This window comes from Rhipicephalus microplus, chromosome 8 (assembly GCF_043290135.1).
Source record: "Rhipicephalus microplus isolate Deutch F79 chromosome 8, USDA_Rmic, whole genome shotgun sequence".
NCBI classification, from domain to species: domain Eukaryota; kingdom Metazoa; phylum Arthropoda; class Arachnida; order Ixodida; family Ixodidae; genus Rhipicephalus; species Rhipicephalus microplus.
The window spans coordinates 94,913,837-95,490,552 of record NC_134707.1 but is presented as its reverse complement, the minus strand read 5'-3'; the positions used below and the strand labels follow the sequence as shown (position 1 = coordinate 95,490,552).

At 44.9% G+C, this 576,716-nt stretch overlaps 8 protein-coding genes and 3 long non-coding RNA genes across 21 annotated transcripts in view; 4 read left to right on the top strand and 7 right to left on the bottom strand.

The window, feature by feature from the left end:
- Nucleotides 1-26,490: 26,490 nt before the first annotated feature.
- Nucleotides 26,491-33,170, bottom strand: LOC142768669 (uncharacterized). Its single transcript, XM_075870687.1, has 2 exons — nucleotides 32,906-33,170; nucleotides 26,491-26,700 (listed from the first exon to the last, which is right to left on the bottom strand). The coding sequence occupies exons 1-2, from the start codon at nucleotides 33,064-33,066 to the stop codon at nucleotides 26,511-26,513; spliced, it is 351 nt and encodes a 116-aa protein (XP_075726802.1). The 5' UTR covers nucleotides 33,067-33,170; the 3' UTR covers nucleotides 26,491-26,510.
- Nucleotides 33,171-113,379: 80,209 nt separating this feature from the next.
- Nucleotides 113,380-114,992, top strand: LOC142769272 (uncharacterized). The gene is made up of 6 exons (XM_075872368.1): nucleotides 113,380-113,636; nucleotides 113,766-113,941; nucleotides 114,398-114,457; nucleotides 114,529-114,588; nucleotides 114,647-114,751; nucleotides 114,807-114,992. Exons 1-6 carry the CDS (start codon nucleotides 113,521-113,523, stop codon nucleotides 114,968-114,970), a joined length of 681 nt encoding a protein of 226 aa, XP_075728483.1. The 5' UTR covers nucleotides 113,380-113,520; the 3' UTR covers nucleotides 114,971-114,992.
- A 6,782-nt stretch (nucleotides 114,993-121,774) lies between these two features.
- Nucleotides 121,775-183,105, bottom strand: LOC142769271 (uncharacterized). Of its 3 annotated transcripts, none has more exons than XM_075872365.1 (8): nucleotides 182,126-183,105; nucleotides 178,493-178,640; nucleotides 177,128-177,243; nucleotides 174,916-175,036; nucleotides 166,648-166,818; nucleotides 164,000-164,131; nucleotides 141,842-141,901; nucleotides 121,775-122,200 (listed from the first exon to the last, which is right to left on the bottom strand). In XM_075872365.1, the coding sequence occupies exons 1-8, from the start codon at nucleotides 182,284-182,286 to the stop codon at nucleotides 122,090-122,092; spliced, it is 1,020 nt and encodes a 339-aa protein (XP_075728480.1). In that variant the 5' UTR covers nucleotides 182,287-183,105; the 3' UTR covers nucleotides 121,775-122,089. The 3 variants fall into 3 exon arrangements, with proteins under 3 accessions (XP_075728480.1, XP_075728482.1, XP_075728481.1); XM_075872366.1 differs by lacking the exon at nucleotides 121,775-122,200 and adding an exon at nucleotides 132,148-132,420; XM_075872367.1 differs by lacking the exon at nucleotides 166,648-166,818.
- Nucleotides 183,106-191,147: 8,042 nt separating this feature from the next.
- Nucleotides 191,148-209,090, bottom strand: LOC142769269 (uncharacterized). The gene is made up of 5 exons (XR_012885741.1): nucleotides 208,688-209,090; nucleotides 204,492-205,504; nucleotides 202,338-202,447; nucleotides 200,738-200,797; nucleotides 191,148-192,318 (listed from the first exon to the last, which is right to left on the bottom strand). It is a non-coding gene; the product is annotated as an uncharacterized LOC142769269 (long non-coding RNA).
- An 828-nt stretch (nucleotides 209,091-209,918) lies between these two features.
- On the bottom strand, nucleotides 209,919-279,098 carry LOC142769266 (uncharacterized). Of its 3 annotated transcripts, XM_075872355.1 has the most exons (17): nucleotides 278,631-279,098; nucleotides 271,393-271,452; nucleotides 270,997-271,015; nucleotides 267,615-267,718; nucleotides 266,243-266,413; nucleotides 265,412-265,570; nucleotides 264,158-264,502; nucleotides 263,849-264,082; nucleotides 260,158-260,358; nucleotides 258,350-258,520; nucleotides 256,953-257,160; nucleotides 251,369-251,516; nucleotides 249,460-249,578; nucleotides 245,458-245,578; nucleotides 240,948-241,118; nucleotides 212,978-213,109; nucleotides 209,919-210,905 (listed from the first exon to the last, which is right to left on the bottom strand). In XM_075872355.1, exons 1-17 carry the CDS (start codon nucleotides 278,632-278,634, stop codon nucleotides 210,717-210,719), a joined length of 2,556 nt encoding a protein of 851 aa, XP_075728470.1. In that variant the 5' UTR covers nucleotides 278,635-279,098; the 3' UTR covers nucleotides 209,919-210,716. The 3 variants fall into 3 exon arrangements, with proteins under 3 accessions (XP_075728470.1, XP_075728472.1, XP_075728471.1); XM_075872356.1 differs by lacking the exon at nucleotides 270,997-271,015 and having other exon boundaries at nucleotides 209,920-210,905; XM_075872357.1 differs by lacking the exons at nucleotides 267,615-267,718; nucleotides 270,997-271,015.
- LOC119165676 (uncharacterized) lies at nucleotides 223,948-458,344 on the top strand. 2 transcript variants are annotated; one of them, XM_075872363.1, is made up of 8 exons: nucleotides 223,948-224,235; nucleotides 395,957-396,040; nucleotides 402,669-402,728; nucleotides 405,981-406,084; nucleotides 411,357-411,467; nucleotides 412,936-413,085; nucleotides 419,541-419,748; nucleotides 422,367-422,676. In XM_075872363.1, the coding sequence occupies exons 4-8, from the start codon at nucleotides 406,003-406,005 to the stop codon at nucleotides 422,524-422,526; spliced, it is 711 nt and encodes a 236-aa protein (XP_075728478.1). In that variant the 5' UTR covers nucleotides 223,948-224,235; nucleotides 395,957-396,040; nucleotides 402,669-402,728; nucleotides 405,981-406,002; the 3' UTR covers nucleotides 422,527-422,676. The 2 variants fall into 2 exon arrangements, with proteins under 2 accessions (XP_075728478.1, XP_075728479.1); XM_075872364.1 differs by lacking the exon at nucleotides 422,367-422,676 and adding an exon at nucleotides 458,229-458,344 and having other exon boundaries at nucleotides 223,950-224,235.
- Nucleotides 299,699-336,196, bottom strand: LOC142769265 (uncharacterized). 2 transcript variants are annotated; one of them, XR_012885739.1, is made up of 3 exons: nucleotides 336,093-336,196; nucleotides 310,858-310,978; nucleotides 299,699-299,962 (listed from the first exon to the last, which is right to left on the bottom strand). It is a non-coding gene; the product is annotated as an uncharacterized LOC142769265 (long non-coding RNA). The 2 variants fall into 2 exon arrangements; XR_012885738.1 differs by lacking the exon at nucleotides 336,093-336,196 and adding an exon at nucleotides 332,848-333,965.
- Nucleotides 345,432-364,066, bottom strand: LOC142769264 (uncharacterized). Its single transcript, XM_075872354.1, has 8 exons — nucleotides 363,766-364,066; nucleotides 362,271-362,478; nucleotides 358,597-358,744; nucleotides 356,536-356,654; nucleotides 352,486-352,606; nucleotides 350,252-350,422; nucleotides 349,236-349,367; nucleotides 345,432-346,178 (listed from the first exon to the last, which is right to left on the bottom strand). Exons 2-8 carry the CDS (start codon nucleotides 362,429-362,431, stop codon nucleotides 345,990-345,992), a joined length of 1,041 nt encoding a protein of 346 aa, XP_075728469.1. The 5' UTR covers nucleotides 362,432-362,478; nucleotides 363,766-364,066; the 3' UTR covers nucleotides 345,432-345,989.
- Nucleotides 458,345-463,827: 5,483 nt separating the features above from the next.
- On the top strand, nucleotides 463,828-532,275 carry LOC142769268 (uncharacterized). 5 transcript variants are annotated; one of them, XM_075872360.1, is made up of 15 exons: nucleotides 463,828-463,977; nucleotides 470,301-470,432; nucleotides 475,172-475,280; nucleotides 484,675-484,734; nucleotides 486,752-486,770; nucleotides 490,079-490,182; nucleotides 491,191-491,358; nucleotides 494,039-494,440; nucleotides 501,942-502,149; nucleotides 502,499-502,646; nucleotides 504,806-504,921; nucleotides 519,256-519,376; nucleotides 522,304-522,474; nucleotides 524,900-525,031; nucleotides 532,070-532,275. In XM_075872360.1, the coding sequence occupies exons 3-15, from the start codon at nucleotides 475,277-475,279 to the stop codon at nucleotides 532,238-532,240; spliced, it is 1,824 nt and encodes a 607-aa protein (XP_075728475.1). In that variant the 5' UTR covers nucleotides 463,828-463,977; nucleotides 470,301-470,432; nucleotides 475,172-475,276; the 3' UTR covers nucleotides 532,241-532,275. The 5 variants fall into 5 exon arrangements, with proteins under 5 accessions (XP_075728475.1, XP_075728476.1, XP_075728474.1 ...); XM_075872361.1 differs by lacking the exon at nucleotides 486,752-486,770; XM_075872359.1 differs by lacking the exons at nucleotides 463,828-463,977; nucleotides 470,301-470,432; nucleotides 475,172-475,280; nucleotides 486,752-486,770 and having other exon boundaries at nucleotides 484,479-484,734; nucleotides 494,042-494,440.
- Nucleotides 532,276-551,751: 19,476 nt separating this feature from the next.
- Nucleotides 551,752-560,521, top strand: LOC142768668 (uncharacterized). The gene is made up of 4 exons (XR_012885382.1): nucleotides 551,752-551,861; nucleotides 551,972-552,049; nucleotides 558,778-558,909; nucleotides 559,751-560,521. It is a non-coding gene; the product is annotated as an uncharacterized LOC142768668 (long non-coding RNA).
- Nucleotides 560,522-572,181: 11,660 nt separating this feature from the next.
- Nucleotides 572,182-576,716, bottom strand: part of LOC142768322 (uncharacterized) — a 9,636-nt gene continuing 5,101 nt past the window's right edge. The window contains exons 2-3 of the mRNA XM_075870291.1: nucleotides 573,922-574,189; nucleotides 572,182-572,336 (exon numbers count right to left, since the gene is read on the bottom strand). Of these exons, the coding sequence (XP_075726406.1) occupies nucleotides 572,182-572,336; nucleotides 573,922-574,189 (423 nt within the window). The remainder of the gene's footprint in view (nucleotides 572,337-573,921; nucleotides 574,190-576,716) is intronic.

Here is a 576,716-nt window from a genome sequence, read left to right as displayed (position 1 = left end):
CGGGCAACGGAGAAGCTGGCGTGACCGGCGACCGAGCGAACGGCGGAGCGGCGCTTCTTTAATCCTCAGTCAACAAGTATCCGACCGGCCGACTGCCTATGCCCGCCAGGCATTGTCCCTGCTGGCCGGAGGAGGAGACGTCGTGTCGACGCGACGCCACGTCAACAGAGGGCAACAGGGACGGCGTCTTCCTGAAAGAGACCGCGACGGACACCGCAGATCGCCCCGCTAATTGGGCGAGCTGTGCGGTGGACCCTTTGAAGTGTGCGGCCAGGATCGTGGGAACTCTCGACTAAAGGCACACACACGACGAGGAAGAGCCCTGCTGGCGCCACCACAGTGCAGTGTTCACGTGGACCTTGCATGCTCGCCCCTCCCCTCACCTGTGTGTGCGTGATTGGTGTTCGACTCGGAGAGGAGGAGCCCGACAGGGCATAAAACGACGCGGCAGAGTGCTGGACGTCGCTCTGAACTATGTATCGTTCAACCACCACGCTCGTGGTTTGTGAAACCACTAACCTTTGCCTTTCTGTAAATATGTGTAAATAATGTCATAAACCCTGTTCTGTTTCCGTATCCTCTTTTCAGCGTTCGTTTCCTCCACCTGGTTACACCACGCTACTACAAGAGACCGGGTAGTTCCCCGACCCTAACAACTGGTTGGCAGCGGTGAGATGGACTTCACGACATGGTGCGTGCTGTGGTGAGTGCTTGGTCTTTGCTATAACTTTCCAGGCTTCATTTCTTGAATGTCAGTTGATTAGAAGCTGGATTGTGTGTGAATTAGGGAGATTACCTTTTGTGAGTTTTGAGTTGTAGGGATCCTCTAAATTTGGGTGAGATGCAGGACCAAAGTACAACGGCAATCATGGAGGTGAATGCACTGCTAAAAGATGGTCTTTTGTACATTTGTGAAGACCTGGGTATTAAGATTAAGGAAGGAATGGGCAGGTCCGAAATTTTAGAGCTAATTTTGGAAAGCGCCAGTGAGGTGGATATTGGATACGTGTTAAAAGCTTTAAAAAGGTTGGAGGAACGAAAACAAAAAAAAAGAAAGGGAAAAACAGGAAATGGAGGAACGGGAGCGAGAGGAACGTGAACGAGAGGAACGGAAACGAGAGGAACGGGAAAGAAAAGAAAAGGAAAGCAGGGATAGGGAGGAAAGAGAAGAAAAAGAAAGATTGGAACGACAGAAAGAGAAAGAGCAGTGGGACGAAAGCCTGAAATTAAAACAGGAAGAGAGAAAAAGATCAATACAGTACCTTAGATCCGCTCAAGTAAATTCGAGGATCCATGCATTCGAAGAGGGCGAGGATTTAGAGAGTTATCTAACCTCTTACGAGAAAGTTTGCAGAGAATTAGAGCTCGACGAGGACTATTGGTCTTTCGCCTTATCGAATGTCTTTCCGTGCAACTTAATGGGTAGGGTACTTTACCTTTCCGAGGAACAGTTCAATAGGTACAATGTAGCTAAGGCAGCTTTACTGGGGTGCTTCGGCATCAGAGTTGACAGAAAGCGAATTGAGTACAAGCTCACGAACGCTCCCATGAAGAACGCGCGACGTTGTGCTGGTAGTAAAACCAAGCCTGAGAGAGGTCCACGTGTCTCTTATAGCACCAAAGTAGATATTGAGCGAAAATGGGAGATAGAAAAACGGGAGTGAGGTGACGAGCATGAGCGGGCACTCAGCCTAGTGATTGAACTGTCGGAAGAAAAAGTCGAGGCAAGGCGGCGGAAGATTCGGTCATCCGCAAGTGTAGCACACGAGAAGTGCGAGGTGCAGCCCAGAGCTTTAGAGAAGGCTAGCACGTGTGAAGAGAGCAGCAGGTTCGAAGACGAACCAAATTCGAGTGCTGCGAAAGGTGTTGCGCTGATTAGAGAGCCGAAAAGGCCAGAGCAAGTGCGACGAGGTGCTGTGCCAGTTAACTGTTAGCGAAACAGCTAGGATAGCTGTAGAAAGGCTGGTACAAACCTCAACTGTGTTTGTCGCAACGGTGGATCTTGCAAATGAGGTAGAAGTCAAGAACACCGGAAAAAGCTCAGGAGAAGCAGCGAAAGCAGAGAGTGAGAAGAACAGTGCGGTTGTAGGCAGCTCCCAGCAAGACGAGCGAGATTTTTTGCGGGAAAGCAGCTGCACTGTTCCTAAGAGCGTCAAGCTGTCCGCCGATCTAGAGTGTGAAGTAGGTGGTTTTTTCGAAAATCATCTAGACGGAGCGGCGTCGACAGCTGACGAGTGCAGTGAGAGTGTGAGCGAGTGTGAGATGCGATCGGGAGGCTCGGAAACGAGACGCAAAAAGCGGCGCAGATGAAAAAGACGTCGAAAAGCCGCGAGAAAAACGAACACTACTACGCTTATAAAAGAAGGGACAAAATCTTTTAGCGTATAGGCAAAACGAGGCGTTTCGCATCGGCGTCAAAGCCAGTTCGCATGCGTGCGAGGAGCCGGACCAAAGGTAGCAATCAGCCGGGTGAATGACGGAAGAGTGGGTTATCGGCCAGTTCGACGAAGAGGCCTTTGTGGCAGGAAGTAAGGCGCCAGCAGCGAAAGGGTAGCCCACAGCGCGCATCCTCGCGAAGGAATGTAAGCAGGAGATTAAGAGCTTTGCGGGCACGGGAGTGTCGAAGGGGCCCTAGAAGAAAGACCACAATAGCTAAACACCGCTCGGCTAGACCAAATAGGACACCGTCACTCTCTCCCTTGCATTGCTCGGGTTCCCTCCGCCGGATTGACAGAGGACGGCCGAAATCGCAAATGAGGCGTAACGCTGCCGTTCAGCTGGTAGCACGTGCATGTTGTTGCCTCGGGCGTCCTCGCAATTCGGCAAGACCGCGACCGCCGCGTGTGAAATTGAAGTGCGGGACAGCTGTAGTAAGCTGGAGTGTCAGACACAGGAATTTTCTTGAAAGCAAGTTTGCTCAATTTTGGTTTTAAAGTGGCATTCTTGTGTCCCCTCCCCGGATAGTTTTAGATACAGTTTTTTTCCCTTCCAGATCTTTGTTAAAAAGCATTGCAAGTGTTTCTGGTTGACTTACAGGAAAATGGCCTATGGTTAGGTGTGGGATTGGTGTGCTGACGCTCTTTGGATGAGAGTATGACGTCGTGCTAGGGCGCACAGCAATGGGCGTTCTTTAAAAACATGGGCTGACATGAAACTACATCCAGCAAACGAGCGTGTTAGTACACGAGTTGCATTTCCCTTTGTTATTTTAGTATGTGCTCAGGGATCAGGTGAATTCTTTCGCTGAGCATTATGTTATATCGAACGTTGAGATTAGAGATGCGTTTTAAGGATTTTCACAGTTCGATATCTTGAGAAAATTTACGTTCAGATGAGAGTTTCAGGATACCTAGGTGAGAGAGATATCACCTATGGTTAGGTGCGTGTTGGTATGCTAGCGCTCTTTGGATGAAAGTAAGAGGTCGTGCTGGAGCGCACAGCAAAGTCATGTGCGTTCTTTAAAAACATGGGCTGACATGAAACTACATCCAGCAAATGAGCGTGTTAGTACACCAGGTTTACTTCATTTTGTTGTTTTAGTGATTGCTTATAAGGATCATATGATCGCTTTAGCTGAGGGAACTGCGTTCACCAAATTTTGCGACTAGATATATTTCAGGAATTTGTAAAAACGCAGTTTGATCTATTGTGAGTGAGTTTTCGTTGGTGCCAGGGTGTCATCCAAGTAGGCACTCACGACTACCTTTTAAGTCTGTATTGAGAGAATAGAAAATGCGCCCAGTTACCTTTTATAGGTGTAGGCTGCCTTTGTGCAGAATTTAGATAGTTGTCTTTCATGAAATTAGTCGAAGTTAAATGTGAGTTACAACTTATTAGTGCGGACAGTGGGAGAAAACTAGTTTTGTAAAAATGAGATTACGGTTATATGGGGCCAAATTATGTTTGCCTTTGTGTGCTTTTCTCACACAGCAATTGATTCCATCTTTGGTAAGCACCTCCACGTCCATGATTGTTGTAACTTTGGCGGCACCAAATTGTCTCAAAATTTTAGCGTACAGGTTTCTCTTTTGTTTGTGTTTCTTGAGAAGCCTAGAGGGTTTTAAGCGGGTCCAATGTGCTTGACTTCAGCATAGTATTGTGTTGTGTGGTTCACCTTGCTGTTGTCTATCATTGTGAGTTGGTTTGGGAGTTGGTTTCGAGTTCGCAGCTGGAGGGAGAAAAGCCAGGCCATCGTCCTCGTCACCAACCATTCTCTTCGTGCCCAGCGGTTGGGAGCGCTGGCCAGCCGAGATTTTCCGGGTGGCGGAGGAGCTGTTAAGTTTGGCCTGGAAAGTCGTCTGGGCAGGCACCTTTGTGTGTAAGCCGATCCACTGGAGAGGTTCTAAATCCCTTCGGCGCCCAGTCTGACCGTCGCTGCCGAAGATTTGAGCAATTATCCAGACCAAGCAGCAAGCAAGGGCGAGAGCCCGTCCTTCAAATGCGGACCCTTTTGTCGTCCCTTCAAGCAGAAGCGGTGACTATGGACTCGGCGACTCATCGGGCAACGGAGAAGCTGGCGTGACCGGCGACAGAGCTGACGGCGGAGCGGCGCTTCTTTAATCCTCAGTCAAGTAGCCGACCGGCCGACTGCCTATGCCCACTAGGCATTGTCCCTGCTGGCCGGAGGAGGAGACTTCGTGTCGCCGCGACGCCACGTCAACAGAGGGCAACAGGGACGGCGTCTTCCTGAAAGAGACCGCGATGAACACCGCAGATCGCCCCGCTAATTGGGCGAGCTGTGCGGTGGACCCTTTGAAGTGTGCGGCCAGGATCGTGGGAACTCTCGACTAAAGGCACACACACGACGAGGAAGAGCCCTGCTGGCGCCACCACAGTGCAGTGTTCACGTGGACCTTGCATGCTCGCCCCCCCCCCTCACCTGTGTGTGCGTGATTGGTGTTCGACTCGGAGAGGAGGAGCCCGACAGGGCATAAAACGACGCGGCAGAGTGCTGGACGTCGCTCTGAGCTATGTATCGTTCAACCACCATGCTCGTGGTTTGTGAAACCACTAACCTTTGCCTTTCTGTAAATACGTGTAAATAATGTCATAAACCCCATGCTTTGTTTTCCGTATCCTCCAGCGTCCTTCCTTCAGACTCTAACAACTGGTGGCAGCGGTGGGATGCTATCACCTGCAACCTCTTCCTTCAACATCTAACAACTGGTGGCAGCGGTGGGATGCCATCACCTGCAACCTCTTCCTTCAACATCTAACAGTACACAAATTTGTCTAATGTTCATACTTCTGGCTCCGTTCGTTGCCTTGAAGCTATTGTGTCATGAAACAAAAATCAGGAAATTTTCAGCGATTATTCTGCGTGCCCTTCAACTTTAGACTTACTGGTTCCAATCGGGTCACGGAGTGCAAAAGGGTTCATTCTTTTCTTTAAAACAAAACCGTAACCAGCAATAAACGAAGCCTAAAGTGTGATTCGCCGCGCGCAAGTACAAAAACTAGGTAAATTCAGTAACTACCCATTATTCCCGTGATTGCTCAATGATCGCAGCTCCAGAGTCCCTTCTAGTTAACTTTAGAAAACTCCATGCGCGCAGGCTTCACTACGACGCACCAAAGTCTAGAGCTGAAGCCACCGCCATTTTGTTTCATCACGACGCAAAAAAAGTGAATACAGATGACTGCAAAAGACATTACCGCTTCTCGCCCAGTCTCCTTTACGGACGAGCACTGCTGGAAGATGCTATCTTGGAGTGACATCGGCTCCTCGTCCATGACGTACTCCAGAGCGGACAGCTCGAAGGACAGACCAGTGATTACCAGCGGCTTTGAGAAATTCGTTCTCGCTGACACAGCGAACCAGTGATTATTCTGAAATTAACCATAAAATTTTTCTCAAAAAAAGGGTACTGTCAAACTTGCGTAGTACGCAAAGGGACCCCTAGTATTGATCCTCACAGGTACACTCAAGGTTTCAGTATTTATCCGGGCCCTTGAAGAAGCGATGTAAAATTCGTAGGACCAGCTACATGAAACGAGCTTCAGTGAAATCAGGCTGCGATGAGCTAAAGCCAACCTTGAGCTTGGACTAGTTGGTAATTCATGTTCAACAATAGGCGCATAAACACAAGAAAGACCACACGGACAAAACTGGACATGAGGAGAAATAGCGCTTGTCTTGGTTCCTTTTCTCTTCTCTTGTCCGTTACTGCGATAACTGTTCTACCGGGAAAATTTTGACACGTGTCAGGTTTTTTACAGCGAGGCTGCATAGGTTCAGGAAGATAGCACTCGCGTACAATGGACGCCTTGCACATCAATCTTCGGCGTCCCACGCCAGTTTCACATCGCGTTTTCACCAAAGGTAATCTGCCTCATTGTCACCTTGTTACCACGAATGCCTGTTTCCTAGATGCCGAGATACTACGCGGTGGCCACTTGCACCAATCCTTCTGCACCTCTCGCGACGTAGATGTCACGCTGTTACCCCTGCTAGCGCTTTTGACTCGCTGTATGATGAATGCGTGCCAATCACTTGAAGTAGAGCGGCTATTGGAATTTCAGCGCCACCAAAACATAACTTCGTTGCAGCTGATGCATTTGCTGAAGTGTACATTTCTAAAGTCTATTACGCTGTCAGCCTGCCTTCATCTACAAAAACTAGTCGGTGTAGCTCTTCACTTCGAAGGAGTTAGTGCGTGTGGTCCTTCATAACACAAAAAACCTGAGGCGGATTGTCCCGAATTGTCAAACTGCTTGAACGTGAAAAGGCGTACCATAGAACCTTCCGGCTTTGGGAGTTTGTGCATTCCAGTCTCATCAACGGTAAAATGCTCATTCGTAGCTTATCATTAGTTTCCATTCATGTTATAATCACTGTACTTGATCAAAACACTACCGAGTGCGGCTACTGTGATTGTTATAACTTTACTGTGTGTCGTCATTTTTATACGTAGTGTAAAAAAAGCTCACTAGTGTGGCATGGCTCATGTTAACAGTCTTGAATGAGTTGGGTGGAATGGCGTCACAGGATCCAGTGGGACTGTGCCATCCAGCCGAAATGATGGCGATGAAAATGTCCGCCACGAATGTGCTGCGAATAGAGAAGGTCGCGATCAAAAACGTACATTAAACGCTAACTCCCCACTCTCTTTAAACAAGTCAAAATTGTAAAAGAAGCACGGGTATGCAGCCAGCCTCGCTTGAATTCATTTGAATTCAAAGTTCTACAAAAAAAAAACTCCCAAGCATTTCACCGAGGGTGAACATGGTTAAGTGCGAATACACTGGGTGATGCTATGAGGGATATTTATTAATTCGCACAATTATATTTATTAATCACACTATGGTGCCTTTATGGTGTAATGGTTCCTGGGAATCGCAATTTGATCACACGGGGGAGTTTACGTTAACTCACTGGCGAATGCCAACGGATTTTAACTTTACTCCCCCTCACGACCCGCTCTCGACGGGAGACTGAGAGAGAAGGCGGGCGCGCGAGAGAGAGGGGTGCGCGCGCAGCTGCAGCGAGCGAGAAGAGCGGAGGAGCGAGTGAAGGGGGAGGGGGTATAAGGCGCGTTACTGACACCGATATCAGCGTCGCGTCCGTGGCTTATTCGGTAGAGCGTCGCGCTGCGGCCCGCCAAGTCCTCTTTCTTTTAAAGATAGAGAGAAGACTGCGGACGCCGCTGACGGCGGTGGATGGTTTGGGGTCGCTTATGAAGTGTATTCACACTTTGAAAAAAATTGGCAAGAAAGTGTAGTAGCAACACAAGAAACATAGCATCGAAATGGTTGGTTGCAAACTTTACCTTAGCGTTTTTCTATGTAAGAAAATATGCACATACTGTAGATTAGCCACCATGTAGTAGATGAGAAAAGCATCGACGGTAACAGAAGATGGTTTCGTTATTTGGACAAGTACGTGGCGATAGGTGCAGACGAACACACATGTTGCATCTAAAGCGCAACTGTGACTTGTCAGGACGCTCAACTGTGATTTTAATGCGATAGCGTTAGAGCGCATGTGTTGCGGAAATTCCGCCATCGGCGTCGGCACTGTTGATTGTGAGTGAAAAGTCGTGCGTGAGCGAAAAATTGAGAAGGCAACAAATTAAATAAAGAATGAAATTTTCGGCCCCATTGAGGATCAAACCCGGGCCGTTCACGTGGCAAGTAGGTGTCCAACCACTAAGCCACGATGTTAATTGCAGCTGCTTCGGGAAAAACGCTACAGAAATGCCATGTAGTGAAAGGAGGCTCCTCAAAGCATGTTGTTCTACAGGTTTTCCGATGAAAACGAGCCCAATCGGCGATTTTCAGGCACATATGGGAGGCCACCAAAATGCGTCGAAGGCCGGGATAGTGCAGCCATCTCCTCCAAAAACACACAGGAACTTTTAAACAGGACTAAAAATGAACAATTATGTCCATCTAGCAGAAAACTTATCATGTCTCTCCAGAGGCGTTGATCAAGCAAACAGCGAACGCTAGATAAAGTGCTGCCATCTGTGAAGCATGGTGGGACTATTTATGGCCTCTCACATGGCAAGCGCTTGGCGTGTATGATAGAGGCTTTGCGACTTTTGCTTTAGATCAAAAACATGTGTGTACCATTTGCACACGCGCGCTGTGCCTGTGTGTCATCTGTGAGACAATGTAAAAAACGTGTCTCGACAACAACACAGCACTGTTCTAGCGATGGAATTGACCACACTGCACGGACTTGCTCATCAATGAGTACATGCGGGACATTCATGTCAAGTATTGTACCACAACTAACGAGCCATAAAGGTTCTTCGAGTTGTCGTTAAAGTGCTGTTAAATAGATTGAAAACATGTACCATTACTGTTGATACGTCGGGATTGCGTGCGCGTTTTTGTGTGTGTAACAAAACATATCAATTAGTATGCACTAAGCGTTTGAAGGACGCACTACGGGCTGGATTTCGCTATCGCGTTCAACACTTAAAGGCGAAGCTAAAGGGTCCCCCAATTTTTCTTTGTTCACGCTAACCTACAGGTTCTAAAAGACAAGACGAGTGACGAGAGCAGTCAGGCTATGGATGTTTCAGTAAACTGCTTTCTGCAGAAAGATGGCTTTGACATACTTTTTCTATCCTTTTGGCACGACGAACTTGAGTCATGAGCTGGTAGTAGGAAGTCCTTTGAGGAGAAAGGAGTAGTTGGAGCCATTGCGGAGATGGAATAATAAACCGCGCTTTCTTTTCCAAACCGCGTATCAAAGTCCTACATTTGCTGCTGGCTCCGCACTACAAACGCCACCTCCTATGAAGCCGTGAGAGAATCTCGACAGCCTCAGCCTTAGAACTGCGGCCAGTGCACCCGGTGTTATGCCCTCTTCGGATGTTGTTGCAGGTACTACTACCATAAGGCTACCACAGCTGTAACTTGCTGAACACTCCCTATGGTTCAATTGAGTTAAGAACAAGTTCAAGATTTTTCACATCACGTCAAAATCACGCAAGCATTGGCTAATTATTGAAGCGTTGCCACCAAAGGCAATGGCCGAAACATGAGACATCCTTGTGCGCCCGTCATTCAAAAGTGCATATACAATAGTCAGCCATGCTCTTCTTCACCGACTTGTTCCGCCTAAGCGTCGGCGCATTCAGTAACTTCCCTGTTACGAAGAGTTTGGGGACCTCTGTGCCAAACAATTTCCCCGTCAACTGCAACACCTGCACGAGGACAAAACCACACTGCTCGGAAACGTTCATACTACGTGAGTAGTTTATACCGCGCGTTCCACCAACTGTGGGAACAGCTTTTGTCCCAGCTCAATATAAGACTTTCGCAGCTGGCGGAAATGGCATATGACATAATGGGCGTGGCTTCGGCAGTTATAAACGCGGCCCGCACCTCCCATATTTCTGAATCAGATTTCCTTCGAGACACGGTAAAATATCTCGCAGCTGAAGTCGCCAACTTGCGACTCAATGACTGATAATTAACGATTTAAGCGACCAACCTTGTCTACGCCGACCATCTCTCGCATCGCCTGCCCACCGATGGCGCCTTCATCAGCCGAATCGACGCTGGTAATTGCTGAACACATGCTACTATCATCGGTGTTTATGTGCCATGGCTGGCAGATCTGTACCACCCTACTCATGGCACATGCATGGGAAACGGTTAGGCCGATTGTCAATTACAGCACCGAGCGATCAAGGCCAATCAATGGTCTGCCTCTTCCACATCACTCACATAAACGCCGTTCTTCAATTGCTGGTCGACACTGGAACAGAAGTCAGCATAAATGTAGGTTCCAAAAATGACCAGCGTCTCCACGAGAAGTCAACCCCTTTAAAAGATTTCTGCCATAGCAACTTACGAACAGCAATCTGTGACCCTTGATCTCGGTCTCCAGAAGAAACTACAGTGCTTGTTTGGGATAGCAGATGTCCGCTCCACAATATTCGGGTGCTAATTTCTTGAGGCGTTTTTATCTCTTCGTAGATATTGCCACACACATTCCTTTTTCCACGCCAATTCACCCACAAATTCTGTGAGTAATGTTGAGAGGAAACTGCGTCTCAGTATCCTAGGAGGTTCCCGAGTGTGAAAGACCGCTCTGTCAAGACTGCACGCAAGACACGAACACTCAAGACTAATCCAGAGCTTGCGCGACGACCAGTGATAAGGCTGGAGTATTCAATTATACATATAGAAGTGCCGCCGCGCTTCGCAGCTTGTCGGTTGATCGAGGACCGGCGCTCTGTTCACAGCTATTGGTGCCAGTAGGTATTGCTGTAATTTCACTTTTCTTTGACCAGCCACAAGTTCTGCCAGATAAACAGCTTCATCTTCAATCTACAGTCTGTTCCTTTTGTACACATAACGCCCCGATGACATCTGGTGGAGGTGCTTTGCGCCTCATGTACGCCTGTGGACGATGCCCATAACGTCAAAGAGACGTCGACGCCGATGCTCAGCGGCGAGCCAGCCACCGGTAGCAAGGGCTCCTGCTACAGTACGGGCCTCCACATAGAACGGCCCGGAAGATAAACACCCTGAACTCGACCAAGGTGAAATTGACTGCCCTGTACCATCTGCAACCATCCAGCCTCCGCAACCGAAGGAGCCACCGACCTTCCATGGTTAACCACTTGAAGATCTAGAAAGTTGGCTGGAAGCATACAACAGAATCACTGGTTTTGTTGACTGGGCCAGCGAAGACGAGCTTCGCCATGCGTACTTCGCCTTGCAAAATGCCGCTCGTATTTGGTTCGCACAACAAAGAGCGAACCTTCACAACGAGGAGCATATTCTGCACCAGGTTCCTGGCTACATTTACGATTGTCATCTACAAGCAGAGGGCCAAAGCGCTGCTTGAAACCCGTTCACAGCTTCAAAGCATACAAAAACGTGGTCCTCTTCATGAAAGAGATGACCAGACTCCTCCGCCACGCGCAGCCTGGAATGCCAAAAAGCATGAAAGTCCGCTGCCTCTTACGACGAGGGAAGCAGGAGCTTCACGGGTCTGAGGCGGAACCCACCGGGCATTGTCCAGGAATTCACCTCCGATGCTGGCGATGCGCACCAGCAGTTCATAAGCCGCTCAATGTCACGGTACGCAAAGGGTCAACCTCTCTTTTTCGACGACGTGCTCGAAACCATTCGTGAGATCCTGTGGGAGGAAGTAGAGAACCGTTTGTCTTTGCCGCAGCCCCAAGTGGATTCGATCGCCAACATAGTGCGCAAGGAAGTTTGGCAATCGCTTGAAATTTCCGAAAAACCGCAGTGTCAGCATGAAACTATAGGCTACGCCGCCACAGTCCACCTCCTGTACCTCTTGCGCGACAAGGTCAAAGTGCTGCACAGTCGCACTACCATTGCCACAGGACACTGCGTCCCTACCACCTTTCGCTTGCTGGACAGCGCAGCGCCCAGAGGAAAACTGACGTTTGGCGTGCCCCTAAAGACCACGAGCTGCGCTACCGATGCGGGGAAGCAGGTCACGCTTACGGTCGCTGCCAGTACCACCAGATGGGCCTACGTGGATTCGCCCAAGCGCACCGCTTCCGCGGCTAAAGATATATGTTGTTAAAGATTATCACCAGATTACCCGTGAGTCTTGTGACATTCTAAAAACTGCAACAATTACCCCACCATATTAGGGCTTTATGGCTGTCTACGAATTCAGTTACGTTGGAAAAACACAGCTCAGACTTTTAAGCGTTCTATAGACGAAGTCACGAAGGCTTTCCATTTCGTTTTGCCTATATAGACGGTCTTCTCTTTGGCAACAAATATAGAGAAGTGTGAGTATAAAGCCTCGGAAACAGCACTCCCTGGATATCAGATCACTAAAGATATTACTCCTGTACCTGACAATGTTCAAGTACCACGTTTTAGAGCGCTTCTGCTTTAATCAGCACCACTCTTGCCTCTGTTTAGATCCAAAGCTAACAAGGGTGTCGACAGATCCACTTGGTTGATGTGCCATTGCTATGAAATTCATAATCTCATCGGTTCCTTTTTCAAATGCTCATTACATATGGTAATTTCTTAAGCTTTTTCATGAACGAATCCGCTGATATCTGTAAAGGCTCCAATCGGCACTTGAATTTGAACACGAGTTAGCCCGGCTAAGTCGAATACTGGTGTTTTATTCAATACGAGCCAGCCCTGTTGGTAAGACCTTGGGTGAGCCGAAGCCTGTGAAAGCAAAGCCGAGATAACTATCGGTGTTTCGGCGTGCAAAAGACAGGACAGACGGGAGCGTGCACCTACGTACAGCAGAGTAGAATTCTGGTGAGTCATAGTATGAGTGATCGTAAAGTAAAAGAAATTTGAATGAATCTGATCGAGTTTCATTCACTATTACGAGCCTTTCGGGCAGAAGACCTCTCATTTCGCTATGATAGTCGCTTGGACAAACTAGGTTGTGTATAATATCATTCACGGCAAAAGTGAATAAGATGGTCGACGGCCAATGCCGGAAGGCCGAAAAGTGTGGGCACCCTTCAGCTTCACTTTTAAGAATAGAGTGCGATGCTGATCCCGTGTCACTAGTGCGTAAATCAATCATCATCATCATCGTCATCATCATCGTCATCATCATCATCATACGCCTGACTACGTACACTGCAGCACATAGAATTTTCTCATGTTCCGCCAGTCAACTCGGTACTGTGCTTGCTGCTGCCATTTCATACCCGCAAACTTTGAATCTCATCAGCCCACCCAACTATCTGTCCCCACCTAACCCGCTTGCTTTCTCTGAGAATCCAGTCAATTACACTTAATGCTCAGCACCTATCCTGCCTACGCGCTGAATGCCCGGCCCATGTCTATTTCTTCTTCCCGATTTCAACTATGATATCCTTAATCCCGGTGTTTCCCTGATCCACTGTGCTCTCTTCTTGTGTGTTAAGGTTAGACCTATCACTTTCCTTTTCACCGCTCGCTGCGTCGTCCTCTATTTCAGCTGAACCCGCTTTGTAAGCCTACAGGTTTTTGCTCCATAGCAAATTACCGGCATGATGCAGCTGCTATGTACCTTCATCTTGAAGGGTAGTGCCTATATACCAGCCATGATTTTAGAGTGCTTACCAAATGTGCTCCACATCATTCTAATTCTTCTAGATACTTCAATCTCGTGGTGTGGCTCCGCGGTTATTACCTGTCCTAAGTAGACGTATTAAATTACAAGTTCGATTGCAATATTACCTATCTAAAAGCGTTTTTCTTTTCAGAGGTCGTTGTACATTACCTTCGTTCTCTTCAGGTTAATCTTAAGACCTATCTTTCCGTTCTCTTGTGTCTGAATTCGTTAAAATTCGTTCCTTGAGTTACTCACCAATGCAATGTCATCCGTGGAGGGTAGGTTACTGAGGTACTCTCCTTTAACTCTTATCTATAAATCTTCTCATTCGAGGCCTCTGAAATCCTCCTGTAAGGGCGTGGTAAATAGCATTGGTGAGATTGTATACGCCTGTCTTACACTCTTCTTGATTGGTATTTAGTCGCTTTCTTTATGGAGTACTTTGGTGGCAGTTGATTTCCTGTAGATTTTTTCTAGGATGTTTATGTATGCTTTCTCAACAACCTGATTCCGCAGTGTCCGCATGACTGCTGATATTTATACTGAATCAGACGCCTTCTTGTAATCTATGAAGGTTACGTATTGTGGTTGGCTGTATTCTGTGCGTTTCTCTATCACCTGATTGATAAGTCGAACGTGGTCGATTGTTCAGTAGCCTGTGCGAAATTCTGCTTCTTAGTTTGGTTGATTGAATCCTAATGTTCTCTTAATTCTGTTAGCAATCACCTTCATAAATAGCTTGTTCTGGTACTCTTTCTGTCAGGAGACACTTCGTGAACAGGGTGGCTCGTTTTTTTAACACAATCTGTCATCCGTCTTTCAGCAGATCTGATGTTATCTGATCCTCCCCAGAGGCTTTGCCTCTTTGCGTTCCTTCCAAGGCTTTCTTACTTCTCCTATTATTATTGGTGAAATAGTTCTTATATTACTGTCGTGGTTGTCCCAGCTACTGTACAGATCTCTCTACAGGACACGTAGGCTTTTCTGCATTATTGTTGTATGTGTGTGATGATTGGATTATTGTATGCTGTGTGATGCTTGGCTTAATTGCCTTACTGCCTATACCATTCCTGCTTGGGCTCCATGCCTGCAGTATCTTGTAAATAAATAAATAAATAAATAAATAAATAAATAAATAAATAAATAACTCTTCCGCTATTTTACCTATCCTATCCATATTGGTAGTTATTTTGCCTTCCTTGTCACTTAATGCATACATCCGGTTTTTGCCTATCCCAAGTTTCCTCTTCACTGCTTTGATGCTTCCCCCGTACTCCAGAGCGTGTTCCATTTTCTCCATGTCATACTTTCCTACATAGGATACTTTACGCTTAATAAACAGTCTCGAAAGCTCTGCCAAATCTTTTTTGTCTGTTGTTTTTGAGAGTTTTGTACTTTGACATTCATAACGAAGTTCTTCCTCTCCTGGCACAGCTTGCCAGTGTTCTGTCTACGTACCGTACCTCCAAATTCCACTGCACACTCCGTAAAGATTCTCACCTGATTATCAGTCATTGCGTCAATGCTAAGGCTGGTTTCCTCGATAAGAGCCGAGTACCTGTTTTGAAGCAAGACTGAATTCTCGTACTTTCTCTCTCAGAGCTAGCTCACTGATTGGCTTCTTGCGTATCCGTTTCTCTCGTTTCTTCTTGAAGTCTAGGCAAATTTGAGACCATACCACTCTATGGTCACTTCATCGTACCTTGTCAAGCGCCTCCACATCATATGGTTCCCTCGTTCGCGGTAGAATGAATTGAAGATCCGTAAAATAAAGCGTTCTCCGAATTCTACAATTAGCTTTCATCTGGCTTTTCCAGTACCGATGCCATAATCTCATACTGCCTGATCTCAAGCCTCCTTGTTTTCTACCTTGGCAATGAAGTCGCCCATCAGTATAGTACACTGTGTTTTACTTCATTCATTGCCGATTCCACGTCTTCATAGAAGCTTTCAAATGACACGCCATCATGGCTGGATGTAGGCGTGTACGCCTGTAGCACCTTCACATTGTATCTCTTATTGAGTTTGATTATGATACCTACCACCCTTTCATTTATACTATAGTATTCTTTTATGTAGCCAGTTATATTTCTGTGAATAAGGAACCCTACGCTCAGTTCTTTTTTCTCAGCCAAGCTACGATAGCAAAATACGTGCCCATTCTGTAGCACTGTATAGGCCTGTTTTGTCCTCCTAACCTCACTGAGCCCTATCACATTCCATTTAAAAGCCTCTAGCTCCTAGAGTAGTACAGCTAGACTTGCCTCGCTAACTAAGGGTCTAGCGGTAAACGTTGCAAGGTTCAGGTTCCAATGGCGGCCTGTCCGGACGCAGAGATTCTCAGCACCGTCTGCTGCTGTCAGAGTTGGCCGCCGCACTGGTAAGTTGCTTCACTGCCGCTGGGTAGTGAGGGCCGTGAGTTGATTGACGTGTGCATGTTGGAAAGTAGTGGCCAGATACTTAACCAAGTTGGCTGATCCTTCTCTGGTGAGGGAGTGCGTTTCCGGTGGTGGTCACTGGTGAGGCCACATCCCAGACCTCTTCATGCAGATCCATCACCAAGCGAATTTTTCGTTATCCGGATGGGAAGTGTGTGGCAACGGGATTCGAGCCATGGACCTCTTGCACGCGAGGCTAATGCTCTAACCACTAGGCCATCACTGCCTGATGCACTTGGTGCTTAATATTATATGCGAAGCATTTCTGAGCGAACTTCGACGACTATGAACATATCTATCTATCTATCTATCTATCTATCTATCTATCTATCTATCTATCTATCTATCTATCTATCTATCTATCTATCTGTCTATCTATCTATCTATCTATCTATCTGTAGTGCATGATCATCATCATCATTATTATTATTTTCTTGGCCACCGCACCGCGCCTCTCCGCGCAGCTCATGCATAGCTGCGTGAAGAGCTGCGCGACAACAGAATTAGCCCACGCGCCTAGCTTATGGGACGCAGCCACCCGCTACGGCTCCACTTCAGCTTTGAAATGAAGTGGCGAGATCGACACGGCCCCGTCGGCTGCCGCTATAGAAGCTTCTCACGTCTGCCTCTCTCCTTCCAACTCGTCGCTACGCGTGCGTCCGTCCGTCCGTCCGTCCATCCCTCCGTCCATCTGTCCGTCCGTCCATCCGTCCGTCCGTCCATTTGTCCATCCATCCATCCATCCATCCATCCATACATACATACATCCATCCGTCCGCCATCCGTCCGTCCGTGCGTCCGTCCATCCATCCATCCATCCATCCATCCATCCGCTTGTCCGTCCACACCGTTCATCCGTCCGGCCGTCCGTACATCGACCCGCCTACAACTTTTAGCTCTGCTGGCCGTTTCGATAATGGTATTGATACCAAAATTGGTAGGGCATAACTTTACTGTATAATAAGCATAAATGACAAGTCATAAAATGAAAACCATGATATGTATACCATAAATGCTATGATTTCGATTTCATGGTCTTTTTGATCGTGCGGTGGTTTACTTCAAATCACATGTTGCAAAGCTGGTATGGTATGATATCACTGCAGGGTGAACACGAGTAACAGACTCTAACGTGGAAAAAATTACATGCATGTCATCAAAAACTTGACTGCGCACCACCCTGATAGCGCGCTCACGGTCAATATGGTAGCTTTGCATACACCAAATTTTGTATTACGGGAAGGTAATGAATGACGAATGTATCTGTATGGTGAAAACATGAAAATCTTGAGATGCGTGTCATATACCAATATGACAACATACCACTCTCTTGTTTTCCAATTACGCGACGCAAGTTTCCAATTACACGACGCGAATGAATGACGAAGGCATGTGGTTGCTGCATATGATTTTTTTCAACTGTAATTAGGTTATTGCGCAGCAAGGTTGTGAGGAGATCAGGCGAAAAAGTTGCGTTGAGCAGCTTAAGGCAAACCTGGACACCTGATACACTGAGCTGTTGCAGCAGCTCAAGGTATGCCCTATATAAAATGCATGAACAAAACACCAGGAACAGTAAGAAAACATGACAAAAAATAATGAGCAAAGGTATTGTGTAAAGATTTCAAAAGCAAAGGAAAAATACCGATAGTGATAAAGACAGCAAAAAACAAAAAGAAAACAACAGGTGAACCTAAGGCAATACAGGCAATCATACGAGTATGTCACGTAGGCTTTTCAGCGACAGAGTGGATACATCGAGACCGTTTGAGGCCATCATGAGATGCGTGTCACGTAACAACATGGCTACAAGACATGCTCATGATGCCCTCACGGCCGTTTCGCTACCTTCACATACAGCAAACTTCGCATTACGTTACACGAAGGGACGACGAAGGGAAACGACACGTCCAAACAAAATAATCGTGACACGTGTGCCACATCATGACTATACGATCCATTTATAGTGCTCCTTGGGTGTTTCGCTAGCTTCACATATACAAAATGTCGTAATACGAGACATGAATGGATGAAGAAGGTATGGGATTGGTGCAAGCATGATATACATGAGATTGCTTTCTTTTAACAACATTACTGCGTGCCATGCTCTTGATGCCCTCGCGGTCGTTTCGCTAGCTTCACATAAAACAAATTTGGTATTAGGTGATGCGAATGGACGACATTGGTGAATGTCACGTGCAAACATGAAAATTGTGACATGCATGTCGTGTAAAACATGACTACATGCTACGCTCATAGTGCACTGGCAGTCATTTTCCAGCTTCACATATAGCAATTTTAGTGTCACGTCACGTTAATGGTTGGCGGCGATACATGACTGGTACAAACGTGATAATCATGCATTGCATGTCATGTAAGAACATGACAACATGCCACACTCATGATGCGCTCGTGGTTGTTTCGCTAACTTCATCTGAACCAAACTTGGTATTACGGGACGTGAATGTATGACAAAGGTATGTGACTGGTGGAAACATGACAGCCAAGATATGCGTGTCATATAACAACATGACTACATGGCACGCTCTTAATGCGTTCGTGGCCGTTTCACCCGCTTAACATTTAACAAATTTGACGTAACTTGACGTGAATGTACGCCGAAGGTAAATGACACGTCGAAGCATGATAAGCATGATTTGAGTGTCATGTAAAACAGGGATGCATGCTACGTTCAAAGGTTGCTCGCAGCTGTTTCTCTAAATCTACATATACCGAATTTGTCTTACGTGACTTGTATGGACGACGAAGGTAAATGACAAGTCGAAACACGATAATCATGCAGTGAAAGTCATGTACGACATTTTTTACGTCCGCCGTGTAACGTTGTGCTCATTTTATAGTGACAGATTAACACTCCTGATTCGTGCTTTGCATATAATTGATTCCACTTTACGTGGGATCTGTTAACTTTTTATTTATGAGGTTACTCGAACAAATAAACGGTGGATTACTGTAACGTAATCGATGAAGTTAAATCTGTCTTGTGCCATGAAACTTTAGCATATGGCTCTTGTCAGTGTATGGAGTAGCATGCTTTACATCAGGGTGGATGTGTGCTTGAAATCTTTTCGAGCTTGTCATGCACCCACTACGTGACCTTGGGAGAACAGGCGCAGCAACGTCTGATTCTTCTGTACCAGGTGGCTGGCGTTAATCTATGGAGTCCTTATTATAATAACACGTATTGACAACTCGATAATAATGTACGCTGGTATCACGTGAAGCCCCTCAACTTCGTAAAAGTACCACTATCTGCTTTTCCCCTCGCCGCCTCCTCTCCGGCACGTTGCTTTTCTTCTTTCGCTTGCGACAGTTGCGCCCCCTGTAACGCGCCACGAGCCTTGCTCCGGCGGGGAAAGAAGGAAGCGGTGCACATCAAAACAACGCTGTACTTTTCCTTGGTAAAAGTACCACCCTCTGCTCTCCTTCTGGCCGCTCATCTCTGGTGCCTTCTTTTTTTTCTTTCGCTTGTGACAAGGGCACCTCCTGTAACGCGCCATGAGCTTGCTCCGGTGGGAAGAGGAGGAAGCGGAGCACATTGAAACAACGCTGTACTTTTCTTCCGTAAAAGTAGCGCCATCTCCTCCCCTTCTCGCTGCCTCCTCTCTGGCGCTTTCTTTTTTTTTTTTTCGCTTGCGACAAGGGCGCCTCCTGTAACGCGCCATGAGCTTGCTCCAGCGGGAAGAGGAGGAAGCCGCGCAGATGAAAAGAACGCTATACTTTTCCGAAGGTATAGGAGCTTTAGTACCACGCATTATTACCGCAATATTCAATGTATTGCGAAGCATGTATACAGGACGCGTGTGTTTAGGAACCCGCGAAAGGTTCTTTTATAGCATCTGCAAGCAAGAAAGTTTCTTCCACCATATTTCTACGCAGGCGCACGGCTTGAGCATATAACAGCTGTTTGCTGCGCAAAGAACTTCGGCTAAATTCTGACTCCGACTCGTTTTCTTTTATGGTTTTCATTTGATTGTACTGGTCTCAATTTTTCAGTCACGCACAAAACGACAACTTTTTGCTCACAGCACAAGCCACCCTCCCCGTTGCCAGATTTACTGTGAAACAATCTCCTTCACGCCATCTAGCTAAGTTATAAGTGTGAAGAAGGCGTGTGTGAACTTCGTCACACATTTTTGTGGAGGGGTTAGTTATTAAGCATATAAGTATACGCTAACATGACTACTCCAGAATTGCAGTTTCTTGCGATTGGACCTACGGTAGACGCCGCATAGGAAGTGAGAGTACGAACAGTTACCCTACAATCACACCTAACTATATTTTGTGTAGCTCCACAGAACTAGCTTAAATTATAAAACCAGCAACATCAATGCGTTCATTTCATCTGAGATCAATTACTAATGTTATCTAAAGAGGGATATTTCGATTATTACAGTTTAAAAACGTATGACGCCACACAACAGACAAGAGCTCGAAGAAAGCAGACATTAGCAAACTCACAGCAGTTTACTTTTTAAAATGAAGAGCACATGTAACCCACAAATGGACTGAAGCTGATAACAGTTTTTTTGTGCAGATACGCTAGCCATCCAAATTATTGAATCACAACAAATTCCCCCTTTTAGGAGAAAGTTAACTTTTTTACTGATATTTCTTTACTGATGCATGTTTTAGGTATGTTTACTATAGAAACATTTATTTTTATGCTCACGGTGTGTTTTTTTTTTCATTGCCGCAGCGGTAGGTTCTTGAGCTAGGCTGAGTTTACGTGTTTCTTTCAATGCCTCTTTTTTTCAATAAACTGAGATTTCAGTTGAACCATGATTGTCATGAATGCTAGATTATTTGTGTACGTTGTGAAATTTCTCCAAAATGTTAGGTGTAATTTCTTATCAGTTTTATAGCGTTCGCACAACTTCTACGTATGTATTCATTTCTTTAGAAAAATACCTAGTCGAGAGTCTACAAGCCATTTCAAATTATGGCCAACTAGTTGAGTAAAACCTTGAGAAAGAGCATAACAATGAAGCATGCCTGCTTCATTGTTATGCTCTTTCTCAAGGTTTCATGGGATTTTCTCCGTGAGAGGTGCTACGGCTACAATCCGTTTTCTGCCATCACATCTGTGAATTGCACGATTCGCCCCATTTCGCCTTCACACTGTCTCGCCGAGCTGCTAGATCACAATAATAAAAACCACCTTTGCATAAGACATAATGGAAAATTCGAGTTCATCTTACTTACTTCACCGCCCCGCCGCGGTGGTCTAGTGGCTAAGGTACTCGGCTGCTGACCCGCAGGTCGCGGGTTCAAATCCCGGCTGCGGCGGCTGCATTTCCGATGGAGGCGGAAATGTCGAGGCCCGTGTGCTCAGATTTGGGTGCACGTTAAAGAACCCCAGGTGGTCAAAATTTCCGAAGCCCTCTACTACGGCGTCTCTCATAATCATATGGTGGTTTTGGGACGTTAAACCCCACAAATCAATCAATCAATTACTTACTTCACCGAGTGTCTGAATTCCGTTTCGAACGTCGGCATAAACTCCGCGCTGTAATCGTAAACACCAGAGGCAAGAACAGTCTTCGCTTCCGGGTCCGAGCCTTGCATGTACTTCAAAAACTGCAACACCACATAAATTGACATTCAACAAACGCCACTAAATGATGAGACATAGGAGATCGTCAACCTGGCCGCTTACTTAAAGAGCTTCTAAAAAGGCATAGTAATCGTCTTCACAAAGCATTCCCATAAATATACAGTTTTAACAGATACCTGCTTATGTATAGGCCTCATTTCATAACGAAGCAACTCTGATGATTCCTGTTGCCCTTTGATGGAGCGAGCACGCTTTCATATCAGCGCACAAAGAGATAAAAACACATAATACTAGGACAGCAGATGTACAGTCCCGCTCAATATAAGTGGTGACACACTGACTGGATACTTACTGAAGCTTTAGCGCACACACACGAGAAGAAACACAATAGAGACACAAGGACCAGGGCAGACAAACAACAGATTTTTATTCCAAAAGGAAACATAATAAATACTTTTTACAGCATCTCATTATCACTTGTTTAATCAAACCTCTGTTTAATCAAACTGTGCTTTTGTATGTTAAACACAATCAGACTTCAAGAAAAATTGTAGAGGCCTGGCATATCTCTAGCTTTAAAGACACGCGTGTTAGTTATCCTACCGTGTCACTGAATGAAAAGAAATTGAACTGATGAATAACACCTTATATTACAATGCATCTGTTAAATAATGTATAGGTCCTATATATTTTTTGTTCGTACAATGCAGTTTTCACTCATGCGCAGTGATCATGAGGGGCTGTAAAAAGTATATGTTTTGTTTCCTTATTGAATAAAAATCAGTTGATAGTCTACGCTGGTACCAGGGGCTCCATCGCGTTTGTTCTTATGTGTGAGCGCTAAAGCTTCAGTATGCAACAAACCAACTAGCCCCTCTTTTCGTGTTACTACACTGGCTGAGGTTATAGTGACGCCGAGCCTGAACAATAAAAGCGAGAAACTCTAAATTGGTTCAGAAAATACAAATAACTAAGGGAGTTCAGCCACAAACTCATAATGCGAGGAAATTCTTAGCGAAATTCGGTGACTTAAAGCGTTTCTATCTATCTATCTATCTATCTATCTATCTATCTATCTATCTATCTATCTATCTATCTATCTATCTATCTATCTATCCATCTATCCATTCATGTATCCATCTATCTATCCATCTATTCATCTATCTATTTATCTATCTGTCCATCTATCTATCTATCCATCTACCCACTCATCTATCTATCTATCTATCTATCTATCTATTTATCTATCTATCTATCTATCTATCTATCTATCTATCTATCTATCTATCTATCTATCTATCTATCTAACTATCTATCTTTCTATCTATCTATCCATCTGTCTATCTATCTATTCATCTATCCATCTATCCATCTATCCATCCATCTATCCATTTAAACATCTATCCATCCATCTGTCCATCTATCCATCCATCTATCCATCTTTCTATCCATCTATCCATCTATCCATCTATCTATCCGTCTATCCATCTATCCATCCATCTTTCATCTGTCATCTGTCTATCCATCTATCCATTCATCTATCCATCTATCCATCTATAGTCTGTGTGTCTCTCTATCCGTCTATCTATCTGTCTGTCTGTCTCTCTATCCGTCTATCTATCTGTCTGTCTGTCTCTCTATCCGTCTATCTATCTGTCTGTCTGTCTCTTTATCCGTCTATCTGTCTGTCTGTCTGTCTGTCTGTCTGTCTGTCTGTCTGTCTGTCTGTCTGTCTGTCTGTCTGTCTGTCTCAATATTTGGATCTTTAACAGGCCTAGCATGGCATAACATCAGCACATGGCGAGCCTAAGTAATTAGTCATAACAAGAAACACATGACATGTGTAATGAATGTCATGATTTATTAATCACGGGTGCGGCCCTCGCGGTGGTTTCGTTCACAGGAAATATCAAAACTAGTATGGCATGACATGACTGCATGGCGAACATAAGTGACAGTTCCTAAAGTGGGAATGATGACAGGCATGTCACGTAAGTCACAGCTACACTCATGGTGCACTCGTGGTCACTTTGCATCCTTCCAATATACCACATTGTGCCTTACGTGACGTGAGTGAATGAATGAATGATTAAGCTATATCAATGGTGAAAACATGATAATGATGCTATTCGTGTCATGTAAGGACTTGCATTATTGCCATGCTCATGATGCGCTCGTGGCCAATTCGCTAGATTCCCGTAGTACCAAATTTATATTACGTGACGCGAACTAATCACGAAGGTAAGTGGCACGTCCAAACTTGTTAATCAAGACTGTCGTGTCATGTAAAACATCGCTTTGGGCGGAACTCATAATGCTTCGCTGCTATTTTGCTAGCTTCACGTATACAAAATTTGGTGTTGCGTCACGTGAATGGATGACGAAGGTATATTACTGGTGCAAACATGATAATCATACTGCGTGTCACGTGAGAGCAGGATTACATACAACGGTCATGATGTGCTCGTGGCCGTTTCACTACATCCACTTATACAGAACGTTATATTACGTGACGTGATTGAAAGGCGAACGTAAACGACATGTTTGAGCAAGATAATTACGACATACTTGTCACGTAAAACATGACTACTTGCCACACTCATAGCGCGCTCTCGGACGTTTTACTAGGTTCAGATATACCGAATATGTTATTACTTTACGCAAATAGACAACAAACACAAATTCCACATAAAAACTTAATATCCATGACATGGAAGTCAAGGACCGAATAATAAACTTTCGCCTCGTAACGTTGGGTTTATTTTAAAGGGCCATATCATCGTTCGTCATTCGTGCTTTGCATATAATGATTACACAGCACGTGGGATAAGTTCGTTTTTTTTTTCTATGTGGATTCCGTTTTGCAGGGTTGCTGCCATCTTTAACAAAAGCAAAAAAATGCAACTCATATTGAGTGCCATTGTGCATATTCATTCCTCAACACAACTGAAGTTTTCGAGTCACACTCGGGGGCGTCATAATGTAGCAGCTCTGAACGAATACTCGCATTCTCGGGTGCTCTGTCGATATTCAGTGTTGGATTTCATCATAGCTGCCATTGGGTAGATATAAAGAAGGGTTAAAATCGAAACTAAAAACAGCCAAAGTAGTGTGCCTAATTATAGCGCCAAATTTGCAGCCAAATGGGCAAATATTCAGGTTATGCATAGAGTTGCTATAAATTATCGGTTTAAAATACGATTTCAATTACGCAAAAACAGACTAAAATGAGCGAAATATTTGTCACTGTTGTTTTGCCTCCAAGCAGTGTGTAGATCACAGCTTTTAATTAATCAATTTTCCGCGCCCCTGCATAGAGTTATCTACAATAGGTAGAGCTCTCAATAAACTATTTTATCTGAACCAGCTTTTTGTTGACTATGAAGACAGAGATTGATATGAAAACAAAAATACGACGTAAGCTTCAAGTCCCGAAATTCGATAGAATATTCACACATTCGTGCTGTTTGTGTTGTGGGTATTTCTTTGATGAGCTGTGTTCATTCGTTCGATTCTGCCATCTGCGGTAGTGAAATAAAGACATGCGTTTTCTTCTAAGCCAAACCCGTCTTTCTCTTCTGAATAAGGCACTCTAGCTGGGCGCCTCCATGTTCATAAATCTGCTGGTGATATAAGGACGTGGGTGCTTGGAGGCCAACAGTGCAGAAAACCTTGCGAACTCTGGTGGTTATTTTAAAATTTTCTCATGGCTGTAACCTCGAGTAATACAGCGAAATAGGCCAGTAAATGCGCCGAACTTGAAATTCCATGCAGCCGGAGAGTAGCCGTGGTACCGGCTTGAAATTCTAGCCACAAATTAGCCAAACTGTCATGAACTAGCATTGAATGGGAAACCTTCTTTCCACTAATTGGTGTTTACGCCTGTGTGGCTCGCTGATAATGACCATGACGAATCTTTTCACGGCTAAGTTGAGGCTATAGACTAATTGTGATCCCGCAAAATATGACTTACAGTCTATACTTGTGATCCTGCACAGTATGCCTCACAGTATCATAGGCAATGCCTTAGATTCAAGACAAGAACCATTCATGGAACGCGTCGGTGCATAACTTGAGCATGTCACCTGCTCATACGCAACAAAACGTCTAAACGACCTGTTTTTGAGAATATCACATAAATGTTTTAAACACGTATTTTTCGTTGTTGCGCCTGTAAGTGGTCTTGATAATTTCAAAAATACACTGCCTTGCAAAAAAAAGTTACCTTCAGAGCACTCCTTACAGATGATCAAAGAGCGAGGCTAAAGCTTTCAGCTACTGTGTTTATCAGGAGCTAAAAATATCACTTTTGAGCTGTAGTTTTTACTTTCTCTCTAATACCATTTATTTTATGTCCGCATAAAACCTAACGTTTGGTGCGTTCGCGTATGGGTTCTTCAGAACGCTTAAAATAATGTCAAGGGGTCCCCCCGTTGTAGTCCAGGGCCTAAGGTACTCGACTGCTGACCCACAGGTCGCGGGATCGAATCCCGGCTGCGGCAGCTGCGTTTTCAATGGAAGCAGAAGTGTTGTAGGCCTGTGTGCTCAAATTTGAGTGCACGTTTAAGAACCCTAGGTGGTCGAGATTTCTGTAGCCCCCCCACTACGGCGCATCTCATATTGGTATGGTGGTTTTGGGACGTTAAACCTCACAAATCAAACAATCAATTAAAATATTTTTGAGGGAAGAATTCAGTGCTGCAAATGGCATGATACTTAGCGGCGTATGCTGAAAAAAAAAACAAGAAAAGAAACCATCGCCAGCATGTATATCACTGTGAGTAGAACATACTAGCTTATGTTCTTCATTACTTTTGCTGCACTTTCACGAGAACTATAATTATCGCCTTCTTGAGCATGTGCAGCTTCACTCGTAGTGTCTCCTGCAATTCATTGTGCAACGTATGAATTTGATCCTTCGTTTCTCCTTCGTTCAAACGTTTCATGCCTTTTGTGAATCGTGTACCTAAACCATCATTCCAAACGTCGTCGTGCCTCCATTACATACCCCCATGAGCACCCGAATGAATTGAAGGGTCACACGGTATTCGCCTGCAAACGTAAGTGCAGTGAGGAATCCGTAGTGCTTGATACGCAGTCTCCGCAGCCCACCCAGAATGTCAGCCACGTGCTCCAAACTTCCTGGTGTAACATACCTGCATTTAACAGTGAAGAAACATTTCTACAAGCTCCATCAAGTTAGAGTATGCATAAACAATGTAAAGGCTAAAATAATTCGCAGTTCTGTGTCACGTGATCACTGCCACCCAGACTAAGACAAAGTTTCTTATGTTAGAATTTTATGCGAAACAGAACGTCCGCCAATAGCGTCATTTGGTACCTGTTGGTGGCTTAGAATACCTATTTGCGTGTACGCGAAGTATCTGAAGTCCAAGTTCGTGTGTACAGGACGCACTCGGTTGCTGTGCTTCTGGAAGCATATGTTAAGGCATGACAAATCACCCATGTGGGCACGCTCGCTAGACCCACCAATTTTACCATTACTTATTCCCCTGATTAAAATAGGCATCGGAGAATGTTTTGCAGCTCATTAGATACGAACAATTAAAGGACACAGCGACGAACTCGGAACTGAATGTTATCTCCATTGACGTGAAATACCTGAAGCATTTTTCATTATACTGAATAACAAGTGCATAAGTCATCGATCAATTACTCTTTTAGAAGAAGAATATAACTACTCGTTAGGCAAGACTTGAATCACGTTGTGTTGTAATACTGGTGCACTTGCGCACAGTTTTGATGAGTCAATGTTTTCTCTGTATGTTTCTTTCGTTTCCGAATAAACTTCAGTCGGAAGTTTATCACTGTGTCCCGTCACTGTGCGTATGTAATCCGATGCGCTGTAAAATATTCTACGACGAACATCCGTCAACTTGCCCAACTCGCAGTTCTGCTTAGAAGAGGCCTCGCCTAAAAGTTTAGGGAGAAGTGAATTAGATCACGTGAACGCTCATTAGTTCGTCAACAATAAATGTAAATATGCAGTCGATGGCACCAGGAAAACGGGAAGCTGCACAATGTTAGAGTACAGCCTTGTTATTTCATACAGATTGGCAGCCGAATCTCAAGGCTAGTCCTGAAGCTATCAGGAGGTGATGTCGTACAGCGCTACCAAAGTTTACCATGGTCACCTGAACTAAAGATGCCTAGCACGCAAAATACCTTTCGCACTCAGTATACAAAAAAAGTCTGCAAACAAGCAAGCTATATTGAATTTTTTTTCTTACATGCACAGAACCATTTATGGCACAAAACGATGTTTTATTTAAAAATTGCAAAATATTCAAGTAAGAAAGATTTCCTCGCAAGAAACGAAAATTGGATATTCTTGTTGAAAAAATATAAGGTGGTCTCCATGCAGTAAGGGTCTACAGTCACTTTCGGTGAAAGCGCAGCTGTTATTTCTAAATTCCTTAGCGTTAGGTACTCATACAACATGCTGTACTGCGCATAATAAAAAAAACAAATTTCTCCAAAAATATTTCGGGTCCACCGTCTAGCACACCGTGAAGACGGCAGCAGCCGGAAGAAAGCAAACGTAACATGTCAAAAGCACAAGTGAAGTGGCGCCATCTTTGTCTGCTTGCCGAAAGCTTGAAAAAATACACCAATTTCAATTCAATACGCGAGGCTGAATTGTTTTAAAAGGAAAGAAATGAAAAAAATGTGGTTAAGTTTCCGTATCCTCATGGAGGCCGGTCATGAAAATTAAGGCTTACGGGTTAGTTAATCCAGATGTTACACCATAGTAAAAGTAACTTACTAGGACTATTCAGTACAGTGCTTTGCTGTACACTTCATATTTATCGGACTGGCTACTACTGGCCGGTTATTCGTATACCACCTTTTTGTAATTTTAAAGCTTTTACTTACCCATTGCCATGTTACTATCCATATTACACTCGATTCATGTGCTGTGTTCAATATTTATCACTTTTTATTGTTTGTTGCCTTTTCTTTATTGTTTTCGCTGATCAATTTCGGTGTACGTCAGCTCCCATTTCTTTGTTTTTTATTAAATTTTCAATAAACTGTGCGAGCATGAGACGATAAATATCTCGTTTTATTCAGCTACCGGATCATACATCATTCAGTGTAGCCAGTTGTATGATTCACTTTTCGTGAATTTTCGCCGATGGCCGTCGAGCCAAAAAAGCAACCCATACTAGTAATGTGTGTTGTACACATGTGAACATAGTTCACTAGAAATGTGCAGTATCGAACGATTGAGTCAGTCCCTATGTTGACAAATCATTTGCGATGACATGTGCCCAACGGAAAACACCTTAGAGAATCAAGGCAATTTGAATATTGTTGATTGATTTGTGGGGTTTAACGTCCCAAAACCACCATATGATTATGAGAGACGCACTTTTATTATTGTCATAGTTATTAAAAGGTAGACTTGTGCTTGTTAAAGTTGGACCTGTAAACGGGCAAATCCGGGGATGTCAAACGCGCACATAATAGCATGAACATAGAATCACGAACTCAAAAAAAGTAGGAGCAAGCTCATAGGTTTTGCGTGAAACAATGGTTCTGCTTTCACTTCCTTTTCGAGTGCTCGCTTCTTTGTTAGAGCTAATGTGGGTTCTTTTTTTTCAAAAGCCACAGCTCTATAAAATCAAGACCCAAGTTTTCCTCATCGTATAGTCTGATATGCCGTCCTAAACGTTGCGGCCATGAAGGACCACTTAGCGCGAAATATACGTGCTTTGTTCAAGTTTCTGTAGCTAGAGCACAACTGCATCGCTTTATATTGCAGACACCAAATACCTTTCCACTCTCTACATGGAGTGTTGGTCGCTTGCCCGATATGAGCCATAAGTCGGCAAGTTGCGGCACGTGGTAGTTTTACAAGAGTGCATTGAACAGGTTGTCGAAATGCCCTTATTTCTACCTGAAAGCAGATATGAGATTTACTACCTGAAACGAGATTTTAGCTTGTCATCTGTTTCATTGCAATCTTGTGGAACGGGTGCTATAAATGAACGTGATCCATGTTCCAGTTTTGCGCATTACTCTCTAATAACCCAATTTTTCTCTTTCCCAGCAGAACCACCCTCCCGTTATTTCACATATGGTGTTTCCTTGTGTCAGAGTTATGTTACAAGGAAGCCTTTTTTACGTTTGGCTTTAAACGGCAGACACACATAGGATCCAGGAATGCTCCGGTAAAGGCATACAATAATGCAGCGTATTCTTTCAAGTATGAATACTTTTCTTATTCGGGCAATGTCAGGCATTCGGCGTTGTCCGCGTCGTCAGCGGCGCCGCTTTCATTCTCCGCTCTCACTCCTTCTCTCATAGCAACAGGCGCGGACACAAGCGCTTATCCTTGCCCCTAGCTACCGGAGCATGGCGTGCGATGATTGTAGGAGAGGGTAGGTGCAGTGTTTCGCCGCTTCTCTCACTATGCTCTCTCTCTCTTCTCCCTGCGCCCCACTTGCCGTTCGCTGACGCCTCACTCTCGACCGTTCCCTGCCTGAGCGCCTCTCAAGAACATCTGGGAATGTGGGCACGAGACAGCGCTGTGAAACGATCACGCCAGCCCAAGGACGCGTTTTTTTGAAATAATAGTATTTTTGAACCGTGCACGCTAGCTCTTTGAGCTGGAAACGCATCCCGCATTTCTCGCAACAGAAGAACGACACGTGCGGCGAAAGGTGCTATTGGCTGCACGGTGTAAAAAAATTATTATTCTAACCCTGGGTTCTCACGTGCGAAACGCTGCCATTTAAGTCAAGCAATGCATTCGTATTTCCTCACAACATTCTTCGGGGAGGTGGGGCTATTTTTTCGCCTGCCTGCTGAAGAGAAGCTCGGGTGATTAGATCACAGCCGCAGTAAATGCATTCTGAGACAGGCGAAATTATCGAGGCCCGTTTAGGTTAACGTCGAAGAACACGAGGTGGGCAGAATCTCTCGAGCCCTTCACTACGGCCTCCCTCAGATTAATTGCCTAGTGATGGGACGTAAAATCCCAATCAAACACTATACTACAATTATATGTTCTCAAATTTAGTAAAACACTGTTTAGGATAAAATATTCTTGCCGAGATAAGGTTGTTTTTAGAGCAACCTTATATCGCTTACTGAATAAAACAATACCAGGGTATGCATGCACAGCATCACACAAGTTCGTATTGGCAACTTTTCCTCTGAATCAATGATAGCTTGCCACTGTGAATACCTGACAAACAAAAATTGGTTTCTGAATATATATTTTGGTATTATTTTAGTTGTAGTCTTAATATTAGGTTATATATCTTAAAGGACCACTCACCAGGTATGACAATTTTGAGCTGACAAGCGAAATGCGTAGACGAGGCATTCATGATCACGTCTGCCGAAATTCTCAACGCTACGCGCTGCGGAAATGGGTCGAATTTGAAGATGAACGCTGCTCCCCCTCCCCTCTGCCTACGCACGCCTAAAGAATTAGGGCATGACGTGGGCGTATGAATGGCCCTACGTACACGGCAATGCAGTGACGTTGCTCCTCAAGGTAGACGACTCTGCTCTGATGTTGTGAACGGTATACCACACAACATGCGTAGTTTATGTATTTGCTGCTTTAAAAGAATAATGAAACTTGAAATAAATAATGAGATGCAATAAAACGTTGTGCGTGTTTATCTTTCATTTATTTCCTGTGAAATACTACGAGATGCGCGGCTATTGTGCCAGCGTATCACATGTGTTCGTGTCCCCGCGGTCAGCGCATCGAGCAAACGACAGCCGTGAAAGTGATTGGAACGCTCCTACGCGTCGCGCACTCAATGTGCTTATCTATTCTACCGCGTCTAAGCCAGCGTTTTCAAACTATCCCGCAGGAACAGGCAGAAGACGAAAAAATAACGCTCGTCAACAAAGCAACGCCACTCGCATGCTCGGGGGTTCGGCTTGTTTGGGCACGTCACGCGCACGTGACGTCTTGGTCGGGTGCCTGAGAGAGTGGGGAAGAAATTTGGCTTGCGAAGGCTACGTGGAGGAGCGGCAAGGGTTTCGAGCTCGCCTCCTCTCGTCCTCATTTCCAACCGCTTCAAACAACCTGCTTTCTCCGCTCGTGATAAACCAATTCGAAAAATTTTGTGTCGAAATGTTCCTCAACGGACACCGTACAACTTCCACTGTCTAACTAAAATTCAGTATGGGGCCTGGCGAGTGGCCCTTTAAACAGACGTATTATAAGAATGCGATTTAAGAATGTTAAGTAGGAAGCTTTTTCTGAGAAAGTAAATTCATAAAGGAATTACAATGAGCTGTAGCGCATTAAGTAAACTTTCGAAATCATATAAAACAATTGACCGCAATCTTGAAAAGTCAAAATTTAGAATCGCTGCATGATAGCAATGCTAATGAGACATGAGACCAGTATGAGAAGTTAACTCACAAAAAATAGCAAAACGCCTGGCAGCGTCCGAGGGAATGGAGCATGATAAGAGTATCATGGCGAGCTACGAAGACAGCAGAATGTGTTGTAGAGCAATGCGATATTTTGCTGATGTGACGGAAAAAAATTGACCGCGACCGACCATGATTTTGCAAATACGATACTAGGTGGTTAGTTAGAGGAACGCAGAGGCCATCAACGAATTCAACGCACCTAGACAAGCATGAATTTAAAAGGGATGGATGAAGTTATAAATTACCATCATAATTCTAATATTACGGTTAACTGGAATGAGCATTCATTTGCTTCAACGATTAGCGACTGAAATATGTCTGATCAGATAAGACGCTACCATTAATTAGCAGCAACGCCAAATATACCATAATTTATTTTTTTCAATATATACTTCGCTGTATTGTAACTTAGGTGATATTTTGTTTTAGAGTATCAATTTTATTTGTTAGCGTCTCAAATAAAACTTTTGCATATCTCACAATACAGTGACTTTTTGCGTTCGTGCATGTCGAAATATTGAGAAACTTGCACACAGTGTGGTGATCCTTCAAAAGAAACATTGCGGTATTTTTCAACACACAAAAATAATTGTTACGCAGGCCTAAAGCAGACCAATAGACTGGCATTCTTTTCAGTAAACATAGAATAGGCCTCGCATGTTCATAGTGATATCCTGGTACTGTGTTTTCGCAATACACCAGAGACCAGAAGATACTCTGGCATTTCTTTCCTGATATTGAGTTCATTACAGCATAATTATTTCCAATGCACTTTGAAACAATTCACTACTTGAATAAAGCTGTTAAGTATAGCTTTGTTTTTATTTATTCACAGGGTTAACATGAGCTCCAGAATCTTTTTTTTTTTGAAAATGTGCATTCTTATACACTTTTCCGGGTAGTAAAAAGCCAATATCTGTTACTTACTCAAAGGCAAACGAGAGCCCAAACTCTATATTGGGGCGTCTAGCAGCCATCCGCTGAAAAAGGAGCCAGCTGGGGTAACTGCCGTCTTTTTCGTAAATTCGGCCACCTTCTGGGTACACGTCGGTGTAGAAGAGGTAGTCGCAGTAGTCATTCGGGTACATGTGTGCAGAGGTGGCTGTCTTGCCAACTGTGCAGATGATTAACTTGACTGCGTGTGAATTATAGAAAGCAAGAAATGAGTAGTCAAGAAATTCATTTTGAGTAAATTTACCTATACCGAATAAAGCCGCGTTGAATTGCGATTGAGATGATGAACAAAGTAAGGCAAGTACCCACTTGGTGCAATAATAACTGGTCGCGTATCGAGGATATGTCAGAAGTATGCGCAAAGATAAAAAAATGGACAGATCACACGTACAGTGGGGATCAACGATATGCGAAGCACGAATGAGAAATATTTTTATGTCACATTTAAAATCAGCACAAGGTTACGAGGTGGAGGTAAATTGTGTCCTACATGCCTTCCGTGTAACGATTATCATGTTTTGATGCGTCGTTTACCTTCGTCATCTATTCACGTCACGTGATACCAAATTTAGTAAATGTGGAGTTAGCGGAACGGCCGCGAGCACACTATGAGCGTGGTATGTTGTCATGTTCTTATATGACACGCGTGTCAGGATTATCATGTTTGCACCAGTCATATAATTGGACATCAATTAACGTTACGTAACACCCAATTTGGTATATGTTCAGCTAGCAGAACGGCCGCGAGCGCATTATGAAAGGCCCATTATACTCCAATGTAGCGTTGAGGGGCTCGCACGGTGCGCACTGCCACGCTACGTTAGCAAAACGCAAGCAATCCACAGTCTGACGCCAGGTGCGACCAGCGTGTGTCGGCGCGGCCTGACGGCAACCGGCGCGAAGTGCGACATGCTGCATTTCACGCCGATGCGTTTCTCTCTTCCGGTGATGGAGGGATGCTAGACGCGCTGAAACGCGGATGCGTCACAGCAACGCAGCGCGGCGTGCGCCTGCGAGTATATGGCAGGACTGGCGCCTGGCGTGGCAACGCCGGCGTGATGCGACGAAATGAACTCTGGCGATCACGCACACCGGGTCACCTCTAAATGTATTGGCACCTTCACTGTGGCATGTTGTCATGTTCTCACATGACACGCATCTCATGATTATCATTTTTGCACCAATCACATGCTTTCTTCAACCATTGGCGTCACGTAATACCAAATTAGACGTATGTAAGCTAGCGAAACGGCCGTGAGCGCATCATGAATGTGGCTTGTAGTCATGTTGTTACATGACACGCCTGTCGTGATTATCATGTTTGGATGTAAAACGTACCAATGTCGCTCGTTCACATCGCATAATACCGAGTTTGGTGCATGTGAAGCGAGCGCAACGGCCACGAACACATCAATAGCGTAGCATGTAGTCATGCTGTTACATGACACGCATCTCATGATTATCTTGTTTGCACAAGTCACATACCTTCGTCTTCCAATCACGTACCGTAATACCAAGTTTGGTATACGTGACGCCAACGAAACGGCCACGAGCGCATCATGAGCGTGGCATGTAGTCATGTTGTTACATGACAAGCATGTCATGATTTTAATGTTAAAGTCACTCGCTTGTGTTCGCCATGCAATCATGTCTTACCATACCAGTTTCGCAACATGTGTTGAGAACAAAACCACCGAAAGAGCTGCAGGACCATAAAATGTAAATCATGACATTCGTCACATACCTATAATGATTTTCTTGTTACGACTATTCAAATATATTCTTCATACAGTCATGTTCTGCCATACGAAATTTGGTACCGATACCATTATTTAAACGGTCAGGAGAGCTAAAAGTCGTAGGCGCATAGATAGATAGATAGATAGATAGATAGATAGATAGATAGATAGATAGATAGATAGATAGATAGATAGATAGATAGATAGATAGATAGATAGATAGATAGATAGATAGTGTCACGATGAGTCACAAGTACTGGGGGATTTATTAAACCACCAGGTAGCTAGCACTAGGACGATGCGTCAGTCGTGGCTGGCTCTCGAGCAGAGAAGAAACCACGCGATCTTTTTTTTTTCCTCCAAATTGAGAGCCGCTCTTGCTGTCAACCCACTACGTGCTGGTGGCATTATCCCCCCTTCCAAAAAGAAAACAACAAGTACCAAAAAGAGGAAAGGAAAGTACATAGCAACACCGCGATGCTACTACATAGGCACGTGAAAAAAAAATTGGAAATTCGGATAAAGTGAAAGTAAAAATTGAAGAGCGTGCCAATATAGGAAACGTCAATGAACGAGAAAGCAAGTTCACAAAATAAAAAAAAACACAAAGAACGCTGTACGGTAAAGGAAAAGTTACGAACAACGCGCAATAAATGGTTTCATGCGCAACACATGAACGGCGTCCGGCCTCAGCCGTGTCCTGCTCCGTGCATGGGGTGTTCAGTCCGCAAGCACTTCGTAGTGCACGTCACTGACGCGGCGTAACACTTTATATGGGCCAAAGTACCGGATCAGCAACTTTTCACTAAGGCGACGGCGGCGGACGAGCGTCCACACCCAAACTTGATCTCCGGGGCTGTAAAACACTTCTCTGTGGCGGGTATGATAGCGTCGTGCGTCTGCCTGCTGTTGCTGGCCGATGTGCAGTCGCGCGAGTTGCCGAGCTTCCTCAGCACGCTCTGCGAATTCTTCGGCGTCTGTTACCAATTCGTCTGTGTCCTGACACGGTAGCAGTGAGTCTAGCATGGTCTGCACTTCACGGCCGTAGAGAAGCCAAAATGGCGTGAATTGCGTGGTCTCTTGCACGGCGGTATTAAACGCGAAGGTCACGTAAGGTAAGATCCGGTCCCATGTTTTGTGCTGTACGTCGATGTACATTGAGATCATGTCGGTGAGGGTCTTATTCAGTCGTTCGGTAAGTCCGTTAGTTTGCGGGTGGTACGCCGTTGTCCTTCGGTGTCTGGTGTTGCTCAGTTTCAAAAACTTCGTCCGTAAGCTGTGCCGTGAATGCCGTCCTTCTGTCCGTTATTATACTGGAAGGAGCACCGTGTCGTAACACGATGTGGCGCATGAAAAATTGTGCTACCTCAGAAGCCGTGGCTCGTGGGATCGCCTTGGTTTCAGCGTAGCGTGTCAAATAGTCGGTCGCGACGATCACCCGTTTGTTGCGGTCCGCAGACATAGGAAATGGCCCGAGAATGTCCATGCCGACTTGGTTGAACGGCGTGCAGAGTGCTTCAATGGGCTGAAGCAAACCAGCTGGCTTAACAGATGGTTGCTTTCGGCGCTGACATTCCCGACAGCTCTTGACGTACTTCTTTACGCTTGCTGGAAGTCCTAGCCAATAGTACCTCTCGCTCACTCTGGCAAGTGTCCTTGAGTAGCCCAGATGACCGGATGTGGGTTCGTCATGGCAAGCGAAGAGGACGTCGTCTCGCATGTCTCGAGGAACCACCAGGAGGTAAGCACGATTGTTCGAACGAGCGTTCTTCTTGTACAGCACACCGTCTCGCAGGCAGAACGACGTCAACGAGCGGGATAAATGACGTGGTATGATTGCACCCTGTCCCTCTAAATGATCAATGATTGGACGAATCTCTGCATCATCTCGCTGTCGTTTGCTCAAGTCTGATGCACTAACGGCGCCCAGAAAGCCTTCGTCTTCTTCTGCTTCCTGACTGACGACATGAAGGGGTGCGCGTGACAGTGTGTCAGCGTCTTCATGCTTACGGCTGGACATATGGACGATGGTGACATCAAATTCCTGCAGCCGCAAGCTCCACCGTGCTAGCCGACCTGAAGGGTTGCGCAGGCTTGCCAACCAACAGAGCGCGTGATGGTTCGTCACTATCTTGAAGGGACGACCATAAAGGTACGGGCGGAACTTGGTGATTGCCCACACGACTGCGAGGCACTCTTTCTCCGTAGTGGAATGATTCGCCCCGGCACGGGATAGAGAGCGGATGGCGTAGGCTATCACTCTTTCGATGTCTTCTTGACGCTGAACGAGCACTGCACCAAGCCCAATGTTACAAGCGTCGGTATGGACCTCCGTGTCAGCATCATCGTCGAAATGAGCGCGAACGGGCGCTGATTGCATGCGCTGTCGCAGCTCATCAAAAGCTACTTGTTGCTCGTTTTCCCAGACAAACGGCGTGTCGTCTCTTGTGAGACGAGTTAGGGGTTCTGCTAGCTGTGAAAAGCCATGAATGAATCGGCGATAGTAGGCGCACAAACCAAGGAAGCGCCGGACGGCTTTCTTATTGACAGAAGCTGGTAATTCGGCAACAGCGGCAAGCTTGTCCGGATCGGGACGGATTCCTTCGGCGCTAACTACATGTCCAAGAAATTTTAGTTCTTTATAGCCGAAGTGGCACTTCTGTGGCTTTAGTGTGAGGTCCGCCGATCGAATAGCCTCCAGCACACTGCGCAGGCGGTGAAGGTGCTGCTCGAACGTGGTAGAGAAGACCACCAAATCATCAAGGTAGACAAGACAAGTCTGCCACTTGAGCCCTGTGAGGACAGTGTCCATCATTCGCTGGAAAGTTGCCGGTGCTGAACACAAGCCAAAAGGGAGCACTCAAAATTGGTATAGGCCGTCTGGAGTCACAAAGGCTGTTTTCTCACGGTCTCGCTGATCTACCTCGATTTGCCAATACCCGCTTTTGAGATCGAGAGAAGAAAAATAATGGGCACGACGAAGTCTATCCAGCGAATCGTCGATACGTGGCAGTGGATACACATCCTTTTTTGTCACGTTGTTAAGCTTTCGGTAGTCGACGCAGAAGCGTAGCGACCCGTCCTTCTTTTTGACAAGTACGACTGGAGATGACCACGGGCTGTTAGGTGGTTCAATAACGCCATCGTCAAGCATCTCGGTGACTTGCGTACGTATCGCTTCACGTTCTTTGGCCGACACGCGGTAGGGGTTCTGGTGTATCGGACGTGCGTCCTCGTACGTGATGATCCTGTGTTGAGTGATAGACGTCTGGCGGATCTTTGAGCAAGTTGCTAAGCAAGACATGAACTCGAACAAGAGCGCTCGTAGCGCAGTCTGGTTAACGGTGGACAGATCAGGATTGATGTCAATATTACTCATTGACGTGTCGGCGGTATCCACTATTTCCGACGTGAGACAGTTGATGACGTTTGCTACTTTGTGGGCAAGTGCTATCGAAGTGCCACGGAAAAGATGTCGATGCTCGTTGCTAAAGTTGGTTACGAGCAGTTCAGATCGGCCATCACGAAGGTGTATTACACTTCTAGCTACACAAATGCCTTGCTGCAGGAGGTGTTCTAAATTTGTCTCAGCCACCACATCGCCATCGCCCAAACCACAGCATGTTACGTCTACTAGAACACTTGTTCTTGGAGGAAGCGTCACACTCTGTTCAGAAATACGGAGTACGTCGACACGCCTTCCACCATCCTGCACGTTGATTGCTCGCTGGGCTGAGAACGTGACGCGGCGCTCTTGCAGATCAAAGATAGCTCCTTTTTCTTGTAGAAAGTCAACTTCCAGAATGACGTTACGGGAACATTCGCGTAGAACAAGGCAGCTTGCTACGAATGTGTACCCTTGAATCTGTACTCTAGATGTGCAGGCACCCAGTGGAGTAACGACGTGGCCACCAGCTGTCCGAATCTGCGAGTTATGCCACGGCGTGATGACTTTCTTCAGCGGCGTTGTCAGTTTCCCGCTCAGTATGGAAGAGTCTGCGCCGGTGTCCACTAACGCATTAACTGCACAACCATCAATTGTCACTGCTATGTCGAGTGAAAGTCGGCCATCCTTTGCAGCAGTATGTGATGTCGGACCGGTTTCTGTACAGTTCTGCGTCAATAGGAGGTCTTCAGCGCTTCGACGTTCAGCGACCCCGCCCCCAGAGGTCGCTTGGGCTAGTTTTCCCGGCGGGGCTGGGAGACCGTGTGGTAGAATACCGCTGGGGCGTTGATGAAAATCGCCTCGGTGATGGCGAGCGCGACTGGCGCCCGGCAGATGGTGGTGCATTCTGCTGGGAGAAGTAGTTTTCGATGTCGCGCGGTCTCTGGCCGTAACGGGGTGGCGGTGAGTACGCAGAGAAGCCGCGAAGCCCAAGACGGCGATATGGGCACTGGCGGTACAAGTGATCAGCTTCTCCACAGTGAAAGCACAGAGGCTGGCGATCAGGTGTGCGCCAAACATCAGACTTTCGAGGAGACAAGCGCTGATCGTCGATGTACTGAACTGGTTGCACTGAACGATTGGCGACAGAAGCACCAGGGACAAAGGCCAACGGTGGTGGCGAGTACGTGCCTTCGTAGTACGGTATGTGCTGCGCTGACTGTAGTGGAACAGCAGGAACAGGATGGACGAATAATGGCGGCGATGCAGCAGGGCGTTTCAGGGCTTCCGCGTAGGTTGTCTCACGGCGGTATTCAGCAGGAGCTGGCACAGCTGTATCATGAGGCAACGTGTCCCGGAGGGCCTGGTGCAGCTCATCCTTGATTACAGTTGCAATAGAGTTAACTGTAGGATGAGGTGTTACACCAACCTTTAGTAACTCTTCACGTACTATATCACGGATGAGTTCACGTAGACAGTCGTTGTTGGTTCTAGTGGCGGTGAAAATGTCGGCAGTAGACATGCCACTCACTTGCCTGTCGTATTGGTTGGATCGCTGCTGCAGACAAGAACTCCGCGACCGTCTTCGGAGGACTTCGCACAAGGCCGGCAAAAAGCTGGTCCGCGCATCAAGTGACGCAACTTCTTGTCCTCCGTCATTCTTGAATCTGCCCGTCGGAAGAGGCGCGTCATGTCTTCGACGAACGTGGTCACAGTTTCGTTTGGCAGCTACACGCGGGCCAGAATAGCTCGTTCAGCTCGTTCTTCGCGATCAGCTTTGGCATAGGTCTGCAGAAGTCTACGAGAGAATTCGGGCCACGTCGTCAGCTGTTCCTCTCGGTTTTGAAACCACGTACGTGCCTCGTCTTCGAGATATAAGTAGACACGACCCAGTTTCGCCGCGTCGTCCCACTGATTCAAGGTGGCTACGCGCTCGAAATCCGCCAACCAGTCCTCAACGTCCTCGTGCTCCGAGCCATGGAACGTCGCCGGTTCACGTGGGCTTTCCAACGTAAAGCGGTTCGACGTCGTGCTTCCCGTGCCGGTTGCCGAGGTTTGGACCAAAGTGCTGGTCATACTTTTCGACGTGGTGGGAGCAGTATCGTCGGCTTCCGGAGGCAATCCCCTGATTCGGCGGCTGATCCGATGTACGGGAGTATTGACTAGCACTTGACTCGTATCGCGGCTTGCTGGGGAAGTCTGCAGCATCCGTGAGACTACCCAGCCCCTCCACCAGTTTGTCACGATGAGTCACAAGTACTGGGGTATTTATTAAACCACCAGGTAGCTAGCACTAGGATGATGCGTCAGTCGTGGCTGGCTCTCGAGCAGAGAAGAAACCACGCGATCTTCTTTTTTCCTCCAAATTGAGAGCCGCTCTTGCTGTCAACCCACTACGTGCTGGTGGCAATAGATAGATAGATAGATAGATAGATAGATAGATAGATAGATAGATGGATAGATAGATAGATAGATAGATAGATAGATAGATAGATGGATAGATAGATAGATAGATAGATAGATTGATTGATTGATTGATTGATTGATTGATTGATTGATTGATTGATTGATTGATAGATAGATAACCACATAATTAACAGGAGAGGTCTGTGCAACCACGCGACAGGCTCCGTGATACTTCGGAAGAAGCATAAGACAAAAGGCCGGGAGCTGGAACTGGTGGGACCCAAAGCCGCACGAGAGAGTCGACGGTGAAATGGTTAGGAGGGATGTCGGAGTATTGACGCTGTTTTTGGCGACACTGTTGGTCGTAGGTGAAAGAACGGGCCAGTTGTCGACATTTTTTGGCGTGGTGAGCTATCGCAGACACAGGCTGATGGTCGTCAACGTCTGGATGTTATGGCAGAATTGTATCAATGGTGCTGGTGGGTTTACGGCTGTATAGCAAGAAGAATGGTGAAAATCCGGTGGTGGCTTGGGAGGCGGAGTTGTAGGCGAATGTGACAAACGGAAAAACAAGATCCCAATTGCAGTGGTCTGACGCAACGTACATGGACAACATGTCACACAGAGTTCGGTTAAATCGTTCCAATTATCTGTTTGTCTGCGGGTGATATGCGGTAATGGTGCGGTGAATATTTCTGCATTCGGATATGTGTGATTGCAACATGTCTGAGGGAAATACACGGCCGCGATCACTGAGCAGTTCAGGATGGCCGCCATGGCGGAAAACAAAGCTGCGTAGAATAAACGAGGGAACGTCCTTGGCTGTTGCGGAAGGTAATGCACCGGTTTCAGCGTATCTTGTCAAATGATCCACGGCGACGACAATCCAGCGGTTTCCAGCACCAGTGCATGGGAGAGGCCCGTACAAGTCAATGCTGACGCGATAAAATGGGTGGGCTAGCCCGCAAAGCGGCTGGAGAGGTGCTGTGGAGAGGTGTGAGACTGGTTTGCGTCGTTGGCAGGCGAGGCATGAGCGGACGTATTTGTATACGAAGCATCACATTGCGCGCCAATAATTGCGTAGACGAAGGCGCGTGTACATCTTGAAGACGCCACCGTGGCCACGCTGAGGGTCATTGTGGAAAGCGGAGCAGAGATCGCGACGAAGATGGCGGGGCACGACCAATAACCATGTGCGGCCATCGATGTGGTAGTTACGGTGATATAAAAGACCATCGCGGATAGCATAATGCTGCACTTCACGGCGTAGCGCTCGTGGAGCGCTCGTGGAGCGCTCGCGTAGCGCTCGTGGTCAGGGGACTTGACAAAAAGTTTAGAATTATGGCGATCCAAGGGTCTTTTTGTTGCTCTGATGCCATGCCCAAGATGTCGAGTGGCAAGATATTGTGATTGTGACTAGATGCGCTGGCGCCTGGAATGAGGTGGGAAGCCTGACAGAGCGTCAGCATCAGAGTGTTGTTGGACAGAACGATATGCGACCCGGATGTCGTATTCCTGGAGTCGGAGGGCCCACCAAGCAAGGCGACCTGACGGGTTCTTGAGGTTTGAACACCAACACAAAGCGTGGTGGTCTGTTACGATGTCAAGAGGACGACCGTAAATATACGGGCGAAAATTCTGTAGAGCCCCTAAGATGGCCAGTCACTCTTTTTCTGTTACCGTGTAATTGGTCTTAGGTTTTGTGAGTGCACGACTGGCATATGCAACCACGTATTCGGCGTTGGCATCGTCGCAGTGCGAGCACAGCACCAAGGCCGACACCACTAGCATCAGTATGAATTTCTGTGCGTGCGCTCGGAGCGAAGTGACGCAAAATTGGTGGAGACGTAAGCAGGCGTCGAAGTGTCGTAAACGCATCGTCACAAGCTTCTGACCAGGTAGATAGTTCGTTGTCGCCTTGGAGGAGTGCTTTGAGAGGTGCGATGACAGTAGCAAAATTACAAACGAAGTACCGAAAATATGAGCATAGGCCAATGAAGGTGCGCAGTGCTTTCAGGTTAGTAGGCATCGAAAACTCGGATACGGCTCGAAGTTTAGCAGGATCGGGAAGAACGCCTTCTTTAAAGACGGCGTGGCCTAGTATAGTTAGTTTTCTAGCGGTGAATAAGCACTTTTCCAAGTTAAGCTGGAGACCGGCATTTTGGACAAAGGTCAAAACTTGATGCAACCGTTGTAGAAGGGTTGGAAAATCTGGTGCAAAGACGACAGCAGCATCCAAATAGCAGAAGCAAGTGTGTCACTTCAAGCCGGGTAAGATGCCGTTCATCATGCGTTAAAAGGTGGCGGGCGCGTTACAAAGACCGAAGGGCATTACAGTGAATTCGTATAATTCATCTGGTGTTACAAACGCAGTTTTCGAGCGGTCAGTCTCAGCCATGGACACTTGCGAGTAGCCAGAGCGGAAATGCAAGGAAGAAATGAACTCTGCTCGTTGCAAGCAGTCGAGTGCGTCATCAATTCGTGGCAACGGGTACACATCCTTGCAGGTAATTTTGTTAAGCGGCGATAATCGACGCAAAATCATATTGTGCAATCTTTCTTTCGAACAAGGACGACAGGTAATGCCCAAGGACTGTTGGAAGGTTGAATGGCACCGCGTTTAAGCATGGCATTCACCTGATCATCGATAATGCGCCTCTCACTCACCGATACTCGGTAAGGACGCTGACAAATGGGCGCGAGGCTTCCGGTGTCGATAGTATGCGAAACAGTTGTTCTGAGGCCGAGTGCTCTTGCTTGGCAATCAAAAGATGAAGAGAAATCGTCGAGCAAGCGAAGAAGTTGGACTTGATGTGTCGTCGTAAGGTCGCTGGCTATAGCTGGTGTGAATGATCGCGGTAGTGGCCGATGAGTTGATGTCTCGAGGGTGGCCATATAAGTGGGGTCGTTCATGGTCTTGAATATCGAAGATGGCGCCAGCGGCTCGGCTTTGCTGAGGGTTTGCCGGCGTCGCAAAGTGATAGGGTCGGGCGATGGATTGTTGATGTACATCACAGAGGCGCCTGAATGGAACTCGAGAACGGCAAATGGTAATGGCAGTGATCGGCGGCGAAGTAGAAGTGCAGACGGGGCGAAAAGCACTGAGCCGCCGTCTTCAGTGTCGCAAGAGATGGAGACAAGAACAGTAGACTGGGCAGGCACAATGGTGTCGTCACAAACTGTAATTTTGCGACATGTGTCCTTGTCATCGATGACATCTGTCGAAAATGGAAACCACTCGAGTTCAGCGAGGGCGCAATTGATGATGTCACAATGTGTAGAGAGGAACTCCCACCCCAGTATGATGTCGTGAGAACTAGATGGCAGCACAATGAATTCGACCACATCAAGAACATCCTGGATGATGACAAGGGCTGTGCAGGCACTGGATGGCTCGACGTGCTGCGCGTTGGCTGTACGAAGGGATAGGCAAGAAACAGGCGTCGTGACTTTTCCGATATGGCGGAGCATACGGGCATCAATTGCTGAAAGGGCAGCGCTGGTGCCGACAAGGGCTAGCGTCCGTTTCCTTCTATAGCGACTTCAATAACGTTTTGGGAGCAATTCGAGCTCATGTGCATTTCGCCGGAACCGCAATTCTCGCCTCCTGAACTGCACCACTTAGTTTTCCTGGCGCACATGGCACCGCCGTCGGTGCATGAGGGAAAGGGAGCAGCGGCAAGGAGAAGGCGAGCGGGGAGAGGAGGGTAGGGTCCGCGTGGTAGGATCAAATTCGTAGTCGTCTAAATAACTGCGACGGGGTTGACGTGGCGCATACGTGGCCCATAGTGGACGCACACTGTTAGAGTTAGGTAGTGCGCGCAAGCGACAGTAACGGGCCACATGTCCAACTAAGCCACAATAAAACAAATGGGACGGTTGTCTGGCGTGTGCTAGGGTCGTCGGCTCGTGCGTACTGTACGACTGGGTGGGCGGGCGGCGATACTGGTGGGCGAATAGGAAGACTACGAGGGCTGTAAGCTTGCATCACAGGCCTGGAAGCGACTGCGGCGTACGTCAGGGGAGCAGCAGTCGGAGCCTGATGGAGCGAAGGCGAGACGTCTTCGGCGACTTGGTCCCTGATGATGTTTTGGAGAGGGGGCGTCAACAGGGAATTCGACTGGTCGTGAACAAGCAGGCATCAGCGAAAGCTAGCGGGGGACCTCTTCACGAACGAAATCCTTAATCTGTAGCCGCAGCGATGAGTTGTCAAGAGCAACAGCCAATCCCGACATTGAAGTCGCCTGTGGATGACAGCGGCGTGTGGCTGTGCGTTGTTTGCGCAGCTCATCAGAACTTTGGCAAAGACTGACAAGTTCAGACACTGTGGACGGGTCCTTTGCCAGCAGCATCTGAAAGACGTCATCTTCAATCCTTTTCAAAAAATACATCATTTTATTGGTATCGGCCATTACGACATCAACGCGGTTACGCATGTCGACAACGTCTTCGATTTAGCTGGTGAATGTTTCACCATGCTGCTGCGCACGGCCACGCAACCGTTGCTCGGCTTGAAGCTTGCGAACAGCAGTGTGCCCGAACACTTCCGTCACGTGCGTTTTGAAAGCAGCCCACGCCGGGAAGTCGCGTTGGTGGTTTCGATGTCACATGCTGGCGTCGCCACTCGAATAAAACGACACGTAGCTGAGCTTCGCAGCGTCATCCCAGCGGTTGATCACGCTTACCCGTTCGTAATCGGCGAGCCAGTCTTCAACATCCTCCTCTTCTGTACCGCTGAAGATTGGTGGGTCGCGTAGACACGATGGGCCAGGGCAGACCGATGTGGGCCCCACGAGAGCAGGTTGTTGCTGCGGTTGATTCGGTGCTTCATCCGGCATTGCAGAGGCTGGCTTGAGTTTCCGGCTGCGAAGTTCCAGGTTGGCACGACCCAGCAGCTCCATCACTTGTTACGGGGGTTTATTGAGGTTCACGGTCACCCGGAAGCTAGCAGCAACAGCAGGCAAAACGTAGCCAGGTAACGAACAGCTGAGCGAGCCCGGCGATGGCAATGTGCTTTCGCATGTTTCCATCTTCTTCGTCACAAGATAGATAGATAGATAGATAGATAGATAGATAGATAGATAGATAGATAGATAGATAGATAGATAGATAGATAGATAGATGGATGGATAGATAGATAGATAGATAGATAGATAGATAGATAGATAGATAGATAGATAGATAGATAGATAGATAGATAGATAGATAGATAGATAGATAGATACGGTCAAAGTCGCCGAAGTTCGCTAAGAAATGCTTCGAATTTAAAATCAACTTTTGGAATCACTGTCAGAAATACGAGAAGGCTATTTAGAGAATAACGGGTGTACTTCAGGGATTTCATGCATCACCACAAATTGTGCAGCCAAACAGCAAAAAAACTCCCAAGCATTTCCCCGAGAGTGAACGTGGTTAATTGCGAATGCACGGGGTGATGCTATGAGAGGGCGTAAAGTTAAAATCCGCTGGCATTCGCCAGTGATTTAACGTAAACTTCCCCGTGTGATCACATTGCGATTCCCAGAAACCATTAGACTCTCTCGGAAAATCTTGGTGAGTTTACGCGTATATGTGAGAGTGAATTCGCACTATATTGATGTTTATGTACGCGGCCCGCTTCGCCCGCTTGCGCTCGGTATCATGGGCCCTTCGCCGCGCTGCCTTGTCTTCAACCGGCGCGACGTCTTCAACGACGCGTGCAACGCTCGCATTCGATTGCGTTGTATTCGTTGTTAGTGGTATCGCAGTCGAGGTTGATGCCTGCGTTGGCTTCATACCTAAGAATACTTGCCGATCTCGAGCAAGTCGTGGCGACGTGGGCACGCGCAATCACGTGGTGTGTGCCGTCACTGCGCCGTTGCTACAGACGCTCCTCTTCGCTCCTAGTGCCATTGCTAGAGGAGAGGGGAAGAGCACCATGGACGGTGGATTCTGGGTCGCTTACAAAGTGCATTCGAACTTAAAAAACTGTGGACCATCTCCCCCAAAGGAACCCTGATATAATGCGAAGCAGAAGCGGTGCGCACGGCATTGAATCTGTTGAAACAGGTGCCGATGCGGGTGCTGAAACAACTCGTTGAAGCAAAACTCGGTGTAGCGTTTACTCGTGTAAACGTTTGTTTGAAACGCGAAAACACGAGAGGCGAGACGCGTTGAGAACACCTCCACTCGGCTTCCTTTGCTCGTGTAACGTCCGCGTTACTCGCGCGCCGTCTGTATTGTCCAGCGCGGTCGACGTTCTTGTCTCAAACCTCGTTGGTTTCACTGGTCTTCCACGGCCGACGCTTGCGTCCGGCTTCCCTGGCTCGCACCTCGTCAACGTTGACATCGCCATTTGTGAATGCGATGGGCTTCGCTAACCATCGCAATGCCGCCGACGTGCCACTATCGGTAAGCCTGCCGCGACGGCGTCCCGCCCATAGACGTCAGACTCTGCCCACGCGACGGTGCGAAACACAATGCCACCAGCGCCCCCATAGAAACTCCGGCCTTAACCCTTTGATGGCCACTGTTGCTCTGGGGCAACAACCCCAAAAATAATTTTTTCCGCAAAAGCATGCTGTTGTGTGATACTGCTAGCGCCATCTGTGGAAAAAGACAAAGTCTACCAAGCGTCCTAAGCTTGAAAGAAATACACACAGATGGCAGCATCGCCTTTTTCTAGTACTTTGTTCGAGCGTTTGCTACGCAAGCTCCGCACACGTGAGTAAATTTATCCTACTACAGCGGAATGGGACGCTACCGCGAGCTATGTTGTACTCAAAATTGCGCATAAGGCGTTGTAGAACACTTATAAACAGGCTGAATGGTGTGGCCGAATTTTACGCGTTAGAAATCTTCCCTCGAAAAACGCTGTTGCTCACGAGCAACGTCGGGCATTTGCGGAGGTGCAAGCTGATATAGGGTTGGACGCTTGTTGCATTTCTTTGCTTGAGTGAACGCAAAACCATACAATAACATAATCTTATTTCTACGAAATACGATAAGTGATAGTTATTGGACAATATTCTTTTGTCTTTCATGTATAGATGGCGATGTCAAAAGAAAAGCAATGGCTGACAGATGAAGAAATACAGGAGCTAATCTTTCTTCCGGATGGTGAATTATCCGATGTTGATTTTGACGGCGACCCAGATGATCCCGAATATGAAACTAGAGAATATAAAAAATTGATTGATTCCTGTCCGCTTGAAGTTGTGATAAATCTTCGCGATCAACATCCGCGAGAAGACGACGACGGAGGAGTGCCAAGCAACCCTGTTGAAGCTGTTCTGGGAACATCCCGCCACACGGCCGCGCACATCTGAAGTCAAATCCTTTGAAAAGAAGGCCAGGTATGGCTGCTGAAGCTGGAATCGTGCCCGCCAAACACTTGATCCATTCTCCGGTGACACCGAGGCCCACAGTGGACGTGAGGTACGATGGCATGAACCACTGGCCACAGTACGGCGAAAAAAAGAACCGATGCAAGTTCTGCAAGTTAGGCTACACGTTTCTGTACTGCGCTAAGTGCAACATGCACTTGTGCCTCCTTCCAAGACGCAACTGCTTCAAGGCATTCCACGTGAAGTAGTGCCTCAAGTGCCCAATGTTGCTCAGGAGCAACACCTCATTACTCACCTATAAATAAACATAATTTTTTTCTGACAACGTAATTGGCATATTGTGACCTTTCTTTATGCATGCCAGAGTTTTCTTCATGTTGTGCATTTAAACAAAATCTTGGGCATCAAAGGGTGAAATGGGTATTGCAAAGAGAGCTGTCCTCAAGCGAACGTACATAAACCCTCCTGTTTCGTCGGTCTTGGGGCGCGGTTTCTTGAAAATCAAGCACCTGGCAGGCTTCTTCTGTCAATTCAACCTCGCTCCAGAAAAGTTGGAAGCTCATCAAGACGAACTGTAGGTACAATGCGAAAGATGTTTCACTTGTTTCATCATCATCATCAACAGCTTGACTACGTCCACTGCAGGACAAAGGCCTCTCCCATGTTCCACCAGTTAACTCGCTCTTGTGCTTGCTTCTCTCAATTTATACCCGCTAACTTCTTAATCTCATTCGCTTACCTAAACTTCCGTTTCCAGCTAACCCGCTTGCCTTGTCTGGGAATCCAAGTGGTTAACCTTACGGATCAGCGGATAGCCTGTCTACACGCTACAAGCGCGGCCCATATCCATTTCCTCTTCTTGATTCAAACTATGGTATCCTTAACCCCCGTTTGTTTTCTAATCCACTTTGCTCTCTTCTTGTATGTTAAGGTTACACCTACCATTTTCTTTCCATTGCTTGCTGTGTCGCCCTCAATCTAAGTCATCGGCCCCTCTCTGCAAGTCTCCTGGTTTCTGCTCCGTGGCGAAATACGAGCAAGATACAGCGGTTATATAATTTCCCATTGAGGAATAGTAGCAATCTACCTGTCGAAATTTCACAGTGGTTGCCAAATGTGCTTCATCCTATTCTTATTCTTCTAGTTACTTCAATCTCGTGGTTCAGCTTCATGGTTATTACCTGCCCTAAGAAGACATAGTCTTTTACAACTTGAAGTGCACTATTACCTATTTCGAAGCGCTGTTCTCTTCCGAGGTTGTTGTACATTACTTTCGTTTTCTGTAGATTAATTTTGAGACCCACCCTTCTGCTCTCCTTGCCTAACTCCTAAATCATGAGTTGCGATTCGTGCCCTGAGTTTCTTAGGAATGCAATGTTATCGGCGAAGCACCAGTTACTAAGGTACTCTTCATTAACTCTTATCTTTAACTCTTCCCATTCTAAACCTCTGAGAACGTCCTGTAAGCAAGCGGTAAGTAGCTTTGGGGAGGTTGTATCCCCCTGCCTTGCACCCTTATTGATTGGCATTCCGTGGGATTTTATGCAGTGCTATGGTAGCAGCTGATCCCTGCAGAACTCTTCCAGGATGTTTATGTATGCTTCTTTATTATAAGTGATTGATAGTGTAAATGTGGTCGATATTTGAGTAGCCTGTTCGAAATCCTGCTTGTTCCTTTGGTTAATTGAATTCAAACTTTTTCTTAACTCTACTGGCAATTACCTTTGTAAGCTTGTATACTACGGAGCGCAAGCTGATTGGCCTGTGATTCTTCAAGTCTCCTTTTTTATGTATTAAGATGGTGTTAGCATTCTTCCAAGACTCTGGTACTCTTCCTGTCAGGAGACATGTCAAAAACATGGTGGCTAGTTTTTTTAGCACAATCTGTCCTTCATTTTTAAGCAGATGTGATTATGGCTGATCATCACCAGCAGCTTTGTCTCTTTGCATACTCTCCAAAGATTTTCTGACTTCTTTCATTACTGGTGGGGTTTCACCTGTGTTACTGCTAGTTCTTATAGAATTAAGGTCATGGTTTTCACGGCTAATGTACAGATCTCTGTAAAACTCCTCCCCTATTTTAACTATTTTATCCATATTGTTAGTTATTTTTCATTCTTTGTCCCTTAGTGCATAAATCTAATTTTCGCCTATCCCAAGTTTCCTCGTCACTGCTTTGACGCTTCCTCCGTTTTTCAGGGCGTGTTCGATTTTCACCCTGTTATACCTTCTTACATGGGTTAACTTATGCTTATTAATCAACATCGAAAGCTGTGTAATTTCTATTTTGTCTGTTGTATGTGAGACCTTCATGCCTTGACGCTTCTTATTGAGATTCTTCGTTTCCTGGGAAAGCTTGCCAGTGTCCTCTCTGTTCATTGTATCTACGCTAAGGTTATTTTCTCAATAAGAGCCAAGTTTCTGTTTTGAAGCGACAATCTCAATTCCTGTAATTTCCCTCCCAGTGCTAGCTCATTGATTGGCTTCTTGCGTATCAGTTTCTGTCATTCCATTTTCATCTATCCTTCTAACCTCACTGAGCCCTATTATATCCCTTTTAACACCAAGTTGGTCCCCGTATAGTACACCGAGACTTGCCTCACTGGATAAGGTTCTAGCTTTAAACGTTGCCAAGCTCAGGTTACAATGGTGGCCTCTCCGGGTAGAAAGATTCTTTGCAGCCCCTGCTGCGTTGCAGATCTGACCACCACCGTAGTCAGTTGCTCCGCAGGTGCTGGGGACTGAGGGCCGTGAGTTACTGGACGTATGCATGCGAGAGGTAGTGGCCAGATGCTGCACCAGGGTGGCCAATTCTTCTCTGCTGAGGGAGTGTGTTACCGACGGGGGTCACCGGTGAGGCCGCACCCCAGGTCTCTTAATGCAGTTCTATCATCACGTGTTTTTTTTTTGTCGCACACGGTTGGGAACTGCGCGGCAGTGGGATTTGAGCCATGGACCTTTTGCGTGCGAGGTGGTTGCTCTAACCTATACGCCATCGCCGCTAATCGTACGCGTTGTACCACGACAATATTATGCGTCATGTAACCTCCTGTAACCTCCTGTTCACTGCAGTGGAAGAGTTCTAATCTGAGACACACCTATTAAAAAGAACTGTACACTGCCACGAAGCGCCTTCTTCAGGTTCAATAAACATGCTACCCTCCCACATATTTATAATTTTTAAATGTTCAAAAGCTTACATTGGTGGTTTATTTTTTCGAAGTAAATACTGTAATTTATCTAATTTCCGGGGTAATAACCCAGGAAATCACCCAGTTGTTTCAGCGTACTGCAACTGGCAGTTTAAGTGTAATCGAGCATCGCATGACATTGATTGCAAGTCAAGCACTGCGAGGTGCTTTGTGTGACGCCTAAATGCGTTCAACTTGGGCATACACATGACGCAAAAGTGACGAAGTGCATGTACACGAGCAATCTATTTTACGAAGCTCGCTTTCTCCAGCAGATTGATAACTGGCAGTTCATGTCTAAGACTAATGTTTCCGTATAGTTAGATATGGTAGGCCGGGTTAAGACCCCTATTCTTGAAACAGGTGATCAGTGTAGCCTTGTTTTGAAGAGTTCAGCAAAATTATTTCTTCGGTACACTAATTCTGGTCATGTTACTGAGAAACATACCTGAATTTATTCTGTCCACTGTCGACAACGATCCGCATGAATAATCACGCTTCTTATGCGAGAATAATTGTAAAGTTTACATATGAGCAGATTTACTATGGAATACTGAATCAACGTGCCTAGGACGCGCCTGCGGTAGACGTCGTTTTCCCAGCTCCACTATACTCAATGGTTTGTGGTGAGACATCGGGAGACAATGTCCTAAAAACCCCAAAAAGGTGTCAGTTCTACCTGGAGTTAAACGTAATTCTTTACACTTCACATGGGCACACAACCTGTGAATATATAGCATCAACAATGAGATATGTTTGCGGCGTAGGAAGTGAGTTGAATTTTTTGTAACAAAGCGTCAACTGTAGAGCATATCTTTAGTGACTGTTGGAATGCTGTATTTTATTTGAATGTTTTGCAGAGAACTCTGAAGAAGGAGCTACGAATTGACGAATACAACATTTGTTTTCTGACTGTTCAAGAAAATAGTGTCCCGTATGACCTATTCATTTTTCTAGGTTTTTTTAGCATAGGGAGATGACATATGCATATGCGAAATTTTGAGCCCCAAGAGCGATCGGTTAACGCATATTTAATTTTTAAACATTTATTAAAGCTCAGAAAAGTGCTATAGCACCAAGGGGCAAGAAGTATTATGCTTTTAAAAGAACACATCGAAACAGTGAATGTTGCATTAGTAAATGCAGCCACCCTTATGCATGCTCGTGGGTGATGTGTGTGTAGCATATGTATAAAAATATAAATGTGTTATCATTGCGACAAAGAACGAAAACTTCACCTTAGTGTAGCGGTAGCGTGTCTAGTTCAGAATGTAATGTTCGTGAAGAGATCCTAGGTTTGAGTCTCAATCAACATTTTTTTGTCTTCGTTAATTCGTTTTTTTGTCTTAGTGCTCGTATCTAGTCATCATCAGGGTCTGGGCACGAGGATACCTGCCAGAGCAATTATAAAACCTGATCTCGGCTCGAGCTTCTTCGTTTTCGTTAGGTGTAATAGTAGAGTAGCACGACTCCCTTTGGCGGAGTTATGCTACTATATTTCGGGCAGCGTTCCGTTAGTCTATTGATGGGGAGTATTTTGACCCTTTCTGAGAGAATCACTTTACTCTGCCTCTGAAAGAGGTGATTCACTCTGGAAAAAAAAGGGTGAAATATGGGACAAGAAAATACTCTCCCAAAGCAGTTCATAGAGTGAAGATGTACCTATCCGCTAAACGAAAATATATAATAAAGAACTGCATCTTGTGGAACACTTTGTCATCATAAGTAACAGTTATACTTGGAATACAAGAAACAAACTAATTAACAATTCAAACAAAACACTATGTAATTGATGGCGGTTGCAACAACAGACATATTGTGATTGCTTTAAAGCGCCATATCTTCTACGGCACATATATTACGTCATGTACATCTTGATTATTTTGCAGTATACAAGGACACTATATTCAAGTTTAATGATACTCTTGCGAGATAAGTGTGCTTTGATGGATCAGTTATTTTTCCAAAGATATTTTAACGAAAAACTCAAGCCGAAAGTCATAGTTGTGTGGAGAATTTTAAAAACAATGTTACTTTAAGGTCAAGCACACTCATGTCAAAGTATATTTCGTATTTTAGCGACACTAGCTCTACGAATTGCATTTGATACTCGTGCTTTACGGAAGTTCCTGCCTCAAAAACCCCATACATCAATATTGTCGATTGTAATCTTTGATTTTCCCAATAGTACGTCGGTAAAATTAATGTCGTAACACCGAGTTCGTGCTTGAAATGAAAGTTCGCGTCGCTACCTGCATTTTCTTAATACGCACTTTCAGAGTGCTGAAGCCTTTTATCGAGGTGGTAGTTATTATATTGCCATTATATGCGAAGTATTTCTTATCCAACTTCAATGACCCTTGGCATATCTATCTATCTATCCATCCATCCATCCATCCATCCATCCATTCATCCATCCATCCATCCATCCATCCATCCATCCATCCGTCCGTCCGTCCGTCCGTCCGTCCTTCCGTCCGTCCGTCCGTCCGTCCGTCTATCTATCTATCTATCTATCTATCTATCTATCTATCTATCTATCTATCTATCTATCTATCTATCTATCTATCTATCTATCTATCTATCTATCTATCTATATATATATATATATATATATATATATATACTATTTATCTATCTATTATCAAATTTTCTATCTCTATCTATCTATCTATAATTAGATTACCGATACTGGTGTGGGATGACATGACTGCACGAAGAACATGAATTACTGAAGATATCATGAACATCGTGAGTTGTCATGAACGCTATACCAGGAACGCCATAACTTCGGCACTCCTTGGTTCATTTTCGTAATTTGATAGACTGAAACAAGGCGTCATGACAAAATTTAACATGACCAACATAAATGACAGGTGGTAATACGGAAATCATTATGAGCACGTCTTGTACAACATGATTTACAAGTCACGCTTGTGGTGCGCATTTTCGATAGCCTGATATGCACCACATTCAGCATATGCCTGGCTTGACCGGTATGCCGAACATCTCGGTATGTAATACAAATATCATAACGTGTCGCATTCAAAATGACTTGAATGGCACGCTCATGGCACGTTCCCTGTCGTATGAACATGTTTCACCCTGACATTCCCACTTGCGCATCGTGTTACAGCGCTCCCATACGTTGCTTGCAAAAAAAAAAAGGCCACAGTATCTGTCGGACCATGTTTCCTAGTCAGTGCGGCGACGATAGTGATGGCTGTCCGGTGGCACACATTTTCCCAGCTGTGGCCAGATGTGCGAGCAAAATGAACCCAGGGGTGTATGTCAAGAGACAATTTTTGCCGGGGCTCTGCGGGCACGCGCAAGAAGCAGAAAAAGGCCAATAATTGGTTGATCTGAAGTTGAAAACTTTCTAATCAGAAGTTTTGTGAACCGATGTTCATTCCTATTCATACAGGTAACCATGGCTAAATTAAATAATTAGAAGGATAAGAAAAATAGCTTGAGTTGTTCCAGGCGATAGTACGCAACATGTAATTGGTCTCGTTGTGATAGAATGTATAGCCATATTTTAAAGCGGTGCACTCTGCACATGATGACCTATGCATCAAATGAGATATTCTAAGAAGAATTTAATTATTCTACTGACTGAGGAGGTGCCCCGTTTTACGTATACACTCGTTTGCTTACTCGGATAATTTTGGCTAGTTTAGTAAAACACTGTAATGCTGGACTATGTGAGCTGCACTGCAGCTCAGGATCCCTCCATTAATTCTTCGGCCTCTGCGCACAGCTTTCTGTGGCCATTATTTCTGTAATGAAAAGTTTGGTGCCAGGAGGGCTTAAACTCGTGCTTACTTGGGCCTGGGGCCTGCGTAGTCGTAGTCGTTCTCACAATGGTTGTTGTAGTGGTAGTCGCCGCGGTTGTTGTCGTCATCGTCGCCACGGTTGTTGTCGTCATCGTCGTCGAGGTTGTCGTGGTCATCACCGAGGTTGTTGCCGTCGTCATATCTGAGGTTGTTGTCGTTGTACTTGTCGGAGTTGTGGTAAGTGTCGTTGAAGGGCGTTTCGTAGATGGTGGGGCTGCTACAAAAAATAAAAAATAACAACTATAATTTTGTGATAGACAACACTCTAGTCTAGAGAAATTGTAGCAATTATTAGGTTGATCAATGTGCCATACACTTGAATATTCTTGAGAAAGACATGAACAGGTTCGTTGTTCAAAATATTTCAAATCTTAGGTTCTATAATGTAGTAACTTTTTCTCGCCGTTCGGCACACGGAAAAACAGAACGAAGGGTATCAATTTCTCTATGAGCGTGTTAGCCTGTGCTATAAATAAATACTACAAAGCATTTGAACCAACGAGGTCGTAGTATATTGTTACTTGAGTTTTTATATTCCCTCTGCAATGAAACACACAGTGATCTAAGGAACCAATGTCAAGTCAATATTCATCTACCTTGGTGTAGTCATCGAGAAATGCCATCCCGTGGGTCTTGCGTCATCTTACGACGGCGTAGCTATTATTTTCAACCTGAACCGATAAATCTACACCTTGATGGAGAAGACTGAGGACTAAGTATCACGTTGTTTTTGCTGCTGCTTCGCGTCGTATCATACGAAAGCGAGTCACAGTCTCACTGAATTCATGCGATAAGCATACGGGTGAGACGAGCGGCCGCATCTTTCTTAGCGCAGCTCACGCTCGAAAAATGAAAAAAAGTAGTTCTTCCGTGATTGCTTTGTTGTGGACCATGGAAGAATGGAGTGGCAGTGCATGACGTACTTATTTCTTTTCTCGCTTCTTTTCTGTCTTTCGTTCTTTCTTTTTTTTTGCTTCCTAAATTGCGGCCATCCTCGGAGGAGTGTGTGTTGGTGTTATCGGCGTGGCGCCACTCATGTTCTTTCTCGCACTCGTCACTCAGTAGAAGATCCCAACGAAAGCACCATCACGCGGTTTTGAGAACTCGGTGGAGCATTATTGTTTTCTTGAAGCATGGGCATTGCTGGAATTCGCAATTCCTGCTATCAGTCTTTCCTCTCGTCAAGCAGACTGCTTTCAATCGGACCTTGTAAGCGTGTAACTGACGGGCACACATCTGCCTTGGCTGTGCCATATTATCTCTCCTCTCTTACTTTTTCTTAACCCCTTCACTCCTTCCTTCCTTCACGCGTCCCATTCCCCACTGCACATGCACGTCCCCTTTCTCTCTCTCTCGCCTCCTAAGCTGTCCTCTCTCCCCCGAGTCGGTGGCGAAGGTGACAGTTTACGTGAGACCAAGCGCATCTTCTTTGTTCATAGCCGTTGATAGTCGGTCTTGTGGCGTTCAACGTTTCTTTGAGACAGAGTGCGTCTGTTTTGGTTAGCAGGGAATAACGTTTAATGTCTCACGCGTGTGCTTTGGCGAACCAGCTGTTTAGCAGTGTTATAGTGAAGGCCGACGGCTGCGTTCATGGCAGTGCTCACCAGCATAAGTGATCGTTGCCAGCAGCGTTAGTCAGGTAGAGAATGGATATTGGTTCGCTTGCTTATGGCGACGTAGACAAGGTTCTGTGTGCCATTTACTATTTCTAAGCTGCTTTGCATCAACACATGGATTCCTTCAGCGGTAGATGTAACATTTTCTTTAATTGACAGTAGAAGGCCTCCGTAGGCTCAAGTTTAGTTTACAGCGTAGCAACAAGGCGACTTTCCTTAGTATTCAAGACAGCGGCTTTCGGAGGACGGGGACTTGGGTTAATAACAAATTCTCTGAAACAAAAGGTTATCTAACGGGTGCCTTGAACGACCAGTTGGTAGATAGTACTGTATGAAAAGAGCGCTCAAATGAAACGAGTAGAAGTAAGACGAGCGCCGATGAACAACTATACCGTACAGGTAATTGCGTCAGAAATTGTATACCATGATGATGAAATAAAAAAAATCATGAACTCGAACTTTATCGGTGGTGAATAAATGACAGGTAATGTTCGCCACGGGTAGCCAACTTAATCAGTCATTTTAGAGAAAGAGTTTGCTTTATCTTGCTGATTAAGATATTGCAACAGAGATACGCGATAAATGTGAGGCTGTAATACAACAGCTCAAAAAGTGGGCTGATTCAGGGCAAACTCTGAAGCCCTTCAATCCTCAAGCTTTCACTGAGATGCATACTCATGCTAGCCAATGAGGTGTTGGCGCTACGCTGGTCCAAATCTCCAACAGGTGCCAGCAAGTCATAACATACACCAATCGGACACTGACGAGAGAAGCGAAGAACTACGCCATCGCTGAGCTGGAGTGTTTAGCAGTCGTATTCGCCATACAGAATCTTAACCGTGTCTGCATGGCGGCACCTTCACAATAGTATTACTCACAATGCTGGCTTGTTAGACTCCGTGACCCGTGTGACCGACTAGCTCATCGGGCGTTGCGTCTCCAAGAGTACAGCTTTTTTGTGACCAATAAGAGCAGATGATGCCACCCAGATGCCAATTGCCTATGCCACATTGCTTCAGAGCATACCATTGCTGACGAATACCTTGATCACTACTTAGTTTCCGTCTCGTCCGAGTTACCTGATATAAGCAGCTTCGAACAAAAACCACTATGCGACCCAACACTGAAACCTCTGCTGTTGCTGCGCGTAACTCCCCGACAAACGTTTTACAGTTTTGAATGGCTTGCTGTACAAGATAAACTACGCAGTCGACGGCCTCCTGTTCCTTCTAGTGACGCTATAGGGCTCGCTCCCTGTTGTCCTTCGTTCTATGCACGGTGGCATAACATCAAATCGTTTCGGCGTCACAAGTATACAGCAGCTACGTACAGGTTCTACTGGTAGAAATCTAGAAAACCACGATAGAGTACGTCGCCAGATAAGGTATATATCAGCGCTAAAAGCAGGTCATGACTACAACAGCAGATTATTTGCAGTCCGTTTCACCATAGACATTCCCAATTCAAAAAATACCCTTGACTTGCTCAGATCACCCCCTTGATGCCATCCGGTCGCTGATATGTTAACGTGCGCGAGTATAATTTAACTCGACCTTCGCAACCCAGATGCACTGAGAGCCTCAGTGGCCGATGCACTTCTTTTCCGTTACCACGGATCTATTGCGTCACTGCCCTTCAAGGGTCGTGATTACTGTCCATGGACGGCAATAATATTTTTCCCGATGTTGTTGAAAATATTTTGCGTCTTTTTGGATTTCGTCATCGCCATTGCACCTCTTACACTCCGCAAACTAAAGATCTGACCAAAAGGGCGAATAGCACTATTGTGAATATGTGATCGATGTACGGTGATTTTAATAACAGCAACTGCGACGCCCCCATATCATTCGTCACTTATCTGTATAGTACCGTAAATATTAGGGTACCAGACATTCACCTTTTTTGATAGATAGATATATCGAGTTTAGTGTCCCAAAACTACCATATGATTATGAGCGACGCTGTAGTAGAGGGCTCCGGATATTTCGACCACCTCGGGTTCTTTAACGCGTACCCAAAGCTGAGCACACGGGCCTACAACATTTTTGCCTCCACCGCCGCTGCCGCTGCGGGATTCCATCCCACGACCTGCGGGTCAGCCGAGTACCTTAGCCACTTGACCACCACGGCGGGGCCACTTTTTTTTTCTGCTTCACGCACGGTACCTTAGTGGAGTTGTCTGCGCGATGTACGGTCCAACATATTCATACTGGAGTTTTGATACGTTGTGCCTGCACTCTCCGAATTTTTGTCGATGCGGTCTCATGAAGTTGATCGATTGATATGTGGGGTTTAACGTCCCAAAACCACTATATGATTATGAGAGACGCCGTAGTGGAGGGCTGCGGAAATTTAGACCACCTGGGGTTCTTTAACGTGCACCCAAATCTGAGCACACGGGCCTACAACATTTACGCCTCCATCGGAAATGCAGCCGCCGCAGCCGGGATACGAACCCGCGCCCTGCGGGTCAGCAGCCGAGTACCTTAGCCACTAGACCACCGCGGTGGGGCCGGCCTCATGAAGTGTGAGGCCTATGGGACGGCTTACAGCTCTCCAATATTAGGGTACCACATACTCTAAATCGTTACTTACTTTTTGGTAAACACACTACTTTCTCGCATCAGAAAGACCTTTGCATCGCTCAGACGTTGTGTCATTCCGAAGAAGCACGTCAACTAGCATGCCTTCGAACATTGTCTTAGCAGGAACAAAGCAAGAGTCGCTACTAGCAAGCCCTACTATCATAAAGCAAGCCCTAATATCATAAGCATATTTAAATAGCTCGGCAAGGTTCGTCTATCCCCGAAAAATTACAATGAAAACGTGCAGTTGTACGTAATGCAGAAATTGAACAAGACTACAGGGGAGCCGCCACTTGGACTTTGTGGTTGGGCGAACCAGGCTGGGCTTGTCCCGCAAGTATGCCGCTTTTTTTTTCACGCCATTGGATCTCATCTGTGAGTAAACCCATTTCCTCGAAACAATAGCATGACGCGCTCAAAATAGACACCCCAGATGTTGCACATTGCATTAGTTGAGATGACACAATAAATATATATCTCACCTTATTGACGATAACGAAAAATGGTAAAGTGTCCAAACCTGTAGATGCTGGAGTGGGCATCGACTGTACCGTGACCCTTGAAATACCTCCCATTGGCGGCGTCGTTGAAACAGGTCCTTCGGCTTCTCTAGTAGGAGTTTGACCTGTGCCTGGCTTCTTCTCACTGAGATCATTAGTGGCGGCGACGTCCGGGTCACTTCCAACTGCACACAACATGTAGAAATAGGTCGCCGGCTGCAAAGACTTTGACATTCTGAATTTCATTATTGATACCCCAAAATAAAAAAAAACACCCTATGAACTAGCCGATAAAATTGATGAACGTATAGCTTGCTCGCGTTGTAGCTAAAGGAAGCGCTTCAAAGGTAAGGACGAAAAAACTTGAATCCAAAAAGACAAAGCTCATCTAACAACGGAAATTTTCAGTAATGCCTTTTCAAACACTATGTTCCAACTAGCCCCCACCCCCCCACCCCACAAGCTTTTCTGATCATCTCCGTTCGTAACCAAACCCACCGACTCCAACTGATATGGGTAGGTATTTGTTGTTCTGGTTTTAGCACGACACATGGTGCCAGCGCACAACTCGAAGAGGAAGTCTTCACGCACCGGAGCGCTAAATTACAAAAGTATTTTGTTTCTATCCAAGCAACCTCAATGTGGCTCAAAACCCGTGACACATCACATGTGGGCTGTCGCCACAACATTATCACAACGACGCTAGAAACATAGCTATTTCCTAATAATTGTAACTAACGGTTTAGAGTCGGAGGCATTACCTAATCCATCAATTAACTCCGCCGCAATTCTATCGCAGGATCACACGCGTGTACTTCTGCATACAAGGGAATACTAAGTGTAATACCGATCCCACGGGCACATAACAGTGCAGAATCTGCAGTGGGCATCTAAAAAGGCAAACCCCCTAATTCACGTGACAGCGTTAAAAAGCTCGTTTCGCGGGAATCGTCGTTCGTTATGAGCAAACATTCATCTTACGAGTGACCCGAAAATCAAAATTGTTGCAAATAAAATAAATGATAAAAAATCCTGGGTTAGACTGAGGGTCAAACGTGGGACGTTTGCGTCCGCGTGGAGAATGAACCCGAGTGATTTGCGTGGCAAGTGGATGTTCTATCACACGGCCAGGCGTGTGTTTCTGAATACAGAGCAAAGCACTTCCTTTACTTGGAAATGCAGTGAAACTAATTTTTATACATTACAAACGAATGCGCCCTGTACACGTGCTACAGAAAACAACATGAAATATTGCAGCAATAATGCGCGGTACAACCGTACGTTGCCATCGAGCGTCCGAACACGGGATTACCGTGTTCGGGGTTTAAAGACGATCATCCACTACAAAGGCACATACACTTGTGCGCCTTTGCCTTAGCACCATGCAGTGAGTACATAGCGAGTTCGAAGTGATTTCATGCAGTAAATGTTAGAAGTGACCACAAGAAACAGGACATCGCTTTCGCGTTCAACTCTTGAAAGCGATGCTTTAGGGCCCATATATTTTTTGAGGCATTGCAAATGTTATCCGAAATTCTGTAATTTGGGCTTTGAGCGCATTGGTCAGCATGTATGCTACCCCGAAGTAAAAGGTGGGCTGTAACCTGTATCTTTTTCCCACTCAAAGAAAGTGGCTCACTCACACAATCGCCGACTTTACACAGAATTTCATTTCTATCCAAATCACCACATATACGGCTAAAGACACTGGATTGTCATGTACCCCCTTTTTTTAGCAATGATAGAGTGGCCTAAATAGAGAAGCTTTTTTTTCTGACAGATAGCCCACCGCTAAATATTCCAGAACTGGTCAAGTACAATGGGAAATGCAGGAATGCCTTGTACGTGTGTGCTACAAGGGTATTCGCTCTTCTTTCGTACCAGCCACCACGCTGAATACTAGGGAGGGAGTGACGTTACAATGAACTAGTAGTAGCATCTCTTCGTCAGCGCGCGTCATGGCTTAGAGCACCTTGCTTTAAAGCCAGTAGTCTTTCGGGCGGGGTGTTTTTATTTTTTCGGGGAATTTTCGCCTGTCATTTTCACCAAAAGGGAAAAAAACGAATGTTTGTGATATTACAGGAAAATTCATAAATGATTTATTTCTTCTATGACGGCTGCTCAGCGGTCACAATGTGCCTTCACCTGGCGCACTCTAACTGTAATCGGTTCTGGAGCAAGCACCCTTTGTTTCCGATGTTTACGCAGAGCGATTTCTACTTCACTACGGGTGTTAGACATCAAGCCTACAATATGCAGTGTACAAACAGTATATAAATAATAATGTCATGCAGTGGAGGGGCTACGCATGATTTCAAATGTCGCCAAAACGGCAGACACATGTAATTATGGTATGTGTGTGCATGGATGGCGGCGAAAATTAATACTGTTGTGCAGAGAAATAGGCTGGGAATTTCGCCAACGTTTGTAGAGTAAAATACCCGAAATAGGGACTTTTTATGTCTCTGAATGGTAATTCGTCGGCGTAACACAAAACATCACTGCTTAGAGCACAATTTACCTTCATTGCGTTGTCTGCGGGCACGTGGCACCGTTCCGTGATGGCCACGCTCACTATGCTCTTTCCAATGCTCAAAAAATCCAGTGAGCTTAAGTTTTAGGTTTATGGCATAGTCATTTGCGCTTGTAGCATCGCGTTTAAAGAAAATAGACAGTAATTACTAGCTTTTAGATGACTTCAAAAACCGCGAATTACCCGCTATGTGCGGCACTCAACTTTCTGGCTCTACGTGTTCTCAGGAGCGTCGACTACCAATCTGCAGACTTCTCTGACCACGCTGAAAAGTTGGTGCAAGTGTGCTTTCAGTCAAGTGAAAGAGATGTGCTCACCAAGATTGCTGGCGCTGAGGATGACGCCAACTACTACGCTTATCAAGGCCACCAGGCAGACACCCATGATGACGGTCAGGATCATTTCCCTGGGTTCGGGCTTACTGCAAAAAGTTTGCTATTATATTTGAATATGTGCTACTGAACATGAACACCTGTTTAAACAAATGATGTACAACAAATTGTTTTGTACGAAGGTAGCATTCAGTGATTCAGGCATATTCTGCTGTGGCAGGCATACCAAGAAGTGATTGATCGTTAGTGTTCACTTCATAAGCATAATTTCAAACTTACTCGTGTGCGTTGTAGCATCCAGAACAGAAGTCTACATGCAGCATTGTTACGTTTAACATTGTCGTTGGAGAAAACAGGTGGTGCTCAGCAAAGAACGCCACACCCAAGTCATTGGTGGTGAAAACATGAAAGCAGATTCACCTCACCGTAGCTTTTGCAGTGAAATCATAACTTCTAGACAGCAGAAAGAAGGCTGATCTTGTCTAAAAGGGCTAACTGAAAAACCACAGCAAAGATATCTAAGGCCGCAGCGACTGAACCAAGTGTACATTATTTCAACTCGTAAACTTGCAGAGCAAAGTTTCATTCTTAGAAAAAATGACCCTACACCGTGTCTTTTGTGATTTCAGTAAATAGGCGCAAGTTCATCGCATTAATCACATGACGTTAGGTGCCCGTAAAGAAAAGTCCAATTCTGAAACTTATCATAGAAATCACTTTTTATTATATATCATGACTGACGCACACAGAACGGAGCGCATATAGTAGCACTTCTATATTGATAACTGCTATTTTGTAGCGGTTGTTTTTGTTGTTAACGCCGAGATAGCATTGCAATTCTCGAGACATTTATTTTCAGTTCCATGAAAATAAGCTTAGGGCTGCATAGTGTTTCTCACAAACCTGATTACTTAGGAGATTGTTTCGGTGTGTAACGTTTCGCATAAACTCAGCGTATCAAAGAAGGAGAAAAGTACAGCTGCTCATAAATTCGGTCACGTGGAGCTCTGCAACATTCAGTGAAATCGCATTAAAGATGGGTCTTTACCATTTAGCTTAAAACCGAAAGGCTATCTCCGGTAATCGATTGGACTCGCGCCTTCAGAGCCATGGACTGCGAGCACCTTAACCACTCGGGCAGCATTCGGGCTGTAAACATGTCTCTTGACTAAAACACTTGAGCATCATATGACGTCTTTTCTAGGATTTCTATGTTCTACCTGGTGTAGCATACAAAGAAAAGTTGTATCGCGAGTTGTGAAGGCACATTTCTTTCCCCTTGGCTTCTATTTTTCTGCTTTTCAGTGAACTAGGCGTATTACAAGGGCAGATAATTACGAGTTTACAATGATTACACCAATTCAAGTCGGTTCAAAGTGCTGAAAAACCTGTTGATTTGTTTTAAAAAACAATATATTTAGGGTTTTCACCACTTATGATTCGCAAATGTTCTTTGTTCAGCTATGTTGTATGGCTGTATTATTCGGTAAAATATTTTAAAAAGAGAGAGTAGCACAAAAACATTTTTAAAAGAGATCATAGGACGGAACTTTCTAAATGTGTACGCAATTAAAGTGAATAGTGCGCTTGGAGTTCTAGGTCTTCTTCCGAGTGAGCTTATAGCCATTTGGCACATCTGGACATGACAGACACCAAAGTGGCGCTATCGGGAAAAGAATTGCTTACGACTCAGAGGCTTCTGATGCTGAAAAAAAATAAACAAGGCTTATATGAAGAGGCCAAAATATGGCGCAATATGAAAAAAAAATTGTGATCTATAACGATATTTTGAAGACCTTGATGCGCATACTGGATGTTGAATGCAGTGCTACTTAGTTGAAAACATTGAAAACACCTCTTTGTCATATATTTTTGTGTTTAGAGCATTCGCCCAATTTATTTATCATCTGATGTGACACGCACTATGAGTTATTGCTTCAGAACTGTTCACTACGTAGAAGTCGAAGAATCAGCGGTTGACTAAGAATACATACTTCCTAAGGCTAATGATTACGTTTGGATGCAAAATATTTTTTCTTTGAAACCACATACAAGGATTAATAAATATATATTTAATAATTTGTATTTTGTGTTGCAGACGTCTCGTTTGAGCATCGTATGCGATGCAAATGAATACACTAACATAAAAAAAAACAAATTGCATGTAACAGACATCGAACTTCGAGATGACAGAGAGTCTGCTATATCCACTCTATGTCCGATACAGTTGGTTGACAAATCTAATAGTAAAAGGCTTCTCTGTCACTTCTTTCCACGTTGATTTATGGTTGCTGAATCATCCAGAACAATGCGATTTTTTAATGAATACGAGAAAATCACGGGAAAAGCCTGACACTCACTCAAAAATGATTTTACTTGTCGACAAGTGGGGACGCAAATTTATGGCTAGTGCGTATGCGCTTTGCAGGAAGCTTTTTCTCGGAGTGCTCGCATAGGTTTGAAAAAAGAAATAACATAGATAGCGCAGCCTTTGCGTTATTTATCATTTTTTTAGTGTACTGTTGACAAAGTGTCCACATTTCGGCAAGAAATGATGATTCATAAAATAGATCATAGCCGTTACCTTTCTTACATGTGTTGTACTAAATCTTTTCGGCGCGTTTTATGCTGTTGTCGTTATGCACATATAGCTCAAGCCTGAATCCCAGCAATATCTCGGGTTGTATCTCGAAATTTGTTTTTCACCAAAGAGCACCTTAATTTGACGTTTCAGCTGATATTTATGGGTTATGCTGAAGCTAAGAGGGCATCTCAGTGGGCTCTTTAAATACGAGGTTTCTTTAATTCAGGAATACTGAGTAGTCAACTGTGTATATACAGGGTATTAAAAGTTATGTTTATTTGTTTTCGAAAAAGTCATCTCTGCGAAGAATCAGAGAACAACAATGGCAGATACGTTTTGTATACAGGGGGACATCAAGAAATAGAATACTAATTTTCATTTGTTCATTGACTTAATATTTATTAACCAACCTTTTAGCAACTGCAGCAAGTGGCTGTGTTTGTATTAAATTGAAGGACCTCGTGTATCTACGTATATAGCAGCTCTACGCTTCTGAATATCCCACTGCAAAATTTAATGGTAGTTCGCTTGATTACGCTTGCTAGCCGTTCGACTGGGGCAAATCTCTTCTGCCGCCGTACTTCTATGATCGTTTATTATGACAACAGATCGAAGACCAAAATAAAGTTGATACTCGCTGCGTTCTCTTTACCTGCTGGAGATATCAAGCATTGACTGTTCGTAACATCGGGGAGGTTTTTGAACAGATGTGCACCAATTTGAATGCGTAATTATGCGAACTTCAATTACACTCTGCTGCAGTGACCCGCAAGTCGCGGGTTCAATCCAGGCTGTGGCGGCTGCATTTCCGATGGAGGCGGAAATGTTGTAGGCCCGTGTGCTCACATTTGGGTGCACGTAAAAGAACCCCAGGTGGTCGAAATTTCCGCAGCCCTCCACTACGGCGTCTCTCATAATCATATGGTGGTTTTGGGACGTCAAACCCCGCATATATATCAATCAATCAACTCTGCAGCAGGATATCTCGAAGAACACGCACAATAGAATAATTCTAGCAAGTACAACCTTGCAGAACCATCATGGCCGACAATTTTGCACTATAAGCATGGCCGCTTTCTGCACTCACTATGAAGTTTCTGCACTCACTATAGGACCTTTGTTATTAAGACACTGGCAGAGATAACTATTGCTTTTTTTTGCGGCACCTAGTTACTTAAGTTACCTTCAAAATGAGTTTGCTTGTGTTTCACAGCGCTGGCCTTGAAGAAGATATGCTTATTCCTTTGAGTATGCTTATATATGGGGATTAGCAATTTTACCGTTATTTGAAATCGGCGTACGACGCCATGGTTAGGAAGTATTTATCAATGCGTGGTGCCCTATATATGGTCTCATTTCTATTGAAATTTAGGATTTGGTAGCATTAGCTTCACAATTGTTAAAGCGAATGCTCACCACCCTTCTTTGCTCGGGCACCTGGCCTTTTACAGTAATTAGAATGGTAAAGGTCACTTTTAGCTCCCTATTGAAAATCTCATGCATAGGAGGAGAACACTCACACAAAAGTAGAGAGCTCGGCTCGGAGGGCTTTGTGATGCCAGAAACTAATGTACTCTCCTCTGCAAAAAAAGAAGTAAAAGCAAGTGGATGCCTGTAGCGAATCTATACAACAAAGCATATGGAAAGAGCACAGCTTTAAGAGGATATCCAACTAGGCACAATAGTAAAACTTTCAAAAGAACGCGCTAATGTATAATGTTGATCTAGTGACAAATGCTAAATAAATGCCTGCGCATTAACAAGGCTGATTCCTTCAGGGGATGGAGCAGCTAGCGTGACAGGTTAACTATACACATGACTTCACAGTGATCAACATCCCTGTCAAGAGTCGCGCAGCCCGCGTACTTGAATAGTGCACGAGAAAAAAACCGATCGCTATTTCTCACCGCTATTTAGCGTTTTGATGTCTTTGACGGCCAGCGTTTTTATGCGCTTGTTTTTTAGAGAAAAACTTCTATGGCACTGCACAAACACTTGAAGCATCTCCATGCGCTGCCTTGCATGCCAAAAATATTGAAACGCGGTGCATCACAGCATAAATATTGGTAATTATCTGAGCAAAACCACATTACTCAAATAACGATCAGCCTTCAACCTGTGACAAAAAATACACCTACAGACAATCTTAATAGGGCATTAAATTCAAGTTTACACCGGCTGTTATGATGAACCTGACAGCATCCACAGACTTTACCTTAATATGACTCGAAATCACAGTTGTACCTTATGATGAATGTCCCACCGCAATCGTCTAGTGACTAAGGTACTCGGCTGCTGAACCGAAGGTAGCGGGATCAAATTCCGGCTGTGGTGACAGCATTTCCAAAGAAGGCGGAAATGCTGTGGGCCCGTGTGCTCAGATTTGGGTGTACGTTAAAGAACCCCAGGTGGTAGAAATTTCTGGAGCCCTTCACTACGGCGTCTCTCATAATCATATGGTTGTTTTCGGTCGTTAAACCCCAATTATCAATCAAATCAATCAACCTGATGATTAATGTTGGTTTGATTGATCGATCGATTGATTGATTGATTGATTGAATGATTGATATGTGAGGTTAACGTCCCAAAACCACCATATGATTACTAGAGACGCCGTAGTGGAGGACTTCGGAAATTTTGACCTCCTGGGGTTCTTTAACGTACACCCGAATATCAGCACACGGGCCTTCAGCATTTTCGCCTCCATCGAAAATGCAGCCGCCGGCATTCCATTCCGCGACCTGCGAGTCAGCATCTGAATACTTTACCCACTAAACCCCCGCAGCGGAGCTTATGATGAATTCGGAACACCATTCAATTATCACTACAGTATACACGGCTGTTGCTTGGTGGGTCACAGATGCGATAAGAACAAAATGAAGGCAAAGGCAAAAACAAAAAGCGTTGGTGTGTAATTTACAGACGAGTGCTGCAAAGCAGCGGATCAGGAAATGGACGGTGCGGGGACGCCCTTTGTCGCATTAAAATTTTTAAAAAACTGCTATGGGAGGATGAACAAAATGCAGAGAACAGGTATCAGATCATAATAACCACGTAGTGAACACCTATAGTGATGCGAACCGCAATCTTGGGTGGTGTTGGCAAAGGTGAGATGAATAGGTAAAAAAATCGATGGCGCCAAAAGAAGTTTGTTCGTGCAAGGAATTGTACATTAGAGATTATTGGGAGAGGTATTGATCCTGCAGGAAATATGGGACAGAACTTTGACTTGGGCGAGTTCGTACATAATTAGATGGCTTCAGCGCAATTTAGATCAAGAAAAATGACAACACAAGGAACACAGACGAGCGCTTGTCTGTGTTCTGTGTGTCTCCATTTGTCTTCGTAAAAATTGCGCTGAAGCCTATCCAATTATATGGGACAGGTAAATGATACTGGCGAGTCAAGATCTTAAGGCATATCTTCAGGTGTTAGGCCATCGCGATCTGGCAGAACAGTTCTAGCTTTGAAATGTTGCCTTCTGGACATCTTTACTTTTAAACTTTTTTATGCTTACACGACCGAAAAACTGTATGTCTCTGTCCTCTTTACTCAATTTGGGCGGGAAGATTCATCAGAAAATAACAGAGTCAAATGAGTTTTATGGCATCGCTGGCTCTGAACTTGAACCTTCTCGTTAGGCACTGTACTTTACAGCGGCTCATGTCAAGCGTGAATACCTGCGAACATCATTACTGTGTTGTGGTCGCCCTTCGAATAAAGATCGTCATAATCGATTAAAAATCCTCCAGGATACCATGTAAAGCAGACAAGTACGACTCTTGAAGCAAGAAAATGGCAACATCGCGAAAATGTGAGGCCTAAGAGACGTTTTTGCGGTAGCAAGGTGTGCGCGTCATATCGTCTTTCGAGATGCTGAGGAGCGTTCTAAAAAAGCATGAAACGTACACTAGCACTGTACGTTTAGATACCAAATAGCTTGCTCTGAAGGTTACCTCGCTTAATTTTTTTTTTATGTTACCTCCTCTTTTAGCGTACAAAATATAAGACATCACAACCACTGTCGTTGCCCTCTGTTCCTCAAGCCTAAAGTTGGGGTTGTACTCTGGCCACCAGGCTATCGTCGACTCCATAACACGACTTTGCCACGTGGACTGTCTCACTATTAGTTAGATACTTGAATGAAATACGATCTTAGCTCTGACATAGCTTACCCATTGTCTGCGTGCGCACTCTGCGCTTTATCGTACGTGAATAGACGGTTCGTCGCTGCAGTGTTGTCGCAACAGTTGCTGCCGGGCAGCGGTTGGACTTTCCTTCGCTCTCGACAGAGACAGGACCTGAACATGAACCACCACACGTACTCCTAACTGAAAGCACGCGTTTTGTTGTTTAAAATACCTTGTTCAAAGGAGCGAAAAATAAACAGCACAAAGTGAAGGTCATGTGATTGTCATTTTATGTCTATTGTAGGCTGACAAATTTTTCTATAGTCCACCGTATATAGTGGACCATTGATTATGGTTTTCAGATGCTGGACCTAAGGTCGCTGCAGCGATGGTCACATTTTGATGGAGGACAAATGCCACAGTCTTGTATTCTGTGCGATGTCAGTGCCCTTTAATGAACCCTTGATGAGCAAAACTTCAGTAACTGAACGTGCGTTACCGCAGTCTTCGGAATGAACTGATAACTATTTTATTGTTATAATAATAATATTGGTGCAAAGTTACCCTACTCTAAATATACATAGTCTGTAACTTAACTAGGTTCACCACTTGAAATCACACACGGAGGACCCATTATATTGCCACCCAAAGCACCAGCAGCTGGATATCGAGTCTTTCTTCTTTTACTTTATTAAAGACATTAATTATACAAATGACACATGAGTGTTTCGGCAGTGTGGTGAATTCTCTGTTTTTTTCCCAGAATGAAAATATATGTGACATTCCTATTATTTAGTAGTTTTGCAGCCGATTCAGTGTTTGTGTTTTCCGTGTGCCTACTACGCCTACGCATACTGCTACCTTGTTCAGAATAAACTTAGTTCCGTAAAGCTGCCAGTATCGAAGATGTCTACCAATAAGGACAGTGGCCCGATTGTATTCTGGAAGGAGCTTTCCTTTCGTTCACTTTTTCTCTCATTCGCAGGCATCCCTTATATCTTTTACTCAAATATATGAACTCTTCCAAAAATGCCAAATTCCCGGTGTCTCTGACACCTTCTAAATTTTAATTGATAAGAGCATCAAGGTCACACCGCTGCGGTGGTCTATAAGCCATGGTACTCGGCTGCTGACCCGCATGTCGCGGGATCGAATCCCGGCAGCGGCGGCTGTATTTCCGATGGAGGCGGAAATGTTGTAGGCCATGTGCTCAGATTTGGGTGCACGTTAAAGAACCCCAGGTGGTCGAAATTTTCGGAGCCCTCCATTGTGGCGTTTCTTACAATCATAAGGTGGTTTTAGAACGTTAAACCCCGCATATCAATCTGCAAATATCAAGGGCATTTGTCTATTATTCCTCGGACACATGGTGAAGGTGCTCCCCATGCCATGAAAACTGGAAGTGTAAGCAAAGAGCGTACCACATCCGCGCTTCTGTAACGCTGCACTAACAGATCTATTTGACGGAATTTGTCCGTGAACTGGGGAGGGTGATGGGCACGGCACTTGTACTCTTCTTCGAGAAATATTAGCCTTTGGTTTTCGAGAGTTATCCGAATGAACAAAGCGCCAGCAAGAATATACCTGGCGAAAGAAACCACCTCAACAGAATACGTTATGCAGCAATAACCATTAAAATTTAAATATTAGTATTCTAAAACCTTTATGCCTTGACAGGTGGTCAAACCATCTTGTGTCCTGCTCCACCCTTCCAATAAAAGGGGAAAACGTGCAAGAACAGAGTAACGACAAACAGTACTGACTCGCAAGTAAAAATTTATATCTAAACGCAGAATAGCACATATAAACAGGAGAAAAACAACCCTCACGAATGAACAATATCACGAGAAAGTGTGAGACATCACTAAGTGTCCGATTTAGACATGAACATCACACAACCTATTCTTCTGGTACTGTATCCTTATGATAATCGCAATAATCGCAGTGAAGGCTGGCTGGGAAAACTTCTACCCTTCCAGAGACATGTGAAACGGCTCTTTAATTTCCCCCGTGGCTGAATATTGGGGCAATGCGAAATTTCCGTTCTAATAAAACTTTAGCCACACGCACTTTTCTGCAAGAGATTACCAAAACAAATCTTGGTTATTTTTAAAATTTTCCGCTTGCTCTTTATTATTCACACTTACGTACACATTACTACACATCAAGCACTCTGGCTCTCATAATCATATGGTGGCTTTGTGCTCGTTCATGTTTTCTTACGCACTGTCTCTTGATTCATGATCAAACACACCAACGCGTAAACACACCAACGCGTGTCAAGTCGATGTTTCGGCAAGTGGTACAGTCTTCCTCAAGGCTAGTATAGAACTAGCCTTGAAGAAGACAAATTTTTTGACGTGTAGGCTCGGCCCAACCCACGTTTACAAATCTCTCGTCGCCAGCTTCGACCTTCCCCTTCCCATTGTTTTTTAATCGCCAACTTGCCCAGTTAGTTGTTCTGATGCTAAAGCGGTCACGATCTGTGCCACGGAGCCTGGCACACACATTCGAGCTCAGTGACAAGCTACGCAAGAAACAATTCACATTTCTTTTTTGTAGATGGCTTATTCAATTCAATACAAATCGTGCTTTGTCTTGTAATTCTCGGCTAGCACAATACGCATGTCTTCAACCTTTGCCTGCATATGCCCGGCAATTTTGCGGTGCTCAAAACGCGCAACAGAGGGTATCTCTGAAGAAGATGCGACCCCTCGTCTCTATCTTTCTGTTACGAGTCATGACGACAATGGTGCGCATTGGCCATATCTACTAGCTGATTCAAAGCTCTAAATAAAGTCTAAATTGGCCTGTTGTTACCTTCTAGGTGCGTTGCACAGCTGGTTTCACGCTAACCACAAGCGTTGGCGACAGCAGGTAAGGCGGCGCAAGAGGCTTACTGGAACGTTGTCGTCTTTTCTGACGTGATAATCACAACCATGCTTCTGGGATCAGTGACACCAACCCAAACTGAGAGATCAACGAAGAGTCACGGAAATCTTATATTCTCAAATGTTCCATTGCTAATGTATGTTACCGAGTTAGTTAAAATAAAGGGTAATGATACTGAGCCCAGCTGCGGTGATCAAAACAGTTTTGAAGACTGTTTTGAATATGATGACTAATGAAATGATAAAAATAAGACACATACCCACTGTTCCTGTCGTTGGTTAAAAAACTGATTTGTACCCATGATGGGTATGTGATTCTCACATATAAGCCAAGAATTCGGTACGCGAAAGTTTTATGGGAAGATAAGTTCCCATTGCAATTGGGCAACACACTCACATATTGGCGCCCACGTAAACTGTAAGCAGAAAGTATGTATTTATGGAGCTATCTCGCGTTATACTTCACAATATAAACTTCATTGTTTTCACATAGCACTAGCTATGTACAAGAAAGATAGAAAGCAATGTACAAATAAGATAGAAAAGCAATTCACAAGAAAAATAGAAATGTATTTGTGGTTTGAATATGGAGACGTCGGTAGGTACCAACCGAATTTGTGTCCTGCTGTTCAACATTGTTTAAGTGCAGGCAGAGAGAGAAACCAAGAACGCGCACGATATCAGTATAGATATTGGGTTAAAAAGCTTCAGTAATGAGTACTTAAATTGTCGTCTCATCTAGCACAAGAGTTTGATGGAAGCCTCATGATACGACGCCGTAGAATATAGTAGACGCTCTTTTCAAGCTACATCAGGCGCTAAAGATACTGCATGCTATGATTTTCCGTGGTTAAGGGAAAAAAATTCCAGCCCTGTGCAGAAGGCGCAGCACTGTCGCAGTGAAAGCTAGAGTAGCAGCTTTACAGAGCATTTTCAAAACACTGATTTACTGTAAGCACGCTTGCTTGACACCCACTAGAGCTAATAAACTTTTGGGTAGTAGGCCAGCATTCGCCTTGCTATTTTTCGTCGGTCTTTTGGGAAGCATGGTATCCGCTAAACACTTACAAGGAATGCTGTGCCAATTGTTCATGCAGTGGCTGACGATGATGCGAAATTATGGCTGAAATGGTATCATTAACATCATCAGCAGCAACCGGAGTACGCCCACTGCAGAGCGAAAACCTCTCCCCTGATTCGCCAATCAACCCAGTCTTGTGCTTCCCGTAGCCACGTTGTACCACACACCTTTTATTCTCATTGGCCCACCTAACCTTCTGTCTCCCCTTCGTGCGTTTGCACGTTTGCAAGTGAATATTCGCCGCAGTTCATAGGGGAACAAGAACAAGCTCTTGCAATGGCACGGAGCGTTAGACGGCCCACTCGTTACGCTTTTCCCAATGTACGACGACTGGTAGTTTTTTCGCTGTTTTAAAATGCTTTTTAAGTCGTATTAACGCAATTGCTTTCAAAACATAAAGCCTGCCTAAAGCAAGTTTGCTAACAAGTCACAAGCACCAGCGTAGCTCAGTGAAAGAATGCTGGACTGGCACCCAGCGGACCCGGGTTTCGAGTCCCACTGTGTGTTTAGTGCTAGTTTTTTTTTCTAGTTTTGCTTGATGTGGTTACGGACACCGGCAGCGGCAGCGGCGTACAATTGGGCGTGACCTGTGTTGTAGTCTCGTAACAGCTTTCGCTGTAAAAGTTGTCCACGTGTGCCAAATTTCTTGTTTTCGATGAAACATACTTATGCATACAGCTTACTATTCTATGCAGAGATCTTTTCATTGCCTTTGTAGAAACATACAAGTTAGGTCAAACGTTTCTAGTTCACTATCCCGTGTATAATTATGGAAGTGTGGTTTGGGATCTTTTGGCCAGGGTTGTACAAAATTATAAGTAAGAAATTATTGCATTCTCGCATTCACACTTTCCACTTAGGTTCGTTAGTGACGCTGCAGAGCAGTACTTCAGTGCGCAACTGCAAGATGGCAACACTCTTCATGTCAAAAGCAGCAAGCATATCCAACGGTAGTATCAATGGGGCTGGCTCCTTTTCTGTTGAATTCAAGGCAGTGTATGTTGAGCTAATCTATATGTAATGTGAGAGAACAATATTCGCCGATAAAATAGGGTAAACAGGATATTGTCATCAAGATTGCAGAAGAAATTTTCAATTCGATATAGGCAAAGTTGGTTTCTACCACAAAATGGGAAGATGCTAGTGAATTCAAGAGCTAAAGAAAAACATTACGGTAGATACGGAGCAAAAAACTGACCGAACTAAAGATTTATTCTCCAAGTCATTTTAAGCCCTAATTGCTTTCTAATACTTGGAGCAGAGGTCGCAAGATTAATATTGGAAATATATCTATAAAAAGAGTACAGGTTGATGGGACATTGAAAATCTGTCTACAAAACTGCACAAACGGGAGGACCATTTCGTTCTCATCAAATAGGTAAATGTACCCCGCAAACATTGGCGCTTACTCATGTGTTCTTAGAGTCCGCTTTCTTGTGTTTCGGAAGCTGTGAAAGAAAGCCCACTGCAACACAAAAGCTTCCGTCAAGAAAAGCAGACTCGTGCCATGCTCTTCCCCTGAAAAGAACCCCTGCTAGACAATCAACGTAACGCATTGGCGAAAAGCCCTCTACAACGAGCATTAGAGCAACATCAAGGACATCTTGCTCATCGGACACTTTATTTGTCTTAGTCGTAAAGCGATAGGAAACACGGTATTATTATTCGACAAAGAAAGCACGTCAGCTTTGGCACATCGATTCCTTCGAGCCTTTCAAAGCCGTGCAGAATAGTCTTACGACGTTGAACGGACGATCGCCGCACTGGTTGCCGCTGCCCAAATTGTGCACATTGTAGAGCAGCCACGTCGTGCGTTCACGGTAGCCAACGAAGTTCTTTACGGCCGTTGTGAACTGCGAAGAATGCCATTTTGTTGTTGATATAATTTACTATCTTTAGCATAATGGTCTGGAAGCGCAACTGAGGAAACACACAAAAATGTGGCACACAGAAAACGATACATTTAAAACGTGGAAATGTTGTGAGGAGAGGTTGTGCTGGAGCTGATGTTTCGATGAGTCGACTTGTTTTCTCCAAGGCTTTTCAATTCAAGAAAAGTCTGATTGTCAGAACGTCAGCTCCAGAACTCCGCCTGTTTGCGAATTTTTCACCCCCGGCTTCTGTCTTCCCCAGAATTCAGTCTCTTTGTTTTTTTTCTTAAGTATTTTTTTATTTTTGTGCAAAACGATGAAAGTCTACTGAACGAGCTCTAAAACAAACGCTGCGAAAACGGACTTTCCTTCGTTCATACGAAAAAGCGTAGACGTGTCTTAGGTAAAAAAAAAAGTAAACATTGCAGCCGTGATGTGGATAAAACAAAAAAATTCACCTATTTCTCTGATTTCTCAGTCAGGCGTTCACATAGTGAATTATTTTAACAAAAGAACCTGAAAATTCTAAACGATTTTCCCGGCAATGCTGCTGCAATCGATATACAAAATATTACTTTCTGAAATTTCACCATTCAAATTAGTCTCGGCAAGCAATGACGAACTGATTGAACGTCACTTCATTGCCGCTACAGTTACGTTTTTTTTTGTTCTGTGATTTCCGCAGATCTGCCAATTCAAACAGCGTGTGCTTTCCTGCGGGATAACAGCATATCACCGCGTTTTTTAAACAGGTTAACAATGTGCGGCAAGCACAAATTCGAACATGCGTTTGCCCGCCGAGTGCCTAACACGATCTATGTATTTCATCAAGATTCAGTACAGTTATTCGCACTGAAATGCATCACTAGTACATCAACGGCAGTATTGCGTCGTTCGGAACTGGTAACCGTGATCTCCTTTCACAATTAGTTTCGTTTTCAAAAAATCCATTATAACATTCGCACCACTTTAAAAAGAACGTAACGACTGCAAACCAGGTTCTTGCCATGGCGAAAAAAATATCTCAGAGGACATTTTCGCTTGGCCTTTGAGAGATGAAGGTGATAGTGCAATTAGGCATCGTATACGCATTGCCTGCAACTCTGCCGCAAAGAAAAAAAAACGTTTGTGCGTGTACTTTTGACCGTTTTACACTGTTTATACCTACAATATCTTTTGAACAAATATTTTCTAATTGCGCATTGAGGCATTGTAATTGACGGAGTACCCATTGGTTGTCCGTAAGGCACCACAAGCACTTGCGATCCTGAAAAATTTCTAACGGCTGGGCTGAATATAACCCTCTCACTCGTTTATTTGTCACTTATTTTCACGTGGCGTGCCTTTATGTAAATCTGCCGTGAAATATTTCCTGCGTTAAGAAGACTCATTTCCCTACATTATATTCCTATAGTGTCTTTTACACTATTTGATTGTCGATCATATAGTTTGCATGGAATTCCTTTAGTGTCTACATGGCATGCCTTTAGTGTCATTCCTATAGTTTCCCAAAAGATAATCTGGTTTTTCGTAGGCCTTCTCAAACAGACGGCCTTGGTTTGATTCTGACTTTGGACTGAAATTTATTGTTAAATCGCTTGCATCTTGGTAGATTTTTGGTCGCCTGCACGATCATTATTGTTCAGTCACAACTAAGAACACCAACGCCGACATCGACGCCTGAACTCCCGAGAAAAAAGTTTTCAATGCTGTCCCGTTAAAATGATTCTAATAGCTTATTCAGAGTGTATTATTATCTGAGTGAAAAGCGTCTTTTACAGGAATAAAAAATTGTGAGTGTATCAAAAAACCGTGTAGGAAGTTTTGAGGGAACGGCTGGTCCATGGCACGATCAGTCAACCGTAAATATATATTGCAACGCAAATCTTGCGACAAAAAGATAGATGGCAATATGTTGTATTAGTTCTAGAAATATTGAGACCTCATGCTTTCACTCACGCTCACAGCCAACGAATTATTGAACTCGCTAAGGGCGAGTACTTTTGAATCATTTGAAGTAACACCGTACGCGAGTATTGGATAGCCGAGGTAGTTCTCGGGGTCACCTGTGAAATATGTTTGCTTGCACCGCTGAAACAAATGGGCGATAAAATTTTTCATTAAAATTACTTTATGTAATTAAGTAAGTGAACTATTAACCCTGGATGATAGAAAGTCATAGCCGAATTTTCAGGGGCACTATGAACATAAATAGCGGAAGCAGGTCAAGCACACGCTGTAGCCACAAAATGTTCTCTTGTCACGTGATTCCAATCAGTGGACCAATAAATGGCAACAACAAGCTAGTTTCTACTTCACTATAGTGTTGGAAATTTTCAGGAGCCGCACAGTGAAAGCATGGAAGCATGCCTACTCGACCATAGGCAACCAATACATCGGGAAACACATGGATTTTACGATCATCTGCGATATATGAAAGTGGGCTACGGCTTCACCTATTGTATATTTTACTGTAGAGGACGTGAGCGTGGCTAGAAATTGGCACAGGGAAGTGAGCAGTACGTCCTTGCAGGACAAACAACAACAAACTTTATTTAGTGTTTGTGCAGCCAGTACGGCTCGGTCACGCAACCTCGCACCACTTTCGTGTCCCGCACTCAATGCGACAAGTTTTTACTGAAATGGTGAGAAATGATGTCTGGCTGCTGATGTGTGACCGTGAGGCTACCCCAATTTCAACATTGCGATTGACCTCAATTTGTTTCAGATTTGTGGTTGACGTCCTCTTCCTGCGAACAGGTCTGCACCAGCACATCATAAAGCCACGATCACAACAAAGATAATAATTGCTTCAACTATTGATGTGAAGTTCCGATCCGCCGTAATAAAAAAGAAGCATTTTATTCGCAGTTCTTGAGTGAGAAGAAGGAATTTGAATAAGTTAAAGCGTCAAGCCTAATGTTAATTGTATTTATGTTACGAGAACTAAATCGCAATTTTATCGGCCCGTTCTGTTAGTTTTTCCTGTTAATTCTCAGGGGCAAATTCATTTTGTATTTCAGCGCAGCCTTTTTATGTGCCTATAGAGTATTTTGTGGATGATTTTGAGTGCCACCTTGAAACGCTGTAACATTTGTGTTTTTAATCATTAACAACTAAACGAAGAGTGTTTCCTTAGACGCATTGATATTAAAAACGTTCTGTTCGTGCGTATGAAGTTTCAATGCGTGTTCAATTTTTGCTGCGAGATACCTGAACAAAAAATATCAGTTTCACAGCCAAAGACAGCTCCTCCCAGATGTGTTACGAAATATACACTAGCAAATTCATTTGGCATTACGGTGCCCACAATCCATTGTTACACCGGGTGAAAATAGAATCTAAATACTGATAAATCCCAGACATCCACCGCTCATCGTTGTGCCTTGTGTACGGACACGCCTGGCTCTTACACGGTGTCATTGACCTTGAGGTGCCGTTCATAACGTGCTGCAGGACGGACAGCTTGAACTATAGGCCCGTTATTGTCGACGGATTCGTGAATGCTGTTCGCGGTGACACCGCAAACCAACCATCCAGCTGTAAAGAAGAGAAGCAAAGCTTACCGTGAAACTTCCGTAGAAAGCATTTGAATAAACATCGTACAGTTGTCTTGTACATTTCCGGTTAAACATTTTGCTATTTCTTGAGAAAACGGCTATAAACTTCGAAGTATTACTAGGCGAAAGAGTAATCAGTTCAGATAGCTTCTCGCAAGACTTGAATAGATGTATTGCGTTGTTATAAAATGCACTATATTGGAGAAAAATAGGGATGCCAATACAGTGTGGTGGTCGTGCTACAGATGAAGATGCATACAAGTACTGTGTGCTCCTCTCTATGCGCTCTGATTGTTTGGCATCTACCCGGAAAAGCAAGCGTCGTATTTGTGAAACCGAACCGTATCGCATACAGGTACATTGCAATCTAGCCTTCACATCAACAGGGTTACCAATTAATTTGGAAAGAACGAGGAATTAGGCAATTAGAAAATTTAGAACTGATGAATAAAATTCTCAAGTGAGCCAAATCGTAAGTTTTTTGGTTGTGTCAATTTTATATCTCGAAATCGCCAAATAAAAAACAAATTTGGCCAAATTTATCTACGACGATATGCCCTAACTTGAAAACGTTCGAGTGCAAATTTATGAAATGTTGTAGGAAGCCAACATTACAATTAGTTGAGCTATTGAATAAAATTACAAGAAAACACTGCTTCTGAAGTGAGAATGTCAATTTCATCAATTTCAGAATGCGCGTACATAGGCTTGAGGTTTTCATACACCCACTGCAAACCATCCCAAATGTACGATGCCGACACAACAGTCGAGAAGTGCATTCTTTTGAATGATGAAGAGTCTCACAAGTCTACAGCTAGCGTGTGTGAGCCAGAACGTCCTCTGCGGACCTTTGACTTACGACCGAATGAATATACCAAAGTCATGAAGAAACTGGGGGAACCTTAAGCTTCAGCTTTAGGAGTTCAACGCAATAGCGATATCCTGTGCCTAGTTCATCGCCAATATTCGCCAGTATTGCCCAATATTTGTATGGCTGGCATTTCGCAATCGTGACTGACCACTATGCTTTGTGTTGTTTACCGTAGCACTCGTAGCATTCGACGCACGCAATCGCCAAGGCGTCCCGATAATTTCTCTCTGGAGTCTGTCGGGACGCCTTGGCCATTAGATGTTACGATAGTAAAAGCATGACTAGAGCATCACATATAGGTAGGTTCAGCAACACCAAGATATCGATGCGTTGTCGAGTTTCCTGCTCTCGCCAAGTGCCCAGGTTTCACCCTCCATCCTTTCTTCACCGACCAGCGAAGTGACCAAGCAGATGACTGTTGGCTCGAGAGTGTTTGTTGCCTCAGCAGACCTTTATTGATCTACAGGTCTCGCCTCACTCCAACATGCCCATACCTACTGTCGTAAAATGATTGACTGGCTCACTTCCTCATCACGTGCTACAAACAGCCACTTGAGACGACAGCTTGCACGTTTCAAGCTTGAAAATGCAACATTAGGTCGGCAAATTTCCCATCCTCTCGGTAACCAATAGGTCCCGGCCGTTCCTTATTCACTTGGTCTGCAAGCCTTACAAGCGTTTTATGACGACGCCACAGCTGGCCACTTAGGGTTTTCACGACACGGATGACCGAGTCATGACTCGTTCCTTTTGGGCTGGCCTCCACACTTTTGTCGCCAAGTACGTCGGTGCCTGCGCGTCATACCAGCAGAGAAAATGTACCACGACTCTTCCCGCGGGGTCGTTACAACTGCTGTCATGCTGGTCCAATCCCTTTGAATTTGTGGGTATATACTTATACGAACCCCTTCCGCTTACGTCCGCTGCTCACCGCTCGATTGTTTCTGCCTTGGACCACCTCGCTCTCTGCACAGAGACGGCAGCTCTTCCGTCTTGTGCTACCTCTGAAGTCACCAATTTTGTCCTGCACGTGATTATTTTACGCCACATTTGCTTCTTAGTGACCGTGGCATGACATTTATTTCGCATGCCTTTGCTGAAGTCCTCCGGTCTTCTAATACCAGCCACAAGACCATATCAGCGTATCATCCGCAAGCTTAGTCCAACTAAGCGTTTTCACCGGATTTGTCTTACTTGCTCTCGATGTACGTTGAACCGGATCCCAAAAGTGTGGGTCGCTATTCTTCCTTTCGTCACGGTCGCATGTAATACCACCGTGCGACGCTCGACAAATTACAGCCCGTTTTTCCTAGTGTAAGGCCATCGCCCACTTTTGTTTGCTTGCTTGCTTGTTCCTTTCTTTTGTGGCTCTCACCCACTAAGGGGGGATTGGCCAAGAAGCCGGTAGGTAATGCAAGCCAATACCTTTAGATTTTCTAGATTAGGGGAATATGATTACTGTGTTTTGACTGTAAAATTAATTTGGTGCAATGTAAAAAAAAGACAAAAACGGGGGGGAGAGAAATAATAGAATTTGTTGAATATCTGAGGTGGAATCGTTATATGATATTCTCCTGAAAGTTGTCAATGCAGTGTATCAGCTAAAAAATAAGTAGTAGTGGGGCTAGTAAAATTCGAGAGCTGATCGCTGACTCAGCAAGGTAATCTTTTTGTCTTATATACGAATTCGCTGAGAGCCCCGCAGATGTTCCTGTCGCTGTGTCCCAATGAAGTGACCCCAAAAGACAAAATATTGGGAGTATTAGGTGATATTCCTATTTTTTTAATAAAATTTCGAAGCAGTTTTTTCTTTGGTTTTTGAAACGGTGACATGTGATAAGAAAATGGTCGATATGTTCAGGTTCTTTACAGCTTGAGCACAGAGGCGATGGCACCAGACCAGACCTGTTTAAGTAGAAATTAAGAGGTGGTACACGGCAACGTAATTTTGTTATCAAGACTTCTAATTTACGCGTGGGACACCATTTATTATTCCATGTGAAGTGCAGGTGCGACAAATCTGGATTCGGTATCATGATTTTTGATGAGTCTTCAAGAAGGGAAAGTTTTCTAAACCTCGCTGTTGTTACATAAGCTGTAGGAGGCATGATTAGCACAATCGGAAGATCAAGAGATGTTCGCGCAAGTGTGTCAGCCATTTCGTTTATAAATATACTACGATGGCCTGGCACCCATATCATTCGCACTAGACGAATGTTTGCTGGGATTAATGATTTAAAGTTTCTAGTACTGCTCATGTCGACGACGATGATAAAAATGAACACACGGAATACGAGTCAGACACTATCACAGCTGTAGAATGAGTTGCAGAAAGTTTACGAATAGCTAGTATAACGGCCATCAATTCCGCTTCAAATATTGGTGTATAATCTGGGAGGCGTAATTAAAATGACCAGAATAATGAGAGAGAAAAAATACCCACACCTGCCTTCTCGCCACTCATAGATGCATCCGTTGCAATTACTATATTAGTACCTAATTGAGACAGGTGTTCTTCTAATAAACCAATCAAATATTTAGAGAGCAAGTGTTTTGGACACCATTTTTTCCACATCTTCTATTTCATCTTCCTCCTTCGCAGAAGAGTTCGCTGTCGTGAAATCACCTGCGCCAGTATTGCTAATATTGAGGACAAGAGGAAAGTCAATATTGATGCGAGACCTCGAATATTTCTGTTCCGCCAAGGTGGCAAAGTCCTTCTGCGGCACCTGTTCGTTCTCCTGGGCTCTGCGAAAAATTACTTTATAGATATTGTTACGTACAATCCAAATGGTGTACGAATAACTGTTTATTGGGGCGAACTTGTGCCCGAAAAGTAGCTGCGTCTGTAACAGGCGATCAGCAAAAAAGGATCAATCTCCGAGAGAGAAAAACCCTCGAGTGGTGGTCCACTTCTTCTTCATCTAAATCCCGTGCTGAGGAAGCGCGCGCCGTCACGGCCTTTTCTTGTTTGATCATAAAGCCGCTGATCTCTTGGGGGGGCGCATGAACCAGCGCGCGTAGTTTGAATACTGCGTTCACCTTGCGTCATTATCCCTCCTCCGAAAACGCATCGTCCCGATGCGTAAAAGCAGTGTTGCTGAGATGGTCTGAATGCGAAATTTCCAATGGAGAAATCCTGTCATAGTATGGCTTCATTCTGACTACATGCACGATTTCTGTGCTCCTTCGGCATCTTGATGAGCTCACTTGTCCTTCCGGTGACACCTCGTAGTTCAAGGAGCTGACGCGACGAAGGACTCGGTAAGGGCCGAAATAGCGGCGCATGAGCTTTTCGGAAAGGCCAGGCGTCCGCACAGGAGTCCAAATCCAAACTAGGTCGCCTGGTGCGTAGTCGACTCCTCTCCGACGAACGTTGTAACGGTTTGCATCCACGCGTTGTTGTTGTTTTATGCGATGTCGCGCCAACTGCCGTGCTTCTTCGGCTCGCTCAATGAATTCGCTGGTGTCAGGCTTGTGCTCTGTATTGTCGCCTACAGGCAGCATTGCATCTAATGGTGTGGTAACTACTCGACCATAGACTAGCTGGAATGGCGTCACTTTAGTAGTCTCCTGCACAGCAGTATTGTAAGCGAAAGTGGCGTACGGCAGTATCTTGTTCCACGCACGGTGCTCCAAGTCAACGTAAATGGACAACATATCGGTTAGAGTTCTGTTGAGTCGCTCGGTTAGCCCATTAGTTTGGGGGTGGTAAGCCGTTGTTTTCCTATGACTTGTGTGGGTAAGTTTCATAATGGACTGCGTCAGATTGGCTGTGAATGCAGTTCCTCGATCCGTGATAACCACCTTTGGGGCACCATGCCGTAGTACAATGTTAGTGACGAAAAATTCAGCTACTTCTATAGCCGTGCCCCTGGTGAGAGAGGCTGTCTCGGCATACCGGGTTAAGTAGTCTGTCGCCACTACTATCCATCGGTTGCCCATTGATGACGTGGGAAATGGACCAAGTAGATCCATTCCTACTTGTTCGAACGGAGACTGAGGTGGTTCAATTGGTTGGAGAAATCCTGCAGGTTTCAATGGAGGCGTTTTGCGTCTCTGGCAATCTCTACATGTCCTTACATAATGCTGTACAGCATCCAGTAACTTTGGCCAGTAGTATTTTGTGCGGATGCGAGCCAATGTTCTACTCACTCCGAGGTGTCCTGCTGCTGGGTCATCGTGGCAGGCTTCCAGGATTTCGGGTCGCAAGGCCGAAGGAACGACGAGTAGGAATTTCTCCTTGCTGTGCTCGAAGTTTCTTTTGTATAAAACGTTGTTTCTCATGAGGTACGAGGACAATCCCCGGACGAAAACTCGAGGAACACGCACGTGTTGCCCTTCCAGATGCTTGATCAGTTTAAGCAACTCCGCGTCAGATCGCTGATATTCAGTCATGTCTGCGGTGCTCACGGCCCCAAGAAACGGAAAGTCGTCTCCATCTTCCCCAGGTGCAGATTCCATTGGTGCGCGTGATAGGCAATCAGCATCGCTGTGCTTGCGACCCGACTTGTATACGACTGTTATGTCGTATTCTTGCAACCTGAGGCTCCATCTAGCAAGTCGCCCAGAAGGGTCCTTCAGGCCTGCGAGCCAGCACAACGAGTGATGGTCGCTCACTGCTCGAAATGGTCTACCATATAAGTATGGTCGGAATTTCTGTATGGCCCATATTACCGCCAGACATTCTTTTTCCGTCGCCGAATAATTTATTTCAGCTCTCGAAAGAGTGCGACTAGCATATGCGACCACTCTTTCCTCTCCGTTTTGCAGCTGCACAAGGACGGCGCCTAGTCCCAAATTGCTTGCGTCCGTGTGAATCTCTGTTTCGGCTTCTTCGTGGAAATGTGCCAGGACAGGGTGGTGTAGGAGTCGCTGTCGTAGCTCATTGAACGCCTCTTCTTGCTCGCTTGTCCAGGTGAAAGGCATGTCTTCTTTCGTCAGTCGGGTTAGTGGCTCCGCAATCTTCGAAAAATCTTTACCGAATCTTCTGTAATAGGCACAAAGTCCTAAGAATCGTCTCACAGCCCTTTTATCTGTCGGTCTAGGAAACTTTTCTACAGCTGCTGTCTTTTCGGGGTCAGGTCGAATGCCTTCAGAGCTAACCACATGACCGAGGAAAAGCAGTTCATGAAAACCAAAATGGCACTTTTGGGATTTTATCGTCAGCCCTGCTGAACTAATCGCTTCGAGCACAGTTCGTAGTCGTTCCACATGCTGATCGAAGGTGGCCGAAAAGATCACGACGTCATCGAGATAAACAAGGCAGGACTGCCATTTTAACCCGGACAGCACAGTATCCATCATCCGCTGAAATGTGGCGGGTGCGGAACACAGGCCAAATGGGAGTACCTTGAACTCGTATAACCCATCTGGGGTCACGAAAGCAGTTTTCTCGCGATCTCGTTCGTCCACCTCTATCTGCCAGTATCCGCTCTTGAGGTCTAGAGAGGAAAAGAATTTTGCGTCTCGTAGTCTGTCAAGCGTGTCATCGATCCTTGGAAGGGGATAGACATCCCGCTTTGTGACGACGTTCAATTTTCGGTAGTCAACGCAGAAGCGCAAGGTCTGGTCCTTTTTCTTCACCAGTACTACAGGTGAGGCCCATGGGCTGGCCGACGGTTGAATTACGTCGTCCCTGAGCATTTCTTCAACTTGGCCTCTGATGACTTCTCTCTCTTTTGGTGACACTCGGTACGGGTGCTGGCAAATAGGTCTAACAGATTGATCGACTATGATGCGGTGTTTGATGATAGATGTTCTTTGCACTTTCGATGACGTGGAAAAACATGAGGCGTACTCCCGTATAGGGCTCTCGATTTTTTGTTTCTGGTTCGGTGATAGGGCTGCTTCGATGTGGATAGATGCGAGTATGGAATCTATACCGTCAGGGTGCAGTGGTGCAGTCTCGGAAGAATTCAAATCCGTATTCGGAACGTAATCATGCAAGTGACTAACCACAGTTCCCTTCGCAAGGTGCTGCACCTCATTTCGGAAATTTGTCAGGAAGACACTCGTACACCCATCACGCAGTCGTACAATACCTCTTGCTGCACAGATCCCTTTCTCGAGTAATAGCCCAGTATTGCTTTCTGCCATTCCTTCATAGTCGTTGTACACATTGCTTTTTACGGTGACAACGATGATGGATCTTGCAGGTACTGTTACATCATCACCTGCAATCTGGAGCGCATCGAATCGTTTTTCACTCTCGAAAGTCGCGATGGCGTGTTTCGTCGAGAACGAGACGCACGTTTCCTGCAAGTTTATTACTGCGCCATTGGCCTGCAAAAAGTCCATTCCGATAATTACATCTCTTGAACACTCCGACAGGACAATGAAGCTGGCGACGTAGGTGAAGCCGCGTATCCCAACTCTAGAGGTACACATGCCTGCCGGATCGATAAGGTGTCCCCCGGCGGTTCGCACTTGTGGTCCTATCCAAGGGGTCAGCACTTTTTTCAGCGTTCTGGCAAGTCCCCTGCTCATGACGGAATAGTCTGCGCCTGTGTCTACTAAAGCATTCGTTTCGTAGCCGTCTATAATTACCGACAAATCAGAAGCGACGTTACCATTTCCGCACGTAGTCTCGTGTCCGTCATCACATTTTGAAATCGGCACTGGAGGTTGTTTTCTTGCGTCGGCAGCGGCCTTACCTCCCCAGGTCGCCGATTCTAGTTTTCCCGAAGCGGGCTTTGGGGAAGTCGCCTCGGAGAGTTTGAAGATGGGCGCGGACTTGGTGACCGATACCTCAGTGGCGCTGTCGACCGAGACTGATGCTGCTGCGAGGAGTGGGCACCTTGACGCGTTGACAAGTACTCCTCGATTTCAAAAGGTCGCTCCCCATTCCGTGGACAGGCAGCGTTTACGGGAAAACCCCGAAGTCCAGCTCGGCGATATGCACACATCCGGTAAAGATGGCCAGCTTCGCCGCAGTGATAACAAAGCGGAATTCGATCAGGAGTGCGCCATATATCAGCTTTTCGAATCCTAGTCTCGGCTGGGGACGGCGTAAATCGAGGTTTCGGCAGATGCGTGCTTGCTGCGGCGAAATAAGGTCCAGGGGCGGCGAAAGGAGGTCCAGGGGCGACGAAATGAGGTACAGGGGTGTTTCTTAGTACCTCGGCGTACGAGACTGCGGGCTGCATCGGAACTGACGCTTGAACAGGCTGGGCTTGTGGCTGCTGCTCACGGACTGCCTGTCTCACCTCCTCCCGAACAACTTCCCCTAAAGACGAGACCATTGAGGGGTTGCCGTTTAGCTTCTGGAGCTCTTCTCGAACCACCGATCGAATGAGCTCTCGTAATACGTCGATGCCATTCCCGAAGACTGCTGACACCGCGTCTACGGATGCGACGTTAACATCTCGATTGTAGTGCCTCGCTCGCTGTTGCAGAGTCTTTTCAACCGCTGTCGCCTCGGTGCGAAATTCAGCGACGTTCCGTGGGGGACATCGGAGCAAACCGGCAAAAATCTCCTGCTTCACCCCACGCATCAGGTGCCGAAGTTTCTTGTCCTCGCTCATATTTTGATCAGACCGGCGGAATAACCGGCACATGTCTTCCACATACATTGCGACGCTTTCATTGTTGCGCTGGTTTCTTGCCTGCAAGGCAGCTTCAGCTCTTTCCTTGCGGTCTGTACTCGGGTATGTGGCTAGTAGCTCCCGTCGGAAATCATCCCACGATCGAATAGTACCTTCATGGTTCTCAAACCACGTTCGTGCGCTGTCCTGCAATGCGAAATAAACTCGGCGGAGCTTCCGTTCTTCGGGCCATCCGTTGCAGTTGGCGACGCGCTCAAAACCCTCCAGCCAATCCTCGGCGTCTTCATGAGGATCGCCATGAAAAGGGTCCGGCGTCCGTGGCTCATCGACAACGACGTGCGTGGCAGCGACTGGAGACGAAACGGCGTGTGCGGCAGCGGTTGGAGACGACATTTCGGTACTCTCACCGGAGGCAGCTGGAGACACTCTGGGCTCTAGTGGCAGGGGAAATTCCGGCGGCTCACCACGTAGACGACGGCTGGAGCGCTGATGAACTGGCGTTAGCTCAGTTGGCTGGACTGCTCGTGGTTCCGGGCTGCTTCCTCGAAGTACAACTGGGTTTGGGATCATTACCCAGCACCTCCACCAGAATTGTTACGTACAATCCAAATGGTGTACGAATAACTGTTTATTGGGGCGAACTTGTGCCCGAAAAGTAGCGGCGTCTGTAACAGGCGATCAGCAAAAAAAGGACCAATCTCCGAGAGAGAAAAACCCTCGAATGGTGGTCCACTTCTTCTTCATCTAAATCCCGTGCTGAGGAAGCGCGCGCCGTCACGGCCTTTTCTTGTTTGATCATAAAGCCGCTGATCTCTTGGGGGGGCGCACGAACTAGCGCGCGTAGTTTGAATACTGCGTTCACCTTGCGTCAATATCTTGGTCCATACACCATAAGGGAACGAACATATGACAGCAGCTATCACGTCGCTCCTCTCAGCGCGGCTCCTGATCGTCGTCACCGCAGCACCGATATTTATCAGGTCTCTCGTCTAAAACCATATATGTATTTGGCGCTCCCACCCTTTATAACTTCCTTACCCCTTTCGCATATGGGGAAAGTAGCCTGCGTGACGACTGTGTACTTCATCAACTTTATCGGTGTCACCAAACTGTTGTAATGATCACCATCGTTTGTCACGTGGTTTGGATAGCTGTTGGTCTCACACGTCGGGTTCGAAATATAACATGGCTATTGCCATGGCGGATGCCATGTCATAAAAGTTACAATGCGACAGTGCAAAAGGAAACTCTGAAAAGAAAAAAAAACAAATTGTCTCTTGTTTGTGAATTGTTCTCGCTGATTCTAAAACTACCACGCTTCGTGGGAGAACACGATTTAGACAAAACAGAACGAGCAAAAAGAAAATTCGTGGGGTGGCACCACTTTGAAGTTCCTGCTCTAATTGTAATTACAGCACAAAATTTGATGGCGTCTATTATGGCCTGCATCGCATCTCATCAGTAAACATGAAGTACATTGTTTTCTGAGAAAGCCAGGCACCTGGCATACGTAGACTCGAGAACTTTTGTGGAGGCTATGTGACCAAAATGCGATGACACTTTAAAATGCGAGACGTTGCGATCGGCAATGTCTTCTAGATATTTTAGACTGAATGTTGCTGTTGAATAACAATCGAAATCAGAACAACCTGGAGTGGTCGAGACTTCATCGAAGTTTTCGAATCATCTTGGGCCCTAGGAGGATGCTGCAGAATATTCTCTTGGAGCGGGCCAGACTATCGAAGAGGACGAAGTGAAGATAGGCACGCACTAGGAATGGACAGCTTGAACTCCATGCTGAATAAATGGGTCGTCTGCGTCTAACGTATGCGAAACGGTTATTTTGTTACATTGGTGCCGAAACCTGGGAGGAAGGACCTTCGGAGGTGAGACGGAGCGGACTTCACGAATTTCGACCGCAGTCGCAGCCTCGAGGAGTTTTGTGAAGCCTCCGTTGGTTGAAGCTGATGTGCGAAGCCAAACCGTTCCCGAGAACCAGATCCTGATATCTACCAGATTACCGGTCACATGGATTTCCTGAAGGATAAAGAGGCAGCACTGTCGAAGCTCGATGACATCATCCTTGCGACCACAAATGAAGAAATGCTGAATAAACGGGTAGTCTCCGTCTGACGTCTGCGGACCAGTTATTTTGTTACATTTTGGTGCACGAAACTCGGAGACTCCTTGAAGGTCACGACAATGGCGACCGCTGACCATCTTCCGAAAAAGTGCGGCTTGATCAGAGCTGGTGTCACCCGAGCCCTAGCAATGTTATCAGACCTGCTGCAGCAACCGGATCTAGACACCTCCCAGATTACCAGTCACATGGATTTCCTGAAGGATAACAAAGCAGAACTTTCGAGGCTTGACGAGGTCATTCTGGCGACAACAGATGGAGAAATCCTCGACCACGAAGTAGGAACGGCACAAGAATACAAGAAAATTCTCTACGTGGTGTCACGCGCCAAGTTCTGGCTTCAAGAACGTGAGAAGATGGTCAGTACGCAGGCTCAAGCAACTGAGCCCGGGCCTAGTTACCTCGCATCTTCGAACTCCGCCGACGCAGCAGGCCAGGTGAGAGAGCACCGCCAGCGTTCAGTTCAACTACCGAAGCTACAGATACCGACTTTCAATGGTAGACTCTGTGGATGGCAGTCTTTTTGGGACCATTTAGACGATATCATCCTCAACAATACCGAGCTGCCACGCATCAAAAAATTTAAGTACCTCCTCACCTACTTCACCGGGGGTGCGAAGCGAACTGTCGAAGGCATTCGTGTAGCGGGTCAAAATTACCACCTTGCAATTAAGGCCCTCACAGATCGCTTTGCACGCCAGAATCTCCTTGTGAACGAGCATGTTGACAATCTTCTTGCGCTAAGCCCTGTGAAAAGATCGTCAGACGTTCGAAGGCTTTGTCTCCTACACGATAGTGTGAAGTAACACGTTAGAGCCTTGAAAGGCCTAGAAGTTGCGCCCAACCATTACACTGTGATCTTAAATCGTGTCCTAATGCGGTGTCTGCCGGAAGATCTCGCCATTATGTAAAGACAGAAGTCCAAATTCCTCTGAGCTTCCAGCATCGCCGAAACGCCCAAAGACCGAACGTGGCTAGCCAAGGATTTATTTATGTTTATCCGCATTCAAGTGAAAATCCAGGAGGAGGGACGCTTACAGTCTCGTCGTGTGGCGCAAGACGAAGCCAGAACTTACATATCCGAAGAAACGTACGGCACAGAAATCATACCGTCAGCGTTCGCCCTAACGGGGTCTACCTTGCCTGTTAGACTGACGTGCCACCCACTCTGCCACAGCAAGGATCACATGATCGCTGCTTGCAATGCCAACCTATCGGCTGAAGAGAAGCGGGCAAGGCTACAGAACACCAATTGTTGCTTCCGCTGTTGAACACGAAACCACATCGCTAGAATGTGCAGGAAGTCATTCAATCTTAGATGTGGTACCTGCAAGCGGCGCCACCTGACAATTTTCTGCGAGTTATCCCGCCCATCCGAAGATCCACACCCCAACGCATGATCCTGAGCCTTCTCTCAAACACCACCATCAACCACGCGAACGGTCACTACCGCGCAGAGTCATGTTGAGTTCACGCGCGTATTGTTAGACAGGTCGAATTTGGGATAGAGTCTGGAGACCACCGACTTCTCTTGCGGGTACTGCTGGACAGCGGCAGTCAGCGCACTTACATTCGTGCAGACCTGGCAAGGATTCTTCAGTGCTCCATCGTGAGAAAAGCAGAGCTCTCTCTTGTCATTTTTGGAGAATTCAAGTCACGAAGGCGACTCTGCACCAAGCGTGTCAACGTGCGGCTTCGAAGCCAGTTCGACGATTCAACGGTTAGTACCTTACAAGCGTTGTCGATTCCTGAAATTTGCCTTGTCACAAAGCTAACCACTCACCTCCAACATTTTGCACCTACTTCTCGAACGGGAGTACAACGTAGCTGACCACTTTCAACCGAGTACGTGGCAACTGGACGAGATCAGTGTCATCATAGGATCCGACGCCTATTGGAAGGTCACTACCGGCAAAATCGACCGCGTAACTGAAACACTAACAGCAATAGAGACAATGCTTGGCAGGATGGTACAAGAACCCTTGTCGTCTGACAGAATCTAGCGCCCGTCTAGCACACTGTTAGTCTTGAGCCGCAATCTTCCTGCAACGCACACAGACATATCTACGATGTGGCGTTCTGTTGCCATCAGGAGCGATAAAGTGTCTTCACGAACCTCAAACAAGCACCACGATCTATCTGTACGGGAGCATGGTGTCTGGATCTCAGGAAAGAAGTGCCACCAGCCTGACTACGCGGTTGCTAGCGGCAAGACCTTGGAAGACGCGGAGCCGCCGAACAAACACGCCGATGCTCGTCAATGCCGTGTGCGTCGACGTCGTCAGCGACAGCGTGTCCATGGTGACGCCATACTTGAACAACTCGTCTCAGACCAGCCACCTTTTAGGCAACCACGACGACAGGCATTGTATCTTCATAATTCTGCATGCCCAGCACGTCAGCCTAATGCACCTCAAGAACATGCACCCTCCGTCCCATCAGCATCGGTTCCGGAGACAGCAAGGGGTGCGACAGCCACGAATTGACGGCCGTAGTGCACAGGCACTCCCGGTAGCAAAGCAAGTGCATTTCAACACGATCGGCGTTCTCGGTGAGTACAATTCTCCTTGGCCACCCTGGGATGATGCTGAATAATAATTCGGTTCAGAACAACCTGGAGTGGTCGAGACTTCATCAAAGTGTGCGAGTCATCTTGGGGCCCCTGAGAGGATGTTGCAGAATATTCTCTTGGAGCGGGCCACACTATCAAAGAGGACGAAGTGGAGATAGGCACGCGCTAGAAATGGACCGCTTGGGCTCCATGCTGAATAAACGGGTCGTCTGCGTCTAACGTCTTCGAACCAGGTATTATGTTACAGTTGCTTCGTTAGGTTCCTAATAAAATATATTGTCGTAATATCAACAGCGCTATAGTTTATATGGTACCGTGGTCGTGACATTCACGAAGACAGCAAACTATAACGAAGATGACACTGTTTGGCCGAACTTGTAGTCGATGTACAGAAAGTCACTGGCACTGATTGAGGGGAGCAGAGCGTCAGCCGTCGATCAACCGACAAGCGGCGAAGCGCGTCGGCACTTAAACATTTGCCATTGAATACACCCGTCTTATCACTGGCCGTCACGCAAGCACTGAAACAACGTCGACTGTTCGCGTCTTGCGCGCGATATTAACAGAATCTTCTACAATAATCCGGAACCTTCTCTAACAGGGAAGTGTATTTAGTACTGAGCATTTCCGAGAGATTGATATGTGAGGTTTAACGTCCCAAAGCTACCATACGATTATGCGAGACGCCATAGGGAAGGGCTCCGGAAATTTCGACGACGTGGGTACTTTAACGTGCCCCCAAATCTTAGCACACGGGTCTACAACACTTTTGCCTCCATCGGAAATGCAGCCGCCGCAGCTGGGATTCAATCCCGCGACCTGCGGGTCAGCAGCCGAGTACCTTAGCCACTAGACCACTGTAGCGGGGGTTCCCGAGAGACGTTGTGGGCGACAACCCAATGCAACAAAAGATAATATAAGAAATGAGTGTGGTGATAACATAGCTACTAAGTCTAAAGTAATTTATCAGTTTACTTAGTATTCTGTTGATCCTACAAAGAATATTGCGATGCTTAGTGGCAAATTTAACACCTCGAGCAGCTCTTTCATGCAGCAGCATCACAAAGTAAACTGGGAAGGTGGCTTATACATGAAACAAGAAAACTTACCAGACCAATAAACTGCGTGTTAAATGTCGTTATCGCACTCGGAGGGCGGCAACACAGGGTACCTTGGAAGCACTCCATCCCGTCGAAATTATGTAAACATATATATCTGCTAAGAATGTGTTGGAACGAAAAAAAATGGAGATTATAATTAAGTGCATGAATGGCATATACTTTTGATCTAGCTTTACTGGCATCACCAAGCAAGCGTAGCGGATGTACGCTCAGACACATGCCCGAATACGTCAACAGTTCGTGTAATTGAGAAGTAGTATTAATACACAATAAGTATCGATTACGTAGGCAATGAGTAGAGAGAGAAGTTATCTCACATGCGCTTTCAGAATAGTGGTTCACCGGAACTAAATGAGAAAAAACAACATATGATTAGCCGTCATGTGTGCCTCATTAGGATATGTCTTGTATTGCACTTACCTCGTTAAGTCATTCAAACTAAGAGCCACGCGTGTTTCGTCGCGCTGTAGAAGGCATTCTGAATTAACAGATTCAATTCTTTGGGGCAATGTACATGCTGCATGGGTATTTTTTCCACATATTGAAAAAGCCCGTGAAATATAGGTGGAAGCCACACGGTTTGCTCTTGCAGCGCTGTACTGCAGTGCCATAAATCATGCTTCGAGGGAAATAGCCTTCTTCACGGACCACGACGAAATACGCGGCCACATCTCCGGCCATTTCCTTGGGAGCTCGTCTGCACTTCTTAAGGGTATTCCCATATACATGTAATGAAATCGGGCAAATCTACTCATCCTCACATGGAAAACTCAGAACCGTGGAAGCGACCCTGCTACGAAGTTTACAAATGAACACTCGCACTAATCGATTGATTGATATGTAGAGTTCAACGTCAAAAAACTACCACATGCATATGAGAGACGCCGTAGTGGAGGACTCTGGAAATTTCTACCATGGGGTTATTTAACGTGAACTAAAATCTGAGCACATGAGCCTACAGCATTTTCGCCTGCACCGAAAATGCAGCTGCCGCAGCCCGGATTCTATACCGCGACCTGAGGGTCAGCAGCCGAGTACCTTAGCCACTAGACCACCACGGCGGGGCCACTCACGCAAGTTTGCTCAGTCTGCACGTATTTTATCGGCCGGAGCGTAGAGACATAAGTTTGTGGTTTGGAGCAATCACCAATACAAGTTTTGCACCACATGAGAGCATGTTGTGCATAGAGAAGAGGACGACACAAATGATAAAAGCAACGAATGAGATGTCTTGCTTTCTGTTGCGGTGCAGCAAACAAAGCTTCGACTGGGAGTGGGCTAGTATTCTAAAATCTTGAATAACAAAACGAAAAGAGTTCTATTTATTTCGGCACTTGAATTGAATAGCACATATTAGAAATACCAAATATTTTTCGAATATGTTTGAACACTGCCAGAAGAAAAATAGCAGAAAAAATCAAACTAAAGAACAGCGATCATACTTGTCTTGTTTTTATCATACAATTGCCCAGAGGCATGCAGTCCATACACTTACGGCGCAACAAGTGTCATATTGTTCACACGATGGACGCGTCTTGTTTAACACTGCCATGTCACTGAAGCAACTGTGTCAGTGGCGAACTATCTTCACTATTGAACTTATAGGGATGTTAACTCATGAAAATCATTTGATATTCAATTATCAATTTTTATCTAAAGCTATTGACAAAGTACAACCTTGAATACTGTAGATAGGGAGTTCACCAAGACGACCGAAAAATCACATTCACCAAGCCATTCAATTTATGGAGCAGTTATTTCGGTTTCTCATTTTTTTTGATGTTTTTAAAGTAAATCATTGGAGGTAGTATGTTCGAAGCGACTGCTTTAGCAGAGTTTTTCACCAGTGGGTATGCAACTCCTCGCCAGGCTTAACTTCTCCACGTTGAGATGCACTCTATAAAAAGGAAGAGGACAAAAAGCAGGGCACTTGAGATTACTTACATGGCCACGTCGGTGAAGTATCTTTTGACTTCGTTTATAAAATTGTGACAGTAGTCGTACGATCCGATGGCGAGAGCCGTCTTGGCGTTGCGGTCCACCCCTTGCATTTCCTTCATCAATTTCTGGAAGCACAAGAAGATGGGAAGTGAAGCAGGGTGTTCTATTTGAGACGAGGCCTCAAATAAAACAAAAAAAGTGAGGCTATAGAAGGTCTACGGGTCATTGTTTGTAGCATTTTAACGTGATTGCGTTGGAGAACTAGTTACAGAATAAAATCTGCCATCGGTGTCATTGGTTGTGAGAAAAAAAAACATCATGTTGTGCGTGACCGACAAATTGAGAAAGATATAAATAAAAAATGAATAAACCTTCTGGGTCAGAGTGGGGAAAGAACCCGGGTCGTTTGTTTGGCAAGCCGCTAATCTTCCAGACAGCCCCCATTCTGCTAGTGAATGCAGCGAAAATAACTTTTGCTCGGAAAAGCAATTAAAGTGACTTGCATGCTTACAAACACACGCATCTTGTCTACATGATTTGCAATACAACGTGAAATACTGTAGTAATATTGCGTAATACAACGATATATTGCAAATGGGTTTCAGAAAATATGATTATCGTATAAAATTCATAGTTCAAAGCCGGGATGCCATTACATAAGGCACATACGTTACTGCACCTACTCCCTTAAGACCACGTAGTGGGTGTATGGCAAGTTCGAAAAGAATTACGCGCAATAATTTTTTCTAGCACTGACTATAGGGACATGATATTGCTTAAGCGTTGAACTCCTAAAGCTGAAGCCTAAGAGTCTTCCAAATTTTAACTGTATTGTAGCAACTACGATATAGACCGAACAAAATAGTTAGATGGACACAACGACAGCTTTGCGGTGGTATTGACCCAAGTTGCGACAAGGGAATAACGCGTTGGATGCTCTACTGACTGAGCTACAGACCCGGTATGAACGTATGTGCAAACATGGAAGCCTTGGTCAGCGTAATGGAGGAAGAAAAAGAAAAGAGGTAGCATTACGTAACACGAGTGAAGCGAAGTGAAGCCCACCAAGTCAGCCTAACATGTGATCAAAACGTGAGAGCATCGACTACGCTCTCGTAAAATAGAACGATTTTTAAATGAATAGTAGTGGTTGTCTCTTTTGTATGCTCCTGAATTTCCACCAGCAATTAAACTTTTATGTTGTTAACACACAGTGAGCACTCATTTGTCCCAAAAATTTGCGCTATGTTTGAAGTTATGCAACGAAGTAACTACCTTCAAAATATTAGCCAAATATTACGCAAAAAAGTTCCTTCATTTTCTATACCACTGTAATATGGGATGATGGTTTTGCTTGGCTTAAATTAAAACGCAACTGCGATGGCACCTAACCTTCCGAACGTCATGCTACTTTGCGCAGCCAAAACAGTAATAAAGATTATCCGAGGTAAATCTATTGAAGAAAGGCTTCAGTTAGGAAAACCACGTCAAGCCAGTTTTTCTCTGGTAGGCCATCAAGGCACATCTATGATAGATCTGCAAGACTTAGGCTACAGTGCTTCGAACACCAAAGGCCTGTTCTGCACGATCGATGCGGTGATTTACTGCACGGAAAATTGTTGGCAGCTCGTTTAGGGTAGAAAAATTAAGGCAATATGTTGCGGAGCTACTGCCGGCCCCTAAGCAAAGGCCCCATTCACATCAACGCCTATCACACGCACCTTAATGACAGGTTTTGAGGACATAATTGTAGAGCTGAATTCACTTTGAAGCTCAAGCACGGTGAGGAGGCCACAGTGTCTTATGCCTTGCCTACGCAGTTCGTCCAGTTCACCTGTGTCGTCGTCCGAATCGGCTGCCGTAACGTTCCTGCATGGGAAGTTTGCACTGCAATCACTAATAACACCATTATAGATGCCTACTCAACACAATGAGTTTTTTTAAGTAGATGTTTTAAAAAGAATGTCCTAGTGTGTCATATGTCCGTGATAAACTATCACTCAAGAGCGTTCTTTGACACAGTGCTAGCAATGACGGCAGGCTTACTCATGTACTATACTTGATGTGGACAGTGCAAATTTTAATTTCAGTGGCCCTGCCAGAATTCTCACAACGATCTGAGGTCGCGATTCTTCCTATGAAGTTTAATACAATGCTAAGACTGTCATAATATTACCGCAGGAGGCTGGTCAGTAGCCCCGCCGCGGTGGTCAAGTGGCTAAGGTACTCGGCTGCTGACCCGCAGGTTGTGGGTTCGAATCCCGGCTGAGGGCGAATGCATTTCTGATGGAGGCGGAAATGTTGTAGGCCCGTGTGCTTATATTTGGGTGCACGTTAAAGAACCCCAGGTGGTCGAAATTTCCGGAGACCTCCACTACGGCGTCTCTCATAATCATGTGGTGGTTTTGGGACGTTAAACCCCACATATCAATCGAGGCTGGTTAGTGGAAACAGTGCGTGAACTCAACACATTTTTTTATAATAGGGAAGGTTCTCACTGCAGAGGCCACAAATTAGAACTGTATGTAGCAGAAGCCTTCCAATCTACTCCAAAGCAATATATCGTTCGCCTCTCCTTTAGCCAGTAATGAGGAGAAAAAGAAATCACAGCACTTTCTGAATACAAGTACAGGGCTTACATTCAGAATGAATTCTTATGCGAGAAGTTTTTTCAAGAGAAAGATTCAATGAATTATACGAATAGACATACTAAGTTATGCAATTGCTGCATATTGGTAGAATAAACACCAAAGTCGCGCACTTTACGGTAAAATTCTGCATTCTTTTGCAGGGCCTGGAATAACAACAGTGTTCTAAAAATGTACTGGTTCAATAAGGGCAATTTCCTATAAGTTTGATGCGGTATGCAAGCCAACTAGTCAATAGAAGAAATGCGTGGTGATTCGAACGCTTTAAAAAATTGTATCTTGAAAAGATTTCTTAATTAGCATACATATATTCCAGGTATTCATTTAGATTTTCCGCAAAGTGCAATAATGCCTGAAAAAGCCTAAATTATTGTCTTACATACTTCAATATAAAGCGATCGCAATTGAAGCTGAAGTACTGAGGAATAAAAAAATTTAAATTCGAAATAGGGGGGTGTTCACACTAGGTTATGCATGAGATTTTTACACTTGTCCACAAGATTTCAGATGCGTGTGTGAACTTTAGTATATAAGAAAACTATCATCCTGTTAATTATATGATACCATTGCAATGAACAAATGAATAAATGTTTAGGCCAGATTAAGGAACGACAGCTTCACAGGTCAGAAGAAATGTCATCTGGTCATGATAACCAAAAAAAGTCAATCAGAGACGCCGAGTAAATTCATCACGGGAGTCTTGTTCACCATGAACGAGAAATCACGGCAAAGTTGACAAATATTTCTACTTTCCTCTAATTAGTGTATTCTTTTCGACAAAATAAAAAAAACGTCTTGAATCTGAAAGGAGCATCATTGATAATAAAGAAACCGAAGTAAACAAGTTTGTGCTTACACGACATTACTGCAATATCAATATCATCACATTATCACCAGTGTGTAATTGTTGCTGTCCTTAAATTCGTAATAAAAACTAATAAAACTAATAAAGCCAGCGACAGCTTATACAAAGCAGTATATTTCTAGCTCAAAAACTTGAAAGTTACAAATGTAACTAACACACAATGGTGAGTAATCGAAATGGCGAACTGAGCCCTTTGGTAAATGGCAGCAGATAAAACACCAGTGTTAACCGCGGAGATAAGTGCGGCAGAACGGTGATGACAAGGATTGGGTTCCTTTATATTCAAATATTTTTCGTCGGTTACTATTACTGCGTAAGTGCACCTCTGCGGCAACTACAAGTTCGACATTCTGACGTTAACATTATACTGTATCAATAGTGAAGTGGCTATATGTGCAGCATAGAGTAGTTTTACTAGCTTTATAAATCATAACCAAATATTATCTTTTTAGGCGTTATACTACTGCTTGATGTTTTCTAAAACCGTATATGGATGAAACGAGTGCATTGCGTATTTTGCTTCTCCGACAGTATATAAACTTCAATAAGGCGCTCTGAAAAGTCGTCAGGCTGCGAAAAGGACTTCAAGAACGACTGTCTGGGCGTGTGTGAAGTTGTCTTTCCGCACGCAATCGACAGCTCTCTGCTCTCACAGAAGGCGCGCGAAGCCTTGCATCGTTACGAAAGGAGTTATTGTTTATGCATTTATTCACCACTACTACGTCGTTATAGAATCCTGCATTACGCCCAGCAAATAATACGGAGCTCCAAGCCTGATTCACTAAATAAATAAATAAATAAGTAGGCAAATAATAAATAAATAAATTTGGCATTCATACAGCAAGATATAAGCACGAGGACAACAACAAAACGCTCCTACTCAGTTGCTTGAAAAAGTTCCTTGCCAGAATTCTTGACAGCCACAAAACTACCTAGCCTGCATCTAAACATCTCTAATTCTGCATTTTTACTTTTCCAGTCCTCATATTTGATTGAGAAGTTAACATATATAAACATATACATTCAAATAAATTCGTGAAAAGTATGAAGTACGTGGTTTCTTTGCGAAAACAAAAGGAAAAAAATCATAATACAGTGCATAAGAGAAGCGATGAAAAGGTAGATTAATGGAAATGCACAAAAATATTTGCACCAATGAGAGGTACAGAATATATATACGCAATGAAGATCATTATGTGTCATATATGAACATCCTAACTATGCTGATATGAATCTGAATAGTCTGTATATTTAAACTACAAAAAAAAAAGATCTGAAACGCTTGTATACCAGGAACGGGGAAATTGGTATAAACAACGTAACGCTCACTACTGCTTTGATCGTAAGTACTCAACCACATGCCATTTTACTGCAAATACTTTTCATATTCATTGAGCAAGCGTTTCACACGGTATGATAGGCTGCTCATTCCATATTTCGTGCTTGAAAAAGATATGAGGGATTTGGCTGTCGTTTTTTTTTTGTTGTATGAGATGAGTTTAGGCAAAGTCAGGTTGCATAACGACAAAAACCATGGTTGTTGCATCAAAAGAACAGTTGCCATTTTATAGCGATGTTAAGATTATCGAATTTTTAAAATTGCAGATCGTTAGGGTGGAAAATAATTCTCCAGTGTGGGTTTCATACTGAGCATTTGCAACATGGTGAATTGTTTTTTTTTTCTGAAGCACCTGAAGCTGTGTAAATTGACTTTTGTAGGATCACTTCATACTGAGTGACTATACGCTATGTTTGGAAAAATATTGTGTTATAAATAACACATTTAACGCTACGCGGTGAAGTATTCGCAATGCACACAGACGGTCGCGCCGCGTAGCGGCCGGCGAGAGCAAAATCTCAAAGATAATCAGCTGAGGAGTGCAGCCAGGCGGGGTTCTCGTTTCTTACCAACTTTCATGCACGCGATGGCAAAAAAATCTAAAAGCAACAGGATTTGTTGCGTGCCTCAGTGCACGAACAGAGCGGTGAAGGATGAGATAAGCCTTCATTCGTTTCTGATAAACGTGCGACTCAAGAAGGAGTGGGTGGTGAAGCTCCGTATAGGCAAGGCTGGGGCGTCGAAAATGAAGGTTTGCAGCGCACATTTTGTCACAGAAGACTTCTTCTGTAGCAGCATTGGTAAGACAAATGCTAATTGTTGACATTTTTTACAAAAGCATAAAGATTACGCTCTTACGATATTGTTTTATGCACGCAATGGCAAAAAATCTGAAAGCAACAGGATTTGTTGCGTGCCTCAGTGCACAAACAGAGCGGTGAAGGATGAGATGTGTGAAGGATGAGTGTCACGGACGGCTATTTTCGGCGACACCGCGACACGGCAATTAATGGGCGCCGTACTCCCCGACTGACCGTGAGAAACGGCGGCACATGAAAGGGAACCGATAAGTGCAAAATGGGGTGCTCTTCTTAGAACGTCGCCGCCGACGGTAAATCCTTTTGTAACTGTGGCGGCGTCTGCAAGGTCGTAGAAGGCCGCGGTATACCCCGAACAAGGATTAGACTACAAAACGCCCCGGCTGAGAGCCAAACGTTTGACCGTTCCCACGGAGAAAAGCTTGGGAAACACTCTGGTGGCCAAGCCGTATGACAACAACCCGACAGGTTGTCACTCTCGCTAGTTGACGGCCCTCTCCCAATTAAAAAGGGGGTGGGGTCCAAAATATTTTGGGGCGGATTTTTCCCTCAATTAAACGCGCATGATTGGACCCATGTAGATGTCTCTTGTCCCCAAGGAAGAGAGCGAGGAGACACGAGGGGGATTTAAGCGCAGGATTTTGCCCTGCTAGCCAGACTAGTCGCTGACCAACATGGTGTAGAAACAGATCAACAAGCATCTCTTCTAGAAGTTTTTAGTGTGGCTCTGTATCGGCTGGCCACCTAAACTTAGCCGTTCGTCTAGTTGTGACGCGATATTAACGTCTGCAACGTAGACATCGGGACTTCGCCTCGAGTTAGCTCAACCTGCTCGAAGTCACCTGCAAGCACTAGCCTCCCGGAACCACCAGCGTTGCAACACCGCCGACATCGCAGTCGTGCCAGAACTCTCTTCGACTTCTCGCATCTGATCGTCGGGGACACAACGCTGCCGGTCATCACACGTATGCCTTCACCTGTTTATATCTTCGAACTTTCTCCTCCGTCGTTCTATTCTTGTTAGTGTGTGTAGTTTGTAATAGTTATCTCTCGTAAGCTGATTTATTGTTTCTGTTATATATTTCTTTAGTTGTATCAAGTGTCGATGTATTTTGTTAGTTGTATTGAAGTGTTGTATTAGATCCCGTGTGCTGAAATATCACTAGAGTAAAGTTGTTTTGTTTTCTCACGTCTCTGATCTCTTCACTGTCTCTGCTTGCGTACGGAACGAACCAACCTGCTGTCATTCCCGTCGCCGACTTCGCGCTGGCGACGCTAGAGTGGCAGCTTGTAACAAAACTGGCGTCCGCGAGACAGGACGTTTCGTACAAGAGTAAGACAGTGAGGGGTGAACGAGAACCGTGCAGACAGCGTGGTGATAGAGCCGCACAGTTGAAGCGGTTGCAACCTGTATATGATTGCGCTGGTTTTTTAGTGGCGTTATAGTGACAGTTGCAGTATGCAGTGTATGGATTTTGATAAGTGGATCACGCAAGGTAAACTGTTAGGCCTCGAGGGCGCCGAACTGAGACAATGGGTTAAGGAGCAGCAGGAACAGGCGCAGGCGTTAACCAGAGAAGAGCGAGCATGGGCCCGGGAAGAAAGGGCGAAAGATCGAGAAGCGGCAAGGGAAGCCGGAGAACGGAAAGTGCAGTTATTGCAATTAAAGATTCGCCTCAGCGAGGGTAGCAGGGTTAGCCGATCCAGCAGTTAGCACGGCGATGCCGGTGAGAAACTGTCATTTGAGCGAGACACATGGAGTCAAGGGCTACTTACGGTTCTGCCTTGCGAGGCAAATGAAGCTGTTGTGCGACTTGGTCAGCAGAACGCGAACAACTACGAGGTAGTTAAGGCAGAGATGCTCCGGATATTCGGAACGTCTGTTTGGACAAAAGAAGAGCAGGTCAGACAAGAGTCTGAAAGAAAGCGCGAAACAGAAAGACAAGACTGAAAGTGAGGGGCGTCGGAAACCGCTGGACGTTAAAGTGTGGCAGGAAGTGCTAGAACCAGAGATCGCGCCAGAAAAGGCCCCGCGTACTCTAGAATGCATCAAGGTAGAGTATGCTGAGAACGAGGCCTTGGCTGGGCTGGAGGTAGAGACGATGTCGAAAGACGCTCCTTGCGTGAATGAGGAGAGTGCCAGCAGCCCTAATGGGCCCAGTAAGATGCTGGAAACCTCCTTCGTGCCTCAAGAGTACGTTTCGATATCGTCAAATGTAGGCATGATTTCCACAGTGGCGAATCAGAGCGAGTGTAGCGAAACGTCGGGGTTGTTCAAAGTTAGGCGCATTGGACGACCAGGGAGACGAATAAGTGTGGGTGTAACTCCGCGGAGGCAATCGATGAGAAGTCAACACGATGAATTCGGGGAGCACTCATTGGGGGTTTATTTAGCTAACACAACTTCAAGTTACAAAATGCACTGTGTCACAAACACAAAACATAGAAAATGGTGGCATACCCCTCGGCCTGCATAGCTGGTCTCCCGGTGGTGAGATCCGCCGTTGACCCCGACTCCGCTCACTTTTCAAGTTCAAACATCCTCTTTTTAACCCTTGGTCGAACAAAGAGTCTTCACAAAAACCAATCACATGTTCGGACTCGCAGCATCTCAACCAATCTCAGAAACACTTTCATAAAAGGCACTACAGTTGTAAAAACCTCCTTACCAAAATGAAACACGCAAAGGGAAAGGTCCTCCGCACGTGACACTCTCTCCCATACCAGGCCGTGCTGCTTCCTTCAGCCGACTACCGTCGGCGGCCGTTCCCACGCTCGGGCCCCGTAAGTTCTTTCATTAACTGTTGCTTTCTAGAAGCGTCCTTAAGAGCGATGGGTACACCATTGCTTACCAGGTGTACATGCGACAGCGAGGCGCCCCGACATCCTAACAACAGCGCGAGAGAATATGGTCGTTTACCTGCCGCCACTATGTCTCGGTCAGGCTAAGTGGTCGCGTCCCCATGTCATTCTCAATGATACGCGTGCCTGTTAACAATGGCTTAGACTCAGACGGTGGCGCCGGACCTGCCTCTTGCTAGACGCTTTTCCTAGTAAGCTTTCCCTTTCTAATCCCGAACGGGGGCGACCTTGACTGCTGGGTTTGTGAGCCGTAAAGGCAGCGTGTAGGCGCCTGTCCCAGACTGGAAAACACGATTTATCCCGCATTCCATTAAAGTCAAAAGCCGAAGCTCTGTAATGGCCAGAGAAACAAACCCAAAGGTAGAAGAGTACAAAGAAAGACTTTAAAAAGAAGCAGAGGAGTTGGTTTTGCACAAATTTCCTGAGAAGATACTGGAGCTGGAAACCTTGCTCTCGCGACACGAGGACGCGACGCTTCAGGAATGCAGCGATGCCATCGGAGAGGGCCCAGTTAATGGTTTCATCAGCATTAACAAAGATAATTTGGCCCAACAGTCCGTCGTGACGAAGAGTTCGAAAAGTGTTAGCGGGAGGGAAGACCTAGCACTAGCTCCAACGAGCTTCCCGACTTCTGAGGTCACGACACGACATGATGATGGCATCGAGAGAAAAGAGGCAAGCAAACATCGCCGAAAAACAAAGAAGCGAAAGCGTTCGGCACTGCCTAAGCCTAGGACTAGTCCCACCCCGTCGCCAGAGAGACTAAGGGGTAGGCATTCAATCAGTTTTAGGAAACGTCAATGGTGGCGTTCAGCCTGGCACAAGCGGCGAGCCAGCTTTGGAGGAGGAAAAGGAGGTGCATCACCCAAACGAAAGGCGCGTTTTAGTTCGACAACTTAACGAAGGCGACCTTGTCCGAAGGGTCAACGTCGAAAGATCACAAAAGCTACAAACCGCGTCGGGGTGAACACAAAGGGACAGTGGCCCCAGTTTTCCCCCTGTTTCTGGCGTCCCTTTCAAATTCCTGAGGGCAACAGGCCAAAGTGTAAAATGAGGTGTGACGGCAGTACACTGCTTAGAGTTTGTGCATTTTGTATCCTCTGGCGTGTTCGAAAAAACCGCCGGGACCGCGACCCCATCGTGTGCGATTCAAGCGAACCTAATTGAGAAAAGGGGGCGGTCAGTTTGAAGAATTGTTGCACGTGGTTACTTAGTGTTGCTTTACAGATGCAGACTTCAGTCATAATTTTTGCAAGTTACGTGATGCAGTGTAAATTGTTCAGAAGAAAAACCGCCGAGCCAAAGGCTGAAAGTTAGCATCGAATTAGTTTAATCATGAGTGCGAAAATTTGCATAAGGGAAAACCCGAGAAAATGTGCCATTTTCTAGTTGTTTCAAAGGTTTAGTGTGGCATCGTATGCCTCCACTGCCATGGGGATGTGGCATGAATGAGCATTTGAGGAAGATGTTAGCATAAACCGAATGATTTCGTAAATTGATTAAGATTGGCGTGACCCGGTACAGTTGTCGTTGCGCGCATTGAGACTTGAGGTCTATGAGCATGTTTTTTTTTCCTTTCGTCGGCTGTTTTCTCTTTGTATGTGCGTATTTCATTGTATAAGAAGTGTATTTCAAGCTATTTTCTTTTTGCTTGGTGCATTGGTTGTTTTTACTTGCTGTAACGCACATTGAAGGATTGCACTACAGTTGAGGAGCGCACCTGTTCCGTTTTATTTTGTAGTATACATTCGTGCAGTGTATTCTGTATTGATGGCTGCCGTACACGGCTATTTCCTCTTCTGGTTTGTACGGCGCATTGATATTGTTGCGTGTAAATGAAGCTGGTACTCTAACAATTGTTTGTTTTTCCTTTTGTTGTTACTTTGATGCACTCTGCCTATTTATGTTGTGTATGAGAGGGACAGTCCTCATGCCTCCCTTGTTGGTGGTGTTTTGTTTCTTGTTGTCGAAAAAATTCCCCTCCGTGTGAACAAATGTTATGAATAACATTCTGAAAGTGGGGGGCAATGTCACGGACAGCTATTTTCGGCGACACCGCGTCACGGCAATTAACGGGCGCCGTACTCCCCGACTGACCATGAGAAACGGCGGCACATGAAAGGGAACCGATAAGTGCCAAATGGGGTGCTCTCCTTAGAACGTCGCCGCCAACAGTTAATCCTTTTGTAACTGTGGCGACGTCTGCAAGGTCGTAGAAGGCCGCGGTATACCCCGAACAAGGATTAGACTACAAGACGCACGTGCTGAGAGCCAAACGTTTGACCGTTCCCACGGAGAAAAGCGTGGGAAACGCTCTAGTGGCCAAGCCGTATGACAACAACCCGACAGGTTGTCACTCTCGCTAGTTGACGGCCCTCTCCCAATTAAAAAGGGGGTGGGGTCCAAAATATTTTGGGGCGGAGTTTGCCCTCAATTAAACGCGCATGATTGGACCCATGTAGATGTCTCTTGTCCCCAAGGAAGAGAGCGAGGAGACACGAGGGGGATTTAAGCGCAGGATTTTGCCCTGCTAGCCAGACTAGTCGCTGACCAACATGTTGTAGAAACAGATCAACAAGCATCTCTTCTAGAAGTTTTTAGTGTGGCTCTGTATCGGCTGGCCACCTAAACTTAGCCGTTCGTCTAGTTGTGACGCGATATTAACGTCTGCAACGTAGACATCGGGACTTCGCCTCGAGTTAGCTCAACGTGCTCGAAGTCACCTGCAAGCACTAGCCTCTCGGAACCACCAGCGTTGCAACACCGCCGACATCGCAGTCGTGCCAGAACTCTCTTCGACTTCTCGCATCCGATCGTCGGGGACACAACGCTGCCAGTCATCACACGTATGCCTTCACCTGTTTATATCTTCGAACTTTCTCCTCCGTCGTTCTATTCTTGTTATTGTGTGTAGTTTGTAATAGTTATCTCTCGTAAGCTGATTTATTGTTTCTGTTATATGTTTCTTTAGTTGTATCAAGTGTCGATGTATTTTGTTAGTTGTATTGAAGTGTTGTATTAGATCCCGTGTGCTGAAATATCACTAGAGTAAAGTTGTTTTGTTTTCTCACGTCTCTGATCTCTTCACTGCCTCTGCTTGCGTACGGAACGAACCAACCTGCTGTCATTCCCGTCGCCGACTTCGCGCTGGCGACGCTAGAGTGGCAGCTTGTAACAATGAGAAACACTTGATTGTTGCTTTTGGAGAGTTAGGAAGCTAGTGCATGGGCGTCTGTCGCCCGCATAAAATGAAGGGATCGTTAATTTCCGCATTCTGTCGGTCTTTTTAACAGACCATAATGCGCGACTGCACTTTGAGATGTCTTTCCTCGCGGGCTCTTTCATTCCGATCAGGGCCAATCCGGATCAGATTTCGTAATCAACACTGACCGCTGTTACACGGCAAAAAACTGTCCGGATCATGTTTGGTGCAGACGTCAACGAAACCGTGATCATATCAATCCCAATCACACTTATTCGCAAGTGGCATTGTAGAGACGATTGATCTGTACCGAGCCCGATGCAAATCGGCCCTGATCGCGAGAAAATTTTTCTTGTGACACAGGCTTTGCTTTTTAGCGCGTTAGCTTTGCGACTGGTTTTTTAAGTCTCAGTAGTGTGCATTAACAATCTGGTTTAATCAACAAAACATTTTAGTTTTTGATTCCACCAATGGCCGATGCATTAATATGAATGCAGAATTACGTAAAATACTTGGCTACGATGCATGCATTGAATGCTTGTTTAACGGTAAGGTATTCGAGATGTGCTTTTCTGTAATGCACTAAATTAGATTGTTCTTGTGGCAAATGACATTGCAGGATTTCATTTCAATCCTCATTTTATGTAGATCTCAAATCGTGGGCGCCTAATCGAAGACGACTGAAGAAGACTGCTGTGTCTTCGCGGAGCTTGCCCATAAGAACACATAAAAAAGAAGACCTGGCAAGGATTCAGAAAGCAGCAGCGCGAGATGCCCATGCCTCTGCTAGACATGAGCATGGTATGTTTGTTAATATTAACATTTTTATTGACACGCCACACAGGGCGTACAACAAAGAAACCTTGGAAGGCTGTGGAATCAACCATTGATTGATTGATTGATATGTGGGGTTTAACGTCTCAAAACCACCATATGATTATGAGAGACGCCGTATTGGAGGGCTCCGGGAATTTTGACCACCTGGGGGTCTTTAACGTGCACCCAAATCTGAGCACATGGGCCTACAACTATTCCGCCTCCATCGGAAGTGCAGCCACTGCAGCCGGGATATGATCCCGTGACCTGCGATCAGTAGCCGAGTACCTTAGCCACTAGACCACCGCGGCGGGGCGGAATCGACCATAAGTGGGTGGCACTGTGGTATATTATTTATTAGTCGGCATTTGTTCTGCTAGATTAGAAAAGATAGTAAGCCCGTAGATAGTCACATTTGAAAGTTTTTTTCAGCGCGCGAACACAGCTAAAAAAATTGCCCGCAGCTTCCCTCGGGGGAACACTGAGGAGGATGCGGAGCATATAAGTGGTTAACGGGGTGTTAAAGTGCGACTTACTTGGGTCGATGGCTAAATTGGTTAAAGTGGTTGTGAAATGGGGTGTTAAATTGCGACTTACTTGGGTCGATGGCTAAATTGGTTAACGTGGTTGTAGGAGGGGGTGCTAAATGAGTGAACACGTACACACATATGCGAAAGGGCAGCGCTGGTCGAAGGGACGTCGATCATTGTGTTTGTGGATTCGTTGGAATTCATTTCACCGCGACCTTGGACGTCGACGCGCCGTACAAACCAACCGTCGAGCGGCAACTGAGCGAGCGAGCGCCGACCTTTAGTATATATACAGCGCGACGGCGCGTGCACTGTCAGCTGTCGAATGTTCGAGAAGGGGGAGAAGCGCAACGGCACATGCGCGCGCGTCAGCTGCCGATGTTCTCGAAGCGCGACGGCGCATGCGCGCGCGTCAGCTGCCGATGTTCTCGAAGCGTGACGGCGCATGCGCGCTACATTATACAGCTAGCGAATGTTCGTGAAGAGGAGAAGCGCACGCGGTGTGTAGAGGAGGAAGGGTGCACAGATGGTGGAGGAGTGAAGCGCGCGCGGTGTGTAGAGGAGGAAGGGATGCACAGATGGCTGAAGAAGGAGGAGGAAGCTTGCGGACGGCGCCGCACTACAAGCCTCGAGTATTAGATGCTCCGCATCTAAAAGGGACAGGACAGGGTCCACGAGGCTGAAGAGTTTACGACACTTCTTTTGTTTAGCTGCTGTGCGATCGTTCCCGAGAAGTTGTACTTGCAGGGCTTGACGGTACAGGCGAGCCTGCCAAAGCCGTTCCGAGCGGAGAATCTTGGATACTCTTAAACCATTGCCAACAGAGGAAGTGAGGCCACCAAACAATGCGTTGATTCGGAAAGTATCTTTAGCCGGATGCAATACGCCAGAGAGCATGTGCAGCAAACCACCACACTGATTAAACTGACAAGAACAGCTTGTAGAGGAGAAGATATAGATGCCCGATGTACTAGAAATGTAACTAAAATGTAAGATAGTCAGTTTTAAGAAAATAGTCAGTTGTGTAATGTCGAACCAATTCAATTCTGTTCTGGAAGTGCTGCAAGCTATTTAAGCACTTCTGGCTGTCAACGATCTCTACACTATTCATAGGCAAAGGTTTCATCTCTCCAGATTTCTTAGGATTCTAATTTCTTCTGCAACTACCATGATGTTGCAGACACTGCAAAACAACGCTAAACGACATTAAGGCTACCACTGAATTGTGCGACATGGATCTGCTAAGAATGCACACAACAAAACTCGTAAAAAGTTTCATAAGTGCATGACACTAATATTAGCCATTTGTTGAAACGTGCACTCACCACTTCGAGAAACAAAGGCACAAAGAAGACACACACAGAGCGCGTTTTTGTGTCTTGGTTTGTCCTTATGTAGAGTTAACACTGCCTTAGTGTCTCTGTCTTGTGTGATGAGTATGTATGTTGCAATCATATTTGAAAGAAATTTGAAAGTGCCCAAGTCTTTCAAAAAATGCAACAGCTGGCTGCAGAAATGCATGGTTGACGAACCGAAAACGAGCCAGACTGATTGGCAGCCAAAACTTATCGCTCTGACTATTTGACGTGAAAGAGCTGCTGTGCAGTTTCGAGTGCATGTTGTAAAAAGTCTGCAGCAAAAAAAACAACTAAAGAGGCATAGAATGTGGCTTGTGACATTGTCCAAACGGCATTTTCTCGTGCTCCAGCTCAAGCAGTGAATAAATGACACGACAGAAAGGGAGAGCTTTCAGTTACACTCCTTTACTCTCCAACAATTAGCTTCTTTGCAGTGATTTTAGGTGGTCACAAGATATATTAATGCCAGACGTATGTCAGCAAAACATAAGGAGCTCACTCACGCTCAGCAAATACATTTTGCTCTTAAGGCTCATTCGGCCTCAGGCTTACAAAACAATTTCTCAATCGGACTCAAATTGGCTAAATTACTTACCCCGACTCACTCATACACAGACTCGCCACTTCGAGTTTGAGCGAGTTCACTTGTGAGTTCGCCAACCTTTGATGCCAGATAATATCTTGAAATTCAGGACGCAACAGGGCTGGCTAATTTAAAGCATTACTCACATGGCTAGACAACATCACTGAAAGCAAGAATAAAAACGTGCTGCTCAGTAGAGCTGCTTGCACTCATCTGGGGCTAGACATTGTAAACCAATCTACAACTATTCAAAGTATACCCATGTCGTGCTATGGCCAAGATAAAGCAGTTCTCATTCACTCTGTAATATAAACTGCCTCAGGCTTGCATGTTCAACATATCGTAAGTACACTCTGAGCTGTCGCTGTGCCTGTATACTCTTTTGTAACGCAGAATGTTTACGAACTCTTTCATTTTACTTTTGTGCAGGATCAGCTTCTCAAGGAACATGTTGGGAGCCTGCTCAACCTGTGTGTGTGTCACCTTGTGAAGAGAACCCCGATGAAGCCCTTTGTGATATAAAGGCTCAATCATATGCTGTAGTATGTAGTGCTATGGTAGTTGTATGCATCCAGGGTGAACTTTTGGAAACTAAAATAAGGATTTATACTAACCAGAGAGAACAACGTTATGTCAATAGCTTGAAGCACGTATCACTCAAAGCATTGTTACGCCCTCTGGCAAATTTTTACCACCATCAGCCGTACACTGATCTAACCTTCAATATTTGCACGATTAATAGATTGCAGGACGACAGCGGAGCATTAAGTGAGCAGCACGAGCTAGTATGCAAGGTATGCACAGGGTAAAATTACAAAACGGCTCAAGGAATGCAAATCAACTTGTGCACTATCATCGAATATAAAGTGAGAACTTCTACTGATTTTTGAGACGCTTCAAGAAAAAAAATACGCCACATTTCACCTATTGCAATTATTCATACTCTTGTTTCAAAATAGGGTTGTTGCAGCATGTACCTTAAATTTTCTCATATTTTCCTCCGTAGTCGAAAATCTCAACATGCCACTTTTTCACAGATACAATGAGTCCGGCAGCCGACAAGATAAACAGGGAGTGAAAGGCCAGAACACTGACACAGTCGAAGCCATTTATAAGAGACACTAATGTAAGAAACAATAGGATATAAGAGACACTTGTGTGCGTACATTTAAATAGGGGTTCATAGGAAAATGCTTACGTGGTGCCCTGCTCATAAGAGACATCTCATGTACATGACAAGAATTGCCTCCCGGTGTATGCCTCTTGTAAAATGGTTCAACCGTATGCACAAATTGATATAAACAGTATAAGATCATGGCATCACACTATGGCACGCATCATAAGTCGTTAGGCACCAGGTATACATGTGATGCTATGAAGCATTTAAAAACAATTACAAAGCCGAACGAGCTATGTAATTGCTTTTTATAGCAATTAATCCAAAACAAGCTAAATAAATTTGACGTCATTTCTTCCAAGAATGAGAAGATTCTCAGCACTTTTACATTGGCTTGAATCTGTCTTTATGGGAAATCTTTCTTGCGTACAAGAGCAGGACCAGGAAACTGCATCACATCCATATGCTAGTGGTGCAACTGCTACAGCTGTATCAACAGTGGAGGTTGCATAAGCCCTTCTTCAGCTTTTGCAGTGCATGAAGAATGTACCAGACATCATGTGCACACGAGACAAAGGCATCCAGGTCGATGTAGACTGCGTTATAGGGAAGCAGTTCAGGCTTGTAGATATGCTGACATCAGATAATACTGTGCTTGCTTTTACTGGTGTGTCGTCAATGACTTTGCTTGTAGCCATTAGTAATGAAGTGAGCAGGATTGAAGACGTAGTAGCTGAAATGTCTACTCTTGAACGAGTCATTCTCGTTCTTGTGCGATTGAAAACTTGCTTACCATTTGTGTGTATGGCACCACTATTTTCTGTAAACCGCACAATCATCTCTCGCCACTTCTACAGCACACTGTGTAACCTTGAAGCGGTTATGAAAAGTGCAATTCCATGGCCAAACAAACAAGAAATTGCAAGCAATCTGCCTCAATGCTTTGAAGAATATAGAGGTACGTGTTTTGCTAGACTGCACAGAGGTTGCAGTAGAAAAATCGCACTGTGCTTCTTGTAGAATATTAACATACTCTCATTATAAAGGTACACACACAGCAAATCTTCTTGTTGGCGTCTAACCTGCTGGCTTAATTACATTTGTGAGCTGTGGTTTCGGAGGCCGAGCATTGGACAAGACTTGCGCAGAGAAAGCGGGAGTTCTAGAAAAACTCGACAGTTTTGAAGATGATGTCATGGTTGACAAAGGTTTCAACTTGGGCTCGCTAAGCAAAAACCTTGGGCGGGGGGTTGTGCAGCCTCCGTTTCTTCGTGGAAAGCTCCAGTTCACGGACGAAAGACTCAGAAAAGACTCTAAAAATAGCCAGGGCGCGTGTTCACGTCGAGCGTGCAATCGAGAGGGTGGAAGTTTATAAAGTTCTGAAGGAACCTGTACCATAGAGAAAGAAGAAGACAAGAGCGGACACTCCGCAAAACCTGGCCTCAGGAAGTGCGTCACGACTACGTAACGAACTAGTGCTCCCACCATACGTCAGAGGGCGCAAGCGCAAAAAAAACACAGTTATAATCAATGCAACAGAATTGTTTTTACAAATTAATAATTATACGCCCAAATTTGGTATGTTTTTTATACATAAAAACGATTTATTCAACACACCTTACGCGATTATTTTTCTTGAGCTGTACTGTCATAAACACCATCTACCCAGCGACAAGCTTATGCATGACTGACAGCGAGACGCTTTCGTCGCTTTCGTCAATGTCGGCTGCGTCGGCATTTTCAAGCGTGAGATAACAGGTGAGGCACGTTTTAAAGCGAAGCTTGTTGAATGATATGTTGTTGGTCTTGTTGGGTCATTTTTTCAGAAAACGATTACGCCTGCGCGAATAAGACACGATGCAACAAACATAGAAAGATGCACACACACACGTTGCGCTTCGTGTGTGCGAGTTTGTTTCTTACGTGGCGTCTCATTCACGCAGTTGTAACCTTTTTCTGAAGCTTGTAAGGACTGGGAGGTTCGCTAAAAAGCAAGTTTGTGGCTCTATGCGGCGACTAGACGGGAACATTGTGCAACGTATGCAGTATAGCAAAGGCGGCACGGCGTCAAGCCGAGGCGACGCGTGCTGCGTCTGCCACGGACGCGAACGTCTGTGCGCTGAGCATAGCTGGGCAGCTAGGTCATAGGCTCGGTGGCTCGGTGCAAAATATTGAGAATCGTTCGCTGGGCCTCGCATGCTTCACGACGCGTTTCCCGAAGGCTCGGAACACGAATGATTCTTGGTGTGCCGGAGGCAAATCTGGACTAGCCAAGTGGCCATCATCTTCGTTTCTTCGCTAGCCTTGTGCCACTAGTGCTAGCTGCCCACAAATTTTTTTGACGTTTCCAATATAATTTTACCGCACAAATTTCAACTACGATTTTTCTTCCCAATGTACTGTGCTGATACGGCGTACGCACGAAGGTACTCTAAAGTTTCCAGGTCACGATACCATTGCATTACAAGGGCTAGCGGCTTGGAAACTTCTGAAGATCTTTGTACGTGGTCTTGACGTATATCTTTGTGCGTCAGAGTTCTATGGGTCAGAGATGTATCACTGGTTTTGTATTGTGCATCGATTAGCTAATCATTCAAAGGGGTTTGCTGGTACACTTCTGACGTGCACATATCTTTTTCGTAATTTGACAGCGAAGCATCCACTTACTAACATTTTCAGACCGCGCTGACGCCATGCCGTCCGGCGGTCCAAGCTACGGCAGCTACTGCTGTGTATCGTGGTGCTTCAACAATGGCAGAACCCACAAGAAGCCTGGGACGAGTTTCTTCCGCGTACCACGGGACGGCAGGTGTGTTGAAGCTTTTGTATGGTTTGCACGTCTGTAGGCTTACTGTTCGTACTTGCTAAGTGAGGGTAACAATAAAAAATCACTATTCAAGCACTTCCCCTTTCAGCTGATAGTTCATTGCCAATGCAGGATGAAAGCATGGATGCAGTATGCTGGACGCGATGATCTCCTGAGTAAGCCGGCCAGCCTATTGTACGCAACGTACAGGGTTTGTAGCGACCATTTTACTGCTCAAAGTTTCATGGACCCTGGGCACACAAGGCTTACAAGAATGGCTGTTCCCAGTGTGCAACCAGCTGCACCATGTAAGTGATTGACTGAAACTCAAATATGTGCATAGCAGCCACTTGTATTGAATCAGTGGCGATAGTTAACCGTGAAGATCTTTGTAGCCGATGGAGAAACCTCACTACAGAAGTAACACTTGGAAAGTCTTAAATTCTGTGAATTGTGGGCTATTACCTTCCTAACAGCAGCTTTACATTTCTGTCATTTTTTGATGCTCTGGACCTGCGCAACTTGTTTTGAAAGACTTTAAAGGGCTATTTTACGTTATCTTCAAGCCTGAGTGCACATGTACGTATACCTTTCATCAGTGAAAGCTGCCACTGTTGATAATTCCAAAAATCACAAATTACTTGTTTCCTAGTTGGTTTCTTCTCTTTTCTTCCACGTTCGACCAATTTATGCGTTTGAAAGAGCTGTTTAAGTTTCCCCATGCTACAAGCTTTGTAACTTGTACCAACTGCACATATATGCAGGTTCTCTGAGCGTCGCTTCAAGTAGTGACTGTGACATGGCTGCAGAAGCTGCACTGCAAGGTGCGGATGAGCTTCAGTTTGTGTTATTTTAAGCCTCTTACTGACACGTTGTCGTAATTTCATTTCTTCAGGACCTGCGGTAGAGGCTTCAAAAAGCGGCTCCCACACATTGAGGTGCCCCGATGAACAGGGTGCGTTCAGTGTCGCGATTTCTTTTACCCAAATTGACTGTTGACCAAACCTCTGCAGGTGGCAGCTCCGTTGTAGCTGGTGAAAGAATTTCTGCTGATTTCGTCTTGCCGGAGAAAACCTTAACCAGTCATTCAGCTGTCACAAAAGGAACTTGTGTGACCGGTAAGTTGTATGTTCACTTCAACACCAGAGTGGATTGATATAGAGACTTCCGCAGGCCGCTTGCAAGATTGTTCCGACAGCACTGTCCGAGGCACTGAACAAGCTTCACAAGACCCTCCAGAAGACGTCTCCGCCAACAGCTCCACGCCTGAGTGCCCTAGAGAAAATGTTGACTATGCTTTTATTGCAGCAGTTTTTAATGTGCTATTTTATGTTTAGGACATTCTGAGGAAACTATCCTCAAAAGGACACTACGTGTGCACTTACAAAATGTAAGGGTGAGCTTTCAGTGATTTTCATTTTTTTTTGGTGCATTGTCAACATTGTGAATGGTTTGTTTTTAGGTAGTGGAATCGAAAGCTTTGTACCACAGAAAGTTGTGCACCTTGAGTCTGAAAGAGCGAGGAAAGTGCTCGTATGGGGTTAGTTGTTCTTCGCTTTTACATCAATTTTTTTGTTTATTGCAGTGCGTTCCTGTGTGCCAGCGACAATGTCTCCATCAATGAAGTACAAGCAAACCATTAAACATCTGCAAGCCAAAGTAGCAGCACAGCGGAAAACTATCAAAAGACTGCAGAGACAGCCTCACCAAGCACCGTCATCGACTTCGAAGGCCCTTGAAGTTATCCGACCGCACGTCACCGAGGAGGTTTTTAAACTTCTTTCTGCACATGTTCGCTTGAGGCCCAAATGCAAGGGCAAGCGGTTTCCCGTGTGGTTCAAGAAATTCGCTCTTCACTTAAACTTCCGAGGTCCGCGAGCATACCGATTTCTGGCTCCATATTTTTCTTTGCCCTCCCGGCGTTCATTAAGGAGGTGGCTAGCTAATGTAAAGATGACTCCAGGCATAATTCCAGGAATCCTTTCTTCCATTGCAACAAATACTCAAGCTTGGAATGAACGGGACCGAGTGTGCGCTTTAGTTTTCGACGAAATAGCACTCAAAAAGAATTTGTACTATGATGCTGCAAGAGACGTTGTCCAGGGTTTTACAGATGATGGCACTCATCGCACTTCAACCATCGCTGATCGAGCACTGGTTTTTCTTCTTGTTGGCGTTTCAAGAAAGTGGGTTCAACCGGTTGCTTTTACTATAGGGCACACATCAACACCATCATCTGTTATGCATAACTTGCTGGTGTCACTCATTTTGGAGCTTAGGAGCATTAATATTGCAGTGAAAGCAGTCATTTGTGACCAGGGCAGTTCAAATGTGAGTCTCGCTAACCAACTAAGAGTGACTGTAGCAAAGCCTTTTTTTGAAGTTAATGGTGAGCGGGTATATTACATTTTTGATGTTCCGCATTTAATTAAAACAACGCGCAATAATGTCCAAGCACACAAGTTATACATTGGGGATGACATCGTTAATTGGTCGCACATTGTGAGTCTTTACCAATCCTCACATGAGTTGCGGTTGCGATTGGCTCCAAAGTTGACTGAACGGCACGTTCATCAGAAACCTTTTTCTAATATGAAGGTCAGCAGAGCAACTCAGGTCCTCAGTGCATCAGTTTCGATTGCTATCACGGCAAGGGTGTATGCGAATGTGCTGCCTGCCTCGGCCATCACTACAGCTCAATTTTGTGATTGTATGGACAGGATTTTCGATGCCTTGAACAGCTCGAGTAAAAAAAGAACTTCGCAAAAGCTGCGGCATGCATGCATAAAAAATGATTCAGAGCTGATTGACTTCCTCCGAGGCCAGCTTCCCTGGATTGCATCATGGCAGTTTGCTGGCAGACGTCAGCCACAAACCATCGTAGGTTGGCAAATTACAATTCAGGCAATTTGTCAACTTTGGGACGACCTCTCCAAAAATTACAATTTTGAATACCTGTTAACACGCAGGCTTCAACAGGATCCTCTGGAGAACATATTTGGCCACATTAGGCAAAAACAGGGTTGCAACACCAACCCCAATGTAGCACAATTTATTTGTGGCCTGAAGCACATCTGCATAAGAAAACTCTTCAAGCTGTCAGAATACGGAAATGTCGAGGATGATGAATGTGACCTCCTCCAGGAGCAGCTCTTGCCATTCTCCCTCACCAGTGCGTCTCTTGTGGATAATGAGGAGTGTGCACAGCCACAGCCTGACGACTTTCCCGCTCTAGACGATCTCTCTGAACTTGCGACAAACATTCACTCCCATATTATCGATGACTCCGCTGCATATTATGTAGCTGGTTTTCTCATCAAACACTTCCTTCGGAATGCATGTGACGGTTGCAGTTGCCCACAGTTACTGAAAGACGACAGTGAGACGCTTAAGGGTACCCACCAGTATTTCACAATGCTCAAAGCATACCACGTCCCCAGCAAACTTTTTGGGAATCTCACTGTGCCATCAGAAGCAGCTTTTGCATACGTAGAACAACTTGAATCTCACTTTCTTGCCATAATTGAGGCCACTGCACATCACCTGAAAGTGTGCGATGTTTTGTATCACCATCTGTCAAGTGTTGGCGATTTTCATTTCTGCTCTGCTGGGTGTCGCACGAAGTTTCTGAAAATGTTTTGCCGGGTTCGTTTATGTTGGCATGTGCGTTTTGTGAACCGAAACTTAGATAGGGTTAGGTTCCAGTCTTCAATCTCGGGCATACAGCTTGACAAGTTCAAAGGTTAGCAATTAGCGGCGGGTTTACACTAAAGTATTCGAGTTGAGCCGAATCCTGCAACAGCTTTGTTATGTTATTACTTCGTTACAGCAGATTTCATTATGGTCTTATATGCTTATATTCAGCTCAACTGGACTAGCCACTCCTTCGTTGCATACATTGTTTAGGTTACCCGCTATGAGGAGTAGGGACACTGTGTATTCGCTCGAAGTGATTTGCATAACCTTAAAATGAATGTTGGGTATCCTGTCTGTATTTTTGTAGCAAATGTGGGCAAACTGTACACTTTACTGTGGCTCACTCTGTCACTGTGTATGCTTTATCTCTCCAGCTCAAGTAATATATCGATAACAAAACCGCTTGTTGAAATGTCTTCGAGCGGGTAAGGAACACAGTATGAAGTGGGCACGGTTCACGTTATCACGCTTTTCGTATTTTAGCTTCTCATCAACCTCCTCATCTCGCCCATCAAAATTTTCAAAAGAATACCCAAACTTGTAGCGTTTGATGGGGCTGCGGACGCTGCCATTTTATTTTTATATAGCTTGTGAGTGATAACGTACGATGTAGAGCCTTTGTGAAAATTAATGAGCCAAAGTGGTTTCCTTCTGCTATTTATTAGCCCTGTAATATTGCTCTCGTAGCACCAATTAAAGTCCACAATTCTGGATAAAGTGATGACTACAATCTATTTTAGCTCGCAAGCATCACAGCAACACCCAGACGCAAATCACTTGGGATCTTAAGTTTTTGATGAAGGCGACGTATAACAAAAGCCACAAGACCTGCCAGTGTTGTAGCATAAAGTTTGTCTTTCACGTAGTGAGCAAGCTGCAAAGCCCTACCTTTCTGAGGACAAGCAGGCATCAAGTCTGCTTTTTTTCATTTTGAACTAGCTGTTCTTAAAAGAGCACAGCCAGCACGCTGCACCTTTGCCTTTCTGCTATATTGTGTTGTGTGGTTTCTGTGCGCTTTTTTTTCTATGCATTATTTTGGTTAAGTCCAGGCGTGATTCGCGACTTCATTGCTGTGTATATGTCACTTCTTCATCAGCATTGTGCGCTGTGTTTTTGCCATAGATCCTTACCCACTGGCCCGGTGTGTCATACTTCACCAGCTTCTCGGCTTCTGCCAACTCTAGCGATGTGTGCGTTGTCTGTGTTCTCTATGTATTTGTTACAATATTTGTTACAATTTATTTGTAAGGCGAGATGCATTTGTTGTCTACCTTTGTCATATTGTGCTTTTTATATTCTCATACTCTACCTTGCCTTTGAATAAAACATTGCGGATGCTCTGTTTCTTTGACTGATATATACATTGATCACTTGTTCCAAAAGAAAAACACAAGCGCGATGAATAAAACCGTAGTGAATTATCATTACCTGCATCTGTTTTTATTATAACTTAATCGAAATAAACATTACGTCACGACCGATTCGCACGAACCACTGAACAAAACAAAACAGGGAATCGCTAAATCCAAACGACCTACAAAAACTATCCATTTGGGCGATGAATAGTGGTCTGAAATCATAAACTTTCGTCATAGCCAAACGTCGGTTATGCAAAGTAATTCAAAATTTGTGTGAAACCGAAACCGGAAGCGCACGCCACTTGCTCTCACCAACCACTAGGTGTGCTAGGGTCGATTGGGCCGCTGGGGTCTACGGGAGTGTCCACTCTTAACCTTTATTTCTCTATGCCTGTACCTTGGGAAGTCGTCGGCGCCCTTGATGAAATATTTCTTGTGATTGGTGGAATTGTTAATCTATTCTCCCCTATTCTCTCTGAGAAAAGGTTCGAGTGATATTATGGAACTTGTGTTCGCAATGAAATGTAGTAGAACCTATTATACAGGTAGTCAGAAACTGAGGTCAATGAGGAAGCTAAAGAAGCTGAGCACCACAACATGAGGGATAACACACCATTGTGATATGTAAAGACTATTGAGTTAATGAACCGACACAAAGGGTCTCTTGGGCAATCACCTAAGAAGAATTGAAAACGTAAGCCATCTTCTTTTTCTTCTATGTCGATGCACAGTTGTACCCCCCTCCCCCCCACTCAGGACACGTGTGTTTGTGAAGAGAGTTATTTCAACTGCATTTCCGAGCTGAGGAAGTTATTTTCGGTGTGTTCCTAAGCATATGCATAGCTGTGGGGTAGAACACCTGCTAGCCACGCAAATGGCCTGAGCTCAATCCTCACTCGGACCCGGAAATTCATTACTTATTTTATTCACATATGTCTCGATTTTTCAATCATGGACAAGAGGATTAATCACTTACAACCAACGATCCCGACGCCGGAATTTCCGTTCAACGAGCTCTTCAATACTACCGCATTATTATTCGCAAGCCCGTTGACGCTTCCGACAGCTCACACCATGGCCGTGTATAGAGCACATGACGAGTGACATTACACATATCTTAAGGGCAGAGGGTAGGCCCATATCTCCCATGTATTCTAAGGCTTCAGTAGCATGCATTTTTTTCTTTACTGCATGTAAAGCGTTTAGGTTTGTTTCATTTTGTGCATTAGCATATTCTTGCAGTGGAACTAAATGATGATAATCTATCAATTGTTGATATTTTTCACATTTGTTTAGCGAAGCATGTACGTTTTGTCATTACCTCATTATAGTTCGGTAGCTTCGTATTGATGTTTGGTTTATTTGAAGAAGAATTGATCTTCTGTCTTAAATTGGAAGTATTTCTTAGCGAACTGCAGGCTATCTGTCTCGCCGCCTACGCCTGGATGCTATGCCTCCTGATCGCCTTCTTGACTTGGGGTAGACCAAAATTAGCATGTCTTATCCTTCCATTAAAAGCATGGAAGGATAAGACAGTTTTGAGAATATATGTGGCTGATCATGATATGAATAACGGGACAATCATGTCACGTACATCGTCTAAACCTTTCTTCAAGACACATGTGGCCCATACCTGTTATCATGGGTCGCGGTAGACAGGCAATGCGAGAAAGGTGATTGACAGTTTTTATCTACCTAGGAATGGCGAGAACAAACATTGCTGATTCTTTGGGGCATTCAAACATTCTACCATAGTACCACACCAGGTCTCGCAAACAGTTTTAGAAAAAAGCCCTGTGTAGCCATAATGCCAGTGCAGTGTCAATTGGGATGCTTGCTACCTAATTATATAAACCTAAATATTACCCATGTATTCTAATGATGCAGGTGTCATGTCGAGTTAACATCATTTGGAGTTAGGCGCCATCCTCTAAAATTGGTTTAGGTGGCACTAGCCAGGACTACTGTCCTCGCATGCATAAGGGATACATATCAGTTAACCCCTTCTGATGTTGGTAATATCCACATTGCTGTTGGAATTGTTACGGAACTCTTAACTGGTTATATAAAACACATGTGACTGTGTGTGCGTACAACACTTGTGCATATCTTTAGCATCATTTTGACTTGATTGCTTTCAATATGGTGCACTCTGCCAAGCTGATGCAGCGCCAATGCACTCTCGTGTGCTGTCGCAATCTGTCGCTGACGTATTTCCTCTTGTTGTTCGGTGCCCAGAATTGGCAGCGGTTTGGACTGTACGTGGCACAGTTCCTTGAGTTTACAGGCCTCATATAGTGTATTTATCTTTAACTTGCCCCAGGCGTGTGCAACGTCAGTAGGCGTCAGCAGGTCCAAGTTCTGGATGCCAGTCCTATTAATAAAATGAAAGGAACCACAAACAACACTCAAGATAGCTTCTGCTACATTGCAGTGCTGCGAAATAGGTTACTTGGGAAGCACGTGTCGAGCATATTTTGCATAGTCACACGTAAAGGTTTACTGGTTAGTAACCTTTGATGTTGGCTCATTTTCTGAGACATGCCTTTTACACAAATATCTTGAGCATTTTGTTGTGCACGTCAATGTTCCCGGTTTTGAGAATTTATTTTGCTCTGTATCAATGAGTCTTTAGCAGTGAATCTGGCATAAACCAAACAGCATAAAGAGACCATAGTGAACCATAAAATTACTTTTTCACTCATTTGTAACTTCAGCTACTAATACAAATTATTGGTGTGCAGTCAGTTTTGAGCTACTTGATTGAGGAGAGGCAAATTGAAAGAAAAATGCTGCGAAAGGTTTTCACACAAATATCTTTGGTGGTGCAGCTTGTGGTACTACCATCAGAGATTACGAACAATTTCTGTTGAGACAGTAGCCCCATTGGTTCATACTAGAGGCACCAGAAGCATCAGTGCATTTGAATTCTGACTGCTGCGGCATTAAAAGCCATAAGCCGAAAGCGTCGAAGGGAAAATTAGAACCACCTCTAATATTTGTTTGTTTCTGAGTTTTGGACACCATGGATTCGAATAGTGTGAGAAGGCGAGTTGCTGTAAGAGGCAATATTTGTGATAGCGACAGATCAGTATCATCATTTGATAGTGAGTGCAAATTTTTGCATGCCTTTTTGTAACCTGTTTGATTATGACCTTGTGAGTACGTGCACTTGCAAATGTCTGTATCATTAATATATATTGTAGGGTGATGATAAATAAAAGCTGAAGTTGGCGCCTGTTCGTGTTCATTCTTTCCAAGTCTCTGCCGAATTTATAAGCACATACCAGTTTTACCTTCAAGTGTGAACCTAAGCGGCCAGCTACAAGTTTCATCACTGTTGAAAACATTGATGGAAGTTTAGATCACGTTGTTTTGCTATCTGTATGCTTGGCTGGTGTTTTATAATATTGAATAAAATGAGAAAACTGCTCCTTGCAAGTTCACATGTAGCAACATTGCAATCATATGTTCGCAACGCTCAGAGTTTCCCGCCTTGCAGGAGCAGTGGCCCTGCAGAAGAAAGTAGGTTATGCACATAAGCCACCTTTGAGAACATGGTAACACTTCTTCCAAATAAAGATTGCACTACTGCGTTAGTCACCTAGGCTCAGAAAGGAAAGCTGCTTCCAGATGGCGGATGGAAACTGTCAAACTTGGTCCACGATATCCTCACAGGCACCATAACCACCCAAATTTTACCTAAAAATGCTTTAATTGGGTCAGTTATAAAAGCATAAAATCCGCAAACTGTATTTAGGTATTCCTACTGCTGCCGTTTTGTTTACAACAAAAAATTTGGTTGCTTTGTGTAACGTTTCACTATTTAAGAGCGCCATAATTATAGTGGGCTAAAATTCAGTTAAGAACACTGCTTGATCACTTGCATCATACACACATTTTATCGCCGCTGTGCATAGATTTTGAGTGTTTGATAGTTTGGCAAAAATACAATAAAATTTTGAAGTACAGAAGTACAGCTCGCAATGCAGGAAAAAATGGCAAGGTACAGCCTGTTTCGTTCTCAACGGAATACCAGGAGCGCAATACAATAAGTTTTCATCGTGACGTACACCCATTAATGCTTGGGTTTTGGCTATTCGCGGCGCTTTTTTTCTAACCCACGTAGGTCGTACGATAGTGCTTTTAACCCCACCCCAAGCATCTTGCTTTGTTGTCGTTGCTGAGGCAGGCGAAACAGAATAAGCAAATTTCATGGGTGGCACGCTGAAGCACACGTCCTTCACCTCGCAGGCTCATTGCATACGAACGTAACAGGGTCCGCAGCTCTGCGCCATCGCTAGCTACCTAATTTTTATCCTATATTGTGCACTGACTACCTTCGACCATAATCCAATTTGCAAACAAGAACAGCGTACTTTTTCTGGCCTACTCCAAAAATGCACATAGCCATATCGTCGTTTTTATAAATACTGTGCGGTAAGATAAGCGCGTATGCACTTAATGTTCGTGACGGCACGATGTCGAGCACGTACGCATTACTTATTGAACATTCTAGTCATCGATATTTACATAGGGTATGTGACGGTTCGGTGTAGACATATGCGCAGCCACTGTGACCACATAAAGCTCACGTAGTACGTACCTTGACGCGACTGTCCACGTCGAAAACAAGCTCCAGCTCATGAGGCTTCCCTCGAACATGGGACGTTTGCAGGCAGAGTCCTTGAATGGCAACGGCGTCAATGTTTCGTGCTTTGACGCCACAACAAATAAGGTGGCCGGCGTTCAAAACCTCTTCTCCCTCGATGGGACACCGAATCCTTTTTTCAGAAGCTTCAACGTGTGCCATAATATTCGCTAGTGATAGCTGCTTTCTAAAAGGCAGCGGCATTTTACAGTCGTTCAGAATCAACTCTGACAGAGACTACAAAAGGCCGGCCTGCTACGACACGCTACGTGCTGTGAGGAACAAGTTGATCATCTCTCGGTTCTCCATCTTGAATCGCCATGCGCGCCACCTATAGTTCGTGTGCATTGCGAATAGCGCAGTTTAAATAACACCCCGCTCGTTTTCGCTAAACGTGTGCCAACACGATCGAGGTGGCCGTAACAAGTAAGAAGATTGTTACAAACAACTCTTAAAGTTGTGTCGTTTGATGCAAGTTCTATGCAGTCAGATGCAAACTTCAATCTGAAGTTTTTAAAACTATGTCGTTGCGGCTGAATAGAAACAACCACCTTAGTTTTGCCGTGTTCAGTTTTGGAGAATTAACAAAGCTCCGTTCGCCCAGGCATTTCAGTACAGTATTAGAGATGACCGAGAGAGTGTTTATAGCTTTATCTCAAGGAAATGCTAGTTTCAGCTGCAAAAGTTATAAAGTTAGCGTCGTTATCAACATTTGTTTTATCAAAGATATGCATGTTGAGTATACTCTATGTATATGTTGAGCTAGCATATTGGGGCCCCCATACTATAGTATGGGGGCCCCAATATGCTAGCTCGCGGTACTCCTGGAAGTATTTCTTTCACTGTATATTGTTTTGACATGATGACAGGGCATCGGTTTCTGTACTTTGGATACCAAACTATTACCGTTAAAAATGTTAAGAAATTCATATACCGCATTTTTTAATAACCAACTGTGCAACCAGCTGTCATGCAAGCTGTTTTCATGGAACCGGGCTTCATGCAACCAGCTGTCGCTCTACGGTACCAAAATCGTTACATATGCCATGCTTCTCAGCGAATACACATATTGACATTCTTTCTTCGACTTGAAAAATACAATGGCTGTTGTATATTGTAAATATTAACATAAATTTTAACTACAATGGTAACCCTCATAATGAAAAATTTGCCTGACGTTGCACGTGACGTGCCACCAAATCAAGCCCACTTGCTCACGTAATCGAAATATTTTTATTTTGGCTGTTTTAGTTTTGTGACAATAAAAAGGAAGATGACTTGTATTTTATTATTAACCTACTCTGCCTAAATTACGACAACTCTTAGACTTGAGGCCACAAGACACACTGAAGAGATGTTGGCACCACCTTAAAATATATTTATCTTTAACAATATTTCTTTAGGTCTGACTGGGCCTACACAGTTCTCTGTCGGTGTAATTGAACTGCGCAATTTATGATAGTGTCCCTTGCTCTGTACTGCTACTTCGCGTAAGATTTTGAGCCATTGAGACGAAATATAGCAATAAAAGCCACGTAGGCACGTGAAGTCCTTTTAACGTAAGGAGTTGGGCTTCAGCGCAAAATTGATGAATGCAAATTTGAGATATCTTTTCAAGCCCTTAATTTAGTACCACATAACTACTTGCAGTGCTGTTATTTAGGAATATTGTTCTTTGTTAATACCTCGTGTGCTGTTTTATTCTAGCTCCCTTTCATCGCTTTAATACATGCATTATACGCAAATGTATGTGTGAAAATGCATTATTAAGGGCGAAGCAACTTAAGACTGCACAATATGTCTTCGTTCCTAAGCAGCCGCACGGCGTCTACAGCACACGTCTAAACCGATACATCTGTGAACATACAGAAATTTTCGGAAGGCTGGTAAATAGAATAAACAAAATACAAGACCTCAACAGCGAAAGAACAGCGACATTCAACCATTAACCAATCGAAGCATATGACAGAACGAAAAGATAAGTAGAGCAAAATAAAATGCTGTTAACGAGAACCAAATGGAAGGTCGTGATTCATGATCGGTTGCACACTACCTTGCCCCATCGTCAACATTCACTTCGTGAGTATGCGTGGATTTCTATTTGTCGTCCTTTGAGTATCGAGGCCCACTGGAAGGCCTAATGCTCTCCCATTGTAGAGTACCAAGTACTCGAAATCATTCACCAGTTTTTTTTTCTGAACACATTTTTGTGGACATGTTGTTATTTAGGGACGGCTTACGGCTCTCCCATAATTGAGTACCAAGTACTCAAAGTCACTAAACGTTTTTTTTCTAAACACATTTTCGTGTACAGTTATATGTCCTCAACAATCGACGACGTTGATCACGTACTTTAAGCTGAATTATATTTCTGGTTCCATGAGCTTGTACTTTCTGACCGTCTGTTGGAAGATATACCAGCTGCTGGAGTCCTTTTCGGAGTGAATTTGGCCATGGGCAGTGAGCACGTTGATGTAGAAGATGTAATCGCAGTACTTGTCCGGTGAGTACATATCTGCAAAACTCGCTTCTTGCCGACGGTTTAGATAATGGCCTTCAATGCGGGCAGGTAATAGAAAAGAGAAGATGGCTGCCCTGGGTATGCATTTATACTTGCCTAGTTACACATATAGCAGTATCGTGCGATGTCGCACGTGTGGTCAATTGCAAGCTGATGCACACATGCACGACTGCTTTCCATTGTGAAACACAATAAAAAAGGACAGATGAGAAGGTCAAAAGAACATTTTTAGTGTGACATGTATTAGGTGTCTTTTATACATGTGCAAAACTGTAGAACTGTTTTCGGGAATTCTCCCAATAACCTTTACCGAATAGTACCAGTTCATTTGAACTACGGAGCGCAATCCTTCGAAGCAGTCATTATGCGAACTACAAAATAAATATTGATTGACAATACGATTGTTTCATAATTTTTCAACATTTCAGTTGTTCCCCAGCAAATGTAAATAGAGAAAGATAACTTCATATGTAATCTGAAATTTTACAGCAGTCAGTGTACTGTGACTGAATTATCTTGTCTTTCACGCCGCCTTCGCTGCTTGTTAGAGTGCTCGCTTAGGCACCTAGAGGCACACAACCCCAGTACACTCGTTCAGTCAACAACCACCAGATTGCACAAACCCGTGAAGACCGTAAAGGCGGGAGTACATTCCCCGAGTCACGTGCACTACCATACAATCCCCTTAACGTGTGCTAGGGCATGGCTTGTGACCACAATAGGAGTACATAGCTAAAAACCTTGCACACAATTTCCTGATCATACTTATGAGATGAGTACATAAGAGCGTCTCTTTTGGTCAGGTTGTTCTTGCGGAGGCCTGTCGTTGAGATGTTACAAAGCACTAGCGATAAGGTGGACGGGATGTTGGTTCACGTACAATTCTGTGTTGTGTGCAGATTGGAAGAATCAAAAGGTAAAAAGGAGTCATATAGAGAGATTTTAACGAAACAACACGCTTCATTTTCTTAACCTCAGTCCATATCGATTCATTTTCTGTTAGTTTTGTCATCAATACATGACTAAACTGTAGAGCTTGCTTTGTAGATGTTGCGCCAATTGTAACGTGGAGCAGAAAACGGTCCACTTATGCATATGGTTAATTGTTTCTATATGCGCTATGCTTCTCTCAGTCAAATCAACGCTGCTCTCTCTGCGGCTGGTTTTTCTGAGCGATCCTTATATACAGGACAGATGGTGTTTGGTGTGTACCGTGAGTGTTTCTCAACAAGGCCACCTGACCGAAAAACGTACGATGTGTCTGAGTAGAAAAACTGCGCAGGAAAAACAAGTTGAGTGGTACTGGCGACATGGGCGCAGCAGCTACAGCACTCATAAGTCACTGTAATGAACAATATTATAGTACAATTTACTGGCTATTTTTCTGCGGTACATGCGCATCGGGTACGGGATGCAGGTCGCATCCAGCAGGTAGAAAGTAAGCATTCTGCATACGTTGACATGTTTTTTTTAGAGAGAACGACTTTAAAGCTCAGAGCGCTGAGAGTTCTGGTGACAAAGTCACGAGCTTTCTTGGCACGGCTTTTGAAGGCGGCTATTTCTTCCCCGCTTTTTTCAACGCAATAAGGTAACGCTTTCTCGTTGAAGTGCGTAAGAGTAACTGAAGCCAGCTGTCACGAGTAATTTCAGTACTGGCTAGCTTTTTCTGCCTTCTGATTGTGTTGGCGGATCCAGACTGTGCACAATTGCATTGAGAAAATGAAATTATGTAGTACTGCTATGTATCTCACTCATTGCTTCAAATGATTATATCTGTGCGACATTTTACGTGCAGACGAACATGAAGAATTGTCCCTTACCTGGGGTGGGTTTGGTGGTTGTTGTCATGGTAGTGGTAGTTTTAGTAGTAATTGTGCTTGTAGTGGTCGTGGTTGATGTGGTTTTAGTCATATTTATTCAACTCGTGGTGGTATTTGTTGTTGCTTTCAAGGTTGTTTTGGTGGTTTTTAAGGTTCTAATCGTTCTGGTACTTGTTATTGTGGGTGTAGTAGTCGTAGTAGCGGTCTTTGAGATAGGCGCAATCGTGGTTGCTTTAGCTGTGCTTACTGTAGTCGGGATTCTAGTGGTCATAGTGGTTGTAGTCATTGTGATCATGGTTGTTTTTTTGGGGGTTGTTGCAGCTGTAGTCGTCATGGTTGTTATAGTCGTGGATGTGGTAGTAGTTGTTGCAGTCGTTGTAATAAGCGCAATTGTGGATGATGTAGTCATGCTTGCTATAGTCAGGGTTGGTGTGGTCGTAGTCGTAGTCGACATCGTGTTTGTTGCAGTACTGGTAGTTGTTTTGGTGGTTGTTGTGGGCTTAGTTGTCATGGTTATTATCATTCTGGATGTCGTAGTAGTAGTTGCTGCACTCGTTGGGGTAAGCGCAATTGTGGTTGCTGCAGTCGTGCTTACTATAGTCGGGGTCGCTGTTGTCGTAGTAGTGGTCGACATCGTTGTAGTTGCAGTGTGGTGGTTGTTTCGATGGTTGTTGTGGGCGTAGTCAAGGTGGTTTTTATTGTTAAGGTTGTAGTAGTAGTGGTTGCAGTCGTTGAGGTAGGCGCGCTGCAGTCGTCCTCGCTATCGTCGGGGTTGCTGCAGAGGTAGTCGTTGTTGATGTGGTGGTACTGGTGGTGGTGATGGGGGTTGTTGTTTTAGTAGTTGTTGTGGTGGTTGGTATGGTGGTAGTAGTCATGCTTCTTATCGGTAGTGATGCAGTAGTGGTTGTAGTCGCTGTGGTAGGTGCCATCGTGCGTAATGTACTCTGGCTGGTTGTAGTAGGTGTTGCTGTAGTCATAGTTATGATTCTTGCAGTGGCAGCTGTTGTCGTAGTTGCCATCATTGTAGTCGCTAATGTGGGAGGACTTGTCAGTGGAAACGGGTGCGCTGCTCAAAATAATGAGAACACGTGGTTAATTCCTCTTTTTAAAAAATCGGTATCACGGGAAATCGAAACGTGTCATCTCAGAGGTGCATTCTCACTTTGCAATATACCACCACGAAGAGGAAGAATTGAACTCTACAGCAGCAAATAGCTATACCACGCGAATAGCAGCAAACAGCTCGAAACAAGTAGCGAACACCTGAAGCATAAACCACGCAAGAAAGGAGCAGAAACAAACCAGCATGGACAACCCAACTTCACAGCTCAGTACCTAAAGCACGCTGATGTAACAGAAAGAAATATGCACAAAATGAACGCACATGTACACACAAGACGAGTGCGAACATTCACTATTCGTGCTTCACCCTGCGTGAGCAGCGCGCTTCTTTCGTAAACGTGGCCGCAGCAGCGAATTAAATGCCATTCCTTCTGTGTTTAACCACCACAACTTCAAATCAAACTTGCGGTGGAAGCACAAGATGTACAAAACACCCGAATGCCCGAGAGAAACGCGAGCGCGAGTGAACCGCCACGCTAAAGAGAGAATACTGTGCGAACGTTGACCGCGTCATGTGGAGGCGCACGCGCATATGACTTTTTGAGAGCGCGCGTCCAACGCACACCCGTCGTGCCATCTCGCCATTGGTGCCGAAAACGAGCCGAAGTTGCTGGGCTCCGACAACTACCAGTTGTAAACGGTGTCTATAAATGGCTCGCCGTTAACAGGCACAGGTAGGAGAAGGCTCACCCAGTTGTGTGGTGGCTGTCGTCGCGCGCAGAGCAGTGCGGGGTACCTGGTATGACGCGCTGCTGTGGAACTTTGTCTTTTCGTTTTTTTTCTTTGCAATATGTTAGCGTATAATTGAAAACGTCATATGCGTGAGGCTAATACGTAAGTGAAGCCGTGGTTGGCGCGTCATGAAACACTTTTTTGTTAACAAGAGCAGCGTTTGTTGATTTCGCGGTTGAGAACCTAAGCATTAAGGGGCCATACCAAAAAAGTGCACCTTGAATCTCCAATGAAAGTTTACACGACCCTGCATTCTAAAGAAGCAGAGGCAGCTCTAATATTCATAGTGAAAATTTATGAATTTATTAGCAATGACACTCAAAGAATTTCAGGGGAACTCAGTGCCACACAGAAAAGATAATGATTAGTTGATTTTATGTGATACATAAACGTCATTGAAGTTTCAATTTGTACAGATCTTGTCTTCATGATAAGCCGACGTAGTGGAGTGTACTGCAGGCACTCTAGTGAACACTATTGGAGTTGAGTTTTATAGCCTAGAGGTAACATGTTTGTGTCGTTCTCACGTGGGTTCAACAGATGTTCATCCGATTGCCTGTGCGTGAACGCCAGGGTAGCTGCATGTGCGTAGTCACGGCGATTAAGAGTGGCCTGTGCAGGTCTTCACACAAGTTAAAACGTACATCTTGTGCGCAGCGTGTACAATAGGCGATGTGTGTGTATTTTGAGGTGATTCCTCAGGTGGAGGCTCTACAGGCGTCGTCCAAATATCTAAAAATGAATTGCATGCCGAAACTTCAAGGTTCAGATCACTTTGATTGCGTTTAGCATTATTTTTATGCCAATACGAGGCATCCTATAGTAGTGACAACTGCGTTCGGCCTTAGGCTGCAGAAGAGCGTAGCCATCATCGGCTTCTTAAGCTAAGCAACGACAATATGCCACCCGCCGCTGTAACCTTTTTGGCCGCGCTTAAATGAAGCAACGTTCCCACTGAAACTCGAAGCCAGCGGCAATAACAGGAAAACCTCACCATAGGTATGCCGTTTAATTTAGGTATGCCATAGGTATGCCGTTTAACCTCACCGTAGGTATGCCCTTTGCCGTTTAAGTAAGCTGGAAATCCGGCGGCGAGCTTCATAATTGGAGCACCGATTGTTTTCGTCCTGGCGGTAGTGTGCTGTATAACGTATGGATTTTCGCTTGTCTGCTAGGGTACTGACACACTACCGGATCTCATACACCGTGGCAAAGGGCCACTACTACCACACTACCATGTACATACTGACACACTACCAGATCTTATACTCCGTGGCAAAGGGCCACTACTACCACACTACCATGTACACTCTCGATTATATTGGCCTGATCATCGCTTTACACACCGTCATGTTATGGTGTGGGATTTGTTCTATCACCGATAAAAACACCGCCTACAGCATTAAGTCCCCCCTTGCGCTTTCTTCCAACTTAGTATCTATCTTTTGAGTTCTTCATTAACGTCTTCATCGCGAAACAAGAAACGCAATCAAGAGGGCTCTAGGAGTTTACGCACTACAGACATTGCGAAAACTTTCTAAACGGCGTGATACTTCACTCATCACAGATTGTATCCGTCGTTTTTAGATGCGGAGTAGCACTTTGATTGACGTGCGTAATGCCGTACGTACGTACGTCCGTACGAACGCACCGCAACGCGTTCCCCTCACCGCAGGTGTCAAGCGGTACCATGTAGGTCACGCCGCAGCTGCGCATTGACGTCCCGCTCTCCTCACAGTGTGCGCTAACGTCACACTCTCGATTGCCTGCTGCAGACCCGCTGCAGTTCCCGCAGCTGCCGCCTCGTCCGTTTGCCCACAGAACCTTCTGCTACCGCCACTCGCTACGCTACCACGATCACCGCTCGGTACACTGCCGACTCGTTGATTGAAGCGCAATAAATCTGTCGTACGCCTAACGTACGCGTTGAAACATGCCTGTACGTGCCACAAGACCTACGCCAGCCATCGCTTCAAACGAAACTTCTATCGCTCACGGCTGCACCCACGTCAGCACCGTTAAACCTTAGACACCACTCGTGCGCTGCGCTGCTGCTTCGCATCCCATCAGAGTTGCCTTTAGGAACATGGTTTCAATATTTCTCCACATATAATGATGACTTGCTTATTTCCATCGTGAAAACGCTCAAGCTTCTGGCTAAACGTAACAAGTAAGGCTTTCCCATAATTGCTGCGATGTTTATCATTTTGTATTCCGCCCCGCCACGGTGTTCTGGTGGCTGAGGTACTCGGCTGCTGACCCGTAGGTCGCGGATTCGTATCCCGGCTGTGGCGGCTGAATTTCCGATGGAGGCGGAATCGTTGCAGGCCCGTGTGCTCAGATTTGGGTACACGTTAAAAAACCCCAGGTGGTCGAAATTTCCGGAGCCCTCCACTGCGGCGCCTCTCATAATCATATTGTGGTTTTGGGACGTTAAAGCCCACATATCGATCAATCATTTTATTCCGTTGCATGTTGAATTGATTCTAAATTCAAGTGAAAAAACACAATATGCTAACATCAGCTACTATCTTGCTTAGACGGTTAGTGGCGCTTGATAGAAGAGACACTATTGAATAGTTTTCACAGTAGCTGCCTGTGTACAGGTGAATACTATGATTATTGCTCATACGTATAGTCAAATGAAACCATAGCACTTCGCTGTTTAAGCCAATTATCACGTCTGAGGAAAATTCAGGAAATGTACACCTACCTGTGAGTGCTGAAGTAGACATCCTCTGTGCCGTGACCCTTGTACGGCCTCTCGTGTACAGCTTCATTGGAACGGTTATTACGACTAATATGGTCGGTGGTGGATACTCGTATGAGGAGGCTCCACCTTGGCCACCGAGCTCCTCTGTCATGGAGACACTGGAATCATCCAAATCTTCAGGCAAACAGAAAGTTTGTGAATAATAGTGGTTGCGCAACCGACAGCGAGCACAAGAAAAGCATGAGACAAACGCTTAAAGTCAAGCGTCGGTCTGCTTAGTGTTATTTTTCGTCTTTCTCATGGTGGGCTACACCTTTAATTATATGATACTTTACGAACGACCTTGACACACCACACCGCAAACAGCATGATTGACTCGTACTCAAGACTCATGATGGCGAGTCTTCGTCCCACATTTTGATTTCTCAAATGCCACACAAAACTTTCTTGGCGTGCTTTTATGACTTATGCCTCGCTATTCACAGGGATCGCCAGACAGTTTTTTAGATGTCGCGTCGTGTCGCCACATGTCACCACACTGCCATCGTTCACAAAAAAAATAACGTCGGATACGTGGTCATCGCTTAATTCTCTCGCAAGACACTCGTTGTAACGTGAGTATACACTGCTACAACGATCGTTACCACATCAAAAACATCGTAATTGAAGGGCTAGCGGTGTACTGTATCCATGGTTAACGGTCACACTTGTGGTAAACACGTAAAAAGAATACAAGCAAACGTTAACACGAAACAACTAAACGAGGTCGACGTGGCCATGGAACACCTACTACGACGGAGACTAAGTCTGGTCTGCATACTGCGCCCTCTGCGAGTAACAAGTGGAAGAATTAAAAAAGACGTGACCTCCGAAATGACTATAGCGCGCGGCAACCGTTTGCGTTCTCGGAGGCTTCAAGAAAAAAAAAATAACTGTGTCAGTGTTCGAGAGATGGCGCAGCGTTCGGAATGCCGTGGGCATTCCATTCATGTCTTCGGGTAATTGTGTTTGCAAAAACCAGATAAGCTATAGTAACTATTCTGTTCATTAATGTGCAACCGTTGATGCACTTCCGTTTGTCTTAGCATCAGATACATTATATTTACGTGTGCGCATATCGTGGTATTGCCACAAAACGTAAAAAAAAAGTGTGAGGAAACCCACTTGTAACTTGTGCCACTAGGTAAGTCGAAATACATCGCTATATAAGCTTGTGCGCTTTCGAAGTAGGGTCTGAGTAAACCCGTCGAAGTGTGTGCCGCTGCTGTGAATGGTTGATTGTGCCCTTGTTGCACACTTGTTAGCGTGTATGTTAGCATACTTGTTGCGTACTATATGTGTACTATGCGTAGTATGTGTCCTTGTGTGCATGTGTAGCTACATGCATGCATGAGCACATATTAGGCGTCCGGTGTCAGTGAGTAATCCTGAATGGGCTGAGGCGTAAACATTCCGCATGGGAGCCGTGATGTGATAGTGGGTAATGGCAACGTACGTCCCCGTAGTCGACCTTTCTTTTTGTAGTATCGTTCAATTTCTCCAGATGGCGCCAGCTATCACCTACTTCACGGCTATGACGCTCTCACACCTCCAGCTACTTATATAACGTTGAATATATATCTACCAAAGCTGCACTACTGAGTCGGTATGGTTTCGCTGCGATCGAGTCTACGGTTTGGAGGCACATCTCGTGACCTGCAGCCCCGTAAACGCTTGGATAACGTCGATGCACTATGTGAATCTGCGAGAAATAAATACAGCAAGCCTAGCATGCACTCTTCAGGTGAGGACTCTCCAGTATCCGTGTCTTTCGGAGTGAACGTCACTTCGCTGACCGAACGAAACCTTCTTGCTCCGCCGCTCTCTTTGGCGATGTTTTCATCGCCACAAGTTCGTGTGCTTGTTTTTATAATCATTTCACTCAATATCAAGCTCAGCGAACAGTTTTTTGTAGTTTTCAGTGCCGTGTACTCCTTATCAGTCGAGAATAGTTGCATTTACTAAGCCTACTCACTTCGCCTGGGGGCAGCCATGTTGATTTTCAAAGGGAGGAATATGTTTCTCCTTGACAAATGGAGCGACGTTTCTCTATTTAAAGACGAACATTGGGGACATCGCCGTTCCTCCCTAAATGGAGAGAACGTCACTCCATTTTTTTAAGAGTGATAAGATTTTCTTCAGTGAGTGCTGCAGAGCAGAGGCTACGCAGGTTTGGTGTGTCTGCTAAGGTGAGTCGATGACTCGTCTTCTGCTGCGAGTTGCGTGCGAGTTCCGCTTGCTTTCATGCCGTATATGTTTTGTACTGTACGTACCGTTTACTGATGGGCTTGTACGGTACGGGATTTTGCTCGCCCTGCATACATTGGTGCTATTTTGTGCCAGCCGGAAAGGCTTCACGAGGTTATTTGGAGTCGCAAATTAAGAGCGCTTCTTGTTCACACCATTGCTAGTTTGTGTCATGCAAAATGTAATTCACCAACCACCCTGAGCAGTGGTGGCCGGTGGTCTTCTTGGTGACAAGTGGTGATACAATTATATAATTACTACCTTTAAAAATTTACCCCACAGCCGTAGTATAGTGGTTATTGCACTCGTTTACTATCCTGCAGGTCACGGGAAAGAATCCCAGCAGCAGAGACTGCATTTCTTATAAAGACGAAATTGTTGCAGGCTCGTTAGCTCACATTCGGATGCACGTTAAACAACGCCAGGTGGTTGAAATTTCCGGATCTCAAAACTACGGTGACGCTTTCGGGACGTTAAATGCCATTTAAATTTTTTAATTATTATTTAAACTTTTTATCTCAATTGGGTCCACCCTACCTTACATCTTTGTTACTGTTTTGTTAACAGCTCACCTGACTCTGGCGTAAAATGCAGCGTTGACTGAGCGGACTAAAAGGCTTCGCTTTATTCTAGATTACGCAAAGCGGAAGCGTGCAGACGATATTAAGTGCGTATGGTTTTATTTCAGTGTGGCTTAAAGCCACAAATAAAGCAGGCAGTACTATGTGATCCTAAATTTTTCAATGATGTTGATACACAATTACACCACCGAGTGTCGGGCATGTGATGATGCGTTCTTACCGATGGAAAACAAATTCATGATTGGCCAGGGCAAAATTTACGGTGCCATATAGATACAGCATCTGAAATGTCAACTGTACCAGCATAGTATCTAAATTAAGCAACAAATTAGGAATCTCTGCTTACATCGGTGAAGCATTATTCTAGAAGCAAGATCTTTCAGTATTTCTGTCTGTCACCTGCATTTTGGACAAGTAAAAAGCTTAGCGAGCACTCACCTGTATCATAAGTCATAAATGCCAGTAGAGTGAAAAGGATTGTCAAGGCTCACAGGAACGCGCACGAGAGGATTGCCAACATGGTTGGACTTTTGTTGGGACCCACTGCAAAGAAGTTTAGCTAGCATTTTTATATATTGCTAACTCCCGCATTCTAGACCGTCCCTTCACTGAGCAGTTGACCTTCACTCGAGAATGCCGATGGCAGAGCCACCTTTTGGCAAGAATGTTCGCCCCATGTGAGCGATAACCGGCATCTATATGTGAGAACCACTGCATCTTTTCCAGTCGAGTGATAGCACTGTGCTCGGTTTGGTGAAGTGAAGAGCAACATTCTATTCAAAGCTTCTCTCAGAAAACTGGGGTAATAAAGCCAACATTCTAGAAAAGAAGTGTGATGATTGCGGAGGATATAAAGCTGAAATTTTGGCCCCGTATCTGCATGTTCGATTGCAAAAGTCGTCGAAAGACAATAGTCTTCCGTCTGAAGAAAGTGAATACAATAAAACATTTCACGTGTTGCGCGGGAAAATCAGTCGATTACATTCGGAAGGTGCTGCGTGAGGCATGAGCGCCATCTTGCAGTAGTTTCAGAAAACGAAAGAATGGCCTCCGGTACAGCGAGCGCGCAGCATGCGCGCACAATCTTGGATGCCATATTTTGTAAATTTTAAGGTATGTGGCAGCGCCGTATTGTCTTAGCAAAACGTGAAAATCTCGCATTTTTGTACATAGATTCGCATTGTCAGTTCAGTGTAATAAATGCTACAGTTCTTAGAACTTTTTACATATGCCTTTTTAATATAAAAAACGCACCACAGAATATGGACGTGTTGAAAATGCGCCTATGCACAATATTTGCCTTTCAACTGACAATCGCACAAGTATAAACGCAGAAACCTAAGCATTAATGGTGGGCTCCGTGGATGTGGCCTTACATAAGCCATTTCAGTTGACAGATATATAAACAGACCAAAATTTTTGCATTGACATATCCGAAGAGAGACTATCAACTTTAAAATATTCTTCTCTATATATCATCTCACATGAGAAGATCATTGTCATTCGTTATAAAGAGTTTGATTGCCTTAACGAACACTGTGTAAACGTAATTTGGTAGTGTTTCACACATCTGTAAATGACACAGCGTCGACGCTTCCGAGTCTCTACTTTTTCTGTGGCCTCTTCAAAGCAAAAAAGACGCTACGCTCAAAGTATTGAGGAGAAAGTTGCAGGTTTGGTTCTTGCCTGCGGCAAATTACATTTTCGTCCACTTAATTGAGGTTTGTGTCACATTTAGTACACTCTGCAAAAACGAGTGGAATTGACGTAACTTATAATTTCCGTACCCATCTGCCCGTTTTATTTAGGGTATAATTTAGTGACGAACGTCCCTTCGTAGTTCACTTCTTGTGATTTTTATCTCCAAACTTGTGATAAGACTCATTGGTTCTTGTTCCGGCTAACGAACGTGACTTGCAAGTCGGGAGATGCGGATGGATAGACCAGAAATAGAGCAATGTCAGATGCTAAATCATACCAGCGTACTGTTGCAGGAAAAAAAAAACATAGACCATCTTTCCAAAGGGAACCCTGATAGAATGCGAAGCAGCAGTGGTGCGCAAGGCGTTGACTTGGTTGAATCGGGCGTCAACGCGGGTGCTACAAGAGTGGTTTGAAGTGAAACTTGTTGTAGCGTTTACTCTAGTTAACGCTTGTTTGAAACGCAAAGACACGGGAGGTGGGACGCATTGAAGACACTTTCACTCGGCTTCCTTGGCTGGCATCTCATCGATGTTACCCGAGCGCCATCTGTATTCTCGAGCGCAATCGCTGTATTTGACTCGCACCTCTTCGATATCGCCGGTCTTCCACTGTCACCGCTTGCGGTCGGCTTCCCTGGCTTACGGTTCGTCGGTGTTGACGACGCCATTCGCGAACGCAATCGGCTGCGCAACACTAGCAATGTCGACGACAGCCAGGAAAGGTACGCGAACACTATCGGGAAGTGTCGCGTGGCAAGAAGCGGCGAACTGTTCACATTGTAGGCGCCGCAAAACTCTCGAGGCGCGCGCAGCACGCGCGCCCACCGGCTCGTGGCTTCTCGCCAACAAAGGGCGAGAGATGGCGCGGGAGAGGTGATGCCCACGTGCGTAGTGGGCTTAAGGTAAAAAAGCAGTTTTCTTTATGGTTAATTACCTCAAGGTAAAAAAGCGTTTGTTTTTATGGTTTATTTCGTTAGTGTCTCCCTTTTTCGCAATGTTATCGGCTTCCAAACCAGACAGAAGTAGGTCGAATATTCACCTTTCATGTCATCTTTTCCCGAACGCGACTTCCCTTTGTAATTGTAAATGACCGTAAGAAGTGAAAGCGTGTCATTTGCACCGCGCCCTCAACTCCTTTACATTGGGTTCATTTTACGTCAAGCATCTCAATTATTTCGGCGACCCTCGCACTAAAAAAAATTGTGCTAATATACTGTATTCATAACAGTGCCTTGTTAGAATACATTAAAAAAATGGTCACGTGGTGCCTTCAAAACTAAGAAGTATATTTTCTTGGTGTTGTTCGTAAGAAACTCTATCGTAAAAGTGCCGCTTTTTCTTTTCATATCACATTTGATTTCCATGTAAATAAACGTGCTTGTGTAAGATACTTAAAGCTGAGTAATATTAGTGCAACTTTTTTTCTTGCTGTGCCTCTGAGAGTTTAGCCAAATTTTTGTTTGCAGTTTTTATTGCAATATAGCCGTCTGTATGAATATCTGAGCAGTAAATACTCCACGGATGGTATATTTGGCAATAAAGTTAATTTGACCCCTCCAATTGGTAAACTTTACGAAAGAAATAAGAATTTCACAAAATTGTGATTTTAGTCCACATTGAAACACAATTTGCACCAAAATAAAAAAAACATATTATTACTCATTTAAAAAGCAGATAAATAGGTCTTTCAAATAGGAAGTTTCATCATTAGAATTTTTGTTTTAAGAAAAAAAACTAGCTTTCGAAGTTTACCTTTGAAGGCAACAAGGAACTTCAAAGCGATAGCTTTCGCTATGACCAAAGGGAAAGGTACCCGCGATCAGCGGGAACATTCACGAATAATTTTCTTCTTCGAAACATAAATTGTAACCATGAAACTTGCCGTGTAAAATGAAATGTAGATTTGCTTGCGATTGAGATATACAAGTGATTTTTCATTGGACCGCCACATGGTGCAAATTTTTTCTCAATTTAGACAAAATTACGATTTTGTGCAAATTCGTGTATGATTTGTTAAGCTTTGTTATTTAAGAGGTCTATTATTATTTTTTTCACAAATCAAATCTTCTGTGGGGTAACTTTCTAACGCTCAGATATTTATGCGATGTGCGGTATTGCAGTGTAAAAATGCAGTTGTTACTCATTTTGGATAAATTATTTGGGGCGTGTGTGACAGAAAAAATGCGCTAATATTACTGACATTCAAAAAACTTATTTAGCAACTTTTATTTTAAATTTATACTAGGTTTGGCATAGAGTGAGCGAGTGGTACTTCCAAGGTATTTTTTTTTTCAAGCCACCTCTAGAGAGAACATCATGAACATCATGAAAAGTTCTGAGGGCACCCAAGTGAAAAAAAATTATCCAAGATATTTTTGTAATTCACTGCTTTCAACGCTGCAACTCAGTCACTTTTTCTTCAAAAATCTTTGAGATAATAGCGAAATGGCCGAGACGTTTGGCGTGGACCCCGCCACGGTGGTCTAGTGGCTAAGGTACTCGAATGCTGATCCGCTGGTCGCGGGATCAAATCTCGGCAGCTGCGGCTGCATTTTTGATGTAGGCGGAAGTGCGTTAGGCCCGTGTGCTGAGATTTGGGAGCACGTTAAAGAACCCTGTGTGGTCGAAATTTCCGGAGCTCTCTACTACGGTCTCTCTCATAATCAAATGGTGGGTTTGGGACGTTAAACTATACATATCAACCTTTAGTGTGGAATGGCCTAATAGCGAATCGATATGCGACAAAGTATGTGCGTGTTTTTATTAAGCAATAATAACGGTGGAGACATCGTCATTTTGCAAAAATGATTGCGAAAGTGACGATAATTTATGCGTCAATTGCAGCAATGTAATTGTGCACACACTAACGGGGCACTCATTTTTTCGCTTGCTGCAAGGCAGCAGTAAAAAAGTTTTTTTAAACGAAGTGACTGAAAAAGTGCGTGGAGACTCGAGAGCCTCACTTTTGCAACAAATTGAACCATCCTGCGGGAAGTGATTGCTGAAGCCAACAATTGCAATTTAATTCTCAGCAGTTCTTACGTCAATGTTGTCATGAAGCCCTAATTTTAGTTTTCAACAAAACCTACTTGCAATTGGTCATTAGAATAAAAAACAGTGCTATTTTTTACACAATTTGCCTACTTTTGGCTACTTTCGCAAACCTGGGCCCAATTTCGCTAGTTTTTGCCAAGTTTGCTCAGTCTTCCAGATTTATTTTGTGTTTCTACCTGGTAACTCTGGTCAACTAGCCACCACGCCTTCCTCGCACTACGAGCTTTGAAAACTAGCCAAATAAGTAGAAAGCAGCCAAATCTGCCTGCTGATTGCAAAGTTATTCCTTGCAAATAACCATTCACTCACTCCTCATGCTATCTCTACAGTTTCTACAGGCGAATTAGTTTGAAATGCAGGGGAAATCATGCGTGTTAATTCACCAGGCTAATCAATTTTTAACAGCGCTGTTGTTCTAAGGCGGGGCCTGATGACGGAATAGTGCCCATCGTATCCCACTCCGACCCCCAGATACATCCATATGTATCTGCCTCAGTCGATGATAGCATGTTATTTCTTGGTGGCGTTCGCTGGAGGTGCGCTCCTGATATGCGGCAATCAAGACGATGGTTGGGTGGTGCAATTAGAAGACGGACAGTGAATAGACTGGCTGTAAGCCTAAAAATAAGGGTCAATGTACGCCACGCCTGTTCTCTAACATTAATAGGACTCTTTAGAACCCGACGAGTAAGTAACCCGTCGTGACTGGCAGTGAGAGTCGACGAGAGAAGGCTTCATTTTCTCGGCAGCTTTCGTTGCATAGAAATGGGTTCACTTTAATTGTTCTTGCAACCTGAATCTTACAAACTGAAAACAAAAATGGTGCAGGTGAACCTTCGTGGTGTATTTCTACGCCTACTAGCATATACAGTTTTGAACACTACTGAACCGAATACACTGTATATTCTTATAGCTTTCGATAAAAGCATGGAAACAGGTAGTTCACAACTGCGACAATCTTTGTGACTGTAATTCATAGAAATGGAAGTGCAAGGATAACTACTACTGCGCTGCTTGCGATGTTGCTCTGAAGAATACTGCATGCATCATATACTCTAGAAACAAAAGAAAAATAAAGCTCTTGGCAAAAAAACTTACGCCTCATGGGCTTCCGAGGCTAGGAGAAATAACAAGCACGACATAAGGTTAAATAATATGGAACTATATTTGTAGAATTGTGCGGACTATTCTGTTACTGGCTATATGACTTTGCTTGGAAGAGTTGCAGCGCCTACAGGTTTAAACCTCAGTGCCTATGCAGCATATAATACGAAGATTTCCAAAGATTTGGGTTATGCTAGGTATTCCTCATTTACAAGTACTCAGTGTAAATACGAGGGAACAGTTACTTAAAACATTGTTCAGCAACTTCTTTCCCGGTGTTTCTCAAACCTATTCATATATAAATATATCAAAAACGAAGCAGAAGTCTGTATGAAATAACTGAATTGAGGTTCAGACAAAGCTAAAAACAGCTTCTAAATACTTCATAAAAAACAACAGTATTTTTGGTAATAATGGGCTACGTTAGTACAACACGCCCTCAGCCTGAAATTAAGGAAATCCCCCTTGTCGCGGCAGCCATGAAATATACGCATACTACGAGTGGGTAAGAAAACTTGCGCTATCAATTTGCCGTGCGAGTTCAAGATGTCTGCGCAAATGTTGCTACCACTATGGCAAGTGTATTATGATGTAGGGTCCTGACGGGCTATGCTTCATGACTCGTGCATACTTGGCAAGCCTTCATGGTTGGTTTTCTTAGTCGGAATAGAGTTACTTCAAACTCTGGCGCTCTTACTGGGTTCCTTCGTGTTCTTTATTTTCTGCACATTTTGCTACCTTTCTTGGTTAGGAAGCAAGACGGTCCAAATGGCCTAATTTTAATCAAGCACTTTACATTATGCAACAGCTGCGATGAACCTCACTATATAAGACGATTCGCTTGCAGATATTCTCTCAAGCACTTACTTGCGTACAAAGCGTCTGGCTGGGAACTCGGTGGGAAGCCATACATGAGTGGCGTCTCCTCTGAAAGAGTAGCAAAAAATTCGGCTAATCTCAGTCATTCTGCGAGTCAAGTCATTCAAAAAAATAGGCAAGATTATACAGCACTTTAATTGCTTTCAGCCACTCATTGCGAGTCAGACAGACTTCTTGATGCGTCTTAAGAGGTTATGGGTGTATAGTTGACTGGCCCGCAGCGAGTAATTTTTCTCTGTCAGTGGATGGAACCACTGAACGAAGGTCTCAACTTCAAGCAATAGCATATTGTGAAGAATGTGCCCATATGAGGAAGCACATACTTGAGGGAGTAGCGACATACGATGCTCCATCTCATCCCTATCATTCTGCACAGCCAGACCTACGGAGTGTGCGCAAGCAATGAAACCCTTAACGACATCGTTAATCACATGGTGGCTTCCATCAATCGTAGAAAACATTTGATTCACGGGTACTGCTACCAGTATTGTACAGGAATCACTTCAGAAATGGTGTTCTTACAGATCGAAAGACAACGCAAACCTTCGCCATTCTGCAAATGCACCAAGCCTTTAACGCGCCACATGAACGAGTGAGAAAAATGATTGGCACTGTGAAAAAAAAAATAAATGTATTGTTACGGGAAAGACGGGCGTGGAATGGACAATATAGAGATTATGTACAACTAAGCATGTACCCAGAATTTCCAGCAGCCTTTTGCCATTTTTGCGAAGGTTTTCATTGACTTGATTACGCTTGAGACGTGTCCGATCAATAGGGCTATAGCTGTTATGATTGCGCAGTGGTATTGTCTAAGAGCAATGCAATACTCCTGGCCAATTTTATATCGTTTCATATGCCTCCTTACAAGACGTGCACCCGTAGCCTGGTTGTCAAAGCACCGGACTTCACCGCTACAGAACAAGAGTTTGCTATAGAATAAGGGTGTGTACACTCGATCGCGCACCCTTATATTCCAGTGGGAAAAATCTTACGTTTTGGCTAGCCTTTCAGTTTCGTCGTAACGATTCTATTGCAGTTACCGTTCGCACAAAGGTCACTGCAATCATTGCACAGCCTCCATTTGCGACAAAGGCGCGCTTCTCAGACACAGCGAAGTAACAACTAAGACGCTTATTCGCGTTATTCTGTACCTGTGAGTACGTTTTGTGCGTTCTTTGTGTGTGATAAACGCGGGGAACGTTTCAATATGCTTGCTATTCTGCGCGTGACCTTCCAATTTGTTGCTATCGCGTTCATTCTTTCGCCTTTGCTGCAAAGCTGTGACTTTTTTCTAGACCTTTCCACACGGCACACACCTATTTACCCTGAGGTAGAGCCGAGATGAAGATGATGATGATGATTGAACGATTGGCACCTACCCACTCGGATGATCAGTAGCTGTGGACAACACATTTCTTATTCTTATTCTTGACGTCCGCGCTTGGCATACAAGTAATGGAGGGCTCTAGCCGAGTAGAAGGTAAATACGTGCGAAATTTTCTGCATCATGTGAGCCCTAGAAGAGTTTGCCAAGTGTATAAGCGACAGCTTCCTTGCTTTCTTGCTTGACGCTTGAATGTATGCTCTTAGCACTACAATAACTAGCCATAAAGCCGGCGGTTGATGAAAGGAACAAAATTTTTGCAACTGAAAGAAAAGAAGAGGTGCTATTCAGTGAATGGTATATAGAAGACTTCACGCATGACGAGCTTCTGTACCAAATAAACAAGAATAAAAAATGAACAAGAAACAAAGTCAACCATTGATAGAAAATATGAAGTGTGAAACTATATCTTGAATTGAATAGGTAGGAAGTTCTCTTTTTTTCTCTAAAAAATTGTATACAGATAAGCCGACGTTCCTCTTCCTAGGCTTAGAGTAACCATGCGGAAGGTAAAGAATGTTTTTAGATATGAAAATTGAGGTCACCATAATGGCAAAGACTTTCAAAGCAAAAGCCGTACCATGAAATTGCTGAAATTTGGTCAGTGAGAGTGGTTCAGTAAACTGTGTTCAATCTACATCTAAATATGGTTGAGAAAGTGAAAACAAAGAAAGTTCGTAACAGCACGTACAAATTTTTATTTGTTTAGAGCGGGCTTGACTCTCCCCGCTCTGTTTTTTCTGTGTGTGTGGAGAAGGGCAGACTGTGGAACACTTTTTTATCTCTAATAGAAAATTTTCAAATTAAGAAACATATCACTAAAATTTTGTTTCTAATTCTTGAATTAACTTTGACAACGTCTAATTTACTTCCCTAGGGACACATACATTAGGGCATAGCAACGGGAAAGTGTGTGAGGCCGTGCAAGATTCCACAATACAGTCGAAGATATTTACTGAATAACCTCAATTTCATAAGGTTCTCAGTTAACCAATGTACACTATGAAAAAAAAATTCTTTTTTTTCGCCGCGGTGGTCTAGTGGCTAAGGTACTCGGCTGCTGACCCGCAGGTCGCGGGATCCAATCCCGGCAGTGGCGACTGCATTTGCGATGGAGGCGGAAATGTTGTAGGCCTGTGTGCTCAGATTTGGGTGCACGGTGAAAACCCCAAGTGGTCGAAAATTCCGGAGCTTTCGACTACGGCATCTCTCATAAGCATATGGTGGTTTCGGGACGTTAAATTCCATATATCAATCAATTAAAAAACTTTTATATCAATAATTTATTGCTCCTTCAGTACGAACTAATTTATTTGAATATTTGGTCAGGAATAATTTATAACAAACCAATATTTCTGTTACTATTCGTTTTACTAGTGTTTAAATAGATATGTATTCCTTTTTGATAGGCTACCCGCTTCTTGGCCAATCTTTCATAGTGGGTATGAGCCACAAGTTTAGGATCTGCATCTACGTACCTTTGATTATAGTGTCTAGAAATATACTGCCTAGTGTGCTGAGCGTGGGCTAGGAGATGGCCTCGCAGTTGATGACTGCCGGCGGTGCCCGCATGGTGCGCTGCTGTGCGAGTGGGTGCATTTGCGTTCAATCCTTGGGCTCCGCAAGCACTGCGAAGCTTTCATGAAGCCGAGCCGCGTGAGGCCAACTATTATTTTCCTGTATTTTTGAAGTGTTATTCAAATAATGCTTTATAAGAACTACTCGATTGCTTTCACAGTACTGGTGCTTCGTAATGCCAAATGAGGATTGTTTCGTGACATACGTATCGCCAACCGCTACTACCCACAAAAAAAAACAGGCTGATCCCACGTAACTTAGGAATGAATGCTATGCAAGGTGACTTTGTTGTCACTTTTTTTTTAAGTTAAACGTTATGAAGTGGCGCTAAATACACGCGATAAATTGGATAGTCAACACTGGAGCCAGCATTGGCGTTTCACGAACATTTGGCTATTCTTGCAAATTTTTTTCGAAGATCTGGCGTGGCTCTGTAGTAGAATACTTGGTTTCCACGCAAATTGCTTGGCTTCGATTTCTCTGCTAGGATACAAATGTTTATTATTTGCATTTGTAGGGTCAACGTTGCCAATGCCAGCAAGTCAAAGTCATGAAACCATCTTACGAGCCCACACTAATTTTGGATTACCCTAAGTTAAGGGGGTGATCGTGAGGGCACCCAGACAGACAGAGAGACAGACAGACAGGAAGGCAGATGGACGGACGGATAGACGGACATACACACAGACAGAAAAACAGACAGACAAACGGACAGAAAGACGGACGGATAGACGGACGGACAGAAGGATGTACAGACAGACAAACAGATGCACAGATAGACGGATAGAGAGACGGACGGATAGACAGACGGGCGGACAGATGGATGGACAGATAGATGGATGGACAGACGGATAGACAGATAGACAGACGGACAGACAGACCGACAGACAGACGGACAGACGGACGTATAGACAGACAGACAGATGGACAGATAGACAGACGGACAGGTAGATCGACAGACGGACAGATAGACAGATGGACGGACGAATGGACGAACAGATAGACGGACGGACGGAGAGATGAATCAACAGACGGATGGACAGACGGACAAATAGATGGACGGACAGACAGACGGACAGAAAGGCAGATAGACGGACAGACAGGTAGACAGACGAACAGACAGACAGACGGACGGAAAGACATACGGACGGACAGATGAACGGACAGACGGATGGACAGACGGACAGATAGATAGATAGATATAGATAGATAAATAGATAGATAGATAGATAGATAGATAGATAGATAGATAGATAGATAGATAGATAGATAGATAGATAGATAGATAGATAGATAGATGCTCAAAGTGGTTGCAAAGAAATTAATTTTAAAAACCATAAGCAGTATAACCACCAGAATTATGTTTTAAAATGTGCTTTGCACTTGAGAGCAAGAAATATCACAGAAGGCTCAAAAACCTTTACCTCTTGGCCTGGAATCTATTAGGATTCGAGTGGAAACAAAGAATGATAACATGCCAATGAGCAATGTGACACTCGCCGCATATGACACCCAAAACGTTGTTGGAAAGGGAGTCCGACGTTTAAATGGGAGAAAAACTGCGTGAATGAAATTTCAAAGGATATTTTCAATTTTTTCAGATAAATCTTGATACTTGAAATTATGCCTAAACGGCGATTTCGTTCCCGACACTGTTCACCCTAATCCGAAAAGATAGTTTGATTGAATCACTGTCAGAATGCTTTTCTCACATGACAGCCTTCAGATTCAGCCTTGTGTTTGCCCTTTTAATCATATTTGTTTCATTCAGGGAACCGTGCTGGATCCGTTAGCGCGGGGAACAAGACACCTTTTCCTTGTTCGACCGATAATTTCTTTCACACAGTGGCACAATACACGTCCTTTCCTTGCATTGCCGCTCAGCTTTTAACTTCTCAGGTTGCTGCAGTGTACATATGACGCCGTCGAACTTCACGTAAATCAGATGGTAGCTGTAACACACTGATTTTAAACGCAGCGAGGCTCCGGCAACAACAGGACGAGATGAATTTCGCGCGTTCGTGCACCTCTCGACACGCAGCGCCGCTTATGGCATCTGAGTGCAGTCATCACATGCGGGGCCACTCTCTCTCGTACGGAATGTGCCTGCTCAGCACACTAGGTAGTATATTTCTAGACACTGTACTTTGGTCGTAGTGCTAACGTTTTAATATTGCACTACTAACGCAAAACACTCCTTTAATGTTTCTTGGACAATCGTGCTTGTATAATGATTGAATGACAATAATAGCTTAGTAAATCGCCTTAAGTATTGGTTGCCAGAAAAAGGTCTTTAATCCTTCAAGAAGGAAGCGGCTTAATGGGATTCGACACATTTTTGAAGCTCTCTCTTTTCCCTTTTCAAAGACTGCGCAGCAATTTACTGAAGTAGTGATGGCACAGAGCAAAGATGCTACGTAGAGGAAAAGGGCTACGTTTGCGCGCATCAGTACTTTGAGTTCGTGTAATAAAACACTAGCCGATTTCGTGAATACTTAGATAGGATGTAGTGCGCAAGAGCATTTAATTGACATGTGGCAATATTGAAAGATTGAAACTAATGTCATTATTTTTATTTTGCCATCTATGATCTGTGTGAGTCGTAAGAAACGTATTGTCATACATATTATGGTATATGAAGTTAACGAATGCAATATAAAGATAACGAAACGCCACTGCAGCACCACTACCAAGCCATTTAGAACACACTACTTGTGACGAAAACTTTATCGCTTTCACCATATGAGGTGTCACTTATGTTCATCGTACAGTCATGTCATGACATATTATTTTCGGTGCGAATTCAATTACCTACACGTTTCGGAGAAAGTGCAAACGTAAGTGACCTGATAAACAGACAGACAGACAGACAGACAGACAGACAGACGGACGGACGGACGGACGGACGGACGGACGGACGGATAGATGGACAGATATCCTCGAACTAACCGAAGTTGACCAAGAAATGCTTTTCATTTGAAACGTGATCTCATTTGCAGTGATTCCTAATGGTTTAGTGCGCCTATTGTGTAATTCTAGAAGAATTCGAAGCACTACACCAGCACGTGACGCCGCCCAGCTATGAGAGTTTCACCGGTGTCAAACGCCACTCTTCATTTACGCCTACGGTTGGCCCATACGGTCATGTAAACTGCTGTTAGACGGTAAACATAAGACACTGGCACCTGGATAATAGTGAGTACGGGCTACTGTACGAAAAGAGAACGCTCGAAGAATTGAAACCTTAACACTTAAATATTTTATTGGCACAAATGCAAGATTTGTTCTCGGTGTTAATCAAATAGCCTGCTTTCGGGAATTTTTTTTATTTACCAAGGCACAGGGTTTTATTACGAAGTCCTGAAAAGTGGCCAGAAGTAGAAGCATATTTTCGTTATAAAAGTTCTGAGTGGGTGGAAGGAGGCCAGATCGTCAGCAGCTGCTGATTTGTCAAGAAGAACATTGATGTAACGAGAAAAAGATAATTGAAGAGGCACTGAAAAATACCCACCCGACCATTTTATACAGATTTTTAACTAGAAAACCTGAAAAGTGTGGCTCGTGTTGATCACTGGGCTTATACAGATGTGCAATAAGATAATTTTATTGATGGCAATGTTTCGTTATAAATAATTTATGTTTCATTAACAATAGACAAAGCTAAAGAGAGTGTAGATTAACCAATAAGATTGTTTTATTTTTAATGTGCTTTGCCTACCTTGCATAGACTTTGTGTCCACAGTATCTATTAAATCAAATATAAATAAAAAAGGTGGCTCAGCCACGGCACATTTCATCTGAAGCGCCTTTCAGAGAGTAACAAAACTGTCTGATCACTTCGAACGGACGATCGCCGCATTGATTTCCGATGCCCAGATTGTGCACGTTGTAAAGAAGCCATGCCGTATTTGCACGCAATTCTCCGAAGGTCTGCGTCGCGTAGGTGAGCTGCGAGGGACGAAATATGATAGTTCATGTTAGACCACTACTTTAACAGATTCCGTAAGTGCGGCAGATGGTGACAGTGAAAGAAGCAGATAAAGTACATAGCTTTTACCTATTTGCTTTTTATTTCGTATGAACCAATAAGTGGGCGCCAATACGGCGGATCAAGAAGTGCAAAAGAGGACACGCAGTGCAGGAAATTCAATTCAGACAAAAACACGTCTTGCAAAGCTTCACAAACAGGAACTAAGTGTTGTGCGAAACATGTAGCTGGGTTAGTCATCGGTTCACTTGAAATGGATCCATATTAGGGCAAGATAGGAAACAATGTTATTGCAAAGAACCAATATTTTATTTTTCGTCATATTATTTTTCAATTCATGGTTTCCGAGTTTGCCGCAGTGTGTATGCCTTAGCGCCAGTTGCTGCAATAAATAATACAGCTGCAGGTATTTATCCTATAGTGGTGCATGAGACCTGATTGTTGTCATTTTTTATTTTGTATTTACTACAGCCTCTATCAGCTGTTCGTATACCTAGGTTGGGCAATATACGAGAGCGAGAAAAAATTGGCAGATTACACAAACAGTGGGAGTCGATCCTATACGAAGCACGAAGGAGAAATGTTGATATGTCACTTTAAAATCAGGACAACGTTACGAGGTGGAGGTAAATGATGCTGTACTTGACTTCCGTGTCATGATTATCATGTTTTGATGAGTTGTTTGCCTTTGTCGTCTCTTCACGCCACGTGATACCAAATTTAGTATAAGTAGAGCTAGCGAAACGACCGCGAGCACGCTATGAGCGCGGTAGGTTGTATTGCTCTTACAGGACACGCGTGCCAGAATTATCATGAATTGCACCAGTCAAATACTTTGTCATCCACTGACGTCACGTAACACCGAATTTGGTATATATGGAGCTAGCAAAACGGCCGCGAGCACATCATGAAGGGCCCAATATACTCCAATGTAGCATTGACGCGCGCGCACGCTGGGCACTGCGACGCTATGATAGCAAAACGAGAGCACTAAATTGTTTGACGCCAGGTGTGATCCGCGTTCATTGGCGCCGCCCGACGGCAACCGGCGCGAAATGCCACATGCTGCATTTTTCGACGATGCGTTACCTAGACAACACGGCGCCTTCCACACTCGTTCCCCGGGTCACAGCCTGGCCCACCGATGACCGCTATGTTCCAGAAGAGAACATTTCTCTCCTAACTTATAGAGAGATAATTACCTATCACCGCGACCCCTACCGATGTTTTCCTCCAATCTGCAAAGGACTCAGGAAGATGGACGACAGAATTTGCCGGCTATTTGCCACTTCTTTACTGTGCTCGGAAGTGCTTAAACGCTCTCCCTCTTCCTTTTCCGGCCTCTGCCATTACTGTGCTGAGGTGGCTGACACCTACCACAAGGTATGGGCATGCCAGCTCAATCCTTCTTAACCCCCGAACCGAAATTCAACAAGAGAGGACTGTGAGGTGGCCCTGCTCGGTTGCCAGGACCCTGTGGCCCAACAAGCCATGGTACAGTGGGCCCGGACAGCAGCCACGACCAATGGGGCCCCTGACTAAGGACTCCACCTAGTACTGCAGGGAGGCGGACCCACTAGAGGCTTGTCTCCCTGGCAACCTGTTTTTTAATAATAAATGTTTGCTACTACTACTACTTTTTGCGACGGAGGGACACTGAACGCGCTAAAACGTGGATGCGTCAAAGCAACGTAGCGCGGCGCGCGCCTGCGAGTATATGGCAGAACCAGAGCCTGCCGTGGCATTATCAGCGAGCATGCGCACCGCGTCACGTAGAATTGTATTGGCGCCTTCGATGTGGAATGTAGTCAGGTTCTCACAGGACACGCACCTAATGATTATCATGTTTCCATCTGTCACATACCTTCGTCATCCATTGGCGTCACGTAATACCAAATTTGGCATATGTGAAGCTAGCGAAATGGCCGCGAGCGCATCATCAGTGTGGCATGTAGTAATGTTGTTACATAACACGCTTCTCATGTTTATCATGTCTGTACCAGTATCATACCTTTACCATCCATTCACGTGCCGTAATACCAAATTTAGTATAAGTAAAGCTAGCGAAGGGGCCTTCAGCGCACCATGAGCGTGGCATGTAGTCATGCTGTTACATGACAGGCATCTCATAATTATTATGTTTGCACCAGTCACATACCTTCGTCATCCATTCACGTACTCTAATATCAAATTCAGTATATGTGACGCTAGCGAAAAGGCCGCGAGCGCATCATTAGCGTGGCATGTCGTCATGTTCTTACATGACACGCATGTCGTGATTTTCATGTTAGGGTCTGTCACTTATGTTCTCCATGCATTCATGCCATACCATACAAGTTTTGAAACATGCCTTGTAAACAAAACCGCCGCAACAGCTGCAGGACCATAAAATATTGTTACGGAAAAGAAGACACGCCGTATCGACGAGGCTGTAGAATAGGTAATGGCGTGACCAGTTTACCAGCGAGAGAGCGGCGACCATACTTCGTTTTCCTCGTCAGGCACACACGCGCGTCGCCCCTAGAATCTCAGTATGCATTTAGCATAATCCCCGGTGGCAGAAGCGCCGTCGCGGCGCATCTAAATATCAACGTCACTAGGAGAGTGGTAGGGCTTGAAGCACGCAACATGTACAATATGGGTAGCCTGTTTGGCACATGAAGGCGACGGGGCGACAGGACCTATTTCATATGTCACAGGAGTAACGATACAAAGGACTCAGTATGAACCTGTGTAGGGAGTGAGCAGTTTTTCTGACAAGCCAACTTAATGGGTCGGAGACCAGAGCAGGACCAAAGAACCGGGCGGAAAGTGTACGTCGTGGTGTCGTTGGTCAAACAAACGCCGTTGCTTCTCTTGAGAGGTAAGAAGGCGAGTGCGGGTGATTTCGCGTGCGTGAGCGGCCCAAGTGATGGCGTATATGGCATATTCACTGATCGGTACTGCAGGGGACGGTATGACGGTGTCTAGAGGCAATGTTTGTTCTCGGCCAAACAGCAGAAAAAAAATGGAGAATAACTGGCAGTGTTATGGCACGAAGAATTATTGGCAAATATGACGAACGGCAACGTAAGATCCCAGTCGGTGTGGTTGGTGAAACATTCTTCAGAATCATGTCTGTAAGAGTTCGATGTAGACGCTCCGTGAGTCCGTTGGTTTACGGATGGTATGACGTGGTCAGCTTGTGTCTCGTTTGACATGACTGCAAGATGTCGGCTATGACCTTTGACAAAAAAGTGCGGCCATGGTCTGTAAGCAGCTGCCGTGGGGCTCCGTGTTGCAAAATCACGTCCTTCAGGAGGAAGTCGGCGACGTCTGTGGCGAAGCTTGTTGGAAAAGCTCGTGTGATCGCATAACACGTGGCGTAGTCGGTGGCCACAGCTATCCCCTTGATACCCGAGGAAGACAAGGAGAAAGGGCCAAGTTGGTCCAAGCCAACGCGGAAGAACGGTTCTGACGGAATATCAAGAGGTTGAAGGCGTCTGGCGGGAAGTGTCAATGGCGTTTTGTGGCGCTTACATTTCTCACAAGCCGCAACGTATCTTCTGACTGAGCGTGCAAGCCCTGGCCAGAAGAAACGTTGCGTATTCGGTCGTAAGTGCGTGACACACCAAGGTGACCGGCAGTCGGAAGGTCATGAAGTTCATTTAGAACTTCCGAGCGAAGGTGCTTCGGAATGACAAGCAGCAGGTCCGGTCGATCCAGCTCAATTCTTTGGCGGTATAATACATCATCGTGGAGCATGAATGAGCGATGGAACTGTTTCGAAGATGGGGATTCGAGGCGCTCAATGATAGCACGCAAGGACGCATCATGGCGCTGCTCGTCACTGATGGATGTCATTCGCGAAAGGGAAAAGACGCTAGGCTCGGTGTCGGTGTCAGGCATAGTGCTTGACTCAGCAACCGGGTACCGGAACAGGCAGTCTGCGTCCTGATGTAGGCGTCCAGACTTGTGCGTCACCATGTAGGTATACTCTTGCACTCGCAAAGCCCAGCGCCTGAGCCGGCCAGTAGGATCCTTCAGTGACGTAATCCAAGATAGCGCATAATGGTCAGTTAATACAGAAAAATTTGTGCCTAATGATTATGGGCGGAACTTTAAGACTGCCCAAACAAGAGCAAGACAGTCACGCTCTGTAATGGAATAGGTGCGCTCAGCAGCTGTGAGGAGGCGGTTAGCGTAGGCGACAACTCGGTCGTTTCCCCGTTGGCGTTGGGCTAGGACGGCTCCGATCCCGTGACCACTAGCATCGGTTCGGACTTCAGTCGGAGCGGATGGGTCAAACGGAACCAATATATGTGGAGTCGTCAGAAGCGTAATTAGATGAGAAAAAGCAGCAGCTTGGTCGATATCCCACGTAAACGTGACGTCTTTCTTCAGAAGCTCAGTGAGGGGTCGAGCGGTGGTTGCAAAACCTTTCACAAACCTTCTAAAGTAGGAACAAAGTCCTACCAAACTCCGGACGTCTGCAACTGACCGGGGTACAGGAAAACTGGTGACTGCACCAATTTTCTCCTGGTCCGGCTGCACACCAGATGCGTTGACAAGGTGGCCCAACACCGTAATTTGCCGCCATCCAAAGTGGCACTTCTACGAGTTTAATTGAATGCCTGCAGTGCGGAATATGTCGAGAACAGCTGAGAAACGCTGAAGCTTGGTCTTAAATGTTGGGGAATATACAACGACATCGTCAAGATAACAAAGACATGTTCATCATTTGAACCCTGTATCAGAGAGTCCATCATGCACTCGAACATGGCCGGGGCGCTGCATAGCCGAAACGGCATAAACTTGAACTGGTATAGGCCATCTGGAGTTACAAACGCAGTCTTCTCTTGGTCTTTTTCGTCGACAGCAATATGCCAGTAGCCCTAACGTAGGTCTAATGAAGAAAAGTATCGGGCGCCGCGGAGGCAATCGAGAGCGTCATCAATGCGGGGTAAAGAGTAAACGTCCTTTTTTGCGATTCTATTCAGATGGCGGCAACCCACGCAGAAGCACCACGCGCCATTTTTATTTTTAACGAACCCAACGGGGGACGCCCAAGGGCTCGAAGAGGGTTCAATAATTCCTTTGTCTAGCATCTTGCTGACTTCTTGTGGAATTACTTTACGCTCGGTCGCAGACACCCGGTATGGTCGCCGATGAATGGGTTGAGAATCACCTGTGTTAATGCGGTGCTTGACGAGCGAAGTCTGGCCGAGTGGACGGCTGTCTATGTCGAATATGTTGCGGTATCAAGCCAGAAGGCGGAAGAGCACGGCTGACTTCCCAGGTTCGAGGTCCGGGGTGATCATGGAGCGTAAGGTTGCATAGAGGCACATCGCATCCTGCGAGTGACGTTGGTGATCGGGACATGCATCGGCCACAAAACTGGTGACGTGGTCTTCAATTAAGGGTCTTAGCGTGACGACCGATATTCCTTGAGGGTGCACTTGTTTTATGAAACCAAAATTGATAACACGTAAATATGTTCGGTTAGAGGCCATGGTTACGATGGAGTGTGGGACAGTAATGTCGCGCGCCTGGAGACCATCAGGAATCGGCGTCACGATATAATAACCGTCGAGCACGGGAGAGAGTGTAGCCAATTCAACGAATGTGAGAGATTTAGGCGGTATCTGGAAGAACTCAGTGGTGCACAAGCTGTTCGGGAGTTCAGGGTGAGAATCCGGGAGAAGAGGAAGTTCTAGGCAGAGTGTACCGGCGGCACAATCGATGAGGGCAGAATGCGTTTATAGGATGTCCGTGCCGAAGATTAGGTCGTGAGTGCAATTTTCAAGCACCGTAAATAAAACGAGTATATGACGGCCGGCAATACTAACGTGATCGGTACACATTGCAGTGATGGCCACAGTTCCACCATCAGCGACACCGAGGGCTTTAGTTGCTGCAGGCGTGAGGACATTTTTTTGAAGGCGACACAGATGAGCACTCATTATAGACACTTGAGCGCTGGTATCGACTAACGCCGTCAAAGAAATACCGTCCACATACACCTCAATCAAGTTCGTATCAGTGGGGAGCGTCGATGGAGGATTTGGATCAGTCACAATTGATGCAGCACTATCTCCCGGAACTGCATGATCAAGTTTTCTGTCCGAGAGGATCCATAGTTGACCGGCGACGGATAGCGGCGTGGTTGGGGCGATGGAGAACGGCGGCCTTGAGGTGACGGCGAACGAGCGGTGGAGCGGCTGTTAGAGACGTCAAAAGAAGGGTACACACGACTGGGCGAAAACCGACGGGAGTCCTCATATGGTCGAGTGAAGGAAAATGGGCTCCAGTTTGAGGGCGTCCAAGTGCTGCGGCAGTAGCGGAAGATATGGCTAACGCGGTGGCAGCGGAAGCAGATTGGTCTGTCGTCTGCAGTTCTCCATTCCGTCGGATCGCGGGATCGCGGAATAAAATGTAAATAATGGTGTGCTGCATTTATTGTAATTGGTCTGGAGGTGGGTCGCGAGGCAGAGCAGGCAACAGGAATACCGAGCTTTGCGATTTTCTTGGATAACGGAGACCGCTGGAGGTGTTTGTGTGGCGCCATGGTCGAGCGAATGTGGAGGAAATGGTGTCGGACTTTGCGCCTCAAGCTCCCGTCGAACTATACGTGTCACACTGTCCTGAATGGGTGGTGTGAAAGCGAAATCGGTGCAGGTTGACGTAACAGCCGTGTTTGGTAGCCGCGTAAACTGAGGCAGAACACGGCGGCTTTTGGCCATTTCGATGCGGCGGCATTCCTTAGTGATCATATCTACTGTCGTGACGTTGGTATACACGAGCAAGTTGAAGGCGTCGTCCGCGATGCCCTTGAGAATGTGGCCTACCTTGCCACCCTCTGTCACTTGCTCGTCCACTTTCCGGGAAATGCGAGCACGTGCTGTATGTACGAGACATGCAACTCAGTTGAGGACTGCGCACGAGTGGCAAGTTTATTTCGCGCTTCCATTTGGCGACAGGACGGGTCCCCAAAGAGGTCGCGTAGTCGCTCCTTGAATATATCTTAGCTGGTGAGCTCGGTCTCATGGGCGTCGAACCAAACACGTGGAGTGCCACCCAAGTAAAATATTACGTTGGCGAGCATCATTGTAGGGTCCCATCGGTGTGTCTGGCTAACACGCTCGTACATACGTAGCCAGTAGTCAACGTCAAGCTCAGGTTGTGCGGAGAATGTACCGGGATCACGGGGACTGGGCATCGTCAGGTATGTGGTGGCTGGAGCTACAGTTGGAGACGCTGATGGGTTGTTTTTATTGGTAGCCATGGCCAGAGACTGAACGGTGCGGCCACTGCGAAGCTTCGTGGTGAGGACGGGGAACGTTCCACCTCCACCAGATATCTTACGGAAAATAAGAGACGCCGTATCGACGAGGCTGTAGAATAGATGTATTTGAAACCAGCGGTAATGGCGTGACCAGTTTACCAGCGAGCGAGCGGCGACCACACTTGGTCTTCCTCATCAGGCACACACGCGCGTCGCCCCCTAGACTCTCAGTATGCATGTAGCAGTATAAATCACGTTATGACTTATCAAATATGTTCTTTATACGTCATGTTATGCCATACCAAGTTTGGTATTGATACCAAAGTAGAAGGGGGATAGATAGATAGATAGATAGATAGATAGATAGATAGATAGATAGATAGATAGATAGATAGATAGATAGATAGATAGATAGATGGATGGATGGATGGATGGATGTATGGATGGATGGATGGATGAATAGGTAGATAGATGGATAGGTAGATAGATGGATAGATAGATGGATGGACAGATAGATGGATGTACAGATAGATGGATGGACAGATAGATGGATGGACAGATAGATAGATGGATAGATAGATGGATGGATAGATAGATGGATGGATAGATAGATGGATGGATAGATAGATGGATAGGTAGATAGATGGATAGGTAGATAGATGGATAGGTAGATAAATGGATAGGTGGATAGATGGATAGGTAGATAGATAGATAGGTAGATGGATAGATACGCTCTGTGGGGATCTGAAGCGCGCCCGCGACCATTTCGCGGGCATTCCGCCACACGGCCACACCCTTTTGCTTTCCCGCTCTGTTAACACCACGTGGCGATAGATGGCGCCACGTGCGGGCACGGCACGCGGTACGCGCGCGCCGAGAGAGCGGTCTCTCTCTCCGTAGACGGCGCCGGGTAAGCACGTGTTTTCCTTCGTTCGCGTCCCCTTTGGGAATCACAGGGCTGTAAAGTGCCAACCACTGGCACGCGTATGCACGCGCCTACGCGTCAAAAGCGTCTAGTCGCGCCTGTGGAGGAAAAGGCGCGCAACTACTGGCACGCGTCGACCGCGTCAACGCCCACGCGTCCAAGGCCGATGCACAATGTTGCTCGATCTTTTGGCTTAGAACTGGCCAAGTTCAGCACAGAACGGCACGTTCTCAACTGGAGCAGGAATGTAGGTTTTAGAGGATATGAGAACACGTTATCAAGTTGATAGTGCTTCAACCACCACAGTTTAGACTATTTTAAAAGTAATTGACATTTCAGTGCCCAAAGTAACTACAGCGGTAAGCACAAGAAATCAACATCGGTGCGTGCGCCGCTCCCGCGAATGAACATTCGCGTCTAGCATACTGTACGTCTATCATAGGCGTGCGCAGGGTTCTCCTTAAGGACGGGGGGGGGGCAAAAGTTTGTCCCAGTGCCCTTCCCTAGGGCTGACTTGGCACCCCCTCCCTATTATGTTAATATATGGAGTTGACATTGAGCTCTCCCCCCTCCCCTCCTCTCTGTGGTGATCGAGGCGTGACTGCCTTCCTGATCAGGTTTACAAACCACCGGGTTTCTATACCTGCGCTACCAAAGTTACTAACAATATCTTGCATATGCTGGTACCTTCAGTACATTTACACAACATATTTTATATCAGTCAACTTAATAATCACTCCTGCAACTTCATGATCTGACAGATTTAGGTCAGTCATAAGACTACAATTGAGTCCAGAGTAGCAGGCTTTCAGCTGATGTGTGTGTGTGTGCCCGCCGTGGTGGTCTATTGGCTAAGGTACTCGGCTGCTGACCCGCAGGTCGCGGGTTCGAATCTCGGCTGCGGCGGCTGCATTTCCGATGGAGGCGGAAATGTTGTAGGCCCGTGTGCTCAGATTTGGGTGCACGTTAAAGAACCCCAGGTGGTCTAAATTTCCGGAGCCCTCCACTACGGCGTCTCTCATAATCATATGGTGGTTTTGGGACGTTAAACCCCACGAATCAATCAATCAATCAGCTGATGTGTGTGTTCGAAATATCCTCTAATGCAACAAAGCACACCTGGTTCTTATTGATACAACTGTAATTGGCCATAAGATAGGAACTAAATACTGCATAGAATGCCTTCGGGCATTTTCCATAGTCGAAGTGTGCTCTAATGCAACTAAGTGTGCCTGACACTTCATGATGTTACAGATATCGGTCGTAATATTGCAAAAATTCTGGGCGTTGTCTTTAGTCAAAGTATTCTCTAAAACGACACCCAACTGTTTATGAAGTCGCAGATATCGGCCATAATAATATTACTGAAACCTTATTGCAAGATTTGTGGACGTTGTCTTCAGTCAAAGTATTCTCTAAAACAACAGACGACACCCAACTGTTCATGAAGTCACAGATATCGGTCGTAATATTAGAACTGAAACCTTAATGCAAGACTTCTGAATGTTGTATTCATTCAAAGTATTTTCTAAAATGACAAACGACACCCAACTGTTCATGAAGTCACAGATAGCGGTCATAAATGTTGGAACTGAACCCTGTATGGAAGACTTCTGGAAGTTGTTTTTAGTCAAAGTAGTCTCTAAAACGACAGCGACACCCAACTGTTTATGAAGTCGCAGATATCGGCCATAATATTAGTACTGAAACCTTAATGCAAGATTTCTGGACGTTGTCTTCAGTAAAACTATTCTCTAAAACGACAAGCGACAACCAACTGTTTATGAAGTCACATATATCGGTCGTAATATTACAACTGAAACCTTAATGCAAGACTTCTGGACGTTGTATTTAGTCAAAGTATTCTCTAAAATGTCAAACGACACCCAACTGTTCATGAAGTCACAGATAGCGGTCATAAATATTGGAACTGAACCCTGTATGGAAGACTTCTGGATGTTGTTTTTAGTAAAAGTATTCTGTAAAACGACAAGCGACACCCAACTGTTCATGAAGTCGCAGATATCGGCCATAATATTAGTACTGAAACCTTAATGCAAGATTTCTGGACGTTGTCTTTAGTCAAAGTATTCTCTAAAACGACAAGCGACAACCAACTGTTTATGAAGTCACAGATATCGGTCGTAATATTAGAACTGAAACTTTAATGCAAGACTTCTGGACGTTGTATTTAGTCAAAGTATTCTCTAAAATGTCAAACGACACCCAACTGTTCATGAAGTCACAGATAGCGGTCATAAATATTGGAACTGAACCCTGTATGGAAGACTTCTGGACGTTGTCTTTAGTCAAAGTATTCTCTAAAACGACAAATGACGCCCAACTCTTCATGAAGTCACAGATATCGGTCATAATACTGGAACTGAACCCTTCATGGAAAGCAGTCAAAATGTTCTCCAATGCAATAAAACACACCCGACACATCATGATGCAACAAATATTAGTGACCAGATTGGAACCGAGCACAGCGTGGAACACTTTCGGATGGTACATTAATTTATTTTCAAATACGGCTGCTCACTGTGAGGCTACTGCAAAAGTGGCCTACATATATAGAAAATGAAAGGATTTAAACAGTAATATCACATTAAGTGTGCCAAGGTAAACAAATATCAATACCCTTCAGTGCACCCCTGTAATAAATGAGAGAAATAGGACATTATTATAATATAAGTGCCTCCAAAAAGTCAGACACACTGGTATTAGGAATCAAACCAAGTAGATCAATCCAGTGTTTGATAACTTTATTTGAACGTGTTAGAGAGCTCTACAAATGACTTCTAAGCTGGGTGGTAATTGCGGATCAGTGCTGTGTTGAAGACTTCAGCACTTTGCTGGTAGTTTAAATATCCATTAACATCTACAAAATGCATCTGACACTTCTTGATGAGACAGGCATTGGTTTTGAGAGAACAGCCAAGCACTACGGCTTTCACATGTCATCAATTGTCAAAATACCCTATAATGCAATAAAGCATGCCAAAAATTTTTGATGGGACAAATACCGATCAAACGATTGCACCAGAGCACCGTACAGAAGTTTTGGCAAGTTTTCCAACAGAACTAAACTGAATATGCTTAAGTGCATGCGTATATAAAATCCAAGTTAATGCATATACTAAATAACTGAACAGAAATGAAGGACTCCTTGGAAACACATACAAATATTCAATGTTCAGAACCATCGAATATCTTCAGCTCATTACAGCCTGGAGGAACAGATAAATACATGCACAGCTCTGAAAGGTCTCATAAGTCACATGAGGTACTTTTTGCATTTCTCTTATACAAAGTGCAGTACCATACTAGTGCACCTTCATTCATTCTGTGAATATATGTGGTGATCTTCTCTTCCAACAATCGTGTCATCGTGCAGCTGATTTTAAATCAGGTGCTTCTCACAAGGTTTTCAGTTATCTGTCCAGCTGTAAACAGAGCGCGCGTTATGTTATAGTAAACTGTAAAACGACGGAGAAGCGCCATTGTATGCCTATAGCTATGAGTATCAGAATGAACTATAAATTAAGAATGTGTGTGTTAGAATGCCTCCAAGCAACGTATGTGCTACTGAGTGTGGCAGAGAAGCAGAAGAAGTGAGAAGTGAAATAGCAGGCAATACGAGCAGCACTTAATCATGCAACTTTCTTTTTCGATCACCACAGCAACGCACGCTCGAGTTTCTGTCTTGTACGTGAATGGAAATGAGACCGCTGACAGCTCAGTGTGTCAGCGTCGCTGGTACCCGGCACGAAGTCCATCTCACTGCTACCAACCAGCGCACGCTTGTTTCAGCTTGGCAACACACGAAAACAAATAGAACTGAAGCCAACGAATGTTTCCGCGTCATACAATTCGCGAATACACTTATATAAGTACGTACGTTTTCATATCATGCAAATGTGTTGGCTAGTGCGAGGTTCGCTTTCAGCGATGATGAATACCGATGTTGAAGACAAACACAGTGCAGGTAAAAACTCCTCCGTATGAACTACGCGATATTTCGGGCGTCGTATACGGCGTCTATGTTGCGACGGAAACTACCGTAGAATTTTTTCAGCCGATGTGCCTCGCATGTGCTGGTTCATACGAACTAGATGGTAGAGGCCTGCGCTGGATGCAGATGACACCGATCTGAATTGCCTCCGCGGTAGGCGAGGGCTCACGCTCAAACCTTCGAACCTCCAAAGTCTGTTTACACTCGTTTTTAGCACAGAAAGTCACAGATCAAAGCACAAGAACACCGACATGCTCCTTTCGCTCGGCCGACGATCGCACACGGGATTGGCGCTAGCATGGCCGGCCGGCATTCGCTGGATTTGTCGGTGTCGCTCGAACTCGGCACGAAACCACGTCACGCTGGTAGCACTCGCATTCGTTCGTCGTTTCGTTGTCGTTCTAAATTATGAAGCGGTCATTCAGGAACGTTTGGAGTAGTTTTCATGCTTGCTTTCAGCACTCGGCTGTGCCTTCGAAGCGGCGGCCATTAGGCACAGCATTCGGAGTCATCGCGGCCTCGGGATGGTTGGCGCCGCGGTACGCGTGGTGACGTAGCGTACGCGAGGCGAAATATCAAGCCTAGCTTGATCCCTCGCGCCTGCTCGCGTATGCCCCTCCGAAGCCGACGCCGAGAGGCGCATTTGACGCTTTTGACGCGTAGACGCGAGCATACGCGTGCCAGTGGTTGGCACTTAACCTGCCCGGGGTGGCCTGGGGCACCTCGGCAGGCGTGTTTACTTGAGTGCTAGCTTCGGTAGCGTACGCTAAGCCCAGAGCGGTGCCTAGTGCTTGAAGTGGTCGTACCACAACGAGCCGCACTTGCCGTAGGCCTACGCGTACGAGGTTTGCCCTAACACTCGCGACCAGGCCCATTGACCATCGTGAGAGTGCGCAGCATAGCCGCGAGGGACCTTTTTCCGACCGGCGTGTCAAAGCTCGCCATTGCCAGCTGCGACGTGCTGGCGGTTTTCCCCTTATTGTGAACGTCGGCGTGCGGGTGCCTTTGCTACCCGCGTCCCGGGAGCGGACGTTGTACTGCTGTTCGGGGTGCCGCCAGAGGCAATAAAGTGTTGTTTACTTTTGCATTAGAACACTGTCTATTTGCCGCGCCGCGCTAAACGCTTTATTAGTTGAGCGCACGCGGAGCGGTGCGCTACACGCGAGTAAACGGAGTAGTGGCCCTGTGGCTCGCTAAGCGTGAACCCGCGGTGATCGTCCGCTGCAGTTAGTAGCGGTGAGATCACCATAGCTCAAAGTCGCCAAAGTTCGCTAAAAAATGCTACGCATTTATAGTTTGAAAAACATAGTTGCCAAGCTGGCAATGCGCGGTTGTGGCAGTTAATTGCCAGGCAATGCGAGGTGGCGTCAACGCTAGGCAGTTTCTTGTGAAGGCGACACACATGTTTACTGGTCCGAAAAAGCGTCTTTTGAAACAGGAACGTGGATGAATGAGAAAAATGTACATAACAGTTTCCTCTTTTCTTGTGATTTTTGGTGTTACCATATGAGGGTCGATTGGAGTGGCGTTTTTTGCCCATTGCGCTCACTCACTTGTAGGTGTCAATCGCTTTATAGCGCTTGTTTTTATGCACTGCCTTGGCAGACTCGACAAAAGGAGACGTTTGCAGGAGCACTAGTCACTTAATACGACAGGAAAGCTCTTGCTTTTGGCTTTTCGACGCGCGTAAACCATAGCCGCATTGATTTCTGCCAGATAGCCTATATATCTTTTACATGATGATGACAGGGAATTCTCAACGGGCAACCTGTGGATTGTCACTCATATACTTAGAGTCGGTTTCACTCGGTCGCTATTTGGTATATATTTTACGAGTCGCACAAAGCGCTATGTGCGGGAGCCGATGCAGAGCCCTGCAAGTCTTAGGCATTTCGCCGAGCAAAGGAAGAGGAGAGCTTCGTGGCACGGCTTACGTGAGTGACGAGGCAGAAAGTATTCTCTGGATTTTGCCCTTGCTCGTCACGAATGGTGCAAACCGATTCGGTGTTGCTTGCCCACGTATCAATAAAGAAGCGCAGACAGCATGGTTCTGTTCTCTACAAAGACGTCATAACTATTAACACTTATTTTACTACTGGTGAAGCTTGACTCACCGAACATAAACTAAAGAAAAAGGATGTTCACAATATCGAATCAGTTACACACTGGTAAATTTTAGGTGTTTCTGAAGGATATTTTGTGATGTTCCCACCTATATAACGTTAAACATTGTCTAATGGGTTGAATGCATAAAAAGAGCAAACCTCTTACCTTTGAAGATTAGTCAACTATCTTGCCGCTAACAATTGTCCTCCGAGATAAGTCATCGCAAATTACGGTAACAAATCGCGAAAGCCATGCAGACATAAGACATGAAGACAATTACAAAGATTTCTTCCTTTTGTGATGTAGGGTTACTGAAAACTAACAGATTTTTTGTAATGTTTTACCACGCAAAAGAGCATATAGAGGATGACTGTTCCTAATATATTCTACACAGATCCTTATGGCAGCGTATGGCATTGACTAACACTCCCCGGTTTGCATGCACAAAAACCCGCGATAAATTGGTGAGCAGACGGCCGCCGTCGTAGATCAAATTACCGAACACTGGGCGCCTGGGCGCATTATCACAATGTTGGAGGTTCGGTTTCGGCCAGTGGCAAGAAGTCTCTTCGCCCACTTTACTTTCTGCCCGTTTATCCCGTAATTACAAATTTACATTTAGAACAGAACATTTACCGTCCACTGTATCATCTTTGGCTTCATTATCTATTGGTCACTGTTAAGGTTGTGTAAAAAGCGCCTGGTATTCTTTTATTTCACTCATTTTACTCGAGATCAGTCACATAGAATTTAATACGCAGAACAGCCTGCGACCGTCTAGGAGACGCCTTTTGTTGTATTTTGTTTCCACATACACGGCCCGACAAAGTTCATTTATGAGGTCTTTGAAAAAAGGCAGGAGAGATTCCGTGTTACCACTTACCTTTAGAGCCAGTGTGTTGTTAAGCTCGCCGAGTGTAAGGACTTTCGACGAATTAGATATAATCCCGTACGTAAACGTCGGACTGCCGAGGTATTCCTCGGTGCGGTCAGCGACATTGGTTGGCTCACAAAGCTGAAAGTGACATAAGAAACTGAAATAAGTTACCCTACTATGAATACAGAGAAAGTGCGTAGCATGATGTGATATGAATTCAACTGATCTTTATGTTCACTTCACACAAACGGCAAGGCTGTATCTAAAGGCTGGAGTGCCTGACCAAGGCATTGGCTGCTTTGTACAGGCTGACATGAATGAACACAAACACTGTTACATAGTTAGCTGCATTTGCCAGTTAAACATAATGTTACTGTTAAGCATGAAGCATATACAAAATGAAAGCATCCTAAAAAACATATACAAGCTTACACATAGCAACGTTATGGCAACGTGATCACGCAATTATCCCCATTCTTGCAGATCGCACTGGTTATTTCATAACACGACTATGACGTTCTTGTTTGAGGCAAGAGTGCAGTGTTTGCCGAGTGTGGGTGGAATCTTGCTTTGTCACCTTGCTGGTTACGGTAGTTCTATGCAGTGTCAATTTTTATGAACGAGAACATAGCAGCGCATTGTCTGCGCGCTCCTGCAGCTGCTGGAAGCGCGTTCAAATGGGAGCGAAAGCAAGCACAGCCTATTTTTGTGTCCTATCGCGGTGAGCAAAACAAGCAGTCATTGGTGATATGGAACGAGCGGAGAGAATACAACCTCCTCCTCTCTCCAAAGTGATTACCGGTGTCTTGTGTAATATCCTTGAAGGGGGTTCTCTATCACCAAAGAATGCTTGTTTTGCTTGCCATGAGATGACGCAAAAATAGGTTGTGCTTGTTTTTGCTCCCACTGAAGGCCACGAGCTCCTGTGTACCCTTTCCTAAAAATTGACACTGTATATGTCGTCTGTAGCCAGTTGCATCATGATAGTTTCACGCATCAGATGTAGAGACCAAGCACTGGCAAAGTGTGTGTACGAGAAGCTATCGTTGTGTTTCGTTCGGTGGTGATGCCATCTTTTTGGGCGCCACGGGAGAGAGGTGAATGTTCCCGAAATGTTTATAGCACTTTAAAGGAGATGACTGGAAATACTTCTCAGTTATTTCTTTTAAATGTAGTGTCTTAGACGTGGTTTGTTAATTTGCACATGTGATGTTTTTTTATTACCAGCTTTATTATAGACTCTAATGAGCGCTCTATTGTTAGCAGGGTCACGCTACAAGAAACGCATGGATTATCGACAAACCAAGTTTCTAGAGTGCTCAACGCCCGGAAAATGTTGAAAATGCCACATTCATCAGCTCTAGTAAAAGAAATGAAATAGAAAAGCAATGGTAAAATTTTCAGTGTTACAGCAGCGGTGAATATAGACGCACGTGAAGGAAGTCTTGAATGATGGCCGAATATCTTTTCGTAACGTGACAATAAAACTGGACCGGTATATTCAAGAGAAAAACAGTCGCTGTAACCCACAATAGCGTTACATACTATGAGCCAAGGTCTCCCAGGGAAAGATATAGTTAGACTGTTCCGTGGGGGTCACACGCTCTTCTAAAACTCATATGGCACCCACAACGTCCGCAACGCCTGCTAACGCTATTGTAAATCTCCCTAATGGAAGCAATGTTATTGAGACACCAAGCACTGTTACTGTGCCAATTAGGATTATGCTATATAAATGCATAAATATTAAAACGTAGGTCACTTAAACTGAAATCACTATTCTCACGTCAATTAACACATTTCTAGTCAAGACATAAAAAATACTTGTCAAGTTAAGCCGTAGCTAAGTATGCCATCAAAGCTGAGAATGATTGACTTGCTCTTTGCTCCGAATCACATAGAGTGACGTTCAGTTGCAAAACTGATGGTGAGACAACCACTCAGGCGTTGCTGCACTGTTCAAGTGCTCGCTGAGTGGAGGCGCTGACGCGTTCGTGCACCTTGTTCCTAGAAAACAGTTTGAAATGCCACACATGCATTTGTGATGCCAGACATGTTTTTGTTGGCGATTTACGCCACCTTTCTCTCTCTCAGCATTTTCTTCCTGTCACGACGACGTGGGGCAAGCTCGCAGCCAACCCGAGAAGCGAGCGTGACCCTGCATAGCACTCTCGTTTCGCTAGACTGAATGCCTTCATGTAGCACGCCAGGAATTATTCGTTAGCCCAGAGCACGTTGAATAATCACGTGCTTCGTGACTCCAGCTGGCAGCAGTATTCGACACTTGCCTTCGCCTTCATGCCTGCTAGTGGCACTGACTAGCGCTCTAGGGTTTCGATGTACGTATGTTGCCCGTGAAGTCGACAAGGAGATGAGCACCGTTGTAGCTCAGCTGGTACAGCAACGGATGCATTACGTGAAAGGCGCTGCTGCCATTCCTGCCTACGCACTTTTAGTTCACTTTACTTTGTTTAAACTTACATCATGATGCTAAAAATCACAATATTACTTCCATTGAGTTTCTTGTCTATTATTATAGTTGTGTTGTGCCAAGCAGAGAAGAAAGAGCTCGTCGAAGTTCTGTTTATTTCGGCTCACTTTAGAGCGCTACTAGTTGCAAAGAGTGAGCACAGATTGGTCTGAACGACACATACCGCTCGCCGTTGTCTCATCACGGACACGCATGGCTTGTAAAGGCTTACATTAAGTGATCTTATTGTGTTATTCATGACGTATTGAAGGGCGGACATTTCGAAGGAGATGCCCGTGATTGTTGAGGGTTTCCTATATGTGCTTCCCTGTGACACTGCATACCAAGCATGTTCCTGAAAAGAACAGTGAAAATGCATTCGAGCAAAGCTTACCATAAGTGCTTTATGAAATCTGCCACATAATTTTTTTTTCAACTTTAGTCGACATTTTTACCTAAACATCGTGCTATGATTACGAACTTTCCACATACTAGATTTAATTGTACAGTGGCGTACTGGCGGCGCTATTTTCTGATGTGACCTACTGGGCACGACCGAAAAAAGAAAGATTCCAGCAAGAACAGAATATGAGCACTTGGACTGTCAGGCAAATATCCCAGCGCAGACACACACCTTTGTATTGAACTTCTTTGCAAACAGACCTTATGCAGGTGCCATGTCAGGTAAGAAACAATATAGGAGACCTTGTCTTCACAATCTTTCCAGGCATCTTAAAATGAGAATTCGGCAACAAAGGGGCTAGCTTGAACTTTCTTCAACTTACAAACGGCTAGGCAAAAAAAATGGTCGTCATCAATCACTGCACGAAGAGGCAAAAATAAATACGTGCATTGCATTACTAAACAGTCGGAAGGTCCTATAAATATTCAGAAAAATGCCCTGTGTGTGAAGGGGGCGTCACAGAAAGACAATATGGCTTACTTTGGCTTCTTTAGATGCTGCAGTGTCCAACAGGGATGTTCACTAACTCAGGAAGGGGTGTAAAGGGCCTAGGTCTTGATTCAGCGCGAAAAGGCCCAGGTCTCGACACGGCCTCACACAGTAAAAATTTTTACACCCAGAAGGGTGTAAATGAGCTTGTCCTGTGGACGACACTCAAAGGGTGTTAATTCAGCACCTTCCAAAAAGGGTGCTTTTTCATGCACCCTTAGAATAGGGTGTACATGTAAAAAAACTGTAGGGTGTTACAAAGACACCCTTAAGGAAGGGTGCCTTCAATGTCCATCACTTTTTTAGCACCCTCTGAGGAGGGTGCGAGAAGGGTGCACAAGGGTGTTGAGTGCCCATGGCAGCGGTGCCAGTATTCTTTTAAACTGCACTAATAGATATCGGCATTCACTGATTACACACTACTTGAAGAAAGTGGTCCTGATTATCAATGGTGCGCCACCTGTCGAGCTCCATTCATTGCGTCTGGGCAAAAATATAAACGCGTACTATCGTGTATGAACTTGTGCTGGATCTATATATCCTTCACAGTATATGCATAATGCGCGTTACAGAAAATGAAGCCTTGCTGCCCTTGCATATTGCATTTATTTAATAGGCAAATAAAACATAAACTTTTCTTCTGCCACACAACTTTTTCACCAAATATACGTTCACGTATACGTACACTACACATGCAACACCTCAAATGTTTATTATATTTATTCAGTTTCACTGAATACCAAAAGAAAAAGAGAATGACCAATCACCTTTGCATGTAACACGGTACTACGTACATAAGGTGTCTCACAATTTTAGGAAAAGAGCCAGCAGATATGACATTGTTGTTTTCCACCTCTTGCAAGCTTTCAAAAGTGCAAGTACTTACAGCAACAGGAATAGTCAATCTTGCACCATTCGTCACTAGAATAGGTTTACTGAATGCCAATCTAATGTGTATAAGATGCCGCTAACATGTGGAAAAGTAAACATAGGACAAACTGGGCAATGCTTCAATGATCAAGCAAGACAGCATGTTTTAAATGTTAAGAAGGGCTATAGCAGTCTCATGGCCGGGCACCGTAAAGAATGTAAGTGTAGTCCTAGGTTTCATAAAACACGGTTTTTGAAAAAAAGCAAGCAGAAAAAGGGGAGATTTTAGAACTCTTTATCAGGAAGGCCAAGAATCGATGCATCAGTACACCTTCACTTATCTTTTCCGAAAAAGAGTATTCTTTTCTCGGTTAAAATTATTTTGTCATGGTCACACATGTGTTGTTGCAGATGAGCCCTGGTCTTGTGCTCAGTATAAAAACGCTCGTAGCACCTTCAATAAAATTCAGTTGACAGCTCTCTTTACTGTCCTTTTTGCGATAAGATTTTTATTACATAAAAAATTTCATTTTCTTACAATTTAGGTATAATGATGAGTTTTCATTGTATCACAACATGGAGCAAATTGCATCTCAATACGGACAAAAATCACAATTTTGGGAAATTCGTGATATTTTCTCGTATATTTCAGCAGCTTGAGAGGTCTAAAGATATTTTTTCCTCAAAATATACCTTGTGTGGAGTAAGTATTCACTGCTCAGATATTCATACAAAGTGCAATATTGCAATTAAAAATGTAAACATAACACATTTTGGCTTTATGCTTGGAAGCGAATGTGGCAAAAAAATTGCACTATTATTATTGAGCTTCAAATACCTTACAGAAGCACATTTACTTAACAGGTAGATCGAATTTGCTTTAGAAAAAATAAGCGGTAGTTCTAAAACGAAATTTTCCCCAAACAGCACATAGACGGCATATGTTCGGAAGTTATAAGCCAGCCACATGAACAAAACTTTTTTTCTCGCTGAAATATTCTAGCAGTTCACTGTTTTCAACGCAGTAAGTCAGCACTTTTTTTTTTCAAATACAATTCAGATGGTCACCAAAGTGGCTGGGACGTTTGGCATGGAATGGTCCAGCTATATTTAAGCAAAATAACTTACACAAATAACAATGTTTGTTCATCTACCATGACCACACTAGAAAAAGTTGTTCAGGCATTGTGACAATAAAATTTTCAGCTTCGTACTGCCTGAACAACTTCTTTGATAAACTCCAAACTCACGCCGAGAAAAAGCCGCTCAATCACGGTGGATGTTAAAGGCCTTGCGGCCGTAGACAATGTTGAAAATAAAAAAAATCAACTCATCAGTGATGTCACTCCTTCTTCATCATTACTGACACGGAAGATTTTTCGGTTATCCATGTGGAGGTTCAGGAAGTAGGCTTGCTCTAGGCTGGGGCCGGGGGGTAGACTACGCAGGACGTCAGCGGCACCCTCTCATCCTGTAATAAGAGCAAATATGACTTCTCATAAAAGGATGTTCGTGCTGTTTTGGCAGCACCATATATAAAGAATGTGTAGTGTGTATCCTTCGAAATGGCGTGTAATTGACATTACACTGAACTCGAAGCATACAACCCATACATTCCAATAATTTCGTATGATAAAGATAAGAGTTTTCCAGCATACAGCAAATTCCCGAAATGAGGTGAAGTGTAAGACTACAGCTCAAAAATGGCACTTACGAAAGCCTGAACTCACCTAAGAATCAAATTCTTTTAGGGTAGTGAGCCAGTGTGAAAAACAATTCCTAAAGTATAACGTTCAGAACATGTAACAATAATCAAAATGCACAAGAAACTTACCTCTTCATGTACAAACAGTGAAGACATCTCTGCTTTCTCTTTTACATGAGAACAAATGATCTTGGGCGTGGCACTAGCGAAGAGGTCTGCAAAAAAAGTAAAAGATTTACTGACTTTAATCACGCCTCTAACAATCTGAGGAATTGTTACGAGTCACCAATCAGTGCAATTCTGACTTCCTCTATAAGGGCATCAAAAATGAACAATTTTCTCGTTCTTTCTACTCTCACAAGACGCTCCGTCAATGAAATCTAATCCAAATTTGACGCTGTGCTTCCTATTTGCCTGCTTTCTAGACGTAGGGCTGCGAACATGTGTTTTGTGCACCTAATCTAGCACAGAAATTCGTCATCTATAATTCAATCATCTTAATTCATTGTAATTTGATAAAAGATGTGATAGCTCGTCCAGTTTTTAAAGAGTTGCGGGCCTGCAATAGGCACTGTCTTGCACGTATGAAAGTACTTCTTTTTTTAAAAAAAATTCAAAGCTTGCTTTCAGAAAAAGCGTCTGGCATATTTCGACAACCAAGCCCATCCTGTGATGGCAATCAGGGGCACGCTATTAGCGATTATTGACTACGGGATTTACAAACGTAACCCGTGCCTAAATACTCCGTTAAACACAATCACGCAAGTAAGAGCGCTCGAACGACACCAACGCGCGCGGACGCCGACTACGTTGCAGCAGCCATGGCTTATGCTAGAGCTACCGCACATAGCTCCAACAGTCACGTATACTCTGTCGATTCTGTTATAACGCCGAACATTATCGCAGATGAAAGCGAGGCACGAAAAGAGCAAACAGAAACGAGGGAAAACAACGCACGGCGATGGCCACAACAACGCGCCTTCGGAAGTCTGCTAGATCTTTCCTTGTTGCTGGTGGCACTTGTCCTAAATAGCTTAAAAGACCGAGGCGCACGTGCTGGGAGCGTCGCGGCATATCAGCACCTCCAACTATACCGTCTTTAAGGAAAAAAAAAGCCATTTCGTACAGTGCGCCTCTGTACATAATTTTTGCTTTTTCTTTCTTTTTTTGCGCTTACACCTACAGAAGCACGTTGCACATTTGAGTATTAATAGAAATGTTATTACGATGTAGCCCAAAGCACATCTTAAAACAATATCAATCACTTTGTGCAGTGTAGAGACAATGTGCGATCAGCAACTAATCCCGCCCTTGTTAAGTGATCACATCACTCACTGTATGAGTGATGCAGGTACTTACACAACATCGCGCATAGCAGTGTGAACTCGTTAAGTCACACGTTTAATCGGGCATCTGCAACAGGCCCGCGAACGCATGCTGTTGTAAATGGCTGGCAGCCTACTTCGGCAGAGCTGCTGCAGGCGCCCAGCTAGCGCTGTATGATTACTATTTACGAAAACAGTACACTCACCGTTAACAGGCCCACGTTGTCCGTGTCCGCCACTCCATGAATATTCCTTAATCCGAGCGTCACTTCGAACACGGTGTCATGCGTGACCACCGTTGAATATGCGCCTGTTCGCTAGAACACACACAGCGACCAAGACCCCAGACCAACGCAACGCATTTGAAAGACGATGAGACGGAGAGAGCGACGTTGAGAGTGAGAAGGAGGAGGCACTGGCGGCGGCAAAAGCCCCGCGGCGGCGCCGCAGCTGTCGACGCAGGTGTTCGGTGACGCAACTATTCGCTTATCTACGCCGCCGTTGTGGGAGCAACGCTGGCCGGGGTGAGCGGGGGGGGTGGGGGGGGAGGAGCGGGAAACCCGCCAGGACGGCGCCGAAGAGCAAACGCTATGGCGCATACGGCGGGCGGACGGCCGTTCCTCGCGGAATGACTCCTTGTAAATGGCAACTCTCCTTCCAGCCAGCCGCACAGCGACGCAGGTTATTTACCAGCCTCGGGTTCTTGGAGTATTTTGACGGAATGCGATTTCAGTGGGCGAAAAATAGTGAAGCAAAACTTGCGGAAAACAAAGTGCACCATGGAATGGCCAGAAACAATAATTATTTCGTCCTCGGTGGCATTAGCGGGAGAGCATCGCTACACCTTTTTCCAGAGGAATTTCTTTTTGCATTGTCTGTGCTTGGCACTTCCTCGTATGGTGCCGCAAACACTAAATGCGTAGTCGAAGCTGGAACAAATTAATCCACAGTCGCGGATGTTTAGAAGGCTTGTCACGCACCACGAAACGTGCCGAGGCTGTTATAACAAACTTTTTGCTGACCACATGATCAGCACATAATTTCATATGGTTACCCAATGAGCTAGCTAAGCACCTGTAACAAAGGCAGGGCACGTTCTTGTTAAACGTTGTTAATATAAACGATGGTTGTGCATAAGTGCAGTGACAGCTTTCCGTGGGAATTAATCATAACGCACGTTTCCGAGCGTAGAAGCACCTCAGCGGACCTAATCAGCTACCACAGCAAGTTCGTAAGCAACGATCAGGTACGAAAATGTGCAGCTGTTTTCCATGTACTGAATAGTCCATGTACAGTGCGTTGACAACCGCCATTCCTTAAGCCACCTCCCTTATAGACTCCCAGTCTGAACAGGTGCGGGACCTCAAACAATAACAAGCAGTGCCTCCCCCCCCCGCACACACACACACACACGAAATTCGAGGGCGCATGGGCTGATACACACGCATACTTATTCACAGGCGCACACACATACACGTATACACACATACGGCCACACACACACGCGACCGTAAACGCACGCATGCATGGGCGTACACATGTGCACAGGCACGCTTAACACAAGCACGGACTCGCACATACACGCGCACGCACACATGCACGGGTGTACACACAATCGCGCTTACACGCACACACACCCATACTCGGGCGAACATTATTTGTGTGTATATAATCTATAGCAAACATGCAGCTTATAACCAACGCTAAAGAAAGCTTTCGTAACATGGATTGCAGTTGATTGCCATTACAGATGAAACGCGATTTGCTTCTGCTGACATTCTGCTGTATTCGGAGAGCACCTTCACACATTCTAAGTCAATTAGGCCGTCATTTAACGCAAGGTCCACATATTCGTGCAGTAGCTGCGCTGCTCGGCCGCCAATCCGAAGGTCGCGGGTTCGATGCCGGCCGTGGCAGTCGAATTAAGGTGGAGGCGAAAAGGTAGAAGCCTTTGCACTGTGCGATATGAGCGCTCATTAAAGAACACCAAATGGTGAAAATCTCCGCAGCTTTCCACTACGACGACCCTCATATTCATATCGAGGTTTTTGAAACGTAAAATCCCGAATATTATAATTATGTGTTCTTATGCTGCATTTTCCATCTGATGAATCGGCACCTACACCCTTCTCATGCACAAAAGCACCCTTAGAGCCCATTTTAGGGTGCTATTGAGGCAAGCACCGAAACAAAGGGGTGCTTTTTTTTCAATCGACCATTTATGGGTGTTAAAGAGTGTTGCAAAGGCTGTTTTCTCGTACAAGCACCCTTTTTACACCCTTTTGGGTGCAAAAATTTTTACTGTGCACGGACCCCGCCTTGAAAACAATCTGCGCAGTGGCACGTTCCCATACAGGCCGCAGTAGCGTTACTATTGCGCCTCAGTGACGAGTGACACTCGTGATGGCTCTGCTGTCCATTTCCGAGCACCCACAGGAAGCATTCCTTAGATTCCTTAGAATTATGGTACACTGACGTCATCTCATACTCGACATCTCCAATAACCGTTACAGCCGACGATGCTTCTGTTGTGTCATGTATGAGCCAGGTTATGCTTCAGGGACTAAGAGAGAAAAAATAAAAGAAAGACGGGGAGGTTCACCAGAATAAGGTTCCGGTTTGCTATCCTGTGCTTTGGAAGGGTAGAAGGGGTGTAAAAGAGTGAAAGGGAAGAACAAGAGTTGGTGACAGTAGAGCCAACGATGTCACTGGAGCACTATTTGAGCACTATTGGAAGCAAAGCTGTCAGCCAACAGTCACAGTTTGTCTGTGAGTCCCGTTACTTGCGAAACGCTCCACAACGACTTCAGAGCAGCTCATGACGTAGATCGAGTAGACCAAGGGCCCCAGTATTTTATTCTCTGTCAGGCGGTGGTTGTCCAGCTGTCCTAGGGCGCTTGAGAGGCTCGCTCTTTCACAGTTGAAGCGGGTGAAGTCGCTAAGAAAGTGCTCGACTGTTTCGCTGCGTTCGCATATTTCACATAACGGGCTGTCAGTCACTTTATTAGGAAGTGAATAGGGAATGCCGTTTCATGCCAAAAATAGTGCCTTTGAGAATACCACTTCATGCCAATAATGGGCAAGGAAAGTAGTGTAACGTCGTGATAGGCCGAGTGGGAGATTAGCGGGGGGTCAGGATCCAAAACATCTAGCCGTGCATTTGTGAAAGAAGATGAACACCATAAGTCTACCGTTAGACGACGTGCTAGCACATATCTGGTCACACAGCTATTGTTTTGTTTATTATGCGAGCTCGTTACCCATATACTTCACAACAACCTCAGGTCCTCGATTGGGCACATAAAGGCTGATGTAGATATTGCACGAAATGAGTGGCATGTGCAAGTGGCACGTGGTGCCAACAGTAGCACCAGCTCACAACTTTGAATATTTTTTTGGCATAGGAGCTAAGACACGTTCATTGTCCTATCCTAGAGCTCATACATTGAGAAAGCCAAAAAGGATTTCTTGGTCGCATGACATGCATAGCATACGTCATTGCATAATGTACCGCTACGTCACGTGCCGACAGTCTTCGATGCAACGGTACAAACGAATTCGTCAAAAGTCACCACTCTTGCGTGCAATGAGACAACTCACCAGGTCGAAGTATTGTTGGTTAAAACTTTTGACTGGATTGGGCGGTGCGGCGACGCAGGCACCCTGGGGACTGATCCATCCCGCCGAAGCAATCAATATGACGATATTTGCCTCCAAATTTCTGCAGTGAGGAAACACTGACCATGAATCGTTGAAGCATTGTTCGTGATAGTTCGTTTAGAAATAGATTGAATTGGTTACATTTGCACAGCTGAGGTCATATCTAACAAACAATATGCCACTAATCTATATTCTTAATCGGAAAGTTCATCTCGCATCAAGTCAGTAGATCACCTGAAGATTGCCAAAGGTCGGAATGCGCACGCTTTCTGCATGTTTTCCTGCCTAAGGTAACACTCTGCGCCTGTTGTAAACTATCATCCTTTATGAAAGGTAACATGCGAGCTCGTGGTCTGCGCTCGGTGGCAGTTGCCTACAGTGTCATCAAACGACAGCTACGAAAATCACTTCCGCTCCAGTCGTCAGGGATTGGCAAAAAACAACAACAGCGAGTCATGGCCAATGTACAAGCAATGCTAGTTTAAGTTCCCGCTGTCGTCTCGCAACCAGTGGTGCCGGTCTTAAGTGTACATGCTTTCTTCAGCTCTCGTTGGTGGTGTTTTACTGAGCCGCGATGGAGGGGAGACCATGCGCTCGCACGTTTCCTTTTACAAAAAAGAGGGCATGCATTGTTCTTCCTGTACGCACTATCGTGACAGGGAGTTTAATGTCATAGTTTCGAATGCTGTTTCATTCGAAAGAATGCTGTTTCCGCATAACTTTCGTAAAGAGCTTAACCACTACTGCGAAAAATGACTGGTGTGAGTTACGCGGAGGCACGCCAACCATAAATATTTCCTGAAATGAGGCAAGTAGCGATTTATTTATTTTTTCGAAAGCACACCTGCCGAAGGTTCTGGCTTGTTGGAAAATCACCAATTTCCATTCATTATTTTTGGTAAAACACTCCTCACCTAGCAAAATTTGAAATGAAGTGGCAGGAAAGGACGGTTGTACAGGTATGGGCCTGATAAAGGTTGTGGACGGAATTTCCTCCAGAAGTATGCTAGTCTTACAAACGTATTCGTAGAGGTGTGATGAAGCGAAAACTGCTGCATCTGCATTCAAAACAAAGTAATTACATTTCTACCGCTACAAAGTCGTGATGTGACTCTTAATCAAGAAGAGTGCAATAAGGTGCATTTGCAGAGTTTTTTGTCAACGAGTGATGCAAGACTCAACGCTGGTTACGCAAGTGCGATTGTGCATTCAAGCTTTCTGTAAAACAAATAACAAAAATCTGTTCAATATGAGTGTTCCGAAGCACAATACTGAAGTTATCTCTCGGGTGGTACTTCGGTACTACAGCGCGAGCGGAGACTGCCCTGCTATGTGTCCTCGTTGGCTGGCTATCAGCATTGTCTACCGTGAATTTACACTGCCGAGGCAACGTTCGAAATTCTTAGCTTTGGAACTATCACGCTGTAGTTCTGCGAGCACAAAGTTATTTGCGAGTGAAACTAGCCAACCTATTGTTTTACCTAAGTTCTTTTCATGAGTGACATCAAGCCTATCAGGCCAGCATTTTTCGGCGGGCTGGTCAAGTTGCCGGCTCTGAACGCTGACAGTAAGCGTTCATTTACAAAAAACTCCCTTAGGCAAATAGCCAGTAATAACCGAACATTGTAGGGAATATTGGCACGTTTTTGGAATGTCGCGGAAAAAGAGTTTCGGCTGTGGTAAGGACTCACTAATATATATTAGTGTGCGAAAGAGCGAGTTTATAGGATAACAGTGAGGTGATTACTTATCCAAAGCATTCACCAATCATCTCAAGATCAGTTTAATAATGATGCTTTTCACATATTTTTTCGCGTTGCTTGGAGAAATATATTTATTTGTAGCTGCTTCAGTTAGACCCACCGATGTGTCTCATTTTCGCAGGTGTATTCAACAGAAGATGGCTCTCGAAAGAAAGGAGCAATTACAAGACCGGGAAACCTAAGGCAGTAAGTAACATTATTGTTGAAGCCAGGCTGTTTGCTGCATAGTTGAAATGTGGCTTCATGTTGGCTGTTTCGTGTAATAGCTCAATGGAGAAAAAGGTACAAGTTAGCAATTAGTCTTTTCCGGTTGACCTGCATGCCTTCTCAATCTGACTCAATCTTCAGGGTAAGATAAAAGTGAGATAGTGGACGCTTTAACTACTTACTTAACTGCGTCACGGAATCCTTGTTTCATCTTCAATCTATATATATTAGCGAAGTCGTAGGTGCCAATAGCCAGGACGAGCTTCGCTGTCTCTTCATGCTGTATCTCTTTCATTTTCTGGAACATCACAAAATAGTGAGTTTTATAATTATAGTTATACGTCAAAAACAATATCATTGTGACTAACGCAGTAGTGTGAAGATAGGAAAATTTTGAACACATTGGTTGAATTAACGTGCATCAAAAATCGAAACACACGGCTGCTAGCATTTTCAATGCATAGACTTGCGGTGCCGTGATGGTGATGGTATTTGCACCAGTTCACCTCTGAAACTCGATCACCATGCGAACCACACTTCAAGCGCACAGCAATGATAAGCAGCACGGCGACTTGATAAATGGTGCCTATTTGAGCACATTAACATTGTCTTAACAAGACCACTCATAAAATGTTTCTAGTTATTGTCGCAGTGATAGCGTGTGCGCTGTTACTAGAACAAGATAATGAATTATTTGACAAAAAAAAACACAAGACGAGGTAGACGTTTGCCTTTATCAAGCTTACTAATGTATTTTTTTGCGCTAAGAATCCTTTCTGCTGCTATAGAACGTGAATTCGGAATACAACAAAATCACATGGCGTCATTCCACTCTCCCTCACTTGGAGATTTTTGTATTTGGTTACTAAAACTCTCTTTTTGTCAGCGTCCATTCAGAGTTTAAGCAAAAAGTAGGTGTCACAAGTGCCCCTGACGTACTTTTTAATGACAGCAGTTTACTGTAAATTTGCCTCTCCAGTAATCATTCATTAAAATTTCAAGAACATCAACCGTTACTCAAACTAAAATATTCTGGATTGGTAGTTTGCAAAACAATGCCTCATTTTTGATGTTCAAATCATTATGGAAAACTCCTTATGAGACCGCATCACTGTGGCGACCCTAGAGAATCTCAGACGGCGGCCTCTACGTTCTTACTGAGCGCGCAGTGCTTTGGAGGCCCAGCTTGTCCTCTTGCGTTTTTCGTATGGCATCGTCAGGCGCCCAGCAAAGCCCGGAAAAAAGAATGATGACAAAAAGATAAGAAAGAGACAGAAAAAATGTGTGTGCGGCCTCTCTTGCAGGGTGCTGCAGTCAGGTGCGTGTTTCCAAAATGTTTTATATTGTTAGTACTTGTTGGTTGCCTCTAGCAGTTAGAATATCCTTCCTTCCTTCCTTCCTTCCTTCCTTCCTTCCTTTCTTCCTTCCTTCCTTCCTTCCTTCCTTTCTTCCTACCTACCTACCTACCTACCTACCTACCTACCTACCTACCTACCTACCTACCTACCTACCTACCTACCTACCTACCTACCTACCTACCTACCTACCTGAAGCACACCCTTGGTGCTCCTAACTGTGTGCCGGAAGTCCTTTTGAAACGAAAGAACGGTGAGAAGCCCGTAGTGCCTGATGCCTTTCTTCCGTAGTGCGTCAAGGTCACTGAAGGCACTGTCCAAACCATTCGGCGTTACATTCCTGCATTGTAAGTTGAAATTGTAATACGGCGATTACAGAAACCACCTCAGCATACTGGGGTGTTTACACGAAGTAAAAGATTTTCAGGCGAATGTTCACATGAAGTAAAGGTAATTTGGAATAAATTGCTCCTTAGGGTACTTATTCAAAAAAATAGTTGTTTCGTGAAGGCTTCTCCTAGAAACCTAATTCAAGTATTGTCGTCATTCGATATGTTTTTGGCAACGGTATCACGCCAACCAAAAAACAAAAACAAAATAGAGCAGTACCTTTTTTTAAATTCAGTACAATGACACATATGCAGAAAAAAGCTCTTGCTGTGAAGTCTTTCGTAAAAAAAATTGCACGTATTCCTGATGAATATTATATTACTCATTGAAATGGCGGGATAATAAAGGGCACTTGCAATCAGTGTCACTCGAAAAAACTCGTATGTGTTTAGAAAAAACTTTTGAAGGCGCTTGAACTGCACCTTCAGCAAGAGAACGCAAAAGCGTAAGTGGGCCCTACTAGCAGTGCTTTCTGACCTTTAGCGTTGCTGCGCTTTTCACTCCAGAGCTCAGCAATGCCACAAGGAAATAAAAATTAGTGCGCCAAACATTCGCCGTTTTAAACTCTAAAGTGCCTGCACGTAATAAGCAAAAGCTCGTTTATTCAAAACCCCTTATAATACAAAAAACAGCATAACACGGACATATTCGTGGGTAGCGCTAAGGAATTGTATTTTTAATGGTATAAACTTTCTTTAATTAGGTCTAATTGAACAAGCCGGTTAAAAGAGACGATCCACGCAGCACGGCATGCACGAAGCGTGATTTTGTGTGAAGTAACGAAGCGCGAATGCATTCGCTAATAGCCGAAACTGCCGTTGGTTTGAACCTGATATTTTCCGTGGGGCACGTCGGGTTCAATTAAACAATACATTTATATACTGCGAACTTCTGAACATCAAGATATTAGCGTCGTAATCTGCGCTAGTTGGTAAAGAATGGAACGCAAGTAGATGAGTAGCGGTCCGCATGATGAATTGCCCAATAGCTATGTAACGTACAGGCCATGGAGCAAGCATAAATTATAAGTCACTCACCTTTTTTTTTCAGCTTAAATCTTTTGTTGCGTATCCGCGGTGTTTTTGTGGTAACAGTACACGATGAAGTGTTCTTCAGACCTGGTTTATGCTTCAGACATGGGGGCTTCATGCCACGTCCACAAAGTCGTGAATGATGAGATTCGTGCCTTATACTGAGCTCATATGCAAAATTAGTGCACGATTTACAGGTTCACCAAGAAAACCTACGTGCATTGAAGGAATGCACACCTGTTTATTGTTTTTTGTTGCTTTCAGTAATTTGGCATTCGGCTCATTTCAGTATCTTTTTCCTGATCCCTTGAAAACCAGACTATTTGGCTTTTACTGTAGTCGCGAAGAGCTCAAGAATCCGTATTTGTTTCTTGTGTGAGTGCATCCTATTCAGAATTATGAAGTTAGCTTTTCTATCAAGCAGTTTGAACTACTAATGCCTCCTGGTCACTTACCGCAAAGAGCCTGTTCGAGTGAGGTTCAGTACGCTACGACGTTCAAAATGCCAAGGTGGCTTTCTTGATATAAATACTCATAATGGACAATTCCCAGCACCTTGAACTAGGACCACGGCTGCGCTTGAGGTGTGACAGATGCCGTCATTACTTAGGCAAGTACGAAGTGCAGAGAAGAGCAATCGCGAATCATGAAAAACAGTCCAATGCAAAGTACTAATTACTACTCTGGGTGGCATCGCCTGCAGCTGTGCCACTGCACAATATGTTGATTCTGTTGGTGATGATGGCGGCCCAATATGCGAGAGCATTCTGAAATGCGTCCTCCTTAAAACACGTACTCCGCCCCGCCGCGGTGGTCTAGTGGCTAAGGTACTCGGCTACTGACCCGCAGGTCGCGGGTTCGTATCCCGGCTGTGGCGGCTGCATTTCCGATGGAGGCGGAAATGTTGTAGGCCCGTGTGCTCAGATTTGGGTGCACGTTAAAAAACCCCAGGTGGTCGAAATTTCCGGAGCCCTACACTACGGCGTCTTTCATAATCATATGGTGGTTTTGGGACGTTAAATCCCACATATCAATCAAATCAAATAAAGACGTACTCACTTAACAATTCACGTTTTGACGCCAGGTAGAGTTCGGATTTTTCCCACACAGCATATTATTGCACTATGCCAAGCTGTGAAACAATATGACAATTTCATTGAATTTTTGTGGAGGGGGGGGGCACAATTTTTAGTACTGGTAAAATATTTTCTCGCTGATGCAAATTGTTGTTATTTATATACTTATGGTTCTATCACTCTATTTGCTTTTGCCTCAACTTTTGTTCTCGGAAAACACCGAAGTTTTCCTCACGATGAACGACGCCATCACAGACACTGAAATTTCTGCATGCGGAAGAGGCTCGTTCGCGCGTTTTCATTTAAAGGTCTTCCGGAAGATCTGTTCAACACAGAGCAGCTCTGTTAACTCATTACCCTATCGGCTGACAACTGTTGCACCCTACTAAAACAACGCTTAGTTGATTCGGCCTGGTTTTGTTGGCATGTTTCGTATTGTGAACAAGCGCAAATATGTCATATTGATCTGATTACCAATGCTTGAATATTGCGCGAAAATACATGAAATTTCCTCCATCACACTCCACATCTTGTCTGCGCGCATTTTACTTGTTTTTTTTTACGATGAAAACAATATCCAGAAAGTGACAATGTCTCACCTTAGCAGAGTGGTACGTTACATGATAGCAAAGCAAGTGGGAGTTGTACCGTTTGGTCGTATTTTTTTTTTTGTTCCTTCGTTCTTCAAGCGCATGCCCCGCCACGGTGGTCTAGTGACTAAGGTACTCGGCTGCTGACCCGCAGGGCGCGGGTTCGAATCCCGGCTGCGGCAGCTGCATTTCCGATGGAGGCGGAAATGCTGTAGGCCCGTGTGCTCAGATTTGGGTGCACGTTAAAGAACCCCAGGTGGTCTAAATTTCCGGAGCCCTCCACTACGGCGTCTCTCATAATCATATAGTGGTTTTGGGACGTTAAACCCCACATATCAATCAATCTTCAAGCGCACAAATGACTACCAGAATCACGGGTAACGATATGAGAAATCGTAGCCCAATTGTAGTGTCATATTGCTCGAGAAAATCACCAGATACGATATGCTTAGGAGAGAAAAAAAGTTTCATTTACAAAAGAAGCGGAATTTAGTAATAAACAAAATGAAGTAGGAGTATTACTTCTAAGGAGCATCACTGAAATAAAGTTACATTTAGGAACAACGTTATCGTGCATCGACTGCTACCAGCGTCTGTCTTTTATGACAACAATGAACGTACGTCCCAAAGCAAGTTTCCCACCGTTTTCCTCTGTGTTAACTGAAAGGTGCATCTAGTAACAGCATAATATATTCTCAGTCTGTATGACTTCAAGTATATACGATGTTTGTGACTTACTGAAAGTCGAAAGAAATTCCCAGCTGCACAAGCTTATACTTTGGGCCCCTCCTCTGGAAGACATCCCAGCTGACGGGGTCCTTTGCTGCTTCAATGTGGCCACTTGATGCAAACACGCTAGTGTAAAAGAGGTAGTCACAATACTCGGCGTCCGGGTACATGTCTGCTGAGATCGCTGTCTCGCTTACGGTGCAGATTATCAGCTTCACTGGGAGTGGGTAAAAATGAATTAGAGGATAACTGTTTCGTTTATCTATTACCTGTTCTCGTTATCAGGGTGAAAGGCTAAGGTATGTCATGAGACACAAAGTGAGCATCGATGTTGTTGTAGTCAACACTAGCGATGCGAATGATACTCATTGCGCAATCAATTCACCTTAAGACGCCATGATGACGCCAGACCACCGAGACTTGCGACGTCATATGGACAACACACAGTGACAATTGCGGTGTTCTGATGCCATACGGGCATTAAACACACGGCATTTCTGCTTGTTTAAAGGTAGCATGTTCCGGAAGTGGCGTGAGGCGTCGAAAACCTGCAATGTCTGCTATCCAAGAGACTGAAAATTGACAATAAATAGATGGAGCCTTTGGAGTGAAAAGGTAAATGGAACCGCATAAGTACAAAAAGTTAGATGGTGGCTTACCTGTAGCTTCGAGTCAACTAAATAGAATGCGTTATGAAACATTTTAACCTCTAGCTACACGTACTTCCAAGCTGTACAGCAGAGGACAAAGAATTCAGTCATTTATCGTAACAGTCGCTTGAAAGCGCACAACTATATGACTAAAAAGTCAAAACTAAGATACCATCTTTTATCGATAACGACATGTAACGCATTTCAGAAGTCGCTTAACAATGCCGTCCATATTGCCGCCGAAACAACAGTGAACAATTCAATAAAGCTCGCATGCGTACTGCTGCACATACCAATAGCTGTTTGAAATGATTGCGTTTGTGCGACACCTTTCTTGGGAAAAAATAGTTAAAAAGATAGGTGTAAACATATATAAAAAATGGTCCCTTACCTGTAGTCATCGTGGTAGTAGTAGTTGCAGTGGAACTTGTAGTTGTTGTCGTCGTGGTAGTAGTAGTTGTTGTAGAACTTGTCGTTGTAGTGGTCGTGGTAGTAGTAGTTGTAGTAGAAGTTGTCGTTGTAGTGGTCGTGGTAGTAGTAGTTGTAGTAGAAGTTGTCGTTGTAGTAGTCATGGTAGTGGTAGTTGTAGTGGAACTTGTCGTTGTAGTGATCGTGGTGGACGTGGTTGTGCTTGTTGTTGCTGTAGAAGTAGTTGTCGAGGTTGGTTTCATGGTTGCAGTCGATGTTGTTCTTTTCGTTGTTAATGTAGCAGTCGTGATTGCATATCTTGTGGTAGGTGCAATCTTGGTTGCTGCTGGCGCGCTCGATATAGTCGCGCTTTCTGTAGTCGTAGTCGCGGTATTCGCAGTTGCAGCTGTCGTTGTCATAGCCACTGCTGTAGTCGCTATACTGCCGGGGCTTGTACTTAGAGACATGTGGCCTGCGAAATGTTTTAGACAGCACTAAATGTGACGCTCGAAGCACATATCGCATACAGTACACTATATATCCCTACAATTGTGGAGAAACAGGTGCAGCAGCAGTGTTGATGATAATAAAAATGTTTCGAGTTTGTCGCACTCCCCTTGAAAATATGCATCAAACTTGTGACACATAGTAAGGATAATGGTAGTTCATTTTTCGTGACGTATGAGCGCCGTGATGTTTTCATTTGTAATGAAAACATCACGCGAGAGTGTTGCAGTTACTTTTGTATCAGTAACTGAGAGTTTCTTGATATCCTGGACCTTCAGAGTTTCTGTCGTTTTCATGTGCATTGGGAACAGGCCTTCGTTCAGTTGTCTGTAAGTGAGCACCAGGGTAGCTGCATGTGTGCAACCATGACCAGGAAGAGTCGCATGTCCTGAGCTCCACAGAGTTGGCAACGTACGTACGTGTCGTGTGGTGTGCGGTTTTTAATTTGCTCTGTATTTATTAAGAGACATTACTACTCCTGAAGGCTCTACAGATGTCCTGTGATTTTCTAAAAATAATTTCATATCAAAACTTTGAAGTTCACTCACTTTGACAGTCTACAGTTATACTTTTATATTAATACTAACTACACTACTGTAGGATTGCACAGAGAGTTCAACTTAGGCTGAGAATGACACAACAGGCAATGGCAAGGAAAGTGATAGGTGTAACATTAAAGAAAAAGAAGAGAGCAGAGTGGTTTAGGGAACATGATTGATTGATATGTGGGGTTCAATGACCCAAAATTGCCATTCGAGTTTGAGAAAGAACGTAGTGGAGGGCTCCGGAAATTTCGACCACCTGGAACCATTTAACGCGCACTCAAATATGAGCACAAAGAACTGCAGCGTTTTCACCTCCTTCTGCCGAAGACGGGATTCGATCTCGCGATTTGCGGGTCAGCAGCCGAGTAGCCTTAGCCACTAGGTGTGTTCGGTTAGAGAACAAACGGGTTTTAAGGACATCATATTCGAAATACCGAACAATAAATGGTGAAGGGCTGGGCACATAGCGCGAAGTCACGATACCCGATGGTTATTAAGGATCAGAGACTGGATTACAAGAGTTGCAAGCGGGTGGGGGGGGAGGACAAAAAGTTAGGCGGGCAGATGCGATTAGGAAGTATGCGGGAATAAAGTGGCAGGAGCAAGCACCGAACCGAGCTCACTGGCGGAACAAGGGAGATGCCTGTGTCTTGAACACGATGGTCCTGCAGGCGTAGCTAGGCTGATCATGATGAATATAATGATTACACTGCTGTAGTGACAATCAAGTTTTATCGTGCGCAAGAAAAGAGCTCAGATAGCACCGGGATTCCGTGACAGAGGCTCTGCCACAGACTCAACGCCAGCTTCTATGACTGAGCGCTGCTCCTTTAGATCAGCAACAGACACAATGCCGCCTCCAGCTGCTCTAAAGGTCTCGGCCGTATCATACTGAATCATCTTCACTATATAAATCGAAGTCACCAGCAATAGTAGCAAAGCTCATCACATGATCTCTAGCTTTGCCCGTTAAGTGGCTTGAAAGCTTCCTGGTGAGTTGACAGGTGTTGGACCGATTGTTTCTGCCATGAAAATAGTGTACTGCAGCACCGAAATAGTTTCTTTGTGTCTGCTAGCATACTCGTATTTTACTCGATTTAATATTATGGGCAAATAACCACTACTGCCATTCGATCATGGACAATGTTATTTATATTTGTCTGGTCAGTATCGCTCCATCCACCGCCATATCAACATCTAAAATTAGTCTCATAACAAAAACAAATAAATGCCTTCTATCACACTATGTCCACTCTTACCTCGTGTTCCGAGCCAGTCTCTGCTTCTTGATATTTCGCTCAATGTCTAACGCCGAAACAAGTACTGCCGTTGCATGAACACGAAATCAATAGGGCTCAAGCAATTTCCTGGATTAAGGACATAGCGGAATTTCCTGTCCCGTTGCCAAACCTGGTAATGCCCTTTATGCACTCATCACGAATCACTGCTGCTTATTCCTATCAACATTTATTGATAACCGCGTTCTCTCTTTCACGACAAAGCACAACCTTTTGCATCAACTTAACAAGGGTGAAATTCTCATAATCAGTAGAATGTTTGCGACTATCGTTTAGGTTGTAAGGTAATTTATTGAAAGCTATTGAGCAGGAAAAAGCACCAAATCATAATATAGGCATTCATGAAGCAATAGACGTGTGGTTGGGCATGATAAAAGTGACAATTTTTATCACATTCGCAGTGGATGGCCACATCCCGGTCTATGTAGACATTACTACACACCCGTATATTCGAATGCAGTTACAACACTTCGCGCTATAAGACACTTCAACTCTTTCGAGCACGGAGGTTACCCCAGGTAACCACTTTGTCTTATTTTATTTTCCCTCTTGAAACAAGTGAGTCCTGCATGTTGGATTATAAATGGCCATAGTCTAAACTTTTTAAAAATCTGTCAGAGACGACGCCACTTCGTTTAGAGTTGAATGCGACACATTATGTTTGCTTTCTTTAGACTGCTATCATCCTCAAGGCGTGCTAGGTGGCAGACCCATGATATGTTTATAGATATCCTGTACTTATTGCTTTGATGATGCAGGAGAGCAAGTTATATGCGTAGCTAACGCTAAGGGCTATAGAGGTGAACAGCTGTATATTCACCAGAAGTAACTACCTCATAGTTTATGAATTATTATTGCAAGTTTTTGTTTATTGCAAGAAAAGTATACTTTGAAAAACATTTCATCAATATTTCCTAATAAAACTGTTTCCCACCAGAAATTCAGCTCTGTGCATGAAAACGTGAAGACCCATGACAAAAAATCACAAAATGTACAGCTACCTGTGGATGCTGAGGTAGAAATCGCCTGTGCCGTTACTCCTCGACTGCCTCCTGTGTGCGGCATCTCTGAAGCCGTTCTTATGACTATTGTGGCATCTGGTGTAGATGATGAAGGTCCACTACTGTCATAGAGGTCCTCCGCGGTGGTGGCGCTAGAATCATCTGACTCTGCAGGGCAAAAAGTAGTTTGTTGGATAGAGGTACTATGCAGCGGACCGAAAAAAATTACACCATCTCCACGAAGGGGAACTTGGGGTGGTGCGGAGCACCACGGGGAGTTTTTAAGAGGTGTTTACCGGTTTGCAATATAACCTTTGCGGTGAACATTGCGTGTTATTGCTATAACTTAGCTTGTTATCACGCATCGCGTGACTGTTGCGTTGGAGACATCCGCGATGTCCCGCGTCGCCCCATGGTTTCCTTCAGGGAGTTGCTGGAACTTTCATTTAACACGCACGCTGCGAGTTTTTATTGTTGAATAGCCCACAGGAAACATCTTCCGAAAGCACTACTTTGAAGGTAGAGATCCAGTGCTTATATTTCAGGGGAAGCCAGTGAAGGATTGCCATAATAATGGATGGCCAGTGAAGGATTGTGGAGCACCAGCAATCGTTTTTTTTTTTCGAACAAGAAAGTCGCTAGCTGACGCAGCCTGCGTAGGTTCTGCGAGGCGCCGCAGGGAGGAAGGCCTAGGGAAGAGGGGAAGTGAGCGTACGTCAGGAGACACTCCCTGCGTCTGCTGACCTATGCTCGGTCACCCTCCCCCCTGGGCATCACTCCTCTCCATGGCGTCTTAAGAGAAGAGTGGAGGGAGTAATGCGCAGCTGTTGAAGAGAGGGATGGGAGGGATTCGTGCATCCGTAGTGTGAGTGTGGATGCCGGACGCGTGACATACCCGTGAGCAAAAAAATACTCCTCACGTAAGCAAAAAACCATCACACTCGCACATAGCACTCAGTGTGCGTCTGTTTCGCATTTCCCTTGCATTTCCTATAGTGGGCCACGCCTTCATCTGCAAGATCTCATAAATAAATGGGCATGAGACACGTGCAAAAGGCCTGGGATTGGCGATCGCGCATGGATCCACGGAAAAGTACTCGTTGGTATGCGCTCCTCATATTCGCGCGCGCGAGTAGTCACAGAAAGGCTCCTGGTGCTCAGACTCCTGCAAACTAACTCATACCCTAATCCGGTGAACCAGAATAGCATATATCCAGACATTTACCCCAATAGCTCTTGGTCAGCCTGTGGCGAGGCTGCTACTTTATGTCGTATGCTTTGGGAGTGCGGGTCGTTGGGCCCTAGGTTCACCAAGGAAGAGTGGGATGCGCTGGTGAAGTCACGGCCATGAAGACTGAATGCTGGCTGTCGAGTGGGCCCGTGATCGCGCATGCAAGCTAGACCTGTCCGTGCCGTCGTGGGATTAGCCCGTGCTCATTTTATCACGTTTTGCTGGACCGAATGAAACCTTCTTCGCTCGCTCCTGGCGCATGGCGGCCCGAGCCGTGTTGGAAAACACCAGAGGATAAAGTGACATTAAACAGTTTGAGAATTAGGGGCTCAAGACACTGGGTCCCCGAGCTTCGTTGCTTAGGTTGCTTTTGCGTTCACATGATCAGAAGAGTTTGAGAAGTGGGTCCAACACAGGCTGCACTGGGTAAAACGTATGGGATGCAGCCCGTGGCCAAATTCTAAATTATGCGAGGCATGGGGTAAATGGCGCCGTGGCTTGCGCTGCGTCTGCTTCGTTTCGCTGGTGATCCAAGGCGCCTTGGTGCCTCACCTTTCAGTACTGTGGAGAATACAGAGCTCCTAAGCGAATAGAAAAGGCGATCAGCCTCTCCCCGTCTATTCATTCGCGCCATGTCCTCTGCTCACCGTCTTTACGGCATCTGCTCACCTAATCGTCTATACACACTAACTTCAGATAAGGCTGGTTTGTTAACTCAAAAAAATATAGTAAAACTGTAAAACAAGCAGTCACGCCAGGAACTTGAAGCATGGATTTGCTGCTCTGCATGCTGAAGATCGGTAGGTGCTCATGCCTGCAGATAACTTCACTTTGTGCCCGTTTCATTCCGTCGCTTATCGTGGCTCTCGCATAACTGCTTCTCCGTCGACGCGTTCCTTCTCCCACTGCAATGTTTTTTTTTCTCTTTATTTGTTGAATCGAAGGAGGACCCGACGCGCCCGAAACGTGGGCGGTTGCTTCTGCATGGACGCTGCCATGCTGATTTGCAAACGCAGTTACCGGGAGTGAGAGACAAAAATTATTTCCGGCGTACGAACTACATGCGAACAATAAATGTATCACATAACAATGTCGCGTGACATACACCAAACAAACTCCAATTTTAGTCAACCCGGTCAACTTTGAGGCACATAATATATATGAGATGATGTTTTTATGCGCAACTGTGTGGCTTTCTTACACCCCATAGCTTTGGTAGTGCTGAACCAAAATGTTTTAAGTGTGAATACACTTTATAAGGGACCCCAAACCATCCACCGCCGTCGGCATCGTCCGCAGTCTTCTCTCTATCTTTAAAAGAAAGAGGACTTGGCGGGCCGCAGCGCGGCGCTCTACCGAATAAGCCACGGACGCGACGCTGATATCGGTGTCAGTAACGCGCCTTATACCCCGTCCCTCTTCGCTCGCTCCTCCGCTCTCCTCGCTCGCTGCAGCTGCGCGTGCACCCCTCTCTCACGTGCGCCCACCTTCTCCTTCAGTCTCCCGTAGAGAGCGGGTCATGAGGGGGAGTAAAGTTAAAATCCGTTGGCATTCGCCAGTGAGTTAACGTAAACTCCCCCGTGTGATCGAATTGCGATTCCCAGGAACCATTACACCATAAAGGCACCATAGTGTGATTAATAAATATAATAGTGCGAATTAATAAATACCCCTCATAGCATCACCCCGTGTATTCGCACTTAACCATGTTCACCCTCGGGTAAATGCTTGGGAGTTTTTGGGTCTTGGGTCAGTATTAGCGCAAGAGCCCAAGATTGGCTTGAGTTTTGCGCATGCGCCTTGGCGCGTCGCAAGCTTCTCAAACTCTCTATTGTCCTGCCGGGCACCGAGCGGAGAAGCGTCGCAGCTATGGCGAAAAATCTAATAAACCAGATCTGGAGGTTGCGGCGTGAGGGTGCCAGAGAGCAGCCGTCGATCTCGGTACGCACCGAGAGACGTTCTCCAGATCTGCCGCACATGGCAACAGGAGTTCTCGGGGCACCTTCCACTCATCATCTTCTGAAAACGTGAAGAGTGGCCTTCAAATCACGGGAAGCCATATGGGGTGAATATAAACATATGTTAGACGCAGGTCATGCTCCATCGTTGCCCACGCTTCTTCCTGCGTCGTACTGGCGGTAACCAATGCTAGTTTTCCATTTTTAATCGTAGTGCAGTACCACTGGTGTGCCAGTCGGCCAAGAAAAAAGAGCGACTTGAGGCTCGCCGAGGTGCGAGCTAGTGGGAACGAGTTGGTTCATCAAGGCTTCCGCTACAAAAAAAAATAAAAGAAACAAGTGGCCTGAATCAGAATCACGGTAAATAACTAACACCTCGACCAGGGTCCTGAGCCTGAAAGAACAGCGCAAATGCACATAACACCAAAGAAGAAAAGAAACGTGCAACACAAGCGTTGCCTAACAGGGCGCGATCCACTGACCAGACGGAGCAGTGTTGCAAGAAGTGGTCCGACCCGATTTTGCAGACATTGGCCGATAAGAGTACGCATAAAATAGACGCGTAGACGTGTCCTATCTCAGCTTAGCCATAAACCGCCCACAAATGCAGGGCGCAGACGAGCCCACCGCGTTTTGAAATGTCCGGGGCCATTTCTATATTGCTTTTTTACCAGCTAGCTTCTAGGAGCGTAGCTGACAAACTGAATGTTCCTCTACAAGCTGAATCGCTTCTCTACAAGCCCCAAGAAAACTTACCATAAATGTGCAATAAACAATAGCTCTAAACCAAAATGTTTAACAATCATGACAGTGTGTCTGGTAGACGAATGAGTGCATTTGCGCTGTACTTTTGGCCTCGGGAATATGTATCGACTAGACCCAAAGGAAGTTTTATTTTAGTGATCAGAATCAACGACAACAGTGAACGCTAGCAGTGCGCTCACCCCTAGGCTTGCGTGAAAGCTACCAACCGAGCGAATGTCATTTTGTTTGCTGCAGCAATAGTGTTCGCGAGAGGAATGATTTCCTAGCTAGAACAGCCAAAATAAGAGTAAGTCTAAGTAACAAATGGGACTACTCACGCACCTCCTCCCCATGCCTGGGCGTTTTTTTCTTTGCCTTTGTTTGTGTTTGAGCAGCGACCATAAACCTTCTAGCTATTTTATTTTCTTCCTGTGACATTTGAATTTTCTGCTATCGCATTTATTAATTTGCTCTTGGTGGAATGGGCATTTTTTCATGTAGAATGTTTTTATGATTTCTCTGGATAAGGTATCCAGAGTCTGCACAAAGCCGTGGCTTCGGCGAAGATGGGAATAAATGATCTGCCATTGCAATTTCTGCAGTGCAATGCATTAATATATGTACGTCCTGAAAAACAGTCAATGCATACTCTCCTTTTGCAACACACTGCAGATATTTTGAGGTCGGAACAAGTGGTTGCCCCCTTCGACTAGGTCACTGGTTTTCGCAGATCCTAGCTTCTGTACAAAAGCCGAAACGTGGAATTCTTCGAAGATATTGTGAATATAGTATTAGTGTGGAAGAAGAAACGATGTTTCATTTTAGGAGACCTTCCACGAGCTTTTTGTATGGTAGCCGAAACGTCGTTTTCTTTTAATAAATTGTGAAGAAGGCTTCCTTAGGCAAGCGCAAATGCCGTTTTCTTTCAAGATATTTTGAGGAAGACTACCATATGGAAGCTGAAACGTTGTTTTATTTCAATACAAATTGCACAAGGTTTGCGTACGGAAGCAGAAACAGCATTTTAATTGAAAGGTTTGTGAACGTTTTCATAAGGAAGCCGACACGCCAATTTTGTTAGGCTTTTACTTGGTCCGTGTGCTTTGTTTGCATCATCGCGTTCTGTGTCCAGTAGTAAGTGTACCTCAAAGTTTTCTCTGTTTTATTCACGCTGAAACATAAGGAGCAAATAAATTTCGCGCTTTCCTGGTAATGTAGTCACATTCATAGGAAACATCCACAGGAGAGTTATGCCACGAAGAAATGAATTCTCGTAGGTATGGATAATGCCACATATTTGTTCCTGCTTAAAGTCGTCCAGGCGCTGCTTGAAAATGTAGCGCTTCGCGAGGTAACCCGAAGGGTTCACTCTCTTCGGAGTATACGCTGTCCCAAACCGCCTGGAAAACATTCCAGGCGTTTGATAATCTTTTTGCGTAACTTTAAGCCACAAACAATCCCAGTAAGACTTTCTTTTGCATTCAAAAGGCATTCAGACATGTCCAAACACAACTAAACTGTTGAGAGCCGAGCAGAGAAAAAAATAACGATTGCTTGAGCAGAGAAAAGATTACTTAGTCTTACAGACACAGCATCGTAAGCGCTAAGGGTAACGGCATACTACGCAAATCAAGCTACTGAAGAAAAATCTTTGAATATAGTCATGAATAATAGCTGTTGTAAAGAGGTTTTTACGTGTTCTTGGTAACGTGATCAGCATTGTGCATTTCATTTAAGTAGTGAGAAAATAGCTCACCGGTATCGGTTGTAGCAAAGGCGAGTACAATCAGAAGGCACATCAGGACTCCTAGGCACACGCAGGCGACAGTTACCAACAAGATTGCTCTTCTTTGAGACACTCTGCAAAAACGTTTATTTCACGTTCTTTTTTTTTTCAGCAAGTGTACGAACTCGCGTGTTCTAGAACATTCCTTCACTTCGAAATCCACCTTTATTTGAGAATGTTGATGGCATATTCACCTTTCGACAATAATTTCAGCTGCATTTGAGCAATAACCGGCATCAGTTCGTGAGAACAGCCGAGCCTTTTTCAGTCAAGCAATTGCACTGTGGTCAGTCAAGTTAAAGGCGCCCTGAAACACTTTTTCAAGTAACTCTGGAACGAATTCACTGGAAGAGCATATTACCTCACCAATTCATCGCCAGTGCGAGTGGAGTTGCAATGGCTTATCGCATGCTAAAATTGTGTTATATCATCTCTCGTCCCAACAAAAGCTCTGAAAGCTAAGCAGGGAGGAGTTGCAGGGCAACAGAAAAACGTCACGCACGCTTCGCGACTTTCAGCATTTTTTCTTCAAAAACATGGCTTTTTCAGTGTGATCGCGCGCGCACGTGTGGACAAGTAACGACCTCCCACGCTGATCTCTGTAACGAGCGAGCGCACCATGTTCACATCTACCAATGGCTGATAGATAGGTCATTGACGTGTGCTTTTTGGGCATATAACGTGGTTTGTCGAGAGAAGAGACAGAAATTTTTAGCTGACTTTGATAATTGATTGTGAATTATTTGGCTCGAATGTTATCGGGAGCCGCTGCTACCTATCTGCAGCGTTTTCTGGCTATGCTCAAAAAGTATCGCAGGACCCCTTTAAGTGTGAAGTTTGACTTAAAGGGGCACTTTAACGCTTCCGAAAAATGGTGCTCACCGCATAATCCCGCCATGGTTCTTTCAAGTGAACTAGTTCATTATATGTGTCTCAGAACTATTGCGATCAGATATTACTGCGGAGGCCCAGGCCTGTGGCTAGATAAATGTAACGCTAGAAAAATTTATCGTGACACTGCGTCAAAATAGGGATTACTATTTGGTTTCTTATTCCTTTCACATGGTTTTTCATTTAATGCGGAAGAGAATAAAGCTCTCAGACTTTTTCACCTTGAAAAATACAAAGTCTGACTATATTCTTTGCAGGACAAAGGCCTCTCCCATGTTCCGCCAGTCAACTCGGTCCTCTGCTTGCTGCTGCCAATTTATACCCGCAAACTTCTTAATCTCATTTGCCGACCTAACCTTCTGTCTGCCCCTAACCCACTTGCCTTCTCTGGCTATCCAGCTAGTAACCTTTAATGACCAGCTGTTATCCTGTCTAAGCACTATATGCCAAGCCAATTTTCATTTTCTGTTTTTGATTTTAACTTCAACATCCTTAACACCAGTTTGTTCCCTGATACATTTTGCTCTCTTCTTGTCTCTTAAGGTTACACCTACCATTTTCCTTTCGATCGCTCACTGCGTCGTCCTCAATTTAAGCTGAACCCTCTCTGTAAGCCTCCAAGTGTCTTATCTGTGGTTAAATACCGGCAATATGCATATGTTACATACCTTGCTCTTGAAGGATAGTGGCAATCTACCTGTCAAGATTTGAGAGTGTTTGCCAATGGTGCTCCACACCAATCTTATTATTCCAGTTACTTGAATCTCATGATGCGGCTCCGTGGTAATTATTACCTGACCTAAGTAGACATAGTCTCTTATAACTTCTAGTGCACAATTACCTATCTCGAAGCGCTGTTCTCTTCCAAGGTTTTTGTACATTACTTTTGTTTTCTACAGATTAACTCTAAGGCCTACCTTTCTGTTCTCCTTGTCTTAACTCCGTAATCATGAGTTGCAATTCGTCCCCTGACTTACTCACCAGTCCAATGTCGTCGGTGAAGCATATGTTACTAAGGTACTCCCCTTTAACTATTTTCCCTAAATCTCATGATTCTAGGCCTCTGAAGACCTCTTGTAAGCACGCGGTAAATGGCATCAAGGAAATGGTATCCCTCAGCATTACACCCTTCTTGATTGATAATCTGTAGATTTTTTATGAAGCACTATGGTAGCAGCTGATGCCCACAGATTTCTTCTACCATGTTTATGTATGCTTGTTTTTGTATACCTGATTGATAGTGTAAATGTGGTCGATTGTTGAGTAGCCTGTTCGAAACCCTGCTTGTTCTTTTGGTTGATTGAATTCTAATGTTGTCTTAATTCTGCTAGAAATTACCTTTTTAACCTTGTATAGAACGGAGAGCAAGTTGATTGGCCCGTGATTCTTCGAGCCTTTGTCATCTCCTTTCTTATGTATTTGGATGGTGTTAGCATTCTCCCTAGTCTCTGGTACTCTTCCAGTCAAGAGACACCTCGTAAACAGGGTCGCTAGTTTTTCTAACACAATCTGTTCTCCATCTTTCAGCAAATTTGATGTTACCTGATCCTCACCAGCAGCTTTGCTTCTTTTCACGCTCTCCAAGGCTTTTCTGACCTCTATCATTACTCGTGGAGTCTCATCTGAGTTACTGTTAGTTCTTATATTAAGGTCGTACTTGCGCTGGCTACTGTACAAATCTGTGTAAAACCCCTCCGCTAATTTTACTATCCTATCCATAGTAGTACTTACTTTGCCTTAGTTGTACCTCAGTGCAAGGAAGGGAAAAAAACTACCAATATGGATAGGATGATAAAATTCAGGTCTGCATCGCAGTAGATCTGTGATCAGATCTTCAACGCAGCAGGGGGTGCTAAGAATCTCTGGATCCGGACAGGCCGCCATTGGGAACCCGAACTTGGGAATGTTTAACGCTAGAACCTTATCTAGGGAGGGAAATGTAGCTGTACTATTTGAAGTGCTAGAGGGCATTAATTAGAATGTAATAAGGCTCAGTGAGGTTAGGAGGACAGATGAGGCCTATACAGTGCTACGGAATGGGCACGTCCTTTATTATCGGGACTTGGCTGAAAGAAGATAACTGAGAGTGGGGTTCTTTATCCACAAAAACATAGCTGCCAACATTGAGGAATACTATAGCATTAGTAAAAGAGTGGTAGGTATTGCAAATAAACTCAATAAGAGATACAAGATGAACGTCGTACAGGCTTATGCACCTACGTCCAGCCATGATGACGCGTCAGCTGAAAGCTTCTATGAAGACGTGGAATCGGCAATGAGTAAGGTAAAAACACAGTTTACTATACTGATGAGAGACTTCAATGCAAAAGTAGGGAAGAAACAGGCTGGAGACCAGGCAGTAGGAGACTATAGCATCGGTACTAGAAATTCCAGAGGGGAGCTACTAGTAGAATTCGCAGGACGCAATAATTCACGCATTTTTAATACCTTCTACCAAATGCAAGGGAACCGTAAGTGGACATCACGGAGCCCTAATGGCGAAAATAAGAACGAAATATACTTTATACTGAGTGCACACCCTGGCATCGTGCAGCATGTGGAAGTGCTCGGCAAGGTACGATGCAGTGACCATAGAATGGTACGGTCTCGAATTCACCTAGACTTGAAAAAGGAACGACAGAAACTCATACGCAAGAAGCCAATCAATGAGCTAACACTGAGAGGGAAAGTACAGGAATTCAGAGTCTCGCTTCAGAACAGGTACTCGGCTCTTAGTGAGGAAAGCAACCTTAGCATAGATACAATGAATGATAATCTGACGAGTAACATTATGGAGTGTGCAGTTGAAGTTGGAGGCAGGGTAGTAAGACAGGACACTGGCCAGCTTTCCCAGGAAACGAAGAATCTCATTAAAAGCGTCAAAGCATGAAAGCCTCAAGTACAACACACAAATTCGAGTTCATAGAGCTTTCAAAGTTGATTAATAAGCGTGAGGTATCCGTTGTAAGAAAGTATGACATGGAGAGAATTGAATATACCTTGAAGAACGGAGGAAGCGTCGAAGCAGTGAAGAAAAAACTTGAGATACGTGGAAACCAGATGTATGCACTAAGGGACAAGGAAGGATAAGTATTTGCACATACGCAAATGAGGCGATGTGGACGCAACGGAGAATTACCTCTTGAGCAGCAAAGAAGATGCTACGCTCGAAGTATCGTACACGAAAGCTGCAAGTTCTCTTCTTGTTAACTTTACTTTATTCAGACTCGCGTTACACAAACTACAACACATTCAGAATACAGTACAAATAACCTCTACAAACTTTCCAGGACTCCATCATCCGCAGGTATTCATTACAATGTAAATACTTAGCTCATGTAGCTTACAAAGAGACCTTGTAATGTGAAATTTTTCCCAGCAGAACATTTCCAGCCATTCATGATGTAAAACTTCGTTGGGGAAGGCGGCAGGGTAAGAATGAAATACATGTGAGATGGACACGATTTATGAATTCCGAAGCCATAGGCAAGAATCCGTTATCTAATCGGAAGACACATGTAGCAACTTACTGTAAGCGTCGCAAGGACACTTACTACTTTTATAGCAGCCATTTTCTCAAGCTTAAACATTGAATCGACAGGTTATGTTAGTTAGGTGTGGCTATTTTATATTCTTGTTGGTGCAATATATAACAAGCTATGTGTCGTGAAAAGTCGACTGGTGCTTCACTGATGGTTTAGGTGAAGAGCAATCTGTTGCCTTGTTTTGGGGATGACTGGCTACGAGACACCACTAAAGTTCACTAGCAATGTGTGAGTGATATCCGAACGTGTACACCCTTTTATTTTTCTTTTTACCTTGAAAGCGCGAGCGTTGACGGCCGAGTTGATACGTGGCGGGTGACAGAGCACACCAACAAAACGAACGAGAATACGCGCATGCGTGAAATAAACATTACGTTGCAGCTTTTGAGTGCCGGGTTGTTATACGACATCAACGAAACCAGCCTTTCATTTAGGTACTTCTCTCATTACACAAGTAATATCATGAGCGGGTGTATAACACATATTGTATCGACTTAATGCGCGACCATGCGATAGTTTCTTTTTTAATAAACGGATGGTATCACTCAGAAAAGAAAGCAACGGCTGACGTAACGGTGTGCGAAACAATTTGGGGCATTGTCTGGTTTCCGCATCAGCCGAGTAGAACACAGGTGCACAAAACTGCACATCTCACCACAACCTGTAATAACTTCGCAACATTAACGAGCTCGTATATATTGCGGAAAAAAACGCTGCTGGCATCGGCTTGGCTTCTTGTCAGTGAAAAATACCTGCGCTGTCCGAGAGCGTATTCTAGATATACATGCAAATAAAAATAAGTAAATCAGTTTACTCAAAGCGGTACTAAAAGCCTGGTGGCCTGCGTGCCAGACTGGTTTTTCACGACCTGGCATGACCGTTTCTTAGAACTATTGGCGAAAAAACAACCTATAAGAATTTCCCTATATGCATGCATCTTCATGCAAAACGGGAATTTCTTTATTATCTTCAGGCTTGAATTGCACCAGACGTCAACACACGTGAAAAACGCGCTGGGGTATTTGGGAATCATCAGCTGCAAGAGCACCGACTTAGTGAGCAGTTACGGTCGTTCGTGCGTTGGCTTATGGATGATTGGTGGGCACTTCAATTCGAAAAGTCAAGAAATATGGCTTAGGGGAACCTGTCAACTTCTCAACAATACATTCTAGGATATTTTTAAACCGATGAGTTTACTCGCGTAGGCAGTCCTTAATTTGCGATCAACAAGAGTGGAAACAAGGCTGCCGATAGGGAATGTGCTGATAACGGGGCTTGAAAGAGGTGTCGCTGCTTGCTCTCAAAGGCGATGCTCAAGCGTCTTCTAACATCTTTTTTGTTGATCCACTGCGCTCCGATAAACTGCGCTCATAAACACGGTAGTCGATGCTTACGAGTTGATGATGAAAACTTTGGTGGTCTACTCGCAAGCAGTGACAAAAACTCGGGTACCCAGAACTCTGGTTACGCATGTGTTTAGGAAAACTCCAAGTGCAATGCATGAACACCTGCGTAACGAATGGTTCTGCTAGAGCCGCTTTTGTATGTGGTGTTACCGAGTTGAAAATACGGAAATGGCCGAAAATTGCAAGAAGTAACTTAACGTAGCTTACTTGAGACAAATGCCGTAAACGTTGCTAGTTTAGCGATCAGCAATCAGGTCATGTGAGAACAACTGCACTGGTTTTATTTATATATCCAGATCATTTCAAAGAATATTTGAATAAGCAAAAGATGACTTGCGAACTCGTTGCCTCATACGCAAGCACCAATGAAAACGTTACCAAGAGTTTTTTCAATTAAGACAAGGATTCATGCACTGAAGCAATAAAATGATCACAAAATAATTGTACTTTAAATAAATAATGCTGCTGCAGTGCATTAACTGTTGATACTTCTGAAATAATACCTGATGAATCCGGGCAGGACATTTTGAAAACCATTGTCGTCTCGACAGCTTCCATTGCGTTGAGATATCTTTACGTTTACTCTTTCTGTTTCTTCAATCAGCTGGTTTAAAGCCGGACGGTGGTACAGGTGGACCTTTGTGGCTACGAGCTTCGTGGTTACAGCAGATGGGCATTTGTACGCTTACTACTGTTTACAGTTCCTGAAAATACTAAGTCGAGAATACTGCATTCTGTCCTAAACTTTAATAAAGACAGCTGTCATTGTTCACACATTACTGTGAGAGCCTTTGCGTCAAGAAATCACAAACAAGTGACCGCAAGAAAAACCTACTAGTACGCTGCTAGCGATGTTGTCCCGACAAACTCTGGATGTATCCTGCATCTCTAGAACTGAAAAGAAAAATCAGCTTGGCAAAACAATTGCTTACGGCTCGCGGACTTGTGAGGCTGCATAAAAAAAGCAAGCATGACATAAACTTATAAAACACACAAACACATAAACGCAAACATGACATAATGTAATAATTATGACCTTATTTTGGAGGGAATTGTTTGCGCTATTGAGACACTGCTTATCTGTCATTGCTCGAAAGAAATGTAGCATCCACAGGTTGAAACGTCAGTGCTTGAGCAGAATGTACATGTTTCTGCCAATGTTTTGAATTTAGCCGTTGATTCCTTTACAGTAATGCATAGTAAATTGCCGTAGAAGACGATACTTGTCCGACACATTTTCTGCAAAGATATGCACATTTTTTTGCAACTTGTTTCCGCTGTGTTCCTTAACGTGTGTTTATAACAACGTGTAAAGAAAACTTAGCATAGCTGTGCATGAAAGAGCACAGTCGAGAATCAAACATAGTTGATGGTAGCTTGAGAACGCTTAAAAATAATTGGCCCGGTATCTGCATGGTAATCTGCAATTGTCGTCGAAAGACGATAGTCTTGCGTGTGGAGAGAGCGAACAAAACAATTATTTGATGTTCTGCGCAAGAAAATCTGTTAATGGTATTCTGAAGGCACTGCGTTAGAGTGCCTCAAGCGTGCAGCAGAGGCAAACGAGCGCATCAAGTCACGTCGCACGAAAGACATAAACGTCATCTGGCCGTTTTTTTTTGAAAACGAAGCGCGTGGCTCTGAGACGGGTGTGCGCACCCGTCTCAGAGGTGATAAGGTGTAGATCGCAAGGCGACGGGTAGGTTCCATCACCATCTAGTCATAGCGAAGCGTGGGAAACACTCGCCTTTTCGTGCCAGCGTTGCATGGTCAGCGCAGCGTGATAAGCGCTACAGGCCTTAAAATTACTTATGTATGCCTTTTCTAGTAAAAGACGCACGTGCAGAATATATACGTGTTCTTATGGTTCCCCAAACAAGCGCAACAATAGGTTTTTAATTGACAATTGCACAAGCATGAATGCTAAATCTTAAGCAACATTGGTGGGCACTGCGGATGGTGTTGGCCGTTCCAAGTACCCTGTGCTGTTAAGAGTGAACAAACAGACAGACAGACAGACAGACAGACAGACAGACAGACAGATCACAATGTTTGCGTGGAGGTTCCCCAAAAAGACTATCATCTTTAAAAAACGAGTCTTTTGGGAGAATTCTGGGCTTCTTAATGATAATACGTCGCCAATCAGAAATTTAAAAACAGACATTCTCATCACGTTGTCATTGACATGTCTACTGTTTTACTGAAGCTTGCTTTAACTCCATTAGCCTTGGGATTTTTTGCTGAAGTCTGAGAATGAAACTCTTAGTACTTACGTATATATACTAGAATGTCAAACTTTGTTTGCATGCGAGTTAAAAAGTCAAAACAAGCGTTACTACCACAATATTAAATGCATTATAGCATGGGGCCTTGACGTGCTACGCTTTCGTCATGCGTGCATAGTGGGTAAATTTTTATGGCTGGTTTGTGTAGTAGGAACACAACTGCTTGAAACTGTGGCGCTTTCTGGTTTTTTAAATATTTTCGTTGTTTGCGTTTTGCTTCTTCTTTTTGTTGAGGTTGTGAAATAGGCCTTTAAGACCCACTTGCGTTCCGACTCTTTGCATTGTTCAAAATTTGAGATTTACGTATTAATTTTTAAAATTTGCCTATCAGTTCAAGCACTTCAAAATGAAGATGAGAACACTTACACAGGAGCACAGTAGCTGGCCGGGAGGGCGGCGGGAAACGTTGAACGAGTGACGTCTCATCTGAAACAGAAGGAATAAGTTTGCTAAATTCTTGTCGATCTGCGAGTAAAAGTCATGTGAACCAGTGTGTGAGTGTACACCGATATTTAGTTGCTTTGAGTCAAGTGCAGCACGACTAACGCAAAGCCTCCCTCTACTAAGTCATTATGGGATCTTATTCCTAAGCACCTTGAAGATCTGACGTAGCTGTGTAGTAGATTACTTGAGTGTTACGCATAATTCCTTGGTTCAAATCTAGCTCTCACAGTCTTTTTGCCGTCTCTTCAATTTTTCCCTAAACCGACAATGCTTTCGATACCAGCCCCACATTTTCGGAGATGCAATGTTCGTGATGCGTTTGCGACAATATTCTTCACAGTCGGTAATCCCTATTAATGGCTTGATAGTAACTGTGAATCACCCTCCCCTCATACCCGCATTTTTTGGCTATGGTATGTGCACCAAGAAACTAAAAGCAATACGTTTACGATGTATGCGACGAACGTATAACGCAACCAGTATAACGACCTGTTCATTGTGTTCCCCAAGCACTTATGACCTCCAATCCAAATTTTGATGTGTCAAGCGAAGCAGACGACTGTATTAGCGCCTGGACATATGGGGCTCTATAGATAGATAGGTAGTTACAAATAGTAGAGGGCCTTTCGCTCGCAAATAAATGCATCTATTTTCATTTACGTGTGTAACTTAACGTGACTGCGAACATTGTTTAGCATTGATACCTAGCTTACGGAGTTTCTCTGGAACACCGAAATAATAGCATGATGCTTTTATATAGAAGTGAGGACAGTCATTGCCAATTCAGCGCTAATTGCTGAACAAATGACTCACCACTACGTTAAATTATGGGGTAGCGTAAAGCAATCGTAAAGAAAGTTAGACTGGTCACCAGTCTGGCAAGTCATAACACAACATTCACCTCGCCAATGGTGTGCTTGTGGAAAAAAACACGGCGCAAACTGTCGTGATTCTGGAAACGCGCCATGCCTTTTAACGCACTGGCTCGAATGAGCTAGGCGAATTTCTAGCCAGGTGAAAAGTGCATGTATTTTTTTCGGAAAAGAGAGGCAAGGGTAGGACAATGTGCAGAATATTTACAACTGGGCCGAAACCCCGCACGAGTTGCTTGTGTCAGTTTTGCTCGAATGCTCTCATTGTCTTAATCATGTTCGAGGTCTATTCCATGAAGAGTACTAAAGGTTCCGCTTTTACAAAGCGGTATTTTTTAAAGCATTCAAATGCTGGCGGTATTTCCTAAACATTTCATTCGCTTCCTTATAAGGCATGTAGCTCTGGCCTAGTTATGGTTTTGTCGGGCCTCGGAGATACTGACCGAGATTTCGCATTTCTCTACAACAACCTTTCAAGTGTTGCTGCCTAAATATTTCTGTTAGAACATCCTGTTTGCGCGGACAAATTTAGTCTTGTGTCATCGCCACTTTTCTCGGGCCGCATACAGGGCTGCGCACAAACGCCTGCACATGCTTGTCTTCAAGATCACCAGTTATATTTCTAATAGAAAAAAAAAATTACAGCTTACGCATCTCCATGTTTCTCTGCGGTAATCTTTGCAATCAACAGATATGGCTCACTGGATCAACAGTTGCTCCTGCAGTTCGTTGCAGGACGCGTACGTGGCAGAACGGCCTGCTGTTCGAGAGAGATAAGAACTTGAAAAAAGCAACCAAGTCCATTTTCAACATTTTTCACTCAAATTGTTTCTCCAAGTTCAATAGAGAACAAACAATCGCAGCGCGCCTAGTGGAAGCGAGCAGAATTATTTTTACGGTAAACTGCACATGACTGTGTGCATCTACGCACACAGAAGAATAGACCTCACAAGACGCAGCCGCATCTCATTAACATTTTTCTGCGTTGATCCACGACCATTATCCCGGCTATTAGCCACGACGGCTGGGTCACCCTATTATGAAAAGATACTAAAAGAATTACGCAATTTACCTGCAAGGTACTTCGAGAACCCAGGCTCATAACAATCCTGACGGCATAAATGAGCACTTCTTCTTCTTCTTGTTTTTGTTCTCTTGTGGCTCATACCCACAGTGGGGAATTGGCCGTGAAGTCAGTGATAAGTTCTTATGCAATTTCACAATATTATAGGAGTTTTAATAAACAAAAGAAATTTTAGAATTCAGTTTTAATGTTTACTCAAGTGTACAAAACCAAATGCTTTTTTGTCAGTAATAGGTACCTAGCGTTTATTCTTGTTATCCTCCTTCTTGGCTCCCATACAAGGCAAAGATTCAATAAACTGGGTGATCCTAAAAGACACAAAATGTTCACCATGTTTCTGCATTGCAAATGTCAAGAAACGTTTGGCAAGCTCACACGTGGGAGCTTGCTAGCTTACTTGCCTGAGCCATGAAATTTGATTAATAATTACTGCCAGGGACAGGCCACGAAGTCGGCGATCATTCTAAAGAGGGAAAGCTTCACCAAAGAGACGACGAAAAGGGAACTATTTGGTCATGTAGAGTATATAAAAAATTAAAGAATTATATGGGACATAGGCGATACCTCAAGGGAAAAAACATGATCCTATTATTGTCCACCTCCTCTCGTGGCTCACACCAGCATTAAAGAATAGGCGAAAAAATGGTCTTATGAGATCGTGTGACCTTTCTCAGTAATGGAGGTTATAGAATAAAAATTTGAGGCGTCCTAAAGCTTCGCCTTTAAAAGTTGAACGCACTAGTGATAACCTGCTTCTAGTTTGAACATAAAAGGTCTAGTCTGCAAAATCTGTTCGAACTGCATATATACCAACTACATGGCCTTAAGCGTGCAGTAGTGTGTGCGCCTTCTGTAGTGGGTGACAAGCTTCAAACTGTGATAATCCCATGTTCTGACACCCGATGGCAATGTACGCTTGTACCACGCATTTCACAGCAATATTTCATGTTATAATGTGAAGCATATGTATATAAAATGTGTGTGTTCAGTAAAGCAAGAACATCACTTTCAACGCATTTCGAAGCTGAGAAACTTAGTTTCACTGTATTCACAAGTAGAGGCCTGGCGGTAGACCCACCATTTTTCGGAACACATAATTTATTAGGGTGGCTGTTCACCTAAAGGACATTCATGATGAAATCGTCCTTATACCGGACTGTGTGCACCCCGTCTTGGTAAGAAGTACCCCATTTTGGGGACGTCCTTGGCCTTGCCACCTTTTTTGCATAACTTGATTTGAAAAACTATCCCTGCTCTAATGAGCTTCCTCAATCGTCGAGTGTTTCCTCAGTAACATAAGAGTGCTTATTGGCGCTGTGTTATGGTACTCAGGATCCATTTAACTAATTGTCATTTCATGTTCATTCTAGCGCACAATTTAATAAGCAGCGTGAAAGAAACAAAACAATAGAGGCTTGGCTGTGTGGTACAATATCCACTTGTCACCTAAACGACTCGGGAAAAACCCTGGCTCATACCTAAAATTTTTGTTATTTATTTTATTTGCATCTTTTTTGATGTCTCTGTAACACAATACGCTGTATTTTTAGTCGCACAAAATTATTTTTCGCTCACAAAAACGATGTCCATGCCAACATCAATGCCCACATCGGCATTTCTGCCAAACGAACTCTTTACCGCTATTAAAATAAAACATTTATTAACACAAAAAAGTTGATCTGGTGATAATGATCATTACTTTCGAAACTAAGGCTCATACCTTCCGATTACAGAGTGTTGCGACGCCCACCTCCGACGACGTTACGATGGGCGCCTCGAAATCTCACCGCTGCAACCACTGTTTCGAAAGACGGCGACGCCAACACGGTCCCGAAGGCGCCACTGCTTCGAATTCCACCGGGAAGGTCACCAGCCGTTTGGTAGCGTAGGTTTCTCAACCCGCGACTGCTTCTGCGCAGAGCTGATAGACGAGCGGACGAGACGACGGTGAGTTAAACAAGGTTTATGTACAGCATATATACAGAGGCGTTACAAATTCGGCACTGGGGCCGACAAAGACTCGAAGAGCCGAGCTCTTCTCTCTAACACATAGCTCTACTCTCAAATGGGTCTCTGTCAAAGGGGGTCTCTCTCGACGCGCCGCAGGGCTTCTTTTATATGCCCCGGGTCCAACCCAAACGTCCAACCCGAAGCGCCGCTGGTCGCGAGGTCAGAATCCTCCAATGAGGTCACCGCTGGGCCGCGTCCTTCTTTCTCCTCAAATCTGGAGAGGCTGCGCTGCAGGTGGCTGCACCCAAGGACGAGTGACGTCACAAGGCATTGCGTCAGACCCGCCAGACAGGAAGGCGCCAGTTGTTTACTCGACGGGCTCGCTTGCGGAGATGACTCACTGCACGTGCACGCCAGAAAGGCGCCGTTGAGTTGTTGATCGCGTCAGGCGGGCGACGCGGGCTGGCCTTGACACAGATGGCCTTTTTCAGAGGCACGGACGTCCGCTGTGGACTCGCAGGCATAACAGCACCCCCGCCGCCAGGCAATGCGCCGAAAATACGAGCTGCTTCCACGGGGCTCGGATGACAGGCGCGCTCGTTCGCCAGTTCCCTCCAGGTTCGCCTCCAGGGCCATGGGGAGAATGCAGCTCCAGACTCCGTTCCGAGAACACATCCCATTCTTGAGGACTGATCCCAGCTGCACTGGCTTGTCGCCACAACTTGTTGACCAGCTTCACTCGTCTCTTCTGACAATCTTTGGCTTCAGCACTTGTCGATGGTTCTGCAACTTGTCAAGAACGGTTCGACAACAGACAACACACGACACAAGCAAGTGCCCTCGGTCACCCGACAGAACACCAGACAAAGTATAGTACAACATATACCTAGCTACGTGTCTATCGGAATTTCATTCCCTCTACATCAAGAGGCACATGTGGGACACAAAACTCTTAAAATGAGAGCTCAAATTTTCTTTTTCATACAACAACGGAACGAATTAGAATACCAGATAAAGTTGGCTCCTTGAGCTCACTCTGGACGAGAGCGCTCAGCTCAGGTCGTGATGAGGTCAAAATTTTGCCCCGAATCGCCAGCGAGAAACCGAAAGGTTGGGAAGGTACTAGCTAGAACGCACTGCTCAATGCACCTGGATTAGCGTTAGGCTTTCCCCCTTTTTTTTTAGCGAACGTCAAAGTTGTGCAATTGGAGCATCAGGCTCCACCTCAGTAACCGGCCACTTTAGGCGACGATACCTATGCGGTACCAAGAGCGGCTCACACTTGCGACGTTGCACAGGGGAACAACGATACGGCTTGCTACGGATTGATTCCTCACCGCTTATCTCGATATCGTGTTCGATCACCCTCGTGTTTCCGGGGCGGTCCGAAAACACGTCTCCAATCTCGGAAACAATCTTTCTCGGGTCCTCCTTCTGGACTTCACTTAAGCTAGGCTCTAGGCTCAACTGTTCCCAGATTACTTTCGATCCACCTTCGATTACCTCACAAGAACAAAAATTTCTGCTTCCTCTTTCTCTGAAGCATTGAACAGCTGATTTACGACCGCTTGATGTTGAACGTAGGGTTTCATCAAGTTGTAAGTTTTGTTCTGCCGCCTTCCTAATTTCACTTCATAATTCGTATCGGGAAGCTTCGATATTACATTGGCAGGCCCTTCCCAATCAACCTCGAGCTTGTTCCTTTTGGATGGCTGCAGCAGCATTACCTGACTTCCTACTTCAAAAGCACGCTTCTTCACCGATTTCTCGTAGTGCTCCTTCGACAGCACTTGTGCCGCGTTTTTGTGGCTTTCCACTAGCGCTTCAATCGAGAGGTCCTCACGTTGCTCTCGAATGAGCGTCTCTCGATCAACTCTCGGCAGCTCGCTCCAACTTTCCGCTACAGGCGAGAGCGTTGCAGCCCTCTCGCTCTGATTCAATGGCGCCATGTCGTCTCCTCTTTCTACGGAAACCGCGCCGGTCTCGCGCGACTGCTCACATGACTCACGCGGAAAATTTCCTCTGTGAGGTTCCGTTGAGCCGCCGACAAGGTCACTTGAGAGTTCACCGCATTGAACAAGGTCAAGCTTCCGCGAAAGCTTCCGCGCTTGCGATCGCGTGAGGGCCATGCACGCTAAGTTGGGGAAGAACGATTTGCCCTGCTCTTTGAGAAGCTGCTCTGAGTTGTTGGAGAAAAGATAAGGAAAACGATCGTTTAGCGCGGCAGACACAGCCGCTTCGGTGCGAAGCTTACCGAACGGGCCTTCAAGGACAACCGTGGCGATTGGTAAGCGAACACTCTGCTCCTCGGCGACTTGCCTGATCCACGCGCATTCTCCTGTAAAGTCACCCGGAGACACCAATGAAGGATGGACAACGTCCATGGTTGCCGCTGAGTCTCTAAGTGCTCGGCACGTTTTATCATTCACCCTAATTTCTTGGAGATACGGCTCCAACAACTGCATGTTTTTTTCTGATTCTCGGATTGTTGCGAAGGCAAACTTTTCCTGACAGTTTCTCGCGATGTGCCCTTCCTTTTTGCAGTTGTAGCAGATTAGCGGCTTCCGTGATTCAAATGCCCATGTGGTATCGGTGCGTTGTTTAGGAACCTCACTCGATTTCTCCGCTTCTGTTTGCCCTTCCCCTACACTGTCCTTCGTAAGAGACGGGTCCTTCTTGAAAGTACGGTACGGAGCGGGTTTCCGTTGATCAGGTTTCTTTGAAAAGCACTTTTTCCTTTCACCCTTTTCCACGCGCACTGCCCTGCTATGCAATTTTCGGCGAGTATAATACTCCTCAGCTAACTCTGCTGCCTTGTTTCGCTGTACTTCACCAAGTTTGTCCTGCAGCCAAAGTTTGACATCCTCCTCGATGCAGCGGTAGAATTGCTCCAATGCAACGCATTCCACCACTTTATCGCGGTCGTCATAAACACCTTCGCCCTTGAGCCATTCAACTAAATCGGCTTTAAGACGAAACGCGAAGTCAACGTGTGACTCATTACCCTTTTTAGCATACCGGAACCTTTGCCTGAAAGCCTCGGGTGACAACTTATAACGTCTTAAGAGCACTTCCTTAACCTCGTCATAGCTCTCAAACGCTTCCCTCGACAAGCAAGTTATCGCGTCGGACACTTCGCCGGGAAGAAGAGCTAACAGGTTCCGCGCCCAAAGAGACCGCTCCAAAGCGTTTCGCTCATAGACGTGTTCAAACTTGACGAGATACTTCGCCATGTCCTCGCCTACTATGAACGGTGGCAGTTGGTCCCGAACTCTAAAACCGCTGAGCTGAATCGTCGGAGAAGCTACGCTAGGCGCCTGCGAGCACTGTAGGATTGCCAATTCTATTCGTTTCAACTCGAGGCGCACCTGTCTCTCGGCCTCCTCGCGCTCGCGACGTTCGCGCCTTTCAGCTTCTTCACGTTCGCGAGCTTCGCGCCTTTCAGCTTCTTCACGTTCGCGAGCTTCGCGCCTTTCAGCTTTTTCGCGAGCTTCGCGCCTTTCAGCCTCCTCACGTTCGCGAGCTTCTCGCCTTTCAGCCTCCTCGCGGCGTGCTTTGAGATCCACCCAGGCCTCATCGACTTCCTCAGCCGACACTCCCTCATGCTTCATGATCTCAAGGATCACTTGCTTTCGTTTCGCACGGCCCAAAGTAATGCCGAGTTCCTCACAAATTTCGATGAGTTCCTTCACTTTAAGGTTCTCCATCGTTCACACTAGCCTCTTGCTGTTTGCCCCTGTTAGCAATTTACTTGTCGTACCCACTGTAAGTCAACTAGCAAGACGCGCAAGCAATTTTTCACACTCCCGTGTTTACCCCCTCCGCATTAACTTTGGTTTCAAAGCGCTTCGACTTGGCTTGAAACGATCAAAGCTCACTTCAATGCTTCACACAGCCTTTCTCTAAACTACTACAACCTGAGCTAGAGTAGTCTGGTGAATTAAGGGGAAAACATCAGGCACTCACCGCATCAATGTCACTGACGCCGGCCGATCCCACCGCTGCCACCACCGTTGCGACGCCCACCTCCGACGACGTTACGAAGGGCGCCTCGAAATCTCACCGCTGCAACCACTGTTTCGAAAGACAGCGACGCCAACACGGTCCCGAAGGCGCCACTGCTTCGAATTCCACCGGGAAGGTCACCAGCCGTATGGTAGCGTAGGTTTCTCAACTCGCGACTGCTTCTGCGCAGAGCTGATAGACGAGCGGACGAGACGACGGTGAATTAAACAAGGTTTATGTACAGCTTATATACAGAGGCGTTACAAATTCGGCACTGGGGCCGACAAAGACTCGAAGAGCCGAGCTCTTCTCTCTAACACATAGCTCTACTCTCAAATGAGTCTCTGTCAAAGGGGGTCTCTCTCGACGCGCCGCAGGGCTTCTTTTATATGCCCCGGGTCCAGCCCAAACGTCCAACCCGAAGCGCCGCTGGTCGCGAGGTCAGAATCCTCCAATGAGGTCGCCGCTGGGCCGCGTCCTTCTTTGTCCTCAAATCTGGAGAGGCTGCGCTGCAAGTGGCTGCACCCAAGGACGAGTGACGCCGCAAGGCATTGCGTCAGACCCGCCATACAGGAAGGCGCCAGTTGTTTACTCGACGGGCTCGCTTGCGGAGATGGCTCACTGCACGTGCACGCCAGAAAGGCGCCGTTGAATTGATGATCGCGTCAGGCGGGTGACGCGGGCTGGCCTTGACACAGATGGCCTTTTTCAGAGGCACGGACGTCCGCTGTGGACTCGCAGGCATAACAAGAGGAAATAGTTTTATAAACTACGTCTAATCACGTCTGCATACCATTCGGAAAGTAGAAGCTAATCTAGTTGGTAGCGGCGTGTGCATTCGAACAGGAAATTAAATTTGCGTTACCTGTATGTTAACTGCAACACTCACCACTTTACTTAGGCATGCATCTCTCAAATGACGTTTACGTCTCCCTTCTATTCGTCTAGAAACAACTGCCGCGAAATTTCGTCAATTTCTCAATAATTGGGAGTAAAAGGTATCTGCTCATGCTTGAAGCACCTTTCCCTTCCTCTCTTTCCAAGTTTACTGCTAGGTACGAAGGGAGTGATGGAACGGAGAAAAGAATTTACGTCACTACTACTTGAGACATTCAGCTCGAGTGATGCAAGGTGACCATTCACTCTCTCCGTGCCTCCTGTCAATTGGTGTTGCTAATATGCAATTCTAGCAGACTATGAATGGTGATTCTGGCTTGCGGCTGCACCCCTTGACAAGAAGGGCGTCTCATAGAAAAACTCCGCCCTTTAATTGCATCTGCCACTGACCAATAGCAAGCTATCCTCTGTCCCAAGCTAAACATCAGGTGAATGTAGCTCCAGAGAGAGCGAGTACGGCTATTAGTAAAAAAAAAAAGTGGACGCATCAGAAATCTGCTGCACTTCCAAACTCTCCTTGTCATTCACTAACCATCATATCTTCGCTTCTTTCTTCGTGACAGAACATGCGTTACACATTAGATGTTTTCGCCAAAGCCCATGGCTGTTTGTAAATTCGTGCACTCTGCACAAATGCACATGAGCCATTGATCAACCGACGAAGTGCTTGTCCTTTTTATTCATTAGGCGTCGATTGCGCCTCTTCAAAATCCACCATTCGCTTCAATCCACCCAATCGGGACTCCGCATACTTACTTGTATTTCCTTTATCTAATGCTCTCACGGAAACTCCTGCCACATGCGCAAAGAGTAATTTCTGCTAAGTCAAAATGCCATTTGTTATACACCATGTAAAGAATTTGTCAGTAAGCTAACTAGCTAGCTAGCTAGCTAGATAGATAGATAGATAGATAGATAGATAGATAGATAGATAGATAGATAGATAGATAGATAGATAGATAGATAGATAGATAGATAGCCACATATTACCCCACGTTGATCCATATCACGTTTCACATCAGAAGCACTTTAAAGCTTGCTTGCTTGCTTGTTTGCTCGCAGACACATTAAATGAATAAGGAGCTTCACATTTCTAATAGATAGAAGTGTGGCTGTCTCGACACCCGACATATGAGGAGCCCTTCAAGGAGTAACAAAACTGGCGAATAACGTCGAACGGACGATCGCCGCATTGGTTGCCGATGCCCAGATTGTGCACATTGTACAGAAGCCACGCCGTACGTGCACGCAATTCTCCGAAGGTTTGTGTCGCGTAGGCGAACTGTAAGGGACAAAATATGACAGTTTATGTCAGTCAGCTAGATTAATTAACAGAACTTGTAAGTGTAGCAGAGGATTACGGTCAAAGAAGCAAGCTAGAGCGATAAACACAGCACCTCGAGCTATTTCTCATTTAGCAGCATATGAAACATAGCACGAACTCCTTGCTTTTACTTCACAATTTGTAGAAGATCCATCCTTTATTTCTGTACCTACAATAGTCATTGCACAAAAGCTAAAGATTTTGAAAAAGGGTAATGCATCCACAATTTTGATCACGAATTCCCAATAATTGTACATTATATTGGAAAACCTTCGTTATCTTACTATGATGGTAATGTATATTGTTGACTTGAACAATATCCGTTCTTTTACATGAGAATAAAGTGTCATGAATAACGTTGTTAAATACTGATTGCGTTACTAACTAGAACTTTCGTTTATCCGACCACTGCATTTTCGAATTTTCTCCAATCAGTCTTCTAAATGGCCGCTAACTGTTCCCCTTGAAACACTGTTCCTCTGGCAACCATCTGAACACTTCATACACCATCTCCAACCCTGGCAGATATAGTGCAACGTAATTGTTAGTGTTTTATGCCCCGAAATCACTATAATATATTGTTGCGCATTCCTGTAGTTGCATCTTTCGCGCAACAATATTGCGGTCGCCGTACCCCAAGACTCCGCAAATTTCTATAGCTGGAGGTGTTCAACGCGCATTTAAAAATTCGAATACATCTTCCTCGATTTTTCCTCACGTGTTTAGTTTCTCGATTTATTACTCGCAAGCTCTTCGCACACGTAGTACCGAGTCAGACAAACAAAAAGAAGAAAGCAGCCTTGTTCGAGGAGTCTGAGTGACCAAGTACAATTAGAACACTCTGGTTCCTGCTCTTTCTGGGCACGTGAGCCACAACCACTTTGATCTCTCTCATATAGCCAATGATTTTTACGGTGACTACTGACACTCCCCAACGACCAACCTATGAATCGCCACTCAGTATTCGTTTTTCTCGTTATTTCATTCGAAGTCATTTCGAAGTTGTGCAGTGCGCTATGGTGAGCCAATTTTGCGCAGCCCTGGTCTTACTAAGGTGGCCGCGCGAAAAAAGAAGAGAACTGCTTGGCTACGAATGTGTGCGTCCACAAGGCAGACAGAACACTCTGGATCTTGGCCTTTCTCGTCGCAAAAAGAGCTATCGCCTAATCTCTCGCTACGCTCAATAAAGCTCTGACATCATGCCCTCGTCATCTACAATCCGTTATATTTCTCTAGACTCACATTTGCACAGGTGAGGCTTCAAATGCATTTGTAGCCTTGTGCACATTTATAAAAGATGTACATTTATATAATCGGTTGAATGCATCAAAATTGTAAAGCCTTTATATCTGTATTGTTGGGCAAGTATGCTACTGACAACGACTGTCATAGGAGATGAGCCTTTGGGATTACAGTAGCAAATCTCCCTAGGCGCGTAGGTGAATGGCGCGGAAAAAACATCAAGGACATGTTTCTTCATTATTTGAGCTTTACTGAAAAGCAACAAATAATGATTTAAAGGCAATATAGAGGGGTGAGTGTTGCGCAGTGTGTTCCACACTGAGCATTGTGGTGACGAGTGGCACCTTCACTCAAAGGTTCGGATGCACAAAGATTCCTTATAAATGCTTGATTGAACGACCGAAAAAAGGGCGCGTAATCTAAAACACACAGGTTTGTTCTCTACTAGCGGCCTGTTATCTTTCGTTCTATTTTAATTTCTTCAAATTAATCTTGCCATTACTATAATACAAGTAGAACAGTCTAACGAACAGTCTCCTACTGAAAAGTTCACTTGACTGCATTACCTGTTGCTTTTCTTTAAGGTTGTGCAAACAGCAATGACAAAACGACCCTTAGAGTTCTCTTGCTTCACTAATGCAAAGCGATACAATCATACGGAGTAGGCATGTCATGCCGCACATCTTGCATCAGTTTTCCGCTGCATTTTTTTTTCACATACACTATACAACCAAGTTGCCATGCAAGTTCGCACAAAGAGACTGGAGACACTCCATGAAAGTACTGACCTTTAGAGCCAGTGTATTGTTCAGCTCGCCCATAGTAAGAATTGTCGACGAATTTGATATAATCCCGTACGTGAACTTTGGACTGCCCAGGTATTCGGTGGTGCTGCCAGCGTCATTCGTTGGCTGGCAAAGCTGAAAAAGTTGCATAAAAATCAAAGAAAACTTCATTACTATTACACCTGTGAAAGTGCATAGCATCATCGCGCAGTAATTGCCGTACGTAGAGTTTCCACCTTAGGTCGCGAAGCTCGCTCACTTGTCGACTCGGCCCAAGTTTTTTACACTAAATAAAGGCCATGAGTATGAGGCCGGAGGGTGTCTGGGTGAGTAATATTTTCGAGAGCCCGAGTCTTAGTAAGTCCGGTCGAAGTAAATATTGGTGAGGCGAAATTGCAAAGAGCGTTCAACAGGGATTGCATTTCTTGAATGACTCAGCTAGCTGCACCTTCATATTTGCCCTGTGGTTGCCTACGCTCTATTTACTGCACCATCAAAGACGCTTATGTTTGAGGTATGTGCACAAAGTTTTTCTGGGACAGGTAAAGGAGATTCGCAAGCTTAATGTGCACCTTGGGGAGTTGTCTTGTCTAGCTTTATTGAATTCCTGCATGTTACGGGAGTTGTGTCGTCTGTACCGAGGTCTCTCAGATTATTTTACGCTTCGGATCTGGCGACCACTTGCCGGTGTTATGATTAGGAAAGTTGATGGCAGGAACGGTGGACTTCTCTTTAGGGTAGCTGGAACCCCACCGTCGTCCGTATAGCTGATCTTCGCCAGTGAGGAGACGCGTTCGTGAGAGAGGTAGAACGAAGATGTGTTTACAACATTGAAGGAGGAAAGGAACTGTACTGGGATCCAGAAGATCCCGCTATATGTACAGCAGAGGTTCAGCTCATGATTTCGTACAAGATTCCGCTGATATGATTCAACTCTATTTACGAAAATGCTTCGGCTTTTATAGCCCGCCATCACCGCCGTCAAAAGGAGGTGGTGATCACTCTTGCCACAAAGCAGGGGACGAAGTCTTTGTGGTCCACCAACCAGAAAAGGTGCAGATATTGCACCACTTGGCTGGCGAAACTGTCCAATGATAACAAGAACGCACCACACACACACGCACCTGGCCCACGCTTTGAGGCACCGCAGGGCGAGGACATAGAGCCCGGAGAAGGAAAGTCGAGCTCCTCCGGGGAGATGGCCGCTAACCCAACCGTCAGCAGCGGCCCACACTGCTTTCAGCTTCAGGCAGTCCAAATGCTTGATTCCGGTGAACGGCTTCTTCGACACGTTCCCACGCTTGCGGGCTGTTGGAAGCCCACGTTTAGTTGAAACAGCCCACGTGTTGGAACAGCCCACGTTCCGGGCTGTTCCAACACTTCCGGGCTGTTGTTGCGCTGAAATGGCTACGCGTACATGACAAAAGCCGAGTATTAAGGAGGCCCGCCACAGTGGCGCCGTTCCCCCGCTGGCTGTACGAGTCCGTTCAACAAAAGGCCTGCCTAGCGAAGCTTTCGCTGAGACTTGACTGCTTCCTGGAACGTCTACCGGACAGCGTCTTGCAGACAGGGCGCCGATGGTGTTGAAAGCCTCCCCAGTAGACCGGCTTACGCACAATGGCGTCTGCCCAGACAAATTGCCGGGTCAAACGTATCACCAACAAAGTGCTCGTGGGGGGAGCTACTGTGTGTCTTGCGCATTGGTGGCGCAATTTTTTTTGCGCCAGTGCAGTCTTGTGAATGTTTCTCAAACGTTTTTAGCACGTTTATATTGTTAATTACGATTACTTTTCAGTTATTTTGCGATATATGACACTTTAGATTTTTCTGGTTTGTCGTAACAGAATTTCGGTCATTGTTAGCCGCAATATTACCTGCATTGTTCACTGCGAGAGTGGTCACGCCACATGAGCCGCACGCATAAATAACAAGTGGGGTCTCTAAAGAGTGCTCTTCACTTAACAAGCGTTGCGATTGCCATATCCATCAATTCTGCTAAAAAATTGCTAATAGAAAAGAAAAGCTGAGCTATTCCGTGGCACAGCAGACAAGAAAAAGAGACGCATGTCAAGAACGCATTGAATTAGGCTACCGAATGACCTGGCAATAACGTGACGACAATCACTGCAATATATGAAAAACCACTTGTTTCCACACTAAAATAGCGTTATACATACTTGCAGCAGTCGCTACCGTAATGTGTATATAGAAAATATTCATTAGAACAAATGTTTTTGAAGTGAATTTTATAAACTGGAGAGTTTCACTTTTTTTGTATTCCTGGCAGGCACCTTTTGTAATTTGAGATTGACATCGAAAGCCTTGGTCGTCTTCTTTTCCTTTGCTTTTTATTTTCCCTAATCTACAAAATAAAATGAAGATCACCTTTACCTTCTTCTCAACCTTGCCTTGCCTGTAGAGAATATGATAGGAGGTAAAACATATTAATTCCGCAGCATTTCTTTTTATTTGCACAAGATATATAAGCATGCCTTCACTTTGTAAGCTTTCCATTTAAACAAAATATATTTCCTACATAAGGTCCGCTTTGTTGAACTAAACTTGCTGAAAATTTCCCACTTTCTTTACACAGTGCACCAGTATTTAGGCGCCAAACTTTTTTCTACATATATACCAAAACGGCGAGGTGTATAAATAGCAAGCTCACAGACGATTTTATTCTGGGCTAGTTGTACTTAAGCGTGATGACGTATAGGTGAAGTACAGCACTTAGACTAAGAAAAGATGGACAAGAAACTGGCTTCACTCCAAGTGAGTTGTAACAAAGACATCGACTTCGTACATACGAGCATACACGCATAGACGACTGGTACATATGAGAACTCAGATGCCCATCGCATTTTCATTAGGATGTGAATACAGGGCACAAATTCGAATTATAGCTCAGAATAAATTGTCCTATCTGTGGGGCGCACGTGCATTAATTGATGAGAACGCAATTGACTTGCCAATTACATTTGGGTTTGAGAATTTGGGTGCTTGTGTGTATCAAGTATTCTTTCAGAAAAACTAGAGAGGAGTCTTGCATGTGCCATGAGTTTTTTTTTCTTTTACTGTCGTCAGAATGCATAAAAACATCACCTGTATCGGCAGGGCTTTCCCAAGCCGTTCGGTGTTACCGGGTGCAGTTTAACGCGAATGTACAAGAACTGATTCCAGAGCAAATGTGACGGATGTTGTTTGTTTAAACTGCAATATAATTATGTGCGAAGTAGAATGTACAAAAACATGACTTGCCGCTTGCCTGAAATTAACGAGACATCTTCAATTTACCTGTGCGATGCAATACCAACTGAGCAACAGCAGCTGTTATAGCCCACAAAGGTTCCACCCCGGCCAGCATCACGCAATAATTCGTCCACTTGACTTTCTTGGTGTTCATATCACAAGTACTACAACTAACATCTTCCATGCCTTCCTTGGTGCTATTTTGTCTGTCGGTTCTCAATACGAGCACTTAAATTATCACATTTTTCATTCATTCATTGCAAGGGTCTGGGGATGCTATTCAGTACGACCCAAGCTTGGCGATACTCGAGATTTTCCGAGCTCTGGCGACACCCCATCTTCAACAAGCTAACAGTACGGGAAGATGAACTCCATCCCACTGCGCACGCTGCTATTCATTGGAAAGCAGCATCACGTTAGGGGTGGTCTCGCGGAACATTGCAAGCTGAACGGTCGTGCCCCCGCAATCTCCGACCACAGCGTAGCTCCCACCGACTGGTTTGCCCTCCGCGGTCTCTTGACGCCTTGAGCCTCTCGCTGAGTGGCGCCCCGTCCTTGGACTGCTTCTACCGGCTCCCAACTATCCTATATCTTTCTATTTTCCGTCGATTGCCTTCTCTATCTCTCACCTATTTTTTCTATTCTTTTTATTCCCCCCTCTACAAGGTATTTAACCGTGTCGTCATTGGGTAGGCAGAAATTAGTGCCATTTTTCTTTTTTTTTTTCAAGAATCAACATATACAGTTGGGCGGTGCCTTGAAAACGGAGGCATGTTCTTTCCTTTGTCTTTCTACTGAGTGCGGAAGTGAATAGAAATACTTCGATGCGGCCCCGCCGTGGTGGTCTAGTGGCTAAGGTACTCGGCTGCAGGTCGCGGGATCGAATCCCGGCTGCGGTGGCTGCAGTTCCGATGGGAACGGAAATGTTGTTGGCCCGCGTGCTCAGATTTGGGTGCACGCTAAAGAACCCCAGGTGGTCGAAATTTCCTGAGGCCTCCACTACGGCGTCTCTCATAACCATATGGCGGTTTTGGGACGCTAAACTCCACATATCAATCAAAGATTTCGATGCGCCTCCGCAGCAGCCATTCGGACGCATCCTGCCAGCCATTCGCAATGGGAGGCTGCGTCCGCACGGATGCTGCGGACGCGCAACTAAATTTGTTGAATAAAACTTTTAGAGCTACCTGCCGTTTAAGTTCACTTTCAAGCGTTTGATTAGTTCACTAAGCATTCGTTACAATAATCAAAACTATGGTGTCCAAAATTCTGGCCGGGCGACTTGCAATACCGTGACCGGAGCTAACCATGGAGGTCACAAGTCTTAACATCATAATCGGCCTGTACAATCTAAAGTTCTCGCGGGATCGAATCCCGGCTGTGGCGGCTGCATTTCGGATGGGGGCGGAAGATTTGTAGGCCCGCGTGCTCAGATTTCGGTGCACGTTTAAGAACCCCAGGTGGTCGAAATTTCCGAAACCTCCCACTATGTCGTCTCTCATAATCATATGGTGGTTTTGGTTTGTTAAACCCCACATATCAATGACATATAAAGTTCTTGGGAGTTCTTTGTATCATAGCGCGTTGCTTGTCTGGCACGTGGCCCCTTCGTTCCCTTCGTCATTGTGTGCTTTCTCCTCGAACAGGTGCGCCCGGCTGGTTAGTTGGCTGGTCTGGAAGTATTCGTATCTGTATAGGTTAACACAATCGATGACCAGAATAATTAGGTCAGGTCTTGCTAAGATCGTGCTAATTAAGGCACACCTTATAAGACCATCGAGAGGAAGCCGCATAAAGCCTATACTGAGCTAATTAGGACTGTTTTTACTAACGAAGCCAACTGGAAGTTTGCCAACTAAAACCAAGCTACTTATAACTTACGCATCAATATCGTGCTAATCATGATTTTGCTAATTACCTATTTGCCAATTAGTACCTTTTCACATACCTGATATATTTGTTGCCTTGTGAATTCAAACACTTTTAGATAGAAAAATTTATTGCCATTAAAAGCTCGGTAACTATGTCACAGTAGGTTGAAGCGAACGGTCTCATTGTTCACTCAAAAGTAGACCGAGAGATATTCACTTGCATAAAATAGTGTCACTGCACTGGTGATTTGTAAGCTGAGCAGAGCCGCTGATGCGTTTGCGCATGGTGTAGCATACCCAAGTCGTCCCGTATACAACATTTGCGTTTGTGAAGCCACGTCCATTGTCCTAGCCGATTTACGCAACGCTTCATTTTCGCTTTCTGCACGGTGATTCTTGCCGTGGCCGCGTGAGAGAAGCTCGCAGCAAACTCTGGCTGTCCAGGATAGCACCCAGGTTTCGCGAGACTGTATCCGTTGTGGTAGTGTACACGGAATTATTTATCAGCTGCCAAATCAAAAGGGGAAAAAATCACGTGCTTTGTGACGCCAACAGGAAGGAGTTTCAAACACCCCCTTCGTGGTTTAGTTGCGCTGACCAGTACTCACTGATTTATATGCACGTATATAACGCATAAAGCGGACGGTGGCATGACCACCACTGTACCAGAGTTTACAGAGCAACGAACGCGTTATATGATGATCACTGATTCCGTTCCTGTGACCGGCAGGTTATCTTCCATCTAGTTTAATTTGTTTAAGTCTAATCATAATTGCTACAAATGACAATTCCTATACTTTCAATGTGTTTTTGTCTTCATTTGATTATGTTGCGTCAAACGAAGAAAAAGAAGATCTGCTGGATTTCTTCGTCATAGAAATCAGTTAAAATATGAAAGCTAAACACGCCCTTAATGAAGTACTGTATTGTTTTCTGCACACTGATACTGGAAAGCTTAACAAATATCTTGGTGTTTGACACGTAATAGCACATTTAACATGTATGCATTGACGTTGACGCTTGGAAGTACATCCGCATGCCTATGATAAACGTCAATACTCAATGCCTAAGCAGACCGTAGTGGCAGCTGTAGCAGTTATCGGTGAGAGCGGAATCAGAGAAAGCGATGTGACAGCTAGAAGAGCGAAGCTGAATGTCACATCGTGGCCCACAATGGCTCGAATGGAGACAAACACAAAGCACGTCGTATCACACATGTTGACCAGCCACGTTTTTAAAGACGGTATTCTTTTTTAGGATACAGAACGCAGAAATTTAGGTACACTCTAAAATACTGTACACCCTAAAAGGTGTAAAATGGGTGTACGCATGACAAATCACTCATATGAACACCCTTTTTACGCACCATTTTAAAATTTGAGGTGTTCGTAATTAAAACACTCTCAAAACACCCTATTTAGACTCTTATATTAGGGGTGTAATGAACAAGGCTAAAAATAATTGATCGATATGTGGGTTTTAACGACCCAAAATCACCATACGATTACGAAAGACGCTGTAGTGGGGGGCGCCGGAAATTTCGACCACCTCGGTTTCTTTAACGTGCACCCAAATCTGAGCACACGTGCCTACAAGGCTACAAATGCACGACATATTCAGCCGTTTTCCTTATACTGTAAGTCTACGTTAACCATCTTGGTACAAGCAAGGCTCCCACTACTAGCTGCTTGCGAGTCTAGTAATAAATCGAAGCAGAGAGTAATGTGAGCGAAACGCAGTTTTCATCGATAAAGCACGCAAGCTACTATAAGATGGAAGATACAATAGGAGCGACGCTTGTTCAATAGAGTAAGGGCCAATTCTCCTGTACTTGTTCCTTTCATCTCTCATCTGCGTCATTTGCGTGATTAGTCAACACTCATAAAGTGCACTGATTTGCCTGAACAAGGTAATGTGGCGCACATTGGTGTAGCCATGCATAGAACACTCCCCCCTCCCCCCGTCCCCCATAAGATTGAAGCTTTTAAACCTGGAGATAAAACTTCCACCACCTGCAAAAAAACAACAACAGTACAGTTGTTTAGCCATAACCACCACGTCAGCAGGCTTCAGGTCCCTTAAGGTATGTCACCACCTTTGAAAACGCATTTTCTTTGAAACACATTTTTTAATTTTTATGTTCCAAGAATTCCCAATCATTCAAAAATATTTTGCCGAAAAAATTGTGTTTCTATCTTATTTAGTTCCGAAGTTATAGCCAATTTTTGAACTGGTGGTGAACGGTTGCGAAACCGAAACTAGTGTTGTGTGCTAACAGAAACTGATAAGTTAGCGAACATCAGCGGCAAATGTTGTACATTTTATGTTATGTATTGGTTTGATAACTATAAACTTGTTTAAAGACAACTTAGAAGTCTTTGTTTTTTCAAACGTTGCATTAAATATCCGTAAGGGGGACGCGTGAAGCTACGAGAGTTTCTGTTGTTTACTTTGCGCGCGCTTCATGCTGCTGCTGTTAATTCTGCGTAGTTTGTATTTTTTACACGAGATATCTTTAGTAGCAGTGGTACAAATATAGGCTGAACGTTTTTGTAAGCAGGTATGGCGAAGTTCAGGGTAAAACGACGGCTGAAACGAAAGTTCATTGGCAATCGACACACTATGAATGCTCCGACCGTCGGCCATGTGGACGGGGATGTATCGGCGAGTGCTGCGAAGTTTGCGAACTTGGGCGACAACTGTGAAGTGCCGATGCCAGACCCTTTACTTCAGGGTGATAGGATTATTGACATGGACATCCTTTCATCCGTTTTTGCAATGTTCGTCTGCCCGGAATGCAAGAACACCTCGCTGAGCCTGGAGGAGTGCTCCCAGCATGAAATATCCTTCTCATATGCTGTTGTGTGTGGTGCATGCGCATATGTACACTCATTTGAATCATCAAAGAAGACAGGAAGTTCTATTGAGAACAACCTGCGTCTGGTATACGCAATGCGTCAGCAAGGCAAGGGGTATTCTGGAGCTGTGACACTGGCGAAAGTCATGAACATGCCGCCGCCGCCTTGGCATTCTGCCTACCAAAAGATATCTGCAAAGCTTTGTAAAGCTGCGGAGAATGTTGCATGTAAATCAATTATGAATGCCGCTACTGAAGTGCCTTGTGCTGTGCCAAGTACTGAATGTGGTGTGTCAGGTGACGGTACGTGGCAAAGGCGAGGGCATTCCTCATTGAATGCCTGCGTGTCTTTGATATCGATTGATACTGGGAAAATTATTAATGTAGAAGGCATGTCAAGCAAATGCAGGGCATGTCATTCGAAAAGCAAGTTGAGTCCCACAAGTGCTGAATTTCTGGAGTGGAAGGCAAACCATACTCAGTGCCGGTAGTGCTGGTGCTATGGAGGCAGTAGGGCTCCACCGTATGTTTGAGCGTGCAGAAAGAAGTCGTGGTTTGAAATATGTAGACTTCTATGAAGATGGTGACTCCAAGAGACATGCGGCCATAAAGGACATATATGGGCCAAATAGTGTGCGCAAACTTGAGTGTATCAGGCACATGCAGAAGCGTGTAGGATGCCGCCTACGAAAGCTCGAAAAGACTGTTCGCGGACTTGGAGGGAAAGGAAAATTAACAGATGTTCTAATTGACAGGCTGCAGAACTATTATGGTATTGCCATCAGAACAAATGTGGGATACTTGCAGGCAATGAAGCAAGCCACATTAGCGAGCCTGTTCCATTGCAGTTCCACAGATGAAACTCCAAGGCATGGTCTGTGCCCTCTAGCCCTGAGAGTTGATGCGGTTTAAACCGACGGAACGCACTGGAAAGTGGATACCACAAGCACAAGGGAGGCCTATCTAATGAAGTTCTTAACAAAGTGAAGCCTGTGTACGCTGACCTTTGCACGGATGAGCTTTTGAAGAAGTGCCTGCACGGGAAAACCCAAAACGCTAACGAGTGCTTCAACGGTATGATTTGGCAACGGGTTTCCAAAGACGTTAACGTGAGCCTGCCCATCCTACTTTTTGGTTTATGCGATGCTGTGTGCCACTTCAATGATGGTAACAGAAGTGTATTGGCTATTTTGAAAGAAGCAGGCATCGAACCTGGCCACTACACTATCGTAGCATGCTACACTAGGGACCAGCACCGTGTAAGGAAGGCCCAGCGTCCGTCGACTGGCGAAGCAAAACAACACCGGAAGAAAAGACGGGCAGCAACAAAAACTAAAAAAGAGCTTATGGCATCTAGGGAGGGCCCTGCCTATGTGCCTGGTGGATTTTAACTGTGTAGGGCGCCATCATCCTGTTGTACAAGCATTGAAAAACTTTAAACTCGTTTTGCTCAAAACTTGATTTTTAGCACTTTTTTGTTACGCCAGCAGTTGTAACTTCATGACCAATAAATCTTTTTCAATGAAACTTTGTATGTTCGTTCCTTTATTACTGAACTGTGCAACGAATTAGGATCAATAAAAACGATTGGTAAGTTTTTATGTAAAAATGCTTTAGTTGAAGCATTGCAGGGAAAAAAACAATTTTTTGTTTTCCTTTGTATTTTTACTGTAACTTGATTCCCAATAATCAAATGGCAAAGATCCTAGTTCCTTGCACAGTACCGTGAGTTGGCTACCCTTGTGCCAAAAACTTTATAATTCCGGCGCTCCGTTCTCAAGTTATGACTGTTCGCGTAAAGGCCAAGTTTGGGCAATGTTGTGTCAATAACAAATCCAATTCTGATTTTTTTCACCCTTTTATGCATATGAACATCATTTAAAAACATCCTTTATAAGCCCATTTTAAAATAATATCGTAAAGGTCAAAGTTTAAAAAAAAATTTACAAAAAGGTGGTGACATACCTTAAAAACGAACATTGACGTCAAGTATTTTTAGCAGGCACGTTTTATTTAATTACTGTTGCGAATGTTCCTCTTCATGGGTCCTTAAGAGTGCGTCATGGAAATTAGGAAGAGGACACTGACCACAAAGGAAAATGCAGAATAAGGACATTTCGGTGACCTTGACGCAACCTTGCTGACAATGACGGGAGCCTTGTGGACTAAATTGCGAACAAAGCTCTCCTCAGAGGAGCTGAAACGCATTCTCTAGTTCTCTTTCTTTCTCTCTCTCCGTTTTTTTGTGGATCCCCTTCTTTTAATTTATGCAACTTCCTCAATAGACGTGCTTCGGTCAAAGCCTTGACTTTGTAGGTAGTGAGAAAACAACATTGATGAAATATTTTCAACCGTGGTCTTGTTCCAAGGACCGCAAGCTAAGTACAAATGTATTGCCGCAATGTGAAGAGAGAAGTAGTAATTAACAGGTTAAGAAAGTAGCAGCAGGTCAGTATATTTATTTACTGCGCGCCAGAACGTTCCTCTTCTTTCTTGTTATTGCTTGCTGTATAAAAGTGTGCAGCTGCGCGTTTGCGCTGTCGTCTTCGCCTTCGTAGCAGAACGCACGTGGCAATATGTTCTCATCAAATAGTGTGACGGCCGATGCATGCAATGTTGCAATGTCTTTATCGAAATGAAAGTGCTGATAAAATATCGCCTGCGTGACCTCGAATGGGCAGTCCCTAAACACCCATAGAGCTAAGCAAAAAGCGTCAGCTTAGCTTTTTTACCAAAATTCATTACATTAGGTCGGTGAAGGTGCGCTAAACATCGCTCCTGAATATTACAAATGCGCGTTCTGACTAGTAGCTCGTGCTGGCCGCACTGCACCGTCACAATGTTCACTGCGATTCAGATGCACAGTTAAAGAACGAGTATAACGCAACAAATCGCTGCCGCAAAAAAAAAAAAAAAAAAAAAAAAAGCAGCGCCCGCGCTATCAGCAGAGGGCCGGAGCTAGCGTCAAACCGGATCTAGCTGGTCTGAAAGCGCGCCAATGTCAGGAAGTCTCGTCGCCTAGACAACCTTGGCTCACAGCGCGGGAAAGGGGTCGGCATCGTCTTACTTGTCACTGCGTGCGCTGGCGAAAAACTCTCCCGTGTGTGTGCGTGTGGTGCGTGTGGCTTCTCGGTCGGTAGAGTTTATTAGTCGGTGTTTAGTTTGAAATCTGCCTGCGCTCTGTGCTCCACCAGTGTTTTCTCTCAGTGCTGATTATTGCGAAGGTGCACCATCCTGAAGACTGGATCTGTGGATTCATATCGTGGAGCACTCGAAGTGAAATAGTGAGTACCGCTCTCACGTTGTTCTGTTCAGTGCTTTGTTAACTGCTTGAGCAGGAGAATAACCCCTTCGAAGAATTTCGTTCGCAACTAGTTGATGACAAATCAGCATTTGTTTACTTAGCGAGAATATTTGTCCGAACTGTTTCATGGGGATGAAGGCAAAGAGTGATTATGGGCGAGTGTTTTTCTTTGTTTAGATTGTTTGGAGTACAAAGCAGAGTGAGCGTGCGCCGCTGAGGTTCAGCGAAGAAATTGAACAGATTTTTGCGGCGCCCTTTGTTGGCAGCCGTTTTTAACGGGGCCCGCTCGTGCTGCTCGTCAATTTTAGTTTACTAATTAATACATGTGTGGGGACGGCGCCTGTTAGTTCTGAGCATCAACCGTATGTAAGATGCATATGCTTGGGTATGTCGGTAGTTCATTTACTTTTTTTTTCTTATTGCACAAAAAGACCGAAAACGAAAAACAAGGGCGTGGTGTCCATGTCGTTCTTTTCGGTTCTTTTTCGTTTTGTGCGGTAACACTACCGTGATAACTCGGGTTGATGCATCGGGTGACAACACAGCATATTGCTTCGCGTTAGGTGCGCCTCGCGAAGTTTGCCTACTTGCTAATATATTCAATTTCGTTAAATTTGTCTGCACCGGTATTTTCGTTCACCCGCAACGTAGCGTGACACTGCCGACAGCCGTGTCTATGTAGCTGATCGAGCACTGAAGCTGAACTTTTGTTTGAACAGACCTTTAGTCTGTGTGTGTGGTCGAATTGTCTACTTCAACAGCGCAAACACTTGTTTGAACATAACTGCTCACGCTCGAGCACATTTATTTCAGATTATTCACATCATGTGTAACCTGCAAAATATTCTTGTTATTTAGAGATTTATTGCCATCGTCTCGCTTTGGCGTTTAACTTCGCTAAGTACTTCAGATGGCAAAGGTATTTTCGCGATGTGAAGCGTATTATTAATTTTTTTGTTGCACAAAGACACATTGTTATACATACTGCACGGTATCTAAGCATGTGTTGCAGCCAAAATTTAAGACTGGGCAGCATATCTATCTGGGAGCACTACACGCACAGCCACTGAACAGCCTACGCTGCACCGGGAAGGAGTTATACTTTCTCTTCGTGACAACAGGATTGAAACAAATGGCCCTAATTTAGCAGTATGCAATGGTCATTGAGTGAAGGTAACAGGGTCACTTTATTGGACATTTCCCAGCCAATGTTGCAGCTGTGGCAAATGTGTTTGAAAAAAAAAAATCGTGCTGAGGTAATGCACTGAAAACAGTAAGCTGCTTGAATATTTCGGAGAGAAAAAGTTTTTGGTCACGTGGTTGCCTTTTAAACTTTTGTTTGTGAAAAAAAAATATTTTACAAGTACCGCACTTTTTTATACCAATTTTTGTACATGTTAAGTAAAGGGGCTTATGTAAGGTGTTTGAAACTCAGCAATATTATTAAAAATTTTCGGCCACATACGTCTGCGAGAATTTAGCCAAAGTGTGTTATGTTTGCATTTTCTTATTGCTATACTGCACTTTGTATGAATATATGAGCTGTGACTACTTCACAGAAAGGGTAATTTTATGAAAAATTATTTTTAGACATCTTAAGCTGTTAACCTCTACGAGAAAAGATCACTCATTTCACAGAATTGTCATTTTTGTCCGTATTGAGACGCAATTTGCACCATGTGGTGGTCCAATTAAAAATCACCTTTTACCTAAATTGAAAGCAAATAAACAGTTCTTTGTATGTGACAAATTTCATCATTACAATTTCTATTTCAAGGAGTAAAATATATATTTTTTTTAATTTTCCCATCAACGGCAATGGGGAACTTCGAGGCGTCGGCTGCTGTATGACCAAATGGCGAATGGGGAACTTAGAACTTCAAAAATCATTTAGGGGCAAAGCTCTTGAGGCCGTGGGTCGTTCCCTCCTCTGTAGTCGTACTGGTATTATGTAGCCACTTGATGAGTTGCACAATTGATAGCGTTAGTGGTTTTCACAGCATACACGCGGACAAAATGATGATTCGTGGGGCGAATCGTTCGTCCGTACATTTGTGCTTTCGTCCGTTCGTCTGTGCATCCATCCGTTCAGGCTTCCGTGTGTCGGTCTGTCCGTGAGTCCGTCCGTCTTTCTTTTCGTCCATACTGGCGTCAGACTGTCTGTCCATCCGTTTGTGCGTCCGGACGGACGAACGCTACGCCCCACTCATCATCGTTCACTCCGCGGATATGCTGTGAGTTTTTTTTTTCAAAACATAAATTGCTATGACGAAATTTATTACATGAAAAGAATTGTTTGTTTGCTTTGATTTAGGTACAAAGTCTACTTTAATTCAACCACCACATGGTGCAAATTGCGTCTCATTATAGACAAAACAATTATTTTGTGAAATTTGCGATTTTATCTCGTAGGGTTTGACAGCTTGTGAGGTCTAAAGTATTTTTTCCTCCAAATATACCTTATGTGGATTAAGTATTCCCTCCTCAGATATTCATTCAAAGTGCAGTATTGATATAGAAAAATGCAGATATAACACATTTCGACTAAATTATTTGAGGAGTGTGTGGTCAAAAAATGGTAATAATATTACTGAGCTTCAAACACTTTACGCAAGCCCTTCACTTAACTTGTAGACCAAATTTGGCACGGAAGAAGAGATACTTATGAAATAAGTTTTTTCACAAACATGCAGACGAGATTCCGGGAAATTCAGGAGGCAGCCACGTGACCAATAAATTATTTGTTTGCTAAATATTCTAGCAGTTACTTTTTTAATGCAGTAAAATCGGTGCGATTTTTTTTTTCGAATACATTTGCGGTGGTCACCAAAATGGCTGGGACGTCTGATGTGGAATGACCCAATAGCCAATTCTTCTATTATATAATCGTGTCAATTTGAGCCAGTCCATGAACACTAGTATCATTCGCATTTTAATAAGTAACTGTACAGTACTTAATTACACAAGTTACCTGCACTGAATACCTTCTCAATGCGCATACCGTCATGTATGCTCAGTGGAATTGTGCTTTTGTACAATACAGATAAACTATGTATATGTTGTTGCGCGTCGTACTCTATTCCTTTTAATAAACTAATCGAATTAGTACCATGGTAGGTCTGCAGAAATACACATGCAGCTGTGTTGATGCATACTGAAGCATGAAACTTGACATTCCTTTAGATTGGTCGTTGCATGCAGCTAATCGAACATTATCAACTTGGAGCAGCACGAGTTGTCACAGAGAACAGCCTCTGCTTCGAGCTCTGTGAGTTCTCTAATTCTTTTGCCAAGATTTTTCAATAATCGACACACCTCGGAGGGACGTTCCCTTTTAGAATGGTTGATCAAAACCCCATCCAGCTACCGGGACAGGGCCGACCACATCATAGTGCGTCTGACGCAAGTTCTTACCCCGGCCCAAGCGTGGTCGACGTTGACAATTCTGATGACTCCGCCGTTGAAGATATGGCTTCGGACAGCGATTTACGTGGTCGTACCAAGGCGACGCCTGAAGAGGAAAATCAGCTGGACATCGCCGACTGGCCGGCAAGCACAGACAAAGACGAGTAGCATGCGGTCGCACACCATTTCGTATGTGCCGACATCGAAGACAGGAATCTTGAACTCTCTAAATAGGCAGAGCCTGTCGGAGTACTTTGAGCTCATCGCTCCAGCGAAAGTCGTAGAAATACGCATAAATACTCGAAAGAACATACTGTCCGTCGAGGTCACTACGAAGGCCTTTTTGGACACGCTGAAAGCAATTATTCAATTAGGAAACATTCCGGTTCGCGCATTTTCAGCGTACGACGAAGAAACGACAATAGGAGTTATATACGATGTGGATGAGGAGATAACAGACTCAAGTCTCGAGAAACTGCTGTCATCGTCGGCTCCCGTGCTAGGTTTTCTTTGCTTTGGACGCACGCGATGTGCTAAAGTAGTGTTTAAGTCGAAGACGTCACCTACACATGTAAAAGTTGGATACGTGAGGCACTCGGTACGTCCTTACGTACCAAAACCTCTGCAATATCATAAATGCATGAAATTTGGGCACGTTAGTGCAGTTTGCAAGGGTGCAGTAACCTGCAAGCATCACGGTGGCTTTCATGATGGTGATAACTGCAATGCTGTGGCCAAATGCCCAAACTGCTCAGGCGCCCACGACGCAACATCAAAGGAATGTCCCAAAATGAGGAATGAAATTAGTATCCTGAAGAGGACGGTTCGCGACCACTCCACTCACAGAGAAGCTGCAAGGGCTGTACAGCGCCGTAAACATCGTTCGCGGCACCGACGCAAACGAAGCAGCAGTGCTCATAGCTTATCGAATTCGACACACAAACCTGTGCCCTCACCACCTCCTAGCTTACTTTTGTCGGCCAGAAAGGAGGATACAGATGCTCAAATGCCAAGACAGTCCGCGCAAGTACAATGTAACCACTCATTGGCTCTCACCACGTCGGAGACTCAGTGGCCTTCACTACTGTCAAGAGCTACGGTAGCGCCAGCATCACATAGTGCCCCTACCCCCAATGAAGAAAACAAGAAGATGAACAACGCAGATGTCAAGGCTATGCTTAAAATTTTGATGGGTTCGATGCGTAAGATCCTCAGCAGCCTAAACACTCCCGCAGCGAAGGCGGCTGTGCAACTACTTGAGGTTTTGGAGCATCTTCTGATGGTTCTTCAGTAAGTGAACATGGCATTGATGTTTGAAGAACGCATGTGCCAGTCGCTTGGTGTGCAATGGAATGCTCGTGGCCTATGTGGCCGTCTGTCAGACTTCAGACAATGGGTTTGTAAATATCAATTTCCTGTTATCGTTATATGTGAGCCGAATATGGTTTCACATTTTCGTATATCCGGATATATCCAAATTTGGTTCCACAGTGATCAACGCACGAGCAAAGTTCTCGTTTGTATACGACGTGATTTACCGTTCTTGATACATGAAGTCACGTCGCATACCAGCAATGATTACGTGAGCCTGACTATAACACATAAAAAGCGGACATTCTCAGTAATAGGAGGATATATACACCCAAGCGCACAGATGGACTGCTTCCACCTGGGGGCCATTCTTCAAGCGGCACAAAGGCCACACATTGTGATTGGCGATTTTAATGCACATCATCCACTCTGGGGTAGCACTATAACGAATTATCGCGGAAGGGATTTGGCGAATTTTATATGCAACTATGGACTAAGCGTACTCAACGACGGTTCACCTACATTTGTTCGTGGCACGTCCTACAGCAGCTGCCTCGACCTCTGTTTCGTTTCCCGAAGCCTTCTGTCTTCCGCATGTTGGTGCACAGATTTGGACACTCGCGGCAGTGACCACCTTCCAACCTATGTTCAGTTCAGGTGGTTTCGCCGCACGCACACACGCTGCATCCGTCAAACCGATTGGACACTGTTCAAGGCATCTGTCAAGTCTGGCTGTGAGCACACGACTGATCCATCGGAGGTAGAGAACATCATTGCTTCTTCACTGCGTGACACAACCAAGCAGGTTAACCTACCAATGCAGAGATCAGCAGTTTACTCCCAATACGAGGCCCTTCGTGCAATCCGTCGCCGTGACGAACGCCGATACAGACGAACGAAGTCGCCTTCAGACCTTTCCACCTGTCGTCGAGCTCAACGACATGTTCTTCGGCACCTTAGCAAGTTTGACAGGCAGCGTTGGAGAAAGGAGAAAATTTTGTGGATCTCTGGACCCCAGGCAACCTCTATAAGATCTTGCGTGTGGTACGAAATTTGCAGACAACTCCCCAACAACGTCGACCATTTCAAGCTGTTGCTCTACATCTGGGGCGGACAGAAGTTGCGATAGCCAGTGACTACTGTAGCCTCATTGTGGACACCACCGATGGTCTTGCCACTAATGAGCCTTTTGGTACCATTGCGCCTCCATCGTCTGACGAGCACCTTTATGTACTTTTTACAATGCATGAGCTTGACGCTGCGATTTCTGCCTCCCGCCGATCATCGGCACCAGGACCTGACGGAATCACGTATGCTGCACTCAACCATCTTGATACAGAAGCATGGCGTATCCTATTATCTCATTATAACACCTCATGAAAGTCAGGAGAAGTCCCAGCTAATTAGAAATGCAGTCGCAATATTGCATTGCTTAAGCCGGGGAAGTGTCCTTATGCACTTTTCTCCTGCAGAACAATCGCCTTAGCCAGCTGCGTCGGGAAAGTAATGGAAAGAATGGTACTGTCAAGATTAGAGTGGCTTCTAGAGAACAACTCCTTTTCTGCAATTATGAACGGCTTCAGAAGAGGCCGATCTGCCATTGATGGTGTGGGCGACTTGATCACCTGCGTTGAAGAGGAAAGAAGCCGACGCAGACTAGTGGCGACGGTCTTCCTAGACATTAAGGGTGCCTACGATAATGTGCTGTATTATGCGATCCTTGACGCACTGGAAAATTTGGACATCGGTGGACGACTGTATGCTTGGAGTTTTAGCTACATTAGGGACCGCACCATTTACATGACGACAAATGACGGAGACACCGATCGATATAAGGTTCATCATGGTGTTCACCAAGGAGGAGTTCTCAGCCCGATCCTATTCAATGTCACAATGATCGGCCTAGCAGCAAAACTTTCCATCACGGTGAAGATCAGTGCATACGCTGATAAATTATGCATATGGGCATCCGGAAGTACCCGTCCGAAATCGCGAGCTTGACTACAGCGTGCAGTGACGATCACATACAAATATCTACGACGTCAGGGGCTCACTCTTTCAATCGACAAATGCGCAGTGCTTGCGTTCGCGCGCAAGCATATGTCGAAATACCCGATATTCATTATTGGGACATCGATACCTGCGGTAACGCACCACAAGTTCTTTGGGGTTGTCGTAGACAGAGATCTATTGTGGACGAGGCATGTCTCAGTACTTAAATCTAAATTGAAGAGCTTTGCTCTCGTTCTTCGCCACGTAGCAGGAGCAAGATGGGGCTCTACAGAATCATCGCTACTTCAATTGTATAATGCTCTATTTGTGGGATACATTTGATACAGCATGCCGGTGCTCTCCAATATGAGACCTAGTTGTGTGAAGACGCTAGAGAGTGTTCAAGCTCAATGCATACGAAGATACTTGGGTCTACAGCGCTGTGCTTCAACAAATGGGACAATCGCAGAGGCTCGGGCTTGTCTCATCAGTGTATACATGCTCTGCGAGCCACATAGAGTTCACCTCCGATTGCTGAGCTGACACAGACAGCCTCCACTGTCAGTACTACCCGCCACTCATCCATATGGCAGTTTCTCAAGAGTAATATCGCAACATGAGAATATTAAACCATCAAGGTTTTCCCCGCCAAAGGCCCCTGCAGTGCCTCCATGGGTCCTGTCTAAACCACCTATTTGTTTTACGATACCTGGAATTACGAAGAAGTCACTTGTTTCTTCTGTTGGCCTCAGACAACTGACCCTATATCACATTTATACAACGTACAGTGATTCTATGCACGTGTACACCGACGGATCCACCACGCTAAACACCTCCGCCGCAGCCTTTGTCATCCCAGACATGGATATCGCTCGACGATTCAAAGTGGACCATAAAACCACATCGACTGCCGCAGAGCTTGTCGCTATTTGGGAGGCAATAAGGTTTATTTCCGGAGAGCGACCTCGAGCCTGGACAATTTCTGTGATGCCAAACCCGCTTTGCAAACCATTAATTGCATCATGAAGCAAGGTCCGTATTACAGCTTGGCAATAGAAATCACAGAACTTATTCAGGTTGCTTCAACAAATGGTCATCTTGTAACTTTCCAGTGGATTCCCGCTCATTGCGGCGTGATGGCAAATGAAGAGACAGACGCTGTAGCTAAAAATTCCTTAAGCAGTGCCCCTGAAGTACGCATTGCGTTTTCACGAGCTGACACCAACGCCCTCCTTCGCTGCGTGATGCGCAGTTACACACTTCAGTACTGGACCAAACCGGAACGGTGACACCAGCGACTTCACAAATGGGACCCGGAAATGAGGTTCCGCATGCCCCCTAAAATGAAACGGCAACTCACAAGTATGATCCACCGCATTTGTCTTGGTGTGGCGTACACCAGACATTACGCACAGATCATCGGTCGCAGTGACACCGGTCCTAATTGTGAACACTGGGATGTGCCAGAAACACTTGAGCACATATTTTGTCTCTGCCCAGCTTACGCACGTGAACGACAAACACTGATTTCTTCTACTGAACTATATCGCAGTAGGTCATTAACTCATGAGACCGTGTTGGGCCCTTGGCCAGACACCAACAGTGCACCTGCGGTCACAAGAGCAGTTATAACCTTTTCGGAAACAACTGGACTATATGCGCGGCTATAAAATGTGTCTCAGCTAGAAAGAACACTACATACTGACCTCTCTATCTCACCATCGTCATCCATTATTTTTTCTTTTCCCCTTTCTCTTCCCCCAGTGTAGAGTAGCAGGCTAGAGCAAGCTATCGGTCAGGCCAACCTCTCTGCCTTTCTGTAAATAAACTTATCTCTCTCTCTCTTTCTCTCTCTTGGAGCAGCACATTTTTATTTGCCTGCGCGAGCAAGCTGAAAGGGTAAAGTAAGGTTCATAACTACGGCACGAAAGGTATAATGCTTTGCCACAACGCGCTTTTTGATGCGTTTATTGCTCAGCATACCTTTTATACCATTTCTCACTGCAGTGGATCCCGATGCCTCTGAATATGCTTGTTATGCACTCAATTTATACTTACACGTAAGAAAGCAGTTAGTTATGCATGGTGCACACTGTATGTTGCACTCTTTGTGAAATTTCAGTCATTGTTCCTTGTATATTTATTTTAGGTTTCCGGAATTGAATTTCTTGTACACGAAGAACAGCTTCGCCCCACTTCTCTTGACGGCACCAGTCATCTGAGCAGCTGAGGATGATTGTGCAAGCAGCATTGACGATTGGTTTTGCAGATAGAAGTATACCAACACTGATATTACAATAATACAATCCCAATTACACTACCTTCTTGAATGTTCTCTTTTTTAATGTCGAAATTTATACTGCGAGACGTAATAGGTTGTAAATGTGACTCCAGAAACTGGCTTACTCTTTCTACGTGTTTTTTTCTATTGTATAGGTGTAAGTCAAACGCCATACGTCTCACTCGTTTGCCCGACTAGCGCAATTGTTTTTGAAAGTTGTGGAGATTTACTGTATTGAAAATGAATTTTTAGTATAGAGAGAAAGAAACATGGTCCCGTGACATATTTCAATATTTTCCCGAATGTCATCAAACTCCTGGTTGTCAGATTTGCAGTTTTTCTAAAATAAAGGCAGATGTTAACATATGGGCTTAAAATTGTTTTTTGCTTCGGCGTTATGTTCGGTTGGACCTTAGGCTACAGGTTACTGCTTGGACTACGGTGGTGTGTGTGTGTGTGTGTGTGTGTGTGTGTGTGTGTGTGCGCGTGCGTGCCTTCCGCGTCTGTGTTGACTACGGCCCAGTCTGTATACACATATATACACTGGTCTCATGCATCTCATTCAAGACCATGGCACCTTATTTTATCACCTGCATGCATGCAGGTATAAGTGCAGTGGGTGAGACCAGTATCTTCCTTCTTCCATGTCAGCCGCAGAGAAAGTTCATAAATGCTTCTTCCTGAGAACAATTGAGGCTTGGGCCAGTTCGTGATGCATATTTGATGGAATGAAGTGCTCTGAACGGCTCTCCTCAACACAGAAGTCTAAGCGTCACCTCCTGTGTCTCTGGTTTTGTTGCCCGTTAATTGCGCTTCATTTGATCAAGTATGCTCATCCATATAACTGCCATCGTTTCATGGGGTTTTTCAGTGTACAGCCCACTCGCATGGGTGTAGCTTCATCCAACACCCATAGTTTAGGGGTGTTCATAAACACCTATTAAAGTAGGGTGTAACGTTTCTTTACACCCTACGGTTTCAGAGTGTTTCTAACACCTTACTGTTTAGGGTGTTCCTAGGCACCCCTAAGTGTTGCCCATGGAAAAAAACAAATGCACCCTTATGGGTGTAAAAATTTTTAGTGTATGTCTATCTGTGTGTGCGTCTGCGTTTCTACTTCAGTTCCTCCAATCAGTAGAATAGCGAAAGTTCAACGCTTTCCTAAGCGACCAGCCATCTTGACCTGTTTTCGCTTTCATGCGTGCTGATACTGTTAATCGAAAGACAAATATTAGGCGAATTTCGGCGCAACATCAGTATCGGGTCATTAGGTTGTGTGCAACTTTATTTCTGAGATGCATAGATACGTAACTATAAGGACCGCAGCACTTATTATTCGGCGCTGGAAATGCAATGCTATGACCGTGAAAACTGGTGTTTTCAACATTACGTTAAAGCTACATAATGCTGCAACCTACCAGCGACTTTGCGTTCTACAAAAACCTAATGTATGGCTTCCGAGATACCGATTGCGCGGCAGGTTTCTCTCCGGCCGTCCCAATCACACGGAGAGCACGTGTTTCTAGACGTGAGCGCGGCCCACTCTTTTCTTCGCACCGCAGCGCTCTTTCTTTCGGTCGAAAAAGCTGCCGCGCTATTGGCGAAGCTTCTATGCGGCAAAAAAAACTGGTTTTGAGCTTTTATAACTGTGTTCGTTTGGAAATGTCGGGTCTAGGAGTCCGAGAGGCAAAGTAAACGCTGGTGTGTTTTATTATCAAGTGGGTTTTTTTTATTTTGCTGTATATTGACGCCGCCCATATTAGAGCAGATAAAATCGCGATGCCCCTGCAAGAGATCCGCCGTCCAGCCATGCTCGCCACAAAAGGTGCCCCCTATAGATGAGACACGTTCAGTGGGACTTCTCACGAGGAGCAAAACGTTGTTCGGCGTGCGAGGGATAAACGAAACCACAGCATACGCACGGAGTGAATTATCAGTGAGGTAAAGTGTCAAACCATCCATCCGTCCGTCTGTGAATTCGTTCGTTCATGCGTCCGTCGACTGTTATCACAATACAGCACGCATCGGACGAACGGAGCCTTCGCCCATTTCATCATATTATTCACTCCTTCGGTATGCTTGCTACGCTGGAGCGAAGGACGACCAACCAAGGACTGCTATAAAAAGCTTCATCCCTAAAAGGAATAAAACCACGTCGCGCTACGCGTCGCAGCTGTGATTATGTATCTCTAAATAGCGTTACAGCTTTATTCAAGGGTAGTTCAACGAACGGAACAAAAAGTTAGGTGACCCATTTATTTGCGTGTAACCCGTGAGCGCGAAATGCGGCAATCCGATTTAGCGTGTGGATCGGGCGGTCAGTTTTCATTAGATGTGAAGAATTTTATTGTCGCACCTCCTCGCGAATTCGGCGTCGGCATCACCCTTGACACCACCACTGTGCATGCTGGCGTCTCGGGCCCAAGCTTCTTTTTCCTATCTGACGTGAACAAGGGCACGCAGCAGTATGATTTGATCACTTTCTCAAACTAGAAAAGACTACAGCATTGGCATAGCATCAATTAACGGTAACCGGTCGACAACCTAAATAATAAATCGCCACTATTGAATCAAACTTTCGTTCAGACTTCCACTCCAAAATTTCCTCTCCTCTATGAAGAATGCCAGTGACGCATGCTCGTAACGTAACCACGTGAACGCCGCAGCAATCTGCTTTCTGCCGTGGTCTCCGCCGCTCAAGGAACCCACATTAAACGCGCCCACTCACGGTCGTTTGGCGCGGGAGGCGATACTCGCTGGTTTTGCTGGGGAGCACGGCGATTGGGACGGCCGGAGAGAACCAGGCCGCGCGCCCACGATCTAGGAGGCCTCATCTATATGTAAAATAGCGCTTTGCGCCCCCCCCCCCTCTCCTGCCCACTTGGGCATTCCGCGGTGGCGGGAGTGGCCAAAACTGTTCCACTAACCATCCCTCCCCACCTACTCTTCCATGGACTCGTCTGTCTGGTTGGTCAACGACCACAGGAGCCGAGTGGAGATCCGCGGAGAAACAATTGACAAATCCCTCGTACAGTAGGAATCGAATGAGAAAGGTTCATGTGTGACTTTAAAATCAGCACAACGTTAACAGGTGGACGTAAATTATGCCGTATATGGCTTCCATGCCGTGAGTATCACGTTTGAACGTGTCATTTACCTTCGTCGTCTATTCTCGTCACGTGATACCAAATTTGGTATATGTGGAGCCAGCGAATAGACCACGCGCATGCTGGGAGCTTAGCATGTACTGATGATTTACATAACACACATGTCATGAATATTATCACTGAACTTGTTCCTTAAGTTTGTCGTCTTATACGTCACATGATACCAAATTTGGTATGTGTGGAGCTAGCGGAACAGTGGCGAGCGTGCTATGAGCGTAGCAGGTAGTCAAATTTTAAATTATATGCAAGTCATAATTATCATGTTTGGACGTTTCATTTACCTTCGTCTTCCATCTTGTCACGTAATGCCAAATTTGGTATATGTGAAGCTAACAAAACGGCCGCGAGCACATCATGAACGTAATGTGTTCTCATGTTCTTACAAGAGACGCATGTCACGATTCTGATGTTTCCACCAGCCATATACCTTCGTCATGCATTCACGTCGTGTGTTACTAATTTGGTATATGTGGAGCTAGCGAAACGGCCGCGAGCAAGCTGTGAGCGTAGCACGTAGTCATGTTTTACATGACACATCATGATTATCAATATTTACCGTGTCATTTACCTTCGCCCTCCATTCACGTCACGTAATACCAAATTTCGTATATGTGGAGCTTGCAACACAGCCACGAGCACGCTAGGAGCGTAGCATATGTCCAGTTTTACATAACACGCATGTCATGAATATCATGATTGAACCTGTTCTTTACGTTCGTCGTCCTTCACGTCACGTGATACCAAATTTGGTATATGTGGAGCTAGCAGGACGGTGGCGAGCGTGATATGAGCGTAGCAGGTAGTGATATTTCAAATTACACGTATGTCATGATTATGATGTTAGGACGTGTCTGTTACCTTTGTCCTCAATCCCTGTCACGTAGTACCAAGTTTGGTATATGTGAATCTAGCGAAATTTTGGCGAGTACATCATGTGTTTGGGACATGGTGATGTTCTTACATGACACGCATGTCACGATTATCATGTTTCCACCAGTCATATACCTTCGTCAATCATTGACATCAAATATCATTGAATTTGGTATATGTGAAGCTAGCGAAACGACCGCGAGTGCACTGTTAGCGTGAGATGTAGTCATGTTTACATAACACGCATGTCATGATTATTATGCTTGAACGTGTCATTTATCTTCGTCGTTCGTTCTCGTCATGTAATACCTAATTGGTATATGTGAAGCCGATGAAACGACCGCCAGCGCACCATCTGCATGGCGTGTAGACATGACTTGAATGGCGTACATGTCGTGATTTCCATGCTGGGGTCTGACATTTATGTTCGCCATGCATTCATGTCATACCATACCAGTTTTGCAATATGTCACGTGAAGCAAACCACCTCAGGAGGAGCAAGACTGTGAAATGTAAGTCAAGACATTCATGACATACATGTCAACAATTTCTTGTTATGAAGAGTCATTTATGCTCGTCCTGTAGTCATTTTATGTCATACCAATTCGTGTATTAATGTCATTATCAAGACGGCCAGGAGAGCTAAAAATCGTAGGTGGTTAGATAGATAGATAGATAGATAGATAGATAGATAGATAGATAGATAGATAAATGAATAGATAGATAGATACGCTCAAAGTCACGAAAGTTCGCTAAGAATTGATTTTAATTTAAAGGGATGCAAGGAGCGGCCAGGAGTGGTCGCGGGTCTCTTTTAGCTACAAGACACTTGCCGGCTGGAAGCCCGCTTTGCTGCTGTTGGACCCAAAGAAGGTAGCGTTTGCTGTATATACCAGTATAAATAAAGTGTTTGGTGTCTCATCGTCCAGAATCAAGTGATATTCCTACGGAGCCATCGAAGACGGTGCCGATCACTTTTGCGAAGCTTGGCCCGGCATTGCTTGTCCCGAATAAAACATGAAATTTATTCTTTGTTTCCTCCAATTACTGCTATACAGTGTCCATATCCCACGCAGTGCGTATTCGCCGATTTCTCACGCAGAACGTCGACTAAATGTTTTATTCTCTCGCTAAAGACAACACTAACATCTCTCATTACTATATGCCTGAGAAACACACAGATACGCCACCAATTTTTTTTCTTGGGGTTGGTGTAAGCAAGGAGCATAGACATCATGCCTCATCAACCCTGCCGACTAACAGCACTGCACGAAGACAGTGTTAAATAAAAAACGAGGGTTTGCACGCCCTTCAGAAGATGCGACTATGGCGCAGTGCATAGCGTGATGTGCTGCTTCTGTCACGAAGCCGAAAGTCGTTGGTAGGACTCTCGTTCACAGAACTGTTTATCTTTGTGTTTATTGCTATAGCAAATATATCGATACTCTCGGCTAGATATCGCTGCTGGCGTCGGCGTCGATATAAACAAGTCCAGAAAAAATACTCCAGTGCGTGGAACCGAAAGTGGGAGCTGCGCATCTTGAATGCGAGGCGTTAACCACTCAGTCACCGAGGGGTACCTCCCGCAACGTTCAAACGGCAAGCTATTTACATCTACCACTTACCGCTGTTGGTGGACATCTCGGAAGAGGGGGCGGGCACTATTGTGTTTTTAGCGTTATCTGAAAGATGGCGCAATGAGCGCGCGGTGGCTCATCTCTCACGCGGAGAGATCGGGATTGGACGATCTCTCGCGCACCCTTATCTCCTCGTGAAAAGGATCATACGTCTTGGTTGGCGTTGGGCTTGCACTGGATCAATTCTGTTGTAGTTATCGGGCGCACAAAGGTCACTGCATTCGTTGCACAGCCACCGTTTTCGAAAAGGGTGCGCTTTTCAGGCACAGCGAAGTAAAAACTTAGACGCTTGTTCGCGTTCTTCTGTACCTGCAAGTACGTTTCGTGCGTCATTTGTTCCTGAAAAATGCGGGGTACGCTTCAATCTGGTTGCAATTCTGCGTGTGACCTTTACTTTTGTTGCTATCGCGTTCATAACTACGCTTTTGGGGCAAGGTTGTGACTTTTTGTTCCTTACATTTTTAGGCGTCATATCAGCGACTAAAATACGCTTCAGATGTCTTAGTCAACCCCAGCATAAACCACTTTTGTGTTAACGAGGCAGGCTGAGCAAAAACATTAAAAAAAGATAGTTTTGTTTGCACAATTTCAAATGTGCAGGCTTTTCTGAACCAGAATCAGTAGGTGTTTGTTCTAGCGCGACTTTTTTCTGTCTAGAAATCAAATATTTCGAAACCTATTCGGCAGTCTGCTTCACCCTCTTTAGATATGCTTCACCTGAGTGTATACGTAGGCAGCTATAAGCGCACCGTAATGAAGGGGACTACTTTTTGGACAAGATTAGTAGGAATGATGTTCGGTCTAGCAAAAAGTGCTTGATATAGTCGCAGGTAAAAATATTTTGCGGGAATTTTTTTGCTTTGCACGTCTTGTTTGAGCGCGTTTCGCACGTTATTTGCAGAGCTCCAAAAGTATTATAGTTTAGCCATCTTAAGATTTATAGGCAGCTTAAAGGACGTGAGAAACGGTGTCTGGGTCACAAATTTCCACATTCCATCAACGGATATCAATACACCACACGCCTGGTGCAAATTGAACAAAGCCAAGTTCAGTGGTGAACAATACTTTCACAAAGACACGTTCTGGCATCCGTTCTTAAGGCTGTTAAGCCAATATATTAGCAACATAATAATCCCAGAATACTTGCGAAAAGCCTCCATGGGAAAACCTTTAACCCCGACGAGTCGTTCAACAATGTCGTGTGCGGAGCGCGCTCCAAAAAACGTGCTTCTCGAACACCTAACACATGAAATATGCCGTTGTGACACTGTATTCACATTTAATGATGGCAATACAGCTCGTGTTATTGTGCTGAACTCGTTTGCAACTTCGCCTGGTAACTACAGAACGCAGGGCCTGCGCGCATATACCTGCGTCGACAGTACTTCGCTGACAGGACTGCGAAGCAGGTGACAAAGGAGGCCCACGAAGCCAGACGCCTCATCACAAAAAGAAAAAAATATATTGGTGATGAGTATACGGTTGGTGCCTATTAAAAATGACCTTCAATTGTGGGTATTTTGTGACGCTTTTAAAACAAAGCACACTTTTCACTTTAAACGCGATAATCTAAAAATATGCTTCATTTGTACATTTGTACGTTTTTCTCGGCAACAACTGTATATCTATAAACTTAGCTTTTAGGCAGTACTTAGAGGACGTGCTATGAAATATACTGAAGCAGAATTATTGTTGTGTGAGGAAGTACTTTTTAACTCAACATTTAATACTGAATAACGAGTGATAAGTAGGTACCTCAAATTAAAAAATAAAAATACCATTAGAAGGCTGCGAAATAGTACTGCTTCAGTGAAAAGAGAAATGGCTTATGATCACAATTCTAGTAAAATAATTACTGAAATTTTTACTGGTATGAATAAAAAGGTACATAAGCTTGTGCTAGAATTCATGGCGGGCATGGGGCTTGCCCTAATCCCTTAAACGAGCGCATAAACTTTCAGTTGTTTAAGCTAAGCCAGTGTTTCACTTCTGGCAACCAGCGAATAAGATAAATCCGAAAAGCACCTACCGCTTGTCGTAATCGCTTCACGGACGTGCAGGGCTTGTAAAGGCTTTCGTTGAGTGATTTTATTCGATTCATCATGACGTACTGAAGCGCGGACATTTCAAAGGAAAGGCCAGTAATTATCAATGGCTTGTTGAATGTGCTTCCCGTGGACACCGCGTACCAATCGTAACCCTGAAAAGAACGATGCATATGCACACAATGTTTATCATTAAATGTTGGTGAAATAGCATCACAGAAGTATTGTATATTCGGCGTTGTACGTTGCCAGCAAAACACTGTGTTATGTTTAGACTTGGGAGCCTTCATATGCGCGCGTCTCCATGTTTTAAGGTGGTGTCAGCCTTTGACCAACCACTTGCCGCCACCCACTAAAACACAATGTTGCCAGTTCCGGTTTTCGTGGCAACAGGCGCCATGTAGGTTCTTGCGGCCAGGCGTTCTTCTCCGTCGCACCGCACCACATGCATGTTGGCGCGGGTGTGCAAGCTGCGGTATGAGCTGCGTTGGATCACCCCATAGACGTAGCTTCCGCCACGACACCATCCTCGTGCTAACCGCCCATAAAAGAACTTTGAAGTCTATATGCCAGGGTGCTGCGTGCCACAATGCAAAACCATCTGGAGACCTTCCCGCTTCCCGACTTGCTCTAGCCAACGGAAACGCTGGGCTACACAGGTGAAGTGATACTGCTTGGAGGCGACTACTCGCCGTGTTTGTGAGGTGAGTACCCGTTGTATTGCAAGTGGGTTGAGTATATCACCGTACATTTTGTGAAATGGCTGACTTAGGCATGCAACGAAAAGCAGTTTGACCAAAGTAAGCACGACAACGGGCACAGTATAATAATGAATTAGGCTTCGTTCGGCTACGCTGTGCAAGCGGAAGATGGTTTAGTATGCTTGTTTATCCTTGTAGTCGAAGCGCAGTCCTCAATTGAATGATATGACTAGTCGAATGTGTGGTCCTGCATGATTCACTATCTGCATTTTGTCGGTTTCCGAAGCCGTCGCTGCATTCGTCGCGGAAAACGCCAGGCCCGTAAACCACCTACAGACACTCCCGTTCGCTTCTTCCTTTTCTGGCAGATGTTCGCATTCCTGGAATTTTACCTCGGTTGCTGAAGAAGAGCATTTGGAGAGGTAGACAGAGGAGCCGATGAACGCGTTCCCTGTAAGCGCTTGTCTTGCACAGTTGCAACGCAACTAACCTTTTGTGTGGCTTGACATGGGGTATTCGTTCTTCGCTTCAATGACACGCGCAACCACACCGAAACTCGCTCAATAATTGCAACCAGGACTTCTCTTTATTGACATAGAATGCGACATGTTTACTGTTCGTGTCCGTTCATCCTTCTGTCTATCTGTCAGTCCTGAACGGAGCAGTATATGTGCACTAAGCAAGTCGGTTGTCAGCCCATAACTCAAATATGCCCTATGTGGTCCATCGTTATTTGTGTCATCCTTTTGTTTCATAACCTGACACACAGATGATTTCATGTCGTAAACTCTGCATTTATTTAGTGCTTGTAGAGAAAATGTATATGAACTCTTTATATGTGGTAGGAGCCGTGTATAATTTTTTGTGTTATTGCTTTACTCTAGGCCCACTGCGAGGACACAAGCTTCCAGCAAAGGAGGCAGGATGGTTTGACGACACAAGGCCAGATGCTGTTTGGATTCTGTTTGCAATAAAATCTGACCTGAAAAACTTCATTTGTCCCTCGTTGCTCCCCTTTGCTTTTCTTCTAGCCTAATATAGAGGCTCGTGGGCATAGGAGGAGGGCGGTGAAATGTGATTGAATGCCCTACTTTTTCGGGCAATGCTTACAGATTATAAGGTTTTTAAGCAGTCATTGTACAGATTCGTTCGCAGGAACTGAACTTGCTGTAGGAAATTATATTACGGAGAAACGCAATGTTAAGGACATGAGAAGCAGCCTAGCTGAGCTATTCGGTTTACAGAGAACATCGCGAGGTACCAGGTTGTTTGTTCTGCCTTCCCGGTCGTTACGAGTTCCATCATATAAACAGCACGGTTTCGAGCATTGCACTAAGAGGCCTTTGAGGTATTTGCAGTGCTAAGATGAATATGCTTCCTGAATGGCGCGCAGACATTGAAGTCCATTCATAGTGACATCGAGGTTCTCCCCCTAGCAAATATAGGCTCCCTAAATAACCTCACTCCGCCAATGCGGTGGGTCTACGAAGTGGGAAAAACGAACTGTTTTAACAGTATTTTATACAAACTCGAGTCACGAACATGTCTTTCCTGTTCTACCAAACCACGGCTAACTTCAGAAAACAACCCTTCAGCCTTCAGCACTTGCTATACAAAAAATAAACCCTCTTCTCGTCGAAACCCACGCTGCCGTCAATGTAAATGAGCGACCACTCAGAACCAACATGGCGGCCCGTTAAATATGGGGGCCGTTTCAGCCAGTTGTAAGCAACCATGATCGGAGTTGTCACCTTCTTAAAACACGGAGATGCGTGCACATGAAGGCTCCCTAGTTTAGACCATCTCAGAACTTTGGTAATCCCTTCTCGTGAAAGAGCGTAATTCTGCATCCTACGCTTTTACGAGCTCTTAAAGGGCCGACTTCAGTGGCATAGTTGATCACCGGCGTTGCCGATTTCCATTTCAAGCTCATCAGCACAATAGAAAGAAAATATTACTTGAGTAAGAATATAACATGGGTACTCCGCCTTTTGGTCGTGCATTCTAGCGCAGAGCCAACCCTGTGCTTCAAAACGTTTCGCAAACACGCGTTATATAAGCACCATGTCACGTAAGTAACCACATAACGGGCCTTACGTCTTGCTATCGCAATCATTGCTTCACCATTGCGGCATTTTTAACGTGCCTTATTCCCGCGTATGCACTGGATTGTTTCACCTAGGAAGACGCGAATTTCTTCAACAATGGCTAATTTCACAAATTGTTCCCATTCGCTAGGCTATTTGGCGTATACATTTTCTTTACTTACAAGAAGGTGTAATGGTAGAAGCAGTTCTATTCACTACATGCAGGCACATAAGGGTGCAAAAGTTATTTTCGGACGAAAAGAAAAAGTTGAAAATGGGCCGTCTCCGATAGCGGACACTAACACTGAACCACTATGAGAGTTCAAGAAGCCGCAGTGGTTTTGGAGATGGAGGGACTTTTCACACGTTATTAGTTTTACTGTTAATCTAGAACTGCAGCCCAGATTCTTGTATCTGTTGCGACATCTCGGCTTTTCGTGTCTCTGGAACAGCGCTGTCGTAATATAATAGCTCACGCTATCCCATGTCGGAGGAGGGGTTGTGCACCGCTCTCGTTTTCTCACTTTCATCTCTTCATGATCGCTATTTATTATATTTTTCCTTGATATTTTTTTGTCAGTGCATAACAGCTTAATAACTGGAACAGCTTTGAATACAGGAGGTCGAGGATTTGCTGCTTTGTGGTTGAACATTGCTCAAAAAGATTTCGGTACTCAATCCGTCATTGGAGCAGGTCATTGGAGCAGGCAATCCGTCATCGCAATCATCATTGGAGCAGGCAATCCGTCATTGGAGCACGTGCTGAGATAGCACGTGGCCCACCTACTTTCTTTGTTTGCATAGTTTCGCAATACTAGTTGATGAGACGGACAATCAAATTCACTAGAAACAGAAACTCCCTCTATTTTGCTTCTGCATGAAGTAGGTAAATCAAGTGGCCCCAGTCTAGGACATAGATGTTACCTAGCACCTAACAAGAAACGCCACTGGTGAATCAGAATGTGTGCGCACACTTTAAAACAGCTAATATTTACTTTCGTGATGTTTTCAGTGCATTAATACGGTAAGAAAAAAGATGCTGGCACAGAGGGTGGCTCCACGGTTGAAGATGTAGAATTTGTAAACAATGGGTGCGATAGGAGCCGATGTCGCAATTTATAGAAGCGGTCTTATCGTTTTCAAAGCTGCAACGTCATCTGTAGCAACCGCCCACTGTTTAGAATTTTCTCATCGCAAGTTCCTATCTTCCCCTATTTGCCTTTTTTTTAGTTCGAGATGGCATTTCAAAAAGCGTTATCTTTTCTGTCGCAAGACGAAGAGTATCGTCCTGCCCAGGGTAGAAGAAATAGGACCTCCCAGAGAAGCTAATCGAAAATTTCGGCTGACACATTTGTTTGCTGGTTGTCTTCACTAGCTTAAGCTGACGTTCTTAATGGAGCATGCAGCAACCAATGTTGATGTTGAACTAAATGTCTATCTAGCTCAAAAAAGCGGTGGGTGGTGGTAACAGTACCAGGAGGACATGAACATCAAGATTTATTCGCGTACCAGGTAACCCAGGTCTACTGTCTGCTCATAAAGCTCCTACTTTGAGAATGACAATACAGTATTTGGGGTCGCTCAATGTGTCCAGTCTACTGCGTTGCTTACCACACCACAATATTACACACCTATGGCGCTTACAAGCAAGTGAGCTATTGGGTCCCTGGAGAAGACGCACTGTTGCATGTTATGAGACAACTCACCAGGTCGTAGTAGCGTAGCTCCGGGGAGGTGACTGCATTTGGAGGTGCGGCGATGCAGGCCCCTTGGGGACTGACCCATGCCTCCGAACCTATTAGAATGACGATATCTGCCTTGAAGTTGCTGTGATGAGAAGACAACGGCCATAAATAGGAGCATCATTGATGGAAGTACGCTTTCAAATAGTTTCGATCTGAATACTCAGTCGACTGCATTTTCATACCTGAGAACATAACTCACAAACTGAACAAACAATAAGGCATTCAAATAGGTCATTAGTTGGGATGTATTATTAATATCGACTCAAGGCGGCACCTGTAAATTAATGCGCGTCCAAGTGTGAATGCAGTCGGTATATACTGTCTTGCCTAATATAGGTTTGCTGTGTATGTGTACTATATCGAAAAACGAAAGTCAATGCTTTGTTGATGAATGCTGTTGCAGTTGTGCAGAGCCTGCTTAAATTCTACTGTTTTGAGCTTAAATCGTACTGTTAAATAGTCGATGTTTAGGTAACACTGACGCACACCAGCCATAAATATGCACTAAAAGCAGGCCCCCAGCTATTGTTTTTTTTCTAAGGCCCCACAATCTGAAATTTATTGATATTTCAAAAAATACCAAGTTTTTATAACAATGTTCAGCAAAATACCGCTCTTCATCGAAATTTCGGGAAAAGAGGGGAAAAGGAGGCTAGGGCACGATGCTCTGGCTAAGGGAGTTGTAACTCCCAACGGAGTTTGCCCCAAAAAGGCATTAATCTTACAGACGCATTCGAAATGACGTGATGAAGCCGTAACTTCTGCACCTGTGCTAAAGACAAAGCAAATAAATATAGTTCTATAGGTACCGTGTCATAATGTTATTGTGCATTGGTGAGTCGCAATAAGGGTTCTGTCAGACGATAAGGTAACACTCAGAGCTGGTTATGCTGGCATGCTGCTTTATTTGCATTTTTAGCACGAAACGACAGGAATATATTCGAAATCAGCTTTCCAAGGCATGATAAGTTATGTAGTTATGTCTTGAGAATGGGGTTCGATTGTGCAGCGTCAGTTCATACTGGCCAGCTGTGTAGCCCCGTCATCTGGCTACCGGCTTTAATTGCGGTGTTTACCATAAAAAAATTGAGTTGTGTGTTTGCCAACAATTCAGTTTTTTCCCTGGTTCGGGCAAGCCTATCACGCTTTCGTTTTGGGAGTATAAAATCAATTTACTGACAGGACTTGCCTATACTTCTAGTTTTAAGGAAACTATTTTCAAAGGCTGCCATCCAGCCGACACAGGCGGAGTTTCGGGAGGGCTGCTAAATATGCCGGCTCCTTATGTCGACAGCAACGATCTATTTACAACTCAGACTGAGAAAATGCCTGTAACACCTGAACAGAACAGTGTGTTCCTTAACAATACTCTCTGCAATGTGAAAGAAGTGGCTTTGTTCTGAAAAAAGCCAACCACGTATATTTCAACGTGTGAAAGAGTACCTGAATATCTCAAAGAGTACCTAAATGCCTGAAATACCCTAAGCAACTGAATACCTGAATCAATATTTGAACACTGCAGTTCTTTAACAATCAATTAGGCATTGTGAAAGGAGTGACTTAGTTCTGACAAAGGACAAATGCACATTTCACTGTTTGAAAGAAGCTATTTAACGGATATGAAAGGCCCCGCCGTGGTGGTCTCGTAAGAGAGGTATTCGGCTGCTGACCCGCCGGTCACGCGATCGAATCTTGGCTGCGGCGGCTGCACTTTCGATGTAGGAGGAAATGCTGTAGGCCCAAGTGCTCACACTTGGGCGCACAATATGAACCCCAGGTGGTCAAAATTTCCGCAGCCCTCCACGATGGCGACTCTCGTAATCATATGGTGATTGTGGGACGTTAAACCCCACATATCAATCAATCAACAGATATGAAAGTGTAGGTTACCTAAGCAAATTATTCATTGAACTGAAGCTTACATTCTAATAAAAGTGCTGTTCAATTGTGTCTTCAGGTCACTTTACATAAATGTCTTTGCAGCAATTTCAATTAGAACCACCCAAGAACTCTTGCGAGATGAGGGGGTTAAGGGTTTTCAAAAAAATATTTCCTGTAGACGCAGCTTTCATAGCAAAAAAGCAAGAACTGCATCAAAATATGGGGAACAGTAAAACATGTTACTTATTAAGTCATCTTGTGAGCTGCGTAGTGTAAACGTGGCTTTATTTTGACTGTATCACATGAGAGCTTATTCAGGACAAAAGTGGTGGTTAACGATGTATTTTCTCTGGTTAACTTCTGTGCCTTCTTCTATCGGGAATGTATGTTTCAAAACGTATAACTTCAAAAATATGGAAAGAGAAATATTTCACAGCTATGCCAACCATTTCCGTACCTACCAACCACCTCGTACACTACCATCTATTTTCCCTCCATATAACCACTCACTTTTCTCCATAACGCTGGATCATGGCTTCCTCTCATCCCACCTTAGATATTTTTCAAAAAAAAAAACATATTGTTTGCAGCAGTTGAGCTGACAATAGAGGTGTATAGCAGTTTCATTTGTGTGAATTGAAGAATATTTTTCTTTACGACCAAAAAATAATGAGTGATAAAGTGCCATTAGGGAACACGTTTACGTGTTTCGAACTGTGATACCTTGTTCTTCAGACTAGCATGGCCTAACCAGAACCTTACTATGTTTTCTGGGCGACTAGCTATCAACACTTCTGGCATGTATTTCTCTCAATGATGATTTTTTCACTCCATTCCGTATAAGTATTTCATAGAATGTTACCATTTTATGGGCAAGGCCCTATTAGTTCTTCAGGCGTGATTCTAACATAAAATGTTGACATACGTTTTTTTCGCCTTGGCTTCCAATGAATTCACTGATATCGTGCAAATATAAATATGGTTCCCATCTAATTTGAAATGCGAGTGTTGTTATCCGTTTACTTGCTTTTATGAAGTTTGAATATGCAGGTGCCCATATGTCGTCCAGTTTGGAAGATTTCAACAAAAACTTCAAGCGACCTCGATCTACGGAAAAGGTGTCGGGCTGCTGCACTTAGGTGCATTCCTCTATCCATCTTATGTGTTGATGCTATGATTTAATACTCAACTCGTGTTTCAATGAACTACAGCACAAATCTCAGAAGCAATAGACAGAAAACTGCATAATTTAGATCTGCCCCTCGAGTCTCCTCAACAATCCCCGCTGCTCACCAAAACACTATCTGCTTTTTTCATTGAACTTGACTTGTTTCAGCAACTGTCCTAACATTTAGCTGGCAATTGTGTTTTGTCAAACCGTAGCCTTCCTTCAAATTCTTTTTTGTTGTTTAGCATTAATTTTAATACTTCTCTTAGGTGTACAATTACCTGTATACATTTTAAATATTGGCTTCAATTTTAGCCAGGTTTGATCGCACTTGCATACATAGCATCTTCCACCTAAAGCCTTCTTACCGAGATTTCACACAATTCATTAACAGCTGACTTTTGCTGACCGGAAGAGGCACGTCGACACTTCTGCCCCTGCATATAAAACCTTTGCCACTTTAAATGCGTGGCACACATTAGGCACCTCAATTTTGAAAACCATGTCCTACATGCCCCGTGAAGAAAGAGCGCAAATTTTATGCACCCCGATTTGAAAGCGGCGCAAAAGTCAGATGCGACCACCCTAATGCACCACATCTGCCTATACTTCGAAGTTATCAGCAGCTTGGCACGCGTGATCGTAGTGTGTGCCTACCAATCCTCGTCCTACCTCTATTTTTTCATCAGGAACCTTCGGTTCTATCTTTTTCTTATCAAATGAATTTGTCTTCGAAGTGCACATCTTTGATACATTTGATAGAAAGGACCAACTCAACGTCCACAAAGGCAGTAACGTAGGCCTTGATCAAGCGATTGGGCAATAATACAATCCCGTATGAGTTCGCATGGGCCAAATGTTACGCGCTCAATCTTGAAGGTGAGGCAAAAAAGAAGAGTGGTTTAGTTACTTACTTCACCGCGTCTTTGAATCCTTGCCTGATGTTGGTTCTATAAATATCACCCACATCGTAGCTACCAATAGCGAGAGTTATCATTGCAGTTGGATCCTCGCCCTGAATCTGTTTCAGTTTCTGAAACAAACAGAAGAGAATTTCATTCTAGTTTACGTCCTAGAACAATGACGTGTTTATGAGACATACCATTTAGTGGAGGCTTTATTAAATTCCACAATATGGGGTTCCTAAAGCGCACTTAAAAGCACATGGGCGTATAAATGCGGTTGCCGGGACCGTCTACTGAATTCTTGAGCACCATTACCCATGGACCGTTGTTGTGCACAGTGACAGCTGCTTTCATAGCAGACTGACGCCTATTTATACAAATAAGTGGTTTCTAAGCATCAATACACAGTACACTTTTCATTTCTATTTACAGTGAGAGCTTACACACCTATTGCAAAGCACGTAATGAATATTCTGGCAAACAATTACAAAGAAAAAAAGGTTCACTCTGCCTTCATAAAGCTTTCCAAGGTTTAGAAAGAAAATTTGCATCGAGCCCCGTGCGCTGTTCTTGAAGATACGTTCGAAATTGAATAAAATGACATGTCATCATCGCATTTAGAGATCCTCAAAAATATTTGTATTAGCATTTAGAAGTCTTTCTATGTCAGCGATAATGCGCAGCTTAGGCAAAGAGTACACCAAAAGTTTCTTTTCTTGAAGACAGCTGTTAGCTTTCACCGACTTTCACTGCCCAGTAATCAGAAAAATGATGTCGAAAAAATCAACGCGCTTCCAACTGAAACATCCTTGGCGGCTCCTAGTGCTTACAATGGCTTATGAGCCACGATTTCTCCTTTTTCCAGGTTTCTGTGGCTCCACATCTAGAGAAGCAAAACATCCTAATGGAACTCGCTAGAGATTGAAAGTGTCTCACATGGTAAGAAGACGATATAGGACGAGGCAAATGGTAGCTTTCATGTAGCGCACTCACCTTGCGTATCACCTAGACAACATTAAACTCGTGCCGGGGAAACTCTATATGCTTGCCTTAAACCTATGCGTCATCGACAGTTCGTTAAATAAAGCTGCGGTAAATCTAGGAACGGGAATGGTTGGGTGACTTTGTTTTACACTTGCTTACTTCGCATAGCAGTGGAGTTGCAGGTTTGTGGTGTGTACAAAGGGGGGAGAACGTGACAGTTTTAAACCTGTGTCGCCCAGTGCAGTCATCGCTCCCGTGGTCGCTGCAAGCTCGTTTGACTAAATTTTCCTGAAAACATGGCGTGTGTTTCGTCACCACCTTCCTGTACGTCCGATCTAGCACGTGAGACAAGGTTTACCCTAGTTACATTTGGCGACATAAAGCATCTTCGTAGTACGAAAGGACATCGCCAGTTGCATAACATCGCCGCTCGCATTATATGCTCTATGTGCGAGCGAAAGCTTGCTTACGCTGCAGGCTGCTGTAGCGCAAGCTATTATGAAGCGCGCTGGACGGCTGCGCCATGGGGGGCACATAAAGGTATGCCGTGGGAAAGGTGCTGTGTCCCTCGGGCATAAACTGCTAGTTTCAATTTAAATGGCGCAGTCGCACACTCTTCCTCTCAAAACTTCAGCAGACGAACCCTGTCTTTGCCCGTTGTGAGCTCTCGCCACATAATTCGCGTTGAGACGATATACAACACCACAACCAGTTCGTTTCTGAAAGGGGTAGTACGTCCTTATGCCTTGATTTCGCATTTTTACTACTGATCAGGTCCCAAGGAACTTAGCTTCCAGCCTGGCTGTGTTTGATTCTTTGATGTCCCAAATGCTGCTTCACGCTTGCGAAGAAGGTGTGGGCTATTTTTTGTTGCAATCAACCTAACATACCCAAATATACATGTTTCATACACTGCAGTCCATCACACACGCACCTCAAGCACGCCCTGCGTGCTCCTAACTGTGTTCAGGAACTCCTTTTGAAACGAAAGCACGGTGAGGAGTCCGTAGTGCCTGATACCCTGCCTACGTAGTGAATCCAGGTCGCCGGAGGCGTCGTCCACACCATTCGGCGTAACGTTGCTGCATTGAAATTTGAACCTTAATACAGCGGTTTTAGAAATCACCTCAATATACTGGATAAATAACACGAAATAAACGCCAGACCACTTCGTGATCCTCAATGCTTAGGATAAACGTTCGGGCGCTTAGAGTGTTCTTAAAAAACGACATTAGATGTTCAAGTCGTTCGACATGTTAGAACAACCAAAGCATATGACTGCAAAAAATATGCTTGCGAGAAGTGCACTTTGGAAATTCACTGTCATGGCATATATTCATAAAAGCCCTTTTCCTCTATAGACCTTCGTAAAAGACAGTTTCTCCTCATTCTTGTGACTATCTTAGTATTAGCAGACTCATCTGAGTAATCACGTAGGAAACTTACAAACAGCGTCATTTGCGAATACCCGGATGTATTTAGAAAAAATGGTTTAGGTGTGTTCAAGCTACATTTTAGAAGTATATCAACAAAATTCTATTGAGTCGTCTTAGTATTACCCTCCAAACAGCTAACCTTGCTATGCATTTGGATGCAGAGCTCAACCATGGAACAAGAAAGGGAGAGAAGCTAAGAGTGATACTTTGCGCACGTTGTACATTGCTGTTGCCGTTTGCGCTATCGCAAGGTAAAGTGGATGCCTTTTGGCTGAAAGACGTTCCCGTTCTTTTAAACATGGTTTTAAGTCCTGTTTGTAGACAGCCTAACTGCTTCTGGTAAGCAGTTATGGTATAGGTGTCACGGACCCACACCAGCCGGGGTGTACAACATTGGCCATTTTAAGTTCTCCCTCAGTATCTGTTCGATACATGCAGTAAAAACTCATTATTTCGGCAATAGTTATAATACAAAAGTTCGTATTTTTTGATATGTTGTCTGGTTCCAGCAAGCAATGATATAATTTATTGACATTTTAATGAATTCAATGACACGTAGTGGTTAGACCATCTGCGTCTCATGCAAAAGGTCCGCGGCTCGAATCCTGGTGCCTCGCAGTTCCCAACCAGACAAAAAAATTCACGTGGTGATGGAACTGCATTAGCAGGCCTGGGGTGCGGCCTCATCGGTTACCACCGCCGGTAACACAATCCCTAACGAGGCAAGAATTGGCCCCGATGGTGCAGTATCTAGCCACTACCTCCCACCTGCATGCGTCAAGTAACTGACGGCCTTCATTACAAAGTGGCTTCGAAGGAACTGCCTACCGCGACGGACGAATCTGCAGCGCAGCCCAAGATGGTAAGAATCTCTGGATCTGGACAGACAGCCATTGGAAAATGAACTTGGGTACGTTTAAAGCTAGAACCTTATTTAGTAAGGCAAGTCTAGCTGCACTATCCGAGGAGCTAGAGGGTGTTAAATGGGATGTAATAGGGCTAAGTGAGCTTAGGAGGACAAGTGAGGCCATTAGAGTGCTACATATTGGGCAGGTTCTGTACTATCCTGGCTTGGCTGACAGATGAGAACTGGGAGTGGTATTCCTTATCCACAGAAGCATTGCTGGCAACATAGAGGAATAGTATAACATTATAAAAGGGTGGTAGGTACCGTAAATAAACTCATCAAGAGACAAAAGATGAAGGTGGTACAGGCTTATGCGCCTACATCCACCCATGATGACGGGTCATTTGAAGCTTCTGCGAAGATTTGGAATCGGCAATCGAGTAAGCTACAGAGTATACTATGCTTATGGGAGACTTCAATGCCAAGGTAGAGAAAAAAGCAGACTAGAAATGCCAGAGTGAGCTATTAGTGGAAGTTACAGAACGCAATAATTTTTGGATCTTCAATACCTTCTACCGAAAACGAGCGAAGCCTAAGAGGAAATGAAGCAGCCGTAATGATGAAAATAAGAACTAAATATACTTTATACTTAGTGCGCACCCAGGCCTCGTGCAGGATGTGGAAGTGCTTGGCAAGGTACAATGTAGGGACCATATAATTGTACGGTCCTGAATTCACCTACACTTGAAGAAGGAACGACAGAAACTGATACCCAAGAAGCCAATCAGTGAGCTACCACTAAGAGGAAAAGTACAGGAATTCTCAGTCTCACCTTGAGAACCGGTACTCGACTCTTACCGAAGAAACCAACCAGCCTTAGCGTTGACGCAATCAATGATAATCTGAAGAGTTTCATTACGCTGTGTGCAGTGGAAGTTGGAGGTACTGTAGTTTCGCAGGACACTGGCAAGCTGTCTCAGAAAACGAACAAACTCATTCAGAAGCGTCAAAGCATGATAGCCTCAAGTACAACAGACAAAATAAGAGTTGGCAGAGCGTTCAAATTTGATTACTTGGTGTAAGGTATCTGATTTAAGAAGGTATACCTTGGAGAGAATTGAACTCGCTCTGAAGAACGAAAGAAGTGTCAAAGCAGTAACGAGGAAACTTCAGACACGGGGACACGGAAGGCAAAGGCAAAATACCTACCATCATGATTAGGATACTTAAAATGGCGGAGTAGTTTTACAGAGATATGAATAGTAGCCGGGACAACCACAATCTTAATATGGCATCCCACCAGTAATATTAGAAGTCAGAAAAAGCTTTGGAGAGCATGCAAAGAGGCAAAGCTGCTGGTGAGGATCAGGTAACATCAGATCTGCTGAAAGAGGGAGGACAGATTGTGTTAGAAAAACTAGCCACCCTGTTTAGGAGGTGTCTCTTGGCGGGAAGAGTACCAGAACCTTGGAATAATGCTAACATCATCATAATACATAAAACAGGAGATGACAAGGACTCGATAGATCAGCTTGCTCTCCGTAGTATACAAGCTGTTTACAAAGGTAATTGCTAACAGAATAAATGCAACTTTAGAATTCAATCAAACTAACAACCCCAATTTCGGACAGGCTACTCAAGAATCGACCAGACTCAGCTTATCAATCAGGTAATAGAGAAATGCTCAGAATATAGGCAAGCACTGTACTTAGCCTTTGTAGATTATGAGAAGGCCTTTGAATCAGTAGAAATATCAGCAGTCATGCAGACACTGCGGAATCAGGGCGTCGATGAAGCATATATATAACATCCTGGAAGAAATCTACAGATCAACTGCTACCAAAGTGCTCCATAAAGAAAGCAACAGAATACCAATCAAGAAGGGTGTAAGGCAGGGGATACAATCTCCCCAATGCTATTTATCGCGTGCTTACAGCAGGTTTTCAGAGGCCTAGAATGGGAGCAGTTATGCATAAGAGTTAACGGAGAGTACCTTCGTAACCTGCGCTCTGCCGATGACGTTGCATTGCTGAGTAACTCAAGGGACGAATTTCAACTCATGATCACGGAGTTAGACAAGGAAAGCAGAAAAGTAGCTCTTAAAATTAGTCTGTAGAAAACGAAAGTAATGTACAACAACATCGGAGGAGAACAGCGCTTCGAGATAGGTAATTGCGCCCTTGAAGTTGTAAAGACTATGTCTACTTAAGCCAGGTAAAAACCGCGAAGCCGAACCACGAGACTGAAGTAACTAGAAGAATTAGAATGTGGTGAAGCACATTTGGCAAGCACTCTCAAATAATGACAGGTAGATTGCGACTATCCCTCAAGAGGAAAGTATATAACAGCTGCAACTTGCCTGTACTTAGCTACGGATCAGAGACCTTGAGCCTTACAGAGAGGGTTCAGCTTAAATTGAGGCAGATGGAGTAAGCGATGGACAGGAAAATGGTAGGTGTAACTTTAAGAGACAAGAAGGGGGCAGAGTGGATCAGGGAACAAACCGGGGTGAAGGATATCGGAGTTATGATGAAGAAGAGAAAATGGATATGGGCCGGGCATGTAGTGCGTAGACAGGATAATCGCTGGTCATTAAGGGTAACTTTCTGGATTCTCAGAGAAGGCAAGCGGGTTAGGGGGAGACAAATTGGCAGATGAGATTAAGGAGTTTCTGGGTATAAAATCGCAGCAGCAAGCACCGGACTGAGTAGACTGGCGGAACATGGAAGAGGCCTTTGTTCTGGAGTGAAGGTAGTCAGGCCGAAGATGATGATGATGACGTATTCGAGCATATGGGGCCCAACCCGCTTATTGCAAAGACGATCTTCGAAACGCGACATGAAAGAAGCTTGAAGTTTTGCGACCGAAATGTGCAGAAACAGCATTCGCGAACAACCGAAACATTCATATGTGAGTACATTGATTTTTAATTGGGGCAGTGCACGTGGAAAGTCACAATATGCATATAAGTTGGAAACAATTGAAGATTAGGATAATGAAGTGGACAACTGCCCTAATTGGTAAGGTAAGCATACCCATGTTCCGCATATATATTGTAAAAGATTATCCCGCCATGGTGGTCTAGTGGCTAAGGTATTCGGCTGCTGACCCGCCGGTTACGGGATCGAATCGCGGCGGCGGCGGCTGCATTTTTTATGAAGGCGAAAATTTTGTACGCCCGTGTGCTCAGATTTGGTTTTACGTTAAAAAACTCCAGGTGGTCGAAGTTTCCGGAGCACTTCATTACGGCGTCTCTCAAAATCCTATGGTGGTTTTTGGACGTTATTTTTTGCGTATCAATATTGTAAAACCCTAAGTCGATTTGAAAACAGCAGGGCTGTCCAAATGCGCTTGACTGGCCACGTTTTTGTAATGCTTAGCGCAATTCAGAGTGGAAAAAATAGAACCCGATAAACATACTATGTTAGGATTATCTTAATGCAGCCTTTATCATTCAAAATTTCAATAAACAAGATCAGAATATTCTCTCGGGTATTTTCAATTTTTTGGAAAAGGAAGTGCATTTTGTGAATTCAACTGGGCTTTTGTAGGTTAACAACAAGAGACATGGTATGGAGGCTGCAATTACGTACAAATGATCAGCTACAATCTGGTGTACAGTTAAACAGTCACTTCCAGTTTTTTTTTTCTCTGCGGGAAAATTGTCCTCACGTGCGCGTGGTGCTGCTGGTGGTAATGATGTGCAAACTGGTATTGTTTAGAGGACATTTCTACCTAAACCACGGGGGCCTGAGCCTCGTTCACATTGTGAACTAGTTCGCGAAGAACAAAAGGCGTACTATTTATATAACTCTAACGTAAGATAACTCTATGTTCACCAAGAGATCGAAAATACAGAGATAGAACAGACAAGTGTTCATTGTTTTTTGATACTTTCAATTATTTGACATATGATTAATTTCAAGATATTTTCCTGTGCCATAAACTGCAAAAGAATGAGGTTTTACTGTACTTTCAAATAGCGTAAGTATACCAAATAGCCCGCTGGATCAAAGCGCACAAGATCCAGCGGCCGTGCTCTTGTACGTTAGACTAACCAGTATGCCATCGCTGCATCTCCTGCTTTTCATAAAAGCAATGAAGGGTACCTTCAGAACGCACTTTCGCACAGTTTTTCTCCGCATGAACTCAAAGGTAAATCCTGCAACAACATAATTATCTTCGGGCAGCTTCTGACTTACTGACTTTCTGACTTACTGAAGTTTCTGACTTACTGAAAGTCGAACGAAATTCCCAGCTGCACGCGCCTGTACTTTGGGCTCCTCCTCTGGAAAACATCCCAACTGACGGGGTTCTTTGCCGCTTGAATGTGGCTATTTGATGTGATGACGTTGGTGTAGAAGAGGTAGTCGCAGTACTTGTCGTCCGGGTACATGTCCTCTGAGATGGCTGTCTCGCTTACGGTGCAGATTATCAACTTCACTGGGAATAAGTAATAATAAATCATTATACAAATCTTCTGTGTATCTCTTACTTGTTTTCATTTATTATATGTCACTTATTCTCAACACAAAGTAAGCATTAGCGTCGGCTGCGTGAACACCAGTTAAACGAAGGACACATAGCACCTAATAAATTGACCGTATCACGTCATCATGACGCGAGACCACCGACACTGGTGACGTAATCTGGACATCAGACATTGCAGAAATTTATGATAGTATAATAACGTCAAAGAGATGTCACCACGGGATCTCCGCGCTTGGTAAAAGGCAGGCTAATCCCAAAGAGATGTGGTGCTGAGATATTGTAATTTATTTGATTCAGGAGTCAGATGTATGCACAATTAGTCGCTCTATCTGCAATGCAAGAAACATCGTGCTCTTTCTACGCTGCTCAAGAATATTATACATTACGTAAAACGTAGGTGACTTGCGAGTGTGAAAAATACATTCAATCACGAGGGGACGTGAAGTGAAATTCGGTCCTCCAGAGCAATCAACTCATCGCTGTTGGGGATGTCTATCTCGGTGCTTTCACGTCCAGGGAAATATACTCCTTCCCAAGATGGTTTCTGTGAGTACTGGAGAAAGCAATCTGCAGAGTTTCCCCCTCTGGAAGACTTGCGCCTCTCCTCGTCACTATGTCTGAATTTATGAATAGTTTCTGGTGCGCTTTCATCTATCGATGACGTACTGAAACAAGCAACATGACGCATAAGAATGAAATCAGCCGGTACTCCTAAAATAACGTTCCGAGCGTTATTTGTGAACAATCCGAACGCGTCTGTGAGCGACTTATACGTCACTAACGCACTTCATAACAGTGATTTCCGACAATTCATTATACAGCCTATTTTAATGTAGTGTCAGTTTCAGATTGCTCAGGTATAGAAGAGCACAATGCGAAGTCGCGCATACTTCCCGCCTGTATTGTTATTATAATAAACTACGCAGTTTCAGACATAAGCTTCATTTACTAAAAGAGCTCAAGACTGCATTACAAACTTTTATTATACACTCTCAGCTCTGCACAAAATGTTGAGTACAAAGTTGAGCCATCGTGTGAGTAAAAAGCTGGTTTCATCGCGAGGCAAGCTTGGGCTGTGCGTGCGTTTAGAAGCGCGCACCTGGTTGTAGATTACGAGCCGCTAACTGCAATGCGCCCTTACCAGAGGGAACTGCTGTAGTCGTAGTTGTCGTCGATGTTGTTGTTGTAGTGGTTGTCGTTGTAGTCGTTGTCGTCGTGGTTGACGTTGTTATAGCTGTCGACTTCATTGTCGTTGTCGTGCTTCTTGTTGTTGTAGTCGGTATAGTTCTGAGGCTTGTCGAAAACGTTAGATCTGCAAAGATGTTAGGTGATCAGCAAAATGCCAGCGTGCTTTGTTTTTCACGCTTGACATGCATCAGTAAAGAATGCCATACACAAGTAAAAAAATTGCCTCCACCTTTACCCGAAAAGAATTGTCTGGAAATGTGAATGCATTTTTTGCGCCGGGTGCACGGTGCAGTAAATTCAATGGCACAAATTATTGACCGGAGAATTCGTACCGGAATCATTTATTTATACATTCATCAGCCAGCAAACGGTCTAGACTAAGGCATGCGCTTCACTCCAATTATATATACGTACGAGCGAGCGGACGCGAAAGTGGAGCAAAGAAAGGAGAGAGCGAAATACGACAGAAGTAGTGGCGAAGCACTGCACCTACTCGTGCCTTGAGTCTAGCCATTAATCAGTTACCTCCTCCTGGTTATTTCTACCCGTTTAAAGTCTATTTTGCCTTCAGTGTCCCTAAACCCAAATGCTTTGAAAAATTTCGCGCCATTATCTTGCACTATAGGGTGGAGCTCATTACAGAGCAATACGGAATCGAATGTTCAACCGTTTTCTCCACCTCTCCACGCGCACTGCATAACAGGTCTGTGCCTCCGTATTTAGCTCGGTACGTCTTGGTCCGCAATACTCCCGTTTTAGCCTCGAAGAGCAGAGGACTACTCCGAAAATTATTCTAGTTCCTTTCTTCTGCAATTTCCTGCTCTCTAAAGCACTACAATGCTTTTGTTGAGCCAGGGTGAGTAATTTGTCCAATTTTTGCGACTTCGGGTGTGATTTACTCATTTTTCGCATCACTATAAACCTTACAAGATTTCAGGTTGGCACTCACGTATACTCGCATGTATTTCAAAGCAGTATCATTCATACGTCATTTCAAAATTTATTAAACAGAGGCCTAAACTACGTTGCGGACCCTTTGACTACACCCCCGCAACTCTTCTAGAGAAGTTCGTGATAATTATTCTTCATGTCTTTATTCATTTGAACAAGACAAAAAGTCCTTACTGGTTAGCAATCACTCGTAACTCGTACTCAAAGGTAAACAGGGCCATGTAGAGGCGCCCGATTACGTGGGATACTGGTGTGAAAGAGCACTGACACCAAAGCTGGAAAAGCTAATTCTGGGCAAGAGGACTTGTAAGTCCACTCACGAGGACTCTGACCCGAATCGAGCCAAGAGTGTGAGTCCGAGTCAGTAAAATTGTGGTGAGTTTGAGTCTTTGTGAGTCCGATCAGGAAAATGTTTGCGTCCGTGAGTCCGAAGGAGCTCGAAGCATGAAACTATACTTTATGAGTCACTCTGAGAGAGCTTCATATTTCTCGTTCATCTCCACATGAGTTCCCGTTCGTGTTTATTTGCGCTTGTGGAAAGTGCTACATGATACAGCAAGGCTTTTCGCAACCCCGACTTACTTTACTGAATGTTTTCAAGATTGAATTGTGCATTTTGGAGCAATATCAACAGACCTGCACAAAATGAAGACACCCAGGTTGAGTGCACTTGCAGTAGGTGCGCGCCGGCCTGCTCAACGTATAGATAGGAACCCCAGTTCCTGGCGTGATGCGCTTGACTCGTGCGCGCGTTCGGAAGCATGCGCCGGGTTGTGAGAATGCGAACTGCCCTGTCAAATTCGCCCTTACCAGAGCGTACTATTGTAGTTGTACTTGTCGTCGAGGTCGTTCTCGTCGAAGGGGTAGTCGTTTTCGTGGTTGCCATCGTGGTCGTTGTGGGCGTCGTCGTCATGGTTGTCGTTGTGGTAGTTGTCAATGCGGTTGTGGCAGTCATCGTGTTTCTCGTTGTACTCGGCCTAGTTTGAGGCGTTGTCATCGAAAACGTGTGGTCTGCAAAAGCATTAGAAGAACAGCAACATGCGTTTCTTTTTCACGCTTGACGTACGCAACTGAAGAATTCCACATAAAGGTAAAAAACGACAATTTTGAGGTCATAAGGTCAGACGACAACATTCAACTACCCTACAGACAGAAAGCCTGGTCACGCTCTTACATTCAAAGCGTGACATGAAGTTTTTCGCGTCATGCAGAACACATTGCGTGTCTGATGCAGGACACCGGCTAGTTGCAGTCTTTCTATCCTGCCAAAACGTTAACCGTCAACTAGCGTAAACGTACCAGCAAATGGCTACCAGAGTTGCCTGTTTATTTTCTGGTTACGCTCTCCATGGAGGTTCTCCTTAAACCTGCTTGGTGGCGTGACATTCTATGCGCATCACGAAGTCAGCGGTACTGCAAACAGAGTACAATGCAAAGGAGCTTAGCTAAAGTAACAACCATTGAATCTGACTCTCCGCCAGCCAATTAGAAGTTAGGTGACCTGCTCAGAACAGTAGTCTTGTTATGTACCCACCTAAAATTGATACGGAAAAAGACAAACACATACATTCAATCAATCAATCAATCAATCAATGAAGCTTTATTTTCATAAATAGATATATGCAATTACAGGGATTATTTGGACCGATAGCCTAAAGTGGCTAGTGGACGGTCCAATACAATGTGCAACATAAAAAAGTGTACAGGTCAGCTCTGAGGTAACAACATAAAAAAAACAATCATGTGATACAGATAACACAGTAATACATTTTTTCTTGCAGATATGCATACTTATTAGCTTGCAGCTAGTTTCTATACATAGGCACTTATTAAAAAAATACAATGAAAATCGAATCACACACACATGCTTACATGTCTTGACTGCACAGAAAAAATGATTTACATGCCATGCTGAAATTACGTGCCGTTTTAATCTCTAGGGGGACCGTGTTCCATATTTTTGTTCCACTAAACTGTATCAGTCTTTCTCCGTAAACATTAAAGCATTTGGGCAGATTGAAATTACCATTCGAAGCATGTCGCGTATTGCGTTTAGGAATTGAAAAAAGATCAGCAGGCAAAGGTGAATTTCTATTAATTATGTTATTTACTGAAACAGCAATTTTGTAGTCACGCAACATCGGAACCGAGAGAATGCGTTGTGATTGGAAAATATTACTTACTGATTCACCTTGGCTTATGATTTTCAGTGTACGCTTTTGAAGTCGTTCAAGAGTTTTTAGATAACTGTTGTACGTCACACCCCACGATTCCAGACAGTAACCTATGTGACAATGACACAATGAAAAGTAGAGTGTGCGGAGTATAGCTTGTGGAAAATATTGGCGAGCTTTTATTAGAGAATAGCAGCCATAGGCTAGCTTTGCGCACACACTTTGTACTTGCTCATGCCAGTGTAAGTGTTCATCAAAAGTGACGCCTAAATATTTAAAACAAGGAACTTGTTGAATAGGAGTGTTGTTTATTGTTAGGTTAAGAGATTCAGCGTCAATATGTTTCCTACGAGAGTGAAACACCATATACTTTGTTTTAGTACAGTTAACTGTCAGCTGATTCCTGGCAAACCATTCCGAAATGTTCGATAAATCGGTCATCGCGTCATTTTGTAAATCTGCTAAGGAGTGTCCTGTGAAAACTAAAACAGTGTCGTCCGCGTACATCAGTGCCCTTGACCTTTGTAGGGATCGCGGGACATCATTAATATAAAGATAGAACAATATAGGGCCCAAAACTGAACCCTGTGGCACCCCGCATTTAATATAACCGTAGGATGATTTGATGTCACCAATGACTACCTTTTGTTTGCGTGCCGATAGATAACTAGAAAAAAAATCAAGCGAGTTACCTTTTATCCCATAAGAATGCATTTTTTCCAGTAAAATGGAATGACTAATAGCATCAAATGCCTTTCGTATGTCTAAAAATACTGCTATTGCTATGTTGTTTTCATGTAGCGCGGAATTAATATATTGCGTAAGCATCGAAACAGCAGTTGAAGTGGACCTGTTTGCAACAAAGCCGTGTTGCTGGGGACAAAGTACATTCTGTTCACCCAGGAAGCGCCTTAATTGCGACGAAATTAGTTTTTCAAGCGTAGTGTTAATACTACTCAGAACAGATATTGGTCTGTAGCTGTCCGGAAGATTCCGATCACCAGATTTGTACACTGGTATTACTTTGGCGGTCTTAAGTATACTAGGATAAGTTTTAGAGGAAAATGCATGATTAAATATATGGCATAAGGGACCACACAATACATCAATATTCTCCTTTAAAATCCTTGATGATATGGCGTCATGTCCAGCTGCCTTGTTCCCTGGTAACTTATTAATTACTTGTCGGATGTCATCCTCAGTTACATCACATAAATCAAAATTATTGGTAACAGTACAGGGTGCATTTAAATTCTGCATATGAGTAGGGAACTTCCTCGCAAGGCTGAGACCAATATTAGTAAAGTAATCGTTAAAGTTGTCGGCCACTTCACGAGTTGGATTATCAGGTGTAATGCGTTCTTTGCTACCCATGCCAGTGACGTCTTTAACAATCTGCCATATTTTCTTCGTGTTACCATCATTTTTTTTCACTAGGTTGGTATAGTAGCACTTCTTGGATTTTCTTATCATTGCTACTGACTTGTTTCTGTAAAGCTTAAAATTTTGATGGTAGTATTCATTGCTCCTGTTATTTTTCCATTTGTCATAGTAAAAATCTTTCAGCTTCAAAACCTCAAGTATATTTCTATTCATCCATGGACATATGGCATGGTCATAATTTCGGCGCCAACAGCTACGCGTTGATCGTTCAATGACATCCATAATGCATTTTACAATGTTATCACACTCGACGTCCACGTCTTCATCATAGAGGGCATCAAAATTCGTTCCTTGTAGTAGTTTTTGCACGGAATTATAGTCGACACGTGTTGTTCGTTTAATGGCAGGTATGGCAGGAGCACAAATGTATTTATGGGGTAAAAATAGAAAGGTGGGATTGTGATCCGCAATAGCAACAGCGTATACGCCTGCCGATACATCCAGGTCAGCGTTACACAACACGTGATCAATAATCGACTCCGAGTGGCTTTGATAGCCGTTTTACTGTCTTATTTCCGCGTCCCCACGAGCCTGTCACCTGGCGTCACAATGTGCCTCACTCACATGATAATGCTGCTCTCTGCATACGAGTTCGCATTTATCTTTGCCGGTGGATCGCACTACATGGTACAACATGACCTTTTTGACTGCCGCTTGACTGACGGGAACTGCTCAAAACTGTATTGCACACTTTGAAGCTATATCAGAGAGCCTGCATGAAAATACAATTGCCATTTTTGTTGCTCTCAGAGTGCACGCAAGTCGACACTCTTGACTTGTGGATTTGAACCCCGGTTTCTCGCGAGGCGCGTTTGAGTTGTGCGCGTGTTTGAAAGCAAGCGCGCTGTTGTAGATTAGAAGCTGCCCCATGAAATGGACCTTACCAGATGGTACTGCTGTAGTTGTCGTCGACGTTGTTGTTGTGGTCGTTGTCGTTGTCGTTGTGGTTGTGGTGGTTGTCGTTGTGGTGGTGGTAGTCGTTGTTGTGAATTTTCTGGTCATTGTAGTCATTCTCCTCGTACTTGTCGTCGTGGTAGTTGTCAATGCAGTTGTAGTAGTCATGCTACTCATTCTTCTGGTTGACATAGTTCGGGGGCTTGTAGTCGAAAACACGTGGTCTGCAAAAATAACAGGACACTAGTAACGTCATTTCATGGGGCAGTACAAGCTGGCTTATGAAATGGAAGGCGTACCAGAGGGGACAGCTGTAGTTGTAGTTGTCGTTGAGGTTGTTGTCGTTGAGGTCACTGTCGTTGTGGTAGCTGTAGTTGTGGTAGCTGTCGTTGTTGTTGTTCTTGCCGTTGTAGTCCTTCTCCTCGTGCTTGTCGTCATGGTAGTTATTGATGGAGTGGTCGTAGTAGTCATGCTACTCATTCTTCTGGTTGTGGTAGCTGCCATTGTTGTAGGTGTTCTTGCCGTTGTAGTCATTCTCCTCGTTCTTGTCGTCATGGTACTTATCAATGGAGTGGTCTCAATAGTCGTGCTAGTCATTCTTATGGTTGTCATAGTTCGGGGGCTTGTCGTCGAAAACACGTGGTCTGCAAAAATAACAGGACACCAGCAACGTGCGTCGTTCTTCACGCTTGACATGCATAACTAAAGATTGCTCCACACAATCCAAAAAAAACGATGAGTTGCAACTGAAAGGTCGGATGATAGCATTTATTCAACCTACACGCGAAAACCTCGTGATGATCTGATGTTTGCGGTTTGGGCTATCAGTGGAACTGGGACATCAAACTTTTTATTCAGGGATTCATATTGCTTGTGTCAAAGAGGACCGGTTTCATCACTGATGCAGGACACCTGAAAGTTGGATTGTTCCTATTTCGCGACCACTTTAGCCATTGGACCAGCGCCGATGAACAAGCAAACGGACCCCAGAACAACCACTTTGTTATCTGGTTGCCATCTTCATGGGGGTTCTCGTTATATCCACGGTGGCTTGACACTCCATGTTTATTTTAAAAATGGGTCATACAGCAGACGGAGGATAATCGAAAGGCACTGTGGGGAAGGAAAAAGGTATAGTCCATAACTCTACGTGATGTTATTACTAGTTAGCTGATAATGCAGTGTTTCTCTGGGCCTGTGGATTTTGCCACTATGTTAAAAATGGCTTTTCACACCATCTTGATCGACCGGATGTTAAATATGGCTTTTTTCACACCATCTTGATAGACCGGATGTTAAATGTGGCTTTTTTCACACCATCTTTATCGACCGGAACGTCTTAAGACCGCATTGTAAGCATTTATGTCATATCAACAGGTCATCACGAAACGAAGACTGACATTTTCGGGAGAGTCCAAGCGCGCGCGCGCGCCGTCGTGATATAAGCGTTGATTCCATCCTCCTTTCACCACGAGGCATGCTTGAGCTGTGTGCGCGTTTAGAAGTGTTCGCGGGTTCTAGATAGCGAGCTGGCCTGTTATATACGGCCTTACCAGAGGTAACTGCTATTGTCGTCGAGGTTGCCATTGTTGGGGCTCCCGTCGCTTCCGTCGTTGTTGTCGTTGTGGTTGTTCTCGGCATCTTTGTCGTAGTCATTGTGCTTATCGTTGTAGGCGCCGTTGTTCGGGGGCTCGTGATCGGATACGTATCATCTGTAAAAATATTAGGAGACCATAAACCTGAGTTTTTTCATCAAGCTTGGCATGCTTAACGTGTACAGGGTCATAAGAAGTAGTAAGTACTTTGAAAAAGACCGTTTTATACTTCCCCAGCGCCTGTAATAATAAATAACCTTTAGTAGAAGGGTTTGCTCCTTAGCTTGTGCGCGAACTTGTCTGTTCAGTGTTCTCAGCAAAATTAGACGTACGGGCGAGAGAAAGAAGCGCGTGCACTAACACTGCTGACCAATAAATCTGGTTTATTGAATGCATGGGCAAGAAATATAGGTGTGGTCACCTATAGGTAAAACCTCGTGCTCCGAGATTAGAAGGTACAACATTATTGAGAAGAGTAGCACACTTGTCATGAAGGTAGTCTGTTTCTTTGCAGGAAGACACGTACATCTCATAGACCCTGTACATCTCATTTGTAGTCGATAGCCATCACTATCAAAATAACACACATCTTGAGAATCTTATCACTGTTGTAAAAGTGGGCTCGACAACCACAAGTCCGACAATGGTCCGATAAATGGCCCAAATTACTCACGCCTGATATTTCTTTTTGTATTCTCAGGCTCCGTCGTACACGCAGCATCGAAGCTGCCCTCTGCACTACACAACTACTGGAGTATACGTAACGCATTTTACAAACCAGACACCTACCTGTAGATGCTGCAGTAGGCATAGAATGTACCGTGACCTTTGTAGTACTGCTCGTTATTTGTCGCTTCGTTGAGATCGGTCCTCGGGCTTTGGTGGTCCAAGGTGGAGATGATGAAGGTCCGCTAATCTCAGCGAGTTCGTCCGTAGAGGCCACGTCCGAGTTATCCTCATCTGCCGAATAAGAGACAGGAATCAGTCACGTGCAGGACAATTTACATTTTAGTTTTTTCGCCAACCCATTCATTTGGGACCTTCACCTGCGCTTTCATGACAAAAGCTAGAAAAATATACGTTAATGTTGATGTTGTATCAAGACATCCTTATGAGTGCAGGTTCACTTACCTTAACGCTGGTTACATCGACGTGCCTTGTTCAAGCGTTTGCTGATCTCATCAAGCCATCATTTTTGTCTGATAATTGTTTCGTTTTGAATTCGAGAGTCAATGAACGTGTAACGTTTAAGATTGAAACGGCTAATATGTTACTATCCTTTACTAATCACTTAAGTAAACTATGGCAATATTTTGTAGAAACCCTGCCAAAATATCAAACGTTGATTTGTCAGTACATCGCGCGTGGATTCACGCGAAGTATATTGCCTCTAAGACAACGCTGGTACATCGCCATCATGCTGATTACGTGTGCGAACTTCACTGCAATAGCCTCTCCCTCGTTGCTTGACTAACACCTTATGTTGCTTTCGTGGATGCATTATTGCCACAAACTTGTCATTAAAACTCCCTGGCCATCCTACTGTATACTCAACCTCAAGCGTGTGACTTTCCTAAAAAAATGCCCTCACATTTATTGGTTTTTGTTGCTGAAACGTCCTATTTTCTTCCGTAGCGTGTGAGCACTGAAATTCAGTTATACAGTGTCTGTGCCGCTCATTCCTTGGTCCGTCCTCGCCAGTACCTAGTTTTCTCGCCTGCGGTCATAGCTTTCATAGCCAGTGATTATCTAGCGTTCGTGTTGTATTTTCTGCCTATTCCTACACAGCCTGCTCTGTTCTTCTCGCTTGAAGTTACGCCGACTTTTTTTCTTTGAAATGGCTCACAGATTTGCCCTTAATGATGAATCTTTTTCAGAAGAATCCAGTCATCTTTCTCACATGGAAAGCACCGGTAAATCGTATCTCTCGTGTGCCTTTCTTTCGGGGGAGTGTGGTAAACAATCATTCGTAATTGGGTAATGCCTACGAAATAAGCTTTCAGTGAAGCTTTAGAGGAGCTTTTTTGCTTTCATCCTGCCAACTCAGTATTCATGGTTTCCCATTCTCTTCCGGAGTTATGTTTCTTTGCTTTCTCTATTTACTTTTCCTCGTCTATGTACACATATTAATTTTCACATATGGTGACAAATGATTACTCACCGAAATAGGTTGTGGTAAGCACAAGGACGCCCACAATGCCCAGCAGTGCCAGCAGGCACAGACAAATGATAACTGTCAGCATGGTTTCCCTAGATTCGTAGTCACTGCGCACAAGTTCATTTGTCCAATTTTAGTCAATAAATAAACTGCACAAAAGATTAAAAAGAAAGTGGCCCAGAGTGAACACAGGGTGATAAACAAAGATATCTTCTAAATTCTCTAGTTTATTACACCAAATGCTCACATCACTTTATTTCTTTGAAGATTTCTCAAGGGGGTACAACATATGGCTTCAATTTGCAGTACAGCCGGGTGACGTCATTCAAACAGAAAATTTGTTGCATTGTCCAAAACGTTTGATCGAACAGTGATGGCTGCTATACTGTAGGGAACGCCGTTCAAATCTGATGCTGCTCGGGGAACCAAATGAAGGCTAAATTGAAACGGTGCGAGCACGTGGGCGTTACGCTTCTGGTTCACGTTCACCGTGATGTGGGTGGCGTGGACGATGTGGGTGGATGGCTGAGATCACTGTGAAAAAAAGTGAAATAAAGAGAGAGCAGCAATGCGAAGACGCGGACACAAATTAGATGAGCTGGATTCTGCTTTCAGTGTATTTGCGCTAACTTCGTACTGATGGGCAAAATAAATGAATCTAGCTGTGTGGTTTTGGACAGCTGCCAGCGCAGAGGTTTGGGAGGAGGTTGGGTGTTGGACGGGGGGGATGTAATGAAGCTTCGGTCTAACGAGTGATATGTGGGCTAGTTGTCTCACGTGCTTAGGGGAATCATAAAAGTGGTGTCTAGAGAATTCACGTGTTTTATTGAAAGACTATACAATGTTAGTAATACGAGTGCGGCATCCCAGGTCACTGCGTAAGGCCCCTCCCAAATATTTCAACGAATGAGTGGCCTCGATTTACACACCAGATGTTGTGTACAGAAAATAAGCATGAACGTTGGGAGCATGGTACAATATCAATTTCCTGAGATTTAGAGGCATTGCTATTCATGGTACCTGTATACTACATAGTTGAGAATAGTGGGTAAAGATTGTTGGTTAATAAGAAAAGCTGGTAAAGTGACTTTTTAAAGCCTATTCTGTGTTTCTAAGGCAGGCAAGGAAATATGTAATGAGCGTGACGTCAAGGCGACTTTAACAGGCGGTATGTTTCTATGTTTTGCAACTAAGTTGATTAATTTAACTAGCCCCGCCACGGTGGTCTAGTGGCTAAGGTACTCGGCTGCTGACCCGCCGGTTGCGGGAGCGAATCCTGGCTGCAGCGTCTGCATTTCCGATGGAAGCGGAAATGTTGTAGGCCCGTGTTCTCAGAGTTGGGTGCACGTTAAATAACCCCAGCTAGTCGAAATTTCCGGCGTCCTTCACTATGGCGTCTCTCATAATCATATGGTGGTTTCGGGACGTTAAACCCCACATATCAATCAAATAAAACATGATTAATTCAAGTACTTAAATAATATGTTCGGCCTCTGTAGCTTTCGATGGTAAGATACTAAACTGAAGCGAAAAAATGGTTAATCATATCAATAAATTTATAATAATAAGAAGAAGCAGCACTGCAAAAACCATATATTAGATAACGTTCGTAGCTGCAGAGACAATTTCGCAAAATTTCAACATACAAATTATGTAAAAAAAGCACAATCGATGGTCGATATCCTCAATGTCAGTTTTCTGAAGAAACACGAACATTTGCACTTCAAAAAAGCTGCTTTGTAGCAGTCTCATAGCTGAAAGCAAGCCTGCAGCGCATACCAGGTGACCCTAGCCGTCGCCGCTTTTCACGGGAGACATGTTATTACATTACTACTGAAAATAACTAAATGAGGTCTCTTTTCGCTACTATTCTATTTTTTAGGTTGTTGTGTTGCGCTAACTGTGGAAACAATTGCTGTGCCACAGTAACTATAAAAACACGGCTTTCATCGCTTTATATCAGCTAATGTGTCACTTAAAGTGTCCCTGCATGCCGTTTACTACGAAAATACACTAAAACAGCTCGAGATATATGAGAAGACACATTCGTGAGCGTAGGCACCAACTAGGTTACCCGAAATTCATGGTGGGTAAATGCTGGAGCATGGAAACCGTTTACGACGTTACACACAACACCCAGCTCATAAAATCGCTTCGTCATCACCCAGGTGTGATATGCCTAGAGGCCTGAATGAAAGGTCAGAAGCTTTCTGAGGTACAGGGGCGAGTTGCTTGAAGCCTACAATTTGGGGGCCACGAGTTGAGAAAGTGGCGAGAAAGCAAAAAAAAAATGTTTGAAAAAGCAAAGAAATGAAAGACTTTACAGACAAAAAGAAAACGGCAAACTTACAATAACAATACTATAAAAAACTAATATAAATAGTGTTTATTTTGAGCACGGCTTGCGCGAAGCTGCAATTTATCGACATAGGTTCAAAGCAGAGAACAATTTCAATCAGACATTTCATGCATAACAGCCCTAGTCAGCTCGCCAATATCTAGATGAATGTTCCTCGCCGGCAGACACAGAAAGTCGTGTTGGAGTTCATCGTTTAGTCGACAAGCGTGAAGCTGCTGGTTAGGTAGGAGGTGGGAAATGTTCGAACTTCGTGACGGGGCTGATAATAAATCTTTGCGGGCCAAATGCGACCAGTTTTCCTCATTATTACAGTCGTGGTCTAGAGGAAAACAAGTTCTTCACTTGTTGATGGCGTATGGGTACTCGATTAGCACCGAAAATAGTGAAATATAGTGGAAAGTTGATGCGTAAAATAACGTTCGGCGTCGTACCCTTTTTTTATGTTAAAGCATCAAACTTTGGCCGAATGACGAAACACAAGATGATATTCATTACATTACATTACGAATGTTCACATGCTTCATAAGCTTTCAATTCAGTAAAAGAGCACTATTACAGTCACCGATGTGTACCATTGTGTCACTAATGATAGCAGACAACGCTTGGTTTATGTCTCACACCTTTGCACAAATAAATCTAAAGTGATCAGCGCCTAGCTCACGTGCGCTCTAGCAGCATTGAGAAATTAAAGAAATGGTCTAGCGCTCCCATCTTAGTCTCCAGTGTGTTTGGACGTCACACTTAGACCGCCTCGGAACTCACATACTTCCGAGGGGCCACTACAGCACGTCACGCATATATGGGTTATTGGCCACAGCAAATGTACATATTCCTACCATTTCCAAAGAGCAGTTATTAAATATGACACCTCTGTCAATAATGTTTATGATTAAACACACAAATGTTGTATATCTAAGCAGTGAGAATCCAACCATAACCCTCATAAAATAGTTTTGGAACGAAGGCCTAATGGATCCCATATTTCTAATTTAATGAAATTCAACGCTGGGCAACCTAATTACTTACGAATCATGTGAACCTTCAGCTGGAAGCAGAAGATAGAATGAACTTTTAGCGGTGCAATAACCTTCACAGTCACAAGTCAGACGACGTAAGTAACACGTAATAAATGCCGACAAAAACGTGCACTCTTTCGTACACTTACATCAGCAGAGTTTATAGATGTTGAAAGAATTGCCGTACAGCGCAGACATGACTAATAGACAAGGCAAAGTTCACAGTCCACAAAGACATGAAATGAAGATGGTGTGTATAGCTGTACTCCCAGTTAGGAAGTCGGGAACACTGAAGAAGGGTCGAATTGGAAAAGTGACGCTGTGAGATTACTAGGGTTTCTTGTAGCAATGGAGCGGGATTTTTTTTTTTTTTGAAAGGGTCATACTCGAGTAGAGGAGCACTTACATGAGACAACAGGGACTGGTTCGGGAAACTTTGTGACTTCAGGTATGAATGGAGGCACCTCTGAAACAGAAGGAAGTACATGTGTGAAGGAAGAAAATACTTCTAAATGAAATCAGAACACGCACCTGTCACAAGACACCTAGAAAGGTTCAGCTGATACTACGAATTTTGCGGTGAAAGTGATTATGTCGAGGAGGCGTCCCAGTTTCTGTTGGTGGAAGACCAGCAAGGTGTTATTCGTTCTAAACAGAGGCAACGCAGAATTGGGCACTTTTTTTGATCACACACCCAGAATTAAATTCTAAATGTAGGTCCCCGAAATCATTCTTGAGCCGGGTGAGCACTGATCTAAAGCTTTACATTTAAGCAGGATGTGTTTTTTTGTCGCGACAAGCGTCGCCTTGTCTCGCTTGCCGCGTGGGTTTGGTGAGCCTTGAATAGTTATATATGCTGTTTTCCTCCCGCGCATTTGCTACCTCATTATTAGAGGATGAACACTGAGTAGTGACATCCGTCTATCCATCCGATTTTTGTGAAACATAAGCTGCACATCGCTAGCCAATGCAATGCCTGCATCATTTATCGTTTAGTATTAGCTCGTCAATGTTTACTAACCGACAAGTGTGAGAACAACGCTTCACAATTAGCTTATCGGCCAGCGCAGCTGACGCGTGGATTCCAACGGTTGTAGATAGTAAGAGCCCATTCCATAGCCGCCAAAGTCGGTGCGAGCCCGGACCTGAAAGTGTTGTGCACGTGGTGAAATCGATAGTGACCTCTCAGCGACGTAAAAGTGTGATAAGCCCCTCAACAAGCTCAATCACCGTGCGGACGCTAGAAAAAGTAAGGGGTGGTTAATACCACAAAAGAAACATTATAGAAACACCGTAAAACGTGCCGATTGTATAAACGCCTTCTCTCTTAGATGTATCTTATTTGAATAAGCTTTATATTTCTCTACAAGTCATTCGTATCTGAAGCCACAACATGAAACATGCACGTGATGTTGTGTTTCGAGCATCGTAAGATGACTACTTGCGTGCAATTGAGACCGGTCGACAGAGTTTTTTTTTGTCCTATATATATACAGCTAGAAACTCCACGCAAACCCTCTTTCGTATTACTGTCACGAGGTCGTGACGTGGCCAAAGACAGGAAACTTCGTGTTGGGATTTAACTGTTTATTTGGGTGAACCTGTGTCCGGTAAAGGGAAAGTCTAATAACAGCAGCAGTCTTGCACAGATAGCAGTCTCGGACTGATAGCAGCGAACGCAGCGTCGGCCTTCGATCAACAACTGACAAGCGGCGAAGCGTGTCGGCATTTATACCCTTGCCGTCGAATGTTCTAGCGTTATCGCTGGCGGTGGCGTAGGTTCCAGAACAATCTGTACCGTTCGCACAGTGGGCGTCATCTTATCGAAATGATCTACTACAGTCCGGAACCTTCTCGAAACCTGCAGGCGCGGTTTGCGCCGAGATCGTGTGGTGTTTCGGAACGATAACAAAAACTTGTGAAATAAAACGTGGCATTGTCCCCTCTGAAAAAAGGCATCGTCCCGATGCTTTAACTAAAGATGAAGGTACAATAATGATGCAAGAAAGCACAATGAATAAATTACAACACAACAATAATACAAAAAACACTGTTTCAGTTTGTTAACGTGCATGAAACGGCTTGAGGCGCGCGACATGGACGACTTCAGGTCGCGATCGGCGTCGTTGAGAGTTCGTGATGCCGTCGGGGACAACTTGTAATCAAGTGGGCCGAGACGTCGAACCACCTTGTACGGTCCGAAGTATCGTCGCAGAAGCTTTTCACTTAGTCCACGTCGGCGTATCGGCGTCCACACCCAAACACGTTCACCGGGCTGGTATTCCACGAAGCGTCGTCGAAGGTTGTAACGGTGGCTGTCGGTCGTCTGTTGATTCTTGATACGGAGACGCGCAAGTTGTCGGGCTTCTTCGGCGCGTTGAAGGTACTCGCTCATATCGAGGATTTCTTCGTCGGTGACGTTGGGTAACATGGCATCGAGCGTCGTAGCCGGGCTCCTTCCGTAGACCAATTTGTATGGAGATATCTGCGTCGTCTCCTGCACCGCCGTGTTGTATGCGAAGGTCACATACGGAAGAATGGCGTCCCACGTCTTGTGTTCGACATCGACGTACATTGACAGCATGTCAGCGATCGTCTTGTTAAGCCGCTCGGTGAGGCCGTTGGTCTGTGGGTGGTACGCTGTCGTCCGGCGGTGGTTTGTTTCGCTGTATGCCAAGATCGCTTGAGTTAAGTCGGCAGTGAATGCCGTTCCTCTGTCGGTGATAAGGACCTCCGGGGCGCCGTGACGTAGGACGATATTTTCGACGAAGAACTTAGCTACCTCGGATGCACTGCCTTTTGGCAGGGCTTTTGTCTCGGCGTAGCGGGTGAGGTAGTCGGTAGCTACCATGATCCACTGGTTTCCGAAAGCCGACGTCGGGAACGGCCCCAGTAGGTCCATACCAATCTGCTGGAAAGGTCGGCAAGGTGGATATATTGGCTGCAGAAGTCCCGCTGGCCTTGTCGGCGGTGTCTTGCATCGCTGACAGTCCCGGCATGTCCTCACATAACGAGTGACGTCGGTGGTAAGACGTGGCCAGTAGTACCTTTCTTGTATCCTCGCGAGCGTGCGGGAAACACCAAGGTGCCCTGCCGTCGGATCGTCGTGCAGGGCCTGCAGGAGTTCTGGTCGCAAAGCTGAAGGCACCACAAGGAGGTACTTAGCTCGAAGCGGTGAAAAGTTTTTCTTTTGTAGAAGACCGTTTCGTAGAAAGAACGACGCAAGTGCGCGCTTGAATACCTTCGGGACTTCGGCGGTCCTGCCTTCGAGGTATGCTATTAGGGCTTTAAGTTCCGGGTCGGCCCGCTGTCGTTCAGCGAAGTCGTCGGTAGTTATCGTTCCCAAGAAGTAGTCGTCATCCGAGTCGTCGGGTAGCGGTTGGTCGACAGGCGCACGAGAGAGACAGTCAGCGTCTGAGTGTTTTTTGCCGGACTTGTAAATGACAGTAATGTCACATTCTTGAAGTCTCAGGCTCCATCGTGCGAGGCGACCTGAAGGGTCCTTCAAGGTGGCTAGCCAACACAAGGCGTGGTGATCGCTCACAACTTTGAAGGGCCTGCCATAGAGGTAGGGGCGAAATTTCGACGTAGCCCGGATGATGGCGAGGCACTCCTTTTCTGTTGTGGAATAGTTTGCTTATGCTTTGGATAGCGATCGGCTGGCGTAACTAATAACCCTTGCAAGTCCGTCAGCCCTCTGCACAAGAACGGCGCCAAGACCTACGCTGCTTGCGTCAGTATGTATTTCTGTCTCGGCGAATTCGTCGAAATGGGCAAGTAACGGAGGCGTCTGGAGGCGATGTTTAAGCTCCTGGAAAGCGTGTTCCTGTGGCGTTTCCCACTTGAACTCCGAGTCGGAATTGGTAAGGTTAGTGAGAGGATCGGCGATGCGGGCGAAGTTTTTCACGAACCGCCTATAATAGGCGCACAGGCCCAGAAATCGGCGCACGGCCTTCTTGTCAGTGGGCGGCAAGAAGTCGGCGATGGCGGCTGTTTTCCGTGGATCGGGACGAACTCCAGACTTGCTGATAACGTGCCCCAGAAACAAGAGCTCCTCATACGCCAATCTGCACTTTTCTGGCTTCAGTGTGAGTCCGGACGTCTTGATGGCTTGAAGTACAGCTTCAAGGCGCCGAAGATGCTCGTCGAAACTCGAGGAAAACACGACGACGTCGTCCAAGTACACAAGGCAAGTCTGCCACTTCAATCCTGCCAGTATTGTATCCATAACGCGTTGAAAAGTTGCAGGCGCTGAGCAAAGGCCGAAGGGCATCACCTTAAACTCGAAGAAGCTGTCCGGTGTTATAAACGCCGTCTTCTCTCGGTCTCTTTCGTCGACTTCGATTAGCCAATAGCCAGTCTTGAGGTCCATTGACGCGAAGTACTTGGCGTTATGGAGCCGATCAAGTGCGTCGTCTATTCGTGAGAGAGGATACACGTCCTTTCTTGTGATTTTGTTCAGGCGGCGATAGTCGACGCAGAAACGTAGGGTCCCATCCTTTTTCTTCACTAACACCACGGGGGATGCCCAAGGACTCTTGGACGGCTGGATAATGTCATCTCGCAGCATTTCATCAACTTGTCTCTTCATTGCCTCACGTTCTCGCGTCGAAACCCTGTACGGACTCTGACGGAGTGGTCTGGCATTTTCTTCGGTTATGATTCGATGTTTCGTGATTGGGGTCTGCTGAATTTTCGATGACGACGAAAAGCAATCTTCGTATTGCAGGAGCAGGGCCTTGAGCTGTTCTTGCTTATCGTTCGGATGTCTGGGATTGACGTCGAAAGCTATGGGAGGGGCTTGGTTCCTCTGAGCAGGTCGCGCAGAATCGGCGAGGGCGAAAGCACTGGTGGCTTCCACAATTTCTTCGATGTATGCGACCGCGATTCCTTTGTTCACATGTTTGTACTCATTGCTGAAATTCGTGAGCATAACCGTTGCTTTGCCTCCCCGCAGCTCTGCAATTCCTCTTGCGACGCAAATATTTCGGGTGACCAACAGATGCTGACTGCCTTCAACGACGCCTTGCAAGTCAGGTGATTTAGGAGCGCCGACTGAAATAATGACGCTTGAGCGATGCGGAATGGTGACTTGTTCTTCCAGCACATTCAAGGCATGGTGTCCTGAAGGCGTGCGCGGCGGTAGTGCTTCTTCTGTGGATAACGTTATCGACCTTGTTTTTAGGTTGATGACAGCACCTTGGAGGCATAAGAAGTCCATGCCAAGGATGACATCTCTCGAGCAACGCTGTAGGACTACGAAGTCTGTAGGATAAATACGGCCGTTAATGGTGACTCTCGCTGTGCAGATTCTCTCAGGCGTTACGAGATGACCTGCGGCTGTGCGGATTTCAGGGCCTTTCCAAGCTGTGCTGACTTTCTTTAACTTCGCGGCGAACGACCCACTGATGACAGAATAGTCGGCTCCAGTATCGACGAGAGCAGTCACACTGTGGCCGTCGATAAGAACGTCGAGGTCTCTAGTTCGCCGTCTCGCATTACAGTTAGGGCGTGGCGTCGGGTCACGGCTGCGTCGGCTTGTTCCGCTGCTTCCATGTTGCGTCGTCCGGCCACCTTCGGTAAGTGACCTTTTGCCTTCAGGGCTTTGCCTGGTTGGTGTTGTGTTCAAAAAGCTCCGTCGCGTCGGCGTCGTCGTCGGAGGATCTTCGGTAGTTCGTCGCACAGCAACCGCACCTCCATCGGTTGCTGCCCTTAGTTTCCCGGATATGGGCTAGGAGACCGGCCCCGCGTTGGGCCAGAGTACTGCCGTGGGTGCGGTGACATGCGGCGGCTGGGCGACGGCGAACGGGAAGGACTTCGTGGTGTCCATTGAGTTCCTGTCAGGTAGTCGGCGATGTCACGTGGCCGATCTCCTGGCTGCGGACGTGGTGCATTGACGGCGAAGCCACGCAGTCCCATCTGTCGGTACTGGCAACGGCGGTATGTGTGCCCGGCCTCGCCGCAGTGGTAGCAGAGCGGGCGGTTGTCAGGTGCACGCCAAACGTCCGTTTTCCTCGGTGCACTGCGCTGGCGCGCTGGGGAACGGTAGGACGTCGGTTGGGGTGGTGGCGGCGGTGGCGTCTGGCGACGGAAGTGTGACGGGGCGGCGTTTTGGCGTGGACGGGGAGGAGCGTTGTGGCGCACTGCAGCGGCGTACCTCATAGTGTCTGGCTGGGCAGCGGTGTTTTGGGAATTCGAAGCGATTGCCGGACTTCTTCTCGCACAATGTCGGCGATAGAATCCACATGAGGCTGCGCCGAAGGCAACAGTTTGCGCAGCTCTTCCCGCACGATCGCTCGGATCGTTTCACGCAGGTCGTCGGAGTCACTGGCTTGAGCAGCAGCGCATTCTGGAGTCAGGCGACGATTATACTGTCTGGTGCGCATGTCCAGCGTTTTTTCGATGGTGGTCGCCTCGGATACAAATTCTTGGACTGTGTTCGGTGGATTCCTCATTAGTCCCGCGAAGAGCTCCTGTTTGACCCCTCTCATGAGGAAACGAACTTTCTTTTCCTCAGGCATGTCTCGGTCAGTGTGACGGAATAGGCGGGTCATCTCCTCTGTGAAAATTCCAACCTTTTCATTTGGTAGCTGAACCCGGGTCTCGAGTAGGGCAGCGGCCCTCTCTTTGCGAGCGACGCTTGCGAACGTTTGCAGAAATGCGCCGCAGAAGACATCCCACGTTCGGAGCGTCGACTCCCGATTCTCTAGCCAGGTCCTTGCGGTGTCTTCCAGGTAGAAGTACACACGACGGAGCTTTTCTTCGTTGTCCCAGTGGTTGAGGGCGGCCACACGGTCGTATGTTTCTAGCCAGGTTTCCGGGTCTTCAAACGAGGAGCCATGGAACGTTGGTGGTTCCCTGGGTTGACGAATGATGATCGCGGGCTGGGACGCTCCGGTTGTCATTGTCGCTGCAGTCGAGGTCATGGTCTTGGTCTTCCGCGCCTTGTCTTCTAGAAGGCCGTACTCCGGTGGGAGACCTTGCTGTCGGCGGCTCGTTCGCTGCTCTTGGTTGGCGTCGGTGTCTTCTCCGCGACGGGGGCTGGGTTCACGGCTTGACGGGGGCGTCCGGAACATGAACGAAGCAGCACCTCCACCAGATGTCACGAGGTCGTGACGTGGCCAAAGACAGGAAACTTCGTGTTGGGATTTAACTGTTTATTTGGGTGAACCTGTGCCCGGTAAAGGGAAAGTCTAATTACAGCAGCAGTCTTGCACAGATAGCAGTCTCGGACTGATAGCGGCGAACGCAGCGTCGGCCTTCGATCAACAACTGACAAGCGGCGAAGCGTGTCGGCATTTATACCCTTGCCGTCAAATGTTCTAGCGTTATCGCTGGCAGTGGCGTAGGTTCCAGAACAATCTGTACCGTTCGCACAGTGGGCGTGATCTTATCGAAATGATCTACTACAGTCCGGAACCTTCTCGAAACCTGCAGGCGCGGTTTGCGCCGAGAATTGTGTGGTGTTTCGGAACGATAACAAAAACTTGTGAAATGGAACGTGGCAATACTTTCCTTTCAGCCAGCTCTCGCTATTCCACAACAGCCGCCAGCTTCCAATGAATCTTGTGGGTGATCTTACTGAGCTGACTATTCTATATAATGCAAGAAGTATGACCTCATCCCCAGCAAGGACCTACTTACCCATCGTCAGTCTTCTCTACAGCTGATTGGTCGAGTGGTGAGCTATTGTGCCAATGGTTGTAACCAAGACGAGGTAGAATTCGCCTGATGTCCGACAGACGCCACACCTGAAAATGAACTATTAATAAAGTGCTGTCTCATAATCATATAGTGGTTTTGGGACGTTAAACCCCACATATCAATCATATCAATCAATAAAGTGCTGTCTAATCGTTGCTCCCGGTGCGTGACCTCAACTAATCAGGACTCGTTGTCATTATCCATGCACCTAACTGCTTTAACTAATTATTAACCAGCACGTACAGCAATTCACGAGTAAAGCGCCTTAATTGCATAATGGCCTATGGGAAACAATTACAGCAATTATCACTGCTTCTTATATAAATGTTCACATGCCATAAAGCAGAGCTGGTCTTAAGCTCATTTAGAATAACTGCTATCCTATATGCACAAAAACTAAATAATGACCCGGACACCGTGAACATTAGGGATACATATTTCACATTCGGTATTACTATCAAACATGGTTATTAGTGGTTGACTGTTTTGAAACACAAGCAACAATATGTTTTCATTTATTTTGAGTAACGGCTACATTATACAAACAAAAGCTACATGATTACCAGGCCACCGCGCACATTAGGAATGCATATATTAAATACGGTATCACCATCGAACATGGTTATGAGCTGTTGACTGCTTGAAACATCAGCTACACAATGTATTTAGTTACTTTAGCACGAGTAGATAGCTGAAAGGTTAACTGGTGATGGTCTAAAATTTAGTAATTAAACTGGTCAATTTCAGTCCTTCTCCAAATATTTCCAAAATGCGAAAGTAGTCACTTTTAGGCAACATAAAGGTGCTACAAGCACTGGTAATTCTATGAACTACTGTTCAAGGTTTGCAGTAGAGCGGCCCGTCTATATGTAAGATGAAAAGCCATAAAGTTTAGTGCCATTAGAATTTCGGGAAGAAATTGATAACCACTTGCTGACGATTCTTTTTCTCGCTGCCTCATGATATGCTCTGCATAAGGCAACTTCAAAATAAGCTGTGTCAGGCCACAATTTCGCTACAGCCCGCACATTACTCTGCTTCAGTCACAATGGTGTAGACGTGTAAACACCAAGCTTGTTACTCGATGCGTAGAAGTCGAAAGCAATACGGTCGACATAGAATTGAAGTGTCTCAAATAATACATCAATCAATCAAAATGAAGAACTTCATTATTCACGCGAAGATGAAACATCATTTAACCAACAAGTGTGTGCCCTGTACTGGCAAGAAGTTGAGAAAAGGGTGCTTATTTTATATCATGTTAAAAACCCAGAGTGCGTGAGAAAAGTGTTTGACGTCAGGAATAAAAGGCGTTCTCAACAGAGAAAGGTCGAGAGGATAAAAGAGCGTAGGTTAGGTTTTAACAGATAAACGATGGTGGTTTATTCAGCTCTGTGTGAAGCTTATCCTAAAGGTGCAATGCGCAATGCGTGAATATAAATGATCCATAATTAACGAGAGCTTTGGAATGGTAAACTGTTGGAAAAAACTGAAAGTGTCGTATCCACTCTTCATATATGCATGATTCACCATGGCTGTAAATAGAATCAGTATACCACCGATTAAAACAGTGCATTTTGAACGGGTAACCTAACCATACGGTATATTGATCGGGCTTCAACCAGCCCTGCTCTGACTCATGTAGAAAGTGAGAATCAAGCGTGGGCCAAGAAATAAAGACATCACAATAAGTAACGAGTGTGATCACACTGCGTATGTCATGTCGCTGAAGTGATCTAAGTATATTAGATTTCGGCTTCTTTTTGTTCTTTTTTGTTCTAACCATGCCGAAAAATAAGTTCAGTTGCATGCGTCTCTCTATTCGGCCTCTGTAATGGTTATGGTATGCAGATACGGTACAGCTGTGCTTTTGCCTACCTGAGCATATCTACTTTCTTGGGGGGTGGTTTCAGTTATGGCACGGTGGTGAGAAAATATTCCATTTCGCCACCCTAGAGCTAAAAGGGTGGCGAAATGGAGGCGGAAATGTAGGACCGTGTGCTCAGGTTTCGGTGAACGTTAAAAAACCCCTGGTGGCCGAAATTTCCAGAGCACTCCTCTACGTCGTCTCTCATAATCATATGGTTGTTTTGGGACGGTAATCCCCAGATATCATTCAAGGTGTCTTCCTTGGGAAAATCTACCTTTTTTGCATGCGATGTCTCACAACTCTACAAAACGCTGATCTAAGATACTAAGGCTGCTCCTGGGACAATTCTCACACAGCCTCTTAGCGTTCATGGCGCCGCATTTAGGCTACACGAGGTACCCGCTGGTGGCTGCCGATAGTGAGATAGCGTGTGCGCCAGGGATGACAGCCGCATCTGTAAATTCAAAGTTCATAATCTCTGCTTGAGCTTGAGCTTGTCTCTTTCCACCACATCGCATCTTTTCATGCTTTTTAAAGACGGACGGGGCGTTTTCTCTCTCCTTAAGCATTTGACATCGGTTTAACAGGCAGGAGGATCACATAGCATGCACCATGAGGCAGATGGGCCAGCTCATTCGATTTTTGGTGCAGCCGTGTTTTTCGTCCCCGCTCGCACTCTATTGCGAGTGGGTAGAACGCACAATACGCGAAGAGATCTCGTCAATTTGGACTTAATACAGGACATGACCGAAACGGTGACTGACCATACAATAGCTATCGCAACTATAGCAAAGCCATGCAGCTGAGACCAAGACACAACAGGAGCAGGTTAGAATTCCTTGCAATGAACATTTTTCAGTTCAGTAAGGGGCGTACAGTTATCAGTGATCAGGTTTTGAGCCGCCTAGCGTTCAGCTAGCAAATCGATGACAACTACTAGAACGAATTACTCTCTCATCAATGTTGACGCTTATTGTATGCGCCTAGATAGGCTAGCATTGAACAGAAAACCTTTTGGTCCTGTGTCCAACATGGACGGTGAAGAATGAACAGAAGGCCTCACTGTTCGGTACCTTGCCCATTAGGCCTCTCCGGTGACTCGCTCAGCATCTTTTACAGAAAAAGGCTACTTATGTAGTCGTAAAATTTACCTTTGAATTCGTCAAACAGCTGATTTCACACTGAGAACTGCCAGCGGAGGCAGCAGGTCAGGCTCGGCTTGATGTTCGCAGGAGGGTGAAGGCCATCCCTGAAGATCACGGGAGCTAAGTGGTTGCTTTCTTACCTGCTTCCTAATACTGGCTTCAACCCGCTATGGAGGACTGGCTAGAAAAGCGGCGCTGAAGTATACTTAGACGTTATTCTTAGCATTATGATGATGATGATCATGACCTATATATAAGGTTCACTTTCGTTCTGGGGGACCCGACAAGGAACGAATAACTAACCCTTTGTTTGTCATGTGACATACAACTGTGCAAACACTTTTTGGCATATTAAATGAAAGCACATATAAAAGAAATGTGCAGAAAACTTGTAAATCTTATGTTTAAATATGCGAAAAAATTATTGTCCACATATGTGGATACTACGAACTTTGGTTACCATAGGTGAAACCGTTTGAAGCAGTTTGTGGACCCATTTCTCTCTACGCACAGTTAGGGTTCGCATTTTTCACACTGCGTACGTGTCTGCCGTTTGCATTCTAGCATTTTGCTCCCGTTGAGCATTTCGCTGGGCGATTTTTATAGGCATGTCATTGGACTCGTCATTGGAGCTGTCCATATCAAAATGTTCGCTTCCGCTGGGCCACTCGAAAAGTATGGCAGCCTGTATATTATTGTCACTTAGTCCACGTCTGAAACGAAGAAAACAAAGCCGTAACGCAAGTTTATAAAAAATCTTACTGAAGTAAGTCAGCGATTCTTGGCTGATCCCCCTGAGTGGATACTAGTCATGACTGTGAAATTATCATCATCATCATCATCATCATCATCATCATTTAAATAACTATGGCTCTCTGACCGAAAAGAACCTTGATGGATTGCGAAGCAGCAGTGGTGCGCACGGCGTTGACCCGGTTGAAACAAGGGCCGACGCGGTTGCTTGAAAAACGGTCTGAAGCGAAACTCAGTGTAGCGTTTATTATGCCTAGTTCACACTGAAACATCCGCTTTCTACAGCGACCGGAACTCCCCTGCCGCCGAAACGCAGCGTTGTTCGCACTGGACGCGCCCCGCGCCGCCGAATATGCCATCTACCACGGGGCGAACGCGGGATAAATGCGCTGTCACCCGGTTGTTGTCGCGGCTCGCAAACGCCACTACGCTATCCGTTGGTGTATACTTGAACGATTCTCGTACGCAAGAAGCAAGAGAAGACAGTACTGCTTACTTTGCTGGCAAGTGGCTGTCTTGTAATGCACGAAGAGCAGAAAAACCACCGACGCCAGCGGCGTTGGTGGTTTCGTTTTGCTCTGCAAGACCGCAACAAGCTAGGTCACGCCAACAGCAAGCTCGGTCACCTTTTTCACGATATACGGAAGCGAAGTAGGCACAGAGTAGGTTAAACTCCCGTTGGTTTCAACATTCAGTTACGGGCACTGCGACATAACAAGTGAGTAGGGCTTAGCCGCCATTTTTCAAAATTCCTTGACTAGCGCTCCTATTGGTCCGCGGTGACCGATTCGGCGGCAGACGCCGCAAAAATCGGTCCGAGAGCGATCGGCGCGGAGAGGGCCCTTTCGGCGGATCTCGCCGCCGCCGAACCGGATTCGGAGCACTTTCGGCGGCCGGACTGCTCAGTGTGAACGTGGCCTTAGAGTAAACATTTGTTTGAAACGCAAACCCGAGAGGCCTGAGGCGTTGAAGACGCACTCGGCTTTCTTGGCTCGCGTCTTGTCGGTGTAAGCCGCGCGCCGTCTGTATTCTTAAACACGATCAGCGTTCTTGAATCGCGCCTCGTCGGTGTCGCTGGTCTTCCACTGCCGACGCTCGCGTTTGGCTTCCCTTGCTTGCGCCTCGTCGGTGTGGACATCGCGAACGCGACTGGCTTCGCAAACCCTGGCAAACCAAGGGCAGCCGGGAAAGGTACGCGCACATTAGCGGGAAGCATGCGGCAACAGCGTCCCACCTATTGGCGCGATCGTGCGGCAAGCAGCGGTGCGCTGGGCACATTGTCGGCGCCGAGAAATTCTGGAGGTGCTCGCAGCATGCGCACCCACTGGCTTACATATTCTTCTCGCCGACAGATGGAGAGAGATGGCGCTGCTGAGATGATGCCCACGTGAGGAGTTAGCTCTAGTATTGTGCTTGGTGGAGAGAGTGACGCGAGAGAGTGCTGACTCGCGCCGAGGGCACGGCAGGCGAGAGATAGAGAGACGTAACCGCACACTGCTACGAGGGCGGGAGCTACTTAGCACCGCTCCAACACCTGCGGCGAGAGGAGCGGTGTGTACGGAGGGACAGCCTTACACAGGCTAGTCGAGGAGCTGCTTCGCATCTAAAATACGCATTTCACCACGTTACACAGAAACTTCCGTGAATAGCCATGCTGCAGCAACGCGGCCTCTACTACCATGCATCGTTCCCCTGACACTTCACTCAACTGTGTAGGCCTGCCATACAAACACGTAGACGCGGCCACAACGACTTTTAGTAGAAAACGTAAGATGCTCGCATTGCAAGAACTCTTGCATAAAAACAAGATACGCCCTTTTTCTTTATACTTACACAATATATCAAACACATTTTTCGGCATTTATGGCAAACCTATAAAAAACGCAGGCAACTACCTTGAGGCATAACTTGCGAAGAATGCCATGCTTCTGTGGCCATTTGCAGGTGCGCCTTGAAAAGCTATTGCCATTTGGTGGCATTTTTATGAAACACCATAATAGCGCTCATATTGGAACTCAATTTTACAGTGAACAGTTCGCTAGAATCGTCGCACTGAGCTCGTATGTTTTGTCTACATATGTGGACACTGGATACCATTGAATAATGATGACGATGATGATGCCTCCACTGTGTAGCTTGCTCACTCAGAGGGATAGGTAAAGCTTTGTGGTAAATGGGGTGGTTTTTCTGTGTCTTCTGCCTTTTACCTCATTGCTAATAACCAATTCAGGGTGTTCGCCCAGTTATAGGTGATTGTTTTAGTATGTTCTTTGTACTCGCATAAGCAAAATCAACTCATACAACTAAATTAGCTATGAATTATCAATAATAAAGTATTTAAAAGACGGTTAAGTGAGCAAAATATTCCGTAAAGCGAATTTGAACTTCTGATTTCAGCAGATGGTAATCATTACAAACTGCATGAATAAGTGGCAACCAACTTTCAGGTTTAGCCAAGAAAGGGCTCCGTTAAAGAATCACGTATAAGCCAAGTCATTTGCGAAAATTCTAGAATAATCAAGGTGAGTTTGCTATGAAAATTTACAAATTCTTCAACATTTCACTGAATAAATAAAAACAAAATTTAGAGAATGCTTCACATTCGTCTGAAAGAACAGATCGCGGTAGCGTAATCAGGCCTCGTGCACATCGCCATCTCAACTGCTAGCCTGCTTCAGATTTGAGAGCATGCCTCAACCATGCCGTGAGGAAATGATTGACTGTACGCGGGAGATTGATTATTTCATTGTATATATAAATGCCTATTGCGAGCACAAATATTAGTTGCCAATTACTCCATAATTTTACCTTTTGCAAATATTCGATAGGCCCACTACGTGTGCATAAACAACACGTAAACTGTTCACTTTATTTATGATTATGCTGTTGATTAGGCTTAGATATGTCTGAGAACATTGTAACGGCTTAGCCATTAGGACGCCAACTCGCTGATCATCTACCATATTTTGGAACCTGGCACAATTCTGCGCTTCTGCCACGCAATGTCAAGAAAATAAGCGTTAATTTAAGGACTACTCAATTTGTTAGAAACAGCACTACTTGTCAGTGTATTTGCCACGCATATGTGATGCGTTAAGTACACTCCTTCAACAAGATGGAATTTATATAGTTTTTTTTACGTGTTCTCAGCAAGTTTGGCGGCTGTGCGGTAAAGCTTCCGTTTGCTACGCTAACGGCCTGGTTTTAGTCGTCATTCAGACTCGTAAGCTTTTATTTATTTTTTACTTGCATCTTTCTCAATTTTTTGGTTATCGGGATGTTGGTTTTCCGCTCACAACCAATGGCACTGACATTGACGACGCTGACATCGAAATTTTGCAAAATCAGCTGTTCAACATGTCGTGCAGCAACACCAGGCCTACGCGCAAACCGCAGCACAGTCACAGCAAAAGCTGAGGACTGGCCTTCCGAAAGCCATTTTAATGCTATATTGTTAAAGACGTCATTGTCACGGATTGGGCCGAAGAGATGATTGATAAGTTGCATCGTACAGAAGAAAGTTAATGAGGACAAGAAGGTTAAAACATACACATTCAGTGCCTACAAACAACTTTTTTATTGCTTAAATTGCAAGGTTTCTTGTAGCATAAAAGATAAATAAATGACAGAAAGGTGATTACAATAAAACCTGCAATGAAAACGGTGCGTTGCTTGAATAGATCAACTTGCAAGATTAGATCAAGAAGAAATGATGTAAGCTACGGCAGACCATCAAGACATGTGCAGCGAAATCCACTACAAATGTGCGCATGCACAGAGATTCTAAAGACCACTTAAAAGCAGAACAAAACCAATCAGAGAGTTGCAACATATTTAGGCAAGTAAAAAATATGCGTGTTACACAAAATCTTGAGTCTTGTACAGCCATGTTTTAAGCCCGTACTACTGTGCAAGGACAAGAAGAGGCGCGAGGAAGACGTGTGAAGTGACTATACAGCCAATGGCAGTTCAATAGCAAGCATAGGCCCTGCAGTTTCTTAGCGAATAATACCATTGATTTGCGAGGCACGAGTGTGAGCGCTATATAATATCTGAAGCTTGGCCGTAAGTGCCTGTAGAACAACAGTGTGGTACAGCAGAAGTTGTACCGAGGAATTCTGCGTGGCAATAAAGTGTCGTGCCGCAGAGTCACGCTTAATTTTAAAGATCCTGTGCAGCAAAAACTTCCTCTGTCGGAGCACCGTTCATTGTGGTTGCAATCTTTGCTATCTAATTTTATAAAAAAACAGTACGTAGGTATCCCTATGGTACATGTGTACGATCAGGTCAACGTACATTTTATTAATGGAGCTGGGTAATGTTTTGTAACAGCGTAATAAAGGTTAGATATTTACTTCCATGATTCGGGAAGTTATGTGAAAACGTCGTTCGACCACGGAAGATGCGCTAACGAATGCCACCTATTATATCATCGCACCGTAGCACGTGCACTTCATTTATATAAAACTGATGTCCATGTTTTGAGCTTTCTACTCATTTTACCTCAAATATAGAAGCATAAACATTTTTCGAGTTCGTACGGATCTATGTTGCTAGCAGCAATAAAAAGAGAAGATAAGATCTTCTGTAGTCAATCTCTTGTATGTTGTGTGTTTTACTCTCCTAACTACGAACTTAATTGCACCTCAGACTATATTTTAGCCTTTAAGCGTCTTTGGCCTTGTGCAATTGGTAACCACCTGATGTGCACACCACTTTTATAATAAAGAAAAACAACTTTAATGATCTCGTAACGCTTGACTCGAGACCGAAAAAATATCGCATGACAAATACTCCCTCACTACTTCTGTGGCAACTAACTGCGTGTTTAGAAAAAGGGGATAATGATTTATAGTACTAGGTACTCTGCTATAGAAGAGCAAAGGCCATCCCAAATCAAAGGAAGAAACCATAGGCCAAGTGTGCGGGATCTGTCGATTTTTGACAAAATCAGTTCTATTATCAGCCAGACTACGCCTATTGCAGGGAAAAGCCCTCTTCCACGTTCCACCAGTCCACTCGCTCATGTGCTTGCTGCTGCTCCTATGTCTCGTGCCCAAACTTTCTAATCTCATGTGCCCACCTAACTTTCCGTCTCCACTTCACCTGCTAACCTTCTCTTGAAGTCCAGTCCGTGATCTTTAGTGACCAGTGGTTATCTTGCCTTCGCGCTACGTGCCCGCGCATGTTCATTTCTTCTTCTTCGTTTGGACTTTAATATTCTTCACACGCTTTTGTTCCCTGATACAGTCTGCACTATTTTGTGCCTTCAGGTTACACCTGTGAATTTTGTTTCCATTGTTCGCTGCGTAGTCTCCATTCAAGTTGAATCCTCTTTGCAATCTTTTAGTTTCTGATTGATTGATTTGTGGGGTTCAACGGCCCAAAACAACCATAAGAATCCTCTAGTTTCTGCTTCGTAGGTTAGTGCCGATAAGTTACAGCAATTATACGTTCCTGTTCGAAAATACTGGCAATTTACATTCATTATTTGAGAATGATTGTTGAATGTGCTCCACCAATTCTTATTCTAGTTACTTCAATGTCGTGGTTCTGCTCCGTAGTGCTACCTGTCCTAAGTAGTCGTACTTTTAAATGCGAAGCATTTCACTATCTATCTATCTATCTATCTATCTATCTATCTATCTATCTATCTATCTATCTATCTATCTATCTATCTATCTATCTATCTATCTATCTATCTATCTATCTATCTATCTATCTATCTATCTATCTATCTGTGTGTCTGTCTGTCTGTTTGTTTGTCCGTCCGTCCGTCCGTCTAGCCTCCTACGACTTCTAGCTCTCCTGGCCGTTTCGACAATGGTATCAATACTAAATTGGGTATGGCATAACATGACTGTATGAAGAACACATTTGACTAGTCATAACATAAACAATAATGATATGTATGTCATGAATGACATGATTCTCATGCCATAGTCTTCCTGCTCTTGCGGTGGTCTCATGCACAAAATGCGTTGAAAAACTGGTGTGGCATGACATGACAACATGGCGAACACAAGCGACAGACTCTCACATCAAAATCATGACATGCGTGTCATGTAAAAACATGACTACATGCCACACTCATGATGAGCTCGCGGCCGTTTCGCTAGCTTCTCATGAACCAAATTCGATATTGCGAGGCGTTAATGGATGACGAAGTTATGTGACTGGTGCAAACATGGTAATCATGAGATGCGTGTCATGTAAAAACATGACTACGTGCTACGCTCATCATGCGCTCGCGGCAGTTTCGCTAATTTTAATGTACCAAACTTGGTACTACTTGACGCGAAGAGACGACCTAGGTAAATGCAGGTCCAAACATGACGATCATGACATGGGTGTCATGTAATAACATGACTACGTCCCGCACTCATAATGCACTCGCGGCCGTTTCGCTAGCTTCACACATGCCAAAATTTAGTATTACCTCACGTGAATGGATGACGAATGTATGTGACTGGTGCAAACATGATAATCATGAGATGCGTGTCATGTAAGAACATTATTAGACGCCACACTCAAGGTGCCCATTCACTTCGACGTGAGCCGGCGCGCGTGCGTGCCGACGTTCGTTTTATTGCGTCATGTCCGTGATGCCACGCAACGCGCCGATATCTCTCTATATTGAAGATAAGTGGATCTGCCCACTGGTTTTTTGTGTGGATCTGCATGACATATACTCGCAGGCGTGCGCAGCGCTGCGTTGCTTTGACGCATGCACGTTTGAGCGCACACAGCGTCCCTGCGTCACGAAGAGAGGCAGACGTAGCGCTGTCTAAGTAACGTCATCAGCGCGAAATGCAGCATGTCGCCTTTCGCGCCGGTTGCCGCCGGGTCATGCCGACAGACGCTGGTCGCGCCGGTCGCGCCTTGTGTCACATTTAAGAGTGTTCGCGTTTTTCAAGCCTGGCGTCGCTGCGCCCAGCTTGCGCGTGCATCAACGTTGCGTCGGAGTATATTGGGCCTTTCACGACGTGCTCGCCGCCGTTGCGCCAGCTCTACATGTAACAAATTTGTTATCACGAGAAATGAATAGACGACGAAGGTAAATGACACGTCCAAACCTGATAATCATAATATGTGTTTCCTGTAAAACTTGACTACATGGTACGCTCATAGCGTTCTCGCAGCCGTTTCACTAATTTCACATATACCAAGTTTGGTAGTACATGAAGTGAATTGACGACGAATGTAGATGACCCGTCCAAACATAATAATCACGATATGTTTGTCCTGTAAAACATGATTACATGTTACTCTCATAGCATGCTCACGGCCATTTCGCTAGCTTCATATATACCCAAGTTGGTATCAGGTGACGTTAATAGACGACGAAGGTAAATGAAGTTTCCAAACATGATAACCATGACACCAGAGTCGTGTATGACATAATTTACCTCCGCCTTTTAACGTCATGCTGACTTGTGACCTATCACCCTTCCTCATTCGTCCTTTGAATATCATCAATTTCCACATACGTGGGATCTGCCATTTTTTTACACTATCTCGAAGAAATGTTCCCTTCCGGGGTTGTTGTGCATTTTTTGCTTCAAAACTTTCTGTTTCAAAAATAGGCAGAAAATCTGAAAGGCGAAGAAAAAAGAACCAATTTATGGTCGCAGAGAAAATATCAATTTCACACTTCTCTTCAGATTATGACGCATCAGTCCGTACCACTGTTTTCATTGACGTATATACGAAGTAATTCCTTATTATAGCTCATAAAAAGCTGGGTGGCATTAGCTTTGAATTTTTGGTAAGATATAATCAAACTGCGTTTTAATAGCATTCCTCCTTTAACTGATTGAAAGCCCGACATGAATTCGAGCACTTGATACGTCCAAAAAAACGCTGTTTATCTAGAATTTGGGCCGCATGAAATTTCAGCCAGACTTTTCCAAAAAAAAAAAAACAGTCAAGACGGGCAACAAAAACGTATTCTAAGGGCCTTACCGTAGAATATTACTGCTCGAGAAATGACTGTGCCACTAATACTTTAAAACGGCTAGAAAGTTAGGGAAGCCTTGAATGCAGATGGGAGATCTTGATTGCGACAAACTCAGAAGATGGTTTGTCTCTCGATGACTTCCAGCGAATTTATCTGATAAGCAGGTGCCCCAGCATATACCGCGCGCACAAACTCAAGCAGCGGGCGAACGTACAAGAGAGAGAAGAGTTTGTCTCCACATACCTAACCGATTATTACTGATTTACATTCAAAAAGTCCAAGAACAAACAAACCCCTACCCTACTACCCTTCTTCGTCTATACAGTTCGGGTCACGAGCAATTTTATAGATTCTCCACCCGGATAATTTCACTGACAGTTCCCTAATATTCCTTATCATCCTTTCACAAATTCTCCCCACGATGAATAACTCCCAGCTGCAATTTTCACCTTATTTGCACGAGTGTACAGCAGTCTCAAACTAAAGTGTCTGAAAAGACTCGACTTCAGTTCACGACTATCTGTCTTGGGCGTTACTTTATTGGGCGTTACTTCCTCTATACTACACTCACCGTTATGAACTGTCAGAGCCTATGTGCCAGTGAACATAGATGGCGTTTCGTCCGAGGCTTGTAGATACTTGTATAAACGTGCACATGAGTACTACAAGTTCTAGATCACGTGAGTCGTATTGAGGCAGAGAACTTGGGATGCCACAAGTATATTACATAATGCAATAAATGAAAATAAGAAGTGGCGAAGTGCGCCTCCAGAATTTGAACCTGCGACCCCTCACTTCGTCGCCTGCCGCTCTAGGCAGCTTAGCCATGTGGCGCTCATTTTTTTGAATGCTAACGGTGTGCATAAAAACGCTGGAGATGCGCTAACATAGGAGGTGCTATCCAATGTATGATAGCCAACCGGAAGTCTTTCTGCTGAACCTCTCTGACTTCTACCTTTCTGTTTGCTTTCTTCATTGCTTCATGAACTAGAAGCGAAAGTTCGCCAGTTTGTGGTTCATGTTTAGAACACTTACTCTTTGATAGATGCATTATAAGGGGCCTTTTTCTGTACCCATTAACGATGTGGAACTGCAGCGCAGCAACATTTCGAATGCCACAGGAGGCGCAGGTGCATCACTTTGTGTACTACAGGTTTCACGAGGCGGCACTGGCGTAATCAATACTTTTAGCGTGAATCAAACAGGAAGTATCCACTGTGACTATGCTCAGTTCTCATTCGTCTTGTCTATACCTGCGCGTTTTCGAGCGTCATTTTTTATGTTTGTGCAGCGTGGTTCGAGTGTCAAGCTGCGACAGCTGATATTTCGCCCTGGTCCTGTGAGCGGCTCTTTTTAGTTCATTTTTCGCGCCTCAGAGAAGCTCCTAAAATACCACTTTGCTTTCTCTTAATCGTGTGACTAACTAATTTGTTGCTACCTTAATCACCCCTTGCCACTCGCGGTGACATTGTTACTTTTTCTACTGAGCTTTTCTTGGCTCACACTGCATAGCTCTATGTTAGTGTTTTCCAGTCCTCCCGAACTTTCGTCAAGCATTTTTCAATGTGGAATTGGTATCAGTCAGTGTTGACTACTTTTGTCAAGCACAAAGTTCTTTTGGTTATCTATGGCGTATCTTAGCTTATTTTATTGGCTCAAGAAAACAGCAGCAGATAGTAATAGCTTGTGATTTAGAGGGTACGGCTACTCTGCAGCCCGCTGACAAAAGAGGCTGAACTACATTTTTTGACATATCTTCGACATCAGTTAGTATCTTAACCTCAATGCCGAAAACAATGATTTACGGACTTTTTGTATGCTGGACTTTGCTCGCTAGTGCAAAGTGTTGCGATTTGACACTTTTGGAATAATAGTTTCAAAACAAATTTAGGATTTTTTTTCAAAATGTTTCCGTCGCAAAGACTCATTTTTCGTACCCACGCCTCGTGTTAGGTACGCTGAGAGCATACAACCCTTTAGCGTTTCTATGCACTTCGATAGGCTGCCTCGAAGTGCACTGCGACACCGGACAAAACAAAAGTTAGAATAGGTTCTTCGGCAAATCGCCCTAAATGAAGTAGTTGTTCTCTTTCCTGTATCGTTTTTTTTGTATTTTGTTATATAAGAAAATACATGGCTTCAACGATTGTTGCCTTCCGCTGCTGCCAGACACTGCCGCTCAAGCCTTATGTGGCTTCGGCAGGCCTGATTTCAGCAACACTTTCTAATGAAATGAGCAATGAATAATAAAAATATTTGCAGAACCCAGAACGATGATTTTGGTATTCTATTCGATTTGTGCGTCTCTATTGCTTTCGCAAGGTTACAATATGAAATGCGCTTCAGCGCGCCGTGGCGTCCACCTATTCTCGCAAGCATTGCTGTCTGCTTTTGAACATGAGTCCCGCTTTGAACATTGAAACGTAACTAGACTTTGTGTACCACAGTGCACAGTTAGCAAGTAGGGACCCACTACGCACCCATCTACGCAATACGCTATCCAAATCAGAACTGTGGAGAATGCATGTCCTCGTAGACTACCGTATATAATGACTGCCATAGCACATGTTAAGTAGGACGATGTTTTCCTATTTGTGATAGCAATTATATGAACATTCTTAGCTGAATTTTGCCGCCAGCGTCGGAGTCGCCATCATTCATCGTATACGTATACGCATCTATATGTATGAAAACGCGAGAACTAAAAATAATAAAGAAAAAGTCTCTGTGTGCTGAATTGAGCGTCCGACCTTTCGTTCCTGAGCACATGGCGTCAGCCATTGAAAGACAAAGGATCACCTTCTTCAACGTTGAAACGGCGAGCTAGTTATATCTACCACGGGGGAAATCGCGTGTTTTTAGCATTACTCGCTAGATGGCACGAAAAGTGCACTCGCCGTAGTGGTTGGTGCCTAGGTCGTCGCGATGCGCCGACGCACGCTCATCTCCCACGCGTGCTTTGCTGCGCGGAGGGAAAGAGCCTTTTCCGCGCACTTACCCTGTTGTGGGGGAAAATTCGTGCCTTCGGTTTTGGTCTGAACAATCGCGTTTAGTTACAGGTGGCACAAGATTACTCTGCGCGCACGACAGGCCCCGTTCATGAAAGGGGTGCGCTGTTCGAACACAGCGAAATACCAACTGGGACACTTGTTACTTCGCCCATATATATGTTCTTGTGATACAGTTTCGTGCGTAATTTGATTGCGATAGCATTTCCACTAGATTTTGCCGTCGGCGTCACCGTCACTCACCGTATGTGTATACGTGTCTACATATATTAAAACGCTAGAAAGAAAAAATCCTGAAACAGATACTGGCGTGCGGAATCAAACGTGAGACCTCTAAGATGTAAGTGCGAGGCGTTAACCACTGAGCCACCGAGCAGCTCGTCCTTCAACGCTCAAATGGCAAGCTGTTTATATCTACCACTTACTGCTGGTGATGGGCATCTCGGAAAGTGAGGAGAACTATCGCGCTTTTAGCATTACCAGCAAGATGGTGCAACGAGTGCGTGGCAGAGCGCATTTTCACCTCCCACGCGTACTTTGTCCTTCGGAGTGAAGAAGGTGGATGCTTGCTGGCACGCTTTTAACTAAGGGTGGGATGATCGTACGTCTTGGCAGGCGTTGGGCTTTCACTGGAACGTTTCTGTTGTAGTTACCGGGTGCACCAAGGTCACTGCAATAGTTGCACAGTCTTCGTTTGTGAATAGGGAGCGCTTTTCAGACACAGTGAAGTAACAACTGAGACGCTTATTTGCGTTAATCTGTACCTGTGAGTACTTTTCTTGCGTCATTTGTGCATGACAAACGTTTCGATCTGCTTGCCATTCGGCGCGTGACCTTCCAATTTGTTGCTATCGCGTTCATTGCTTCGTCTTTGCGACTAAGCTGTTACTTTTTGTGTATACGGTGCGTCAGATGTCGAGCTGGAAGTGTTGTTAGTTGGTTCTCGTCCTTCGTGTGTTGTTTACGAGCATCAATTGTGCGTGAGCAGTGCTCTGCACGTTTCAATCTGCTTGCCGCTCTTAGCGTCACACTCCACGTTATTGCTATCGCATTTGGTGCACCACCCTTGCGGCGAAACTGTCTTTTTTTTAGGGGCAAAGCTCCTTATAACGGCTCTCGTTCATCTCTCGTAGCCGTTGTAGTGTGTAACAAGTAAAACATTTTGACCTCCAAGGTGGTGCCGGTGAGAAAATTCTTCTGTGCGCTGTTGAACAATGGAAAATAAGGCTCAATGTACATGCCAATGGCTGCTAATGGGGAATGAGAGACAGGAGCATTCGGCTTTTAGTTAACGCGCACACTGCGATTCCCATTAGCAGCCATTGGATTGTACATTGAGCACTATCTGACAGGAAAAGGTTGCTACGTTATACTCGCTGGGCGTAACCTCCTTGGTTTTAGAAAGGTTTAGCGAGCGTTGGGCCGCAGAGCCATGAGAACAGTGAACTAGTATATACCATGAACTCGAGGTGGTTATAAGTGGAAAGTAGACCCGAAGCGCAAGCCGTAAGAAATTGTGCGTGTGCTACCTCTCGTTCAGTTCTTGAAATGTCCACTGGATGGCGGTGCTTCTATATGAGGAAAATATGAAGAAAAGGTGCAAGATGGTGGTACTTGGAGTTTTGAATGGATGGACGAACGGACACACAGACAGATGCATGAATGGACGCATGAACGGACGCAGGGGCGGATGCATGGGCGAACACAAGGACGGACGCACGAACAGACGCACGCACGGACGGATGGATGGTCGCATGAACAGACGGAAGCAAGAATGAATGGACAGACGAATGCTTTGCCCCAATCTCCATCATTCACTCCGTGGATATGCTGCCAATTTTTTTTTCGAAATTTTACGAGTATAGTTTCCGCGACAAAAATTCGAGGCACCAATAGGTCAATTGTAGTGTTTTCATCTTTATTCAGACTGCATCTTCTGAATAGAACAAATAGCTGAGTGAGAAGGCCCTTACTAACACGGGAATAGAGTAACATTCATATAAACAGCAGCTTTATGAGTGGTATGTCGCTTCTTACGAACGTTTTAGTGCCGCACTAACGAGTTTCAGGACCGTGAATGGAAAGTAGACCCGAAGCGCAAGCCGTAAGAAATTGTGCGTGTGCTATCTCTCGTTCAGTTCTTGAAATGTCCACTGGATGGCGGTGCTTCTATATGAGGAAAATATGAAGAAAAGGTGCAAGATGGTGGTACTTGGAGTTTTGAATGGATGAACGAACGGACACACAGACAGATGCATGGATGGACGCATGAACGGACGCAGGGGCGGATGCATGGGCGAACACACGGACGGACGCACGAACAGACGCACGCACGGACGGATGGATGGACGCATGGACAGACGGAAGAAAGAATGAATGGACAGACGAATGCTTTTCCCCAATCTCCATCCTTCACTCCGTGGATATGCTGCCAATTTTTTTTCGAAATTTTACGAGTATAGTTTCTGCGAGAAAAATTCGAGGCACCAATAGGTCAATTGTAGTGTTTTCATCTTTATTCAGACTGTATCTTCTGAATAGAACAAATAGCTGAGTGAGAAGGCCCTTACTAACACGGGAATAGAGTAACATTCATATAAACAGCAGCTTTATGAGTGGTATGTCGCTTCTTACGAACGTTTTAGTGCCGCACTAAAGAGTTTCAGGACCGTGAATGGACGTTCAGGACATTGGGTGCTGGGGCCCTGGTTGTGCACATTTTAGAGGAGCCACGCAGTTCTCTTACGCAAGACTGCGATGTCCTTTACGGCTTTGACGAACTGTAAACGATGAAATGTTATGTCATACATTATTTTGCGCAACTGCGCAACACGACTGCACAATGACAGAGAAGCTGATATGCGCACAATGAGCAACATTGAATGGGAGATTAATCATTTTTTGAAATGACAGATGTGTTTTCAAATGCACGAAACGACCTGAAATGCCTGAATGTACGTTGTAGGACATATTTAACAATCCCTTACATTTAACAACAAACCTTCAAAACGAAGCATATGACAAGTATATCCATAGTATCAAAAGCCTTCTGTATTTTATTTGTCCTCCCATATCACACGCTATACACTATACAAATGTTTTCTAGCATGAGGATTCAGCGACAATTATGGTGATCAACGCACCCCTGACGAATCAATCACTTAGTGGTAATATATCTCTTTGCCTTTGATCATATTTACTGCAATGTAGAACGCATGTCCTTTGCATTAGGGCTGAATCGTGTGGAATGTTCTAATGATACACCTGTCAAGCTGCTCGCGAGCGCTGGGTGGAACACGTGTCAGCCCTGCCATGCCACTAGTTATTTTTTGTATATATTGAAAAGGCGCCAATAAGAATTATCGCATGGCACATGAACAATACCACTCAATCGAGTAAATGCATTGCAAGCATATGTTGACGCCGTACAATTCCAAATATTATTGCGATTGCCATTTGAATGCAATGACATGTCCACTATCATTGCAAATTAGACGTGCTCAAGCACTGTACTGAATTTATTGATATAGTTATTGGGGTCTTGGGATTACAATAAGCATCGCAGCGTACCGAAACCCCTAAAGCATCGTATACTTTAAAATTATCTTGACAGGGGGAAATAACTGTGCATAGGCGACGATAAAAATGCGCATAAATAAAAGAATACATAATTGTAAATGCAAGTGCTTGTCTTGGCTCGACTGACATCGAGGTTGAATCCGCTCTCTAGACGCTGGCTACAAGCCACAAAAATTTAAGAAAGTTGATCAGATTGAAGATAAGGAGACAGGAATCGCAAAGAACAGCAAGAACAAACCTGCTGCCTATCTCTCCCATGTTGCTACACAAAAAAAAAACAGAGCCCCATTGATAGGGCTAGTCAACAGGCTCCGACTTTTTTAACACCCCCCCCCCCCTCGCCCAAAACAAGCTCGCATATCTTTCCTAGCAAGACCGTAAATGTTGTAGGTGAGTTTGAAACTGGAATATGTGAACTTTTCATTTTGGCAAGACAGACATAGCTTTTCGTTTTTAGATTCAATTTACGTCGTCAAAACTCTCAGTAATGTTTGTATTACAGCAACTTCATCTCGCGGGAGTCATGGGATACTATATCTGGCTCTTATTCTTTGCATTGTACCTATTTTCCCATTTTATTAAATATTTTTCTGAAATGTGTTTTTTGTGTATTTTACAATTGGTGTACCGTAGACCACCAAGTTCGTTTCATTTTTTTTTTTGGATCTTGTTTGTCCCCGCCGTGGTTGTCTAGTGGCTAACGTACTCGGCTGCTGACCCGCAAGTCGCGGGATCAAATCGCGGCTGCAGCGGCTTCATTTTCGATGAAGGCGAAAATGCTTTAGGTCCGTTTCCTATATTTGGGTGCACCCTAAAGAACCCCAGGTGGTTGCAATTACTGGAGCCCTCAACTACGGAGTCTCTCGTAATCATAAGGCGGTTCTGGGACGTTAAACTTCGTATATCAATCAAATTATCCCATCTTGATTGGAACCACCATATAACGGCATTCGAACAATTGTAATGACAACCGAAAATAAAAATAAGTGAAAGGTGGTCACACAAAAACTGTATGCATTTTCAGTGAACTCATTTACACAAAAGCCATAAGTGACATCTTGCGTCGGAAAACTTATTCTCTGGTAAAGATGTACCTCTTCATCGAGAGCCATCAATTTTGCTGCACATTTACTTTCAAAATGCGTCATTGTATACAAAAATATTCATGGTTCTGTTTCAAGTTAATATATACAGTGAGTAGATATAATACTGAACCATACATTTACTTTAGATAAATCCGAAGTAACAGTTGCACTAATTATTCAAAATAATGAAATTCACTGAAAACTGTTTGAGCACATGCGATCGTCTTGGTATCGGGCAGAGCCCATCCCAATTACGCGCGCCTCTTTACAGGGCCTCTAAAATGCGTTTCAGCGGTGCACAGAGCGTATAGTTGACAAAAGGAATACACCAGGTCAGACAATCGTCCACGTGGGAGTGCGAGACAGCCATGTGAAGCATTATATTCATTCCCAAATTATAAGGAACAATAGTATTTCTTGACACATCTGAACACGAATATCTTGATCCATTTGTCTGTCATACAAAGCTACCCAATGTTTAAGCACTTGCTGAACACCTAGCCATCTTGAACTGTTGCTGCGTTCATACTTCTTACCGTAATCTATGGAAAAGCAAATATTACGCATATTGAAAGTTCAACGCGAATACGTAGATATTGTGCGGATTGTTTCTTCAATATAAAACACATAGTTACATAATTTTCAAAACAGTAGTGCTTTAGGGTGCGGTGAAAATGCTACGTAAAGCACCAAAGTAGGCCGACCAAAAAACTGTCGTTTCTCGACGACATTAGGCACTTTTAGTTGGGCGTATGGCGGAGTTGTGTACGCTGACAAAATTACGTTGCGTACGCTGCAATTGAAGCGTGTGTCAACACATTTAGTTTGACGTACCGTGATGAATTTCACTCGATTAGATAAATGATTTGCGAGATTCAAGGGTATGGAATTCTTATCAGCACCACGAACGTTAGAAGTATGCTAGGTGCCAGTACTGTTCAGCCTCCGTGAAGTCCACGAAAAACATCTTGACTCCCAGGATAAGGGCCACCAGCGTACAAGTCTGGCCATGGCGTTCGTTGTGTAGATCTTTAGCATCGTTTCTGGGTGCACTGTCTGCACACGTTCACCTATGCTGTTTTAAACTTCGGTGCGCAATGTAAGAACGGCGTCTATCCTACCTATCGAAGGTGATTCTTTAGGATTTTTATTGTACGCCAGGCAATATCTTCTGAATCATCAGGATGCCGGCATATAGTTTGCTAAATAAGGAAACTCTATGGATGCCTGAACGAACCGCTCAAGTGTACCTTCGCTGGCATGAAAACATCGCCTTTAGCTTTGAAGTACACATGCCTTGCATCAGTTCAGCTGTTTCTGTCTTCGTTGAACGCTACTGCAGCCACCATATACTCTCGTTCTGGTTTCTTGCAGGTCTCACGAGAACATAACGCAGTAAGCGTAGCGTTGCGTACGCATAGTCTTGTTACGGGCGTACGCGCGCATCTCTGGAATCAATACGTTACGTAATGCACATGCGCAGTTCTGTACCACGCAAGTGTTGCGTACATGGGCTTGCTACGTACGCCCGACTAATAGTGTCTACTTGTAGCGAAAAGCGCATATACGCGGCTAATCAACCAGGGGACACTTAAGTTGACGGTGTCAGACACCGAAGTGACGATTACAGTCACCCACAATTTAGTTTATTTCACGTGCCGGAGAAGGTGAATGTAAATGAAGGCAAAACGTACACACCGCTTCTCGTCCAGCCTTCTTTACGGACAAGCACGGCTGAAAGACGCTATCGTTAAGTGAGGCCGGGATCTTCTCCATGACGTATTTTAGGGCGGACTGTTCGAAGGACAGGCCTGTGATTATCGACGGCTTCATGAACGTAGTTCTTGCTGACACAGCGAACCAATGATATCCCTGAAAAGAGCCATAAAAGGAAGTGCTGTCAAAGGCTACTCGTAAAGGGGCACTGGGAGAACTGCCACCAGACACACTCATAGTTTGATTACTAAGCAGCGCTCAGTACGAAGAAGAGCAAAGTTGGTACACACCGATACGCTAAAAGACAATTGGTCGAAGCAGGTGACCAACTAGGGACACGGGTAGTTTTTCCATCAGTGTTGCTGCATAGGTTGCGGCGGATATCATCTGCGTAGGATAAAGGCCTCGAAAAACAATTCTCGTAGCCCCTTGCCCCTTTCGCATCACCCTTGCGCCAAACGTTATGTCCGCCTTTGCAAATCGCCATTGCCATTGCCTCTTCTGCTATCGTCGCAATACTTGGTGGAGACACTTTCCACCAGTCATTGTGAACCATTGTCTTGCAATGTATATGTCGTGGTAGCATTACTATTACTAGTGTACCTCAGTGCCTACGCTATCTTTCAGGTGTTGTCACCCTTTGAATGGACTGACGCCAAAGCTAGACCGCTTTTTTTTTGCCTCGAGTCTCGCGCCTCTCAGCAGAGTTGTTGTTCAATGGCTATACGGCGAAACGACACCGTGCGCTCAAGTATGGCAGCCGTGCTGCAAAAGACGCGACTGGTGTCCTAACCTCATAACAATGTGCGCATCGAGGGATTTTATTCATCACTGCTAGCCACTTTTTTTGGTGCAGTGCTGGCTATATCCAGGAAATAGAAAAACAGCAGCATATCCACGGAGTGAATGATGGATAGTGGGGAGAAGCATCTGTCCGTCCATTTGTTCTTGCTTCCGTTTATCTATGCGCGCGTCTGTGCGGCCACCCGTGCGTCCATCCGCCGGTCCGTGCGTGCGTCTGTTCATGCATCCGCACGTTCATTTGTGCGTCCGTCCCTGCTTTCGTCCATGCATCCGCTCCTGCGTCTGTCCATGCGTCCATCCGCCGTGCAGCCATCCGTGCGTCCATCCATGTATCTGTCTGTGTGTCCGTTCGTCCACCTATTCAACACTCCAAGTACCACCATCTCGCATCTTATCATCATATATTCCTCATATAGAAACACGGTCTTCCAGCGGATATTCCCAGGGCTGAACGAGAAAAGGCACACACACACTTTTTTACCGCTTGTGCTTCGTGTCTACTTCCCACCTTTAACCACCTCGAGTTCATGGTATATAATAGTTTACTGTATTCATGGCACAGCGGCCGAACGCTTGCTAAACCTTTCTTAAGCCTAGGAGGTTAAGCCCAGCGAGTATTACGTAGCAACCCTTTCTTGTCTTCTGTGCGTTGTTGATCAATAAAAAATTCACAGCGTGCGCGTTAACTAAGCCGAATTCTCTTGTCTCTCATTTCCCCTTAGCAGCCGCTGACATGTACATTCAGCACTATCTTTTATTCTTCAACAACGCACAGAAGAAATGTCTCACCGGCACCGCCTTGGCGGTCAAAATGTAATACTGGTTCACACTACGACTACTACTATGGCTACGAAAGACGATCGTGTGCCACTGTAAGGAGCTTCGCCCCTGAAAAAAAGAAATGACCATGTCCAGCGCTACATACAGCCCGTTAAAGGGCATTGTATAACTATGTAAAGTTGACGCATGCAGGTTACTGGCACAAATTGCAGCATCGATACAAAGCGGTGCACAGAAGCTCTAATGGGCGCCATTACAGCTTGCATCTGCAAGATGCAGCCGCTGTTTGCGTCTTTAATGTAGCTGCGGTGCAATCACTTTTTCTGTTGATTGTTTCTGCCTGCCACCTGCTAAAACTCTGCGTTCTGAGATGACCAAGACCAAATAAGAATGTCTCGTAGTTTTGACTTAGTCAGAAAGCTCTACCGACATTGTGTGTCCTGTGCGATCAGTTAATTCTCCGACCTTCACGAGCCGCAAAGTTGAGCCCACATTGTAAGCTCTCACATAAGTTCCATCACACACAATGCTTGGTCATATATACAATAAAACAGCCTACTTTATGGTAGCCACTTTTGTCACATATTTTGGTGTGCAAAAGATCACCCAATTAGCAGTTGTACGACTAGCAGCTTGAGTTAGCTGCACTTAATTTGCCACGACGCCGTAAACTAAAAATGGGTGCACTTTGATAAAAAAAGAACATAGACAAAAACATATCTGTGTGTTCTCGTACAAGATAATGCCACCAGCCGATTTGACAACGTGCGGACAAACGCAGAAAATTGATTTTCAGGCATCTTAATTCACACGGGACGGTACAATGAATTGACATCTTCGTTATGGGAGGTTATCGACAGCACGAACACGCATACAGTTCCACAAAATTTAAATGCTCTACTTTAACCCTAATGGTCCCATATTTTGAACACAGTTAATTCGTCCGAATCATTACGTAGTGGGAATTTCATTGTTATAACGTGCAGTGATTCTCTGGTGAACGACACTCCAAGCACCAACGTACCTCTCGACTACAATGACCATTCTTTTGGTGCTGCGTTAAAAAAAACTGCTCACAAAAACTAGATCAGCTACACTTCACTAGCATTCTGAGTGTACAATGGTGTGCTTTCCCAAGCCCACGTCTCTGTGTTCACTCTTTTATTTATATACTTTATCTGTCCCTCATGAGAGCCCTGAAGCGGAGGTTTCACGCCAGCAAGCTTAACGATGTGGGTATAGGAAGAGTCCTTTAGCAGCCCTTATCGGCTAAGTACGATGTGCCATCAAAACAGGGCATGCCTTAAAATCTAGCCTCAGCTAGATCGAAAAAACTATGTGTATATAGCCTAATCATTCTGCACGCTGCGCACTGTTTCGTTCACCATCCACCTCTATCCCTACAATTTTATTCAGTATTTCAAAAATTTTGGCCTACTAGACTCGGTGCACTTGGCTTCCCAGATGCACCATGTCTTATGACGTATGCAAGTATTATTGCGATAAAAACTATATGGATGCTCTCGGCTGGTTTTTGCCGCCGGGGGCAGTGTCATGCACCGTATGTAAATACGTATCTCTCTCTCTCTCTCTTATATAGATATATATATATATATATATATATATATATATATATATATATATATATATATATATATATATATATATATCATCAGCTTGACTACGTCCACTACAGGACAAAGGCCTCTCCAATGTTCCGCCAGTTTACCCGGTCCTGTGCTTGATGCTGCCAATTTATACCCGCAAACTTCTTAATCTCATCTGCCCACCTAACCTTCTGTCTCCCCCTAACCCGCTTGCCTTCTCTGGGAACCCAGTCAGTTACCCTTAACGACCAGCGGTTACCCTGCCTAGGCGCTACATGCCCGGCCGTGTCCATTTCTTCTTCTTGATTTCAGCTATGATATCCTTAGCCCCCGTTTGTTCCCTAATCCACTCTGCTCTCTTCTTGTCTCTTAAGGTTATACCTACCATGTTTCTTTCCATTGCTCGCTGCGTCGTCCTCAATTTAAGCTGAACCCTCTTTGTAAGTCTCCAGGTTTCTGCTCCGTAGCTAAGTACCGGCAAGATACAGCTGTTATATACAGTCCTTTTGAGGGATAGTGGCAATCTACCTCTCATAATTTGAGAGTGCTTGCAAAATGTGCTCCACCCCAATCTTATTCTTCTAGTTACTTCAGTCTCTTGTTTCGGCTCCGCGGTTATTACCTGCTCTAAGTAGACATAGTATTTCACAACTTGAAGTGCACTATTACCTATCTCGAAGCGCTGCTCTTTTCCGAGGTTGTTGTACACTACTTTCGTTTTTTGCAGATTCATTTTAAAACCCACCTTTCTGCTCTCCTTGTCTAACTCCGTAATCATGAGTTGAGATTCGTCCCCTGAGTTACTCAGCAAAACAATGTCATCGGCGAAGCGCAGGTTACTATGGTACTCACCATTAACTCTTATCCCAAACTGTTCCCATTCTAGGCTTCTGAAAACCTCACGTAAGCACACGGTAAATCGCATTGGGGAGATTGTGTCCCCCTGCCTTACACCCTTCTTGATTAGTATTCTGTTGCTTTCTTTATGAAGCACTATGGTAGCAGTTCATCCCCTGTAGATTTCTTCCAGCATGTTTAGATATACTTCATCGACGCCCTGATTCCGCAGTGTCTGCATGACGGCTGATATTTCTACTGAATCAAACGCCTTCTCGTAATCTACGAAGGCTATGTATAGTGGTTGGTTATACCCTGAGCATTTCTCTATTACGTGAATGATAGCATGAATGTGGTCAATTGTTGAGTAGCCTGTTCGAAATCCTGCTTGTTCCTTTGGTTGATTGAATTCTAATGTTTTCTTTACTCTGTGGGCAATTACTTTTGTAAATACCTTGTATACTACAGAGAGCAAGCTGATCGGCCTGTAATTCTTCAAGTCCTTGTCATCTCCTTTCTTATGTATTAAGATGACGTTCGCGTTCTTCCAAGACTCTGGTACTCTTCCTGTCAGAAGACACCTCGTAAACAGGGTGGCTAGTTTTTCTAACACAATCTGTCCTCCATCTTTCAGCAGATCTGATGTTACCTAATCCTCACCAGCAGCTTAGCCTTTTTGCATGCTCTCCCAAGCTTTTCTGACTTCTATCATTACTGGTGGGGTGTCATCTGGGTTACTGCTAGTTCTTATAGTATTAAGGTCGTGGTTGTCTCGGATACTGTACAGATCTCTGTAAAACTCCTCTGCTATTTTAACTATCCTATCGATATTGGTAGCTATTTTGCCTTCTTTGTCCCTTAGTGCATACTTTCGACTTTTGCCTATCCCAAGTTTCCTCTTTACCGCTTTGACGCTTCTTCCGTTTTTCCGAGCGTGTTAAATTCTCTCCATGGTATACCCTCTTACATCGCATACCTTACGTCTAATAATCAACTTCCAAAGCTCTGCCAGTTCTATTTTGTCTGTTCTACTTGATGCTTTCATGATTTGACGCTTCTTAATTAGGTTCTTCGTTTCCTGGGAAAGCTTGCCAGTGTCCTGTCTAACTACCCTGCCTCCAACTTCCACTTCACACTCCGTAATGATACTCGTCAGATTATCATTCATTGTATCTACGCTAAGGTTGGTTTCCTCACTAAGAGCCGAGTACCTGTTCTGCAGCGACACTCTGAATTCCTGTACTTTCCCTCTCAGTGCTAGCTCATTGATTGGCTTCTTGCGTATCAGTTTCTGTCGTTCCTTCTTCAAGCCTAGGCGAGTTCGAGACCGCACCATTCTATGGTCACTGCATCGTACCTTGCCAGCCACTTCCACATTCTGCACGATTCCTTGGTGTGCGCTCATTATAAAGTCTATTTCGTTCGTATTGTCGCCATTAGGGCTCCTCCATGTCCACTTGCGGTTTTCTCGTTTTCGGTAGAATGTATTAAAACTCCGTAAATTATTGCGTTCTTCGAATTCTACTAGTAGCTCTCCTCTGGCGTTTCTAGTACCGATGCCATAATCTTCTACTGCCTGGTATCCAGCCTGCTTCTTCCCTACCTTTGCATTAAAGTCGCCCATCACTATAGTACACTGTGTTTTTATTTTACTCATTGCCGATTCCACGTCCTAATAGAAGCTTTTAACTGAAGCGTCATCATGGCTCGATGTAGGCGCGTAAGCCTGTGCTACCTTTATCTTGTATCTTTTATTCAGTTTAATACGATACCTACCACCCTTTAATTAATGCTATAGTATTCTTCTATGTTGCCAGCTATGTTTCTGTGAATTAGGAACCCCACTCCCAGTTCTCTTCTGTCTACCAAGCCCCGATAGCAAAGGACCTGCCCATTCTGTAGCTCAGTATAGGCCTCATCTGTCCTCCTAACCTCACTGAGCCCTATTATATCTCATTTAACATTCTCTAGCTCCTCGAATAGCACAGCTAGACTTCCCTGACTAGATAGGGTTCTAGCGTTAAACGTTGCTAAGTTCAGGTTCCAGTGGCGGCCTGTCCGGATCCAGAGACTCTTAGCACCCTCTGTGGCGTTGCAGATCTGACCGCCGCCGTGGTCAGTTGTTTCGCAGCTGCTGGGGACTGAGGGCCGTGAGTTATTTGACGTATGCATGTGGGAGGTAGTGCCCAGATACTGCACCAGGGTGGCCAATCCTTCTCTGGTGAGGGAGTGCGTTCCCTGCGGTGGTTACCGGTGAGGCCGCACTCCAGGCCTCTTAATGCAATTCCATTAACGCGCGGATTTTTTTTTTAATCCGGTTGGGAACCGCGCGGCACCGGGATTTGAACCACGAACCTCTTGCATGCGAGGCGGATGCTCTAAACACTACGCCATCGCTGCTTTATACCACGTGGAATATTGCTTAGCGCACCGCGGATGATCGGCAACGTCGCAGACAAACAGAAGGACTGAAAGTAAGGCAACGGACATGTGAAATGAAAATAAATAGAGATGAAATGCATTTATTGTTAGCAAAAAGTGTGATTAGGTAATCAGAAGCAAAAGAAAAGAATAGTGCGAGAGAACGCAAGGAAGAACACTTACCTGCGATAAAGGCATACTAATGAGCGCATCAACAATATAAGTATCGATATAAGTACCGAATATAAGTACTCAAATATTTCGGCCTGTCGGCTCCGTGAAGGGGGCAGCCGCGGCTTGTCGAATCAAGCCTACAATCTTTATCTGAGCAGAACCAAATTGTGTACTGCTGGTTCAACCTGTTGATAAAATTACTCTCACCTAGCACCAATGTGCCCCCCCCCTCCCAGTTACAGTAAGTCAGTAAGTATTAAGATGTAAAGTACGCGTGCGGGATTCTCCATCAGAAGAGCTGGAGAAGCCGCCGCAGTGGTGAAGCGGTAAGGGTGCTCGTCTGTTCATTCAAACGTCGCGGGTTCGATCCCGCCTACGGTGGTCCCATTTCGATGCAGGTAAAATGATATAGGCACGTGTACTGTGCGGTATCATTGTACGTTGAAAAATGGAAGATATATATATATATATATATATATATATATATATATATATATATATATATATATATATATATATATATATATATATATATATATATATATATTGTCATGATTAAGAAAGACGCTGGCGCTTCGGCACGTGGGCAGCTAAGGGGAGGTAGAGGAAGAAAAACACAATAAGAACAGCTCGCCCGGGATCGGGTGTTGTCTCTCTTTCTCTGTCTAGTACATTACAATGGTGCAGTTGACGAAGAAGAAGTCTTACGTCCCTGCTTCGTCACCCAGGACAGCCGTGATAAGCGCCGCTTGAGGACGGCGTCAAGGCCTTCTCGGCAGCTGTTCACCTGCCGCCACTGCCACCACATTTCGGAGACAGCGTCAAGGCCTCCTCGGCGGCTGCAGTACACGTTACCGGTACCATTTCACAAGGGACGCCGTCTACGTGTCTTTGACTATGGATTCTGCCGTCAGCGCAAGCCGACAAGTGAACCGTCTGCAGAAAGCCACCGGTACGTGTCTTCGTGGTTCGTCGGCAGCGCGGGCGTCTCCATCAAGGAACGCCATTCACGCTTCCTTAGCGATGGGGTCCTACACGCGGCTTCTGCCACCCTTCAGACCACCTGTGGGTGGCGTCCAGATCTCTCCTGTGGTTCTAGGCCATGACTTGATTGAAACCCTGGCATCGTTTCTCGGCAGGGATCCGCACCAGCTCCTGTCCCTTGGGAATGCCACTCACGTTCCCCATGGCCTACATTCCCGTTGTGGTACTCTTTCAACAAACGAGCCGCCACGGAACGCGGTCCAGGCTTCCCTGCTCGACGACCTCACCGGGGTGAGTGCCACAATTGCTACTTACTTTACGACCATGACCACTGACTCTTCGGGCTTAACGCCCGATAGCACCGCGGGCCTGCGGCGTACCATCGTGCTACTCCGCGTCGAGACTAGCGAAGTGACAGCGCTGATCGCCGAGCGAGCTCCTACAATGTTGCCAGCATTGTGTGACATTAACGCAGTGTTGAATGTAGCTGCCTCATACAACCTTGAGGCAAGCACACCGGAGCAACGCAGGCAGCTTCGGTCTTCTCTGATCGAGCTCTCACACCAGCTCGACTGCTTCGCGTCGATGACTTCTGCGTTGCCACCTGCCGCCCCACAATCACCAGCCATCTGCAAACTACCGGAATCCCACAGGGTCCGGAACGACGCCGACAGCTGGGTGGCAACCGTCAACGCGCTAGCAATGCGCGCGGCCTGGACAGAGAATCAGAAATGGTATATGGCCATAGACCGTCTTCGGGAAGGCTCAGCGGCGCGGCGCCTGTATGAAGGCAGGAAGCAGCAGTCATGGGCAGAGTAGAGCTGCAAGCTCATAGCTGATTTTGGTCGTAATCCTTACCACCTCTCCACCACAACCCCGTCCAACCTGGCCGGTATTGAGGAGCAAGCTCGAGAGGCTTTCCACCTCGAGGCTGCAGCTGTGTGCTGCAGCTTAACACACGAGAAGTTAGACTCTTTGTCGATACCCGAAGCAAGCTCACTGTGTCCAGAGGCTGCTACCGAAGTCGGACCTCTTGAAAAGCGTTGCTCAAACAAAACAGCCCCAGAGAATCATCTTGACTGTGCTGCATTGCCATTCCCCGACACACCCCCATTCGCACACCGAGCTGAAGTGGAGCAACACCTCGAAAGTTCCTCGAAGCCCTCCAGTCGTGTGGCAGAAAGCTTTTCCGCCTGTCCTACGAAGGACGTCAGACGCAGGTGCGACATGCCACTGCTGCTCTCAGTACCCACGCCGGTACGCGACGCCATCATGTCAGTGGAAGAGGCTGATACCAGTCCTCATAGAGCTCAGTTAGAGAAGTCAGCCCCGATATCACCTTTACTGAGGCAAGTGGAGACACCAGCATCGCCTATGCTTGAACCGCCTACAGTAATGGCGCCGGTAGGGCCCAAGGTAACCACTGCTGGTCTAACTGACCAATATCATGAAGAGAAAGTTGGCGCTCAAGATGCAGACAGCAGCTAATACGATGACAGCTTCCCAAAATATCCTGCCGCAGATGCCAAAACCGGCCGTAAATTATGTTATCTGGCACATATCTCAGAAGTTGCGTACCCATTCTCCACACAAGCCAAGGTACCCAGCGTGTCTTTTGGGATACTCTTTCGACTACCCTCGTCCAGAGTTCAACGTCTGCCGCTGATTTTGCGGCCCATCTGAGGCGCGCTGTCAGGTGCATGTTTGCTTCCCACAGAAAGTCTCTGCATAGCTGAGACAGACCACAACGATGCAGCCAGTTTCTACCTCCCGATAGACTTGTGGAATACTCTGGCACCCAGTTTCAGCGTGGCCAAGGCCGACCTCCGAGATGCAGCCAGTATATCTACCGCCAGATCTACCTTTGGGATACCGGGACCAAATCGCGGCATGGCCGAGAGCGTCGGCCGCAACGGGGCAGCCAGTGCCGGCCACCTGAGTCCACAGCACTTTTACAAGAAACATCGTGACTTGGAAAAAAGCGACCAGCTCGAGGCAGCCAGTGCCATCCACCAGAGACGCTTCCCCCAGACCATCGCTCCATGTTGCATCGTGGTCCGGGCTGACCACCACGATGCAGCCGAGCCCGCCCACCAGAAACTTTGCCGCCAGATCCGTGCGCGCGCAGTCATGGCCGAGTGTTATGACCAAGAAAGACGCTGGCGCTTCGGCGCGTGGGCAGCTAAGGGAAGGTAGAGGAAGAAGAAGACAGACTAAGAACAGCTGGTCCGGGACCGGGTGTGGTCTCTTGTTATATATATATATATATATATATATATATATATATCTATCTATCTATATATATATATATATATATATATATATATATATATATATATATATATATATATATGTGTGTGTGTAATATGAAAACTCAAGAAAGAAAAAAAACCCGCCGGCTCTCGGCACCCATTTCGTCGCGATGCGCTGACGGGCGTTTATCTCCCACGCGTACTTTGTCCCGTGAATGTAGGGGTTGGGGGTGGGAGGGGTGAGATGCTTGAGCGCGCTCGCATAACTTTCTATGGGGAGAACCGTGTGACTTGGAATTTCACCGATACGATTGCGTTAGTTACTGAGCCCACAAAGTTCAGTTCGCTCGTAGCATAGGCCCTGTTTGCGAAATGAGCACACTTCTCATACACAGCGAAGTAACAGCTGGGCTACCTGTTAGATTGCGCTGATCTGAAGCTGTGATTACGTTTCGCGCGTCATTTTTTTAAACAGCGCGTTAAGTGTCGAGCGGGAAACGTTGTTAGTTCGCTCACCCTCTGCGTGTGTGTTGTTTACGCGCGTCATTCGTGCGTGAGCAGCGTGCTGCATGTTTGGATCTGCTTGCCGTTCTCCGTGTTACATTCCAAGTTGTTTCTATCGCATTCGTTGCTTCGCCCTTGCGGCGAAACTGTGACTTTTCTTTGGCATTTTTAAACTTCTTCCCAAATGTCCAACTATTTAGCGGAGTTTGCCAAAGCGCTTCACATAAACGCCGCCAGAAACCGAAATTTTTAAACCTGTTGTGTTGCTGCTGAAGGGTACACTTCTAATGTCTATCGTGCATTCATTCTACTTCCACTTAGAAATCCTATCCTGTATTGCTGCTGCTCTCGATGGTGACTGCGTCTTTGCGATTCTTTCACATCACAGCAACTATATGGTGAACTTTTCACCCACCCAAGTGCTGAAGTGCAAGCAGATGTAAGAAAACAGTACCTTCCACCTTTTCAAGTTTGTGGGTTCAGTTCTGATCGACAGCTTGCTAAACTATGATTAGTCGTGAGCCACGTCATACTTGCTGCACGGCAGCTAACAACAACAGAGCATCCCCTAAAGTATCTATCACTTCAATTTCTGCCCTCTGAATTTGGCTAACCTCCCTGTCCTTCACTTTTTCTTTTCCTGCAATATCAGTCCACCTTCAATAGAGTTGCCATAAATAAAGCTTACCAGTACGGTATGGCCTAGATTATCCGTGTATATTGAATTGGGTGGCACGCTGCTGCAAAGTCCCTCGAAACCCATCCACCCTGTTCAAGTGATGATAATGACGATGTCTGCTATGAACGTGCTGCGAAGACAGAAGAACGCTCATGTATAAAAACATTTACGTTGCGCCTTATCAACTATCTATAAAAAACAAAACTCGACAAAAACAGCTATGGTATGCTACTACCTTTGCCTAAGCTTAATTTTGCTTCTGGCATAAAGAGTACATAGACACGTTAGCATACGAATGGTTCAAAGAACATGTTCTGCGCTTTTTGACAAGAAGACGTATGATGATTCTGCAAAAGAAGTCTCTAAGCAGATTGTTTGCCTCCTTCTTTTCTCCAAAGTAAATCTGCCGCCATGTAGAACGTGAGGCAAGTTTAAACAAGCACAAAATCAACTAACAGTGATGCTTTGAGCTAGTTCAAGGCATAGGTGGCAGTCGGCTCATACAAAGACAACGTTTACGGGAGGAGTGGTTGACGTTTTTTCATAGGCATAAGTCTCATGTGTCAACGTGCCTGTTTCGAACTATGTTCACTGACACTCGTTCCAAAGTGGCATCAAGCAACAACAGTAAAGAGGGCAGTGAGGCGATGCACGTTTTGGTAAGAGAAACCGCGATATCTTGTGGGGTCTTTGGCTTACTTAACAAATCACCGTCCTCTTTTCATATCTAAATCAAGATGGCACCCGACAGCTAGGCTCAGTCAGTTGATGTCTCTCCCATTTTCGTTCTATATTCATCCACTTAGGAGCTCTTGTCGCCTCTACTCTTCACGTATAGACATTTCCCTCCCTTCCAATTCTTTCTATACCTTTTTCCTCCTTTTCCCCTCAAGTGTGGCTGTTGTGGTGTTTTCGCCTTAGAGACAACTACTGCATTACTTAACCCACTCTTCAACATTTTTCATTTCAAGAATCTCTTTCCCCCAAAAAACCACAAGCTTTCTCTTTAGCAAGCACACTCACATGCATTCAGAATGAAACTAAACTTTGAATCTCATTCTCAGTGAGTCAAGCGGGGCAGAATACTGGTGGTTATAAAGCCCAGGCTGAGTTCAAGACAATGTGCGTCCGACTTGTATGATTATTTGTGTTTGAGAGGACCATCGAGCCACACAGAGGGAAACTGGGGTCATGTTCACTCGGAATGCTTGCGCTTAGTTAGAACACTGGCGAAAGTGAGTTTAGGTGACAGCGTTGTAAAGTCTGAGATTTTTTGGGTGAATTAGGTCACATTTTCTTAATCGTTTTTGTCTTAAGCCCGCTGGACGCACCACAATTATCTCAAGAATACTTGCGGCGAACCGAGTTGAGAGAGACAGAGGCGAGCATCGAAGGTAGCACAGCAAACACATCTTTAGATTGCATCAAATAGCAAATCATAATCTAACCCTTAAACTTTACTCATAATAAGAACCTGCACACATTAATCGTCTATACAGCGAAACGAAAGCAGAAAAAATTGCAATCCAACTGAAATCGTTTTTAGCGCTAAGCTGTCTTTAGCCAACATAACCCATCAGTGGCTGCCATCATGCGATCACCCAATAGTCGAACGTCGTACTTTTTTTATGCCAACATATAACTACGACAAGGTATTTCGTTGTCAAAGTCCTTGACGCCCCAGAAGGGGTCATCAGTGGCCGTCCATCAGCATTCGTGTGGCAATTCGTTTGTCTCTATTCCTTGTTATGCGGCCATCAAGGGCCTCGCCAGCTTAGGCCCATTTGTCGAGGTGCACTCCGGGGACTTTCATATAGGGAGCAGCTATCTTGGGAAGAAGGCGAAAAGTGCAGGTGTTCCTCGGCACGGCACGCAGCTTCCTCGGTGCGACGGGCACATTCCTCGGCGCGGCGGGCAGCTTCAGAGATGGGCGTAGACTCGGAGGAATTGGGGTGGTAGGGTAGAATGGTATCTAGTGTGGTGGAAGGGTCTCGGCCATATAACAGGAAAAATGGTGAAAAGCCCGTAGTCGCCTGTGGAGCAGTAATGTAGGCGTATGTCACAAAAGGCAGAATGAGGTCCCAGTCGGAGTGGTCTGAGGCAACAAACTTTGATATCATATCCTCTAGGGTACGGTTGAATCTTTCCGTCAATTCATTCGTCTGCGGATGGTAGGCGGTGGTAGTCCGGTGAATGATACGGCATTCGGCAAGGAGTGTGTTGACGACTTCAGAGGGGAATACACGTCCACTGTCGCTGAGAAGTTCACGCGGTGCGCCGTGACAGAGAATGAAGTGCCGCAGGAGAAAAGAAGATACGTCACGTGCTGTGGCAGCAGGCAAAGCGGCTATTTCTGCGTATCGTGTCAAATAGTCGACAGCGACAACAATCCAACGGTTTCCGGAAGCCGTGAATGGAAGAGGCCCCTACAGATCGATCCCAATGCGATCAAAAGGCCTGGCTGGGCAAGGGATTGGCTGGATCGGACCAGAGGTATGATGAGGCTGAGCTTTCCGTCGTTGGCATTGCGAGCATCACTGAATGTACTTGCGCAAAAAGGTGTACATGCCTCGCCAATAAAACCGGCAGGAAAGCCGAGCGTATGTTTTGAAGCTGCCCGCATGTGCGCACTGAGGGTCAGCGTGGAAAGCTGAACATATTGCAGCACGAAGATGGCGAGGTATGACCAGTAACCACTTTCGGCCGTCAGACTTGTAATTCCTGCGATAAAGGAGGCCATCGCGGACCTCAAAATGAGCCGCTTGACGGCGCAACGTTCGAGAAGATGGAGAAGTCGACGGATCTGAAAGGAATCGCAGAAGAAAGCTGATCCAGTCATCCTTGCGTTGCTCAGACGCCATGTCACGGTTTTCTGGGAACGCAACCATTTCGTCCATGGCAGATAAACATGCAGAGCTTTCAGAGGACATAAGTGAGCGTGATAGAGCGTCGGCATCAGTGTGACGTCGGCCAAACCTGTAGACTACACGCATGTCGAACTGTTGCAACCGCAAAGTCCAGCGAGCTAAACAGCCGGAGGGGTCTTTCAACGTGGATAACCAACAAAGCGCATGATGATCGGTGACTACGTCGAAAGGGCGACCATATAGGTACGGTCTAAATTTACCTAGAGCCCATATAATTGCCAGACACTCCTTCTCTGTCACAGAATAGTTCTTCTCCGCTTTGGTGAGGGTACGGCTTGCATATGCGACTACGTACTCCTGGAATCCCGATTTTCGCTGCGCGAGCACGGCGCCGAGTCCAACACCGCTGGCATCGGTGTGTACCTCCGTCCGGGCAGTTGGGTCGAAATGACGCAAGATTGCTGGCGAGGTTAACAGGTGGCGCAACTTTTCGAAAGCATCGTCACAGGCGGGTGACCAAGCGTAACTTTTCGAGCCACTACGTAGACGTTCAGTCAAGGGGCGGTGATCATAGCGAAATTCCGAATGAAGCGGCGGAAATAAGAGGAGAGACCAAGAAAGCTGCGCAGATCCTTCAGAGACGCAGGTTTAGGGAACTCTGCAACTGCCCGAAGCTTGGCGGTGTCAGGAAGGATACCCCATTTAGATACAACATGACCGAGAATGGTGAGCTGACTGGCGCGGAAGCGGCATTTCTTCAGGTTGACCTGAAGGCTGGCGTCAGTTAGGCACTCAGCACTTCATGTAGCCTGCGGAGATGCGTTGGAAAATCCGGTGAAAATATAATCACGTCGTCCAAAAAGCACAGGCATATTTTCCACTTCAGGCCACGCAAAAGATTGTCCATCATCGGCTCGAATGTTGGGGGTGCGTTGCAAAGACCAAAAGGCATGACACAGAATTCGTAAAGGCCATCAGGTGTGACAAAAGCCGTCTTCGGCTGATCTTCAGGTGCCAGAGGGACTTGCCAGTAGCCACTCCGCAAGTCAATAGAAGAGAAGAACTCCGCACCTTGGAGGCAGTCAAGGGCATCGTCGATTCTCGGTAACAGGTAAACGTCCTTCTGAGGTTTTTGTTAAGACGACGGTAGTCAACACATAAGTGAATTGACCCGTTCTTCTTCTTAACAAGAACGACAGGAGATGCCCAGGGGCTGTTCGAAGGCTGGATGACGCCACGCTTTAGCACGTCAGCTACTTGGTCATCGATAACCTGGCGCTCGGCTGCGGGGACGCGATAGGGTCTTTGACACAATGGCGCATTGGTACCCGTGTTGATGTGGTGACACACGGCTGACGTGTGGCCGAGGGGAGTATGCTGGCAGTCGAAGGAATAACGGAACTTGTTCAGCAGTCGTAGAAGCTGAGCCCGCTGCGAAACGGTTAACGTGTCGGTGATAGAGCTGCTCAGTACGTCCGGCTTAGTAGTCTGTGGCGAAGAGGCACAGGTCACTCCAGCGACATCGTGTTCGGCGGAAGGACCAGCCGGCATGTCGATAATTGCAGAAGGGTCGAGACTGTAAACACGCCCGACGCCCTCACACCGAAGTAGTGTTACAGGACATGACAACAGGTTCGAGATGAGCAGTCTGCTGACGCCGTCATAAAGTTCTAGAAGGGCATAAGGTAGCGGCAAACTCTTGCGACGAACGAAAAGAGCAGATGGAGTGAAAAGGGCACTAGACTCACCGAGAGAGTTGCAAGACACCATGGTAAGGGCAAAGGAGTGCGGCGGTATGATGACCTCTTCAGCAACAAATAGTTTGTCCCCGGTTTCATGAGCATCATATAATGGAGCGTCGTCAAACACTTCAAATGCCACCTCAGCGCGAGAGCACTCGATGACGGCCTTATTAGCGGAGAGAAAATCCCAGTTCATAATGAGGTCATGGGAGCAGGAATCCAACACTAGCAATGGAACGAATAAATGAGGCCATCAAATCGCGATGCGAGCAGTACAGGCAGCGGCCGGTGTGACGTGATCTGCGCTGGCTGTACGAAGTGATACACTTGCTAGTGGCGTCATAACTTTTTTTAACAAGCGGCAGAGTCTAGCACTTATCACTGAAACTGTGGCACCAGTGTCGACAAGAGCGAGTGCAGCGACGCCGTCCACATGTACGTCCAGAACATTCGTTGGTAAAGTGAGAGGCCTTGGTCTTTTCGCTGGCGACGCAGTTCATGCCTCTGGAACTGCAGTAATTAGTTTTCCTGCTCCGGCGATGAAGGACGACGACGCATCTGCGATAGCGAGCGGCGTCGAGGTGATGGCGAGCGGCGGTTAACAGGACGGTTGGCGTCGTAGTCATCTTCGCCGTAATTGGTCCCATAGTCGTCTTTGTGGTTGATGTCGTACGTGTCTTCATCGTGGTTGTTGTAGTCACCATCGTCATTGTAGTTGATGTCCTAGGCGTCTTCGTCGTGCTGGTTGTGGTAGTCGTCTTCCGTGTGGTCGGGGTCGTAGGCATCTTAGCCGTAGGTGGTGTCATAGTCGTATTTTTCGTGGTTGATGTCGTAGGCGTCTTCACCGTGCTTGGTGTCATAGGCGTCTTAGTCGCTGTTGGTGTCGTAGAGGCCTTCGTCATAGTTGGCGTTGTAGTCGCCTTCACTGTGGTTGGTGCCGTAGTCGTCTTCGTCGTGGTTAATAACGCAGTCGTCTTCGCTGTCGTTGTAATGATCATCGCCGCGGTTGGGGTCGCAGTCGTTTCTATGGTTCTTCGTGTCATGGTTGCCTTTGCCGTACTTAGTGTCGTAGCCCTTGTCGCTGCTGTACTTGACGCAGTCGTAGGGCTTGTCGTTGTAGAAGGACGTGCTGTGTAAGAATGAAAGAAATAACAGCACACATCATTTCGCACGGGGAAAGGTTAAAGATGTACACCGGCGCATACGGCACTTGAATTTATTACATTGTGTCTTGCGCTTTGTGATACCTTTGACAATAAGCGGAGAGCTTTGGCAAAAAAAAATTCTACTTAAGTATTTCTTTACTATGCGATGTATTGTGTGCCGGCGATTTTGAGCCATGAGTATTTGAAGGACCCGTTTTGAATCAGTTAGGAGTGAAATAGGGTGCCTTTCATTGCCCTTCTCGCATAGAATCGTCAGAAAGACACAGAATAATATCTCTCCGTAGATGAATATGATGACAACACTGCTACTACGTTGCCGTTGCTCTACCATTACATGGAAGAGCTCAAAACGCTGGCGCCAAGAATGATCGAATTGGTGCAACTACGGACGGCAAGAACGAAGGTATCGTTACCACAGGAAGCCACGCCCTTGGAGATCAGGTGAGACACAAGCTCCTCGGCTCTCGTTTTCCTAAACTGGAGATGCTTTACTTTATTGGAAACCCTACACAGCGGTAGCCTTTCTTAGACGCGTAGAAGCGTTCCATCCATGACAATTGCAGGCTTTCAAACATCGAATGGTATCGCTATTTTAAGAAGCTTCTCATCGGACAGACTGCGAAGGATATCGGCGGCATTCAAGTCACGGAGTCGTCCTATGGAGGTGCCGTCGCTCTTCCATTGAATGTATATAAAAACAAGAACATCATTTAGCAGCAATACTAGGCAAAACTGTCAAGTCCTAAGCCAGTAGAGTCATCCACTGATGTGGCTTCGTTGTGCAACCTATTGGACAGGGTCCACATAAACAACAGATGAATCAAAGTGCTCGATGCTTAGAGCTGTACTCTGCTGTCATGACCATCGAGGTCCTCACAAGAGCAATCCGAGACGATGTCTTCGTGGAATGTTTGAAGCAAAATAACCGAAAATTTCGCGTCGAAGCGCTTGAATCAACAAAGGTAGAACTGCAGGAATTTCTCAATTATGGCTGCACGAAGGTAGAAGCTCGTGAGACAAGTGCCTTTGTGAACACCTATGGTAGTGTTGCCCGAGATCATCTGCAAGGCACGCTTCACGAGGTTCAAGCTACAGCTTTTGCTTTGGTTAGCCACGTGAGAAATGAACAAGGTAGTTGATTCTTTTGTCTTTCATCAACCCGCACTACGGAGTCATGCTCTTGGGCAGAAGAATAGTCGCTTAGCCAGTGCTAGCAAACATTCAAGTGAACGAACAAGGGCCATCGCTCTAAGGATTTCTGTCAATAACCGATATGTCTTAAGCGCAATGAAAAGCACGCAACCGTTGTTCGCAACACCTAATACGCTCAAAAGCAGTTCTGAAGCGAAGCGAAGAGCCCTAGCTTACAAGCTAAAATGGATAAGTACTCATCGCAACGTAAAGTAAACGTGGTTCTACTACAAACAATCCAGGCATCATTGCTACACGAATGGGACTCGTGCCTTGTCCGAGAGGTATTTCGTAACAAAAATATACGAACTTACATTAGAGAACACACATATTTCAGTGATGAAACCTACCAACATTGTGCATCATTGAAATGAGCATAATTGGATATAGAGGATTGGGCGGGGCGCCAAAAAAAAAAAACAAGTGAACATCGTCAAGGCGGTGTTCATGAATCAATTGTATTATTCAAAACATGACAAAACGATAGAAGTACAATTTCTCTGTGAGCAGCTGATGGAACTTCCACACAGGAAGACGAATGCGCAAGATCTGCTGCATCAAAACGTGTTTATTTCAGATTTAGCATTCATTTTTGAATTAAAGGCTGAAGCTGACATAAGCTTACTTTTGGGATCATACCAGATAGGAGATTTAAGCTCAACCATGTTTGCCCGAATGAGCGCAATCCAAAAAAATGTGGCCACTAACACTAATCTGCCATTGAGATTTGAAGATCCGATATCATGCGAAGAACAGAATTCTACAGGGGCTCTTAGGTACCTCTGCTTTTTTCGGACAACCTGCATTACACATGTGCCACGTACCGAAACAACCGAAACAACTCTCGCAGCTGAATGACATTGATATGTATGACCTATTAGCAAAGCTGACTGCCAGAACAAGGTATTCCGGTCATTCAATTGAAAAATGGGGCTCAAGAACCGTAGATTTAGGTCAAACTTTCTTCAAACTCACCGAGCTGGACTCAAGCTAATAACTGAGAAGCAGCCGTGCAAAAGCAAGCACTTTACAGGTCAGCGCGATAATTTTGCGCAGAGGCAGTGCTGGTGCAAAACGACTACAACGCGATAACAGAGTACTACGCTGATGGACATGCCGCAAAATTATCTCTGGGCCAAAAGAGCACATGTATCGATGACAAAGGTATTGTTACAATACATTTTCGCCTTGAGGAAGCTCGCCTCGTGTGTGGCAAGAACACCAGTGCTACTGCCGAACCCCTAACTCTCCTCATCGCTTTGTCGGCACACTGAAACGTGCTTCACAGCACCTTAGATGCAGTGATAACAATGATTCCTGCTGTTTTGAGTGCTGAGATCCGAGCAACGTGCAACTTGTAAGTGTTTTATTTGTTTGTGGTTTCGAATGAAGGCGGAAAGTACACCAGTGGGGCATCATTCTTGAGATCATATGCTTATCTCTAGACCATTGAGGGTTACGAAAGCAAATTTTGCATGACCTGTGCCCTTTGAAATGGTGATAGTAGTAAGCAAGTGTATGTGGTGTTTAATAGTGCACTTCTTTATAGTGAGCTTGTTAAAGGCGGAACAAATGCCGGCCATTCAGGGCAGGCTAACGCCGCCTGCTGTGACACCACCACCACCACCACCTGCACTTGTTAAAGCTTTTCGGATAGAGCAACTACCATAGAATAGTCCGCAAGTGCTTTTCTGATTTATAAAGAGCATTCACTCTAAGTTAGAAATACCACGAAAGTTTGTTTTGATGACGCAACGGCTCTTATACGTCTGCGAGAAAGCTTGCATGCACAATTGACTAAGAAAATACGAAACAACTGTAAGATAACTTGAAAGTCATCGTCGAAAATTTTTTCCAGGCGTGGTTTATGAAAGACTAATATAAACAGTGCATTCAATAAAGACTAAGGCTGTAGTCATTCGCGAATGTAAAATAAGCATGCCAAGGGGATCCGAAGCTGTACGACCGCATAAAACATGTATTTCCTCAAATTATTGAACTCAGTTCCGGAGTGTGTGGAAGGTTGTTAAATGTGTATTTTTGAATAACAAAGCAGGATGAAGTGTGGGCACCAAAGATGGTGTGCCGAAGACGAGTGCTTCCCTTGTATGAGCCCATTTTAGGAGTGAAGCTCTTTAGGTTAGCTCCACGTCTGATGACACCGTCGTTGTCGTAGCTACACGTCGGACCGAAATGCAGGTGGTAAATGCACATACCGTACGTGGAGCGTTGATAACGTTCAAACGGTTTAAAAGTAGACCGTAAGACCGAGATCTCTCAGTGCACTTATCCGTCCACCTGTACGTACATCTGTCTGTCTGTCCACCCGTCAATCCGTGCACTTGTCTGTCCAACTGTTCATGCGTCCGTCCATGCATCACTCTGTCACTCCATGCATGTCTGTCCATGCACCTATCTGTCAACCAGTGTTTCTGTCCATCGATCCATTCCTCTGTCTGGCCGTCCGTCCATCTGTCCGCGCGTGCGTCTGTTCTTAATACTAGTCGGCGACTTCAACGTGGACATTACGGGCCTCCGGATACCGTCGCATTCCATCAGCATTTGTGGATCATCTGCCATTTCTTTTTCATTTCAAGAGTCAATAAATATGCTAATATTTAAAAGTCTAGCGGTGAATACACCTTTATTTATTACCCTTCCTTCATAGTCTATCACTATATCGGTCATATTGGTTCCTGGAGAGTGAAATGCCGAAAGAACCGTCCACTCGTAGCACAGCTTCAGCTAGGGATAATTCAGTACGGATAATTCTTGCCGGTTATACTTGTCGTAGCGTTACTCGACCTTGCATCATGCTTCTTTTTGCGATGTTTCGAGTCTCTGCGTGGCGTTTGAGCCGAAACTCTCGTTATCAGCTGGTTCTACAAGGGGAAGACAAGCGCACTCAAGGCGTCTTCTGATTGTTTTTTTTCGATGCATGTGCACCACCGCAGCAAACAAGCGGCGCCTGGATTGGACACCATTGTTTAGAATTACTGACGTCGCTTAATTGACTTCTCTTCATTGAGAAACTTCAAGCTTTCAGTCATGAGGGAAAAGGGTCTAGACAAAAAGGTGGTTTGGTTGATGACAGATGAGTTACAATTCAACTTACTGACAAATGCTTAAAGCGTTCCTTTACTTGTGCAGGTTTTTGTCCAGAGAAATACATTGACAAAAAAAAACGCGTGACTGCCACACTATTGTAAAACTTGATGATGTATGCATCAAGGGCACACAGCCGTTCTCGTCAGCAGAGTTCCCACTGCCCCGTTAACAAAAAAGCTGAGGACGCAAATGCTTGAGGTAAGCACGTTAAGTTTCCTGACACGAGTAATATCTTGTTGGAAAGATTCGCAGACTGAGTGCACTATGTGCGTTCCAACTTGCGGTGTTTTATCAATTCTCTGCCTGTTAGGGCAGTTGAAATACGCGTCGTCTGTCTACAGTGAGTTCTGTGAGGTTGTATCACACCATCATATATAGCTGCGCAGTGATGGGGGAGGTGCATTCGCGCGTTCGGCGAGATGATGGCACATTTCCGGGCACTGTCGATGACTCAGACCGTTATTAGGCCAATTCTAATGTAAACGACAAGAAAAAAAAGTGAGTGAAAAGATAACTTGCCGTGGGCAGGATCCGAACCTGCGACCTTCGAATAAAGCGTTCGATGTTCTACCACTGATCTACCACGACAGCTATTCCTCGAGCCACTTCATTGGGTATCTATGTCAATTTAAACGTGGGAGTGTCAGTCAGCGCCACTAGTAGCCGTGGCGGCAAGTGTGGCACACTGTTTATGAGCCTGTTTGGCGTCACGTAGCACGTGAACCCATTACTAACTGGCAGCTGACCAATAGTCCCTCGTATACAACCTTAAGGCACCAAGTCTACCAGTACGAGACCCTCGTTAATTAATAAGGGAAACAAGCGTATACATAAGGGCTCATTTTTTCGTGTTTACACAATATTAATGAGATCTAACAGACAATAATGTCTTATATATATATATATATATATATATATATATATATATATATATATATATATATATATATATATATATATATAGTGGAAGTAATAATGCAATGGGCCAGTTAGTCTTCACAAAGACTAACTGGTCCATTGAATTATTACTCCCACTGACCTGAACCATGGCTGCCAGTACATCATCAACGAAGCGTTTGTCGCGGAGATATCCAAATTGCCCTACGAAGTGTGCCGTCATCGGGGACTCAATCATGCGGTACGTCCACACGCACTTCAGCCCGAACGACTCATCGACGCCGTGCTTCATCTCCTATGGTGGCTATCCACCAGAGGAGATGATGCACAGCTATCAGACACAAAATTCTACAAAGAACTTCCAACTGACCCGACTCCCGAATTTGAAAGGGAGATAAAAGTAACCCTAAGCAATCTCCGCCGGGACGAGAAAATTACCGGCAAAATGTTAAAAGCAATGTTACCGGCCCATTCTGTTCCCGGTCGATTCTATTTGCTCCTTAAAATACACAAGGCAAGTAGTCCGGGACGTCCGATAGTATCCAGTAACAGCCCATCAACAGAAAATATATCAGAATCCGAATTCATCAATTCCTTGATAAAAACATCCCCCCAAATTTTCCCTATTACCTAAAGGACACAAGCCACTTCATCTGCGAAACTTCAAGTCTCGACATCCCAGGCGGCAGTTTTCTGGTGACCATGGACGTCTGCTCACTGTACACCAACATACCCCACCATGACGGAATATCGGCTATGGTTTCTGAATATGTGAAATCGGACTCATCAACTAGTGTAAAGTGGTGAGGTACTGTTTACACTTCTTGAACTTGTACTAAAAATTAACCATTTTGAGTTCAATGGCAAGCATTTCCTTCAGGTCAGTGGCACTGCAATGGGCACGAAAATGGCCCCAAACTTAGCGAGCACCTTTATGGCTTCACTTGAAATCCCATTCATTGAGGGACGCACCTTCAAACCTTTCTACTACAGAAGATACTTAGACAATATTTTTATGATATGAAACCATGATGAGGGAAGTCTTTTCCGCTTCATAGAGGATTTTAACAAGTGCCACTTGTCAATAAAATTCACGCACAAAATTTCCAAAACTAGCATTAACTTTTTGGACGTCACTGTCACGGTCCAAAATGACCGCTTGTCAACAAACCTTTACAAAAAGCCTACAGACCGTCAAATGTACCTACATTTCAACAGCAGCCACCCAAAGCATTGAAAAACGAGTATTCCATATTCTCAGGCCTGCCGGTACCGAAGAATATGCACCGATATGCGGGAATTTGACAGACACGCGGAACACCTAAAGCATTCTTTATTGCAACAAAATTATCCGGAAGACATTATTGACGATGCCATACTACATGCTCGCAACGTGAACAGGAATGATATTATTAAGGGACCAAACATACTATCTAAAACGACTTCCCAAACGAACCTTGTACTAACTTACTCCTCATCAGCGCCACGAATCAACAACATACTATCCCGCCATTTCAACATAATCAGGCAAAGCAAACGACTAACTTCTATCTTTGCGAAGCCACCTGCCGTGGTGTACCGCCGGGATAAAAATCTGAAGGACATTCTTGTCAGAGCAAAAACAACCACCCCAAATATCAATCAGGGTGCCATCCCTGCGGAAAAGCTCGATGCAAGGTATGCCCACAGATGGTCACAACGCGTGAATCCAAAGCGAACTTTTCGGATTTCAAAGTCTGCATAACTGAAAGCCTTAATTGTGACTCCAGTAACGTAATATACATGCTACATTGCAACATCTGCGGACAAGAATATATCGGCCAAACAGACACGCCATTTCGGCTGCGATTCAATAATCACCGGTACCACGCCACTTCACTGCCGAAGCTACCTTTATCTAGACATCTGCGCCTGCCAAACCACAGTTTTGAAAATATCAGCGTAACTCTTTTGCAGTCCGGTTTCTCAAACCGACGCGAGCGCGAACAGCGTGAGGCATATTTTATTTTCAAATTTCGAACATTAGTAGCCGGCATCAACGAGGACCCCGGTAAACTCAACTGCCTCCGAGAAGTAAGCCAGGAGGAAATTGGTGACAAAGATTGACAGTTGGAGAGCATGCTTTTTTCTGACTGACTCGTACGTGTACACTGTTCATTCTTGTTTTCGTTTTTTCTTCATTCATTTTGTCTTTTCTTCCTTTTTCCACGTGCACATACAAAGTGTTTTCGTTCGCCTACCATTTGATGACCATTGAAGGGAAACGGAGGAAGATTAAGGGTAAAAAGAGCCGACCGACCCATTAACGGGAGACCCTTTCTTTACGCACGCCGCATGCCGACCGACCCATTACAGGGAAATCCGTTCTTTACGCACGCCGTCACGGACCCTCCCGGCACCGCGGCGACAATTTTGGGTGGCCCGACACACATCGAGAACTGAACAGCACGTGATATGAAACGTATGTGGACGTACACGGACAGTTGGTTTTGTTCTCAGTGTTGACAGTGGTTCTTCTTCTTTTTTACTTTCTTTCTTTTCTTTCTTTTTCTTTTTTTCTCCCTCCCCCCTTTTTTCAGTTCTCTCTCACTCTCGCAAACATGTTTCAAGGCGAGAGGAAGAGTTTGGAAATTCATGTCAGTATAACTCATGCCCTGATAAAGGCAGAACCCCTCCCGAAACTGTTGGGAAATAAATATATTTATCCTTGTTGACAACGCTTTCGTTGTGTCATATCCCATACCTATATATATATATATATATATATATATATATATATATATATATATATATATATATATATATATATATATATATATATATATATGACGTAAGAAGGTAGCAATAGTTGATAGATGCCGATGAAGAAGTGAGAAAGGAATAAACTTGGCGTATGAGCCAGGCCACGTCTCCCATTCAAAGTAGCGCCACACGAGTCAACGGGATGAAGACCTGGAAGCCACTTCACCGGCCACGCATCATCAACGAAGCCCTCAACATGACGCCGTGACCGTATGTGGACTGCAGAAGCGGGTCATCGGTGTATTTCGTGACTAGCACCATGACATCATCACTGACAGACCTCGACATACTAGTTTGACGCCGCCGCTGCAAAGTGGTCGGAACAGGAGATGATCACCAACCTCACTGACTACATTTCAGGTGAGGCATTCAAATTTTACCTTACCCACATCTTCGAGAACGATGAGTCTTGGAAAAAGATCAAAGAAGAAATGATCACCCGTTTCAAAAAATACGATGAAGACATGTCCATACCCCATCAGCGGAAGGCTCTTCAACTCCCATTACAGTTACGCGAAGCCTTCCCGCAGTAAGCCTATTTTCCAAACGAGACCTCAGAGAAAAGATAACACCACTGTACCATCATATGACTCTTCCGAAAAAACGTCACGCATTGGAACACCAACTGGTAACTTGCACGTCGACACAGACGAGGTAAAGCCTCTGTATACCGAAAGGAATCTAGACCATTTCACCAAAAGAGTGAACCTAAAGCCGGCTTTCCCAAGAGCAATGAAATCGGCTTTTTTTAACGTGTTCACTACACCTTAGCACTTCAGATTTAACTGAACCACCCGAATTCCTTGATGCTTCGTGTCACACACGAGGCCCAGACGGTTTCGAACGTGCCACGGAGTTTACGCGTGACAAGCTGGTGAATCCTCACAATACCAGCCATCACCCTGCCGTTCCAGACCAGGGTCGTTCGACAGGCATTCTCAGCCAAATCTCCTGGCAAAAAAAAAAAAACATACGCCGTCAGAACCACCTCAAGGCATGTCTGTTGCGCTCTCATCTCTCATCGTCAAGTGATAATGCACATGTCAGTCAAAGCACTGCCGGAATTTCGAATCCACCAACGATGGCGCATTGTCAGCCAACACAAGCATTCACAATTAATTATGACTCTCAACCATCTTGGGAGATTTCTGATCAGTCCGTCACGCTGCTTTCATCGCAAGATAAGCCCAGCAGTACAGTATCGAATATCGACTGATCACATCACCATGCAAAAACAGCACCCTCATGTTCCTACAAGTTGGACATCTGACCAACTTTCGCAACAAAACGAGCAATTTACACAAAGGCAACTCCACGAACTCCAGGAACTACAACGGCTAGTGGAACAAGAACAACGATCAAGTGAAACCTCCTCGCGAGTACACTTGTGGCTTAAAGGTCATAAGAGAAAACAGCAATTAAAGAAGCAAAGACAAAGTCATTGCCTAAGCCATTTTCGTAGAAAGCAACGTCGACAAAATTTTCTGCACCAGTTCTCAAGGTCGTGTCTGCGATCCAACAAACTGAGAGAACGCCACAGAAAGTTACGAAAGAGACATGAAGCTACCACGTATACACTGGAGAAAAAAAGACGTCGTCCCATCAGCCTAGGTTCTCACACACGCCAACTAGAACCAAAGCTTCTGTTGCTATGACAGCGCTGGATTCGATGCCAAAGACATCCGTCAAACCAATGATACACAGATTCCAAGCCTGGTTCGTTGCTCACAAGACCTCAAGTCGTGTCATCATCAGTTCAGAATGACCGGGCGGGGTTATGCTATCCCGCGCGCAACAGCCAGCCTCGTCCACCAGAGCTACCCTAGATATGACCGGACTGCTGCCCTCTGCTGGGAAGCTTTTGTGCGAGTTAAGAAACTCCCTGCTGAAATCGAACAATGGCGCATTTCGACAATCCTCACTTTATGGTTTTCGTTGTTTTGTTGATAGTAAAGCGCGCATTCTTTCGGGGGAGGCAGAATCATGTGACGTAAGGAGGTAGTGATAGTAGAGGTAGAGGCCGATGAAGAAGAAGTGAGAATGGAATAAACATGACGTACGAGCCAGGCCACGTCTCCTATTCATCGTAGCGTCTCACTCACTCTCTCTCTCTCACACACACACATACACATTACACACACACACACACACACACATATATATATATATATATATATATATATATATATATATATATATCCGCAGTGAAGAAGACGCATGTATGAAGCGATTTTATTGACGTGTCTGCCGCGGGTCTGGCCTACATCGGAATCACCCGCGGCCAAAACATCAATAAAGTCACTTCGTACGTGCGTCTTCTTCACTGCGGATATTCTTACCCGGACCCAGCATCACTTTTTGGCGTATATATATATATATATATATATATATATATATATATATATATATATATATATATATATATATATATATATTTATATATATATTGTCGCAGTACAACAACAACAAAGCACAAGTACGCCTTGAGGCAGCGAAAGCAGCGTGTTCTAAACAGCTGAGCCACAAGATTTTCTTCTTCGTTCTCGAGTCAACCAGAGGCCCACTACCTGGTGTCCGCTAAATCCCCCCATCATCGTTTTTGTCCACATGTAGACACGGGTCAACATATATATATATATATATATATATATATATATATATATATATATATATATATATATATATATATATATATATATATATATATATCTACTGACGAGTCGGGTAGCTTTGCCCTCCCCCCCATACTCGCGAAAGAGTGGGACGCCACTGGGCAAGATGCAGCTGTCATATGGCTTCCTCTTTAGGGATGGCGGCAATCTACTAGTTATGATTTGAAAGTGCTTGCCGATTGTGCTCCACCCCAATTTTTTCTTCTAGTTACCTCAATCCCGTGGTTCGGCTCCGCGATCATTATCTGTTCTAAGCAGGTGTAGTCTATCAGTGCACTATTATCTATCTCGAAGCGCTGTTCTTTGAGGTTCTTGTACATTAATTTCATTTCGTGCAGATTACTTTTAAGAGCTACCTTTCAACTCTCCTTCTGTTTTCAGGATTGATGAGTTGCCTTTCGTTCCTTGAGGTATTCAGCAATGCAATGTCATCGGCGAAGCGCGGGTTACTAAGGTACTCTCCATTAATTCTCATCCCTAGCTCTTACCATTCTAAGCCTCTGAGATCCTCCTGTAAGCATGCGCTAAATAGCATTGGGGAGATTCTATCTCCTTGTCTTACACCTTTCTTGATTCCCCGCCACGATGGTCTAGTGCCTAAGGTACTCGAATGCTGACTCGCAGGTAGCGAGATTGAATTCTCGCTGCGGCTGCTGCATTTCCGATGGAAGAGGAAATGTTGTAGGCCCGTGTGCTCGGATGTGGGTGCACGTTGAAGAACTCCAGGAGGTCAAAATTTCTGGAACCCTCCACTCTGCGTCTCTCATATTCATATGGTGGTTTCGGGACACTAAACGCCACATATGAAGCAATGACATCCTTCTTTATTGGTGTTCTGTCCCTTTCTTTATAGGGTACTATGATGACAGTTGATCATCTGTAGATTACTTCCAGGATGTTTATATTTGCTTCGTCAACACCCCAATTTCACAGTGTCTACATGACTGCTGATTTTTCTACTGAATCATATGTCTTCTTCGTTTATCTATTAAAGCTATGTATAGTGGCTGGCTCTATTCTGAGCTTTTCTTTATTATCTGAGTGATAGTATGAATGCGGTCAATTGTTGTGTAGCCTGTTCGAAATCCTGCTTGTTCCTTTGGTTAATTGGATTCTAATGATGTTATAATTCCGTTAGCAATTGCCATTTTAAAAAGCTTATATGCAACGGACAGCAAGCTGATCTGCCTGTCATTTAAGTCTTTGTCGTCTCCTATCTTATGTGTCGAGGTGATATTAGCCTTCTTTCAAGATTCTAGTACCCTCTCCGTCAGGAGACACTTCGTAAACAGTGTGGCTAGTTTTTCTAACACAATCTGTTCTCCGCCTTTCAGCAGGTCTGATGTTACCTGATGATCACCAGCAACTTTACCTACTTGAATTCCCTCTAAAACTTTTCTGAGTTCTTTTGTCATTACTGACGGTGTCATCTAGGTTCATTCTAGTTCTGCGCTTTGACAGTACGTCAATTGACCACTAGATGGCATGACGGTGCGTATTGCGTGCGGGGTTAGTGTGTTACGAGAGCAATAGTCAGTGCTCGGACGGACAGACAGGCAGGCGGAAAGACAGACAGATGCGAAAGGTGATGGTGAAACTCGCACAAAGACTGGCGGCTGTTGAGGTGAGAGCCCGCGAAGCTTCGCCCCCCTCATCATAATTCACTTTGTGGAGATGCTGTGACTTTTTTAGCAACTCTTAGCTTTATATTTGCGATTACTTCTTTTTTGTTGCGGATATATACATTATTTAAACCTTCATTCAATTTCCCCCTGTTCTGGGCATTGCAGGAATCTTAGTAACCTGTATTGCGCACTTCAATGCGAGTGTAATCATGCCACTTGGGGTGCATAGATTAACGATGGACCGGAACCCTGAAAAGCTACAATATTAAAATTATCAGTGATAAATCCACTCGCACTCTACACCGCACAAATAATGCCAAGTTGTTTCTTACTATTTATCCCACGTTGTCTTTAGGTGCCAACACTGGCATCGCGAGTGCTTGTAATAAAATTAGGCGATTTATAAAAAAGTTTTGAATACATGTTTTAAAGCGATATACTAGCTCCCTTGCTACGTAGGCATAGCAGTTTGCCACTTTTGCCACAAACAATAGTAATCATTGAAAATGGCCAGGAAGTGTTTCTTGCCTGTGATGACAATTTGGCTTTTCGGTTGATTTCAACATAGTTATTGCAGCCCTGCGTGTTGCTACACAAGAGACTTCTGGTCACTTGACTTATTAATCTTTAACAGCGAAGGAGGAATATTGATTTTCAAGTTGTATACTGGAGTAAGGAGAGAATGTTTTCCCACTTTAGGGTAAAAAGGAGGCGCTCAAACTTAGGGACTCATCCTTATAATGTTGTATCTAGCTTAAACGAAAGTGTATTTGAAACATTCGACCACGCACAGAGAGAAACTCTTGAAAATGACCTGGGTACTCGTTATAGCTTCGTTCCTCACCAATACTGCTAGGCCATGCCGGCACACAGAACCGGAATCTATCCAGCACCTGTTTTTATAAAGAGCGATAGGGTCTATAGCGGACGTGAAAGTGTCAAATAGCAACACCAATAAACTGTACGAAATGAAAAAAATAGATCTAAACAGTAGGCAGGGCAGCACGTGAAGGGTCCAAATTGCATTTCATCCATAAATCTCATGTGGTGGAATTAAGCCCACTATAAAGCGCTTGAGTTCATAACGAGGCTCGCTGTGTTTAAACTCTAGTTAAAATGAACGCACCAAGTCTAAAATTGTATATCAAAGACGGTAGCTATTCTTGGGATATTTTCACTCACACACTTTAGACGTTTTGTCTGTTTGTATCCGTGACCAACGATTCACTGACCTGGCGCAAGTTTAAGCCCGTGCTTAAAGCCTACCGTTAGCAATTGCCATTTTGAAAAGCTTATACACAACAGACAGCAAGCTCATCGGCCTGTCTTTTAAGTCCTTGTAACTTTGCTTGGTAACTGCGTTAACTTTTGTTAACATTTTGAACAAAAAAGCTAACACCACGCATACTTCCGGCACAACATCAATACGGAAGTATTTGTAGAGCGTTTTTATTTAGAAAGTTTATAGATATGTCATAATAAACATCGCACTGTTTATTAACCTGCGCTGACCATGTGACGCTATTAACAAAAAAGTGAATGTTTCCCACGCTTCGCTAAAACTGAAAGTTCTGTTCTAAAAATGCAAAACTGTGCTACAATTAGGTAGCAGTGTTGCGCATACTTTTTTGTTCCGCTGCTCGTGCCGCTATTCGGCGAGCGCTGTCACGTGGTGAAAAGTGACGTCAAATGTTCAGTTCAGCGGCGAAGCCACCTTTTGTGCACGATGGCACGGCGTCCGCGCGTTCTCTGCCCGCAATGACTTCAGTCCCATCAAGACCGCGATTAGGGGTTTTTAGATTGTACGCATAAAATTTGCGTTACCATGGTACCGGATATTATCTGCACATGCTCGGGTGTTTACAGAACGTAAAACTTTACGAAAAGTTAACTACCCACCAGGAAGGCTTTACGGTTGCGGCGTTTTTTGTTAATCCCCCTTCATTCGTAGAAACTCACGATACCCACGTTGCGGTGCCCCCGGACATCGTGTCAGTATAAGCCAAAGTGCGAGCGCCAATAGCGACTACATCGCTTCAGCGAGATTATCAAAACCATAATGACCAGAACATCGTAGCCGCAACCATGTGAACACCCGACAGACTGAATAGCTAGCGCCATCTAATGGACTCAAATTGAACCAGGCACTCACAAAAATGTTATCGCCAAACGCCTTGCACAGCATGCCAAATAAATGTTTTATTCTCTCTCTCTCTCCTCATAGACGATTATCGTACTTCCTGGAATCACGCACATGCGCGGCCAATTTTCTAAAAGGAGTCGCCAAAATGTAATCGCAATAATGAACTAATCTAAAAAACATTTTGCCAGCATAGGGCTCACTGCAGCGGCCTGCGAGAGAGGGTGCCTCCGCCTCTACGAGTGCTCCTCGCCCTGCGTCTGATCTGCTCTGGTGCGGTGGTACATCAATACGTGGCTTTATTGGCGGAACCATTGGACGCAGGTAGATAAAGCGCGGCAAAAAAATGTTCATATTGCACACCGAGTATGTGAACCGCTTAGCCAAGTACTACTCATGCCGGGATAACCTATATGCTGACCCCAAATATTGGCGTCATTGAAAGCATAATGCGAGTACACCAAAACCCGACAAGTGCCATTTGCGCCTGTCCTCGTCTGTCTCTTTCTGTGTGTCGTGTTTTGTTGCGTTGTTACTATGTTTCTATGTCAAAGCACAAACTCTACCAACAGCCAACTCTATAGGCGTCATGGACGCTTTAGAATGGTGCCATGGGAGCTCCACGAATTGAGTACCCATGTGATGGCCTTTGCCCTGTTCAGAATAGGGAATCTACTAGCAATTTTATTAGCATTGCACTCATCGTGCCAAAGGCCGGCAATAAAACTTTATGTATAAATTGAAATAATCATCCAATTCTTGTGTGGCTTTGGATGCAAGTTTTCGGAGCCCGAATGAACAAAATCATGCGAGTGTATTGAAACTACGCGAAAGTTGGGCCAGTGGTTCGCCATATTCGTTTCAATACGATAACGGTTTTCATTCCCATTGTAATGTAACTTCATTTTTGTGCCACGACTTGCTAAATGTTCTTCAGGGCACCCTTAAAATTACAGCATATTATGCATAAAGTTAATGATGATGAGTGGCGCGAAGAGTTCGTCCATCCATCCGTCCGTGCATTCCCTTCCGTTCGTGCATGCATCCATGCGTCCGGTCACGTTCGAGAATGCAGACGGCGTGCGGGTAACACCGATGAGACGAGAGCCATGAAAGCGGAGCGCAAGCGTCGTAAACGCGCCCGCCACTCTCTTTCGTCCATACTTCACCAGCGATCCACCACATACAACTGCTATCCAGCAGAAAAAGAAAGGCACTCGTTCTCTCCGTACCCAGACACAGCCCGCGCAGGAGCCAATTGAAAAGTAGTGGCACAGCGCCGTCTAGATAATCCTCACTCTATCGCAGTTTGAATGTACTTCTATAAGACGGCCCCCTCTATTGTACTGTTCGGGGTACTGTTTGTACTGTTCTTTTCATTCTCGTCTCTTCTCTCGGTTACGGGTGAGGCATGATGAGGTTAGACGAAGAGATGCTTCGCCCCTAAACGAAAACGCAAAGATTCACTTTGGGTTGCCTCTTGGGCTTATGAAAGCGAACTGTCGGTGTGTTGTACGAATTCTTTCATTCTTGAATTTTTTTTAATACAAGGCTTATTACGGCCAGGCTTGCTGCAAAATCTTGAGATAGCTTCAACGTTTACGGGTAATTGATTTAAATACTATTGATTGTGATTTGAGAACATGCACTCTTCAGTCTTCAGTGGTTAAGGGTTGCCTCATATATGCGCTAGAGAAGTTGCACATAGCTGTACTCACTATTGTACAGTAACTATGTAGGCTATTTTTTACTGTACCACCTGCCCCATAAAATTAAAAAGCGCACCCACCTGTAGGTGCTGCAGTGGACGTTGGCTGTACCGTGACCCTTAAACTTCCTCCCATTCGCGGCGTCTTTGAGACAGTTTCTTCGATTTTTGTGGTACGCTTCTGCTCATCGAGCTCATTCGTGATGGTGTCTCCCGCATCACCCCCAACTGTGACAAAACAGGCAGGAATCTAGCACCTGCCCCAGTCTCGGATATTCTCGATTCCGTTAATCACACCATACAATATTTTAGAAAACCTTGGAAACTAGCAAACAAAAGACACTGACGAACTGCTTCCTCCATTGATGGCCAAATCCAGAAATTTAGATTGACTAGTTTGGTCGTCTTCCATTTGAGTTACAAAAGCGCTTTATTTCTTTCAACTAATATTACTTTTACTACACAGCAGTTGAAAAGAAAAAAAAATCACTTTTTTCACACTGTTATCTGTTTGAAACAATAGGACATCGATAAAGGAAAACATACTCTTTGATCAATTTACTCATTTCCGTAGTCTCACAGTGAGGGTATCTCCCAAGCAGACTCAATGCCCTTTGAGTGCATATGAGGACATATTTTCAGCTGCTTGCTTCTAAATTTTTGTATTTATAACATACCACAGAACACAAATTCGTCTTCGAAGAAAACTTGTTGTTAATACAATACAAGAAATACAATACTAAAATGACATTCCTGTTAATATAATCAATACACAAAGTTTAACTCGTTACGCAACAAGGGCACTATTACGCGTACGAGGAACGCACGGTAGTGCCATTATATAATGCTGATGGTACGAAAAGAATTCGGAAATTTTCAGACAACACAGAACAAGTCACTCATGTGGTACATGATGCCATCTAAAAAAACGACAGAAGACTTCGCATACACCCCATTCACCAGCAGCGGTGATAGTTATTATCAGTTGGATACACAAAGGGAATGACGCCTTGTGTGTATGATATGGGAGGGAGGCATTGCAGCGATAGCATATCTACAGAGCCACACGCACTTACTTTGATTTGAAGCCTGTGGACTCAGTTCGCACTACCACCAAGTTTATTTGTTCAGTTTAGTTGCTTTCACTTTTTTCGTGATTATTGCACAGCTGTTTGAAACAAAAAATGCAAAAACTATGTTCGATGCACTTTCGTTAGATACCGTTTATTGTTGCCAAAGAATAATAGTTTATTCAATCAAAGATTCAGATGATAAATATTAGTTTACAGTTATCAAGGATAACTCCATGACTATTCACTTTGAGTGCATCATTGTTCTGCGTAAGCATTTTGTTTAAAAGTGAGGCGCAACACCTTTCCAAGAACACATGAAATGGCTTGACCGAGTGTTTTCGCTTCACAAATAACCCACAAATCTTTTATGAACACTTCAAGTAAACGAGCAGTTGAGCACATGTTTGAAGCTCTTTATTTCTGTTTTCGTTTTAAAGGCGCGTGGGAAGGTAAGGTACGTAGGGAGTAAGATAACAAGAGGAAAAGAGAAACTTTCGTTCGTAAGCACTGATCATCACCTTGAGCATGCTTCAACGCGAAAATTTTAGTGTGTCTTGCTGTCTGCCTCACTATTTATCTATCTATCAGGTGGTGCGTGCCGAATCATTCGCCTTCTCAGCGGAATTCGAAGCCCATGCTCAAAGCCCATTCATCTTGGTCTAGTAGCTGCGTTCATTCTTTTGAACATTGTCCATCAAAAAGAATTTATTAAGCATATTTAAGGCGCAACATCAATTCGTTGGTAATGCGTAGTATGTTTTTTTATTTAGAAAATACGCAGATGCAAGATCTTAATCAGCACAGTGTTAATTACGCAGCTCTTACATTGCGACAATGTCAATAAGAACGCGCGTGTTTCCTACGCTTCGCTAGCAGGACAGGGGGCTGTCATCTAACAGTTGCTCTGTGTTTTAAAAATATTGCGTTTCTTGATATTATGGTAAGATAGCATCTATATTTGACGCAGCCCCTACAGACAGAAGACTTTCGTCTTTCGACGTCCTTCGCAGTTAAGCACGCGAATACACAGTTCATTTTTTTTTTCAAATGCGAAGTATCTATTAGCAAATTTCGGCGACTTTCAGCGTATCTATCTATCTATCTATCTATCTATCTATCTATCTATCTATCTATCTATCTATCTATCTATCTATCTATCTATCTATTTATCTATCTATCTATCTATCTATCTATCTATCTATCTATCTATCTATCTATCTCTTTAGCTGTTTATGTGTGCGTGCTCTCGTGGTCACCTCCTTAACTTGACTTGAACCAAAATTAGCATAGGAGGGTAAAACAATTTGCCGAATATGACGCACTAATCAAGACATGAATATTGTGACAATCCTGTCGCGTACGTTGTCACATGCTTCCCGCCACACAGGGACACATACCCACGAGTGGGTATGTGCCAATTGTATGCGGGTATGTGCCACAAGAGACTGACACTTGGTATCTACCCAGGAACGACGAGAACACACACGGCCAATTATAAGGCGCGAACGCTAAGAAACGCCCGACATTGGTAGCACGGACCCGACGAATGCAAAGATTGAATGTCAGGGTCCCAGCTGGAATCGAACACAAGCATTCTGCGTGAAAATCAAGCATTTTACCAGAGAGTTACACCAGGTCTCAGATCTACTTTTTAAGTAGCCGCTAATCTTCGTGAAACGTCAATAGTGGTTAGAGTGCTGCCTACCCAACTTACTAAACACTACGCATGTACTCCTCTCACACAGCCGTCACGTGTCGTTAACGTCAATTGTGGTTAGCTGCCATCAGCTGAAGTTGATTTATGTAGCAGTGTCCAGGGCCAGTATCTTCGCGAGCATCAGTGCTTCTGGCATTGCTAATAGGCATTTTACAGTCGGCATCGTTTCGCAAGTCCAAATAACTGATTATATAATTATCTGCAACTCTTCAACATATGTCTGTGCGTTCATCATTTGTACATGTATTTATCGTCATTTCATGACGTGCAGCTAAATAAAAAATGGCAACATGGCCACCTGTAGCAAAAAAATAGCTGAACTGTAGCAAGAACAGCTGAACATTTCTATTTCATTTTGAAAACTACGCACACAATCAATTGAATGCTCTGCAGTATAATGTTTCCATCGCGTGTTCTATGGAGACTGGGCTACCTATCAGCTGCGTTTTCCGACCATGCTTAAAACTTGTTGAAATGGCGCAGAGTTTACACGTGTCACATGCTCAGAGAGTGTGCAGCGAAGAAGCGTTGCTCACCAACATTGCTGGATTCCATGACGAAGAGAGCCGCAAGGCTTATCATAGCCACCAGGTTGACACACATTAGCGCTGCCAGTAAGATTTCCCGGCGATCAGACTCACTGCACAGAAATTTGTTTACTGCTCTGTTTCAAATAGTACGTGAAAACACTTACACGCCATAAAAAAGACGTACGACAAAATTAATTTGTTCTAAGCAAGTAATTAACACTTAATGTCTAACCTATGTCTAACTGTCAGGCATGTAAACATGGTCCTAGTAGGTTCAGTGAATACTCTGCAAACATTATTTTGAACTTGCTTATGTACAATTCCATATTGCATAACAATGCTTTGTAGTATTGTTACGAGTAACTTTGTGAAAGTGCTTCACAGAAAACGTTTAGGAAATAACACCGTAGCTATGACATTCGTGGCGAAAATACGAAAATAAACTCACCTCGCCGTGGCTGTTACTCACAAACGAGACTGCCACGACTGCATAAAGTGAACTGATCTTGCGTAAGTGTTACTGGCTAAGAATACACAGGCAATGCTGTCTAAGGCTGCTGCCAGAGAACCAAATGTACGTGCTCTGATGCCATAAAGCTCTACACTCAGTTGAAAATGACTTCCTCATGGAGAAAAATTGAGTGCCTTGACGTGTGTTTTGAGCTCAGCTTGTAGGAAATCAGCGTAGCCACATAAAGCTACCACGTTCACCACAAGGTACGAGCATGAGGTGCGTGTTAAGAAAAATTCCTCGCGTCAAAATTGTTCTGGAATTGTCCACGCAATAATAATGATAAAAACAATAAAAAGTGATATAAATAGTTCGATATTATTATTATTATTATTATTATTATTATTATTATTATTATTATTATTATTATTATTATTATTATTATTATTATTAATATTATTATTACTATTATTATTATTATTATTATTATTATTATTATTATTATTATTATTATTATTATTATTATTATTATTATTATTATTATTATTATTATTATTATTATTATTATTATTATTATTATTATTCAAGATAACATAGCATACTGATTGCCAATTCGAATGTCTTCTCTTCTGAAAGTAAGTTTATTTTGGCTTCGTGTTGCTCACCAACCCGCCCAGTTAGGCAAACTGATGTGGTTTATATCCCAAATCAACTCCAGGTAACATCGGTCTTCGGCACTCCTGGCTCGTTCACTGAAATTGCATATAAAACTGGTTTCTGGCATTTCGCCTACATCCGGAAATATACCATGGGCTGGAGTGAAACCAGGACATTTCGAGCCAGAAACTGCGGGCACTCTATCCACTAAGCCAGCATTACGGCTATAAGTATGTATGTCGACTAAAACGCATGAGCTTGCCGTGGCGTCATTTGTAAGATTGTCATGTTATATGTGCTGTACCATATAAAAACTGGCCACCTCAATAACCAGGCAGTTTCGTTTTCTTAACTTCACAGCATATAACGTTACTGCGGAAAGCCTTGGCCGAAAAGCTGACAACTAGCTCAAACTCCTTATGATAAAAAAATTCATCTAGCTTACTATTTCTCGGAGCTGTTTTTAGCAACATTTGTTGTAGTTATTCCGACTTACAGTTCACAGCTATCATTGGTTCCGCTATGGTGTCGAGTGTTACCATTCGTTACAAGCAATCGACCGATAGTTGGTATGTGCGACACACTTTGTCAAAGATGGTAGAAAACATGGTTCGGTAAACGTAAAGACAATTCAACTTGTTAGTACATCTCCTGTTCTCGTTGTTTGTCTAAGCCATGTTATTAAAATTTTTACCCTTGGAAGTCACAAAAAAAATAGAGCTACTGTGAAAATGATAACTCACGAATCAGAGGGCTCTGCAGCTGAAGAGAATAAGGAAACAATAAATGAACCGTCAAAAATACGGTGCTTCAAGAAAAACTGTTTTGCGAAATATTTTTGCACAATTTATGAGTGAATGATTTAAAAGTGCTGAAAATTATCTAAAAGTACAAGCATGAAGTTTTAAACTAATTCTTAGACACCTTTACAACCGAAGATAACGTTTTGGTGCCGCATATTGCCAGTAAAAGACGTACATCCAATGATTATTATGTGTTTAAAGATTTACTATTTTCTTGCTTCAGAGTGTTCGTTCAAGCATGGTTAGCGATACGTATGAAAACATAACAAACAGAAACAGAAAGAGAAACAAGGATTCACATGCACCAGAGTTAGCACGCGACTATGGGATAGTTCCTGGACACAAGTTATGGAAATACTTGTTCAGGTCACATGTTCCGAAATGATTCTTGGCTGCCGTAAAAATGGCTATAGTGCCAACATTTTAATGACGTGGAAGACGATGAAGCCACTGCTGCAGCGCTCACTTACAAACGAATTACTGGACAATTCGGAAGGCGACTTCGTAGTTTCTACCTTTATGCTTTGGAGGAACCGTTTTCATTTGAGTGTGGAAGCAGGTGCATGAAAACTGCGAGCGGGAGATATGTTACCGTTCTCTTCCCTAATACCTTCCCTCTAATGGTGAATAAATGCCCACGTATTCGTCAGAATAGTAGAATAAATCTAAAGTGTTGCTTTGCAAGTTACTCTTCTGCTCGCTACATTGTGGGAAAATTTCCGATGAGTTCGCTTATGTTTCATCCAAGCACCAAATATTCGAAACCAGAATATCAGCAAGATCCTGGTATATATGCGCCGCAAAGTTTGTTTTCGTCGAAAGGAACTTGAAAAGTAGCATCCTCCTGTACTTATGTCTTCCACCAACTGAACTTCAATGACCTCTTTGACCTGTTAAACGACAATTTCTATATTTTCGAAATTCAGGGTCATAAAATAACACACACACATACTTATATATATATATATATATATATATATATATATATATATATATATATATATATATATATATATATATATATATATATATATATATATATATATAACGAGGGACACAGAGGTGAAGCACATAATATATCAATCTCGTTTAACATATTTTTTATCATATTTCACAATCAATTGGTGCATGCCTTTTCCTCACTGCAAAGGATGAGTTCATTGTGCGTGCTATTTTGACTGCCTGACTTCAAATGGAATTTTGTGTCACATTACCTTATTTTGGTAACGGCTGAAACGGGGCCCCACCGCTTACTTGGGCTGAGACACCTTAACTTCTACAATAACTACGATTTTAGCCAGTCAGTATTTTTTGTTATTTACTTTACATTTCTATAAAAAGCGTCATGCATTAAAAAGGGACATTTACGCGAAATTGTGGAGTCTGACTTAGGAGGCTTCGCGATGCTAGATGCGAATGCAGACTCCTCTGTGAAAGAAGAACGTGCATGCCTTTAGACAAACCTCACTACGCAACGTATTTTGAGAACATTTCTTCCGAAGGTCATCTAGAGAAGACATGCGGCCACAATACGCTGCAAAGAAGGGGCTAAAGCACATCGTTTACCTAGTGGTCAACCCTACATAAAAGTCCTAGCATTATGTCAGGGGATTGAGACACTAGCGTCATTGAAAGAGCATAACCTGCATAGAAGTGGTCACCAGCCCCATCAGTGGTCATGGAGGCACGACACAATACAGATTGTCATCTGTCAACGCTATAAGAACACGTCAAGCGTTTTATTACGCTGGCCTTTTCAAGACAACAAGCTATACAACACTCTAAAAACGCCTAAAACATCTTTACGCTCTGCCTTAAACATCCAAAATTTTTAAACGCGCTGCAATACGGCATAACGAATACTCGCTAGGTTAGCACAAGCAGAGCCACTTATGAACAGCAAACATAGCCTTCAATCTGCGCCTAATTACGCCCGTCTACAGAACATAGTAACAGTGCAGCCTACATATATGAAAGGCAAGTTTACGCAGAAGTATATAGATGAGCCTGAGTGCATCGAGTAGACATCAGCAAATCATGACGTGAAATCTACCGCTTTTCATACTTCCGAGTGGGCGACACCATTTAACTAAAACATACTGTCTAAGGAAGTCAAGTTGAAGGCGACAATTGGGCTTATAATATAATAAAGGAACAACCCTGTCTTCCTAAAACAAAACGAAAATGCTGGCGTGTAATTTACAGGCGGCCACGGGAACACACCACATAACAAAAGAAAGCAAGGTAGCTTACGTCCTTGTTAATACTCAAAAAAAAAAAGAATGGCCAGGGCGGTGCTGTGTATTTCTTAGAGCAGGCAGCATAATTTTAGAGCAAACTACCACCAGTGCCCCTTTTCTCAAATCCGAATTTGTGGCTGTACACCGGATGCCAGCGTCTCATGGACTGTATTCAATAGAGGCACCAAGCTGGTGGTGCTATTACTAGTTAAGCACCTAATAAAGTATGCGATTAGCTCCGAAATAGCTTACCCATTATCAGGTATCCCTACAGTATATTTTCGGTAAGAGTCGACTCGAGTGCTGATGTGTTCCCGCAACAGTTGTTACCAGGAAGCGGTTGAGCTACTTTTGCTGTCAACAGAGCCAGGACCTTAAAACGAACCGCCACACGCAGTCCCCACATAATCACGTCGTTGCGAGTTTCAAATGCGTTGTTTGACGGAAACGAAAAATATGTCATGCGTATTGAAGACTAAACCCTTTTAAGCATCTTGTATACAGCAACAATCTTGTTATAAGGCGTTGTGCTAGTTACCTTAATTCATCTTTCGAATAATGCAGTGGAGCAGCCATTAAGTATAGTCATCCAAAACAGGAGTATTCGGAGGTCGAGTCTCGTTTTTAATGTTGTAAATAAATGTGTGCAGGTTACACACATATAGTTCTGCGTGAAGGTGGTTGTTCTTTGAACTTTGGCATTCCTCTTATCCAGCATATCTTGAGCTGCCTGTGTGGCCATGCCCAATGCGCATGCTTAATACGTATACGTATATTACAGCTGAACTGAGAATAGACTCAGTTGAGAGTGGAGCCATTCTCAGTTTGATGGCCATTTTATATAGCGGTTACATGTCTAATTGTACTCTAGTAAGAATTTCTCACCTTGTAACTGTCGAACAAGTCTTAGTAGGCTTCAATGTTTTACACAATGGTAACCGTTGTAAGGTACCAGTATTGACTTGAGGATGGCTACTGCATGAACAACGGCTCAATGATAAAATTCGATGAGAGCTAGATTTTTGATTAGAGCAGGCTCTCCTGTCAATATTTGACTAAATATTGTGCACGCTTCTAAGGACACTAGGTCCCGGGGCCTCTGAGCAGCCATAATAACTATTCACATTAAACATCAAGGTCATTGTTCTTTCATTTGTCGAACTCATGGCAAATTTAGCCCACTCGCAATGATGAAGAAGTCTGCCATAATTTTGTGCACCACATAAACCAGTGCCAACGAATAAACTTGTCGACGAGTGTAAGTGGCTCCGCCAGATGGCTCCTTACTCCTTCCTAAAAAACTCAATTCAATGCATTTCTTAATATCCCCTCATAGATAAGGGGAATGTAGTATTGCGTCTGGGCAGCGCCGGCATCAAGACACAATACGTAAAACGCAGCCCGCCGGCCCAGCCGGCGTGAACGCCGCAATGCCACAACATGACGAGACGCAGATCGCTGTTGTACACATGCGCCTCGTGCGATTGCTCGTTACCAACTCTTTTATTTACATATATATACACCATGATACACAGGCCTGTGCACATCGGTGCCGTACCAGGCGCCACAAGGCAATCCAAACTAAAAGAAACAGAACAGGACGCACCGAATTGATTAATATGTGGGGTTTAACGCACCAAAACCACTATCTGATTATGAGAGACGCCACAACACACCACAGGGAGGGCACAAATATATCAGGTGCCAATTGGTACCGCGGCAAGAAAGTGCGCTGATAGCAAATAAACATCGGCTATTGAATGATAGGTATGTCAGGACGGCAAGTCATTCCAGATAGCGCGTACCCACTCCTAGTCAAAAAGGAAGGTAATCTCTAGCTCGGAGCTCCTAATGGCTCTAAAAAAGAGATATTTAGTTCACGGTGGTTTCTTATTTCATTCAATCAAAGTGGATTTTTGTGTCATCTAGTTCAAGGCAAGCACACAGATCATTACTGTAAGCACAGTGCATAAGTCCAAAACTGATATCGCATTCATGAGCAACAAGGAAGAGCTCTGACAGAAAAACAGACCCTTGCTTCTATCTCCGCCTCGTTCGAAACGTGACCATAATGCTGCCCATTTGCTCAGCCGATTAGCTCACTCACGTTACAACAAATTAAGCTGCGGAAGTAGTCGGGTGTTTACCTGCTAGGTACGTTGCACAGTTGGTTTCACATGAACCATAATCAGGGAGAAGAGTTGTTCATGGGGAGCAAGAGGTGAGGATGATAATAATGATGATAATGAAACATTTCAATAGCTCATACCCATCCAGAATATTATTCAAGAATAAATACGTGCATTTTACAGACATTTTCAGTACAGACTATTGACAGCGAGGTTCAAGGGAATGCTGTCATCTCCCGTGAAAAGATGGTCATGCATACTATTGCCATCATTGAGACCTGCCAACTCAAACGGATCGACATTGAATCAAGAAAACTATATAGCCCAAACTTTTTTCAGTGCTAATAGAGGTTACAGTATCAATAAGAATGAAGAGTAGTGAGCCCAGTTGCGGAAATCAAAACTGCTGCTAAGACAATGGTAGCGTTGTCGGTTCGTGTTCACTGTTGAAACTGTTGTCACCTATAGGAAAACTGATTCATAGCCTCGATACTGATTAGCAGCAATAATATTCATATAGAAAATGTTATATTTCCTTATCGGTGGGGAAATCATTGTGCGAAAAGAATACATTTACATTGAAAGTCTACAAAGCACTGACGTAATCTGAGCCAGAATCTTTACACAAAAAAGTAATTTTGAAATTACATTACGTAATAACTACTAATTTAAACGTCCACATTTCTGTGAAACGCTACCTTAATATTGGTGAGAAAGATTGCGTTTTTGCCGTTGAAGTGATCAGTACGTCGGCATGGACTAAAGTTGTGATTTTTGCACATAATTCTTGGACGACAAGGACTGATACGAGGCATCAAGAGTGTGGAAAGTGTGATGACGAAAACTTTGTGAAAATAACCGAAAAGTTTGTATATTTTATAGGAGTCTTAGAGTGTTTGCTTGCGTGGGAAATATAGAACTTAGTCTTATGATATTGTCATTGGGTTGCGACGTGGAGGAAGAAACAGACTGTACGTTCAGATGAAACTGTTTGTTTGTCTGAAGTTGTGGCTCGTAAACGGAACGTTGGATTACAGCAGGACACTGGAACACCAATAACAGTGAACAGACCGTCGACTCTCGATCAACTGACAAGCGGTAAAATGCATCAGCATATATACACGTGCCATCGAATATTCTTCCGTTATCCGTAGCCCCCCCGTTGGTTTCAGAACAATCTGTAATGTTCGCGAAGTGGGCGCTATCCTAACAAAACAATCAACTATAGATCTCAAGCTTCTCGAACACTGCAAGTGTGGTTTCCGCTGAAAATTAGTGATAGGGTTGAGGGGTGGTATCAAAACTGGAACAAAGAATGTGACGTTACGAAGCTGATGACAGCTGTGGTCAACTTTCATAACTACACCCGCCGGGAAAACTGATGCTATCGTGCTCTCCGGTTTCTAGTAAAACTGCACTCGTAAGCCATAGCTCCGGTCTTTGGGGAATGATATGTAGTCCTACGTCTTTTCAGACTATAGCTTTCCACGTTTTTTTTGAGAATCACAAGCTGTGTAACGTAATTTCATTATCGACAAGAAAGTATGCGATTCTCGCTTCTACCTGCTTAGCACAATGATTTATGTAACACTTCAAATCAGTACTGCACTGCATGGCTGCCAGATGGTGACGTCGTGCATGGTAAGAGTGGAAAAAATGTCAAATGCAGTCATGCCAGCAATGCCATGTTTCATTCGTGGAATAGCGATCAGCATTTCCGACTCACCCATTTGGTAACTGTCACAGTTTCTCTAGAGATTTGTTTGTCACCAATAGGCAATGCCTTTTTTCTTACCTTATTCGCATCATGAAAATGACGCTACACAGTTCTGTGTTCACCAGCACATAAAATAATTCAATGTTAAGGGATGCTTTCATGTATTTGTAAATGCACAAATTGATTGTAAGTTTTGCCGATTTCGCGGTAGATTATAGCGGAAAAGTAGTATAAAAATTGTGAATACCGCAAAGCACTGTCACTTATAAAGAGAGTGCAAGACAATAAAATTCTACACGCAAACCAGTGGTAGCTGTGCGAAAGTCAAGACCGAAACTGTCATTAGCGAACTTTGGTATTGCGATAGTTATGTTGCACGTGCAACGTAAGGCCCACGGGACGGCTTTCTGCTCTCCCATAGTAGAGTACATCGAACTCTAAATCGTTAAGAACTTTTTCTACGCACACAATCACGATTACAACAGGACAAGCTGTTATTTTTGAACTGAATTGGCACCCAGAGGGCATGGCAAATAAATTATTGAGGGCGGTGACACAAGTGTTGATGTGACATGTTAGAGCACCGAATAGGTCAAACCTAACATACTACCTTTTGTGCATTACTGTCGACACTAGCATGGTTTCTGGTATGCACAGCGTTTGTTCTTATTTTTCAACCGTTACATAACGGTCTAGCAGCCACCGTCGAATTCACAGTGGACAACTGGCTGCAGTTCCTATACTTTGAAATCAGTGCTTAATTAGAGCACGTGTGCTGAGTGGACAAGACACGCAGTGGTAAACCTATCTTGCCGTTTGAATGTAATCACACAAAACTTATGAAATGATGCATTACAAACTTTTGCTTGTTGAAGGCGAATAAATTATTGTGTCAGCGCAGAACAGGCCAAAATTTGAGACTGCAAAGAAAGGGCTTAAAAAAGAGTGGTTATCCAAAGGGGATCTTGTCAACTGAGATAGAGCGCTGCCTAAAAGAGAACAACAGCACAGTTAAGTTAAATGACAGAAATAAGAATCCTCTGTTAGTGCCACCGTATACATGCTCAGTTTAGCGCATTGATTGAGAAAAGTGGCTTCCCAGAATGGTATGCAAGTGCATTTCTTGGCACCCAAAGAACTGGTAGGCTTGTGTAGAACAGTGAAATTTAGTCAAATTGCCGGGTTGTAAAAGAAACGCCAGAGATGAAGCATGTGGTGTCAGGCACGTTGAAAAACTTGTCGAGTGTAAGGTTCACAATTAGTGCACAGGATTCCCTTTACCTGCGGTGCATTTTACATTGGGCAAATGGGCAGGAGCCTAAATGAAAGGCTCCAGGAATGCACAATCTTTTGTTTGCAATCGAGGAGAATCTCGCTCAATAGCGCTTTATTTGTGTATATAATCAAGACTTCAGAGAAATGACTACTTTAGCGAACAGAAGACACAAAATCAGAAAAACAATCATTGAAGCTCACTTCATGATGTCGGGAAAGTTTGGCAACTGCTTTAGCACGTCTTCATCAGCACTTACAGGTAGGCAAGTGACATGTTTGGAAACGCTAATATGAAATTTTTAAAACACTAGTGCTATTTTTGGCACAGGTACAAGGCAGGGGAAAGGTTAATATTGGGTTTGATAAATATACATGTTTTATTACATTGGTAGCAGCTCTGTGAAATCGTGCAAAGTTTCCCCTGAGTGCGCTCTCTTTTGTATGACACAGATAGATGAATATATGGATGGATAGATAGATAGATAAATAGATAGATAGATTGACAGATAGATAGATAGATAGATAGATAGATAGATAGATAGATAGATCACCCCATATCGGAAGAACTCCCGACCTTGTTCTCCATTTGTTCGTAGCCACATTCATTGATTTATTAGCTATATATACATGTTTAATTAATGAAAAAGTTGCTGCCCTGGCACCCAACATTTGAGGAGCCCTTCAGGAAGTAACAAAACTGACGAATAACGTAGAACGGACGATCGCCGCATTGGTTGCCGATGCCCAGATTGTGCACGTTGTACAGAAGCCACGCCGTACGTGCACGCAATTCTCCGAAGGTCCGTGTCGCGTAGGCGAACTGTAAGTGACGAAATATAATAATTTATGTTATTCGGTTATCTTAGTTAACAGAATGTGTAAGTGCAGCAGAGGGTTACGATCAAAGAAGCAAGCTATGACGATATACAGCTGCATCTATTTCTCATATAGCAACATACGAGACAGACCACCAGCTTCTCCCCTTTATTTCACAATTCCCAAGGAATCTATTCTACATTTCTGAACCTCCCATATTCATTTTACAAAGGCGAAATATTTGGAAGTGGGGCCAAGCGTTCACGATTTCACTCACGACTTAGATTGTAATCTGTATTAACAACCTTCAGAAACATACATTTTTTTGGTTGAAAATAAAATGTCATGAATGACGTTGTGTAAATCTGATTGCGATGCTAACTGGAACATCCGTCTATACCTTTACACCAGTTCTTTTATTCTTGAACCAATCTTGTCAATAGCCGCTAGGCAACCATTGCCCTTGACAGTGCTCTTCTTCTGGCAGCCTTCTTAACACGGCATACACGATCACTCTGGAAGCTATGGTATATCGAGAATGTTGGCGTTGTACGCCTCGATACCACTGCGCTAGAAAAGGCAAAAAAGACAACTATTTCTTTAAAGCATGAAGCCAGAAGGAAATCCCTGCGGATTTACCAGTAAGAAAAGCTTCTTAGTTGCCACAAATTAAATCTTGGTCCAGGGATCGCACCTGAGACCAAAGCTCTTCCGGGGGGTTGTTTTGCCAATTGAGATAACCACCCCAGAAAGGCGTTGGTCCCGGTTTCGAAAGTCGGACCAGGACACAACTTTCGGCAACTAATACGCTTTCATTTCTCAAAAATTCTTTGCATTTTCTTGTGGTTTCATTCTACAGACAGGTTGTTGTCTTCTTTCCCTTTCTTAACCCTCCCACTCACTTGCGGGTTTCCACCAAAATCATTTGCAAAACCACTATATTGTTGCGCGATGGAAGCACTCGGGTACCTGGTTCCTTCATGCAACACTATCACGGTCACCATAAACGAAGGCTTCGCAAAACTTCGATACGTGGAGCTGTTCAACGCGCACCTTAGTTCACCTACGTCAGCCACAATTTTTTTCTCGCGTTCCTCGTTTGATGAGACTCCTGGCGTGTTCTTTGCACACTTAGTGCTGCAGCAGACAATGTAAAAGTGGACAGCAGCGTGGTTCGAGGAGCCCGAGCGACGAGCTACGATCAGAACGCTGTGGTTTCTAGTCTATATGGGCACCTGAGTGGCAACCACTTCAATCATTGTCAGATAGCCAATCATTTGCACGGTGATGACTCAGACTTCACAGCATACAACCTATGAATTGTCGCTCAGTATTCGTATTCGTTATTCTCGATCTTTCATTCGATGCCATTTGAAGTCGCGCAAAGTGCTACAGGGCAGAAACGGTGCATTGCAGGGCTGGTGTTACTAAGCTGGCCGCACGAAGAAAGGATAAAACTGCGTGGCTTCGCATGCGGGAACCGCGATGCAGACAGAACGCTCTGGATCGTGGCCTTTCTCGTCGCCAAAGCTGGCATCGCTTCAGTCTCTCGCTCCACCCACGCCTCGATAGAGAAGCTCTAACAGCACGGTCCCGTAATTCACAATCTCGTCATACTTCTCTAGACTAACATTTGCAGAGATCAGGCTTTCAATAGATTTGTTCACTTTGCGCCCACCTCCAAAAGATGGAACTTTATCTAATAGGTGGAATGCATCAAAAGTGTGAAACCAATATATTCTACATTTGGGAAAATATGGTATCGATAACCACTGTCGCAGGAGATGAGTCTATTAGATTACAGCAGCGAATCTCCCAAGGCATGGGGCCAAATAAAATAAAGACTATGTCAAAGACACGTTTCTTTATTACCAGAACTTCACTGAAAACCAGCATGTTTTATTGAAGGACGATAGAGAGGCCGAGTGTTGCGCAATGTGTTTCACACTCGGCGTTATGACGGTGGGGCGCCTACCCTCACCGATTCAGATCCACAAAGATTCGCGATAAAATTCTCGATTGGATGACCACCGCCGTAGGCTAAATGACAGAAGTTATAGCGCTTGTCTGAAGGTTACAGTATTGGTCTCTGATATGTTATCTCTTCAGATACTTTACTTTCTTTTCATTTATCTTTCAATTACTCTAATACACCTAGAACATTCTAATGTACAGTCTCTTCTAAAAGAGGAGACCTGACTGCATTCTCTGTTGCTTTTCATTAGGATTCTACCAACAACATTAAGCAAACTAGACTTGTAGTTTTCTTATTTAACTAATTGAAGTCGAGATTGGACAGACGGGATTCAATACGCACGCCATGTCACGATTTTCGGAGAAGCCTAACACTCCCTATGAAACAGGGAATATGACTGCAATTCCTGTTGCTTTTAATTAAGGTTGTACCGAAAACAATAAAAAAACTATTCATAGAGTTCTCTTGTTCAACTAATAGAAAGCGAGATCAATCTCATGCGACTCAATACGCAGGCCATGTCACGCATTTTCAAGAAGCCTTCCGTCGCACATTTTTAGGGGCGAAGCTTCTTTTGGGTTAACCCTTTGGCGTGTCACGCCTAGGCGAGAAAAGAAGAGACGAGAAAGAAAAGAAGGTAAAAGAAATGAATCACATTTTCTCGTCTCATTACCCACAGGGAATTACTCTTCCGCTACTCATCAAAGTGCTTCTCTGATTGGCTGCTGCGCGCGCTTTGCCTGAGTACGCGGAGAACAACTGTCTCTCTCAGTCTCCTGAATAGTTGCCGTACGTGGTGGATCGTTGGTGGGGCATGAACAAAGCTGAGCGGCGGTCGCGTTGAATACGCTTGTGCTCATCTTCCTTGGAACGCGTCTTGTCGGGGTTACCCGCACGCCGTCTGCATTCTCGAACATGATTCGAAGGACGGATGGATGCACTGACGGGTGGACAAACGGTCACTTCGCCTCAATCATCATCATTCAGACCGCGGATATGCTGTATTTTTTTCCTACATACTGCCCAACCAACTTGCATTGTCATGTGCATAAAAACAGACAGGAGAGACACCGTGCAAGTACTGACCTTTAGAGCAAGTGTATCGTTCAGCTCGCCCATTGTAAGAACTTTCGACGAATTAGATATAATCCCGTACGTAAACATTGGACTGCCCAGGTATACCGTGGTGCTGCCAGAGTCACTCGTTTGTGCACAAAGCTGAAAAAATAACATAAAAAATCAAAGGAAGCTCCGTTATCATTACACCTGTAAAAGTGCTTAGCATCATCGCGCAGTGATTCCCGCATGTAGAGTTCCACACCTTAGGTCGGCAAACTCGCTCATGTGTGGACTCAGTCAAACTCTTTCAAACACAGATCGGGCCGTGAGTCTGAGGTCGAGTATGTTAGGGTGAGTAATATTATCGCGAGTCTTAGTCTGAGCGAGTCCGGTTGCAGTAAATAATGGTGAGGTAGAGTTTCTGTGAGCCCTAAACAAAATACACTTCTTTAATGATCATCAGCTAGCGCCACCTTTAATTTCAACCGGTGTCTCCCCAAGCTCCACTGACAATGACGCTTTTGTTTGAGGCAAGCATATAGAATTTCCCTGGCACAGGTAAAGGAGATTCGAAAATGTATTGTGCATTATACGGGTTGTTTTTTATTAGCTTATTGAATTCCTGCGTGTTACGGGAGCTCTTCTATGCGTCATCTGCACCGAGTTCTGTCAGATTAATTTCCCCTTCAGATCTGGTCACCAAGCGCCAGCGAAATTCGCGGGGGGGGGGGGGAGCTATGGTGTGTTCGGCACGTCAGTGGCGCCACTTTGTATGCACTAGCACAACCTGGTGAATGTTTTCGCAACGTTTCTAGGAAGTGATTAGGTATGACCTCCGTTGACGAAACTGTTTATGTTTCTGTTTTCATCGTTTACGTTCCTAGACGTCATTTCCGCGTCTAAAATATGTCACAGTTTTCTAGGTTGACCCTAGCATAAAACACCTTTGAGTTAAAAGAACACATAAATTTTCTGTCTTTCGGATTTAGTCAGAGTTGCACTAGTTGAAACAAGTGAATAAGATGACTCCGAACAACACTTACCGCTTGTCGTTGTCTCTTCACGGACAGGCACGGCTTGTAAAGACTTTCGTTGAGTGATTTTATTTTATTCTTCATGACGTACTGAAGTGCCGACATTTCGAAGGAGAGGCCAGTAATTATCAACGGTTTGAGGAATGTGCTTCCAAGTGACACCGCATACCAATAATAACCCTGAAACGAGCAATGCATTATATGAGCGCAAAGTTTAGCATTACACGCTGCTGGAACAGCACCACATAAATATTTTATATTCCACGTTGGGCATTGAGAGTGAAACACTTTAGTATGTTTAGAAACTTCTTGAAATTAGGTAATCCCTTCCCCATCGAAGAACGAAATTCTTCATTCAAAGCTTTTATGAGTTTTCAAAGGGCTGACTTCAGTGGCTTAGTTGTTCACCGGCGTAGCTAATTTCCGTTGCAAGCTACTGAGCACAAGAGGAAGAAAATGTACTTTTAGGCAAAATATAACATGAGTACTCCGGCGTTCCGTCGTGTATTCTAGCGCAGAGCCATTCCGGTGCTTTAAACCTCTTCACAAATACTAATTCAGGTAAGGAACGATTTACGGACATCTCGTCTTATCGCACTCATTGCTTCACCCTTGCGGCAATGCCACGGCTTCTTAACGTGCCATATTCCGCGTTATCACCGAATAATATCACCTAGGAAGACGCAAACTTCGTCAACATTGGCTCATTTGAAAAGGTAATGTTATATGCTCGGATATTTTGCGTATACATTTTTTGAATGCAAAGAAAGTGGTAGGTTACCTTGGTAGAATTATTCTTTCAACACTTTGAGGCCCATAAAGGCTCGAATAATCATTCTCGGATGCAGAAGAAAGGTATTAAAACAGCTGTCTCTGATCGCTTACACTGAGATTCAGCCAGTATGAAACCTGAAGAAGATTTTTGTGGTTTTGTAAGAGGGATATTTTGCACTTCATTAGTTTTACTTCTGGTTTAGCACTGCAGCCAAGGTTTTGCTATCTGTTGCGGCATCGGGGCCTTTGGTTCTCCTGGAAGTGCACTGTCATATCCTACATCACGTTATCCTCAGTCAGAGGAGGGGGTTGTGCAACTCTCTGGTTCACGAAGTTTCACCTTTTCATCATCCCCATCGGTTTTATTTTTATTCAGTATTCACAATTGGCGCGTAACAGCTTCAATGTGTAAACAGTTTTGACTCCAGGATGTTGCGGTTTTGCTGCTTTGCGGTGGAACATTGCTCACAAAACTTTTCGTACTCAATCCACTCGTTGCAGCAGGTCATGTAAAGCAACTGCGAAAACACGTGGACCATCTACTTTTTTTGTTCGCATATTGGCGCAATAGTAGTAGATGAGACATTCAATCAAGTTCACTACAAACAGGAACTCGTTGCAGTTCGCTCTTCTATGAAGCAGTTGTTAAATCAAAGTACCCCGCTCGAGGACATTAAAGTTACGTAGTACCTAACAGGAAACTTCACTGATGTACGGACTGCAAAGCTGAATCAAAATGTGTGCGCACTTTTCAAGACAGCTGAGTTGTACTCTCATGATGGTGTCAGTGAGTTTCTATGGTAAGAGAAAAGCTGGTGACATCGAGAACGCTTACACGTGCTTTTTGCTGAATATGCGAAATTCATAAACAAGGGGTAGGCTTGGAGCCCGAGCCAAAGTGTAGACAAGCGAACTTGTCGTTTTCAATGCTGCAATCTCGTCTCCAGCATCCGCCTCCTGTTTACTAATTTCTCATCGCGAGTTTGCAACTTATCCTTCTTGCCTTTTTTTTTAGTATGAGGTGTGATTTCCTAGAGCACTTTGTTGTCTCTCCCGAAACTGAGAGTGCTGTCCCACTAAAGTTAAAAACATTATGACCTCACAGAGCAGCTAATTCGAAATTTCAGCTGACACACGAGTTTTCTGGTAGTCTTCAGTAGCTTAAGGTCATGTTCTCAATCGGGGATGAAGTGACTACTGATGATGTTACACCAAATGTCTATCTAGTGCAGGCAAGTAGTGCGCAATGGCAACATCAAGATTTATTGGCGTAGCAGGTAACACAGGTCTGCTATCTGCTCATAAGGTTCCTACATAAAGAACGACAACACAGAATTTTGGGTCAATCAGTGTGCTTACCCTAGTTTTGTGTTGCTTGACCGCAATATTACACGTATGCGTGCTTCCAAGCAAGTGATTTATTTGGTACCTGGAAAATGCGCGCTCTTACGTGTGATGAGACAACTCACCAGGTCGAAGTAGCGTAGCTCCGGGGAGGTGATTGCATTTGGAGGAGCGGCGATGCAAGCCCCCTGGGGACCGACCCATCCTTGTGAACCCATTAGAATGACGATGTCAGCCTTGAAATAGCTGCGACGAGAAAACCATGGCCATGCATAGAAGCATCATTTATGGGAGTAAGTTTTCGATTGGTTTCAACTTGATTACTCAGTGGCTTGCATTTGTACACACAAGATCATACCTCATAGAATACAACGACGATATGCCACCCAAATAGGTCGTTAATTGGATTTTTTAATTATTATTGGCTCTAAGCAATACCTATAGATCGGCGTGCGTAGCTATGTGAATACTGGGGGCATACTGTCCTGCCAAACGCAGGTGCCTGTGAGTAATATTTTGCGCATATTGTACATGGCTGTGTTTGTATGGTCTGTCGCAAAGCAAAAGTCAGTCTCTTTGTGCTGAGATTGTGTTTAGACTGCTGCCGTGCGTATTTCGTATAGAGCTTAAATCCTACTGTTAAATAGTAGAGGTGTAGAAAGGCGACACGGTTGCACACCAGCCATGAATATGCACAGAAAGCAGGCCCCTGGATATTTCTTTTTTTTTTTCAAATGCCTTATTATCTGATAATATTCGCTATTTCACAAAATTTTATTATCATGTTCTGTAGAGTTCTTCTCTTCATATATACTTCAGAAAAAAAGAGAGAAAGGGAGCTAGGTCATACTCCCCCGGCTAAGGGCCTGACTAAAACCATGAACGGAATTTTTTCGGAGAGGCGTTAGTCTTAAAAACTGATTTGAAATGACGTGAATTATTTTCATAGCAACCCTTTCGGACGTTACTGTCAATTGATAAGGTGCGATAAGGGGTGTGTGCAGAGGTATCTGTCAGGAGATGAGGCAACATTCAGAGCTGGTTAGGCTGGCTCACTTGTGTATTTGTAATTTGGGGCACGAAATAACCGGAATATATTCAAAATAAGCCGCCTAAAGCACGATACGTGAGTTATGTCGCACGTGGGGGTTCGAAACTGCAGCGCGAGTGCAAACTGGCAAGCTGTGCCTCCCCATAAGCTGGCTACAGGCATCACTTGCTGTATATCGGCTTTGCCAGTCAATCGTTCAATTATTTAGGCTGTGTTTTTGCCAACACTTTAGTAGGTTTTTTCTCTCAGTGCAGACTAACCCATCACTCTATCATTCTGAAAAAACGAAATCAGTTCACCGACATATCTAGTCCACTTGTGGTTTAGTAAAGTGATTGGCAAGGGCTTCCTTTATGCTGACACAGGCGGCGTTTCGCAAAGGCTGCTCTATATAATGGCTCTGTATGTCCACAACAACGATACGTTTAGTGCAACTAGTGAAGAGAAAAAGCCTGTATTACCCAAACTGTGCAGTGTGTTGGAGCATGATCTGTTTGAATTGTGAAAGAAGTGACAAAGGTCAACCTCATGTATTTTTCTGTGCTAAAGAAGCTGTTTAGCGGACATACAAGTTTAGTTACCTAAGCCAATTCTTCATTGATATCAAGCTAGATTTTCAATAAATATGGTATTTAAATATCTCTTTAATTTCCTTGACATAAATGTCTTTGTAGTTATTTAACTTATAACCACGCATGAAAAATTGTGATATAAGTGAGTCAGGATTTTCTAGAAACGTTTTCTGTGGACGCTACTTGTCGCAGCAGAAAAGTAAGCAAAACACCAAGTATTGGAGAATAGTAAAAATACTATTGGGCCAGCCTGTTTCATGCTTGGTGCAAACGCGGCTTTAGAGTATGGTTGCTTCATCGATCATAAAGAAACAATTTGGTTTTTTAATCATGAAGATATGTTTCGAAATGCATATCTGCGAAAGTATGGAAAGAGAAATATTTATGTCATAGCTATGCCACCATTTGCTACCACTACCTTGTACCAACTAACTACCTACCTACCAACTACCTTGTACGTCATCGTCTATCTTCCCGCCACAAAATAACTAAATATTTTATCATAACGCAAAATGATGGCTTGCACTCATCCTACCATATATATTTTTCCAAACGCTATATATTATTTGCAGTAGTTGAGCTGACTATAGAGGTTTCGTTTGTATAAATTCAGGAATACTTCCACCTGTGAACAAATGAACAACAAAGTCTTGTTAGGAACCAAGCTCACATATTTAACTATGATAAACATGTTAACCGTGATACCTCGTTCTTCACACGAGCATGGCTTAACCAGCAAACTTGCTCTGTTCGCTGGACCGGTAGCTATCTGAACTTCTTGCATGTGAGCCTCCTAATGATATTTATTTCCCTGCATTGAACATAAGTATTCCATAAAGTGCTCAAATTTCACGGGAAAGGCCCTATTCGTTCGTCGATCGGGAAAAATTGTAACATAAAATGTTTACTTACATTTCTTTCGCCATGGCTCCCGAATATTTCACTGCCATCACGCAAAATTAAGTTATGGTTCCCATCTAACTCCAAATGCGAGTGTTCTTCTTTGTTAATTTGCTTTTTTGAAGTTTGATAATGCAGGTGTCCGTACGTGACTTGTCTACAATTCAGGAGAATTCAAGAAAAACTGATAGTGACCTCAATATGCGACAAAGAGGTCGGGTTGGTGCACTATTACACATTATTCATTCCATCCTATGCATTATTCCTTTGATAAAATGTAAGCCTCGTGTTTCAATGCCCCGCGAAGCGGATCTCAAAAGTCATACACAGAGAATGGCATAATTTAGATCTGCCCTTCAGGTCTCCTCAACGATCCCCGTTGCTCACAAAATCACCATGTGCTTTTCCAGCGAACGTTATTTGTTTAAACAACTCTACTGAAACTTGGCTGGTATTCATCTTCTGTCCAACCATAGCCTTCCTTAAAATTCTTTTTTTTGTAATTATAATCTCTCTTGTTAGTACTTCTACTAGGTACACATAAAATTGTATACACTGAATGAATGCTTTGAATGCATAATAGCTAGGCTTGGTTGCCATTGTGTTGAGAGCATCTTCCGCCCAAAGCCATCTTACAGTGCTTCCACACAATTGATAAACAACACACTCTTGCGAACCGGAAGGTGGACGTTGACAACTCTGCCCCCTGCATATGAAACCTTTGCCACTCTTCACGCATAGCCTACAAGAAGCACCTTATTTTACAGACACATGTCCTACAATCTTTGTGAATGAACAGTGCAAATTTTATGCATCTCAATTTGAATGTGGTGCAAGACGACAGAAGCGACTCCCTTAATGCACCATATCTGTCTATTTCAAAGCTGTTTGCTGCTTGGCACACGTCACCTTAATGTATGTCTATCAAGCGTCGTCTTACCTCAATCTCCTCATCAGAAACCCTGCGATCTTCGTTTTCATGATAAAACAAACTTATCTACCAATCAATCTACACTGTCGTCCTTTGTGAAAGGGAACACGCGAACGCGTGGCCTGCGCTTCGCGGCGGCTGCCTACAACACCATCAACCGAAAGCAAAAGAAAACACGTTCGCTTTCAGCGTCATCTGTTGCCAAAAAAATAATAATAACGAGTTATGGCCGGAACACAAGGGCTGCTAGATTGCACTCCCTCTCTGCTGGCGCCTGCAGTGCGTAGTCCATTACCAACAAATCAAGCGTTGTGTACGACCACGGCGCAGGCTGCGGTAATCGCCCGATTTCGCTCGCCGCGCGAGTGGTGAGGAGACGTCATCTAGCAGCGCTTGTCTACCGGCCATTACTCGTTATCTTGCTTAGTTATAGATGACGCCAATAGCGCACGTGCTTTCTTCACTTGTCGGTTGATGGTGCTGTAAGCAACGCCGCAGAGCGCAGGCCACGCGTTCGCGTGTTCCCTTTCATAAAGGATGACATTGTACATATTTATACATTTTATGAAGAAGAACAGCTCAACCTTCGCAAAGGCACTAACGCAAACCTTGTATAAGCAAGTGGGCGTCACTACAATCTCGTATCATTTTGCATAGGCAAAAAGAATTAAGCCATCAATTTCAGGGTAAGGCGAAAGAGAGAAGAGCTTTAATTACTTACTTCACCGCGTCCGTGAATCCTTGTTTGATGTTAGTTCTATAAATACGTCCGAAATCGTAGCAGCCGATAGCTAGAGCGACCATTGCGGTTCTATCTTCACCCTGGATCTTTTTCAATTTCTGCATTAAACAAAAAGATAGTTTTGCTCTAGTTTACGTCATAGGAGCATGACGTGTTTATGAGATGTACCATTTAGTGGAGGGCTCTGCAAAATTTCTCAATATGGGGTTCCAAAAGCACACCTAACTCGAAGGACACGGGCGTAGTAAATGTGGTCAGCGGGACTGGCTAGTGTACTCTCAAGCACCATCATCCATCGACCCAGTTGTGCCTAGTCGCTGCTGCTTTCATAGCAAACTGGTGTCTATTTAAATACATAAGTGCTTTCTTAACATTACTACACAGTACGTTTTCTATTTCTATTCGCAGTGAGAGCTTACCCACTGTTATTGCAAAGCACACAATGAATAGTTTGACAAACAATCACAAAGCAAAAGGTTCACGTCTTCCTTCATAAAGCTTTCTCAGGCTTGTAAAAACTTTGGCCGAGCCCTATGCGCTGTTCTAGAAGACACATTCAGAATTCAATGAAATGGCATGCCATCATCGCATTTACAAATCCTCAGAAATGTTTGTATTTGCTTGTTAAAACTCTTTTCGTGTTAGCGATAATGCGCAATTTAGGCGAAAAGTACACCAAATTTTTTTCTTCTTCAAGACAGCAGCTTGCAGCAACTTTCGTTGCCCAGTATTCTCACAAAAGATTTCAGAAACCTGAACAAGAATTCTAACTGAAGCATCCCGGGCTACTCCTAGGGCTTACAAAGGCATAAATTGATGTTGCAATTAATTTTCAGAACTAAATAACACCGCCAATCCATGGCACAGGCTGGAGGTTTCAAATGTCGGCCTTAGTACTCCCTTTGAGTACGTAATACTCTCGATGCTCAGCCTGTTAGTTCATTGATCTCATCTGGCGTCATCACGGCCACAGTAACATCCTAAATAAAGGCGATAACAAGGCTGAGGTGAAGGGGCCTGAGGTGGACAAATTACAAAATATTGTAATCAACAAACTGCGCTCGCAGGTAATGAAAATGTTTAATTTAAATTGCAAAAAACGTTTCGTAAACATGTAGCTGACTTCGGCTCCCCGCAGGAGAGCCTGCTCCCGTTTGGATGAGCCATGATTTCGCGTCTTGCCGGGTCTGAACAGCTAGAAATCTGAAGAAGGAAAGCATCTTTTATGGAACTCGCGGGAAACGGCAAGTTTCTAACCTGCCTTGACGAGATAGAAGACGATATAGGACGAAGCAAAGGTAGCTTTCATGTAGCACACTAAACTTGCGTATCTCCCTAACAACATTATACTCGTACCGGGAAAACTCTATATGCTTGCCCAAAACCTATGTGTCATGGACAGTTTGCTAAATAAAGCTGCGGTAATTCTACGAACGGAAATGGTTAGGTGACCTTGTTCTGCACTTGCTTACTTTGATTAGCAGTAAATGTGCATGTGTGTGGTGTGCAGGAAGGAGAAAGAACGTCATGGTTTTAAACCTGCGGCGCCCAGTGCCAATCGTCGCTCCTGTGGTCGCTACATGGTTGTTTGACTTCATCTTCCTGAATACAGAGTGTGTGCGTCGTCGCCACGTTCCCGTACGTCTTGTCCATTATATGAGACAAGGTTTACCGTACTTACATTAGGCGTTATAAAACCTGTTCGTAGTACTTGTTTCTCCAAAGAATTTAGCAGACGGACCCTAACTTTCCCGTTGTGTACTCTCGCCGCATGTTTTACGTTGACTCGACGTACAACACAACAACCATGCAGTTCGTTTCCCTAAAAGGGCAGTGTGTCTTTACGCTAGAACTTCGCATTTCTACTGCAGATATGGCCCTAAGGTACTCTGCGTCTAGCTGTGCTGTGTTTAACATACCCATTTATAGATGTCGCATAGACTGCTTCACGGTTGCGAAGAATGTGTGGCTTCTTTTTGCAATCAATCCAAAATACGCTTGCATGGATGTTTCACGCGCTGCAGTCCCTCACACACGCACCTCAAGCACGCCCTTCGTGCTTCTAAGAGTGTCTTGAAAGTCCTTTTGATACGAAAGCACGGTGAGGAGTCCGTAGTGCCTGATGCCCTGCTCACGCAGTGAATCCAGGTCGCCGGAGGCGGCGTCCACACCATATGGCGTAACATTCCTGCGTTGACAATCTCAACTGCAATAGTGTAAATTTAGAAGCCACCTCCACATAGTAGAATAATTACATGAAATAAACGCTTAAACCTTGTATTCCTCAATCGTCAGTACGCGTATTCACAAAAAACGTTAATACGCGATGACTACCCCTACTAAATGGCATTATCTAAAGATGTTATTACAATAGAATCACGAGATTGAGAAAAAAAACATGCTTGCGAGGAGTGCACGCTGGAAACTCACTGGTAATCACGCTGGAAACTCACTGGTAAACTCGCTGGAAACTCACTGGTGCACGTTTGGTAATCACGAAGAGCACTACGAACAGTGTGATTTGGGAATTCCCAGATGTATTTAGAAAAAATAATTGAAGGACGCTTAAGCTGCAACTTGAAGAGTAGATGGCCAAAACGTTATCGGCACTTGTTTGTATTGCCCTCCAAATAGCCATCCTCGCTCTGAATTATGGTGCAGAGCTCAACCATTCCACATGCAATGGTTGAGCTTTGCAGCGCAGGCTGTGAGTAATACTTTGTGCAAGTTGTACATTGTTGTTTTTTTTGTGCTGAATCGCAAGGCAAAGCTGATGCCTTGAGTCTGAATATCCTTGCCATTCTGCTGAACCTGTTTTTGCGCCAACCTTGTAAATAGCCTACTTTCTGCAGTTAAACAGTAGTGGCATAGGTCACAGGGACCCACACCACCCTGTGCGTTCAACAGCGGCCGTTTTAAATTCTTCCCTAGTACCTCTTCCACGCATAAAGTAAAAGCTCGTTCATTCGGGAACAGTTATATTTTAAAAATTCAGATTATTCGGACATGTTGAAGCTTTCCGGCAAGCAATTGTGTTCTTTAAACCTTGCGTAACTCAAGCATATTGGGCCCAAGCCCGGTTAAGGCGGACGGTCCTCTAAAGGCGACATGAAGAAAGTGGGAAGATGTGCGACCGAAAGGTAGAGAAACGGCATTCGCGAACAACCGAAACAGTCACATGCATGTACCTTTCATTTTACTTGGGGCATTGCGCGTGCAACGTCATAATACGCATATATGTTTTAAACCACTAGATATTAAGATAATGAAGTGAGTAACAGGGCTAGTTGTGAAGAGTTGAACGGTACGAGACCCAATGGAACATTAACCTATGAAATCTCACACAAAAACTGTTGTTTCAATTTTATTGAGATTTGACACAAATAATTAACTGCAATAGAAGACTGCACGTGCAAATGTTCAAAAAGTTTCTTTTTTTTCAACAGTTCGTGTACTGTACTTAAGCAAGTACACTCGACTCTCGGCATCGCAGCTGGCAAGCTGGTCTGGTGCAAGAACAAAAGCACGCCATGTCCATGCCGAAGGATACTACAGTCTTGTCTAATATAACTTTTTGAAGCACGAGCACTTTTCGCATTGTCACACTTCCCGGAACATCATTTTCCTGTATTGCGGCAGGCCTCAATCACTTTTCAAGCATCTTGTGATAATCTGCTCATTAGTTGAGGGTAACAGCAAGCACGGCCGATGCTCAAGTATTCACTAGGTATACCCAGTTTCTGCTGGGTACACCAAAACTCAGAGAATGTCTTGCTTTTATGTGGCTAACTGACAATGACCCACACCTGGAGCGTGTGCTTAAACGTCCACTGCAGTAGCACATTCTGTGTGCAATTGTCTGTAGTCATTCGGATAATCGGGGTTAATAGGAGCTGGTAGCACGGTTTTTAAGGGAAGGAACTTCTGTTGTTATTCGCAGCTTCATTGTTGAGCTCAGCCGCTTCAGTGCTATTGTTACAGCTGCTGAAGAGGGCGCACAGCAGCACAAAACAGAATTTTCACAAGAACCTTGAAAAACTATTGAGTTTTGCCGCAATACATTGAAACGACGCTGCGGTAGTGCACCAACAATTCATTACACCTCAGAGCAAAACGGTGTACTCAATATGCTCCTCCTTCTTTGCAACTAATATTTTCTTCTTGCTCGAGAAATCCACTTCTTTAACAATTAAACTATAAAACATGAAATCAATTCGCAAACAGGAGTCGTGACATTTGCGCTTGACGGGCTCTCATTTTCTAAAGTTTAGCTACGCTCAAAACAAAAAAAAAAAATAGAACCCAGTAAACACGCCAAGTAATTATTATCTTACTGCTACCTTTGGCATATGAAGTTTCAGTTATCGAGATTAGAATATTCTGTTGTCTATTTATAATTTGAAGCAAGCAATGTGTATTTCGTTAGGTACACTAGACAGGAGGTTGAGATCTTCAGCCGTGGTCTACATGCTGCGAATATGTACGGATGATGAGCTACAACGTGATGTGCAAATGATCAATCATTTGCCATTTTTTTTGCCGGCAAGCAAACTATTATCACGTGTGCGTGGTGATCTTGGTGACAATGTTGGGCAAATAGGTTTTATTCAGAGCATGCTTCTAAATAAAACACTGGGTATTGAGCCGCGTTCACATTGTGAACAAAGTCGCGAACAATGAATATTGTGTATTTTACACCACTCTGGCATTTCACTCCCCTTTGGCAATTTTAGTACCGATGTCATAATCCCCTACTGCCTGATATGTAGACTGCGTCTATCTTCGGCCTTGAAGTCATCTATGAGGATACTCAACTGTGTTTTTTCCTTACTCATTGCATATTCCACGTCTTTATAGAAGCTTTCAACTATTACGTCATAATGACTGGATGTTGGGACGTTGACCTGTACCACCTTCATCATGTATCTCTTGTTATGCCTAATTACGATAGCTACCACCCATTCAATAAACTCTATAGTACTCCTTTATGTCGACGGCGATATTCTTGTGTATAAGTAACCCCATGTATAGTTGTTTTCTGTCAAATAATCTCCGGCACCATAGAAAGTGTCTCTTTTTCAGCCGTATGTAAGCTTCATGTGTCCTCATAACTTCGCTGAGCTATATAACATGCCATCTAACACCCTTTAGTTCCTCGAATAGCACAGCTAGACTCACTAGATAAGGCTCTAGCGTTAAACGTTGGCAAGTTCATGTTGCAATGGCGGCGTGACTGGGCCCAGAGATTCTTGGAACCTTCCACTGCATCACAGATCTGACCACCGCTTTGGTCAGTTACTTTGAAGCCACTGCGGACTAAGGACCGATGGTTAATTGGCGCATTCATACTGCACCAGGATGGCCAGTCGTCCTCTATTGAGTGAGCACGCTAGCGGGGATGGACACCGGTCAGGCCACAACTCACACCACTTTAATGGAATTCTATGATCACGTGGATAACTTTTTTTTGAAATCTGGTGGGGAATCGTGTGGCAGTGGGATTCAAACGACGGACCTCTAGCACCCGAGGCTGATACTCTAACCACCAAGTCATCACTGCATCTCCTGCTCGTGATAAAAATAATAAAATGTACTTCCTCAATTCACATTGGGACAGTTTTCCTCGGCTTTAACAGAAATGTGTATGTTTTAGCAACATATTTGTCTTAGGACAGCGTGTATGTCTTTGAGCACTTACAAAGTTTCTGACTTACTCAAAGTCGAACGAAATTCCCAGCTGCGTGCGTTTGTACTTTGGGCTCCTCCTCTGGAAGACATCCCAACTGACGGGGTCCTTTGCCACTTGAATGCTACCATTGGATGCGATCACGTTGGTGTAGAAGAGGTAGTCGCAGTACTCGTCATCCGGGTACATGTCTTCTGAGATGGCTGTCTCGCTTACGGTGCAGATTATCAGTTTCACTGAGAGTAGGTGATAATGAATCAGAATAACACTCTTTTGTGAATATATTACTTATTCCTATTTGCTTACTGTCTAGTTATAATTCTTAACATAAAGTGAGCGTCAGCGTCGGCCGCATCAACACTTGTGATAAGAAGGATGTCGATCCCATAATCAACTAACCATCAAGATGCCATCATGACGCGACACCACCAACACTGGTGACGTCATCTGGACATAAGACATCACTGATGTTTGTGATGTTATATTAATGCTATACTGAGGTTACCACGTGATCTTCTCGCTTGGTAAAAGGTAGGCCGATTCCAAAGGCACGCGTGGTGCTGAGATAGTGTAATGTGTCCAATTCAGGAGACTGAAATATGCTCGATTAATTGCGCTATAAGCAATGCAAAAAACGTGCCTTTTACTTCTCAAGTACATTATACATTACGTACAACCTAGGGTACGTGAGAGCGCAAAAAAAAAAGATAATGCATCAGGGGACGGCAAGTGCAACTCGGTCTTTCAGGGTTATTTGCTGATCAATGTTGAGGTTGTCACTTCCAGTGTTTTCGCAGCCTTCTACGTCCCATTATTTATCGTCGTGGCCAAGGTAGTTTCTGTCGATGCTGAAGAAAGCGATCTGCAGGGTTCCCCCCGCCGAAAGACTTCCGCCGAAAGACTTCCGCCTATTCTCGTCGCCGACTTTATGATTACAGAAACCACTCAGCTCGGAGTCCTGACATTGTTCTCGAAAATTCCGCCGAGAAAAATTCTTGTGGTGAGCAGCCATTTATCAATTGCGTATTAAAACAGGTGGCACCACGCATGACAATGAAAGCAGCGGAAAACCGTAGAATATTATTCCGAGCGTTCGTCCCGCGAATGCGTCTCGAAATACTGAAACGTCACTCACAAACTTATTAACAGCGTTTTTATGCCAATTTATTTACCAGCCTATTTTAACGCAGCGTTAGTTAAAGATTGCTCAGTTAGAGAAGAGCACATTGAAAACTCGCGCAATTTTCCGCGCGTATTGTTGAAATACTATACTACGGCTTACACCATGGCTTTTTCCGGCACCAGTTTGATTGGCCGAAAGGGCTGAAGACTGCATTACTCATTTTGAAGCTATACTGACAGGCACAAATTCATTAGTATAAATTTGAGCGTCCTGGGAGTGGGCATGTGCCTTTGTATGGGTTTGAATCTGAGTTCCTCGTGAGGCACGCTTGAGCTGTGCGCGTGTTTAGAAACACACACGAGGTTCTAGATTACGAGCTGTCGCTGAAGGGTGCCCTTACCAGAGGGGACTGCTGTAGTTGTTGTTGTAGTTGTTGTTGTGGTTGTTGTTGTATTCGTTGTCGTGGATGACGTTGTGGTAGCTGATGACTTGATTGTCGTGGTCGTGCTTCTCGTTGTTGTAGTCGACGTAGTTTGGAGGCTTGTCGAAAACGTGTGGTCTGCAAAGATGTTACGTTACCGGCAACATGCCTTGTTTTTTACGCTTGTCAAGCGTCAGTATAATATGCTATTTGCAAATAAAAAAGACTTCGCCTCACCGAAGAGAATGGTGATGAATTGCGAATGCATTTTTTTGTGCTGAGAGTGCACAGCCTAGCAATTCGAATGTTGTAAATAACTACAAGGTGAGTATTTGGGCCGTAACCATTCATTTACACATTAAACAGCCATCGAACGGTCGAGAGTGGGGCGCGCCCTTCATTCGATTTATATATACGTACAGGTGAGCGGACGGGAGAGTTCGGGAGGGGGGGGAGGTGTTCTTTAGTAAAAGGTGGAGAGGGAAGAAAATCGAGTTTGGAGTACACAATAACTGCCTCGCATGTGAGGACACCTCTACCGATACACCCACAGGGGAACGGGGAATCAAGGGACAGAGTGAAGAAAGTAGGCTAAAAAGAAAGAAGGGGTGGAAGGCGAAGTCAAAGAGAAAAAAAAAATGGCCCCGTATCTGCATGTTACACTCAAATGTCGTCGAAAGACGATATTCTTGCGTCTGGAGAGAGTGAACAAAATGTTTATTGGATGTTCTGCGCAAGAAAATTGGTGAACGGTATTCAGGAGGCGCTGCGTAAGAGTGCCTCGAGCGTGCGGCGGAGGCGAACGAGCACAGCAAGGCACGTTACACGTAAAATATGAGCACTATCTAACGGTTGCCTCAAAAAACGACGCACGGGCGCACTGAGCGCTTGTCTCGGAGTTGATAAGGTGTAGAACGCAACGCGATGGGTATGTGCCACCACCGTGTCGTCATAGCAAAGCTCTGGAAAGACTTGCCTTTTCGTGCAAGCGTTGCATGGTCAGCGCAACGTGTTGAGCCCTACGGTTTTTAGAATTACTTATGTACGCCTTTTCTAGCAAGAGACACACATACTTAATATTTACGTGTTGTTATGGTGCCTCAGATATGCGCAATAATTGTTTTTATTGACAATCGCATTAGTATGAACGCTGAATCTTGAGCAATATTGGTGGGCGCTGCGGACGGGGTCGGCTGTTTGGAGTATCGTTTGGCCACTTAGGTGCCCTTTAGGGGACTGTTAAGGGTGGACAAACAGACAATTGTACAGACAGAGGGCCCAAATTTTTTTGTCGAAGGTCCCCAAGAAAGACTATCGCCCTTAATTAAAAAGCAAGAACTACCGTGATAGGAGGACACGCATCACCATGGCGAGTGGCTTCCGAAATTCGCTCGAGAGCGGAAATCGCGAGAGCAGCGGCCAAGCATGGCACCTACCCTCTTCTAAACTGCTTCCACATATGCGGGAGCTCCGCTGAGCTCCTGCGATACGAGCGCCCTCACAAGCCAAAGCACGTTCATCCTCTCCACTACCCGCACCACTTGCTCCGGTTGCTAGGGGCAAGGATAAGGGCACGCGCCCGCAGCTGTTGCCGTAAAAGAATGAGTGCGAGCGGAGAGGTTACACCTTTCGGCGCGCGGATACCGATGAACGCCTGACACAGCCCAGTTACGAAATCTATTCGCATAAAAAACAACGAATTTCAAATGAAAAGTTCACATGATCACTTTTAGTGAAGCGACGCACAGCAAACTTCGCGATGCTCTTATGTGTGTGGTCTGGGCTATCACTGAAAGTGCGACGTTAAATTTATTTTGTCGGGAATGCAGGTTTCTCGTTCGTCCATAGGCATGCACAAGGGGGAGCAGTGAAGGCAGTCGCTCTCCCCCGGTCTCCTGAGAGTGGGTGAGCGACGTCAATCCTGTAGATAGAAAAATAAGGAAGGGGGCACTGCGATTCCCGAAGGGAAGGGGCACGCAATTTCAGCCGCCATTATAGACATAATAATTAGCCGGACCCTGCTTAGTATTCACTCTTCCTTAAGAAAAACTGCGAACACCTATGCGTGCCACGGAGGACCCGGTTTCGTCACTGATAAAATTCACAGTAAAATATACAGTGCTCCTTTTCTGCTAAAGTGTTATTCATGGGGCTATAGCACAGACGAACAGGCGAATGACTACTTGTGCTGTGTGCTTGCTTTCTGGTGAACCCTTCCTGAAGGTTTTCGTTACATCCGCTTGTTGGCGTTACCGTTTATGCGCATACCTTAGTTAAATGAGGCGTACTGCAGACAGAACACGATCGATAAGCGCTACACAGAAGTAAAAATGATTTTGCAGCCATGCGTGGTTTTCTTATCCTTTATTTTTGCATTGTATATGGTGTGACAACTTTATGTGCAACGCTTTTCAATTTTTGATGTTGACTGAGTTTTTAGCTTTCTGTGCCGTGTATGTTACATTAATGTATTTTTGTTGGGCCTGAGGCACACTCGAGCTAAATGTATTTACCTCTTGGTCTGGGGTGCCTTCCCCCTTTTGTATGGGAAAAATAAAGACAATTATTGTTAATAATATTTATAATATAGTATTATTGTTGTTGACAAGAAATCTTTGTGAGCCAATTATAAGTCAGCTGACGCATACAGAAAACTTCGCATGTGATGCTCTCACCTAAAATACCTATAAGACAACAGCCAGAGATATTGCACTGTGACTCTCTTATCCTTCTTTTTTTCCCCGCGTCGCCACGGGCCTCTGCCACCTGGTGTCACACAGTGCTTCATTAGCATGATCTTGATGCTCAGTGCGCACAAACATAAGTTGGTGAAGTCACTCACTCGAAATCTCTCAGACTGAAAGCGAAGCGCGTTTCTGAGCGTGAGTTAGTGAGGGGGAGTAAGTTTTGGCGAGTTTGAGTCTCAGTGAGACCGATCGTAGAAAGGTTTTGATAGTGTGAGTCCCAGTGAGCGCGGCTGAAGTAAATTCTTGTGAGTGTGAGCCTGAGTGAGTCGAAAAGACAAGATATTTTTGCTGAGCTATTTTGAGTGAGTTGCACATTTTTTGTCACCTTGCGCGCTATTTACAATTCTTCAGCATTATAAAAGCCTTACCTGGATTCACATATGTGCTGACGTTTACTAACGTGTATACCACAACACTATCGTTCATACCTCATTTCAGTGCTTATTGAATAGAGGCATACATTGCGTTGGAGATCCTTTGACCTCGCATCACCATTTCTCTTACAGAAGTTCGTGATAAATACGTTTCATGTGTTTATCTGTTTCAACAAAATAAAAAATACCTTCTTAGTTGAAGTTACTCGTACTTGAAGGCAAAAGGCGCCATCTAAAAGGCACCGAATGTAAACAGCGCCCGACTGCGTGAGATAATAGTGTGGAAGAGCATAGACACCAAAATTGGAAAAGCTGATTCTGGGCCAGAGAACACATACGTCGACTCACTGGGACTGAGACTCAAACTGAGCCATGAGTCTGAGTCCGAGTCAGTAAAATTTTGATGAGTTTGAGTCCTATCAGGGAAATGTTTGTGGTTGTGGGTCCGAGAGGGCTCCGAGCTGACAATATATTTTATGAGTTAGTTTGAGAGAGTTTCATATTTCTCGCTGAGCTCCATGCAAGTTCCCGTTCGTGTTGAGTTTTGCTTCCGAACTGTGCTACGTGATACGACAAGGCTTATTGTGACACCAGCTTGCGGTATGGAGTGATCCCAAGATGACATTGCGCACTTTGAAGCGACATTAACAGGCCTGCTCCAAATGACGATACCCATTTTCAGTGCACTTGCAGTGAGTGCGCGCCTGCCTGCTTGACATATGGATTTTAAAACCAGTTCTTCGTGAGGTGCGCTTGAGTCATGCGCGCGTTTGGAAGCATGCCCGGGGTTTTGGAATGTGACCGGCCCTGTAAAATTCGCACTTACCAGAGGTTACTGCTGTAGTTGTACTTGCTGTCGAGGTTCTCGTTGAGGGGGTGATCGTTGTTGTTGTTGTTGTTGTTGTTGTTGTTGTTGCTGTTGTACTTGTGGGTGTTGTAGACTTGGTCATCGTAGTTTTCAATGTGGTAGTTGTCAAGGCGGTTGTTGCAGTCGTCGTGTTTCTCGTTGTTGTTATCGGCCTAGTTCGGGGCGTTGTTATCGAAAACATGTGGTCTGCAAAAAATATAAGGAGACCAGCAACGTACGTCACTTTTCAGGGCTGATGAGCGAAATTCAAAAATTAGTAAAAAGCGATGATTTTGAAGTCATAACGTAGAATAAAAACGTTCAACTAGCCTACGCACGGAAGACCTGGCGATGCTGTTATATCGATGGTCCGCTATTATTGAAAGCGTGCTATGAAATTTGTTCTGTCAGCTAATAATATTTATTGTGTCATAGAGAAGCCGGTTGCATCACTGATGCAAGACACCGAAAAGTTGCAGACTTCCGGAAAGTTGCAGACAAGCACAGACGTACTAGCAAGGCTACGAGAGCTGTCTGTTTTTTTTTCTGGCGACCTTATACATGAGGGTCCTCATTATATTTGCTTGGTGGCGTGGCATTCTATGGGCATCACGACAATTAGTCGTACTGAAAACAGAAGACTATCAAAAAGAGCTGCGCGGAACTAAGAGCCATTGACCAAGACTCCTCACGAGCCAATTAGGAGTCAGGTGGCTGGTGCAGAACAGTTGCCCTGTGATGTTTCTACCTAAAACAGGGCCAGAAGAAAGCCAAACAGAGTCATGCTGCTGCGACTACCGTTTTACTCTCTTTTTTTTCTCTTCGCCGCTAGCCTGCCACTTGATGTCCAAAGGTACCTCACTAACATAATAATTCTGCTCAGTGCATACGAGGTCGCGTTTATCTGTGCCTGCTTATCACACTACGCCACACGACATCGCTTTTTTTGACTCCAGCTTGAATAACTGAAACTGCTCAAGTCTACTTTGCACACTTTGAAGCTATATTAGCAAGTCTGCATGAAATGACGATTCCCATATTCAGTGCTCTCAGAGTGCGCTCAAGACGGCATGCTTGGCGGACATGTTGGTTTGCACCCTGGTTGCTTGCAAGGCGCGTTTGAGCTGTACGCGCGTTTGTAAACAAAGGTGGTGTTGTAAATTGCGAGCTGTCCCGTGAAATGGAAGCTTACCTGATGGGACTGCTGCAGTTGTAGTTGTCGTCGAGATTGCTGTCGTTCCGGTTGTGTTACATGTTGTTGTGGTGGTTGTGGTGCTTGTCGTTGTAGAGCTTGTCGTTGTAGTGGATGACGTTCTTGCCGTTGTAGTCATTGTCTTCGCCTCTGTCATTGTGGTAGTTGTTATTGGAGTTGTAGCAGTCAAGGTACTCATTGTTGTAGTTGCTATTGTTCGGGGGCTTGTCGTCGAGAACACGTGGCCTGCAAAAATAATATGACATCAGCAATGTGGGTCGTCTTTCACGGTTGACATGCGTAACTAAAAAATGCAGCACAAAAAGAAAAAAAACGATGGGTTGTGGCTGAAAAAGTCGAACAATAACATTTAAACAACCTACGCACAAAAACCCCGTGACGGTTTGATGTTTCTCGTCTGGTATAATATTGAAAGCCTGACACCACATTTCTTGATTCAGAAATTCAGATTTGTCGTGTCACAAAAGAGCTGGTTTCATCACTAGTCCAGGACAGCTGAAAGGTTAAAGTGTTCTTATCTTGCGAATGCTTTACCCATCGGACTAGCACAAATGAACAAGCAAACGACCTTCACAGGAGCCATTTTGTTTTCTGGTGACCATCTTCACGAATGTTCTCGTTACATCCAATTGGTGGCTTGACAGTCAATGCTCATTCAAAGAAATGGGTCATACCACAGGCGGAAGACTATCGAAATGCGCTGCTGGGAAGTAACAAGCATATCCATTACTCTTCCTGAGGCAATTACTAGTTGGCTGACCACGCATTGTTTCTATGGGCCTGCGGATCATGCTACTATGCTAGGAATGGATTTTCCCACACCAGATTTAAACCGGAACCTCTCAAGACTGCATTGTAAGCAATAAAGCTATGTCAACAGGCCTGCGCGAAACGGCGTTAACACTTTCACTTAGCTCGAAGCGCACGCCTGCCAGCGGCCTTGACGTGTTCATTCAATTCCCCGTCTTTCAAGAGGCGTGCTTGAGCTATGTATGCCTTTAGATGTGTTCGCGGGATTCTAGATATCAAGCAAGGCCTCTGATATGCGTCCTTACCAGAGGGAACTGCTGTTGTTGTCGTCGAGCTTGTTGTCATTGTTGAGGTGGTCGTTGCTTTCGTCGTAGTTGTCGTTGGTGTAGTTGTCGACGTGTTTGTTGTAGTCACCGTGCTTATCGTTGTAGTCACCAATAGTCGGGGGCTTGTCGTCGGAAACGTATGATCTGCAAAAGTATTAGAGGACCGGCCACTGGCATTTTTCATCTCGCTTCACGTGCTTCTGCTTGACGGGGTCATAAGAAGTAGTGAGCGCTTTGAAAGATACCGTATTATACCCCCCCCCCCATCTGTACATTTCAATTACATTGAGTACGAGTATTTGCTTCTTAGGTTGCGGTTGAACTTGCGTGTTTGGTGTTTCCAGCAAACGTAGACGCATGGGCAAAAAAAGGAGCACAATGACACTGTTGTCTATTGAATCTGGTTGATTGAAACCGTGGACAAGATATACATGTGTGGTCATCAACCCCTCAAAACTGTTGTTAAAAGATTAGGAAGGTCTAACAAGAATAAACACAGGAGCACACTTGTCATGATGGTAGTCGATTTCTTTCTAGAAAAACACAACTAATGAAGTGCTCGTACAATTCCTTTTTATGTCGATCGCTCGCCGCCACGATTCTACCAACGGTCATGATGGCAATCACTTCATTGCCTTAAAGACTGTTTTACACCCACAAGTCTGACAATGTTCAGAAAAATGGCCTTTATGTATACGCACGCCTGATCATTTCTTGTGTGTTCTCAGGCTCCGTCGTTCACGCAGCATCGAAGCTGCCCTATGCACTGCAGAACGTATCATATACGTAATATAGAACGTCACATATGCGTAACACGCTTGACAAAACGAACACAATACCTGTAGGCAATGCAGTAGGCAAAGAATATATCGTGGCGTTTGTACTGCTCCCCATTTGCTGCTTCGTTGAGACTGTTCCTCGGGCTTCGGTGGTCCCAGGTGGAGGTGAAGAAGGTCCGCTAATCTCATCGAGGTCTTCCGTGGAGGACCCGTCCGAGTCAACCTTATCTGCAGAATGAAAGACGCGAATTAGTCGTGTGCAGCAAGATTTACTTGTTACGTGGCACCTTCCACACTGCTCTCACGACTAAAATTTTAAGAAAGCACGTTGTGAAAGCCGATGTTTCATCAATGCATCTTTTTTAAGGCAGGTTCACTTGCCTGAACGTTTTTTTTTCTACATTGGCGTGCTATGTTCAAGCGGTTGCTCATCACTTCAAGCGATCATTTTCTTCTCAATCATCGACTTCTTTTGTATAGGAAAGACTACATGTTCAAAAGCTTCAAGATGTATATGGACATCGAGTTACTCTTCATTACTAAGGACTTGAGTAATCGATAACAAGATGACGTAGAAACGTGGCTGAAAAACCAAGTGCTAATTTGGCATGGCATCGCACACAAATCCGTGCGCAGTATGTGCCCATGAGACAAAACTATGAGCCAATTACCGGGCATTGGCTTCTCCAAGGTTTCTTCATTACTCCGTTATTGCACATGCTGCAACTACGCTATCCCCACAAACATCCTACTGAAACTCTGCCCACCTTACTTCATTCCCTACTTCAAGCACTCACCTTTCTTGAAACCCAGTCTGCTTTTTTTGTATTTGTTCATACGTTTCGATTTCTTTTTCGTGGCTTATGAGAAATAAATCCTCACTTGTTAAACGGAGCCTGTGTCCTGTGTTTCATTCTATCACCCCGGTGAGCATGCACTGTTTTAGCCTCGGCTCTTTGTTGTAATGGCCAGTGATAGTCTTGCTTTCGTGCTTCATTCCCTGCCCATGCCCACACAATCTGCTCTGTTCTTGTCGACTAAGGTTATGCTATTATTGTTTGCTTTCTAATGCTCACAGCGTCACTCCTAATTAAAGAAAACCTTTTTCAGAAGTTTCCAGACACCTGTCTCACGTAGGAAGCACCAGAAAGATGTAGCTCTCGTATATCCTTCTCTTGAGGGATAGTGGTTAAACTATCATTCATGATTTGAGAATAGCCACCAAATTCGTTCCCGCACTAATATTCAGAGCCACAGCTGTGCTGCATGGTGCCAACTCAGTAATCTTTGTTTGCGATTATCTTCCAGAGTTGCACAGCTATGCAATATTTCTTTACTTTCTATACTCGGTTTTTCAATTTCCATGGGTATGTTCAAAAAGAGTGAGAAGTGAGTACTTACCGAGGTAGGTCGCAGTAAACACAAGGACGACCACGGTGCCTAGCAGTGCCACTAGGCACAAACACGAGAAAACTGCCAGCACGGTTTCCTTGGATTCGTTGTCACTGCACACAAGTTCATTCATATTTTTAATGATTACTTAACTTACACATAATATTAAAAGGACAGTGCGCCAGGGTGTACGAAGGAGACAAAAAAAACATCCTTCATATTTGCTCGTTTTCACACCACATCTTCAAATTACTTTAATTCTTCAAGACCGCTCAATGCGGTTTAACATCAGGTTTGGATTTACGGTACATTCAGGTGACGTCATTCAGAGAAAAAATCACAGCATGTCCGCGTAGTTATAGAGGACGAGTAGAGCGTAGTGCCCCTCATAAATTAGATAAGCTGAATTATGCTTTCAGTGATGATACACTAACTTCATAAGGACAGGTGAAATTAATGAATCTGGCTGCTTAGTTTTGAACAGCTGATTGATTGATGTGGGGGTTTTAACGTCCCAAAACTCCAACACGATTATGTGAGGCGCCATAGTGAAGGGCTGCGGAAATTTCGACCACCTGGGGGATGCCTAAGTCTGAGCGTAGTAGATAACAGCATTTCTATCTCCTTCCGAAACGCAAGCGCCACAGCCGGGATTCATTCTCGCGACTGGCGGGTTAGCAGCCGAGTACCTTAGCCAAGGAACGGGCAAGCAGTGAGAAGCCAACCAGAACACTCTCAAATAGTTTTGGAACCAAAGCCTAAAAGATCTTGTATTTCCAGAAGAATGAAATTCAACGCTGGGCAACTCAATTACTTACGAATCCTGGGACCCTCCAGCTGGAAGCAGACAAAAATGGGATTTCACGGGTGCAATGATATTCACTGCAGTAAGTAACACGTAAGAAATGCCAACAAAGTACGTGTTCTCTTTCGCACACTCACATGCACTGATTCAATAGATGCCCAAAGAACCGCCGTAAAACAAGGACATGCACTATTAGACAAGGCACAGTTCACAGCCCACAAAGACATAAAATGATGAGGCCGTGTTAGCCCATAGCTGTACTCCCAGTTAGGCAGACGGCAACACTGAAGAAGGGGATGAAATGAATAAGTGGCCGTTGTGAGATTACTAAAATGTCTTGTATCTTGTGTAGCGAAGGAGTGTGACCTTTGTTTTTTAAAAACGTGTTACATGAGTAAGAGAGCACTTACGCGAGACCTCAGGAACTGACTTCAAAGACTTCGTGATGCCAGGGATGAATGGAGTGGCCTCTGAAACAGAAAGAAGTACATGTGTGAAGAAAGAAAATACTTCTAAATGAATTCAGAAGGCGTACTTGTGACAACTAGAATAGCTCATCTGATCAAAAGAAAATTTTGCAGCGAAAGTGAAAATGTCCAGGGGGCATTCTAGCCTATGATTTTGGAGGCCAACAAGGTAATGCAGACACAGAGGCAATGCAGACTTCAGTACCTTTGTCAGCCACGCACCGAGAAATTGAAATATAAATGTCGGTGTCCAAAATCATTCTTTAGTGTGGTGAACACTCCTCTCAAGTTTCACATCAGGACGCGCCTTTTTGCCACGACACGTATCGTGTTGTCTAGCTTGCCGGGTGCGTTTGGCAATCCTTACAAGGTCTTATGTGGTGTTTGCCCCCCGTGCATCTGCCCCCTATTGTTTAGAGGGTAAATACCGAGTGGTGACATTTCGTCCGATTTCTGTGATACATAAGTTTCTCCTCGCAAGCCAACGCAATGCCTGCACCATTTACCATTTCACTTTAACTAGTCAATGTTTACTAAGCGCAAAATGTGAGAACAATTCTTAGCAATGATGTTGGCGGCCAGTGCAGCTGATGCGTGGGATCGGACGGTTGCAGACAATAAAAGCCATGTCATAGCCGCGAAAGCAGGTGCAATTAGGAACGTCAAATGTTTGCGCACGTGGTGAAATTGATGGTGGCTCGCAAGCTGCGTAAAATTGTGATAGGCGCCTCACCAAGCTCTAGCAATATGGGGACGCAAGGGAAAGTAACAAGCAATTACACCACAAAATGAGCATTACCGGAACACTGTCAATTGTGCGAGTTGCATGAACGTCTTGTCTCTTAGATATATCTAGGTGAAAAGGCTCTGTTTTCCTCTAAAAGCCTTGTGCATTCAAAGCCGCAACATGAAGTTGACCCTTGAAGTAGAAATTCCAGCAGCGGAACATGACTAGCAGCGTTCAATTTAAGCTCGCTCGACAGGCTATTTGTAATCACAAATATACAGCTGTTAGCCCTACATCAACACTTTTCGTAACTTTTTCCCTTCAGCCGCCTCTCGCTCTTCCCCAACAGCCACCGCCTTATAGTGAATTCTGTAGATGATCTTGCTGAGCTGACGGTTCTATTGCTAGTGCAATGAGAAGTTTTACCTCACCCTCTAGCAATTACCTACTTACCCATCGCCAGTCTTCTGTTCAGCGGATTGGTGAAGTGGTAAGCTGTTATTGCTGAGGTGGTAACCAAGCGAGGTGGATTTGCCTGCTGTTCGACAAAAGCCGCAGCTGAAAATGTACTGCAATCAATGTAGTGTGCCTAATCGTTGCTCCGAGTGTGTGCCCAAAACCAAGTTGTCAATATTCGTGCACCGAATTGCTTAAACTGATTGGTAACCAGGACATAATGTAAATTACAACTAAAGCACTGCAATTCAATAATTAGGTTTTGTAAGGACAATTACACCAATTATCACTATTTCTCAAGTAAATGTTTGCATGCAATGAACAGGAGCTGGTCTTAAGCTTATTTTGATTACCTGCTACCTTATATACACACAGCTTAAATAACATTCAGGACAGCACACTCAATAAGAATGCATTATTCACATTCGGTATTACTATCAAACATCGTTATTACTTGTTCATTGCTTCAAACTTACACTACATTTTGTGAATTAGTTTATTTAGCAAGTGTACGTAGATGAAAGGTTAACTAGTGATAGTGTTAAACTTCGTAAAATGTTCACTTGAATTTTTTTTCTCCAAATGCTGCTAACGTACGAAAGTAATTTATTTTAGGTAACATAATGATGCTACAAAATACGGATTATTTTATAAAATAGTGGTAAAGGTTTGCAGTAGAATGTCCTGCCTATATGCAAAACAGACGACCACAACATTTGGTGCATTAGGAATCTTGGGCAGGAATCGATAAGCATTTGCTAATGATTACCTTCTTCGCTACCTCACAATATGTTCTGCATGAGGCACCTTCAAATTAAAATAATTGTTCTAGACTACAAATCTGCTACACCCTGCAAATTACTACGCTCCAGGCATGATGGTCAGGACATGTAAACTTTGTGCTTCTTACGTAAACAGTGCGTTAGACATAGAAATGAAGGGCCTATAATATTATACAAATCAATTAAAATTAAAACTTTTTCATACAAATGAAGGCGCCACATCGTTTATGTAACAAAAAGAGGACCCTGTACTTGCAGGAAGTTGAGAAAAGGGTGCTTATTTCATATCCTGTTACGAAAACACAAAACGCGTGAGGAAAGATTATGACATAAGAGATGTGAGACGTTCTTCACAGAGAAAGTTGAGGGTACGGAAGAAAATAAGTTTGTTTTGTAACAGGTAAATCACTGGCGTTCTTTTGCTTTGTGTAATGTTTCTCCAAAAGATGTGATGCAAAATGCGTGAATATAAAATTTCCGTAATTAGTGAAAGATCTTTGAATCGTTGAAACGTTGGAGAAAGCTTACCGTATCGTCTTGACTGTTCATACACGCATGACTCACCCGGGCTAAAAAGAGGATAATTATAGCATCGGGTAAAACAGTGCACTTTAGACGGGGAACTTAACCATACGGTATTAGTATGATAATAATCAGGCACCAACCGGCCCTGCTCGGAGCCATAGCGAAAGTGGAAATCAAGCATGAACCAAGAAATAAAACCATCAAAATAAGTAAGGAATGAGATCACACTGTGCATGCCATGTCTCCGAAGAGATTTAAGTATAAGATACATTGACCTGTTTTACTTCTTTTTTTTTCTAACATGCCGAAGAATCACTTCAAGCGCAGGCCTCTCTTCATTCGTCCCCTGTAATTGTTCAGGTATTCAAATACAGTACAGCTGTGTTTTCGCATACCTGGGCAAATCGAAATTTCCTGGCGGGAGATGTCAGCTACTGCGGGACGGCGAGAAAGTACTCCATTTCGCCACCTTAGAGCTGAAAATATTACTTTGCTTTCGTACACAGATAAGTTATGCTGCGGACGTGTGTATTTCTCGAATACGCTATCCGCGAAACATGACTAAGCGAACCAAAGCAGCAGTGCTACAATAATCATCGAAGTTTAAGTTCAGGAATTGCATAACGCTCCATTCTATGAAGATGTCTCCGTTGATGATGTCTTAGTTGGTAAAACTTCACCCTTTGGTTACCTATGTCTCATAACTTCACAAAACGCTCGTGTAAGAGACTGCTCCTGAGACACCTGTCACACAGTCTCTTCGATTTCAAGACGAATAATGTAGGCTATATGAGGCAACCGCTGGTGCCTGCCGACAATGCGATTGTGCGCGCTGCAGTGATGACAACCGCATTTGTAAATTAAAAGTTCACAATGTCTGCTTGAGCAACGCTTCTTATAACACCTCGCGTCTTTTCATGTTTGTGGCTTGGCGCTTGCTCCTTCCTTCAGCATTCGACGGCCGGTCTAATAGGCAGGGGGATCACATCGCGTGCAGGGTGACGAAGTTTGGCCAGGTCATTTGATGCCTGCTTCAGTAGCGTTTGTCATCCCCGCTCGCGTGCTATTGCATGTAAGTAGAACGGAGGATATGAGGGGGTATCACGTCAATTTCAACTTAGAACATGACAAAAAGGTGACTTACCCTACAATAGGTATTACAATAAAATTAGGATTAGGTCACGCAACTGAACCCAACGTACAAAAGGAATACTTTTTAGTTCTGCAATGGGCGAACACTGACCAGTGAGCGGGTTTTGAGCCGCTCAGTATTGCGCTAGCAGACAGTTCACAACCACAAGCAAGGCTCACCCTCGCATTAACGCTGACCCCTACTGTACGCACTGAGGTAGACTTGTAACGCACAGGAGACATTTTTGTTCTGTGCCGAGCCCGAACAGTGAAAAAATAACAGAAGGTCTCGTGGTTTTGTACCTTGTCTATTAGATCTCTCCGGAAACTCGCTCGGCACATTTTTCAGAAGAAGGCCTAATTGTATTCGTAAAATGTACCTTGTGGATGCGTCAAACAGCTGATTTTTACACGGAGCACAGCCAGTGGAAACAGCAGGTAAACCACAGCTTGATGTTCGCAGGAAAGTGATAGCCAGGCCTGAAGATCACGGAAGCGGAGCAGTTGCTTGCTTACTTGCTTCTTAATACTAGTTTCTACCCTCTATGAGGGACTGACCAGAAATCTTGCTTTTGTTCAGATATAGCACGTGGGGCATACCCACTGTGCATACCAATTTATTATATCCCTGGCGAAGAGCCTGTTGGCAAACTTGTGAAATAGAAGTAGCAATCACAAGTCTGTGCTGACGGATACCGAATCTAATTTCTACAAACACAGGACTACTCGGACACCTTCTTCACTGTGCGCGTGTTGTGGTGAACTGGAGACAGTAGATCATTTTTTTTTGACCAGCAGGCGGTTTACTACAGTGCGAAAAACCCTTTCTGTTGTATTTCTTTCGGTTGTATTTGTATGCATTTGTATGTGCATGTCATTATGTCTTTTGGAGCCTCCATTTCAGGATTCTCCAGTGCGAGATTATTGGCGGCTTTCAGGCACTGTAATATTGAGGGTAATTCGTTGACTAATTATTTTGGGTTCCTAATTTAACGTGTATACAACAATATATTGGTGTAAAATTTAGGGCAATGCTCTAATTTTGGAGTAAATTATTTTATTTATTTGAACAATTATAGGCATTGCATTAAACACCACCATTTTCTAGGTTATCTGTACCCTTTTCCAGTACATTGCATGCCTTACTAATACCGGAAGGAAATGAATGATTGTACGTGCAACATTGACTTTTTTAAAGTATAAATAAATTACTATCGCAAGCCCAATTAATAAGTGGTGATTACTTCACAGTTCTTTCTTTTGCGTATTTTTTGGAGGACCCACTACTTCGGCACAAAAGTTTGATTCGCGCCATTTTAGAGTACGCATCCATGACCTAAAATGCTTGACAACGTTTATTCAAAGCAATTTATTTCGAACTCCTTAAGTAACGCCACAGTTTCTCACCGTCGCAGACTCTGGCTTCACTGAACATTTTACCATTGCATTCCTGGTACCGTGTTGAATATTTAAAACAATTATATAAAACTATAAACTCCTGCACTAGCATCCTTGTCGGTAACGACATAGTATTTATGGAAGCAACTGTGACCTGCAGCTCCCATACATTGAACATAAAGTTTTTATTTGCTCGTACAAACACATTGAAATTTATGTTTTTTGCGCATATAAAGCTTTGTAGTTTGCTACTGGGCTGTATTTGATCACTACTGTTAAAAAAATCATTGATGCCACTACTAACCACTTTGAACATATGTAATTTCTTGTTTGTAATATGCAAAGAGATTTTTCGCGTAATGCTCTAAAGTAATTCAGTTTTATATTGTTGTTTTTTTGCTCTGTTACATTCGTCCTGTATCGCTCATTTATCACTGCTATAGCCTTGTACTTAGGCTGCAGTACATTCAAATTAAGTAATCAATATAACCTTTGTAATAGTACACAGTACTAGGCTGGGGTTTCAGCCATCTTTCTTATTTCTAACCTCGTCTTCCTCCTCGTCTCCCTCCAACCCTGCCTCACGTCCACGTACAACCTTCATCAATCGAAAATTGCACATTCTTTTATAAAGCCACCCAACTCTTAACCAATACTTCGCAGTGAGTATGCGCCACAGACCAGAAATCTGACGTTCAAGTACATCTACTTCTCCTACTCTCATGCGTCATATCAAATGAAGGGTAATGGCCGAGTAAAACGTGAATTTTTTCAGTATTATCTTCGCAATGCTTCTCGTATAAGCTCTCAATAGCTAATAAAAAGTAAGAAATATTAGTGTTCAAGGATTTAAAGGATGAAGAATTCAGTTCGTTATTCTTTTAGACTGACTGATCAATTTCTCTATGGCACAGTATACATCCCTGTGACACTAGCCCAGAGTAGAGGCATCAAAGGAAAGAACAGATGATTCGGATATTTCCAAACCAAGATTTCGAAGAGGTGGTGCTCTGAATGTTCTCCTCAATGACGTGTACCGGCGATAAAATAAAAAGTAATTACTAATTGTTTTCTTCTCATTACAGCAATGACACAGAGGGGACGGCACTTGACTTGCTCTATGCAGGCAAAAGTTGAGGAATGTAACGCGACAGAAAAGTTTGCTTATAGCCACTTACACTATTCTCGTCCGCGATAATTTACTGTTCCAGGGAATTAATAGGTGCTATTATTCCGGAGAAGTTCTGAAGACTGGGTCTGATAAGCGTTTTTTTTGATGTTAGCGCGCGAAATCTTTCATTTATAATGCATAATGTCAGCGGCAAAGCCGAAATGATTGACTCCAAAAGTGCCGCCTTTGCTTAGAATCAATTAACGCCTAGAATCATGATTATTACCATTATTACCTATATATAGCTCACGCCCACTGTTGGGCACCTATCAAGGCACAAATAGTTAAACAGGGTGGCTCTTCTGCTTTTTTGTCCCCTCATTTCATGGCTCATACCCAATGCAAAGCATCAGCCGAGTCGTAGTTGTTTTTTTCAGTATTTTTTTAGTTTATTAATCGCAAAAGCTAAACTTTTGTCATATAACCAATTTAGCTATAAATAATTGACAACAAAGCATATAAAAACAGAGAATTTAGCAAGATATTCTGTTAAAGTGAATTTATACATTTGATCACAACGGGTAGTAATTTTGACCCCCTATATGACTGAGTGGCACCCACCTCTTAGTTTAGGCCAAGAGTGACTCCACTAAAAGTATCACGCGTAAGCGTACTGTTTCGCGAAAAAGTCTCAAATAATAACAAAGAATTTGCAGTGAACATTGGCGAAGGAATCAACATTGTCTTCTGATGTGTCGTGGCGCCAACTGTGAGTGGCGCACGCACTGAGTGTGCCCTAATGTGTACTCTGTCAACAGATGTCTGTAACGGCACACACGTGTTTGCATGCAGCCAATCTTGTGTGTCCGCGTGTCCGTTGTGTTCGTTCAATAAACGGCCGCTGGCCGGCTCAGTCTTTGTAGGGCTTCCGCGGGCTCCGGCCAACTCACTTCTACTGCGCGTGTCGGGGGCGCGTGCCGGTGCACGTTGCATCTCGCGTTCAGTCGTCGGGCCCTCGCTGTAGAACGCCGCTCGCCGACACAACAACATGGCGACGAGGATGTTCTTCGCCTCGGTTCTTACCACGGCAGAAAGAACCCGTGAGTTTCCTGTTACTCCCGCCTGTTTCTGTCTTGTCTGACGCGTCTGGCGTCTGCGAGGCCTAGCGCTCTTTGTGTGCAGACTCTGGCAAGCTCTCGCCTAGGCATTCGCCCTTGCTCCGCTCCATACCTCTCTGTACTACCTCTCCTGTCGGCATGGCTCTCTTCGAGCAGCTTCCTGTCTTCCTCCAGCTGCCGGCGCCACCCCCGGTTCCGTGAAGTCATTGAAAAAAAATGTTTCAGGCCCACCTGGATGCAGCCGGTGGCAGCGACTGGAACGATGCGCGTCGTGCGTCAGCGCTCGACAGCCTGCTGGGACGGGAAGGACAGCGGAGGTATTTCCCGGCAGCTGAACAGGAAGAAGCCCGACACGAGAAAAGCAAAGCGGCGTCTACTCCGAGCAACGCGGTGCCTACTACGCCGGCGTCTGTCCCAGATTCTTCGGCTCCGGTCGTTGCAAAGTATGACAGTCTCGTCAGGCAGCTCGATCGGCTTTTCGCCACGTCCACTAATCCGCTAGTTGAACGTCACGAGATCACTAGTCGTCGTCAACTCCCCGGCGAGAGTTTCCTCGACTACGTGACAGTCCTGAAGGAAAAAGCCGTACGATGCAAGTTTGGGCTCACGTACGCGGAACGCGTCTGCGATCAGATTATTCACGGCTCGTTCAACTTACGAGTGAGAGAGAAGCTGCTGGCATACGGCGAAGAGTTGTCCGTGGGGAAAGCGGAAGAAGTTGGTCGGACGCTCGAAGCATTGTCCTTGGCGAACCAAGTGTTTGCTCCCAGTCAACCTGAACATGTCGAAACCATTGGGCAAGGTGCCCAATATGGCGGTGCGGAGAAAAAGAATGGCCGCGCCAGTCGAGGAGCCCGTGATGTCACGTCACCAGGTCCGGGAGGCCAAGATGGCGACTTTCAGCCACAGTCGCCGTCGGGGTACCGTGCTCCAGTCCCAAATGAGAAGTCTCAAGGTGACTTCGAACCTCAATTGTGCGACCGCTGCGGAAGCAGACGGCACCACTCAACTTTTCGAAATTGTCCAGCCCGAAGTCGACGTTGCAATACGGGCAACGTTTGGGGACATTTCGCGTCGATGTGCCGCAAGACTGCCCCTGTACAGCGCGTCTCTTCGAGGGGAGCTGTCGACGTCGTACCGGAGTAGCAGGCTTCCACTCAGTTGAACTCAACTTCAAGCTCAACAGTGTTATCTTCGGATTGTCCTTTATTGTCCGTGCTCACAGTTAGCACCTCATCCAGAAAAGACTTAGTCATCCACGCTGTGGTCGATGGTGTTACCCTGCGACTACAGGTGAATACAGGAGCGTCTGTATCCTTGATGACTGCAGATGACTTTCAGCGTCATTCAGCAAACAGCACAGTCTGTCCAAAGCTGTAGTCAACTTGCAAAACTACCTCCAAGCAGCGCATCAGGATTCTTGGTTCCTTCCAAGCTCTAGTCAACGTGTTGCAGCGGTCTTCCTCCGTGGTTTTCTACGTCACCGATAAGGGCACATCGCTATTGGGCCTTGACGCCATTCAGCGACTGGGCATCCAGATTGACGGCGCGTCGTTGACGTGCCGGCTCGCATCATGTGAAGTGCAGTGTCCCTCCAACGTGCCTTCGGGCTTCGAGCAGCTGTTCAGCGACGAGTTGGGTCTCGTCAAGGGTTTCATTCATATCATTCAACGGCGGCCAGGTGTGACTCCGGTTGCATCCAAGCTGAGACGTCTCCCTCTGGCTCTTCGCGATCAGGTGGCGATCGAGTTGCGACGACTCGAGGACTCGGATGTCATCGAACGCGTCGACGCTTCTGAGTGGGTCTCGCTGCTCATCGTCGTCCGCAAGAAACATGGAAACATCCGACTGTGTGTAGATCTCAGGGAACCGAATAAGGCAATTATCATCGAAGGGTATCCTTTGCCGCACGTTGAAAAGTTGTTGCAGATGTTTCATGGAGCCACTTGTTTTTCTAAGCTAGACTTAGCGTCAGCTTATCACCAGCTGTTGTTAGAGGAGAGCAGTAGGGACTTAACGACGTTCATCACGCATGATGGCTTGTTCAGGTTTAAGCGTGTCCTGAAGTTCTTGGCACGAATTCTATGTCCACAGAGGATGTCATTAGGCTGTTGGAATCGTCGTCGTTTAGCCGGGAAGGGCTACCAGAGTTCTTAGTAACCGACAATGGTCCACACTTTGTCTCTGTACAATTTCAGGAATATCTAAAGGAACAGGGCATCCGTCATATATTTTCGTCCAGTTCGGCGTTCGGCGGCAGTGCACGAACCGGACGGAACGTAACAAATCTTCTGCTTTCGCAGCTTGCTGGCTTCAACTTGGCTCACGGATACCGCCCTTATCGCCTTGATAGGCGGACGCATCGCCACCACTTTGGTCATCGTGGTCCTGCGCCTGTGCTTGGAGTTTCACGTGACCTGGATGTTTCACGTGACCTGGACCTGGAAAATGCTTAAAAAGACAGCATGGCCGAGTGGACCACGCAGTTCGGCGGCAGTGCACGAACCGGACGAAACGTAAAAAAATCTTCTGCTTCCACAGCTTGCTGGCTTCAACTTGGCTCACGGATACCGCCCTTATAGCCTTGATAGACGGACGCGTCGCCACCACTTTGGTCATCGTGGTCCTGCGCCTGCGCTTGGAGTTTCGCGTGACCTGGACGTTTCACGTGACCTGGACTTGGAAAACGCTTAAAAAGACGGCATCGCCGAGTGGACCACGCAGTTCGGCGGCAGTGCACGAAACGGACGGAACATAACAAATCTTCTGCTGTCGCAGGTGAGAAACGGTGTTACTCACGTCTAAGTCTGCTCCTGTGCCTGTGCACTGCTGCCGAACACAGCGTGAAGTGTATTTGCTTTGAGTGAAGTGTTCTTGCTTTGCTATGGGGAAGGATTCCGCAAAAAGCGTGGGGAAAGACGCGGAAAAGGACGCAGCAGATGTAAAGGATATAAAAGAGCTGTCGAAGGCATTTGAAAATTTCAAACGCGATTTCAGAAGTGAGATACGGGAAATAAAGCCAGCATTGCCTTTTGCTCTGACACCTGCAGTGAGGTCAAAGATGTAGCCACGGATATCAAGAATATGAGAGCTGAAATGCAAGAGCTCATAAGACAAAACATGGAATTGAAAGCGAAAAATAAGAAACTGTCACAAAAATGCGATGAGCTCGAACAGTATCAGCGCCTAAACAATCTTGAAATAAATGGTGCGCCAGTAGGGAATGATCCAGTGGATGTTGTAAGAAAGATAAGCGAAGCTGTTGGCGCGGCAGTTGATCTGTCTGATATTGACACATGCCACTGGATTCCCACTCCTAAGCCTGGTGTGAAGAAAATAATCGTTCGCTTTGTAAAAAGAACAAAACGTGACGACATACTGGAAAATGTAGAAAGAAGAGGCTCGATAGGACGACAAAAAAACGCCCATTTTTGTAAATGAGCATTTGACGCAGAAGGCAAGGCGTTGCTTGCAGCGGCAATACAAAAAAAGAAAGAAGCCGCATGGAAATTTGTCTGGACATCCGGTGGCAAAGTCCTTGCACGCAAAGATGAAGGATCACGAGCGATACACATTGCGGATGAGACAAGCCTGGCTAAAATTAGAAATTAGATGTGGCAAGTGTCATAACAAATTGAAACACATTCCACTATGACTGATCTTGTAAATCCGGATCTTGTGATCTTGTAAATCCGGGTATTTCAATCCGGAAAAGGCTTGTTTAAAGCATAAAAAGGAAGGTCGACGACATTGCTAATTTTATATGGTCTATAGGTATCGGATTTGATGTGCTAGTTTTCTCCGAGACATTGATTACTTATAAAGAAGATGCGCCGTTCTTTCCAGGCTATAGTCATGAACTTCTCGGTCGTAACCAGCAAAAAGGTGGAGGTCTTGCTATTTATTTTAAGGATACGCTTTCGAGTGAACGGCTTGATAAGTATACTGTTACGAACAATGATGTTGAATGCATTACAATGTGTGTTGGCCCATTCATAGTAATTGGTGTATATAGGCCACCACATGGCCACAAACAGAAATTTATTGAGTTTCTTAATGTTGTGTTATCAACTCTTCGCGGGAATACTCCTTGCATAGTCATGGGTGACATAAACATTGACCTCTGTTCCAATGATCCTTATGCCAAAGACTTTAAAACGCTCTTACTTACATAAGAAAGTTCAAATTTTACACGTTCTCCTACTAGGATAACATCAACAAGTGCTACGCTCCTTGATATATGCGCCTCAAATTTAAGTTCACAGAATATAAAATCCGGGGTATTTGCGTATGACATAAGTGATCATATGCCCATCTTCTTTCTTGCACGATTCACTTCTCAAATTGGTCAGAAAACAGAGACATCTTTCCACCGAATTAAAAACAGCAAAACTCAGTAACATTTTTTTCAGCTAGTTCAGAACATAGATTGGAACACTGTTTATAGACAAGAAAATCCTGATGATGCTTATAACACATTCACGAGGTTATTGAGTGCTAGCTATGATGCGGCGTTTCGACTTCAGAAGCGCTCACGTGGTTAGAAATAAGAAATGCAGGAAGCCTTGGATAAATCGTGATCTTTACCGGCGCATAAAAATAAAGAATAAATTGTATCATGATTTCATCCGTTCGCGGAACACAGACGCCTTAGCTGAGTACAAGAAATATAGAAACGTTTTAAATTCAAAAATACGGAAGGCTAAACAGAACTACTATAAAAAATTATTTGAAAGCATTTACAATGAGCAGAGGAAGCTATGGGAGGTCATAAATGGGCTTACGAACACAAATAAGGGTTGTAATAGGACACAGGACCTAACAATTAATGGTCAGATTTTCAGTGGTGAAAGGTTGGCCAATGTTATGAATGAACATTTCATAAATGCGGGTTTCTTTATTTTAACGGATGAAAAGCGAGATAATGCTCCAACTCCTGATAAGTCTCCTTTGCCGTATTCTATTTTTTTCGCACCCACAGATCCGGTTGAAGTAGAAAGAATAATCAGAAAACTTAAAAACAATGTTGCATCAGGGATTGATGAGATAGGTTCTGTTGAGTTAGAAATGGTGTCACCATTGATATCTAATGTCTTGGCCTATATTATTAACCTCACTCTCACTAATGGTGTATTTCCAGAGCAGTTAAAAGTGGCAAATGTCACTGCAGTACATAAAGGTGGTGATATCAATGCTTTAGCGAACTATCGACCTATATCCGTGCTTCCAACAATATCAAAAATATTTGAAGGAGTTATTTATGATATACTTGCATCCTTTTTTGATAAGCATCAAATAATAACGAAAGTCAGTATGGTTTAAAAAATAAATCAACAGAACAAGCTCTACTGTATATCAAATAGAAGATAATCGAAAATATGGAAAACAAAAAAATATACTCTTGGCCTCTTCCTCGATCTTCAAAAGGCACTTGACGCCATACAATTCAAATCATTGATTCATAAATTATCAAGTTATGGGGTGCGTGGAGTTGCATTACAACTGTTTAAAAGTTACCTTGAAGATCGTTATCAATATGTACAACTGAATAACACTATTTCTGCAAAGATAAAATTAAACCAAGGAGTCCCCCAAGGGTCTATACTGGGGCCATTATTTTTCCTTGCCTATATAAATGATATTGTCGATATACCTCATTCTCCTGAACTTATAATGTACGCTGACGATACGAATGTTTTCTTTTCATCAGACAATCTAATATCACTTAAGGTCAGTGTAAATATTTATCTAAGCAATCTTTCAAATTGGTTAAGGCAAAATGGACTGCGCTTTAAAGCAAAAAAAAAACAAGCTATATGATATTCCGACCTATAAACAAACCTATTAGTAACATAGCTGTAAAATTCGAAAGAAATTGCATCGCACATGTTAGGGAAGAAAAGTTTCTTGGTGTATGGTTTCAGGAGGAATTAAACTGGAACACACATGTAAATCATCTGATCACCGCATTAGCCCGAATGGTTGGTTGTTTTTTTTAAAAAATGCACTTAATTGCATTGAGGTTAAAAAGAAGTATGCACTATGCACTCTTCCATTCTAAAGTAACCTATGGGATGTTATTCTGGGGAACGACATCACAAGGGAATTACCATAAGTTAATAACTATACCAAAGAAAATATTGCGCTGCTTTGAAAAATACAGGGGGAATCTACAAGACTTGCGCACTGCTCCACCATTCATTAAACTTTCCATACTCAGAATTGATCAATTATATCATTTTAAATTGCTTCAGTTAATACGAAAGACTAAGCTATATGAAGAAAGTTGCACCGAAAGACCACACTACAGTCTGCGAGAACAAAAGAAACGAGCTCCTAGAACAAGAACCAAGTATGGAAAACAAAGTGTTGCTTACGAGGTACCTCAGGTTTTAGATACCCATGCAGATCAATTGAACTTTAGGGCTAGTAGTGCGACTTTCAAGAAACAAATAAAGAACTTATTCATAACCACCGGTCTACACTATCGAAACTACGTAATGGAGTCTCATGCCTCTGCAAATGCTTAAGTTGTTCATAAATTTCTATGTCAATTATACGAGTGTATACAGCGCAATTCATTGTATCCACATGCATTTTGTGTATGTTTTTGAGTTGTTTCATTGATATCATTTAGTTTTGAATTTTACGAGAGTCACCTCTAATTCTTAAAATGTGTTATGTAAACTTCTTATGCTATTTATGTTTGAATTTTGTGTGCACAATTGCAGGTTGCTTGAAACCAATGTATTGAATATATATATTGTTTGTCAGCGCTGATGTCTAAGCTTTGCACTGTCACGGTCTGCGGAGGGACAAGGGCCTTTGTCGGGCTGTTCGCCTTTAGCCATTTGCCCCTGCAGTGAGCTCTGTATCCGGCTTACTGTAAATAAAAGTACTACTACTACTACTATTACTACTACTACAAATATTACCCCCAGGCCAATTGGCAAATAGAACGCCTTAACAGGGTTCTAAAGAATCATTTGCAGGTGGCCAGATTTGAAGATAAAGATGCCTCGAGGAGCATCACAATATGTCTGAATTCGTATAGGGTCACACCACATGCGGTGACTGGCCTGTCTCCAGCTTTTTGCTGCACGGTCGACAACCACGTTCCAAAGTAGACATTAGCAACTTTAGGATTTGTCCTAAAGTATCGGAGTCGCCCAATGTGTTGCCTCACGTCCGGAATCAGGTTGCAGCGAAACAGAATAAGAGGAAAGGATATTTTGACAAAAGAAAAGGTGCGCAGCAAACCCGCATAAAGGTCTGCGATTTGGTTAAGGTAAGACTCCATAGGAAAGGCTTTTTCAAGTGTAGTAGGCCTCTTACAGTGAATTCCCAGGTTGCGCCGTCCACTATTCTCCTCAGTGACAAAAAAGTGTGGAATGCATCCAAGTTAACAGTAATTCCTGGGGAGTTTTTCCAGAATGCCGCCCTTTCTACCACACCCAAAGAACTTATTTACTCTTATTCCAGTTTAGATCTTTGTGGCAGTCAGTGCCCTGGTGCACCTACGTTGCAGGGCTCCACCCCCAGTTTTCAGCCAGACTCTGATTCGTCAGAGATCTCTTATAGTGAACGGTCTGAATTAGTTGTTCCCCAAGGAATGTTGGGAAGTCAGCAGGACCCGGCGCGGGTACCTTTTTAAAGTAACCCACTAAATCTCAACCCTGGGGAGGGGGAAGTGAGGGTGCTACAAGGTTTTCAAAGACGACCGAACCTGGTCGCACTTCAACAAGTTCTACTGAGACTTCTATGCGTCTTCGCCGTCAGAGAAAACAACCTGACTGGCTCAAAGATTTTGTCACTTAAGGTCAAAAGAGTTCTTCCTATAATGCCATGGCTAGTGGGCCCAGCCACAACATCGCAGGAGACTTTCAGTTCTGTGTTTTTTTGCACTGTATTTCGTTTAACAAGATGTGTGACGTATCTGTTGTATTAGGCCACTGGTGCCTGTGCACGAACTGTTCTTCTCCCCGCCGCTCGTGTGGCGTGAACTTTTCTTAGCGGAGATCCTGGGACTTTCTCTAGTGTTACCCTGTGATAATGCTCATTTTGTCGACGGGGGGAGGATGTTGTGTCGTGGCGCCACCTGTGAGTGGCGCGTGCACTGAGTGCGCCCTAGTGTGTACTCTGTCAACAGATGTCGTCTGTAACGGCACACACGTGATTGCATGCAGCCAATCACGTGTGTCCGCGTGTCTGCTGTGTTCATTCAATAAACGGCCACTGGTCAGCTCAGTCTTTGTTGGGCTTTCGCGGGCTCCGGTCAACTCACTTCTACTGCGCGTGTCGGGGGCGCGTGCCGGCGCACGTTGCGTCTCGCGTTCTGTCGTCGGCCCTCGCCGTCGGACGCCGCTCGACGACACATCTTCATTCAATAAAGCAAAATTTAAAGGACGCTTCAACTTCATCTACAATTACAGATTGCGATAGCGTAATCAGGCCTCATGCACATCAACTTCTGGAATGCTAGTCTGCTTTAGTTTTCAGTGCATGCCTCAACCATGCCGTAAGAAAACGAATGACTATACGCGCAACACTGGCCTTTTGAAAAAAAAATATTTGAATGCCCATTGAAAGCACAAATATTAAGTGCGATTACTCCATAAAAGTACTTTTAGTGAATCTTCAAATGGCCCACTATGGGTCCGTAAGCAACACATGAATGCTGACACTCAGGTTGCGAGATCAAATCCCGGCTGCTGTTCACTTAATTCACGGTCCTGCTGCTGATGATGATTAAACATGTCTGAGCATATTAAAAGCTGGGCTTTTTGTTCAACCACTCATTAATCATTTAACATCAAGAAACGTGTATATTTGTCAAACCCAGTATTAACCTTTCCCCGGCCTTGTACTTGTGTCATAAAAGGCACTAGTGTTCCGAAAATTTCATATTAGCACTTCCAAACACTCCACATGTCAAACTGTACGTGCTATTGAAGGTGTGCTAAGGAAGTCGCCAAACTTTTCCGACATCATAAAGTAAGCTTCAATGATTGTTCATCTGATTTTGTGTTTTCTGTTCGCCAACGTAGTAGTTTGCCTGAAGCTTGGTTTAATTTACAAATAAAGCACTTTTGAGCAAGATTCCCCTCAAATGCAAACACAAACTTGTGTGTTCCTGGAGCATTTTACTTCAGCTCCTGCCCGTCTGCCCTATGTAAAATCCACCGCAGGTCAAGGGAATCCGGTACACTACTCGTATGCGTTACAGTTTTTTTCCTATTTGTAGGGTTTAACGTCTCAAAACCACCATATGATTATGAGAGACGCCGTAGTGAAGGGCTCCAGAAATTTTGACCAACTGGGGTTCATTAACGGGCACCCAAATCTGAACAGATGGGCCTACAACATTTTCGCCTCCATCGGAAATGCAGCCGCTGCAGCCGGGATTTGATCCCGCAACCTGAGTGTCAGCAGCCGAGTACTTTAGCCACTAGACCACCGCAGCGGGGCGTCTTCTTATTTTGTTACAAACGGCATTACATATCAGTATAATGGCCACGCATTATGTGATGCGTTATGTAGACTTCTTCCATGAGATCACATTTCTAGCGTTTACAATCAAAGCGATTTCAGCAAATGTGGTGACTCTGGGGTTGAACGTCTGTTCGCCACGCTGACGGCCTCCGTTTAGCCTTCACACGGTTGGCAGTTTTTATATATTCTTTTTTTATACTTTCTCAAGTTTTTGTCAACAAGATGATTTTTCGCTCACAAGCATTGGCACAGAAACTGACGCTGACATCAGGATTTCTGCTAGTAGAGCTTTTCAACAATCTCGCGAAACAACGCCGGTCCTGCTTCCAACACCCGGCGCAGTCACAGCGAAAGCTGAGAACTGGCCTTTTGAGAGGCATTTTAACGCGACATTGCTTGAGAGGTCTGTTGCCACAGATTCCACCTAAAACAGATGCTTAGGTAAGTTGCATCCGAGTAATGAAAGTTAATCAGGGCAAGAAAGTTCAGACACAAACATTCAGCGCCGACGCACAACAATCTCATTGCTTATTGAACGCAAGCTCTCTTGAGGCATAAATGAGAAAAATGGTGGAAAGTAGGTTATACTAAAATGTGTAATAAAAATGGTATGTGCCAACAACTTTCCAGAATAGATCAACAAGAAAAGGTGTAAGCTATAGCATTCCTCGAAGTATGTAGAGCAAAATGCGCTAAAAATGTGCGCTTACATAAAAATTCTAAACTCCTCTGAAAAGTAGAACAAAATCAACCAGAGAGTTGCAAAAGACCTTAGCTATGTACAAAAAAAAACGCCAGGCCTGCGTGAGAGCCACTGCACATTCACAGCGAAAGGCAGAAGAGCGGTCTGTCAGAGCCTTTTCTAAACACTCACTGCATAACTGCTGCAAGCGCACTTGATTGATACCCCCTATACGGCATTATTTATAAAAGTTTTTGTGTAGAAGGCTGGCATTCGCTATGCTATTTTTTAGAAGCGTGGTATCCGCTAAACACTTGCAAGCGATTTTGTGCCAATCGTTCACGCAGTGGCTGATGACGATGAGGGTACTGTGCCCGAAGTTGGTATGCGCCACAGTTGATAGGTGAACAAGGACAACCTTTTGTAACAGATTGGAGCATTGAACGGGCCACTCGTTACGCGATTCGAATTCTGTGATTAATGGTTGTTTTTTCGCTGTTTTAGAACACTTTATAAATATTACCGCTACTGCTTACCCGGCATAAAGCCTGCCTAAGGCAAGTTTGCCAACATTTCCCAAGCACCGGCGTGGCTCAGTGGTAGAATTCTGGGCTGGCACTCAGCGCACCCGGGTTTGAGTTCCATGGTGTCATTGGCCTTAGGTTTAATTTCTGATTTCGTACATTGTGGTTACGGACACTGATAGCAGCGGCGGACAACTATGGCCGCGCTTGACCCGAGTGTTGATCTCATAACAGCTTTCGCTGTGAAAAAAATAACCGTGGCACACGAAATCTACAGTCTCGTACAGTCCTGTTTCCAGTCCGTACTACTCTACACGGACAAGAGAAGGTGCAAGGAAGACATCTGAATTGATTGTATAGTAAATGGCAGCACATTAGGGAGTTAAGGAATAGCGGTTTCTCAGGAATAAATGCCATTGATTTGAGAAGCACGAGCTTTACGGCTATATGATATTTGAAGGTTGATGTATGTGCCGGCAGATAGATCAGTCTGGTGCGGCACAAGTTGCACCCAGGCATTCGGCGTGGCATTTTGCTGTCGTACCACAGAGCCATGCTTGGTCTCAAAGATCCTGTGCGGCGAAAACGTGTTATGTCAATGCACCATTAATTGTGGTTGCAGTGCTGGCAATCTGAATTTATTAAAAATACATGGGTACCATTATGATGCAGGTGCACGCTCAGGCTAACGTTCATTGTACGGCACAAGTTGTACCCAGGCATTCAGCGTGACATTGAAAAAATGAGCTGCCACAAATCATCGTAATTAGTGATGCCGATTGATGACGTAACGACAAGTTTTTGCCATACCCTCATTTTACGCCGCCAGACGCCACCATCGCCTAATCTCAGCGTTCATGTATCATCTAACGCTTTTGCCTTAAGACAGTAAGAGAACTACGCGAACACCAAGTTCCGGTTGCTTCCACTTCCCTGATATGGAAAGTACAACGTAGTTCATTTGTTTATTTCAGTAACGAAGCCTTCCTTCCTTCCTTCCTTCCTTCCTTCCTTCCTTCCTTCCTTCTTTCCTTCCTTCCTTTCTTCCTTCCTTGTTCCTTCCTTCCTTCCTTCCTTCTTTCCTTCCTTCCTTCCTTCCTTCCTTGCTTCCTTCCTTCCTTCTTTCCTTCCTTTCTTCCTTCCTTCCTTCCTTCCTTCCTTCCTTCCTTCCTTCCTTCCTTCCTTCCTTGTGACCTGTCCTGCGTTTGGCCACTGCTGTTTCTGCATAGTGGATTCAAACGAGCGACACCTCGCTTCGCAGCGCGGCGCAATACTTAACTAGATGACGCCGCTCATGCGGTCCATCTGACCAACGGCGAGCTATATTTAGACACCATATACCCCTGGTGTACTCACCATGTACCTAAATGAACGATTCTTATTTAACGCACGTACTTGTTAGGACAAGCCATGCATGATTTGAAATCCCTAAACATTTACACTTGCGATGGCTTGATCACTGCAGGGGTGGGTTCACTGAAGTACACACAGTTGAATGAAAGGGGAATTCTTATACACATCTGGCTCCACTTTACACTTAAGCAACATGAAAATTGCTCGAATCAAGTGCAGGACTACTCGGGAGGTTGCTGGCGGTGTCGTGCTTGTGAAATCGAATCCCACCAATATACGCACTGCCACATTCATTCTTTCGTCTAGACGGACCAACTCAACTCGCTGCCCCAGATGAGTTGTGGTGACGCTAGCACCTTTAGGCCATCGGCCGGCTTCGTCGTCACAACTGTGTATATATCACCAGAAACATTCCAGACTGATGTCATGAACTTTTTGCTGCACAACTTCCGTGCGGTGTGTTCACAGGATGTGCCAGTGATAATCACTGGAGCCTGCCACGTTCCTAAACTTTGACGTAGGAACCAGTGGCTTGTCGCGTTTCTCCACTTCGCCTTCTGTTCGACGTCACGCAGTCAACTATTCACAAGAACACCTGTTTATATTTTGAAGTTATTGCATTACTGTCAATTCAAGCGCAATTGATCATGTTCTCCACATTTCGTATGGTTCCTAAACCTCATAGCATTTCTTAGTACAACAGCCCAATGCGTTGTTATCGCTTTCTTTGCCTCGCTCGGCCTTGTGCCGAAGCTGTAAATTTTAGATTTCTTCTTACTTGCTGACCCCAAAGAAGGGGTGGGGTGTCAGTCATTTAGAAAGAATATCATAGTTACTTTCCTTCATCACAATATAATACATCATTTATGCCACATCTCATAATTACTTTCCGTTAAGATAAGATACGTTTACATTTGAATGAACGTATTCGTGGACGCGATTTTAGCTTATGAGGTCTCTATTTCTCGATTTGACATTGCGAAAGTTTACGTGGCTGGGCGGAATTATCTCAATGAAATGACTAAGATACTAATCAATATTATTATCCTTCCCTGTCGACACATGCATACCTTTTGTTTTATTTATGTAAGTTTTTCAAATAAGGTGTTCATTCGGTGTATTATATATCACTAATAAAATAAATCAAGTTTTATACATTTGAGTGAGCATCGCAATTTTATGTCAAATTCATAGTTTTTTATGCTATTACCTCTATTTGAAATTCTATAAAACTTTATAAGCACTCTCAATTCCTGACGAATTCCCCCCAGTAAAAAGAGACGCAAGATTTGATAGCAGGAACCACAACAAAACAGGAACCATTGGCTCATTCACCTTTCCCTCATAGTGGGTCAGAGCCAGCATTAGGAAGGGCGTAAGCCAGCAACAGATTTGCGCCAGGCGCCTTCAGACTGGTCGTCTCTTTCCTGCAGACATCGAGCTGTGTTTGACTTGCAACATCCTGTGCCAGTGCCTGCTGCAACATCAGCTGTTTTACTCCTTGAAGAAGTAAATCGTACGACTGCGTGATTAGACTAGTTTCGCAAAAGCTGGTGAACCAGTAGTTCATGAGGCCTAGCAACAAACCGTTAGTTCGAAGATAGACAAAAGATTTTCTGCTGATAGAATATCTACCTCAGAGCATTTGGTGGCGTAACGTGGCCGCGACCATGAGCCATGCTTACAGTCGCCAGTCGTATGCTAGCTAAACCCTAGAGTTGTCAACAGTGCAATCACTGAATTGTCTGCGCTCCTTAGAGATAAAAGTATGTCCCTTCCAAGCAATCGTACCTGTTCTCGTGATGAAACATTATGAAATTTGTTCATACGAATATAGACACCTATATATTTTTTTTGCATTCCTAATTTGGATTGCACGGTCATTCTTCAGGCATTGTGTATTCCACCAATACGCATGTCTGCAGCGAAAGTTTGCCATCCACTGAATCTTACTAATGTTATGTGTAAGGTGCAGTAACATATGGTAGCCTTTCTGCTCCTGCCGTAACAGTAACCTCTCACCGAGAAAGCGGATATGACCAGGGATGCTGACTCATAGTTTTACCATCAGTGAATACTTGCAACTTTAATATTTGACGACGGGAGAGAGGCATGACTATTTCACTAATATTTTTTATAGGTAGCGGGTAAGAACATGAAGGAGAGGTCGTGGATGCCTACATTTTTCAAGGTATAGCACTCGCAGAGTCATAAGAATCGTAAGATTTGTTGTTTTATTTGCTGGGCCATGTTTGATTCCCCTATTTAGTCCTGTTAATTCAGAGGCTTATAATGGTTCAGACACTGCAATTATATTTTGAACGCCATTTTTGCTGATTATGCGGTTCACGTCACTAACATGGACGAGGTGTGTGATCATGATATCACTGAGACTCACATGATGTAGTCAATTTGTACTTTAAATCAAGAACTTTACTTCCAAGTTGCTTTACACAGATTATTTTAGTCTCCAACAATTAGGATGTTCCGCAATAGTTGCTTTTCCATTTCTCCTTGACATCACTTCGGTGCTAAACTTTATGCACAACTGTTTTGCATAGACACTGCCCTTTCAGTCGAAAATTCTGGTCAATAGTCAATAAAATTACCAGTGTAGTTTTGCATTTTCATACTGCCTTAGCGTGATTACACACATACGTTGACGCTATTTGTGCAAGAAATTAAAACGAACAACTTACCAATTTGCAGACTTTTACAAAATTACTTTTGAGTTAACTACATAGCAAAGGAAACTTTTATGGAAAGTAGCATGTGTTTGAACAAGTCACTGTCTAAGAATGAATTCCTACTGCAATACTGAATGTGAAATATGCATTGTAAACACACGTGGTGTTTCGATAGTCATTTACTTTGAGGATATAAAGAGCTACGGTTCATTAAGGAAGCTAAAGAACAAGTATTGGTAAACACTTTAAACACCTAAAGGTCTTTAATTTTACTGCAATTTTTCCTTGCAGCAGCCGAATATCCTATCATAAAACTCTATTCTAAGTTTGCAATGTCATCTATTTGCCAATCAGTTTAAGCGGCTTCGTTTGTGGATAACGATAATCAGCTTTTATAAGTTTTAGTTAACCCCAGCAAGCATTATTTACAGTGTGCTATGTCGAGAGCAGTTTATTTCCACCTTCTGTCTTTCTAAAACACCAGGCACATCATTTCGGTGTTCTGTAGCAACCACTGCGACAACAGCACATCACCCGGAACATCCGCTGTACATGATCCTGAACATGGGTGAGTAGCTCCCCTTTTGGTAGCACAGCACAACTTGTTATTGCATTTCCTATACAACCGCAAGTTAGACACTACTGTTCAGAAGGTTGATTATGAGCCGGCTGTTAGCATGCGAGAATAAAATGCGGCTGGAAGGAAAATGTAACGAAAAAGTGGCCAATTGTGTTTTCTAGCTGTATAAAGATCAGTGAAAATAAATATTTTTTTCGAGTGGGTCTAAATTGTGGGCCTGTTGGATCAAATCGCCATGTTCGAAATACATTCTATGCACTTTTTTTGTGGTGAGGCCAATGTCCATGCCATATAGACGGCATTCGGACATGCGAAAACTTGTTACATCTACGAGCAAAAGCGTTGATACCATTCGCACAGTTGCCAGAGTTTTGGTAATGTCATTTGTGCCACGCCACTGTGGTATAGTGGCTGAGGTACTCGACTGCTCACCCGTAGGTCGCGGGATCGAATCCCTGCTGCGGTGGCTGCATATCTGATGGAGGCGGAAATGTTGTAGGCCCGTATGCTAAGATTTTGGTGCACGTTAAGGAACCCAATGTGGTCGAAATTTCCGGAACCTTCCACTACGGCGTCTCTCATAATCATATGGCAAATTTGGGACGGTAAACACCGCATATCATATCAATCAATGTATTTGTTTATGGCACAATTGTGTTCACAACGCCCAAATAAAGCTGACTGAATTCAGAGACGCTCGTCACATTTTCACAGTGCTAACGACTCGCCGTCAATTTCACCACGTGCACACATCTTTGACCTCTGAGCAAGCGCCAGCTCTGGCGGCTCAGTAATGTCGTTTATAACCAACCGTCGTTCAAATCCACGCTTTGGCTGGCGAGAGTAGCAACTTAGTCACAACGCATTGTTCCGATATTTAGCGCTCAGTAAAATTGACTGGTTAAGGCGACTTGGTGTATGAAAAAGGCATTACTTTGGTTAAGGAGGAGAAACGTATGTCCCACACAAATTGGGCAGATGTAACTACACAAATTGGGCATTTGTAACGCATGCGACATGCTAGGCCACATGACTCGTAGATCAGAAAAAAAGGAAATTTTCCTTTAATGAAATATTTTAAAGATGTAGGCACCAAGTTTGAGAATGACTTTTTTGACTGACATCTAGGTTTTAGTTTCAGGATGTGTAGTCAGCGAAAAGTTCATATCACATTTCGGCACTGTGTCCTATGATTAACGCCTTGCTTGTCCTCTACTATTCAAAACTCTGATGGCTCCCCGATTTGGTCAGTTTCAGTACAAAATTTATATGTTCATTTCAACCTTTATAGGCACCGTGAGATATTTGTGTTTTCTGATTATATAGCTACGTAGCTGACATATCAGCGGTCAGAAGACGACAACGAGGAAGTGGTCTGTCGGTTGTGTGTGCTGTCCTCCATCTTAGTCGACGCTATACGCATTAGTTTGAATATAGATTTACCTCGATGACCCACCGCGTGTGTGGTTCGAGACGCACGAACCGGAGCTGACGAGCTGGGACTCCTTTAAAGAGAGGATCCGCGACCTCTTAGGCGACACCGTTGGGCGGCAGATCGCAGCGCGGAATCAACTGGCGGCTCGTGCACAGACGTCGACGGAGTCGTACGTCGGGTGCATTCACGACGTCATCGCCCTATGACGCTAGATTCACGAGCACATGAGTGAGTCTGAGAAAGTGGCCAATGTGCTGAAAGGCATAGCAGACGACGCATTTAATCATCTAGTTTACAACAACGTTGCCACTGTCGACACCATCATTAAAGAGTGCCGGCGGTTCGAAGAAGCCAAGAGCCGCCGTATTACTCAGTGATTCAACCGGCTGCCCAACACGGCCGCAACCTCATCGTGTGAAGCCGCCCGCCAGTCCCCCACGTATGACAACGTCACACGCATTGTTCGTCGGGAAATCGAAGCCGCCTGTCCGGCTTTTTTTCAGCCACCCGTTTTCGCAATGCTTGCCTCTGACCAACAACAGCCGTCAGTGGCGTTAATACAAGCTGTGGTGAGGCAGGAGTTTGCGAACCTCGGCCTTCCATCAGCATGTCGCTTTACTTGCCCGTAAGTCCCGTCTTACTCACGAGGACACGATCGCCGATCACCTCCAACAATGCCCTACTGAAACCCTTCGGAATGGCGAACATTTGACGACCGGCCTATTTGTTTTTCCTGCCATCAGCCTGGGCACTTTTCTCGCTATTGCCGCCACCGTTGGTCAAACCAACCACGTCAGACTTTCTCACCCTCGGCGCTCATGCATCCGACGACCACTCGACGTTCAGTCGCCGCACCCAGCAATTTCTATTCGTCGTCATCTTACAAGCCTTCCACTGACGCCCCTTTGCCCGGTCGCTGCTACCCTGACGCCCCTTCATCCGGTCGCCGCAGCTGTCGCTCCCCGTCGCCGCTACGTCGCCAATCCCGCTTTCCGCCATTTCGGCGCTTTACCTCGCCGAGCTTCTCTGGACGACCGCAGCAGGAAAACGAGATATTGCAGCTTATAGAGGTGAAGCTGCAATACCAATGACGGCCGAAAATCCTCTACTGACGCTTCCCACGCACCAAAGCCTGCTTGAATTACAAGTCGACCATGTTCCTGTGACCACCCTCATTGACACAAGTGCGCACCTGTCTATTATGAGCGCTTTTCTGCGCTGCTGCTCGCAAAAGATTATGACGCCACCTACGACGCAGGCAATACGTGTTGCCGATGGCGGTACTGTACCAGTAATCGAATGTGCACTGCTCGTGTCAGCATTGCCGGTCGTCACGCGGTGGTCCTTTTTGCCGTGCGAGCCTGCTACCCTCATGACCCTAAACTTGGCCTTGTTTCCTTTCGGCACACTCGGCCTTAATTGATTGTTCATCTGGTACCCTCAGCCTTGATCTTCCAATCTTTGCCGACTACTCTGCAAAGGCCACCAGCCGCTTGAGCCCATCCACTTTCGTTCGCCTGCCTCCTCGAGCCGTCACGTACGTGTCTTTGTCATCAACCCCTCCCGTTCCTGACGGTGATTATATCGTTACGCCAATTACTGACGTTCGGCTGACGCGCAGTGTTACTGTGCCCTATACCATCGCGACCATAGCGGATAACTGTGTGTTACTTCCGCTACTTAACTTTGGTTTCACCCCTCAAGTGTTGCCCTGCCAGATGTCTCAAGCCCAGCTAACTGCCATAGAAGAGGACGATGTCAGTGTTGTCGCTGTATCTGCTCTTGATCGAAGCGCAGTCTCACGGTCACCCAGCTCAGACGATGGTATTTTCGAAACATGATTGGATCGGAGCTGTCGCCTCACCAGGCCGACCCTCTCTGCCAAGTTTTGGCCTGATACAGTGACATTTTCGACACCGACGATCGTCCCTTGGGCCAGACTAAAATTGTCACTCACCAAATCAACACTGGTGACTCTGCGCCCATTCACCGTCGGCCGTACTGCGTGTCAGCGTCCGAGCGAGAAGTGATTCAGAAAGAAGTGGCCAAAATGCTTACGAAAAACGTAATCGAACCATTAACGAGCCGTTGCGCATCTCCCGTGGTATTAGTAAAAAAGAAAGACGGCTCATGGCGTTTCTTCGTTGATTATCGCCGCCTCAACAAAATTACCAAAAAAGACGTGTACCCTCTACCACGCATTGGCGATGCCCTCGATTGCCTCCATGGCACCATCTTCTTTTCATCTCTCGACCTCCGATCTGGCTACTGGCAAATCGCTTTAGTTGACATGGACCGAGAAAAGACCGCCTTCCTTACCCCTAACGGTCTTTACCAATTCAAGGTCATGTAATTCGGTCTCTGCAACGCTCCAGTGACCTTCAAGAGAATGATGGACATGCTCTTACAAGGATATAAATGGCCGACATGTTTGTGTTAGCTGGATGACGTGATCATTTTTTCACCTACCTTTGCAACCCACCTTGAACGCCTTTCGACCATTCTATCCATATTTCGACGCGCCGGCCTGCAGCTCAATTCCTCCAAGTGCCACTTCGGTCTTCGTCAGATTACCGTATTCTGTCACCTTGTTGACGCTGCCGACGTATGGCCAGACCCGGTGAAAGTACGCGCTATAACAATCTTCCCAGTCCCACGCTCTGTCCATGATGTTCGCAGTTTTGTGGGCCTCTGCTCCTACTTTCGCCGGTTCGTGAAAAACTTTGCGGCACTCGCACGGCCACTCACCAACCTTCTCAAACAAGGCGTCCCATTTTGTTGGGGCCCTCCTCAAGCTGACGCCTTCTCTCAGCTAATCACCACTCTAACGATACCTCCCATTCTTGCATATTTTGACCCCGATGCTCCTACAGAAGTGCGAACAGACGCGAGTGGTCACGGAATTGGTGCAGTTTTGGCGCAAATTCAGCGGGGCAACGACCGTGTAATCGCGTACGTGAGCCGTCTGCTTTCTAACTCTGAACGCAATTATTCTATAACAGAACGGTAATATCTCGCCCTTGTTTGGTGGTCTCGAAATTCCGTCCTTACTTGTATGGCCGCCCTTTCCGTGTCATCACAGATCATCACGCGTTGTGTTGGCTTTCTTCTCTGAAGGACCCCACTGGACGACTTGGTCATAGGGCATTACGCCTACAGGAGCATTCCTACTCGGTTGCTTATAAGTCTGGACGTCTCCATCTGGACGCCAATTGCTTATTCCGCTACCCTTTTGATCAGCCCAACGAACCCGACATCGAGCCAAGCCTCAGCGTCATGTCAATGTCCTAGTTTTTTCAGATTGGTGACGAACAACGTTGTGATGCTTCTCTGCGACAACTTATTGACCGTCTCGAATCGGCTCCGAACGACTCGTCACTTCGCATGTACGTGCTCCTGAATGGCACGCTGTACCGCTGTAGCCTCCAGCCAGATGGCCCTGAGCTCCTTCTTGTCGTGCCAAAAAATTTGCGTTCAACCGTCTAGCACGAGCTTCACAATGAACCAACTGCTGGTCATCTGGGTGTATCTCGGACGTATGACCGCGTGCGTCACCGCTTCTTTGGCGCGGTCTCGCCCGGTCCGTTCCCCGTTACGTGTCCTCCTGCGATAAATGCCAACGTAGGAAACGACCAAATGCGCCCCCAGCTAGACTTCTTCAACCGATCCCCATCCCAACCGAACGTTTCTTTCGTGTTGGTGTAGCTTTTCTCGGTCCTTTTCCCGAGTCGAAATCGGGCAACAAGTGGGACGCCGTTGCTATAGACTACGCGACTAGGTATGCCATCACTGAGCGCTCCCCACCAGCACCGCTACTGACGTTGTGGACTTTTTTCTCCACGACGTCATCCTACACCAGCGCGCTCCTCGCCAATTACTCACGGATCGCGGCCGCGCATTTTTGTCCCGTGTAATCGACGATCTTCTGCGCTCTTCCTCGACGTACCACAAGCTGACCAATTCCTACCATCCCCAAACAAATGGCCTTACCGAACGGCTAAATCGGACCCTCACGGACATGCTCGCGATGTAATTGTCTTTCGACCACCATGACTGGGACCTGGCGCTACCTCACGTGACCTTCGCGTACAATTCTTCGCGCCCCGACACCACTGGTTATTCACCCTTTTATTTGCTTTATGGCCGTGATCCGACGTTACCACTCGACACCCTAATTCTAACCACTCCAACGCCGTCAACTGAATATGCACGCGACGCTATTGCTCGTGCCGACCACGCATGTCAGATCGCCCGCTCTAGACTTTCGGCTTCGCAAGCCACCCAGAAAGCCATCTACGACAGCCGGAATGCTGACGTTCACTTCTCACCCGGTTCTCTTGTTCTCCTCTGGTGCCCAGTTCGTCGAGTTGGCTTATCAGAGAAGTTGTCTCGCTACGTGGGTCTTTACCGTGTCATCCGCTAGGTAACCGACGTCACCTGTGAAATCATTCCTGCATCTGAAACCACAAGCCTGCCTAGAACCACACCCAGTGATGTTGTGCACGTCAGCAGGCTAAAACCTTACCACCTGCCTACTGAAGAACGTAGTTAATGTGCACCGAGACGGCGATTTTACCGCCGGAGGGGTAATGCTACGTAGCTGACATATCAGCTGTCAGAAGACGACAACGAGGAAGAGGTCTGTCGGTTGCGCGTGCTGTCCTCCATCTTAGTCGACGCCATACGCACTAGTTTGAATATAGATTTTAAAAATGACACGCCTCGTGTCATTTTTACGTAACAATAATTTCACGCGGCAAAGGACGACGCAGTTGTCTATAAGGAAAACAAGTTTATTGGAGCGAACCTGTGCTCCCGTAACAACTGAAAGAATACACAGGCGGTGAAGCAGGGGCCGGCAAAGTGACGTGCACGCTAGTGAGCGTCGGTGATCGAATGTCGCGGCATCGGCTGTGCGGGAATTTACATCCCTCGGCGCGAGGGTTTCTCGAATAGTCGAATTGTATCGAGAACGCCGTGATAGCGTTTGTTCGAAACGCTGTTTGTTCGGAACGCTCGAAACGCTGTTCGATAGGGTTTGTTTGAAACGCTGTGAAAACAGTGATAGCACAGGCCGGCGCAGCCAGGCCGAAAAAGCAAAAAACAAACAACCAATGCATGGTTCGCGGCAATATTAAGGATTGTTCTCATCGTAAATGCATGTACTTTTTTCTGTTTCAGCAGATACGCCATTCATGCCTGACGTCATGAAGCCTTCCGATAATGTCAATCTGGTCTCGCGTAAGTGCTACCCTACCCATGCACGACAATTTGGAAAATTGGTGTGAAAGTAGTGTTTCTGAAACACTGTTTTGGCACATGACAACCTAGTGATGTGACAGCACACACTCCTTCATTTCGCACCATTTTTGGTCCTTCCGTCTGCTTACCCGAGATCATGGCGATTGCTTAGCACTTCCGATTCATTATAAATATTTGTGAATTGTGAGCTATACCTAGTCTCTTAGTATGTGACTGTCTTTTACCAGACTTCTTTCCCCATATCTAAAATGTGTGCATGTGAGTGTGTGTTTTTTGCGTGTTTCTCACGACGGCAAAACTGCTGCAGTGATCATCATTGCGCTATACAATTTTCATGCTTTTTGTCTACTTTCAGCTCAAGATTACCAGGAATCGTAAGTTTGGGAGTTGTAATGAGTGGGCCTTCAAAAGGACCAGCTCATAGCTTAATTCACCCCTTCGACGCTAAAGCGATTATGCGATTGTGCCGTAGGCTCGCAACTGCACGTAATCCATAGTATGTAATCGAATAGGACTAGATTCCAAACCACTTTAGAGGTATTTTGGTTGGCTTTGTTTTGCTTAAATTTGCGACACTCATGCGTTTCAGCATAGAAATGATTAACAATGGTATAACCTTTTAATACCTACCCATAAAGGTGACAATCATGCAGAGTTGCTGTACCTATTAACTCAGCTATCAGCTTGAAACTGTAATAATCGTAGCTGTGATTTAACTCTGCGGAAGACATGCGTGGTGTATACTTTCTTGAACTTTTGGGAACAAGGTGACCTTGTGGGTGTTTCCGCCGTAGTAGTACGCTTTATTTAACAGAATATTGGAAACTAAAACAAAGCACGGGCTAACCCTAGAGTATAGTATTCCACTATATCTGACTTTCCTCGAAACTTACCGATTGCAGAAAGGCAATGAAAAGGCGAAAATTTTTCACCTGTAGATAAGCGGTTCCTGGGAGATCAATAAAGCAAAAAACTACTCATTAAACAGGTAGTTATGAGTCACAAATTAAACAGCCACAGTGCTCCACCAATGATACGAGAAATTCGGATTCCCTAATTAGTTTCCATGCGTATGTATTAGTGTGCAGAAATATCTCCAGCTGTGTCAATATATCCCCGGATTAAGATGTATGCGTCAGCTCATGACGTAGCAGATCGCCTGACCTAAATCGATTCATCCGGTGTTTGCGATTTACTGTGGCACAGAAATTGTCGCTACAGTTAACATGACACACCACCTGCAGGAATAAGTAGTAGCCAAAATTGACCCCAATTGCTAATTAGCTGCTGCAGCAAAATAGTGTAACTTCGTGAAAAGCAGTAACAGCCTGGCTTACCTGTATATGAGCTGCTGCAAGGTTCTTGCTTTCAGCTATGAGATTCTTACAAATTCAGTTTTCAAGAGTGCATACTGATTGGTTTTCTGAGTGAATGGACTTTCAGCATATCCGGTACTTATTGTGCTTATTTATGCGCGACTTCATGTAAGAGCATCATACCATGCGAGGTTTTTACAGCATTGCATTGTTCGTATCTTACCGCTAAACAGTTCAGAGAGGCCAATCACGTTCAAGAAGCAATAAAATCACTCACACTAATTGCAAAATTCAGAAGTATAACTCTGTTGAATTTGCCACGACGAACAGGTCATTACACTTGATAACCTTGTTAGTAAGCCGTGAATGTAGAGCGATCACGTGAGCTTCATAGTAGTCCTTCTTTTTGAGTGATAATAGTGTTTATAAAGCTTACTGAAGTTAACGAATTTCTTCATTGACATGACCAAAGTATCCGCACACGTGTCACTTCAGTAAACAAAATCAATGGTATGTCGATGAGTGGAATGTTATGGCTCTTACTTATTTTTACTTCCTCACAAGCTGTTTAAAGAGGGTGGTAACATTAGAGCATAACAAGGTTTTACCGTTGCAATAGCTGCAAATAACCTAGCTAAATAGGGCTGATGCTGCGTTATTTGCAGGCGTTAGAGTTATTATACACTGTAACAGTGAATCAGTTCTCAAATTTTATCACAATTGAACGCACCCCTCTCCATGCTACAAAACATACTAATCTTACGGGATTAAGGCATTGAAGGAAACCACTCTCTCAGGCTATTACTATTAATTACGAAATCACTAGCCCACTCCCAATATCCTCCGGCGTGCTACAAGAGTCCGTCTTTGGGCCCCAATATTCTTAATTTATATGAATAAATCACCTTAAGGTGAAACAGGAAACATCAAATTTTTTGCAGACTGGAACATTTGTGAAACCACAATTAAGCCTTTCTACTTATCCTAACCACGTATTGCACTTGTGCAGCCAATGGCTAACGGAATTAAATACTAGCGAACTCAAATCGGCCACCTACTCTTCATGTTGACATGTCGTTTCTTTTCTGCACATAATTTCTGATGTTTGCGTCTGGGCCATTCATACATTAAAAACTTGGTAGAGACCATAAACAGGGACCATTCACTCATATTGACAGCATTGTAGCGTCTGCCAATAAAAAGGACCCCAGGCTTCATGAACTTGAATTTTCGTGATGCTCCCAAGCACGCGAGAAAACTCGTCTGAATAAACCGCTCGTTGAACCGAAGCTCCAATGCGTACCCATCATGTGATGCGCACATCATTCCTACCTCACCTCTGTCCTGAAAGCAGTCCAAGACCGTGGATCAAGGTCTACCCATGCCATCTATAATTACTCAGTTAGCCTATTTTCATTGAATATAGACTCCCAATCATCTAAAGTTTGTCTTCAGTGTCACGTTTCGACGCTGTATTTATTCCACCAATTTGTTTTAGAATGGCCTCGACGGTCCCTTAAATCGTTGCACTTAAATCGTTCACGTTAGCCGCACACATTATCCTGGTCAGCATGAACAAATGTCACACCCACGTGCTCACACCGTCACACTTTATTCTTAAATTTTTACGAGTAGCATCAGAATGAGTTGGTCTTCACTGCACTGCAGACATGTCAATATTCGCAACCTTCTTGGACAACAAATTTCTGTTCTGAATCACGTCGCCTGGCTCTATTGTAAACCCAACCTTTATGTAACACGCATTTGAGGGGTATTTCATGATATAAAGTGGCTTGATGTCAAGGACTATAAAAGATAAAGTGTAATTTTGTTTATTCACCTAACTTCACTATGGCGCACTTCATTGTGTTCAAGTTAACCAATAAACAAAAGTAAAACGGGAACAACTGTGCAGGGACCTCGATGCTAAAGAAACCATGCTGGCAATACTCACATCGCTGTGCCTGCTGACTTTTGTAGTTCTTGTGGTCTCTTTCGTGATTACTTCCAGCAGTCCTGGTGAGTACTCGCTCCTCTCTTTGAATATGTAAGGGTAAAGCAAACTAGTGAAAGTAAAGAAACATTTATTAGCTGTGCAACTCAGGAAAGTGATTTTGAATTATGGATATTGAATTGGTACAATGAAAAGCATGCCCGAACATTCTGAATATACAAAAGGTAGTTTACCACTATTCCTTCAGATATCTATGACAGCTGCCTCACAGTTGTGTTACTCATACGAGAGATGTCTCATGAAAAACTCCTCTTTAATTACGGACGACGCTTTGAACCATGAAAGGCAAATAGAACGATGTAGTTTTAAGGGACAAGAACAGAAGCGAGTTTGTGGGAATGGGTACAGTAGCACGAAACCAAGGTAAGTACTGATAATTAAGAAAAACTGCCTAGATTCCAAGACGAGGAAAGATTGTGATGTAGAGGTTAAAGCCCCATTGACAGTGATATTAAGGAGTTCAGGAGGATAACATAGCCGGAGCAAGCACAGAAAAGGGTTATCAAAACATCCTCGGTAGGGTACATGCCATTGAGTTAACTTGATTTGAAGCGCGTCATTAATGCAGTCAATCTCAGTCTGCACATATAACTGTTTCATCAAGACGTGTTCTAGTAACCGGATATATATGTGTATTTCAGGAAATGTTAAGTTGTTTGCGTGCGACGTGTTCAGGTTTCTTCGTTTCGTGCTTCGTTGTCTCGCTTACCGCCAAACTCGCCCGGCAGTCTGTGCTTCTTAAGAAAAACACGGGAGAAGCTATTCGCCTGTAGTGTGTAAAATGACGCTTAATGGAATGTAGTAGCACATTCTTAGAGTCACAATATCACGTGTAGATTAGCGACCAATGCAACGCTAATTTGTTTGAGATTAGGACAATGCAATTCACGATCATGTTATTCATCACTTCGGTCATTAGCGAGAAAGAATAAGATTTTGATTATGTATATATATATATATATATATATATATATATATATATATATATATATATATATATATATATATATATATATATATATATATATATATATATATATATATATATATATATATATATATTGCCGCGGTTCAGCGTAAGCAGTGCTCCGAGACGTTGAGTCCGAGAACCGACGGCGTGTGTTTTTATGCAGGAGCCAAGAGCAGGCGAGCAAAACGAAAGCACGTCGTCTTCTTCAGTCCCCCTTTTCACGAGGCAGTTGGCGCGCACATTGTCTTCGTTCTTTGTTTCGGGCGGCGGCATTTGCCTCCCCTTAAAAGAGCATCGCCCCGATGCTATAGCTGAGACAGTAATTCACGCATGAAGTCACTTTTTTGAAGCGACGGTGCCTCGCAGAGTCACTCGCTGACGTTTGGCTTAATGCGCACTACGTGCACAAGCTCAGGTCGGTGGTGGCGATGCCTTGAACAGTTTGGGCTATCCGGGACGACTTCATAGGTAACGTCACTTAGTCGTCGCAGCACTCGATAAGGTCCGAAGTACCATCTGAGCAACTTTTTGGATAGTCCTCGTCTTCGTACAGGCGTCCACACCCATACCCTGTCCCCGGTTTTGTACGTTACAGGTGTATAACGTTGGTTATAGCGGCCTGCGTCGTACTCTTGCTGTTGTTATATTCGCAGACGTGCGAGCTGCCTGGCTTCCTCTGCGTGTTGAGTAAACACGTCAGCACTCGTTTCGTTGTCATCGCATTCGTGTGGCAGCGTCGCGTTTAACGTCGTTCTTACTTCTCGTCCATGAACAAGGCTGAATGGGGTCATCCGAGTGGTTTCTTGTTTCGCAGTATTGTATGCGAGCGTTATGTAAGGGAGAATCTCGTCCCAGTTTTTGTGTTCAATGTCCACATACATGGAAAGCATGTCTTCCAGAATTTTGTTAAGTCGCTCGGTCAACCAGTTGGTTTGTGGATGGTAAGCTGTCGACTTGCGATGAATAGTACCACTGAGCACCAACACATGATCTAAAAGCGCGGCTGTGAATGCGATTCGGCGATCTGTTATAACGATCGATGGCGCACCGTGTCTCAGCACAATGTTCTCTGAATAACCGGGCTACTTCCTCTGCTCTGCCTCTGTGAATGGCTTTTGTGTCGGCGTAGCGAGTAAGGTAGTCGGTCGCCACTATAACCCAGCGGTTACCAACACTAGAGGTGGGAAGTGGGCCCAAAAGGTCCATTCCGATCTGGTCAAACGGCGTTGTCGGGATCTGGACAGTGTGTAGTAAACCGGCTGGTTTCATTGGAGGTGACTTGCGCCGCTGGCAATTGAGGCGGGTGCGAACATGATGCTTCACGGCAGCGGTGAGTCTAGGCCAGTAATATCTCTCTCGAACTCTGCTCAGTGTGCGCGTGTAGCCTAAATGTCCAGATGTTACCTCGTTGTGGCACGCTTGCAACACCTCAGAACTAAGAGTGGTAGGGACGACAAGCAGGTAGGTTGACCCGTCTGACGAGAAGTTCATTTTGTAAAGCACATTGTTTCGCAGACAAAACGACGATAGTCCTCTTGTAAAGGCTTTGGGTGCATTCTGGCTTCGTCCTTCTAAATAATTATTTAGGCCAAGTAGCTCAGGATCGTCATGCTGGTGATCTGCGATAATTGACGTGTCGAGGCTTCTGAAGGACGCTGTTTCTCCATTAAAAGCAGCAGCCGTCTCTATTGGTGATCGAGATAGGCAGTCGGCGTCCGTGTGTCGTTTTCCCGACCTATACACCATCGTTATATTAAACTTCTGTAGTTTAAAGCTCCAGCGTGCCAATGGCCCGGAAAGATCTTTCAGACTTGTTAACCAACACAACGAATGGTGGTCACTGATAACCTTGAATGGGAGGCCATACAGGTGTAGGCGAAATTTCATAACTGCCCACACCACGGCGAGGAATTACTTTTCAGTGGTCGAGTAATTTGCTTCTGTGCGTGACAGAGTTCTGCTTGCGTAAGCGACCACTCTTTCCTCGTCGTCCTGGTGCTTCACAGGCGCAGCTCCGAGGCCAACATTGCTGGCGTCAGTATGGAGCACTGTAGGGGCTGTGTCATCAAAGTGCGCAAGAACGGGGGTCGCCTGTACACGTTGCCGCAAGTCATTGAAAGCATTTTCCTGTTCGTCGCCCCAAACAAATGCAACGTCATCCCTTGTGAGACGAATTAAAGGTGAGGTAATGCGCGCAAAATCTGAAATAAACCGCCGATAATATGCACAGAGACCCAGAAAACGCCTCACTGCCTTTTTATCTGATGGTGTTGGAAACTGTGCGACGGCGGCAACTTTTTTGGGGTCTGGACGAACTGCTGCGTAACTGACGACGTGGCCAAGAAACTGCAGTTCGTCAAAGCAGAAGTGACATTTCTCCGGCTTGAGTGTCAGGCCTGCGGCCTGTATGGCCTGCAAGACTATTTGCAATTGTTCAAGGTGTTCGTCAAACGTTGTAGAAAACACAATGACGTCGTCAATGTATAACTAGGCAGGTTCTTCATTTAGGCCCAGAGAGAACGGTATCCATGAGATGCTGGAAAGTAGCAGGCGCGGAGCACAAGCGAAATGCCAAAAGGCAAAACCTTAAATTCGTACAGTCCGTCTGGCGTCACGAAAGCGGTTTTTTCACGATCCCTGGGGTCTACTTCAATTTGCCAATATCCGCTCTTTAAGTCCGTGGAAGAGAAGTAACGTGCGTTTCGAAGCCTGTCAATCGAATCATCTATGCGGGAAAGCGGGTACACGTCCTTTTTTGTAACCTGTTTTAGCTTTCGATAGTCCACACAAAAACGCTGGCTGCCGTCCTTCTTTTTCACTAGAACAACACGTGATGCCCAGGGGCTTTTCGACGGTTGAATGACGTCGTCTTCAAGCGTTTTTGTTACCTGCTGTTCTATCGCTTCTCGTTCTTTTGAAGCCACACGGTATGGATTTTGATGGATTGGTCTAGCCGTGTCATCTGTGATGTTTCGGTGCTTGGTCAAGGACGTCCGGCCAACTTTCGAGGTCGACGAAAAACAGTCGGGGAACTCGTCTAGCAGCACAAGCAGGTGTTCCCGCTGTTGCCGAGTTAAAGTAGGGCTGAGGTCAAGGTTAGGTGCTAGGCCACGTGGGTCTTGTGCAGGTGTTGCTTCGAGTGCTGAAAAGCAGTCATAAACATCTGCGATCTCGTCGGAATGTGCCAACGTTGTGCCTTTTGGAAGGTGCCGTCACTCGGAGGTGAAATAGGTCAACAGCAAGTTCGTTCAACTGTTGGTGACGTCCAAACAAACGGACGTTTGGCGCACCGTCGATCGGCGCGCCAAGCGTCAGTTCTGCGAAATTGTGGGCGTAATATGTCCTCTCGTGGTGGTGAGTAAGACGCGGCAAGGGGTGGCTGATGGCATGGAGACATCGGAGACATGGGCCGACGTCTGAAAGCCTCCTGCAATGGTTGCAACGAAGGTGCGGTTGTAGGTGGCTGGTAGTATGATGTAATAGGCGGGACGGGTGGTAGATGGCGGACAGCATCGGTGTAACTAAGTTGACGCTGATCGCGACCCAGATCAGCTGCTGAAAAAGCGTGCCTAAGTTCGTCACGAACGACTGCGGCAACGGTGGTCACTGGTGTATCCACTGGAGGAGCCCAAAGCTTCTGAATTTCTTCTCGGACATTATCTCTGATCGGGTCACGTAGGGAGCCCTGACTGTCCAGAGTCAATAAAGCGGCGTTGATTGGGGTGGTAGTAGACAAGTGATCATATTGCCTCGATCTTTGGTGCAGAGCACGCTCAATGGCAGTGTCTTCTCTTATAAAATCGGCCACGGTGTCGCGGTTGGACGTAAGCAGTGCACCTAGACGTTGAGTCTGAGAACCGACGGCGTGTGTTTTTATGCAGGAGCCAAGAGTAGGCGGGCAAATTAAAAGCACGTTGTCTTCTTCTGTCCGCCTTTTCACGAGGCAGTTGGCGCGCACATCGTCTTCGTTCTTTGTTTCGGGCGGCGGCAACATATATATATATATATATATATATATATATATATATATATATTGTTTTTGAACATTTATAGAGAAGGAATTGATAGTTTTAAGGAATGAAAACCGAGTGTATGGGTCATGCTTATAAAACCATTGTAAGAAAAGTGCACCTACCTTGATTAAGATGTGTTCTTGACACATCTAATCAAACTATCTGCTTTGTTCAAATTTCTGTCTTGCGAACCGCCAGTGAAGATGTTAATGTTTACAAATGATCTGATAAAAGAAAAAATGGCTCAAACAAAATATTATTACACGTGACTGATCCCTGCTTCTTCTCCTGCAGTGAGGGCTGACTCGGACGTCGACTACACGGAGGAACTTGCTCAGCTGATAGTAGCCCCTGTTGTGGTCAAAGAAGCCGAAGGTACTGTCCCAACGAAGCGCGAAATAAAAGGTAGTCCAAACGTCACGGCAGATTCGGTGCCTACTACTGCGTCGATAGTTAAGTATTCTTGTAGAGGTGGAGCACGTTAAAGTCCAGATTTTTTTATGCTTAGGTTGCATGTTCCTTACTCATGGTGATGATGGCAATGACGAGGACCACTTTACAACGTACCCACTATATGATACGAAAATGAACAATGAGATTGTTCTAGACCATACATTGTCTTTCTGCCGCTGATGAAAACGAGCGTCAGTGTGCTCTCGCTCACGAAAGGCAACACCGACACAGACAGCAAGCCGCCCCAGAGGCGAAAGCTAAGGAAATTGCGGAAAAGCACAACGCCGACAATATCCTGCGATTCCAAAGTTGAGGGCACGGGAAGTGGAGGCTCAACGGCAAAAAGACAATGCTTGCACCATAAACACACATTGTAACTCATTTAAATTTGCGGTAAGAACAACCGGCAGCGAATTGCCCCTTCCTCCTGATTCACTCCAGGCAGATCCAAAGGTCCTGGCGTTGAATCCCTGCCGCGACGGCTGCATTCCTGATGGAGGCTAGGATGTTCGAGGCCCGTGTATTTAGATACACATGAACGTTGATGAACCCTTGGTGGCCTAAATTTCTGAAGTTCTACACTACAGCGTCTTTCCTAATTATGTCGTGGTGTCCAGGCATTAAACCCCCGATAATATCACTTCATGCAGACGCGTAGGTTTCGTCAATTGCGCTACAGATACTCTAGTAGTTTCACAGTACATATGGCGGATGGAATGCTGCGGAAACGACTTGACCAGAGAGCACATAAACAATGTTCAGTCATGAGCACTATAGGGCACTTTTCACGCCATTCTTGAACATCTGCGTGGCGAGCAACGAAGAAGAACAAGCCATTGGGAAGAATACCAACGTTTGTTTTGTGCAATATTGAAGACTACCGCCATAAAAATTAAATGTGGGCCTCCTATTTGCGCTCTATCAGTTGTGCTGTCGCGGAGATAATTATAGTGCAGTAATGACCAGTGTCTACCTCGCTTTAGTATATTTCTACCCTTTTAATCTATGACCATTTGTTTAACCTAAATAACCAAATCTACATGGATAGCTGTGTTCAGAAAAAATGTTGAACGATTTCGAGTACTTAGTACTCAACAACGGGAGATCACTGAGCTGTCCCACTAAAAGCCAAATGCTGTACATAGGGTTCATTTAGTCTCAATGAGCGCTTGTTATTAGCGGTGTTGCGCTGCTTGTTTTTTTTCGGTTACGTGTCTAACATTTTTTGTAACCACCCAAACCATTAAGGTTGCCGACTGTCTAAAACGCAAGCTCTTTTATTGAAATTGCTTCAAAGTTATGGATGGTTGGGGACGTGTAGCGCAGCCTCTTTCAAGTGCGCATTTCTTATTCATTTCAAGTAAAAGTGAGGTTAGCCTTAAAAACAAATCACGTTGCTTGTCTCTAACCATTTTGGCAGACCATACGTTTCTGACGAGAAGCCCCCCAACTAGGGCAACTACAGCAACGCGAAGCACGACTACCGAAACTACCGCAACTACTGCAACAACCGCAACTACCGCAACTACTGCAACTACCGCAACTACCTCAACTACAGCAGTCCCCTCTGGTAAGTACTCATCTCAGAGAGCAGCTCGTAAACCACAACTCCACTCATGATTCCACACGCGCGCTCAGTTCAAGCGTGGTTCCCGAAGAATGTGTGCTTGAACTCATGCGTCAAGCACGAAATCACTGCGGGCCGGCTGAAAGTATAAATTGTCATTTAACTCAGACCCTTAAATACTGCTTCCAAGTGCGTAATAGGGCTACTTATATAATGTTCTTTACGTGACGTGCTCTTGAGTGTTCCCGGTCAATGCAGGTGGTGTTAAAATAAGTCGTGACGTAGCACGTGACATGGTACACAGGATCAGATAAACAGGAACACAAGCTGGTATGCAGTGCACATCATTACTATGTGAGCGAGGTACCTTGCAAAACTGGTACGAGAGACCCGTGGCAAAGCAGGCACCAGAGAATTAAAAATAGTCACAGCACAATTGCTCTTTTTGGCTGTTCTCTTGACTCGTTTTCTTTTCTTTTTTTGGTCAATACAAGTACATATCCCGCGGTGAGGACAAACGGAGGTGGTTTGTTCCCGACATGGTCCATCCCAAGCAGGGCGTGCCAGCGGTAGTGCTAAATAAAGATTCGCAATTGAAAACAACAATGAGTTTACAATTAAAATAAAAATGACCAGGCAAATATAAGTATTGACCAAATAGGCTATCAGATCGACAACAAAACTCTACACTTCAAGATGACAAAAAGGACACGTAATACTATTTGACACACTTTCCGCATCTGCGATCAATTAGTGTAAAATTATACAAACAAATAAAAAATCGCAGATCTCACGTACCGTGAGAATCAATGATATGCAAAGCACGAATAAAGAAGGTTAATATGTCACTTTAAACTCGGCACAACCTTATGAGGCAGAAGTAAATTCTGTCGTACATGAATTCAATGCCATGATTATCATGTTTGGACGTGTCATTTACGTTCGCCATCCATTCACGTCACGTACTACCGAATTTGGTATATGTAGAACTAGTGAAGCGGCCGCGAGCACGTTATGAGCGTAGCTTGTAGTCATGGTTTACATAACACGCATACCATGATTATCATGTTTGTGGGTGTCTTTCACCTTCGCCGTCTATTCACGCCATGTGATACCAAATATGGTAAATGTGAAGCTACCGATACGGTCGCAAGCGCATCATGAGTGTGGTATGTTGTGATGTTCTTACATTAAATGCGTGTCATGATTATCATGTTTTCACTAGTCATACATTTTCGTCATGCATTGTCGTCACGTAACACCAAATTTGTTATATATAGAGCTAACGAAACGGCCTCAAGCGCATCATGGATTGCCCTATACTCCGACGTAATATTGACGCGCGCGCACGCTGGGCGCAGCGACGCGACTCTAGCAAAACGCGAGCACTCTATATAAAAGTTGACGAGAGGCACGACCAGCACAACCAGCGTTCGTGGGTGCGGCCTGGCGCCAACATGTACGAAATGCGACATGCTGATATTCGCGCCGATGACGTTACCCAGACTGCACAGCGTCTGCATGCCTCTCTTCGTGACGGAGGGACGCCAGGCGCGCTTAAACACGCATGCGTCAAAGCAACGCAGCGCGGCGTGCGCCTCCTGGTATATGGCAGGCAGATCAGCGCCCGGAGTGGCACCACCGGCGTGACGCCACGAAACGAACGCCGGTGCGCACTCGCGCCTGGACACGTCTATGTGTTTTGGTGTCTTGAGTGTTGCATGTAGTCATGTTGTTACAAGACACGCATCTCGTGATTATCATGTTTGCACCAGTCGCATACCTTTGTCATCCATTTACAAACCGTAATACCAAATTTGGTACAAATGGTATTACCGCATTGGCCACCAGCGCATCATGAGCGCGGCATGTAGTCATGTTGTTACATGACAGGCATCTCAGGATTATCATGTTTGCACCAGTCACATACCTTCGTCATTAATTCACGTACTGTGATACCAAATTAGGTATATGTGACGCTATCAAAACGGCCATGAGTGCATCATGAGCGTGGCATGTAGTCATGTTGTTACAAGACACGCATGCCATGATTTTCATGATAGCGACTGTTCCTTGTGTTCGCATTGCAGTCATCTCATGTCACACCAGTTTTGCAACATGCCATGTGAACAAAACCACCGCAAGAGCTGCAGGACCATGAATTGTAAATTATGACATTCATGACTTCCATGTCATCATTTTGATCCTATGACTAGTCAAATATGCTCCTCATGCCGTCATTTTATGCCATTCGAAGTTTTTTACTATTGCCATTATCGAAACTTCAAGGAGACCCGAGTTCGTAGGCCACTAGATAGATAGATATTAGATATATACGCTCAAAATCGCCGAAGTTTGCTAAGAAATGCTTCCCATTTGAAAATCATGCGAATGCGCATCACAACTGCATTCGCAGAAGTGCATTCTTCTGCAAGGATCAGCTGACTCCCAATGGACTAACGATGGTTCGTCGACAGTTGCGATCACTTTCATGTGACCACTTTCAATTGTATTTCGTCTGCAGCACGACCCGTGTTTGTGATGCGCTTAGCGTGTCATGCCACCAACAGGATATCGGGAAACCCCCACGATAAGGGTCACCAGACAAAAAACTGGCAGCTCTGCCAGCTCTTCTCAATGTCTGCGCTAGATCGATAGTTAACGCGTTGGCAGGATAAGATCACTGCGATTTAGCAAGTTTTTTTTATCACTGATGAAACCACGTTCTTCGTGACACCAGGAATTGTACTCGCTTCTGTGAGACGCGATTCTTTCGCTAAAAAATAGGGCATGTTGCACTTTAATTACGGGCCACGACATACACATAAAAACATCGCGAAGTTTCTGTTGTGACGTAGGATTCGTCAGTGATATTGTAGCGCATGGATCTCCAAATTTTGAGTGCGGGAAAGTGCACGAGCTCGTGATGTAGCCTTCTATAACTATGTAATCTCAGTGTGGCGAGACATTAACATGGGGTGCTATCATTTCTCAAAAAATCGCCCTTGTTAATCGTGCGAGGGACGTTTTTGTCATTATAGGTCATCTACGCTCCACCACTAGCCAAGAGCGAATGCTCCAACGCCATCTTACAGACTGCTCTTTCACCTTTCATCTCCCGCCCTGCTCCACGCCGCTTCTTTTTCCACGTCATTGATACGTTGGAGTACACCACAAGCGATGTTCTTGTTGAAAGCTTTTGAGGGCGAAAGGTCTTCCAAGATCTGAAGTTTCTGTAGTTGCAAACACGGTGCCGAGGACAGGTCAAAGTCTTTCAGCGGGAGAAAGTGTTCTATGAACAATTTTTCACTGTACAAAGAAGGCTGGGAATGCACCAAGAGTCACAGCGGCGATGAACAACTGGCTCTAAACTATTCAGGCCAACATTCGCACTTCACCATCCTATTGTTAAATCTTGGGTTGGTGGGTGCTTGAACCATTGGGGGGTATGGTGGAAAAAATAGTGATTATGGTGGAAATATTAGTGGATATAATGGAAACTGTAGTGGGCATAATGGCCTATGACGGCGAGAGTGGAAAACATGATGGTAGATGGGGGTGGTGGAAACGAGCCAATGGTGGTGACGGTGAAAAATGCCGGCTGACGACGGCTAGAGTGTAACAAATGTTGGCAGATAGTGGTGGTGGTGGCGAGGCAATGTTGGTGACGGTAGAAAACTCCAGCTGATGGTGGCGAGGCAAAGCGTGTTTGATGAAAGGCTTGGTGAGCAAGGTGGGTGACGTTGGCATGATGGAAGCTTGGTTGATGATGATGGCATGATGAAAAAGCACATGTCAGCATGTGAAATCGCTTTTTTGTAGGGTTTCATTCTTTAATGTGCAGAAGTATATGTTTATGGTCAAAAGAAATCAACGCTGCTCATTACGCTTTCTAGCACGTTTTTTTATTCCTGTGGTGTCAACAACGCTTCGATTGTTGTGGAGCATAGAATATGTGACTGGAAATATGTTTACATTTCGCACACGTATTTACATCAGTTTGACATCCGCGATGTGTTTGTTTCTTGTGATGTTTAGAAGACTAGAGGTGTCATTGTGAAGAGTGACAATCAATGTTTTACATTAGCGCGCAGTTGTCGACGAATAAATGAGCTCCAGTTCGCAATTGACTCTTTCAATGTTAGAGCAGAACGCAGCGGTCACTTGATGTCACCACGCTAGCAACTAAGGTCTGGCGATTCTTCAACACTCTATTATTTGAGCCGTACCTTTAGGTTAACAAAGTGCCTGCGAATATGCATAAACCTTCGCTTTCTACATGCGTCGAGACGAGCCGTAGTGAATTTGACTTTCGCCTTTCTGTTCTACCGTCATGATTTCCACCAAAAGTTAGTCATACCGACCGAGCCCGTACAAGTGTTATTGGCTCTTCTGCGTTTCAGAATACACAATTTTGACGAGTAAAATTGACAATACAGCACAGCTGCGGCATCATTTAACCTAAATGGAGCCTTTTTTTATTGTGTACAGTGTCCACGCAAGAAGCGACAAATATTTATGCGACGCGTTTGCAGCACTTCTACCAAATGTACGCCTCTCTTCACCGACACCCGCCGGTCGCACTCGCCGGCACTTCACTGGCTCTTATGCGAGAACATAGACACGTCAAGTCGTATGCTTAGTGAACCAATATGATACCATAACGTTTCTGGCGCACGGAATTCGCTTTGGCCAAGCCGTTTTGTAGTTGTTACTAACGACTCAGCAACAGCGGTGCGCTGGCATGACATCGCTGTGCGTTGCGCGAAAAACATCAAAATCAATTGTGTGGGTGCATCTATCGAATGAGCATAGATGCGTCATAAAGCCTGAACTAATACCGCCCTTCGTAATTAGCGGCTAACAGATATTAAACTTGGTATTAATCGCCGATAAACTCTACCTGCTCCTCAGTCCACTGAGTAGTTTTTTTTTCTTGCAGTTGTGAATCGTAAACGAACACATAGCGCTGTTGCCACTATCGCAGTGGCAATTGTTATAGGCAGCAGTTGTTCGTGTTCATCAAATGTGCTCATTTTAGTAGCAGGTGCAGATCCCGTCCCTCCCGAGTAAGCGACAAACATACCTGAAGTTAAACAGTGATTTTGTGACTCAACTACTTCTTTAACATCCAGGTTGCCTTCTGCGGCGTGGCGCAGCGGTTAGCGTGCACAGTTAAAAATTCGAAGGTGGTAGGTTCTATTCCGCACTATCGCATGTTTTTTCACGAGTGCTTTCTACATTTTACGCAAATATTTTTTACCATTTCTTTAGTGGCAACTCGCCACGGTTGTTCTGATGCTCCTTCGCGCTGAAGCATTGCCGGCTGGAGTGGGCCATCTACCACCTGCTCCACCATATGCCGCCATACACCATGTGCCACCAAGATTTCCAGCATTAGTATCCACTAAAATGGTGGATGGTGGAAACCATCATTTTTATGGTGGACGTTTTTTCAATAGGGCAGCTCTCGTGTGTTAATGTTTTTGTAACGCCCGTAAGTTACTTTGGTTGTATACATAGACATGTGCCCTAGGGGGGTGGGGAGGCAAAGGAGGCGTGGTAAGGGAAGCCCAAAGCCAGCCCCCCATACTTTGACATGCTAGGAAGGGGTGGCTGCGACAAACCTTCACCCCCTCTTTCTCCCCTGAGGGGAACTCTGCGCACGTTATTTGGTTGTATGTATATTTCTGAGTAGGATAGAAAAAAACATTGTGTTTTTTTAATGTGAAGCACTTAAGCGAAATTTGGTGTACTTGGGCGTATCTATATCTCTCTAACCATTCATCTCTATCTACGACTTCGTGGTCTCTTGGCTGTACGGTTAATGGAAGACATACATAAAATGGCAGGGCATGTCATTACCATATGAAAGTCGTAAATGACTGTTCATAATATGAAAATGCTGTCATGCATGTCTTAAAGGGTATGCTTTACTTTTGGCGGTCACAGTTCTTTGAAAGCCTTTCTGTAAGCTTCATCTATACCAAGATTTGTATGGCATGACAAGAGTGTATGATTAATTTAATGAACAAGTCTTGAGGTGCAAGTATGTACATCATGTAATGTATGATTTATAAGTCCTGGTCTGCGCATGCTGACATCTGTGGGATTGGTATAGAGCACAACCGGTATTCTGTTATGTGGTAAAATGACAGGTACCATAACATGGCAGGTACCATGAAATAAGAGGTGCCATAAAATCATGGTATGCATGTTATATGCTCGACTACATATGAGCCATGATCACCGTGAGCTCGCAATTGTTGTGACCGCTTGATATACACAAAAAAGCGGTCCTTTGGGACGTCACTGTGAGATGAATACCAATGCCAGGTTGAAATAAAAAAGTTTATATCATCTCATGCTTGAATAATTGGCATGTCTCGCATTGATAAAGAGACGGAGTAATAGATACACAACGATTCACCCTCTGTTTCATTATTCCGTACTCCTAGTGAAGCTGATCATCTGCACAGTAAGCGAGACAGCCACCTCAGAAGACATGTACCCGGAAGCGGAGTACTGTGACTATCTCTTCTACACCGACGTGATAAAATTAAATGGCCACATTGAAGCAAAAAAGGACCCCGTCAGCTGGGATGTCTTCCAGAAGAGGGGCCCGAAGTACAGGCTTGTCCAGCTGGGAATTTCGTTTCACCTTCAGTAAGTGAAAAACAAGTGCACATACCTGAAAATATTCAAACTACTCAAAGATCATTATGCTAATACTAGAGACACCTTTGAGTTTAATTGCATAAAAATAGTGAGAAGCAAGACCATAGTAGTACCTTACGTTGTTTTTATCAAAGGCAGTTATTGTTTTTCTTTAAAGGAACACAAACAGCAATTGATTTAGTAAGCAATTTCGGTGATGATTTTCGCAGATAACATTTTTTCTTTATTTTGTTTTATCACAGACACGCGGTTCATAAGTCACTTTTGTTTTATCTCTAATTTTCCGAGTAATATTACTCCGCAATCACGCTGAATTTTTCTAAAACGTGACTAGTGCCTTAAGTGGTCAGATGTGCGCTTGAAGTCCAATGAAACAAAAAAAAGATACGTGTTAACATCACGCTTCACAATTGCGGATGCTTAGCACGTAACGTGTCGGGCTGCTAGGCTCGCAAGTCCTTACCATTGTCTCTTTCATCGTAGAAGACACTACAGTACATGGCAACGAGATGTCGAAACCACTGGATGCAATTTTATATTTTATTCGGGCGTCTTTCAAGCATCGAAAATTCAATGAATATATACTGGCTCTTTAGGGCGTGATGGTTCCCCTCTGTGAACCCACGCCACCTTCACTGGCCATTGTATCAGCAAGGTGTTATTATTGTTAGCTGATAGGCCGATGGGTTCCATAAAAGCTTTGTTACAGATAGTATCTCTAGAAGACCATCGAATTTGGGGGAATAAAGGGCTCATTTACGAGCGATTCTTCTAGAAATTTATTCAGCCAGTACTGAAAACTCTGCCCTCCCCCCTCCCCCAAATTGTCTGTAGCACTGTCATACAATACAACAAAACTCCTCACTGCATAAGCAGTAGCACGGATAATGTTTTGACCTGCACGTGTTGCCTTCCAGAACAGCACTGAATACTTCACCAATTGAGAAAAAAGAACAAGGCGTGGTGGGCACTTCTCGAACTTACGTCATAGCTTAATAATTCAGCTTTCTCAAGTAGCACATTTAGTAATTACCGAGAGTAACAAGAAAGCAATGAGAGAGTGTCTGTTTCTGAAGGCATGTTCATTTTCTGTGTGATTGTGTAAATCTTGAACAAGTTATGCCTAAAAGAATTGTAAATGCCGTGAATTACGTCATTCGTGGCGTAGTTCACAATGACAGCGTAGCTCATGGCCCTGTGCCTTGAGCTAGCACCGTGCTCTGAAGCGTACCTTGTTACGTATCGTTACAACCAACATCAAAATATTTTTGCTAGAAAGTATGGCTACCAAGTTATCGTTCACACATCAAATTGTAGGTACTGAACAATGCAGCCGTGCGGACAGCGGCTGAAGTTCAGAAGGTTTCGTTGAATCTACTAGCGTTCGATTCATTACTAACCAGCCCAGTTGTCGGCGTTGTTGTGTTAATATCCAACAGTGTCCAACATGTTTACGTTTGATATTTCACGAGCGATGTCCAGAAGTCCATGCGCCAAGTAAAAATTAGGGTACTGACCCGTGGCCGTATCGGTTGTTTGCGAATGCCATTTACGCCTTCTTTTTTTTCGCGAATTTTCACGCTTCGTACTCGGCTGTTGACCCGCAGTTCGCAGGATCAAATCCCCGCTGTGGCGGCTGCATTTCCAATGGAGGTGGACATGTTGTAGGCCTGTGTGCTCAGATATCGGTGCCCGTTAAAGAACCCCATGTAGTCAAAATTTCCGCAGCCCTCCACTACGGCGTCTCTCATTATTGTATCGTTGTTTGGGACAATAAACCCCACATATCAGTAAATCAGTTAATCAATTTTCACGACTCGTACATGCAACGCTTCGAAGATTGTCCACATGAACACGGTTTGACTGAATATGAATTAACGAAGGTTTGGTGCCTTCAAACAAAGTACTTGCTTTCTGGAACCAGAAAACATGTCTGAATTATCCGATATATTTTTCAAATATAACGGGTGCCGAAGTAGGGAGGTTAGATCAAGCAGGTACTTGATATAAGAGTTTAAAACGGCCGTGTTCTACTGAAAGATGTATCTTTCGATGTGGCATGATTCGGCTATTGATTGCAAAACACAGCAAGGCTAGCCATTGAGAAGGCAGTGCTAACAAGGCCCAATTAGGTTTTCGCGTTCACTTCTCGAAGCTGCAGATCAAGCGTTCTCTACAAGTGTGCCTGAATACATTCATGTATTCAGGAATGACACTGCTCGTAGGTTCTTTCCGCTATCATCCAGCTGCCTCTACCAATATCATGCAAATCACCAGCATTAGCTGAAACTATATTTTTTCACGAATGGCTACAGCACTAGCTACTTTCTGAATATTTGCCATGGCAATATATTTAAAAAGTGCACTGCTCACAATCCTATTTCCCGCTTGTGTGTTTTCTCTGCTAATAACATGTCGAATGACGACATTAGATGACGTCGGTTTCTCGGATCAGTTCTCCCATTAGAACGTTTTTCAGAGTCCATATCATAAGGCAACATAAATTCAGAATTACTAGATGATGAAATTGTCTTTTCATGTAAACAATTCACTACGTGGAGGTGGCCTTTTTAGTCACCGTATTAGAGATCAAATATTCTATGCAGGAATGTTACGCCGAACGGTTTGGACGACGCTTCCAATGACCTGAACGCACTGCGTAGAGAAGGCATCAGGCACTACGGACTCCTGAACGTGCTTTCGTACCAAAGAGACTTCCAGAAAATGGTTAGGAGCACGAAGGGTGTGCTTAAGGTGCGTGTGTGAGCCAACGCAGTGCAAAAATCTTTCGTACTGGTGCCTACAGTTGATTTACTACCCAAAGTGTACCACTTTTCAATGCATCACGCAAAAAAGTCACAGCTTCTCCACAAGGGTGAAGAAATGCATACGACAGCAATAATTTGGAATGTTAAATGCGGCCAGAGGTATATTGAGCGAGCCTGACAGGTGGTTTGAAGCTCGAAACGTACGCAGGCAAAACAAGACAATGGTGCTAGAATGCGGATCTCATGCTTTCTTCTCGTAGTGTTCATAGTTGAACCCTTGGTGTCAATGTCTTTTTTCTTCATAATCATAGCCCCCGTCACAAAAAATGAAGTAATTCTGGCGATCTAACAAGTAACAATAAGCGGGTCGAAGTATGGCTTCAGGTGATCTACCTGAACGATGTCACGTCCATGCAGACGACGGTCACTTGGCGGGGTAAGAGGTTTTATGGCTTAAACTACTGGTGAAGTACGCTCGACCATGTTATTGGGACTATAACAATTTTAGAGTAGTTTGGGTGATAAACGATGAGCGCGATGTGGTACACGCAGCCACACAGGTGGTTTAGGAACAGATGTAGTGACAGGAGAATGGTCAACGTCGGGAACCTCCTTTTGACACTGGTGAGCCTTCGTAAGGTGCTTGGCTAGCTCTCGACACTATTCTGCGTAGCAAGTGGCTTTCGTGACGGGTGTGCAGTCTGAAGGTTCTGGCAGGTATGGCGGCAAATCATTGATGGTGTGCAATGGTTGGTTACAGTACAGAAGGGAAAATGTAGGAAACTGTTACCCGTTCACCACCAATGGAAGAGTGAAGTCACGAGCATATCGCCCAGATTTCGATTATGCCACTCAGTCAAATCGTTTGTCTGTTCGTGGTCGCGGCTTTAGCTGTGAAACTTGACATTGTTGGAAACGTTTTACATTATATCGGAGTATAATGCACGCCCATGGTCACTGAGGCGTTCGCGAGGAGCACCGTGATAAAGTAGAGAACGGTTGAAGAAATGTGTATGGTCTTGTGAAGTTGCTGTGGGAAGAGCGGTAGTTTCTACGTACCGCGTAAGATGGTCCACCGCAACGACAGCCCATCAGTTGACCTGCAATTACCAATGCGATGGTCGCTAGACGTCCATTCTAACGCGTTAGAACGGGTGGTATGAGCATAAAAGTGGCTGGAATGGATTACTTTGCTGCAGGATGTCATGTTATTTTTTCACCACTGACACTGGTGGACACCGCGAATGAGCTGTCGAACGAAGGTAAACATTCCACGTAAGTACTACATTTTCCGTAGTCGCTCGTAGGTTATGAAAACATCGGCATTAGCACATTGCACGTCTAAATTAGACTGTGGTGAGTAGCGTTCAGGGAGTAACTAGGGACTACATCTTAAACGTTGGTTAGTATTTGTGCCAGTACAGAAGGCCAACCTGAATGCTGAAGTACGATGCGTTGATTCGCATTGTTTGAGTGGTCGGAAGTGTGGTTGCCTAGGATAGAACATCGCCAAGCAGAACTCTTTATGTATAATTGCCCTGTGGCGCATATAAAGCGTCGCCATCAGGAGCTGACAACGCTTGGTCTGGAGAAATAGGTAAGTTCCGTATAATAATGGGTACCGCAACAGTGCATCAGCATCAGCATTTTTGTGGCCTTAACGGTACATAACGCGGTTGCCATCTCCTTGCAGCCGAAGAGCCCAACCAGCAAGATTATTCGATGAATTTTATAGTGACAAGAACAAGCATAAGTCATTGTGGTTCATTACTACATCAATAGTATAGCCACAAACGTGTGGCTGCAACACCGCTGGCAAATAGTTCGTACTTTAGTTGCCGCTGTAGTGTCGTTGTGGGGCAGTATTGGTGATGAAATGAGGAGAAGATGAAAATTAGGGAACATTTGATCGCGTTCGGATGACCTTGTAGAAATATCGGTGGCGCTGCTGAAAAGTTACGTAAAACGCACAACGGCTGAGGCGAAGTTGTGCACACACCAACTGAAGCAGTAGAATTACACCAGTATGCATAAACGCTCCTTGACTTGAACTTCACCTAAACAGCTTTTAATGCAGCGTGTTGTAAACGCGTCTGTGCGTTTGTGCTGCCTTGGCACCGCCTAAAGACAGCGCGTTCAAAACGTGTTTGTGCTGCATTGAAGTTGGTAGCAAGTGAAAGTCAAGTCTAGCAGTGTTTATGAATACGGGGGTAACCCAACAAAGTCTGTCATTGCTTCACAGTCATCGGTTTGGCGAAGTTGGCGACAGCACGCAAATTAGCTGAGTGTAGAAGTGTACCATCATCCGATACGACCTAACTGAGAACCTCAAGTTACTTAGGGAAGTGTGTCCGATAACCCAATGCTGCATAGATCTGCCCAGCGTGTCCCTCGCAAACCCAGGCAACCGCGTCTGCCAGATGATCACGTCAAACTTGTGATTCACTCGAGCGACGGCCTCAACCTCTCCAAAGTGGGGGAAGCACAACTGCGTGATGCTATTCTACGCGAAGAGGATCTGCAAGCAACGCTACTCAAAAAGGAAATATACCGCACATGCGTTGAAGCTTATCACATCGAAGTAAGCACACCTCATCTTTCCAATGCAGAAATCTACAGTGAGGTCTTCAAACTACACGTGGAAACTGAAACTTATGACGTTCGAGCCTACGTTACTTCCCCTGAGAACACAGCAAAGGGAGTGATCCTCAATACTCTCCCCTACGACTCTCCTGAAGACGTCTCAGCAAGTCTTGTTAATGACCGCAACCCCACGATAATACAAGCACGCTAAAGGGGAAAGACAACCACGGTACTCATTGTATTCGATGGCGACCAAGTCTCTTTCCATGTCTACTATCGAGGAGCCAGATACAAATGTTACCTACATTAGAAGCGCACCTAAGCCTACGACTGAATGAAACGCCTTCTCGTAATCTGTGATGGCTATGTATAGTGGTTGGTTATATTCTGAGCATTTCTCTATTACCTGATTGATACTATAATTGTGATCGATTGTTGAGTAGCCTGTTCGAAATCCCGCTTGTTCTTTTGGTTGATTGAATTCTAATGTTTTCTTTACTCTGTTAGCTATTACCTTTGTAAATAGCTTGTATACCACAGAGAGCAAGCTGATCGGCCTGTAATTATTCAAGTCCTTGCCATCTCTTTCCTAATGTATTAGGATTATGTTAGCGTTCTTCCAAGACTCTGGTACTCTTCCCGTCAAGAGACTCCTCGTAAACAGGGTGGCTAGTTTTTCTAACACAATCTGTCATCCTTCTATCAGCAGACCTGATGTTAACTGATTCTCACCAGCAGATTTGCCTCTTTGCATGCTCTCAAAAGCTTTTCTGACTTTTTCTACCATTACTTGTGGGGTGTCATCTCAGTCACCGCTATTTCTTATAGTAATAAAGTCGTGGTTGTCCCGGCTACTGTACAGATCTCTGTAAAACTCCTCTGCTATTTTAACTATCCTATCCATATTGGTTGTTGTTTTGCCTTCTTTGTCATAGATTACGAGAAAGTGTTTGAATCAGTAGAAATATCAGCCGTCATCCAGACAATGCGGAATCAGGGCGTTGATGAAGTATATATAAACATCCTGGAAGAAATCTACAGGGGATCATCAACTGCTACCATAATGTTTCATAAAAAAAGCAACAGAATACCAATCAAGAAGGGTGTAAGGCAGGGGGACACAATCTCCCCAATGCTATTTACCGCGTGCTTACAGGAGGTTTTCAGAAGCCTAGAATGGGAACAGTTAGGAATAAGAGTTATTGGAGAGTACCTTAGTAACCCGCGCTTGGCCGATGAGATTGCATTGCTGAGTAACTCCGGGGACGAATTGCAAGTCATGATTACGGAGTTAGACAAGGAGAACAGAAAGGTGAGTCTTAAAATTAATCTGCAGAAAACATAAGTAATGTTCAACAACCTCGGAAAAGAGCAGCGCTTCGAGGTAGGTAATAGTGCACTTCAAGTTGTGAAATACTATGTCTACTTAGAGCAGGTAATAACCGCGGAGCCGAAACAAGAGACTGAAGTAACTAGAAGAATAAGAATGGGGTGGAGCACATTTGGCAAGCATTCTCAAATTATGACAGGTAGATTGCCACTATCCCTCGAGAGGAAGGTATATAACAGCTGTATGTTACCGGTACTTAGCTACGGAGTAGAAACCTGGAGACTTACAAAGAGAGTTCAGCTTACATTGAGGAAGACGCAGCGAGCAATGGGAAGAAAAATGGTAGGTGTAACTTTAAAACACAGGAAGAGAGCCGAGTGGATTAGGGAACAAATGGAGGTTAAGGATATCATAGTTGAAATCAAGAAGAATAAATGGACATGAGCCGGGCATGAAGCACGTAGACAGGATAACCGCTAGTCATTGAGGGTAACTAGCTGGATTCTCAGAGAAGGCAAGCAGTTAAGGGGAGAACGAAGGTTAGGTGGCCAGATGAGATTAGGAAGTTTGCGGGTATTTATTGGCAGCAGCAAGCACAGGACCAGGTTAACTGGCAGAACATGGGAGAGGCCTTTGTCCTGCAGTGGAAGTAGTCAGGCTGATGATGATGATGATGATGATGATGATGATGATGATGACGATGATGATAAAGAAGTCTGCGACAAATGCGGGGCAATCGGCCGCCGTTCGGATGTCTCCCCCAAACCAAATGCCGTAATCTGTATGCTGTGTGACACAGCCAACCTTGCTACTGCTCATCCATGCACCTTTAAGCATCTTCTGTGTGGCCAAGCCCACCAGACAGGTGACAAAACCTGTCCTCAATGCTACCAGGCACCTCGCCTTCTCATTTATTGTCGCCAAGAACAGGCTAAGCTCCAACAACAACAGTTTCTTTTAACCGCGATTTCCACGCAAGATGCTCATCCGGAACGCCAGGAGGTCAAGCTTGCTGACACCCGCTCCCGCTGTCCCAGTCTAACCTCGAAGCATCGTGGCTCACGCAGCCGATCAAAGCAGCGGCGCAAAAACCCGGGAGCTCCTATTGGAATCTGCGGCACCCGAAGCTTCGGATGGTCCCCCCCCCCCTCCCTTCAGTAGTTACAACACGGTCTCACTTTCGTCACCCCTACGATAAGCTGGGCTAGCATTGCCTCCCAACCTGCTCTTATACATAATACAGCAGCGCCTACAACTACATACACCATCCCGCAGAAGCGCCTGTGCCAGAAGGCGTTTGGTGTGTAGCGACACGACGGACCCGAGCTAACGGGGGAGTTTCTACTCCCTCCCATGCCTAGCCGTGCGTGGCTTTGCCGTGTCCGGGGAAAAGGGGATCCTGGGGGTTGAGCCGACGCCGGGTGATCGGATCATTAAGGCCCCCCAGAAGAGGCAACACAGCCCTTTGGCCGCGGCTTCACGTAGACGGCACCCCTGGGCTGACCAACCCAGGGGAAAGTGGCAGTCGCCTTTTCCTATCTCTCTCTCCCTACATCTTCGTCTTTATCTTTTACTATTTATCGGTCCTGTCTTCTACTCTCTTCCGTTTACTTCCAGACTTCCTGGCGGCTAGGGTTAACCCTGTGCAAATAGCCTACCTTGGTCTAGGTGCATTGGGTTATAGTGGCGTTGTACGGCTGGCGTCTGCAGGTTTCAGCATCCGCAAACTTGTAGCGTCCCCTCGTTGGGCTCCGTGGTGGGTGGCCGACAACGCTGCTGAACAAAAACAAGACAGGCATGCATAGAGCATTCTCCCTACTGTATGATCATACCGGCTTAAAGCGGGTACGCACCGATGATATAATTTTTTTCAACCAGAGTCCTCGGGTCTTAAGGCCTTACCTCACCAGGTGAGGACCGAAATTCGAACTAACAGCCTGCACGTGCGGGCATCCAGTGCCTCCGAGGAGGCAATGAATACGTCGGTACCCTTGGTGCCGAAAAAGCAGCGTGGCTCCTTAGAGCGCGCCAAGAAAACAAAAAAAGCAGATAACAGGGCCTGGTGATGGCCCTGTTCAGTGAACTCAAACTCCCAGTCTAAACAGCCGCTCGCTTTTCGTACACACAGCACTATTTTACATTCACCATGAACACTCAAATTATACAATGGAACGTCAGGGGCCTTCTCAGAAACCTTGACGACATCCAAGAACGCTTACACGAACACTCACCAAAAGTGCTGTGTGTACAAAAAACACACCTTAATTCAAAACACACACATTTTCTTCGTAAATACGATATTTTCCGAAAGGACCGTGTTGATGCCATGACATTGTAGCGGCGAGAGAAGAGAGACGTGAGACGGCGTCGTAGGCAGCCGACGGGGCCGTGCCAATCGCGCCACTTTATTCCACGCCTGAAGCCGAGCCGCGGTAGCTGTCCCCGTCCGACGCGCCAGGTGCGTGAGCTCGTTCTAATACTCGCGCAGCTCGAGCTAGCATCAGCTGCGCGAGAGGCGCGGCGCGGTGATTGAGAAATGATGATGATGATGATGGCACTACAGGGCTTCCCCCCTAGCGCTTTGGGCGATTTGAAGGCGTATGAAAAAGAAAGAGAGCGACAAATGCTATATACATGAACGGCAATCCATAAAGTGTTCATTTGGCAAGTCCAGGTTGTCGACGTTTATGGGCCATCTGTAGGCAGTGTGTCTCCGGTGGGCGACTCTGGGAGAAGCGCAAGCGACGAAGAAGGAAGTGCCGGGTCGCTGTGTTCATAGACACGTCCATCCCACAATTACGCGGCGGGACCATTCGAATGCGCACCCGCCGTTTCGAGTAGACGCGGCTGACAAACGTGCCCACAGCTGGAACTGTGGACAGGCGCTGAAGAGCTCGCGCCGGCAATGTGGGCGAAATAGTGTGAAGGATCGGAACGCACCCATGATGACCGCGAGCACTGAAGTTTAACAGCCACAGCGGGGTCTCGGACAGCGCACAGGGTGCTGAGCATGCTGTCGACAAGGAGCAGCGTCGCGGTCGTGCTGGTGCGGACGTCTCTGACGATGAAACACCGGCCTCCACGTACCACTGCGACCGGCATGCCGGGGCGTGTGGCCGAATCGACGGATGCGGAAACGCCGTGCATTGCGGCTAGTCATGTGCACGGCAAGTGGTTGGCCCTTGCGTCGGGAAAACCTCGTAGGTGTTTGCGCCGTCTTGAAGGCCAAGGCTGCAAGACATGACTGTTTAGCAAGAGGCTTGAAAAAGGGCCTCTCTGTATTATGTCGAACGTGATGATTTTGTTGGCATACTCTCAAGGGCGGCAGATATGCAGTTGGACCGCACGTCGTCGCTGTTGTTACCAACGAGCCTGTGTGGCGGACTGCATCTGGCGCCAAATGCTCTGCGGAATAGTTGTGAAGCTCAGAAGACGTGAGCTTTGATGGAGGATCGGGTGGCACACCTGAAAGACCATCGGTTCTCCGCGCATGAGGGTTGGTGTGCAGGTCTGCATGATCGATGACAACCTCTACAGCATGTGTGGCTTATGTAGTCTGCAGTGCCAGAGGCGCGCCAGGTACGTCGTCCTCAGCTGCGTCAGTCATAGTCGCAGCCTCTCGGAAGTTTGGCTGTGGTTGACGGCTTATGACTTTAACTTCGGCTGCGGGAGACTGCGGGGCTGAAGATGGTCGCTGCTGGCAGGACGCAGAAAGCGTCGAGGTGGGTGGGGAGGCGCCTTCGGACATCGTCGACGCTGAAGTCTCCGCGACCAAGGGGCGAATAGTGAGCTTGAGGATATCCGTAGTCTTGGCAGACTCCGGGGCATGCGGCGATGAAGCCGTCGTGGAGTCTGACATGTCTGAGAAATCGTGGTCTGTGTAGACCCCAGAAGACATGCGGGTGGCGAGAGTGCCCGAGGGACAATCGGCCGAGGACTTCAAAAAAAATGCACCTCGTGGTGACCCGGTCGTTGGCTACAGGAACTTATTGAAGAAGCTCGTCGGATTTCGTGGCTGACTGGTCGTGTGCAGCACGAATGTTCTGAACCTCGTCGGATGGGCATTCGTACGCGGGACTCGCGTTGATAGTGGCTGGACGAGATGTTGTAGGAGACGTAGTCGGGGGAGTTAGGTCCCGGTCAGTGAAGACTTTCGGGCCAGAGGGTACCGCACGCTGTGACGCAGACGAAACCTGTAAGTCGCGGGTGAACGGCAGTGGGTGGTAGGTGAGGCCATAGCTGGCAAGCACCGCCGAGCAGAGGTCATCGCAAGGCTCCTGGCTGGAGGTTGAAGCGGCAGAGAGATGACGCAACTCTACCGGAAGGGCGTCATGAAGAATGGCGTGCATCAGCGGCTGGTCCGTGACGCCATTCAGCGCAAGAACGGCATCGAGCTGCATGAACCATACCTTGGGGTAGGTCGATTGGAACGGCGGCACTGGCGGGCAGAGTTGCGGGAACATGGCCGCGGGCCGCTCGGCGAAGGGCGTGTTCTCCGGGACACCAATGTAGCGGCGAGAGAAGAGAGACGTGAGACGGCGTCGTAGGCAGCCGACGGGGCCGTGCCGATCGCGCCACTTTATTCCACGCCCGAAGCCGAGCCGCGGTAGCTGTCCACGTCCGACGCGCCAGGTGGGTGAGCTCGTTCTAATCCTCGCGCAGCTCGAGCTAGCATCAGCTGCGCGAGAAGCGCGGCGCGGTGATTGAGAAATGATGATGGTGATGTTGGCACTACAACATCATCCGGAGGTATTGCCATCATAGTGAATCGAAAAATTGCACGCACACACTTTCAACTCCAAACATGCCTTGAGGCAGTGGCTGTTCGAGCAGTTTTTTTTGACAAACTGATCACAATCTGCACTATTTACATTCCTCCTAGCTATCAGCTGCAAAAACGTGATTTACACTCTCTAATTGATGAACTTCTGGAGCCTTATGTTCTCCTTGGAGACTTTAATGCGCATAGCAGGCTATGGGGTGACTCCCGGTATGACGCGCGAGGTCGACTGATTGAACAGTTCCTTCCCTCGTCGAGCGCGTGTCTTCTGAATCGAAAAGAACCAACCTATTATAATCTCGCTAATAACACCTACTCCTCCATAGACCTAAGCATAGTATCTCCATCTATTGTGCCTCTACTCCAGTGGAAAGTTGTCAGTAATGTGTACCGAAATGACCACTTCCCCGTAGTTTTGAGCACAACTACAGTAACTGAGTGCCCACCACGTGTTCCCAAGTGGCTCATAAATAGAGCCGACTGGGAACAGTTTTATGCCATTGCTCGTCTAGGTTGGAATGACATATGTACTTTGAACATTGATGTTGCTGTCAACTACTTCACAGCGTTTTTGATTGATGCTGCAACAAAATGCATCCGACAAACAATTGGACACCCTGGAAAACGGCGTGTGCCATGGTGGAACTCTGAATGCCGAAACGCGCCCAAACAGCAAAACAGAGCTTGGAGGCTGCTTCGGAACTCACCGACAGCCGAAAATCTTGACACCTTCAAGAAAATAAAGTCTCAAGGCAGGAGAACGCGTCGGCAGGCCAGAAGAGAAAGCTGGCAGAAGCTTTTTTGTCCGGGATCAATTCGTACACACAGGAGGCTAAAGTCTGGAACATGGTCGGTAGGATAGCAGGAAAACAAGTACACACACTTCCACTCGTAAACACTCAGAGTGATACCTTGGAAGATCAGGCAAACTTCCTCGGTGCACATTTTGAACAGGTGTCTAGCTCATTCCACTATACTGACACTTTCCAAAAATAGAGAACAAGAATAGAAAAGCAGAAAGTTGAACGCAAATGCACTAGATACGAGGCATATAACCAAGCTTTCAGTCTAGCTGAGCTGCGAACTTCTCTAAACTCCTGCAGTACTTCTGCCCCAGGTTCTGATCATGTGGTGTATGAAATGTTAAAAAACCTACCAATCGAAACACGAAAAACCTTACTTTGTACAATGCTGTCTGGTTTTCTGGCACTATCCCTACCCCCTGGAAAGATGTTATTATTATTCCCATAAAGGACCCTTCTTTACCTTCGAGTTATAGGCCTATTGCACTTACAAGCTGCTTGTGCAAAGTCTTCGAAAAAATGATAAACTGCCGACTTGTACATATCCTTGAAGCAAACAATTTGCTCGACCCATTTCAGTGCGGGTTTCTAGAAAGTAGATCCACCACAGACCACCTTGTTCGTATCGAGGCACAGATCAGGGACGCCTTTGTCCATAAACCATATTTTCTCTCTGTAATCCTCGATATCGAAAAGGCTTATGATACAACATGGCGTTTTGGAATTTTAAGAGACCTGTCCCACCTTGGCGTGCGCGGAAGACTGTTTCACATAATCGAAAGTTACCTGTCAAACCGGACATTCCGTGTCCGAGTGGGCACGGTTCTCTCCCAAACATTTGTCCTGGAAACAGGCGTGCCAAAAGGTGGTGTACTTAGCTGCACACCTCTTCTCATCAAAATAAATTCCTTGCGCTTGTCCATCCCTCACAATATGTTTTATTGTACATATGTCGATGACGTCCAGCTTGGCTTCAGATCTTGCAATCTGGCAATGTGTGAGTGGCAGGTTCAGTTAGGTTTAAACAAGGTCTCCAAATGGGCAGAGGAAAACGGATTTTGACTGAACCCATAAAAAAGCACGTGTGTCTTGTTCTCCCGAAAGAGAGGCATGCACTCAGAACCCGACATTGAACTGAACGGTCAACGACTGTATCTTAATGCGGAGCATAAATTCTTAGGATTAATCTTGGACAACAAGTTGACCTTCATACCGCTCATCAAGTATTTAAAAACAAAATGTTTAAAATCCATGAATGTTTTAAAAGTGTTCTCACGTACCACGTGGGGTAGTGACAGGTAATGTCTCATGAACCTGTATAGAAGCCTCATTCGCACCCGCTTAGATTATGGGGCTGTTGCTTATCAGTCTGCGACTCAAAGTGCTTTGAAGATGCTGGACCCCGTGCACCATTTGGGCATCCGCCTTTCTACGGGTGCTTTTCGCACCAGCCCCGTAGAAAGCCTTTATGTTGAGTCAAACGAGTAGTCGCTTCACCTGCAGAGAACTTACATGTCCTTTGTTTATTTACTTAGGGTGAAAGCAGACAAGAAACACCCCTCCTACTCCACTATTATTGATTTGTCGAGCTCTATTCTGTTTCAAAACAGGCCTTCGTTGAAGCAGCCCTTCTCAGTTCACCTGAAGGGTCTAGCTGAGGAAACTTGAGTGTCACTTGAACACAGTTTAATGGCTCCTGTAGTATACCCGCTACCATGGCAGTGGCAGATTATAGACTGCGATGTGTCTTTCCTAGAAGTTACAAAACATGCACCCATTGCCCATATCCGAAACTACTTTCTGGAACTTCAACACAAATACACACGTCCTGAGTTCACTACAGATGCCTCCAAGTCTAAGTCGTCTGTGTCCTACGCTGCTGTCGGCCCATCCTTTTCGGATGCTGGCTTTCTACATCCAGGCACAAGTATCTTCACAGCGGAAGCTTTCGTGATACTTGTGGTTGCTAAACGCATCAAGCAATTACAAATACAAAAAGCAGTAATTTATACGGACTCCCTCAGTGTGGTAACGGCTCTGCACACTCTTAAAAAACAAAAAAAAACCAGTCCTTGTCTCACTTTACTCAATTTTGTGCACATTCTACACACTCAAACAACATGTTGTAGTGTGCTGGGTGCCAGGGCCCCGTGAGATTCAAGGCAACGTGAGGGTGGATCAAGCTCGCTGCATCCGTCCACAAAAGCACTGCCCCTACACCCATATCAATCTCGGCCCTTGATCTTAAGCCGTCTCTCAAACGAAACCTCAGGGACTACTGGCAGAGCAAGTGGGATACACACACACAAAACAAACTACACATCATTAAGCCACACCTTGGTCATTGGCTGCCCGTATCAAAATCGCGCCATACAGAGGTAATACTAACGAGACTCAGGATAGGACACACATACACGACACACACATCTTTTGTCCGGTGGCGATCCACCATTGTGTGACAGACGTGGTGAAGCATTAACAGTCCTTCATATGTTAATCCAGTTCAAACACTTAGAAACTCTAAGAAAACAACATTCTCCATTACCCTACCGACAACATATCCCTTTACACCCTGCAATGTTCGTCGGTAGGGAACCACTTTTTAGTCATAAATCATATTGTTAGCGTTTTTAAAAGAAATTCATAATTTTCATATCATATACCCGGGCATTGCGTAGCACGACCTTTCCAGAGAGGTTTTCGCTGCGTTAGCTACACAAGAAAGCACTATCCTCACGGCCCTTGGACGCAAGGGTATGAACGAGTGAGGTACCTGTGCTAATGCCATACATGTCCACCATAGTTTTTCATTATCAGCAACTTCTGTCACCTATTCACACCACACACACCTTTCACGGCATGGTAATGATTTTATTACTTGTATGTTTTACCCACCTCACCGCGATGAATTTTATGGCCCTTATACAGCCGGTGTCACAATGATTGTTCATATTTTTAGTAAGATGAACTGGCGCTCTTTGGCCGTGAAATGGCCCTTGCGCCACAATACATCAAACATCATCATCAACTACATACACGACCACACCTAATAAGGAAACCATGTCAAGTACTATTACACTAAAGCTGCGTTCACTGCGTACGTTAGTACAAGAACTTCGCGTTGAAAACGCTGCGCTTCGGAAACAACTTGCCCAGCAACCTCCGTCCTCTTCTCTGCTTCACTCTGCTAACCTCCACGCCCATTCCGCCCCCACCCCGCAACCCCCTAAACAAAAGGCTCGAGACACAGAAGAACCAGCCACACCATAATCGCAACTGCCTGCCACTTCAGCACCCATTCTACCTGTAAAACCAGTACCGCAGCAGCAACTCCATTAGACGATTCAAACCGTACTTGAACGGCAGTTACCGCTAATGCTTGAACAAACGATTGCGCAACCGCTAGAGCGATCTCTCGATTCAATCAACACAGCAAAGTTAGAGCACCACCTCACCTTAGTGCTCGACGGAAAGCTAGCAGCCCGAGCAACAACTATCCAGCACAACCTTGAAGCCACACTTTCGAGTCTTCTCGCCAGATACAATAGCACAGTCGCAGACCTTGAGCGGTATACACATCGCTCTTACTCACACTCGCATCAGAAGCCTTATGGCCGCATTGAATAAGATGACCAAAAGTAATCCACACAGTACAGCAGCTGGCAGTGGAACTGCTGTGGCTACCGCCGTAAGAGGAGCGTGCTACAACAATTTCTAACAACACTCAAAGAAACAGATACACCAGATAATATTGCTTTACAGGAATTGGGTGGACAGGCAAAGCTGGTCGGATACAGTTCCTTTATGGCTGCTCAAGCGCCTGACAGTTGCGATGTCCTTACAACCCTCGTGAAAAGAAATATCTCTGTCATTCAACACCCCTCTCTCTCTGATACAGTGCCACACGTTATATTGGAAATCCTCTCTTCATCTCCCAGGACACCCACCAGTATGTTCTTCGTCCATATTTTCAGCAGTCCACGACAACCACATCGCTTCTACAAGCTCCTTATTTATGTCAAGAAGTTGGCCAGAATTTCCCCCTCTTCGTGTTACGGGATTTTGATGCTCCCTCACCCACTTGGGGCTACATCCACGATACCAGAAAAGGAAGAATGCTGTGCCAAGACCCCCACAATTTAGGCTACATCTTTATCACAGACCCGGCATACCCTACGCGGTTGGGCAACAGCGCTGCCAGAGACACCACTCCTGACCTCACTTTCACTGCGAACATTACACATGCAGAGTGGTTCGGCAGCAACCTCTATATAATACAAACGATCGTCAAGGCTGGCCCGCAGCGCAGTAAATTCAAACAGCCTGCCCTGGTTGACTGGGATGTCTTCCGCGAATTGCGGGCAATGGCATCTCCAGAATCTGCTGCCTCGATCGAACAATGGACAGCTTCCTTACTACGAGACGTTAAGCGTGCTACCAAGACTCCCCCAGAAGACGCCGTAGGCGACACGGTAGACAGCAAGCTGCTGCACATGTGGGAGGCCCTCGCTGGTCTTCGCAAGCGCTCTAACTCAAACAAATTGAACCGCTCATTACACAAACGCATTGCTGTATTAACGTGTCGAATTGAAGATTACGCTCTTCAACTCTCCGGACAGAACTGGCATCAGCTTTTTAACGTTATGGAACGATTACCTAATGTGCCGAAAACCTGGAATATTCTTTGTCGTATAATAGAACAAACACCGACAAAGACTGCTCAGCGCCACTCCTTAATCACTGCTCTGCACAATTATCCAGGTACCAATGAATACCTTATCCACACCCTATCTAGTCGGTACATTGTCAGTGCTACTTCGGTTGATCTCCCATGCTAAACTGGGGTGGATAATCCAGCCTTCGATTGCCAGACTACAAAAGCGGAAGTAAGGTCCACAGTTTCACTACTGAGACTCCAATCAGCGCTTGGCTTCGATAAATTTACAAATAAAATCTTACGAACCTTGACGAAGAATCACTTGAAATGCTCACATCTTATCTGCAAATGGTTTGGGAGTCGGGAGAAACACCAACAATATGGAAAACCGCCGCAGTCATTCTGATAACTAAACCATGAAAATCCCTCGCTATCGGGAACCTTCGGCTGATATCTCTCATATCTTGTGTCGGCAGGGTACTCGAGCGCGTTATTCACACTCGACTACAAAGGTACATGGAAGAGCATGCCCTCTACCCGCATACAATGTTCTGATTCCGCCCTAAACTTTCGACACAAGACGTAATGCTGCAACTGAAGAGTCACATTATCGATGGTGAAGACGGCTCTCTGTATGGGACACGTATAATTCTGGGGCTAGACCTTACCAAGGCATTTGACAATATGCTACATCCATCCATCCTTGACGCCCTTGCCACGCTCAACGTACGCGCCCGTACCTACCGCTACATTCGCAACTTTTAAATGAACATGGCAGTCACATTCCAGGTTACCGATTTTCCTGCACCTTCCATCACACTAGGTCGGAAAGGGACATTACAGGGGTCGGTCCTCTCTCCATTTCTTTTCAAACGGGCCATGCTTCACCTTACGCCACTTCTAGAACATATCCCTGACCTCCACCATAGCATATACATGGACGATATCACCTTGTGGATTGCCAAAAGTAGCAATGCAGAGACACAGGATACATTGCAGTTGGCTATTGATAGAATCACAACTTACGCTGAACAACGAGGATTGTCCTGCTCGCCCCAAAAGTCAGAGTTAATCTTCTATCGACCTAGATCTCCCTACAACAGAGACCTAACCACGATAAATCTGCATGTGCAACATCACTCTATACGAACAGTCCCTTTCATTCGCGTATTGGGCTTCCACATTCAGCAGAACGGCGGCAATTCGGAAACAATGCAACTACTACATCATCCTGTCTATCGGACTACTAGGCTCCTCTCCCGCATCACCAATAAACAGCACAGCATGAAAGAGGCCATTCTCATACGACCTGTGACCGCCTTCTCCATAGCAGAATCCTTTACGTTGTTCCATTTATGAAACTCACACTCACTGACAAAAAAAACTAAACATAATGATGAGGCACTGCTACAAGTGCATGCTGCATCTCCTCATGTCTACGCCCAAAACGAAACTCAATAACCTAGGACTTCACAATATTATAAATGAAATAATTGAAGCCCAACGTATATCGCACTACGAACGATTAGGTCAACTCTTACAGGACTTCATCTCATGTGCGCACTTGGCTACCTTACGTCTCCAAGTTTTGCCAGAAACTCTCAACTCCTTCAGACATTAGCGACACTTTCGTGATTCCCCCCATACCACGCAATATGCACCCTGAATATAACCCGCAAAGACGAGTAGACCGTGCCAAGCAACCAGTTAAGCACTACACGAAAGCCACGCACGTGGCGTATGTATACGCAGCGGAATATCCTACGCATCGGGCCGTGACCATCGCGGTCGCCACGGGGCCGCTGTACATAATTACCGCAACTGGCACCATTCGCGCAGACAAACCGGAAGAAGGCGAAGAAGCAGCCATCGCTCTCGCCTACGGTTCAACCCAAGTATGCTGAATCTACAGCAACTGCGAGACTGCCATCCGCAACATTATCAAAGGTTTGATCTCCCAACCGGTGCTCCAAATTCTTACAAGTACACCTCTGTTACGTCGCCACCGCATTGAGATCATCTGGACTCCGGGCCACTCGGGGTTAGTGGGAAACGAACACGCTCATGACGCTGCACGAGCTCTCGTCCATCGGGCGCGTCATCCAACAGAGCACCACCCCTCGTGACCTGACGCGTCTGAGCGAGAGATGATGGTCTCCTCGTTTCGCGACAATGCGAAGGACAGAATGGTTACATTTGGAGAAATCCTAATGTATTACCTCGAGGCCAGACCTAAATACTCACCACCAGACAAGTGCCTTAGTAAGCAGCAGAACACTACCTGGCGTCTATTACAGACACGCACGTTCTCCTGTCCGTCACTGTACAGCCGTATTTACCACGCTGTTCACACGCCACAATGAAAAGCGTGCGGTGCGCCAAACGCCGAGCTCGACCATAAGATGTGGGCCTTCCCTGCAGCTACTCACTCAGTTAAACACAGCATGAACCCTACATTCACAATCACCACGGCCGAGCAGTGGGAGGCTTTGCTGCTCAGCACGTGCCCGGAAGACCAGCTCTGGGCGTTTTGGCTGGTCGAAGACGCCGCGAGGATTCAAGGCCTGGCCGCCGCCTGAGGAAGGCGGTTACACAGGGCCCGTCTCCCGACCCCCGCCACCTTTGACCCCAGCAGAGACACTTCAATAAACTTTCTTCTCTCTCTCTCAAGTTACCGGGCAGCGAAGAGGCACTTCTTCATTTTACGTTGGATTTGAGCATTCCTCCGGCACGTCAAAACGTGTTTCAGGCGTATGGTGTGTGTTTCACAGCCTGGCGCAAAGACAAAAATAGTGCGAGTAGCTGAGACCTATTGTAACAAATCCAAGAGAGGAAACACAAAAAATAGTTAATTGTAGGGGCCCTTGCACGCTAATAAGTAGGTGCAAAATGAATAATTTTGCTAGCGCGTTCCAAGCAAGAACTGTTTCTCGGCGAATGCGTCTTCTTTCTCCCAGGTCAGGCATACCTTGACTTGTGCCCATGCACGAAAGGCGTGAGTTGCGCTGCCAGAAGGGCGAGCAGGCGCAAGATTGTGGATGCTGACCCGGCAGCTCACTGATTTTCATAACATTGCTCATCGAAATTAGTTTTGGTGGCATTATTGCCCCTTCAAAACACGCATCGTGTCCATGCGCGATGGAAGAAGGCAAACAAGGGAGCTTTTTCAATTTTTGTTCTAACAGGTTTCCTACAGATTATGGTGTGTGACCTCCACACTGTTTTGCCCTTTTGAACGCTCTATTTAATAGCCGGTGTCCCTCCATTAACTGGTGATAGGCAGATGTCTGTGCGTATGACTGGCAGTCGCGGGGCCCTTACGCACAATGACCACTCAATGACCTATTATCGCTGCTGCGGTTGTCATAAAATGTTTGTGCTCTTTGCCGACAAGACAGACCTGATAGATTGATCTATAAGTGAGGTTTCAGATAATTTAGAACAACGATCAATAAGTGATCAATGTTCAGATAAGGTTTATTTTGGTTCGTGGACATTGACATCAAACCTCAAAGTGCATCCAAAGGTGAAAAACCTGTTTTTTACCCTGTTGGCGTAGTTGCGTATTTATAGTTGTCATACTTTCTCTTGAGCTCAAACACTTTTTATTTATTTCAAGAGCGTAAGTGCAAATGGTGCATAAGAATCTGAGCACTGCTTTAGGAGGCGCGGGAATTGATATCTCAGATGCTCAAAATTTCCGAATCCCTCCACTACGGCTTCTCTCATAACCAATGGTGATTTTCGCACGTAAAACCCCACACATCAGTCCGGGAATTGCAGTGTCATGATATATAAGCGGCAAGTCTATGTGTTGCAATATTACACTGCCCATTACAAAAGTTTTTGTTAGGTGTGAACGCCCCTAGAACAAAAATGTCATTTCAGCATGTACGCGCCTGATTCTATATTCTGGGATATTTTTTTTTCCTTTTTCGAAAAAAGCAATCTCTTAAATATCCCGAATGCTGAAAAACAAACGTTTAAGATGTATCTATATTAAGCTTACAACTCGTGTATTTCTATATGTGTATTCTGCAATACTTTTTTGAGAATCTCTTCCCATCCCTGGTATGCCTGGAAGCGAAGTTCTTAGAGATCCAATGTAGAGGAACCATGCGAAGTGCTATTGTAAGAACACACCACCGATCATGGGAGCTCAATAGTTTTCGTGCCGTCCGTTCGGCGTGAGCACAGCGTGGGCGATAGTTCGAGCCATTTACTGAAGTCTATGAAGAGAGTGTGCCCGACCGCGCCAATTTGACGGTAGTTCTCAGTGATGGCCTCATTGCGGGTGCCAGAGTGAGCCACCCAGTTTTAAAACGTTTTAGTGATTTAGGCTAGTTATCACTTTTCTGTTCGATTATACTTGTTCATTAAATTTGATACTTTGTTTCCTTTAGCCCATTTTGGACAAATGCTTGCGTTAGTATGGGCTGTGCTGACTGTTTTCCTGGAGGTGTGGCGATGCCGGATGAGTTCTCTAAGTGAATTAACTAGGCTTATAAGTACCAATCATTCAAAATGGGCATGAATGTTGGTATCTGGGACAACCAATTGGCGCCGTGAATAATCGATCTCATATTACCTTATGCACGTTTACTTAAAAACCGCAACAAGTCTTTGTAAATCCTACTAGCAGCTCATGATGCTTTACTTGATGGATGTGTGGGACTTAACGTGCCAAAACCACCATATGATTATGAGAGACGCCGTAGTGGAGGGCTCCGGAGGTTCCGACCACCTGGGGTTCTTTAGCATGCGCCCAAATTTGAACACAAGGGCCTAAGACATTTCCGCCTCCATCGGAAATGCAGGCACCGCAGCCGGGACTCGATCCCGTGACCTGCAGGTTAGCAGCTGAGTACCTTAGCCACTACACCACCGCAGCGGGGCTTTATGTTTTACCTAGAATTCTCTTTATAGAATTTGAAGATGTTTAAATGGTTACTAGGCAATGAGTGTTACATTACACTGCTGATTTAAAAAAAATAAAAGAAAAAAAAGCTTTAGTCAAGGCAGCTGTAAAGCAAGGCCTTTATACTCACGTACGTAGGAACCCTAGCATGAAGACCATTCCGGCAACCACTGATAAATTTCTGAAGACCCGGGAGTGGGTAGAATGCATCTGGTTTCGTCGCATTCCGAATGTATATTCTGAAAAAGCTCACAGGTGTCTCTGGACGATTTTAAAAGCATTTTTCAGCTTCATGAGGAGAGATATGAACCTCTTTTATTGCGATAGCAATTATATGAACACTCTGGACTGGACTTCTCTGGCGGCATTGACGTGGGTTTCGACGTCGGCGTAGACGTCTTGCAGCGTAAATATATTCGTATCAATATATACGAAAACGCGGATAGAAAAATATTCCAGGAAAAAAAGACTCCAGCACGCGGAATCTCCACTTCGTGAATGCGAGGCGTTAACCACGGAGCCACCGAGAGGTACCTCCTTCAACGGTGAAACGGTAAACTATTCATATCTACCACTGACGGCGCTCTTGGCGGGAATATCGGGGGGGGGGGGGGCACTATAGTGTTTTCAGCATTATCAGCAAGATGGCGCAGTGAGCAGACGGTGGCTCTCAGCTCTCCCATGGGCTTTGCCTGCGTAGAGAATAAGGGGGTGTATGCTCGATCGCATGCCTTTATCTTGCAGTGGGGAAAATCGTACATCTTGGCTAGCCTTTGAGTTGCGTCGGAACGATTCTGTTGTAGTTACCTGGCGCAGAAAGGTCACTGCAATAGTTGCGCACACTCCATTTGCGAAAAGGGTGCGCTTTTTATACACAGCGAAGTAACAACTGAGACGCTTATTCATGTTCATCTGCACCTGTGTGTTCGTTTCATGCGTCCTTTTCGTGTGAGCAACGTGGAGCACGTTTCTATTCTTGCCATTCTGCTTGTGACCTTCCAATTTGTTGCGGTAGCATTCATTGCCTCACCTTGGAAGCAAAGCTGTGACTTTTTCCCGTTCATTCGTCAGAATGTGCACTATGTGTGTTGCAATAGCAGTGCCCGTGTCCTCATAGCGAAGTATAAAAATGCAGTGTGTAGCTTTTTCTAGAAAGAAGTTGTGCGTTGAAGTGCCAGCATTCAGTATGAAAACCCTGTCATGCTTTCTATTGTTTTGCATCCAAAGTAGTGGTCGTATGGTAATGGTGCTCGAGAGCTGAACTGCTGGCCACGGGTGCAAATACTGTCACGGAGACCACAATCGGAAGCACTCAGTAGGCCAGCAGCCGTTTGCTTGAATTTAGGTTCACGTCAAAAAACTCCAGGTGGTCCAAATCTCACTATTTTATTGCGATAGTAATTATATGCCCTTTATTGTTTCGTTTCGCAATTATTTCATTTGTATGTGTATTACCACCCTGCTTGGGCCTCGAGTCTGCAGTATTGAATAAATAAATAAATAAATAAATAAAAATATAGACACTCTCGGCTGGATATTGCCGCCAGCGTCACCGTCGTCATTTGCCGTCAATCACCGTGTATATATATATATATATATATATATATATATATATATATATATATATATATATATACATATATATATATATATATGTGTGTGTGTGTGACGCTACATGCGGGAGACGTGGCCTGGCTCATACGCCATGTTTATTCTATTCTGCACTTCTTCCTTCTCTACTTCTACAAACCATCACTTGATACGTCACACGATTCCCCCTCCCCCCGAAAGAAGGCATGGATTGCGCACAACAAAAAGTAAACAACGAGAGGTTGAGAAGTCACAAATGTCAAAATGCACAATTGGTTTCATGGCGCCGTGGTGTTCCGTAAGCTCGCAAAACTTCAGAAAGGAGTGCAGCAGCCCGGTGAATGGGGGAGTTCTGGTGGGCGAGGTTGGCTGTGGCGTTCTGGAGAAGGTAGCCGCGTCTTGCAAAAGTGCACTGACCATGACGTGACTTGAGCACCTGCGAGGAACGAACAAGGTTGGATGTCCTTGGAGCATTTTAAGGTCGAATGTCGTAGGTGCAGAATCTTCTGTCGTACGCGCTGTATTCTGTGTCGTGGCTGAGACAGAATTAGTGCTTGCAGCCTGCGTGTACAAGAACAGAAGTTCAAGGAATTATGTCTATGTTCGTGCATTGTACAAATTATAGCATTCAGTCTCTTTTGTAGTTTTCTGTGGCGTTGGCTCCGTTGTCGTGAACTAATGGTATGGTGTCTGAATCTTTGCGTGGTAGAGCTGGTGACTTCTTGTCTTGTTCGGTGTTTCCTGAGGTTTCGGAAATGTAATCTTTGGCACAGTCTTGACATTTTGTGCCAAATGCGTTTCTGGCGCCGATCCCTTATGCAAAGATGCCTGACGTCTTGAATTTGTTTTAAGAGGCTGACTTTGCGTCATCGTCCTTGTCGGTGTATCCGTTGGAGTGTCAGCGATTCTTGGACTTGCTTTTGCTGGCGTTGCTGATGTTGCTGTGGAACGCATTGCGGTGAGATTCCTTCTTGAACATAGCGCTCGTTTTCTTCACAACTTGATGTGGGGCTCAATCGGCAGCTGGTAGTTTGTGGGCTGTTGTCATGCACTTCGGGCAATGAAGATAATGCTTCAGAATTGGTAGAAAGTTCTTCAGCAGCTTCTTCTACCCTGTTCACTATAAGAGGCTCTTGCGCATTGCAGCGTGTGACGTTCGATGCGTCGGAGCCTTCGGTGTTTCTTTCACTATCGAGTGTGTATGGACTGGATGGCGATGCATGAACCCGTGTGGAAGGAGCATGGCTCGACAGGGTATTTTCGCGATGCGCCAGGTCATCTACCAGAAATATGGCGTCCTTATAAGGCAAATGGTGAGCGTTAGGAGCGCCTGAAGAACCGCGTGATGAAAAACGAGGTGGTGGACCACGTATGCCGGACGAAGAGTGAACGGCATCAGGTGGTTGGGCAACGTCTCGGGTCATATGCTGAAGCGATGACTTCGCAAATGCCGACTTTCGTGCAGAAGGGAGGCACGCTCGATGGCTGTGTTTTTCCCAAAATACGCGTTGTCGTCTGCCACTGAACTCGTGTGCCACTTCGTCTTTTGCCAGAGGTCGAATCTTGTTGTGCGTTCGAATGCTTGAAGACTGCCTGTAAAATTGACGACTGAGTGCAGTTGTTTGTGGATGGTGGGTTACAAGCAAGTCTTCGTCGTAGTCGTCATCGTATTTTTTAAACCAAACGATCATTTCTTGTTTTCTCTTTTGCCAAGACTCATCGTTGTCGAATATGTGGGTGAGGTAAAATTTAAATGCCTCACCGGTGACGTAGTCGCTGAAGTTCGTAACCATTTCCCGTTCCGACCAAGATGCAGCGGTAGCGTGGAGTTCGAACAGGTTGTACCAGTCCTGTACAGGTCCATCTTCCACTGCTCCGGTGTACTTGGGGATGGGAAGGTCAGTCGATGGTGCTGTCATGATGCTGGTCATGGTGTAGAGTTGGGATGCACTTGTGCGGTTCACATTCAGTCACTGCGTCTGGCTGAGGTGTTCGATGATGATGGCCGGTGGATGAAGTGGCTACCAGGTCTTCATCCTGTCGACTCGTGTGACGCTATGATGAATGGGCGACGTGGCCTGGCTCATACGCCATGTTTATTCTATTCTGCACTTCTTCCTTCTCTACTTCTACAAACCATCACTTGATACGTCACACACACACATATATATATATATATATATATATATATATATATATATATATATATATATATATATATATATATATATATATTTGTATATATATATATATATATATATATATATATATATTGTCACGAACAAAACAAAACCCGCAGCCAGGAGTTCACTTGAACCAGAGCAACGAAGATGTTCTCTTCTTCTTCTTCGCGCCCAAAAAACGTGTATGAGCCACAGTGGCTCGTTCATCAATGGTGGCATTACCCCCTCTCCCAAGAAGCAGCGTCTCGATGCTGTACATGAAGGCAAAAAAAAGAAAAGAAAATTAAATGAAAATTAGCATGCGAGCAAAATGAATGGCGTAAGGCGGAATAACGTAGTTGGTTGTGGGGACAAAAGTTAGAGAAATAAGAAAAATAGGAAAAATGTAAGGAAAAGACGAAACAAAAAGAAAGACGTGAAGATACTAATAAAGTCAGTCACTCTCTGGCGATTCACAGCGCGAAAAGTATGGTTTGAGACGTGAAACGTGAATGACTTCAGTTTGCGGGGTGAAACGGGAACGTCTCGAATTGCCTTGTGGGAGAACCTCGTAAGTGACGTCAATGAGACGTCGCACAACCTTGTAAGGGCCGAAGTAGCGGCGAAGAAGCTTTTCGGAACGTCCACGCTGTCGGATAGGGGTCCACACCCAGACTTCCTCACCTGGCTTAAAAATAACTTCACGGTGGCGAAGATTGTAGCGGCGCGCGTCTGCGGTTTGGTGACGTTGAATGCGGTGACGAGCAAGTTGACGGGCCTCTTCTGCGCACTGCGCGAATTTGGCGGCATCCGTGTGGTATATTCCTAAGTTGTCGGGCAGGAGCATGGCGTCGAGCATCGTCGTGACGTCACGACCGTGGACTAAGCGAAAAGGCGTGAAACCGGTACTTTCTTGAACAGCAGTGTTATACGCAAAAGTTACGTAGGGAAGTATGGTGTCCCAGTTCTTGTGATCGATGTCCACATACATTGACAGCATGTCTGCAATTGTCTTATTGAGTCGTTCAGTCAGCCCATTTGTTTGCGGGTGGTAAGCCGTTGTTTTACGATGTTCCGTGCCACTTAATCGCAAGACTTCCTGCAGCATCTCTGCGGTGAAAGCTGTCCCACGATCAGTTATGACGACAGCTGGAGCACCGTGACGTAAGATGATGCTGTTAACAAAAAATTGGGCGACATCTGCTGCGGTGGCTTTTGGAAGTGCCTTGGTTTCACAGTAGCGTGTTAAGTAGTCTGTAGCAACGACAATCCACCGGTTTCCAGACGAAGACGTGGGGAATGACCCCAGCAAGTCCATGCAAATCTGATGAAAGGGCGCCTTTGGTGGGCCAATTGGGTGCAGTAGTCCCGCTGGTCGTAAAGGTGGAATCTTACGTCGCTGACAGTCGCGACATGTGCGAACGTAATGCCTCACAGTCTTCGCGAGACGTGGCCAGTAGTAGGAGCGTTGAATCCGTTGCAGCGTGCGCGTATAGCCGAGGTGTTCGGATGATGGCTCATCGTGACACGCACGTAAAATGTCACCACGAAGCGTAGTTGGCACAACAAGCAGATACATAGCTTGTGTAGGATGAAAGTTCTTTTTATAAAGCACTCTATCACGGAAACAAAAGGAAGATAGTGAGCGCGCAAAGCTTCAGGGAAGGTGGGAATTGCGTCCTTCCAGGTAGTCAATGAGCGGGATGAGCTCCGAGTCATGACGCTGTTGCTCCACTAAGCTGGTCGCTGATACGGCAGAAAGAAAAGTGTCGTCGTCTTCAAGGTTAGTGTTGGCATTTTCGACCGGTGCACGTGAGAGACAGTCGGCGTTGGTGTGTTTCCGCCCAGATTTGTGGACGATGGTGATATCGAAATCTTGTAGCCGAAGGCTCCATCGTGCTAGACGACCTGAGGGATCTTTGAGATTCGCGAGCCAACAAAGGGAATGGTGGTCGCTAACTACCCTGAATGGGCGGCCATACAAGTATGGGCAGAACTTTGTTATGGCCCAGACAACAGCGAGGCATTCCTTTTCGGTTGCAGAATAGTTTTTCTCCGCTGGGGATAACGTTCTGCTCGCATAAGCGATCACGCGCTCTATGCCATTTTGCCACTGAACTAACACCGCTCCTAGTCCAACGTTGCTTGCGTCAGTGTGTAATTCCGTGTCAGCGCTTTCGTCAAAATGACCTAGTACAGGCGGAGCCTGGAGGAGGTTTCGGAGGGTGTCGAACGCATGGCACTGATCGGGACCCCAAACAAACGAGACACCGTCTTTTGTAAGCTTGTTGAGGGGTTCAGCAATCTTCGAGAAGTTTTTGACAAAGCGCCTGTAATACGCACAGAGCCCCAGAAATCGGCGTAGGTCGCGCTTATTTGTGGGCACGGGAAAGGTGGCAACGGCGCGGGTTTTCTCGGGATCTGGGCGGATGCCAGCATGGCTCACAACGTGACCAAGGAACTTCAGTTCTTCATATCCAAAATGACATTTGTCGGGTTTGAGAGACAACCCCGCTGTTCTAATTGCCTGAAGAACTGCATAAAGGCGTTGGACGTGTTGTTCAAACGTGTCTGCAAAGACCACGACGTCATCAAGGTGAACAAGGCATGATTGCCATTTGAGCCCCGTGAGAACCGTATCCATCATTCTTTGAAAAGTAGCTGGCGCTGGGCATAGACCGAAAGGCAACACTTTAAACTCGTACAGACCGTCGGGAGTAATAAACGCCGTCTTTTCGCGGTCGCGCTCGTCCACAGCGATTTTCCAGTAGCCGCTACGCAAATCCATGGAGGACAAATATTTAGCGTTGCGTATATGGTCCAACGAGTCATCTACCCGGGGTAGAGGATAAACGTCCTTTTTGGTGACCTTGTTCAGTTTACGGTAATCAACGCAAAAACGCAACGTACCATCCTTCTTCTTTACTAGCACAACTGGCGAAGCCCAGGGACTGGTCGATGGCTGAATGACGTCGTCCTGAAGCATCTGCTGGACTTGGTCACGTATAGCATCTTGCTCTTTTTGCGACACCCTATAGGCATGTTGTCGGATGGGTCTCTCAGTAGGTTCCGTGATGATACGATGTTGAGCAAGTGGTGTCTGTTTAACCCTTGACGTAGTGGCAAAGCAGTCTTGAAATGAGCCGAGTATACGCAAAAGGCTTTCTCGTTGAGCCGAAGGTAGTCTCTCGTTTACGTCGAGAGTGCTCACGAAGGCCTCGTCAGGGTGGCTGTTCGATGAAAATGAAGCTAACGTAGATGTACCATCGCCATCGGCAAGTTCTTCACAATATGCAATGGCAGTGTGTCTCGTTAGGTGGCGATATTCGTCGCTGAAGTTCGTGACCAGCAGGTGAGCATGCCTATTGCTAGGCTGAATGATTCCTCGGGCAACACAGATTTGTTGTGAAATAAGGAGAGACAAATTGGCCTCTGCAATTACTGCGTCAGACAAGTCCTGTCCCAATTCTACTTTGACAAAGAGGCTGGTTCGAGGTGGGAGAGTCAGAGAATCGTCGGTAACACGGAGCGCTCTTTTCCGGAATTGCATACTGTCAGTTGCAGCGCAAAAAGGATCGTCGAACGACACAAGTAATTCACGGAGGTCGATGACGGCGCCGTATTCACGAAGGAAGTCCATTCCTAGAATGACTGGCCGAGAGCACACGCGCAATACGAGGAAAGAGCCCGCAAATGTTGACGTACGTATTCGAATGCGTGCCGTGCACATACCAGTAGGCGTCACCAGATAGCCACCTGCCGTGCGCAACTGAGGTCCTTGCCAAGGCGTTATAACCTTCCTCAGTTCAGATGCCAGTGTTGCGCTTATTACGGAATAGTCGGCACCGGTATCGACGAGGGCGTTAACAGCATGATTGTCGACGAAGACGGCAATTTCGGCAGAAACAATCTTTTTGCTGTCGGAGAACACTGCAAAAGCGGAATCGCCCTCGTCTGGTCGTTGCGTCGAAGGAGGGTCTTTTACAGTTCGCCGGGCCGCGACTTCACCCCCAGAAGTCGCCGTTCCTAGTTTTCCCTGCGGGGACTTGGTGACCGGCTCCTGAAAGGAGCGGAAGCCCCGCCGCGGTGGTCTAGTGGCTAAGGTACTCGGCTGCTGACCCGCAGGGCGCGGGTTCGAATCCCGGCTGCGGCGGCTGCATTTCCGATGGAGGCGGAAAAGTTGTAGGCCCGTGTACTCAGATTTGGGTGCACGTTAAAGAACCCCAGGTGGTCTAAATTTCCGGAGCCCTCCACTACGGCGTCTCTCATAATCATATAGTGGTTTTGGGACGTTAAACCCCACATATCAAAGGAGCGGAAGACGATGAGGGCAAACTGGGTGACGTAGACCGGCGAGGCGATGGTGATCTCGACTGGTGGTGCCGAATTGTCGAAGGAGTACGTTGGCCCGTGAGATAGGCTTAATTTCGCGGGGCCGCTCACCGTAGCGCGGGCATCGAGCATCAGGGTGGAAGCCGCGGAGACCTAGTTGCCGGTATTGACAGTTCCGGTATACGTGACCCGCTTCGCCACAGTAATAGCAGAGCGGACGGTTATCCGAGGTGCGCCACGTGCTTGCCTTGCTACCACTTTGTCTTGAGATGGACGGCGGATAGGTGGGTGGGCTCGAAAACCTTGAGCCGAGAGGTGGGCTTGAAGCAGTGTCGTGAAATGGCTGCATAGCCTGGTACCTTGGCCGCATAGCAGTATCTGTAGCCGGTGGCGCAGGGGATCGCAATGCCGCTGCGTATGTCAGGACTGGGGCCTCGGGAATCGGCGGTGCGATTGGGGCTAGGGGTGTGACGGCCTGCCGGACTTCTTGTCTGATTACATCCGCGAGGGCTGACACGGGTGGATGGGATCCCACTGCCTGCAGCTGTCGCAATTCGTCCCGAACGATACTTCGAATGAAGTCTGCGAGGGTCTGTCTCTCGCTGTCAGAGCCGATAGAGCATGTTGACGCCGGGATATGGCGTTCGTATTGTGACAACCGCTGCTGCAGCGTACGTTCCATCGTAGCTGCCTCACTGATGAACTGGGCGACTGTCGTCGGTGGATTGCGCACGAGCCCAGCGAAAAGCTGTTCTTTTACTCCGCGCATTAAATGGCGCACCTTCTTTTCCTCAGGCATGGCAGGGTCCGCGTGCTTGAAGAGTCGAAGCATGTCCTCGACAAACATGGATACACGTTCGTTCGGCCGTTGGTTTCTGCTGGATATGGCTTGTTCGGCCCTCTTCTTCCTTTCGGTGTTGCGATAGGCGTCACGGAGCTTTCGGCTGAACTCTTGCCATGTTGCTAAGGAGCCTTCGTGGTTCTCGTACCACGTCTTCACAGAATCCTCCAAGTAGAAATAAACTCGGCGCAGCTTGCGAACATCGTCCCATTCGTTGATACTGGCAACCCGTTCAAAGTGGTCTAGCCAGTCATCAACATCCTCGAAGATGTCTCCATGGAACGGCTTTGGTGTCTGTGGCACGTGGAGAACATGGGCGAGAAGCGAATCATGGCCATCGCTGGTTTGGACCGCCTGGCTTGTCATCGCAGTTGCCATCTTTCTGGGTGTCGATGCCAAGGGACCAAATTCAGGGGGTAACCCACGCAGGCGGCGGCTGATTCTTGCTCTGGGAGACGTAGCTGTCTCCACGATGGCCGACACAGCCGAAGTACACGTACCCAGCACCTCCACCAGTAATGTCACGAACAAAACAAGACCCGCAGCCAGGAGTTCACTTGAACCGGAGCAACGAAGATGTTCTTTTCTTCTTCTTCTTCGCGCCCAAAAACGCGTATGAGCCACAATGGCTCGTTCATCAATGGTGGCAATATATTGAAAGAATACTGTTAGATGACACGCCGGGGTGATGCAACCGTTTAATGGGCCAAACAGCAGTGAGACAGCAGCCAGCGGTTTCAGCAGCAGCTGCAGAAGAACGAGCCTCTGCCACAACAAACGTCTTCTTCGTCGTCTCTAGCAAGCCCGTATTTTTGTGACTACATTGACTCCGCGGTGCAAAAGGAGCCATCCTGGTGACCTATGGCACAGACACCACTGGTGGGTTGTAGTGAAGTTATAGACGGTCGACGTGCACAGGTTCACGCCCGCGGCGCCATTTATCTGTAGGTGGCTGAATAGGTTCAACCATGTAGTTGACTGGTGATGTCTGGCGCAAGATCTTTTACGGACCATCATACTTGGGTGCGAACTTTATTTATTTATTTATTTATTTATTTATGAATACTGCAACCCTAACATAGGGTTTTAGCAGGGTGGATACACATTTGCTAAATTTACAAATCGGCAAACAAGTAAATATAAAACAGGTGAGGTATGTACACAAAAAGACAATGGTTTGCAATGAACAGTCATAAGGGCATATAATGAAATCAGCGCTATATTCAAGTTGGTCACGAGTGGGGAATTGCTACAGTGATAGAAATAAAAAGCAGGATCACATATCAGACACTCACTGCTGGAGCTGCGCAGCAAAAAGATTCAAGGAAGACTGGGAAACAACTTCATTACTAAGGTTATTCCATTCGATGATTGTCCTCGGAAAAAATGAATATTTGAACGTGTTATTACGGGTGGAGAATGGGGTTATTGTAAGGGAATGCCTCTGTCTTGTGGCATATCCCGTGGAGAAATTAAGTATGTGTGATAAGTCTAACTTATAATAACCTTTAACTAACTGAAAGAAAAATTTCAATCTTAATACTTTATTCCTTTGAGTAGGTGTTGAAAGATTGGCTTTTGATAATAAACGTGTTATTGAAGTGCGGCCGAAACTGTTATAAATAAATCTAACAGCTCTCTTTTGAATTTTTTCCATTTCGCTAATGTTTTTTCTAGTGTGAGGGTACCAGATTATGGAAGCATAATCTAAAGAAGGTTGAACAATTGCATTAAAAGCAATAAGGCGAACGGCGGGGGTTGAAAGCTTGAGAGCTCGTCTAAGATAAAATAGCTTGTAATTGCACGAGCTTATTACAGTATTAATATGTCTTGTCCAGTTTAGGTCATTCGAAATCCAAAGACCAAGGTACTTTGAGCAAAGGCCTGGGGCAAACGATGGCACGCGGAGCCACACGATTGTTCCAGGCGCGTATGACGATGGAGATGAGCGTTGGTCATGGGAGTCCTTCTGGCGAGCCTGATCGTGCGTAGTAAGCGCACGTGCTAGCTGCCGACATTCTTTGGCATATGTGGCGCTTCTGCCAAAGTCGTTGATTCTGAAGGGTCTGGGTGGTACAGAAGGATAGTGTCCAAGAACAATGAAGGTTCCCGACCATAAAGAAGAAAGAACGGGGAGAATCCAGTTGTACATTGAATTGCGCTGTTGTAAGTGTACGTAACAAATGGCAGTATGCGGTCCCAGTTCGTATAGTCATCGGAAACATACCTGGAGAGCATGTCACCCAGCGTGCGATGAAATCGCTCAGTCACCCCGTTAGTTTGGGGGTGATATGCGGTGGTTGTTCGATGCACGATGTTGCATTCGCGTAGGAGGGCTTCTACAGCTTCCGACAAGAAGAAACGCCCACGGTCACTAAGAAGCTCACTGGGCGCACCATGCCGGAGGACGAGGTTGTGCAGAATGAACAAGCCGACTTCACGCGCAGTGGCCTCGGGAAGCGCCGAAGTTTCGGCGTAACGCGTAAGATGGTCCATGGCTACGATGACCCAGTGGTTTTCATTTGGTGTGTATGGTAGGGGACCGTACAAGTCAATTCACTTGAACCCAGAAACGAGTATAATTTGATGGTGATTTCTATGTTTTTCTTACATTTCGTGTATACCAATATCAATTTTGTTGTAACTTTGTTGTACCTTTATTTTACCTTCGAACTTGTTGTACCTTTCCTGCTTGGACCTTAAATGGTTCGCAGTATATGATAAATAAATAAATAAATAAATAAATAAATTCCGATGCGGCCAAAAGGCCGAGAAGGACACGGCAGTGGCTGGAGTGGTCCTACATGTGGTTGTGCGAGGGGAGCTCTTCCGGCGCTGGCACAAGGCACATGAACGGACGTGCTGCCTAACAAAGCGGTACATTCCGCGCCAGTAATATAAAATTCGTAGGTGAGCATACGTCTTCACTACACCTGCGTGGGCGCATTGTGGATCCGCGTGGAAGGAGGCACAGACGTCTGAACGTAAGTGGCGAGGTATCACCAGCAACAATTTACGGCCATCAGATGGGTAATTTCGCCGGTACAGAAGACCGTAACGGATGGTAAAATGGCCAGCAGTTCGTCGAAGTAAACGATTGTCGGTACTTGGAGACGTCTGAGACAGGTACTCTAAGAGAGACGCTATCCATGGATCCTGGTGTTGCTCAGAGGACATGTCGACATGTTCAAGTGAAGAACATTCGTAGCGGGAAACAGACGCTGTAACATAATCGTGGGGAAGTGGTGAGCGAGAAAGAGCGTCGGCGTCCGAATGCTTGCGGCCTGACCGATAAATTACACGAATGTCATAATCTTCGAGACGTAGTGCCCAGCGAGCTAAGCGACCAGATGGGTCTTTTAATGAAGACGACCAACACAATGCGTGGTGATCAGTCACGACGTCAAATGGGCGGCCATATACGTAAGGTCAGATTTTAGTGATTGCCGAAACAATGGCAAGGCATTATTTCTCGGTGACTGAATAGTTCTTTTCCGCCTTAGTAAGGGTGCGACTTGCGTAAGATACAACATACTCATCGAAGCCAGATTTAGGCTGAGCAAGAGTAGCGCCGAGGCCTACTCCACCAGCGTCCATATGGATTTCGGTTGGAGCGTCTGGATCAAAGTGGCGTAAGATAGGTGGTGATGTCAGAAGATGCCGTAACGAGGCGAATGCTTCATCGCATGCTGGGGACCACGCCGTGATGTCTTGGTTTTCGGCAAGTAGCTGTGCCAGGGGTGCGATTATAGTGGCAAAATTGCGCATGAAACGGCGAAAGTATGAGCAGAGGCCGATGAAGCTGCGGAGTTCTCTTAGTGTAGATGGCCTGGGAAAGTCAGCGACAGCGCTAAGCTTGGCTGGATCAAGACGAACACCATGCTTGCTAACAACATGCCCTAATATGGTTAGCTGGCGGGCAGCGAAGTGGCATTTCTTCAAATTCAGCTGCAGTCCAGCGTCCGAAAGACATATCAGCACGCTTGCGAGGCGGCTGAGGTGGGAGTCGAAGTCCTTCGAGAAAATGACGACGTCATCCAAATAGCACAGGCATGTGTTTCATTTAAAGCCTTTAAGGTTGTTGTCCATGAGACGCTCGAAGGTGTCAGGCGCATTACAGAGGCCGAATGGCATCACGTTAAATTCATACAATCCGTCAGGCGTTACAAACGCAATCTTCGGGCGGTCGGCGTCATTCATAGAAACCTGCTAGTAGCCCGATCGAAGGTCTAAAGAAGAAAAGAACTCTGCTCTTTGTAGGCAATCGAGGGCGTCATCGATTCTTGGCAGCGGATAAACATCTTTTCTCGTGATCTTATTAAGACGCCTGTAATCAACGCAAAATCTTATGCTACCATCCTTCTTTTTTATCAGTACAACCGGAGAGGCCCAAGGGCTGTTTGAAGGTTGTATTACGCCACGTCGAAGCATATCATTCACCTGATCATAAATGGCACGGCGTTCAGCGTGAGAAACTTGATATGGGCGCTGGTGCAAAGGTGCATGGCTAACGGTGTCGATTTGGTGAACGATTGCAGATGTGCGACCCAAAGAAGGTTGGCTATGGTCAAATGACATCTTGAAGCGATCTAGCAGAGCCAGGAGTTGGGTGTGCTGAGCAGCGGGAAATTGATGGTCAATCGATGGGAAAAAAGCCTCCGGAGATGAAGTGGAAGTGGTATCAGAGGTAATAGTGTTTAAGTGAGATACTGGCAAGTCGTCAGGTAGGTGACTGGACGAAACAGAATCAATTTCCTCAAGGTGACCGAGGACTTCGCCACGGAATAATATGGCTGGGAAAGGAAGCGAGTTCGTTATATAAATGGAGCCACGGGAGTTTTCTACGGTGACAACTGCGAACGGGAGAAGGAAGCTTTCGCGAGAGCCAAAGGCGTCGGAGGGGTAAAAGAGGGCGGTGACAGAGGGCGCGTCGTCGTAGATGAGTGGCACAAGAACACAGCATAGAGGAGGAATGTGAGTGTCTGCGGCCACGATGACTCGGGAAGATAGCGATTTGAAAGGTCTTTCAGACGTCGGCGCTTCACACAGGGGCAGTTCAGACATCGTCGACAACTCTAGTTCGGCACGCGCACAGTGAACGACGGCATGATGAGCACAGAGGAAGTCCCAGCCTAAGATGATATCATGCGAACATGGAGAAAACACAACGAATTCGACTACATACAAAATATTTTGGATCACCAGTCGAGCTGTGCATGCCGCAGAAGGTTCGATGTGATGCGCAGTGGCCATGCGGAGAGACATATCGGAAAGTGGCAGTGTGGGCTTTTTCAACTTGCGGCACAGTTCACCCCTTAGCATAGACACGGCCGCGCCAGTATCAACGAGCGCTTGCACCGGTACACCATCAATATGCACAGTTATTTCATTAGCAGGTAGAAACGGAGGCCTTGAAAGTTTCAATATATGCGCAGCTCTTGCCTCGGGAACTGCGATGGTCAGTTTTCCGTTTGGGTGGGGACTGATCGAGGAAGCATAGGAGAAATCGAACGGCACCGTGGTGAGGGCGACCGATCCCTGTCGAAGCCGCGGCGACGTGGCGGCGACTGTTCCGACGTGGGGTGGAACGAAGACGACTGTGGTGGCTCTGCACGATAGCCGTAACTCGCCTCACCAGCAGTTAGGTTATAACCCCGGCGGCAGCAGTAGCGTGCTACATGACCGGGAAGATGGCAGAAGTAGCAAATTGGCCTGTTGTCCGGAATGCGCCTAGGGTTAGTTGATGGTAGCGCGGCGCGACGAAGAAGGGGTGGGTGAAGACGGACAGGGGAACTTGCAGCGTAGATGGGACGGGGCTGTCTACCAAGATACGTGGCGTTTGGTAGCGATGGCGGCGATCGTCTGGGGGCCTCAGCGTAAGTGAGAGGGGCGGAGATAGGCGAAGGATGGTATGTAGGAGACAGGGGATCAGAAACTTGCTCTTCGATTGTCTTGAGGAGCGTTGGGGTCAGTGTGTGCACACTGGCCGGAACGTGCGGCACAAGAGACAATTGGCGCGCCACTTCTTCTCGGACGAACTGCTGAATTTGCTTCATTAAGGTGCTTTGTTCTGATGAAACAGCGCCAATGGTTAACGCAGATGTAGAGCTCGTGTCGAGGTTTGGACGTCGACTAGAAATGCGCTTTTTCCGCAGCTCGTCGAAACTCGGACAGTGTTGAATAAGCTAGGCGATGGTTTGCGGGTTTTTTGCAACGAGCATGTGGAAGGCGTCGTCCTCAATACCTTTCATGATGTGCCGTATTTTGTCAGTGTCAGACATGTGGGAATCGATACGACGGCAGAGGTCCAGAATATCATCAATATACGAGGTAAAGGTCTCGCCAGAGCGCTGTGCGCTGCCGCGCAAGCACTGTTCGGCGCGGAGCTTGCGAACAGCGGGTCGGCCAAACACTTCTGCAAAGCGCGTCTTGAAGGATGACCAAGAGGGTATTTCCGCTTTGTGGTTGTTAAACCACAGTTCTGCCGCACCCGCCAGATAGAAATGAAGGCAAGCGAGCTTGTCGGTGTCATCCCACTTATTGTGGGCGCTTACCGCTTCATAATGGGAGAGCCAGTCTTCGGTGTCTTGGTCGTCGGTTGCGTTGAAAATTACTAGATATCGCTGTCGTGGCAGTTCAGAACAGGTGACGGATGGTATTATGACTGCAGGCGGCTGGGTCATGTCGTCAGGCATTGGAGAAGCGGGGGGTTGAGGTAGAGTCCGGGAACGGAGTTCCAGTTTGAGACAACCAGCACCTCCACCAAATGTAAGAATACTGTTAGACGCCACGCCGGGGTGATGCAACCGTTTAATGGGCCGAACAGCAGCGAGACAGCAGCTAGTGGTTTCAGCAGCAGCTGCAGCAGCACGAGCCTCTGCCACAACAAACGTCTTCTTCATCATCTCTAGCAAGCCCGAATTTTTGTCACTACAATATATATATATATATATATATATATATATATGTGTGTGTGTGTGTGTGTGTGTGTGTGTGAAAACGCAAAACAGGAAAATGTCCTGAAAAAAAAAAGACTCGAGCGCACGGAATTGAACGTAGAACCTCTGAGTCGTGATTGCGTGGCGTCAACCACTATGCCATTGAGAAGCCCGTCCTTCAAAGTTCAAACGGCAGGCTATTGATATCTACCACTTAACGCTGGCGATGTGCATCTCGGCGGGAACTATGGTGTTTTCAGCATTACCATCAATAAAGCGCATTGAGTGTGTGATGGCGCGAGCTCTCATCTCCCACGCATACTTTGCCTCTCAGAGAAGAGACGGTGGACGCTCGCTGACGCGCTCTTATCTCGGGGTGAGAAATATTGACATCTTGACTGGCCTGTAGCTTTCACCGAAGCAATTCTGCAATAGTTACCGTGCGCAAAAAGGTCACTGCGATCGTTTAGCAATTTTAGTTTGCAAAAAAAGCGCACTTTTTCAGACACAGCAAAGTAACAATTGAGACACTTATTCGCGTTCATCATATCCCTGAGTTCGGTTCGTGCGTTTTTTGTGCGTGAGAAAACCGGGCATATTTCAATCTGCTTGCCATCCTGCGCATAACCATCCCATTTGTTACTATTGCGTTCATTGCTTCGCCTTTGGGGCAAAGCTGTGACTTTTTGCACTACGTCATTTCTCAGAATGGTGTACTAGTATTGGGATGTGTAACCACAAAGAAACTCATTATTGTGTGTTTCAGAGAATGAAAGAGATGCAGCGTGAGGAGACATCGAAGATCGTCCTCGCTATGGGATCCTATGGCTACGCTAATATTTACAGAATCAATCTGAGACACGGATTTCGTGAGGCGGTAAAGTAAGTAGTCAAAGCGTTCATTATATATTTTTTGCCTTGCCCTCGAGATTGCATTCTTGACATTCGATCCAACTGAATTGTGCGAGAGTATGGCAAGGCTAACTTGCACGTAACAGGTACTGCGTTAGCACCTTTACGAACATTAATCTTTCTTGCACTCAAACCATATCAATATATGCTCAATAGTGTGTAGATAATTTTAATGACGAAAAGGAAGTACCGAAGGCCACTGATAAGAAGATTGGGGTAGAGAAATTTTGGTAGGCGTGCACTAGATACCGCTTGCCAAACCGCTAACATCTGCCAAATAGGATAAAGTCACCTACAAGGACACTTGTGTATGTCCTTTCGTACCACTACCAGACATAGATGCCGAAAATTGGTGCTAATGTGTCAATAAGGTTGTATGACACGACACATTGAACCTAGGTGTTTCATGTTGGCTATCAATGAAAAGTGACAAAGAATACATAGGCAAGCGACATAGATGTGAGTAACCTTCCTATCAACAGGTGTCTCTTATTTATGAACAAGTCTAAACTTTGGTAAGTGGCGTGGTAAGCGGACAAGTGCTAACAAGAAAGTGTAATCACAAGAAGGAATTTTAGGAATGACTACGATTAAACTAGTGCTCATTCGACAGACAGTGTGTCATAACGTTAGTACTTGGGATCATTATGATGGGCAGGTATCAACCACGGTATTTTGGGAACATGGGCTCTCACATCCTTTAAGAGGGTGACAAAACACAATTTCAACTTTAGGTCAAAGCAAGAGTGCGTCAGATGGGGCCAGAAGTGCACACGAAAGCAAAAGATCAGAGTCGCTACCTATTTATTTAAATTCACCCTAAAATGGCGAAACATGTCTACCTGCGTTATCAGAGTTTATATGAGCAAATTACCTAAAAGTAATATTACCATTTTAGCGTATATGGTGTCTATAACCTAAATGTTGCATGACGGCAGCACTTCACTCGAGAGCCTATGATGAAATAAGTGTAGGTCAACATCTACCATCAAAATATTGGCCTGAAATACTACTACGGCTTTTGACGTGAAATGCGAACACCTTAAGGGATCCTTGTGCTGAATATGGGGAGATGTCCTTCAGAAGTCTGTGTGCAAGAAATACTGTCAGCCAGATTTTTTTTCAGCGTATCTACTGCAAATAAGATAGCCTTTATGAAAGAAGGCATGTTCTGGTAATTGCCAGAATCACTATCCAGCGTTAAAACTAAAAATGTCGTTAGGGAATGGAAGCTCTACAGAGAGAGTTGCACAAATATTGGCAGGTAAGGAAATGCCGGGCATAACTGTTTAATAAGTAGTCCTCTCTTCACACTCTTGCAGCTAAATTTCAAATTGTATATTCCTGATTAGAAAAGGCGTACAAGTTAACCGGAGAAGACAAATTATTGACCCATTGCTTTTGCTACTTGTTACTACTTTGAATTCTAGCGGAAGCAGTGCTTTTATGTTAGTGCAATTTGAATGATGGCGTAACCAGTGTTGAGTGTTGCATCTTTTCCTCACAGAAAACTCCGCATATGCGCTTCATTGCACCTCGCCGATATACAGTCACACCGTGACATAATAGCTGTATAAGTAATATTTTTACTATGTGTTCAACAGAATTGTAGAAACTTCGACTTCATCATATCCTTACAGATAAATGCCTATAGTAAGCAATTTTTCCGAGAAAATTTCATCAATATTTAGTCAGACCCGTAGCCACTTCCTTCCCTAACTGCTCCCACCCCATCCCACCGGTTTCTTAAATTCGGTTGGAGGGTGTGTTTCACCGAATATAATAAAAGTGAATGAGTGATTTTTTCAAACAGTTCCAATCTTCACAGAGTGGGCCCCTAATATGAATCTCAATAGCTGTATGCCTGCTTTAAGTAAACATTCATGGTTGGGGTGTAACCATTCTGCCCATACCAGTACTTATAAAGAGTAAAAATTAAATTCTTTGCAAACATCGTGCTCAAACACGTTTAACACCAATAAAACTAATTTCAGGATCATGACCTTCAATTACTCGTATTGGTAGCGCATACATAAATAGCAATATACAAGATTCGAAAATCGGCCTTCGCCGGGAAAACAGGCTGAGAGCGTACACATTGCCACATCGGTCGATCTTAACGTGACCTGTTGAGTCCTTGTGAGGCGAAAACGCCGATGAAGCACGTAAATAGGACTAAATAGGAGGCACATTGTTTGTGAAGTACGACTTCAGATTCGGCACTGCAAACCATATTGTATTCAAATCTGGACTATTTCAACTTGTACTACGATGGAGGATGTTTCAGTTTATGGTTGTCGTTATTTCGTCACAGTGAATTGCGTGCAAACATCTACGTGATAATAACTTCAGTGGGATGGATTGGGCCTTAGGGAACCTGCATCGTTGCACCGCCTAACCCAGTCATCACCCCGAACCAACGCTACTTTAGTCTGGTTAGCAGTCTCGCGAAACGCATGAGTGCGCCTTTTCCGCGTAACTAATAATGTTCTGTAACAGGAAACCAGTGTCGGCACGCGAGGTAGCACTTAGTAATTAAGGAGAATCGGCAAGTTTACTAAACTAGAAATCTCTGCTGTACTGTGGCCGTCATGCACTAATACCTTGTCCTAGCCACAACTTTCGTCCATTGTCATCATCACCCTATTCCTAATCAATTCAGGACATTAGGTTGTTGTGAACTGTAGTGAAAATGACCTCACAACTAAGCGAAATCAAAGCCACCTCAATAGAATGATTTGAAGTCAGGAAGACTTGGGGACCACTACATGCCGCTCGTGTAGAACTGTTAGGTTGACGACCATCGCCTCTTCTGCGTAGATTTATAAAGAAGGTGACTTTTTACTTGACCTAACACACGCTGCGTCGCACCGTAGCACTGCCCCGATAAGCTGGCTATGAGGTGGCATCAGTGTATTATATTCACTGTAAAAAAAACTAAAAAACGCTGACACTTCGTGAGCAGACATTCACACCAAAGTCACTGTGAGTTACGGTTTTCACCGAGGTGCAACAGAAATGCCGCTGCGGCGTCTACTGGGCGTGTATTGGGTGTGTAATGACGGCATTAGTGTACTATAGCTTGCCACTTCATAGACTGCTGTCAAAGAGAAGCCCACGAAGTCGCGTCATCAAGAAATGGTCCCGACGGCTGTTCCCTTCCTCCATGACTACGCCAAGCGGAGACCTAGACTTTTTGCACCAAGTCACGGGCACTGGAGCAGCTGAAGAAGCCTGGGTACACTGCATGAAATTTTGGTTGCTTGCCCTTCGCCCACGGGGTCTTTTTCTGGACATTGCTGAGACATTTCGTCTGGGTTGTCTTGCAAATATTAAAAATTGGTTGCTGCTGCTGTGAGACACGTTAACGAACAGTTTTGGCCGACTCCTTTCTACTTTGTGGGAAGTATCAACTCATCCATTCGTTGCGCAATTCAAATTCTCAGATGCTTGCGACAATTCTAAAGATATAAATTTACACCATCTCCCGATAGAGAATAGCATGGGTAGATGCGAAGCAAAATGCGCTACCACGCTTACTGCCAGTGACGTTGACGGTGCCACTCATCGCGGCGTTGCGCAAGCGAGAAATCTGGGAGGTGCAAAGCACGCACTTATTGACCGATCTTTCCTACCGAAATGTTTGAATCGCTGCTAATGAACAATGAGATACAGAAGAATCAGATTGGACGCAGATACTTGCTGTCCAGTTTTAGTTAACGCACACGCTGCTAATTTGTATTTTAGGGGCGAAGTTCCTTATGGCGTGGCTTCTGCATCCCTCGTAGTACGTAACCACCAGTGGCACATACCCGAAATAGCGGTCCTTATGATTTTGACCTTCAAGGTGGTTCCGGTGAGAGATTTCTTCGGTGCGTTGTTGAAAAATAAAATATAGTGCTCAATGCACATGTTAATGGCTGCTAAGGGGGAATGAGAGACAGGAGCATTCGGCCTTTAGGTAACGCGCACGCTGCGATCCCCATTAGCAGCTATTGGCATGTACATTGAACACGATCTGACAAGAAAGGGTTGCTACGTTATACTCGCTGGGTGTAACGTCCTTGGTTTTAGAAAGGTTTAGCGAGCATTGGGCCGCATAGCCATGAATACAGTGAACTAGTATGTACCATGAACTCGAGGTGGTTAAAGGTGGGAAGTAAACCCGAAGTGCAAGCCGTAAGAAAGTGTGCGTGTGCCACCTCCCGTTTAGTCCTTGAAATGTCCGATGTCCTTGAAATGTCCACGGTGCTTCTATATGAAGAATATATGATGTAAAGATGCGAGATGGTGGTACTTGGAGTGCTGAATAGATGGACGAACGGACACACAGACAGATGCATGTATGGACGCATGAACGGACGCAGGCGCGGATGCATGGACGAACGCAGGGACGGACGCACGAACAGACGCACGCACGGACGTGTGGATGGATGCATGGACGGTTACACAGACGTACGCAGGAACGGACGGAAGCAAGAACGAATGGACGGACGAATGTTTCGCCTCACTCCCCATCATTCACTCCGTGGATATGTTGCCATTTTTTTGAACAATGCACCAGATAAATCTCCCACCAACATTATCTTGGAGGTCAATATCGAGTGCCTATATATGCTGGGTGCCTATGGAACGCTTGTGCAGCGCGATCTGTCGGCATTTTCAATCAAGGAACTCACTAGCCGACACTGCCTTCATCGGTGTCATAAGACAAGAGAGAATGAGAGGAGACGCGTATCTGCAGTGGGTGTGTAAACGCCGCTCGGATTAAGGCCTGGTGGAGAGAGAGAGAGAGGCATGGTGTTGGAGAGGAGGGAGCGATTGTAGGTTTAGTAGCGTTTCGATGAGAGAAAGAGGGAGCGTAGGAGAGGAGAAGTGGTGTGGTGCGCATGCGCAGTAAGGTTTGTCACGCCGCACAGCGGATTTAGTTCGATCCTACGCTGGCTAGTATATAATAAACTATTGTATTGAATACAAACTGGATTATTCTTTTGCTCCACAGCACAAGGTTTTTTAAATGGTTCCTGACTTCACATGGGATCTGTACAAGGTTTTTCATGAACATGTTTCATGCACAGACGGGGCTCTCTGATACATGCTCGACTGACAGCCCGAGTACCCGTGTTCTACTCTGGCTCAAATTATTTTTGCTTCATCTTGTTCCCAGTAGTTTGCAGCAGAAAGTGGCAACGTCAGTATGCCTGCAGACAACAACAAAAAAAACAAACTTGGCTATTAATGAGCTCGTAACAGCTTTAGATGTAGAACCTTGCTCCTTCAGCTAAGCTGATTACCTAATTTTATGGACGATGCTAAGCACGCCATTCTTTACGTGGAAATGTTAAATGTCAAATATAAATCTTTATGCAGTGATGTTTCCACAATGTTTATTTGGGATTCTTATTCGCATACATTTCTACTGCTCTTTTCAGGAGTACGCCTGGTTCGCGGTGAAACAGGGAAGCACTTACAACAAACCGTTGATAATTACTGCACTGTCGTTTGAAATGTCCGTGCTTCAGTACGTGATGAAGAATAGAATGAAATCCCTAAACAACAGCCTTTACGAGCCCTGCGTGTCTGTAAAGAGACAACGACAAACAGTAGGTGCAGTCCAAATTCATCTGTATTCACTCTTTGGAGCCAGTGCTATTCTAAACTGAACCCAAAGACTGAAAGTCTTCAGTCTTCTTCTTTGTTCGATGCAACCTAATCAGAAAATGAAGGAAAGTATACCCTATGCCACGTTTAGTAATTAAATGGTAAATGTAAACAAATAATATGAACCCGAAAATCACTTGCCGCTGGTAGCTATGGAACCTGCTACCTTCATGCAGCGCATCTGTTCCTCTACAAATAGAGCTGCAGCGTGAGTAAGGGCATAATTACTGTCTCCTAATTAGCACGCCCTCTCTTAGACTTGTGCAAGTTATAAACGTCGTAATAATATCGGTATTCGTTTACATTGTTTCCCATTGTCTTAGAAGGACATAGCTCATTAGCTTGATCATAGCATGCTTTGAGATTGTCAGCTAATCAGCCGATCGCAAGCCCTCCACGAGGGATCGCACAATGACGAAGGCAACGTAGACAGCACGCGCTGGCCGGGCAATGCTCTGGAATAGACAGGCCAACCATTATAAAGATACAAGTAGCCTCAGTGATTGGCTCCACCCACGGTATTGTAAGTTATTTGGCCGGAACGAATTTGAGGAGTTGTGGTGCTGATTATTGCAAATGATTCTTAGTGCAGACATTAGATACTTCAAAATAAACTAAAACAGTCCGAGCGTGTGCAGAAATCTTGTTGGAACAATTTTGACACATTTCTCGCATGGGTGCACTTGTACCTATAGTGGAGCGACAAAATATTGGGGGCTCTAAGCTTCCCCTTCGAGAGTTGAAAGCGATAGCGACGTCCTGTCCCTAGCGCCAACGTCTACTACTTAAAGCACACTTTTTTGTAAGAACCACACGCAACTAACGATGAGGGATGGATTTCACATTGTTGTAGTCTTAGGTCATGCATAACGAAGTGTCGCCAGACATCTGGCAGATCGAAGGTTTCGCCATTGTCGTACCAACTTGCACAGTACCTTGAAACTTTTGCTGTAACTCAAGACAGGGAGTTTAAGGGCTCACGTTTCCTTCTTATTCACCATATTAAAGATAACTAACACAGAAGTGTCGTGAAATCTATAGAGGATGTCAGTAACAGCATTTGAAATATAAATGAAAATAAAGCGAAGTATATGGAAGATAACTCTGCGCTGGCAGGAATCGAACACCTGGAGCGTACGCCATACTTTTGTTGGCATTATTTTCTGCAATTTCCCATTGAACTGAAGGCAGTGATACCAAACGCCTTGTGTGCATGCCTTACCGTATAGGGTTGATATGTATAGCGCGTTTCGACTAAAAATAAGCATGACAGGGAAATGAAACCCACAAAAGTTTCGCTACCTATATATCTAATTATATTTCTGAAGCAGTTTATACACATACGCAGCCACGTTTCCCGATAAAAATTGAAATGAACTAACTGGTGAGATACGCTTTCATCAAAGAATGTATACATAGACCAGAACCATTCGACGGGACAAGATTTACCGCGCTATCGCTCGAAGATGTGCCGCGCATACTGTCTTTATAGAGGATGCATTCGGCATGCTTCCTATCTGTGCCGGGCGGACGTGCGTGGGTGGCCATATATATATGAAGTATTGTTTCCTAACTATACAAAGTTTCGAATGAATCTAGCGTCTTGTCATCTCTCTCCTTGTCCTCATCCCATTTCGGTACTGCATCTGTCATGCTCAAGCACAAACTAAACCATCATTGAACCATCGTTGAGTGCGCGACTTACCTACTTTATTTTGGTAGGAACAAAAAAAATTATGGTGCTTAAAATGATTTTCATGAAAAAGAAGAGTGCAGAACTAATTTAGCTTTAATATTCACCTGTGAGAGTAAGGGCAGCTTAAGTTGTAGTCGAAGCTGACTTTTCTGCTTGTTAATGTAATAACGAAAATGAAGATGAAACGCGAAAAATAGAACAGTGCAAGGCCATTGGTGTTAAGGCCAAACCTTATAAGCGCGAAAATGCACGCGACAGCGACGAGCGACGAAACAGGGCGTTCACGCGACGTGTCGCGTGCTCATTTTTGCGTGATCGCTTGGTTCTCCAGATTTGGAAACCGTCGCTCATCGCCCGGAAGTGGTGGGCTCAAGCAGCCAATAGCGAAAAACCGGAAAAGACAAAGACTACATAGGTGCACGTGACCCTGCCCGAGTCACGTATGCGCAACAAAAATAACGCAATGTTTATTACGCATGTGCATATAAAAAGTGCTGCAAGGCAATAATAAACACTTTCCGTTTCATTACACAACAATACATATTATTTTTAAGTTGCATACCACTCGCTATGCGGTTTTCTTGGTGCGAATAGACGGCCTCATGCCAGCAACAGTGGAATTCGCTCGCCGAAGCCGTCGCGTGAATGAGGTTTGCCTGCGCTAACGGCTGATCGCGCGAAGACGATCTACGTCGCGTCGCTCATCGCTGTCGCGTGCATTTTCGCGCTTATGAGAATTGGCCCTTAATCTCTCTTTACGATGTTCCCCCACAGGAATACAAAAAGACAAAGTGAAAAACGGCAGTTTGTAAAAAAACATTATATGCACCATCTCCCCAAAAGGAACCCTGATGGGATGCGAAGCAGCAGTGGTGCGCATGGCGTTGACCCGGCTAGAACTGCTGTAGGCGTTGGTGCTGGAAAAGCATTTCGAAGCAAAACTCGGTGTATAGCGTTTACGCGAGTAAACGTTTGTATGAAATGAGGACACAGGAGGTGGGCCACGTTGAAGAAGCTTGTGCTCGGCTTTCTTGGCTTGCGTCTCGTCGGTGTTACCCGCGCACTGTCTGTATTCTCTAATGCGATCGCTGTTCTTGACTAGCGCCTCATTGGTGTCACTGGTCTTCCACTGCCGCCACTTGCGTTTGGCTGTTTTGGCTCGCGCATCGTCGGTGTTAACGTCGTCATTCGCGAACGCGATCAACTTCGCTTACCTTCGGAACGCCAGCGGCGGCCAAGAAAGGTATCTGCAGAATAGCGGGAAGCATGCAGCGAAGGTGTCCAGCCCATCGGCGTGATCACGCGGCAAGCAGCGGCACGCTGTCTACATTGTCAGCGCCTCGAGATTCTCGGGGCGCCTGCAGCGGGTGCACTCGCCGGCTCGCAGCTTATTCTCGCCGACAGATGAAGAGAGGTGCCGCGCGTGAGATCATACGCACGTTAGGAGAGGGGCTCGAACGTTGCGAGTGTTGGGGAGAGTGAAGAGAGAGCTGACACGCGGCAAGCGCGCGACAGGTGAAGGAGAGAGACGTCACCACGCACTACTAGGAGGGCAGTGAGCTACTTCGCACCACTCCAACAACTAGGCGAGGGGAGCGCTGCGGACGGAGGGATTGCATTACACCGGATATTAAAAGAGCTGCTTCGCATCTAAAATACTTTAAACAGTTTTGTTGAAGGGGTTATTTGTCACACAGAACATCGTGTGTTATCACGTGGTTGGTTAAAATGTGTAACACAACCCAAAAGCTAAAACATGTGGTTTTCTGTTTAACATACCAGTGCTATTGTTATCGTCACTTTATAAAAAGACAATTGGTAGCCACATTCAATGCGTTCTTTACCCGCGTCTCCTTTTGAAGGCTACTGTGCCAATAAATATTGTAGCTTTCGTATTCTACTATTATTTTTTGTACTTCAAATTGGTAAATGTCTCATTGTCAACGCTTTTTAGGTAGGATCCAGGCTTGTTGACCATCCAGGCGTCTAATGTGGCATGACCACCTTCACAGCAAAATGATGAATGCAGACTATAATGTGGCTAGCAAAGTTCGAAATGCTGTAAAAATTACGAATAATAACTTGAATACGGTAATTACCAGAGGTAGTTGAGGAAAAATATTAACCTAAAATTTCTAAAAACATTTCGAAAAAAAAAACATTCAGCTGACTTCCGTTAAGCACAATATATAGCACCACCACCAAGCTTCCACCTGTCTACACATGATGGCATCACCCGTGTGCAATTCGCCGGTGCTTGGTTGCTACATCTGAAGTAGACAGCAGTCTGCGGGACTCGCTGCAGATTACACGTATATCAACTCCTTCAAAACATGGGAAGACAACAACGCTAAAAACTAAAAATTCGCAGATCACACGTACATTGGAAATCGATGTTATGTGAAGCACGAATGAGAAAACTTGATATGTCACGTTAAAATCAGCACAACGTTACGAGGTGGAGATAAATGATGTCGTACATGACTTCCATGTGATTATTTACATGTCTTCATGTGTGTATTACCTTCCATATTGATTCACGATTTAGTATATTTGGTGCTAGCGAAATGGCCTGGAGCACGCTGTGAGCGTGGTATATTGTCACGTTCTTACATAACAGGCTTGTCAGTATTCTCATGTTTGCACTGGTCATATCTTTTGTCATTCAATGACGTCACGTCACACCAAATTTGGTATATGCGAAGCTAACAGAACGGCCGCGAGCGCACCATGAAGGGCCCAACATACTCCAATGTATTGTTGACGTGCGCGCACGCTGGGCACAGCGACGCTTCGTAAGCAAAATGCGAACACTCTATAGTCTGACGCCAGGCGCGAACAGCGTTCATCGGTGCGGCCCGATGGCAACCGGCGCGAAATTCGACATGCTGCATTTCACGCCGATGCATCACCCAGACGACACTGCGTCTCCCTCTTTTTTTTGAACGAAAGACAACAGACGCACTGAAACGCTCACGCGTCGAAACAACGCAGCGTGGTGCACGCCTGTGAGTATATGGTAGGACCGGCGCCTGGCGTGGAAACGCCGGCATTACGCGGTGAAATGAACGCCGGCGAGATCGCGTACAGCGTCACGTCGAGATGTGTTGGCACCTTGACTGTGGCATGCAGTCATGTTCTCACATGACACACTTCTCATGATTATATATTTTGCGCCAGTCAAATACTTTCGTCATCCATTGACGTCACGTAATATCAAATTTGGCATATGTGAAGCTAGCGAAACGGCTGCGAGCGCATCACTAGCGCGGCATGTTGTCATGTTGTTGCATGACACGCATGTCGTGATTATCATGTTTGGATGTGTCATTTACATATGTCGTCCGTTCACGTCACGTAATACCTAGATTGGTACATGTGATGCTAGCGAAACAACAGCGAGCGCACCATGAGCGTAAAATGTAGTCATGTTGTTACATGACTCTCATCTCATGTTTATCATATTCGCACTAGTATAATATTTTCGTCATTCATTTACGTCCCATAATACGAAATTTGGTATAAGTGAAGCTAACGGAACGGCTGGCAGCACATAATGAGCCTGGCGTGTAGTCATGTTATTACATGGCGCGCATCTCATGATTATCGTGCTTGCACCAGTCACATACCTTCGTAAATCATTCACATTCTGCAATACCAAATTTGGTATATGTGACGCTTTCGAAATGACCGCAAGCGCATCATGGGCGTTGCGTGTGGTCATGTTGTTACATGACACGCATGTCATGATTTTCATGTTAAGGTATTGATTGATTGATTTATTGATTGATTTGCGGGGTTTAATGTCCCAAATTCACCATATGATTATGAAAGGCGCGTAGTGGAGGGCTCCTGAACTTTCAACCACCTGGGGTTTTTTAATGTGCACCCAAATCTGAGCACACGGGGCTACAACATCTCCGCCTCCATCGGAAATGCAGCCGCCACAGCCAGGATTCCATCACGAAACCTGCGGATCAGCAGCCGAGTACCTTAGCCTCTAGACCACCGCGGCGTGGTCATGGGGCCATGTTAGGGTCTGTCACTAGTGTTCGCCATGCGATCATGCCATACCATACCAGTTTTGCAACATGCCACGTGAATGAAACCACCGCAAGAGCTGCGGGAACATGAGATGTAAATCAGGACATTCATGACATATACGTTATAATTTTCATGTTTTGACTAGTCAAATATGTTATTTATACAATAATGTTATACTATACCAAGTTTAGAACCGATACCATTACCGAAACGGCTTGGGGAGCTAAAAGTCTTAGGTGGTTATAGATAGATGAATACGCTCAAAGTCGCCGAAGTTCGCTAAGAAATGCTTCGCATTTAAAAGTAGCGCCTATGTTGCCCACCAAGTTCGTGTGTACTCAAGAATCTATCGCTGCCAGAAAATTTCGTTTGGTTAGCTGAAGCTCTAACTTCATCATCGGTCTATCAAACAGAGCAGTGGCAGCTCTGCGAATGGAAATCGGTACACGACCGTGTTGCGCACTTCTATAGGTTTCGTAGCAGTGGAGTTGCATTTGATTATCAGTTCATCTCACTTTCTTTCAGATTTGTGAGCCAAGGAATGCCACTGGGAGCATCATAGAATATCTCGGCAGTCCGATGTTCACGTACGGGATTATATCAAATTCGTCGAAAGTTCTTACGATGGGCGAGCTGAACGATACCTTGGCTCTAAAGGTCAGTAGCAGAACTCATTCTCTCCAGCCATTTTGTAGGCAATTTTTATGCCAACCCAGTTGGGCAGCGTATATTAAAAAAAAAAGATACAGCAGAAGGTTTCTCTCCCATGCGTCTCTGGTGTTGTGAGTATCATGTCCTATGTAATAATCCTCACTTTTAATTGTAAATGCAAGAGAATTCTAAAGGCTTGTTTTTTGTTCTTGTTGATAAATATGTTATCATCATCCTCATCATATTCAGCCTTACTAAGTCTACTGCACTGAGCCTCTCCTACGTTTCGCCAATCATCCCTATTGACCTAGTTCTGTGCCTTCTCCTACCACGTATAACCCCAAACATAACCTTATCCGCCCACCTAATTTTCAGTCTCTCTCTCATAACAGTTTGCCTTCTCTTGGAATCCAGTCAATTACATTTACTGCAGCAGAAAACGGCTATTAGTGGTAGCTGGTGACGATTCATTCTAAATGCAAAAAGTGGGGCGCAGTACAGAACAAGGACATTAGAAGAGGACAACACAGACGTACTCTTACTGACCAGTGGTTATCCTGTATAAGCAGCATCAACAAAATACGAGCCCTTCAAATTGCCTTCGTGCCATATGGCTGCATGTCATTCGAGATTTGCTGCTGTAATCTCCCATGACTTATCTGCTACGATACTTGTTGCAGAAAATATTACACTGAACATCACAAACAATATTTAACCAGCATTCGTTACGTTGTTCGTGGCATTGTAGTTTAAATTAAAGCAACGCATTTTGTTCATGGGAGTGATAGCAATAACCGCATACTGAGATAACTGTGAACTTACCACTGTTCTTGCTCATTATTTGGGATTTAGTGAGCAAAATTATGCATGCATGCTCACGTTTAAAAATATATCGCCCTTGTGTGACCCATACGGCAAGTTTGAAAAATCATAGATGCTTTAAAAATTGTTTAGTACGGGAAAGGAGTGCACGAGGGTCTCATGTGTCGCTATTAGTAGATGCAGCTGAATGGTTTATGGCAGCAATTAGCGCAAAGGGGTACACTGGTGCTGAATAGGCAAGGAAGACTTCAGAAATAGTTTGGAGGAAGCTGAAAAATTGGTTATTTATAAAGTCTTTGTTAGTTGTCTTGCACTAATATTGATCCCTTTTGCGTCAATTGAATAGCCTGGCTACAATTCTTGCTCAACTGGCGTACTTGAAGTCCTATGAGACGCGTTCATATCTGCATGTGCTGCAATCACTGCTCATTTATGCACGCTATGATTCCACTGGATCAGTGCGATAATGTTGGTTCATAATAAATTCAAAAAATATTGATGAAAATCGTGCATTGTATATGTCAGGGTTTCTTTCACCGTCACCCTCTGCTATGCTCTACACACTCTAATACCTTGATGACCGACTTACGTTAACATATTTCGTCCCTCACAGTTTGCCTACGCGACAAGGACCTTCGGAGAGTTGCGTGCCCGTACCGCGTGGCTCCTTTACAACGTGCACAATGTTGGCATCGGTAATCAATGCGGTGACCGCCCGTTTGACGTCATCAGACAGTTTTGTTACTCGCTGAGGGGCGCCTCGGATGAAAGGTGCCAAGATTGAGCCGCCTTGTCAAATAAACACTCCGAGCTTCCCGTTGGTTGAATGTGTATCTTTAAACAAACACACAAACAAGCAAGCAAGATCGGTAGCCCTTACCATATGTAGGAAATGGACGAAGCTTTTCGTACGAATACCTATCCTGTTTCTTCAGAACGAGACCCCTGATTGCCTCATCACTTACGCGACATCACCGTAGACATTCGCAGCGTGAACACGAGCCACAGAAAAACTTGTCATCACGTAGACACTACGCCACCTGGGATCAGCAACCACCTAAGTTTGCGACGTCATCAATGTCATAGTGTTGACACATCACGGAGGCTGGAAAAGCGGAGGTGAAGGAAACTCGCGGGGGCTGTGAGAAACTCAGAGTAGGTACTGAACCTTCTCGCATGGGACAGGTATGCTGATTATTTTCATTTGGATGAAAATGAAGCAGATATTTTTCTCTTTCCAGCCGTATTACGTTATTGAGGCACGGGGTTTTTTTATAAGTACACTAATGAGAACTCTGGCGCTAGTGTCCATGAGAGCTGCAATGCACAGCGCATCAGCAAGCGTGGAAATGATGGGCAGTACACTGATTTGTCTAACATTAGTACTTTCGGTTCATCTTTGCTTCGCCTGGCTTCAACTTCGTCATGAAACAAGAGGGAGCAAATATTCAGTACTTTCTCTTCACTATATTAAACTTTCAGGCTCACCTTATTGAGTTGGTTTATGACGTTTATAACCGACCGTTCATTCATTCAGAGCAAAGCCAAAATGCAGCCATAAACGAGGACACAGATTTGTTTGTAGGCCGCAAACAGCGAATACTAGGCAAATCCATATACCACCCACCATTCCCATGGCCGCTGAATGACAGCAGCGCCAAGGTGCTCTTTACCTAATTGCAGGGAACACTATACAATAAGGAACACTGTTTTTTTTACTTTCTATCTAGCAGCTTAAAGAGTGGCAATGGTAGCCTTGCCTTGCTCGTCTTTGTCCGCATCGGTACAAACAAGCTGATTGCAGCTTTCGACCTGCTCTGGCAACCAAACCTGTTCGACATAAGCTCCGTACCTTCTTTGACATTTTCTCTCTTTTCTGCCTCTTTGTCTCATTCTCCCATGCTTTCTTTTTTCTTTCTCTAGTTTTTCCACCCTGCTTCATTCTCTGCTGTTTTCTTTTTTATGTTTCATCTCCTTTTTTTTTCTCTCCCAGTAGCTCATAAACTTTAGCTAGCGGACTGAAGTTTTAATGAACCCTTTGTTGAGTTCTGAGACCGATCCGGATTCCAAGGCACAAACGCGCAGAGACTGTGAACTAGCTCCCCAAAATTCTATCTCTTATCTATCTATCTATCTATCTATCTATCTATCTATCTATCTATCTATCTATCTATCTATCTATCTATCTATCTATCTATCTATCTATCTATCTATCTATCTATCTATCTATCTATCTATCTATCTATCTATGTATCTATCTATCTATCTATCTATCTATCTATCTATCTATTTATCTAACTAACCTTCTACGTGTGTGTGCTTCCACAGCCGCCTAATTATTTTTTGTACTACAAGCGTCCTGCGCTCTTGCTAAATTATCTCTTCACGCATCTCACAATACTTTTACTGAAATTATTAAATAATGACAATAAAAATAAAGTGTACGGCATGATATACGGAATTTCAATCTGCGGGTTTGGATGAAAAGCTCTGTTACCTTTCGGAATAATTTCTTCAGCGATTCCACCAGCTAATATTCCACGATGGCAGTCGGCACCAGATACCGAATAATGACGGGCGGTTTGTCCGTTGACTGTTTGTGTACGTAAATTAGTACAAAGCACCGTAGGTGCGAAACGCCTTCGATTGCCTTTTTTCTCTCGTTCAAATATGCGGTTTAAGGTTGGTGTCAGGGTAAGGCAATCAGCGAAGTTCAGTAGCCAGGCATCCATCATTCTGTTCTTTTGCTACTGTGCGCGAAGCTTATTACGCTGAACACTTATGAGTTTGCAGTTTTTTAAACAGAGCTCATCAAACTTTTTTCTGACTGAATTGTGCGAAGAGGAGGTATCATCATCACGCTTATGTACGTGCTCGCTTTGTCCTTATCAACTTGTGGTTATCTTCCTTGATGCATTGACCAAATTGTTCATCTTGAAACACAATAACTCTAATAAACAAATCAGTTACGTAACGAAAAATTGGAGGAAACTTGAGCTGCCTCTGCAACGGCCAATTCAAAACATAAGCATTAAATTTGTTCGACATCACTGTAATTTATATTCAAGATTTACACTTTTACTGACCGGTGGAAATTCTAAAAAGTGATTATTGCAATCTTTCTGTTTTTATGTATGTTTTTTTAGCTGCAAGAACTGCGCGAAAAAAAAAACACAAGAACGCAGAAGGCGCACATCCAAGCGAACAATCTTTCTTGTCCTTTTTCTGTGCGCAGTTTTTGTAGTTGTGGATTGCCAACTCGCCCAGCGTTCAGTTCATTTAAGTTCTTCCCTATTTGTAAGGGACATTTTTTTACTTAAAAGGCCAGGAATTCACATAACTGATTCCTGACTAACCCCTTTGAGTGGGCATCAACCATTGTTCAGGTATCATCAACATTTCCTGTTCTTTCGCGTGGTCTCGGCTCTTATGAGCACCGCACTTTCCTAGGTGTTTGGTAATCCTTTTATTATATCTCCATTATTCTAAATCTGAACAATAATTTTTAAAATCATTTAATTCTTGGCCAATCCCCCATAGTGGGTATGCGCCACTAACAATAGGTGAACAACAACAACAAGAAGAAGCTGGCTCTTCGCAGCCATTTACAGGTGAATTACGTAACTGGCTTGGTAGATTTTTTTATAAGCGGTGAGCGAGCTTTTGGGAAGGGCTAGTAGCTAGGATATTGGTCGGAGGTTAATGGACAGAAACGTTGACAAGACGCGGCTGCGTCTTGGGAGGTATATTCACCTGTGGGCGTAGGCTTCAGGTGAATGCGGTTGACTATCAATATTTGTGCTAGCTTTGACTGAGCGCGCTGACATTGTTTGTTCTATATTGCACTTGGAGAAACCATGTGAATGAAAAATTTTGAAAACAAACTTGGCCGCTTGATTCAAGCTCTCATTTTTGTCGAACAGCAGAGGAGTTCTACCACGTACGCGTCCTGGTGTGAACAGCCGGAGCAACGGCGAATGCACTGAGCCGCCCACTGATTGCAAAGAGTGCCGCTGGGAAACCTCAAGATGGGTAAGCTAGAATTTGTTTAATTAATTGGGAGGGCAACGTGTGAGCTTCTCAAAATTATCCCTGAAGCCGAGCATACACCAGTGGCTTGAGCGCTGCCACGCTTGAGATCGTAAAAGAGTTGTGATGATGACACATGACAAACGTTGTCCGCGAACACCTGAGTTTCTGAAGAAAATATTCAAGCAGCAACACTTGTAATACCTTTCTATAACAGTGCAAACTCCGGGTAAGTAGTGCCAATGCCCGACGACAACTCGGCCACAGCTGCATTCCTTGTTAGGAGGCACATGTAACGCTATAGGGTGCATGGCGAGCACTAAAACGCTTTCAGGCGATACCACTATGTGATAGAAGCAGTATTAGCACTCTTGAAATGATAAAAACAATGAAAGCGCTCGGAAAAATCTGGCGTGAGCTGGTATTGCAGCGCACTGCTGGGAAGTGTCCGGTGTAGGTTCGGTAGTAAATACTGCATATATTGACCTATCTGTGCCTATCTTTTCCGTAAGAACACAAATATTTTCTCACGGGGCCAGTGGTGGCTAACGCAGTGGTGGCTAATTTTATCAGACCTTAGCGCTAAATTTACGCTGATTATACTCAACTACGTAAGAAAGTATCGTAGCCGAATTCGGCTGATCTAGTGAAACTCCGAACTGTAAGTTTTCCGAATAAATTTCGTATTCCCGTTTTGTTACACCTGTACACTGAATGACGTGCGTTTATTGGCGAACCAAATTGATTGTTTTGTTCGTATCTAAGCATTTGTATATTTAGCCGCGTACATCTGGGCACGTCTGTGGTCGCCTCCTTTACTTTAGACGCTATCATTTGCGTGGGAGGGCATTAGTGTGTAACGAACTCGATGAACAGGTTATGACATAAACAGCGTTAGGAGCTCGTCGTGTGAGTTGTAAAACTCTTTCTTTCAGTCGCTTGGGGCACACATTCCTATACCACAACCCAAAAAAGCGCGTATGAGCCGCAGGCGATCCGCAGAGTGTATGTATGAAACTATAAATGGTAACACCGACTCTCAAAAAGATTTGCGCAAAGGCGCGATGAAACTTGCGTCTCAAAGAATGCGGGGCAGGCATCGACAGCGTTGTCAGGCAGAGAAAAATTGGAGTGAGGGGAAGACCACAGTTGAAGAAGAATCAAACCCATGCATTTTGTGAGAAAGTCAAGTACCACAGAGCAACTCGGCCTACGCCAGTTTTTCAAAGCGCTTACGAAAAATTCCCTGAAATGGCATCATATTGGAAAACTTAAAATGTGTTCATGGGATTTGCTATCAGCTTTATAAAAACGAACATTACATATCAACTACTCTGAAACGGGAAGCTATACTCAACGAGTGAATAAGCGTGAGGAATGTGGCACAAACCGCTTATGATAATGATATGTAGGATGTGTGGTTCATTCAGCTAAGACTGACTTCTTTGCCATATCGTGAGTGCTGACGCAAATTCGCATACCATTGATAGCCTTTGTGAATCACCCCGCTAAGCGATTTTCGTAGACCCACAATCAATTCCATAGTCAGTGGTGGGTGAAGAGGCCTAGCATCTCTCCGTTTCCTCTCATGTCAAGTTGCTTCTTTCTCATATAGGTTCTTCTTTTTCATAAAAATAGGTTTTTTCTCAATAGTTCACACCTAGGCAAATTTCGGCGATTTTTCGATATTTATGAATTTCTATACAAATTCGGGAAAATACTTCTTGTTGTATCCATGCTTGTACGTCCCACATTGCAGAACCGCAAGTGATTTAGTTTTCTAGAGAATGAAATTTTTGAAATTAGTAGCTTATTCTGTACTCGCACATGCAAACGTGGGCCACTTTGTGCATGTGACGTAAGTGGCCACTCTTTTTCGAAACTTCGACTTGCCCAGCTAGTTCATGCAGCACGCACTTTCTTTTATGAGGTGACGAAGACGCGAGAACAGGTCTGTTTTCTCAGCTGCATATCGTATGGGCAATATCGAGCAACTAGGAGATCAATTCGCGGCACGTCACATGCTTCAAGCAGGGGCGAATCAAAATAAATTGGTGATGCTTCCGCGCTAAGATATTACCTAAAGGCATCGCTAAACGTGTCACAGGTAAGTTAAGAGGAGCTCGCACAGCGTGATTCTGCGCCGAAAGACATCGCCAGGTTGCTTTTCGCACGATTGAAAAAACACGAGTGCCATGTGCACACCTCGGCCAGCGGTGGTGGCATGTCGTGACGTCACCGTAAAGCAGGCCGGAGCAGCTACCTCTAACGGTTTCCGTCTATACTCATTGTTTTTTCCTCATTTAAAATCACTGACAAGTTTCTAGGTGAAATAAACCACCCTTGCTGCTACAGGATCGGTATTCGTCATCAGCCTGACTACGCCAACTGCTGGGCAAAGGTCTCTCCTTTGGTGCACCATTCATCCTGGTCTTGTGCTTTCTGCTGCCCCGTAATACTGGCTAACTTTTTCTCTCATCGGTCCACCTAACGTTCTGTCTCCTCGTCGTGCATATGCCTTATCTGAAAACCCGGTCAGTTACCTTGATGACCAGCTGTTATCCTGCCTGCGTGCTAAGTGCCAAGCCCATCTCTGTTTCTTCTTCTTGATTCTAACTGTAATATCCCACACTCCGGTTTGTTCCCTGACCCACTCTGCTCTCTTTTTGTCCCTTAAGGTTACACCTATCCTTTTCTTTTCCATTGCTCACTGCATCAATTTCAATTTAAGTTCGGGCATCTTTGTAAGGCTTCAGGTTTCTGCTTCGTAGGTAAGTACACACAACATGCAACCCTTGTATACCGTCGTCTTGAGGGTTAGTAGCGGATTACCATTTATGATTTGAGAACGCTTGCTGAATCTTATCAACCCAATCCTTATTCTTCTAGTTATTTCGCTCTGATGCTTCGACTCCGTGGTAACTACCTGTTCTAAGCTGACATATTTCTCTACAACTTCCAGCATCTCTCCACCTATCGCAAAGTGCTCGTTTCTACCGGAACATTACTTTAGTTTTATGCATATCACTTTCGACACCTACTCTTCTGCTTTCCGTGTCGAGCTCAGAAATGATGAGCTGTAATTCATCCTCTGACTTACTCATCAAGCCAATGTCATCAGCGAATCGCCTGTTACTAAGATACTCTCCATTAAATCTTATTCCTAACTCTTCTCAATCTAGGGTCCTGAAAACCTCCTGCCAACACGCGGCGAATATTCTTGGAGAGACTGTGTCTGCTTGCCTAACACCCTTCTTCATTGAGATTATGTCGCTTTCTTCAAGAACTATGATGGCTGTGGATCTACTGTAGATTTTTTTCCCACCATTTTATTGTAGGGTTCACCGAGGCTGCGATCTTGTAGTGCCTGCATTAATGCTGGTGTCTCGACTAAGTTGAATGCTTTCTCGTAATGTATAAAAGCTATGTATAGCGGTTACTTGTATTACACGCATTTCTCTGTTACCTGAATGGTTGTTTGAATATGGCCTATTGTGGAGTAGCCTGTATGAAAATCTGCTTGGTCATTTGGTGTATTGAGCTTTAATGTGGTCCTAATTCTATGAGGTATTATTTTCGTAAACAGTTTATAGAGAACGGTCAGTAAGCTGATCGGCCTGTAATTTTTCAAATTCTTGCTGTCTCTTTTCTTAGACATTAAAAATATGTTGGCGTTCTTCCAAGATTCTGGTACCGTTCCCGTCCAGCTACACTTTGTGTATAAGGTGACTAGTATTTCTAACACAAATTTTCCGCCATCTTTGTGCAGGGGCGTTGTTATATTATCCTCACCAGCGCCTTTGCATCTTTGCATTTCTTCTAGAGCTTTCCTCATTTCCCCTAACACTACAGGTAGGATGTCAAATTACGCTGGGCTGTTATTGCTTCTTACGATATCATCCTGGTTGTTCCGGCTTCTGTACAGCTCTCAATGAAACTCCTCCGCCACTTCAACTATCCTATTCCTATTGCTTATAGAACTGCCTTCCTTGTTCCTCGACGCATACATCGTACTTTTGCCTATGAACAAGCCTGCCTTAGCCGCTTTTAGGCTTCTGGCGCTAACAGGACTGGTAATATTATTTCAAAACGGCATTGCCCCAATACGGTCGAAAATGCACCAGAGTTCCCCTTGAACCCAGTGATACCCTCTCTCCTGCGAAAAAAAAGGTACTCGCTACGGTCCTTTCCACGATATACCAGGAAGTGCTCAAGACGCACGAATGGGTTGGTTTACCTCGCAACGCTTCACGCGAAACAATAAATATTGATACAAAAGAGCCGCTAAATACGGCTGCATGAAAGAGGACGACGAAGTGGGTTTTGTCCGTTGGATGCTGGTCTGACGCCATCTTGCTTGTCGGGTTCTCTGCGCTGTAAATAGCTCATTAAACAAGTTACTCGTAACATTATTGGTGGAGGTGGACGACCCGCGTACCTCGATGGAGACGCGCAGTGGTCGCACCATCGGCGACCTTTCGACTGCTTCGACTGCTGGTACTTCCTCTACGCCGCCCTCATCAGTCCAAGCCACCACCTACGTCACACTACCGCACCTACGGGATCCCGGCACTTTCTCCGGTGATGGTACGATCGATCTCGACACTTGGCTGAAGCGGTACGAGCGCGTCAGTGCTACTCACCGATGGGATCCCACGCTCATGCTCGCCATCGTGCTTTTCTACCTGGTCGGCACTCCCCGAACATAGTTTGAAAGCCACGAAGCCGACATAACGAGCTGGGATCTCTTCAAAGAAAAGATACGTGACCTGTTTGGCGATTCATCTGGTCGTCAGCTCGCTGCGAAGAAGACTCTTGCCACACGGGCCCAGTCTTCTACTGAATCGTATGTCTCTTACATTCTTGGCGTCTTGGCCCTTTGTTCCAAGGCCGACCAGTTCATGTCGGAAGACGAAAAGGTTAACCAAGTCTTGAAAACCATTGCTGACGATGCTTTCAACCTGCTGTTTTTTAACAACGTCTCGAGCATCGACACAATCCTTAAAGAATGCCGACGTCTCGAACAAGCTAAAGCCCGCCGCGTAGCCCAAAGCATTGTGCGCCTTCCGAACACAGCGGCCACTTCTTCGTGTGACGACGCCTTCCACCAGGTCACTCGATGTGACAACCTTACACGCATCATTCGTCGAGAGGTCGAGGTAGCACAACCGGTAGCCACGCCATTACCGACGCCTGCGCCTTCCCCGATCACGATCTCTTTAATACAAGCGGTCGTTCGTCAAGAGCTATCGAATGTCGGCCTACATCCTGTTCCTACCGTATACTCTGCTGAGCCTTCTTATCGTACCCCTTCTGCACCTCGCATACAACGCAATCCGTCCGAATGGCGTACTCTTGATGACAGGCCCATATGTTTTAACTGTCGACGCGTTGGTCATACCGCTCGCCACTGCCGCAGCCGCTGGGCTCCACCGTCCCATTATGCACCTCAATATCACACCACTTCTGCTCGCCAGGTGTCCCCACCACTTTCTCCATCAACGCCGACCACATTTTCCGCTCCTACAGCACCTCTGAGCAGACCTCGCTACGACCGTTCACCGTCCCCTGCTCGTCGTCAGTCCCAGTCGCCCCCACAACGCCGTGCGGCCTCCCCGACCTATTCGCAGCATCTCCGACTGGAAAACTAGGCCGTGAAGCTTCTGGAGGTGGAGCTGCGTTGACGACCTTCGTAAGAAATCCTCGATTAGCATTAACAACGAACCGGAACCTTTTGGACGTTACTGTCGACAATGTTTGTGTCAGTGCATTGATAGATACTGGTGCGCATGTGTCCATTATGAGTGCTAACCTTCGCCGCCGACTTAGAAAAGTTGTCACGCCCGCCCTCAACCGAGCTGTACGAGTCGCCGATGGAGGAACTGCCGCATATCTTGGCATGTGCTCTGCGCGAGTGTCTATTGGGGAGAGAAGCACTGTCGTTCTTTTCGCCGTTATCGAACATTGCCCTCATGAACTCATGCTCGGTATGGATTTTCAAGCCACGCACTCTGCCCTCATAGACTGTTCAGCTGGCTCTCTCCATCTCGATTTACCCCTCTTTTCCGACCCGACCAGCCCACCGCAAACCAGCCTCTGCTGCATTGATTTCACGCGCCTCCCTCCTAACTCTGTCACACATGTCGACTTATCCGCCACGCCGCCAGTACCTTATGGTGATTACATGGTTGCCCCGATTCCTGCAGTGATGCTTACGCATGGGGTTGCTGTGCCGCATATGATTCTGACGATTAAGAGAAACCGCACCTTCCTTCCACTGGTCATCTTTTCACTCACCACCCAAGTTCTGCCACAGGGTATCTCCCTGGCCAAAATTACTGCTCTCCAAGATGGCCATGTCGAGCCCTTCAGAGTTGACGATTGCTGCAGCTCACTCAGTGGTTGCACTCCATCACGTTCTTGGGGCGCCGACATCGAGCGAATGGTGTCATCGGACCTCACGTCTGAGCAAGCTGCAACGCTTTGCCACGTTCTTGAGGGCTATCGTAGCATTTTAGACTTTGCCAGCAACTCTTTGGGCCAAACGACCATTGTCACCCATCGCATAAATACTGGCCATGCAACCCCCATTCATCGACGCCCCTACCGTGTGTCGGCGTCGGAGCGTGCAATATTACAACATGAAGTCGGCAAAATGCTTGCGAAAAACATTATTGAGCCTTCATGCAGCCTCTGGGCTTCTCCAGTCGTCCTTGTTAAAAAGAAAGATGGAACATGGCGCTTTTATGTCGATTACCGTCACCTTAACAAAATTACTAAAAAAGACGTTTATCCTTTACCTCGCATCGACGACGCCCTCGACTGCCTGTACGGTGCCACCTATTTTTTAAGTATTGACCTTCGATCAGGGTACTGGCAGATAGCCGTCGACGACATAGACCGCGAGAAGACCGCATTCATCACTCCTGATGGTCTTTATCAGTTTAAGGTGATGACCTTTGGACTTTGCAATGCACCAGCCACATTTGAAAGAATGATGGACTCATTGCTCCAAGGCTGAAACGGTCCACCTGCTTGTGTTACCTTGACGATGTTATTGTCTTTTCGCCCACATTCGACTCGCATCTTGATCGTTTGACAGCTATTCTGGACGTTTTTCATAGAGCCGGACTCCAGCTTAACGCCTCCAAGTGCCGCTTCGCTCGTCGTCAAATATCCGTGCTCGGTCACCTTGTCGATGCTCAAGGCGTGCGTCCAGACCAAGAGAAAATTCGCGCAGTCACGAACTTTCCCGTTCCGAAGACCACAAAGGATGTACGCAGATTGTGGGGTTGTGCTCATATTTCAGACGCTTTGTTAAGGACTTTGCGACCATTGCACGCCCACCCACAGACCTCTTGAAGAAAGACGCCTCGTTTACCTGGAGCCATGACCAAGCGTCATCGTTTTCGCAACTTACGACATTGATTACAACGCCACCAATCTTGGCTCACTTTGATCTATTACCCCAACCGAGGTTCACACGGACGCCAGTGGACACGGCATAGGAGCTGTGCTATTGCAGCAACAACGCGGACACGACCGTGTTATAGCCTACGCAAGTCGACTGCTATCTCCAGCCGAGCGCAACTATTCCATCACGGAGCGCGAGTGCCTCGCCTTTGTATGGGCAGTCGCCAAGTTTCGCCCATAGCTGTACGGGCGCTCATTCCGTGTTGTCACGGATGATCACGCGCTCTGCTGGCTAGCCTCCCTGAAGGACCCCACGGGACGTCTTGCTCGTTGGGATCTACGCCTTCAAGAGTACACGTTCTCTGTAATGTACAAAACAGGACGATTACATCAGGATGCGGATTGTTTATCCCGCTACCCTGTTGACGAAGCAACCGATACTGACGTTATCACGAACGTATTATCCGTGTCGCAGCTGTTAAACATTGGCAAAGAGCAACGTCGGGATGCTTCTTTACGAGCCATCATTGACAAACTGGAGTCAACGCCTCGCGACCCGTCCCTACGAATGTTTTTGGTGAAAGATGGGATCCTATATCGCCGCAACCTTGATTCCTTCGGATCAGACTTACTTGCTGTCATCCCAGCGCACCTGCGTTGCACTGTCCTGCATCAACTTCATGACGCTCCCATGACCGGCCATTTGGGCGTTTCTCGCACCTACGATCGGGTACGACGTCGGTTTTTTTGGCCTGGACTTGCCCGCTCTGTTCGACGCTATGTCGCCGCTTGTGAGCCCTGTCAGCGTCGCAAAACGCCATCTGCCCTCCCAGCCGGCTACCTTCAGCCGGTCGACGTTACCAACGAGCCTTTCTTTCGAGTTGGTCTCGACCTGTTGTCCCCTTTTCCACTCTCCACAGCCGGAAATAAATAGATTGCTATTGCCACGGACTACGCGACGCGGTACGCAATCACACGAGCACTTCCGACCAGCTGCGCTACCGACGTTGCGGACTTTCTGCTGTACGACATAATATTAGTGCACGGTGCTCCCCGTAAACTTCTCACCGACCGTGGCCGCACGTTCTTATCAGCTGTCGTTCATGAAATCCTGAGGTCTTACCATACCAAGCACAAATTTGCTACTTCGTACCGTCCCCAGTCAAATGGCCTCACGGAGCGCCTTAAGAGGACCCTAACCGATATGCTTGCCAAATACGTAGCGCCAGACCACCATGATTGGGACATTCATTTGCCGTATGTGACGTTCGCCTACAACTCATCTCGTCACAACACTGCCGGATATTCGCCCTTCTATCTACTATATGGCCAGGACCCAACTCTACCTTTAGACACGTTACTACCTGCGGCCAATGAATATGCTGGTGAAGCCATTGCCCGCGCCGACCACGCGCGCCAAGTCGCCCGTAACCGTCTACAGGCTTCACAGGCGCGCCAAAAACAGCTATACAATTCTCACCATAGGGACGTGTACTTTTCTCCGGGTTCTCTCGTGCTCCTCTGGTCACCTACTCGGCGTGTGGGACTGTCGGATAAACTGTTGTCACCCTACACTGGACCATTCTGTATCGTTCGCCAAGTGACAGACGTCACGTACGAGATTGTTCCAACCGATCCAACAAAGTCATCGTCAGCTCCGAGTGACACCGTTCACGTAGCTCGGCTGAAGCCCTATTACCCCCCTTCGACATCATCTGCGTAAGTTTAGCACAAAGACGGTGCTTCTACCGCCGGGGGTTATGATACAAAACAGCCGCTAAACACGGCTGCATGAAAGAGGAGGACGAAGTGGGTTTTGTCCGTTGGATGCTGGTCTGACGCCATCTTGCTTGTCGGGTTCTCTGCGCTGTAAATAGCTCATTAAACAAGTTACTCGTAACATTATCATGGCATATACTTTTCAACGGTCTTGCATGCCACGCAGAATGACGGGCTTCTGCATAATTTTTCGCTTCACTTTCAGAAGAGATGTCATTGGTGGCTGGCTCCCCACCGACTCCCCAGCCAGACTTCTTCTTACAGTGTAAGTGCTTCCCTCTTTATGCTTGATATGTATTAGAGGGTATACCACAAGAGAATTTCGAGAAAAGATTTGGGTCATTGCAAGTGTTGAGAAATTGAGCAATACATTGTGGTGGAATTCAAGTCAGTTATTAGGGTTGCTTTACACTCAAAACTAGGTAGCGCTGTGTGGTGTAAATACAATAAAAAAATTAGGAACTCACAAATAGTGCCATAACTTCAAGTAAGCGTATTCCGACCACACAAACGAAGCATAATTGTTCAGCAATTATGTACACACGATGAAGGCGTAGCACGCCAGGACCCTGTGCAGTAATGCAAGTGACGTAGTGGTACAGAACTACCTCCTTAAATACAAGCACAGTTATTTCGAGCCAACAGTCAGAACTGACACCCAGGTCCCGGCACAACACTGTCTTTGCCTACGAGGCGAAACCCCCAATAATTACAACGCGTCCGTATTTGCGGATAACTTAAACTGGGAGGTCATCGTTGTAGTCACTCTTTGCAGAAGTTCTTTATAGTGATTACAATCTTTTGCAAACCAAACCAAACCAAATATACCAGAGACGCGAAACAACGAAAACAGCATTTCTAAAAAGGAAAACGTTTGGCCGCAGCGCTAAAACTCTTGGGCAAGCTGCATACGATGCACATATGAAGTCCCGATAGAAGGAACGGAAGCAAACTCTACAGGGCACAGTCTGTCCAATGGCGACCATTTTAAACCAGATTCTAAAAAATTTAACAATAATACACGTGATATATCCAAATATTTGTATGACCGATCAAAGCAAATACTGTCAGGAAAGAGCTTCCTTAGAACGTATCCTATGAGCATCCCTGAAGTTAAAACACGGATTGAGAACGCTGGCTTTCCCGACCCCCTCCGCATGTTTTGCGAGGCCGTGCTGCTCAGTTCAGCCCTGGACGATCAGCTATGGGCAATCCAGTGGGCCGAGGAAGCCGCTATGAGGCAGAACCTTCTAGTCAACACTTGGGTGGGAGTCTAGTTTACTAACAAGCCGTATACGAATCGAGGTACTTTTTTCTTCCAAAAACAGTTTACTGAATACACTCAATTCTGATGGCGTGAATACTTGCATCTAAATAAACATCTATTACTTTACTGGTCAATTATTTTCTTCGCTGTTAGCGCTCTATTACCTCAATTTGCAAAATCGCTTGCGAAGAATGAGTAGCAGTACATAGTTCGCTGTAACGAATCAAGAATAGGCTTCTTTAGGTTCTGTCCGCGCAAAGTGGGGTGATGCTCGTTCATTCTAAATCCCACCCGCTATTACCAACTCTGCTTAATTCGAACAATTTTATTGTCCCCCTGGATGTCAAAATAACGACTTTTTGTTGTATTAACCATCGTAGAGACTTGTTGAACTTGCACGAAGATATTATTGGGCACGACCAAAATCAGCACACAAGATTATTGCTGTAATCATTTCTCACAGATTTCCCAATAAAACCATGAGGTTCATGCAGTTGTGGTCAGCGTCAGCCAAATGCGCAAAATTCTCACACGCCTCTAAAAGGATGGACCTTTTAATTTCAGAATGGCAACGTTTTCTTTTTATGAACCACACAATTCCTCTAAAAGGATCGTTTTTTTTTCCTCGACCATTTGCAAGCTGTCGACCGCTTTCTCTGAAGCTCGACCGACCTCTGTCGTACATGCACATGTGTCAATGCCTCGTTTTTTTATAATTTATTATGAATATTATTTGAAAACATCCTAGCGAGATTCGTCCATGAATTATGTCGGAAATAAGTTCTTTCTCGGGAAGCTGTCTACTGTGCGAGCCTTAGAAGAAGGAACAACCAGCTCAAGGGCCAAGTTACAGATAAAGATGTATTGTGTGCTGCATAGGCCTTGATGTATGAACCTGTAATCACTACACATCTTTCAAGCAATCACGCATAATCAATGTCAAAAATAGCCCATAAAATTCTCGAAATAAATTCCTATATTTTTTTACATTTCCATCCCTGCTTTTTCTCTGCAGCTTCAGACATCCAGGAGCCGTAAGTTTTTTTGTTTTTCCACGCTCTTTTCTTTCTTTTCATATTCGAGAGGTGCTGGACAAGTCCAGAGTTCAATGAAACAACATCGCTATTGGAGTATTAGCAGTTTTACTCGCTCTAACATTTTCATATTTAGTCACAAAAGTTGTCGCACTTATCGTAACTGCCTCGCAGTACCTGTTATAACTGCCTGTAATAAAGGTTACAACCGTATGCTGCACCTTCGGTTAAGTATAGTTAAAAACTTTAAATCCCAGTAACCGTAAAATTGGACATGCAATGATTACAATTGAAACCACGAAGGTTAGCATTTGTCATTATTCCTTTTTAATACAGCAGTTTGAGGTAACGAAAAAAGTAAGGGTAAAGCCTTTTCAAAGCAATTGAACTTGTCAAGACAATTACGCGCTGTCACGCCAGCTCTCGCTACCACTCACGATGAGCACCCTCTTCCTTGGGCGTATGAAAAATCTCTTCGGCCTTCGGAAAAGGCGTGGCGTACAATGAGGCCTTCTCTTACGCCTAAAGCGAGTCTCCTCCTCGTCACTGCGCATATCCTCATCGCGCACTTCATGCCCTCGCTTTGGTGTTCGCATGTTCAACCAACATATGGTATTTGCCGAACTAACCTTTACGGCCAACGCCACAAATAAATACCACTTCGTCCTCAGCACCATCTGTGGATGTATCTGGGAACCGAAGCGTGACACGATGGACACTCCTCAGTCATCAGCCTTCTCCGTGGAACAGCTCCGCCCTAAGAATGAGTCGCAGACTTAATCTATGCTAAGATTATTGGCGCATAACAGTTCCACAAATTCATCTAGAACCGAGTAAATGGTTGTCCCCTAGGAATAAATGTTCTTGCAGGGTTTTCGGGTTTGGCTGCATTACGCAAATTTGAGTGATTTTTGAGACATGTAATAACAAAAAAGGTGTGTTTAGGTATTTACTTCGATCTAAGTACTTTCTAGTTGCTTTCACTTTAGCCATATTATCAATACATAGTATCCTGGCAGCGACTGGCGTTTAGCACTCATTGGCGTTAGAGAAACATTTTCGTCGATACGCTTCTGCGATTCTCTTGCATTAGGCCTTGATGAATATTCAGTAAATTAGAGTGTTCAGACTTCAATATCATTATTATAAGTTTTGCGTGAGAATATTATATCATGATTACGCAGAATGCCGTAGTAGATGGCTCTTGAAATGTCCTCTTCGAACATCGTTATCACGCCAAAATAGTTGCAAAAGCGTCAACAATGTAATAATTTTAACAGAATCATTGATTTTCAGCACATTTATATCATGCTTGTATTCCGTTTCATAACAAAAGTTTTAGTTTTGGTCTTTTTTACCAAACGTCTTGCTAAATGATTGAAGAGGGGTTTTTGCAAGATGCCCAAGTCTTTGTCACTCTTGAAAAAAATATTGCCTATATTGTGCAATCTCCATCCAAATCGTTTTGTGGCCTGCTCGTTTTAGTATCTAGACTACTTATGTTTTAGTATAAATAAAAACAGTTCAGTTTTTGTTGCACGTGTGTGATTATTTTACTTCAGTTTTGCAAAGTGCGAAATTTTCTAATTTTATGGCATTTTGTTGGATTTCGGTAATGTTATAGATACGTGCAATGTTTGGTCATATTTTGTTTTTGTTTTCTTTTGACACGACAACCCTGTATACCAAAGAGATGACTTCAAAACTATGCTATTAACATGGTATTATGCGAGCACCTTGACTTCACCGAAACAAATGTATAGCCAGAGTTTTCGGTACCTGAACTTTTCCTGTTGTGTACGAGTAGAACCACCAAAGTTTTCTAGGATAAAATAAATGAACTCGCAATCGTCAACCGCCCAGATAATAACTACCATATGATGAAGCGCCGCGGCGAAACACAATTATTGGAAGACGCTTGAGCATAGCCTTCAAGAGTAAAACGCGATTATGTAATAAGGTTTTCTTCTCCTCGCATCCTCGATCGAAACGCACTTCTGTATCATATGTATTTTTGCCCATTGGACAGCGGGCATCGAATGCTCATGATGTCTCCCACAATCTGATTAGCTGAAATATTCTCTAACAAATGTCAGCGTAAGGAATTTCTGTACATACATGCTCTTATCTTTATGAAACATCGGCATGCTTTTTCACTGGAATGACCTTGAAAATTTCCATCAGGTACTACTTTCTTTGTTAGAACTGGCTTACAGTAAGGCTACGAATTCATGTGCGCACTGACGCGGCTCATAAGATGTGCTGGCTGAATTTCCTTTTGCAAGCTATATCATATTGACAACGACGCCGATATGATATAGCTTGCATTTTGATCGGTATTTCTTAGCTAATCATCCACATCCACCGACGTGCAAGTCACGTTCATTAGGTGAAAAAAGAACCAATCAGCCTACTCATATAATTTGCGGATAAAGGCACTATAACTTATATATTACGTGACCTTCGTGATTAGAATATAATTTAAATAAAAGAACCAGAAGAGGAAGGCAAGGCACTTATTGGGGACGCTAATTGCACTAATATAAGTGCACTGTTGTAAATACGATTGAGATCTGAATAAACTAAAGTGGACCAAAAGGCAACTTGCCGCCGGCAGAGGTCGAACCTGCAACCTTCGTTAACGGTTCTTTGATCATAGCGAGTCTTTACTCTTCATGAGACTACAAATGGCAACTGTGCGTAGCGGCCACACCACGTCATTTTTAGATGTGCGAGTAATTATCATATCAGGTTTACGTAGTGTATAATAAACTAATCAAGCTATCGCGTTACCAAATGGCAATAAACTTTTAATGTGTAATAAACTATTGATTGTTGAGTGCATTTTTGTCTTCTTATCTGCTGAGAAACCTACACACATTCATTTTAAAGTAGTGAACATATAGTTACGTATATAATGTGAAGGAAGACCAAGAAAAAAAGAAGCTTACAGGGGCGTGCGTTTTTTACCCAGTCATAAGGACTCTCGCCTGTTTGTTTCCTTTATCACAGTAAGCACATCGTGTATAAACGCCACCGACTTTGTAACAGTATTTACCCACGTATTCTGAAACAAGCGTTAACTCCACTTTCACCCTGCACTTGACCGAACTGAGCACAGCGCTACCACTCGACTGAAAGTTACTGAGTGGTTCTGGTGAATTGATGCCGATTATCGCCCAAATGTAGCGAGCATTCTAGCCTTGGACACTCTAGAGTCGAGGTGGAATGCCAAATGAAGGGAAGTTCTTGAATACGTGTTTTAGTAATATTTCTAAATAACTGAAAAAAAATGAACTTATTTGCAGAGTCCCTCAAGCAGGAGAAAACATGTTGGCAGTAGCCATGTGCGTATGCCTTGGGGTCTTGTTCTGCCTTTTAGTTTTACTCGGCTTAACTACAGCCAATGCAGGTAAGGGCACCCTTCACACTCTACTTGACCGAAATACACGTGTCGAATAGACAGACATAAAAAAAAGATCATGTTACGTTGAATTTTTCTTGGCATTTGTAAGCTAGCATTACTGAGCTGCAGCTTATTTTTCATACTGTGCTGATACAGCTGGTGTTTCATCTGTGTGTCTATAAGGCGGAGTAGTTTTTCCCTCTTACCAAGCACTTTTTATTTCTTTGCTGTCAGAAAAATGAACTCTTCATCTGTCCTACACTTAATTGTGTAATTATGTATTTAGATTTATCAGAAAATTCTCTGTGAAAAAAACATTATTGCCAGTATTACTTACGACTTCAAGTTACACTAGCAGAAAAGCAAACACGGCAATTATTTTTTATGCAGCTCCACCACGGCATAGTGCGAAGTGAGGAGGTCAGCGTAAATCCTTGAGGATGAACAAGGGTCTGCTCACTTGTACTCGGCTTCGTACTGCGTGCGTCTTTAGCAATGTTAGTCACTGACGAATACCAAAGCGGAAGTTTCAGCAGTGTTTCTGTTGGTTTTCATTCGTTCCTTGCAATAATGGTGACTGGAGAGCGGTAGGTTTTCGGTGTCATTCGCAAAATGTCGAATTACTTGGCCGTAAAACAAAAGAATGTCATTACTTTAGATAGAGATGGAAAAGTAGAAGCAATGAAAAAAAAATTGCGGGAATAGATGATAACACTGCATACGACGTCGCATCAAAATTTCGCTCATGTTGCCAATGTGCCACGAAGTTGGAAGCAACGAAGAGAGCTCAATATACCAAATCAGCACATTAGTGATCCGTGCTGTTGTGCAGTGTTACATCTGGGCTTGTAGGTATAGTATCTTGTGGACAAAAGTGTATCCTAACATTGCAGACGCAAATAAAACACGACAGAGACGCACTCTTGGCGCTGAGTGTGTGTTCCATTTTTGTGTGTGTGTGTTCTGCATGAGACGCGCTGCCCCTTATGTCACAAACTGCGCATTGCCCTGTAGCTTTGGACGAATCTACTGACACCCCCACGGAAGACCTCGTTTACGCTAGTGGAGCCTCCTCCTCTCTACCCGAGAATATATTAGTCCTAGAAACGGTTTCAACGAATCGGCACACTGAAGGCAGCCCAAGGGTCACGTCATGGAGGATGTCAACCTCAGCACACAAAGGTACGTGTAGATTCTGCTATTTCACGTGCGATGTTTTAAAGTGGCTTCGAGGACAAAGTGATACAGCCTATATGAATATACGTCTGCCCAGCAACGCCAACGTTTACCTGAGCGTGGCAATCTACTGTGCAAGACTGGCACTTTTCTTAAGCACCACTACTCGTCTACTGCTTCATAGTGACCTGCTGCCAATTTTGTTTTCTTTATTGCGCCAAGTATGAAATAAAAATAATGTGCAGCGAAGACAAAACCTGAGAAATTGCTCATAAGAAGAATACCGCACATGTTTTCTTGAGCGGAAAGCTTGTGCTTAGAAACGAATGACGGGATCAGATCAAACTCAGGATCATTTTCTGAATCATTTTATTTTTCGTGTCAACCAAAGGAGAGAATACATGATTAGTATATACAGAAGAGCGTATCATAGTTACAAACTGAATTTGGACCTCCTGTGCATGATAACATAGTGAATCACACAAGTAAATTGGCAAATATGGGTCTTAATAATAATAGGAATATATTATAGTATTAATGACTGATTCAAATTGAGTAAGGAATTATCTTATAAACAGCTTTAACAAAAACAGTGAACAAGTAATGTGCCATACTCGAAGAGAGCAAGAACAGTGTGGGACACAATTCAAAAGGAATAAACAGTAATGCAGTATAAAACATAGTAAAGTTCAAATCAATAAACAGTATATAAAAACAAATATACGAAATCACAGAAAGAGGTCAAAAGAATGAAGAGAGATGAGAAGACAGAGAGAAACTACCGAATGAGAACACCTGAAGCAGTGAAGAACCGGAATCAGACAAATCAAACAGAAAATGCCCAAGTTCAGATCGGAACCTGTGAGCATATACTAATTTTAGAATAAACGGTAGCGAATTCCTAAAAGAAATTGCTGATAAATACAAATACTGCTTGCCGTAGTTTGTGCGAACCGATGGGCAAAAAAAATCATTGTTTCCAGCGAATGTACAATGGTCAGTATTAATGAGGGATGCTCTTGGTATTAAGGACACCGGGATACCATTCTGTAGGAGCCTAAATAGAAATATGTTGAGATTATATATATTAAGATCGGACACACTTAGAATATTCTAGGAGTGCAATTACTCATTCGCGTTAACAGAATGCGATGAAAAATTCATTAGACGAATGGCCTGGTTTTGAATGGTATGCAATGATAACAGGTGACTGCTGCATGTGTCACCCCATGGTTCAATGTTGTAATTGAGGTGAGAATGCGTGAAAACATAATAAAGGGATGAGAGAGTAATAAAGGAGAAATGCAATTGCGCTTTGACAAGAAAGCGTATACCATGAGTCAGTTTTTTTTTTACAGTAGACAGGCGTAGATTAAATTTAAGGGGGCAGCCGAGTTACACACCTAAATTGTACAGTAATCAACTGGAGAAATATTGTGACTGTTGATGGAAATGGATTGACAAAGATCGGACGGACGTTGGCGTGGGGTGAAGATGACCAAATTTGACTTATTATGGTTGATTTGCAGCTTGTCCTGTGTGCACCACGAGAAAATTTTCAGATCTTCATTTAGCATACTACTTAAATTGGATAGGCAGCCGTTAGAATTTAACAGCTTTTTGCCTGGGGAACCCCCAACTGTTTTGTGTTGGAAATAAATAAATAAATTTCTCGTATAGAATACACTTAGATGAGGAAAGGCTAGTCGGCAAGTATTGATAAACATTTAAGAAAGTAGGGGACCTAAGATGGGCCGCTGCAGTACACCTGTATTCGTAGTTGCTTCTTTAGAATAAGATCCAGAATTTCATCTATTTGTTTTCTGTCATGTAGATAACTTTTCATTAAAAGCAAGGGTAGACTGGTTATTCCTATAGCTTCTAATTTAAGAAGAAAAATGCGTTAAATAATAGAATGAAAGGCCTTACATAGGTGTTCAACTAGTGATGCTGCAAATTCACCTTTATCAATTGCCTTTTTGAGGTATTCGGTAAGTGTTATAAGCGTTGTATTTGCAGAAAATCCGGAGCGAAAGACGGCTATCCATCGCCGAACCTGCTTTTTGCTGTTGTGTTGTACCAGATGTCGACATATAAAATATATAACGAAGGACTTTAAAAATTTGTGAAGGGTGAGTTTAATATAACAATAATTTTGTGTACTCGGAGGAGGCCTGTTGAGCCCTCACCCGCGCTACCATCTTGAACACCCGCTCCGCAAGTTGAAAACCACATTCCACGCACCATGTGAGTTGCCACTTTTCCTCGCCTCTGCGCGCGATGTTCTTTCTGGTACTGCGCACATGCATATTCGTAGGTGAGAAGGAAGGTCCTGGCACACGTAGGAAGGTCCTTCCAACCCAGATGGTTATGATAAGAACACGGAACGTCTCAGATATTGAATTTTCACGACTACTACGACCTAAAAAGCTTATGGTACTCTGGAACAAACAACACAAAGTTCCTCCGTAACTTCAAGAAAAGTACAAAAAAATCCAGACATTTTATTATCAACACTGCAGCTGTACCTGATTCGATGCGTATGAACGTGCAGCTATGAAGTGTAGGTAGGTGTAAAGTACTGAATAATATCACATAAGAGCTGCACGTTTTATGTAGTAGCCCCTTCATGTTTTTTTTGTTGAGCTGTAAGATCAATGAATACTGCTTAACATAAAACTTTCAGCAGCAACTACGGCAATGGCTACAACAGCAAATATCGTGACTATGACTACAGCAAGCTGGATAATGCCGAGCACGACAGCAGTGACCACAGCTGCGGCTACCTTAACGACTTTAACTACAAAAACCACGACTACCACTGCAACGACCATGGCTGTACCGGCTACAACAATCTCGACTATACCGATCACGACGGCAGTAAACACGATTGTGCCTACCACTACGACTGCAGCCACGACTACTACTTCCACAAGAAAAATAACCACGACGAGTGCAATGACAACCACCACAAGAATCACCAAAGGAACAACCACCACGACTACAGCCACATTAACCGTGACCAGTACTACCACGATCGCTACTACAACTACTACTACCACGACGACAACGACTACACTGAGCCCCGGTAAGCACCTGTTTTTCATACACTCCTGCACATAACCTCCATGTCAGCTATATATTTATATATATATGTTTAAAGTGAAATGTCTTATAGATTGGTACATTTAAAAGAGTGAGTGGTATTCATGGCAGGACGCGTGCTAAAATTTATCAACTTGATATGAAGAAGCAGTGCTGGAACAAGATGGAGACGAGAAGACACAAACTTGACGCTGTCGAGTCTTCTAGTCTCCATTCTGCCCCTGCGAGGTTTCTACTTTCATAGTCAGTATGTACCAACCAGCCCAATTCAAGACGCTAATAAAGAATCATTACATCGTTATCATAGGGAATAGCCAAGATTAGCGAATGCAATGCTGAAACTGGCAAGAGTAGCCTGTATTTACATCACTTCTGTGATTGCGGAAGTGTGTTGGAGAGCGCACTTCGGTAGAGCTTACGAACTTAACACGAAATCTTTACTTGGCTGAGTTGCTTCCCTCCGTTTGCCCAGAGTTACATTCCTCAGCTGAGGATGTCGCCTTTGTATATTGCAGATGGAAGTTTTTCAAAAGTCCTAAGCGAGTGTCGCGTACCTTTTGTTGGTGGGTATTCGAGCATATTTGTTCCCTTCGAGCCTTGTTTTGGCGCTCCAGTTACGCCACCACCCTCACTCAAAACGCAATGTCTTAAGCTATTCGCTGTTGCTTAGCCTTGGCCTCCAGAGCCTGGAACACTGGGTCACCACGTCTTCGTCGGGTCCATACTCTGGCAACTTGCCACTGTTTTTCCTCTTACACCGACTCTCAACTTCATCCTCACCACACTCGTCGCAGAACTTCGTAGCAATCTGCGCTAAGAGTCAGTGCTTTTATTACTCCTTTATATTTGCGTCGTACTTATACGAGTAACAATTAAACGAAGCATAAAAATGAAGCTACCATTCTTAGAGTGGCAAAATGAAGATGTGAGGGACGTTGGGGCTAGTAGCACTTTCGCTGCTGGTAAACCCTCGATGACTGGTCGTACACAAACTATGCGGATTCTACCCAGCCGCAGCTCCTATAGTGGGGACTGTGCGACTCATGTGCGACTCGTTGCTCCACAGGCGATATATTATCGGCAACTTCATTCAAGGAAAGACATTGTTCAATGAAACATTAGACTCAGCGATCACCACACCAATCAAATACAACATCTATTTGTACTTTGCTGGCAGTCCAATGGAGCAGCACAACCACTGCGCGGGATCGAATCCCGGCTGCGGCGGCTGCATTTCCGACGGAGGCGAAAACGTAGGCAACCTGGTTTCTTGGGCGAGTTGGTACGACATGATTCGTTATGGCGCTGTTTCTATGTGAAACGGAAATGTAGGCCCGTATGCTCCATTTGAGTGCACGTTAAAGAGCCCCAGGTGGTCGAAATTTCCGGAGCCCTTCACTACGGCGTATCTCATATTCATATGGTGGTTTTGGGAGGCTAAACCCAACATATCAGTCAATCAATCAACACAACCACTGAAAGTCTGGCAGTACGGTTGAATTTCCGCACTTGATGACGCTGGCGTTTCTGATAGAAGCACCTCTGCTTGGTAAGTAACATCATGATTTTAAGAGAAGTGCAGCCACCTTAAAAAAGGTTAAAATTGATACCCTCATGATAACTTTGTTGGAAATTGAGTCAACAAAGCTCCCGCCAAGCAAGGCTCCATGAGGGGAACCACGACGTCTTTATTGCGATAGCAGTTGAATGAACAATCTCGGCAAACTTTCCCGTCACCTTCATGTCATGAATATGAATATAGACGTGTAGATAAAACACAAATAAAACAATTTCGATGCACTCCACCGGCGATTCAAACAATCTAACCGGGATTTTAAGCAGTGACGCTCCGCAGCGTGCTGCTTTAGAGTACTGAGCCACGTGTTATTCATGTTTACATGCAATAGGGTTGAGATATTCACCTCTGATGGCTTCCAGATCTTAGACAAGCTTGAGCGCATTAGCTAGCACGCATCCTTCCTAGAGTTTCTTACGCTTCTAAAGCTGTCCTTGAGATGGACACCTATAACTGGCCCCTTTCTGTGAACGCTCGTGTTGTTGAACAAACAAAAAATCACAGCATATCCGCGGAGTGACTGATGATGAGTGGGGCGAAGCGTCCGTCAGTCCATCCGCGCTTCTGTCCGTTCGTTCGTTATTGCTTCCGTTTTTGCGTGCGTAAGTCCGTGAGACCGTCCATGCGTCCGTCTGTGCATCCTTCTGTACGTTCGTGCGTTCGTCCATGAATCCGTGCGTGTATCCATACGTCCATCTCTGCATTCGTCTGTGCGTCGATCCCAGTATACGTCCTTGCGTGCGTCCGTCCGACCATCCGTCCGTCTGTCGGTGCGTCTGTTCATTCGTCCATGCGTTTGTGCGTTCATTCATTCATCCGTGCATATTTGTGTGTGTTTGTTCGTCCGCGCGTTCGACCATGCGTCCATTTATCTAGCGAACACTCCAAGTACCGCCATCTCGCATTTTTTCATGTGTTCATCATATAGGTACCGCCATTCAGCGGACATTCTAAGGACTAATCTAGAGGTGGGTGGCTACCTACTACAAGGATGCCGACGACGACGACTGTTATTACTATACATACGTACATCGCGGATGGACCACCCACGGCTTGGTGCTTCACACCTAACAATATGTCAGAGCGTCTAGTTTTATTTCTTGGCACTAATTGAAAGACACAAGCATAGTGAAAGTTGTTAGATTACACTTGTTCTGTTTGCGCTGGAGCGTTCTTGTTGAGCTTCCGTATATGTGCTTCAGCTGCTCGTCAAAGGTGTGCAGCTGCTTGCAGTCGTTCATGTAACATTCAAATTTCTTGCTGTCACATTCATTGCTTCGCTCTTATGGTGAAACTGTGACTATCTTCGCGATGATTTTTTTAACACCAAAGTGTTTTAGGCTGGCATCCATCAATACTTCAGTGACATATTTTAGTCACTGAAATGATGTCACAAATACGCACAATCAGAACGAATACAGAAGAAGTTTGCTTTAAGAGATTCGAACCCGTGAAGCCGGGTACGCTAACCACTGCGCCATGGTCACTTACTTTGTACGCATTGAACGATACGTCCTTTATATCTACCACTGAAGTGTTTCAGCCTTCTTAGTAAAGTGCAGTGATTCATCATGACCATGACCTATGCGATTGGTTCCTTCAACACGTCGTTTCTAATCGTCCGTCCCATTCGACGCTTTTCCCGAAGCAGGAGTGCGATCACGGCCGGTATGGAGTCACGCCCTCGCTCTCTCTTTTTACAGCCTAAGCAGCTGTCGCGAGTACATTCAAGCTGTTTTTTTTACAGTGACCACGGTGCTATCCGCGTGAGGGCATCGCGAGCCAAACCGGCAAAGCGAGTTTGGCCGCATGTTCATCATCCTCATCATCAGCCTGACTACGTCCACGGCGGGACAAAGGCCTCTACCATGTTCCGCCAGTTAACCCGGTCCTGTGCTTGCTGCTGCCAATTTATACCCGCAAACTTCTTAATCTCATCTGCCCACCTAACCATCAGTCTTCCCCTAACCCGCATCCCTTCCCTGGGAATGCAGTTAGTTACCCTTAATGACTAGCGCTTATCCTGTCTACGCGCTACATGCCCGGCCCATGTCCATTTTTTCTTCTTTATTTCAGCTATGATATCCTTAACCCCCGTTTGTTCCCTAATCCACTCTGCTCTCTTCTTGTCTCTTAAGGTTACACCTACCATTTTCCTTTCGATTGCTCCCTGCGTCGTCCTCAATTTAAGCTGAACCCTCTTTGTAAGTCTCTAGGTTTCTGCTCCGTAGCTAAGTACCGGTAGATACAGCTGTTATATACCTTCCGCTTGGGGTATAGTGGCAATCTACCTGTCATTATTTGAGAGTGCTTGCCGAATCTGCTCCACCCCATTATTATTATTCTAGTTACTTCAATCTCGTGGTTCGGCTCTGTGGTTATTACCTGCCCTAAGTAGACATAGTCTTTTACAACTTCAGGTGCACTATTACCTATCTCGAAGCGCTGCTCCTTTCCGAGGTTGTTGTACTTTACTTTCGTTTTCTGCAGATTAATTTTTAGACCCACCTTTCTTCTCTTTTTGTCTAACTCTGTAATCATGAGTTCCAATTCGTCCCCTGAGTTACTCAGCAATGCATTGTCTTCGGCGAAGCGCAGGTTACTAAGGTATTCTCCATTAACTCTTATCCCTAACTGTCCCCATTGTAGGCTTCTGAAAACCTCCTGTAAGCACGCGGTAATTAGCATTGGGGAGATTGTGTCTCCCTGCCTTACACCCTTCTTGATTGGTATTCTGTTGCTTTCTTTATGAAGCACTATGGTAGCAGTTGATCCCCTGTAGATTTCTTCCAGAATGTTTATATATACTTCATCTGCGCCCTCATTCCGCAGTGTCTGCACGACGGCTGATATTTCCACTGAATCAAACGCCTTCTCGTAATCTATGAAGGCTATGTATAGTGGTTGGCTATATTCTGAGCATTTCTCTATTACCTGATTGATAGTATGAATGTGGTCGATTGTTGAGTAGTCTGTTCGAAATCCTGCTTGTTCCTTTGGTTGTTTAAATTCTAATGTTTTCTTTACTCTGTTAGCAATTACCATGGTAAATAGCTTGTATACTACAGAGAGCAAGCTGATCGGCCAGTAATTTTTCAAGTCCTTGTCATCTCTTTTCTTGTGTATTAAAATGATGTTAGCGTTCTTCCAAGACTCTGGTACTCTTTCCGTTAGGACACACCTCGTAAACAGGGTGACTAGTTTTTCTAACACAATCTGTCCTCCATCTTTCAGCAGATCTGATGTTACCTGATCCTTACCAGCAGCTTTGCCTCTTTGCATGCCCTCCAAAGCTTTTTCGACTTCTTCTATCATTAAGGATGGGGTGTCATCTGGGTTACTGCTAGTTCTTATAGTATTAAGGTCGTGGTTGTCACTGCTACTGTACAGGTCTCTGTAAAACTCTTCCGCTATTTTAACTATCTTATCCATATTGGTAGTTATTTTGCCTTCTGTGTCCCTTAGTGCATACATTCGATTTTTGCCTATTCCAAGTTTCCTCTTCACTGCTTTGACGCTTCCTCCGTTTTTCAGAGCGTGTTCAATTCTCTCCATGTTATACCTTTTTACGTCAGATACCTTACGCCAATTAATCAACTTCGAAAGCTCTGCCAGTTATAATTTGTCTGTTGTACTTGACACTTTCATGATTTGACGCTTCCTAATTAGGTTCTTCGTTTCCTGGGAAAGCTTGTCAGTGTCCTGACCAACTACCCTGCCTCCAACTTCCACTGCACACTCCGTAATGATACTCGTCAGATTATCATTCATTGTATCTACGCTAAGTGTGGTTTCTTCACTAAGAGCCGAGTACTTGTTCTGCAGCGACACTCTGAATTCCTGTACTTTCCCTCTCAGTGCTAGCTCATTGATTGGCTTCTTGCGTATCAGTTCCTGTCGTTCCTCTTTCAAGGCTAGGTGAATTCGAGACCGTACCATTCTATGGTCACTGCATCGTACCTTGCCAACCACTTCCACATCCTGCACGATTCCTGGGTGTGCACTTCTTATAAAGTCTATTTCGTTCTTACTTTCGCCATTAGGGCTCCTCCATGCCCACTTGCGCTTTTTTCGTTTTCGGTAGAAGGTATTCAAAATCCGTAAATTATTTCGTTCTGCGAATTCTACTAGTAGCTCTCCTCTGGCGTTTCTAGTACCGATGCCATTATCTCCTACTGCCTCGTCTCCAGCCTGCTTCTTCCCTACCTTTGCATTAAAGTCGCCCATCACTTTAGTATACTGTATTTTTACCTTACTTATTGCCGATTCGAGGTCTTCATAGAAGCTTTCAACTGAAGCGTAATCATGGCTGGATGTAAGTGCGTAAGCCTGTACTACCTTCATCTTGTATCTTTTATTCAGTTTAATTACGATACCTACCACCCTTTCATTAATGCTATAGTATTCCTCTATGTTGCCAGCTATGTTTCTGTGAATTAGGAACCCCACTTCCAGTTCTCTTCTGTCTGCCAAGCCCCGATAGCAAAAGACGTGCCCATTCTGTAGCACCGTATAGGACTCATCTGTCCTCCCAACCTCACTGAGCCCTATTATATCCCATTTAACACCCTCTAGCTCCTCGAATAGTACAAGACTTCCCTCACTAGATAAGGTTCTAGCGTTAATCGTTGCCAACGTTGGCAATGTTTAACGCCGCATGTTCGTTGCATTGCAAATCAGTTTTCCTGGCCACTTTCTTGTGCTGAATACTGTCAGCTTTCGGCAAATGATGCACCTTCAGGAACGGCGCGCTTTGTTTGCCAAGTGAAAATGTGAGGTGGTGTAATCTCGCTAGCATCGCATGTAGAAAGCTCGGAGAATAGTAGAGGTGCGTGTGGGGACTCTCTGGCTTTCTCGGCACTCATGCATTAGGCAGTGAATGCGCACACGCGAAGCTAATAAGATTTCATTTTGAAGACTGAAACAACTTATATTTAGTGAAATCTAACATGCTTGAGGCTCATGTGTTTAGCTTTATCGCTTAGATGCACGTTAACAACTCAATATGTTTGAAGCCCCGCCGTGGTGGTCTAGTGGCTAAGGTACTCGGCTGCTGACCCGCAGGTTGTGGAATCAAACCCTGGTGGCGGCGGCTGCATTTCTGGTGGAGGCGGAAATGTTGTAGGCCCGTGTGCTCTGATTTGGGTGCACGTTAATGAACCCCAGGTGGTCGAATTTTCTGGAGCCCTCTATATGCGTCTCTCAAAATCATATGAAGGTTTTCGGACGCTAAACCCCACATATCAAATTATCATATGGTTGGAATTCCAGGAGCTTTCCACTACAATGCCATATTTAAACAGGCATATTAGGGTTTCGATATGATAAACGTGTGGTTGTCAAACTCATAGCCTGTACTATGATATGTTCAGTAGCCAGAAAGTTGAGATTACGGGCCACTTTGTTGTGGCTGAGCCCATCGACCGTACTGCGTGTGTATAGGGTTTTAGTGCAACAGCTACAAAGCTGATGGAGGGAAAATTGTTGCTGGAGTGGAAGTCAATTTTCCTATCGAAAGTTTTTCAGCGCTTATTGTGGCTTTTGTGTCTCCTAGATAGGCATACTGTCAGCTTTCTGCAAATGATGCACCTTCGGGAACGGCGCGCTTTTTTTGCCAAGTGAAAATGTGAGGTGGTGTAATCTCGCTAGCATCGGTAAAACATCACAAATATCTTCAATATTTGAAGTGATAATGACGTCCCAAGTGTTGGTGATCTTGCGTTATGATGGTGTCGTAAGACAAATTTTTTTACGCGATGAGTATCTTTCACAATACTAATGTTGACTCCTCCAACGCCGACGCTCAGTTTGTGTTTGATGACGCATACCTATGGCTTTCCTCCTGATTTAGAATATAATTAGTAGACACCAAAGAGTCATGCTGGGTTTCGTTGCGGTCTATTCCCAGCAAAACTGATAATCTGCACCGTAAGCGAGACAGCCACCTCAGAAGACATGTACCCGGATGCCGAGTACTGTGACTACGTCTTCTATACCAACGTGATCACATCAAATGGCCACATTCAAGCGGAAAAGGACCCCGTCAGTTGGAATGTCTTCCAGAGGAGGGGCCCAAAGTACAGGCGTGTGCAGCTGGGAATTTCGTTCAATTTTCAGTAAGTGAGATACGTTGTAGGTACCACTTATATGTATTTATGCTGTTACAAGAGACACCTTTCTGGTAAAGAAGAGGATAACACTTGGAAACAGGAAATTACCTCTTTGTGTTTTTGTCAAAGGCAGTTATCGTTCTTTATAGAGGGACACACACAGTAATCGATGTTTGTTAAGGTGACTCTATTGCTCTTACATAATTTCTGCAGTGCTCTTTAGTGATAATACATATGCTGTAGATGAGCCGATTCATGATTACCAAGTAATCAAGCATTTATCTTGATGTAAAAAACCCGCTATGTTGAGGTGGCTTGTATAATCACCGCAATAAAATTTGAACATTTAATGCAGAAATGTAACTCCAAATGGTTTGGACGATGCCTCCAGCGACCTCGATGCACTACGTAGGGAAGGCATGCGGCACTATGGACTCCTCACTGTGCTTTCGTTTCAAACGAACTTCCGGGAAACCGTTTGGAGCACGAAGGACGTACTTGAGGTGCGTGTTTGCGGCACTTGAGTGCCCAAAACTTTTGAATTGTTACGTACAGTAGTTGTACTGCTCATTGTGTTCCGTTTTTCAAGACATCAGAAAAAATAAGTCACAGCTTCTCCGCAAGTGTTAAGCAGTGCGAGCGGCAGACAGAAATGTGCGCGTTGAATAGAGTAAGGTCTATTAAAATGCCATCCGTAATAAACATAGTAGAGTGAGCTGAATTTCGGGTGTTCTGTCGCCTCTACGCGAAGCGTGCGGCGAGGGCACAGAACGGGCGATGGTGCGAGACGTTCACTGAAGTTCGTGGAAGAAATGCACCCGACGGCACTATTTTGATCGAAATTTGCAATTGTCGCCTGAGAAACACAGCTCCTTCTCCACTGGCACCCCTTACTCGCTCTGTGCTCTCGGAGCCGGCTGGTGCATTTTATGTTTGCTTGAGCTACAGAACCCTGCAACCTTTGCAAGCGTTCTCTCCCACGTGAATTCTAGGGCGCGCGGGGTGATTTAATTAGGATTTCCTAAAGCACATTATGGCCACTGCTAAGTGAACCACGAGTTCCCATATAATTGGTGCTGCTATCGCGTATACTATTTCTACCCGTCGACATCAGTGACGCAGCACTCCTTCGGTATTACGAACGCGGGCCATGTCACTTAATGTAAAATGCGGTATATGTTGTTATGTTACACTGTTTGTACAGGACGGCGGCGACGAAGTTCGTGTCATAATTTGTGGGTAACAAAGGTAAAAAATTGTAACGTCCACTGAGCAACTATTTGCGCTGGGCGTCACTAAATATCAAATCATCGTCGCCGCTTATTCTTCCTACACACGAAAAAATGCAGCTCCACTGCCATGCGACATAAGGAATAGCGTAGCAAGGGCAGGAAGCAAAGTTGGCAAAGTCAATGCACTTTCGTGTAAACTGTCGACGAAAAGATCTCACGCAAGCCTATTGCTTTTGTCCAGCGTGAGTAGAACCTTGTTGGCGAGATTCACAAGTGCAGTGCAGAACATGTCAGCTACATTTCTTTTTTGCTGAACTTTAATACCAACTTTCTGCTCATTACAGCAACTGAGATACGTGTCGTGTGGAGGGATTTTCGTGAGATTGTTTGCCTTTTCAAGTGAACTGTCGTAAAAACCCGGTGAGAGAAAAAATCTGTTGAGACTGGTCGTGGTAACCTTTCATGAGGTGTGCCGGAGTCTCCCGCATGTTTACGGAATGTTTTTTTAAGAACCTTGAATAAAATATTGCAACTACTTCTGGGTCAGATATGTTGCATACGTTATACTTTTCTTGTTCATTTTTGCCTGGTTTCGAGCAATGATAGCCTCAATATTATTTATTTTTGAGCGCTTTACTGGTGGCCTGGCCATGCGAGATGAGATTCATAAATGAACAATGCGGGCCTCTAAACTGGCATGCACTCACAGGAGACCCTAAAGCCACCTAAAATCACTTATTGGCACCGCGGGGAGGAGGTCTCGTATTAGCTTATGCAAGTGGATTTCAACATCGAAAAAACCTATATTAAGCCCTACGAGCAGCCCGTGATGATAAAGTTAGAATTGTCGTTGTTGCTTTTAAAATTTTTTGTATGACTACTGGGCCAACAATGTTAAACTACTCTCTCAAAAAAGAAAAAAAAACTTTCGTCAGGGCTGCGATGAGAATGGTACAATTTGCTTTACCTGTGAAAGAATGCTGGCATAAAGGGGTATTACCAGCCAAATAAAAAATTTCCGAGGAACGTACAAAGGAATGATGGCATGTAATTTATTGCACTACGATGGCCCCTTGTATAACAGCGCAGAGGTCTCTGCGCAATTTTTTATAAATCTTCTTATACTTTCTAAAGGGCCAAAATTATATGTTTAAATGGGCACCGTTAACTAAGAAAATACTGGCCTACTTACCATCATTTTGCATCTGCCGTGGTTTTCGTTGGGGAACACTGCTCGAACGCAAAACTGTATGTCGCGCTGACGGCTGTTCGAAGGATTCAACATGCTACCAGACGTGTGCTTAGATTTAGGTGCGCGTTAGAGGTCCATAGGTGGTCGAAATTCACTGAGCATTGCACTATGGCGTGTCTCACATTGTGGTTTGGGGATGTATAACAATTAATAAATTCTACAATTTATGGTGTTTCAGAAAATGAAAGAGATACAGCGCGAGGAGACATCGAAGATTGTCCTCGCTATTGGCTCCTATGATTTCGGTGGTACTTATAAAAAAAACATGAGAGACGTCTTCCGTGACGCGGTAAAGTAAGTAATTCGAGTGTACATCCTTTCTCCTTCGCCTTGATTGAAGGCTTCACACCATGACGAAGTGAAATTTTGGTGAGATCATGGGGAGGCCTACTTGCTTGTAATTGTGATGGCGTTAGTACCTTCACAGACGTTCAGCGGTTCTTGTACATAAAATTTGTCAAAATGTGCTAGACAGCCAAATATTTATTGTATTTGAAAAAAGAAGGAAGGAAGACATTGAGGAGGCTTTTGGGGTAGGAGAAGATTAGTAGGCACATCCTAGATCACGCGGGCTGAGAAGCTAACAGCACCAAAGTAGATTCATGGGGCTCAGGAGGGCGCTCACGTATCCCCTTATCTATCGCTTCCAAATAGAGGGGCATAAACTGGATATGTTATTTCGATATATATATAGGGCATGGCAGTGTAAAATTGAGGCGTCCCCTGTTCGCTATGTTTGAAGAGTGGAAAACATTTGATTTGCAGGGGCAAATGTATTAACGTCCTCTTTCCGGTAGGCTGGAGTGTGCCTATTATGAATTATTTGAAAATTGAATGAAATGGTTTTTTTTCCTGACACGCGCTTTGAACGGAAGTACAATCGAACGTGGCTGCACGGACACTTTTACTTTAGGAGTTTACAAGAATATGTATACCTAAGGTAAATACTTACAAGATTGGCTAGTCGCGAAAAGAAATTTCAATGAAGGCTGCGATTGGTTGTAGCTCTATCAGGATACACTCCCAAGCAATGCCAAGAAATCAACAACTTTAATAAAATGAATAGTACCAAATCGTTGAATACCGAAAGAGGATATAAAGCTGAAACAAAGAGCATCATAAAGTGACCAGAGAGGCTGTGGACCACGTAGAATATATGAAACAAGAAAAGAAGGCAGTAACTGTTAGAGATCAGAGGACAGCAGAATGAATAAGGAAAACACCCGGAGTGTAGCAGATATGTCACTTGACATAAATTGAAAGAAACAGTCCTAGGATTGTTACGTATTGCGTAGTACAGACAACGGTAGGAGAGAAAGAGACACAGAATGGTTACGAAGAGAAGACAAACGCATAATAATGCCTTGGGTAAATCAAGAATCTTGAAGGAATGAAAAAAGAATCCACTTCCACGGAATACCATAACCTGGAGATCATCGGAAGGTGACTTTGTCCTAAAGAACAGGCTAATATTGATGATTATAATGATCGTGATAATTATCGAATATATGTTGGAGCTTGAGAGGTTAGAAAATTATATAATAAATTTGCAGTCTGGCTCGCGCGAAGTTCTACATCGAAAAACAAATTATTTAGGTATTCATACCTACGTCAACAACCTTCGCTTTGGCGCGTTTCAAAGTAAATAGACCGAACACGAAGACGTGGAGGGCCGAATCGAACAAAGCTCGCTTGACAAAAAAGGCTTGCATTCACTTAAATTTCAAGCAGTGTGCAACCAGTTTTTCATGAAAGTTTAAAATTTTGGAACTATATTTAAAAATATGAACACGAAAATATTGTTATGAGTTGTCTTTCAGTACTTAATTTTACGTTACCTTTTAAGTGTTAAGCCTCATGCAAGCCAAGTATTTCTTGTTATAGCTGATATTGTAGTGGCACTGCAATTTTAGTTGTTTTTGCAAGAGTAATAAATATTTTGGAAATGAGGTGTAGAAAAAAGTTTGTATTTCTCCTCTCTAACTAATAGCTCGCTATATGAATATGTGTTATGCAAGGTTAAGCTGTAGTCGGGAATGTTTATGTGAATGCTAGGAGGAAATCACTCATGGCTTGCTTTCGTGACACAAAAACGTTGGACATTGCTGTTTTTGTTATTTTATGGTTATTTCAATATACTGCAGACTGTCTCTACAAGAAGGAGAGATCGTACTACACAAAAGGGTTACAATAGTGGCCAAAAGTGACAAACACTTTTCAAGGAAACCTTTCACTACTGGATGACGTGTTAAAAGAGTTTAAACAATACGGTCGTAAAGCACAAATGAGCGCACACAAACCTTACACAAAAATATACTATTGTACTGGGAGAACATTTTGTATTTTAGAAAAAAATATTAATTTTACCATCAAAAGTTTCTACGCTTCACACTTCACCGCACAAGATGCTACATTAATTCAGCATGCTATTTACGATGAAAAAACATAGTTGTTATCAATTTTGTTGGGTATTTCTAGCAGCCGTATATGCTTATTGTGGTTGGTTCTTGAGGAGTGGCTTAGAGTTTTGAAATCTAAGTCGACGAGAGAAACCGAGAGAAGACCGCGTTTCTAGCTATAGGCGGCCTCTTCGAGTTCAAGGTCGTGCTTTTTTGGCTTTCCTTCATGCCTGCGACCTTACAACGTGTTATGCATATTGTACTGGCAGGATTGAGGTGGCAGATCGGCCTTGTGTGCATATAAAATATCGTCCTCTTTTCCTCAAGCTTCGATGAACATCTCGGGCGCCTTGAAACAGTACTTCAAGCCACCAAGACCTGCGGGCTAACTCTGAAGCCAGAAATGTGCTCATTCGGGCACGACGAGCTCTTAATCATTGGACAAGCGATTGATAAGTCTTGACTCCATACCGACCCATGGAAAACAGCCGCCATTGCCACCTTCTCGCCACACATCGACAAGAAGGCAGTACGACGATTTCTTCGCCTGTGCGCCTATCACGGGCAGTTCGTTAAAAACTTCACCCACATTTCCGAGCCACTCACTTCACTAACCTTACCAGGACTTACGAGGAGTTCAAGAGAGAAACGCAACAAGAGGAGGCATTTCAGAAGTTGAGGGTGAAGTTGAAGTTGAAGTTTATTCATCATTGAAGCGTACATCTTTATTGAATGGTTTAATGGGAAGGGAGGGGCGAAAAGGCAACTAAATGCCAGACAATGCGCCTATCCCCGCCCCGACCAAAATAATGCACAACACTCAGTATATCTTTAGAGCATGAACACAAATTCAATACAGCGAAGAAAAAAGATGAAGAAAAGGAAGAAAAGAAGATGCAGCGAAAATAAAGAGAGTGCAGAGGGAGAAGAGATAAGATAATCCATGACGCTTATACAGGCACTTTTTACACATTCAAAAGAAACCTTAATAATACAGTCGTAGTTTTGACCAGTTATTAACAAGTGACAGGTCACGAAGTGCATAGGACCCTGGCTGGCTTGCACAAATTTAAGGCGCAATACATTTATTTGCCTTTTCGTCCCTCCCTTCCCACTAAACTATTGGATAAAGATGTATGCTTCAATGGTGAGTAAAGTTCAAGTTCAACTTCAACTTTAACTGAAACGGCACCTACCGACTTATTCATTACTTGCGGATTTTGACGAATTTACCGAGACAGAAAACACACCGACGCAAGCAGTGTAGGACTCGCGCAACTCTTGTGCAGAAGACTAACGGGCTGTAAATCTTTATTAGTTACGCTAGCTGGCCGCTATCCAACGCTGAAGAGAATCATTCCACAACAGAAAAAGAGTGCCCTGTTATCATCTGGGCTATGTCGAAGTATCGCTTCGGCATCTATGGCAGGCGCGTCAAAGTTGTAAGCGCCTACCACACCTTGTGATAGCTAGCTACCTTGAAAGACCCGTCCGGTCATCTTCCAAGATAGAGCCTGAGACTTCAAGAATATGATTACGGGGAGAAGGCGTCTGAAAACTACCTTAACTTTAGGTAAACAGGCAGGCATACAGTATGGAGCCGTTTGCACTAGCTCGCCCTATACATCCTTCTCTTTCCTATATTGTTCATTTGTGGCACCCCATAGCATCACCCCTGGCGGCAAAGGCACTATCTCGGTGCTTGGTTGGCCCGAGCAATAACGCTTCAGCAAGGGTGACGTGAACGTCAGAACGCGATCGCGCGCTGGCGGCGTTAAGAGGTTTAATTTCACATGTCACGTCAGTGACTTGGCGCACCACATGGTACGAACCCGAGTAAAGCGAAGTCAGCTTTTCGCACAGGCCAACTCGCCGTGACGGCGTCCAAAGAAGCTCTGTGTCACCTTGAGTGAAGTAGACATCTTGGTGACACGCGTTGTAGACCAGTCGTTGTCGTTTTTGCGAATCACTCAGGCGCAGGCGAGCAATCTCACGTGCTTGTAGAGCTCTAGAGATCACATCGTGGAAGTATTCTGATGTGTGGCTAACGGCAAGAGGGACCGTGTCAAAAGGCAACGAAGGTTCTCGTCCGTAAAGAAGGAAAAATGGCGAAAAATTTGCAGTATTATGCCGGGACGTATTAGAGGCAAATGTCACAAATAGGAGCGCGTAGTCCCAGTCACGATGGTCGGAAGAAACGTCCATGGCGAGCATGTCCGTGATGGTTTTAATTAGCCTTTCCGTGAGTCCATTGGTTTTAGGATGATACGCCGTTGTGAACTTGTGCTTTGTATCGCAGTAGTGTAATATGTTTTGGGTAACTTGTGATAAAAAAGTAGCGACCCTGATCAGTAAGCAGTTGCCGAGAAGCGCCATAGTAACATACGGAGAGACGGAGGAGTTGTGGGACCACCGAGCCTAAAGATTATATCTCTGAGGTGAGGGTCACGGCTTTGCTGACATGCGATGTTGCTGAACGCGGAAAGTGCCGAAACGCAAGTAAACTCATCGCTCTCCGAAAGGTCTACTGGGTCTACTGGATGACGCAACAAGCAATCAACATCCTCATGGTGGCGGCCTGATTTGTAGACAACCATGTAGGAATATTCCTGTAGCCGTAGAGCCCACCGGCCGAGACGTCCACTAGGATAATTTAAGGACGACAACCAGCAGAAGGCGTGGTGATCAGTGACAATCGTAAACGGGCGTCCATACGAATACGGCCGAAAATTAGCCACTGCCCAGACGAGCGCGAGGCATTCGCGATCTGTGATGGAGTAAGTTTGCTGTGCTGACGATAAAATACGGCTAGCGTATGCAATAACGCGCTCGCAGTCATGCTGTCGTTGTGCTAAAACGGCTCTGATTCCGTGGCCACTGGCGTCGGTACGCACTTCCGTTGGAGCGCATATATCACAACGACCGAGAATCGGTGGTGTCATAAGTCTAATGGTCAGTTCAACGAATGCTCTGGCTTGTCCAGGTCCCCACACAAAAGTCACATTTTTTAGTAGTTCCGTGAGTGGGCGTGCGACGTCAGCGAAATTCCTCACAAATCTACGAAAGTAAGAACAGAGGCCCACAAAGCTTCGAACGTCATTCGCAGAGGTTGGCACAGAAAAATTTTTGACGGTGCGAACCTTCTCAGGATCGAAACGAACACCAGAAGAATCAACAAGGTGTCCAAAAACAGCTGCCGGCGGCCGATGTGACATCTTGACGAGTTTAGCTGGAGCCTTGCATTGCATAAAACCGAAAGAATTTATTGAGAGAAGCTCGAGGTGAGTTTCGAAAGTTGGCGAAAAAACAATGACGTCATCAAGGTAGCATAGGCAGATTGACCACTTGAAACTGTGGAGAAGAGCGTTCATCATTCGTTCGATTGTAGCCGGGGCATTGCATAAACCGAACGGCATTACTTTGAACTGATATTGCCTGTCGGGAGTTATAAATGCTGTATTTTCACGGTGCAGATCATCAACTGATATCTGCCAGTACCCGGAACGAAGGTCGATGGAAGAGAAATTTGCTCTACTAAGGCAGTCAAGAGCGTCATGTATCCGTTGTAGAGGATACACGTCTTTTTTATTGTAACTTTGTTAAGATTTCTGTAGTCGACACAGAACCGCCAGCTGTTATCCTTCTTTCTCACGTGCACAACGGGCGAAGCCCAATGACTTGAAGAAGGTTCAATGATGTCTCTGGCAAGCATCTTGTCGACTTCTTGCTGGATCACGTGGCGCTCGGGGGAGGAAACCCGATAGGGTCGCCAGTGTACTGGATTTGCACCGCCGGTGTTGATCGGATGCTTTACGACGGTCGTTTGTCCTAGGGGTCGGTCGTGGAGATCAAAGACTTCTTGATACGACGCAAGCAGGCCCCTAAGCGCAGACTTATGCTGGGCCGGGAGATCACAGGCATTAATTTTAGTTATGCAGTATAGTGTACTGTCCGACTGAATACTGGCAGACTACGGTGTATCCTCTGTTAAGGCGGATATGGGATAGTCGCCGGCCGGGGCAAGTGTTGCAAGGGATATCCCCCGTGGCAGCACTTCAGAGCAAAGTCCAAAGTTCAAATAGGGAGACATGCCACGTTGTTCTTCATTGTGATGATGGTGCGTGGGAACGCAACATTGAGCGAACACAGGACGGTAGGATTAGGTTTATTTATTTCAGTTTATTTCAGTTATTAGTACAGAAAAAGGAACAGTATACAAAGTATATATACAGGAGGAGGTTCGAAAGCACAAGGCTGCAGGGGGACCTCCTCTTCGAAATGGGATTAAAAAATTTACTCAATTAGCAGTAGCAATGAACACAGAGAAATGAGTAAATTGATAAAACCAACACTAACTACGAAACAAGTAAAAAGAAGAGTGGAATAAATAATATAACAAGATAAAAACATCTAGTAGTTTATTAAGTACGAATACAATTGTTTTTTAAATGTGCCAATAGTCGAGCATTGCTTGATGTGAGATGGCAATGAATTCCATCATGATAATGCTGAGAAATATGCAGTGTGGCGACCAAGATTAGTGCGGATAGTAGGAAGTAGAAAATTTCCATTTGAAGCGAATCTAGTACGGTGTAAGTTAGACAAAGCATTAGGATAAAAGACGCTTGATGGGACAAGATGGTGCAAGGATTGGAACAGCATGATAATGAGGTGATATTTAAATAGACTAACAGTAGAAAGTATTTCGAAGTTACGAAGCAATGATGTTGCACTAGAACGATATGAACTGAAAGTCATTAGTCTGATGGCTTGGTTTTGAATGTGCTGAATGGGAGATAAGTGGGTGAGGTATGTATTTCCCCAAGTGGTGATGCAATAATTAATATGGCTGTGAATAAAAGCATAATACAACTTGATTAGAGTTGAAATGTTAATATAGTAACGTGCTCTGATTAGAATCCTGACACCAAATGCTAGTTTTTTGCGCAAATGAATAACATGATTAGAGTATTTTAGGTTGCTGTCGAGGTGAAATGACATAGTCGCCATCAGCCACAGGTGGATAAGAAGAGACGTCGATATAAGTCACAGCTCGACAAGATAGGCGAACATAGTTGGTGGAACATAGCTTTGTTGGCGCAGGATCAGGAGGCTCAACGGCGTGCGGTAGGATGAGCTGAACAACACCAGCAGAACAGTCAATTAGGGCGGAATGCTCTGACAGAAACTCGAGTCCCAAAATGATGTCATGTGGGCAGTGGTCCAGTACGTAAAACAGAACAGTGGTATGACATCCAGCAACAGTAACGCGGGCGGCACACATCCCAGTGACCGCTGGTGTTGCACCATCGGCTACTCGGACAACAGTGATCGGAGCAGGAGTGAGCACTTTCTTGAGTCGAGCACAAAGACCGGAGTTCACGACTGATATGTGAGTGCCGGTGTCAATAAGTGCTGCCACAGAAGTGCCGTCAAGTTGTTGTGTCCGGGTATCGTGTGTAGAGGAATTTTGGGGTCAGATCCCCTCTAGGAGCTGCGCCCGTCAGCTTTCCGAAGACTGGCGGTAGGAGGGTGAGGGGGAGCAACGTCGGTTAGTTGAGCGGGACATGCGTCCAGAGGGCGACGGTGAGTGGTTCGGTTGGGCGGTCTTGGAGGGCGAAGCATCGTCTTGTTCCGCGTGGACCGGCATCCGAGAACCAGCAGGTGGGCATCGGGTGTTGGCATAATGCGACCATGGCTGCCAAACCCAGGAAATGCGGCAATGACGTGAAATATGGCCGACTCGTCCACAATTGAAGCAGATCAGCCTGTCATTGGAAGTTCACCATTCTGCCGAGTTCCGGTAACGTGGGCGGTTGTTTGGTACACGGTACAAATTAGGTGTACTGGGCAGCCGGTAGTCAGGTCGGTTAACGGGGCATATCGTCTGAAGTCCGGTGTTGGCCAGTTTCTGGCAAACGACACTCCTGATCAAAGAAATCGTGGCGCGAAAGTCGTCGGGGGCCCGGACTTGGTCGGACAGGGGAGACGGTGCCTCCAATTCATGGCGCACAATGCGCACGATATTGTTGAAAGCAGCAGGTGCTGGTGGCAAACGGGCGTCCTCGCACGTATATGTTGCAGCCGTGTTGGGAAGACGCGAGAAGTGTGGAGTGATACGGCGACTTTTCGCGTCTTCGAAGCGTCGGAATTCATTAATAACGTCGTCTACAGTCGACGAGTTTCGAAACACAAGGAGATTGAAGGCGTCATCGGCGATTCCTTTGAGGATGTGCGCGACCTTTTCAGATTCCGGCATCTTGTCGCGTCAACCTTCCGGCAGAGGGTGAGCACATGTTGTATGTATGTAACGTATGACAAAGTGCAGGACTGGAGTCCGCACCCTAGTTCTTTCTGCGCTGCACGACGACGCCCAATGGGCTTGCCGAAGAGATGGATGAGTATTGTTTACAGATGTACCAACTCGTGATATCTTCCTCGTTGTTGGACAACCAAACTTGAGCTGTGCCATCAAGGTAGAAAATAATATTGGCCAACATGAGCGTCACATCCCAGTTGTACAGAGTGCTCATCCGTTCGTACAGCTGAAGCCATTCCTCTACATCAGTACTGTCACTGCCCGAAAAAGTGCCTGGGTCACGCGGTTAGGTCAGGACGACGGTGCGGTTAGTAGCGGCTGGATGCGGTGCTGTTGGTTGCTGCGTAGTTGGTCGAAGCACGGTTGGGATAGTCTCAGACGAATCCTCGTTCTCGTTTTGATCAGGCATTGCACAGGCAGCCAAAGAACGTCCGCTGCGTAGAATCGTCATGGTTGTTGACTGTGGGAAGACACGCACTCTCCACCAAATTGTTACAGGAGAAGGCATCTGAAAAATACCTTTACTTTAGGTAAACCGGCACGCATACAATATGAAGCCCAGTCTTGACGAGCTCGCCCTCAACATTGTCCTCTTTCCTATAATGTTAATTTGTGGCACACAGTAGCAATATGACATAACCATTGTTGACCAATCCAGCTTAAAACACTCGAATGGCAACTACTTGTCTCGTGCCCCCTTTGACCAACCACTGCCCCACAACCCAAATGATGACTGCTTCTTGGTAACAATAACGGCCAACGACTTCACTGAATGACAGCGAGCTGATCTCCATTTTAGCGGCGGGATCTAATACCTTCCGGTCAGGAACTACAAGAGGGTACTTATATTGTCTTTTCTGCGAAACGGCCTTCACCAAAATATTTTCTCGCCACTTCAAGCTAGCACGTTAAACACTCTCAAGTGGTCGAAATTTCCGGAGCCCCCCACTACGGCGTCTGTCATAATCATATGGTGGTTTTGGGACGTAAAACCCCACATACCATCATCGCTTCGAGCCAAGTACCTTCTTGTAGTGTCTTCAGCTCTACGACGAGAACTTCTCCAGCCTCTGAACGACAATCCGATGGCGGGACACCTTGTGGTATCACGAACGCTGGCGAGGATACAAGACAGGTACTCCTGATCATGGCTTACCACCGACGTCAATCGTTACGTGAGGACATGTCGAGACTATCAGAGAGTGAAGACACTGCCCACAAGAACAGAAAGCTTCTTCCAGCCAACCTGCCTTCTCAGGCGATCATTCGAGCAGATCGGGATGGCCCTCCTGGGGCCATTTTCTATGTTGACTTGCGCGAAGATGTAGGTCGTCGTAGCCAATGACTACCTCACCAGCTACGCCAAAACAGGAGCCCACCTGAAAGGCAGTGCCACGGAGGTTAGCAAGCTTTTCGTTCAAAACATCGTCCTTCGACATGGCGTCCAAAAGGCTCTAATCCCCGAGTGAAGTACGGAATTTGCTGCTGACCTGACTCGGGCAACCCTGAGACAGCCAGCCAAGCGACCCTCGTACAACAACTTACCACCCGCACACCAATGACCTGACCAAGCATCTGAATAAGACCATCGCCGACCTGCCGGCCATGTACGTCGACGTCGAACGCAAGACATGCGACACCATCCTTCTGTACGTGACCTCCGCATACAATGTGGTCACACAGGAGACGACGCAGATATCGCCATACAAGTTCGTCTACAGAAAGAACCCGGCCATGACGCTGGACGGCATGATACTTAACGCAGATAGTGAAGAATACGTTGATGTTACTGTCTACCTTCAACGCGCTGAAGAAACTCATCAACTCGCCTGCCTGCGCATCATGAATCAGCGGATAATCGATAGCCCCGACTACAATCTTCTGCAAAGCTTCGTGGTATACCAACCCAGTGACAGTGTTTTGGTATGGACACTGTTACGCCGACGTAGACTCAGTGAAAAACTTCTGCTATGATACCTCGGACCAAACAGAGTAATTCAACGTCTCAGCCCACTCTACTAGGAGGTTGTCCCCAATGGCTTGACTAACTCTTCACGGGCCGTGAACGGTTTGAAGTTGTCCATGTAGTGCAGCTCAATTCGCACAATGCGCATTAGCGAACATGAGGACTGTATCTTTTTATTTATTATTGTATTTGCTTGCAAGTGCCTCTTGTTGATTGTGCTTTCATTTTTTGAAGACTGATTCAGACTACGTCTTTTTTGTTATGAAGGCCATGCCACAATCTTCCCTCAAGTATTCTTATCGCCCCGTTACACAGTAAGTTGTTTTCTGCAGAAGTCATGCCTGCTGTGTTCGAGAAGCTTCGGGGCTGTGGTAGAATATTTTGTGTGAATTACCCGCTCAACGTGGACATTGCAGATTATTCTGGAACTCACGTGGCCGCTGGGGATAGCACTTTAGTATTCGACTGCCGACGCTCTCTCCGCCACTAATATTGCCAGTGTGTGTCGCTGTAATCTCACCTTCCATTCACTGGTCACAAGGCCAGCCTAATAAAACAGTTTATCCTTGAACCTGCAGTCTGCTGACAATACCATGACAATACCATCGTATACACAACAGTGTTTTGCGAAAAGCCTTGTTTGAATGAATGAATTGACGCTGCAAGAAATGTTAATAATATGGATAACCTACAAGTCGGAATTGGCATTAAAACGAATCCTCGTAGCATGTCTGGTAGGACGTACCACAAGAACTTCTAGTCAAGCACTTGACTAGAATAATAGAATAAGGCAGAATAAGGCAATAGAATAAGGCATAAATTCACCCAATCGATGAACAAGTACACCAGAGTGTCAATATTATACGCCTAATTCCAGAGCCAGGGTCGCTGTCGTTTTGGTCAATGTACTTGAAATATAGACAGATTGGTACCGGCGTTGTCAGAGTTCATACAACCAAATGCCATTAAAGAAGAGTTGTAAATAGGCTCAGCTGACCCCCATAATTTAAATGTTGCATGATACCAGCAAAATATTCGAAATCCTTTGGCGAAATAAATGGAACTCAACATGTAAAGTCCAAATCCTGGCCTTAACTTTTAATACGACCTTTCACGTCAAATATCTCTTCGGGTCGTTATGCTGTATGAAATGAAAAACATAGCACTCAAATATTCGAGTTCCGACGCTCTCTCCACCACTATTATTGCCAGTGTGTGTCGCTGTATTCTCACCTTCTATTCACTGGTCACAAGGACAGCCTAATAAAACAGTTTATCCTTGAACCTGCAGTCTGCTGACAATACAATGGCAATGGCATTATCAGCAGACTGGAATTGTATTGTACCATTGTAACGACAATACCATTGTCAATACCATGACAATGGTATTGTCATTACAATGATATATCATTAAGATGTTGACCTGCGCAAAGTACAGTCAGCTACTCCTCCAGCAAACACAGAAAAGTTGCTGAATTAACCCTGCTTGTTTTAAGAAGCAGGCGGCACAGTTCAGTAACGACACTTTTTATTGTTTATAAGCACATGTATTCTTGAGTTCCTACAAACGAAACACATACACACATATCCATTGTTAGCACAACGACTGCTAATAAGATATTCTTATTGGAAAAAAGCATTCATTGCAATTAGGAGGAACCGCCATTCAGTAAGATACTGTAGTGAGTGCATGGCAGCTAAAATGAGAGTGTTGTACAAGGTGGCAGGCAGACAAGGAGATGCTGAGCATAACTCTCAATTAAATGGACGAGTTGCATAAATGCCAGCAGCACAGTTAAAAGCCCCGACATGTTTAAGCAACCCATAGGTGAGCCAATATTGAGCATGAAAACATCAATAATAACATGCAATACCATGGTGGTCGAGGTAGTGGAAGGGAGTATGAGCATGTATTGATTTAAGCATTTTGCGTGACCCAAGTGACGTGCATGTCCACAAAACGTGCGACACTACTCATACACAATGGCGGCCGTTGGCTGCTTTCTATAATTACGCACATATGGCGTTGCAACCATTCTTTTTTGCAACTTGCCTCTAGTGCTCTTTTCTCATTCCAGTAGTTAGATTTGAACGCATATCTTACTGATAAAAAAAGACATGCAAGTTAACCGGAGCGAATAAATGGTTAACCCGTAGCTTTGTTCCAGATGCTCTATCATGCGAATCAGTCTACAGAAAGTCCCGTTTGAGCTATGCACCCAGCAGCGTGGCTTGGGGAATAATCTTACTTACTGTTCTACATTTCTAGGTGTTGAGCTTACTTCAATGGTTTGGCAGGTATCTTCTGCTGAGAACACCTGTAGAAAACCCTGACCACTGCTTCATGAATGTTATTCAGTGGCTCTAATTGAAGCGACTACACAAACAATTATTTGGGAAGCCGGAAAAAAGTATAATAAAATTTAAAAAATTTTTGATCTTTAGATGAATGATCAATGCTTTGGTTAAAATAATCTCACGGATGGACGTTGAACTGCCTCTTTCAAAAAATAAAATATAACTAGCGATCCTTTATCGCAACTAAATTACTTCCACATTGCACTGATATCACGCCATTATCCACTGCACTATTCAAGTATTACCGGCCTTTAAAGCCCACTGCCGTAAACAGATGATAACGGTCCGCATTCACAGCCGCAAGATTTACCAGACCTCACAAAATGCCGGCTGCATCAACTTGATGGCAGCTCATGTAAAGAATTTCGCTTGAACAATAAGTCAGATAGTTTTATTGTTAAATAATTATACCCTTGCAGAACAATTGCATGATAAGTTTGCTGAGAGAAAATCATACCAAACTATTGTAAAATATACAGCCTAAAGTTTTGAACCTTGCGCCGGCAAATCTAATTTACAGCAGATGATGGCGGCAGTCAGCCAGTTTTTTTTCTCTGCAGTGCAGAGCACCCACCTGAGACAAAACTTCAGTTATCGTGCTTCAGGGGGTGGATTTTAAGCGAATTGTTGTTATTTTCTTGGGGTAAAGCATGAATTTGCACGCGCTCTTGCGTGAACAGCCTTAAATTTTGCATATCATTGTGACAAAAAAATTCAGTAAATCTACCTCATCGCACCTTGTCGATTAAGGATGGAATCACAACATGGTAGCCATAGATACGTCTTACTTTCTCTTGAACACAAATGCAGACGTTTCGACTTTCTCCCATGCTTCGAAATAACCGTACTACTGTAGAGAAATCTATCCATGACTTCAGTCAGGTGAGTAGCCGTAGCAACGCCCCCCTTCTCCTCCCGTTTCAAAAATTTTGTTTGGGATGATTGTTATTCTGAAAATAATGAACTCTCAAGGTGACTCTTCAACTAGTCACAACCTTTCACAAGCGGGTCCTTCTAAAGAAAATTTTATAAGTTCAGTTGTTACATAGTACAGACCTGCCTCTAGCATATATTTACGGTTGGCGTGTGTTTGTAAACCCATACCAGACTATTTACGGTAGTGATTAGGCTCTTTACTACGTCGTGCAGAAACAGGTCCAACACAAATAAAACCGCATTCACGTCCACGGCATTCGATTTCCCGGGGCGATAGTGCACTAAGAAAAACAACTTTCTTCAAGGAAAAAAAAGCGCGAGTGCATGGCCTCTACTCACATATTCGCAGTCAGAAAGTACGATAGTGCACAACATGCTTAAATGGTACTCACAGCCGCCCTGCCTCTGAAAGGAAGACTTGTTGGCAGCATACACATTGCGACAGCTTGTCGATCTTTAGGCAATCTCCTGCGTCAATTTCAGACAAATACTCCGAACAAGGAACTAGATAAATGATATTTTGTTTACGAGGAATGACATCAGGTACGAAAATGCATCCCATAGGGTATAAAAATCGAAACTCATTTGAAGCGAACAGGATACTTCCACAAAAGATGCTACAACTTGCGGTCGTTGTTCTCTCGCCACAGCGATTTGAGTGCAAACATCGTCGTGTTAATATCTTCGGCGGGATGGATCAGCCCCCAGGGGGCCTGCATCGCCGCACCACCCAACCCAGTCAGCACCGCTAACCAACGCTATTTCGACTTGGTGAGTTGTCTTGCGACAAGCAAGAGTGTGCCTTCTCCGCGCACCTAATTTTTCTGTTGAGTGAAACCACCGTCTGTGCTGTGTGTTGCAGTACATTAAGAAATCCGGTAAGGTGTCAGGTTGAGAGACCCAGCAATCAGAGAAGTTGATCTCAATGTATGACCTCTGTGATAGAAGAATAGGTCTAGTTTGCCGAATACGCCATAATATCTTAATGTTTATGAGATGCTGGTGCTGTTGCCGTTATTCACCATTGCGCTGGCCCCATATTTCATGCAAAATAATCATTACTCCCTGCGTCTCTGATTGAGGACCTTAGGTTGTAGTTAAGTGCAGTGAAAATGAGCTTCAAAGTATGCAATACTGTAGCGACGGGAACAGACCGTCTCGAAGTGAGGGTCATTCGGCAACCACAACACGTCGCTTGTATAACTGTAAATGCTGACAATAAGCGGCTCTCATGCACTGATGACATTAATCCTTGAAGCATAAGATGGCTTGAACTTTGCGTAACAGGCGTAGTAGCGTCGCACCGTAAATTAGTTTGCATAAGTTCATCATATTCACGGCCAAGTAACAGTGTAAGTGCGTGTGTGGAAACTAACAAAAGATTCAACGCAACCTTTATTGTAACACGGGTGCAATAGTAACGCTGCAAGGACGTGTATGGAAGCTTGTCACTTCGCAGACTGCTTTCAAGATAGGGCCTACGAGGCCATAGGAAAAAACAGGGCCGACGGCAGTTCTCTTCCTCTATGACCGTGCCAAGTCGCAACATAAGCATTGCACTGTTTGCGAGCAGAGATTGAAAAAAACCCTCGCAGATACTGGAGCAGGTCAAGAAGCTGAAGTACATCGCATGTTTTTTTCGGTGACTTCCCCTTCGCCCACGGGGTCTTCTTCTGGAGACATCTAACACCTTTAACCTTGTTATCCACGAAATACACATGGTAATTCTCGTCTATAGTACTACGGCGGATTACGATTAAGAATTTCGGCCCAGCTCTTTGTAAGTCGTAGGAAGTTTCAACTCGCCATTTGTTGTGCAATTCCAGTTGTGATATGCCTCGAAATATTTTGAAGTACTAAATCATTCACACGAATACAAACATAATTGTACTCTTTCGCTCGACAAAATTAGGCCTCTTATATGGTTCCTTACCTGACATAGTGTCTATGTAAGGTGCGTTTTCGAAGAGGTCTGAAGCACACGCGTGTCTAAGCGCTATAATTCTCAACTTACAGCCCGATTTCACGTATATCATTCCAGCTCAAATCCTGTTTTTCTCAAGTTTTGCCCAATAGTTCGCGAAGGAAAATGGTGACGCAAGTACGCACTGGACAAATACGCCTAAGATATGAAAAGTTGCTAAAATGGCAAGATGTTTATTTATTTATTTATTTTATTTGAAGATACTGCTAGCCTCAATCTGAGGCTGTTACAGGAAAGGGGGTATCTTCAAGTAGGCCTCTACGTAAGTAAGGTTGAATCAGACAATGCATATGTTCTCTACATTAACTATACAAGGGCTACTAAATGATGGCAGTAATAAACAGCATATTACAATGGAGATACATAATCAAAAGAACACAGTTTAACTAGGCACTAATATAAGTTAGGTTCGACTAGACAGTACATCAGCACTAGGCAACAAATTATACAATCGCTACAAAAATGACAATATGACATCCAACACACTCAGTGTAAGGCGCGACAAGTACAACATAATTTTTATTTATATTTATTTATTCATACTGTCAGCCCTAGTGCGAAGACAGGAGTTGGGGTGACATATCTGGCATGTACAAAGAACATATATAGAAACAAGTTTCACACTGTACGCTCAAGTTGCACACTATATGGAAATAAGAAAGCAAAAACGCCAAACTATATCAGAATACGTTCCGCATAGGTCACGGATAAACGAAGCTTGTTCGAATACATCTCGTACACGTCACCAAAAAGAGAAAAAAGATTTAAAGTGATATAGTACATATTGAACATATTGATATAGTACATTGAACATATTCAGCCAACAAGGCACAAGCAATTCGGTTACAAAGCCTGTTCGAACCTTTTGTAAATTGCAATGTTCCACTATGTATTCAGGTAATTGATTCCAGTCATCGATGCTCCGAACCAAAAACGAATACTTTAATAAATGTGTTGTATAGCTAAGTGGTGTTATATGTTTCGAGTGTTTTTTTCTGAATGTGGCGAATGGCTGTAGTGCGATGTGTTCCTTTAGGCGAACCTTGTAGTGTCCATTGAGTATGTAAAAAAAAAAATATCAGTCGATTATGTTACATTTTTAGTTTCACTGTCAATAAACCGGCTCTGTCTTTAAGCTCACTAATAAACAAAGTTCTGGAATAGGAGTTGAAGATCAACCGAAAGACTTTGTTTTACGCTCACAATTCAGTGCGTTTGTTTTGGTGTATGGTAGCGCAATTGCGGAATTCATGAGTAGCGCGATTTCCCAGCAGTAAAAATATACTGAGAAGTGAAACATATTATTGTGTAACGCAGAAATCTTGCTTGGAGATAATAACTGTAAAGCATCGCCTGATATCTTGGAGATAAAAGCTTCGAGTGATGTACACTTGAAAGCATCGTTTGTTAGGCCTTTCCAATCTCGAATTGCTTGCGCAAAAAAAGGATGCCTGGAAATGTCGTTGTGAAACCTGTATTCAGCTAAGTGCTTGGTATGTTTAGTTCGGGAACTAGTTGTATCCGAGTGTAGTAATAGTTGTTTGCATTGATCTTCATGCTGCCATTAAGAAGAAGGAAAAGAAACTTAAGGCGAAGCATGTTTAGCTGGAAATGTCCAGTACAAATGTACGAGTATAAAATTTTTGATACGGTGGTGTTCCCGCCGCGTTTATTCGCAATCGTTTTTTGAGTACAATTTCGCAGCTCTTTTCAGGGCTATGCTTGGTACGCGGTGTCACAGGGAAACACATACAAGATACCATCGACAATTACCGGACTCTCCTTCGAAATGTCCGCGCTTCAGTATGTCATGAAGGTTCACGTAATTTCCCTCCCCAGAAGCCTTTACCAGCCCTGCGTGTCCATGAAAAGACAACGAGAAGCGGTAAGGGTCTTTCCAATTCAATTGTGTTCCAATTTCAGTACGTTTACATCTGAACTCAACTGAGAGAAAGAGAATTTGAGGTGTTGTATTTTCTTTGTTCGACGAAGCATATTCATAACTTGGAGAGAAGAAAAGAAGTGAAAGTATTGGGAATCATATTTGCAGTAAATATAATGCATATGTGAACAAAGTAATGGGGCGAGAAAATAACTCGCCACTGCCAGGTACAGAACCAGTGACCTTGATATAACGCCTTCGGTACTTCACCAACTGAGCAACTGCAGCGCCATCTCCTCGTCCACTCTATGGGCCAAATTGGCCCATTTGAACCTGGGAGTGTTACCCGTCGCCGCTAGTATCCGTGACGGTCAGTTTTAAATTCTCCTTCTTGCTGATGTCACGGAGCATGTGATTATATTGCGAACTGGTAACCAATAAATTATTTTTCACATACTATCTAAATGCATCCAGTCTATCAAAACGAGGGTGCTATCCGAGATCGCCCTAGTTTCCTCTGGGTTTATCTCACGTTGTGCTGACAAGAAAGTGGAGAGCGAGAAAGAAGGTTTGCATAAAGTTGCTACGAATGCGCACATGGTGTCCCGTTTGCATGAGCGGCATTTGCAGTTGTTTGAGTGAAGAACACCACGCGCAAACTCTTCAGTACCTCCGCTTATCAAACACATCAACAGCGCAACAACTCCAGCCTGAGTGCTGCACTATTTCTTCTGCAAATGAACGTCACACGGTCCGCGTCGCAGCGACACGGCCGCTGCAGTGGTGGCGTAATTACTTAATCACGTCGTCTACTATGACGGTGTAATTACCGCAGCCTCAACAAAACATCGCGTAGATTTATCTTAAATGGGACTGTTCTGATTCACACAGAATTATTTTTTCAGGTTTACTAACCAATGTTTTATTGCAATTCAGCTAAAGTTAGCTTGATATTTGCGAGCGAGGTTCAAAATATTTTGGCTCTAATTTCTACACTGTTAAACACCTATGCTTTATATGGCCCTAAGTACCTTGTTATTAGCTTTACGTGGCTTTCTCCGATTGGACTCAGGGAGGTACGGCCTAATTACCTTAGTATTAACATAACGTGACGTATTTATCTTACCCCCATATACCAGACCAACCCTTCACTCAACTCTTCATCTTGACTTGAGAAAGTACATGAAAGCGCCGTTTCTCGGCAGAGGAAATCACTAAATATTATCGTCAATCAGCAGAGAACCTCAGAAGTGCAGTGTCATTTTCAGTCTAGTAGTGGCCCAGTACTCAATACAGTCAAGCGCAGATGAAATTTGAGTCAAGGAGCATTTGTGAATACGGGGGTTAGTATAGCTTGTCTTGACTTACATAGCTTCGTATACTACCCAGCCAATCAATTATCAGCAGGGCGCAAGTGTGGGGAAGTAAATACGCAATGAATGAGGAAATGAAGAGAGCTTGTGGTGACAGAGCTACTGGAACTTTTAAATGTACAGGCCGACCATGATGGTTACAAACGTGGCTTCGGTGATTAGCTCTGGCCGAGGTGTTGTAAGGAAATCGGTGGGAAATAATTTCAGCAGCACTACTGCTTATTATTCTGAGGACCACTTGACCATTTATTCACAAACGTTGCATTGCGTGTATTTGACTTGCCACGGTCTTCAGTGCAGCGTGTTTGAAGCACGTTTGGGCTCCATTTGAGGGGGCGGCAAGTCAAGTTCAATGCAAGAAGCGTTTCTGAATACGGGGTTTATAGCGTGCATTAATCGTTTGAGAATAAACTTCAACTGATGGTACCTCAAAATTGTTTCATCATTAAAGTTTTCTGACACTTTCTTGAAGGTTTCTGACCCCTATGGCATTGTATTCTTAGAAAAGGAAGTACAAGAGGCACGTGTGAGATTTTAATATGCAAGCATGGATGCAGCTCGATTCTTGCACGTGTACCAGCCGGTCTAGTGGTCTGGTACTTTTAGTGCTCAACTGTTGACCCACAAATCACCGGATCAAATACCAGCCGTTCAGGGCTGCCGCATTTTTGGTGGAGGTGAAATTATTCGAGACCTGTGTAGTTAAACTTAGGTGCATCTTGAAAAACCCCAGGTGGTCTAAATTTCCAGAGCCCTTCAGTACGGCGTCTTTCATAATCATGTGACAAATTTCGGACGTTAACCTGAACAATTATTATTCCAAATATACTTGTACACCCTTGAGTTCTCCCACTAACACCCTCTCGTATAGCCTAACACCCTTTTTTCACTTACATCTTTCTTTTAGGGTGTACAAGCAGAAAAAAAGGTGTTAAAACAATTAGAGAAGGGTGTAAATCAGAGAAACAGCTGTTTTAAACCCTTATGAATGTAAAAACGTTTACTGCGTAGGTGTCTTAGTAGTGAAGATGCATTTGATTTTGTATCTCTTCTAGCTATGTGAGCCAACGAATGTCACCGGGAGCATTGCGCAATACATCGGCCATCCGCTGTTTACGTACGGGATTATATCGAATTCGTCGATAGTTCTTACAATGGGAGAACTGAACGATACATTGGCTATAAAGGTAAGTACTTTGTCCAATGTTTCTGTAAGCATTCAATGTGTGAACTTAACTAAGCAATCTACTTCAAAAAAAATTACGAAATGAGGTTTCGTTGAATCGTGCGGCACGATGTTGTGCGTATCAACTCATATGTGATGAGCCTCGCTTTAATTGAGCAAAAACAAAGAATTTTAGGGCTTATTTTTCAGTTTTGTTGTTTTTAATACAACCATAATCAAGGCAAATTGATAACTAAGCTGAGGAGTATATAGGAGACTTGAAAGTTTTACAAGTGTGACATAGATGTGTTATAGTAACTAAGAGAAATATGGGGAGGAACGGAGGTCGCGGTAAGGACCAGTTGTCGTTTATTGTAACTGAACCTGCGACCGTAAAGTAACGCAATCGTTGCTCGATAATTTGATCTAAGGTGGTGACCATCCGCTCGTACAAGTTTGTAGTGTATACTTGTGCATACAAACCTGAAAGTGTATTGAAAGTCGTGCGCGTTTTTAATGGTGTGTGTGGAACACTCTGTGGAACTATCATCTTTCATATCTTCCCTCGCTTCATTGACTTTCGTTTAAGTAAACTTCTATCAATGGAGAAACGAGTTCTTCAAATTGCATTCGTGCCATACAGCTTTACAGATTTTCTACAGTAATCTGCCACTTATCTCCGATGGCGCTTGTTATCTATCCCATTCTTGTCCAACTATACAGAGATATTAGCCTCGTTGTTTTGATGCATTCAACTTATTAGACAAAGCGATACCTTATATAGGTGTGCACGTGATGAAATACGTATTGCAAGCAGTTTAATACCAGCGGTGTGTTAACGATGTACCCTTTATTTTCTGAATTATCAACACCATTGCTCGGGTGCCTACGTCATATTCTGTACTTAGTTTACTGTGGGGTCCCATTCTGTCCCAAACATTATCCGGAGAGGCTTTGCTGCATTGTTGCCCTTTAAAGAGTTTCTGTAGGATTTTTGCGAATCTTTAATCATTGGTAATGGAGCGTTTCGCGTCCATTCCTTTTCGATTGCGAGTGCTATGGCAACCTCTTCTGCTTCTCTTGTCGAGGGTCGATTTATTTAGAGAGAACCTGCGTGCGAGTGAAGGGCTCGAGGCTTTAAATATCGTTTAGTCACTCCACACTCTGCACTATAATATCCCACGCCCCTGGACGCTTGTTACGCAACAATCTTTAGGTAGTACAGGGCAAATACGCAGCTATGTCTGCTTCCACATGGCAAGCTCACCGTTGCGGTGTTGACCGTGCTAAGATTACAGACAGACGCTCATATAAATCAGTACACTCTTTACCTGATCTATCCCACAGCGTGTAAAGACGTATGCTCGTGGTGTAGAGGCAATCCAAAACTCTTTCACGTCACGTGGGAGAGTGCAAAGCACGCGAAGAGCACGACACCAATGGCACATAGAACGAATTCGAGGCGCAGTGGTCTAAGCCAGCCCTGGTAGATCAACATCGACTCTTTCAAAGATGTAAACGCATTACTCTTAACAGTGTGGCCCTGAAATAGGGGCACCACCCTCAATGAGAGACTACGCTCTTCACCTTTTATATTTCCTGAAGGCCACTGGAGTTATAGCCTGTCTGGTTTATGTATATAACAAAGCTTTGCACTAGTGCTACCACTAACATCGTTGGTTCAGTTTTTTTTGTCTAGGGAATACTTACCCGTACTAATGTGAGTGAAGGAAGTTGGACATGATGGCGTATGACGACGTCGTGCTGTGGCCACTTCAATATGGCGGCATGGCTGAAGTGATAGACTGAAGCGATTGCAGCTAACAAGAAGAGCATGGTGAAGAGCCAGGGCATTGTCTACTTCGGAGCATGCGCATGCGCAACCTGAAGCTCTCTTCTTTCTTTGCGCTGTCAGAGGTCTCAGACCTGAGCTGCGCTAAATCGTCTTCTCCCGCTTTCCGCGTTGCGCAACTAGAAGTATGTGTACGAAAGGAAGGCAGAGGAAGACTGATATGAAATACCAGCGACAATTCGCAGGTTGTCCTTTTAGGAGTTCGAGTCAGCATCGGAAAAATTGTAGGCTATCTGGCAGAGACTGAAGTGGTTGCAACTCCCGCGCCCAAGAAGACCAAGAGCCAGAGTGTTCGGATTGTGACTTGAGGCCCATGCTCCCTCGAGACACGCGGCTTCTTTCTATTGTCGCGTCTGCCGCCATACTAGATGAGCAGGCAACGCACGGAAAAGGAATGAATATCAATAGGGGAGTGAGTGCAAAGAAGCTCAAAACGAACTTTGATAACAGCTACATCTGCCTACACAGAAATGTGGGAGACATTTTGGCGCCCCTCCTTCTGCAGTGCACAGTAAGCGCCTTAAAGCTACAAGCTGCACCAACAGATGGAGACTCAAACCTCCTCAGTGAAGAGAAGGAGGCTGCGATCTTTCAGTTGGATCAGGTCGACCATCGTCAACTTGTCGATTCAGCCGGGCGGGTAGTTCAGGCCAGAGGGTTCTTTCATTAAGGGACCCTCCCACCTTCACTCACAAGCTTTACGGAATAAATGTTTTCTCTCTTCTGGCAATGACATTTCCAAGAATAAGGTAGGAAAATGAAGCTCTTACCTGAAGTCTTGCCTCATCAGACAGATGTCCGTTTTTAACAGCAGCGCTGTTTCGTCTAGGTGAACCCTCGTGTCGCCTTGACAAGAAATAGTCTTGCTGTGAAGTCACTTGACCTTGCCTATCAACTACCCGGCAGAACTCTACTATCCTTGCCAAGCTTGGCAACCACTCACATGATGAAGTAACAACTAAAAACGTGATCACAATCACTTAAAATCACTCGCCTTGTTCTCACGCTAACCACGTTACATGTCCCGCCAGAAGCATATTACAAATAGTCACGTAATGGTTCTAGCCGTGCTCGATGGTTCCAGTGGTGCGCCACAAGCGGAAGTCATGAAAGCTTTTTTGCGAGACACGGAACGTGTGACATACGCGGTGGCTTAACAAGTTAAAAAATGTCATAGCGTTCGCACCAAAGAACGCTGCCCTTTTTAGACGGATAGTTCAACACATTCCGGTAAAACACGAAAAGCGCCTTCATTGATGATTTTATTTCAATCGTACCAAAAGCTATTGCAATATAAATTTAGCATTGAAACATTAGTTTTGTAGATACAAAAAGTGTACTTTTTACATGCGCTTTGTTAAAATTACCCTATTGTTTATATGCATATTTATTTAAACACTGTATTAGTCAGTGACTATGGGCCTAACCAGTATTGCCTATTTTGACGTACTAGTAAGAACTTCAAATCAAGATTCGTTTATTATTGATGATTAGCGGAAACGTACGCTCATTCCAGAAGAGTATTTGGTACCACAACCGCAAGAGACGCTGTTGGCAGCCAAGTTTACCTTGCGTTCAGTCGACGCACGCTGGCGGCGTTCCACAATGTGTTTTTCTTTGGCGAGGCTATCAGTTTCGTAAACATAAGTTCAGTACACACAAGCTGGCCTTAATGGTTCGCTAGAGAGAATATGGCAGCCGGATTTTCGGTGGAGGCGAATACACTTGAAGGCTGTGTACTTGAATATGCGTGCATGTCGAACAGCCACAGGTGGGCGAAAGTTCAGGACCCCTCGGGCACAGGGAGCGTAATCTTATTATGATTGTCTTGATACGTACAATTCCAACAATTACGTGATATATTAATAGCAGATGATGGCATATTATTGAGTTTCCCAAATATACACTAGAGGGAACTTGGGTGCTAGTGTCTAAAGAAACTGCAACGCATGGCGCTTCAGTGAGCTTGGGAATGATGGGTAGTACATTGATTCGTCTATTTTTCTACTCCTGGCTCCCTGTGTGTTCTTGTGGCTTGGAGCTGTTTTCTCACAAAATCAACAAATGTTCAATGGTTGCCCTTCACCACCTTAGTTATTTAGGCTTACTATTTGAAATCGAGTCATGAAGTTCAAAAGGGCCCGTTTTTTCCTTCGAAACGAAATTGAAACCAGGAATAAACGAAGCCACAAGCGCCATTCACTGCCCGCAATTACGAAGACTAGGCAAATCCGGGTGCTACCCATCATTGCCACCGTCGCTGAACGATCGCGGTGCCAGAGCCTCCTGTAGTTAATTTTAGAAAACTCTATGATGGCAACAGCCGCATTAAAATGACTGTCACAGAAAGAGCGGCGTGAACTGGAGTGACCGGCTCCTGGCCATTGAGATGATTGATTGGAGAAAAGTCAGAAGTAGAGTTACCAAATGAATCCACGTTACAATCACTATCGCATATAATTTTAAGTCAGTATTCGTAACGTTTACCGTGCCGTTCTACTAACAATAAAAAGAAAGTAGGTTGTTGAAGGCGCCGGTGTACCTCTTTTTTATCTATTTATTTATTTTTTATTTGCAATACCTCAAAGGCCCCAATAATGAGGTTTTACATGAGGGGGTGGGCTGGGAATAATAGAGTAGATGTTCCATCGCTGCTATGAAGTTGATGATACTAGAGTAATGTACAACGTAGCGTAAAAAAATAGTGAACTTCTCAGGTCTCAAGTTTACTGTGACCAGCAACGAGACGGCCTAGTGCTCTCCAATAGTGCATTACCAGGTACTCTAAATAGTTTACCAGTTTTTTTAAACACAACGTGAGGAGGAAGGCTATCCGAATCTTGTGCGCTCTTGACAAAAAAAGGATTAAAGGTGCGCAGTGATGTGAGCACTTGGCGAGTAAACAGCTTTCCCGTGATTTATGCGATCTGAATGACAATGGGCTGACTTGATGATGGGAGTGCGTAGTGATTCATGATAGAACTTCAAAAACAGGCACAAATGGGCAACACAGCGGCGTGTCGAAAGGGTGACGAGGTTAGCGCGAGATTTAAGTTCGGTTACGCTTGACTGATATGAATAATCTGAAAAGATGAATCTTGCCACCCGGCTTTGCACTGTTTCAAGTGTTTAAGTATTGTTACTCTGATGAGGGTGCCAAACAGCGCATGTGTATTCAAGCGCTGTCTTGGTGTGATTAGTGTCAGATAAGCGAGTAGTTTGACAGAAGTAGGAGCTAGAGGAAGGTTTCGGCGCAGGCAGCCAAGAGCACGGCTTGCTTCGTTAGTAATGTGCGTCATGTGAAGAGACCATGTTAAATCAGAATGAAAATGGACACCTAGATACTTGTATTTAGGTACACATAAAATTCGAGTGTTGTTGATGAAATATGCGGGAGATGGGTAGTACTGGCGGCGATGAAAAGAGGCTAAGAACGTTTTGTTTGCGTTAAAGAACATCAAGCATGTTTTGCACCAGATTTCAATTTTATGAAGGTCAGTTTAAAGTTCATGAACATCCCATGTGTTGTTGACTGGGCGATAAATGACAGAATGATCGGCAAAAAGTCTGATGTTAGAGGAAATATTACTCGGCAAGTCGCTAATATATATGAGAAAAAGCAAAGGTCCTAGAACCGTTCCTTGAAGCACGCCTGAAATAATGGGGTGTAAAGACGAAGAAAGATAATTAGCGTAAACTAACTGCTGCTAATTAGTTTAAAAGTCGCAAATACACTGAAAAACTAATGGGTCATGTTTCAGACAGAAAGTTTTTAAGAATATGCGTTTATGAGAAACTTTGTCAAAAGCTTTCTCAAAGCCTAAAAAAGAGTGCGTGTACGGGTATCTTTGCATCAATGCTAGGGGTAACATTGTTAGTAAAAGAGCTAGTTGAGTGTCACATAAACACTTTTCTGAAAGCCATGTTAGTTTTAATGAAAAAAATGAAGAGTTGCGAGGAAGGTGACTTTGTGGGAATATATTACGCGTTCCATTATTTTAGAGCACACTTGTGAGCGAAATGGGATGATAACTTTTGCGTGAGTACGAGTAACCTTTCTTCGAGATTGACTATGCGGGAATATATTACGTGTTTCATTATTTTAGAGCATACATTTGTGAGCGAATTGAGGTGATAAATTTCGTGTGAGTGAGAGTTACCTTTCTTCCGGATTGGAATGACCTTGCCTACCTTCCACTCTTGGGACACCACTCTAGATGAGAGTGATTGCTGAAAATGTGTGATAAAATCACACTTATTACAAGTTTAGTATTCTTCAATATTTTTGTGTTAATGTGATCTATACCCATTAATGAAGTAAGCTTTATTGAGTGGATGATTTTGGAAGTCCTATTGACATGAAATATAATTTTGGGCAGTGTCAGGTTACGTACAGAAAGGGCATAGGGAAGGTCTTCGTCCGGGTCTATGGTGAATACAGAACAGAAGGTTTCATACAATACTTGCGCAGTAAAGTGTTCAGGAATTGAAACATTTTGTTCGTCTCGTAGTGTAATGTTAAAAAAAAATGGCAATTGACGTATAATTGAGATTAACTGTTTTCCAAAACTGCTTAGGATTTTTTCGGAGCATATCAAGCATACCTTCAACGCATAGAGTGTGGCGTTAGCATAGTTGTGAACTTGACTGCGAAAATACATTGATCATGTACAATGCCTATTGCAGATTTACAAATGTAACATAGATGCATCACACATTGTGAAGTAAAAAAAACGAGTGCGTAGATGTATTTTTCGGCACTATTTTGAAACAAACGTCGCCGCTGCAAGGTTCAATGCTAAAACCGGCGCAGAGTGATATACACTGGTGCCAACTAAAAAAAGCAAGAGTTGAGAAGGAGTTCGTAAAAATCTGAAAGATGGATTCATCATAATTTTACTGTTCCCTTGATCGCACTCACATGCATTCCTTTTACGTTAACCGCATAGCCCAGTTAGATGTCTTGTTCAACTGGCGCAGTATCTTTATGATCAAGCGTTTAGCGGAGTTTGTTACTGCATATACAGCGGTCAGTGTTTGTCTTGATTTCACTAAATTGGTGCACATTCATTGAGTCATAGGAAAAGCAAACCAGGTAGCTCAAAACCATGCGTAATATGTGTGTCTGTTTTTAACCATCAACCTGCGAGATAATCTGTTAGTTAAAATAGCTGACTAACACAAACTCTCATATTCTGTCACTCGCAGCTCGTCTACGCGACACATACCTTCGGAGAATTGCGTGCACGCACGGCGTGGCTCCTGTACAATGTGCACAATGTGGGCATCGGCAACCAATGCGGCGATCATTCATTCGAAGTCATCAGGCAGTTTTGTTACTCCCTGAAAGGCATCTCACATGAAACGTGTCAAGACTGAGCCGCCTTTTCGTCAATTAAACATGTTGAGCTTCACATTGACTGAATGTGTCCTGCATGCAAACGAACTAGCGAGCAATTAGCTAGTTCTTCCCATTTCTTGAGAGTGGGCTTTGCGAATCTCGGTGTAAGAAAACCTGCCCGAGTGTTTTTAAAGCGAGAACCTTAGATGCCTTTTCATCACGCGCAAAATGACCATATGCGCCGGTGGCGTCAACACGAGCGATGGAAAAACTTGCCTTCATTTGATGACTTCACCGTCTGGCGCCACGAATCACCAGAATTCGTGACGTCACACTGACGTCGCAGTGACGTCATGTTGGTGCGTCATCTCGTAAAGTCACCACTTTTTCGAAGGTAGGCCGATCACGGAGCCGGGAATGAGCGATGTACAGGTGCGGAACACTTTCAATGCCTCATCGCGGAGGCTTCTAGAAAACGAGATTAGGTGTCAAAAATGTCTCGGACGGGAAAAGGACGCTGATTGCTCTAGTTCGGAAGAATATAAAGCAGGTGGCTCACGCTTTGCAGCCATGTTGCAGGTTAGTGCACGAGGAGCACTGTTTCTTCTCTCTTTCTTTTCCTTCTTTCTTTCTTTCTTTCTTTTTTTCTTGTTAAACAGTCGTGCTGGTAGCATCGCATTGCGAAGCATAGTCTGCATCGGTAGAAAGCTGGCCATGACTATTTGCATCATGCTCTTACAACCGATCAGTTCATCAATGTCTCTTTTACTTTTTTCTCTTGGTTGTGCTTTTTTCTTGATTCATTTCTCTTTTTCTTTGTTTTTTCTCGTTCTTGCATGCTGTACATAGTTCCTGCTCTTTCGGTTTCATTGCTTAGGCTGGTAACACCGTGCCTTTGTGCTTGTATATATCTTTGTGGATGGTCGAATCAAGAAATAAATATGAATTTGATACTCGTGCGTGCGTATCACGCCACTCCCTCATTACAATGGCGACGAAGATGGGTTATTGTCACGCTCCAGGCAACCTTGCATTGTACTGCTCGTTGAGCTACGCCAAGAAGTGGCTCAGGCTGAACTTCTTCGTCCTCTTTCACACGTAGTTCACCCACATGGAACTATGTGGCAATATCTACTGAAACCTCGAAAGACAGCGGCTAGCAACTGCTTCTGGTTGCAAACGTATTCCGCGAAAGCTGTTATGAGATCAAAACTTGGGTCAGGCGCGGCATCGTAGTTGTCCGCCGCCGGTGTCCGTAACCACTTCGCACGAAATCGAATGTGCCAAGGACACAGTGGGACTCTTGCCCCGCTGTGGTGGTCTAGTGGCTAAGGTACTCGGCTGCCGACCCGTAGGTCGCGGGTTCGAATCCCGGCTGCGGCGGCTGCATTTCCGATGTAGGCAGAAATGTTGTAGGCCCGTGTGCTCAGATTTGGGTGCACGTTAAAGAACCCCAGGTGGTCGAAATTTCCGGAGCCCTTCACTACGGCGTCTCTCATAATCATATAGGGGTTTTGGGACGTTAAACCCTACATATCAATCAATCAATCACAGTGGGACTCGAACCTGGGTCCGCTCCGTGCTAGCTCAGTGTTCCACCACGGAGCCACACCAGTGCTTGCGACTTGCTCGCAAACTTGCCTTAACCAGGCTTGATGTTGGGAATGGAATTGCGTTAATGTTAGTGAATAATGTTTTAGAACAGCAAAAGAACAACCAGGAATCACACAATGCGATTAGCGTAACGAGTGGGTCGTCCAATGCTCCAACCCATTACAAAATCTTGTCTTTGAATACCTATTTACTGTGGCGCATGCCCATTTCAGGCATGATTCCTCATCGTCGTCAGCCACTGCATGAACTATTCGCACAAAATTTTTTGCAAGTGTTTAGCGGATACCGCACTTCTGAGAAGAATGACGAAGGATAGCATAGAAAATGTCGTCATACTACCCAGGAATTGTTATTATTATTATTGCCATAGTTGGTACCCGGCAAGTGTGCTTGCAGCAGTTACCCAATGAGTGTTTTTAAAAAGCTCTGAAAGGCTCATCTAGCTCTCGCTGTGACTCTCTGAACCTTCGGCGCTGGCCTGGATTTTTTTTCTTTAGCTGGACAGCATTTCATGATGTGCGATGCCACTTATCATCATATATAAAGCAGGCGAAGAACTTGCGCGTAGATGCAAGTTCAGCGAACAGTGTACTCGAGATAAGGAGCGGTTCAAACACGGTTAATGACTGCGTTGACTGAAAGTGCGAGCATGCTGCCGCAAATGCAGTGACTGCAACGAAGAACTGCCTGTTGCGCAAGACTACGCAGATGCTGGCTGCGAAGAAATGGAAAAATTCTTTCATTTCCTCTGCTGCACGCTCAATTTCGCTCGCGAGAGCAACTGCCTTGTTGAACAAAAGTGAAGACCCTTCTAAATGAAGACGCTCCTGAATACGATGCGAGGGCACAGCAGTAACTTACTGGTGACGTACTTGCGAAGTAAATGCGCATTTTGCGAAGAGCACGGTAAGTGTTGCCACGTATTTTTTTAATAGACTGGCCTGGTATGCGATGGTGAAGTGAATGTGATGGTGAAGTGAGTGTCGTTTGACGACCAGGTTGCAAGTGGCATTGATGTGCTTGACCAGAGTCGCCACCGTGGAGATGTATACGTTGGGCGCAGCTATGGTCTCTTCTACTCCTTTGGTCTTTTCGGGCGCCTGCAGACAAGACAGAGTATTGAAGACACGTGGACCCTGGGGTCCCAAAGAGTGCAAATGAGTGCCTCTCATAACTCTGGAAAGAACTCCAAAGCACTGGAAGCCCGCAGGTTTCCTAAGAGATCAATTTCAGTTCAAAGTTGCTTCTATTCCAACGTCACTTTCAAGAATCACCGCGCACCAGTATTTTTTACGTCGTGGAACAGGGCACTTTTCCCATTTGTCTGGGTAGATGGATGGATAAAAAAATCTTATTAAGATCCAATAGGTCTCGCTAGTGTGCTAGCCCGAAGCGGGCCGCTCCCACGTTGGCACCGAAAGACCTAGCCTTTGAAACGCTTCACCACCCCGTTGGACTGTTCAGTATTGTTCCTCCAATGTAGTACTGCGGCGTCCCATCGTTCTTCAGTATTTTCCTTGTAACTACGTAACGCGAAGCAGCGCCAGAGCCAGCCAAAGCATATGACCAAGATATATGGCAGAAAACCTTGAAGCTGTGCATCAGAGGGTCTCAGCTGCAGTGTTTTCAAACGAGCATGGTACTGATTGATGGAGTAGCTTTGAAATATCCGACAGAGCCGCTTATCCAGCTACCATCAGCACTTCATCAACATTTTCGCTCAATATTCACAAATGAGCTTGCCCTTGCGACAGTTTGGTTCACAGAATTGAGACATGTGCGCGTGCTCAGCCAGTAGCATCAACGCTTCGCCGGCTTCTTTTGAAGGTATGAATGACCACGTGTTTTTCCCGAACTGCAGCGATTGGAAAACTTGGACATCGTTGGGCATTTTCATACGTCAAAATTGACGTCCCCTGTTGTAATCATTGAAAAGAAATATGGAAGTATCAGGCTTCGTGTAATTTTACGCGAACCTAACAGAGTCATCGGGACGAAGAGCTTTCCGCTGCCTCACATGGATGAATTGCTTCTTGCTTTAGTAGTTGTCCCGCCCTTTTCGAAACTGAACTTAGCCTTCACCTACCGTTACGTTCCCCGGTATCTTCAGAGTAGGGACTTGACAGCTTTTACTAGACATGAAGGGCACTACCGGATCAAACGCGTTGGTTTTGGGCTAGCCTGAGCACCTGCTGCGTATTACAAGATGGTGTATTGAATCCTCCGAAGTTGTGTGGGCGTACAATTTTATATGATGATGTCATTGTTTTCGGTAAATTGGCTGAGGAACGCCTAAAGAATTATTGAAGTGTATTGAAGACGCAGGTCTGAAGGTCAGCATTCAATGTGCGTTTGGAGTTCAGGAGATTAAATTCCCTGGTCACAAAATGACACACTGCGGTATATCGCCACTGCCAGGGTATGTGGACGCTGTTGTGGAAACCCCAGTTCCAGGCAATATAACTTAACACAGTTCTCTTTTTTTTAAGGGGGGGGGGATGGAATACTATGCAAACCTGTGTGTCCTACTAATGATATTTTTGGATGTATATAAATAATCTGGTGTATATTTTGAAGTATATTTCCTGCTGTGTGTTTCCTTTTGCACATATAAACGGTACGCGATTAGGTTATAATAACGTACTAAAACCTTAACGGAATAAAAAAGATCACGAGGAAATGTTGTATCCTGGACATAGTTCCTGCAATTTTGGTTTCAGTGTTTAGGCTGGCGACTTTGTGTTCCTGTGCTTGTATATATTTGTGGAATGCATTCTAAAAAAAGCAGAATCATATCGCTACCCGTGCGTGCGTGACACGTCGCTCCCTCACTACAGCTCTGCTTCTCTGTTTCGTTTCCATTATTTATTTCTCCATTTTTGTAATTATTTTTTCATTCCTTCTTTGTCTTTGCTTATATCTCTCCCAGTTTCACACAGGATTTAGCTCGCGTGTTCTTTGTCTTGTAGTTGAGAAGCACCAAGTTTTTTTACTTTTTCTAGTTCTATAGCACATGACTACTGGGAGGCTGCGGACGTTTGTCCCCAGGAATAAACATCTATCTATCTATCTATCTATCTATCTATCTATCTATCTATCTATCTATCTATCTATCTATCTATCTATCTATCTATCTATCTATCTATCTATCTATCTATCTATCTATCTATCTATCTATCTATCTATCTATCTGTCTATCTGTCGATCTATCTATCTCTCAATCTATCTATCTATCTATCTATCTATTTATCTGTCTGTCTGTCTGTCTGTCTGTCCGTCCGTCCGTCCGTCCTGCTAAGTGTGTGTGCTGTCACAGCAGTGTTTTATTTGGTGTATACCACAACTTGCTGTGGTAAAAAGAATATTCGCCCGTCTACCAGGACTTGCCTTATCGAAAATAATAATATACTATACGAAATAAGCACGCTAAGTCCAAGCTGTAAAAATTGGAGCAAAAGCCACAGATCTTTTGGAATTAATTGTCTTGTGTGGTGAAGACATATTATCAAATAATTTTCCAGGCACGAAACGCTTTTGATTGCTTGTTTTAATCATCATATCATTAAAAGTCGGATAGCGCTATTGCGGATGTGAAACTATGCACCACGCAACATTATCCTAAGAGTTCAAGCCTTATGAGCACCGTTCCTTTCTGTTGTTATTGTGCGTGAGGCCTAATAAAGTCGCTGTATAATAACGTGTAGTTTTCTTAGTGGAGCTCCTTAGGCTGCTTATCACGCTCGATGATACGAGCAGCAAGTACCGTCGTCTCCATTCCGTATATACTCGTTTCATCCTCTTCATCCATGCTTGACTCGCTTGAAGCTTGAGCCGAATTGCGTGGCGTGGAAAGAGTATTTGTTACATGACCAAATATTTTGGAGGACCCTTGAGCTTCGCCTTCAAGAGTGGAAGACTAACAGCGTTATTGGGCCACTTGCGCATAGTCTTCGCATTGCTAGCGTCGTTTTGGTTTTCAGGGCATAGCTGTAACCACGCCGCAAGCGAATGATCGACATTGCGTGGAAGATTTGCCGTTTTTTGAACTAACCGAAAATACCTACTGCAAGCATATTTCGTTGCCCACTACTATATTTTTCTTTTCCTTTTGTAAATTAGCTAGGGGCTTACTGTGCGTCCATAAGTCAATACAGTAACCTACGCAGCTGCTCGCTCTCTTGATTGTTGCACTGCTAATAATCTTGAGAAAATACGTCCGAGCACGTTGTAGTTGATGGCCTTTAAAACGCCAAAGCGTGGCTCACTTCACAATTTTCGATGCCTGGAGAGATTTTAAGCTTTTTACGGCGCAATATTACGTGCGTTGTAGGGGCCCTGCAACAGTTTTTCAAATATCCTTGGAAGGTGTTCACTGAAGGAGCTTTTGGCTTTACGAATCCACCACCGCCGCTTAGCTTTTTTTTTTTCGGAGCCCGTCAAATTACCACCAGAGTTACGGAGATTTATTGCACGCTGCAAGGGCATTTTCTCTTCTCTCGTCCTGGCGTAAGCGCTTAAAGATAAGCAGGCAGTGATGGCAGGGGTGAACAAAATACTCCGCTCACACCTCGTTATCTTGAGCAATTCCTCCGTGTTTTATTTTCTTTTTTTTCAAATGCGCGGCCTTTCAATGGCATCGCGCGCGCACGCGTGGACAAGCCCAGGTATCACGCGGCGGCCTCAGTAACGACCGAGCGCGCCAAGTTCTAATCAGCTAATGGCTTGCTCTTGGCCTGGGACGCCATGATTTTGAGCCTATAGCGTCATTTGTCAAAATAAGAGAAGGCGATGTTTAGCTGACTTTGAGAAATGATTCTTAATTTCAGGCCGCGCAATGCGCTATAACATTATGCTCACGTGTTCTCAGAAGCCTAGAACGGCCACTTTTTATGACCTTACTCAAGAAGTGGGGCCCTGATAGACTCCCATATGGAAAATTTTAACAATATATGTGCCACATAGGGGAGATTTGTGAATGAATAGATATCAATTGTATCTGTTCTTGTATGATCACACGAGTTTTTTTTAATTAGTCATTTTTGATTGAGTCATTCCGCTAGATAACATTCATATATTATTTTTCCGGAACATTTTTCGGCAATGTGGCTCCGTGGTACGTTTGCTTGTGACGCAGACGATCTATGTTCAGTCTTACCCCGTACTAAAGTCTTTTTTACTTATTTTAGCTTCATATTTTCCTTATTTTTGGTGACGCACAAAATTACTTTTTTACTGTTCCAACAACTTCAACATTGATCCCACCCTGGCGTCTCTCATAATCATATGGTGGTTTTGGGGCGTTAAACCCCACAAATCAATCATTGATCCCACCATTTCTGCGAAACAAGCTCTTCTACACCATCGCGTTAATATCCAGTTGCATCACGCAAGAACCAGTCATTCATTTAAAATCACGCAACATCACGTAACAAATGTCACGGCACTTAAAATACCGTATTTCATGTCATACCTAGTAATTTTGCCAAAAAGCACGTGAAATCACGTAATGGGACTAAGATTCGCGTGGAATTTAGAAGCGTGACAAAAACACAGAACTTCGCTAGTCGTACAACAATGGCGCCACGCCACAGCTAGAGACGTGACTAACATCCCAACACTGCGTAGCAACTTGTCACGGGAAATACGCAACCATAGCTAGGCATACTCAGTATTACTATTAAACTCTTGGGATCCCGAGCAATACCTAGGCATTACTAGCAAAACTTAGTCACGTCGAGCTCTAGCTCCGCTGGTGGTTCCTGTCATGGGCCACCAGAGTAGGCTGTGCACATATTTTCAAATATTTATGTTATCTCTTAACAAGGGTGTCTATGCAGGCTATTCGGTAATTCATTGCAATAATGGGTACACACGTTGCGTACAAAATTGTAAGTGGTATTTGACAGGAAAGACGCGCACTCGCAACTAAGCTTTATTTTGTGTTATTGGTACAATTAAAGCCAAGAAATCACGTGATACCTGTAGCACTGTTACAATGTCAAACAAGATAAAACCAAATAAATACAACATCCGCTCCAACTGTCTAGATAGTCCACTTCACAAGAAAAGAGGTCAACCAAGTCAAATTCGTTTATTATTCTTACGCAATAAAATCTTGCTACAGAATGATTTACTAGTGCGTTTGCTGCCCAATTTTTTTTATCACATGCGCCTCAAACAATTCCCTCTATCACTTGCTTCTACACCTTTTTAGTACTTGCGTCTTCTCAAGTTCAGGTGCGCAGTGGCCTGACGCGCACTACTTGTTGCAATGGAGGGCGAAGTTACTTCCCGTGCCACACTTTAACGTGCTTTTGTGTTCTCTTAGACGATCGTTGAGGCACCGCCCCGTTTGGCCAACGTACACCAGTCTGCACGTCAGAGGGATCACGTGCACGACGTTCTTTCGGCACCCAACGAAGAACACGATATGCTTCTTGGTGCACGTCAGAGTTTTGTGTTCACGATTGTTCACTTAGTGGAACATGGCTCTGAGCTCTTTATGTGCGCTGAAAGCAATAAGAACATCGATGTGTCCCACATTTTTTCTTTTATGCGATGCGAGATGCCGTAAAGATAAGTGATAACCGCAATCTCTGTGGTTCACATCTGTCCTTTGTCTTTCTCTGCAGCTTTGGTGCGTTTCTTACACAGAAACATTGTCGCCAGTTTGTATCGTATGTGAGAGAGAAACTCTGCTTCATTTAATCTCTTCGTTTGGTTTACAAAGCTCTCCTGTACCTTACGGTGGTAAGATCCCTACAATGTGCTCCTCAACGCTTATACCGGGATGTCCCGCTTCACGAGCGTGGAGTGGGTAGACGTAAACAGAGGGGAACTTGTTTCGCAGACTTTCGCATGCAGAGGAACACGATTATTGGCCATACTATCTCTGCTACAAGAAGGCACTTCTTCCGTTTACATCTAGCTCCGGGTACGATGCATACAGCCGCGAGCAATGCTTTGTAATGTGTTCTTTTAGTTGTGAAATTCCAGCCGCCTCACTGCATTTCTCTTTGCCTAATCAACGTTGAAAGCAAAGTGCTTCTGTTCATCTATTCTTTTTTTTGTAGCCACCCAAGCTATCCGATTTGATACAGTGCTTCGATGTTTTTTCACTAGAACTGTGTTATCGGACGAGAAGCCGCCTCCAAACCAGGCAGTCGTCTCTTCTCTGCCAACGCCCACACCCACACGCCCCTTTGTCGACTGCTTCTTTGCCGCTTAATTTTTGTCATCCTTCTTTCATTCGGATAGCGTAAGTTTGCTGTAATGAATTTCATTCAACAAAAGGACCTTCCGTTGCTCTTAGATACATGACGATATACACACTAACACTAGAGTAATCAATTCTAGTCTTTATACGTTTCGACTAGTCCACTTGTCAAAACGTATACGTTCACAGCCCTAATTGACGGATGATTTCATTGAACAGGGAGTATAACTCCAGTGAATACCGAATTAATCATTCTTGTTCTTCAAGACAGCATCTGCCTACCGGGCTGCGCACTATCGTAATACAAGAGTATATCGTTGTAGCGTCATCATCATCGTCGTTCGTCATCATTATCTTCATCATTTATTAGCAACAGCAATATGCCTCCCACGCATTCATGCATAGCTCGAACTGTGCGAGCAATAAAACGACTTCACGTGCCTGGCGTGTCGTATGCTGGCAGCCCCCTCCATTCCACTTCAGCCCTGAAATAAACTGGCGAGATTGGTACGGCCACATCCGCCGCCTTCCCTATGTCGTTTCAGTTCTCTCCTCCCGCCAACTCGCTACACTGGCGACCTGAAGGACACGCCCTTCGATGAACCACCATCTGCCATGCTTCCGCCACTCTGCCCGCCAGTGCCGCCGTTCCAGCTGAGCTAACACTAGACATGGCTCATACTGCTCGATGCTGTTCTCCCTGTGAATGGCGTCGCGGACCAGCCGCCCGTGCATGCGACTTTCTTCGACACGCTGCCACTTGAGTTTCGCCACCTTGCTGCCAAATAAACATAAGCCCGCAGCTATATTACACCTTTTGCACTGCGGCGGTCACCTGCTACGGACTCACGTAACGCCCGCTTCCGGGGTCCCACGTCTTTGGGGTTGCCACCGCGTCGCAGCAGGTGCTACCAACCAGCCCACAGCCCTTTATTGAAGACAACCTCACTAGCCTGGCTACGACTCCTTCTACCTCAGATTCACTCACAGGGACATCGTATCCTGCACCTGACTACGACGGCCAGGTAGAAGACGCTCCCACTTTGACTTATCTCCCCTCCGAGATGTCCGTCTCCTAAAACCCACGTACGAAGATTTATTGCACATGCCTGCCATCGTCACGTCCTCCAGTCCTCCACTATATCGATGGCATCTGATACCTCAGCGCCACAAGACTCTACTACGAATACCTCACCGCATGCCCTGGAGCCTGTCACGACCATATAAATCGTCACGCCCGCTACTCACCCCCTATCATGAAGGCATCACTGTCGACGTTGCCGAAGGAGTGTCTCTACCAACCTTAACGCTCAGCGCGTCGTGCCAGCAGCGACTGCTTCCACCCTCGAAGTCCTGCGCCGCCGAAGTTAAAACAGGACGACATCCCTGATACACATAATTCAGTGCTGACTACACATCTCACGCCTGCTACGGAGACAACCATCCAATATACAGACCTATCCTCATGCGCGGACAACCAAAGGTTGTTTCACAAGCATAGGTGTGTTACCCGATTTTCTTGCAGAGCCGACGCTTACTGGGTTTTACAACCACCATCCCAGGTGCCTTGGTCACAGGCCGGCAACCACCAGACTCATGGCCACAACGCAGGCTCGTCGGTCACAACAGCGACGACGCCAAATACTACTGCATGCCTATCACCCATGACACTACGCCGATGGAGTTGACAGAGAGACAGACAGACTAACAGACAGACATACAGAAAGACATACAGACACAGAGACAAACAAACAGACAGACGCACAGACAGACAGACACACAGACAGAACATTGCGGGCCGCTCACTCGTACGAACGGAAGGCCTAGCCTCACCGCCACACCGTGGGCTATCTGGACAACGTGTAGTTGTGGTAGTAGCACTGAACTTCGTAAGACAGAGTACCAATCGTCTTCTGTGAGCCGACATGGGCCCCGAAACGAGGGGCATCACCAGACATATGCTCGAAGTCACCAACGTCACCACAATCGAGACAAGTAGAGTCAAAAGCCTCGGAGGAGGCCAAGCTGAGGAAAGATAGACTTGGATAGCATCTGGTCAGGAACAGTCTAAACGTGATGGCCTGACGTCTAGACAGCTTGCTGTACGGAGGAGCAAATGACCGCCTACTCAACTGGTTGTGTTTAGCCACTTCACTGAATGTAAGTAAGGCGTCCTTAAACACATCACTGTCAACCTGCTGACCTACGTCCTTCCCAGCGCGGAGGGTTAGTGCGCGTGACCGGGAGTGAGCAGTGTCGTTCAGGTTTATTAGAGAGTCCAGTCAGGGTACGAGATGTGCAGGAAACCATGTAATGGGATGTGAGGGAAGTGTCTTATTTTGAAGTTTAAATATTTCAGCACAGACGGAACCAGAGGCAAAAGCCCTGATTGTTGACTTTGAGTCAGCGAAGATTTGCGATCTACTGTCATCCAAAGGGGCAAGAACTACAACCAACTGTTCAGCTCTTGATGAAGTGAAGTCTCTTACTGACGCAGAATCGATAATAGAACCCTCATGAATAACGGCAATAACTAAAAACCTAGCTGAGCAACCGTACAGAGCGGCATTGACAAAACACCTTGGCTCAGGATCGTTATTGATGTTCTTCAGAAGCGTGATGGCCTGACCCGGTGCCTGCCTACGTTGCGCTGAGGATGGACGTTTCGCGGAAAGGGAGAGATCTGGATGGCAGTACGGTGTTCACCTGGCAGTAGAAGACGGGGATCGTCTACGAGCGCAGGGGTGGGACCTAGGATGAACAGAATCTGGCTACCAGCTGGCATAGACGACAGGCGAACCAGATGTGCAGTCTCTTGCGCTTCAATGATCTTACCTAGGGTGTTATGAACTTCTAGTGGTATAATCCGTTCAGTGCTTGTCCTCACGGGGAAGAACATTACCCTCTTTATGCTCCTTGGGATCATATTTTCCAGCTTCTTTTTGAATCCGTACCAAAAGGGCATGGAAGCTACGTACGTTATACAACTCATGAAGAATGCATGAAAAAGAGCCGCAGTAGATTGTCCTCCGCGAGTCCCCCCCCCCCCCTTCTGTTCAAAACACCATCAATTAAACTGATCATGTTCTCGGTCTTGGTTGAAATCTTAGCAATGGTTTGGCAGTTGTACCCATCCGACTATGTAATGTGCCTAGTACTCTAATCGCGTTCACTCAGGAAAGGCGGGCGCCACGTCTGGTGTGAAGCACAATGTCCACCTCGGATAAAGGCTTCCCATTTTTTCGCTTGGCTCCTTTTTAACTGGGCCTGTGTAAAAGCAGCTCCGATTTACTCGAGGAGCACGTCAGCCCTGTGCCATCGAGGAGGAGCTCCGTCTGAGTGACGGCTTCCTGGAGTGAACTCTCGACTTCCCCTTCACTACCTCCACGACACGAGATGGTAATATCATCAGGGAAAAGCGTATGCCCGATGCCCTTCACATTAGATAGCAATATGGACAACTTGCACATAGCGATGTTAAAGAGACGTGAGGATATCACCGCTCTTTGATGCGTGCCTTCAGGGCCCAGTGCTATGCAAGAGGACTTTAGGTCCCCGATATTGAGCGTGGCCTTCCTGGATTCGAGAAAGGAGCTGACGTATCTACGAAAGGCTTCGCCCAGTCCAAGCTCTGAAATGGAGTTTAAGATGTACGCGTCAAAGATGTTGTCAAATGCTTTTTCCAAGTCAAGACTCCGGATGCCTTTTACGTTCCTTGTGTCCTCGCCTATAGCTTGAAGTTTGAGTACCTTCATTTTGTCTTGTGCGGACAAAGACGGATGCAACCCAACTATGTTATAAGGAAAGCGACCCTTCTTCTTGATGTACTTGGAGATACGGTTGTGAATGACATGCTCCGCCACCTTGCCTTCACACCACGTTAACGATACGGGCCTAATATTAACTAAATCTGGAGGTCAGCCCAGCATGAGGATTAAGATAACCGATGCCATTTTGTAATAGTTTGGGACAGAACTTTCTCGCCATATGTGATTAATCTCATTGGTAAGAAGAATAATGTATTTGTCTTCCAGATTTCTGAGGACCCTGTTAGAGATGCCGTCCGGCCCCAGAGCCGGTCGTCTATTAAGATTTCAAATAACTTCTCAGACGTCGCTGACGCTAAAAGGCTCTCTGAGCTCAGCGCAAGGGTTTCCGGTGTAGGACGGGTTGTCTGAACAGCTTGAGAAGTTGATGGGTAGACATCTGTGAGCCACATCATTCAGTATAGCGTCTTCAAATTCAGACTGTCTGGCTGCACGTAGAGTTATGTGGTTTGCCTTTGATTACTCTTCGAATTCGACTTGTTCAAAAGGTGTATTAGCAAATTACAATCCCCTCCGATTCTAATGTGGCCACCACCAGAAATGCACACCTCATCGCACTGCCGCCTAGAGAGGGTTTGGCGGTGGTTCTCGATTGATCGGTTAAGTTCTTAGATTTTCTTGCGGAGCCGACGATTGAGCCTCTGCCTCTTCCACCTATTGAGTAATAATTTCTTGGCCTCTAGGAGCTGCGTAAAGCGGCTGTACATTCTATCTGTTTCTAAAGCTGTGTGTATCTTTTTGCCGCCTCGTTAACGTCATTTTTTGAGCTGTTTGGCTCATTGATGCAGGCTTGGGGTTGAGTCTTCAGCTTGAGCGCGTTCATTTGAAATATACCGGACGTAATCCCAATTCATCAAACTAAACTGTCTTTCGGGCTTGCCATTTACACACTAATATGGGTAGCTAGGACAGTATGGTCACTCCCCAGATCCACGTGCATATTATTCCACGTAGCAGATTTAACATTTGTAACAAATGTAACATCTGGCGTGATGTCCCTCGTGCAGGAGTTACACATCCTGGTCAGAAATTCTGGCTCCGTGTCTAGGGTGAGGTTCAAGTTCACCGCTGCTTGCCCAAAATTCTCGCCTTTACGTGATGACCGCAGATAACCCCAAGCCTGATGAGAAGCGTTGAAATCACCCGCAACCACAAGTGGGGAAATACCAACCCTGGTGGCAGCCCTACTCAAGAGCGCCGCAAACCTTTGTCTCGAGTAATTGGCGAACTATAAATACGAAGACTGAAAACTCTACTTGAAATGACACCCTGGAAAAATTTCGACCTATGAGTGTTCCACCTTAGCAGTGTCCAGAGGAAGATTGTGCGAAATAAAGGTGTATTTCTTAGAGACGAGCGTGCAAATGCCTCTTCGTCCGTCTCCATAACGAGCGTGAGATTGGTAACCTGGCAGAATGACAGCCTCCGAAAGCACCCCCTGAATCAAAATGACGTGTGGCTACTCAGACTGTGAGCGAATTAACTGCTGAAGAACCGCCTTCTTGCGGGTGAATCCCCAGCAGTTCCACTGTAAAAAAAACTGTCCCCGAGTTTGCATGTTACACTGCAAATATCGTCCAAATACGATAATCTTGTGTCGCGTCTGGAGAGAGGGAACAAAACGTTTATTTGATGCTGTGCGCTAGAAAATCGGTGAATGGTATTGCGTAGGCGCTGCGTTAGAGTGCCTCGAGTGTGTAGCAGAGGCGAACGAGTACATCAAGGCACGTTAGACTCGAATGCCATTTCGCAGTGATCTTTAAAAACGAAGGCGTGCGCGCCCGCGCAGAAAGCTCCGCGCCTGTCTCGGAGGTGACAAGGTGTAAAACTCAAAGCGACGGGCAAGTGCCACCACCGTGTCTTCTTAGCAAAGCGTTGGAAACACTCAACTCTTTGAGCATCGCGTTCTACTGTCAGCGCAACGTGATAAACGCTACGGTCCTTAAAGCTACCTGTGTATGCCCTCACTTCTATAAAGGCACACATACAAAACATCGGCGTGTTGTTATGGTGCCTCAGATATGCACAATGATTGCTTTTATAGACGATTGTGTTTCTTGGGGACCTTCAACGCAAAACGTTTGGTCTGTCTGTGTCTGTCTGTCTGTCTGTCTGTCTGTCTGTTTGTCTGTCTGTCTGTCTGTACATTTGTCTCTTTGTCCACTCTTATCGGCACCGGGTATGAGAAACGGCCAGCCCCATCCACAGCGACCACCAATGTTGCTCAAGGTTGAGCGTTCATACTTGTGATATTATCAAATAAAAAGCAATTATTGCGCGTGTCTGGGGCACCATAACAACGCGCATATATTCTGCATATGCATTTCTTACTAGAAAAGGCATACATAGGTAATTTTAAGGACCGTAGCGCTTATCACGCTGCGCTTACCATTTAATGCCTGCACGGAACGGGGAGCGTTTCCAACGCTTGGCCATGACGATAAGGTGGTGGCACCTACCCGTCGCCTCACGTTCTACACCTTATCACCTCTGAGACGGGCGCGCGCGGCCACGTGCTTTGTTTTCCAAAAGAACCTGCCAGATGGCGCTCATGTCTCACGTGTGACGTGTCTCGATGCGCTCGTTCGCCTCCGCTACACGCTCGAAGATCTCTAACGCAGCGCCTCCGAAATACCATTCACCGGTTTTCTTGCGCAGAACATCAAATAAATATTTTGTTCACTCTCTCAACACGCAAGACTATCGTTTTTGACGACATTTGCAGATTACATGCAGATACAAGGCCATTTTTTTTAATTGATAATCACACAAGTATAAACGCTGAATCTTGAGCAATATTTGTGGGCGCTGCGGATGGGGTCAGCCGTTTGATGACGTTTAAAGTATCGTAAGGGCAGACCCACAGATAAATGTACAGATTGACAGACCAAACGTTTTCTGTGGAATGTCCCCAAGAAGGACTATCGTCTTTATTACTGAACTCTTCAGGCGGATGCGCCATGATTAGGCTTGAAGGTTATGCACCCGCGTTCAAGTGCGTTGACCTTAGAGTGTAATGCACAGACGTTCACTTCCAACGCATTGACCTTAGCATCCCGCGCTGAACTTCTCCGCCAATGTTTCAACTTTAACATGAAGCGATGGGACTGTTTAGCTAAGCGACTGGAACATTTCTGTCATCTCCGTTTCAAAACTATATAGTTTCTCATCAAGTGCGGGCCTCGTCAAAGCCCTCGTTTCGGTTGGACGAGCAGTACACTGCACTTTCATCGGCGTTTCCACGGAAGTTTCCGTTGGGTTTTCTACGGGCGTTTCTACGGTCGTTTTCATAGGCCTTTCGACGGGCATTTTGACTCTAGTGACCTGAGGAGGTTGTAAAGCTTCACTCTTTGCGTTATTAGCATTCATAAATGGGACCGTCTTGACCCTATGTTTTGCAATGAATTCATTTGGTGCAGCGTTCTTTCTTTCCAGCTGAATTGTTCTTTCCTTCACCTGCTCTGGCGGAATTCCCCCCGTTAGCTGTTTCTGGGATGCTTTGACGCGGTCAGCTCCCTCAGTCGCAGTGGCAGCATGCACCTGAATGCTGACGGCCGGGCCCCTTGATAGTGAACAGCTCCTGGAGTGGGAACGGCTTGTGGATCGGGTACCACTCCTGTATCAGGATCTCCACCTCGAGCTTCTGAACTTGGACCTGGACTTGCTGGCTGGTTCGGGCGGCTCATGTATCAGTAAGAAGTCCTTGTCAAAGTCGCATCTCTCCCTTCTTCGCTGTCTGACGATGTAAGGCATCTCCGATCTTTCTCTACAGGTTATGTTGGTCGTTTGGGTGAGGCCCTGCACAGAAGGCGCATTTCGGCGAGCAAACATGCTGGTCGCCATGGGAGGTCATTCAGCACCCGGGCCGATTGTATTTCCTGCAGTGGGACGCACGTGAGCTCTGTGGCCGAGTCTACCACACGCATAGCAGACGTCCGTTTGTCGTCTGCAGAGGGTGCAATTGACTAGGGTGGCACCACACATGACGTACTTTAGGACTGGAAGTCTTCCGAAAAGCATAACGACTGTGGTAGAACTCTTCATTCCCCGCAATCCGAGAACAGCGGGATTTCTCGGCTGAATAAGAGGTCTTCTTAGCTCTTCATCGTCAATTTTCATATTGATGTTTCTGATGACACACTTGCATGTGTTGTTGGGCGCAGCAATGTATGAGCTAACTTTCTACCCTGCGTGAATAATGGTGATGGCCTCAAATTGCGCGTAGGCTTTGGCGTTGGCTCGCAATTACGTGCTAATTACAACAATGTTCTGCATAGCGTTAGGAAAAATGATGTCTTGTGTGATATCTGCAGCGGAGAGACGCGCCGCTGTCGTGAGGGCTTGAGAATTCCGGACGTCACTGCTATTCTTAACGTTCAGGCCTCCCCGGGGCCTAACAATGATTCCAAAATACTCTCTTGGTAGATGAGGTAGCCTTGACGCGTTGGCGAGGCGTTTCTTTACGTTGGCGGGAGATTCGGTGCCACCATTCTTGTCATATGGTTGGCCTCGAAGTTCAGCGCGTGCCACCCATTCTTTAGTTTAATTACGCTTAGGAAGCGCCGTTGTCCATCCAGAACACTGGAATTATTCGCAAAAAATGTCCTCCCCTTGCACAGTGACTTGCATAGCCATCTTGGATAGCTGAAGCGCGCTAAGCCTAACCTTAGGCCTAGCAAGCCATGGCTTGGTCAAGCAAAAAAAAATCTTCAAAAGTCGGCAAAACGTACACCCACCACGACTAAATTGTTTCCCACATGGTCATCAAGACTAGAGGCATCGACTGGATTAAACACACAGATATATTTCCTCAGAAAAAAAGTGAACAAGCAGAAGCTGATGTTTAGACGACCGCATGAGTCGGCGCCTTCGAGCGGTTCGTGTATGTGAAAAACAATAATTTATGGAGTGTTTGCACGCCCACACGGGCGCTTTATACACGGGGAGTCCTTATTCCGGTACCCCGCTGGACAACGCCGCTACCCGTGCCCACTGGACTAGAGCTCTTTGGACCTTCAGCCCTGAGAAATTGAGTAGGGATGCCTCCCATGCCTCTGTGGTAGAGGAAGGGTTAGGGGAAGGGAAGGATTCAACTGACATGCCCACACCATGTGAAAGTTATTCGAGACTTTTCCCCAGTGAGGGCACCGCCCATCGACTTTCGGGTCAAAATGCTTTACTATTGCGACACACAAGTTGTTGGTCTGCAGCCGCCTTAGGGTTCGTTCATCGGCCTTACTGAGGCCCTTAGCAGGCACCGGAAAAAGGCGATGTCAATCGCAATAGTACATCAGAATTTCTTCGAATCGCAGAAGTGGTTGGCTAGTCTCTGAGCCGGAAAAGCCTGGGTGAGGTGGCCGTTAGTTAAGCGCGTGGGTGGCCGCATCCGCTGCCTCGTTATGCCTAAGGCCCTGGTAGCTTGGAGTCCAAGCAATACGTTTGAGAGAGGGATCAGAATTCCGAACACCTTGCTTTAAAATATCGTAGGCTAAAGCATACCTCGCCCGCCAGATTTATATAATTTTTACGGGCTCTGCGTGATTCCTAATGATTACTCTAGAATCCGTGTGCGAGGCGGCAAGCGCCATTGCTACTACCTCAGCGCGTACGGAGTTGGAAGCCCGATAGGAGAGCCCGTTAACACGTTGGTCTTGGTGAACTACAGCGGCCGTGTAAAATCCAGTGAGCGACGGCCCTGCCACATCTACGTAGCATACACCCCGCTTAGATCCGTATTGGTGTGTGAGGGCCAGAGCACGCGCCCCTTGTGTACCTTCGTATGTCTGCGAGTGCATGTTTCAAGGAAGCGGACGAACCCAGAGCTTGTGGCGCCGCAGCTCAGAAAGTCTGCATGTTTCCTCAGAATGCAGTAGTGTTTGATGCGCAGGCGGCCTAACAGGCAGCGCCCAGATACCGTCTGCGATAGTCGCGTATATTGGTTGACGAGAGGTGCCTCCTTCAATTCCTGATAAGAGTTGAGCACCCCTAGAGGTGACAACTTGGCATTGAAGGTGGTTACCGGTAGGTCGAAAGCTCGCTTTGTAGCCTTCTTAATTATGGCGTCGATGCGCTGGTTGTGTTGCAAAAATGACACAGTCACATCGGCTGCCTTCGCGACGTCGTCTTACACCCCCCCCTCTACACTGGCTACAGTGGTGGTATCTCAAAGATTCTTTTGTGTTTCTACTAGTCTCTATCAAGATACATTGCAAAAGTGTATTACGTTCTCGGTTTTCAAGTACATCAATGGGGGCAGGTTGATTTTGTGATGCATGCTAACATGAGAACGTGGCTACTTTTTTGTCGATATTCAGCTGAGGCTTACTTTTAAAGCTATGCGAAATGTTTTCTTGCTTCAGGAAAGCAAAGGTGCTCCGCTGGTCGGCGACAACGTGGAGGGCGGTGATTGTACTTCTCAATCATTAGTGGCCCACGTGGTGTAGTAGAATGGCACTGGCGAAAAGAATCGTGGAGGCAGTGCTGCCGGCTTCTACTGCCGAAATCCGAAATCTTAGTGTTGCATGCCTACTTCTTCTTCATGTTGCAAGCAAACCACTTAAAAATGGCTTATAAACTTCCAAACAAAACAACAAAAATTCCAGTATAGCCCCAAAAGAAGAGTCCCAGCTCCTCTATTTAGTTATACTTCGTTTTGTGCAACTGAGTTGAGATGAATTTCAAATGTTTGATTTCCTCTCAATGTTTCTGAAACACATGTGGCCGCTTCGGTGACGACTAAGCGCTGGGTGTTTCCACTGTCAGTCGTCTGACAAAAGCGTCAAAGGAATTGTCAAAGTTTTCTTCACATGGCCTAAAGATCTCTTAATGACCTAGGCGCCTTAAGCGCGGCAATTCGTTCTACGTTCGTGCGACGACATTCGCGTTATGACGTGCATACTTTGACGTGCACGCTATTAACTATGCGAGCTCGGAGAGTGGCATATGTTACTTTGAAAAATCGACAAATCTTCGCGGAGTGAATCCTGACGAATGGGTGACTTTGTAGGTATTGCATCCATGAGCAACCGCATGTTACCAGAGCGTTACCACATATATTGTAAACTGATTGACACAAAGCGTATGCAGAAATGTAAATTTGTTTTTATTTCCAGTCGTCTTGGCCAATTCAAGGAGGATTTTGAATATTGCTGGAGTGGAGCATGTCTCGAATAAGAATCCAAGAGCCAACTGTCTGTACCAGTGGCAAGATATCAATTTATTAGGGGTTATTTTTTGTACATATAGTGCTGGACGTGTGTATTTGTGTAGGGAGAAGCCTTAACATCTTCGCACTGTATGGTAGAGAGCATATCTTCAATCTTCTAATCTTCTTGATGGGTCCTTTCACCAGGCACTGCGATCTCAAATTAGACCATGTCTACGTTGAAGTTTAGTGTGAAACCTTTTCTTTGTGTGTGTATCAATTATCCTTCGACTTTAGTTACTATTACATACTTTGACCGCAACGTTAGACAAGGCTACGTTCAAAAGATGTACGCCTCTAACACATCAAGCGCCGAGCTTTCATTGCCTGAAAGTACATAAAATGAGAAGTACTATCAACAGCAAAAGCTTGTAGGGCACGAAATGTTCGATAAAGCTGAATTCCCGGTTTGTCGTGTAGTGTATTTTCGAAATTAATGTTCTATACTGCACTTGGCATTCCGACCTGTACAGTCACCACCTTGATTCCAAGAATGAAGCACTGCTATAGCAGAAATTCGCAATTGTTGTGGATCCAACGTCCTGCAAACTTTCGCTGTTGATAAGACATCAGTACATCTGATGAGGATAAATATAAAGGTTTTTGTTTTCAAACTGTCCCAGGTGAGAGCGTAAGAGACTAATTTTTATTGGTCGATTTTGCGTGAAAAGCGGAATCAGCAAAATGCCAGGTGTTCCGAACATTTTTTTTTCAATTGTCATCATCAACCGACAAGCGAAAATTGTTGCCATTCACTGTTAAAGAGCAGGCCACGCTGTCAATTTAATTATGTTTTAAAAGGAAGTCGTGTTTACCAGTTACTTCCTAAGTGGCCGGATACACCCGTGCAGGAAACACTACAGGTGAAGTCTGCAGTTCATTGAGGCCGAAATTCAAAGAGATGGCGTGCTTTAAATATGACATCGCTATGATCCCACTTCTGCGCCTGGCAATGTGCCTTGGTTTGCTGCTCAGTTCTTCTACGATCACAAGCTCAGAGGCCACTGAAGTAGCTGAACAGGCAATGCTGCCCCCGGTATGTTCATACTTAGGATTTGCACTAAACATGGTGATGCACAGGTTTCTCGCGATTTTTTTAGCACTGAACAACAATCGAACATTGTACATATTTATATATAGATGTTAGTGTGCGTGCGTGGGCTAGATACTTCTGTGGCTTTCAGTTCTCTTATGAAAATAATGCGTTTTTTTTCTTTGTACACAAGTTGACGTAAGTTGGTGCTGTTGACATGGCAAGTGCAATGTGTATGAAGATCTTTTTGTACTAACTTAAGAATAGCAATCCACTCGGAGACACAGTGATGCAGAAACTAACTGCCCTTACACTAATGGACATGCAGAGAGTGTTTGATTGGCCAATAAACCATTAATCATTCTGAGGTCAGCCATAGTTAACCGAATCTGACAGCGTTTTTATCCGTCTTGATATTGCTTTTGCGTGTTCTAACCCGCCTAAACTGTCAGGAAGTCGAGTCACACTAAGAAAACGATAAATGGCAAGGTATTGAAGGGCACTGTAGCATTTTTGGACTACACGATGTTTTTTTAATGCACACAAAACTAAACACACGGGTGCAATTTTACATCAGGCGTTCGACGCTGTAGCCCACGTGATCAGCGAGCTCGTTGCAATACTTCAGTCATTGCTCATTTAAAGTATTGTAGTTCATCCATTGAGTACGGCGTAACCACAGGGTTCTTTCTATCAACTGCGCAGCTTGGAACGTGCATTACGGTCCACTTTTAGGGGGAACACGCGACCGCGTGGCCGTGGCCCACTTAGCGCGAAATGGTGGCGAGATTTGTAATCGTGGCGCACGCGCATAAAAGCGCGAAGGCAACCCTTGTCTGGTTTCGGCTGCTACTTTCCGCTCCTGCGCTTGCCAAGCGCTTTCGTTTTTGCGCGGAGCGATGTCGCTGCTGGTCTGCCTGTGCCCCGTCAGGTAATCAGCAGGCACAACAAAAGGCGCAGCTTGTTTATTGCTGTGGTATGTCACAATTTCTGAAACAATGAGGTTCACACCCGCAGCTGTGGAATCTCACTTAAAGCTGATATGCTATAAAAAGCCATGCAATTATATTTAGAAGCATGTTAATCAATGCCGAATAATTACATTTGTTGGTGTTCAACATCGCACAACAGTGGTGTGAATATGAACGACTCCGTGGAAGGCCCGAGAAATTTCGACCATGCCTAGGGTTTAAATCAAAGTATACACGGGCCTCAAATCTTCCCACCTTTATTGATCATGCGACTGCCGCAGCCGGGAGTTGATCCCGAGACCTGCAGGTCAGCACTCGAGCCCCATAACTCCCATAGCATCGTGGCGAGTTAAGAAAACACTTGAGTATGGAATCTCTTCATTAATATGGCGTGATTCAAGATGATGTTCTGTCTCTGGCTTGTTACATCCCGGCAAATATTAGTGTTAACGTTCTCAATAGTGTGAATTTTTTTATTATTAAAGCCACACCGGAAAAAGCTCCATATTTCGAACAGCGATAAAATGCACTTCTATGAAACGAACGGCGCTTCCCTAATATGTGTCCGTAAGAAACATGAAGCTGGTAGAACTATACATTAAACACGAAAAAAGATTTATTCGTCATATCTTTGCAACAAAAGATGAACTAGGACCGATCTACAGCCTCTTAACATTACAAGACTGACCCCCGTATTCACAAACGCTTCTCGACTCGGCTTTCACCCTTCACTTGGCAGAGTTGAGCACTGCGTCACTGCTCGGCTGTAAATGGCACTGCGCTAGTCAAGAATCGCAGCATATGATCGCTCATACGCAGTGACTTACCGTGCCTAGAGATGGCACTCCCATTGGCTTTCTCAAGTGAAGTTGAAGCGTTAAGTGAAGGGACGTTCTAGAATACGGGGGTGAAAAGTTTCGTTCAGCATCGAGTAATATCACTTCCAGCGTCGAGTACGGCTTTCACCCTTGCAGGCGAAGACCTGTAGAGAGCTTCCGTAAAGGATGAATCGCGATTAGGTTGCTCCCACTCTTCGTTTACGGAAGCCCGCAGGTTATCAGTAGCTTTGACGCTATGAGATGATTTCCTTCTGCTTTAGACATTTTCAATTACGTTCAAGTCAGGTGAATGGAAGGGGGGGGGGAGGGGCACATGAGCACTGTCACGCTTTTTTGTGGCCTGTTTATGACGCCAGCGACAGAACTCTGACTGTATTCTTTATTGTAGAGCTCAACTATGAGAAGATTTTCGTCCTCATGGTGCCCTGGCCATGTAACATGTAAGAACTCGCACCACCGAAAATTCGTTCAGCGAAGAATTACACCCGCATATGTAGAATTGTGTAAATGCGATAACAAAGCGCACCACTTGCGTAACCTAAAGTGTCAATGTTCACAGAAACGTTGGTCATAAGATTTGCACAACGCTCGAATTAGCCTGCTGCCTTTGATAACAAACAAGGAATTTGTGCTTGATGAAACGAGCATAGTCGGCTTCTCTTTCTATTCACTGAAACATAGCATGACGTCAGCGTGTGCCGAGTGCCAGGGTGGAGAATAGAAGACGATGCATGGCATGAACCGCCCTTGCAAATCTGTGCGCTTGCTCCGCATTTTCAAATCTCGCCAGCAGATTGCGCCCCGTGGACCGTCGGCCGCACACTCGCGTGTTCCCCCTAACAGTGGGCTGCACTGTACATCCCTTTCACGTGGTTTTGAAGCAGTATTTTTTCAATAAAAACCAGAGATAGGCAACAGCTACATACACCGTGATCGCACGAACTGTAGTGTAGATTTCCGTTGGTTTGACAGCCTGAGGAGTAAGTAAAAAAGTCGCAAAGGCAAAAACACATCATAGTGCTTGGAATGCCATTTTGTTTTACACATATACGTTTTATTCTTCATTATTTTTATTTAAAAAAAAACGTTTTCGTATGCTGTGTAAAATACAGCTGGCATGGGACTGACCACACAATAGTTGTCAAAGTCAGTTGCTAGAGAGAGAAGAGGGAAGAGGATAGCCGAGACGCTAACCAGATACTAGCAACTAGTTTTCAACCCATTCATTATTTTTCTAACGCCTTGAACCCAGTGCAGTGGTGGGGAAGAAGGAACAAAAAGAGGGTGTAGAGAGATAAACAGCAAAAGAAAAAATTTGACACATCTCACGTTTCATGGGAATGTTGTTATGCGAAACATGTAGAGGGGAGGTGACATGGGTGCAATGTTTTTATTGAGCGAAACATTGTGAAATTGCATTAAAGATACGGGCAATTGTTGTAAGCACCGGTATATGTTGAGATGTTGCATGTGTTTTGCCTAACCAGTTTGCAGTTATGTAACGAGGCCAACAGTTACATGGTTATTATCAACACCAGAAGCGGCCGGCTCAGCGCTTGTGCTTTCGTGTAGATAGCCTCGGATAGTGCTACATAGACCACCTTCACTGGATGGCGCTTAAGTACAAAAGTAATGTTAGCCCGACGTGACACCTGTATCATAGGAGTACATACGCAATTGTCATAAAGTTAGATGTACAGCACTGCAACCACAACTGACGTTTCACCAACATTACGCCCGCGTAGAGGGGCTCTCCAAAGCAATTCCGAAGTCTCGCGGGGCTCTGGGGCAAAATACTTGATTTTACCGCAGAACGCGTAGGTTTGATTTCTGTTTGCACCCTGCTATTGATTATTTGCTTTCTTCAGGTCAGAGATGGTGGTGTCAGATATTTCTAACGCTCTCGCATGTGAATTTTCGATGTCTCTTTCCGCCCTGAGTGAGTAGACTTGACCTTTCGATCACCTCTGGTGTATGCCCGCATAGCCCGGCCCGTGGAGGGCAGGTATGCCTGGATGAATGGGTTTGACGATGTAGGAAATGTTTTTTTTTTCACGTTATTCATGTCATGACCAGCCAGGTACACTCGTCAAGCGCTCTAAGCCCTCTTACTCTCCCATACTATTTTTGATCTACGTCAAATTAAGGAGGGGATCACGAGAGCACCCAGATGTCCTCGGCTTCATAAGCAGGTAGATATGTAGAAACTCGTATAGAGCCAGCAGTTTAAACGTTGACAAGTTTCGCTTCATTGGTTGCATAAGCATCAACTAAATATTACTTGCTCGCAAATAAGAGTTCCAGAACCTGAATACTGAAAACGTTACGTTCAGTCATGAACTACCACAAAGGTGAATTCGATAGAAATCGCAGAAGGTTAGCGGGTGGTAATAGCAACCATACACAAGCAGCAACATGCCAAAACAGTTTAAATACGAAATTAGAATATAGGAATAGAATAAAGCAAAAAGCGAATTCTGAAACAGTACCCAACCAAAATACAACGAGGAGTCAAATAAAACACAGAAACAATACGGAACAGAAGTTGAAAAAGTTGGCCAAAAATGAAAAATATCAAAAGAACTTATTCAGGAGACAAAAATAAACGCAAAGAGCACAAATGTGGATATGTGAAAAAATTATATAAATCAGCTAAGGTGAGAAATCAGCACTTAAAAGGAAAGATTTTATAGGTTTTCTGAGATGAAAATGTTGGACAGATTTAAATTGAACAGGCACGCTATTCCAAAGCTGGATGGTAGAAAATTGAGATGTTTTCCTGTCGTAGTTAGTGTGAACCAGTGGTCGCAAGTAATTATTATTAAAAGCAAATCTTTTCGCTAAAAAATGCTTGTCACTTGAGACGCGCATACACAGAAAATAAGGGCAACTTTTATCTATAAGCTGTTGCAAATTTTTAGCTCACACATCAATGATAATAAAACATTCCCTGAAAATGTTAGCACGTTTTCATTTTAGAGCGCATAAAAGAATGTCTTTCACCTTCAGCCGCGGTCGTGTATACGGAAGGCCTGCAACAGTTTCAACCTCGATTCCACCATGTAATATGTGTTTATACTCACCAGTGATTTTATTTAACCTATTAGATTCGAGAAACCGCAATTTCATTTCAATGTCAACGACTTTCAATTTTCTACCTGAATGGTGACTGTAGTACATCGGGGGCTGTTTTTGCTTCGCGATTCAAACGTCAGCATAATGAATATTTACGGCAAATAAGACGTCCCTAGTAGCATTTACGATAAGATGACCTCTATGGGCTATCTTCAAACCAAAAAACCAGTTTTCAATCTTGCACTTTGTTCTTCATTGCTGAAAGCGCTTAACATTTCAGAGCAAGAGAGTCCAGAATCATCTGACCTCTTAATAATAATTATAATATTAGTAATGATATTGATGAAGCGTGGTGGTTTTCAAAGACCACAACATTATTAGGAGAAATGTCGTAGTGGAGACCTCCAAAGATTTCGACCATCAGTGTCGTGCTCTGTAGCGTGCACTGAAATCGCACAGTTCGCGGACCTCTATCATTATGCCTGCATGGAAGTGCGGCCACCGCAGCCGAGATCAGCACCACGATAATCGCTTCAGCAGCCGAGCGCCGTAGCCACTGATCTACCGCGACAAATTACCCCACCCCCCACCCTCCCTTACTTTCACCACTGCCATACACCATGGTTCAGCGGCCAACTTTCTCGCATTAATTGAAAGCACGTGCCCAAACACGTGGCCACACAAGAATGGTTGAACACTGCCAGTTTATTTGAAGAAAAAAAAACGCATCTTCATGAAATAAATAATAATTAGCGGGTCGAGCTAGGTCCTATGGTTTATAACTTTTCTGTTGAAGGTGCCGACAAATATAAAGGATGGACAGATGGACGGAAGGACGTACACAAGCACGCACGCACGTGGGGACGGAAAGAAGAATTGACGAACAAGTTGACGGATTCAGGGATCGACGGATGAACGAATGGCACAGGTGTTTTTTTTTTCGGCTGTACGGAAAGTGCCATACTAGTGTAAATGCCGGGACACCACTGGACGCCGGACAAGGCTAGCCTCTAAGAAGCTTTGCCCCTAAAAGCCCCTGTAATGAAAATACGAGACCAACAGCAAATTTATGCTTTGTTTATTTTTAACATTCGGGTTCCTGAAGGTGGCTGTTGAAAATCCTGTCTTGCGTATGACTAGGACCACGACCATTTACTTATAGAGGGCATAGGTAACGTCTTTACTCATTAAAAATACACAAATTTAGCAAAATTATTCTCTATTGTTATCTCTACATCTATTAAAGCGAATCTAGTGACGATCTTTCCGTTATTCCGCAAGCAATTGTGGGCCCTGAATCACAAAAGGTGAGCTAATAAATGCCAAGTAAAACACCAATGAATCACCGCGCATGCTAATAAAGCTGAAAAACTCACCGCTCAGCAAACACCTTATCAACGGGGTATGTATTATGTTGGTTGAAGCCACAAGCATAAGCGTGCGCATGGCGTCAGAGGGGGCGCAGGGGGTGCCCCCCCTTGTAACCTAAGAGGGGGGCGCATATGTTCCCCTTGCGTTGACTTGATAGGGGGCGCTCTGTAAGCCTAAATACCACACCGCCCGCTTCATTCCGAAGGAGAACAGAGTAAGCGCCGGTGACCACAGGCTTGACATAATATAGACAGCCGCTAGTGAAGCGTGGGGCAACGTAAGTTTGCTACGTCAAAACTGAGACAATTCTTTGTGGCATTCCTCTAATCAATACGCTTTCTTTAATGCATCAACAGCGCTGACTAATAATTTCAACTGAATCAATTTTTTTTCAACAGGCTGATCTGATGCGCTACTTCGGCTACAATGTCAAAGTTCACAATGTTACCACGGCTGACGGCTACATCTTAGAAGTGGACAGGATGCCTTCGAAATTGACGGATAACGCCACTACATCCAGAACACCTCTGCTGCTTGTTCACGGTCTGCTCACGAACGCCGCCACATGGACCGCGAACCTACGCTTTCAAAGTCCAGGTGTCGCATATCGTGCAGTGCTAAAAGCGAGCAATGTGACACTGCCTACAGAGCTCCTGAAAGATTACTGTGATTGCCATTGTGATAAAAAGAAAATTTTATTCTACCGCTATTACCGCAAAACGACACACATTGTGCTAATTCAGAACATATTACAGAAACATAAGCATGCTGAAGGTATTTGATAAAGTACTCAGGTAACACGATGTGTTGCGAATGCTTTTGACAGGGAAAATACCGCATGTACCACTAACCGTGGGAATCTGTGTTTGGTGAAGGGAAGGTGATGGCGGCTTCATTTTTTACTTTGCGAAACGACACGAAAATGCACTAAAGATATGTACAAATGCTCTACGCACCAACCTGTGTTGAACACTAATATATGCTTATGCAACCAGTTGGTAACAACTGCTAACGATGCCAGTGCCAACACAGGTATCACCAATACCAAAACCTCGAAGCTGCTACGTAGCTCTTGTGCTTGCGAGGATGGTAGCACTGGCTAGTGCTACGTTGACAATGACACTAGATAGAGCCTAAGTATTCAATACACGTTAACCCAACCTGACGTCTAGAACACGGAAGTGCATATGTATCGCCTATAAAATTGAATAACAAGCACATCAACCACCACTGACGTTTCACCAACATTGCGCCTGCATAGGATCATAACCGAAATTGTTCCGAGGCCTGCTGTGGCTCTGTGGTAGAGTACTGCATTGCCAAGCACAACGTTCGGGTTTGATTTATGCTTGGACCCTAATCTTAATTCTTAGCATTCATCGGCTTAACGCTGCCGATGCATTTTTTTCTTGAAGGGCCACTAACCAGGTTTGACAATTTTGAGCTGACAAATGCAGTGCATAGACGAGGCGTTCATGATCACGTCTGCCGAAATTTGCAACCCGATGCGCCGTGGATATGAGTCAAATTTCAAGATGAACGCTGCTCCCCCTCCCTTTTGCCGGCGCATGCCCAGAGAATGAGGGCTTGACGTGTGGGTATGAATGGCCGTACGTACACGCCCATGTAGTGACGTTATCCCTCTACGTAGACGACTCTGCTCTGACGTCGCAAACAGCTCTACATAAGGATTTACACGCAATAACGGAATGTAAGCATCTTTTTTTTCATTTTTCTCTCCTGAATTGCAACGAGATGCGGGGCTAATGTGTCGGCGTTTCGCATGTGTACCTGCTATCAGCGCATCGAGGAGACGACCACCGTGAAACATACCTGCATTTTCACGCACTCATTGTGCTCATCTATTATACCGCGTCTAAGCCAGCGTTTCCAAATCATCCCACAGAAACAGGCAGAAGACCACAAAATAACGCTGGTCAACGAAGCGATGCTGCTCGCGTGCTGGGGGGTTGGAGTTGTTTGGGCACGTCATGCGCACGTGACCTCTTGGACGGATGCCTGAGAGGGTGGGAAAGAGATTTGGCTTGCGAATGTTACGCGGAGGAGCGGCAAGGGTTTCGAGCTCGCCTCCTCTCATCCTGTTTTCGTGCCGCTTCAACAAAAAAAAACGTTTTCTCCGCTCGTGATGAACCGAATGATGATAAATAAACTTTATTTTAGTATCCGGCATGCTTGTGGTCTGGGCTAGACCGCACAATGAGGTACCGGGAGACCTTGTCTCTGTGCAGCCTCCCTGGCCTGCACAGAGACAAGGTCTCCCTGGCCTGCTGGGCTATCCAGCAGCCTCCCTGGCCTGCTGGATAGCCCATTTTTGGTCTTGGACCTCCGAGTTGAGCAGCACAAGTCGCCACTGCTCCTGGAAGACCTCCGGAGAATTTGTTGATAAGCTGGGACATTCCCACATTATATGGTTGTAAGACGCCTTTTCTGTTACACATAGCTTACATTTATTGTCAAGGTATAAGTTTGGGTAGCTCCTGTGGAGGTGCACAGGGTTCGGGTAGCAGTTCGTCTGTAGCTGTCAGTATTCCGATGCGTCTTGCCTGTTTATGCTAGGATGAGGGGCGGGAAAAACGCGCCTTGCTTCTCTGTAGTGTTGCATGTATTCTGTGTAGCTTGTAAATCGGTTTTTGTGTGGTACGTCGGCAGCGCCAGGGATGATCATCGAGCGGTGTGGTCAGCTTGCGCGCCGGGTTAATTCTCGCGACAACTCATGAGCCAGCTCGTTAGGATTGGGTGTATCAGTCTCTGTGTGCGCCGGGAACCATACGAGGTATTTCAATTCATATACTTTGTGTAGTTCTTGGTTATTAACGAAGATTCTGAGGGCTTGCTATGAAATCCGTCCTTGCGTAAAATTTCTGATTGCTACTTGCGAATCGCTCAGTATAAATGAGTGTTTGTTGGAGGTGATAGCCATGTCTATGGCTACCTCTTCAGCCTCCTCTATATTGTTTGTTATGACAGAGCACGCATTAATAGAAATGCCGGACGTGTCAATCACGACAGCTGTGTGAGCTTTTCGTTCAGGGTATGGGCTAGCATCTACAAAAAGAGATTTACTGCTGCGGCCGTGTGCTTTGAGCAGTGCTTTTGCTCGGTGTTTTCGGCGGTCCGTGTTGATAATGGGGATCATGTTTTTCGGTATCGGGTTAGAAATGATCTTAGCTCTCATTGTATTAGGGATGTCATTTTTGACACCATGTTGTGCATGGTACATGATCCCTAATCTACTCATTATATTTCTTCCCGTTTTAGTTTTACTGAGCCTTTCAAGCTGGGATATCCGCTGATCTTCTATAATCTCTTCAAGCGTATTGTGTTGTCCTAGCTGAAGAAAAAGGTCTGTGCTAGCATATTCAGGTATTCCTATCGCTTGTTTGTAGACCTTCCGGATGAGTGCATTTATTTTATTAGTTTCAGCTTTTTGCCAGTTGTGGTATGCTGCTACGTACGTTATATGAGTTATGACGAACGCCTGAATTAGACGAATTATGTGGGCTTATTTCATACCTCGGTGTTTATACGTGACCCTGCGAATCAGTCTCATCGCATTCGTGACTTTGGTGTTTAGTCTGCGTATAGTTTCGCCGTTGGCACCCAGTCAACTATTCGTCTCATGTTACATATGGCCGTAATCCTGTCGCTATCGGTGAATGGTACGTCTGTTTTGGTATGCAATGGTCACTTCCTAAATCATCGAATGTGTTGTGCCATGTAGCCCCCGGGGCATTCCTGGTTATTGTAAGAACCGGTGTTGTGTCTCGCTGGGTGCTTGTACCTATGCGCGTGTGTGCATGCGGGTCTGTTATCAGACTAAGCTGTTCATCATGTATTTTCCTTTTGGGGGTGGTGTAACCGTACCCCCATGCCTCGTATGCGGCGTTGAAGTCCCCTGCTATGATGAGCGGGGCGTTGCCAGCTATTATCACGGCCTGCCTAAATACAGAGTGAAATTGCTGTCTGTGATTTGACGGACTGCTTTATACGTTAAGAATAAATCTGCTGCTCCCTTTTGTTTTCCTAGATAGAAGTTCTGTCATTATATAGTTGTATCCACATACTGGATTATGGGTTCTAACCGTAATTTCTCTCCTTACTAGTGTAGTGAGAGCTTTATTTCCTTCTTCACGCTCGGGACTTACTGACTGGTATTCCGGTAGTGTGGCAAGGCTATGCGTTTCTTGAAGTAAAATAACATCTCGCTGGTTACCTTGTCGCATGTACTGCTGGATGACCGATTTTTTAGCCCTGAATACTCTTGAGTTCCATTGCCATATGCAGAGTTGTCCTTTACCACGCCTCACCGTCACTGTTCGTTATTTGTGTGGGAGGCGTGAAAATAGGTGGGTGCGTGAGAGGGGTTGGTGGTTTTGTTGGAGTTGCCTGCAGGGGATATAGTGCCTGCGGTTGTTGGTGAGCGTTCGCGACTACACCCTGAAGGTCTGCGGATGTTTTTGGGGTGCTTTCTCGTTCCAGCATTTCTACCCTGGCTGCTAGTGCCGTCAGATCAACAGACGTCTTAGTGGTGGTTTCCAGGATAGATTGTAACGTGGTTAATAGCTGGTCTACTTTTTCTCAATGTTATCCAACCTTGTTTGTTGCGAGATGCTTTCTTGTTTAGTGCTTGGGGGATCTGTAGTTGAGTTTTCTCCGTTTCGCCCTTTCGTTTTAACGGAGGAGTAGTTATCTCCATGCGATCCTCGGCTATGGGTGTTTCCTTCTGCATTACAGTATTAGTTATATTAGGGCTTCTGGTTTTGCCGCATTCGCGTTCCATAATGAGGAGTTCTATTTGAGCTTGCATCTGTTCTATCATTTGTTTCATTCGTCTGTTTTCATCTTTAAGCCACTCTAACTCTTAACTGTTGTTGTTATTGCTACTGTTATTATTTTTAACCTCCTGAGTTCTCTCCGGTCGCAAGCCCCGTAATTTATCTGCCCAGCTCATCTTGTTTTTTGGTCCCTTAGACGTCGATCTCGACCTGGAACTGGGGTGGGAGCTTGCAGGGCTGCGGTTCCTTGAACCGAAGCGGGAAGATGTTTGCTGTCGTTTTCTGGATCTTGATGTCGAGCGCTCTCGTGGACGTCCTCTTGGTGGAGATGAGCTTTGCCTTTGATGTTCTCGTAGTCTGGCCCATTGTCTCTGTTTTACAATGTAAGGTTTCTTGAACCTGGCCGTGCAGCTTTTATCGGCTGTAACGTGGTCTTTTCCACAGATTTGACAACTAGGGCCGCATCTGTGGTCGTCTTTGGGGTTGTGAATGCCGCAACCAGCACAAAGTTCATCTTTGCGGTAGGGGCACACGTCACTTCTATGTACCAGTCTGTTTCACTGATTGCAGTAGTCGATTTGCTTGCGGTATAGCATGCACGGTATTATTACTCCATCATAGCACACACTGGGGGGTACCTTGTTTCCACTGAAGAGCACAATGACCGTTGTAGTATTACCAAGTCGTTTCGCTGTGATGATGCTGGGGTTACTTTCAGTGACAAGGGCCGCCCTAACGCTACCGGGCGTTTTTTCCAGTGCGATTCCTTTAAAGTACCCTTGGCTGTATCTTCTGGCACTGTTTCATACGCTGCCACTTCATATTCTTTGCCGCGTATAAGTATTTTTATGATTTTAGGGGCGAAACTTTTTCTAATGGCACCTGTTCGTCCCCCGTAGTATGTAACAAGTATAACAATTTGACCTCCAAGGTGGTGCCGGTGAGAGACTTCATCTGTGCGTTGTTGAACAATAAAAAATAGTGCTCAATGTACATGTCTATGGCTGGTAATGGGGAATGAGAGACAGGAGCATTCGGCATTTAGTTAACGCGCAGGCTGCGATCACCATTAGCAGCCATTGGCATGTACATTGAGCACTGTCTGACAAAAAGGGTTGCTACGTCATACTCGCTGGGCGTAACCTCCTCGGTTTTCGAAAGGTTTAGCGAGCGTTCGGCCGCAGTGCCATGAATACAGTGAACTAGTATATGCCACGAACTCGAGGCGATTAAAGATGGGAAGTGGACTCGAAACGCAAGCCGTAAGAAAGTGTGCGTGTGCCACCTCTCGTTTAGTCCTTGGAATGTCCGCTGGATGGCGGTGCTTCTATATGGGGAATATATCATGAAAAGATGCGAGATGGTGGTACTTTGAGTGTTAAATAGATGAACGAACGGACACATAGACAGATGCATAGATGGATGCATGAACGGACGCAGGTGCGGCTGCATGGACGAACGCAGGGACGGACGCACGAGCAGACGCACGCACGGACGGGCTGATGGACGCATGGATGGTCACACTGACGGACGCATGGACGGACGGAAGCAAGAACGAATGGACGGACGAATTCTTCGCCCCAATCTCCATCATTCACTCCGTGGTTATGCTGCCATTTTTTTTCTGTACTGGTCACCTCGGTCGGGGTCTGGTGTGGTCACTATCATGATGTTCTGTGTCTTGTTGGGGCATATCGCGTCGAAGTGCCGGATTTCTGGTGGTGTAGCCGCGGCTTCATGTATGCCTCTGGGTATATCGGTTGGGCCGAGTGCGACTACGCGTAGGCCTCCCCTCGGTCGGATGACAATTTTGAAGTCTCCCGCTGACAGCTTGGACATTCTGCTCGCTTTTTCGATGCGACTCATCTGTCTTTCCTGCGTTTTGGCTTGTGTGCTAAGAAAACCGTGTTATACCTAGTTGCTAGCACTATAGACGCCATCAGCGTCCTTGACCGATTCATGTCCGGCCTTTCGATGACGTCCGTGATAGACGGTGTGTCAGCCTTCTTCACTTTCGGTGTGTCAGCCTTCTTCACTCTCGGTAGTGGCTGGCGATTCATCATCATCGTGTTGTACGTCTATCGTCCTCGAATGAGCAGCATTGTCTTGCGCGTCGCCTGCCGACGCGGTGGATTCCATTGGGTTCACAGCGCCGGCTCCCTGAGGAAACCGGCCTGTTTCGCAAGGCTTAACAGCGTCTCGTGTGGTGTGCACAAAGAAAAGGCCGTAAAAAGATGAAAAACAGTTGGCCCACCTTGTCTTTGGTATCCTGAGAGTTTGGATGACGAGGCGAATCTTCTGATATTACTCTGAGAAACGCACGTGGTGATTTTCACTGCGAAGTTGTTCATGAAAGCAGGGGCTGACGTGAAGGGCGTCTGTACTCGTCGGCGCTCGTGTAGCGTCTCTCCGTGAGCCTATTCAAAAAAAAAAATTGTGGGAATATGTTCCTCATCCGACACCCAACAACTTCCACTGTCTAACTAAAATTTGGTTTAGGGCCTGCTGAGTGCCCCTTTAAAAATCTCTCGCATCAAAATTACCGATGTCTGTGTCACCGTTCTCTGTCAATCACCCGTTGCTCGTTGTAGCATAGCGCGGCCCGTGGTGTGCAGGTATGTGCCACAAGTGCCTGGAGCATGGTCTCGAATATAGCGCTTGATGTCGTACGCGCCAAGTTTTTCGCGATTTCCGCAGCCAGGCATATGTGTCAAACTCCCCGTAATAAAATTTGTTCAATGGTTCAACCTAAGGAGATGATAGTTATAGCGCGAGAACAAAACGACGACACAGAGACAAGAAGGACACGAAAGGGGGTACCTGGTAAGAAAGTGTGCTTCTTGTCTCCGTGTCGCCGTTTTGTTCTCGCGCTATAACTATTGTCTCCTTAGGTTGAACCAGTGAACAAATTTTATTACGGGGAGTTTGACACATATGCCTGGCTGCGGAAATCGCGAAAAACTTGGCGCGTACGACATCAAGCGCTATATTCGAGACCATGCTCCAGGCACTTGTGGCACATACCTGCACACCACGGGCCGCGCTATGCTACAACGAGCAACGGGTGATTGACAGAGAACGGTGACACAGACATCGGTAATTTTGATGCGACAGATTTTTAAAGGGGCACTCAGCAGGCCCTAAACCAAATTTTAGTTAGACAGTGGAAGTTGTTGGGTGTCGGATAAAGAACATATTCCCACAATTGTTTTTTTTTGAATAGGCTCACGGAGAGACGCTACACGAGCGCCGACGAGTGCAGACGCCCTTCACGTCAGCCCCTGCTTTCATGAACAACTTCGCAGTGAAAATCACCACGTGCGTTTCTCAGAGTAATATCAGAAGATTCGCCTCGTCATCCAAACTCTCAGGATACCAAAGACAAGGTGGGCCAACTGTTTTTCATCTTTTTACGGCCTTTTCTTTGTGCACACCACACGAGACGCTGTTAAGCCTTGCGAAACAGGCCGGTTTCCCCAGGGAGCCGGCGCTGTAAACCCAATGGAATCCACCGCGTCGGCAGGCGACGCGCAAGACAATGCTGCTCATTCGAGGACGATAGACGTACAACACGATGATGATGAATCGCCAGCCCATACCGATAGTGAAGAAGGCTGACACACCGAGAGTGAAGAAGGCTGACACACCGTCTATCACGGACGTCATCGAAAGGCCGGACATGAATCGGTCAAGGACGCTGATGGCGTCTATAGTGCTAGCAACTAGGTAGAACCCGGTTTTCGTAGCACACAAGCCAAAACGCAGGAAAGACAGATTAGTCGCATCGAAAAAGCGAGCAGAATGTCCAAGCTGTCAGCGGGAGACTACAAAATTGTCATCCGACCGAGGGGAGGCCTACGCGTAGTCGCACTCAGCCCAACCGATATACCCAGAGGCATACATGAAGCCGCGGCTACACCACCAGAATTCCGGCACTTCGACGCGATATGCCCCAACAAGACACAGAACATCATGATAGTGAGCACACCAGACCCCGACCGAGGTGACCAGTACAGAAACAAAATGGCAGCATATCCACGGAGTGAATGATGGAGATTGGGGCGAAGAATTCGTCCGTCCATTCGTTCTTGCTTCCGTCCGTCCATGCGTCCATCAGTGTGACCATCCATGCGTCCATCAGCCCGTCCGTGCGTGCGTCTGCTCGTGCGTCCGTCCCTGCGTTCGTCCATGCAGCCGTACCTGCGTCCGTTCATGCATCCATCTATGAATCTGTCTATGTGTCCGTTCGTTCATCTATTTAACACTCAAAGTACCACCATCTCGCATCTTTTCATCATATATTCCCCATATAGAAGCACCGCCATCCAGCGGACATTGCAAGGACTAAACGAGAGGTGGCAGACGCACACTTTCTTACGGCTTGCGTTTCGAGTCCACTTCCCATCTTTAATCACCTCGAGTTCGTGGCATATACTAGTTCACTGTATTCATGGCACTGCGGCCGAACGCTCGCTAAACCTTTCGAAAGCCAAGGAGGTTACGCCCAGCGAGTATGACGTAGCAACCCTTTCTTGTCAGATAGTGCTCAATGTACATGCCAATGGCTGCTAATGGTGATCGCAGCCTGCGCGTTAACTAAATGCCGAATGCTACTGTCTCTCATTCCCCATTACCAGCCATAGACATGTACATTGAGCACTATTTTTTATTGTTCAACAACGCACAGAAGAAGTCTCTCACCGGCACCACCTTGGAGGTCAAATTGTTATACTTGTTACATACTACGGGGGACGAACAGGTGCCATTAGAAAAAGCTTCGCCCCTAAAATCATGAAAATACTTATACGCGGCAAAGAATATGAAGTGGCAGCGTATGAAACAGTGCCAGAAGATACAGCCAAGGGTATCATTAAAAGAATCGCACTGGAAAAAACGCCCGGTAGCGTTAAGGTGGCCCTTGTCACTGAAAGTAACCCCAGCATCATCACAGCGAAACGACTTGGTAATACTACAACGGTCATTGTGCTCTTCAGTGGAAACAAGGTACCCCCCAGTGTGTGCTATGATGGAGTAATAATACTGTGCATGCTATACCGCAAGCAAATCGACTACTGCAATCAGTGAAACAGACTGGAACATAGAAGTGACGTGTGCCCCTACCGCCAAGATGAACTTTGTGCTGGTTGCGGCATTCACAACCCCAAAGACGACCACAGATGCGGCCCTAGTTGTCAAATCTGTGGAAAAGACCACATTACAGCCGATAAAAGCTGCACGGCCAGGTTCAAGAAACCTTACATTGTAAAACAGAGACAATGGGCCAGACTACGAGAACATCAAAGGCAAAGCTAATCTCCACCAAGAGGACGTCCACGAGAGCGCTCGACATCAAGATCCAGAAAACGACAGCAAACAAGATCCCGCTTCGGTTCAAGGAACCGCAGCCCTGCAAGCTCCCACCCCAGTTCCAGGTCGGGATCGACGTCTAAGGGACCAAAAAACAAGATGAGCTGGGCAGATAAAGTACGGGACTTGCGACCGGAGAGAACTCAGGAGGTTAAAAATAATAACAGTAGCAATAACAACAACAGTTAAGAGTTAGAGTGGCTTAAAGATGAAAACAGACGAATGAAACAAATGACAGAACAGATGCAAGCTCAAATAGAACTCCTCATTATGGAACGCGAATGCGGCAAAACCAGAAGCCCTAATATAACTAATACTGTAATGCAGAAGGAAACACCCATAGCCGAGGATCGCATGGAGATAACTACTCCTCCGTTAAAACGAAAAGCCGAAACGCAGAAAACTCAACTACAGATCCCCCAAGCACTAAACAAGAAAGCATCTCGCAACAAACAAGGTTGGATAACATTGAGAAAAAGTAGACCAGCTATTAACCACGTTACAATATATCCTGGAAACCACCACTAAGACGTCTGTTTATTTGATGGCACTAGCAGCCAGGGTAGAAATGCTGGAACGAGAAAGCACCCCAAAAACATCCGCAGACCTTCAGGGTGTAGTCGCGAACGTTCACCAACAACCGCAGGCACTATATCCCCTGCAGGCAACTCCAACAAAACCACCAACCCCTCTCACGCACCCACCTATTTTCACGCCTTCCACACAAATAAGGAACAGTGACGGTGAGGCGTGGTAAAGGACAACTCTGCATGTGGCAATGGAACTCAAGAGTATTCAGGGCTAAAAAATCGGTCATCCAGCAGTACATGCGACAAGGTAACAAGCGAGATGTATTTTACTTCAAGAAACGGATAGCCTTGCCACACTACCGGAATACCAGTCAGTAAGTCCCGAGCGTGAAGAAGGAAATAAAGCTCTCACTACACTAGTAAGGAGAGAAATTACGGTTAGAACCCATAATCTAGTATGTGGATACAACTATATAATGACAGAACTTCTATCTAGGAAAACAAAAGGGAGCATCAGATTTATTCTTAACGTATAAAGCAGTCCGTCAAATCACAGACAGCAATTTCACTCTGTATTTAGGCAGGCCGTGATAATAGCTGGCAACGCCCCGCTCATTATAGCAGGGGACTTCAACGCCGCATACGAGGCACGGGGGTACGGTTACACCACCCCCAAAGGGAAAATACATGATGAACAGCTTACTCTGATAACAGACCCGCATGCACACACACGCATAGGTACAAGCACCCAGCGAGACACAACACCGGTTCTTACAATAACCAGGAGTGCCCCGGGGGCTACATGGCACAACACATTCGATGATTTAGGAAGTGACCATCGCATACCAAACAGACGTACCATTCACGGATAGCGACAGGATTACGGCCATATGTAACATGAGACGAATAGTTGACTGGGTGCCAACGGCGAAACTATACGCAGACTAAACACCAAAGTCACGAATGCAATGAGACTGATTCGCAGGGTCACGTATAAACACCGAGGTATGAAATAAGCCCACATAATTCGTCTAATTCAGGCGATCGTCATAACTCATATAACGTACGTAGCAGCATACCACAACAGGCAAAAAGCTCAAAACTAATAAAATGAATGCACGCATCCGGAAGGTCTACAAACAAGCGATAGGAATACCTGAGTATGCTAGCACAGACCTTTTTCTTACGCTAGGACTACACAATACGCTTGAAGAGATTATAGAAGATCAGCGGATATCCCAGCTTGAAAGGCTCAGTAAAACTAAAGCGGGAAGAAATATAATGAGTAGATTAGGGATCATGTACCATGCACAACATGGTGTCAAAAATGACATCCCTAATACAATTAGAGCTAAGATAATTTCTAACCCGATACCGAAAAACATGATCCCCATTATCAACACGGACCGCCGAAAACACCGAGCAAAAGCACTGCTCAAAGCACACGGCCGGAGCAGTAAATCTCTTTTTGTAGATGCTAGCCCATACCCTGAACGAAAAGCTCACACAGCTGTCGTGATTGACACGTCCGGCATTTATATTAATGCGTGCTGTGTCATAACAAACAATATAGAGGAGGCTGAAGAGGTAGCCATAGACATGGCTATCACCTCCAACAAACACTCATTTATACTGAGCGATTCGCAAGTAGCAATCAGAAATTTTACGCAAGGACGGATTTCACAGCAAGCCCTCAGAATCTTCGTTAATAACCAAGAACTACACAAAGTATATGAATTGAAATACCTCGTATGGTTCCCGGCGCACACAGCGACTGATACACCTAATCCTAACGAGCTGGCTCATGAGTTGTCGCGAGAATTAACCCGCCGCGCAAGCTGACCACACCGCTCGATGATCATCCCTGGCGCTGCCGACGTACCACACAAAAACCGATTTACAAGCTACACAGAATACATGCAACACTACAGAGAAGCAAGGCGCGTTTTTCCCGCCCCTCATCCGAGCATAAACAGGCAAGACGCATCGGAATACCGACAGCTACAGACGAACTGCTACCCGAACCCTGTGCACCTCCACAGGAGCTACCCAAACTTATACCTTGACAATAAATGTAAGGTATGTGTAACAGAAAAGGCGTCTTACAACCATATAATGTGGGAAAGTCCCAGCTTATCAACAAATTCTCCGGAGGTCTTCCAGGAGCAGTGGCGACTTGTGCTGCTCAACTCGGAGGTCCAAGACCAAAAATGGGCTATCCAGCAGGCCAGGGAGGCTGCTGGATAGCCCAGCAGGCCAGGGAGACCTTGTCTCTGTGCAGGCCAGGGAGGCTGCACAGAGACAAGGTCTCCCGGTACCTCATTGTGTGGTCTAGCCCAGACCACAAGCATGCCGGATACTAAAATAAAGTTTATTTATCATCATTCGGTTCATCACGAGCGGAGAAAACGTTTTTTTTTTGTTGAAGCGGCACGAAAACAGGATGAGAGGAGGCGAGCTCGAAACCCTTGCCGCTCCTCCGCGTAACATTCGCAAGCCAAATCTCTTTCCCACCCTCTCAGGCATCCGTCAAAGAGGTCACGTGCGCATGACGTGCCCAAAGAACTCCAACCCCCCCAGAACGCGAGCAGCATCGCTTCGTTGACCAGCGTTATTTTGTGGTCTTCTGCCTGTTTCTGTGGGATGATTTGGAAACGCTGGCTTAGACGCGGTATAATAGATGAGCACAATGAGTGCGTGAAAATGCAGGTACGTTTCACGGTGGTCGTCTCCTCGATGCGCTGATAGCAGGTACACATGCGAAACGCCGACACATTAGCCCCACATCTCGTTGCAATACAGGGGAGAAAAATGAAAAAAAGATGCTTACATTCCGTTATTGCGTGTAAATCCTTATGTAGAGCTGTTTGCGACGTCAGAGCAGAGTCGTCTACGTAGAGGGATAACGTCACTACATGGGCGTGTACGTACGGCCATTCATACGCACACGTCAAGCCCTCACTCTCTGGGCATGCGCCGGCAAAAGGGAGGGGGAGCAGCGTTCATCTTGAAATTTGACTCATATCCACGGCGCATCGGGTTGCAAATTTTGGCAGACGTGATCATGAACGCCTCGTCTATGCACTGCGCTTGTCAGCTCAAAATTGTCAAACCTGGTTAGTGGCCCTTCAAGAAAAAAATGCATCGGCAGCGTTAAGCCGATGAATGCTAAGAATTAACATTAGGGTCCCAGCATAAATCAAACCCGAACGTTGTGCTTGGCGATGCAGTACTCTACCACAGAGCCACAGCAGGCCTCGGAACAATTTCGGTTATGATCCTATGCAGGCGCAATGTTGGTGAAACGTCAGTGGTGGTTGATGTGCTTGTTATTCAATTTTATAAGCGATACATATGCACTTCTGTGTTCTAGACGTCAGGTTGGGTTAACGTGTATTGAATACTTAGGCTCTATCTAGTGTCATTGTCAACGTAGCACTAGCCAGTGCTACCATCCTCGCAAGCACAAGAGCTACGTAGCAGCTTCGAGGTTTTGGTATTGGTGATACCTGTGTTGGCGCTGGCATCGTTAGCAGTTGTTACCAACTGGTTGCATAAAGCATATATTAGTGTTCAACACAGGTTGGTGCGTACAGCATTTGTACATATCTTTAGTGCATTTTCGTGTCGTTTCGCAAAGTAAAGAATGAAGCCGCCATCACCTTCCCTCCACCAAACACTGATTCCCACGGTTAGTGGTACATGCGGTATTTTCCCTGTCAAAAGCATTCGCACCACATCGTGTTACCTGAGTACTTTATCAAATACCTTCAGCATGCTTATGTTTCTGTAATATGTTCTGAATTAGCACAATGTGTGTCGTTTTGTGGTAATAGCGGTAGAATAAAATTTTCTTTCTATCACAATGGCAATCACAGTAATCTTTCAGGAGCTCTGTAGGCAGTGTCACATTGCTCGCTTTTAGCACTGCACGATATGCGATACCTGGACATTGAAAGCGTAGGTTCGCGGTCCATGTGGCGGCGTTCGTGAGCAGACCGTGAACAAGCAGCAGAGGTGTTCTGGATGTAGTGGCGTTATCCGTCAATTTCGAAGGCATGCTGTCCACTTCTAAGATGTAGCCGTCAGCCGTGGTAACATTGTGAACTTCGACATTGTAGCCGAAGTAGCGCATCAGATCAGCCTGTTGAAAAAACTTGATTCAGTTGAAATTATTAGTCAGCGCTGTTGATGCATTAAAGAAAGCGTATTGATTTGAGGCATGCCACAAAGAATTGTCTCAGTTTTGACGTAGCAAACTTACGTTGCCCCACGCTTCACTAGCGGCTGTCTATATTATGTCAAGCTTGTGGTCACCGGCGCTTACACTGTTCTCCTTCGGAATGAAGCGGGCGGTGGGGTATTTAGGCTTACAGAGCGCCCCCTATCAAGTCAACGCAAGGGGAACATATGCGCCCTGCTCTTAGGTTACAAGGGGGGGGCACCCCCTGCGCCCCCTCTGACGGCATGCGCACGCTTATGCTTGTGGCTTCAACCAACATAATACATACCCCGTTGATAAGGTGTTTGCTGAGCGGTGAGTTTTTCAGCTTTATTAGCATGCGCGGTGATTCATTGGCGTTTTACTTGGCATTTATTAGCTCACCTTTTGTGATTCAGGGCCCACAATTGCTTGCGGAATAACGAAAAGATCGTCACTAGATTCGCTTTAATAGATGTAGAGATAACAATAGAGAATAATTTTGCTAAATTTGTGTATTTTTAATGAGTAAAGACGTTACCTATGCCCTCTATAATGAATGGTCGTGGTCCTAGTCATACGCAAGAGAGGACTTTCAACAGCCACCTTCAGGAACCCGAATGTTAAAAATAAACAAAGCATAAATTTGCTGTTGGTCTCGTATTTTCATTACAGGGGCTTTTAGGGGCAAAGCTTCTTAGAGGCTAGCCTTGTCCGGCGTCCAGTGGTGTCCCGGCATTTACACTAGTATGGCACTTTCCGTACAGCCGAAAAAAAAAACACCTGTGCCATTCGTTCATCCGTCGATCCCTGAATCCGTCAACTTGTTCGTCAATTCTTCTTTCCGTCCCCACGTGCGTGCGTGCTTGTGTACGTCCTTCCGTCCATCTGTCCATCCTTTATATTTGTCGGCACCTACAACAGAAAAGTTATAAACCATAGGACCTAGCTCGACCCGCTAATTATTATTTATTTCATGAAGATGCGTTTTTTTTCTTCAAATAAACTTGCAGTGTTCAACCATACTTGTGCGGCCACGTGTTTGGGCACGTGCTTTCAATTATTGCGAGAAAGTTGGCCGCTGAACCATGGTGTATGGCAGTGGTGAAAGTAAGGGAGGGTGGGGGGTGGGGTAATTCGTCGCGGTAGATCAGTGGCTACGGCGCTCGGCTGCTGAAGCGATTATCGTGGTGCTGATCTCGGCTGCGGTGGCCGCACTTCCATGCAGGCATAATGATAGAGGTCCGCGAACTGTGCGATTTCAGTGCACGCTACAGAGCACAACTCTGATGGTCGAAATCTTTGGAGGTCTCCACTACGACTTTTCTCCGAATGATATTGTGGTCTTTGAAAACCACCACACTTCATCAATATCATTACAACTATTATAATTATTATTAAGAGGTCAGATGATTCTGGACTCTCTTGTATACAGGCTGGGCCAGAGACACGCACTTCAAGCATTCTCCCTCGGGATTTACTTTTGCATACCATATTTAAAGTGTTTGACAGGTAAGTATACGGTGCGCTCTTCTTGTAGGAGCACAGACACAAGAAATTGGCATTTTGTTTTTTTTTTCTTTTGCAATAGGTAGCTATTGACCCACCTATCACAGCTGAAAAACTCGTTTGCTCGAGAGCGTGATGACAAATTATTTGAAGTTTGTTTCAAGCCACCCAGTCGCGGTTTCGCTTTCAGAGAGTGCCGAGTGAGGCGTCACCAAGAGGTTTTCTGTGTGAACGTAGCTGGCAACGTGAGCACACAGAATGGCGTGCACACGAGCCCAGCGTTTAAAACTGTTGGCAACCAGGCTCCTTCGGAGGCGCTTCGAATGTGCATGACACCGCAAAAATGCATTGACAATGTACGTACGTAAGTCTTAGTGCTCCCGCGCAAACCAGCTCTCATTCCGTTGAAAATGTCGGTTAGAGCAGAACCACTCGCAAGGACCATGGCAGCGAACACGAACTCGGAAAGCAGATGGTGGTTGGCTGACAACACTGCTACCAAAGAGGCATTTCAGGTGTGGTACCGAGACAGGTATATTACAAGTAATTTCAAATATCTTCTGGGCTATAGTATCTATTGAAATTTCGTAGATGACTTGTTTCTGTTCACATAAATCTATCCCTGAAAGTATCTTGCCTTCAAAGTTTTGTCAGTGATCCTTCAATATGAGCTCTGAAATGTTAAGCGCTTTCAGCAATGAAGAACAAAGTGCAAGATTGAAAACTGGTTTTTTGGTTTGAAGATACCCCATAGAGGTCATCTTATCGTAAATGCTACTAGGGACGTCTTATTTGCCGTAAATATTCATTATGCTGACGTTTGAATCGCGAAGCAAAAACAGCCCCCGATATACTACAGTCACCATTCAGGTAGAAAATTGAAAGTCGTTGACATAGAAATGAAATTGCGGTTTCTCGAATCTAATAGGTTAAATAAAATCACTGGTGAGTATAAACACAT

What these genes read in the sequence shown, in the direction of transcription:
- LOC142769271 (XM_075872365.1), bottom strand. Translation starts at nt 182,286, where the DNA reads ATGTACCCGGACGCCGAGTATTGTGACTACCTCTTTTACACTAGCGTG. An exon ending in GCACCAAGGGTGTGCTTCAG is followed by an intron (nt 177,244 to 178,492) that starts GTAGGTAGGTAG and finishes GTGATGTTCCAG; the next exon opens with AAAATGAAAGAGATACAGCA. An exon ending in TGATGAGACAACGGCGAGCG is followed by an intron (nt 164,132 to 166,647) that starts GTATGTGTCGTT and finishes TGTCACTTTCAG; the next exon opens with CTTTGTGAGCCAACCAATGT.
- LOC142769272 (XM_075872368.1), top strand. Translation starts at nt 113,521, where the DNA reads ATGCCGTCCGGCGGTCCAAGCTACGGCAGCTACTGCTGTGTATCGTGG. An exon ending in TGTGCAACCAGCTGCACCAT is followed by an intron (nt 113,942 to 114,397) that starts GTAAGTGATTGA and finishes ACATATATGCAG; the next exon opens with GTTCTCTGAGCGTCGCTTCA. An exon ending in TGCAGAAGCTGCACTGCAAG is followed by an intron (nt 114,458 to 114,528) that starts GTGCGGATGAGC and finishes TCATTTCTTCAG; the next exon opens with GACCTGCGGTAGAGGCTTCA.
- LOC119165676 (XM_075872363.1), top strand. Translation starts at nt 406,003, where the DNA reads ATGCTGGCAATACTCACATCGCTGTGCCTGCTGACTTTTGTAGTTCTT. An exon ending in AACTACAGCAGTCCCCTCTG is followed by an intron (nt 413,086 to 419,540) that starts GTAAGTACTCAT and finishes CCGTACTCCTAG; the next exon opens with TGAAGCTGATCATCTGCACA. An exon ending in GGAATTTCGTTTCACCTTCA is followed by an intron (nt 419,749 to 422,366) that starts GTAAGTGAAAAA and finishes TATTCTATGCAG; the next exon opens with GAATGTTACGCCGAACGGTT.
- LOC142769264 (XM_075872354.1), bottom strand. Translation starts at nt 362,431, where the DNA reads ATGTACCCGGATGACGAGTACTGCGACTACCTCTTCTACACCAACGTG. An exon ending in GGATTCACGGACGCGGTGAA is followed by an intron (nt 352,607 to 356,535) that starts GTAAGTAATTAA and finishes TTCTCGTCGCAG; the next exon opens with CTATTTCAAGGCTGACATCG. An exon ending in TGAAGAGACAACGACAAGCG is followed by an intron (nt 349,368 to 350,251) that starts GTAAGTGTTGTT and finishes TTATTTTTTCAG; the next exon opens with CTTTGTGCACAAACGAGTGA.
- LOC142769268 (XM_075872358.1), top strand. Translation starts at nt 484,598, where the DNA reads ATGGCATATACTTTTCAACGGTCTTGCATGCCACGCAGAATGACGGGC. An exon ending in CTTAACTACAGCCAATGCAG is followed by an intron (nt 490,183 to 491,190) that starts GTAAGGGCACCC and finishes ATTGCCCTGTAG; the next exon opens with CTTTGGACGAATCTACTGAC. An exon ending in ACCAACGCTATTTCGACTTG is followed by an intron (nt 519,377 to 522,303) that starts GTGAGTTGTCTT and finishes AGCTCTTTTCAG; the next exon opens with GGCTATGCTTGGTACGCGGT.
- LOC142768669 (XM_075870687.1), bottom strand. Translation starts at nt 33,066, where the DNA reads ATGTACCCGAATGACTACTGCGACTACCTCTTCTACACCGACGTGTAC. An exon ending in GGGCTCTCGTTTGCCTTTGA is followed by an intron (nt 26,701 to 32,905) that starts GTAAGTAACAGA and finishes TGTTAAATGCAG; the next exon opens with GTATGTTACACCAGGAAGTT.
- LOC142769266 (XM_075872355.1), bottom strand. An exon ending in GCACGCAGGGCGTGCTTGAG is followed by an intron (nt 249,579 to 251,368) that starts GTGCGTGTGTGA and finishes TGTTTGTTTCAG; the next exon opens with AAACTGAAACAGATTCAGGG. An exon ending in ACAATACACTGGCTCTAAAG is followed by an intron (nt 210,906 to 212,977) that starts GTCAGTACTTTC and finishes TGTCCCTTACAG; the next exon opens with TTCGCCTACGCGACACAAAC.